This window comes from Rhyacophila brunnea, unplaced genomic scaffold (genome assembly GCF_057557595.1).
Source record: "Rhyacophila brunnea isolate RB1 unplaced genomic scaffold, BYU_Rbru_1.0 scaffold_3, whole genome shotgun sequence".
NCBI lineage: Eukaryota > Metazoa > Arthropoda > Insecta > Trichoptera > Rhyacophilidae > Rhyacophila > Rhyacophila brunnea.
This window is the reverse complement of record NW_028232965.1, coordinates 47,376,562-47,913,213: the sequence shown is the minus strand read 5'-3', so window position 1 is coordinate 47,913,213 and position 536,652 is coordinate 47,376,562. Positions and strand designations below refer to the sequence as shown.

Below are 536,652 nucleotides of genomic sequence, written 5' to 3'. Positions count from 1 at the left end.
CAAGTGCGTACGAACCCACCTCTAATCGTATGATTGTAATTTTATCATTATTCCCAGAATTAATCGACAAAGTACGAGAAATAAGGATTTCATCCATTCATATTGTGATTTTATGAACTAGATACCTACCTACCACCTTCTTTATGGCTGCCTATAGGTACCATATCTAACACAATTATCAGTGGCGAAGGGTGGAGGTAGGCTGTTAAGATCCGACATAAATAGTGCACATTAAACTTAGTCAGTCATTCGTAGGATTTGTTTCTATTGAACTAATACTACAGTAATTTACAGTTTCTATTGAACTAATACTACAGTAATTTACACATGGTGGTAAATAGTTTTTCAAAATCTATTAAACCTTGCCTAAACCAAACCATAATAGTTTTGGTATGTTATGAAATAGGTACTGCACACCTTTTCATTCATAGGTACTTTTTTGTTTTCGTTGAATTAAGAATACATGTTACACGTCATGTTGTTGGTTAGTTTTTCAAAATTCGTTAAACCCTGTCCTAACCAAACCTTAGTAGATAAAAATATTATACTATATATATATACATAAAGTACTTCCAAAAGTATGTATGGTTTAATTGGATAATTTTAGATATTTTATAGATAGACGATTTTTTTACTATTACCTATTATGGTTTTAGCGTGTTTAATTTGAATTTTAAAAAAAAACTAACCAACACCATCTGTAAATTGTTGACTTAGTTCAATGAAAACAAATAGGTATGACTGACAAAGTTTATTATGGATTATTTATGTAGAATCTTATCCACCCTTCGCCACTGCATATTATCGTAGGTATTATTTATAATTACATAGGTAAATACATATTACCAACCAATTTGAAGAATAACCTATCTACAAACAGAATCTTAAATTTATTATTTGTCATGGCGCCGCTGAAAGTCGTCTACGGAGGGTGCAAGGCCCTCTTAGAGGGCGGGCATTTGAAGGGTGCGTCTGACGTCTGCACACCCTCCCAACACCCTGCCTACGTCAATTTAAGTTGCTGAACGTGATGTACTGGAGCATGAGCTATCTTTACTCGTCATAAATAAAATTTTAATAATTTATTTTAATACAATAATAATATGCATATTATGCTATTGGTGATTTTATTACGCTAGTTGATATTATTATCGTTGATAATATATTTACGTCAAACTCTATTTGCGTATTCTCTTAAAGAATCATCATTATTTTTTGTTTTAAATAATTATGTTATACTTACTTAATTTATTATTTAAATACTTACCTACATGTGGGATTACTGCCAAAAGTTGGTAAGTCTCAAAACTATATTATGGAGTAATTGCAATTTTTATTTTGACATGTTCTCTAAAATCAGACTTAATGCTAATTTGTTTGTGCTTTATGTGCTTGTTCTATATTATATCGAATGACCGTGATTGTTTTCTAGCATACATATTTATATATGGATACATAATCCGTTGTTAACTCTAAATACCTAAATAATCGACTTAACAACTTTTGGCAACGTTTATCGGTTTCCATCACAAAACTAATTTTTGTGCAAATAATAGTAATAAAATAAATCGATGATAATACATATCATATTGTGCTTACTACAATAATTCAATATTGTTATCTATGTGCATGTGACGATAATATAGACAAATTATTGTCCATTTGTAACTAACTAATGATTACACGGTTACTGTAACTTCCAGTGTGGGTAAGCAGGCTGCAACAGCGGCGGATTTTCTTTGACGCAGATGACAGTTAGGCCTTGTTCTTGTTCGCATGGCGCGTGTCTCGCCGCGAGTGAGTGTGGACACCTCAATAAGGCCACCTGTACCTAGACCACGCGCGACAGTCGTCACGGTGCGATTGGACGGCTCAATGAGGTCGCATGTACCTGGAATGCGCGCGAGTCAAAACGCGCCATGTGGACAAGGCCTAAGAACATCCATGCAATTATTAAATGATACCAAAATCTTATATTTTATTTTAATATAATAAAATAGTACGCCGGGCTTCTACGTCACTAAACTCACCACTCAGCCACACACTGACTGCTTACGGGCGTCAAAATAAAATAATAGGTACACTTTATGTTTATGAGATGATATTTCGTGGGAAAGGAATTTTTTTCGCCTGCGGCACTAACACAGTCTACAACTCTACGCTCTACCTACACACTCTCAGTGGCGATTTTAGCTATGTTAAGACCAGAAGCGCAGGCAAATTTGGAGCTGCCCTCCTTTCGAAAACTTTGCCTGTGCGATAAATTATCGTTGGATGTTAAAAATATACCAATTGTTATGTTGCCAAGATTTCAAAACATCTTTGATATTTTACAAAAAAAAAATGATTGGAAAACCAACGCATATTTTTAAGATTCTGTATATTATTGATTATTCGACGAAGCATTCACTTCATCGGGCGGCGTCGTGGAAAACCGCCACTGCACTTAAAGCATGTCAGACAAAATGGGAAAATAATTTCCCGATGCAGATTTAAAAAAGAGAATCCGTATTGTTAGGTAGGTATCTCTTGTGATTTAAATAATACATGTTACAATTAATTCTTTATTTGAAATAATGGCAACAAGCGAACCAAAGCCGCGCTATTTCTGTTCATAAACAGAACAAATAAACAACGAGTCCGCTACGTGGGTATTCATTAGACGGAGGCCAGTCTATATGGATAATACACCTTCAAATTAAAAGTGAAACAAGATGTCAGGCACGTATGCAATATTCAGAAAAATCAATAGTTTTTATCAACGGACGGCGATAACAGCAAATAACAACAAGTTAGTTAGTTTACTATTATTTATTTTAAACGTCTTAGTAAACAATAAAAAAACACTATCGTATAAAAAGATTACAAAACTATCACCTCGGAATAATAATTGGTACTTATTACAATAGGTAATATATTTATCTTGATTTATCTACCTGTAACGCATAAGAGAAAACATTTATGAAGGGTAAAGGGGAAAAAGAGGGATGTCAGATTTGTTAAAATGTTCAGGAGATAAAATTTAAGATTGCAACACTCAATTCACCTCTTTTCTACCACTTTGTTTTTTTATGTACCTGCCTATTGGTTTAAGTTCATTTATTTATTTATTCTAATAAAGCCAAAACCATAGAAATCTTTTACTTTTGAAGGTATAAAATAAATCAGAAATTTGTAATAAAATGTAAGATGTCGTTTAACATCCCCCTTTTTGCACTGATTATAATCACAAGATGGGGTAAATAACAGTAATGAAAGTTTTTTGAGAGATATTTATTTATATAAGTACTATTATGAAGTACATACAAGCAAAAAATGGTAATCTTAATTAATTAGAATGATAATGATAATCTCTTGAAATAAGGTTCGATAACCACCCTTTTAGCCTGTTTCAAAATTTTAAACTGGAATATCTTATGACTCGAAGCTTTTTTACTCTATCATAGAGGTTAAGTGTTGCGAGATATTGTTAAAGTACATAAAATTTGCTACTAGGTGACATTCAAATCTTTTCGCAAATTTAGTGACATCATGACTTTTCCCCTGTACCCTTCATAATATGTAGGAGAGAGTGAGACAGGGAGAAGATGTATTAACAGAAAAATTACACAAATAAATGAATTATTTATTTTAATCGGGTCGTGAAAGAAAACAAAACTATTGGATACTCTCATAATAGTTTGACAGCTGATGCTTAGTGTACTGCCGTCCTAAGCGAAAGAGCAGTATCTCAAAAATGTTAACTTTTGGCTATGAGCAATTTTGTAAAGATACAAACCGCACCACTTTGTAAATTATTATTTGATGTTTATATGCGATATAATACCTATTCTCATACTTACCTAACTGCTTATGGGTTAATTTTAATTAAAAATTAAAAACTTAAGCTAATAAATGAGATACGTCCATTTTGCTTAGTAAATTTGGTTTCGAAATAATAGATACGACCTCGGCCTTTATGATGTTGTAGGAAAACTTACATTTATTTTCAAAAACTTGCATTCTTTTATACTTTCGTACAAATCAAGTTTTAAATATCATGTTAATTATATCTAATGGCCAACTAATGCAAACGCGCCAGTCGCGTTGTCAGCACTAAATGATGTGCGAAGCAGTGGCGATGCGCCTTTGAGAGCGCTGGAGCGGTGAACACCTACCCACTCAATTTATGCGAAAAGATTTTTTTTTAAATAAGTATTTCATTTATTAAAAGTGTTCTGATCTATTACCGTATTCATTAATTCATATACAAAAACAAATTGTAATAAGTATGTGTTTTTAACCGGCTATTTTAAATATAATATAAGTACAATAATTCACGCGTCGCGCTGGCATCGTCCGTGTGGTTTCGCTTTGCCAAATGCAATGTTATTCGGGAGCGAGTTCCTCGATCGCACAAGCAATCATGCCTTGTTACGAGAATGAGTGCGACAGCAATAATATTCGTCTGTAGGTGATAGCGTGAGATAGCAATACTTCTTCGAGCGCCACTCAATGTCGCCAAGGCGCGTTCCATACTCGAACCGTATAAACGTATAACCAAAAAAAGACTTTGTCTACGAACATTTTCACACACGGTTTATATACGTCTGAGTTGCGCGAGCCGCTCAGGCCTCGTAAGACGCCCAGTAAAACCTCCCGAAAGCGGATTCATATTATTAATAATTATTGTAAATTAATAATTACATATTACAGCTTGGATATTTTTTATAATGCTGATATTGCCTCAGCATTATTTAACATTATAATTGCAAAAAATCTTATTGAGACATTTACGAATTTTTTTTACTATTAAACTTAATTATTTGCACTATTCCGATGACATCAGTGGAAAGTGAAAGATGTTTTACCACACTCAAATGGATCAAGTATTTTAGCAGAAACACCATCACGCAACCAAGATTGAAGGCATTATATATGCCAGTGGCGAAGGGTGGAGGTAGGCTGTAAAGATCCGCCATAAGTATTACACACTTAACTTTGTCAGTCATACATACTTGTTTTCATTGAAATAAGACTACATTTTACAGATGGTGTTGGTTAGTTTTTAAAATTCAATTAAACCCTGCGAAAACCAAGCCATAATAGATAATAATCAAAAAATACTCGTATATCTATAAAATATCTAAAATTATGCAATTAAATCATACATAAATTTGGATATTTTATAGATAGAATAATAATTTTTATCTATTATAGTTTGGTTTAGGCAGAGCTTGATGAATTAAAAAAATGAACCAACAATATGTGTAATATGTATTCTTAATCTAACGAAAACAAATAAGTAAGAATGAAAAAGTGTGCACAATTTTGTCATATCGCCTAAAATATACCAATACTATTATGGTTTGGTTGAGACAGGGTTTAATTGATTTTTAAAATCCAACCAATACCATCTGTAAATTGTAGTCTTATTTCAATAAAAACATATACATTTGACTGAAAAAGGTTAATGAGCACTATTTATGGCGGATCTTAACAGCCTACCTCCACCCTTCGCCACTGATATATGCTCAGTATCCAAAAAATAATGAATTTGTGTCGATGAAGAAAGTCAGAAGAATGGATTTCTCATACAAATGAACAATAACATAGGTACTTTTAAAAAAAGTGAACTCCCAGTAAAATAACTCACCGATCGCCACTGGTGCGAAGTGTTATTACTTCTAAAATCGTTCTCAGCACACACGACTAACTGTCATTTTGCTTGACAGGAACGTTTGAAACATGATGTAATATGAAAGACTTTCTTGCCATAGAACTGTATATTTCCAAAATTCTTTGTTAAGAAACTGCGTCCTTTCTTCAGATATCATTTCAGCGCACTTATGAGCATATTTTTTCAGTATCACAACCATTTTTTACTGCATGCATTTCTGCTATTTTTTGCAACTTTTGTTTTTTTAGTTCTTTTAAACACAAATCAAACTTTTTTCTCTTTCTAATTAATCCCTTTTTTGTGTAAAGGACATCACTGTTGCGTTTACGTTCACTAAAAATTTCACCTGTGCCATTATTCTCATTAATCTCACCCTCATCCAATATTTGCCGAATATCTTCAGTGACAGTGTTATTAGAACTGACAGGATTAACTGGCTCAAGTTCTAATAATAATGAAGAATCTTCAACTATAATATCATTTATTGGAGATTCTGTTTGATTCAAAGAAGTAACATCATACATAGTGGCAGTAGCAGTAGCAGGACTAACTGGCGGCCAAAAATAATATCACATTACATCTACGTTGGTCTGAAATGATAAATCACGTATTATAAGTAATATTGTATTTTTTGGCCTTTATCTGATACACTATAAATACGGACATAATATTGAATTATATCGATTAAAACAAATCAAAGTTACCTTCAAAACACAATATGTTTTCATCCTGAAGCATTTCTGAAACCATACCCACCCAAATTGTTCTGCATTGCCTCACCAACATCAGGTTCCGAACATTTAACAGTTTCTGAAATGACGTAAGTCCGCACTTAACGGCCCACGTGCGCCGCGTCGCGTAGGTCAAAATTGAGGTTTTATGGTATTTTCAAAGCATAAGCCAGGACATTTCCTAAACGTTGTAGATAATCTATTTATATTATTTTGAAGCCTGATTATCCTTTATATTTATTTTTAACAATTGATGACTACATAAAGTATTTTTAATACATACAATAGTATTCTTTTAAACCTCTCGATCTTTAGAATATAGTTAAGATTTTCTAGATATATTAATTTTTAAAGGTATTTATAAAATCATTAGTGAAATTAATATTAATATTATACAGTGAAATATTTACTTATAATCTCTTTGATCCCAAATTTGACAAGAATTCGGCATTTTATTATTCAACACGATTAACACATTTGAAGATAAATGAAGTAGGGAGTAAGATCATGTTAACACGCGTGTTTGAAGATATATCGAACCGAAAAAAAATCGTTTCAGCAACAGCTAAATTATTCTTTATTAATTCTTTCTCAGTTTTAGATATAGATTTCAGAATACTTACTTTGAAAACAACCAAATTTCGCAACAATCGCTGATAATATTGTAGTATAAAAGAATATAAAAGTCGATTTGATCGAATTTGATTGACATAACTTCACATGCATTTTTTCGAGAAATTTAAATGCATTGTATTTGAATAATATTAATGTCTTACCTAATTCCTTTATATTTTATTGACACATTATCATCATTTTCATCGCTCTTGAATACACTCTTGATATATTTTTGATGAAAACACGCTTGTCAAACCTACAATAATACACGCCGAAACGTCAAGCCGACAATTATGGCATTGTCGCTAGCGAAATATTGTGAGCTTTTTCGGTCATAATGGTAAGCGAAAAGGGCGTATCTCAGAGATTCCACTAAACCGCTTAGGAAATTGAGATACTGCTATTGCGCTTAGGATTTCATTGTGATTTTGAGATACGCCATATTTAATTAGCTTATTTTACCTATTTAAAAATGAGATGCGGCTACATCGCTTAGGAAAATAGATGTGGCACCCCCTGAATGTTCATAAGGCAACAAAAACCAGAAAACGAAAAAAAATGAGATACCGCTCTTTCGCTTAGGACGGCAGTGTAGTACTAGCATATCGAGTATATTATTGAAAGTATGAAACGACATTACAATTATTAATTTGTGACACTTCTTTGGCAGAATTAAGCCACATCACAAAATTGCATTTTAATAATATTATTATGCAAATTTTCATAATCGGTGTGAAAAGGGAACATTATTATTACAGAAGCCTTGGAAGTGATTTTTTTTCTTTCTTGAAGTGGGAAGAAGATTGCGAGGGCCTACAGGCAGAAGTCACTAACTCCAGTGTTGACGAAATTGAGATTTTAATGTCATTATATAGAAAAAGTAATGCTGCTTGACTGGCAGAAGTCACGATTTAAGATTATTGAACATATAAAACAAAAGTAATGAATAACTCAAAAAATAAAGATTTTACAACCATTTTAAGAATACCAAAAACACAAAACTTTGATTATCTCAGAACTGTGTATTTGGAGTTAGTGACTTCTGCCTGTACGCCCACGGTAGTATTTGAAATGGATTTTTTTTTTGCAAATATTTTTTTTGTTAGGACGTCATCGTACGGGCACGGATAATTTAGCCAACTGACAGCCTTCTTCACAGCTTGGTTCCATCTTTCCCGGCACACAGCGACATTTATCAGTGGATTTTTTTATTTGATCTTTCCATATAGAAGAGCTCATGTAAGTCTTAACCGATATTTGACCTTACCAATTACCATGAGTTTTTCTAGGTTGCCATCATTCGCTATTAATTTAAGTATTAGAAGAGCTACATTAATTTTATTAGTCCTGCGTGTGAGCTGGCCGTGAAAATTTACTCATAATACCTAGATCGGCATAGAAAAACGACAGTTCTATTTCTGAAAGCACCCGAACGCCACTACTAACTGTACGAGTCCTACACGTGCAATATATTTATTATTTATTTTATTTTCAATCATTATAAATTATAACAAAAAACTTTACCCTCATCGTATTATTATATTACAAAAATATCTGTGTCTCTTTATCAGTAATTTTTATACATATATCATATTATTATGTAGTATTTATTTTATTTATTATACTTTAGTAACATGATACCTAAAATAAATACTGATAAAGTTGTAATCTGACCTCACAAAAAACAGAAATATTGTATAAGTATGACAAAATTTGGACAGATAAATTAAAAATTATTCAGGTTTTACGTATTACTGAAATATTTCATACACTTTATATTATGTAATATTTTTTTACTGATGTCTATAATAATATCATAAGGAAGTACGTATTATGTACTTCCTTATGTAAATACAAACATGTTTTACATACCTACGCGCCATAATATGTCCTTGTTTTTAGACAACCAAAAAACTTTCGCCGAACTTATTAGTCCTTGGAAGAATTTCGGGCTTGCAGGTTCAAAAAATAGTGCGAACATTTATGTAGTACATTAGGAGACAAGAATTTATTTTACGATGACGAAAATAACTCATCAACCGTGACATATCGCCCCCGGGTCAATATACTATTAGACATTGACATTACTACTACATTAATATCCATAATACAAAAGCATTTCTCAAGTTCAGACCAATACACAAACATATGCCCGCAAACAATTTATGTAATATTGGCATCGATTTACTCAACTTGTTTACTTACATTTTGTAACCCGTTATCCTTAGTTCCTAAATTATTGATTTATAGACCAAAGACCTCCAGACCAAAATACATGATGTACATAAATAAACAAATAAACATTCTTACATACTATGTATAAGCACTGTTTATGTATTGTTCGTTGTATTACACCACGGGTGGTCAACTTGTGTAAATGCATTGAAGTGTGGCCATATTTTGGTGGAACATTTTTACTGTTTCATGGGAAGTGGCGAGGCGTTGTCATGTGGATTGTTTTGATTAAAGCAACCAAATTTGTAAGATTTTGCTGGTTTCATGTGTATGTATATAAAGGCAAAACTTTACAAATTATTTTTATGCGCTGTGTCCTTAAGATAATATAGTATTTTTCTTTCACAAACTAAAATTTCTTCTTTATTTCGAAATGCGTAGGTAATTTAATTTTTGAAAAACACAAAAGTAATACAAAAAATAATATTCATTAATTGAAATATAATATGTAGAAAAATCTCTCACGTCTGATTCTGATGGACTGTGATAGACTTTTTCGATTGGCAACTTGAAAAGCTAATGAAAAGTAATTTGATTCTAAATTTTAAAAAATGTCAATTAGGGTATTAATAATTATTGTAAATAGATTTTTTTAAACCATTGTGTTAAGTTGTAAAATGTTACAACACAAACATAGACCTATCCAAACCAACCCGCTTCGCAACACTCGAACGTATCGCGAGGCTTTTGATGAGAAGCATCAGCAGTTTTTTAGACCTGGGAATGTCTCAAGAGCAGATATCCAAGACTAAGGTCGCCACACACTTAAGCGTGTTGTGACTGAGCTTACATAGAAGTGACCATGGGATAGACGAGCACGGTGAACTAACATATATAAATTATCATAATTATTAATAAATATATAGTACAAAAAAAAATCTAAAACAATACGGGGATACAACCTTATGTGAAGAGATCTTCGCACTCGTAATAAAAGGTAAAATATAATAATGTAGCATGGTTATTGATTGTATTTCGCTATACATATACAATGAATGCATTTCGTAGCACCGGCTACGAGCTACGTGCTACGGACCAGCTACACCGCGGCGTAGACCTTACAAACCTACGCACAGTATTGGAATGTAAATGTTAATCAAGCGCGCGCATAGAACAACGGTTTGAAAGGGGAGCTCCATTTCGAAAAAATATCCAAAATAATTTATTATTGAATTTTAAGGTGACAGGAGGGGGCGGAGTTACCAAAATCTACCAGGTGCCACTGACATCCACATTTACCCCTTTACCCAGCCTACTACTTAAAGGTTTTCATCGCTTCAAGCACGGATCACCATACTTCACCGGGTACATTACCCATACCCAGACACTCCGCACTTTGATTCGAATGATGAACACCTGGCATGCAGTTATAACTACGTGTGCTATTAAAGAATGTGCATGGCTTACTATTATTAGGATCGTTAGTGTCTGTTTATGTCGTCCGCACTGTGTTGTCTTTCAGACATGCCCCTCAGAATATTGAAGCAAACATTGGATGCTTCAGATGCGTGCACCCATTTTTCATGAGAGTCACATGTCTTCTAATGGCCACAGGACTTGTGTCGTCCCGAGGCAAAGTGCTGCCCAGACTTAGAATGCAGTCATCTTTCATTTTTAGTTTCAAATTGTCTGTAAATTCTTTAGGGTAGGTTAGGTTAGGTACTTACATATTTTATTTTTTATGTTCGGCTATTTTAAACAGACAAATACACCAAAAACCTTTAAATTGACATACATACTATCTACTGAGAACTATTAGATTATTTCCATGAAACTTACTATTAAACAGTGGTGGTTTCAGATACGTATAAGTCTGTGACCACAGAACAGATCAATAAATATAATTCAGATATGCTATATACCCCAATACACTACATTTTGAAGCAGGGTTTTGAATGTGTGTGTCCTACAGAAATGAAACACACATTATATAACCTTCAATTACACCAATATTGAATGAACGTCAGTACATAAACCGAGAGTGGTTGTCAGAACGAAGGACAAGCTTAGAATGACGTATTCTTGATACGTGTTTAAGTTTATCCCATAACGGTTGCCTGTTACTCCACACCAGTTAGGTATTTCAGTCCCCATTAATTCTGTGTTCCCTGTCTGTGACACTTGCAGTTGACACTGGAGGCCTCCTTGTAAAAATGTTACATGTGCGATAAACAGCCATTACAACATGTATTACAATGGGAATTACTTTGCAATAATAGTTATATTCTCAGGATCTTTCATGCTTCCATCATTTTTTAGACTAAGATGTTGATGCTTTCAAAGGAAGCGAATTACATCGTCTGCTTCATGGAAAACCGCCATTTCTCTCAAAATGTGTAATATTTGTATTCGTTCCTTCATTTTCTACCTTTTATAATATTGTGCAGCCCCTAGCCTCTATGCAACGCTTGTCTTGCCTACCCCTACGGGACATCATTGCCTAATTGTTGTTAAGACTGTTTGACAGTGAAATCATCCGGGTCAATATTCCTTTAATTAATAATTTTTTTTTTTCTGTTTCTGGCTGGGGTCCAGACCCGAACCCCCCCCCCCCGTTATTTTTATTGGTCCAAAATTAACACGGAAAACATTCCATACACAAGGCGGTTATCAGCGGCTATCGTTATCTCCAATAATTGGTAAATTAGTAATACGGCGAAAATTTAAGTTGGTAGACATGTCGGTCAAATTCGGGTATGGTTGTGCTGGCATATCCACCCAAACCCGCAAACTATTCTATTGAAACGTCAAACATATCAACATAGCCCACAATTGTATTAGTGATGTCATTGTGTTTGCAGCATGTGTGTGTGTTTTTTCCCCGACCATGTCCGATACTAACAAGATCATACGGGCCTATATCGTGGGGATCTATAATTTAAGTCTTTGGCCGTGACAAGACAAGTTCAAAACAGTTGCATATTGCATCTCTTTTCTCAATATGGAATAATTGACGTACTCTATCTTGCTCCAAAAGTTAACACAGTCAAGAGAGGGGCTGTTAAAAGACAGCACTTTTTGACAGTTCAGACTGTTAACTTATTGTAATAATTAACTGCCTGAATACGTTAAGTGATAGGTATATTTATCAGTTATCACATTTACTTCTTTTTGGATGTTAAGTGATATGTTAGAATAGCCTCGCTGATGTTAATACAACACGGGCATACAAATTTGAAACATCAAAAATAAGGCGAATTAAAATAGATAAGCATCCAGGTACCGACTTAGTAAGTTATGCTTGTAGAGAAACAGTGTAATCATCCGATAATACCCGTGAACTCGACAAGATTTTGAGTATTTTCAGTAGCGCGCCCATTATAATTACCCAAGTAATATAATATACTTTAATATAATGCCTATGTACTCCCATCTATAAAATTATGTGTGTTGGTTACTTCTAAAACTACCAACAACTTCTAAAAGATTTTTGGCGTAAGCGAATTTTAGGGGAAGCACGAAAACCATCTATTTGACATGTATTTGGAAAAATAACACTAGTTATACATTTTCAATCGTATGTTGAAAATACAGATGCGGTTTAGGTACATGGAGGCCCGAGGCACTGACAGGTTTTGTTATCGTAGGAGGCCTCCTACGATAAAAAAATAAAATGAAAACCATAAATTCCAACTAAGTACCAACGTTAAATACCTATCTAGTAAAATTAACACTGTCAATTATTAGTGAAGATGACAATGTGTGCTATATTTATTGTATACAATTATCTACGTATCTTTTATGTTGTTGTATTATACGCCCGTTTGATGTTAGATGCAGGGATTTTGATATGCTTTGGGTAATATTATCATTTTCTTTTACTGTGTTAACTATCAATAATTCATGGTGGAAATGCATTGTATTATTAAAACGCAAATTATTGTATCGTACTGATTCCATTTTTATATTCATGTATACCTACATAATATACTTATATTCTTTTTAACACTACAACAGGCTCAGAGGCCCAAATGACTGTAGTTTATTTAGTTTTATAAGTGAAAGAAACACGCACACCCAGGATTTGAGAAAATCACATAGGTACACATATTGCGACGCTACCGGGAATCGAACCCGGAGCTCCCGAATGAAAGGCCAGCGGCTTACCCTTTGCGGCGGACGAAACCGGTCCAGTTATATTTAATAAAAGTGGATTCAGTACGACAAAATTGACGTTTTATTTAAATTAATAATGGTATTATTAATACTCAATTTGTGAAAAATACCTATGTACGCATCATTTTAAGATTTTAGTATAATAATTTAATAATGATATGACTGGTTTGAACTAATTCGTGGGGCCGATCGGTATCGGTTGCGTTATCTGCTAAAAAAATCTGCTTTAAAAAAATCGCCGCTGTAGACAAATTATTATGTGTAAAACAATACCGTATAATATAAAGTATTTAAACATGTAGTAGTACATATTAGTATGATAAAATCATGCTTGAAAGATTCAAAGCAGCGGGGGAAATCGAACGAATTTCCTTAAAGGACGAGAAGCAGTGGCCAAATATGTTGAAGAAAATCGCCTGAAAGAAGCCTTCCTAGCTCAAATTGTTTAGTACCGGCCGTATATTCTGTGCCCTGAAAAATTAACGACAGTGTCGCCCCATCGAGTTACACAGGCCATGCGTTGCATAGGGGCGGCATATAATAAAGGGCAGCGAATAATGGAACGAATACAAATATTACAAATTTTGAGAGCAGAGGAGGTTCTACATAAAGCAGACGATGCTATCACATTATTAGGAAGTATCAACATATCAGTTAAAAAAATGATTGAAGCATTAAAAATCCTGATAACCTATTATTGTAATATTCACTGCAATACATAGTTTAATGTCGGTTTATCATACAGGAAAAATTATCACAAGGATGCCTTGTTCAGTCAACCTGTCACCGCCAAAAACTTCCACGTACCTACCTAAAACAACCATTGTTTGAAAGCAGGTTTCGAGGAAATGCTCTTTAAAATAATACTCGTAGTTTAATGTTTTATTTATCGATTATGTAATTAATAGGTAAAATATCTGGCCAAAAATGCAGGTGTCTTCCTTCGTGTTATATTATAATGTTTTTTTGGTTGCTATGGTTTCCTTCTCATATTTCGTCTGTCGCCGGTGCTGCCATCTCTGTTGCCACAGCTCCAATTCATAGAGAATGGTATGTATGTAAATTTAAAGATATTTGGATAAAGATATTTGATAGCCTTAAATGTATAATAAAATATGTAAGTAGGGACCTAACGAATTATCAGATAATTTGAAACTAAAAACGTAAAGGGACGGCATTCTTAGTCAGTAGTTATAAGAACTTAATCAGTTGGCATTTGACCACTCGAAAAAGCTACAGCAATGCAGTATATTGCTTTAAAGTGGAATGTTATGCTACTAATAATTATTACTATCCATCATTATGTAATAGGTATGTAAAAATATTAAAATAATATATTATTATAATATAATATGGGAGAGGGAAATAGTTGTCAGATTTAATATTATAACCGAGTGCCTGTGATGAGCCTTGTGAGCGCAGAATCTTGCGAAAAATCTTTGGCTTTTTAGGATGGTATCTGCCGACGTCGGTATAATCATAATATATACAAGCTCATTTATGACCCTGACATCATCAAATTAATAAAAAAACAACATCCACGTGACACGTACGAAACAACAAGCCGGGTAGACAAGATGACGACTTCGGTTGCTTGATGGCATATAAAAAGACTGGTGAGTCCAGAAAAGACAGAATTAATGGGAAATGAAATACCTAACGGTTGTGGATTGACAGGCAACCGATCTCGAGTGTGGAAGAATATGGGATAAACTTAAGCACGTGTCATTAAAACGCTTGTCCTTCGTTCTGACAACTGCTCTCGGTTTATGCACTGACGCTCATACAATATTAGTGTATTTGAAGGTTGTAATACACACTACTGCATGTATATAATGTGTGGTTCACTTTCGTAGAACACTCACACATTCAAAACCCTGCGTCAAAATGTAGTTTATTGGGGACTCATGGCCCCCACATCCTGAAGCGGGCCCCCAGGTCAGAATCTTTGCCGGGCCCCCTACTTATCGCTAAGGTTAAAGGTAGTCTGACGCTCCACAGAGGCGTTTTCCAAATAGTATTCGAGGTTAAATAAAATTCAGTGTATTTTGAGCGATTTATTAACACATTGAATTATGGAGTTGTCGAGTATCAACACATATCAACCAATAATTGCATCGCACAACCATATCATATTGTAAAAAGGTAATACCAGGCGACTTTTTTACTATTTGAGCAAATTGAAGATGTGTGTTTATCCCATTTACCTGGTCGACCCGCCACGCCACACGCTCCTGGGCCCGGGCCCCTAGACTAGAGCCCTCTCAACACCCCCCTCCCTTGTGGGGGCCATAATAATTGGGGTATAGCCTATCTGAATTATATTTATTAATCTGTTCTGTGGTTGAGCACTAGGGGTGGAGATGGAGAGTAGAGGAGTCTGCTTGAAGTCGGCCATGGTCCACCTCCAGCTGTGGTGCCAGAAAAGAAGATTCACAAATAATTTAAAGTTTATCACAAAATACTACTTACCTATCATTAGTTTGTTGTTTCATTTTTATATCTTTACAATTTCATTATAATTTAATAATCTAAACTAGTAATTGATGGGTAGTTAGTTACTTGCGCAGTCTGATGAATACATCTGAAAGATTAAAAATTTTATTTTCAGTAACCGGCGAGAAAATGTTTTCGCTCCATAGTCCATTGTATACGCTCGGTTCGTGTCGTTTGTTATATTTTCAGTTTCGAGCATAGGTGGATTTGGAATAAACATCTTAGAAAAAGGCTACCTGTTACTTTAAATAGTTTCAATACGATATAACAATAAATTACTGTTCTGATGAGTTTTATGACGTGAGTGATGTGTTTCAGTTGTAGTGTTGTTTGCTTTCGAGTTTCGACTACTTACACATAACCGGGAAATGCGAGCACGCCTTGGAATAAAGTTGGATGAGACCCAAAAATGTTCGCTGTTTAGAGAAGTCTTAGTGATTTGTGAATAATATTTACGCGTGCAGAAGCCAATAACCTGGGTAAAAATAAAACTACTTGCACTCTATCGTATTGAGTGACCTAAATCAGCATTCTTCTTTTCAATAACGGTTCTAGTCTATGGTTTGGAAAGAAAAATATGTTTAAAACTCTTTTCCTGCTAAACACCGTTTCTACCAGAAGAACTGTGGTCTTTACTGTTATAATTACTTTTTTATTAGTTCCCACACGTATTCTTGGTACCTACTCTATGAATAAGTAATTGTACTTAATATAAATTAAATATAACAATTCATTTCTATACACAATCTACATAATAAGTATACGAAATGGAAGCCTACGTATTGTACATTTCGTACTATACGTACATTGTAAATCCAAAAACGTTCGATAATGATAGGACTTTAAGATAATTGGAGAAATCTTTTTCACGTAAATGTCCTAAGGTCCAGAGCAGGGCTCGAAATGACCGGAACGCACCGGAGCGCAGTTTCGGTTCATGAAATCCCGAAAATTATTGCTCCATCTCGTGGAAAAATTAATTTGACCGTTTGAGCTAGATAGGCCATATAACAAAATATCAAACACTTTTTTTTGGAAAATACACATAAAATTAGATAACTATATTAATATTTTCGTAAAATGATCGAGCGCTCCGGTTCGTGAAATTTTCCATTTCGAGCGCTGGTCCAGACGAACATACATCTGCCTGTAAACAAATAATCAGTTTAAAAGCAGTAAGTTTGGGCATGCCTGGGAGATTTTTTTTACTGTTTCATCGCAAATAGCAAAGTGTGGTCTCATGAAATGTTATTTTGATTAAAGTGCTCAATTTTCTACTATGTGGGCTGTCTAAACTACAGGGAGGCTACGAGGCAAAAACGAGGCAAAAACTTAAAACCCACTGAAAAAATTGTTTGCGTGCATAATATGTACAATATAAATGTTTTAACTAAGCAATAGTTAACTTAGTTCAAATAGTTAGTAGGTATCCTATATTATGATACCACGTTAAACGATTTTCTTTTAGAGCAACTACGTAATATCGTTGACCTTGCATAGACATAATGATTTTAGGCACTGCAAGGTTTCCCAAACTTGAAGCATACTATTTATATAGTATATTATGATAGGTATGCTATGATTATCGAATCTAAATAAAGGCTTTAGTTGCACAATTTTTATTCACCCTAGACCATTTTTTTTTTTTTTAAATATGTTAAATACCTATGTGAATTAAATGGACGTGAGAGTATGCGACAAGTTTGGCAAAATCACAAGGGTAGTGTGACCAGTCCAGGACGGCGATTCCTGAATGAAGCAGTGCAAAAAACGTCACCGAACCGCTTCAACTGAAGCTCGTAAAATTTTTAGTTTTACAGGAGATATTATGTGTACAGAGCTTCGAGTGAAACGGGTAAACGGCATATAAGTGCGAGTGAGAAAGCATTCAACATGCTTATACCTCATGTCCATGCGTTAGAGTAAGATAGAAAGTAAACATGTCAAGACGGCACTATTGTCAATGTCATGAAATTAAATAACATTTTTATCCATTTTGGTAATGACTTCATATTTAATCAGTACTTACCGTTAACGTTGCATGATTAAATCATTCATTGTTAAAAAACGTAACCAATTAATCTTTAAACACGCTAGTTACGTCTCCAATATAACAATATTACAACAAGATTACAACACGGAATTTCCGTTGTATTTTGCAAACAAACATGTGTGTTTCTGTATTACAAAATCACAATAAATACATCCTTAAATGAGAATTGAAACACAAAATAATAATTTTAGCGGTAATATGTGGTAATAAGTGGTAAATGTAAAACAATAGATCAACAGCTTTCTCCAATATTACGTACGATACGAGATCTGACGTTTATTATGTCAAACGGAGAGTTGCAAGCGCCCCTACCGTCAAAGTATGTGTACTACCAAAGCCTGGCCTAGTGACACCCAGCGGTTGACTTTTTATATGCTACAGTTGAAGTATGTTGTGTAAATGTTTGCGCAACTGGTCACTTGTGCTTCATAATGCTTCAGTCGGGAATCGCCCTCCTGGGAACACACAACTAATAGGAACTGGCTTACCCACTGGGTGTGGTATAACAGACAACGAATCTCGATTGTGGAAAAATATAGGATAATCTTATTAAACATGTGTTAGAATATGTATTTTCAATAGTTACGTACATGGCCCCCACAAGTGGGGGGACTAACAGGGCTTTAGCCTGAGGTTCCGGAATTATAGGGGTCCGGCGTGGAGGGTCGACCAGTTAAGTGAAAAAAACATAGGTACATCATAAATTTGCTCTATTTTCGTTAATGATGATATTATGATTGATATAATTAAATGATAATTCACGTGTAGAATTTTATTTTATAATTAATAAGTGTGTTTCCTGACATACAAAATGGCTTTTTAACCAAGTAGAAAATCACACTGCCCTTAACCTTAACTATAGGTAGGAGGGACAGCCATAGATCCTGGTCTGGGGGCCCGCTTGCCGCTTCAGGATGTGGGGGTCATGGATACGTCTGTATGATAATAATATGCATTACAGTTTGTTACGGAAATGTTACGTGCATCCAATATTCAGTGCCGTCGCCATTCTTTCTTTTTGTGTTTTATGGCTTGACTGCCATAAAATACCCTGCGTCAAAATATTGGTCCAAGGCGATGGCTTTTAGATTTATATTTATTAATCTGTTCTGTGTACCAATCTATCTCTCTCATATAAGGCTCTCGTGGTACATTGCGTAAGGCGCTGGACTTCCATCCGGGAGCTCTGTGTTCGATCCCGGCGAGGACACAACATATTATGTGATTTTCTCAATTTTCTCCTTGTACGAAAAAGCAAGGACATGGTTTTTAATAATAATAATAATAATAATAACATCTATGGAAGTGACGCTGATAATAGGCGATAAGCGTTGGCCCGGTATTGTCAGTCAAATTAGGGATAACCACGTAGGAAAATCTTCCCCTAATTTGTAACACTAATATATCTTTTTAGAGACAGAGATTTTTTTCTACGTACATATCCCACTCCCGGTACATATCTCACAGGCGCACACAGATTGCAAAAAATGCGATGACACGCCTTTATGGAAGGATCGGGGAATTTCAATTGCCACAAAAATGATGCTTGTGCAGACATTAGTGTTCTCGATATTTATATACGGAGTCGAGTCGTGGACTCTTAAGGCAAGAGAACGGAAGGCAATTGATGCCTTTGAGATGTGGTGTTGGCGCCGAATGCTTCGCATTTCTTGGACGGAGCACAGGACGAACCAGTCAATCATCCAGGGACTGAAGATAAAGGAACGGCTCTCGACGATATGTCTGAGAAGAATTCTGCAGTTTTTTGGACATATTGTCAGGCGCGGACCGGACAACCTGGAGAGATTGGTAGTTTTGGGTGGCCTCCAGGGAAGGCGAAGCAGAGGAAGAGCGTCTGCGCGATGGAGCGACCAAGTGAAAGAGCTGACTGGGGGCACCATCCATTCTGCCCTGAGAGAAGCGGAAGATCGAGAAGAATGGAAAGTCTTGGTTGCTCAAAGGATGGCGAAATTTAAATGTGGTCACGATCCTCAGCTATGGGGAATAGGACGACTGGCCTCCGGACAATTGGACGCCGCACTGTCGTAGACACGTATAAACGAGGTATTTTGATCAGTTTCTATCTACTACTTAGTAATTTGAATTCATTTTACTCTTAACATAATATATTCTTTATCGCGGATTGAGAATTACCATGCCTAAGGCTTTATATAAAATAAAAAAACTCTTTTTCGTTGGAACTTAAAAATATGCACGATTAAATCATTGTTTACGTCTGCATATTTACATTCTCACCAACTATTAAATCATAATATAATCATTGAAATATAAATAATAATATTGAATATTTTTTTTAAGTACCTATAAGTGCCTAACGTCTATTTATTTTCGAATTCCGTGGCGTCCAGTTGTCCGGTGCCAAATCGTCCTAAGCTATGAGTGCACGACCAAGAAGAAGATCCCACTTACTCATGTCTTCTCATTTGCCAATCGCAACTTCCCCTTTCAGATTCAAATGTAATTTTTCTTTCACAGTACAAATTATAGCATTTTCGACAATTGCGTTTAGATTCAGCTACGTCTTTCCGTTAAAATATTTCACGTACATCAGAGTTACGCGTACCGCAGTTTGGGAAACACTTCATTAACGAATAGTTGGGCATGCCTTGTTTTTATCGAACGGCATTTATTTTGCAAATGATGCGAAAGAAAAATTCTTTGACCGTTTCGTCCTTGGATTGTATTATTCAATCATAGATTACGGTACAAAATACAATATTAATCAGGTGTTGAAAATAAAGTTTGTTTTTTTTATTGTGGAGAATGTACCACATAATAATGGTCATGTTATATACCTATAAATGATAAGACCAAGGTTGCAAAGTCACCAAAAGGAAGTCAGGCATACTATCTAACTATAAATTTGATAAGAAAATTTATTATAATAATTTTTAGTATTACAATATGTCATTTTCGTGATGTTCTGGTTGCACTGTAAACATTATTCATGTCATAATACTACTCAGGCGCGCACACAGAAAAATGGTTTCGGAAGGGGGTGCTTTTATAATAATTAATTATTGATTTTTAAGGGGCGAGGTTAACAAAATTTAGTACCAGCACTTTCCGGGTATATTCCTTATACCTAAACACACTTTAACTTTAAGTCTAGCGATAAACACCTAACCTGGGTGTTCACCTACGACTTATTCTTATTGCAAGCTGTCGTATCCACAAGTGGTTATCGAATACGCGTGACAGAACGGTCATAATTTGTTTGTTTTGTCTTTTGGACATACCGCATCAAAATATTTCCGGCTCTCACATCTCAACTCGCCTCGTCTGCAGCACAGCCATAAATCAAACCTTCCATGAACGTCGATCCGGTGTTGCATATGAAGACCGCTCACATCTACCTATCGACAGTCGCACGTAACCTTCGGAACGTATAGATATTTGGATTCGGCGATCGGCGAGCCGGTATAGGAATGAACAATTCGTAATTGTTCGTATGCGTCTTCGACTCGCAGCCCGAGAAGCATGCAACTTGTCGATTGCAACAGTAGATATTTTTTTTAAACTAAGCAGTAGTATTCGACCAATCTGCGGAGCTCCATTTGGCAACGTGTGTTTTGTGAATATCGATGACGTCACATCGACGTATTCAACACGTTTTAGGCGAGACGAGTTTTGATGTGAGAGTCGGCTAAAGTAATCATTAGGTATCCCATAATATGCGTCAATTCATGGTTTGCAATGGCCACAGGTCCCGCGTATCGTAGAATGGTGAGAGGACGACCCGTTGAGAAAGCTGTTTGACAGCCAAATCACCCGGGTCACAATCCTCAGTCATGAGGTCCTGATGAAAATGAAGACAAAGTTATATTTCATTCACCTAGCTCGGGGTCGGCAAACCGGGCTCGCGAGCTGTATGCGGCTCTTTGCCAAATTCTCAATTCCCAATTTTTACAAAGACTTTTTTGTCATTGATTTGTACACTTATTATATTATATAATGACATTATCGCGAGCCTAATTTTTCCTCTGTGATGGTTGATGCAAAAAGGTATGATTGTTGTTGTTTTAAATCCGCCCATTGCAAAAGCCGACAAATTAAATGCCACCAAAATTGAGGATAATGCAATTAATTTCACAACACAAGTGGAGCTCTCTAAAAGATCTACATAAGGTAGATACTACGATTTTTAATACATGGAAAGCTTTCCGAACTCATATTCGAGTCTACATAATATTATGTATGAACCTGAAACGCCTGGCGCCTGAAATTAAAAACTACAAGTTGCATACCTAACATACATAAACTCTCCAAAGAAATGGAAGGAAGGTCCATTGTTCACATTAGTTTTAGGGAATGCGTGAAAATTGTAAGCAATTAACACTTAATAAATAAACATCATATAATCCATTCGAGTACGATTTATTTTTTCCTGTGGAAATAAAACTGTCACCCATCCAAGTACTATCCGCGCCCGAAGACAGCGTTCGACCACTCGGCTGGTAACATTCTGTGTAACGCTGGATTTTGTGCACACAATTTTAATATCACGCCCAGTAGTAAGACATATACATGTCAAAAAAATAACATTGTCATGGCTCATGGCCGATCTGGAAGTTGGCTTCTTGGCTAGTTGGCCGTGTAGAATGAAGACCAACACTACAACTGAGAGAATACGCAAAATACCAATCACTCGGCTCAGATCCAAATCCAACGAAAGCTCACCGAAAACCATAGTATTTGTATTTATTCGGACTCCAAAAGCTCAATCCAAGCAATTGGAGATCCCTTGTCTACGAATCCGATTGTCTTTTCTATTCACAGCGAGTCCGTAATACTGAGACGGCGCCACCCCGAGGTGCACTTCAAGTGGATAAGGCGACACACCGGGATAGAAGGAAATGAAAGAGCCAACAAATTGGCTCGGCATGGTGCCTCTGAACCCAAGACCGCGATAGCTTATGACAAATTTCCTCTGAGCTACGCAAAAATTACAATTTCAGATATGGTGAAAAACGAATGGAACTCACGATACATAAACTCATCGACAGGGGAGTTGACGCGAAAGTTTTTACCTTCGATTATTCAGCAGCACGAGACGTCAGGGTGCATAAGGGGCTGTGTTTTGAGATGACTCAGATTCTTACAGGTCACGGAGTCATGCGAGCATACCTGCACCGGTTTAAAATAACATCTGATGGAAAGTGTCCATGTGACGACGGAAGCGACCAGGACGTCCTACATTTACTCCTAGATTGTCAAATCTTTAGCAAGGAGCGGCACAACCTGAACTTTTTATTACAGATGGCAGATGCGGACATTCGAGACCTTCCGGGGACCATGGCAAACGAGGCCGGAAGAGATGCACTTTTTAATTTCTGTATTGATGTAATAAAAAGAATAAAAATAATAAATGGTGACATGTAATGATGATTCATGCTTTTCAGATCCAGTGACTGCAGTCATATAAGATAGGATAAGTATATGCTCAGAATACCAGTCCTATGCGACATTTCTTTTACCACGGGAAAAAACTCGACTACAAATCGCAGTCCTCAGTTCCCAATGAATACGAAAAAATATTCGTCAGAATCATCACCGCCTTGCGCTACAAAGAATTTTCCATGGTTTTTGCAAGGCGGTTTCATAGGCCCTGGCCGAATTCAAATTAGCAATACCCGATGCGGGTAGAAGAATAGTTTTCAATAAGGCATATTCTCTCAGCCGGCACAATTTTCATTTGACTAGCATCAAGTAGAGTAGTTTGCGTGCCAAAGTCCTTAAGAAACTCGATAGTAAATGCGAGGTACCCATAAAGGCATCTAGAAAAGAAGAAAAAAAATCACTCCTATTATAACAAAATAATTGGTAAGTATGAAAATCAAATTTAATATTGACGATAATATCGGAGTGTGTTTCAAGAAATCATCTCGCAATTAATTAAAAACGTAGCAATCTAGCTGATTTGCATTCCAAGAAAAAACAATCGCTTTGATATTTACAATGTTCCGGTTTTATCAAAGTATACTACGTATTGTTATTTTATTATGAATACATATCACATGCCCACTATAATTTATTTTCTTCCGAAATAATCAACGTAAACAACATTTTCATTACCTACCTAAAATACCTACCTGTAATAAAATATGTAGGTCTACCAACGCGCAATACGTTAAAAAATACTACGTATTTTTGGTTGTGGTAAAAAATACCACAGACAACTGGTGTGTAGATATCAATATTTTTTATTTACCTGTTGAATATAAACATCTCAGAACGTTCGTATATTTAATACTAATAAATAAGGGTTTCGTAAAAAATGTCTTTTGAATACCGTCTATCTATATTCTATACACACTGCCCTTCCAAGGAAGAAGGCAGTAACTCGCAAAATTTGTGAAATTGTGTTATGAATGCCATCCGTTATGTAATTTTGAAACCTATCCTATATTCTGTCAAAAAACACATTATGTCATTTATCTCGAAAGCGTGTAAGTGTCACTTACTGCCTTCTTCCTTGGAAAGGCAATATAGTATATACCAGATATAGACCAATATACAATAAGTATTACTACACCAGGGTCACCAGGGTACTCCCTAGGAGGCACTGGAGTTGTCCAAATGGGTGGCAGTAGCCTCGAAAATGATCGTGCGGTGTTGATTATAAACACGTGGGTGTTGGCAGCAAAATTAAAGCAAAAAAATTGAAAGCCTGTTCAAACATTTGATTTGTGTAACTAACTGTAACATAATAATATTATAGTTAAAGAAAAGATATACCAATGTGTACTTGATGTCCATCAAACAAGTGTTGGAAAGCGAGCATGTCAGGAGTAGGGATCCCGAGCTATTTTCGATACCTATGAATCCCGGGATTGATAAACATAATCCCGGGATTTCGGGATTGATTTTTTTATCAATGTTTATGGAAAATAAAATAAAAGCGAAAATATAACAGAAAAAATACTTTTAATAAAAAATAACTACATTAGGAAATAAACTGAGTTTGAATGAAGTTTGATTTATACCCATGTGTAGGTTGCCGATTCATTTTATTTTTTCACATAAATTATTAAAAATGGAAAGATTGGAAAAAAACAATGCTTCGCATTTTTAACATAGTAATTCTACCATGATATCATACGTTTTACGGCAGTTTCATATTTGTCTGACTAATTAGATGTATGAAGCAGAAAGGTCATAAGTAGGTACGCCATGATTATTTGCTTTACTATTTTAAATCTCGCTAATCCATTCATTAGGTCTTAATATCAGAAACAGCAATCTCCTATTAAATTCACATTATTATTTAAATTACAATATTATTTACTCCGTTAAACTTGTGTATTTCCAAGATTGATCGTATACAATATTAACAATAAATGTCTTAAATAGTATAAATTATACTAGATTTATTTTTGACCGATTTTATCAATGTTATTTGTGAATATATTTTTTTTATATTAACAATGGAAAAAATCCCAATCCCGGGATTGTCAAATTGTAATCCCGAAATCCCGGGATCAGAATTTTGGCTCGGGATTGGATTCCCTAGTCAGGAGTGTGTGCATTGACGTCCCGTGGGGGTAGGCAGATTGAGCGTCGCTTGGGGGCGGCAGTTACTCGAAGGGCGGCAAATCGAGGAAAATCATTTGGAATATATAGAAATAGCTATGTACCTTAACTTAGTAACAATGAAAATATCTTTCCATTAAAAAAATCAGCTCACTGGTTTTGTCGGGTTCGCGATATCTAGTTTACTTCCGTTGCCCTTCGACATCCTTGGTGACCAGAAACGACACGTGCAGATTTGCGAATAATAAAATTACTCTGGTTTTGGTTAGTAATGTATCCATACAACACATTTCTTAAATATTGGACTCATGAAAGGATGTATGAACAAATGAGGCGGCATTTTGGCGCTGCCTAGGGGCGGCATTTTATCTAGGGACGTCACTGAGTGTGTGCTGCTGACGAAAATACAGCTGAACCTAAATAAATTGGTAACAATGCTCATGGTTTACCTTTCATATTACAATTATTATTTTCAATGTTATTCATATTTTTTATTCTAAATAAGTATAATATATTCATTTGTCGTGTTTAATGCGAATGTTCCTATGTTATTTTCAGGATGATCAAAACATCGTATTTACAGCAAAATTGATATGTTTCTTCCGTTTGTACTATCCTATACGTAGAAATATATATATGCATTGCAACTTTCTGTGTAAGTGAGATTTCCAGAAGAATTTAGAATTCAGAACTTCACGCGGGTGGCATTTATGAGCTATAACTAGTGATCCATAAAGTAGAGCATTCTTGACATTGATAATAATATTATATACCATGGCCAGTACCAAATTAATACTTTGTCTTTATAAGCTGCTGAATAGAAGGGGGAAAATTGGGTGGAAGAGCTACGAAAGCATGCTTTTAATTTTAATGTTGATATTAAAATGTATTATCCATTATCTGTGTTGCCATTAGATTAAAATTTTTGCATTATAAAATAAAGCAAATTATATAATTTCCTGTATTATTTACCTACCTACATAGTAACACACTAAGTAGGTATTTTTTTCAGATAAATGTAATTAATTGCACGTCTCATAATTTCATCATTACATGTCTCGAATATTCATTATCATTATACTCAGCCTTAGGACCTATCAAATGTCAAAGTCCATAGGCATTGGAGACAATGTTGCCAACTTTCGCCGTCAAAAATATTACTGACGTTGTAAAAAAGACCTATTTTCCAATAAAAATGCTTAGATTTCCTCGTATCGTAGATATCGTTTTTCGTTGAGATACAATATTTTTTCATTAAAACATCATTATAATGCTATACTACCTTTTTTGTGGGTAAGCCTTTTTATTACACAATATATTTTGTGCAAAATCTGCTTTTTGTGACCATGATCTCGAACACCTGCGCCGACGGATACACTATTATTAAAAAATAGCATAGATGTTGACAAAAACGTGACACCATCGCGTTACAGGTAGCTCCTGCCAATAAACGTATTCCACGTTAAAATATATATGAAGATACGAGTATAATAATAGAAAAAGAATTTTTAGGTTTTCTGATTAAAAATTTCATTTCATGAAGAAATGTGACAAATGTGTCGTAGAATAATCAATTATTGTGATATCATAAAATGTGAGGAATCTGCTTTCTCAATTTATATAATTTAATTAAATAGGTACCTACTAGGTATATGTTACCAGAAGGTGGATTTGTTATAAAGTGTCAAAAGTAAATAATACATCTCGACTCTCGACTGAAAATGTTAAAAAATAAATAATTTTAATTATCTACATACCTATTCACTGAACATATTATTATGTAGCAAGTTTATCTATGAAAATTCTATCGACTTTTATTTAAAATGCTTGAAATCTATTTGCGATATGAAAAATGCAAGCCTAATTTAATGTCACGTGCCAGTTGCGATTTCTGCTATCCATTTTATATCTGGCAAGAAAATTGGGGTAAAGTATTTTTTATGTGATAAACGGGCACTAATTATTAATTATTTATTCTTATCTACGCCTCTGAATATAGTTGCACATTTTCTTTTAAAATGATTTTTATATTAGTTAGGTAGGTCCATGCTTAGTATTTTTTATCAGTCGGAAAATTGAAAAACATATCGGAATGAATGGAATGATGTAAACATAGTCACACGATTTCGCAGTAAAGTTGTAGAATGTTGCAGAGTAAACACAACATTATTATTGTTGACATTTATAGACGGCGAGGTATTTTTATGATGACGATTGCATAATAATCATACTTAACATAATCGTTTGGTCACACCATTCATTGTTTAACAAAAATTCATAAAACCATAACCTAATAATTAAAACAGTAGATAAATAAAGTTTAATGCCAAGCTGTAAATTGTTATAATACCAGCTGTTCACATCATATCGCGAAATGCAATTTAACTAAATTAAATATCTTACGTCATTACCTACAGTAATGTTTATTAATGAAGGTAATACTAAAAACACATTACTGACATTACCATCACGTCGCGTGAGCTCATGTGCTGTAACTATAACCAGCATATTATTCAATACCTAACAAAAACTGTCAACCTTCAAGAACATTTTATCAATACCTGCAGTAAATTTGTAGCTCAATAAAAAAATTATTATCACGTGTCAAGTTTTTTTATTTTCAGAAAATGTACATATTTTCGAGTGACTTCGCGTGCTCTCGCATATATTATTTGTTTTAAGTGATTTGGAAGAGATCTACAGATGACAGGTAATTGACAAAATGCTTTTATAGATTCTCAGTTTTTATTATTGAATGTGTGTTCTAGCATGTGACCTCACGTGACGTGATGGTTATGTGTTTCTAGCATAATGCATCAATTATCTGTCATTTTTGTAGCTCCCTTTCAAACCACTAAAAACAAAGATACATGAAAGCACGTGACACGAAAATAAATATTTTTTCAGAAAATAATTAAACGTTCTATCACGCATCAGGTTGATGGTGTGGTATGATACGTATGAGGCGACCTTATTCTGGTTCTGAAACATTTTAGCAGATTTTACTGACGCTATTCGTTTTCAGCTCAATATGTGCTATCAGCTATGGGATGGAACCATCTGTCTGTCTGTAGGTTGTCAGTTTTAATTATTGAATGTTCTGGTGGTTCTAGCATGTGAGCTCTCATGAGGTTATGGTATATATTAGAATTAGACCACATGTTCATTACTGGGACATGGGGATAGTGGCTCGAACACATTACCATTGTATCGCGTGCTGTCACGTGCTATCATGCTGAGATACAGATAATTATTCACTATCTCTATCTCAGCGTGACAGTAAGTGACGTGATTGTAAGGCATAAAGCCCACCAACGCGGCGCTCGGTGCGCTCTCTACGAAGTAGGCCCCCTCCCACCCGCGCATTACTCTTCACCTATGTAATAAGGGGCTCAAGGAGCATAAAATAATAATTATTATCAGCGTCTCTCATAACAAAGCAATAAAAATATTATAAAATTTCTCGGGGCTTGTAATTAATATTCACGATGACATCATTATACCAGCGAAATATCGGACACGTAATAACTAAACAAAGAGTTCACTGTTATTAAATAATGGCTTCTCGCCCGTCTATCGACGACGCTGCCAGAAGCGTAATTTTGTTTGCCGTGTTCAATGAATAGACTACGTTGTATTTTCATTAATTCGTATCGCTGAGAAGCCAATAAACGATGAATCGTGGGGCAGGCGGGCACAATGCGTCGTCAAATCCAATGCGCGCTGGCGTATTTGATTACGTTGTATTTTCGATGATTTACACGTCACTTGTGAAATTTTGCGCGAGAGCCCCACTCGCTCCGTTAAGTGGGTTTTACGCCTAATGTGTTCGAGCCATAAAACGCGGGGAAATGAATAGGTGTCGCATACCAATTCAGCGATGAAGTTACAGGGAAGGGCGATACGAGGATTTTATTTCACGCAACTCGTGTTGCTGGCCGTATGCGTGCGGCATCTTCGCGTCTTCCCACGGAATATCCTGATGGCCAAACCTTTTACCAAATTAACACCCGGTCGACGACTTTCTGATATTTGTCGGACTGATTTAGGGCGCGAATTTGCCGGCTTCCGATATTAAAATAACACAAAAATACAAATCCAACCTTCCGTCACCCCACCTTTTCAAAAGAAAACGAACGTAGCTTTTTGAGGTGTTTACACATGCGGCGGGGTAACATACAAGTACCTATGAAAGATAATTTTGAAATCAAGAGCTAATTAATAATAATGTCAATTTTCCTCGTTAAACGCGTTCATGTGACACTGGATATTACACAGGACTGTTTGATGAATGACCGTTGACTGATGATGATCAGAATAATATACCTACTTATAATGTATCTAAGTATGTATGACTTCTTTGAATCGTCAACAATTATCACAAACATATGCAGTTTAAGTATTTTTCTTCAGTAGGCGTTGTCTGTCATACTTTACATTATACACCAGAGTCACCACACCACGCATGGGTAAATAAGTATATTATTTAAAAATTTAAATAAATAATCTTGATAAACCTCGTGTAGTAATAATTTGTTAGATATACGCAGATGATAATGACATCAGCGCATATATTCTATACACAAGGCTGCTATCGGCGGCCATCAAGGGTAATTTATCATATTTATGTATTGTGGTATTATAATAATATTGTTACAATAAGTTAGCCGTCTCTAAACTGTCAAAACTGTCTATCTCGCTCTAAAAGTTAACACAGCCAAGAGAGGTGCTGTCAAAACATAGCACTCTTTGACAGTTCAGACGGTTTACTTATTGTAACAATTAACCGCCTCAATACATAAATATGATAAACTACCCTCTATAGCCGCCAATAGCAGCCTTGTGTTTAGAATAGATGCGCCGAGGATTTTTCTATTATATATTACTTTATCCATGTACGCTCCATAAGAATAGCATATGAACACCACACGGCGCCAATATTTTTACGTCTTCGAAGGCCATGCCATCATCCTATAACTCCACTCTTCCCTGATGATGGCATTTAGCAGCCTTCCAGCTAATGACAGTGGGTCCGAGTCGTTGACTGGCTTCGAGGCCCCCTTGCGGAAATGTTGCCTGTGCGACAATTTTACACGTTCACATCGCAAAAAATATGCAAATACGTCATATAAAATTGTGATTTCTCTCATCTGTTTCATGGAAAACCACCTTTGTTTCTAGTAATATAAATTAATAGGTACCTAGGTTATCACTGCGAGACAACATGGTACTGACCCATACGGTGACTAACATTCCGTGAACGAACAAGTAAATTTAATAAGAAAAACTTATTTTTTTTAATTTTCAAAAACATTATAAAGATTGATGTTATGGTATCAATGCTCAACTAAAAAACGTTGTTCGCAATAATTATTATTCCTGACCTTAGTTGTTTTGTTATGTAAAGTGAGAATGTCATTAACAAAAATGTCAAACATGAAAAACGTCACATGTCACAAGATAAATACAGATTTATTTAAATTTATTAAAAACATAAACACGCCAAACCACTGTGGAAATCTACATACCTACACAAATGTATATATATTGTGTCATTTTAATTAAGATTTTAATGAGAATGAATTCTTTTCAAAGTGAAAATTTAGCGGTCATAGAATGGTGGGACTGACCATCAAATTTTTCCACGAAAATCAAAATAATGGAGGTATCTATATGCAGCGAACTTTGAACCAGAAATATACGTAAGTGTACAAGTAATATAGAGGGCATTTTGGAAGAGTGAACAATATAGATATGCTAAACTTTAGATATAGGTATTCAGATAATCATCCATAACCAGCATCGTCTATAGAAAACATGTCACAAATTATTTTGTAGTTCTTCATAAAACGAAATTTTAATAATTAATAATTAAGGAATATAAAATGATTGATTACTATAACTTACATTGATTTCCACATGTACTAATCCAACGGCTGCAGCGCTCGAAATGGAAAAAAATACGAACCGGAGCGCTCGACAGTTTTCTGAAGATTTTTACATAGTAAATTTATCAAAGTATATGTGTTTTTTCATAAAAATAAGTGTGTTAGATTTTCTATTATATGGCCTATCCAGCTCAGACGGTCAAATTAATTATTCCACGAAACGGAGCGATAATTTTACCGATTTCACGAACAGGAACGGCGCTCCGGTGCGTTCCGGTCCATTTCGAGCCCTGATCGGCTGTTGACATTGTTAGCGTCGTAAGCGATAATCATCATAATATTATCTCCGCAAAACCTTATTTCAAAAATTGTAAAATTTGTTTTCTTTCTTTAATTTGTCTCCCATTAGAATGTATCGTTATTAAGCAATGCATTATCTGCCTACCCCCGCTGGTCGTCGAGATTCGTAAATAATTTATTAGAAATCACAACTCAGTAGTAATTTAATTAAGTAGTATATTTACATACCTACTATAGAACAGCGTTTCTTAACCTTTTTGATCTGCGACCCAATTTAGGGTAATATTTTTGTTTCGCGACCTAAGGGCCAAGATAAAATAAATAAAATAGTACCTACCTATGTAGGTACTGACTTTTATTTTAATAATACTAAATACAGTTTCTTTATGGAATCGAACGCCTTCTCATAGAATGCATGACTATGCGGCATCTCATAGCAGCAGCTTGTATTTCTGGCACCGCTTTATGATTTCTCTGACGACTAGCACAACGTGGTATGGAGAGGTGCATGCTGGGTATAACGCGAAAGGACAAAAAGAGGAATGAGTGGATAAGGGAACAGACAAGGGTTTGCGATGTAATAGAGTTTGCAAAAATCTCAAATGTAAATGGGCTGGACACATAGCTCGAAGAAGGGACAATCGTTGGACAAATTTAGTCATCCAGTGGTATCCAAGAGGTACAAAACGTCCGCAAGGTAGACCTAGAGGCCGCTGGATCGATTAAATGATAAAGTTCTGCGGAAGTACGTGGCAACGTTACGCACAGGACCGAGAGAAATGGAATCAGCTTGGAGAGGCCTCCATTCAGCAGTGGATAGATTCAAGTTGATGATGATGATACAATACAGTTTTGGTAAACAGCATTTGATTCTATTAATTTCAACATTGGCGAATAAGCTTTGAAAGCTCATCAAAGTTTAGTGTTATATTAGACAGGCTGCATCTTGGGTCTTCTTATGTCTGCAGTATAATTTCGAAATTTCGATTTCATTACACTCAAATCAGAAAATCTTGATTCGCACAATAGTAGTACTTTCAGTGCTTCGTTTACAATTATTGGCTTGTATTCAATACAATATTCTTGCCAGAATCAATACGAAGGCAAGAATATTGTTTTGTTGAGAATATTTCACTACCCACTAAATATACCAATTGACCCAATTTTGGGTCGCGACCCATAGGTTAAGAAACTTTGCAGTATAGAGTAATCAAATTGAAGGCCTCGCAGTCCAATGCTTAGGGCACTGGCTTCACGATCGGGGACTACAGGTTCGATCCCCGTCACAATACATATCTAAGCGATTTTATCAGGATTTCAGTCTGGGTATTACTGTGATTGTCCTACTGCTACTACTAATAGTGTAATACTGTCATTTGGTATTATGATCTGTTGTGAAAAAAAAGAAAAAAAATAGATATTCAGCGACTTATAGTATTCAAAAATAACCTAATTTTAATAAGGTCGTCACTACTCATCACGTCATAATACTCGTACCTAATACCAATATTGCATTTTCTATGGTTGAGTTAAATGGCATTTAATCAATGTCAATAATTAATTCAGCTACGGAAGCCATATCGTTAAAGTTTTAAGCCGCGAAAGAGTCAAATAGGTAAATAACTATTCTCATTTCGAAACGCCATTAGTAAAAATGGCGAAACGAGTCTAAAAAAGCAAATTGTTGATCCGTAGCGAAGATGGCTGAAACTATTCAAGAGAAACAGAAGAGAGCTACCTAGCTACTACGTTTGGAATATTTCGTTGTATTTTGGGAACTCAATTAAGTAAGTAATAGATTTATTTATGATACTGTGTACCTATACCTACGTAATTGATAATCATTGAATCGTTAATGAATCGAATGTCATTCGCTTATTTATTGGGTAATTAGGTACCTGGGTGTATGTATATAATTTTAAACAACCCAGTCGTAGCAGATTAGAACCCAAAACCATCGCATTCCAAACGCTGTACTTTACCATTAATAAAATTATTAAACTATCAATGCGGATGCGTTAATTTATTAAAAATATGCGGCTGAATGATTAAATTCTGCGACCATCTTTTTGAATCAACGCATCTACACATTAAATTTCATATAATTCGTAAATGACATCAGGATCTGTCCAGACTTTTATTTTGACGTACTTGCACTTGCTAATAATTTAACTAAACTATTTTTTATTAAAATTAATAATACACAAGACTGAATAAGTAATATTCATTATTCAATATAATAATATTATGTACTTACATAATTTTAGGCAACCTCAGAATCATATTTCCCTTTTCTTTCTATTATAATAACCCCTGTACACGTGCATGGATTTACTTACACCATAGTGTGTATTTTAAAAATAACTGTGCGATAATAACTGTTTACACGTAAATGTGCTGACTGCCTCGCCAATCTCATTCTTTAAGAGTAAGCGAGACACGATGTTATAATTATTTGGTACAATTTGACAGGTAGTGAAAATCGGTAAACCCCAAAACGTAGTGTAGTTCATTGTTTTACCGGCAGAATCGCTACTATCGTTCTACTGCGCAGGCGCAGATATTGCAGTATATTGAAGTCCAATAATTGCCGCGTGAAAATTCAGAAGCTTCTGAATTTTTTTGATTGCATGCAATCTTGCAATTTGCACGATACTACGTGTTTACACGTGCATTTTTGTTATGGCTGCAATAATACATACTGTTGGCAGTAAATCCATGCACGTGTAAACGGGGTATTATTATTACTTAGTATTAAATCTTTTATAGGTATTATTCATTTGAATAAATCGAATAAACAGTTTAATTATTGTGAAGTATTTTATTACGCATTACGTAGTTACATATCTAATCTTTCTGAGTCGATTCTTATGTGATCTAAAAAAAACATACGTAAACAATGCAGTTTGTTTGTTTTTCTGATTTTCATTTTTTTTAAATTTCGATTGGATATTTTTTAAGCCATAACATATTTTAGTTTAGTGTTTACTTTATGTTGGTACGTGTACAAACGTACCAACGTATAAAAAAATAAACGTAGAAATGAATTAGATACAATATGGCAACATAGGATTATAATCTATCATCCTACCATACCGCGCAGTATTAATAGTATCGCCAAACAAACACAAAAATAATGGGAAGTGGATTCTGGACGAGGCTGTAAGAAGGTATATTCTAGATTCTAGAATATTGAGAAATATTGGATAAACTTTAACATGTATTAAATAATATTATGTTATTTTCAATTGACACATCTATATCATACTATGAATTAAAATTTGTCACGTAAACGAAACGCACATTCGATATTGTTAATATTTGAGAAAGATTAGACGGAATTTGTATATGTTGGGTTTTATGGCCTGGCCGTCATTGGCTTTAAAGCCTTGGTCCATAGCGACTGGCTTTCATATTTATCTGTTCTACGGTTGTCGCATACACCTGTTCATTTCAGGGAGCTGCGTACTTCACATATCCTGAAGCTCTACTGTCTAGCTGTCTGTACTAGCTGTCTCTGCCCAAGTGATGCGCGTGCGTAACTACAGCTGTCTTCCAGGCCTGTGATTTTCTGAGACTTGAAGCAACGTCCAATCATCATGTACGATGGATGACACGCGGCTTATCAGTGCGACATGTCTCAGCGGCTAGTGGGCTACATAACCACCAAACATTTTCAACGTGCAGTGTTTCCCGCGTATCCCAGCCATACCATACGAACAATACAAACATAGATAGAAACCCTACATATAAACATAGATCTCGAAATCAACCGCCTATACCACACTCGGTCTTAATCGAGCGATCACGAGGCCGTGCCTTGGATGTGAACCATCAGCTGTTTTTATGCCTGGGAATGTCTCAGGAGCAACAACATACCCAAGACAGTGGTGTATGCTCGGTTCAGTGTCCGACGAAAACATCTGTTGACTTGTTAAATCACCAGCCGTTGCGACATGTTACACCGACTAGCCGTCGTAGTCGGCGTGCAGCCTTACCTAGTACAGTTTCCTGTTACCTATGATATAAATATTTACTAATTATGGATGTTTGACGTTACCGAGTTGGTTTTTTTATTTCGTAAGATCAAACATTTAAGTATGTATCTGCTATCTACCTGTCTATCCACCTACCTGTAAATCTCAAAAAAATCCATGTGAGAACCTACTAGATTAATTGTAATTATTCAATAAGGCCCAATATCGTAGAATTTTCCGTCGTGGCCTTCCAAGCGGTGCTACAAGCATATACTACTGCAGCAATATAAACATAGTTGAAACAGAAACGTTTTCAAGAAGATGCATTCTAAGATGAAGCAGTACACAATACAAAGTACTAAATTCTAGCCTGAACCCAGATAAACGAAAAGAAAATTAACAATCTTCTGAGTAATAATATTACGAAGTTAAAAATAGTATTAGTGATATAATTATTAATCGGCAAGTAGCTATAGAGATTAAAAAATGATGCTCCTCACATATATTTTATTTAAAATAGCATGGGAGCTCACCTCTAGGAGGGCCAAAAAACCTTGGCCTTAAGATCTCGAAGTAAACAACCGTGTTACCTACCTATATAGTATAATATACCTTTGTAAAAAATGTTGTTTTGATCGCAGTGTTGTAACAAAAATGCCTCAATTATTTTTCGTGATATCCACCGTAGAAAGTAGATATTTTGATACGTAGTTATCATTTTAGCTAAGTATTGATAATGGTGGCATTTAGTAAAGACTAATGTAATGTGCCTATTTATTAATGGCATCAGTGGCGAAGATGGAAGAGTCCATACTACATACCTACTTAAGAAATAGTTATAAATTTTAATTAAGTACCGAAAAAAATTCACAATATATATTTAAAAAAAAACCGGAGATCTATTTAATATTCTCTGTGGACCAGAGCCATCGTCTCTACTAAGGTGCACATCAGTGGCGAATGGTGGTATTAGGCGGTTAAGATCCGACAAAAGCCAGCTCTCACTGCAAAACTCGTCCGTCTACAACATGTCGAATATGTCGATGTGATGTCATGGTTATTCACAAAACACACGTTGCCAAATAGAGCTCCGCAGATTGGTCGAATGCGACTTTTTAGTTTGAAAAAACATCTTGTGCTGCCATCAACAAATCGCATGCATCTCGGGCTGTGAGTCGAAGACGTCAGTACGCATACACACACCTACGAATTGATCATTCCATATTCATAGTATAAGCATTAAACGCAAGCAAATATACGAAATACAACGCTCACTGAATATCCTCAAATATTAGGTACCAATATTGAATTACATATTATTTAATAAGTACGTGTTTAAGTTTATCAGATATTTCTCCACACTCGAGAATCATACTGTATTACAGCCACACCCAGATGGTAACGCACTTCCCATTATTTTTGTGTTCCCAGGTTTTATTGATTCGATAAGAAAAAATCTATCGGGTACTTTTTAGTATCTTCACAAAGTTTGTCTTTTCAAAACTACGAGTAGGTTATTACAATTATTATTTTATTTCTCATTATATTCGAACGCCCACGGTGGCCGCGCGGCTTAAGCGTTAGACTATAACGCCGTGGGTCCCAGATACGAATCCTGGGTCTGGCAAGTTCACATATTGTTTTTCAATTTGTGTGTGTCAGGGTATGGACCTAATAGGTTGAGCAAGTGGCTGACATCCATTTTCTCGTAAAAAACAAAATCTGTCAATACAAACCTCTACTCTGTGGAGGGCCATAATGATCCTATTAGGATCGGACATGGTCGAAAGAAGAAGAATATTTGAAATATACAATAATATACTTATTAGATGTAGTCACCACAGTGCCTAAAATAGAAACATCATCACTCCAGTTCTAACTTGTTGTAAGCGTGCTTTATTAATTTTAAATTGATCGAGTTTTAAGATAGAATCAAATTACGCACTTGCTGTGTCAATAATACAATATTTACCAATACCGCAGAGTAGAATTTTGGTTAGGAAAATCCTAAATAAGGGCTAAGACACATTGCGATGCAAATCGACGCAAACGGTGGTGCAACAGAGGAGGTCTTTCTCGATTCCAAATATATCCAATTGGAATCAAACAAGAACCACCACAGTTTCCTGCAAATTGCAACGTCCTGAGAAGTTTTATACAATATTAAATATAGCAATGATAAGGTAGAAGAACTTGAATAAAATTGTAATTCATTTATTAGTAAATTCTTTAAATACTTAACTCAAACATGTCAAACTTGTTTGTTCGTCTACCTCATTGTCTAGCTAGAATTTAATACCAAATTCAATTACAAGGATATTTTATTGTCTTAATTTGCTTATCAACCACACATCCATTTTAATTGTTCTCTCTGGTATATTCATCCAATATTTAGTATTGTTTCTTTTGCATTCGTTACCAATATATCAAAAATATATTTGCACCCAACACTAATCGCACTATAAATTAGAGATGCACATCACCGATGCATCTAAAACAATCACATGCATATAAGATGTAATTCAACCAGTCACTGCACAACAAGTTCATTTTATAATAATAATATATAGATACGTTGAATTAGAGTAAGTTCTCCGTCAACCATCGTGAATGCCCTGGCATTCCGCCATTCTGTCAGGATAATGTAATCTCTATTCGAATATTGTGTTTTGCTATCTGTTACTCTAAATATGTATCAATTATTAAATTAAATAAAAGTGTATCATTCCTGCAAGGTAGATCTTTGCTTTTCATTTAAATAGTGAGTTGATAGCAGGTTATAATAATTATTAATGTACCTTCCATTTTTAAATTATCTGGCGTTGGTTTCTGATTTTGACATTTATATTTGTTTCAAAAGAGGAGAACGGCTAACTGATTTATATTTTGACGTAAAGAAAAGGATCCAAGCCAACTCATCACAAGAGCGGGATAAACTTTCATAATCATGCGCTTTAACATATTGGTGTCAATGGTGTCATCGAAGTTGGATGAGAGACAGCCCGTTTTATAACAGTACTGCAGAGAGATCAAAACTCAAAACTACATTTTTGATAATCTTAGATTCAGTATGATTGATAACGTTAATGCCAAAAGAAATTGGAAATGAGCAGCGCTCGAAATGAAAAATATTACGAACCGGAGCGCTCGATGATTTTACGAAAATATTAACATAGTTATCTAAATTTATGAGTATTTTATAAAAATAAATGTTAGGTTTTTTTGTTTTATGGCCGATCTAGCTCAGACGGTCAAATTATTTTCCTACGAGATTGTATTAATATATATAACGACGCTCCTGTGCGTTCCGTTCCATTTCGAGCCCTGGGAATGAGATGTTGGTGACGGGTTTGTTCTGTAGGTATATCATTTTCATGACATTCGGTAGGTAAGTTACATTTCGACTGCTTAATCTACAAATAAGCTAACTGCACTTTTGACCAAAAATGAGATTTTGATGGCATTTTGTTATAAAGCATCTTTTCTGTGCTCACACATAATTTCAAGCTCCTAAACTGCAGATAAAGGAACGGCTCTCGACAATAAATGTCTGAGACGAATTCTGCAGTTTTTTGGACATATTGTCCGGCGCGGACCGGACAACCTGGAGAGACCTGGAGAAAGCCTCCAGGGAAGGTGAAGCAGAGGAAGAGCGTCTGCGTTCTGGAGCGACCTCTCCGAAAGAGCTGACTGGAGCACCATTCATTCTGCCTTGAGAGAAGCGAAAGATCGAGTAGGATGGAAAGTCTTGGTCGTTCAAAGGATGGCAAAATTAAAAAGTGGTCACGATCCTCAGCCATGAGTGTACGACCGAGAAGAACAAACACAAAACAGCCAATTGCTGGTGCCAAATTTCCAATATCGTAAATGGAACAACTCCGCTCTTTATATAAATTTTCTTTATGTATAAAAGGGAAGCTAAAATAGTGTATTAATTCATAGTGCAGCTTATTTGTAAAAAATCCTAATATATTTTTGGAATTGTTAAATTCCGCTCGATAGTTAAATTATTATTAAGTTTTTTCTCCTTCCTGAACAATTTGCCCAAATGGATTTAGCCGGTTTGCAAATTAAGCAGTCGATTTAATATATAGGTAGCAGTAACAGCCTTGGTAATTAATTTATTAACTTAAATGTTCAAATCAATACATTACCCATATTTGGCAGTCAAAGTAATGAGAAAAATAATATTACTTCAATAAAAATAATGTTCCCGTATTTGAATGTTATACTTATGATACACGTAAAGAACACAGATTGTTTTAAATAAATGTAATAAAGTAAGTCATTTGATAGAAAACTTAGTTGTTTTTCTTTATCATGTTAATATGATGTATGCCTAATTTTAAAAACACTTCCTGCTAAAGATACGGTACCCACAGTAGTACTGGTTCACCTGAAAATATAATCTTATAAATTATCGAAATAATTAGTCCACTATGTATTTCAATAAGCGTCACAAGAGTCACGGATACCAAAGAAGATCCTCGAAGGAAACCCAGGGGGGAAAATGCCAGTGGGAAAGCCACGCACACGATGGGGTGACAACATTACAAAAGATGCCAACCAGCTGCTAAAAATCATGAACTGGAAAAGACGTGCGGTGACCGTTCCGGCTGGAGGACGGCGGTGGAGAAGGCCAGGGCTCGAATTGATCTGTAGCGCCATCGAAGAAGAAGAAGAAGAAGAAGTATTTCAATAAGCAATATTTTTTTCAATTCAATGCAGGTCTCTCTAATATTGTAAAACATACAAACGTAAATTAAAGGAATTGTGAAAATAGCACGATTTATGTTATTGATTAACGGATTAAGCAGCGTCCCAAAAACCATTGTCTTGTCATGGGATGTTTATTTATGCCGCATTTGTAAATGAGGTAAGTAAAAAATATGTAGAAGCATGGTGATTGATTGAAAACGCGGTTATTTTTACGATGCCTGTGGCCATTGCCTTCACATCCTGAAGCGGGCCCCCTTCCATATCACTATGGTAAACGGCAGTGTGATGCTCTGCAAGTCTACAGCAGCGTACAGTCCTATAAACTTATCTAAAGAACGGTCAAAAATGGAACTACGAACTACCATATGGACACCATTGGAATGTCAGATTCTGTCCAGTTGTGAGTCTTGATTGGGTAGTTTTTGACAGTGGGTCCCCCATCCATTCTTTAGATAAGCTTGTAGGTCTGTAGGTAAGATTAAAGATAATCCGTGTATGTTTAGTGATTATTTGTATTTTAAAATAAATCCACATGAATTATTGAGTTGTCGGCATTCAGCGTCATATGAAGCACGATCGCGACCTCCTTTTGTGGTAACCAAGTAGCATGCGACCCCTCGCCATATTGGATAAATAGCCATTTTTATTAGACTCAGCGCTCGGAATGGACCGGAACGACCGGAGCGCAGCTACTGCTCGTGAAATCCCCGAAATTATCGCTCCATCTCGTGGAAAAATTAAATATTGCATTCGTGAATTAATAAAATTAATTTACTTTCTATATATGTTTTAAAGTTCATACGAAACTTGTCGGAATCATAGTAAAAAAAGAATATTTTTGACGTGACGTAAGCCTCGATTTTCGTCTACGGGCGCCAACAACGTTATGCCACATGTTTAAAGAAAGTTACTCCATTTGACCATCTGATCTTGATAGGTGTATTTCCATACAATATATACAACTACTACGTAAATATGTAGTTTCGGGAAATTATCGAGCGTTCCGGTTGGTAAAATCTTCCATTTCGAGCGCTGATCAGAGTCAGGAAATAGACTAAAAGTATTTATAGAATAAAATTCTGCACGGGAATTATCACTAAGTAAGTATATCAATCATCATACTATTTTATAATGTCAATATTCTTCAAGTAAAATAGCGCCGTATGAGACTTTTTAAATTGTGATGACATGTGTTTATCCCATTTAGCTAGTCGACCCACCACGCCCCCCCCCCCCCCCATAAGCAGCGCAGGCCACCAAGCTAGAGCCCTACCAGTCCCTCCCTGTTGGGTCCACGCCTATGCTACGTTCGTAGGATGGTTCGACCCTTGTTCGACCCTTTTGAAAAAAGAAAAATAGTAATAACCATGGTGTGCTTGTATTATTGATTTTTGGAAGTTGCTTAAATTCTCCAGTGAACTATTTTGTAGTAGGTACCTACTTCTTAACTTATATATTTATAGAAACACTCCATACGTGTATTTAACTAAATCTGAGATGTGACTATTGAATTGATTTATAGGGAAATCGCTATAATTATGTGACTTTTATAATATGAATGTTAACATTTCGTTACCCTGAACATGCGGTTCTATTACGAAGTTCTGTTCATCTGTTATAGTGGAAGTACGTAATATGGTGAGGCCAGCATCCAGCTTGACTGCGCAATAAAAAATATACGTTGCTAAGAACTACACGCCACCACGATAGTAGTGACGTCCTGAAAAAATACCCCTACTATTTCTAGTTTCATAATATTATGCTTATTAAAATCATTACGTACCTAATATATTTTACTATGTCTTCTTCACAGCCAATATTAAAAAACAAATGTAATAACAATCGTTAAATTTCTAACATGCATATCTACAAACGTTTAGGTAGACATCATTAGTCAGCGCTGCAGGCTAAATAAAAATCCTTTCCGCGAAACCTATTCTAATAGTTACAATATTCTCTTTCCTCCTAAGCAGTGCACGACCTATATAACCCCCCCCCCCCCCGCGGCACACCATTGTCGCTACAATTAGTGTTCTGACTCAGTGGGTCTATTCTATACTTATTGAACACTAAATTAATAAATAGTATCAAACTTAGGGTAGGTTTGTATCAAAATATTAGCACTTATTGTAACAATTACACGAAGCTGGTTTTTATTGTTGCAATAAGTGCGATATTTTAACAGTACATATCTTGCTGCTGTTAAAATATCGCACTTATTGCAACAATAAAAACCAGCTTCGTGTAATTGTTACAATAAGTGCTAATATTGTGATACAAACCTACCCTAAGTTTGATAATATTTATCACTTTATCACTTTAGCGGTCGATAAGCATAGAATAGACCCACAGGAACAAAATATTTTCTTAGTAGGCATTGTTTTCATATAAATTATCGACCTGCATATTTTTAATAGTGCATTTTATTTAGAGTCCGTTCATCGGCGCGCACTTTTTGGTTACAACAAAGATGACAACGTCCAAGGTTACTAGCTTGCCTAGTTCAAAATGGAAAATTTAAATTCAAATGGCCGTATTGTCTATTTTCAGTCTGCATACATTTCGCTGATCGTTTTCGGCCGAATACAAGGCACTTCCTCTTTTTCTAAAGGGATATAACTCACCTGTATAATCGCCAACATGCCGCATGAATAACAAACAAATTTAATCAAATATGTACCTACTAGATTACTACCACACGCAATTCATATTTGGCGAGCGTGCATTTTGTGTTACGTGATTATATTATGCATAACATTGCAATAAATGCAGGTCGAATTTACTATTAGCGCTTGGCCACAGTGGTCGAGCGGGCAGCGGCGTGTACAACTGAAGCGTATAACCGTGTGTGATATTTATACATGGCCCCTACATCCTGAAGCGGGCCCCCCTACCTATCACTAAGGTTAAGAGCAATGTGACGCGCTACATTAGCGTTTTCCATGGTACGCGGTAAAATTAAGATGTATTTTTAGCAATTTTTTTGTATTTTTAATATGTACTTAGATCCATTTGAATTATGGAGTTGTCAAGTATCGGCACACAGTTAAAAATTGCATCGTACAATGAAATATTTTAATTATTAATAATTATTGAAGTAAAATAACGGCGCAAGCGACTTTTTTTTACTATTAGAGCAAATTTGTGGTCTGTGTTTATCTCACTCATCTGGTTGACTCGTCACGCCGGGCCCTTCCTGAGCCCGGGCCCCTAGGCTAGAGCCCTATCAGCCCCCCCTTGTGGGACCATGGTGATATACCAAAAAAAGACACTGTCTACGAAAATTTCACACACGGTTATACGTTTGGGTTTCGCACGCCGCAGCCGAGCCTCCGCCCGCCCGGCCACTGCGTTCTAGCACTTACAGTTTCGATGGGCATCAATACCAGGCAGGCTCTTTCAGCTTGGCCTAGTTACCCGTTCAACACGTTCATGTGGCGGAGAAATACAGGATGCAAACTACATCCTGTCCTGAAATGTGTACGGAAAGGGAAGAGCTGCTCAAGTCAGTTCAACCAACTGTTGGGCTATTTGGACCGTCCAACCTGGTCGCCACAATGGTCAATTTTGCTGTATTTTAAAAAATTGCGGCGTCATGTTGCCAACGTGAAGATCTCTTCATTTAGATTGTTCGGCAGTTTTGTATTAGTTTTCGTTAATTACTACAATTTTTAGGTTTGCTTCTACATGCTCCTCTCTCTCATGTGTACTTTTAACTTGATGTCATGTAAATTCAGTCAAAGCAAATTTGAGTGCGTGGCAACCCCAGTCTTGAGTAACTGCTCCTGAAACATTCCCAGTTATAAAAAAAATATGCTTCACACCAAACGTAGCGTCCCGTGATTCTACATCCGATTAAGACCGGATGTGGTGCGGGGCGGGTGTGGTTCGGAACTTCAATGGACCAACACCAGGGAATACAACAATAATGGGAAATGGGTCGCCTTCTGGGTCATGTTCTAGAAGGTTTAAATCGCGAGTGAGGAGAAATATAGGATAAAGTTAAACATGCGTCAAAGTATGTTATTGTCAACAGTAACGCCTGTATCGCAATATGTATTAAAATACGAAACAAAATGTAATATTGGTAATATATCGTCACTGTTCTGGCAGAAGACACTAATTCGAAAAAATTACCTATTGAGTTAGTTATACCAAAATGTTCCTTATTTCAAACTTTACCGTCTGGAAACCTTCTTAATAAATAAACAGTCTTTATTTTAAAGTCATCCTTTTTACGATTACTTAATAAACTCACATGATAGACCATTTCAAACATTTTAACAACTTCAAAGTGAAATTACTCAAAACTAGTATTCTCCAGTTAGTAGTTAGTGTGTTCTGCCAGAACAGAGACGATATGAGACTTTGTTAAAATGCTTTTCAATATATTATTTTATACAACTAGTACATGTCATTTGTCATAAATCAGAGATCTTAACCTCAAATTAGGATTATTATTTTATTTCCCGTCACCCTTAATTTCAACATTACGTATTGAATTCAATATAATATTTATTATCACATAAAACTGGGATTATGAAATAATGAATTATGCCACCCGGATGATGCGAATATTGCGAATCAAAAGCGAAAATGATGCTATTGACGCTGTGATCTCGTTGTGTAGTATCATCAAAACACTATACATATAAGTACATAAATAACAAACAAAAACAACATAATGCTATAAGAGCATTAATACTTTTACTGACATCATTATTATCATCATCAATTATTATTTAATAGCTTGAGGCTGTTGACCGAAATTGACCGACGCAAGTCATGTGACATGCCACACTATCAAAATAAAAAATATTCTAAAACGACAGAGTAAGCTTTGCAACAAATTGCCAAGTAGGTATATTTTGATTAAGTTGTTTTCATCAAATGCGCATTTCGTATAAAAAAAATGTCTAAAATTACGTCATGGAGTATATTGTAGGAGTGAATAATTGTGCGGGAATATCAAATGCATACACAACAAACTAATACTGTTTTACATGGTAGGTTGGTAATGGTTTATTAATTAGTATAATATTATATAAATTAACAGCTGACATACGATTTCATTAATTTCGTTATCGTTTTATATCCGTGACGTACTGAGACGCAAGTACGGGACAGGCAAGAGCGACATATTTTTAAGAGCGGAAATAAATAAGAATTAAATAAGTATGTATATATTATAGTAGGACCATACTATTATTTAGTTTAGTAGAACAACTTAACCTTGAAATTGCGCAGATTGCGACTTCGTCTACTGCGCACGAATTACATAGTGTAAGTTTATTTAATGCTACCGTTATTATTTCCGAAATGTATGTACCCCATTGCATCGTTTTCTCACGCTCGACGTCGCTCTAACTACGTCATATTTTCTGTCAAAACTATTGAACTTCACGCTTATGTGTTTTGTTTATAGTATGAACCTACATGTATACAATAATTTTTAGTAGGACGTCATTTTGGGTTTGTCAAAGCCTGGGTTCAGACACGCGAGATTGCAGCTAGCATTGTCGACGCAGGCCTTGCTTGATTCCAAATGCATCCGATTAGAATATCTAAAATTGGATAAAAAGTATAATTGGAGATTATAATCGAATGAATTTGGAAACTACAGTGTTGTATGTCTAAACACTAATGGGTAAAAACAGAAAGTGTGAATCCCCGCCCTTTAAACGGCAGCGAAGTTTCACGTAACCGTCGCGCAGTAGGCTCTTTGCACAGTAAGATAATGGTTTGACGATGAGTATACAAAAGAAGATCAAAATATAACATTTTCACGAGTGTGAAATTGACCATGTCCCTTTGATGTCGAAAGACACGTGTTTTATAATTTGAAACGTCTCAGTGCCCTTTTAGCCAAAAATAATACGTTTGGTCAAGTTGAAGAATGACAATGGAAGATGTGGTAGTTGCCAGTTTTGATACTGGACCAGTGTTGCCATCTTTTTGTTACCGAATTATAGTACACAGTCCAAGAAATTATAGTATTTTAGCAAAAATTATAGTAAACATTGTCATAACATAACAATATATTGAAAATGTATAGGTTTTTTGCTTTTCACAAAAAAAAATAACGGAGATATGAGAAATTCCAAGATCTCTTTTTGTTTAGGTACTTCTTCTGACCAAAAACCCTTACTGACTAATGAAAGAAATTTCATTTTAAACTAAAGCCAAGGGTTCTTTTTTTACGTTTTTCGAGCAATTTTTTCCAGGTTCTCCAAATTTTCTTATATTGCGAAATTATAGTACTTTGCACCAATTTATAGTACAGAAATATCGAAATTTTAGTACTTTTTGTATACTTTTTCGATATTCAAAATTATGGTATTTTCGGCGTACTATACCAGCTGTTTTATATCGTACATAGTACGCAGATGAAAATTATCGTACAAATACTTTAATTAATAATTATACTACGGTTGGCAATACTGTACTGTATTAGGTATCAATATTATATTGTATATTATGTATAGCGGTGGTTTCCAAACTTTATGTCACTACGCCTCCCTTTAAAAAAATCTAATCTTGGCGCCTCCCCCCTTTTATTGCATTAAATAATACAGACACCTTTTTAAATAGTCAACAATGTAGGTAGATACTAATAAAAAATGAAAAAATATATAAAAATACAAGGTTTTACGACTTTATATTTATTTGTAAATTAATTTGTTTTTCATGCGATGAATGTGCTTGTGTATCAGCACAATCAATTTCAATAGTAGTCATTTCAAATTCATCATCGTTCATTGACAAATGGATTCTATCAAGGGCCGCACATCCTGAAACGAGCCCCCAGTGTGGTGCTCCAATGTAGTGTTTTCTAAAATATACACGGGGGTTATCATTTAAGTATATCAATCATCATATAGATATCACATCAAATTGCAACGCACAACCACAAATTTAAAATATTTAATAGGCCTGAAACAATGCAGCTTTTTTTTACTATTTATAAAATAATGTGAAAAGTGCATTAGCAAACTAACCAAGAACTCAGTAAAAAGATCTTTGTTTGCTTCAATATATCTGGCGCAGAAATCATAGGTGGAAACATGGGGAACTTATTTTTTGTAATTTTGATTTCCAAAGCTCCAATTTTTTTAGGAATGCCTTCACTTTGTCTTTTTAAATCAGTGAATGTATTAATGGTCCTTGCATTGATTTATTCACTTTTTTTAATTTCAACCAAATAGACAAGTTGAACAACAAAATAATTATCGTTCCTAAACAAATTTGCCTTAAATTTCAACATTATGATTTGACCCTCTTATTTAATTTTTTCACGAGATAGCCAGCGCGCTTCATAATGGTATAAAATTAGTCTCCATATTTTCAGACAGGTTTGCAAACAACCTTTTATAGGACTATGTTTTTATGTAGTTTATAACTAGTGGCCGTTTTATAAAATGTGCATTTGCAAACTGCAAACCTGTGGCTACATTAATTGTGTTAAACTTTTCGCGCCTCCCTTTGCAACACTCCGCGCCTCCCAGTTCGGAAATCGCTGATGTATAGTATGCCCCTACTACTTCTAGTCAGTATGTTAATTATCAGTAATCGGTGAGGATTACATAAATTATTATTAATATTAAATTTGGTCTACATATTACTATTGTCTGCACAAGATAATTTATAATTTTTACCTGTAGTATATCGATGCTTAAAGGTGTATATTTGTAATCCATTATCGTGCTTGTAGGAACTAGATTATAAATTATGATTATTGATTATGTATGTCGTTTTATAATATTAGTCATTCGTACATGATTAATTATTATAATACATATTTATATTCATAGAAGACGCACAGACACTTCAAGAGGCACACGCTGTTGGATGAATGGATGATAGTAAATTAATATTATACCTAATTATGATGTGCTTATTTTGTAGGTATAATTATCTAAATGTTATAATATGCACATCGTGGCGGTACCTATATTTTTTATTATTTTCTTACGTGTCCCGAATTACGTTACATATTTTTTTACGTTACATATTGCAGCGGAAATGGCCTTGGCAGGTCTTTACTGCATTTGACCCCGGTATATAGGGGCAAACAAATACCGTGGAGGCAGACCATAGAGTAAGACAGGGTTTCCTAAACTTTTTCTGCAATGGAACACTTCGCAAACCCGGAAATTTTAACAGAACACTTAGCTTATTTTTAGGTTATTTATTAGCGCGGCTAACCGTTCTGACAATTTTGGCAACTGTCGTTAATCTGACAAGGCTTGTCAACTGATCAGGTAAAAACAGTATACCCCATCTCTTTCATGCGCACGGTGTAAGGATGGTCCTCCGCCTGTACCCATATCATGGCCCCCACATCCCGAAGCGGGTCACCTACTTATCGCTAAGGTTAAAGGCAATGTGATGATCTACAGTTGCGTATTCCAAATGGTGTTCGAGGTAAAATTAAGGGTATTATTAGCGATTTTTTTGTATTTTTAATACACCCACTTTTATGTTGATATGCACAATTATGGACTTGTCAAATATCGACAATAATCAAAAATTGTATGGCAAAACCACATAATATCATTAAATAATGTTAGTATGCTTGAAGTCAAACATTGAAGTTAAAGTCCCTCCACCAAACCCGCCCCGTACCACCCTCGGTCTTAATCGAGAGTATCACGGGACCCATCAATTGGTGATGTGAAGCATCTAAGAATTGGCCTGGGAGTGTCCTGGGAGAAGATGCCCAAGACTTAGATTTCTACGCTCAAAGTGAGCTCTGACTGAGTTTACTGAGTTTACTCTAATGCAAAGTGCCAGGGAGAGAAAAAGCACATGGAAATTACTAAAAAGAAAATGAAGCTACTTGTTTATTAAATTAAAGAACGAAGCTAATCATACAGGCAGCAAAATTTATGTGAAGAGATCTTCACGCCCGTAGTAAGACGCCGCAAATTTTTTGAAAGCAAGATAGTTGGCCTTAGTAGCAACCAGGTCGGACGGGCCGATGGGTCCAACAGCTGGTTGGACCGACCTGAGCATTTCCTCCCGTTCGGAGCACATACTCAGACACTCCCATAGGATGTGGTTGGCATCCTGTATTTCCCCTCCGCATGGACATGTCGGACGGTTTGCAAGTCCAAGCTCGAAGAGCTTGCCAGCGAATCCACCATGACCAGTCACAAATTGACTGGTGTAATGGTCTGGAGTCAGGTATTTGGTTATCTCCATTCGCCACTGTATATCTGGAAAAAACGTATATGTGTGCCGGCCCTTGGTCGATTCGTTCCACTTTCGCTGCCAGGTCTTAAAGGCCGCATCGAGCGACATGAGTCTAATTCTGCGCCTCAATAATGCTACTCCTTCGCCAGCTAGCCGAGGGGGGGGGGACGAGGTGAAAATCACCAACGTCGGCCTCCTCGCCCTTGAGGAGCAATATTGAAGCGCCGCTGACCTGAATGTGCAGGTCAAGTGGGAGAATGCCGGCCAGGACCGGGAGCGCGTCAGTTGAGGTAGTACGGTAGGCCTTGGTAATGGACAGGAGCGCGATGCGCTGTCCTCTTAAAAGAGAGATTCTAAGTTTGACACTTTTGGGAATGCGCGGGCACCAAGCACTGGCGGCATAAGCCGCGATTCCCATAAAAATGGCGCCATAGGCGATCTTGAGCGCCCTTACTTTTAAGCCCCATCCTTCACCAGCCATACGGCCGATCCTCTGGAAGGCCACCCCAGCCTTGTGGACTTGGGTTTCTGCATGGTGTAGGAAATTTAACATTGTGTCCATTTTGACGCCTAGATAGGTGACGATCTTCGACACTTTCACTCTCGTGTCACCGAATCGGACTGTGGGTAGTCTCGAACAGCTAAGACGTCTCGGTCCTTTGAGGACAATGGCTTCTGTCTTGGAAGGTGCGAATGATAGTCTAGTTAATCTACCCCAAGCCTCAATTGATGCTAAGGCTTCGCCAACGGTGCTCTCAATCTTCGCCCTGCTGTCGGCCTGGACCAGCAGCAGCGCATCGTCTGCGTAAGCGATGACAGTACAGTCGGTTGGAAGCGGAATTCTAAGGAGATCGTCGAAGAGTACGTTCCAGAGAAGGGGCCCGAGGACTGAGCCCTGGGGACATCCCATGCTGGTGTTCCTCTCTATTGTGGTTGATCCAACTCGAAACTCGATCGATCTATTGGTGAAATAACTTTGAATTGACGCGAACAAATTTCCTGGTAGTCTCTTCAGCCGGAGCTTTTGAAGTATAAGAGGCCAGGATGCACTATCAAACGCACCTGCAATGTCCAGGAAAACTCCTAGGACGTATTTACGGCGGGAATTTTCAGCAATGGCAATCACATTCCTTATGGCGTCGACTGTTGATTTGCCTCTTCTGAATCCAAATTGTTTATCGGAAAGCGGCGAGTGTGTCTCCAGGTGGGCTTCAATCCTGCGGCACAGTAGCTTCTCCAGCACTTTGCCCAGAGCGGGCAGAAGTGTTAGAGGGCGGTAGGCTTTGGGACTAGATGGTTCTCGGCTGCCAGTTTTGGGGATTACCTTAAGTAAGCCCCTCTTCCAGCAGTCGGGGAACGTGCCGCTCCTGATGCAGTCACTGAAGAGGGCTGTAATCTCTGGCGCGGCGATGGCCCATGTGCGTTTGACAAGTAAATTGTCAATGCAGTCCGGGCCTGGGGCTTTGCCAACAATCAACGTGCGTACGATGTGGTTGATCTCCTGTTCGGAAGGCAACGATGAGTTATCCGTGTCGATGGGAAGAGAAGCCTCAAAGCGGGCCATCCTCATGGCGTCATCATCCCTGGATACATCATCCAGGGGGATGAGAGCCTCGAGTAGGACCGCAGCCGTTTCAGACTCAGTACTGGTGAATCCGCCACCCGGTTTCTCGATACCGCACAAGAGGCTCGTCGGTCTGAGTCCCAGCCTCAATGCGCGGTATGGAGGACCCCAGGGGTCCGAACCTCCCTCGACGGTGACGAAGTTACGCCAGTAGTCTTTCTTGGCTTGAGTGATTGCTTTCTTGTATTCCATTCGGGTGGATTTGGCCATGGTTGCAAGGGGATCGATGGAGGCAGGTGGTTGCTTGCGCAGGCGTGCACGTTGGTGGGCCTTGCGTGCTTTTCTGAAAAGGTCACGCAGGCGCGAAACATGCTGCGTCCACCACGGCGACTGGCTTGGTGGCTTGGGCTTGCAGCGTCCGAGTGAAGCTTCGGCTGATCCGGTGATGTCTGCAGTCAGTCGTGAGGCGGCCGAGTGTAGGTCCGGAAAACGGGTTCTAGATGTCCTGTCAAGCTTTTTGGAAAGCACCTCTTCAAACTTTTCCCAATTCCCGTCACGCGTTCTAAATCGCGTAGGCGGGGGTGGGGATACGTCAGAGACGCCATTGTGCGAGGAGTCAGCGGCCAGCTCAAAAGTGATCAACCGGTGATCACTCATGGAAGCGCTCTCATGGACTCTCCAGCCGCTGATTCGTCTCGCGACGGACTCGGCATCGAACGGGGCAGGCGACATTTTTTACTATTAGTGCATGTTTGTGAATTGTGATGAGTGTTTATCTCACTTGGCTGGTCGATCTCTCGCGCCTGGACCCTGTCAGCCCCTACCCTTGTGGGAGCCATGACATCATAAACATCAGTGGAGATTGATCATCACTCGCCTTTCAATATGAAGTAGATTCTTTACTTATTTTACTTATACTTAGTAGAAGATCTTTAAATGTGTTGCAGTATATAAAACCTTTCCAAATTGTCGCGGAACACCTATTCAGGTTCGGCGGAACACTGGTGTTCCGCGGAACATAGTTTGGGAAACCCTGGAGTAAGAGATAAGACGATCATAATTATTATGATTGACATTCCGTATTAGACCACCTCAGTGACGTCCCTAGACAAAATGCCGCCCCTAGGCAGCGTCAAAATGCCGCCCCATTTTTTATCATCCGTTCATTACTCCAATATCTAAGAAATGTGTTGTATGAAGCATGGCCCCCTCATCCTGAAGCGGGCCCCATGTTAGGATCTTTGGCGCCCCCCCTACCTATCGCTAAGGATAAAAGCAGTGTGACGCTCTACAGTAATGTTTTCCAAATGGTGTACGCGTTAAAATTGATGTGTATATTTAGTGTTTTTTTGTATATTTTAATACATACACTTGAATTATGGAGTTTTTGAGTATCGCTACACAATTATAAATTGTATTGTGTAACCACATAATTTTAAATAATATCATTATTGAAGGAAAATATCGCCACAGGCGAATTTTTTGTTATTAGAGAGAGCGAATTTGTGATATGTGTTTATTTCACTTATCGAGCCCGGGCCCCAGGCTAGAGCCATTACTATGTAGTATGGATACATTACTAATAAAATATACACCTACCACTAAGCTGAAACATACAAAATTAAATTTAGATATCAATAAATAAATAAGCGATTAAATATAATATAAGTTAGACACTTACCCAAATCACCAGAGTCTGAGATGCCATTTGGTTGATATGTCTGACACATTTGGTTTGTATCATTTAGTAATACCTACGCAGATGTATTATTTTCACACCATTTCTTTTATGCTATTATTGTACCCTACAACATGTAAACAAAATAATTTTCCTCAATATTTTTTTTAATATAAACCTAAATTTAATCATAAATACACTATTAATTAATAGTCTCAACATTCAACCGTTGATGATTGAAATAAACTACAAATCCACACTATTATCAGCAAAAAATATGTTTACAAAAAAAACGACTTAAAAGAAGGTATTGCACAGTATTGTATTCACAGCACGATAAATATGATATAATCTAGGTAGGTACCTACTAGTGTACATTTTTATTACAATTAGCTGGTACTTAACGTAAATACCTATTATATGCACAAATACTAATTGATTATGTCAAATGTCAATAAGAATTAATAATCATTATGAATAGGTATCTATTTGCAATAGGTACATCCGGCAACTTTTAAATCTCGCGAGTGACTGGCAAAAATATTTGGATAAATTAAAAAATACGGTATGTACCTACCTATAAATCTCTACCATAAATTCTCCTTGTTTTGTTACCAACGTTGATATATATATTATTATTTTCTTTTAATAACTATGGCGCGACATAATTGGCTTTTGCGTAGTATACCTACCACTGTTATGAAAGGAACTATTTAATCTGAGTAAATGAAATTATATTATTATGACTGATTTATTATTCGTTTGTGGTGTTTTACATTTATAAAAATAATCATAATGTGTCTAGGCGCCAAGTTTATTAGCATTTGTATACGAAACCGAGCAGTCAAAAATAAAATAAAAAAATCGGAGCGGAGCGTGGTGACATCATACTAAAATCGCTGCGAGTACCTACTGGGTAATAACAAAAAAAGCATCCGGAACAAAACATCTCCAACGCTCTGGTTATAATATAACTAAGTTTAGGTAGCTATTTCTATATAATACCAAATGATTCTCCTCGATTTGCCGCCCTTCGAGTATCTGCCGCCCCCAAGCGACGCTCAATCTGCCTACCCCCACGGGACGCCACTGGACCACCTGGTCGCGTAACATAACCCCAACCCTGTATGCACAATGCGAAATCGATGCATTATATAAAATATTGGTAATGGTTTTGTAATGGTTTATTTTTTTGTGCACAAGTACATGGTAGTCATGGCCCCCACAAGGGGGGGGCTGACAGGGCTCTAGTCTGGGGGCCCCGGCTCTAGGGGGCCCGGCGTGGCAGGTCGACCTGGTAAGTGAGATAAACACGTAACACAAATTCGCTCTAATGGGAAAAAGTCACCAGCGGCGCTATTTTGCTTAAAGAGTATTAATATTTTAAAATATCCAATTGTGTTTGAAATTCTTTTATTATTGTGTCATTTCGACAACTCCATAATTTAAGTGGGTTTATTCAACAATGCCAAAAAATCACTAAAAATACACCGAATACATACCCTTAATTTTACCTGAAACAGCATTTAAAAAACGATTGTGTCGAGCGTCCCTTTAACGGCTTTTAACCCTAGCGACGGGAAGGGGGGCCCGCCTAAGATTCTGGCCTGGGGGCCCGCTTCAAGATGTGGGGGCCATGATGTTAGTTGCAGGGGTCTTATTATTTACTCTATGTGAGATATACCTTTTTAAGATTTTTATATAATTAAAGAATTGTGTAACTTTTTTGAACTGTTTCGAGACCCTTTATAAATCTTCTGACGAATCGAGTGCGTCATATGCAGTGTTGCCAACTGTTGTTGACAAAAACATGCCAGGCGGGGTTCGAAAACAAGCTATTTGGCCGAAAAAAACGCTAGATTATGTGAAAATAAAATTTCAACACTTACCTTTTTTACCTATCGAAAAAGTGCCCATTATACGGATAAAAATCACATCACATTTTCCCAGAAATTCATTTCAAAATTGACAAAAACTCTAACAACCTACGATAAGTAATAATTAGGTACCTAATACCAGATAGTGGTAAATCTCCGATAATCGTCAATCCGATACCACATTAAAATATAATATCTGATACCTACCATTATATTTGTCAAGTACCGACCTAGCTTCATTAAATATCTGATGTGCAAGAAAATAAATTAACTAAATATCTAGCTTTTTCAGCACGTCATTTAAAGCTGTTGAAGGCATCAAAAAACGTTAATATAAACGAAATAAGCTAGATGCATTTTTTGCAAGCTAGACACCTCTCTAAAAATGCTAGATCTGGCAAGAAAAACGCTAAGTTGGCAACGCTGGTCATTTGCATCAAAGAAAATACACTATGGCCCGTTTCAGATGGGACACCGGTGTCGCGCTCGATATAATATAGGAGGCCTTTGTATTCGAATAAAGGGGCCTTTGTATTATGTTTATGAACGCCATAGAGCTAATGAGTCAACGCATAATTTCGCGTTATAAATTAGAACAGAAACTGGCTGCGGTAATAAAAACAAGTGTATCGGCGGCTTGAGAATGTAGCGGCCGATGGAAAAGTGTACCGGACACGCGTTGACTCATTAGCTCTGAGGCGTTCATAAACATAATACAAAGGCCCCTCTATTCGAATACAAATGCCTACTATATTATATCGAGCGCGACACCGGTGTACCGTCTGAAACTGGCCTAATTCTCAAACTATCACGGTTTTCGTTTTGACATAATAATATTGGTGCACAAAAAATGATCCATGATTCAAATCCAGTTTGCTGCTATTTTGTCCCGGGTAGATTAAATTGAATTTCGTCGATATTGTTTAGATATTGTATGTACAGCAAAATATCGCAATGCTCGATTGCACAGGGTAATGATTCTCTCTTCAATGATTATTAGTTTATTACATTTATTATGATTGTATGGTATATTATGTACTATACCAGTGGTGGTGAACCTATGGCACGAGATGATTTTGCATGGCATGCGAATGTTTTATTTTGAAGAGAAAAAATCGTACAAGTCGGTTATGGGGAAGCCAGGTGGGAACCGCACTAATTGTCATAGCCGATTTGGCTAAATTCATGAATTCAAGAATGAAAACCTAACATAACCTAACTTACACTAACCTAAACTAACCCAACCCAACAAATAATTCAGTATATCGGCTATTTTCAAAATGTGTTTGCCGCTGGCTTCCCCATAACTGACTTGTACCGAAAAAATATACCTATAGTGATAATAAATGACAGATCGCATTGTATAACAAACAGCAGGTAAATACTCTTCAAGAATAGGTATTACATTTAATGTAAATATAATATAATTACATAGGTCGGTCATTAGGCTTTATGCGTCAGATATAATATTATCGCTCTAACCTCATCAGGCGGCGAAAGAAGCCGCGCCGCGAATCCCTGATTTTGATATATTTACAGTGCTTGAGACCAGTAGCCCAGTAGTTGTAGCGAGAAAATGCCTCATCTGATCGGAGCAATTCTGATGTCAATTTGTGCGTAAAGAACCAAAATAAGTAATACAGTAACAGACAATTTCACTTCTACCCACAAACATAGCTGTACCAAATAAGAAACAAAAACCTGGCGGAGCTTGTAGTATTAATTCTGGCAGACTGTTTCAAAATTATTGGTGCACTGAAATGTATGGTGTAATTAAAAAAGTAATAAAGCTATATGTATGCCATGTTATGTGAGTGATATCTAAAACACCACCATTTTTAATAGCATTCTTAAAAACTATTTTTTTCTGAAAAACTTCTCGGCACAGTCGAAAAATAATATTTAGGAAATTTTGGCACGTGTGCGTAAAAAGGTTCGCAAACCCTGGATTATACTATACAATGGCAGGCGATAGATAGCATTGTACGCCTCAGAGTCCTTGGCCGCAAAAATCGACTGGGAGGCGACATTTTAAATTAATAACGCCTAATTGAAATGACAAGTTGCACATTGCCGAAAATAAAATCAGCCTTGTCATTTACAAAAATCAATATATTCAGCAGAGTGTCTAGATATAATAAACTAAATAAAAATGTTTATATTATGCACCGTAAAGATGATAATTTGTCGTTTATTGAATATTTAAACTGTTTAGGTTATCAAAACAAATCGAAAGATTATCTTTTTTTGTTTATAACTTATTTACTACGGCTGGTTTCAATGAAGCAATTTATATGTTATTATAATTAGGAATCGTGTGTGGAAAAATAGATCGTGCTGAAAAAAAAGCACTCGCTGATAATGAATGCATTCACAAGTTATTGAGAAAACTATTGCCCACCCACTGGTTGTAATATCACTAATAATAAAATTATAGTATAATTATGTAACGTCACCATTTATTTTTCCCCCAAGCCGGGACTTAAAGGTAGGTACTTATCCATTTTAGGCGCCTCACACTTTCATACAATACAGTAATAGATAGTAATAGTAATATAGTAGATAGTAATGTTTTTTCATGTCATATTATGTTTGAGTAGGCGCATACAACGCTTGAGTTCCTACATATTTTTTTAATAATCCATAGTATTTTATTTATTAATGAAAAGTACACACAGGTATGAATACATGAATATGTGTATATGTAGGTATATCTGGTGTTGATTTCAAAAACGAATGAAATTCTTGGCAGGATTTTTTCGAATTTACTTTTATAATTAACATTGCTTTAAGGACATCTACTTTCAACTGTGTTTTTTCACTCGTCTACAACTTATTCATAAGAGGGAAGACCCTTTCTACTGGTGCATTAGTGCCGGGCAGACATAAAAAATATTCAATAATTATACGAAAATTTTTGTGATCCTAATTATAGGCGAGAAAGTGTTTGGACAACTCCACCCAACGACTTTCGGTTGAAACATTCCCAGTGTTCCATTCAGACACTTTTTGCGGTGTAATGTAATTAGAAAAAAGTGAAATATTTCTGTATATTGGTCACAAGTTTTTTTCTTTTCGAAAACGGGACATTTTAGCGTCCCGAAGCTGTGTTCGGAGACACCGGGACACGCCGCCTAAAACGGGACTGTCCCTGTGAAAAAGGGACGTTTGGTCACGTTTGAATAGGTATTAGTTAACAACTGGTGTTGCCAACTGAAAATATGATACGTTAGGAAAAAATCATAAGGTATCATATCAAGTATTGGCCTCGAAAGAAAAGTTGAAAAGATTTTATTTAGCTCTACCGGAAGTTTTTTTTTTTGGGAATGTCGACAAAAATCTCCCATTTCTTTAAGTGTTTTTGTAAAAAAAAACTATAAGCAAGGAAACGATATGAAAATAATAAATGCTACATTTAACACTACTCGTCAGATGTCATTTTTGGTGTTAGATTTGGGAAGAAAACTTGACATCTAATTTGATATAACTTATATATAGGTATTGTTATAAGTATTATATTAATTTTATGTCGCCATCTGCAGTTGACAGTATCATCATATTCAATGGAGTAGTGATAGTGGTAGGTTAGAACCCCCCCCCCCACTTTTACTAAAGCATAATATTATGATGTTTGTGTATAATATTATTAGTGAATCTACTTTTTCCAGAATCACTTCGGACTTGGACTAACTAATCGCTTTTCTCGCATTTTTCTATTTACTGATATAGTTTACTTGATATGAATATTAATAATTTAAATAAAACACAAAATTCTCTTTTATTACATATTAAACTAGACCGGTTTCGTTCACCTCAGAGGGACATTGTCCTTTGTGAAACCGGTCCATTTTTAATATTTAATAAAAGTGGAATTAGTACAATAAAATGGCGTTTTATTTAAATTTATAATACAATGCATTTCCACCACGAATTGACAGTTAGCATCATAAAAGAAATTAATGATGTAAATATATTGTTTTTAATTTTTTACTTGGTTGACAATAACGACATATTTTTTTTTACATTTGAATTTTATTGACGAGAACTATTTGAAGAAGTGCCTGAGTGTGCCCATCATGGAAAGAAAATCCCAGGTCGGCTCACCAGGTACACCACTGATCATGGCTTGTATTTTTGAATGACTTGTGTAAATATGTGAATAAAAAGATGTCACGAAGACTTGAAGCTTTCGAGATGTGGCTGTATAGACGCATCCTCAAAATTCCTTGGACTGACCGGGTGACAAATGTTGAAGTTCTTAATCGAATGGGGAAGGACCGAGAAGTTCTACGTACTCGTAGTATCAAAACAAGGAAACTACTCGGCCACATTATGAGAGGACAAAAGTACAGTATTCCTCAACTTGTCATTCAAGGTAAAGATCAATGGTAAGCGTAGCAGAGGACGGCGCCGCATTTCGTGGCCTAAGAAACTCCGGGATTGGTACGAGTGCAGCTCCACTGAACTGTTCCGGGTAGCTAAGATCGCCTTGATGGTGGCCGACCTCTGCTAGGGGATGATACAAGAAGAAGAATAAGTGTAAATATGAAAAATACCTACTTGCATCCTGCGAACATGAACCATTTTTGTACACAAGCTTATCAAAAAAACATCGCAAATAATTGAAAATAATATTTGATATTAACCACTTCATTTCACAACAAATAACGATTGGAGTGTCACCATTATACTTTAAAATTATTCGAGACGACAGTTATTTAAATGGGGTAGACCATTGGCAATTGGCTGGACATTTCGCTCGGCGAGTGGACAACTGCTGGACAAACTGGTATCCAAGGGGTACTAAACGTCCACAACGACGCTCTAAAAGTCGCTCGAGAAAATCGATATGAGAAGAAGCACCTTTGAGAAAAAAAATATCTCTTCTGCAATAGAAGCATGTCTGTTGTACATCCGATAGACTGATAGAGAGTGCTAGATAGGTAGGTAAATTGTTGAAATTAGTTACTATTTTTTTATTATTCTAAGACACTGGGTAGGTATGAAATTGCGAACTACCACCTAACAGTATATTGTGATCTACCACAGAGCTTATTTTTTAATTAAAAAGGACACGAAGGAATAAAAAATAAATTAATTAATTGTTTTTCTACGGCACCCTATACCAGAGGTTCTTAATCGATGAGAAGCGATCCAAAATCTGGTCGGTTTACATATTGACAGGGTCACAAATCATTTTGTATAATAACAATATTTTTGTAATATAAATATATAACAAATCACTGTACAAGTCCTTTAGAGCAACAGCGCGTCGAAAATAACAGTTTCTCCGACAGAATAGATAATAAATAGAATTCCGATAGGCTATATACCAATACAGTAAAGTTTGACGCAGGGTTTTGAATGAGTGAGTGTCCTATGAAAATGAGCCACGCATTATAGACGTGCAATAATGTGTGTGTTGCAACCTTCAATACAGCAATATTAAATAAGCGTCGATGCATAAACCGAGAGCAGTTGTCAGTATTCGACGTATGACGTATTCTTGACGTGTTTAAATTTATCCCGTATTCTTCCTTACTAGAGATCAGTTGCCTGCTTCTCCTTACCCGTTAGGTATTTCAGTTCCCTGGTTTCTCCTGTCACTATAATTTGGTGCCTCACATGAAGATATTGTGAATGTAAGCTAACAAGGTTAGGTTCAATTGTTCAAAATACAAAGTGAGGAGGCACTTCGGTACAGTTTTGATACAACTGTCTTCGTATGCATTCTGGTTGAATATCCAAAATTTATGTTGTTAATATCTAATCTCAAACACATAAAATATTTAGTTCATTTAATCTAAAATGATTGCGGCTCGGTTATCTTAAAATACAAAATACCTATAATGATAATGTATTAGTGAAATAGTGAAAAACTATATCAATGAGATGTTTGGTCAATTAAATGCTAACATCTCGGTCTTAGAGCGGCATGCAGAATCTAAGATTTCGATCTTAATGATAAGTTGCCGAAAAGCATGACTTAACTATAGACTACTCTGAGTATAGAGTTAAGGAATCCTTAACCATAGGCTACTTTTGTTATGAACACGCCCCCTTCTGTATTACCATTTACCACTGACAGCTGCTGTCAAAATAAATTCGCATGTCTATAAAACAGTGAATACACTCAAATTCATTTAACAATGTATCTCAATATGGATGTTGATAGTGTTAATTCGTTTGGCATGTACTTGCAGAATATTATTTTACTTTTATACGCCAGCCCGCAGAAATACAAGATGCCAGATGATAGAATGACTATAGGATAAACTATAGGAAAGAGAATTTTTAAATATGGTATTATTTGCAATAGAAAAAACGAACGTGATCTTAACTAAGGACAATTTTTCTGCATAGAGTTTTCTGCTAAGGAAATTTTAGTTATGACAAAAATATTTCTGCATTCCGCTCTTAGACCTTACTTGCGAAAACACATATCGATGCGTTTTTTGCTCATTTATTATGCAAAATTGGTAGGTAGCTCGCTAATCGCTACCATATTCTTATGTAAAAAATCTGGTCCACACGATGGTCTGACCAAATAAAGAACGCAATGAGTCGCTCAATACCTTCTAGGCTCAGTGTACAAATCGTTTTTCTTGTAAGTATACTTACTATATTTTCTTCCACTATTAATGACAGGTCAGTCAGTGTGTCCGTCACATCTTGCGAAAAGATTGATGACCGACTCATACATTTTTGATAATTTAGTGACGGAAAATTGAGAAGATAGGTTTTCTATTATCTTATGCACTTCTGATAATATTTTCGCGGTGCACCTGGAATCTCTCGCGGCACACAGTTTGGCTGACACTGCATTTAGGGATTACAATACCGGTATTTCAAAACCGGTATCCCAGTATTTTTCTATACCGAAATACCGGTTTTAAAAATTAGACAATACCGATAATATTCGGTAGGTATTGAAAGTGGAAACCAAATGTATTTTTTCTTCTTACGGGATAAAAGTGTAAAACTGCAATAAACTAATAAAACATTAGATGGAATTATCAGTGACGCACCTAAGAACATTTCATAATTTACTGCAGCGATTTCCAAACTGTGAGGCGCGGAGGGTTGCAAAGGGAGGCGCGAAAAGTTTAACACAATTAATGTAGCCACAGGTTTGCAGTTTGCAAATGCATAGTTTATAAAACGGCCGCTAGTTATAAACTACATACAAAAACAGTCCTATAAAAGGTTGTTTGCAAACCTGTCTGAAAATATGGAGACTAAAGTTATAATACGTCACTTCAATACTATTGTGAAGCGCGCTGGCTATTTCGTGAAAAAATGAAATAAAAGGGTCATATCATAATATTGAAATTTGAGGCAAATTTGTTTGGGAACGATAATTTTGTTGTTAAACTTGTTTATTTGGCTGATATTTAAAAAAAAATGAGTGAATAAATCAATGCAAGGACTACTAATCCATTCACTAATTTAAAAAGACAAAGTGAAGGCATTCATAAAAAATTGGAGCTTTGCAAAACATAAGTTCGCCATGTTCCCACTGTTAAATGATTTTTAATGATTTCACATTATTTCATTAATAGTAAAAAAAGTCGCCTGCGGCGCTGCTTTCTTTCAGGACTGTTAAATATTTTAAATATGTGGTTGTGCGTTGCAATTTAATGTGATACCTATATGATGATTGATATACTTACTTAAATGATAACTCCCGTGTATAATTTAGGAAACACTACATTAGAGCACCACACTGCCCATAACCTCAGCGATATGTAGGTGGGCCCGCCAAAGATCCTGGCCTGGGGGCCCGCTTCAGGATGTGGGGCCCATGATAGAATCCATTTGTCAATGAACGATGATGAATTTGGATTGACTACTATTGCTAATAAATAAGCACATTCATCGCATGAAAAACAAATTAATTTAAATATGAATATAATATAAGTTTATAAGTAGTAAAACCTTATTTATTTTTATATTTTTCTTCATTTTTGTATTAGTACATTGTTGACTATTTAAAAAGATGTCTGTATTATTTAATGAAATGGGGGAGGGAGGCGCCAAGATTAGATTTTTTTTAAAGGGAGGCGTAGTAACATAAAGCTTGGAAACCACTGATTTACTGAAAGATCATTCGAAGAAGAAAGTGCCAATGGTTCAACTACTACGTATTTGTAAACATCAGCATCTCTACCATATCGTACTTTACCAATTTTTAACGGTTTATATATCGTCACCTCAATACTACAACTCTGATTTGGTCATTACTGGGGTCAAATGGAAAATAATAATTGTGCTTGTCTAATCGGGAAATTGTATGACAAAATATTGTAGATATATTATTTTATTTATTTAACGCATTTATGGTTTTAAACTTATCTAATATCTCGTGATTGAGGTTATCACGAAAAGACGCTTTACGTGGCTGGGACACGTGTTCCGAATGCCGCCAAAGAGTGCAACACTTCGTACCCTTGTGGCACAGCCTTAAGGGCGCTCCCTCACCCTGCAGCGGTGCTACAAAAGCGACCTACGTGCTGCAGATTTGACATGGCAGGAGGCGGAAGAGTTGGCGATGGGTCGAAGGAAGTGGCGCGAACTTGTGCTTGCCCTATGCCCCAATGCTGGGTCGTGGCAGGGTGGAAGAAGAATATTTTCAAACACAAAATTAATACAGTTCCCATTAACTTCTGCCTTACCTAGTTTTATCATTTTTTAGAGAAGAAAATGTTGAATCATATTCAATTACTATATAAAAACAGTGATAATCAAATTATCTAGTTGTAGTATTGAGGTGAATATATCATATTGTGAAGCCCTATACAGAGATACAGAAGAGGATGATGAGGTGGTTGACGTACGTATCGATGAGCAAGAACCTGAAATACTTTTTAATGAAGTGATAGAGGCGATAAAGAGACTAAAAACCCACAAGTCACCAGGTGGCGATGGCATAGCTGCAGAAGCATTAAAAAAGGTCAACGATGACGGAAAAAGAATCATACATCAATTATGCAACATGATCTGGAAAAGTGGTGTATGGCCCAAGGACTGGACAGAGTCAATTTTGATCCCCCTGCACAAAAAAGGTTCCTCACGTAAATGTGAAAACTATCGAACATTCTCACTTATTCCACATGCAAGTAAGATCTTATTGCATATAACCAGCAGGCGTCTGAAGCATTTCATCGACCGACAAATACCCAAGGAACAAGCAGGTTTTGTTATGGGGAAGGGAACTCGAGAGCAAATTCTGAACATCAGACAACTAATTGAAAAATGCAGAGAGTTTAATACCCCTATGATGTTATGCTTTATTGACTACCAGAAGGCATTTGACTGCGTAAGATGGAACTGTATGTGGAAGGTACTTTTGGAAATGGGAGTTCCATCACTCCTTATCTGTCTCATCAAAAACTTATATAACAATAGCCACACAAAGGTGAGAGTAAATAGTGCGTTTTCTGAGAGTTTCCGAACCGAGAAGGGAGTTCGTCAGGGATGTGTTTTATCTCCCCAGTTATTCAATATATATGGAGAGCATATAATGCGAAGAGCCCTAGATCATTGGCAAGGCGGAATAACAATAATTGGTGGCCAGAAAATAAATAACTTAAGATTCGCAGATGATACCACACTAATCGCTGCTGATGAAAGAGAACTCACAGAGTTGCTACACCGGGTAGAGGAAGAGAGTCGCAAATACGGCTTCCTTATTAATAGGAATAAAACCAAGTTAATGGTTGTTGATCGGGCCAACCTTCTACCAACACCAAGTACACTCCAAAACCTCGAAACAGTCGACGAGTTTGTATATATTGGATCGACCATCAGTGGAAAGGGCGGATGCGAAGCGGAAATAAGAAGGCGCACACAAATTGCAAAAAGTGCGATGACACGCCTTACCACTATATGGAAGGATCGGGGAATTTCGATTGCCACAAAAATGATGCTTGTGCAAACATTAGTGTTCTCGATATTCCTATACGGAGTCGAGTCGTGGACCCTAAAGGCAAGAGAACGGAAGGCAATTGATGCCTTTGAGATGTGATGTTGGCGCCGAATGCTTCGCATTTCTTGGACGGAGCACAGGACGAACCAGTCAATCATCCAGGGACTGAAGATAAAGGAACGGCTCTCGACGATATGTCTGAGAAGAATTCTGCAGTTTTTTGGACATATTGTCAGGCGCGGACCGGACAACCTGGAGAGACTTAGTTTTGGGTAGCCTCCAGGGAAGGCGAAGCAGAGGAAGAGCGTCTGCGCGATGGAGCGACCAAGTGAAAGAGCTGACTGGGGGCACCATCCATTCTGCCCTGAGAGAAGCGGAAGATTGAGAAGGATGGAAAGTCTTGGTCGCTCAAAGGATGGCGAAATTTAAATGTGGTCACAATCCTCAGCCATGAGTGCACGACCAAGAAGAGAAGAGATTGAGGTGATGACGATATTATAATAAATGTACATATTTTTGCCATACGATATTGATATTAGAGATTTTCATATATACCTATAGGTAGGGAATCCAAACCCGAGCCAAGATTCTGATCCCGGGATTTCGGGATTACAATTTGACAATCCCGGGATCCCGGGACTGGTCCCGGGATTGGCATTTTTTCCATTGTTAATATAAAATTTTTATATTTACAAATAACATTGATAAAATCGGTCAAAAATAAATCTAGTATAATTTATACTATTTAAGACATGTATTGTTAATATTATAACCGTTCAATCTTGGAAATACACAAGTTTAACGGAGTAAATAATATTGTAATTTAAATAATAATATTAATTTAATAGGAGATTGCTGTTTCTGATAGTAAAGACTCAATGAATGGATTAGCGAGATTTAAAATAGTAAAGCAAATAATCATGGTGTACTTATGGCCTTTCCGCTTCATAAATCTAATTAGTCAGACAAATATGAAACTGCCGTAAAACGTATGATATCATGGTGGAATTACTTTGTTAAAAGTACGAAGCATTGTTTTTTTCCAATCTTTCCATTTTTAATAATTTATGTGAAAAAATAAAATGAATCGGCAACCTACACATGGGTATAAATCAAACTTTATTCAAACTTAGTTTATTTCTTATGTAGTTATTTTTTCTGTTATATTTTCGCTTTTATTTTATTTCCCATAAAAATTGATGAAAAAATTAATCCCGAAATCCCGGGATTATGTTTATCAATCCCGGGATTCATAGGTATCGAAAATCGCTCGGGATCCCGGGATCCCGGGATTGGAATCCCTACCTATAGGTATATTATTGGTGGATATTGGTTGTTTTCCATATATTTCTCGAATACCGGTATTCAATTGGATTGGTATTGCAATCCCTAACTGTATTATACCATGGCATACTCAATATACGTAATTTATGTATATATTATACCTCAGTGGCGAAGGGTGGAGGTAGGCTGTTAAGATCCGCCATAAATAGTGCACATTAAACTTTTTCAGACATACATATTTGTTTTCATTGAAATAAGACTACAATTTACAGATAGTGTAGGTTAGATTTTAAAATTCAATTAAACCCTGAGAAACCAAGCCATAATAGATATTAGTCAAAAAATACATGTCTATCTATAAAATATCTAAAATTATGCAATTAAATCATACATAACTTTGAGTATTTTATAGATAGAATAATATTTTTTATTTATTATAGTTTGGTTTACGCAGGGCTTAATGAATCAAAAAAATGAACCAAAAATATGTGTAATATGTAGTTTTAATCCAACGAAAACAAATAACTATGAATGGAAAATTGTACACAATTTTGTCGTATTGCCCAAATTAGACCAAATCTATTATGGTTTCGTTTAGGCAGGGTTTAATTGATTTTTAAAAACTAACTAATACCATCTGTAAATTGTGGTCTTAGTTCAATAAAAACAAATACATATGACTAACAAAGTTTAGTGTGCACTATTTATAGCGAATCTTAACAGCCTACCTCCACCCTTCGCCACTGTTATACCTATTATGTATGCGTAATAAGTAATAATATGTACATATTAAAAAAAATCTACATAGGTAAAATATGAATACGTATTATTGTATTATGATAAGTGATAACCTGATAACATTATGTATATTAAGTACTATAACATAATTTTATTCTGAATCCAGTTTGAACCGGTGCGGTATTTTAGGCATAATAAATACGATGAAAATCATTATTTCCTAGTACATTGAAATGTGCAAAATTAAACAAGAAAAACAGGTCGGTCGCCTTGAAATTTAGACCACAGCGCTAATATAAACGCCTACGATCGGTTAACGTTAAATGGTCCGTTACTTGGGTAGAAGCTGCGATTTTTAGCAGAAAATGATGTGATGTTATAATTGAAGCCATTAATCATTATTATATATTAAGGTCCCTCCTTCTAGATTTAATTAAAATAGTTAAATGTAATCGATGTTTAACTAAGTTCCTAATTAATTTATATACTTTATTATACCTTAATGCTGAAAATGGAAAGTCTCATAGACCCTCATGTTTTTAACATTTTAATAAAATAATACTTTCAATAACTTACTCACCACTGGTTGAACAACCTAAAGTCAGAGCCCTGTGGAAAATATGCGATGTAAAGTGGTGATTTTAGTATCCGAATTGTATGTATACAGAATTGGAATTTCAATTTTCCAATGCGAGTATTAAAATCGAATCAAATGGCAGTGATTTTATTTGTGTATGTATGCGATGATCGCATGTGATCATCGCATTCGATTCTACTTTTTGTCCATATGTATTTTGGCCGAAATATTGCAATGCGATAACGGCATTCGATAAGCGATGGTGTCTGCGATGATCGCATTTAACCATTTTTTTTTAATTATTATTATACTTACATTTATTTAAAATGTCGTATTGAATAAATGAAACAAGAAAACTTTATGAAGTGTTCCCATTTGTCGGATGAAAGGGAAGAGCTTCTCAAGTCTCGACCCTCAGTTGGACCGGTCGGCCATTGCGACTTGGTATCCACGAGGGAAAATTTCTCAGCCTTCAAAAAGTTTGCGGCATTTTACGGCAAGCGAGAAGGTCTTTTCTCATCGAGAATTGACCGTAATACATTATATCGAAGTAGGAATCACGCACAGTCTAGTGCACGCCAACCAAGCTCTTAGAGGAATGGGCAACTGGACGCCAGGACAATTGGACGCCGTACTGTCGTAGACGAGGAATTTTAATCAGTTTCTATCTACTACTTAGTAGTTTTAATTCATTTTAATCTTAACATATTGTTTTTTTTATTGTGGATTGAGAATTACCATGCCTAAGGCTTTATATAAAAATTAAAAACTTTTTTTTCGTAGGAACTTAAACATATGCACGATTAAATCATTATTTACGTGTGCATATTTAAATTGTCACCAACTATTAAATCATAATACTTATAATAATCTAATTATGAATTATTATATATTAAATATATTTTTTTAAAGTACCTATAAGTTCATAACGTCTATTTATTTTCGAATTGCGTGTCGTCCAGTTGTTCCGGCGCCAAATCGTCCTAGACCCGGTCTTGGGAAGTTGCTCCTGTGGGTCTATTCTATACTTATAGAACACTAAAGTGATAAATAGTATCAAACTTAGGGTAGGTTTGTATCAAAATATTAGCACTTATTGTAACAATTACACGAAGTTGGTTTTTATTGTTGCAATAAGTGCGATATTTTAACAGCAGCAAGATAGGTGCTGTTAAAATATAACACTTATTGCAACAATAAAAACCAACTTCGTGTAATTGTTACAATAAGTGCTAATATTTTGATACAAACCTACCCTAAGTTTGATAATATTTATCACTTTATCACTTTACCGTCGATAAGTATAGAATAGACCCACTGGGACACTTTCGGCACCAACACTTGCGGTCTAGCACCCGTCGCGAGCAGTCGCCTTTCCGTGCGCTCCGACTCCAGCTGAGATATTCATCCGAATCAAGACCTTCAATCTACCCGCAGAACCAGCCGACATAGCAAATACCTACTTTGCTACATCCTGCCGACCAGCAACAAAGTTACCTACTTTTTGCCGCTACCTGCCGACCCGCAAGGATTTACCTACTTTTTTGCCGCCGCCAGTCGACCAGCAAGGAATTACCTACTTTTTTGCCGCTACCTGCCGACCCGCAAAGAATTACCTACTTTTGCCGCCGCCTGCCGACCAACAAAGTATTACCTACTTTTGCCGCTACCTGCCGACCGAGCAAATTACCCATTTTTGCTTACCACCGCAAGCAATTCCGATCATCCGCCACGACAAGATGGAGCATATACAAATTGAAATATGCAGACTCGCCGCATTCAGGCCGACCAAACTGAGGGACCTCATGACGCTGCACTTCCTGCTCTTGACGGCATATCAAGAGCAGGCCCAGTCGGCGGTACCCGCAGACCCTCCCGCCCGCCCTCCTCCTACCTGGAGGAAAAACATCAACCCGCCTAGACGACCATCACCGCATACTTGGACAAGGACCACTCCTCACCATCACACATCACCACATCACAACAGCGCGCCGATCAAGGAGGCACACCCAGCCACTCATTCAGGACACGATATCGACCATCTATCGGTCGTTATCAGGGGCTTCCAGATCGGCACGCACACTGAGGACATCACTAACGATCTTCTTCGGAGAGGCCTCCCGATCATCAGCGTCCGGAGAATGACGCGGGGCAGGGGCCGGCATCCAATGCCCCTTGTCCTGGTCAAACTCCTGGACAACGACAGAGGGAGGCAAATCCACGCACTCAAACACGCGCTTCACCGAAGCATTACAATCGAAACACCGAGGAAGATCAACACCACCGCCATCCCTCACCGCAACACAAACCAAGGCTTTGCAATGACGTCTTCCCAGACCCAGACACAAGCATTAATCACAGACGTTCGACTTCACAAGGAGACCTCGACGGAAGTTGATGTCTCCTTCGCTCAGGCCGAACCCGGAACCCCGGAAACACAACCGGCCGCAACCACAACACCCGAGACCCCGACTCCCGATGAACTCATAGAAAAGACATCGGACGACCCCGAAACCGACTCTGAGTCAGAAGACGAGAACGACCAACTGTCCGATCAGAGTGACAACGACCACTCACAAGATGACCTACCTGATGAACCTCAGCAGACCATCAGCCGGAAGTCCCCGGAAACAGTACGAACCAAGTCCCCCGCTTCCGACCCTGGACCACCAAAACTGGTCTATACCGAGGAAAGGGACAAGCTGCTCAGAAGACTCTACAAAGAAAAACTCGACTCCGAACATAAACGCTCAATCCGCGAAGGAATCCAAGACCTCCTAAATCGCACCGAACACTCCGAAAGCATCCTAAGAGCCGACTTCATAGACATTGAAGGAATCAGAAAACAACAGTACTGCAGGGATGATGAAAAAACACACTTCTTCCTGGGCGAACTCTCAGAGGCACTTAACCACCGCCTAAACGAATCAAGCAAGACTTCAGATGTACCAATTCCCGACCAAGACTCCGAAAATGAATACCAGCCGACAGACTACAACGAGATAGTGTACAAGCTCGACGTAGCAGAACACACTGCCCTCTCGTCCAAAAACGCTACACCACAACACGATGCAACCAACAACCATCCAGACCCTGCATCACCGATACCCGACCAAAAACCAAAGAAAAAGAAAAATAAGAAGACAAAGACGCCCAAAACAGACAAAGACTACTGCCGAGAGACCTCTCAACGCGCCTACTTCTTGAAAAAGAAGTAAGCCTCCAGACCACACGCAAGAACCAGGACCCAGCCCAACCCTGCCAACCGCCAAGAAGCAGAGCTCCGAGCGGCGATACTCGGAGCTCTTCCAGGCTATGGCAACGACCGGAAGTGAAGAATACGAACCGAAGCAGCAAGAGGTGTGCGAAGAACTCGACGGACGCCTGCGTGAAGTTTGCTTTACTTTTTAATCATCATCCAGATCATCTCACTGAGATCTCCAACCCGGCCTCGCTCGGTCGCGAAGCCACCGAGGCCGGGTCCCTTCAACTAACAACAATCAAGCGCCCACACAGATAGGCACTAGATATTGCGGGAGTAGACGCTTAAAGAACCGTCAGGCATCCCTCATGAATACGCTTATACCCTAAGTAAGTACTTTCGGCACAATTTTGAAGAACGCATAACGTTCGTTACGGCACGGTACGCGCCTGCATAACGGGTGTGGAGACGTGGCGGGTAGTGGAGGAAAAATCAAGTATTGATTAATTATTGTGAGATAAAAAAAACAATAGGTATTTAAACTTTAAAGGATAGCCGATTCCACATTTAGATAACACGATTCTTCGAGTAGAGATGGTATTTATATACGGTATCACTTTCTCAAAGTAAATTTTGTTAGGAATGGTCACCCCAAGAAAGAGTATCATTGTACCCAGGGAACACAAATCTGTTAAGTGATTGTACTAGAGATGGGAAAACTGGTCGATTTTGAAGACTAAGTATACTTACTACCAGTATAAAAAAATACTTAGTATAGGGACTTGTTCCAAAATACTTACTAGTATTTGGAATACTATATAGAGCGTTTGGCGTGCGTATGCGACAAAAGTTTCATACTCAACTGAAACTAAAACCAACTCCATATTAGTATTTATGAGTTGTTTTTCTGTTAGGTTACAATATTCTTAATAATAAAAATGAATAACAGTGATTTTTTTTTAAATTTAAACATGTTTTGAGCGGTTATATAACAAGCCTAAGCCTGTACGTCATCTCACCACTGAGCTGAGACACAAAATTTATGACCTATTATTCATACATTCGAACGCAATATGAATAGACTAATAAATTAAAATATTCAAGTGCTATGTGTCTCCTTCGCGCGTATTTAATATCAATAGTGTTGAAAGTCTACCAACTGGCGAGTGCACAGAACAGCGACTCGCGATGATAATCATCACAAGTTTTTTGGAATAAGTTTATTGGTCCACACATACTGAGTATGGGTAGTTTCATCCGAAACTTGAGTACACAAACTGGTGACAGTATTTCCCACTCACCTCTAGATTGTACCTGATACGTGGTATAATATTAGTTCATAAATACTGTATGAATTATATTTGTATTGGAGAAAACATCCGATTTGCTTACCTCATAATAATATAACATATTGTTATTGTGCAAAATTGATAAGGGTGATAAGAGAAATGTGTTACAGCTTACCCAAGGACAGCGCGTAAAATGTTGTGATAATCTTATAATTTGTAATGCCTTATAAAAAATCAATTATAGTAAAAAAAAAAATACTGCGTAAATATTGTGTAGGTATGTGTTTATAAATAATGATACTAAATATTTGTATTATGTGGAGTAGAAATGAATAGTTTAAATTCAAGCGCTTGAAATGGACCGGAACGCACCGGAGCACAGCTCCAGTTCGTGAAGTCCTCGAGATTACCGCAAGTCTCGTGGAAAATATACATTTTTTCCAAACAAATCCAATTTTAAATATCATTAGGCTAGTTATGATACTACACAAGTTACATTCTGGGTGTATATGTACCTACCTATAATTATTATATTAATTAATTTTAGAGTGGGGGTTTGTATTATCAGATTTTTGTGTCAACAACAAATGAATCTTAGCCACTTTCTCAACCTATTAGGGTTTCTGACATTGAAAAATAGTATGCATGTGTATTTGCCAGACCCAGGATTCGAATGTACAATTCTAGGTAAGGGATAAACTTAAACGTATATTAGGTACAGAATATATTATTTTTCAACATTTACGCCTGTGTCATGCTTTAAATTAAAGTTTGCCATGTAAACAAAACAAGCATTCAATATTGGTCATCACTAATCACTCATCATATTCATGACATAAGTAAAATCATACCATTAGAACACTCAGCGGGGTCGCATTACTTGCGTTTCGTGGTATACCCATCAATAAGTCATAAACCGAAACTGGTTTCAAACTATTGGTCTATCTATGGTAACTGGCGTTCGCATTGTACCGCAGTGAGACATAGTTTCTGATCCAACGTACGTATCAATAATACTATTAGGTATTAAAAACAAATACCAAACAATGAACACACTAATATACAATACATAGGTACACTATTTAATCAATGTTGTTAATATTAATCGAACTTTTAAAACTATTATTATTTAGATGGTTTATTTTGATGTGTTTCATTTCTAAACAAAAATGAAACCGATTTCTATTTTTTTTCGGTTCACCAAATATCGTCTTAGCCATGCCATAGTCAAAATTCTAAACACATTATGAATTAAAGATCAATCGGCATACATTTGGCTCTGCTACGAAAATACTTTTGATTTCGATTGTCGATATCAGTGGTTTTCAAACTGTGTTCAAGTGTGTTGAGAATTACGCATACATTACGCCATATTTACGAATACAAACATGGAACTACAATAAATTTAATTATTCATCTACAAAGTATGACACCACAAAAAATATCGTTATTGAAGACCAATAGATTAAGGTACCTATCTGGTGTTCTTCCTTCCTTGTACAACCTTGAAGCAAAACACTGGAAAGAGCGGAGAAGATCGAGCCTGCTGGGGAAAGTGGTTGGTTGGACCAATTATTGTGGCCCTCATTCCTTTTTTCCTATCTACCAAAATCCCAGTTATTGTCGCAAGACCAGGCGACCAGCAGTCACGGGTCATGAGTCGACCGTCATTAAGTTACGACCAGTTATTTCAAGACAGCGGGTGCGCCTCGGCTTGTTAAAGCTAAGCCGTCGTTAACCACAGAGTGACTCATCCAAAACGCATCGGTTCGACCTTCGTTCTGCTAAATCTGTTGCGGTTTGAACGAACGTCGCGTCTATCATCCGTCCAAAACTTGTCATTATCATTTATCCCAAAACCCAAGTGAAACCGTTAGTGCATGAATACCGAACCAGCTCCAGCGCGCGCCAGCCCTCTCAACATGAAAGGTCAGTGTCTGGCATCCTGTTTTTAAACCCCTCCCCCCTTGATCCGTAATCCACAAGCATTTTCAAATTAAAGTCCACTGCAAAAAGCGCAACCAGTAGTGGAGAAAACCAAAGCCTGACTTGCACCATTGAAGGAGAAGAAATGATACTTATTACTTCAGCTATCTATAAATGTACCTACTTACAAGTTAGTGTCTCATCGCTTGTAATATACACCACATTAGTACTTAATATAATTATAATAAAAAATAGTTTATTAAATTATTATAAGTACAAGAAAGTACGCTAAGACAAATTTTGGAGAGATTATCAAGGAAGGAACTAGTAGAAAATAATAGGAATTGAAATACCTAACGGGTGTGGAATAACATGCAATCGATCTCGAGTGTGGAAGAATATGGGATAAACTTAAACACGTGTCAAAATACGCTTGTTATGCGTTCTGTACATAAGTATTCGGCACCCTTATAATCTCTGCGACACGCGCTAGAGTAAGATAAAACAATCTACATATGTGTGTAGCCGGAAAATCGTGGCGAATCGCTTCACTTAGCGTCGATAGCCTGCGAGCTCGTGTTGCTAAAATTGCTATTTTTTGTGTTAAACATAAAGTCAGTGGTAAATATTTTTAGTTAATTAAGTAGAAAAGATGGTTCTGTGTGTTGTATTAAAATATGGTAGCCGTACTAATAAGCAAGAAGATGGTCTTACGTTTCATAGGTAAGTTGATACATGTTCGTAATAATTTATTTGTATATTATTATATATTTTAATATCAGTGACCTAGTGTTTCTTTAAAATAACATAATTATGGGCATCTTTATCTAATGGTTGCATTTTGACTGCTTAAAAATACTATATAACGTAAAAAAATAGAAATTATATTTTAATTCTGAGCGTCTAGTGCGAGCACTAGCGAAATGGTCTATGGTCTCGAACATTTGTAGACGAATGCGTTCGCTCGCCCACAAACCAAACGCACGGCACGCGGCTTCATTTAGCAATGCAACGGGTGGCATCTAGATGTACTCGTATCTATAGTCTATGGTTCTGACAACTGCTCTCGGTTTATGCACTTTGACTATTAAATGGGTACCTACTTAGGTAGGTAGTCGAAGTGTGGAATTCTGTAGATATTTAACATTATTTTGACTGCAAACTATAGCATGTAAGAACAAGCGGCTGAAATTACCGTCAGAGCTTTAAGGCGAATTCTTTGCCTCAATTTACGATCAAATGTGACTTCAACGCCATCTAAAGGCATCTACAGGCATCTACCATGAATTTCTAAAAATGTGTTACTAAAAACTTTCGTCGATCACAACCAGATGGCAATAAAATATAAAATAAAATATTGTGTGTCGCCACATATTAAAAATTATAAGCTTGATAAAAATGCATTTAAATTTATTATATATTTATTTACCTATGTAAAAATATTTACAATTAATATTTCCACATAAAATATTTACAATTCTAACATGTCGATTTGATTTAAAGTGTTTATGATTTTTACATTTTGTTTACCGTAGTTATTTTTACAGTGGCAATACAAGGGTATCCTGTCCAGTCAATGAACCAGATTTTTTTACGTTGTCAATACGAATTAATATAAATATTTTTCTACAGTAAAATTCATTTATAGTAGTAAATGAACATTTAAGTACAAATGTTTATAAGATTGAGTTTAATCTTGTACAATTGACAATTACATCGAATTTCTACTAGAGGTGGAATAAAAGAATGATATGAAATGAATAGCAAAACAAATGCCATTCGAATTATTATTAAACAAAATAAGGAATATACAGTTGTACTTGGTTATTACTAGGAAGGTTGGACCGGCTGAATTTGCTCGTTATAAGCGGTACTCGTTATATCAGAGAATAGGTATTTTTATTGTCGGCGAAAACAACAATTAGACACTTAACTAGTGTCATAAACGTAATCTGTCCCCGGCGGCATCCTGTCCGATCGGATTTTATTGCTTAGGGTCGAAATGTCTTTAAACGATCAACACATTACCAGTATTTTAGCTCGGTATATCCGATAAGTATCTCGTTATAACAGTGAATAAAAATGTATGGAGAAAATCATATACCAAATGTCAACGACTGTTTCCTCATTACATCCGAGATCTCGCTATGTCCGAGATTGTAATAACCGAGTTCGACTGTAGTTATAATTATGACAATGTCGATATTATATAGACATCCCAATTCATTTCGTTTCAACCATGTCCGATCCTAATAGGTTCATATGGGCCTCCACAGAGTGGACGGTTTGTATTAACTAACTAACTATATCTGAGATAAGAATAAAGTAAGACACGCAACGAATTGAATAAAAAAGAAGTTGGAGGTAAGAAAAAACGTAAATAAACATGCGAACAAATCTTGATAAGCAAACCCAAGGACAAAATAAGTGACAAATTAAAAAAAAAATTGTAAAACGTAAGAAAAAAATTTAGAATTTGAAGTAAGTGCACCACTGATTACATAATATTCTAAGAAAAAGACAGAACGTTATTTCTTTGAAAAAATCTAATGTCGATTTTAAAGAACAGTGCAAGATAAAATAAAAGATAGTTTTATTTATTTTACCTATAAATGTGTAAGTGAAATGGATTTGGAGATATAAAAAGAAACCTTATTGGCCCAGTGATTTCTAGGTAATTCCCTGAAGATCTCGAATAAATAATTAAAAATTATCAACACCTATACCATATTCCTAGGTATCTACTATGATTGAAAAGTAGATCTTAATTTTTTGTATTTATGATTGCTTCATAAAAAAACAATATTTACGACTTTATGATGTAGCAGATAAATGAGCAACTAAATAGTGATCCAAATATTATGAAAAGTTCAACTATCAAAGCATCACGGCATAAAATTAGTAATACCACGGTTATACACAATTTATTGTACCTACCTATTGTTATAATTTTCTTAGTTCATTTAATCGTTTTTAATTTAATTTATTTTCAAATTCACCTCTTATGTGTTCATTCACTGAATTGTTTACCCTATATTTTATGGAGAATAATAATAACCTCTATTTTCTACATACTAAATTATCAACCTCCACTTTTTGACAGGACGGCATACAGTTATATAGGCACGTAGATAATAATTTTAAGGCCGTAGACAGGAATGAACGTTTGATGGCCCAAATATAGTATAATAGTATGTATGTAATTAAAGTTAGGGTACAAGTCGGTTATCCTGGATACAGCGGCAAAGACATTTTGAAAATAGCCTATATACTGGATTATTTGTTAGGATTACCTAATCTAACTTAAACTAACCCAAACTAACAAATAATCCAGTATATCGGCTATTTTCAAAATGTGTTTGCCGCTGTATCCAGGATAAACATATAGAACAAAAGTTAGTGAAGTGGAAGTTTGTCGAGGCTGTTTTGATCGGGTTAATTTGTCTTTGAATAATATTGTGACTAGAAATTTTAACAATTCTTATTATTTTTAACATTGTATATTGTTCATAATTTTCGCGACTACCACGTGAATAGACGATTTTTTTTTACTTATAACATTTTAAACACTTAACATAAATATGGATAAATTGTACAGTTACTAGACAAAGATTAAATTTGATGTGTGTCAGAAGTATCTTAGGCATTTTCGCTCGTATGCTTTCTTTATATTATTATGAAACTATATTTATTTTAAAATCGCTTTATAAAAGGTAGGTACGTCAAAACAGTAATAAATATCTGAAATAATTACACAACACTATTTCAGAAAGTGGAGGTTGATATATGTAGTCCATTGACATATGCTCCAATATCGCAAACAAAAATTATTGACAGCAGAATTAACACAGTTTTTGTCTTCGTACCTGGCGAACCTTTATTTTCAATGTATGTGTGTGTGTATGTATTTTTTAATCTATGCAAGTACTGTTTCAAAAATAGTTCGATTTATTTCCGCGTTAGCAGCATATGTCGATAAAGTCTTGTCAAATATTCATTTTATTTACAATCGATTCGTTAATATACAAAAATACAAGATTAAATTTAAATAACTAGCCTAAAAATTAATAAATAATATTTTTAATAGAAACGCTAACCGTTTTTTGCGATAAATTATGTCTGAACCGAGATGTTTCGATTTTAATTGCATGCTTTCTAACCTCTAAATCGATGTTTTTTAAATTTGAAAAAAAAGATATAATGATATAATAAATTCCAATTAACGTTTAGCGTTTCCCTAGGTAATAGATTTACGTACATTTTTATCGTAATTTTGATAATAAATCTTATGTCATTCATTCTTACCACCCGATAGAAATGTACCGAATTTGACACGTATTTTTGGTATATAGAACTCCACGATACATCTTAATTTTTTATTTTATTTTTCTCATTACTTTTGAATATATATTTACCGATTAATAAACTTTTCTAGCTATTTTTCGATAACAACTTTACATAGAGACATCACCTTAATAAGAGAATGCAAAAAACATTGACACGGGGAAAAGAATCTGAACATACTGGAATTATCGAAAAGGACAAAATTTATATCGTTATAAAAAGAAGAAAAAACTTCTTCTGATTGTACTCGTACCTACACTGAAATAGGCTTGTAGGAAACTTCGTAAAAGCTTCGGCCAACCGGGCCAACGGATCCATTTTTGATAGTATTTACCAAGTCCCAACATTGACTAGTAAAACAAAAGATGGCTATATTGTCTTTGACTGATAATTTATGTCTACTTTGATTACCATGACTTGGGATTATCTTGTCATCCTTATCATAAATTTGAGAGTTATTTTTCAGAGAAAAAAAATGCGGACCGCTGCTTGAGCGACGCGAGCCTATAGAGAATTGGGCCGGCCATGACCTATTTTTGTGAACTTCTTGGTTTATTGGAGGACGAATGCCAAATGCGCGGTCACCAGCGTGAGTGTTTACCACAAATTGCCGCCTGAAAAATATTCGGGGACCGACTAAATTTTGCATAATATAAATACGTTCGTTTATCCCGGATCGCAACATTTTATAAAAATATAAATTGCTTTATTTAAAATTTATTTTTGCGGCATTTGTTTCGAGAATAGGCTGATGAAATATTTAAGAGCGATTTCTATCCGAACTTGATTAGGCATAACTGTTATCGCCACCTTTTGTGTCAAATAAAAGATCATTTTTATCATTACGTGTCTTGTTTATATTGCATTCTATCACCCTGGCATTGGCAATCGCTTAAGTCAGTGGTATTCAAATTGTGCCAACAACACCCAAAGTGTTTGTATGCGCCGCATCATTGCCGACTCAAGTAGAAAGCCGATACATTCACAACGATTGGTCCTACCCTTTCCGCCCCTCCCGTTGTTGTCTATGGATGACCTGTCATTGTTATATGTTCACACTGACGTGTCTGTCATGTTCACACAGGGAATGGTTTGATTTGGATAGATGAGTTACATGATAAATAATACACTAGCATTAACACACCTTGTACAATAATGTAATGCATAGATCAATGCTACATATTTTTTGGAAATCTATATTACCACCGGTTTTTGTATGAAGGACTAGTCAGACTTTGACAGCTGATGAATAACAGGAACGTATAGTATTTATAAAATAATAATACTGATAGGTAGTTAATATATTTGATTTGAGATTTTTTTATAATTCAATTTGAAACGAGAAAGGGCGAATCAATATGTCAAGCAATCTGGGATCTGATTTTGACAGCTGAACAGTGGACCACTCGTTGGTTGTGAAAAAAGATATGCTCAGGCTTTATTAATCTAAAGATGGCGCTGGCCGCATATATACAGTTTCAAAAACGCCCTCAAGTGTGTTGCAACGGCGAAGTGTGGAGGCAGGCTGTTAAAATTCGCCATAAAAAGTGCACACTAAACTTTGTTAGTCATACGTATATTTTGTTTTTATTGAACTAAGACTACAATTTATTTATATATGGTATTGGTTGGTTTTTTAAAATCAATCAAACCCTGCCTAAGCCAAATCATAATAGTTTTGGTATACTTTGGGCGATACGACAAAATTGTGCACACTTATTTGTTTTTTTAAGAATACATATTACACATATTGTTGGTTCATTTTCTTAAATTCATTAAACCCTGCCTAAACCGAACTATAATAGTTATTATAAGTTATTTATGACTTAATTGCATAATTCTAGATATTTTATAGATAGACGAGCATTTTTTGAATATTATTTATTATGGCTTGGTTTTCACAGGGTTTAATTTAACACCATCTGTAAATTATTGTCGTCTTATTTCAATGAGAATAGATACGTAATATGCTTGACAAAGTTTAGTGCGCACCACTTATGGCGGATCTTAACAGCCTACCCCCACCCTTCGCCACTAGTGTTTTGCTATGTTAATTCTTCCCCTACTAGGTATATTTTCTTATTTAATCGTGGCTGATGCAATGAAAAGCTGATCTAAACATCCGCTAATTGGAGTGAGTAGTAGTTTCAGCGCTACTTGCAACAATTATTATAGTCTTCGCAGAATCTACCATAAAACATAGTTATATTCACACTTCTTCATTATTTTTCCGAACCTTAGCAACGCTTGAAACGTCATTGTTGCCAATACAATTCCAAAATCCCCTACATACGATATTCCAAAGAGAATTCTTCCATTCATTGTTTATCAGAAAAAAAACAATTTTCTTGAAGATATAATTATAATAAGTATAATGTTTGAGACATTCACGCGTAATACAATTTTTGGTTTTTACCGCGTGTTTGTACTCCTTCTTTCCTCGACGTTTCGTGTGAATTTATTAAAAAATACAAAAAATCGTTAAAAATACAATGAATAGATAGGTACCTACCCATAATTATTTTACCTGGAACATCTTATACGTATTATTTATAAATATCAAGAGATGTTTTTATATAAATAAATAAGGACTACCATTAGAATAAGTACCTACTGATAGACTAGATAAAGATGTACATATTATTGTGAACTATCTATATTGGAACAATATTGTAGAGGGTGTGTTAACATGAAAAGTAATGGTCACATCATAAAATCTATAGTTTATGATATTTTTGTTACACATCTGCTGTATTTTTTCATTAAATTTGGAAAACGCTACTCTGTAGACCGTCACATTACCCTAGCTACCCCTTTAATCCTAGCAATAGGTAAGGGGGCACGCCAAAGATCCTGGTCTGGATAGAATATTACATACATATTATTAAAGTTTACGACAATTACAGTTAGGCATACATTCGCATGATTTTTATCAATCATTGTTATTGTCTATTTGTTAAATGTCAGAGTTGAACGTATTGGCTTATGTTTTAATTGGTTCGTCTATTAGTTGAGATATTTTAATCGCTTCACCCTCTTTGGGGCCCTGTGTTCCATGCTGCCATTGTAAGATAATGTATATTTTCATCGTGATCAGTGGCGGATTTAGGGACGTAGATGTCCGACGCACAGACTGATATAAATAAATAATAAAAACCATAAATCAAATCCTTTCACGAAAAATAATTATTTTTTATGATGCCAGTGATTGAGAGGTTGTGTTATGTTATATAGGCTCCTTTGGTGTTTGCAGTAATTTGGTTTTTGATTTGGGTAATATTTTATAATTAATTTGTAGGAAATACGCATCCTCTGGTAGGTAGGTATACTTTATTAATTGTATGACCGTTTTGAACTGTTTCGAGGTCCCCGTTTGAATCTACTGACTAATCGATTGCGTCATCTGAGTCAATTCTTACCTGTGTGTCCCTGATAACTATCTTAGAAATTGGTAGCATCAGTTATATGTTTTCCCAAGGTGCAGAACTACCTGAACTAGTCTGCCATTGGTAATGCCAATTGGGAGGGCAATAACTCTGTTCGACCAAATCGCTTCAGATACTGACATGTTACAGTTAGTTACACAAACGTGAGGATGAGTATTATATTATGTGGGCATTGTTTTATAAATTCATAAAAGGGTCTACGTAGCTCATTCGGTGTAGGTACTTCCTTGTATCTAATTTATTTTCAATGACACGTTGTGAACGTCTTAAATTAATAATTTGTAAAGTTCAATTTGATTTGAAGGAAATCGCCGCTGACCGTGATTGGCGAGACGGATTTAATGATAGGTGATTCCACAACGTAAATTACTTATAATTGAATTTACTAACATCACCAATTATCATGAGCTAACAATTTGACACATTGCATAAAGTGTTGAATATTTTTTCAATACACATTCGATAAGCTGACCCCGGCATCACGTGAATAAAGTAGAGATAGAGCAATAAAATAAAAAATAAACAAATTATGTGATACTTATTGGCATTTAATTAATATCTCCAAATATTTTGATATGTTTGGACGTTAGGTAGTGTTGATTTATCATTTCGGTACAAGTCTGTTTACTGGAAGCCAGGCGGGAACAGCGGCAATTTTCATAGCAAATTTTGGCAAGAATTATTATTCATAAAATCAAAAATTTTCACCTAACCTAACAAAATACTAATAGGTATATCGGATATTTAAAAAAAATGTTTGTCGCTGCCTTACACCTAAACAGTCAAGAACCATCATTTCTATTCGTCGTATTCCATCTCAGTGGGTCCCAAATATTTAAATACAAGTTTAAGAAATTAATAAAAACATAAAAATCAAATAAAACAATCCAATCGGATACGGAAAAGTGTAATTTAGGTAGAGTATATTAAATGCTTCATAACTTTGCACTCTGGCGTTATGATGGAAATGGTGTAATAATTTATTCTAAAAATATTTGTTTTACATATAATATTATCTATTTATTTATTACTAGATATATTAATACAATTGAATATCATTTGATCTAATTTTATGCGAGGTAATAAAGCAAAGCGGCGTATCAGTGTAGTAAAAAGTTATAAAACGTATAGGTACTCTACCACTCTTATAATTTTATTATTCGTATCCCACATCCCACATGTTTTAGTTGATGATATTGTAATATAGTGTCTTGGAATGATGTTTTGGACGATGACGGATAGTGAATATCAGGGAACACAGAATTAATGGGAAATGAAATACCTAATGCCGTGTCCACACTGGCAACAAGTTGCTGGCAACCTCGTTAGATTTTACGATAATTATCGTAAAATTTCTTAAGCAATTATGATAATTATCGTAAAATTTAATGAGGTTGCCAGCAACTTGTTGCCAGTGTGGACACGGCATAACGGGTGTAGAGCAACAGAAAACTAATCCAGAGTGTGGAGGAATATGGGATAAACATTAAAGTGTCAAGAATACGTCATTCTATACAACTGCTCTCGGCTTATGCACTGACGCTCATTCGATATTGGCGTATTTGAAGGTTGCAACACACATTATTCCACTCTATAATGTGTGTTTCATTTTTGAAGGACACTCACACATTCTAAACCCTGATTCAAAATGTAGTATATTGGGCTATAGCTTATCTGAATTATATTTATTAATCTGTTCTGTGGTGAGTATCTATGTAGGTACAAATCGCCCTTTGTCTCCGGACGCATACGGGAAGGATTCGCAGAAGAGAGGTTTGGAATATTTTTGGTCTGGGGGGGGGATTTACATCAGGATGAACGCTGTTATGGTGAACTGGTTTATTGACACAGTAGAAATAATTATACATATGAATATAATATTATATTATGTTTGATTTCACAGTGCGTGTGTGAAGAAGAATATTTAGTGAGGAACGCGTATTCTTGGTTCGACAGGGAGCGTAGACTAATATTGACCGGAAAGTGGGAGATTAATTCAAAACAGTATTCAAATATCAAATAAGGGTGAATATGGCGTAATCGTAAACCAAAATGTGTGACGAATCGGTTTTATTACCGATTGCACCCGGGAAGCATCCAGATGGGTGCCGTCATAAAAAGAAGGTGTTATTTTATTATAAACATACCACAGAAAACGATGCAATAGACTTCATACACAGAACAGTTCTCTGGCTTCATATTATAAGAGTAGTCGGAAATAAAAACGGTAAAAATAAATAAATTTACTTTATGTAATTTGTGCGCAGTAGAATAAATCGCAATCTGCGCAATTTCAAGGTTAAGTTGTTCCACTATAGCAGGGATGGCCAGTGCGTCGATCGCGAAGGTATTTTTGGTCGATCGCGGACATAATAATAATATTGTAAGTACTATTTCTTGTTCAAACGAGTCAAAACTACTCGATGTTTCAGCTCTTAAAATCCGCTAGTTCTTATCTCTTCTCTTACATATCATTATCAAGATATACACTCATACGAAGAACACAAGTGATGAGAACTTGGAAGAAATTCTACGGGAAAACATTAATAAAATAAATAATGTAAATTCCTATCCTTGCAATTTGACGAGTCGGTAGATTACACGGAAATTACACAACTATGCGTTTTTATTTGATTGGTTTTTAAAGACATGTTTGCTTCAGAATAATTATTAACAGTTTTACCAATGGAGGAACGATCCAAAAGAGAAGATATATTTAAGTCGAATATTAATCATACTCGATTTCCTATTCATAAATTAGTATCGGTAACGACTGATGGAGTTCCTGCTATGGTTGGGAAACATGTTGGGTTTATTACTTTATGTAAAAATGAGGCAACAGTACCCACTTTTATCAATTATCATTGCATTATACACCAGCAGGCATGGCTCCCACTGACAGGGCTCTAGCCTGAGGGGAGCCCGGCGTAGCGGGTCGACCAGTTAAGTAAGAAATACACAAGCCACAAATTTGCTCGAATAGTAAAAAAGTAGCCTGCGGCGCTATTTTCCTCAAGTGATATTTAAATTTTAAAATACATGGCTGTGCGATGCAATTTGATGTGATATGATAATTGATATAATTAAATGATAATTATTCATATTATATAGAGTTTATTTTAAGTATGTTTCCTGGCGAAGGGTTGCATCTTGGCTACTACAAAATTTTTAATAATCGATATGCAGCCTAAATTGTTTAATAATGTCGAAATTACAGTTAATGTGTACCTACTTAATTTTTTTATAAGTGAAAGACATAATAATATTACTTAAGTACCTATATTATTGTCGTTAATTCGATGTTTCTGTATCGTTACTTTTTTGTGTGTAAAATATCTGTTTTTAAAATACATATTTGAATTATAAAAAAATGGGTTTTATTGTTCTCGCATGATATAATAATTACCTACAAGTGATATCAGTCGATCGCCATAAATATTTTTTTCAACTAATCGATCCTAGAAAAGTAAAGTGGGGCCCACCCCTGCACTATTGCATGTATTCATAATATTATTATGATATATTATTGTATATTAAAATTTCCTTTTATTTATGTTATTCTATCAATTAACGGGTTACTTGAGCAACTTCGTAGAATGAAAAAAATATTAAGATATGATGCATTATTTGCAATGTAATTTACGCCAACCCGATGTGGGTATAATTAATTATACGATTTACGTCTAACACCACAGACAACTAAAATGTAAAATAAATATTTATTTAATACTATAATATTAGAATTACTCCGTGTGTATTAGTCACGAACATGCGCGCACACAGAGAAATGGTTTGGGGGGTCCATTTTGAAAATTATATTCATAATATGATTTTTTAAGACGGCTAGAGGGGGTGATGTTCCACATTTACCGCGCTTACTACTCATAGCTTCAATCGCGGAATACCGCACTTTTCATGTGCATTCCCCATACCCAGACACGCCGTGCTACGAGCCTAGCGATAAACATCTGGCCTGCGTGTATAGCTAAGGATATTCACCTACGAGTTATTGCGAGCTGTCGTATCCATAAGTAGTTATGGAATGGAGAGGCATACATATTATTTTAATCGATCAATCCCTATCTAAACACAATGGGAAAAATAAAATATATAATTTTATTTCAAAGTGAAAGCAACAAATTAAGGATAAGCGGCTAAAAATAAGGGTTCTACTGCTCGTTTTTTTATTCTAAGTGGTTTCTTGAAAAAAAATGGTGTCAGCCACCAGTCGTCTAGTGGCCATCAGCCTTGTAGTCTGTAGAATACCGTGATAAGTGGGGCCAACCCTTTTAGAAGGCTGATAGGGCCACGATATTTAATCATGAGATCCTGACGAAGAATAAGAAGTAATATTCAATTTATTTAAATAATTTGTATTTTTTCGTCTCTGGGGGGAAGTCCGGCCCCGAACCTGGGGTCAAAGTATATATTATTATTATCATTGGGCCTCAAAGATACGTTCTGTACTGATACGTATACCTAATATTTTAAATGCATATAAAATAATAAATTATTTTAAAATCAACTTTATCGGATTATCTCTAGGTTAAATGATAATTTCAATACCGGCGTATGGTGTGGGGGGAGTGGCCATGGATTCATACATTGGAGATCTCTTGGCAGAATCGACAATTTTATTATTGCTGGATCTCTTGCTAGAAATGCACTGTATAACACCCTCACACCAATTCGCACCTTCTCTCCCACGATTTCCTCCTTAATCGCCCTGTGCCAAGAGGGCGGTTTGTTAAGTAAGTAGGTATCTAAGATAAGTTTGTAGAGCGTTCTCGTCCTGCACTTTTTCGGAGGTTGGAAGCTAGAAAGGAAGTAGGCACATTTTGTATATTTTTTCTTTATATTCGATAAAATTCCATTGATGATAATTATAAACCAGGGCGGAGCTTCGGTTCGTGAACTCAACGCTTCTGAAATGAGCGCTGAAGTTTTTAGTCATTGTAAAAAAAACAAGAAAAATACTCTACGCCCTACGGTCATAGACTCACAGACTACACAATAGGTACGTGGTTTTATAGATAGCGACTGATAAAGACATTCGAAAAGAAAGGAATATTATAAATTAAATAATACTATGTACATACATACATGCATGATAATAATTAATAGTAATGAGTCGATTTTTATAAAATTTTCTTTCTTTGATATAAAATCTAATAAATAAGTAGGTATGTACCAACTTCGTTCACGTTTTTAACAATGGATATGTTGACTAATCGAGAGATAACCTCATTAAAAATATCATTCTAACACAGTATTGTTCTAGAATCTAGACGGTGACAGGGCACATCCTCAATTCGATGACAAATTCATTAGATTGTTGGACCATGGAGAGTAGAAAATATTAATTAGGTTGCATTCATTGAAGATAATAATATTCAATGTATTGTCTTATAATAAAACAAAAGATTTTTGATGATTTAACAAAAAAGAACTGAACATTTTCCAATCGACAAGCCGAGTCTAATTCAAACTAAAATGACTTCCCGCAATAAACTTATGGTACCTATGAACTTCCGTCAGGTGCGTAGATCAATGTTCATACCAATATTCTTTTGTATGGTGGGAAACAGCGGAAACGCAATGATTTTCCGTTTCCACGATTCCGAAGTGCAGCCAGACTCTAAGAATTATCACAATATACCTACGTACTCGGCCAGAATCACCCTTATCTTTCAGGGAGCCATAGCTCGGCAACAGTGATGGTACAAATGTTTAATACGAATAATACGTGGAAACGCTGAAGAAAAATAGTTTCAGACTACATTTTCCCTAAATCTGTAGACAATGTGACTGGTAAACAGCGGAAGAGGAAAAGGCGTTGCGGCTAAATTCCGTTTTCTACCACAGTGTGTCAGACCCATATTATTGTCTTAGTGCAAAGTTGTTAGGGTCATTCCACACTCACCACAGGCTGCCATTAAAACAGTAAACTGAGCAGCCGAAAGCATCGTTCTACAGGGTTAACCGAATTCTACCGCATTTACCGCAAGGTATCGCAAGCTGCCATATTGTGGCACGAATTATTTATTGAATTACACACGGCATATTGTGGCAAGGCAAGTGTGGCCCAATTAAAAATAGGTATCTAGCAGTCCCAGTATTGTTTTTATTATATTACAGGAGCAATAACAATGACAACGTAGTAGGTAGGTATTAAAATTATAATTTTTAGGTTGGTATTTATGGCTATTGTTTATTAATTGTTATTAGGTACTTACCTACACAGGTAGGTACTAATTTACCATAACGAAGTGGTCGATAATCAGACGTAACAACCATAATAAAAATCAAACATTAATAATTCGGCTGGCGACAATGTTTTTGCGAAATATGTCAAGGCCGCACGATCGCCTATCGGTGTTGGTGTATTACGACTCAAGCTGTGTCATAAAATGTTTTTTTCTAAATTTTCCACGTCGAATAAAGTTGGTGGTCGGGAGATAAGATTTTACTGCTTGCGAATCACAAGTTGATTCGATTTTTAAACAGGTAATATTTATTTACCTATAAAATAATATTTTTATGTTGCTGTCAGCATACCAGTTATTATTGATCGAGTATAGACACATTATTATGTAGGTATAAATAAAAATATTATGATATTGGGCATTGGCATATTTTCTTGTTGTGCTCCAAAATTTTACACCTTATTATTTTTAATGACATAGTACCTACATACAAATTGTTAATGTCGATAAAATAATATAATAAATTTAGAGAATTAATTATTGTTAGCAGTCACTCAACCCCCAGCTCAGCCCAGTCACCAGCTCAACAGGCAGATCAGAAACCTGCATAGAGTGTCTAGTACAGTGATGATGGGGATGTAACTGGGCGCCACACTTTCGAATGAAATTAATAGACGTCCGTTACGATTTTATTTTATACAGAAAGTAGTCGAGGAATTTTAATCAGTTTCTATCTAGTACTTGGTAGTTTTAATTCATTTTGCTCTTAAAATAATGTTTTTTATTGCGGATTGAAAATTATCTTGTCTGAGGCTTTATATAAAAATAAAAGAACTCTCTTCTCGTTGGAACTTACATTCACTGCTGACCAGATAATTACTAATTAATTACCACATTTAAATATCATGTTAATTATATCCAATGGCCAACTAATGCAAACGCGCCAGTCTCGTTGTCAGCACTAAATGAGTTAAACATATTATGCGCAATAAAATCATTACTTACGCCAGTGGTTTCCAAACTTTATTTTACTACGCCTCCCTTTAAAAAAAATCTCATCTTGGCACCTCTCCCCCCTTTATTTCATTAAATAATACAGACACTCTTTTAAATAGTCAACAATGTACTAATACAAAAATGAAAAAAAAAACAAGGTTTTACTACCTACTTATATTATCTTCATTTTATAAATTAACTAGTTTTTCATGCGACGAATGTGCTTGTTTATTAGCACAATCAATTTTAATGCAATTGCAAACAATCTTTTATAGGAATGTTTTTTGTGTAGTTTATACCTAGCAGCCGTTTTATAAACTATGCATTTGTAAACTGCCAACATGTGGCTACATTAATTGTGTTAAACTTTTCGCGCCTCCCTTTGCAACACTCCGCGCCCCAGTTCGGAAATCGCTGACTTACGCAGTGTGCATATTTAAATTCTCACGAAGTATTAAATATACTTAAATAATAATGTTAAAAATATATTTTAAAAGTACCTATAATTCACACATTATATTTATTTTCGAATTTTATTCGATTGCATGGCCCAGTTGTCCTGGCGCCGAATTGTCGTAGACCCGGGATGGCAAACCTATGACATGGGTCACAGCATTTGTGTGACACGCTCAACAGACATATTTTTATAGTTTGAATTTTGTTTGCAAAACTATAATAATTTTTTATACTTAATTTATCTAAAATCTTATGATTTTTTTTACTGTATCTGACAACATTAGTTTGTTCTTGTAGAAGGCGTTCAAACAATCGTTCGCGATAACTTGATTAATATTTTTAGTCATTAGCAATATTACGTTGTCCATGAATAAAAAAGCAATATTGCTCCAGAATATACTTTTAAAAGAATGGGAATAGTTACCCGATTCGTTTAATTCAATGAAAAAATTAGCAACGTACTATCTTCATCATCAAGCATATTACTGCTAACAATTATTTACTATTTTTGTTGTGGAATTATTTTAAATTGACAGGTTGGCTTGACTGAAACATGTGTAGGTTTCTCTCTTTGCATCTCTTCGCGACCGTTTTGAAGCTGAGAGATTCCAGTCTCGCCGTCAGCGAGCCGCCATTGAAATACATTAGCTAGATACTGGCTGGAATTTTAGTTTCAGTTTCGACGGACATAAGTTGCGCCGTGGGAGGATGGCCTTATAAACTGCGACATCAATTTATCTTCAAAAAGCCTGCAATTATAAACCGTGAATAAATAAATTCACACCAGACAAAAATAACAAATATCTCACTAAATTATAAAAAAAAACTACCTACCAAGTGTGTAAATTTAGAAAATATATGGTAGGTACCTCCTAAATCTTTTTGGGCGAATTTACAATAAACTGATGAGGCATAAAGTCAAGATTTTTTATTTTATTTATCTGACACGTAGGGTAAGGGGATGTATTATCGTGATAGATTTTACAGAGTATATAACTGTAAACTTGCATAATATTAAAAATGTGAAATATGTAATGTAAATGGCCATGCTTCACCTTAATGATGAACATTAAATGGACTTTATAAACATAATAACTATTCTTTTTTTTTACAATTTTATTTCAAACGAAAAAGTTTGGTAATATCGTGACAAGTACAGTTAATACCGTGATACTGGTAAGGTAATATCGTGACAACTAGAATAAAAAGGAAATCAGCGAAAATATTTATTTATAGATGAAAAAGATACTGACATTGGTATTTTTATCTACAGATTGATTAATTAATTGAATGGTTAAATTAATAAATTATATTTGAACACTCGTCACACATGATGTAAAGTTCATCATCGTCTGGTGCAATGTTCAAGCAATCGTTATGATATTGACGAATGCAATAAGAACACTGTACCAATTTTTTCCCATTCTTTTCTTTTGCATCATGAGAATATGTTAATCCACATGCACCATAGATCCAATCTTCATCGGTATTTTTTAGTTTTCTGGCGTTTCTGTTTGATTTTTCTTTGTTTTGGCTGTTCTTTTCTTTTTTAATAGCCTCTGTTGAAGTAGATGCATGACTGATGATCACTATATCATTCAAACATTTTGCTGACGAGTCGGACTTTCTTTTTGTTGTGGTTTTCGTTTTTTCAATAGGCTTCGGAATAGGCAACACCTCTTGAATGTTTTGATCAGCCATTACATTTTCATCAGCACTTGTAATTTTGTTTCTGTTAAACGAGAAGGTGCCATAGCGTCTGGGTTTACAGCATCCTTACAAAAAGGGAAAATCCCACATTTTTTGAAAGCATTTTGTATATTACTGGATATGAATGATTTGAAATAAGCCGGATTTAACATGGAGTGAAAATTGGTTCTGTCTGGTTTTTCTATCGGATGATTTTTCATATGATCCTTCACGCTATCATTGCAATGGTGCTTAAGGGACTTATAGACACCAACGTCCAATGGCTGTAGGATGTGAGTGTTGTGTGCCGGAAAAGTGAACAAATAAACTGAATTATCCTTCGCCAGATTAATCACGTCTGGAGTTATGTGAGATAAGTGGGAATCAAGAAGCAGAACTACAGGACGGTCCCCTGGGATAGCGTGAATGATGATTTTGAAGCTGCATAAATTGTCATTCCACCTTCTTGCACTAATCGTAAGCACAATCTATATCTGAAGATGCGTATTATCTCCTTTTTTGGATTCTTTCGCTGTTGCAGCCATATCTGAATCAAAGAAATTATACTAATATAGGCAATATCGTGATAAAAAAAATTAACGAAAACCGGATAAATAAATATCAAGTAATAATGCCGACCGTATAAGCTGTACGTACATATATTAATATAGCAGTAAAAATGTGTTAAAACATTAAAACAGTTCATTCAAAAATAGGTCGTCAAAATAACATGTAATTTTTTGAAAACAACCTAACAAATTCATCGGCTAACTTAAGGAATTTTGTTCAATATTTTATTAAATTTTGAACAAATACCAACAAATATAGTAAGGTTGATCTATTAACTATCGATGTAGTGTAGAAAAAAAATAACTTACCGGTTTCCAGTTCGATAATTTTACGAAAAACTGAGCGTATATGTTGCAAAAATCAGTTGAACACGTCTGAACAGGTTCGCGAATTAAAAGTTTTTGTACTCGCTCGACAGCGTCTTAGCGATCAATGTGAAAATACCATTGTCCTTTTCACTCCTTTGACTCATCGTATGCGTTGTTTTATATTCGTCACCAGGCTAGGTCATATCGTAATATCGAATTGAAAATGTATCACGATATTACCTATATCACGATAATACATCCCCTTACCCTACTTAACTATACTTTTGAAGATTTTTGCATATTATCATTTGACATACTTGTGGAAAAATGTTTGACATCCATGGTCTAGTAACCCTATGAGTCTACTCTATGCCCTATGCCAGCTCAATTCTAGATTTCTACATGCATGTATGTCTATTTATTATAATATTCAGACAAATTTTTTTAGTGTGCACCCTAAATTTTTGTGCATACAACAGTGTTGCCAACCGTACTATAATTATAGTACAATACTATAATTTTGATTCTGCAAAACATGTAAAATACTATAATTTTACGGCAAATATGCCAAAATACTATAATTTTAAAGGATTCGAGCCGAAAAATGTTCCTGTACTATATTTTTTTCAGAAATACTATAATTTTAACGCCTTTGTACTATAATCAGCATAGAAAAATATGGCAACACTGGCATACAAGCAACATCAAATTAAAGGTAACATTGCCTTGGATTCGAATATTACACATTAGTTGAACAAACATCATCACATCATTGACTGAGCTCCGGGATTCGAACATGTGATCCATGAACATGAGGTGGGCGTTTCAGCCTCAACTTTACTGTGGGCAGAGATATGTATATGCTTCGGCATGCTGAAATCTCTAATAGTTATTCGGAGAGTAACTAATACTCAAAATGGTAAAGCAGAAAAATGGTATGGGGGAGACTGTAATTGTAATAATTCATGATTTTGTCCCGTATCTGTAATCCACAAATTATAACCTAATGTGAAAATTTGTAAGTAATATAAAAGTCACGAAAGATGACAATTATTATAAACAAGAGTTGATGTTGTGGAATCGCCATTAAATAGCATACAAACATGTAATATAATAACCTCTAGTAATAGTCTGAAGTCTTTGATATGGATTTCAGGTAAAATGTGCAAAATATAATTTACAAATGAAAGAAGTAATTGGTGATATTCTTTAATGCGGTGCGAAAATTTTATAATGAAATATGTGCCATAACGTGAAAAAGGTTAGGAATCATTGTTCTACTGTTGACATAAGGGGGTATCAACACTTGAAATATGATCACGTCGTCTTCAGTATATAATATTATGATTATTTGAAGTTTGTTTTGATTCCGGAATGGCTGATACTAACAAGACTGAACAAGAAAGTCCAAAGGAGTGCCAACAGTTTTACTGATTATACGGATTATGTTACAGCTTATGTGTGGATATATCACTGATAGGTAAATCTTATCTGCTTCACTGTAGTCAAGATAATATTATCTTATCTTCAATGTAACAATTTTCATAATATGGTCAATGTCTAACAATATGACAGCCCCATTTATAATTCAGAAGAAAATATCTTGTGATGGGACAGGGGTCGAGCAAACTATCACTCTTGAGCTATATAATATTAGTATAGAGCAGAGATCGATTGAAAACGAGGTAGTTTTTAGTATGCCATTTCATTGACTGGCAAAGTAGTATGATATTTATTCACTATGAAAAAATGTCACTTGAGGTATTCTGGTTATCACCGGCCTTCTTCGCGCTTAGGCGGAGATGGCAGATCGTGATAATGTCATGGCCAAAGAAGCGGGGGTGGGAGACAGAAACGCATGGTGTATGGTGTTGTTGCTGGTTTATTTTCCTATTTGCAATTGGGCGGGCTGCAGACGTGGTGTCGCGGGCTTGGCTGTTTGGGCTTCGCATCCGAGGCGATGCTGGCTTTTCGGCGTCCGATGCAAGAGAAGAGATGCTGGCTGGGCTGCAGATGCTTTTAGCTTCGTGTCCGAGGCGATGCTTGCTGTTCGGCGTCCAATGCGAGAGAGAGCTTTTCGCACGCGTCCAACTGTCAGGCGGCGTCATGTTCGTCCATTGGTCGGGAACCTCCCTGTTTTACCGACGGATTGAGTAGTGGAGGCGCTATCGGTAGACCGCGTCTGTTTTGGCGGGAGCGCGGACGAATTCGAATTTTTGAGGAGGCAGGCTCCGCTTGGCCGAGGGTTGCGAGAACCGCGAAGAGTGGATGTAGGCTGTGGTATTTAGGGAAAGATGATGGTTCGGTCCGCCCTTTGAGGTGGTCTCCTGTGGGAGACCTTCATCTGGTATCATGGTGCATTCACCATTTTCAATTCTTAGAATTGGCTTCAATTTTATGGCTAACTATTTCATGGTATGTTTGTATATACATCATAATATAGGAGCATTATTAATATCTATATCAAGCAATAAGCATTAACTGAGTACCTATAATATAATATTGTGACTCTTTGATATGTGTGCTTTTGTTTATTAACTCACGATGACCGAACGGTAACGTGTTGGCCTATAATGTTGTAGATCCCGGTATTTTTTAATGCGTGTTTGGACACAGTATGGACCTAATATGTAGGTAGAGCAAGTGGATAACATCCATTTATTGTAAAAACAAAAATCTGTTAATACAACCTCCACTATGTAGAGGCCCATAGTTATGATCTTCTTAGGATCGAACATGGTAAAAAAAAAATTTTTCACATTCTCAATTTCTCGATTTCAAGTACAGGTATAGTACTGTGTTCTGTGCGGTGTAGTTCATATTTCTTCCAGCTGGTTCGTCACTATAGTTCTACTATGCATGCGCACCCGCCATGTAAGTACTAATTATTGCGTGAAAATTCGTGAAGCTTCTGAACTTCTTTGATCCATGCATGCAATCTTGCAACTTGCACAATAATACATTTTTACATGTGCATTTTGTTGTTATGGATGCGATAATACGTACTACAGTACACTCTCAGTAAACTGTCGCTCGATTATCCGCCGTTATTTTTACTAGTTGAAAGCACAAAATCAAGCTCTATAATTCGCCGGTATTCGATTGTCAAATTCAGTAGTCTGCCGCGTACAAGTATACAACGCAGATGAGATGGGTTCATTTTGGAAACTTCTTCGTAAAACGTACATTCATTGTGAAGAAAGTAATGTACCAGGGAGGAAAGTGCCCAAGGACCGCATCACAATAAATTATGCCACACTCCAATGAAACCGGGACACACAAAATGAAGCATTTGGTCATAGGGAAAGCCAGGAATCCTAAGCCATTCAAGAATATCTGCCCCACTGAACAACTGGTTGTGTCAAGTGATTTACTGTTGAATATTTAGTTAATAAACTTAGTCAGCGCTCGAAATGAAAAAGTTTACGAACCGGAGCGCTCGACAAATTTTCTGAAGATATTTACATAGTCATCAAATCGTATGTGTATTTTACAAATATAAGTGTGTCAGATTTTCTATTATATGGCCTATCTAGCTCAGACGGTCAACATATTTTTTCCACGAGACGGAGCGATAATTTTATAAATTTCATGAGCCGGAACGGCGCTCCGGTGTGTTCCGTTCGAGCCCTGAACTTAGTTTATAAATATGTATAATTTAGTAAATACCTACATGATTTTGATTATAAATAAAACCGTAATTTGCTATAGTACATATAAATTTCTCAAAAAAACAATTTTTACGAAATAGAAAATTTAATTATTACCATATTTTGTAAGTATCCACTATAATCCGCCGCTTTCACTAATTGGACACTTGTCTGGTTTTTGGGGTGGCGGATTACTGAGAGTACTGTAGGTATATCAAAAGTTTGTCGATCGCTGTAGTTGGGACACAATATTATAAGCACTTTAAAAATATTGTGTTAATAAATAGAATAATATTTATTACAATAATTGATATAAATTTTAATGCTGACAACACCTGTATGCTTTCTTATCCTCTCATTTACTTTTCCTAACACTTACCTTACACCTGATGACCACCTTTCAATACCTTATTGCATCACTCAAATCTTTTGGACCTCGAATTTTATTATAAACACACATAATGCCTATCAGCCAGACTACAAATCGTTTATTGTAATTGCTGAAACCAGTTGAAACTAGTTCCCCCATCATTTTTATTGTCTTGTTGAATTTGTTATCATCACGAAATGCCTATATTTGAGACACATATTGAATAAATAATTAGGAATGACATTGAAACAACACTTGGATGAGTAATAAACGGTAACAGTATATTATTTTATCTTTCTAACAATAGTATGTACAATGTTTATACAACTCGCATACGTACATTCACAATATTTTTATTTTGAAGGCAGGTGTCCTCATATCTGTATTTCCGTATTGAAATAAATTAAGCACTGTTTAACAAAGAAATACAATTGTTGGTAAATACATCATGCATTCTAGTGCACAAAAGAGAAAGGAACAACCATAAACATAAATTTTACAATACTCTCTTCCTACGTAAATGAATTAGGTATAGAAAATCATAAACAAATACAGTGGACTCCCGATTATCCAGGCTAATGGTGGGGAGAGGCGGCACGGATAAACGAAAAACACGGATATGGTTTCTGTCTTATTAAAATACTACATATCGACTTCTTAATCTGCAAACCAGCTAACTGCACTTTTGACCAAAAATGAGATTCTGATGGCATTAAAAGCATGTTTTCTATGCTCACACAAAATTTCAACCTCCTAAACCTATAAATAAATACGGTATCGTTCTTTACACAAAACACCCAACTGCAGTTGCCAAATTTCGAATATCATAAATGGAAGAAGTCTGTTCTTTATATAAATTTTCTTTATATAAAAGAGAGAAGCTAAAACAGTGTGGGAAATAATTCAAAGTACAGCTTATTTGCAGAAAAATAAATTCCAAGTGTATTTTTGAAATTGTTAAATTTCGCTTGATAATTAAATTAAGTTTTTTCCCCTTCCTGAATAATTTTCCAAAGTGGAGTTAGCCGGTTTGCAGATTTAGCAGTCGATATTATACTTTTTTAAAGCAGACAATTATTTTAACATGTTTAATACTCATTATTTATTAAGAAAATTTGTGATTTTGGTTTGTTTGCAGGAATCTTTTAATGATTTTCCAATATCAGTTCGAATTTTCCTAAGAGCTATTTTATCATTGTATACGCCGTATCGTGTACGGATAAACCGCACACGAATAATCGGAAGTTCACTGTACATCCATAGAATGTATATATTGTAAAACAGCAATAAATGACACGAAATTGATTGCAGATAACAAAAGAAAACAGTTTCACAGGATTTAATAGTAAATGAAAAATGCTTATGTCCCAAATATAAACACTCTGTACACCAGTGTTTGCATTTGTAGTTATTCAGTGTCATTTGAATTGGAATTTGACCATAATATAGCCGTTATATACTCAATAATTATCTGCAAAACAGCAGTGGCAAAGGGTAGAGGTAGGCTTTGGAGATTCGACATAAATAAAACACACTACACTTTATGAGTCATACTTATTTGTTTTCAGTGAACTAAGAATAAAAATTGCAGATGGAATTGGTATGTAAGTTTTTAAAATTCAATTAAACCCTGCCTAATGTACTGTCGACTGGTCTCCAGCTGGTATCCATATACCAGCAACCAGAAAGTGTGGTCGGTTGCCGCAACCATAAATACGTAAAGGCCCTTACTTGCATATTGCACATCAAGGTAAAATGGAAACTTAAAAAAAATGTTTATGGAATTCTTTCGCAGAATATTTAGATAATAATAAATTTATCATTGGAGACAAAAATACATTTGTTTTGATTGCTAAAAACTTACTTTCAATTCATTGATTTGCCTTGTACACTATCAATGGTACCCCACGATTAGAATTCTTTAGGACTAAACACTACTTGTACATTGTAAAATAAAATAGGACACTTTTTTATACCAAGGCTAAAACAATGGATTCAAATAATGGTAGTACCTACATACTATGAACCGACAACAACTATAACTTGAGACGTGATCTTTGCGCTAGTATCGCAATGTGAGTATTATAAGTTATTACTTCTTCAAATAGCCGCATCTCGAGTTATAGTTATTCTATACTGGCAGCTGCCTTTCGTTTTTACTTTACATGTATTTTTATATAAACATTAGATACTATTAATTAGTCTATCAAAAACATAATACGGTAGGTTTACCAGAAAAAAGGACAATGTTAATTAATGAATTAATTGAAGAGTTTGATAGAAAGGGGTCATGAGTATAATTAGGCTGTTCTGATGTGACGATTACTTCTTTAAGTTGATACCAGAAATAGTTTTGTTCTGACGACTGCAGATCGAATTAGTGGTTAATGTTTAAACACATCTTTCTCACAACTATTGCTTATCGCTCATGTCACTCCTTTAATCAGCTCCACAATTATTATCAGTCAATGTAATCAGTGGCAACTTTATATACAGAGGTTTGAGGTGTTGAGAGGTTTGGAGGTTACCTAGAGAAAATTGTGCCTCTGCAATATGTAGGTTTCGAGTGTATGAAATACACATATTGTCTGACATTAAGAAATCGGCGATAACAGGAAGTCGCTGTCGTCGCACATAGAAGACTCTTACTGACGTACCTGTCATGGCGGCAACACGTGCTAGAGGCGTATTTAAATAATGTATCGGCTCTTCTTTTAGATGTGACTCCTCTTCTTCTTCGCAAAAAACCAAAAATTTACTAATAATAATTCTAACATCACTCTTGATCGTTTTAGACATAATTTTATAATAAAAAGCTTCAAATTACGTAAATTGGCATGATAATTTTGGAATGTTCCTCATTTGAAAACGGAAGTGAGATTAGCTGCACTGGAGGGGATTGTTAGTTCACAGTTTTAACACGTGGAAAAGATGTTATTGTTCGATAGTAGCAATATTTTATGTTGCCCAGATTTTTTTAACACTTTTGGAGATATAACCTCATTTGCTTTATAGAAAACCACCACTGAATATAATAAATTAATTACTATACTCTACGAATAAATAAAGTATGATAAATAAGATAATATCCATATAAAAAAAATAATCAAAAAACTAACAATTCAAGCTTTCTACAAAAGAGTATAAAGCAATATTATGGTGTGGCCAGAATGTCTTTAAAAATAAATACTAATAAGAATGTAAATCAGTGCTTTGAAATCAACTATCAACCAACATCAGTCTTAAAAGTGCTTGTTTTAATATGTCAGAGGGAGATATTGTTTTCTCTCTCTAAACAATAATTAGTTAAACATTACGTTGATATGTGGAAATTAGGACATTAAGTTGATTTATTGCTGCTGAAGCAAAGTTTCTTCTTAAAATATTTGTACATTAATTTAAGGTATTTTAGAAGGATTGGTCGTCTTTGTAAATTTAATGTGCTATGTCAAAAGTTTGATATGCATTTGCAAAATTAAGAATGTGATTCATAAACATATTATTGCGAAACCATTTTTAGAAAGAGTGTAAACTAAAACTACAAGTTATTCCCTAGTGTAGTACTTCTCAAACTGGGGGGCACGGCCCCCTAGAAGGCTTTGGAGGTCCTGCAAGGGATCCGCAAAATATTTTAGTATTTAAATTTTAAGTCATAAAAATGTGAACACTGGACAATACCTGATACAAATCAGTCAGAATCTCGAGATCGAATTTTCACACAAACACAATACTTGAATACATAGATAAATAATCTACTAATATTTATACATATTCAGACATTGCCGAATCACGATTTTTCAACAAATATTTCCCAAACTTATATGAGGACACAAAATGAAGAAGTACAATTGGACAAGAACACCATTTGCTAAATTCCTTAAATATGATCATACTATTACATAAATGTATTACGCGGGCAATTCAAGAAGAATAATTGATTGATATTAGATCAGATAATTTCCTTGAAGTCGAATTTATCGTAAATAAAGTACCTACTGTTGGTTACTAAAGACTAAACTTTTTGGGGAGGGTAGCCTTGGATTTATTTTATGATATCGGGAGCCAATGAAAAAGTTTGAGAAGCACTGCTCTAGTGGATCATATACATTTAGTCGTGGAGTTTGCGACATGGTTTCAGGTGTGCAGGACATGGGGAAATTACACAAAACATATTTTTTTCTACATGTGAGTAGTATAATTGTTTAATATTCTGTGTTTTTCTCTTCGAAAATAAAATATACATATCGTAAATAATAAATGTCAAAATTCACCGTTTTGAAGTTAATAATTTGAAAGTTGTTTCGAGTGTCAAAAACATCCAACTAATGCAGTGTGGTTGGTAACAAGAAACATTTTATTTAATGCAAAATGGAAAAAATATGTACCGTGAAACGGGGTGAGATTAGACCAATGCTATTTTCAAAATTTTTCATATCTAATAAAATGTTTTAAGCTTTAAATTTTGTTTAATAACGACCCTGCATGACTATATAAATTTAGTATTAAGTACCTATATCACGATTATTGTTTTTCAAAAACATATTGCATTTTTTGTAATATTAAATATACCAGTAGGTATCAATATGACAGCCTTACCCGCAACCCGCTGAAACGCCATGACTAAATGTAGCTACTGTAGTATTATTAAACAACTAGACTATTCGTTTAGATGCCTTCATAATATATTGAAATATCTACACAAAACATGAACTCAGATATAAAAATACTGAACAGGGAATAAATAATTTATTTATTTTATCACTTTGAAAACATTTGAAACAAACCATAATAATGTCTTATAAATTCTATAAATTATTTTATTTCACCAATTGTCTAAATTTCATTAACACAATGCTTACGGGTCCTTTTGATTAATTTTGTAATTAACGTGTTAATTTGCATTTGAAAAGTAATTAGCAAAAACACAATTTTGTGCGGCCCGTAAGCATTGGGTTAATATACATACTAAAATATGATTATGAAATCTCTAGGAATCATCAACTAATATCAGAATAAATTGATACACAGTTGCCAATAATCACAGACATAAATGCTATAATAATATAACAGATTACAACTTATAAATATTTATGACCAGAAAATTAATCAAACAAATTAATTAATTTACAATATAATCACGCATGGCGTGGTTAGACATTTCTATCTTTTTAAAAAGGATAGTAAAATAATTTATAATTATTGAGATACAGAAAGATTCACGTTCTTAGATAATTTTAAATAACTTATATTTTAGTTTATATTCTAATTAAAATTGCAACATGAATTTAGACAATTAAATTTAATATTACAATAGACTAGAAGTGAAATGCACTGTAGAAATGGCGATAATAGCTGCCATAAACTCTTTAAAAATCACAATCTTTTTCCTACGATAAAAGATAATTATTAAACATTAAATTCAAAGAAAAAAATAATTAAATAACTATGCATACATCTCACAAATATTTACATGTTCTGGGAATAGACTAGAATTTTCGAAAGGCTCAAAATGGGCGTTTAAAAATAGGAACATAATACAAATCTTAACCCTTTAATATTAGGAGTTTTCGTAGTAAAAAAAAAGTGCAAAGATATCCACAAGTATTTACTTATTTACGTGACTAAATTTTATAAATAACTTACAAAAATCTTTCAAAATTAGTGCAAAGACAGTATACCACCAGTGACGTCCCTAGATAAAATGCCGCTCCTAGGCAGCACCAAAAAGCCGCCTCATTTTTTACAGTATTTTTATCATCCTTTCATGAGTCCAATATCTAAGAAATGTGTTGTATAGATATATTACTAATAAAATATCAGACTAATTATTCGCAAATCTGCACGTACCGTTTCTGGTCACCAAGTACATCGAAGGGCAACGGAAGTAAACTAGATAACACGAACCCGATAAAACCAGTGAGATGATTTTTTTTAATGGAAAGATATTTTCGTTATTACTAAGTTTAGGGAGCTATTTCTATATATTCCAAATAATTCTCCTCGATTTACCGCCCTTCGAGTAACTGCCGCCCCCAAGCGACGCTCAATTTGCCTACCCCCACGGGACGTCACTGTATACCACCAACCACTGACAAGCAGTTGTTGTGTTGATATCCAGAGATACATTATAATATAAACATTGTTAATTCCACCTACTTTTTCACAGATATAAAACAAAAATTACAGGTTTCAAAAGAAACTATAGAAATGGAATGTTACAAAAAAGTATATATTATACATATTACGCATTACGAAAGCCTGTATAGGAATATTTACGAGATGAGTCGGTTGAATTACAGCCATGTACAAACACAAAAAAAACACCTGAGCATATTATACTTAATAGAGTCGCAATAAAAATAAAACATGTGTCACCTAAAAGATAGTATTTCGAGGACAGTGAACCTAAAAATAAATGCAACATAAAAAAATATTCTAAAACTTCAAAACAATGCGATGCACAAAAAAAATAAATAATGGATGATGTAAATCAATTAATAGAATTCAACAAGCAAATGTTGTTAACAGTGAAGTAATATTCAATGTAGGTATAGTGTAAATGTAATTTATAGACAATCTATTCAAATTTACAGATGGATTTTATAATCAAAAATATTATATCATACATTAATTTATGTGTCTAACCTAGTTTCTCTGATATACATAAAACTGACATCAGCTTATTTTAGCAGGCAAATATTTACCCATTCCGCGGCCACATTTTTTTAATTCGTCCCAAAAAAATATATAATTAAATCATGTTTTTTTATATACGTAAAATGAGTAATAGCATAGTACATCCGGAAGGTAATGTGACTGATAGGAATTACATACAATTAATCTGATAATCTGACCCTATTCACAACCTTCATTAATTAAATGATCGGCAGACATAAAAGTACAAATAAAATTAGACATTTTCTATTACAACAATTTATGTAGTATTTCACTTCCGTATATGTATCTGTCTTTATCCAAATGAAATGACGTCAGTATTGCACTGAATTATGGAGATATATATTTTTGTTAGTGAAGTGCGCATGCATCTTTGAAATTTGATGAGTTAAATATACTAAAATAATCCTCGTGAGTGAATCTGATAATATTTTCAATCCTACAAAGATAGGACTTTGTGTTTTTAGTTTTAGACTGTCCGTTAAGTTTTATCCGATTATCGACGATAATGCTCTTCTTACCTTTACAAAAACTCAACTGATTGGTTACATCTTGACCATTCATCACGACTCTGAGATAGAAATCCAACGGAGCAGCCATCTTGGGTTTACGGCTGTCATTAAAACTGTCATCGTTTTTATTCTGAATATTCCTGTAAATCTCAATGGACATCCTCGACGCGTAATGAATGTGCAAAAGATTATCGTCAGCCAGCCCGAGAGCCAAGCTCAAATACTGCAAAGTTTTATCGTGTCCCGAGAAGAGTACAAATTTAGGTTTTTCTTCGGATATCATCCTCAATATGTACTGGACGATATGCCGTATCATTCCATAGGCTCTCAGAAGCGAAGCTTTCTTCAGATTCTTACTTTTGGCGTACTGTTTCATTTCCCAATCGGTATAAGCGAAAAGTCCGGTGACTTGATCTTTCCGAATGCAGAGCGTTTCCACGTTTCCCGTCGACTTGCTGGAATGTTCTTTATCGGTCTCATCTTTTTCATCGTAATCATCAGAGTCATCCGTGTCCTGAGTCTCAGGATTGTTCTGATTATCAAAATTAAAATCACCATCCATGTTTCTTTTCACTAGAACGACATCTTGATAATTCGTATCGGCATTTTCCAACAGCTTTTGTTGATAATATCCCAACTTTTCTTTCTCCATTTGACTATCAAAATCTAACACAGGTGCTTTAACGTGTGGTTCAAATCGCCGTAGGTTCACATCCCTGATATTCCTTATATTATTTTCACTTTTCGAGTTATGGAAGAAACGCATCGACTTCAATTCATCTGTTAATAAATTCTGAGAATTACCATCATTGTTTGCTTGTAAAAGTGACCGCATTTTAGCGTCTACAGTTTGTATAGAAGCGCGGTTCATATGTTCTTCTTTAATAGTTTTGAGATTAGGTTTTACCGATTCAACTGGTTTTTCTACACAAGGCAACGGAGCGGAATGACAAATGTAAGCGAGCAAAGCATCTTCGAGTATGTGCGGATCCCGAGAAGCCTGAGAAGGTGACTGGGAGACAATCTTGGAGAGCTGTGTCACTAAATCTTCGATCGCTGGATGAGAATCAAGGCGTTCTTTCAGTTCATGAGACACCATTCTAAAATGCATAAGAATATTAAATAATTTAATTGCCAAATCCATGATGTTTGGGTTATGAGTTTATACAACAGACTGATAGCATTTTTTTAACTCTACATTAAGGTAAAAGTGTGCAAGTCACCAGTATATTTTAAGCCGTTAAAAATCAATAATTAGAATAGAACTATTTTCAAGTTAAGCATAAATTGCCTGAGGGTTGTTTTACCCAAGTCATCTCCAAGTTGATCCCACTCCATCCAATTCTGTGCCTTGCATTGCTATGTACTTCTGCAAAATTTAACTATTTCACCGATCCAGTGGCCTCTCGGACGTTTTTTAGCTCTTGGGTACCACAGATTTTCTCCAGTAGTACCCATTGACTGTCTCTTATTCAAGCCATGTATCCTGTCCATTTCCTTTTCAAATTCTTAGAAAACTCAATTCAATGTTGTTTTTTTTTTGACCATGTCCCAATCCTAATAAGATCATAATATGGGCCTCCACAGAATGGAGGTCTGTATTAACAGATTTTTGTTTTTACGAGAAATGGATGTTAGCCACTTGCTCAACCTATCAGATCCATACTCTGACTCAAACATAAATTGAAAAACAAATATGTGTATTTGCTAGACCTAGGATTCGAGCCTGGGACCCACGACATCATAGGTTGACACTTAAGCCACTCGACCATCGTGGGCCATTCAATGTTAAGTATAATAGTTTGCAAATAATCATAACATACTTGGCATAGGTGTTGGCAGCAGGGCAGGCGCAATCAGCGGAACAGAATGCGAGGCTGGGGCTCTCTTTGGCCACAGCGCCTCCCGCACCCCCCACTCCTCCTAACATCCCCCAAATTAATGCCAGCGCAGACTGAAGAGCTCGCCTGTAACGGGTGCTGTGGACTATTATGTCACCTGAAAAAAACATAAAATAAATTACTTTTTTCTACGTTTACTTGACTCGTGGCCCAAGTGTAGCATTGTTGGTAGAACGGCTGTATTTGAAGCTTTAAAGCAAGGGTCGGCATCATGCCCAAGATTTCGACTTCTAAAATATAGAAGAGAGTATTTTTAACGCTCCGTCTTCAAACAGAGCAATCTATACAGGACATAATAATTACTCTGGTGACCACACGAAATTAAACAACATGACACAATAATATCTTACATAATTGCGATCCCGATTTTTCGAACAATCTAACAAGAGTCTAACCACTTTAACCCCACACCTATTTCATTCACTGTCATTAATTCTTAAAGATGCACTTAACTAAGACCAATACAATTTAACCTAACCTAAAGTTTCAAATTGTACTGGAATGTTTGTTGTGCCTATGCGTAAATTTGATCGTATTCTGGGTGCCTTTTTGTGTAATGATTTATTAGGACGCACTCCCTAAAAGCCTAAAATAACTGTTAATGTACATTTTAAACATATTATATTGTTTTCGCGTTCAATGCAGAAATACGAAAAATCTCCATGCTCCCCCTATCAAAATTTCATAGTTAACTAATAAATTCTGAAAAAAATGAATTGCTTAAAATAAAAAAATGCACATAGGTAATAAATACTATTTACAATTTTACTTTCGTAAGTAAGTACCTACCTATGTATAATAAATATTATATTAGATGTACAACTCGGAAAAAAAATAGTGCGATCCTTATGCTTGATGTGAGCTGCAAAGAGTTTTTATGTGAGGACTAATTTGGTCAATTTTAATCTTAAATCTCCACAGTTTGTGAAAAAAACCATTTTTTTCGGTAACATATGATTTACAGCGCTAAAGCGCCGCATTCAACTAAATATTATGATGGGAATGGCAACAGTAATTTTCGCGAGAAGTCATGGTTGCAATATAAAAAAAATATTTTCGAAAATGCATTTTTAACAAAAAAAAATGTACCAATTATTTAATGATTTGCACATTGCCCCGCAAAACATTCAAATTGCCCCCCGGTGGGGCGTACACCCCACGTTGGGAAACACTGGATTAGTGCATACCGATTATGTAACATGCGGTATAAATAAACTGAAATTAACTTTTAACAGAACTGCTCACAAACAATATATTTTTGCACTGGGGGGTTACCCTATTTGGCCTATTTCAATACACAATACTTCTATTGTTCTTAGCCTAACTTAAATTTTATGTCTTACTCATAAAAAATGAATATGCGTGGCGACGATATACAAAAAAAATGTGCTAACTAATAAATACATATTTATTTTGTTTGGTAACTATTTTATGATGTTTAATTACGGTATTTTGTATACTTGTTATAATTATTTTACGAGGGTGGGTCAATAATTCCTTAGAAAAAAGCATTAAAACAGTTTTTATTTTTGTATTTTTTTTTATTTCTCAACATAATCTCCTTGGAGCTCAATACACTTGGTTAGACGTTTCTCAATTTTTTTTAAACCGTCAGAAAAATAAGTTTTCGGAAGGTCCTCAAAATAAGCATTTGTCCGATCGATGACTTCTTCATTTGCAAAAAAACCTTGTCCACTTAGCCATTTTTTTAAGTTTGGGAAAAGGAAAAAGTCACTGGGGGCTAAATCTGGCTAATACGGTGGGTGGTCGACCAATTCGAACTTCAATTCTTCAATTTTAGCCATTGATCGTAAACATGTGTGAACACGGGCATTGTCCTGATGAAAGAGGATTTTTTTCCTGTTTAAATGAGGCCATTTTTCTTAAATTTCGTTTTTTAGCTGGTCCAATAAAGATGCATAATAATCCCCTGTTATTGTTTTTCCTTTTTCCAAATAGTCAACGAAAATAATTTAACGTGCATCCCAAAATACAGTAGCCATAACCTTACCAGCTGATTTTACGGTTTTCGCCTTCTTTGGACATGGTTTGTCTTCGCAATCCACTGCTTTGACTGTTCTTTCGTCTCGGGAGTATAGTAGTGTATCCATGTTTCATCTACAGTCACAAAGCGACGAAAAAATTCATCCGGATTGCGTTGCATGAGCGACAACAGGGCTTTAGAGGCCACCACCCTATTGCGTTTATTGTCGACTGTGAGCAAACGCGGCACCCATCTTGCAGAAACTTTTTTCATGCCCAATTTGTCATGTAAAATAGAAATGACGCTACCTTTTGAGATCCCTGTAACCTCAATTATCTCACTCAACTTTAATCTTCGGTCACTTAACACCATATCGTGGATTTTATTGATCATTTCTGGTGTAGTCACCTCTACAGGACGTCCTGAGCGTGGTTCATCCTTTGTTGATGTACGACCACGTTTAAATTCATTTAACCAGTTATAAATAGTTGCGAGTGAAGGAGCAGATATGCCGTGAACTAAATCCAACTCATTTTTTATTTCCTTTGCTGTTAACCCTTTTATATTAAAATGTTTAATAACAGCTCTAAACTCAATTTTCTCCATTTTCCATTTTTCCATTTTCCACAAGCAAATTTTTTTTTAAAATGTACGAAAAACACACAACAACCCGACCAATCTGGTTGAAACTTCGCAGCATACTGAATCGGTAGTGCCCCTGCATGAAAACAAACCGCTTACAGTACTAGTCGCGCCACTTGTCGGCTTTTCTAAGGACTTATTGACCCACCCTCGTAGTATACCTATCTATTATAATTAAATACTATAATGTTCCTCAGAAATAAAACATTATAAAGGAATCACACGGAATAAGTAATTACAATCATATTAACGTGATGCTATAAATGTGAATAATGACAATTTTAATTGAATCTAAAAGAAGTTTGTGTTTCGATACCTCACTAATCATCTAATACTGTCAACTTCAGTTTTCCCTCTCCACTAAACACTTGCAAGCGGAATGATTTTGTTTACTGAAAATTCTGTGGACAATTTCTAGATTAGCGTAACTATTTGAGCTCGTAAAGTTGTTTCATCAAATTTAATGTTCAATGAGCTACTGCTGCAGCTTTTTTAGTCAAGAGTACGCAGTATAAAAACGAAAAGTATTAACGGCATTGTTACTTACCTATGTTCTTTTCTAGATTGAAAATTTCGTAATTTGAGTTAGAATTAGAAACATACGATTTTTACAAAATACTTATACTGGGTGGGAAATGAACCCACCCGCAATGTTGTGCTTTCAATAAAGATTACTACATTCTTAATTCTTGTGCATTATTTGTTGAAGAAAACATACAATGATGTTCCTGAGGTAAATGCAAAGTGTGTCAGTATTGTAGAAGGTTGTTCACTTTACAGGGATCTGTGAACCTTTACTTAAAGATGGTAGCAAAATATGGTCTATTGCCGTGTGTACGTCTGACAGTTTTTGTAGTTGATTAATTGCACCACCTTAAAAGACAAAGTGGACAAAGATTTTGATTCAAAAATAGATTGTGTACAATCTCTATATACCAAAGTACGATCAAGCACAGCGATTATTATAGAACAGGTTGTATCAAATTTTAATATAGGAGTATCAAGTATAATATACTGTTCGCTATACATCTTTAATTCACTTCAAAATTTATTTTGAGTTGATTGTATGATGAATAGATATTGAATCGATGTGAAGTTATTTCTTACCAGTTGGACCAGCTTGGGAAACTTCTTCCGCACCTCTGTGCCAAATGTTGGAAGTCAGAATTACAATTTTAATAAAATTATATATTAAATCTTAAGTATAAGCAATTATTTTGACAAATATTTTTCATTTACGTCAAATTTCGAGTTGAACATGTTCTTGTCAGCCGGCTTTTAGTGCAACTACATAAGTTTTATGGTACAACAAATACGTATATTCAATATCAAATACTTGCGAATATGTTTTAAATAAGATGATTTCGCTTTTTTGACAGAAAAAGTTACGTTTTCCACACCTATACTCTCGGATCCAGTGCTGTTGACATAAATTTTTGTTCAGACAAATTAATTTTTTTACTTTAAGAATTTTGCAGTTTAATATATTATATTGATAGACACGAATAAATTTTGTGGTTTGAATACTTTTTTTGTTACCCCGTCTTATCTGTTATGCGTCATGTGTTCACACTCGACTTTGAAAATTTCTTCATCGATACGTATCTCTGTCTTATTCCTTCATTGACTTATGCAATACTGTAACATGCGTTAGAAAAGGACCGACGTGTATAATTGTGACATACCATATAGGACAATTTTATTTAAAATACTCTATTTCACCTCTCATTTCATAAATAGGTATGAATTCTGGGCATGGTGCCGACCTCTGCTTTAAAGTATCTGGACAATATTTAATTATTCCGAAAGCTCATGGACTATTGAAGGATGTCTTAAAGTCCAAGAGTGACATTTCAAAAAACCCGCCTACCTTCTGCTGGCATTCCGGGCTGAGTTTTTAAATCGGTGTTAGCTGCTGTTTTTGTGTTGCTTTTGGCATTAAGAAGGCTGTCTTTATTATTTTCTTTGATCATAGTATTGTCAAGCAGAGGCTTCTCATCGGAAGGTTTCTGCATTTTCAAATTCACATCTGAGGGTGCCGAACTGTTAATTTTGTCAACGTGACCTGAAAATAAATGAATAAATATTAGATGCAGAAATAATTTGTCAAAGCAGAATGTATCACATAGGACAGGGTTGGCGAACCTTTTTACATACGCGTGCCAAAATTAAAAAATATTTTTCGATTGTCTGACGTGCCAAACAGTAGGCTCGTTTTTTTTTACGAAAATATTTTCGGCGCGGGCTGCAGGTTGCACAAATTTTCTGCACAATTTTTCTCCGTCGGCTCGTTTTTTTTAGGACTAAATTTTCACCGCGGCCCGCAGGTTACTCAATTTTTCGCAGTCGGCTCGTTATTTGCTTGCTATTTTTTGTACAATGCGATCTGCGCGTCGATGGGTAAAAATAATACTAAAAACCGTAATATTAAAAGTGCATGGCTATGTCGTCATTATTTTTTTATATGTAGGTAAGTATAATATTTATTTGTAAAACTTTTTTGAAATTTTTTATTGGTTTTCATTTGCGTGCCGTGCAAATTCATCTCGTGGCATAGGTTCGCCACCCCTGACATAGGAGATACTTTTAGCTAATTTCGCATAAGTTTTACATGTATGCGCAGTTATCAAACATACAAGTACACAATCTCCAGTCTGGTAATGAACATCTTCAATATTGGATGCTTCTAAGCAATCTCATTTATAATACTCTTCATTTATTGTGACATTTGTAGACTAATTGGATTAAAAAAATAAATCTGTAAAAGGTCTGAAAGAAGGTTACTTCTCACAGATAATTGAATTTGTTTCATATCCTACTTTCATTATAAGTTTTAGATATTTTTTTTCATCATATTCTATTGAAACTGGTGTTGCCATTTTGAATAAATGTTTTATTGTCAATCAATTTGATTTATATGATACCTATTAGATTAATTAGTTTGCCAGTTATCATAATATTATAAGGATGTTTTTTCCCTTAGATAGATCTTTAAAATTATTAATAATAATTAATAATTAAAATTATGAAAATTGTTACCAGACGATGATCAATATTTTGTTTTGAAAATATGGATGACATTGATTCGGACAAGGGGTGGTTTCAACAGAATGGCACTACGTACCATAGGACACTGCAATCATTGATTTATTGAAATCAAAATTTGGCGATAAATTCATTTCGAGAAATGGACCTCAAATGGCCTCCAAAGGCGATTTGACACCTATCTTTTCCAGTGGGACTATGTAAATCACTGGATACAATTAACGTCTTGGAAGCCAACATTATTTGTGATGCTTCAGAATGCACTTCGTCAAGTACAGCCGCGGTGGCTATATGCCCGAAATCATTTTAGAATTAAAATTTTTTGTAAAAACACCCTTTAGTACATTACTATTTACGAGTGATTTTGACATTGTGTGTAAGACAATGTTGTTTGTCGATCATAATATAGAAACATTTTTCTATTGTAGATATTGTTTATTCAAGAGTGAATTCTAAAGATAATATAATGTAAAATAACAACTCAGTCAACAGAATAAAATGAAGTTATGTTATTATTTTATATTCGTTTATGATGAATACATTATTTCTTTCTGCATTACATGATACGCATTTCAATTATTAGAATGAGATAATTTTATCTCGAATCCAGAATTGTTTTCAGTTCTCACCGCGGTTAGTGATGTTTAACTCTTTCTCCTTGGGCTGCAGATTCCAGCCCAATTTTGTAGCGTATGCTTCTCCCAGGAGAGTTCCAGTGGCCAGCAGCTGCTGCACGCCAAGCAACGTAAGCTGTCCCAAGCGGCATGCAGCAGTCGGATTGCCGGGAACTAATGGAAAATTGTGGAATGGACCCGGTACTTGTGCCCAAGGTGCCCGACCCGCTCCTGTCACGTTTGTTATGTAATCCTGATACCTGAGTATAACAAAGTTTATAAATATTAATGAAACAAAGTAATGTCATTCTCCTCCTTCACGAAATAAAAAATTAAATCATTTCACAAACAGGCTACTCAAAAGTTTAACATGGTTGTTGCAGATAAACTGATTTGTATTATTCTAATTCTAACATGCCTGTATACCTATAAACGTGAAAAAACACAGTGAATTTCGGTAGTTTTGATAGAAAATAAGTCATAGTTCGAGTGGTGTTGAGCGAAAGATAAAAAAGATGCAATAGGCTCGATGTAAATGAAATTGGGAATAAAAAGTGTAACAATAAACAAATTCACCGTGAATTATCATGCGCACTAGAAGAAATCGCATCTGTGGATATTCAAGGTTGAATAATTGTTCGACTAGATTACGCATAACGTAATGTTCGTGAATCGACATAATGATAAAACAGAGGATATTAACCAAAAAAATCGTATCAAAGAACAAAATGCTTCTTTTACTGGTGGATTTAAGACATTTTAATTTCGGCCTATCTCATCATACTAAAGCGCACTATAAAAAACAATTATTATAAAGCCTGTGCTCACATGCGCCTCAGAAACCTGAACATTAACTCTGAGAAATTAACGCGCCATAGTTTGAAAGAAAGGTTGTCCGTGGTATCTATGGACAAACCGGGGATGATAACATGCAATGTTAAGCTCTACAATTTGCGTGAAGATTGCAGCACAATTCAATCAATCAAGAATGGGAAGCTGCACAGGCTAGGGGTCGTGTGCACTGTTTGAACAATAATGAACCAGCAAAGAGAGTAATTACAAGCAATTTAATACTGTACAGGAGAAGAGGTGGGTCAAAAAATCGCTAGCTAGATGAAGTTATCTATGTCGGGAGTATACTCGAGGAGAGTTTTTGGAGAAAACTCAGACCTACTGTGCGTTGTCATGCTCCTGATGATGATCGATACAAACAGAAATAAAAAAGACTATTTATAATTAGTAGAGCGTGTAAGGAAACACCATTAGCCAATGAAATCATTTGTTTGAAATATGTAACTTCCATCACACTTTGAATGTATACAGTAAGTTGGATAAATCTTTTTAAGAGTATAGATCTGGTTAGTAAATTTCGTGCCATGCTAATTTGACTTTGTGTAATAGTTAAAATAAAAATACAATTTGCTACAAGATATTGGATGCCATGCTTGATTGCAAGCCTGTCAAATACAGCATTAGGTATCAAAAAGATGTATCATACTTTCGAAGTAATGGAGTGGGCTTCCGAGGGTCACAGTTAACTTTTTCTATTCCTCTAATATGCGTCAGAGGACCTCTGTCACCATGTCTCACCACAACGATGACTCCTTGCAAAGACCAGACATCGTCCATTGATAATCCTGGAATGGAAATATATAATAGTATTGAAATTCAAATTTATTTATTTTACGTATAACATGAAAAATTACGTAATCCAAGCATTCACATGACATAAAAACAAAAAAAAAGTAATAGATATTACAAAAGTACATGGAAGCGAATTGATTGACCACAGTTACTACCCTCCCAATTGGGATTATCAATGGCAGATTAGTATTGCACCTTGGGAGAACAAACTATGAATGCTCTTGAAGTTATTGTTGCTTACTTACTAATACGATTTCTAGAAACTTTACAATTACGTAGTATCACTTCCCTCCATTTTGGTAAGAGAATTTCTCAACTGTCACTTTGTGTTTTTTTTTCGTCTGGATTCGGGATGGAAGGTGGATAATTATGACACCGAAATTGTTATCAGAAACGGCGAGGTTTATTTAACGTTAATATTATACTATATGGTTACATTTTGAATAATTTATTTTATCCGTACGAAATCGGTGTGCTCGCGGTTTAGCTGTTTGTCGCGATCTCCGCGCCATCTTGTGATTTTTTTCAACGAAACCGTCGTCGAAAAGAAAGCGACGTTGCAAATCTCTAACGGTTATATTATAATCTACTCTACTTACGGCATTGCCGGCTCGGCTCTGTTATTATTATTTATTTTCGTAATCAGCGCTTTATTATTTGCTGGCTTCGATACCGATTCGGGCCTCTTCAGATACACAAAGACATCCCCAAATGGGGACCATACGGGGGTGTCACAGTAGGTATATTTCATAATTTTTCGATGGTTTCATGGATTTTGAAAAATCATAAAAATTAAATGTAATCCATCCCCTTATCGATATATAATTATATTAATCTAAATTAGGCATGCTCAGCGTATCGATCACAGGATGGATTTTGGTTCAAAGCACCATAAACATTTAGGAGTTGAGTCGTGAAAATTGTGTCAAACAGCATGTCAACAAATAAAAGCCGAAATTGGTTCTGTTGTTCAGTAGTTCGAAAAGAAATTCGGTGACTTCCAAAAAAATTAAGCGATTAATTGAACAATACATAACTTTCAATTTAAATCCGGTTTGGATATTAAAAAAGTCACCATTAATGAAAATTACTCATTGATCGAACGTATGTTGAAAATGAGATATTAAGTCTGAAAAAAAAAATTTTTTTGAAGGCCCACATGTGAGAAGAATCATTGCTGAAATTCGTGCCTAGACAAAATTTCCCAATTTGAGAATATGCAGTAAAATTCAACATTTTCGGTTCAACTTCTTTGCGTAAATCTGCATTTTCATATTGAAAAATTAATGATTAAGAGTAAGCAATGTTCCAACATGGTGGACAAACAAACACCTTCAGGGTTCCCTGAAGCTAGCCCTTATCCATTACTCACCTGATTCAACAGATGGTGAACGAAATACAGACCCATGTGTTTATGCATTAACGACGGAGATAAACATGTCTTCTTAAATACATGTTTATTACGAACTTTGCAGGTTGGTAAAAACAACTATCGTTTGTTATTATTTTTATTATAAGCTTAGCAAAGTTTGTTTAGTTAATGGATGACAATGTGAGAGTGCAGTAGATCACGTGTGATTTGTTAATAATATTCATGAAGCGATCGTCATATAAAATTGATTTTATCGATGCAATCGGAATTAAATTGTTGGGTTACCTTCGTTTTCAGTTTGAATATTTTCAGGGGCATTACAGTATTTGGTGACGATTTTCTTTAACTTTGCGTCTCCTCTTAGTAAATGATGAATATCCCTTCTCGGAGAAGACTGCTTGGGCATATTAATGGCCTCTTCTGTGACAATATATTTGTACATTCCTACAAGAGATAAATTAATGATTATATTCATTGAATGATTGAATTCAGAATATCATTTTTTATAATGTTGAGTGGGGTTTTTCAAAGAAAATATGAGACTCATGGCCACAGATATTTTTAAACCTCTTCAAAATTTAAAACTATGGGTGCAAAAATATTAAATATATTTTTTTAATGGTATATGTATACTTAATACACTGTAAAAAAATATTTATAAAAGCATTTTGCTCTTTGGCACTAGGAAATTTATGTTCAGTTACAGTCGAAATATGTAAAAAAAAAAGTTTTAAAGCATGCACAGCGAGTAAGTTGTGTTTTTTCTAACAGAATTAAAAATTGCGGCTTTTAAAATTGTGAGGCCCATAGCAGCTGCCCCTTCTGATATAGGTACCCTGATAATAAGTAAAAATCATTGACATCTCGAAATTAATTACATCGATTTTTTAACAACAATGCTTGGGTGAAAAGTTGTTAGTTTTTGATAAAACAAGTAAGTACTTGATTTGGAGATGAGGAAGGCGTGAGACGATGAGATTTAAGTGAAAAATATACAGCTTTAATCACTTTTAGTAACACAAGTAGGTAATTCTGCACATGGTTGGTTGGTCAAAACCTTTATTATTACCTATGACAGGTGACTGTTTTTTTGTGTGTTTAAGTTATTCCTAAATAACGAAATAGAAAAATTAGCACCAACAAGTTCACATTATTAAAAATAATCATTTTCGTAGCAATACATTTCACATCTTAGCTAGGACTTTCATTATGAACACATTTGCGAGAAGCACTGAAAATCATTATACACAATACGTAAAACCACGGCAATTAGGATAAAACCTATTAGAATTAGAATTGTTTAAAATAAGCAATAAATAAAAGAGACTTTAAAACAACTTTTAATTGAAAAATTAGATTGATAACAACACAACTCACCAGCTACAATCAGGAATATCCACACACTCATTATAAGATAGCAGTACAATGCCCGGTGCTGTGATGAAAATTTAATCATTTCGGAGAGCATTTTGAAGATTCCGTATTATAACTTATTACCAGTCAACATTTATCATGGATAATCCATTTCCATACCATTAATAAATGTATATTTTCAGATTACAGTAAGTATTTTTATTTGTTTCTTGTTTGTAACCATTCAATTTGCTTTTGACAGAAGTAAAAATGTTGGCACTAAAAATAATATTCCTGAAGATTGTTTATGGTATATATAGTGTGTATAACTTCACGATAAACTGAAATGGTAAACTTTCGAGTGTAATATTTTAATTTTTTTATTGAAAATCCGATCTAAAGTTAACCATATTTCATCTTTGTAATAAATGTAAATTGTAGATCGTACTTTGTCTCTGATGATTTTTTTTATCATTGCAACTCATAAAGAGAAACTAGACAGCTGTCATCGGGAGTAATGTTTTGTATACTTCGATGTTTATAAAAGTTTTAAAATGCCGAAAATTGATGACGAATTTATATGGACGAAAAGACTGAGTGCCCAGCTAATCAAAGAATACGAAGCGACTCCAATACTTTGGAACGCTACATCCCCACATTATAAAAATAAAATTTTAAAGTTTCACGAATATGTTCGCTTGTCAAGAATATTTAATTGCTCGGCAGAATGTATCGAAAAAAAGTTACTGAACTTTAGAAATCAGTACAATAGGGAAATATCAAAGATTATCATTAGTCGAAAGTCTGGAACAGGCAGGATTTACGAATCAAAATGGTTTGCATTCGACTCGCTGCATTTTCTCCAAAATTCAATATCCCCGAAGAGAACTTTTATTCATATGGATAAAGTAAGCCAGCATTAAATACTTAGTGATATAATTTAATGTAATTGATGATATTATGCAGCGTACTCAATTCTTTAGGATACCAACCGATGGTAGTTGATTTAACTTGAGATTAACATAGAAATGATTATGGATACATATTATTGCTTTTTAATTGATTTGAAATTACTACCAATCTGTATCAGACATTAAATGTATCCAGCTAAAATTGCCGCCGTATCAATTGCAAAACTGACATAAACGACGTCACTTCTACAGCATTGCGTGCGAGCAAGCTTTTAGGATTCGTCATGAGACAAGCCAAGCCATTCAAGAATCCAACTGTTTTACGTACACTCTATGTGTCGTTAGTACGGAGTATTCTTGAGTATGGGTCCATTATCTGGAGTCCTTATGAGGTTTCCTATAAGCTTGTTTTAGAGTGTGTTCAGAAAAAATTTCTTCGACATTTTTATTTTAATGTATATAATTATTCTTTTCCTTTTGACAGCTTCTCAAACGAGTATTTTCCGACTAACTTTCTTTAAGGTATGCTCGCCTTTCATTCTCTTGAAGCTCGTAGGTCACTTCTGCTCTTATAGCATTTTTCCCTGCTCTCACGTGGTATACTTTCCAATCCCGATATTCTGGTAAATTTGAATTTTTATGCACCCGTCCATGCGTCCCGAGGGCTGTGCGGCTGGTCAATGCACTCCCTAGAGATGTAGACATTTTTAGTGATGTATTATGCATTCTGTTTTTTAAATTCTATTTTATTGTTTAATTTGTATTTTTTTTTAAATGACTGTTTTTTTTAAATTTTTTTCTATAAAAAAAATTTTGCTTTGTTTTTTTTTTCTCTAGTTGATTTACTTGTACATTTTATTCTAAATGTCGTGTTGTGAACGTCTTGAATTAATAATTTGTTGTGTGCTCTACATGTTTGTTTAAAAATAAATTTTTCCTTAAATATGAATGAAATCCGTGCAATCAATAGCACTTCAACCAAAGCTTTGTCAAAGAAACATGAATAATTTTAATTACCTATTTTAATTAATGGTTTTAGTAGCTGTTGTCAAACACCATCGGTTACCAGAATGTGGTTCTAAAACCGTGGGTCACCTGCTTGAATCGTGCGCCCGACAAATTCACATGTTGTTTTCCAATGTGTTTGGATCCGGAGCATTGAGTATGTTCGAGTGAATGAGTAATAAAAATTTCTCATCAAAACACCTGTTAATGCACCTCTTTGGGAGACAACCTATATTCACGCCGGATTGTAGAATTAACAGTGATAATGATGAAGACTGACAGTTGTCATTTATAACTTTTTTTAACATATATATGTTTTACCGCTCGCCATGACATTGGCATTAAAATAAAATTCTGTGCACAAAATTCAAATGTAACGCAGAATGTTACCAGCCAAGCGGCTGACGGTTTTAGTCCAATGACCGAAGTTAAGCGACATTGCGGGCGGATGGTACTTGGGTGGGTGACCGCTTTTGTAATATGCAAAATAACATTTTGACATTTTATTATTAATGCGAACGTTCGAATTTTTTCGAGAGCTGCTTGGCTTTAGGAGAAACAGTTTCTCTCAGACATATACATGATCCAATGTATTTCCGTGTAGCGGAGATAATCAGCATCAGGCTGCTGATGCATTTATATAATTTAACCTTAGTAATTTATATTATTTCTTTTATTATCACTCAATCTAAAAATGTCTAATGCTGTCCAAATATTCTTAATAATCGCCATGTATTGAATTTGCCGAATTTATTTGCATAATAGAATATATTTTTTAATTTATTTTAGTATCTACCTACGCCTTCTGTGCAGCAGACCTTTATTCCCAAACAAGAGAAAATAGAATACACCCCTGATGACATGAATCATCTCCAGGAAGTCAAACAGGAAAATATATTCATGCATCCTGAAAACTACCCACCATTACATTCAGAGCTGCTAAGCAATCGAAGAAAAACAGATCACCCGAAAAATGAAACAGTTTCAATTATGCCGCACTTCTCCTTACCGTCGTCAAATCACGGCAAAGACGAACACAGCATATACGGAGAGTACATCGGAAACCGTATCAGGGGGCTACAGGACAGATTTTTAATTTCAATTGCCCGAAACAAGATCGAAAATGTACTTTTTCAGCTCGAAATGTCCTTACTCCAGAATAATTCCTTGTTTGATCCTAAATCATCTCTCGGCGATGGACAATCGGCTTCTGCGACTCCTTTCTCATATTACTCTTCAAATTCCATTCAATCCCCTTCTCAAACCAGTTTTGTCTCAAATTCTTCCAGCCAACCACCGTCCCCTCACAGCCAAGATTACGGAATCAGCTCACAGACCATGGTCTTGGATTTGACTGATTTTCATAAGCCTGTCACTGAGTGATTTGATTACGAATGAAACCTCGATTAAATCGTTAGTTTCTTATATATTAAACCAAGGGTCCATGAAAATTAACGGTATTAACATTAAGAATCTCTGCAACACTCATATTTGAAGTCTCAGTTAAATACTCCCGTTTTACATCATCGAACTATATTTTATGAAATTATTAAAAAAGTATCATACTTAAGTATATATTATTACTTCTAATTTTTGCATTATAAATTGTTAATTCTATATAAATCATTAGATCCGTCCTTATTTAAGACTTATTTTATAATCGTACTATTTATATGTATAAAAAATATAGATTTAAGTTAAGATAAAATACAATGCATAAATTACTAATTTATTTGTAGTGCCCATTATTTACTGCAATCTATTAATGCTTAAAACACATTATTTTTAATGTCTGAAAAAATATATAGACACGTTATGTTTTTTCAAGACCATTGATGACTCACTTGGTTAAGCAAATAGCTTATTATTTTTCATAAAAAACTGTTTACAGCCTCCCCAGAAGATGGCCAGGATCCACATCGGATTGTAGGGCCTGAGGCAGATACAGCAATGGAATATTATGGGATAGAAAAAAACAAATGTGTATTTGGTATTTTTATAATTAAATATAAAAATGATTACATATTATTTGTGTACACTAAAATCTAAGTATGTAATGTTAATCACAATATGCTTTCCATAATATTTTTATTTTCTTTGTTCTTATTCATAGAGAGATTAATAAACATATACTGAACTGCTCGAGCTTACCGATAAATGTTTATTTATATTTCAGCCAAGCCAGTAAGCTATAAATTTTTGTAGTGAAATCTTAATACACACGTATTTCCAAAATCTTACAAACGAAATATTTGATTTTATATACATGTTACAACGATAGTAATTGAATACATCTATTACATACTTATGGATCGCCGATGATAAACTGTATTGAATATTAGAGTTTTTACAACAGTTTACAATATTTTAAATTTCGGTTCACTATTTTTTTATGATTTAGTACATCGTACCTTTACGTACTAAATTATTATACATGGCATTATACAATATTATTTTATAAATATATTTTATTTAAATATGTAATGCATAAAACAAAATAGAATTACATCGAAATGTATTTCACGTAGTTTTATATTATACTTACTATATATTTATACAATAAATCACGTAATATTTTTACATAAAATAAGAATTTTTATATTATTCCTTTATGACTAAGTTATGGCTGCTCGACAGAATTTTATAAATAATTGACTACCCAAGAATATTTTTCCATAATATAAGACAGAGAATAATGTAATATACAAAAAACAGATCAAAATGGAATTGAATTTAATCAGCAAGTATAATGGAGTACCATCAAACGACTGATCAACAAATGTCATTTCAATTATTGTCTGAGAATGGCCGAAAATATCCGTATAAGGCGTTAATTCTCGCCCAGCATTTGCTGTAGATATATCATGTTTCATAATAAGTGTTATTGGACTTTATTCATTATTTAAATGAACAATATCGTGAGCAAAAGGAAAAGGAAGATAGGTATGCCTAAAACCACTACATACTTCTCAGAAGAGCTAAAAGAAGATTGAGTTTTGGATAACTTTGTATGAGAATTCCTATGTTTCTGCGTGAAATTTACTACATATTTGTGAGGCAATGATTCAACTCGTCATTTTCCCCCTCTACGCTTAATATATATGCAGAGCGGCTTAAGCGTCGGCTTGTAATGTCGTGGGTCCCAGGGTCGAATCCTGGGTCTGAGTAAATACACATTTGTTTTTCAATTTGTGTTTGGAGTCACGAGTATGGACCTAATAGGCTGAGCAAGTGGCTAACATCCATTTCTCGTAAAACAAAATCTGTTAATATGTACACTCTGTGGAGGCCCATATTATGATCCTCTTAGGATCGAACATGGTTAAGTAGTAGTAGTAGTAGTGTTTATTTAAAAAAGTCAGACAGGTATCACCAGTTTCTTTTCGTACACAATATTATGAAGGAAAAAAAATGATTATGTATAGTAAATCAAATAAACTTATCCGAACACAATCCCCAATAGTTTACAGTGACATTTGAAGTAAGAGAATAAGGGGGGAATACTGTTTAGTGTAGTCACCAAGCTGAACAAGCCAAAACGTACTTTTTGGTCTATTTATATTTTTTAACACTAGCAACACAACATATATTATTAGCCAACAACAAACATCGAAATGATCCATTTGGTACCTGAATCAATGCGTGCAATTGCTATTTAAAGTTGACACCAGCTCACGGTGATCAGCGTGGGTTGGTGGGTTTCCTCGTTCAATTAGAGCATAATATAAACCAACTTTGACGTCTTCATCACAAACAAATTTATTCGCCACTGATATAGAATCAACAATTTGAAATAGTACATAACATTCAACGGTGCCAATAAGAGGTGCATTTATTTTTATGTATACAGATACGTATCTGTTTTAGGCCCTTTTGATGTTGCAGGGATTTTGTTTGCTCGAGTAATATTTTATACTCAATTTTGAGAAATACATACGTTTTTAACGTTTTGGTATAATAAAATTAAATAATCGTATGACTGATTTGAACTGTTTCTGGACCCCATTATCTCGTCAAAGAAAATCACCGGTGAGTTTGGGTATGTCTACTTAATGGGGCCCACGATGACCGAATGGTAAGTCAAAGGTCTCAGGTTCAAAACCCGGGTCTAGCAAAGTTCACATGTTGTTTTTCAAAGTGTGTTTGCATCTAAAACATGGACCTATAATATGTTGAACAAACGGTTAACACCCATTTCTCGTAAAAACAAAATCTGTTACAAAACCTCTTATTGGGGTGGCCAAAATCCACACCAGATTGTGGATCCAATAAATTTAATAAGAGGTGCATTATGGGGAACTAATTTAAAACTTGGTAGAATGTTCAGATGGGGTGCTCTTATACCACGGTTTCAGTGGTTGTATGGTGAAAATGTTTGTTATATAACTCTTTCAATATAATAAAATAATATTCCGATAAACACGAGCCAAACAGTAAACACTATTCATGAGATCGAAAGAAGGGTTTCAAAATATCATATTGTAGTTGACAGCGTCTGATACACTTGAGCATATTTGATCTGTTGATGAACGTAATAGCATAATTCAAAACAAAACAGAGGGTATGTTAAAAGCCCACCAATGTCCCCTTTAAGCGAACACAATGTGTGTCATGAGTAGGGCCCGGATTTATATGCTAGTGCATGTTTTGCTAGGGTGTATGCAGAGCTATGATAGTTGCACAGCAATCCGTCTTTAAAGACGCAGAATCCAAAAATAAAATTTTATTGTGCATATAAATGCATATTATTTGAGACATTAGTGCATATTTCATAAATAAATGTATATTCTAGGCCTTTTGCATTCATAATTTTAGTTTTTTTTAATTATTTTATCGAAATATTACTAAAATAGGTAGGTAGACAATTTAGATGCACTTGCTGTGGATTTATCAGAAAAAGTGAAGTCAACTCGGGCACCTTTATTTAAATTTTGCGCAATCACCTCTGTGGACGTTAAGAGGTTATTTTCCGCATATAAACAAAATACTGACAGATATGCGGAAAAATTTAATGCCAAAGCACAATATTGAAAAAAATATTGTAACATTTTTTTCGGACAAAAAAACAGCACTATAAACAGACAAGTGTGTCGTTTTTGTTTTTTAAAGTTGTGTATAGTTTACATTGCATTTCTTATTCAATTATTTGTACTTGTAAACAAACTCTTTTGAATATTGTGATTGATTATTTGTGTTTTTTTGTTATTGTATTATATTGATTGAGATTATTAATTTGTTATTCGATTTTTATCGGTAATATTGGGTAAAGTGGGTATTTACAATTTTTTTCCATAAAAATGTAAATTTTTAACTGCATATTTCTTTGGTTTTAGTGCATATTTTAATGATTTTAAGTGCATATGTGCATGCATATAATCCATGTTTTTTGTTGCATATAAATCCGCTCCCTAGTCATGAGAAATCAATTACCGCATATAGATCAATCGATAATTTGAGAATTGAAAAATAAATTGGCTAAGATTATTTGCATACAATCTTGAGAAGCTGTGTAAAAGGGTATAAATGATAAAAGTATAAATCATAGTATGTATTGACAAATACGCATTTAGATAGGTACATATATATATTTTTAAATACATAAGGCATATCAGTATTTTTTTTAAAATTGTATTCAGTATGTTTATGTATTGACTGCCAGCGCATACCTGTGGTCAGTTTGAAATGATTTGACGGCATGGTAATTAAAGAATCAAGAATTCTAAAAACAGCAGACCACCCCAATTTTAGCTACGCCCCTTTTCTATCCAGCTCTGTAATTATAGGTATAAATAATCACATCTAAAAAGTATTTGTTTATCTAGCAACACTTTGCCATGTTAATTCGGACTGATTTTATCTATGTTCATATATTGTAAAAGTTACTTTTACCATGCACATTAAAAATTTATTGCGCACATATGCAACATAATATCAAATATTAAACCCACTCTAGATTATAAGATCATGCTGATAAACCGTGACTTAGTCAAAGGGATTAAGATTTTTATCATAATCGTCTTTAACTTTTTTATCGTCGGTAATATTTACTGTTTCGTCGGCATCATGATCAGCGAATGGATCCTTTCTACTATCATAGGATTGATCGACGCCGCTATCGTCTTCAAAAGGATTCGGCCCAAACTCGGCAGTGGGTTTAGTCTTAGGTGAAGAACTTAAACTGCTGGAATTCGCTGCGTCTGCGCCAAACTTTTTGGTCTTCAACGGAAGCGGCGAGCCTTTTTTTGGTGTACTATTTTTAGAATTTCTATCGAGGAAGTCACTCGAAGTGTTCATATAGGTGGTCCCCAGAGGCTGCGGCTTCGGGGCGTGCGTTTCTAGATGCGAGAAATGGTTTACGTTGGCTTCTAAGCTGGTGCTATATTGTGATTTCTCCATCATCCTCATCCTTCCTTCAGAGGTAGGTATAAGTACAGATGATTTTATGGCTGTTGGTTTTTTACTCTCGTATGATGGAGCTGTAAACAATAAAATATTATTTAACCAATGCCGGCATAAGTGTTTATGTATATTTTTACTGCCATATTTGCTCCAGCAAGAGCCTAATGCATAGTAAGAGTGCCCGAGTCGAATTAAACAACATATAATCTTACGGCGCCAAAATGAGCGTCTCAGTGGAAGTAGTAGTGCTCTTTAAGTCTTTTAATGGGTACCACTGGATAAGATTTGTCCAGCAATGATCTGCCCATCTCTACTTTGAAATTTTTACATTTTGTATTGTCTGTTTGCTTCCTTACCCGTCTATGTCAATTTTGATCTCTTTGCGGTGTTTTTTTTATCGAGGAAATGTTACAAATACATATTATAAAAAAATAGAGAATCGCATAGGTAAGTGTAACCTCAAAGTTTCCATAATATATAGTAGATAATATAAGGTGTCTAATAGCAAAAACCGATATGCCCACTTTGCAACGATAGTAGTAAACAACGTTTCTGGGTTACACGCCTAAATTATTTGTTTTCACAATAGTTTATTATTTCCACCGCATTGTATTTACAATTAATGCTTATTTTTATTAGCCAGTTAAGCTGTAATTACAGTAAATATTAGCAAGATAAAATTGGACATCAGCATTTGCCTGTAACTATTTAATTTACCGGTTTCTGCATGTGAGTACGAGTTTAAACATTGCTTTCGTATCCTTTTGTCGGCTTTTGCGAGTTATATATTATTACATATTGTGTGAAATCACTCATACTATATATATTTTTGTGTACGTATTTTTTGTTTGATTTTGACAAAATGTGGACTTCGGTTTGCGCTTTTAGATGCCTCATAATATTACAACATTGTCACAGAGTTAGTCAACCTTTTTATACCTACCACCCACTTTTGTATCTCTGTTAATAGGAAAATTTTCTAATCGCCTACCGGTTCCACAGTAATGGTGATTTATAAAGTAGGGAAGTAACTTTACTTTATAAAATTTATAGAGCAGAGTTACAGCAAGTTAAAGCATATTATAATAATAATTACTTACCAAATACTTTATGTCAGACTTTCACTAAGTTTGGCAGAATAAATCTTTATAAAACAACTTACTGTAATTCAATCTATCTTTTTATTTATACTTTGCACACATGAAGTCTGATGAAATTACATTTAATTAATTAAATTATTAATGAGTTCCCTCAGGCTGATGTATAATGAAAATGTTTTTAAAACCCCTACCGCCCACCACGAATGCTGGAATGCCCACTAGTGGTCGGTAGGGACCAGGTTGACTACCCCTTGCCTAACATGATAGTACAAGTATAAAAAGAATAATGGTAACACAAAACAGAAATAAATCAAAAGATCTATCAAAATTATACGTAAAAAGAAAAAAGTAAAATAGAATACCTAACAAAGGAGAGAAAAATATACATTTGTACTTACAATCAGGGTCGATTATATAATATATTGAAAATTACATGTTTAAAAAAAGCATGTGTGTAATTAAATGGTTCAATGGAGAAATAGTTAAAGTAGAACCTCGATTATCTGGATATCTATGTAATTACACGAATTATTTATAATAATTAATAATAATTATAACACCCACGATGGACGCACGGCTTAAGCGTCGTGGGTCCCAGGTTCGAATTCTGCATCTGGCAAGTACACATATTGTTTTTCAATTTATGTATGAGTCAGAGTATGAACCTATTAGGTTGAGCAAGAGGCTGACATCCATTCCTCGTAAAAACAAAATCTGGTAATACAAACTTCCACTCTGTGGAGGCCCATATTATGATCTTATTAGAATCGGACATGGTCGAAAAAAAAATAAAAGAATTTTTGTATTTGTTTTCGATTATTCAGATTTATCGTTATCCAGACTATCATCATTGCTAATTATTAGTTTGGATAATCGTGATTCTACTGGATTATAATTACTATTACAGATGTATTGAACGAACAGACAATTATTCAAGTAACTCATTTCATAATAATAATTATAAGAACTCACCTTGTCTGGAGCCTTCTTCTAATCTTAACCTGGCTTCGGCTCCGGGACCATAGTTGAGCATGTCGGTTGGAATAGGTTTCATGGCGGGAACGATGTTTGGTTTTATAGCTACGGTAGTTTCTGATTGTGGAGTAGAAGAAGAGACAGAAGAGTCCTCGTTGGTGATGACAGTAAGCTTGTTGAATATACCGCGTCCAAAATATTCCGCTACAACTGTGATACTGAATCAAAAGATAAGATAAGATAAGATATAGTTAAAATTTAATCAATCTATTCGAGCTTTAGCTTTATCTAAAGGAGCATATTGTTGTCACAAACGCAAAAGGGCACATGTGCAATAATAGAGTTTTGAGAAAAATGCATTTTAAGTTTTTTTTGAGTGATAAAAAATCATGTGGAGGTTATTTCTTAATATTTTGAAATTAAATTCAGAGCACAGGTGACTTATTACTCAAAGATTGAAATGTTATTTTAAATATTTTTTTATTTTTCATATCTTGTGAAGATTCTCGCCATGAGGGCCCTTTTTTCTGAAACAAAATCTTTCTATTGTACTCGTGTACATGTTCCATTTTTATTATACGTTAATTGAAGATTAGTCTACATATGCACAAGTGACCTTTATTTTCTTTCCACAAATGCGTTTTTGCCTATAATGTAGAGAAAAAAAATTACGAACAAAACTACATTCATCACTCAAAACCGTCAAAATGTAACAAGTGCCCATTTGCTTTTGGTTGCTTTTGGGGCGACGATATAATTATCTTTGGTCTATTTTACAGGACGACAGGATTTCACAAAAATGAGATTGAGAATGAAAGCATCTGACAAATCCAAATATTTTTTTTTTATCATAATTTTTAATTATTAAAAAAATTATTCTTAGATGTGTAACCATGTTTCGTAATTTCATCACTACATAAAGCGCTTAATTTCAAAAGCCGCTGAAACGGTTTTTCGAGTATTTTGAGTTGCGTATATATTTTGATTAATATATTTGTCTACCATAGTAAGGTCCGAGTTTTAATTTCAAAACTCGGCTAAATACGTCGATAGTAATTATTAAAAATCTATCTTAATTTCAAAACCGGCTAAAACGGTATTAAAAGATAGATAAATTGAAATAATATATTTAGTTATTTCAATTTATCTCAAAATTGCATAAAACCGTTTTAGCCGCTTTTAAAAGTAAGCGCTTCACATATCCTTAGCCCCGTCGCACATTGAAAACCGTCTCGTCTGGGATATAGTCATAAATTAAAACTGAGCGCAATATTGTAACTGTATTTTGTGCGCATTCGCAAGACTATGCCGGGACAGCGACGTCACGCATCAGGCCAAAACTAATGAAAAAGCCATTTTGAAAAAGATGTGGCAGAGTGGCACGAGTATTTGTTGCTTGCGACACCAGCCCCTTTTTTCAAACTAAAATGTCGCATTTGAGCAGTATGTGGAGGTACATTAGGTTACATGTGTTCTTTGAATACCAACAAAATCACATCAACATATTTGATGTGTTGCAGTCGAGACGAGTTTAGATGTATGACCCGGCTTAGTCACTACACCGCCTTCAATATGGAGTGACAAATTACCCCTATTTTAAGTAATGCTGTGCTCCCTGTTATCGTTTGAATTCATTCAAACTAACATGATGCGATGCGGCCAAAATATTGTACAGGCTTATGTATACAATATCAATAATAACACCTCTATGGAATGGTTCCATACAGGAGTTTGCGGTTCACACAATATTATTCCAAAAGATAAACAATCATAAAATAAACAATACGATTTTAGTAGAAACTTTGGAAATGAGAAAATATTATCAAAATAAATCATCAAATAACATATTATCAGAAAAAATATTTACTGTAAATATTATATTCTTATTTCATTGTCAATAATTAATTCTGAGTTAACAGTCTGCTGCCATACTGTTAAATCATAATAATAGTGCTTAATGCATCAAATACATTATCATCACGCTACGTGCTGTCACAGTAAGCTGCCGCTACGGGAAAAAAATGTATGATGTTGTTTTTTTTTGGTATTTAAAATGTTATCAAACTGATGCTCCCATCCTGCAGCACATTTTGAACCTTTAAACGAACATTGTCAGTTAGCGAAATCTGCCGAAATCGCCAGAACAACAATGAGGTCTCCTCAAGCGTATCGCGCTACATTATGAACCGCACTAGTCAGTGAATGTTTTTTTCTATTTTCTGCAGGCCTACACATTTTCGACTAACGTTAAAATCGCTTTTGTTTTTAGTGCTTTTCTCTGTGGATTTTCTATTGAATTATTATCTATGGTCGGCTGGTTGGGATCTGTTCAAAATATTATCTATGGATGCAATATCGCAAATAATTTTAACGTACGCACACATAGAAACTGTTAAAATTAATTGAAATTAGCATGAAAAATAATTCAAAATACTAATGCATTATTCTCTATTCTATTCATTAGTCTCCATCATTGAATTTATAGAGATTTTATATGAAGTTATATATTCAAGAAAATCAAAATGGTTTTTGTAATAAGCTAATCTCATTGATAGGTAACTTGTAAAAATATTTGTTTTGATTGATAAAACCACATGAAGAGCTCAAGTCACCGCAAGCTGGTTCCGTGGTTCCATGCCACGTATTTTTTTGCGAATAGTAAATTAACTGCTTACCCGTCGTCGGCTTTCTCAAGTAGCGTATGGAAGACTTCAATGGCATTCGCCCCCGCCCCCTGACTCTGAAGAGCTTCCAAAAGTTTTTTGTTGTTCGGTGAGCACGCAGGACAATCTGTCTCATTCTCCGAGAAGCTCTGAAAACAGCTAATACCACAAAAAAACATGATGTATGTAACTGGTTATTTAGCTAAATTACTTGCATCGAAGCAATAATAATCATCTCATACTTCCAAGGAATTCCGCCAGCATTGCGAACTCTCAGGGAACATGAATATGCCTATGCTGGATACGAAACGAAGTTATTTGGTAGAAAAAATGCAAGATTTTCTGAAAATCCAAAAGATTCTCACAGCTATTATTATTCAAACCGTGACTGCTGGTCGCCTGGTCTTGCGACAATACTGAGGATTTGAGGTAGGAGGGAAGAAAGGTATAAAAGCGACCATAATTGGCTCAACTGCTAGGATTAAATTTTAATAAATAATAATTACATCCAAAATTATAAAATAGGTTTATCACAATATATAAAAATTGTTTTATGACACGTTAGAAATAATTTAAGTGGACTGTATTTGAATTGGGGCCAATTTTGTGGAGTAGAGTGGACGGAAGGATTCCAGGCACTACCCTTTTGATGATGGCACTCCTGGATGCCGGGTCACTCACTCGCACACTTGTTATGTTTTTGGTGGGTTGAGTTAATTCAATGCTCCTGAGGTGCCCAGAAGGAATTAAAATGTTCAGAAGGTTGAGTAGGAATTAAGAGGAAATTGGCTCAACCATATGTGTTTCGCTTACTTGGTGAGTTTTAACAAGTATTAATACTGGAATATACGTTTGAATTTATGTAATGTTATAATTATTATTGACAGTACTGTGTGTTCGGTCACGGTGGTCGAAAAGAACTATGTAATGTGGGGACAAGATAGTTGTTTCGGTAGGTACTCATACATGATAAAGGTTACCCAGTGAGCGAAATACATGTCATAAAACAATTTTTGCGGTGAATACCAAGTGATAAACTCAATTTATTAATTATCATGAATAAATAAAAAAACTTGAATCTCTTGAAACAAAATACCCACTGACTATGTAAATTTTACGAATGATTTCAAATTGTATTCTGCCAAACGATGCAAGCCGTTGACTTGCAGAAAAATAGTTTGCGGGGCTCACTGTTGATGGTAGCTGTGCGAGCATAGGAAGTGGCGGGCGGGCAGGTCGAGAGGGCGGTTGCACGCGGCGCAGCGAGAAACCTGGCACACTGTGGGACGGCTGGCCGCCTCACGGAGGACCTCCCTCCCTTTGTCGGCCTCCTTGCGATGTCGCTCTGCGTGGCCGCGCTCTGAACTAATCACCTCACTCTCTGCCGATAATACGTCCAGCAAATATCTGTTTTGACAAGTAATACACATTAGTATTTATATACAGAAATTCAAAGATGTGAAAGAAAAACCTTCTAGGCGGAACTTTTGATATGTATGTATGTGAAGCTGGCAAAATAATTAATGATAAATCAGCTGCAAGTCTTTTCGTATTGCATACATATTCATTTGCAACAATCCCCACATTGATGTTCTGAGGTTTATTGACTATGGCAAGCACTGAGATAAAAACCTTGCATTAGTGTTCTAAGTCAAAAATAAGTTTTTATACAAAGTATCATTATTTAAGTGAATGGCAAATCGTCTATGTAAGTTTAATACCGTGTATGAGCCAATATGTTCAATATACGTATTTTTGACGCTCTCGGTTAAACGGCACAGGCCGCATTGATTGGTGCATTCAAATTTTGAAATTGACCAATAAACTACTTGCACTTGGTTAAAATCAATACCGCGTATGAATCATCCATACTAAAGAAGCAAGCAAGACCGCGTATATCGCAGATCCAATACAGCGGACGAACGGAGAATAGCGGCAACACCGCGTAAGGTCCAACTGATTTACAAAATAATCCTATGGCAATTAATAAGCACAGACGCATATGATAGTAAAAATATATTTTCTAATATAAAACAGGAAGACACAATAAACTACATTTAAATTTATTTTTTATCTTTTTTATTGACGAAATTGCAAGGTTTTTTGTCCCTCCTGAAAATTTTGACAAATGGTTCTTCTGCAGTATTAATCTTACATAAACGAAATAACAATATGTACATAAGTAACTAAATAAAGATGTCAATAGGATACTGTCATTTTTATTTACAAACATTTTTCTATAGCTATAAATCAATTCAAACATACTCAAAACTCTGGAATCACTATTAATAATTTATATTACCCCACTAAATTGTAGTTAGTTAATTTAAACCCTTTGGATGTGATGGCGGATTGTCAATGACAAAAAAAACTTATTTATTGAAAGTTTAGAAGCCGGACGCTATTACACTTAAACTGGTTTATAACTTAGAAATTGAGGAGGAAAATTACAATTTCACTGGCTGTTACCACAACACTATCATATTACCATAAGTATTTAAAGTCAGAATAATACTTACATTGATTCTACTAGAAGGGATCCTGCAGTACTATTCTAACATATTATTATTTAACTGCAAAATCAATAAAAAAGGTGATAAATATATGTCTTAATCAGGCAGTTAATTATCCTGGGAAGTTAAATGCCAGGTGTGATGTTTTTTAACACAGCCGCTCATGACCGCTAGTTGTCAAATGTCATTGAGTAGCACAGTTTACACATCTTACTTGATTCCAAATGCATCTGATTAGAATTCCAATTGGAGATTCCAGTCGGGTGCGTCTGAAATCAAGTAAAACGCAGTGTGGTGTGTTAACAATAAAATTATTGTAGATTAGCGCCTTGTTTATGAAATTGGTCCGAGTGAAATCTGTATTATTTTGGAGCAATAAAAATAACAAAAACATTAACTACTGTCGAACAAGATCTTCTTGTCAACATGTTAAAACTGTGAACTAAAAAGCCCCTCCTACTTTTAACCGCACTTCGACTGCAACGACTTCCGGTTATCGACGAGTTGTCCATGTGTTAAAACTGTGAACTAACAAGCCCCTCCTACTTAGTTAATCGCACTTCGACTACAGCGACTTCCGGTTATAGCCTAAATTTTCTTGTCGGACAGTATTTAGAATGGCCCTACTGATTAGTAAAATTAATGTTTAAATTTTAATGTGTAAATATCTTGTTTATTATTCATTTAATTCAAGAAATTTCTTTAAATATAATATGTAGAATTGTTTTTGTTATGTTTTAAGTTAACTATTATATATCAGTGGAATTAGAAAATATGTAAAAATAGTTTATTTTTAGCTTTTTTAATAACAGTATCCATGATAAAAGAAAAATATACTAAAACTGGAGTCAAATAAAATAATCTTCAAGGCATTATTTAGAAGGTGTACTATCTATTACCACGTTTTTCTTAGGTCGTATTCTTGTTTGTCCGGTGGTTGTTTATCCAGTACAAATCTTGCAATCAATTTTTAACTAACTTCCCGACTAGTTAGACATTTGAAACTTTTAGAATATATCAGAACACGATGCCGATGCATTCTTTTAATACTTTTAGCCATCTTTAAGTAGAATTGAATTCATTTTCAGTTAATTCTGGTTTGTATGAAAAGTTATTTCGGAAGAAATCCGTAATCCAATCCACTATTATTGGTTGCTAAGGGTGGTCCTAGCAACTAAATTATTAATATAGATGTGCATTTCTATGGAAATCAAAATGACATTTCAGTATTCTATATTTGTTTGTTTGTTGCAAAATAGCAAAAAAATGATTTGTTGACAATTGCCTAATTTGTCCTAAATTATTAATACATAGAATTGTCAAGTTTATATGATTCAACAGAAAATTTAAAAATGTGTTATATAAAAAGTTCTTTTCATCTTATAATTATTTTAATTTATCAAAATGGCGACCAGTTCGGTATATATGAGCTGTTTGATAGTAAAAAACATAAAATTGTTATGATTAAAAATATTTGATTTTCATCATTTCCTACAACCTGTCACAGTGTCACCGAATTGTGCACTGTTGCATTGCACAATGTGTTTAATATAAAGAATATGATATGCATACTTTCGAACGTCTCCCAAGCAGCAGGATGTCGAATTAGAAAGACAATCGATTACGAGGAGTGGAGACAGCAGCCTTTTTTTTGCTGAAACAGATGGATAATAGTATTATTATTGACTGAATCTTGGAGCATCTATTTTTAGCCAAATATAACAATTTAATATCAACGTGTATTGTAGCATTTAAACTCTCTTTGTATAGAAACTCAATGCAACTTAAGCTCAAATTCGACAAACATTATTTACAACAAAATCGACAGTGCCACAATGTATTCGTTTAATTTATCATTCGCGATTCTAGGACGTATTAAAATGAATATTTTGTGCATAATAGCGCTTGTACACGTGCATGGTAATACAGAGAGAAGGGTAATCTACCAAGATAAAATACGGTGTGAGATATTTCTTCAATCGTTATAGCCTTTTTATGGAAACCCATCACGAATGAAAAATTCTTATACTAAGTATCGCATCGGTGAGAAAATGCATTTTTAACATAATAAATAGGTATTAATAAATATTGCTGAGGTGAAATTTGTATGCAAGAAAAATATATGTGATAAACAATGTTATTTTCGGTGCGGGTGTAAGGACGTGCGCCAACAGCCTATTGTTTTCGAACGCACATGCTCATTCAAGCTCTGAATCATCGAGTGTGATACAGATGTACAGTAAAAACGAAACAATGATTCGGTTCATGGATTGTATGCGTACGAATACGTGTACCGTTGTCAGCGCTACGGGCACATCGGCTGCCAGGTACTTAGTACCATTAGTAGGGCTCGGACGTCCACACGCACACCATCGACCAACCGAATCATTGTGTTGTTTTTACTGTACTGCCTCAAGACACTGACTGGATATTATTTTAATGATGGCCGAAAGGTAACATGTCGGCTTACAATGTGTTTGGGTTCCGGGTTCAAATGCAGGATCTGGCAAATTCACATATTATTTTTCAATGTGTGTTTGGCCCCTTAGTAAGGACCTAATAGGTTGAGCAACTAGCTAACATCCATTTCCCACATTATTATGATCCTCTTCAGATCGAACATGGTGATGTAATACTGGATATTTATAGAAATAGAACAACTGAGGGGTGCGCACATAGAGCGAAGCGACTTCATATTTCTCATTGATTTGAAAAACATCAAATAGAATCAGTCTACTACATCTACATTTACTTCAAATGAAATTTTTACTTATTGGAATATTGCACTTATGTGTGAGATTGGAATCAATGGAAGATTTCCAGAGACGGCTTAGTAATATTTTCTATAGTTGACAGTACAGAATCAAAAACAAATTACAGATACCAGTAGCGTAGGGTAGAGGTAGGCTGTTCAAGATCCGCCATAAATAGTGCACATTAAACTTTGTTAGTCATACGTATTTGTTTTTATTGAACTAAGACTACAATTTATAGATGGTATCGGTTAGTTTTTAAAAATCAATTATACCCTGCCTAAACTAAACCATAATAGTGTTAATAGAGCAATATGACAAAATTGTGCACACTCATGCTTATTTGTTTTCGTTTGATTAAGAATACATATTACACATATTGTTGGTTAATTTTTTTAAATTTATTAAATCCTGCCTAAACCAAACTATAATAGATAAAAAATATTATTCTATCTACAAAATATCCAAAGTTATGTATGATTTGATTGCATAATTTTAGATATTTTATAGATATATTTTGACTATTATGGCTTGAGTTTAGCTGGGTTTAATTGAATTTAATAAACTAACCAAAACCATCTGTAAATAGTTGTCTTATTTCAATGAAAACAAATACGTATGACTGACAAAGTTTAGTGTGCACTATTCATGGCGTATCTTAACAGCCTACCTCCACCCTTCACCATTGACAGATACCTACTTATAATTTGGAATTAACGTTTCTATTATCCATCAATTATTACAAAGAAGTATGTATCTCTCATTCCATATCGAAAACACTCATTAAAATAAAACGCATGATATATTTACCTATTTCTGTGAGTACTTGGGGTAAATGTTCGGGTGGTGGAGGACACCACAGGATCTCCACCCAAAGATGCGGATCTTGAGGTCCGAATCTCCTACAGCATTCCATCGCGGAGTCCATGTCCATCTGTGATATATGATAACGAAGAATCTGCTGATATCTTCAAAAAAGTAAAAATATCAAATTAGTCAAATTATCAAGCATGTGGTAGGATAGGGGATTCAATTCCTGCTGATGTATTTGGATCACTCGCATGGGTGTCTGTCATGTCACCCTCTTTCTATATAGGGCCCGAGCGAGCAGCTTTACACCGATCTAAATGATAAAATCATTTACGGTACCAATAAATCGCCGATCACAGAACATATTAATAATATAGAAATACGAAACCCAGTCGCCGTAGATTAAAATTTTGAAGACACTTTTGGTTTATGACATACTCAATGACTGTCAGGCCATTAAGCGCAAGAAATACAAAGCCCGCTAAATGTCCTCAAATATTAGCAATATTGAAAGTGTGTTTTGTTTACCTAAAAACTTAACGCATAATAAGGCGTGCTATGAATCCATCCCGTGAGGACAAGAAAAGTCCTAGATGGCCGAAACTGAATTGAATGGTTTGCGCTACAAGGGATTTAAGGATCACGGGGGATCCAAGTAGGTATTATTATTCTTTTCATTTACTCATTGTTTATCTCCGTTTAACAAGCAGTGTTTGCCGCTGACTCCCGAAATGATAATACTCACAGTTTACTCTCCTCGTACAGATACAAAATTCCCGCTTTGAAGTTGAGCATTTGACAAACTATCAGGGTCTGGTCTTTGTCGTAGGTGGCTTCGGAATTTTTCAGCAGCTTCACGACGGTTTGCTCGCAAGACTCCTTCAGAATGGACCTGTCGGTAAAACTAGACCAAACATGCAGATAGTGCTCGATGAGGGTGTTGTAAACCTGAGTGGACCAATTGGACTCTTTGTTCACTAAGTGCTCTAGGAATTCCACTAAGCGCTCCGAGTTGTTGAGGAATAGGTGGATGTATTCCTCCGGGCATGCTCTGTCAGCCTGGTTGCGGAGAACCACTCCCGCCATCATTGCATCGTCCACCAATGGCTTGTTCCTCGGCTTATAGTCGATGCAAAGAACTGTAAAGCAAAAATTTAATACATAATATGTATTAATAAATTATATTTCATAGAATGGACTTAAAAATATAATAGATAAACAAAATACATTGGAATAAATTTTCTTTGATAGATGGAGGCTAAATAAATATATGAGAGTGAGGCTAGAAAAAAGGACTGAAAGGATGGATTAATGTTTAAATTAATTGCAAGTCATTTAAAAATCTATCTTCCAATTAGGAGATTCATGATAATTTCTTACTAGATGTGTATACTGAATACAATAAGCACTGATAAATCTTACATGGGGTATATGAATCAGTGTTGCCAACCATGCTACATATAATTATTATATTATTTGAACCTACAATAATTCGAGTGCTTAACCTTTCTAACGCGGCAACTGACTTTAGTCAGCCTATACGCGCGAGTCATCCGCGCGTCAGCTGACTAAAGTCATTTCGATTTTCGTTTGCCTAGTACTCCTTTCGGCCAGGCGCGAATAATTCGAACATTGATTTAATTTATTCAGAAATCATCCTTCTCTTGACATCTGTCAATGGATAGCCTAAACTTTTGTTCTATCTAATTTAAATAAATATTTTTCGGGAGCGTGTCTTGAATAAAAAAATATCAGTCATCGGGCCAATTCAAATTTGCCGCGTATATAGTGTCTTATCGCTTCTTAGTGCATGTGCGTCGAAGACATTTGACTGACGTGTTTGTAACGATACGAGTTTGCGATATAATAAGTTATATTGTTTTTTAATGATTGAAAAACTATTTGGTGCGTAAACTGTTAAATAGAATATTCGAAATTTACATTGATCAAAGTGAATTTACAAAATATTTTTACAAAAGGAATGCTTTTGGAGATTGCATTCATTCGCCTATCTGCTATTATATTATCCGCGAGTAAATAGTTTCGGAAAATAATTTGAACAAGGTGTCATTTAAATATACCTAGGAGTCCGCGATTCAATATGTCTCTTTGTTTATCATTGATTAACATTTTTAAATACTATTTTCTGGTTATAGAATTAGGTGAAACAGACAAAAATTATTTATTTACCCTAGTTATCAGCCATTTATAAAGAAAAGACACGAACAATCAGATGCCCGTTCCCGCATAAATGCGGAAATTGTCGTATTACGCTACACCAGGTCCCGCGCTACTGAATTTTTATACACTGCGCGGCAAATCATCGTCTGCTGGTGTGAGACAGACACTTGAGAATTATTTTTTTCGTAACACTATTCAAAAGGGTTTGATTCATGACTACTATTTTTTTTTATGGAGAATTCTTCTTATATTTATAGTCGAAAATAACTCGAGTTACTTACTATCATGTCATTATAATAAAATAAGAGATTACCTATTCTAGTACCAGTGGGTCTATTCTATACTTATCGACCGCTAAAGTGATAAAGTAATAAATATTATCATACTTAGGGTAGGTTTGTATCAAAATGTTAGCACTTATTGTAACAATTACACGAAGTTGGTTTTTATTGTTGCAATAAGTGCTATATTGTAACAGCACCTATCTTGCTGCTGTTGAAATATCGCACTTATTGCAACAATAAAAACCAACTTCGTGTAATTGTTACAATAAGTGCTAATATTTTGATACAAACCTACCCTAAGTTTGATACTATTTATCACTTTAGTGTTCGATAAGTATAGAATAGACCCACAGGTTATTGAAGTAATATAATAAAAAAAAAAACAAATGAACTTGAAAATAAAATTGTGGTGACTATAAAGCATTTAGAAGTGCAAAAAGTGTTTGAAATTTAATATTTTACGAATTGTAATAGCCTAATAGGTATTCGAAAAATAAACCGTTTTGTTATAAACTATGTGTCATTCGATTCCATTCAGTTCGGGGTCAATGGTAGGTACAAACCAGGCACTGGTGGTAAGTACATTACTCTCAAATAGCCAGTAGTTCTCAAGGATGATTTATTTATACTCGACCTGCAGTGCTGCAATGTGTATGGGAGTTCAAATAAAAGTTACACAGTTTGAGATGTCCTGGATGCTATAAAAATGAGCTATTTATGACTGATATTTTTTTAACACACTCAACAAAAATGCTCATAAAAGTCATAAACCATATTATTATTCATTATGTGTATGACATATTTGTCGAAATCGTAGCCGTAGACTATAATACTGAACTGTTCTTACATTTGTTAATCTGTCATCGACGCATTAGTCCAGCACCATTTCGTAAGTGTCATGGCGCCGCTCGAGTAAGCCGGCATTTTTTCAATGAAGAAATCTTGTTCGTGATTTCTTATCAGTTTTAGGCGACGAATGTTTATTTTTAGAGTCACATAAAATATTAGGTTCTGTCATAATCATTTTTGAACTTGACTCCGATTGTTTACTACTCTATTTGTGTATGTTTGACTGACATTTATTACGATTTATTGATGCTTGAAATAACAACGCGCACTGTTGTACTAAGTCGGGATTCGTAACGCTTAGAAAGGGTTAAAGTCAGACAACGTTATCTACAAAAATAAACGAAAAAAGATAACGTTATTTTACATTTACGGCTACATGATAGTCAAACAACGTTATGTCAATTTTTTCTAATTTTTTATTAAATCGTCAGTAAAGTTTAACGCTAACTACATACGTAACCCTTGTTTTCATATTTTTAAAAACTATCCCTATAAATTTTAACATCATCATAATCAAGATAAATGTACAATACAAAATAAATTATAAAATATTAACATTAGGTTTTAAATAAACATTTCCCTTGTTGAGTAACAAGAATCTAAAATAACGATTTTTGGCTCTCCTGTAAAGTTGCACTTTTGTAGATAGTGTTGTTTGACACTAAGCCCTCGAATTATGGTACCTACTACAATATGTCTTAACTATTTTTTTTCAATTTTTAATTTACCAGTGGCGAAAGGTAGAGGTAGGCTGGATCTAACATAGTCATACGCATTTGTTTTCATTGAACTAAGACTACAAATTGCAGATGTTGCACGTATAATTCAATTGGTCAGGTCCCGAAAAATGCTCATACAAAATTACCAAAAGATTATCACTCCATTCATCATTTTCCCGCACTGGTCATTTAAAATTCTATCTACTTTGCTGTATATTTCTGGATTAATCATTTTTGTACAGAATAAATACGTACACACCGGCATACGATAACAATGAACGTATTTGTTTGCTCTAAAATCTAAATAAACTGGCTCCCCCCCCCCAAATTCGAATGTCACTGACTTCTGTTAGTCAACCCCTGTCATTCATGTTTTAAACAGCATATTGATTGATATCTCGTGCTCACAGAGTCTGATGGAAACCTTTCTAAACTACATTTACGCAAAAATTTGAATTGTAATTGTCAGTTATTAGGAACTTTCATTGTTTTTCCTTATACCAAATTCATTATTTTCCCGCATTTATTGTTTGGTTCATCCAGTCCCTTCAACAATAATTTATATGGGAAATACATTAAAATCGTTTTTCAAGACTGATTGGGGATGACTGTGGTTCAATTGTATGTATATTAAAATATCAGAGAAGTAAATTTACTAGACAGAATTATTACCAGGCAACGTACTCTGCAAAAATCACACTAGCCATAAAATAATTAGCCAACTTAATTAACTACCCATAAGTTTAAAAAGCAGGACCAAATAAAAAAAATCACAACCCAAAAAAAGAAGCCCTAAAGAACAGTTCATCCGGAGATGAGAATTTCGACAAACCAAAAAAGTCGAGAAAACATCTGTGCACATTCTAATTTAATCAATAATATTATTTGTAAAATTCCCTTTTTTAATGCAGATATTAATTTACTAAGAAATATAAACATAAATAGAGAATTGGTTGGTGCCGATCATACCTTTAAGGAATTGTGTGCTCTCATGTGGCACGTGCTGAATCAATATTTGTCCATATTTCTTCATATAAACATCAGCATCATCAAATTCCAAATCGGCGATGTACTCTAATGCCGTGTGGTAGTCATTTTTGTCTTCGGTTATTATCCGTAAATACCAGTCATGTTGATTATGCTTCTTTGCTAAATATAAGGCATCATCGACACTCACTCGTCTGCAAACCTGTAAATAATTAATGTAATTACGACATCATCACTGTCAGAAGTGATAACCCGGAGTGCAAGGTGGGTCCTGCTCCAACAACTATCTTCTTCTGTCCAACTTTCCAATTTCGTACCCAAACACAATGCAGTCAGAGGTAGCTCCATCTAGGCAGCAAATTTTTGGGATGCTTAATCTCCTGTGCTCTTTTGGATTGCTGTGGTGCACATGATCTAGTCAGAGCAGTCTCTCAACATTGACTGAACTGTGTTGCAATCTTCATACAGATCACAATTATTGTACTTTTTTATAGACTGGACTAAAATAAACTAGGTCAAAACAAAATAAATACACGTCTTTGTCCACTCCAAGATAGAATATAATGGATACCCAAAATAAAGAAGTGGCTTCACATATTTTTTTGAGCATATAAAGGGATGACATATGCATAACAATTAAAACTTACTTTTATAGCGATCTCAACATCAAAATCAATCAGTCTATCTTTGGCGTTAATGAATTCTTTAAGTTTTCCGTGTTGATCATGCTGATCGAGCTTGACGAAGCAGGTGAGCAGAAGCGTGGTGTGGTCTTCTGTGGCGTGCCCCTTTTTATGCAACTCTTGTAGATAATGTGTCAAAGGTTCCAAATGTCTCGCTTCTAGATATTTTCTGATAACATAAGACGTTTCAAGACGACCTATTGTCTTTATGTACTGTTCAATCGCGCCTTCTGGATCACCCTGGAAATAATCACCGTTGTTAATACGCTATAAAATGAACATAAGAATCAAAAAAATTCGAATACACCCTGAATAATTAATTGATAAATGAGATTTTTGTATTAACACTTGGTGGTGGAAATGTTTTATTTGTGAAAAAAATACATTTCATGGGTATGCATGAGCACAAGCATTTACGGCATGTTTTCACATTGTCAATTGATCAGTTGACGAAACCGGTCCTGATGATAGTTAATTTATGCGGAAAAAAAGGTAAGGCACACTACGCCGATACTGTATGGAGCATGGTCTATCTATGCGGTATATAGAGGGGGGAAAAACACTGGGACGTGTCAGTGTAGTGGGCTCTTGCTCCAAGTACTACATAATGTGTTTTCAACTAACTGGCGTATGCATATAACAGCAAACTGCATTCAAACTATTTAATGCAAATTTGCATGCATAAACCTAAATAAAGTCCGTTGAATAGTGACGTCACGTCGCTGACGTAATACGCGTCATGCCATGACTAATGTTACCAACTTTTAAATTTTGATTCCCCGATAATTTAAAATTTTGAAATTGTGAATAGGTGTAAAAATGTGCAAACGGTACCATATAAATTTAATAATTATCATGAACTTTAAATAATTTATTAGTTATAATATCATATTTATTTTATACTTCTAACAATATAAATATTTATTTAGGAATCGAGTGGCCACACTTTTGTCTCGCATCTAACTTCATTTCTGTTATGAGATGATGTGAATTATCAACTTTGCAAGAATCCCGTCCTTCGTACAATACGGAAATGAAAAGGGATCTAATTATTATCATTTATACCAATCAGCCTATGACAGTCTTACCAGTGTGTTAGAGATTTTTATCTTGCTTAATACAGTTTAGGTAATATTTTGAAACAATGCAGACTGCTTCCAGTCCACTTCCACTGTAGCCATCAAATTAATTGAATATTACAAATGTGTGAATTTTGTCATGACATTGACATGCCATGTCACCGAAATATCTACACATTATCTAAACATGTCTGAATTTACAAAATCAAGATCAAAATAAATTATATTCTCTGGCTATAACTAATTGCATTTTAATATTAATACTATCGACCGAAGGTACTTGATGGAATTTGAATTTAAATTCTAAAAGATTTAAGTATAATATCTCATTAGTTAACTCCATTAATTTCCAATACATTACCATTGTTCCTAGAATTGACAATTTTACACCTCTTGAGTGTAGTATTTTTATTGTTTATAAGTACTAATGATCTATTATTAGGTTTTGAAGATTTATTATAATATGCTTATCCAGTGTATTATTATTAATAAAATAGGGTTTTTTACTATTTTTTATTGTAACGCTTGACTCGATAGGTAGGTAATGAAGTTTTTACCTACTTTATTGTATTGATTTATTATATACGTTAGAGTTAAGAGTGTAAGCTGTCAGTGTGTGTTTGCCTTTGGTGAGTATACACAGCGCCTGAAGATGCCGAAAGGCAAAACCCGGGTCGCAAAAAACAACTCAAATGGAATAGTACAAAACTTAAATCCATTATAATTGCATTTTACATAACATTAATTTCTGTAACTCTTGATTTTCCAGGGTCATATTGACTGGGCGATAGATCAAAAGCAATGAATAAAAAGGAAGATTTTCTATCTTTTGTTTATGTACTATTTCAGACTACTAACGATTAAAATCACAGTAAATTATGGGAAAAATACTTTTCATGTACCTATTTGAATTAAATTCTGTGTTTGTGGTAAGCCTATTGATATGTACTATGTAAGTGATCCGCTATTATTATTATATTTTTACAGATGACTTATTTCCTATAGGCGCGATTATAGTATGTGAACGTTTCAACACATGCAGTGAAATCAAGTATGCAATGGTATATCCAATATCTGTGTTTTGGAATAGAACAAATTTAAACTATATATGTGCATAATAGTCAACTATATATGTGCATTCTTACGTTGGTGGCAGCAGCTGTCAGTTATATTTAAATATGACAGCAACTACTAATTAAGATTTGAAACATTTATACACGTGTCAATTGGGAAAACTGAATAATGTATCATATTGAGGATTTTTACCTTCATGTATAAGTGATCTGCATACTGTGTGTAAATGTCAATTAGTCCGTCGGTATCGTATTGTTGTTTACTCGCTATCCAGATGGCAACATCGTACAGCTTCTTCTTAAAGAGTAAACTGAGTTTAGACTTGAGATCCTTCTCGTCCAGATGGTGGACTTGCTTGTCTTTGGTAATAATGTAGAAGGCTCCCCACTCTGTGACGACTGCCTCCACATCCATGGGCATCGAGAACACGATCACTTTGTTTTGGATATCTAATATGGTTATGAGGTTGGATACATCACCAGGCAATGTGTTATCCTGGGAAATGGCCACCAGATAACTGCGGAACCAGTCCACTCGTTTCTTTTCACCTGTCAACGCATAACACGGGCCTCGTCCATCTATTGTATAGCAGAAAATTGCCTGAAATGTTAATATTAATTAGTTTAGTGGAGTCAACTTTCAACAGTTCTTGGTAAAGGATGCTATATTTATTAAAATAAACATAGTATAAATTATCTAATCCACATAATTTAATAATTATTATCAGGTCGAGTTTCGTCAATATAGAAGGGTATTGTCAACCGTATCCGGATATTTGTACGTAAACAGTTCACCGCAGGACACTTATTCGTGCGCCGCAGTACGTGAAACATGAGTTCGTGTAACATTTAATCAAATGGCGAGTTCTTCGTTGAACATTTCACTGTGGAGTATATTTGTACGTATGCTACAACATGTGGCGAATTTCATGAGATGTCTTTACTAAGTTAGGTTAGGTTAGGTTAGGGTTAATCTAATTGGAACAATACTATTTGAAAACTATCGCCGCATTTTGTAAGATACAAATGTATTCCACGGTGAAATGTTCAACGAAGAACTCGTCATTTGATAAAATGTTATACGAACTCATGTTTCACGTACTGCGGCGCACGAATAAATGTCCCACGATGAACTGCATACGTACAACTTACATGTAAACATTGTCAACTGTACTGAATAATAAAATAGTAGAGTGAAAATGAACCCCAGCTTAAGAAATACAGAAAGGTTGTTTACAATTTGTAATGTAGGAATATTTTATTACTGCACAATCATTGTTAGGTTAAACAAAAATAATTTATAGGTTGTTCTTTCCAAACATTAAGTGGAGAAGGGAGATAACCGCTTTGACTCCCGACCAGCATACCAGCCAATTATTGACTAGTAATGGGGGCTTCGTTGGCGACCTCTATACGCTTGGGTTTGTTACCCGGGCGAGATGTCGATGGGGCGTGTAATTACACGATGCAAACCACATCCTCGGGGAATGTCCTAAAAAATGTGCTGACCGTTCAAGAATACCTATTTTTAGAAATGCTGTAAAGAATAAAAATATCAAGATTATAGATTGACTCACATTATTTCGTGCTACAACAAAGTGTTGCTCAGCTAAAATGGCACAATTTGGTTTGCAGCCACTGTCAACGCTATCCATGACGATTCCTCTCTCTTTTCCACTACTACCAACATTGAAAACCATCACCGCTGATCGGCTGGCAACAAACAAGTGTCCAGCACCTCTGAAAACATAAAAAATATGCACATATTATGTTTAAAGAATTTTAGCTTCTCATAACTTCAAAATAAATATTTATTGTTTGTGCGATCTATGCTTGCACTCGAAAAACAAAACGTTCCATTTCGCACAATATAAATTTCAATTTAGTAGACGAAAAATCAAAATGTTTTTTTTTACAGGCTGCTGGGAGTTCTTGATAATTTCACGACTAGTGTACAGCCTATGCCATTTTATGTTGAAGAGGAAATTAAAAAAAGATTTGCTAATTATTAATCAATTTATACTTGAAAGCCAATCCGGTGATTGCAGTCTTGCCGGTTTCCGGTAGTGTCTTCATTTTACTGCTACGTTGCCGTGTTATATCACCTCTAAATAGTGTAATTGATCCATCGCCAAAACCGACAGCCATTAAATTCTGAAACGAGATTCAAATTAATGATAAAGATGCTGTTATGGTTAGGTACATGTTAATATGATGCTGATATGTCAGGGAAGTGCTCAATAAACAAGAATTTGAGGTGGAGAAATATTTATTTTAAAAAGACAATAATTATAGCATAGTACGTTAATATAGAAATTAAATTTAGAGATACAACCGACACACCATGCTGGCGTGTTGAATGATAGGGTCCGACTGCTACGTTACATTTAGCATAAGACAGCTGCGAAGGGTGGAGGTAGGCTATTAAGATTCGACATAAGTAGTGCACGTGGTCAAACGTATTTGTTTTCATTGAGCTTAAACTACAATGTGTGAATAGTGTTTGTTAGTTTTTAAAATTCAATAATTAAACCCTGCCTGATCGACGCCATAGTAGATAATAGTAAAAAAATATTTGTCTATCTATAAAATGCTATGCCATCAAACTATACATAACTTTAGATATTTTTTAGATGGAAGAATATTTTTTATCGATTATGATTTGGTAGGCAGGGCTTAATGAATTTTAAAAAACTAACCAACGCCATCTGTAATATTGTATTTTTAATACAACGAAAACAAATAAGTATGACTGAAAAAGTGTGCACTATTTCTTCGGATCAGCCATAACATACCTAAACTATTATGTTTTGGTTTAGGGAGGGTTTAATTGAACTTATAACCAGCACCATTTCCAAATAGTATTCTTAGTTCAATGAAAACAAATAAGTATCACTGATAAAGATTAGTACATTATACGATTTGTGTCGAATCATAATAGTCCACCTACACCCCCCTCGCCGCTGGTATAAGACCACCAGAAGCCAGTTCCGGCCTAATCACCAGAGGGGAGTCTGGTGGTTGTTGATAGATAGTTAAGTACAGGGCCAATTTCTTATTTTTCTTTTGACCATATCCGATCCTAGTAGGATCATTTGGGCCTCCACAGAGTGGAGGTTTGTATTAACAGATTTTTGTTTTTACAAGAAATGGGTGTTTAGGGTTTTGGGTGGCCACTTGCTCAACCTATTAGGCCTCTACATTCTACATCATTGGTCTACTTGTTATTTTGTTTTCAATTTTTGAAAGAATGCAATTTCTACAGTCATAAATAGCTGACAAAGGTCATAGGTAATAAACGTTGACATCTGCTCTTTTCGGAATTATTTAGAAATGGAAATAAATCAGTCCAGCACAAGTGAACGATCTTTACGATATTTTAGAACAATCGTCTAAAATATATATTTTTTATAAAACAAAAATCTTATAAGATGAAATTAACATTTAAGATGTTGGTGTCATTTAAAAATTATATATAACTGATTTGAAGCCCCTTATTGATTTTTCAAGTAAATTGGCCCTGTGCCCTCAGCGCCCACGATGGCCGAGCACCTTACGTGTCGGCTTATAATGCCGTGGGTCCCAGGTTCGAATCATGGGTCTGACAAATACACATATTGTTTTTCAATTTGTCTTTAGAGTCAGAGTATGGATGCAATAGGTTGAGGAACATCCATTTCTCATAAAAACATCTGTACATACCTCCACTCTGTGGAGGCCCATATTATGATCCTATTGGGATCGGACATGGTCAAAAGAAGAAGAAATTTTCTGAGAAATCTATAAAAATCTTTAATTTATAACGCTTTAGTGTCAAATTGCCAAGGAAAACTGTATAAATTCGTCTTTAGATAGTATTGCAGTAATGCAGTAATTGCAGCAATACCTATTAGTGTCATACCGGTTATGATTCATCTTAAAGAACTGTTTGGTCACTTTGAAACTTTTATTAATTAACCTATAACATGCTGGGCCACGCTTGATTTGATGTAAAGTTGTGTTCAATTAGAGGACTACCTTGTTATCATGTACAGCCAAAGCAGTTGCAGGAGTAGGACTGAGATGTGTCGGTACAGCTCTCGAAATTCGTACGCAGAGGGGTTTTCCCTGTCTGTCTTGCCGAGCCCCATCCCAGACTTTGATAACTGGATTAATACCAAATTCATCTTCCTACAAAAATGATTATATACATGGATGATTAGTTGCCTGTGATTAGACTACGCAGTTTTGTTGTTAAGATGTCATCGGTAATTGATAATGAGATTTTATTAGGTATCGGGGGCACCTTTATGTACCAAAATTTTATATGACCATTAAATCATTCATGAAGATGGCTGCACAATATCGAAATTAATCCTTATTCGCTGCACATCATCCAATAGTAATGGGCAACCCCAATTGCCTTGTGCAAAATGTCAAAAAATGTGAACAGGTAAAACATATTAGCTCAAAGTTTCTTCACAGTGATCAGTCGAATGAAAGATAATTAAAAAAAAAAAGCGGACAAAATATCTTCACTGTTCCAGGGAAAAGTATATTTAGTAAGTGACAATGAATTTTTTCTTTGTTTCTAGCTCTATTGCTCGTCGAAACTCACTAATTTGCATGATGTACCCTTTTAAGTAATAAAATACTCAAATATTTATTAGATTTATCTGTGAACAGATTCACTTACCCCGATTGTGACCAGGCACGGATCATGCTTCAGCTGGACAGCGTGAGAAATCCTTATTTCATACGCTTTGAAAGATGTTACTACCCAGGCTTGGGACACCAGGCGTACCCACCCGTTGGCATCCCCTATCACCAGCTGGGAATTGCCGCTAGTGCAAACCTTGATTGTAGTATCCTGCTCGGATTAAAACAATAAGAATCATGAAGTCCAACAGATTATATTAGCAGATATACAAATCAGTTTTAAATCAATTACAAATGAATTCATATTTTTTTTAACCCATCGCGCTTGTGTTACAGGATGCAAGACATGATGAAAATCAAAAAAAATAGTAGCTATCATTTTACGATGTTACAGTCCAATATATATTTTTTAAGAAATATTTGATTTATAAAATCTATTTTATTCATTGATATACTACTGGATGAATCATATGCTTCTTAAAATGACGCCCGATTTTCAGCGACTCGGCCTTTGTTAAAACTTACTAAGTAAGCCCGCTCTAGCTTGCATCTTACTCTAACTAATAGTCAGCGCATGACGACTTGCTCTGTCTGTTTTGCGTTGCAGCACCCTTAGGTTCACTATTCCAAGAATGCAAATTTAGTTTTACAGCCAGGGCAATACGGGTGAAATTCGAGAATCCATGTTAACGGTCTTAACGCATTATACCTACAAGGAAATATTATAAGACGATATTCGTAATATCTTTTGTGGTACATTTTTAAAATGACACTTGTATGGGAACTGCTCATCTAGTAGTATATCAATGATTTTATTTAAATTTGTCAAAATAATGATCAGTTCGCTAAGTATGAGGTGTTGGAGACAGTAATATACATAAAATGGCCCTCCATCTTCTAAATATCTTGAAGAGTATTATATTTAGCTCCAGTTTTAGTATATCTTCCTTTTATTATTTACTTCTATCATGGACTTTTTATCTATGTCATTTTGTATAAAAAAAGGCTTAAAAATATCCAAAAAACTATATTTGACATTTTTTTTTATTCTACTTATACACAAAGTTAACTTAAAATGTAAATACTTAAAAGAAAAATTCAAAACTTATAACTATTTAAAAGATTTATTAGAATTGAATGAATAATACATGAGTTATATCAATTTTAGTAATCAGTGTGCCTTTTTAAGTGATCCTGAAAAATTAATTCTGTCTGCAATGGGTTAATAAAATCTACATCTTGTTATAATCAAAAGAACTGTGAGTAGAACACAGTTTAATTGCGTTATGTGTTTATGGGTTCAGTGACGTAACATAATATGGTTCAATTAACAATTGCTACCTATCCATTTACAACCCGGGCAAGTAAAGAAAGAATTATTAACTTAGCTATCTAGATCTGTTGTCTACAATCATTTGTTAGACATAACTCATTGATCTATGCTAAAATCTAGGTGCCCTGACCTGTTGGTGATGCTTAAAACAGTAATTCAATCTTTGACTGCCTTGAGGTTTAGAATATAATACAGTATGTATTGTATTTCCGTATTGTTTGATAATTTCTCTATTGTTAAAGTGTCTAGTAAAACTCAGAGTACTCAGAGATGCTTTTTAAATAAGGTACCTCTTTAGAGAGAAATAATATTAAAAAAAAAAACCAAACTTAAATGCTATTAACTTGTTGACCGCGGAGCATTTAATTACTTTTTAATTATCACATTTAAATAACATTCTAATTAAATCGAATGACCAAATAATGAGGGCACAACAGGTGTGCCGTCCGCGTTGAAAGGATTAATATTTGAAGATAGATCCCGACTTATGAGGCACTCCATGTATAAGATGTATGGTTTATAACTGAACCTTATTTCCTACCCAAAGAATTTGGACTCTAGATAGCAGTGGCGAAGGCTCCATAGTAGGCGATTATTTAAAGCCTACCTACTAAGAAAAATAGATCTTCAAGCAAATAATTTAAATTAAAAAAAACAAATACACTGAAAAATCCAAGATAATTGATAGTCATCTATTCGCAAAATTCAGAAGTACATAGCTTTATTTTATAAATTAGTAAGGTTTATAACCATAACTACTGCCGCATGGATTCAACTATGTTATGAAGTATTCGATGGGAATTTAAGATGTGGTTTGTATGCATTTTTAGTCACGTGACGCCACTGACGCCAGTCTCTGTTTGGCTTTTTATTCCGAAATCATAGGCTATTTAGTTAGCGCTTACATCCGCACATTTATTCAAAATAATTAATAAGAAGATAATTTAAAAAATAATTTCTATGGGATTCAATCACATATAAATATTGATTGTTGTTAAAATATAAAATAATTTATCTCGCGATTTTTATTTATCAGTTATTTATACCTAAATCTGTCTTTTAAATGTCTAGCTTTACGGGTTAAATTATAAATTGTTATGGAACATATTATACACAAAAACGGATATTTTCAAAGATGATAGATAATATATTTTGAGCATATGTTACGTTTATAAATGTTTAGGAAAATACATAATTCAATCGAATTGCTTATTTATAAACTAATTATATCAAACTAATTGAGATTTTAAAATTTCATCGATTTAGTGTACCTATTCATCAGTAGTAATATAGGGTTATCTTCTTATTTCCCGTAAATATATCTGATAAGCTTGGTTACTCCACAGCCTACCTCTTTCCAAAAGTCACCCTTCGCCATTGCTAGATAGAATGAGTCGTACATGCATTCCGTATTAGGGATTTTGAACGCAATTTGATTTTCAAATCGAACAATTGTACGTGTAGTTGTATTACTAACAAGTTAATCATTTTCTTTGTCTAATGCTCTAATGGTAGTTCCAAAATAAAATGGCAATTTGTGTTCTAGTTTGATCTGTTGCCTTGTTTCTATTCCATGGTGTTTGATGTTAGTGCTTCCTGAATTCTGTCGAAAAATAAATTATTTTAGTTATCAAAAGCTTTATTTGGCATCAATTGTTACTATATTACTATACTCAATTCGGATCAAGACAGACAATTTGATAACAAGGTGGCAATAAAAATCGTCACCATCAACAACGGTCAACGTGTAACATTATGTGCACAATGTGTAAAATGCTCAATACCATGTTTTGACAGCAGAACGAGTATACATACACCTGCATTTTATCTAGATGAAAAGATGACGCAAACGTATTTCGCATGCATATTGTGTCATTTTTTCAGTCAATATAAATATTTTAATAAAAATTTTGTATATTATGTTTTTATCTGACAAATTTAAATATTTAATTGTAAAAAATATTCATAAGTAAATATTTGTAGTTCTACTCAAACATTTCACGGCCGCCCGCAGAAGCCCTACGATCCTCCAGGGGACTGCAATTTATGAGTTTGGGAAGCATTATTTTCTGTGATTATTGATCTTAAAAATAATGGTCAATGTATTGCTTTTAGTTGCCTACATAAAATTGATGAAGGAATAACTTTCCAAAGATATTTATGGCTAAATTTTATATTCAATTGTCTGCTTTGTAATGGTAATATATCGTCGCCCCAAAAGCAAAAGGGCACATGTGCAATTTTGACGGTTTTGAGTTATGAATGCAGTTTTCTTCGTATTTTTTTTCTCTGCATTATGGGCAAAACGGCATTTGTGAAGCAAAACCCATGAATTCACAATTGAGCAAAGAAAATAAAGGTTACTTGTGTATTTGTAAACTGATCTTCATTTTATGTATAGGAAAAAGGTAACATGTACATGATTTTAGGAACTATGTGCAATGTTTACAAAATAATAAAGGAAAAAGGTAACAAGTGTAATTATTTAAAAGTAGGGCCTTTGTACAAAAAAAAATTCGTTGCAGGAAAAGGGCACCTGTGAAATTTGTGAAAAATTTAAAACATGTTGGCAGCGGACAAAGAGGCCCAAATAAATATTTTGGAAGATCACAATAAGCGTAAAGTGGACGCTCGCAAATCAAAAGATGAAGATAAAGCTATTCATAAATGCATATAGGAAAAAGGTAACATGTGACTTAAAACCTCTTAAAAATCAAAAATTGACAAATTATAAAAAAAAAAAAATGTAATTACTTAGGTCACATGTGTTCCAAATTTCATTTCAAAATATTAAGTAATAACCTCTTCACGATTTTTGTTCACTCCAAAAACACTTAAAATGCGTTTTTCTCAAAACTCAATTTATGCACAAGTGCCCTTTTGCTTTGGCGATATTATATTATGAGATGTGTGAAATGTTAAATTGATATCGATAATATTTTGACAATATCTACAGATCAGAATCATGCATATTGTGATTGTAATAGGGTGAAACTGAAATTATAGTAGGTGTGTAAAGTTCTCTTTAAATGAACCTGCAATGCGGTGTCAATAAGTTCATCAGTAAACCAAAGGTCAATTCCATACATTTAGGCTTCATTTTATAGAGAATCTAACAGAAGATTTTTTCAATATATTTTACCTCAATTTAAAAAAAAATGAGATATCTACCTATAATTTTATTACCCAATATGGATACCACACTAAAAATCATCATCTCCTAATGAAAGGAGACTTTGTATATTAATTTAATTTTAATATCTTTGTGTGCCGTTATCTATGATTAGTTAATGCTGTATCAATAATGATTCCCTTTAATAGCTGTATTAGCATGAAATCATTAAAACGAGAGAAAATTACAAATACCTGCAATGCTTCTGCCACTTTCCCTCCATCGATGTTCTTATGCAGATCGAAGAAGTTGAATCGACGCCACTGCAATAAATTAGATAATTAATTCACAGGCGCCAAATATAATGAAATACATAATGTGAAAATATAATATTCAACTAGGTATTTTAGTGATGTCAACTACTGCAAGAAAACACAATCTTATCACTTACCTCCAAAAACGTCATATTGATTTTTAATTATAATAAAGCTATGGGTAATTCAATGTTTGGCGTAATCCGAAATAACATTATTTTTACAATCACTGTTACAAATTTTAAAATAACATTTGTGAAAGGGCACGAATGACTAGCCAGACATGACAGTAGTAAGCTGTCAAAAGTCAAAATAACCGCCCCCTGTTTTACCGACAGCTTAGAAAAGAAGCAAAACATGTCGCTGCATTTAGTATATTGTATTTTAAAGAGATGGCAGCTTTACGGAAATCAATAGCGGAGAAGGCGTGTATTCGGATTTCTAAATAAACTGATACGATAATAAATTTATTTTAAACACACAATTGAACGATCTATTATATTGAAAATGTCAACATACGTACGCAATCATGTTATGATTTATTTTATTCATCAAATATTGACTCAGAAGAAAAACGTTACATACTTCTTCAATAGTAAAGTGAAAGGTTAAGTTAATTTTAAGGTACCTATTTAGTTAGGTACGTAGTTTGTTAGTTGTTAATACAAAAGTCAAAAACTACTAAATAACTTGACTCATTCAAACATTTAAACTTGTCATTGATATTAATTATTGAAATATTGAAGAATAGAATATTAAAGGTACCAGCCTACTTATGGTAAACATGATGATTATCTTGCAAGACCAGGGAACTCAGAAATAATGTCTGCTAAAAATCTGTTCTGTGTGCAAAACCATAATGTTTTTCCTATTCACAATAATATTGCAAATGTAACAAAATAAGCATTTATTTGTATTCTATTGATTGTCACGAGTGTAATAGAAGGTCTATTATTGTTACAATATTAATTATTATACATATTGTGCAATAATATATTATTTACGAATTTAGCTCCACCCCTATGAGTCAGCTGTTCGGCAGCGGCCTTTAGTTATTTTATAATGTCTTGGGAAGCTGTGCGAGTTGTACGACGCTCTTGGCATTCGCAGAACCGCGGTTAATTTTGCGCACTGCGTCCTTGTCTGTTTATAAAATCAGTTAGTGTTAACTCTAAAATCGTTACACCTTCTTAAAAGTATGCGGTTATCATATTATTAACGAAAAATTATAAATAAAAGACCGCGGGTGCGTCAGATTCTCTCTTTTGCCGCCATACAAGAGAACGCGAAACTTCCGTTAAAAATTATGTCCCTTCGTTGGATTCGTCGAAGATTTGTTGTTTTCATTAATGGTATAGCAGTGATTTAATTTGATTTACGTCTGAATTGGTCTTGCGATATTTTTAATCTCTGTGGCTGCATTTTGTTGGGTGTTGAATCAACATTTTACGAGATTTAAGTGTGCGTCAGCTGCCGTGCTTGTGCTAGGTAAGTTCCGTTCGCATCTATTTTAACTATATGACGTTAGAAACATTTAGTAATTGAATTGTAAAACCAAATCGTTTATTAATTTATTATTGACCGCCATTGTTGTCATTTTTCTGTAATAACCAACAATGCTATTTGATTTTAAAGGTGTGTAATAATATGCATTCAACCTACTTCCAATAGTTCACTTACAGGTGAAATTAATTAGGGGGACTTATTTTTTTCTTATATGTACGATATCTAAACATTCTAAGCCTATTATGGCATTATGTAGACACAATTTAAGAAACTAATTTCTTATTCCTATTAGTTTATACATAAGTATTCATCTGTTAAACAGATGTTTGACGTTTAAGTGTCAAGTTGGGATATTGTTGTTATTAGATAAGACGTACTGCTTTCGCAGAAATCAAACACTGTGTTTGAATAATACTTATATTAAATTGAATCAGTGTATTCGTCTCAACCGTACATGCAGTTAGGCAATCAAGAAAATGATTAACCTCGCGATGAAGAACAGCGACACCCGTGACACCTATAATATATGTCCACATAACCTATTTTTGCTCTGATAGTCTGATGCTCTGAACTGAAGTAGTTTGTCAGATGATTGAGTTTTTCCAATAACTGTGTTAATAATATTATACTCGACTTATTACTGGTCGTTTGTGTAATTAATTTATTGTGAATGCCTATTTGACCAAGGCATACCTACTCGTTTCATGGCATTATTTAAGTACCCACATACTTACTATATTATTATTTTTTTCATCAGAGAAAGTTGATACCTACCTAAAATAATAATATGTAGGCTGACATAAAATCCCGCCTTTATTGTATTTAAATCAGTTTGCTACCTTGTTGTTCACAATAACATTCTTATGTAGGTATTGTTTTTAAATTTAAACTTGGAGCCGTAGGGCATAGATCAGCGGTGGCCAAACCGTTGCGCATTGCATATTTGCGCCTACTTATTCTTTTGTAGTAGGCGCCTTTATAAACCCATTTTCACTAAGTGAACAAAATGTAATACAGATGCCTAGTAACATACAAATGAAACTGATTGATTTAAAAACAAAGTCATTATTGAAAATGAAATTTGATAAGCTTTTTCCAGATCAAAATGCTTCTGACATAATTAATTTCGTTCATTACCCTGTGAACATTTCCCAGAGCTAAGAAAATTTGCAAAAAGTTATGGGTATAATGTCGCTTTTCAAGCATTTCCATCCATGAAATTGATTAAAAGCAAAACAAGGTCGCGAATAACTGATTCAAATTTGAAGAATTCTCTGCTGCTCTCAGTAACAAATTTAACACCAAACAATGAAAGACTAGCGAAATCCAAACGCTCAAAAGCTCTCTCTCTCTCATCACATCCAACAACTGTGGTCCAGAGTTATCTTCACCAAACGAGACTCTCCGGCAGCTGTAGCACCATCAGCGGTCCACGACAGCGATCACCCTTTCGTCCAAGAGATCATCTCTGACTATTGTAGATTGGTGCTCTAATAAACGTGTGTTATTTGAACTGGCATAAATTAATTAATTTAATTGCGTGATTGAGTTATTCCTTTTCCTCCCCTAAGCGAAGCAGATCCTACCCCTATCTCTATTTTCCAACCCCAACCGTGAACTTAAGAAGGTAGAAAAGGTGCTTGAGTTGTATGGCGCATCTGAACTCGTCTGTGAAAAAAATTGGCGCATGGTATGCGAGAGTTTGGCCACCCTGGCATAGATGATAGATAATAATAATATTATCATAATATTCTTAAAACGTTGACAATACCTAGTTAGTGTCTCCAACAATGATATAATTTTACTTCTTGAGCCTTGAGACAAAAATCTACATTTTCATATACTTAGCACAATAATATTGTGACATTACCTATGATATTTTAACACGGCGAGACATGCAACTTTATTACCATGTAATATGGTTTCTTATACTAAATCTAATTTCGACATCTTTCTATCATTACTATACCAATATAACAGTGGCTAAGGGTGGGGGTAGGCGGTTAAGATCCGCCATAAATAGTGCACATTAAATTTTGTTAGTCATACCTACGTATTTGTTTTTATTGAACTAAAACTGGTGTTTGTTAGTTTTTAAAAATTAATTTAAACCTGCCTAAACCAAACCATAATAGTTTTGGTATATTTTGGGTGATACGACAAAATTATGCAGACTTCTTCACTCATACTTATTTGTTTTCGTTGGATTAAGAATACATACTCTTAAACATATTGTAGGTGCATTTTTCTTAATTCATTAAGCCCTGCCTAAACCAAACTATAATAGATGAAAATATTATTATGTTTATAAAATATTCAAAGTTATGTATGATTTAATTGCATTATTTTATATATTTTATAGATAGACTAGTATTTTTTGACGATTATCTATTATGGCTTGGTTTCGCAGGGTTTAATTGAATTTTAAAAACTAACCAACACCATCTGTAAATTGTAGTCTTATTTCAATGAGAACAAATCAGTACCTACGTATGTCTGACAAAGCTTAATGTGCACTATTAATGGCGGATCTTCTACCTCGAGTCTACCTCCACCTTTCGCCACTGCTATATAATATAGGTACATTATACTATAAGACGTATATTATAATATGAGTATGAGAGTATGACCAGGAGATTTACAATTTAGAAGATAGAAGTGTCAGTGGCGTACCTACATAGCTAGAAATATTGGTCCCATATGCAAAAATGTATGGTTGTTATAAGTTATAATATTGTTAAAAATTGTGTATGGCCAAAGACGTTGAACACTTCTCTGTTCCAAGCTCTTCATATCACGTACCTACATAATAATATAACATAATCAGCGATCTGTTCTATACACAAGACTGCTATCGACCGCTACGGCAGCTATCGAGGGTAGTTTTGTATCGAAGTATCATCACTTATTGTAACAATTACAATAAGTTAGTTGTAATTGATACAATAAGTCCTATGTTTTTTAAATTTTAGAGCGAGATAGACTGACTGTTTATTTAAGCGTCAATGACATTGAGACACATCGGCCACATTATGAGAGGACAAAAATACAGCATTCCCCAACTTGTCATTCACGGAAAGATCAATGGGAAGCGTAGCAGAGGACGGCGCCGCATTTCGTGGCTTAAGAACCTCCGTGATTGGTACGAGTGTAGCTCCACTGAACTGTTCCGGGTAGCAGACGACAAATATAAGATCGCCTTGATGGTGGCTGACCTCCGCTATGGGATGGCACAATAAGAAGAAGAAGACATTGAGCTACTTTACGAGCTGTTTGTTGGCGAATTTACAATCTGCCTGTAAAGTCGCCCAGTGTCATCGAATAAGCTAACAAGCAGATTGTAAACAATCTATCGAGAAAAGTTGAAAGCCGGTCAACTTTACACGCTACACGCCGGCGTGTGGTCCTACTGCGTCTGCGCAGTAGAGCGTAGTAGCGACCTACCGGTAAAAAACGAACTACGTTCTGTCAAAATAGTCGCTAGATTGTTGGCTTCTTAGCGAATGGAAAGTTTTGTGTGTCATCATCACAATCGCAGTAGCTGAATCGCCCGCTTTTAAATTCGCCAACAAACAGCTCGTAAAGTAGCTCAATGTAATTGACGCATTAGACGGAGTCGAAGTATTAGCACTTATTGTAACAATTAAGTGTAATACTTTGATACAAACATATGAAAAACTACCCTCGATAGCTGCCGATAGCAGTCTTGTGTAGAGAATAGATGCGCAGTTTACTTATATAATTATTTATTGCATGTGTCGCAATATTTCAATGAATATTATGTAGGTATGTATTTAATATATGGGTATTATCAAATTATATAATTTCATTAATGACAAAAAAAAATATAGTAGGTACTGATATTTAGGGACGCTTGTCCGAATGCATACAATATAAGAAACGCATCGTTTGTTAGTTTGATTTGCCTATATGTATAAAGACTCTGATGGACGAACCAAACATCGTAAGTCAAACTGAGTCAAATCGAAACCAAATTGGAACTCCACTAGCTAGAACATGACAAAACAGAACAGCCAGGAGAAAAATAAAACACCCATTTCTGTGGAATCTATTTATTAATTAAATAGGTACTAATACAACTTTATAAACGAAATACACACCGATATCATATTATACGTAAATATTTAATATTTTAAAATTTGTGAAATCATCAACTGTTTATTAGGTAAGTTCAATATCCTACATACATTTTTTACAAAATTGTTATTTCGAAAAAAATGGATTTTTGTAAGACATTTATCCCTACCTACATAATTACAAAAGTTTTTGCGTGATACTAAATTTATTGTAAGTTTTCCACTGACTGAATAGGTACACTTCATAACAATGGCTTAAGGTAGCTGTGGTACATAAATTGTGTCGCTTTCGATGTACTTACTTCACCCTCTCACGCCCCGGTATTGGGGCATGGGGAAAGTGTACGGTCGCGCCCTTAGACAATAGATACAGATAGACGCTTCACATTGCCTTGGTACGTGAAGCTGCTTGCCGTGTGTTTGGTTGTGTGAGTGAGTGGACATATACGAATACAAACGTTCGAGACCATAGGCGTGCGGGAGAAACGGAATATTATTAATATTCATTGATGTTCATTGGTGGATATCTTCAATATAATAAATACAGAAACTTCAAAATGTATTATTATTTAATTATCATAATAATATGGTACTTACATTAAAATTAACAAAGTAAATAACTAAGTAGGTACATGAGTATAATCAATATTAAACTGACAAATTATCATATTAATTTACAAGTATCAATAATTCAAAGGTATGAAATCACATCATCTAAAAATATATACCTACAGAGTATATAAATAGACATGCACAATAGCGAATCGAATACAAAATATGGATCAAAGAAAATCACTTTGAAAAATTCAGATTATTAAAACACAAGTTGAAGGACGTGCAAAAAAAACCTATACAAATTATAATATTTGGATTATATAGAACAGGTCTGGGCAAGCGGCCCGCCAAGTTTTTCTGCGGGACCGGCGAGTTTTAATCGTATTTTTGAAAAAAAATACTTTTTTCTACATTTAACGCTTTGTTAAAAATAAAATTTTATAAATACATAATGAATCATGCCAGTAGGTATGTTTTATCTATTTTTGTATTTTCGTTCAAGCGGTTGCCACATTTAACTGGTATTTTATTGTAATTCGTTTAAATTATATATTATGGAACCTCTTTGTTCAAATTACTTACCCTTAAAAAAATGTTTCAATCCTTCAAATTGCGTGGGCAATGCGTCATACGTTAAGCATACCCTTTTTTTCGTTCTTTTAAGATATGCCGCTTCGAAATGTTTTTATTAATACAACTACTTAACAAATACAACTACTGGAAGTCGGAGCCCAGCTGGAAGGATTGACACGATGTATTTGATTTATCCAATTCTGCCTTTTTGGTTCATATTTTGGGAATCTGTAATCCATTAGGGAGCAACATTACAATAACATTCATAAACCAATTACATTTAGGAAATCACGAAGCAAAAATGTTCACAAACAGGGCACTAAATCGATTATTCCTCGGGAGTTTTTCAACATGTATACTAAATTCCATTTCTTTAGCAAAACAATAAAATGATTGCCTACTATAGGTAATCTTTACTAATATTTTTTTTCAGTTTTTTGTTACTTCAATTTTAACCACATACCCAGTTTTTGCGGACGCCTATGAATAATCATTTCGCTAGTGCTCGCCCAAAGTGCTCGCACTAGACGTTCAGCATTAAAATATAATTTTCTATTTTTTTACATTATATAGTATTGTTAAGCGGTGAAAATGCAACCATTCGATAAAGATATGCATAATTAAAGTTATTTCGAAAAAAACACTAGGTCACTTGATATTAAAATATATAATAATATACAAATAAATTATCACGAACATGTATCAACTTACCTATGAAACGTAATACCATCTTCTTGCTTATCAGTACGGCTACCACACTTTAAGACAACACACAGAACCATCTTTTCTACTTAATTAACCAAAAATATTTACCACTGACTTTATGTTTACCACAAAAAAATGCAATTGTAGCAACACGAGCTCGCGGTTATGGATGCTTTCTGAAGCGTTTCACCACGATTTGCCAGCGACATTGTTGGAAACTAACCAACACATGTGTAGACCTTTTATCTTACTCTAGCGCGTGTCTCAGAGATCGTAAGGGTGCCGAATACTTTCTCACTCGCACTCATGCATCGTTTTTGTTCAGGCCTTGGTCGCGCCACTTCTCCAGGTCCATCGCCAAATCTCGCGCCATGCGAGACCTGCAGCGCGTAGATTATATTCCGTAGCACGCCGCACGCCGAGAGAGAACCGGCCACTGCGACGGAACCCTTGGGGTTGTGCCACAAGGGTACGGATGTCGCATTCTCTGGCGGCATCCAGAACACACATCCCAGCCACGTAAAGCGTCTCTCCGTGATTACTTCAATCAGCGAGGGTTGCCGTGTCCGCTCACGAATTCTACTGTTTGTACCCCCAAGATTCGGCGGAGTCATCGATTCTCAAAGCTCAACAACCGAGTCCTTTGAAGGTAAGTAAACTACCACGACTCACAGCCATACAGGAGCACAGACAGCACACGCGTTGGACAAACGACATTTGGTCCTCACAGACTTGCCTACAGCCTTGACCTCTGCGTGACAATGTATAATATACACAGCGTTAATTAATTTTTGTTTTAATGTGAAATTATTTTTTCCGTTGTATTCCATGTCGAAATTAGAACCAAATGACAATTTGTTTCAGCCAGTAAACTCTTAAATGTAATAAATATAGGCAAAATAAAATTGGACGTAGCGCTATTTGTACCTCACTTTTTAATTTACTCCCCATAAGGCACATATTTCCGTGGCACTGTCATGAGTTTACCAGATGCTACAGCACGGGAGACGCCCTTTTCAATATTGAACGTTCCCTTATTGGTTGACTTAAACACGCGCGAAATCAACCAAGCTTTAAATAATATGAAACACGGACTTGGCGCTTTTTGTAATCAATCGAGACTTAAAATATTTTTTTTCGTAGGGTTATGTCGCGTTTTGGAGTTTATAGATCAATTCATATTGTGTAAAATTATACAAAAATACTTGCGTATTTTTTTCTTGATTTTGACCAAATGTGGACTTATCGCTTTTTTGAATTAGACGCCTCATATCACTTAAATCAGTAAATGGGCCGCAGTTGGAAAGGGCAGTATGCGCCATGGTTATTGTTTACATAAACTTCTTAATCGATAATTCGTCAACGTCCCTCAACGTGGAAAATGGCTGTACAAAAAATAACAATGAATCGAGTAAAGTGCAACCAAATAAAGCACAGATATCGATATTGTAAATATTACTTAAACCTAGTTTTTTCTATTCCGGTTAGTAAAATAATTGCATACTTAATTATACCGAGTCGCGACTCCTAAGTTTGAGAAATGGTTAACTTATTGTAGCAATACATATAATACCTATATGATAAACTACCGTGGATAGTCGTCGATATGTCGATATGTCTCATTTTTGGAATGCAAAAATGTTAAACTATAATGACTTTTAAAGATTTATGTATGAATGATAGAAACTTTCGGGATAGTTTAAATTAAATTCTAGCAGTCAATGGATTAAATATTAGATTTTTAATTTTTGAAAACGTAATGTAACCTAAAAATACGCTATGGGCAATCCGTGCGCATCACTTTTTTATTGTACCACAAATATAAAGAAAACATTTTTAAATGAAAAAACAAACAAATATTAACAAAAAACCCTTTTTAACTTAACTATTATTTTATTTATCATTCCCTTCAATATAAAACGCCTTATAATACTTAAATTAACATTGAACATAATATTGACTCTTACTTCTTTTTCAAAGTGACACTTTATTTTCGTATAATATCTATAATGTAATGTTCTGACACGTCGGTTGTATCAATAACAGACGGCTCTACAGTAATTTGACAAGGATATGGCCGACATTCAAAGGAACAACTATAACAACCACAATCGTCTTAGTTGTAAAACGAAAGATAATCCATACAACTGTGGGTTCTGGAAACAAAAACGGCAGTTTCCATTTTCATAATATGATGGCAAGCCGATAAAAATGTATATTTTATGAAAAAAACTATTTTAATATGTTATTTGTTATTAGGATGCAAACAACATTATTTAAGAATCTATAATAGGTACATTTTTATCGACTTATCATTTTACGAAAATGGAAATTGTCGTTTTTGTTTCCAAAACCCTCAATTGAGTCGTAAACGACGTTTTTTATTACATAGCATTTTTGACACTCTTGCGACTTCGTCTACGATCAATATCGGACGTTATAATCAAGTACAGACCAACAAACTTATCTGAAGAATGGGATAGGGGAGCCACTGTCGAAAACTACCCAATCAACCCTGGACAGAATCTGATATTCGAATGAAATTTTCAAAATATCGTCCGGTAGTTCGTAGTTCCATTTTTGGCCATTCTACATATAAGTTTGTAGATCTATATGTACCTTTTTATGCAACGCTATATTGTAGCGATGTTACGCCACTGATAAATAATTGAATCATATTTTTTCTTCTAGTATCGGCACGTCCCTGAGATTTTTTTTTCCTCAATCGGACACAACTTTGTCTCGTAATTTTCGTTTGTCTCTACGTTTTTCCTTTGCGCGATTGGTCTTGAATAATATTATCAATGTTCATTGGCCGTGACCGAAAGGAAAACATACATTTTCGCGGCAGCCGAAGCCAATCAATTGAACAATATATTTAATTATTAAATGTGTACCTACGTCGAATTAGGTACGCTACTTAAATTTTCCACGACTACTTAAGTATGAAAGTACCTACCTATTCATGTTATTTTTTTTTAATAATCTAGTACAATCGACGTTGTCAATAATTTGAATATGTGGTAGGTTTAATTTGATTATTCTTTTTTCAAAATGAACACAAGAATCAAAACAAAAGAAAATGCTCCGCATGTCATTGGATGATTTTACTCTTCAAAATAATAATGTCAAAACCACTCTACATACAGTATATCGCCAACCTTATTGATAGCTGTATTGTTTTCGTCCTATTTATTTTTTGTACCCAATATTTTCATTGTTTTCTGTCATTAGGTGTAGGTACCTAGTAATAATTGTTTTGTTTTCAACTGGAATGGAAAATATGTCAAACGTCTGTTTAAAAACGTATTAGTATTTTTACTAACTGAAGTCATTATAGGCAGTAGGTCAAGGTTTAAATTGATAGGGGATTCAAACCCTCCCCTCTATGCACCATTGTCGGAAACACTAGCTTGGATCTACTGGACGAATGTCTCCCCAAGCTGATCCAATTCCTCTCGGTTTTATGCATTGCGTTGCCAGTTGCCATGTAGGTACAACTTCTGCAGAATATATCGGTCTTTACGTAATATGAAAGAACAAAATATAATGTAACAGTAAAACAGAGCAGACAGAATAATAATAACATAGGTACTGGCTGCCCGGAATAACTCCCTACGGGAGCAAATGTAAGGTGTGTAAGATTTGTTATTTGCTAATGAAAAATATAATTGGTATAGTGGAAAATTCAACATTGATTGTAAAGTGGTCTTTTAAGTTACTAATTATATTATACAAGTGACATGGCGTTTAAAAAAACAGCAGTTATCACAGCATATTCATAATCATCATCATCATCAGCCTGAATCTATCCACTGCTGGATGAAGGCCTCTTCAAGCTGCTTCCACTTCTCTCAGTCCTGTGCGTAGAACTTTATCATTTCATCGATCCAGCGGCCTCTAGGTCTACCTTGCGGACGTTTTGTACCTCTTGAATACCACTGGATGACTAAATTCGTCCAACGATTGTCTCTTCTTCTAGCAATGTGTCCAGCCCATCTCCATTTGAGGCTTTTAATGAACTCTATCACATCGCAAACAGTTGTCTGCTTCCTTATCCACTCATTCCTCTTTTTGTCCTTTCGCGTTATGCCCAACATGCACCTCTCCATACCGCGTTGTGCTACTCTAATGTACTCGTTATGGGTATAAAAATGTATTCAGCTAGCTTTTATTTTTGATAAGTTATCAGCATTTTATTCATAACTTAGATTGCATTTTATGAACTATTGTGTATAAACTTTAGTTAATATTTTCATAGCAATACTTTGAATGTTTTGACCTTACATGTATACACCCTTTCATACACCAACACTAACATAAAGAAATGAAAAATATGTTTTAACAATGTAGCAGTAATCAGCTTGAATCTTTCGAATTTCTTCGTCGCTATATGCGGTCAATGTTTTGGAAAGTCGTTTTTATTTTACATTATAAATAATTGCTCTGAAAAGGGAAAAAAATATGTACTCTTTCCAATCCAAGTAATAAATCACATCCTAACTAGCACAACGAATCGCTTGCTTTACCTACAATGGTTAAAAAAGCCTACAATTTCTCTATATCGTAACCTATCATTATTTTGTAACTTTTCCGTTTCTTTTTTCGCTGCCCGCTTAGTTTTGAAACATTTAAGACTCGACGAAAATCAATACATACATCTCTCTGAAGCGCAATATTTAACCCCGTCATGTGGGGGCAAAGTAGGCTTTCCGCCTTCCTCGAGGTTTCTCTGGCCGTAATTATTGGCAGCTGTCCAACGCAATTGTGTTGTTTTCACTTGCCGGCGCCGCATTTTATCGTTTTCTTCCACTAGACGTTTCCCTCCATCGCCCGCCACGTCTCCAAACCTTTATTCCTTGGTATATCGTCTCGGAGTGTCCCAGGAGCAATCTCTGAATACTTTGATCGGCGTAGAATATTATGCTATCCGTGATTCCTACAGTGACGTCCCTAGACAAAATGCCGCCCCTAGGCAGCACCAGAATGTCGCCCCATTTCTATCATCCTTTCATGTCTACAATATCTAAGAAATGTGTTGTATGGATACATTACTAACAATATATGTACGAGTAGGTATATACCACTAAGACATCTACCTATCTAACATCTACATATCCACTAAGACTCCTTGTACCGATCTAATTTATATTTTTTTTATTTACACACTTCTACCGTTTAATAACATACTATCCATCTCTATACTGATCTATCTCTTTTTTTATGTAAACTGTTTTATATTTCTTTGTTTCTAAATGTGAAGCGCCTAGTTTCAAAAGCCCCTAAAACGGTTTTTGAAAATTTTTGAGTTAGATATGCATTTAGATGGATATTTTTGTTACCTTTATGATATCCAAAGATTGAACTTTAAAAAACGCAAAAAAACATCAATACGAATGATCAAAAATTAGGCTAAATTTCAAAACCCGCTAAAATGGTTGGGTGTGCTTTTCAAATACCACTAAAATAGAAAGACAAAATACTCTTTAGAGTGTAACGAATTAAAAAATAAATATATAAAGTTCACAGATTTAATAGATATGATTTTATCTCATTTTTCTCAAAACTACCAAAAATTGTTCTCATTTTTCTCAGAACTACCTAAAATCGTTTTAGGGGCTTTTGAAACTAGGCGCTTCATATCATGTTGTGAACGTGTTAAACTTATAATTTGTAATGTCCACAATATGTTAAAAATAAATAAATTTAATTGGTAATACAGTGACTTTTTATTTGTCGTTTTTGCGATACATTAATTTACCTGTCTTGAAGAATTAAGGGCGATCCGTGTCGCTTTTCTTCTTCACAAAACTTGACAACGTTTATAATGATATTTAGCCTGCGATCGCAAAGTTTTAGGCATTATTAAATCGATAATCGATGACTTCGATATACTTAGACCAAAATTGTGTGGACCAGGAACGCTAGGTGAGACGCTCTTCCGTGCGCACCGGTTAATAAGTCAGACTAATTATTCGCAAATCTGCACGTGTCGTTTCTGGTCACCAAGGACGTCGAAGGGCAACGGAAGTAAACTAGACATCGTGAACCCGACAAAAAAGTACAGTCCTGTTAAACCTTTAATGTTAATTAATACATTTTGTTTCCAACCAATGAGCTGATTTATTTAATGGATATATATTTTAGTCATTACTTTAGGTACTTAGCTATTTATATAATATACCAAATGATTCTCCTCGATTTGCCGCCCTTCGATTAACGCCGCCTCCAAGCGACGCTCAATCTGCATACCCCCACGGGATGTCACTGGATTCCTATTATGATTGAATAATAATATCCTTGATCAGAACAGACCTTAACGCACGGAATATTTTATAAAGCTGAAATTTGTCTCATGTGATCGACTTCGCTATGTAAACAAGACAGTGTTTTCGTTCAGTCTAAAAGCTGAACATAATAATAATATTTATAGACCTCGCCATGAATAAAGTAAACTGTTTATTCTAATTCTAGCAAGTTTATTCTAACATATCACTTAACTCAAAAATCGATAAAATAAGTGATAAATGTAATGTTTTATTCGGGTAGTTAACTATTCCGGGAAGTTAACTATTAAGCGTGATATTTTTTTAACACGGTCGCCCATGACCGCGTTAACAGCGAATTTTCGTTGAGTAAGACAGTTAACACGTTTTCATTGATTCCAAATGTCTCCCACTAGAATTTCCAATTATATTTTTTTTAATGGGACGCCCACGATGGCCGCGTGGCTTAAGCGTCGGCCTATAATGTCGTGGGGTCCCTGGTTCGAATCCTGGGTCTGACAAGTACACTTGTTGTTTTTCAATTTGTGACAATTTGTGACATTATGGACTTAATAGGTTGAGCAAGTGGCTAACATATAATACATTGAAATCCAATCTAGAATGTGGTGACATAAAACACGTTCATATGACGTGGAAGAATGCACATGTTTTCCATCCGCGGCTGAAAAAAGAAATACGCGCTTTTATATAAAAAGATATAAAATGTGACAGTTTTTATACAATGTATATTTATTTACGGGTAGTTGTAATAAGTAGTAAAATAATATAAAACAAACGAATGTTAAGAGGGGACGTGCGCCGCGTAGGTCAAAATGGTGGTTTTATGGTATTTTCAAAGCATGATCCTGGACATTCCTTAAACGTTGTAGATAATCTATTTATATAATTTTGAAGTCTTATTAATATTATCCTTTATATCTATTTTAAACACTTGATGACTGCATAAAGTATTTTTATTGCATAAATAGTATTCTTTTAAACCTTTCGATCTAATGTTTTAGAATACAGTCATATTTCAGTACATCCATGTGCAGTGGTGTTAAGATTTTTTACGTTTATTAATTTTTAAACGCATTTATAAAACCATTGGCAGAATTTATGTTGACATTATTATAGTGAAATATTTACGATAAAAAAATATATTTATAATATAATATTTTGTATAAATTTTTGACCATTTAAGTGTGATAAACATTTGACGAATAATGATTGTTTTGTTGAACTAAGAATAAGGTAGTATTTTTTTTAAATACGACATTTCTTTTGGCATTTCCCAGTGGTTAAGCTACAACATACGGCCGTAGCCATAAATTGACAAACTATAACTGAAGTAGGGAGTAATATCATGTTAACGCGCGTGTTTGAACATGTACCTAACCGATTTGTTTTTTAAACGGCCATGCTTTGAAAATACCATAAAACCTCCATGTTGACCTACGCGGAGCACGTGGGCCGTTAAGTATGGATAAAATTAATTTATTACCTAGTTACCTGACTATTCAATTTTCCGGTCATTCACGAGTTTTTCACGCCATGAAAGCACTTAGGCTAGCCAATCTAACGTGTTATTTCTGATTAGTGATTGAATCGATTTGTGTTATTCATATTCTATGGATTACAATAAAATATATTAGCTTTTAACACTAATAACGTTAATTGAGCGGCTTAGTACGGGGTATTATCGGATTAGCTATAACTATAAGTAAATTAAATGCATGTTACTCACATTAGCAAACATGCGATAAATTTTATTATTGCTCTCAGTTTTAATTATGTTTTCTTCGTAGTTACCTATATAATCAATTAATCTAGATTGATTCCTACTTTGTCCGTTTACAAACATATACAATTAATACTTAGGTAATCAATACGTAGGTACCTACTGTCTATTAGCACTTAAACTTTCATATTATATTTCGTATCGAGGAACTTTACGCGACAGTTTTAAGAAAATCATTCGCATGTATTCAGTACACAAGGCTAGGAGGTTAGTTTATCATATTTATGTATTGAGGTACTACCTATTATAATTGTTACAATAAGTTAGCCGTCAAAACTGTGAAAACTGTGAAAACTGTCTTGTCAAAACGTGAAAATCCTGTATTCTCTCCACACCTGTTAAGTATTTCAGTTTCAATTATTTCTGAGTTCCCTGGGTGCAGGTAACACAATATTGCATATTATGTAATGTATGGAGCATGGAGGAAAAATGAGCGTTATACAACGGCGGAAATATATATGGCTGGTGTAAATATTCATAATTATTTGTATGAATCCCGAAGTGTTAACTAGTTAAATTATTAACAAGTTGAAATGCGCAAGTTCTCACTTTCACTAGAACTCTAATAAAGTGTTAATAAGGAAACGTGTTCATCAGTCACGAGTATGGTTTCCAATCCCGGGATCCCGAGCTATTTTCGATACCTATGAATCCCGGGATTGATAAACATAATCCCGGGATTTCGGGATTGATTTTTTTACCAATTTTTATGGAAAATAAAATAAAAGCGAAAATAAAACAGAAAAAATACTTTTAATAAAAAATAACTACATTAGAAATAAACTGAGTTTGAATGAAGTTTGATTTATACCCATGTGTAGGTTTCCGATTCATTTAATTTTTTCACATGAATTATTAAAAATGAGAAAGATTGGAAAAAAACAATGCTTCGCACTTTTAACAAAGTAATTCTACCATGATATACGTTTTACGGCAGTTTCATATTTGGCTGACTGCGGCATAAGCGTTGGACTACAAAGCCGTGGGTCCCAGGTTCGAATCCTGGGTCTGGCAAGTACAAAAATTGTTTTTCAATTTGTGTGTGTCAGGGTATGGACCTAATAGGTTGAGCAAGTGGCTGACATCCATTTCTCGTAAAAAACAAAAAAATCTGTCAATACAAACCTCCACTCTGTGGAGGCCCATATGATCCTATCAGGATCGGACATGGTCGAAAAAAAAAAAAAAAAAAAATTAGATTTATGAAGCGGAAAGGCCATAAGTACGCTTTACTATTTTAAATCTCGCTAATCCATTCATTATGTCTTTACTATCAGAAACAGCAATCTCATATTAAATTCACATTATTATTTATATTAAAATATTATTTACTCCATTAAACTTGTGTATTTCCAAGATTGAACGCATACAATATTAACAATAAATGTCTTAAATAGTATAAATTATACTAGATTTATTTTTGACCGATTTTATCAATGTTATTTGTAAATATAAAAAAATTATATTAACAATGAAAAACATGCCAATCCCGGGATTGTCAAATTGTAATCCCGAAATCCCGGGATCAGAATTTTCAGATCAGGGACGAAAGTTTCGTGGTTCCTTCTTTGAAGGAAAAAACAAAAAATCCTGTACACACATGGCCCCTTAACGTCTACCCCAGTGGTTTCCAAACTGTATGTTACTACGCCTCCCTTTAGAAAAAATCTAATCTTGGCGCCTCCCTCCCCCATTTCATCAAATAATACAGACACCTTTTTAAATAGTCAACAATGTACTAATACAAAAATGAAAAAAAAGTATAAAAATAAATAAGGTTTTACTACTTCTAAACTTATATTATATTCATGTTTAAATTAATTTGTTTTTCATGCGATGAATGTGCTTGTTTATTTATTAGCACTATCAATTTCAATAGTAGTCAATCCAAATTCATCATCGTTCATTGACAAATGGATTCTATCATGGGGCCCACATCCTGAAGCGGGCCCCCAGGCCAGGATCTTTGGCGGGCCCACCTACCTATCACTGAGGTTAAGGGCAGTGTGGTGCTCTAATGTAGTGTTTTTAAATTATACACGGGAGTTGTCATTTAAGTATATCAATCATCATATAGGTATCACATGAAATTGCAACGCACAACCACATATTTAAAATATTTAATAGTCCTGAAACAAAGCAGCAGTTTTTTTTACTATTCATGAAATAATGTGAAAAGTGCATTAGCAAACTAACCAAGAACTCAGTAAATAGATTTTTGTTTCCTTCAATATATCTGGCGCAGAAATCATTTAAAAGTGGAAACATGGCGAACTTATTTTTTGCAAAGCTCCAATTTTTTATGAATGCCTTCACTTTGTCTTTTTAAATCAGTGAATGCATTAGTGGTCCTTGCATTGATTTATTCACTCATTTTTTTTTTTAAATTTCAGCCAAATAGACAAGTTTAACAACAAAATTATCGTTCCCAAACAAATTTGCCTCAAATTTCAACATTATGATATGACCATTTTATTTATTTTTTTCACGAGATAGCCAGCGCTTTACAATAGTATTGAAGTGAGGTATTATAAAATTAGTCTCCATATTTTCAGACAGGTTTGCAAACAACTTTTTATAGGACTGTTTTTTTATGTTGTTTATAACTAGCGGCCGTTTTATAAATTATTAATTTGCAAACTGCAAATCTGTGGCTACATTAATTGTGTTAAACGTTTCGCGCCTTCTAGTTTGGAAATCGCTGGTCTACACTCTACGTCTACAGGTTGAACAAACATAATTTAAAGACACGTCATAGAAATAAAAAAATCTTTGGTGGCGCTTTTAACAATGGACTGTAATTTGAGGATTCTGGTGAGGGGGGGGGGGGGGTTTAACCAGGATGCCAGACACCTACCTTTTCTGTTGAGAGGGCTGGCGCGTGCTTGGTCACTCTCACGGTTTCAGTTGTGTTTTTGATGATAGATGATGATGACAAGCTTAGGGTGGATGATAGACGCGACGTTCGCTCAAACCGTACCAGATTTAGCGCAACGAAGGACTAATATACGTGTTTTGAGTCACTCGGTAGTTAACGACGGCTAAACTATAACAAGCCCGCACACGACCGCTTTCTTGATGCTACTCGAGATAACTGCCGTTATTCACAATCACGGTCGTCTCATGACCCGTAACTGCTAGTCGCACTGGTCTTGCGACAATAATAATTAAGGCTTCGAGGAAGGTGGGAAGAAATGATGAATGCGATCACGACTGGCCCAACCAATCTTTTTTGAAAAAGATCGAACCCGATTTCGCTGGATTTGCATTAATGTGCCCTACCAACTAATGTGCTATGAAGAACTATTTCCGTCCTATCTAATCAAGTTGAAATTAACGAGTAGTTTTATATTTTTGAAGCTCTTCACTACTTAATTGTGTTTTTGTTTAAAACAAAACTGTGCTTAATAGTTATTTCTCTAAATTGTCCGAATGCAATGCGAACAGACTGCATTTTGTACAATTATATTATTTTATAACTAGCTAGCTTTGTTACCCACAAAAAATAAATGAGCAAAAAATCTAAAAAAACTCAATTTACTAATTTTTTTTAAAGATACTTAAAACGTCCCCCAAAAAGTTTCTGGTATATTGCATTGGCCCTCTTGAAAAGGGGGGTTGCCCATACACGTATAAATCCTTTGTGGTTGACCTGCTTACTATCACGCAAATTGAAAATTACGTAGCCTACAATGACGACAAAATTAAAGTCATTTTTAATGACTTTTTATTGTGTTGTGTTCATAATAAAATATGTATAACAACAAATCATAATGTGTCATTTGCTACTGGTATTACAAATCATACCTTCTTCAGGGTATTTACAGTTATGAGTTCACACGTTTTTTTTGGTTATATTCATTCAATTAGCATACTGATGGACAAACAGTCCGCACGGTTTTATATATCGCTACCCGAAAGCAACAGTGGTATAAGTCAAAAATATTAGTTTCGAGATAATTGAACTTTAATGTTTGTGTCATACAAAAATGACATATTATTGACATAATGTTTATTTTGTTTTTTTTTCTACGGTTTATAATAGATGGATGATAATGCTAAGATTTTTTTTGTAAAACATTACTAACTGTGGATTATCTCACTGTTGCTTTGAAGTTACAGGACAATTTTAACAAATACTTATTATACCTATACGGTATTTCAATTTAAAAAATAAATCTCAATGATTTATGCAGGTGCATATGGCTTTCAGCAATCGATTGGCAATATTTACCTGAAAATCGACGTTTCAAAATACATATGATTTTTAGATAAACCGCATTGAAGTGGATCTTATTTACTTGATTTACATCTGTCAATTACATTATATATTTTCTGTATTGATTTATCTATACCATGAGAAAAATGTATGTAAATGTGTAGGAGAGAGCGAGACAGGGAGGAAGTGTATTAAACGAGTAAGGTGAAAGAAAAGATGCACTTAAATGAAAATTTTGAATTTGAAAAATCAATTGACACGAAAATAAAGGAATCGTTTATTTTAATCGGTCTTGGAAGAAAACAGATGATAGGATACTTTCACAATAGTTTGACAAATGACTGAGGTTGTTGACAGGCGGCACTGTCACCTGATATTTTTTCTAGTTGAATAATATTTTTCTTGAACTAGAAAAAATAGGACCTTAAAATACTGCTAAAATATACATAGTATCGACTTAGTTTCGTTACTCATAGTTTTACAGCTTTTTTATCCCGACCCTTGTATGGTCTAAAACTCTAAAATCTAAACCAGGGGGGGCAAACTTTTTGAATGGAGGGCCAAATTCAAGAATTCAAAATGAGCGGCGGGCCGCAAGTAAAATACCATTTTTAGATATACACTATTTATTATCACGAAAAATAAACATTACAAAAAAATTATTGAGAAGAATAAAACTGTCGTACATTTTTTAACATTTTTTTAAATTCAGGTGTTAATTTTGTAGTTGATATTCTCAAAACTGCTTGTAAATGGGCATCGGAGATATTTATCGTAAAGAATTTTTATTGAGGTTCATGATCAAAAATGTTTGTTCACATATATAGGTTGATCCAAAAATAACGAACATTTTTCTTGCATAATCTTTAAGTTGGTCGAATTTGTCTGAATTAAGGGCATTGTAAAATTTGGAGATTTCTTCACGACGATGCAATTCTATTAAACCAGTGTCACACTGCAGATCAATAATCTCAAGTTGTAGCTCTGTCGGTACACTATCAATATCTATTGAAAATGGATCGCGTACTATTGCTAAACTTGTCTCAATTTTTCGGAAGTCACAAAATCTTAGTGAAAAATCGTCATTCAGAGCTTTAATAATTTTACCATATTCTTCAAATTTATATTCTGGTATATTCAGCAACTTCAAAGTTGGAAAGTAGTCCACGTTATTATTCGATATTAATTTGTCGAAGGAATAACTTGAGTTTTAATTGAAATCCATTCAAACTTTTTACCATATCCTACTATTCCAACCAAGAGCAATGAGACGTCACGAGGCCCCGATTGTTCATAAGATCATAAGTTTCAGCCTATTGTGGCATCGAGTAATGGCGAGTGTTGACATGTCAGAAAATGCGATATTAAAAAATAAGTTCACGCCATGGTTTATCACTGATGTGTTCCGAAATGTACATCCAGAGCGAGATTACAATCCGAAATTTCTTTCCATTCATTCCCAATCGATGTTCAACGTAGAAAATAGTGGTTACGTAGTGTGAGACGAGACGCAAGGAAGACGTACTGAGATAATACATTTACGAAACAACAAATTCTTCAAATTTTAATCTATTGTCAATATTTTTTAAAAAATTATAAAAAAGTTATTCGTAATCAGAAGTACAATTAATGATGGCGGGCCGCAAAAAAAATACCCGGCGGGCCGCAGTTTGCCCTCCCCTGATCTAAACTAAAGAAATACGTACTATGTATTAATTTGAGTCACAACGTATTATTATTTATAACACACTACAGTATAACCCCTATTTTACGTTTTTTAAGGGACTGGAAAAAAAACCTAATTGGAGGGAAAATGTAAAAGGGGGGTATTGAAAAAAAGAACATTAAAATTTTATGTTTCTAAAAAAATAACTTTTTATTAAAAAACAACATTCAATTTAAATTTTTATTGAAAAAATCATGTACATAATAATATGTATATTAGTTTGTTGCATTTTTGTTTTTTTGTTATGTAATTCTCTTTCAAGACTATATAAACATTTAAAAGTGTCATCTTGGATATCAGCAAAGTTTGTAAAGTAGGTTTTTAAACCCTCGGTGAACCTCATTGCTTCTTCTTTTGTTGGAATATCAACCTCGTCTTCATCAGACAGTTCTTCAGAAGCGCGCGTAACTCGCATATTTTGAATATTTCCGACGTAAATGCGGGTATTAAATGTACTGAAATACATCGGGACCGAAAAAATTACACGCAATTGCCGGGAAAACGTGAATACCGGGCACGTAAAAACGAGGTTATACTGTGTTTAGTATTTACCCCACCGTGATTTTATCGTAAATAATGTTGTTTTTTTTTCATTGTTAATTAAATTAAAATGTAACATAATATTTGTTATAATATTATGTATTACTTTTTCATAAAAATGTCGGATTTATTAGTTATTCGCGGTATTGTCAGGGGCGTATATGTGATAATTAGTAGGTGTGTGTATGAGTGTATGTATAGTTAATTTATTCTCTACCATTACGACATATATAAAGTTGCACAACCCCAATAAATGATGACGTCATCAAAAACAAATAAATATAATATTAATTGACCATCATTCAATAAACTCAAATATCCCATTGCAATATTTTATTTTAAAATGAAAATAAATGCATTCACTCAATTCCTCAAATGATAGTATTTGTTATGTATTTTTTTTTCATAACTACAATGCAACCCCCATCGGTTCACGGTTTGCGAGTCGCAACTAAGTATCTTATCTATGGTCGCAACCCACCAGTTGGCGAGTACCGACCTGTACGATACTTGCTTTGCAAATAATGTAAAAAAAGTAAGAAATCCATCACTTGGTTTTAAATTTTGCTTAATTTTATGTCATTTCGGCGCTCATTTTGCTTTTCGTAATTCCTCACCGAACACTCGCGGAATTTGCGGTAAATACATTATAATTTATTATCTCCTTTTAAAACTTGTGTGGCAAAAAATACTCATCATTAAAAGTGTTGTTATTGTCGATTAGGATATCGCGTGTTTCATATCAGTTGACAGTGAATGTGTCCCGCTATACAAGCACATATAATATTATTAAGTGTTCAAATTACATATAATTAGAGTCGTTACATCGAAAGAAAAAATGTCAATACTCATATCGATCGAAAGAAAAGTATTGAAACTTTTTAATAAGTATTATAAAAATAAGAAATGCAACAATAATCATGATATAATACAAAATTTATATACAGTGGAACCCCGATCTACCTTTCTCGCATAAATCGTTTTCCCACACGGATCGTACATTTTTGAAAGTCCCGCCAAACGCCCATAAGAACAATGTTAAATAATCCCGCATTAACCGTTCCCCGATTTATCGTTTTCCTCGACCTATCGTCTAAATATTATGGTTCCGTTACAAATATTATCCCGATTGACAGTTGTTGTTGAATATTGGGTATTGGGTTATAGCCTATCTGAATTCTTATTATTATATTAAGAATACATATTATTACAGATGGTGTTGGTTAGTTATTTTTAAATTCATTAAGCCCTGATTAAGGGTCTAGGACGATTTGGCACCGGGACAACTGGATGCCACGGAATTCGAAAATAAATAGACGTTAGGTACTTATAGGTACTTTAAAAAATATATTTAATATTATTATTTATATTTAAATGATTATATTATGATTTAATAGTTGGTAAGAATGTACATATCCAGACGTAAATAATGATTTAATCGTGCATATGTTTAAGTTCCAACGAAAAAAGAGTTTCTTTTATTTTATATAAAGCCTTAGGCATGATAATTCTCAATGCGCAATAAAGAATACATTATGTTAAGAGTAAAATGAATTAAAACTACTAAGTAGTAGATAGAAACTGATTAAAATACCTCGTCTACGTTCTGTATGCGTGTCTACGACATTGCGGCGTCCAATTGTCCGGAGTCCAGTCGTCCCATTCCACTGATTAAACCAAACCATAATCGATGAAAATATTCTTAAATCTATAAAATATCTAAAATTATGTAAGTATTGTTATGGTTTAATTTAGATATTTATATAGTTAAACGAATATTTCTTAACTATTATCTACTGTAGCTTGGATCAGTCTAGTTTTAATTGACACTAGGTATCTACCATAGACTATAGATACATCTAGACGCCACCCGTTGCATTGCTAAATGAAGCTACGTGCCGTGCGTTTGGTTTTTGGGCGAGCGAACGCATTCGCCTACAAATGTTCGAGACCATAGACCATTTCGCTAGTGCTCGCCCAAAATGCTCGCACTAGACGCTCAGAATTAAAATATAATTTTCTATTTTTTTACGTTATATAGTATTTTTAAGCGGTCAAAATGCAACCATTAGGTAAAGATATCCATAAGTTAAGTTATTTTAAAGAAACACTAGGTCACTGATATTAAAATAAATAATAGTATACAAATAAATTGTCACGAACATGTATCAACTTACATATGAAACGTAATACCATCTTCTTGCTTATCAGTACGGCTACCATATTTTAATACAACACGTAGAACCACCTATCCTACTTAATTAACTAATAATATATACCACTGACTTTATGTTTAACACAAAAAATAGCAAATTTAGCAACACGAACTCGCAGATTATCGATGCTACGTGAAGCGATTCACCACGATTTGCCAGCGATACTTTTGGAAACTGACTCAAAAATATGTAGACCTTTTATCTTACTCTAGCGCGTGTCGCAGAGATTATAAGGGTGCCGAATACTTTCTCACTCGCACTCATGCATCGTTTTTGTTCAGGCCTTGGTATCTACACATTGTAGTCTTAGTGCAATGAAAACAAATACGTTTGACTGACAAAGCTTAGTGTGCACTATTTATGTTAGATCTTAGCAGTTTACCTCCACCATTCGTCACTGAGCAAAATTGGCAAAAAACATATTAAGTAGGTGCAAAAAGTTTCGAAAATAGAATTGGTCTAATCACTCTAATCCGACCCCATTTCACGACACATATTTACTTGTTTTAACGATCACACTGCGGTTGTTGGATGTTTTTAATACATCTGTTCAAAATAACTACTCTCAAATTATTAACTTTAAGACAGTATAGGTAGGTATTTATAGGAAACAAAAAAACGAAAACATATGAAAACAAAATATTTTCTATTTAACTGAAAATAATGGCAAAAAATATTTTGATGCAATTGTCATCGTCAATCAGCGTTTAAATATGTATATGGAAAATTATTCGATATTCTAATGATTCGATACTGACAAGAAGGCATCGATACTTTTTTGACATCCTTATTTATGTTCACGTGGTGTGTATCTGGTCGGGTATACGGATTGTAACATTGATTATGAAAGTTTACAGGAATTCTGAATTTGACCCATATTGGAGACAAATAATAACTTGTGTTATTCTGGGAAGCGTTACGTACCTATAAAATTTTATTTCTTTAAAAATGGCGCATGTACCTGAAATAAAAATGTCCTGTGTTGTACCTACTTAGAAACAGTTAAAAATAACTAAGTAATAAAATGAAATATTAGGTACAATTACTAGATAACATAAGTACCTAACACATGTAAAAACGCAAAATTGTTGATCATACAAAAAACAATAAAATATAATGAGCAATTACAATAATAAAGTCACGGATAGTATATATAAGTACAACCTCAAGCAAGAGTCCCAAAAATTTATTTTGGAATAGTTTCACCATAAGGTCATTTTTCAACTGATGGGGGGCCCAAACAATCGACCCACTCTCAAGCCGGTTTCTAACTAGCGAATTATAAAGATTTTTTAATGGATACCTAGGTATATGCCACAAATAAATCTAAATAACATTTAACAGATATTCCATAGTGAACAACCACAGAACAGATAATAAATATAATTCCGATAGGCTGTAGGTACCTATACCAATACAGTAAATTTTGACGCAGGGTTTTCAATGTGTGAGCGTCTTACGAAAATGAACCACGCATTATAGACGAGCAATAGTGTGTGTAATACACTAATATTAAATGAGCGTCAATGCATAAACCGAGTGCAGTTGTCAGTATTCGACGTATGACGTATTCTTGACACGTGTTTAAATTTATCCTGGATTCTTCCTTACTCGAGATCGGTTGCCTGTTTCTCCTTACCCGTTAGGTATTTCAGTTCCCATTATTTCTGAGTTCCCTATTAACAACATTAAAGCGAACAGAAAGAAAGCTAGATAGTTAGTCCATTTTCAATTTAATTTCATTTAAAAAATATATATTTTACGTGTCATAAAAGTGAAACTTAATGTTTGTCATTTCGTAACCGAAATAATAAGTAATAAGTGAATAACACTTATCTAATTGAATTATCACAGTTTTATGTGTGTAGAAAGAGTTTTAGCGTATAAAGGAATACGTATTTCGCGGTAGTAAAATCACTATTACTTTTTACACTACACTACTAAAGTATTTACGAGGCAATAACATCTACGAATTCATTTTTAAATTACAGGCTGGCATAGTCAGTGCCAGCTTAGTAAGTACGAGGCCTAATCGCAGCATTTACGCGAGGCCAGGCCACCAAGTACGGAGTGCAAAAAAACGAAGATGTTGAATAGTGTCAATATTTAGGTGCCTACTTAAAAAAACATATTCTCTTGAATTCCCGTACCTATATATTATCGTCTCTGTTCTGGCAGAACACACTAACTGGAGAATACTAGTTTTGAGTAATTTGACTTTGAAGTTGTTAAAATGTTTGAAATGGTCTACCATGTGAGTTTATTAAGTAATCGTAAAAAGGATGACTTTTAAATAAAGACTGTTTATTTATTAAGAAGGTTTCCAAACGGTAAAGTTTGAAATAAGGAACATTTTGGTATAACTAACTCAATATGTCATTTTTTCGAATTAGTGTCTTCTGCCAGAACAGTGACGATATATTCAATTAGCATTCAGCGGGTCTATTCTATACAAAAGGCTGCTTTCATCCGCTAAAACCGCTAACTAGGGTATGTTTGTATCAAATTATTAACACGTATTGTAACAATTATAATTAGCCGGTATTATTTGTTGCAATACATGATATATTTTAACGGCATGCCCCCTGCTTGTGCTAAAATTTAGAGCATGAGCGATAGAGAGAGACAGTTTCGACTGATTAACTGATTACAATACAATTACAATTATAATATTTCAATATAAAATGTATGTAACAAATACTAACACATTATCACGTTAGCACGTTAGCGGTCGATAGTCGCCTTTTGTATAGAATAGACCCGCTGGTTACTGAATCACAATGGGCAAAGTCATAATCTCGTCTCATGTATTGAGAATCGAATGTCGGACGCTATTATTATATTATAGTAAATTTTTAAATTTATTGAATATTTTGATAACTATGACAAAACCACTAACATTTTTAACAGATTTTTCTTGACTTTTATTGAAAAAAAAAAACATTCATTATTGAAAAACCTAGCTTCTCATGTAATAATTAATTAACACGATATGAAATTGTAGACAGCAAAATATAATTGGCCGCTTTTATTCACTTAACAATGTGTACCTACAGCATCTCTCATGACCCCAATTAGATGTTTTTTAATATTATGTAAGTATGTTTTTCTGAATATTTAAAAAAAAATGAAAATGTTCTTTGATAAAATAACGTCGATTTTTCTCAGATATATTTAATTTTACTGCATAAGGGCCTCGCGTTTTAAACATTGTGCGATAAAATGTTTAACTGGATTTAAAAATCAACCTTTCTCCTGTCGTTTAAGAGCGTACTTCAGTGAAACGGCAAATAATTTTCAACAGTAGGTGCGACGAAATTTCTCACTCGTCGCCAATCGGAGACCGATAGTCGAGGTGTGCACACGTCGATTTGTTTTGTCATGGCGTCGGATGAAAATATTCTTAAATCGTGTAAAGATGACTAAAAAACTTTACGTATGAACTTAAAAGAGAAAACATCTCAATGAATATACTAGTATTATTAATAATATAACAATAAACATTAAATGGACGCATGTTGGATTTTCATGACAAATTATATTTCGTTGGGGGGCACGCGTCATTTGAACAATCCGCGCATCGCCTAGCCACGATCTTTTTAGATCATGCCTCAACTGAAGTAGGTATAGTCTTAATTATTTTTTGTCACCATTGAAGTCGAAATATGATAAACTACCCTCGATAACCGCCGATAGCAATCATGTGTATATATGTAACATAATGTGTTTTATTAAATTTATATTATTACATTAGTTAATACCATTAAAGTGCACCACATAGGTACTATGTACACAAAATTCTGTTTTCGGTACAATACCTCACGTTAAACTGTGATATGGCGAACTGTTTACGTATAATTTTCCGGACACAAAGGAAAGTATCTTCAGATTACCGCGTAAATTTTATAATTTTAATTCCGTGCTATGACACGAACCTGGTTTGGAAGCACTGCATTATAATATATTACTATGGAATCCCATCAGAGAAAACATCAAAATGGGCGGAAAACCACCCATGAATGAATACATCACAATAAATTTCAGATAAATCCCGAAATTTAATTATCGCCCTCTTGTTACACGTTTCATCCCTGTTACAAACTACCGACTGCTAATATGCGAATTCACTTACTCCGGCTCTGTTGCCACCTCAGCTTGATTTATTATTTGAAAGGATTTATACCATACCTACAATAATAATTCATTCATTTCATTATCAGTGACGTCCCTAGGCAAAATGCCGCCCAAGCAACTCAAAGTACCCCCTAGTTTACAGGGGTCGGCAAATCGCGGCTCGCTAGCCACACGTGTCTCGTTGTAACGCGCGGGCGTTTCATCAAAAATATTGAATATGAAAATAAAACTATGTACTATTCTAATTATTTCCGAAAATTGTCAAATTAGTACCGATAAAACAATACCTCTATTAGGGTTTCTTATTGTATGATAGCCATTTTAAGCCAGTGGGGATGATTTTCTGTGAGCCTTTCTGGAATTCGTGAATAGTGAAGCTATCTTAGCTTTTGTTACAAATCCTCTCAATGCCAATGTACCTAACACCAATTTAATGAACCTACTGAAATGCACTTCCTGTACCAACTTAACAAATTAATAATCTATACGAATATGAAAACCCGTAGAAAAAAATCTTCTCAATTGAAAATCTGATTTCACAATGTAGAGTACAGAGTCGCCGATTGTAATGTCATGCATATAACGGATTTTGGAACTGGACACGTTTTGCACAGTAAAAATTGTGGTAAATAACGGTTTTTGGAACCGCGCGCCTCAAACCTCATATATTATAAGCTAAAACATCGCCTAGATGTTGGTTTTCACCGGTATGTGTCGTTATAGGTTTTTTGAGATTGCCAATTTGCACATTTTTTTCAAAACACATCGCATTGATGTTGTATGTGTCATTTTATGCCTTGCGAGATTACTGATTTGCACAAGGACCTAGTTACTAGTACATAGTCCATTAGTTCAAACTACTATAATATTTTCTTATGACCATCCAACAACCAAATAAAATGAAGATATTTAAAATTCTAATATAAATATCCAGTTGCGTTGAGACTATTTAGAAATTATATACTCTTGTAGCGTCACAGGTGAAATAAATCTCATTTCCACGAAATCTTCTTTAAAAAGTTAATAAAAAAAGTTAAAATATTCTTATTATTTAATCAATTTTCCACCGCTTAGAAAGTGCCCTCCATAAGCAACCGATGGTCTGCATACCGATACAATATGATGTCACTGTTTGTTACAACGTACACATTTCACGACCGATCTTGAATCTCCAGGGGCCTTATGTTGTAACTTGCGAGTTGAAGTCGCCCGGACGACATGACGTCATACGACATCATTGTGAGTGAGTCAATAGCATTCGAGAAATTAACGCTATTCTAATACTGGCGTTATTCATTGTCCCCATACACAAATAGGTGTTTCAGCATAATAATATCTATGGTGAGCCGTGTGCTTGGGCGGCTCGCCTCGATGCGTGTATTGAGGTTACGTCACAATTACGTCATGTCGTCGGGTGACTTCATGTCACAAGTTATAACATAGGGCACCAGTTCTTTCATAGAGCTGAACTTGCACGGTATATTAATTCCCCATGTCTTTACGCGTAATATACGTATCGTCCATAGTGATTTTTAAATCATAATTATCTCGGTCACTTTCGATCCACTGCTGGATAGAAGACCTCCCCTGGCCAGCGCCAAGCCGCAAAATACCCGAAAAATATACTATTTTAATGTTATTAAAAACATATTTTTAATTCAATAATTATAGGTAGGTATAAACAGAATCTTTTGTTGAAATATATGAAGAAGATAAGAAGTATATACGCAGAATGCGGCAAGTTTAACTTGAGACTTTGCGGCGGCGCTGTGTTATCGCGAAGTATTGTGAAAGTATTGCCAGAATTGGAAGATATTATTCTCTCCGTCATTGATAAAAACAGGAATATAAAATACAATGACACGGCAATTTTTTTCCCCTTTGGGTTGGGATATTTTTAGTTATATGGAAATATTGAAATGTCTAATGATGTTTTCTGTCGTTGCCGCGATTCTTTCGCCAACGTTGTTTACGGTCCGAATAAACTTTTTTTTATCGTTTTTTCTCTATGATCTTCCTATCTTCACTTTTCAAAACGTTTTGCATTATCAAAACATCTAATACTAAATTATTTACATCGTATACGAATAAAAAACGTCAAATGCTTTCACGGTGAGGGGAACGAACAGAGAAGCGCAAGAAGGGATTTTAGTACAACAATATGCCGCACATCAAGTTAAACTTTTCTCATTCAACGTTGTATACAACACACCTATATCTCCGATTTATGACTGATGTATCACGACTAGGGAATCCAATCCTGAGCCAAAATTCTGATCCCGGGATTGGCATTTTTTTCCATTGTCAAAATAGTATTTTTATATTTACAAATAACATTGATAAAATCGGTCAAAAATAAATCTAGTATAATTTATACTATTTAAGACATTTATTGTTAATATTGTATACGTTCAATCTTCGAAATACATAAGTTTGATGGAGTAAATAATATTGTAATAAAAATAATAATGTGAATTTAATATGAGATTGCTGTTTCTGATAGTAAAGACTTAATGAGTGGGTTAGCGAGATTTAAAATAGTAAAGCAAATCATGGTGTACTCATGGCCTTTCCGCTTCATAAATCTAATTAGTCAGCCAAATATGAAACTGCCATAAAACATATGAGATCATGGTGGAATAACTTGTTAATAATGCGAAGCTTTTTCCAATCTTTCTTATTTTTATTAATCTATGTGAAAAAATAAAATGAATCGGCAACTTACACATGGGTATAAATCAAACTTTATTCAAACTCAGTTTATTTCTAATGTAGTTATTTGTTATTTATTAAGTATTTTTTCTGTTATATTTTCGTTTTTATTTTATTTTCCATAAAAATTGATAAAAAAATAAATCCCGAAAGTTTCGGAATCATGCTTATCAATCCCGGGATTCATAGGTATCGAAAATAGCTTGGGATCCCGTGATTGGAATCCCTAATCACGACTGTAGGTACACAAAATATATCGAAAGGCATTCTAATAAAATATCTCGATTTCCTAAATAAATAAAAGGCATTGTTGGCCTATGTTATCAGTTCTTATACGTAAATGAAAGTAGGTGTACGGTTATCAAATTAATACTATAGACTTTTACAACATCTTAGCAGATATTTTTTTCCTTTCCTACCAAAATTGACATTTGTGTTCAGTATTTTTTGGCGATAATGTTTTTTTATAATGCTCTTTGGTAGTCTAATACCGGCCTTATAAAATTTAATTAGTAACAGACTAAATCAAAGATATTATGCAGGTGACCGATAAGAATGGCACAATATGACACACTTGTGTGTCACCATGCCATACCCAGAGTACTTACCAGTAATTAAAATAATCTAAGTGTGCCATGGAATTAAAAAATCGTCGTGCTTATCAATAATTGCATTTTAGCGAGCTATCTTATCACCGCTTATTAAGTCACACATACTATGCGGGATAACTTCATCCTATAACCCTCCAGCACTCTTCGCGTTGAAGACAGCTAGCACTCTAAATCACTAAAAATACACGGAATAACCCTAAATTTGGGGTTCCGCGGAAACCATTTGAGGAACACCACTGTCGAAAATCACAATGTCCTTATCTTAGCGATAGCCGCCATACATCCTGGCCCGGGGGCCACGATCGTTGGTATCGTTCAATAATTATAGTTTCACTTTCTTCTAGGCTTCGGCCACATAGGCAGGTGCTTCGCTAGTACTGAGCTAGGTGCTATGTTTGTCTACTAAAAACATTACTGCCACATTGCACGCTACGTGCTTAGGTACAAATTCATTTGAGATTTGGGAGCGCTCACGTCAACAACGATATGTCACTCTCAAAACTAAAAGTTAAGTTTAAAATTTCGAAAGTCTCAAATTCGAACTTGTTGGGTGCATAATGTCAATTCATCCCATGCGTCATTATTCATAACCTCAAAATATACGGTGTTTGACGTTTGTCATAGTGAAGAAACATCCGCCATCTTGCAAAATCCATAGATAATGGCAAAATTACTAGTTGACTTATAATCACGTAGCGAGGCGCGAAGCATGCAGTGTGGCCATTGCGATAGTATAGTGTACGCCCGTTCGCTAGGATATATCACCTAGCACGTAGCCACCAAGCAAGACACCTGCCTATGTGGCCTTAGCCCTACTGCTTCAAACGTAGGGTCCACATTATACGTCTGCCAAATAGGTACCTTTTTAGTAATACTATCAATCTTAAATCTTCGCCTATATAATTACCATGGTAGGTTTCCAGATAGAAATTTAAAAAAAAAAATGGGCTTCGTCGATTTACTTTTCGAGATTATTGATTTTGAGCAGTTCTATATTATATATTTAAAAATAAACTTCTGTTCTCAATATATTATAACGATTTTCGCAATAAATTGTTGCACATTATTTACCGACACTGATGAGTGTACCTCCTTATCAATAGAGGTACCTCCTACCTTATCAATGCATTTTTTTTTTAAATACTCACGTTATCGGTTATGCTGGGATTTCCGTTGCACGTAGCATTTAACGGTTGAATGGCTTTTCGTAATAAACAATATTACGGATGCACTATATTATGCACTTATCTTCTCTACGTAATTTATGTACCCTATGCTATAATACTTATTATTTTTTTTCTCTATTACAGGTAAGTCCAACCTTCATTAGCCCAACGTGTTGCCTTAGGAAGAATAAAACGTAGGTACGTAATATTGAAAATTATTGAAAAAAATCCCTTACGAAAACATGTCTTAGGTGCGACTAAGCCGGCTCTCACATCTAAACTCGCCTCGTCTGCCGCACAGCCATAAATCAAACCTTCAAAGAACGTTGATCCGGTGTTGCATATGATGACCGCGCAATCTACCTATCGACAGTCGCACGTTACCTTCGAAACGTATAGATATTTGAGGCGAGCCGGTATAGGAATGACCAATTCGTAGGTTTTTTTATGCGTCCTGGCGTCTTCGACTCGCAGCCCGAGAAGCATGCAACTTGTTGATTGCAATAGTAGATGTTTTTTCAAACTAAAAAGTCGCATTCGACCAATCTGCGGAGCTCTGTTTGGCAACGTGTGTTTTGTGAATAATACGTTATACTGTAGGCAGGTGCGCCCACAAAATAATGGTTTGTGGATCCATTTTGAAAAACTATATTTTTTTTTATTGATTTTTAAAGCGGCGGGAGGGCAGTGTTAAGAATATGTAACACGTGCCACTGTCTTCCACATTTACTCAACCTACCACTCATAGCTACTCGTCCCTTCAACCGATACAATCCGATCTTTCCAGATACGTTCCCCATATCCAGGCACACCGCAATTCGTTTCTTCGTTTCACTTTTTCACGATTTTGTCTCCTTTTAAATTTCCTAGATATGTCTCTCCAGCGAACCCTGCATTCAACTATCCGTATTGCTAAAGATGTTGAGAATCCACTTGATTGGACCATTATGTAAGCGACATTAACCCTTATTAATTTTTCTGAGGTTTAATGAACGAGCACAATTTGTTGTTTTTATGATATTCTTAACGTGGATGTAATGTAGTACAGTTTTTTATAGTTTGTTACAGTAAGTAATGTTCATATTTTGTCGTGTTTTTTTATGTCTGGTGCGCTTAATCAAAAATCTTTTTCCAGTCGGGGGAGATATGGACACCTCATTTCCACTCATTCATTCCTTTGCCGGATGTGCCACATTTGTGCAAATATGAATCATAAGTTACCTACGTCTACATTCGTTCCTTTGCCGGATGTGCCACATTTGTGCAAATATGAATCATAAGTTACCTACGTCTACATTCGTTCCTTTGCCGGATGTGCCACATTTGTGCAAATATGAATCATAAGTTACCTACGTCTACATTCGTTCCTTTGCCGGATGTGCCACATTTGTGCAAATATGAATCATAAATTACCTACGTCTACATTCGTTCCTTTGTCGGATGTGCCACATTTGTGCAAATATGAATCATAAGTTACCTACGTCTACATTCATACAGTTTTTCGTTCCCTAAACGAACGCTTTGTAAGGCATGCGTAGTGTGCGCATTAGGCTTCTTCAAACCAGTTTCAAAATAGCCGTTTTTCGTGATGAAAGTGCTAGCGCACGTTTCTCCGCCAGCATTGGATTTCTGTTCAACATCACGTTAGTGTTGCCAACCGAACGATTCCGCTAAAAATATATAATAGTAAATCATACCATACATCCACGATGGCTGCGTGGCTTAAACGCCGGCCTATTGACTCGAGAGTCCCAGATTCGAATCCTGGGTCTGGCGAGTACACATATTGTTTTTCAATTTGGAGTATGGACCTAATAGGTTGAGCAAGTGGCTGACATCCATTTCTCGTAAAAATAAAAATCTTTTAATACAAACCTCCACTCCGTGGAGGCCCATATATGATCCTATTAGGATCGGACATGGTCGAAAGAAGAAATCATACCATAATAAGCCAAAAATTCTGTGTAGGTATTACTATAGTTTTTTTTTTTAAATACTATATTTTTTTACATTTTTGTATTATAATCAGCATATAAAAAATAGCAGTAGGTACTTCTACTCGTGAAAAAATTAAAACTATTTGATGTACAGATGACGGTTAATGGAGTGCGTTCCACACATTCAATCTAAAGCATGCGCAAAACTACTCAATGTTAAAACCAGAGCATAGGAATTGAAGCGAAGCAGAAGATGAAGCGAACAATAAATTATTAATGTAGACATAGCTGGATACACCCGGGCAACACATTTTACTCAATATGCTGTTAATTTTACACAGGAAAATAATTCGCCACGTCAGAGATGCATATTTTTAAAAGGCTCGAACCAATTAAAATTCGTGGGTAAAATTAATGGGTCGATTCCGCTTTCGGCTTCGCTATTAGGTACTACGTGCATAATTTAAATGCACTCAAATTTGACTCAAATTGATCGATTATACTTTTACGCAGTTTTATGTGCTGTTATTAATATTTAGTTACTCACCGAGCCAAAAGTATTGGGTTAAATTCAAAATATTTTCCCTTCCGAGTACTAATATAATATCACTAATAATAATTATTGATACACAATTTACTAGCAACGCGGCGCGCCCGTGGAGCATATTCTTGCACCCTCGCTGGTCTCTTGGAGATTTTATCCCCAAGCGATGGAAAAATAAAATTCTTATTATTCTTAATATTGTATGCTATTTTCCTTATTAACGCCTGCGATAGCCGAATGGCTTCTTTTGACAAATACACATGTTATTTTTCAAATTTGTGCTTGGAATCTTGTAGAATTCTCGTAAAAAATCTGTTAATTCAAACCCCCACTCTGTGGATGACTGGATGCCCATATGATCTTCTTAGGATCGAACATGGTATAAAAAATACAATTGGCAAAAAGGTTAGTAGAATGACGTCAATCTGAATCCGGATGGAAAATTATCCATTAAACTAAAATAAACTGTATATATTATAACCCCACGATGGCCAAGCAGCTGACGCTACGGCTTATAATGTCGTAGGTCTCAGGTTCGAATTCTGGGTTTTTCAATTTGTGTTTAGAATGAAAGTATGGACCTAACCTAATATCCATCCATTTCTCGTAAAAATATCTATTAATATAAACCTCCACTCCCATATGATCTTATTAGGATCGGACATAGTCTAATAATATGTAATTAAATAATTTTCCTTACAAATCTTGTAAATTCGGTTTAAAATTTATATTTGATAGCGACTGGGTAAATCGTAGAAATCTAGAACTCAAAATAAATGTAGCTATAAATAAATAATGACGGAATCTCACTATGTCGGCAGTATAAATAAAAACATACCGAATCAATAATTGTAATGTTATGATTGCGCAATGTGTAGGTATACGTAGTTCAATGAAAACAAGTAAGTATGACTGACAAAGCTTAGTGTGCACTATTTATGTCGGATCTTAACAAACTACCACCGTCCCTCGCCACTGGCTCAATGACAGTAGTGTTATAGTACCGAAATAGTCGTGCAGTAGTAGCAGTGGAACAATATCACATGCACATTTAGGCGGTTCTCACATCAAAACTCGTCTCTCCTGCAACATATAGAATACGTCGATGTGACGTCATCGTTATTTACAAAACACGTTGCCAAATGGAGCTCCGCAGATTGGTCGAATGCGACTTTTTATTTTGAAAAAAAAAACATCGCTGTTGCACACTGATGCGACATGTTGCGTGCTTCTCGGGTTGCAAGTCGAAGACGCCAGGACGCATACGAACACCTACGAATTGGTCATTCCTATACCGGTTCGCCGATCGCCGCATCCAAATATATATACGTTTCGAAGGTTACGTGCGACTGTCGCGAGGTAGATGTGCGCGGTCTTCATATGCATCACTGGATCGACGTTATTGGAAGGTTTTATTTATGGGTGTGCGGCAGACGAGACGAGTTTAGATGAGAGAGCCGGCTTAGGCTTTGAGAAAATCACAAATTATTGCGACCACCTCGTCGGGAATTCTGAGCTCCAGGCTGAGAAGTCAGTTACAGTGACGCATTGGACTATCAGTTGATCTCAGTCAATACAGTTCGCGCAATACAGAGTACGGGGTACCTATGTTCAAATTATTTTCGTAGTCCCGTCAGTAATCCGCTGGCGGCAGCCGAGGGGGGAAGATCGGTGCTAAATTAATATTTTTTGTAAAAAGGGTTCGCTAATTTTCATCAATCGCGGACAGGTCACGTGGGCGTAGTAGGGTTACGTGAACTTTGGAAAATAGATAAGAAGGAGTTGGAATATTTCTCTTCGTGCTGAAATGTCGAAATGCTAGCAAATTTCGTGTAAAATTAATTACAAACCGTTTTTTTACTTATTAGTTAGGTATACATTGTTGATGTGGTGTGGAGCCCTTAACCTCCCTATTGACGAAAAGTTCCAATCGATTTAGCGGCGATCTTATTTGACCCAATTGACGCGACCGATTCGTCAGAAAATTTATAAGGGGCTTCCAAACAGTTCAAACCAGTTATAAAATTAAATTACCTATACCTAAATCTATGGTCAGCACACGCGATCAGGTACCGCTGCAGAATATAGACATAGGACAGCATGTATATGAAGGGGTGGATAAGTTCACGTATCTCGGATCCAGCCTAAATACCCAAAATAAGACAGCAGAGGAGATAAAAATCCGCTTTATCTCCGGGAATAAATGCTGGCATGCCTGCAAGCGACTGGTGGGGTCGAAAATTCTAAGCCGAAGAAGTAAACTTCTAATATATAAAACAATTATAAGGCCAGTGGTCACTTACGGCTGTGAGACTTGGTGCTTAACTCAAAACGAGGAAAACAAATTAGCTGTCTTCGAGCGCAAAATACTTGCTCTTGCTTGAGTTGGAAAATGGGAACTACAGAAAGAAAAAAACATGAATTCGAAGAGCTGATTGAACAGCAAACAATCATAAGGTACTGTAAGTCCCAAAAACTACGATGGGCGGGACATGTGGAGAGAATGCCTGAAGTTAGAGCGCGAAGGATCATGACGAAGTGGCTACCCCAACGGAAGAGACCCAGAGGCCGTCCAAGAAGGAGATGGGCTGACGCCGTAGAAGTGGACTGGCTTCATATAGGAGGACCCGGTAACTGGAGAAGTGTGGCGAGAGACCGGAGTGAGTGGAGAGCGGTTGTGGAGGAGGCCAAATCCCACCCCGGGATGTAGAGCCGTAAAAGAAGAAGATACCTAAATCTATAAAAGATGCGTATTTCTTACACATTGTGATTAGGTGTAAGATATTATTTTAATAGTATCAATTTTTGGATTTCACAAAACGTAGGGAAATCATGCATTGCTAAGAGACAGAAAATTAAGGCAGATATTGCTAATATTATATACCTACATTATTATAGTAGATTTCGTGGACGTGAAATTATTGATTTTTTTATCGTAGGGGCCCTCAAAATCAATCAGTGCGTCGGACCTCTATGTCACTAAATGCACCACTAAATCGATTAATGTGGTAAGTGGAAGAGTATTTTATGGGACATTCCAGTACCTACAATATTTGGATGTTTGCAAAATCTCATGTCGCTTGACTTAAAATTCTTGTAGACTAACATTTGTCTGTTATCATATAATAATTTTATTAAAACTCAAGAATTGAGGACGTCACTTAACACATCTGTAGATAGCGTAGTTATTTGAAATTACTTTACGTTACTTGGTTCGGAAAATAAATAAATTAAGAGCACTCGCCTGGGAAGTTAAAGATGTATAATCGAATTGCAATCTCTTCAAAATTTTTCTAATAAGTACTTATCTTCATGAGGTTATTCAAAATTATATATTTTCGATTGTTATGTATACTTACAATAATGAATAAAATAATGCGGCTTCCCAATGGTTTAATTCACTTGTTTGTAATATGTTTGTAATATTCCAGGATTTATCACATAACAACGTATATACACCTACTTAAAAGCTTATTAAGTTGCATTAAAAAATACTCAGTATAAACCACAAAGGTGACATTTAAAAAGCATTTTCACGTATATTTTTTAAGGTTTTAGTCGTCGCGTATTACTGGGAAACTATTCTATCTACTAAGCCGTTGCAGCTTTCCTCCTCGAGTATCAAATGCGGGGATGAGATAAGACCTATTCATAATAAAAATGAAGAAGAACCTTATAAAGTTTAACGCAATATATTCAAAATAGTAAGAGGTTTTTGACATTCCCATAAATTTTACTTATATTATGCAGCGTTTCCCGGTGTATTTTAGTCACAGAGCCCTCTTCCAGTACAACATACTTAACAACTCCTAAAATGTTTTAGCATGACACTCGAAAAATACACCTCAGGCAAAAATAAATTCTTCAACAAAATCCGCTCGATATTTTTGAAAATAATTAAAATTTTGGATAACCACAAAATGTTTGTTTAATCGAAATCTATTATCCATAAAATATTAGAACAAATCTTGCTGGAGTCAAATATTCTAACGACGATCTTAGCTCGTGATGCCACCGGTCTTCTGAATTCATAAGCAGAGCGGAGATGTTATTGACCGTATCTTCATATATCAATATTTTAAAAATATTTTGACTGTAATGATTGACTTATATTAAAATTAATTATTTGAACCGCTTCGTTTGGTATAGGTTTAAATGGGATTGATTTTTTTAAATTCTCTGATCCCTTTTGTCAAATATCTTACGAAAACCAGCAGCAACGGAACCCATTTGAGAAGCATTGAATATTAATCCATTTGCAGTAATGTCCCGAAACGTAAATAATAAAACTAATTTGTGTATATATATATATTGGTAAGAGGTACTTACCTACATCACAATTAAAAAGTTAGTGCCTACCGACATATTTAGTAGTTTATTTTTTACAAAATAAGTTACATTTTTAATTGTTTCTAATTGAAGTTTCGTTAATGTTAAAATCATCATATTAGGATCATCTTTAGTTCATAGGCCGACCAAGAAGGAGATGGGCTGACGCCGTAGAAATGGACTGGCTTCATATAGGATGACCCGATAACTGGAGAAGTGTGGCGAGAGACCGGAGTGAGTGGAGAGCGGTTGTGGAGGAGGCAAAATCCCACCCCGGGATGTAGGGAGAAGATCATATTAGGTTACATCTAACTTAATGTGGCCTTCCAGTATGGAAAGGTCCCCCATCTCGTTATAGAACATTGAATAATTATTGTTGTTGGTGACGGCGTGCAAATAAATTATAAACTATTGTACCATTTCTTAATAAAAGCTCTATTTTCTCAGATTTGCTATTATAACAAAATATTGTCTATTTATGGATAAAATATAAACGTTAGAAAACAGTCCAGTGGCGAAGGGTGGAGGTAGGCTGTTAATATCCGATATAAATTGTGCATACTAAATTTTGTCAATCATACGTATTTGTTTTTATTGAACTAATACTACAATTTACAGATGGCGTTGGTTAGTTTTTAAAAATCAATTTAACCCTGCCTCAACCAAACCATAATAGTTTTGGTATACTTTGGGCGATACGATAAAATTATGCACACTCTTTCATTAATATTTATTTGTTTTCGTTGGATCAAAAATTCATATAACACATTATATTCTTGGTTCATTTTTTAAATTCATTATCCCTGCCTAACCAAACCATAATAGATGAAAAAACATTATTTTATCTATAAAATATCCAACATTATGTATGATTTAATGGCATAGTTTTAGATATAGACGTATATTTTTTTTACTATTATATTATATTTTAATAATGGCTTGGTATACGCAGGTTTTAATTAATTTTAAAAACTAATTAATACTATCTGCATATTGTAGTCTTAGTTCAATGGAAACAAATACGTATGACTAACAAAGTTTAATATGATCTATTTATGTCCGATTTTAACAGCCTACCCTTCGCCAGTGAAAAACACACCCTACAACCTACAATACCTATTACGAAGATTTCACATGTTCTCAACTGGGTAGATGATATTAATGTGAATTCTTTGGGGTTAAACTTGTTACTAATTTCTAATGCCCACAGAATAACCCTGGTGTTAATCTAAGCCTAACAAGTCTATAATTAAGACTATAAGTTAACACGCCAAGGATACATCTTGTAAAAGTTTATTTAGTTAATTCCGAAAGCTGCCTGTGATAATGTTTCAAAGGGCGCGAGTTGTCGGCAGCGCAAACTTTTACGCTATAATCCGTCAAGGGTTATTTAATCCGCTCCAAAAGCCCTCCGAGCCGGAATGCTACCTCCGCGTTATTACTGCGTAATTATTCGCGATAGTATGGAATTATCACGGTCTTATTTCAAATACCAAGTGATAAAGCGTAGGTATAACACCCCTACGATGCCGGCGGTGGCGAAAACGGTTACATGTAAATTGTACGTAAAACATTTCACCGTGGCACAGTTCGACGTGAGTTTTCTATCGGAAAGAGATGACTAAATACCAGTGGCGAAATGATCCGCCATAAATAATTCACATTAAACTTTGTGAGTCATACGTATTTGTTTTCATTGATATAATACTACAATAATTAACAGATGGTGTGCTTAGTTTTTAAAATTCAATTAAACCCTGCGAAACCAAGCCATATTATATAATAGTCAAAAAATACTCGTCTATCTATAAAATATCTAAAATTATGCGATTAAATCATACATAATAATTAACTTTGAATATTTTATAGATAGAATATTATTTTTTATCTATTGTAGTTTGTATTAGAAATGGCTTAATGAATTAAAAAAGAAATGAACCAACAATATGTGTAATATGTATTCTTAATCCAACGAAAACTAATAAGTAGGTACGAATGAAAAAGTGTGCATAATTTTGTCGTATCGCCCAAAATATACCAAAACTATTATGGTTTGGTTAGGCAGGAATTACTTGAGTTTAAAAATTAATCAATACCATCTGTAAATTGTAGTCTTAATTCAATAAAAACAAATACGTATGACTAACAAAGTTTAATTTGCCCTATTTATGGCGGATCTTAACAGCCTGCCTCCACCCTTCGCAACTGCCATATACTATACGGTCTCCAACTTTATTAGATTTAATATGAACATTAATTCAATCTTCATAGCTGATTTTGGCAAAATTCATGAATTCAAGAATGAACACTTAACCTAACCTAACAAATAATCCAGCATATTGGTTATTTTCAAAATTTATTTGCTGTTGGCTTCCTGTAAACCGAAGATAACCGTGTTTTATTTAGACATGAATTTTATGTCAGTACTATACGACCCAAAGAGATTCGACGGTCTTTAATGTACGACCATATATTTCCGATACAAAATTTCACGGTGAAGTGTGATACGGCGAACTGCATACGTACAAGTTTCCGGGCACGGGCGAAAACTGCCCGATGTAGACGATCATATCAAATGAAAAGAATAACACATTAATAAAATAGACATGCAAAACCCAGTCGCAATAAAACAATACTTTGAATGTAATTTTGGTTTATGATTGAATGACGGTCAGCCTACTAACCCTCCGGAATGTCCTCGAATCAATCAATCGGTAAAGTTATCGCTCCGTCTCGTGGAAAAAATAATTTGATGTCTGAATAATAATCTAACCAACTTATTTTTATAGAATACACATAAAATTTGATAACTATGTTAATTAATATCTCAATAAAATTGTCGAGCGTTTAAATCAGGGTTAGTCAACCTGGTCCCTACCGGGTCTACACCAGTTTTCATGGTGGGCGGTAGAGGTTTTAATTTAAGGGATTAATTTCATCCGACTTATGTATGCAAAGTATAAATAAAAAGATAGATTTAACTACAGTTGTTTTATAAAGATTTATTCTGCCAAACTTAGCGAAAGTATTTGGTAAGTAATTATTATTATATGCTTTAACTTGCTGTAACTCTGCTTTATAATTTTTGTAAAGTAAAGTTACTTCCCTTCTTTATAAATCACCATTACTGTGGAACCGGCGGGCGGTTAGAAAATGTTACTAACAGAGATAAAAAAGTGGGCTGTAGGTATAAAAATGTTGACTACCCCTGGTTTACATACATACAACCCACCTTCCAATAAATCTCTCAATCGCATGCTGTAATAAGTTGACCTAATGTCCCCAGTTTACAGTTTATTTAAATTATTTTTGTGTGTCAAATAAACTTAAAAAATACTAGCTTTGAATCGAGCCCTCGCCACTGATATGTATAATATTATTATGATCCCTACCTATGCCAAATAGGTATGCCTTTGTCTCTGCTACCACGTAAAATAACACGTTAGGTTTTCTTCTCGTTATCTTTCACACCCTTAGCGCTGACGTTTGCTGTGGAAAAGTGTATATTTTTTGTGTTCATTTTTCTTTTCTATCACATAATACCCCATAAATCTTCGGAAGGCATAAAAGAATAAAGTCGGTCTATTTTTACCATAAGAATGATATAATCTGACGTTTCGTTTCAGTGAACGTTGAACGCCATGGAAAGATAATATTAATATCGAGATTTTTTTTTGTCTTTTTCAATTCGTTGATAAATGATCACCGCGTAATAATGCTCCAATTTATACTTACGTTTTACCAGAGAACTCTGAAATAATACCTAACGGGTGTGGAGTAACGGGTAACCGATCTCGAGTGTTTAAGAACATAAGAATATAATATTATATAAAAAAAGCTTATAGACAGCTGTGGAAAGCACACATTTTATCAGGTCATAACGTGGTCGTACAGGCAAAAGTCACTAACTCCAGTTTTGACGAAATTGAGATTTTAATGTCATTATATAGAAAAAGTAATGCTGCTTGACTGGCATAAGTCACGATTTAAGATTATTGAACATACAACAAAAATTAAGTAATAAAGAACTCAAAAAATAAAGATTTTACAACCATTTTAAGAAAAACAAAAACAAAACATTGATTATCTCAGAACTGTGTATTTGGAGTTAGTGACTTCTGCCTGTGCGCCCACGATAATATGTCGGTATATAATTCTTTGAATCATTAATATTCTAAATTCTAATTTTCCCATATTTGTTATTTCGGACTAGAATATAGGTACATTTAGTGACATAGTATTTACTGGGTTATGTTTACATTACAATGTTCGGTTCATTCCGTAAGCGTTCTTATGTCGGTGGTATAAAGACAAGATCAAGGATGTGAATTCATAATTCTGATTATCGTTGGAATGTAGGCAGAGTGTATTTTCAACCCCTTTCATCTATATTCTATATTTATCTGTTTACGTAAATATGCATTATGTTTGAGCAGGGCCTTTGACGGGTCAATGAAGGCGTACATTGCGGAGAATTTCTAGTGATTTCTTGTTTGACTGATATTGTTACATTCAAAATTGTATTGTAAGTATTAATCTACTACTTTACGAAGGCGCAGCTTTACTCAGCAAAGCAGGATGTTCGGAAGCAAAATTCTAATGAGAAATTATTTCTAATTGCTCTGCACACGAGGTCAGCGAGCTGGGGACGCACCTTTCCAAGATAAAAGAACTAGGTCGTAATACCTATATTATGAGCAGTCCAATTTGTAACTAATTCAACTTCAATGACTTATTTTTCTTAAACAGCGCTAAAGCTCTGTGGGAGCTTTTGTTATTTTGTTTTCCACACTTTATTTTTTTAATAAGGCTTCAACACACATGCTCTCTCTTTTCTGAGTTGATGATCATTAGTAATATTGTATCTTACATATTATTATGATAACATGTATGTATTTATACTGACTACCGCAGTGGTACTCAAAGTGTGCGCCGCTGCGCCTTGTGGCACTTTGATTAATTGGGCACCACAGGCTCCTATAAAAAAATATAACAATTCCAAACAATCTTAATTCAATGCGCAGATGTAGATGCATGGTCACAATTGTGGAGTGGTATGGTTAGGATTATTATTCTTTCAAAAACCTATATTTTTCCATTATTTGTAAATACCTACACACCATTATTTTTGTTGAAATTTAAAAAAAACTCTTCCTTTCGATTAGTAGCTCAGAAAAACAAGAAAAAAGTTACCGTATTTAATTTGGAATTGAAATTCTTCAATTGGCTGCTCTGAACATTTTATAGGGCGCCCTGAAAAAATATTTTATACGCTAAGGGCGCCGTGAACAAAAAAGTTCGGGAACCACTGAACTACTCCGTTAATATCTATCAAATTCTATACAAATGTTATTTATTTTTCGCTCGACATGGACAAATTTCCCTCGACAGATGGGAACAAAACAAAAATAATATGCAAATTATAATTCAACCTGTCTGTCATTGTGCGCCATCTATTATCTTATGAGAAAAATTCATTCAAACTTTGTCAATCCCCGCTGAAATACAACTGTCTTAAAACATTCATGTTTTCTAAAATTGAAAAATACCACAGAACACAAAAATAAGGGAAGCGGGTTATCTTCTGAGTGTGGCTGTTAGAAGGTATAATTCTCAAGTGAGGAGAAATATGGCATAACCTTAAACCACATTGTAAGGTGGTTTAAGTTTATGCCACGAGTGAACTATGGCCCCTTTAAGCTCCTTCACTTTGTCTATTCAGCGCGCAGACGCTCTTCCTCTGCTTCGCCTATTTCTACATCCCGCGACAAACAATTTATCCAAAAACTGCAAAGTACGTGGTGGTAATAAATATAAGGGGGCCTCCAAACTGTTCAATCCTGTTATAGAATTATTAAATTTTACCAAAATTTATTAATGATGAGTATGCGTATTTCTCATAAATCGATGTTTTCATTTTATTAATAATAAATAGATTTCACAGAACAAACGCTCAACTATGATAAAATCAGTGACGTCCTATAAGTGTAGGCTGATCATGTATTGCTAAGAGACAGCAAATGAGAGAAATTTACAATTTTATATACCTACCTACATGTTTCATAGTAAATTTTGTGGACGTGACACATGCTCCCATTAGCCCTGTTCTTTTATGGGTTTTCTTCCCGTTCGTCTCACGAATTCATCACAGTGCATGCGTCGTCTGCGCATTGCGTGCCTCTGACCGGTTTCAAAATGGCCGTTATTTGTTATGAAAGTACTAGCGCAGGGAGATCCGACGCCTTCGGATTTCTGTTCAACACTCCAGCAACTACTTGTTTTTTCGGCAAGGTTCGGGTTGTTCGTGGAGTTACTAGTCTATGGTATTCAAAATATTTATTTTGGTCTATTCTCTAAGTCTAAGAGCGGAATGCACAATCTAAGATTTCGATCCTAAGGATAAGTCGCCGAAAAGCATGACTTAACTATAGACAATCCTGAGTATAGAGTTAAGGAATCCTTAACCATATACTACTTTTGTTATGAACACGCCCCCTTCTGTATTACCATTTACCACTGACAGCTGCTGTCAAAATAAATTCGCATGTCTATAAAACAGTCCATACACTCAAATTCATTTATCAATGTATCTCAATATGGATATTGATAGTGTTAATTCGTTTGGCATGTACTTGGAGAATATTATTTTACTTTTATACGCCAGCCCGCAGAAATACAAAATGCCAGGTGAAGAATGACACTTGACGCTAGTGTTACCATGTTAAAAAAATATCTTGCGGTGCCTGTGGAATCACGTATAATGACTTATAACGGAAACATAAGAGTATTATAATTAAATATTAATATGTATTTATAGTTATTGCATTTAACAATTATAAAATAATTTACCTAAATTATAGGAAAGAGAATTTTTAAATATGGTATTATTTTCAATAGAAATGATCTTAACTAAGGACAATGTTTCTGCATAGTGTTTTCTGCTAAGGAAATTTTAGTTATGACAAATGTTTCTGCATTCCGCTCTAAGTCAATAGTAATAGTTGGATTTACGAATCGCTTAGAGAGATTATACAAACAACCTATAGGATTATAGAAATAAATTAAAAAGGAATGATGCATATACAGTTTTTACCAAAAAGTACGACATGATAGTACTATACAAAATTGAAAGTTTGCGGTCATCAGTTATTTCCATTGCAATTTGACAGTTACTGTCAACAGTACTGACTACTGTAGTCAGTAATATTATATTAAATTTAAACCGCTTAATCTTGGGTTGGTGTAATCAATATTGATTTTTACAAATGACGTTTAGATACGGGGGAATATTAATTCATAAAAAATATTTATCATTCATTTAATGAAAAGGACATTCACGTGTATTATCCATGATTTGACCATAGTTTAGATTTGACGAAGTGAAAACTTTGATGAACAATGTAGATGGTGAGACGAATGCCTCTGCTTGGCGCATGCATAAAACTACTCGGTGTAAAACCAGAATTTATCAGTTGAAGTGAATGATGAAGTGATTAGATGTGGACTTAGCTATATAATCAAGATGCGCTCTTTGAATAAGTGTTAGAATTTAGTTATAATCATAGCTGCCATATCAGTGATTAAGATAATAATATCAATACATAGGTATAGGTAAATCATTCTACAGTGGCACCATGAGTATGGAAAAAGCGACTTGCGGTTGTAGTGGTATTTGTTAGCATTAAATCAGGCATTGCAGCAAACAATTCCAATACATTCGCGAAACGCCTATGGTGCCACTGTAGAATGATTTACCTATATATTATCATATCGCTTTTCTAAAATCGATATCAATAACATGCTAGTGTATAGTCGTTATCAAACAGTTGCAATTTACTTAGAATTTAATCATAGATACTTAATTAAATACGTGTGGTGCTGAGAAGGCAAGGCCTTCTTTATATTAATGGTGTACAACCCTCCATGCCATGTATTTTACCCTATCTACTAAATAAAACATTGGCGAAGACTCCATACTAGTAGATTATTTAAATCTCACCTTCTTAAGAAATACAAATTTAAATAACCTAAAGTCATTTCAAAGATTCAATTTAGTATTCGCATACACACATATACTGTGTGCGGGTGGCAGCGATGGTAGGCTGCAGTGATGCCAACCGTACTATAATTATAGTACAATACTATAATTTTGATTTCGCGAAAAATGTAAAAAAAACTATAATTTTACGCCAAATATACCAAAATACTATAATTTTAAAGAATTCAAGACGAAAAATGTTCCTGTACTATATATTTTTCAGAAATACTATAATTTTTACGCTTTTGTACTATAATCAGCGTAGAAAAATATGGCAACACTGTAGGCTGTTAAGATTCGACATACATTTTGCACAATAAACTCTGTCAGTCATACTTGTTTGTTTTCATTGAACTAAGAATACAATTTACAGATGATACCGATTGGTTTTTTTAAAATTCAATTAAACCTGCCTTACCAAACCGTACTAGTTTACGTATGCTATGGGCGATCCGACAAAAATAGTGCACACTTTTTCAGTTATACTTATTTGTTTTCGATGAATTATTAAGGCTATTGCTCGCCGAAAGGACGGCCGCTGGACAAATTCCGTCATCCAATGGTACCCAAGGGGTACGAAACGGCCACAGGGTCGCCCTAAAAGCTGCTGGATTGACGAACTGGTAAAGTTCGGCGGAAGTACGTGGCAGCGAACGACACACGACCGAGAGAGTTGGAGAAAGCTTGGGGAGGCCTTCATCCAGCAGTGGATTGACCCCGGCTAATGATGATGATGATTAACGCTATACTTCAGCTAAAAAGATCGTGGCTAAGCGATGCGCGGGTTGTGCAAATGACGCGTGCCGAACGACATATAAGTTGTCATAAAAATCCAACATGCGTCCATTTAATGTTATGTTTATTGTTATATTACTAATAATAAAAGTATATTCATTGACATGTTTTCTTTTTTAAGTACATACGTAAAGTTTTTTAGTCATCTTTACACGATTTAAGAATATTTTCATCCGACGCCATGACAAAACAAATTTCGTCGCACCTACTGTTGAAAATTATTTGCCGTTTCACTGATGTACGCTCTTAAGAATACCAATAGAAATGGCGTATTTCAAAAAAATACTACCTTATTATTAGGTCAATAATTATTATAAATCAATCATTATTCGTAGGATGTTTTATTACATTTGAATGGTCAAAGACACAGCTTATAATCAATATCTTTAGAATTATCTTCAAATGTGGTAATCTTGCCCATTTGAATAATAAAATGCCTCAGTCTTGTCAAATTTGGGATCACAGATTATAAATATAATTTAATAATAATGTCAACATAAATATGGTTTTATAAATACGTTTAAAAATCAATAAATCTTAACACCACTGCACATGGATGTACTGAAATATGACTATACAATTCTAAAACATTAGAGCGAGAGGTTTAAGGGGGGACATGCTCGTCGAAGGTCAAAATTGAGTTTTTATTGTATATTCAAACCATGATCCTGGACACTCCTTAAACGTTGTAGATGATCTATTTATATAATTTTGAAGCCTTATTATCCTTTATAGTTATTTTAAACATTTGATGACTGCATAAAGTATTTTTGTTACATAAAATAGTATTCTTTTAAACCTCTCGCTCTAATGTTTTAGAATATAGTCATATTTCGGTACATAACTGTGTAGTGGTGTTAAGATTTTTTACATTTATTAATTTTTAAACGCATTTATAAAACCATTAGCATAATTTATTACGAGATAATTTTTGTAAAATATTCACGATAAAAAATTATATTGATAATCTCTGTGATCCCAAATTTGACAAGAATTAGGCATTTTATTATTCAAAAAATCGGCAAGATTAACACATTTCAAGATGATTCTAAAGATATTTATTATAAGCTATGTTTTTGACCATTCAAGTGTGATAAACATCTTATGAATAATGATTGCTTTATAATAATTATTGACCTAAGAATAAGGTAGTGTTTTTTTGAAATACGCCATTTCTTTTGTCATTCCCCAGTGGTTAAGCTACAACATACGGCCGTAGCCATAAATTGACAAACTATAATTGAAGTAGGGAGTAAAATGATATTGACGCGCGTGTTTGAACATGTACCGTTTAAAAAAAAATAAAAATAAAATCGGTTAAGTACATGTTCAAACACGCGCGTTAACATAATTTTACTCCCTACTTTAATTATAGTTTGTCATTTTATGGCTACGGCCGTATGTTGTAGCTTAACTACTGGGGAATGACAAAAGAAATGGCGTATTTCAAAAAAACACTACCTTATTCTTAGGTCAATAATTATTATAAAGCAATCATTATTCATAAGATTTTTATCACACTTGAATGGTCAAAGACATAGCTTATAAAAAGTATCTTTAGATTTATCTTCAAATGTGTTAATCTTGCCGATTTTTTGAATAATAAAATGCCTAATTCTTGTCAAATTTGGGATCACAGAGATTATCAAAATAATTTGTTATCGTGAATATTTTACAAAAATTATCTCGTAATAAATTATACTAATGGTTTTATAAATGCGTTTAAAAATTAATAAATGTAAAAAATCTTAACACCACTGCACAGTTCTGTACCGAAATATGACTATATTCTAAAACATTAGAGCGAGAGGTTTAAAAGAATACTATTTTATGTAACAAAAATACTTCATGCAGTCATCAAATGTTTAAAATAACTATAAAAGATAATAAGGCTTCAAAATTATATAAATAGATTATCTACAACGTTTAAGGAGTGTCCAGGATCATGGTTTGAAAATACAATAAAAACTCAATTTTGACCTTCGACGAGCATGTCCCCCCTTAAAAGAATACTAGTTTATGTAATAAAAATACTTTATGCAGTCATCAAATGTTTAAAATAAATATAAAGGATAATAAGGCTTCAAAATTATATAAATAAATTATCTACAACGTTTAAAGAATGTCCAGGCGTATGCTCTGAAAATACCATAAAATCTCCATTTTGACCTACGTGGCGCATGTGGGCCCTTAAGAATCTCAACTACAAAAATTACACCTGAATTTTAAAATGTGTTAAAAATTTAATTTTTCATTCTCATTGAATTGTTGGCTATTAGAGAATCATTTATATTTTTATGTTGAAATTCGTTTTTCATGATAATAAATCGTCTCTGTTCTGGCAGAACACACTAACTGGAGAATACTAGTTTTGAGTAATTTGACTTTGAAGTTGTTAAAATGTTTGAAATGGTCTAAGTAAGTCTAAGTCTAAGTAATTGTAAAAAGGATGATTTTAAAATAAAGACTGTTTATTTATTAAGAAGGTTTCCAGACGGTAAAGTTTGAAATAAGGAACATTTTGGTATAACTAACTCAATATGTCATTTTTTCGAATTAGTGCCTTCTGCCAGAACAGTGACAAAATAATGTAGGTATGTCTAAAAATAATATTTTACTTGCGGCCCGCCGTTCATTTTATATTCCTAATGTGGCCCTAGATCCAAATTTGCCCAGGCCTGTAATTAGACAGTCAGACTAGAGAGAGAATATATAATTGTCATATATATGACATATGACACTTTGTCAAACAAATAAAAAATGGATAGGTACACTAAATTAGTCACATTGATAAAAAAGTATATATATCACTGCTTTATAATGTGTTCATATTTGATCACATTATCATAAACCATTAAAACAATCAGACGTCAATCCACCCATATTAGTGCAGAATCCCATAGACTTTTCGTATACATAATATGCGGAACGCATTCTGACAATTGGAATAGGTTCTAGGGGTCTCAAAGATATATAATGTCAATGTTGCCAGGCGATATTAGTGGTCAATTTTTTTTTATTGAGGTTTTATTTTTTTACTTATAACCCACCAAATATTGTTCTGAGTTCTTCAATAAATCAAGACCGAATCAGGGATTGATTGAAAATGCAATACTTGTACCATGCCATCGGCATGATCGTAGAACGGATCGTCCCATTTGAAAAAATAAAAATAGCAGGTAGTGCAATATGTGTTCAAAATTATCGATTCGCAGGATCCTCATTGGCTTAAATTATTTTATTTACTAGCATTTTTGTATAGAATCACCCAGATTGGTTTCTTTACTATATCTATGCATATGACATTAGTTTTAGTATTATGGTTAATCCAGAAACGGTGTAGGTTGCATATATAGGTAGGTGAATAAATTAAATAACGATAACCACTAACCACATTAAGTACACATTTATTAAAAAAAAGAAACAAGTCAAGTGTTCAAACTGCTTTAAGTATCAAGTTCGTATCATTGAACCTGAATTGAACGAATCAAATGGCACCGTTTGATTTATTTGATTTGGAACCGTTTGGAAGAATATCCACGGAAACGCTTTTCTGACAACTAATTAGTGTTGCCAGAAACCAATCTGGATGATTCTATACAAAAATGCTAGTAAATAAAATAATTTAAGCCAATGAGGATCCTGCGAATCGATAATTTTGAACACATATTGCACTACCCGCTATTTTTATTTTTTCAAATGGGACGATCCGTTCTACGATCATGCCATGGCATGGTACAATTATTGAATTTTCAATCAATCCCTGATTCGGTCTTGGTTTTATTGAAGAACTCAGAACAATATTTGGTGGGTTATAAGTAAAAAAAATTAAAACCTCAATAAAAAAAATTGACCACTAATATCGCCTGGCAACATCGACATTATATAATATCTTTGTGACCCCTAGAACCTATTCCAATTGTCAGAATGCGTTCCGCATATTATGTATAAGAAAAGTCTATGGGATCCTGCGCTATATTGTCTTGATGTGATAAATATCATCATAGATATTACGATTTCTTTGAAATATTTGAAACAAACATATTCGCCGCTATCTTAAAGGGGCGGTTTAAGCCGGATTAGTATTAATTGTAGTCGCTTTCACTAATTAAATAATACGAAATTGCAAATACGATTATAATTTAGCGCAAACGATGGGAATTGAACAACTGTCTTCCAGTAAGTGTTGGGGATATACCTATCCAATTCTGGAACGTTTGTGTAATATGTATATTGCGGCATTATTAAATAGTAGCGGTCACAGAACAGATAATAAATACAATTCCGATAGGCAATATTCAATACACTACATTTTTTGATGCAGGGTTTTGAATGTATTGAATGAAATTACGAAAATGAAACACGCATTATGCACGTGCAATAGTATGTGTAATGCACCAATATTAAATGAGCGTCATTGCATAAACCGAGAGCAGTTGTTAGTATTCGACGTATGACGTATTCTTGAAACGTGTTTAAGTTTATCCCGGATTATTCCTTACTCGAGATCGGTTACCTGCTACTCATGACCTTCAGTTCCCATTATTTCTAAATCTCCTGGTAGCGGTTATGGAAATCGTATTTCAAAATAATCATTAATCTGTACCCAGTACAAACCGGTATAGGTACAACAGTTCCCTAAATTCAAGTGTATACTTTTTGAAATCTCTACTTCAAATTGATAGACAGTTACTTTCAATATGTACGTATTTATAACTTATTCATAATAGCTACATAATGATATGCATCTCTCCTAGTCGTATTGCATTTAAAAAAAGATTTTTTCATTTATATGACACATTTTATTTGTATTCAAGTCAGAATAAAATGTTTTGATTGCATTTATATACATAAATACATCACATTTGAGTCATAGTTCAGATTGCAAGTGTTTTATATAGTCAAACCACATAACAGATTAATAAATATAATTCAGATAGGGTATAGGTACACTACATTTTGAAGCAGGGTTTTGAATGTGCGAGTGCCCTACGAAAATGAAACACACATCATAGACGTGCAATCGTGTGTTGCAACCTTCAAATACATCAATATTGAATGAGCGTCAGTGCATAAACTGAGAGCTGTTGTCAGAATAAAGGACATTCACATGTTTTTGTATTTTGCTATAAGCTATAACTAACTAAATTATCTTAGTGTATATTTTATTTTAAGTAAAATATACGCCAATAATTTATTTTATAACTACATTGTCAAGACGGCAAATGAGATTTCCGAGAATTTTTTTTTAAATCAATATTGGAAACAGAAAATAAATAATTTTCCTCTCAAAAGCTTTTATGAAGCTATTTTTTGCATTGTATTGTATCATAAACCTTACAATCGACAATCTATATTTTAATTCATACAAAAAATATATAAGTACATGCTCGATTATCCGGATTTCTTTTTGATCATCAGTTTCGTATGCTTACAAGAAAATGTATAATTTGAAATATAGGTATATCAATATTTTTTTTTTTCAAAAATCGCTTATAAAAAGTGAAAATCATGCTACGAGTTCTATAACCCTATCTATGCACAAACATGATGTAGGTATCACTATTTCATAATTATGTGTCATTTTAATATTAAAAGATATCAAACCTTTTTTATTGTAATTAATTAATACATTGTATTTTCAAGAAGAACTAGCAGTTAAAATCATTGAAAAAATATACTTTTGTTATAATATGGTACGCTTTCTAGCGTCCAATCCACGTTAGACGAACATGCAATAACAATAAGTAATTGATTACCTAATGATAAAAAAATTACACTCCTACTTAGCGATGCTAACTGTACTATAATTATAGTACAATACTATAATTTTAATTCCGCGAAAAATGTAAAATACTATAATTTCACCCCAATTATACCAAAATACTATAATATTAAAGGATTCAAGACGAAAATTGTTCCTGTACTATATATTTTTCAGAAACACTATTTTTTACGCCTTTGTACTATAAGCGGCATAGAAAAAGATGGCAACACTGTCCTACTACCAAGTCAAGAAACCACATAACCTTGTATTAAAAATAGGTTTCTATGAACACTGTACCTTATATGACTACCGATATTGTACCTAATGATTTAATATTTATTTATATTAGTTTTATCCTGGTTGATTGCAATTCCTCGAAATCTGCAGTCTAATGGCGCGCGTGCCTCGCCTGTCGCTACCAATCGGATTGTGTTCCGAATTCGAACGTGGACCGCCAAATAGGACTTCCGCCGCGCGTGACGTCACGGCCGGAAGTCGCGGCGGCTGTGTATATGATGAGAAAAGATCCTCCGGAAAAGTGAATCAGGCAGTTTGAAATGCAGGTTATGTTGTGTCTCTGGTGATTGCTAACGACGCATACATGATGAACGTGGGCCAATTGTTTTATTGTCTATTCCTATTGGGCCTTTCCACTAATGCAGTGGTATTCAAAGTGTGCACCGCGACACTAACCAGACTTAATAATTTAAATAAGACCTAACCGAAAAAAAATAACACGCGCGTTAACATCATTTTACTCCCTACTTCAATTATAGTTTGTCAATTTATGGCTACGGCCGTATATTGTAGCTTAACCACTGGGGAATGCGTTTAGAAATGGCGTATTTCAAAAAAACACTACCTTATTCGTAGGTCAATAATTATTATAAAGCAATCATTATTCGTAGGATGTTTATCACACTTGAATGGTCAAAGACATAGCTTATAATTAGTATCTTTAAAAGTATCTTTAAATGTGTAAATCTTGCCCATTTTTTGAATAATAAAATGCCTAATTCTTGTCAAATTTGGGATCACAGAGATTATCAATATAATTTTTTATCGTAAATATTTTACTAAAATTATCTCGTCATAAATTATACTAATGTTTTTATAAATGCGTTTAAAAATTAATAAATGTAAAAAATCTTAACACCACTGCACAGTTATGTACTGAAATATGACTATATTCTAAAACATTAGAGCGAGAGGTTTAAAAGAATACTATTTTATGTAATAAAAATACTTTATGCAGTCATCAAATGTTTAAAATAAATATAAAGGATAATAAGGCTTCAAAATTATATAAATAGATTATCTACAACGTTTATGGTATGTCCAGGATCATGCTTTGAAAATAGAACAAAATCTCAATTTTGACCTACGAGCACATCCGCCCTTAACAGGAATGTATTTTTTGTCGGGTTCACGATGTCTAGTTTACTTCCGTTGCCCTTCGACATCCTTGGTGATCAGAAAAGACGCGCGCAAGGATGATAAAAAATACTGTATAATAAATAGAGCGGCTTTTTGGTGCTGCCCACGGGCGGCATTTTGTCTAGGGACGTCACTGAACGCAGCATATTGCTCTTCTTTTATCATAGACATTAGCCCAGTCGCACATTGAAAATCGCATCAACTGGGATAATAGTCATAAATCAAAACTTCGCGCAACATGCAACTTTCTTATGTGCGTATACACAAGGCCGTGCGAGGACAGTGACATCACACGGCAAGCCAAAATGAATGACGAAGTGTGACATTCCGGGATTATAACTGCGCTACATGTTGGGTGAAAATGGTTGCATGTGACTCCAGATGTTTTTTTTTTAACTAAAATATTTTATCTCAGCAGTCTGCGAAGGTCCATAAGACAACGTATCTTTTGTGAATGACGATGACGTCACATCGACGTATTCGACACGTTGCAGACAAAATTAATTCTACAAAATATCTTAAATTTTGGATATTTTATAGATGGAAAAATATTTTTTATCTGTTATGGTTTTGTTATGGCTTAAGGCCATGCATTAGTTGAGGCACGGTCTAAAAAGATCGTTGCTAGGCGATGTGCGGATTGCGGGTCGCGGGTGCAAAAGACGCCTGTCAAACGAAATATTATTTCTCATATAAATCCAACATACGTCCATTTTATGTTCTGTTTATTATTCTATTAGTAACAATAATAATATATTCATTGACATGTTTTCTTTTTAAAGTAAATGGGTAACGTTTTTAGTCATCTTTACACGATTTTAGAATTAATTGGCCCGTCGCCATCACGCAGCAAAGTGACGTATGTCTGACTCGCCGTTCTCTCAATGAATGCGAAGCGAGTACAAAATTTCGTCGCGCGTACAGTTGAAAATTATTTGGCGTTTCACTGATTTGTCACCCTAATGAATTTTGAAAAAACTAACAAGCACTATGTGTAATATGTCTTCTGAATTCTACGAAAACAAATAAGTATAAATGAAAAGTGTGCACTATTTCTGTTAGATCGACCATAGGATACCGAAACTATTATGGTTTAGCTTAGGCAGAGCTTAATTGATTTTTTTTTTAAACTAATTAACACTATGTGCAATGTGTAGTCTTAGTTTAATGAAAACAAAATACGTATGACTGACAAAGTTTGGTGTGCACTGTTTATATCGAATCTTAACAGCCTACATTGCGTCCAAAAAATAAATATCAACCAATTTTGCTTCGCAGAAAATAGAATATTAATAATATTCTTTGAAAGTCCGGACGAAAGTACCAATACAAGGTTATCACGTCCGGACAATGATTTGAGTTTCCCCATCTCCACCCGCCATGTATATGCAGCCGCGGTTTGTGCACGGCCGTCTTCCATGATGCTATAAACGTGTCAGAATTTTAGTCCTTGTCCCAAACGATGCTGCACGGGACTGATGTAGCAACCATACACCTTAGTGCTTAAAGAAAGAGTTTTAGAAAATAAAAAGAATCTTGACTTGCTCTGCCGTCATTTATCTTTAATGACATGAAGTGTCCTCTGTACCCGTGTGCCGAAACGAGGAGTCAGGAGTTGAAAGTGATGAATCTAAGAAGGGATTGGAATTATTCCGTCCTCCATATAACGCAGCAAATTTTTCGTATGCCTCAAAGTTGGCCTTGGTTGATATCAAGTTGGCGTGACCAATCGGGCCCGTGTGTGGACGGACCCTAGCAAAGAGCTCCGCTCGGTCGGATCCCATCATCGGTCAGTCGCAGAGGACGTGTTCAGCGTCTTGATGGTCGTGCCCGCATGTGCATTCCGGCACATGTCCTATCAAACGAAAACCATGCAGCTTGGCTGCGAAGTCACCATGGCCGATCAGAAACTGGCTAAGTTGTCTCATCTGAAGCCTGCAGAACACATCTGGAAAAAACAGATACGTTTGTCGTCCCTTGGTGGATGCCGACCACCTCGACTGCCATGTATCGAGTGCTCCAAACATGGCAAGCTTATCCGTAGTGTTAATTATTATTAATCTAGTAGCGAAAGTGTTGCTCGGTTGCCCCCTAACGGCCAAACCTAACGTTAAATTGCGCTCCCGTGATTACGGTCAATTTAAAATTTTGATAACGCGTGCCCGACTTGTTCCAGTCGCGTGTTGCAGAGGGAAGGTCGCTCATTAAAACTCCCCCCGGCTACATCAATATAAATAATAATTTAATTAATGTGAACGACAGGACGTAAACGTGTAGTAATTATGATTATTACCATTTAAAATGTTTGTGAGATAAATCTCAAATGTAATGTTTTGGTTTTTTATACCTTCCTTAGTATCATTAGTTCTTATCACGTCGCCGAGCGGGTTGGACGTACGGCCGGTGATATTGAATTTCGTGTACTCATAGCTAATATGACGGCATTTTTTTAAAAATTAGTTTGAATTAATTACACTCATCGTGAGAATCTAAAAATAAATGGAACATTGTTCAAATCTCCCTGTAATATAATATTTCTAACAAATTCGATCGTTGCAAGTTCTGCATACATAATTACGTGTATTTCTTTTGTATCTACTTGAAACCCACCACCATACAGTTGACTTCCTTAATAATATTGCAGTGTTTCTCAAACTTAGTTTAGCCGCTGTCAAAGAGGTACGCTTTTGTAACCCTTGATATTATATTTACTGTCTATTGGTTTACTATATACAATTTATGGACACTGCTAGTTTCAAACATTAATAACTTACCTATTACAAGTCCATACTGCAAAAAAAGTAAGATTTATTATTTTTCCGTATTTTTCTTTAGATCATGTCTAATCCTAATAATAAGATCATATGGGCCTCCCAAAGCGTGGAGATTTGTATTAACAGATTTTTGTTTTTACGAGAAATGAATGTTGGCCACTTGCTCAATCTATTAGGTCCACACTCTGACAAATTGAAAAACAATATGTGTATTTGCCAGATCCAGGATTCGAATTTGGGACCCGCGATATTATAACCTGACGCTTAAACCGCTCGGCTATCGTGGGCATCAATTAATTTATATACTAGGGAATTAAATGGGTACAAGTGACATCATCATCATCGGTGGAGTCGTGGTGTGTCGTAATCCACTGCGTAAGACACTGGGCTTTCATCCTGGGGCTCCGGGTTAGAATCCTGTTGAGGTCACAACTCACAATATATTTATGTGATTTTCTCAAAGCCTGTGTGTTTGCGATTGTTAATATTTCATTACATAAGGTGATGTGTAGTGCTATATATATTTACACATAATATATACATATATATTATACATCACTGGCGAAGGGTGGAGGTATGCTGTCAAGATCCGTCATTAATAGTGCACACTAAACTTTGTCAAACGTATTAATTGTTTTCATCGAATTAAGGCTACAATATACTTCAAAACACTATAACACTGATTTAATAATGTAAATAAGTAGCAATACTTTTGCTTAGGATATGAATAATGTGGCATTTGAAAACCAGACCACATTACATAAGAAAATTGCAAACTGTTATGTAGAATTCAGAATTGTGTAACTTTGAAGTAGTATTATTTAAATTGGTTAAATATGCACCAGTATACTTGCAAGCCGTGGTTGCTTAACCTTTCTGAGCCACGACCCAGATTAGGGTAATAGTTTTAATTTCGCAACCCAATAAAAAGCTTTTTAACGTGAGCTTTTTTAGCTTTCCTTCCAACATTTTTCTTTTTAAACAGAGCTTAAAAGCTCTACTTTGAAAAAAATACTATTTATTTTTAAGGAAAAGTATCTACAATCAAATTTTCCACCTAAATTGAAAATTCCAAGTCGAGGTCGTATTTATAGATTTATGGGTTTTCACCGTGTGTACTTCTTCCTTCTTTCCTCGACGTTTCGGGCTCGTTGCATATGCCATTCTTATGAATATCTCTAGTCGAGGGCTTTTGTTTTTTCTCAAGTTTAAAAAATAATGTTTACATTTTCAATTTCATTTCTACCCACAAAAAATGCCTGCACCAAATCAGAAATAGAAACTTTGTGCAGCTAGTAGTAGTAATTCTGGGAGACAGTTTCAAAATTGGTGGACCGAAATGTATGGCGTAATTGAAAAAAGTGATTAAGCTTAATGTGCGTTATGTTATGTTCTGTGAGTAGTATCTAGAACAGGGGAAGTCGGCCTTTTTATACCTACCACCCACTTTTGTATCTCTGTTAGTAGTAAAAAATTCTAACCGCCCACCGGTTCCACAGTAATGGTGATTTCTAAAGTAGGGAAGTTACTTAACTTTGTGACAGCAAGTTAAAGCATAATATAATAATAATTATTTACCAAATACTTTATGCCAGACTTTCGCTAAGTTTGGCAGAATAAATCTTTATAAAACAACTTACTGTCGTTAAATCTATCTTTTTATTTATACTTCGCATACCTACATACATTTAATTTTATAAAAACATAATGAAAATGTTTTTAAACCCCCTACCGCTCACCACGTTAGGGACCAGATTGGCTACCCCTGATCTAGAACATCATTTTTAATTTTTAAAAACTAGTTTTTCTTCATGAAAAACTACCCGGCACGTCAGACAGTTGAAAAATAATATTTGGGAAAATTTGGCACGTGTACCTACATAAAAAGGTACGCCAACCCTGTCTTTGCATAAAACGTGTAACATACGTAAATATGCTATGTTTATTGCATGATAAATGATCGACAGTACAATATTATTTATATCAATTATCATAATGAATTAAGTTCAATAAAAGAAACTATTTATGACATCAGTCAGATTGCATCATTATTATTTATAATATAATCGATGTCTATGACTTTTAATACATATAAGATAAAGTAGTGCGTTAATAATTGCCATTCGCTAATATTTTATTAATATAGAAATAATATTTTTCTTTGGTAAAATTTCGACTCCACAGCTGTCGCAATGCAGATCTTTTTGCGAGGAGGCCTTAGAAATAATAAATAATGAATGAACATGTTCACTAAGCCTTAACAATATACAGTCTTCTCTAATTAAAATCATTCTGCCCTAGGCCTTGCTTACGAGTAGAGTTAGATTTCGGGAATTCTCGAGAAATTTTCGAGATTTTCCATCCCGAATCTCGAGAATTGAAATTTTTAACATTTCGGGATTCGGGATTTCTTTATTATCAAATATTAATAATTGAAAAAACGATTTTATATATGAAAAAAGTGGACAGAAAACACAAAATGTTCAGAGACTGATCGGGGGCATTTAACACAATTAAGCCAACGTCGACTCAAAATGAGCGCAATTTTTGCAACATCAGAAAATTTTGTGTCTCAAAAGCGTCCGCGATTGTCAGACGCAGCGATTGACAGTCTGTGTTTTTTGAAATTCCATTTTAATAAGTAATGTTTTGAATTATATTTGTTTTCCTACTTCTATTTTGTCTGTTTTTACACGGATTTTAGAATTTTTACAGGTTTTTTTAATTTTCCCGATATCTTGAGAATTCTTTTCTGGAAATCCTGAATTTCGAGAATTCAAAATTTCAACATTACGGGAAATCCCAAATCTCGAGATAGAGATCGGGAAATACAAATACCCAACTCTAGTTACGATGAAGATGCTGCATTTACATAATTCGTACAAATCAGCATGAATAATATCGAATATTAAGGAGTCCTGTATTAATGATAAGCTGTGATCAGGGTTTGCAATACCGGTATCCCTGTATTTTTCGATACCGAAACACCGGTTTTAAAAATCAAAAATACCGATATATTATTCGGTATTGAAAATGTAAACAAAATATATTAATCAACATAAAATGTTTTAATAGAACTGTACATTTTTTGTCGGATTACACGATGTCTGGTTTACTTCCGTTGCACTGCGACGTCCTTGGTGACCAGCAATGGCGTCGAATTTAGCCAAATGTTTACGCCAGACGCTTGCGGGTTTTAGAAGTTGTCAGGTGTGTTTTTAGATGTATGAGAAATTTATAAGTACATAATAATATATCAAGATACTGTATTGTATATTTATTTACTGTTTTATTCTATATATTTAACGAATACCGGTATTTAATAGGACATACCGGTATTGGTATTTTCATATGGTATGGCAAATATTGCAATCCCTAACTTTGAAGTCCTTAGAAAGCATCTAATGATTTCATTTTTAGCCATGCATCGAAATAACAAAGAATTACTTTTTTTATTTAACAAATAAATCGCAAGATTTAAGAATGCAACATTCTTTTATTGAACTTACATAATTTTAGAACGCTTCTGAGAAATATATAACCACTCGAAAAAAAAATTTATAATTAATTTTGAAAATATACGACACCGCGTCCCCCGGGATTCGCGCCCACGTGCTCTGACCACTAAGCTATGTGTGTCCTATCTAATTGCAACGAAGATATTATTCAAAGAATTAGTGTATACGGCAATCGTAGGTATGTGTGTGTTGCATATCTTAATAATATTAAACGATCTGTGAATGTATTTCGCCGTATCACAGTTTACCGTGAACTGTATTACCGGGAAAACACAGCCGTATAGCATTGGGATACAACATGATGCGTTATTCGTGAAGCATCGCAGAGACTGCTGCCTGATAATATTTAGAAGAGCTTTTGAATGGACAAAATATGTCAATTTAATACAGCGATACACAACACAACCCTCCAGTAGTATAATATATTTATGTACACATAATAATTGAACGTAGTTATGCAGAATGTAGCCAGTCCACAATAATGTCAAGCCGAGATAATGGCACTTTAGCAACAACATGATATTAAAAATGTATGTAAAATTGTAAGTAGTATTTTATTTCAAGAATATTTTTTGCGGCTTGGCTATTTTCCGCAGAACGTAGAGAAAACCTTCTCGCATCTGATCTTTATCATATCTCATTTTTTTTAAATTTTTTGTGGACTGGTTACTTTCTGCATAACTATGTCCAATTATTGTATCCTTTTTTATAATTTATGGTACCTAGTACATATTATTTTATAGTAATAATTATTATTGTTTTTTTTCTGTTACAGGTAAGCTTAATCTGTATTAGCGGCCCGTGTTTTCCTTCTATCATTCAGCATTCAACGAAAGGTGCGTAATATTAAAATTTATTTTGACATTACCGTTAGGAAAACATTTTAGTTAGGCAAAATTTTCACAGTTATTATGCGGCCTTCGGATCTAGCGTTTAAAGCAATTTGCCGATGAAAACTTACGCCGGAAGAACTGAATAAATATACAAAGCTATCGATTTTGATTCTGGGCGGAATTACATAATTCGAGAATGGATTATTTTCCCCTAAGATCTAAAAATATCTCGACCTCGAATCTGATCGGAATTTATTAAAAGGATATTGACAATAATGTTGTTGCGTAATAATATTCTTGAATTAGAGAATTCACGAATCTTGCGAATACACATAATGTTTTTCAGTGTATGTTTGGAGTTTGGACTTAATAGGTTGAGCATATGGTCCATTTGTTTTTGTTTTTGGATGCCCATTATGATCTTCTTAGGATCGGACGTGGCCAAAAATAAAATTTCAACAAATTACGAGAAATGTACTTACTGCTCTTAACCGAATCATCCAACAAACGGTTACATGTAAATTGTAGGTATTACATTTCATCGTGGCACAGTTCGCCGTGAGCTTTCTTATCGGAAAATTTACCGTATACTATACGGTCATCTCTATAGCACCAAGATGAAAAAAAGACTCTTTGTTCGTGGAGAATTTTCATAGCCGATTTTAGCAAAATTCAAGAATTAAAACCTAACCTAACACATAATCCAGTATATCGGTTTTCCGCTGGCTTTATGTAAACCGTCAAGAACCGTGTTTTATTTAGACATGAATTTTATCGCAGTATTATACGACTCAAAGACGGTTTTTAATGTACGACCGTATATATCCGATACAACATTTCACGGTGAAGTGTGATACGGCGAACTGCATACGTACAACTTTCCATACACGAACTTTTGTAGTTGCTCACTATGGAAAGGAATTTATGTAGTTCTCACTTGCCAATTTAGATGATTGTAACACTCGACAATGAATAGGCTACGGAAAATATATTTTGTTCTTTGCGGTTATATTAATTAAAATAATATTTTAACATGAGTATTCTTAATAGTATCTATTGTACATATTATATTCAGATATAATAGCATATAGTAAGTACAAGTAGGTGCCTATATAAAACTATGAAAATGATCAATTTGATGAAAGGTAATAATTATAATATATATAGAGCATAAATAGTATTTTGTCTTCAAAAATGTATTATCAAACCATATTCTGTTATATTCGATTTTATTGATGCTATTAAAACGACAATTTCCACAGTAAAATCATACTTTATTTGACATGACATATTATGATGTGACCATAGTGAGATAAGCTATGATAGTGCAGGATCCCATAGACTTTTCGTATACATAATATGCGGAACGCATTCTGACAATTGGAATAGATTTTTGGGGTCACAAAGATATATAATGTCGATGTTGCCAGGCGATATTAGTGGTCAATTTTTTTTTATTGAGGTTTTAATTTTTTTCTTATAATCCACCAAAAATTGTTCTGAGTTATTCAATAAAACCAAGACCGAATCAGGGATTGATTGAAAATGCAATAATTGTACCATGCCATCGGCATGGTCGTAGAACGGTTCGTCCCATTTGAAAAACCTCAATAAAAAAAAGTTGACCACTAATATCGCCTGGCAACATCGACATTATATATCTTTGTGACCCCAAAAACCTATTCCAATTGTCAGAATGCGTTCCGCATATTATGTATACGAAAAGTCTATGGGATCCTGCACTATGAATAAGGATTATTTGTTTAGCTTCGTGAATTTTCTCCTTGTTATGTACAATGGCTAGTTGTCAAACTAGTTTACTTATATTTTTTTAAATGTGATACATACGTTATTTTGGTATTATTTAATTTATGCGAAAACTATTTTCTAAATGTTTGAACATTTTTTGTTGATGTGTATTTTGACTAACACGATGTGCGATTAATTCTCACCCTTTATAGGTATCTCTATTTATTATAATATCGAATGCATTCAGCTATCTGTACCTACTACTTACTTACATTAGTTATATATAATAGTGTTGCTTCTTATATTTAGATGTGTACCACGGTCGACCATTTATCACGGCAAGGTTTCGTTCACTTATCTGAATTGCTGTTGATTTATCTACTTCCATTACTGTCTATTGAGGTTGCACCGCAGTAAAATCTAATACATAAAGATGTGGAAAATCTACTTCCACTCAAAACGATTGGCTTATTGAAGTGGTCTCCGAATATTAATCCCATTTATCTTTATACCTACTGTATTTTTTCACTATATTCTCTCCAAACGGAGCATAAACTCCCGTAACGTGGTGAATGTCCGAATCTTAGTAGAGTAAGAGTAATAATATAGAGAGAGTTGGTATTGTTCGGCAAAATGAAGCTGTGTTTCTTGCGTATAACACAAAATAGAACCTCAATTTTATTGTTATTAACTTAACTATGAAACGTTATACCATCATGTTGCTTCTCAGTACGGCTACCAAATTTTAACACAACATAGTTAACCATATTTTCTACTATATTGACTAAAAATAATTACCACTAACTTTATATTTAACAAAAAAACAATAAAATTCGCTGCCTTTAAATGACTGTAGTCATCCAAATCAATATTTACCGTCGACGTGTACAAAAAATATTTAATTCAGCCGTGGAAATTATGAGCTTGGCTATCTATGGTAAATTTCCCCTACCGATTCCGATTCCGATTTATAATTTTCAACCTCCTTCCACTTTTTCCCACATATCGATACGGAATCAGACATAAGCAGTGTTTCTCTAGGGAATATCAGAAAATATAGAGTAGATTGTTGAAAATAAAGCACGAATGTGGGGTTTTCCCGTAGTAAAATAAAAGATAGTCCTCTAAAATAAAGGAAAATGGTAACCTTAGTAATATAGTATAAATCAGGCGCAGTCAACCTTTTTATACCTACCGCTCACTTTTGTATCTCTGTCAGTAGGTCATCATCATCATCAGGGGCGCGACAGCCCGGTGTGGGTCCTGGCCTCCTCCAACAGCTCCCTCCACCTGTCCTTATCTAGTGTGGGCGGTTTCCAATTCGGTAGGTCAGTAGGTAGTAAAATTTAATTCAAATTTAAAATTAAAGCGTATAATAATAATTACTTACCAAATACATACTTTGTCAGACTTTCGCTAAGTTTGGCAGAATAAATCTTTATAAAACAACTTCTTTCGACCATGTTCCGATCCTAATAGGATCATATGGGCCTCCACAGAGTAGAGGTTTGTATTGACAGATTTTTTTGTTTTTTACTAGAAATGGATGTCAGCCACTTGCTCAACCTATTAGGTCCATACCCTGACACACACAAATTGAAAAACAATATGTGTACTTGCCAGACCCAGGATTCGAACCTGGGACCCACGGTGTAATAGTCCAACGCTTAAACCGCGCGGCCACCGTGGCCACAACATACTGTAGTTAAATCTATCTTTTTATTTACATAGAAGCATGAAGTCTGATGAAATTACATTTAATTAACTAAATTATTTATGCGATCCCTGAGGCTGATGCTGCGAAACTAAATACTGGATTTAATACTTCAAATACTCAATTTTTGTGAGGAATTCCTCTTTTGGAAATATTCAGGCCGTTTCTTTCTTTGGTCATAATATGATTAACAGCACTAAAGCCTGATTCCACAAGATATGAGGTTAGGAAAGGTATCAATAAACACATATTTGGATATAAGACAGGCATTTTTTTTATAATTCCGTAGGTTTTCATATATATCACTATCGAATTTATTTTTACTTACTTCATCATACTTATCTAATTTCTAAATTGTCACGGGGAATTTTATGAAAACATTTTTTTTAACTCCTACCGCCCACCACGAAAGCTGGAACGTCCACTAGTGGGTGGTAGGTACTAGGTTGACTACCCCTGGTATAAACGGTAAAATAATATAGTCCACTATGTATAGTAGGTATGTCGCATTTGTAAAATCCGCCAGAAAAGTGGCGCAGAAAATGTGTTTGGCTCCATAAAGCCCGCGGCGTAATGGCCTTAGCCGGCCTTCGGGGCGGAACGTTTTTGCCACCCCTCGCCACACAAAGGGAGAGTCTCGGCAAATATTGGACGAGTTCCTCATGAAAAGTGAGCCATACTGTCAACAATGCTAGGATATTGATATGTCGTATATTACGTATACGTCGCCAGAATTGGCTGGCTTAAATGGCGAAAAATAAATATATGCGTTTTTATTGAGTTCATCATGTACTTATTATAAATGTCAAAAAAGAAGTTATTATTAAGTAGTTTGAAATTTGATTCATGTGCTTAATAAGGGTTTGTTATCTATGAAAAACTACAATGACAATTCTAATGGATTTGAGTTTTGTACTATTCCATTTGAGTCGTTTTAAGCTTATAGGTACCTAGATAGGGTAGTTTTTCAAACACTTATGTATTACTATATACTAGGTATTCATAATGTGTTTGTTATATATTTTTTATTGACTTAATATGTAGGTAGGTGATAAAGTTTTTACCTACTTTATTGTATTGATTTGTTATATGAGTTAGAGTATATACTGTATTCGTTGTCAGTGTAGGTATATATGCCTTTTGGTGAGTGTACATAGTGCCTGAAGATGCCGAAAGGCGAAATCCAGGGCGCAAAATTCGACTCAAATGGAATAGTACAAAACTAAAATCCATTAGAATTTAAATTCAAATTCCATCAAGTAGGTACCTTCGGTCGATAGTAGTACCTAATATTACAATGACAATGTTTAAATTTTGCTATTATATAATGATATACCCGCATACTGTTATAAAATATTATTAGATATAAGATTTGAATCAATATAATTATATAATATGATTAAATATACTGACCAAATTCCCACAATATATTATATTGTAAGGGATGTTTTTCTATCACTAAATAAGGGATACCGCTTAGATTAAGTACCGATTATAGATTAGATTTATTAAATGATTGTAAAGATTTGTTATGTTCCCACAACGGTGAAGGAAGTAATAATATAAATTGTGATGTAGGTATGTCATGGGGTCGATAGTTATGATGATTTTGTGTGAAATCTATTGATTACCGTATCTAACTAAATTTGGATAGCGCTTATGAGCAGTTAATTAATTAAGCATGGCAGTCGTAGTATAGTGGTAATGCACAGGGCGTGATACCCAAGAGACGAAGGTTCGATTCCTGTCGGGTGTCTTACTTTTTTCGAAAAAGGTTTTTTTCTATTGGCTATATTTTCTCATGAGTGTTTTCAGAAGTATGTGTGTTCTATTGATTAGTAGACGCTCTCATAATCATTGTCCGTGTGAATACATCGCAAGTTCTACAAATGCCTTTTCCGTATCCAACCAACGGTACTTCAGTGAAACGGCAAATAATTTCCAACTATAGGTGCGACGAAATTTTGGACTCGCTGGCAATCGGAGAGCGAACGTCGAGCTGTGACCACGTCAATTTGTTTCGTGATGGCGACGGGGGTATTAATTCTTAAATCGTGTAAAGATGACTAAAAACGTTACCCATTTATTTGAAAAAGAAAACATGTGAATGAATAATTATTATTGTTGCTAATAAAACAATAAACAGAACATTGAATGGACGCATGTTGGATTTATATGACAAATTATATTTCGTTCGGCACGCCTCATTTGCACAATCCGCGCATCGCCTAGCCACGATCTTTTTAGACCATGTCTCAACTGAGGTACCTATAGCCTTATCGGGACTTTTGGCTTTGCATTTTAGGGGTATTAGAAAAGCACACCCACCCATTTTAGCGGGTTTTGAAATTTACCCTAATTTTTGATCATACGTATTAACGGTTTTTGGCGTTTTATAAAGTTCAATCTTTGGCCATAATATAGGTAACAAAAATATCCATCTAAATCTTAATACATATCTAACTCAAAAATTTTCAAAAACCGTTTTAGGGGCTTTTGAAACTAGGCGCTTCAATTGTATGATTAATGAATTCAATAAAGTATTTTAATACGATAAAATCGTTAATTACTAATTTTGGAAAAATTATAGCAGCTTGGTCTAGCCTTGCTATAAATATACCTGCTAAATTAACTAAATCGACAGTGAATTGTGAAATGACATTATTTATTAGTAAAAAGAAATATGAAGGTAATCGATCACCCGTATAGCCACAATAATAATAAAATGCAATGTATATACTTACATATAGGTATTATCATAATATAAAATGCGATAGTGTACGTAGACATACGTATATTATCAAAGATATAATATGAAAGTGAACATCAAAAAAGCAGTGTTTTAAACCGTACTAGTACTATAATAATTGTGGTATTTTATTGTAACGCGTGAAATGTAAAATAGCAATATTACGTAATATTAGAAATATAACAAAAATTCTATATTTTTAAAATATCCAATACTTCGTAACGTGCTTAATAATCGTATCGTTTTTTTTAGATATAATACAATTTTATCCATATTTTGTAAAATATACTACCTATTATAATGTGAAAAAAATATGGTATGGTTAATATTTTTCATACGATTCATTCAATGTTGAAATTCTTTTCTTCTTCTCCACCGTTCGCCACTGGTATAAGACTACCAGAAGTCAGTTCCGAACTAATCAGCAGAGGGGAGTCTGGCGGATGTTGGTATATAGTTAAGTACAGGGCCAATTTCTTATTTTTCTTTTGACCATGTCCGATCCTAATAGGGTTATCGATCATAGGGCCTCCACAGAGTGGAGGTTTGTATTATCAGATTTTGTTTTTACGAGAAATGGATGTCAGCCACTTGCTCAACCTATTAGGTCCATACTCTGATATGTCATACCCTGACTCAAAATACAAATTGAAAAACAATATGTGTACTTGTCAGACCCAGAATTCTAACCTGGGACCCAAGACGCTATAGGTCGACGCTTAAGCTGCGCGGCGAGAATATAATTTTGTCTATAATTACCAATTCAACCTTTCCTCTCAAAAATGTTCTGAAATCACTATTAAATGTTATACTTACCTATTACACAAAGTCTGTGTGATTTCTCTAATATTTAGTTCAATTCATTTAATCCAGGTATCGTCCTCAGCGAAGATAAATACATACACTTCTGGATGAAAGCTCAAAGCTGATAACATGCCTTTCGATCCTGTGCATTTTGTTGTTTCATCAGAACTAGTCTCGTTGATCCAACGGTCTATGGATCTAGTTTTTGGACATTTTCGTCCTCTTAAAAACCGCTGGATAACTAGATTTGTTCATTGACTATCTCTTCTTCGACCTATGATAATATTATACCTATTGTATACTATATTGGTATTCAAAGTATGTGCAGTAAAAAAAATAATTATTCCAAAAATAAGTACACAGATACACGATTCGAATGATAGATTCGTATCATTATGTAGATTTTTTTTTCTCATGAAATAGTCTTCCCTTATCGCTACCGTGAAAATTCTTTTTGTGAAAATTTTTGAAAGAAGTCTTAAAATAGTCTCAGTTATTTTTTCTTTCAAAAGCTCAGATTTGTCTTTTATTTCGTAATTCGCAAGATGGGAAATTTATAAAAATAAATAAAACACGGTAATAGACACGCAACAAAAACCTCTTACGCCTGAATCTCGTAAGCACCCTTTAACAACTCGAATCTGAAGGTAAACATTTTCAATCGGCTATTCTTTTATATTCATTTATAAGATGCCGTGAAAGAATCTTTATATACTTACTAAGGGCGTCGTGAAACGAAAACGAATTATTCAAACCACTAGTATACTAGGAATCGTAAGTGAATTAATGAAACTTTCCTTAATTGTCCGCCAGCAAGAAATCGACGATAACAGGTCGCTGTAGTCGCATATAGAAAACTTCTCAGTGGCGTATCTGTCATGGCGGCAACGCGTGCTAGAGGTGTGTTTAAATATTGTATTTGCTCCCCTTTTAGATGCGATTCCTTTTCTTTTTCGCAATAAACCAAAAGTTTACTAATAATAATTCTAACATCACTCCTAATCGTTTTAGACATATTTTTATTATACAAAGCTTCAAATTACGGAAATTGATAGATTCGTACACCACGGGAGCGTAAAATGAAATTACTTTGGGGGCGTTCCTCATTTGAAAATGGAAATGCGATTAGCTGCACTGAGGCGGATTGTTAGTTCACAGTTTTAAGTAGACGTTGCCTCCTGTCACTGAACGAATAGAGATGAGTTGTGAAGAGATACTACACTACTAGATAGATGACGTTATGAAAAATTTTCTTGCCATGTTTGATTCCCCTACCGGTAAAGCTGTTGAAACTATCTCGAAATGTAAATAATGTGCACTTTATACGGCAGTTTATTTGATATATTCACTTCTTGTGCATCGTTGCTGCCCTATAAAAGTTTATTGAGACGTTTTACGCTGGGTGACTTCGGAGACGACGGCGTATATATGTGTATGCCCACGGTTATGGTTATATTATGCATAAATGACGCGTGAAGACAAGATGTGAAGTGAAGACACACATATTTTTTAATATATGTGAAAGAGAAAATTTATGGTGTTTCAGCAAGCATACCTATCTGCCTTAATATGACTTTTATAGGTAGGTATAATCAATATGACTTAAGACAAATTATCTATAATATATTATATATGTGAAAAAAATAATTAAACCGTGGTGTTTATTGGTCAGCCGAGAAGAAAATGAAACCTCATTGTATAAAATTCATGTTCGCTAAATGTATATGCTTTCAAATGCGATTATCTACCCATATTTGAATGGTCAAAGACATAGCTTATAATCAGTATCTTTAAAATTATCTTTAAATGTGTAAATCTTGCCCATTTTTTGAATAATAAAATGCCTAATTCTTGTCAAATTTGGGATCACAGAGATTATCAATATAATTTTTTATTGTAAATATTTCACTATAATAATGTCGACATAAATTTTACTAATGGTTTTATAAATGCTTTTAAAAATTAATAAATATAAAAAATCTTATGGACGTACTGAAATATGACTATATTCTAAAACATTAGAACGAGAGGTTTAAAAGAATACTATTTTATGTAATAAAAATACTTTATGCAGTCATCAAATGTTTAAAATAAATATAAAGGATAATAAGGCTTCAAAATTATATAAATAGATTATCTACAACGTTTAAGGAATGTCCAGTATCATGCTTTGAAAATAGCATAAAAGCTCCATTTTGACGTACGCTGAGCATGTGGGCCGTTAATATGGTTAACTATTTATGGTTGGCAAAAATGGACTTGTGTATGGTATCCGACCCGTGAACTGCTGGTTGCCGACCACAGTTCTAGACAATCGTGTCTGATAAAAAAAAAACAATCCTGTTTTGAAAAGTCTTCACAGTTTTTGTGAAAAATGTGTAGAAGTTATCCATTGTTTTTTTTTTTTTAATTAACAAATTTTTCTCTTACTTTATATTGTTGATATCGAAAGCATTGAATCCCACGCGCTGTTTTTGAAACTAATTACTATTTAAACTCTATACTTCAGGTGCTTGGGGCGTTTTCCGTTTCATTGTCCTTATTTCCACCCTCTAAATGTGGACTCAACGAATGGTTAGAAACTAATTTTCGTTAAAAAGTTTGCTTAGATACATCCATCAACCCTATAAATTTTCACTTGCCACTGGCGATATCAAAAGTCCCTTGGCGAATGAATTACACCATGTTTTAATTAAGCCTCCGGTAAATGTGCAAATTGAAATAGTGTTTTGGCTGATCCACTGGCCTGCCCGCTCAGAGAACCGACAAAGAGAATAATATTTTTTACAATATTGCACCTTTATTAGTTAGTATACAGAAGACAGCACTTCCATGGGTGACGATTAAATTCTAGTAGGAAGGGAGTTATCAGTGGCCACTGTACCTATATTGACGTTTATTTCACCTTTTATTATATCACCAATAATTAATAATACATCGCCCATAAGTGATCATAGTGATTTACTTTTTTAATTTAATTAGAATTTGTCCAAATCCGAAATATAATAATTTATTCGTTATTATTTTTTTTACTGAAGGGAGAAATTATGTAGGTAGGTACCTACATATTTTATTTTTAAATTGCACGCTGTGGACTGCATTTCCCAACGGTTTACGTAGAACGTCCGCATATGCTCCGTAGCGTCCGATGGATGGATGCAAATCGCTGCGGAGTTCGTCACTAAGGCCATCCTCTCACACAGAAGCGAAAATTCGACAAACTGGTTGTTGATGGAATTCATAAACTGGCCAGTGACTGATGCTTCGCACACGGGTCTTCTGAAACCCAATAATCTCATAACCTCAAACTGTCAAACCCATTGTCTTTCCTACTTCATTGTAAGCTTTTTTTCGTAAAATCTTTACGGGAATATTCTGGCAGCCTGTAATTATACAGGTAGGAGTGTTTCTCAACATCTGCCACATAGGATATAAAATTAAAAATCGGCTCGCCCATCTTTAAATTTAGACGTCTTGACTTGTTATTGCTTGTGTTCAGTGCTGCCAATTTTGGTAAGATAATATGATTTTTCATCGAACCTACTGATATCGGTACCACTGTTTAATGGGTGACTGGCAACTGAGAGACTGGGAAACTAGCATGTCGCATGTCCTCGGTTTCAGTTGCGGGCGATTTCAAACTGAGAGATTCCAGTCTTGCCATCAGCGAGCCGCCATTGAAATACATTAGCTAGATACTGGAGTTTCAGTCTCGTCTTTTTTGAGTATTTACGTGAGGATGGCCACAGCTAGCAGATTCCACTGACTTCTGCTCTCACCTGGTCGTCCACTCACCGCACCACATCGATTCCACCGTGGAACGCCGTAATTGTTCTGATAGATTGCCTACACACCCCTCGCTTCGATTCTAGCGATGAAAATATGATTGATGTAGATATAACCACTGCTGGGATGCTCATCTAGAAGTCACATCCAGAAACTGTCCTAAATATTAGGATATTAGTGTCCATATTTTGTCTTATCCGCGTCCTAGTTTCTCGTCTTTTTAGACAAGCCCGTATGGAAATATTAAAAGCACAATAGTTTTCTCCATTCATTTAAGGGGGGACATGCTCAGCGTACGTCAAAATGAAGATTTTATGCTATTTTCAGAGCATAACACTGGACATTCCTTAAACGTTGTAGATAATCTATTTATATAATTTTGAAGCCTTATTATCCTTTATATTTATTTTAAACATTTGATACTGCATAAAGTATTTTTATTACATAAAATAGTATTATTTTAAACCTCTTGCTCTAATGTTTTAGAATATAGTCATATTGCTGTACGCCCACCTGAAGTGGTGTTAAGATTTTTTATATATATTACTCGCGTGTTTGAACATGTACCTAACCGGAAAAAAAAATATTTTTTTATAAACGGTACATGTTCAAACACGCGCGTTACCATGATCGTATTCCCTACTTAATTTATCGTTTGTCAATTTATGTGCTACGGCCGTATGTTGTAGCTTAACCACTGGGGAATGCCAATAGAAATGGCGTATTTCAAAAAAAATACTTCATTATTCTTAGGTCAATAATTATTATAAAGCAAACATTATTCGTAGAATGTTTATCACATTTCAATGTTCAAAGACATAGCTTATAATCAGTATCTTTAGAATTATTTTCAAATGTATAAATCATGCCCATTTTTTGAATAATAAAATGCCTAGTTTTTGTCAAATTTGGGATCACAGAGTGATAATCAATATATATTTTTTATCGTAAATATTTCACTATAATTATGTCGACATAAATTTTACTAATGGTTTTATAAATGCTTTTAAAAATTAATAAATATAAAAAATCTTAACACCACTTCACATGGACGTACTGCAATATGACTATATTCTAAAACATTAGAGCGAGAGGTTTAAAATAATACTATTTTATGTAATAAAAATACTTTATGCAGTCATCAAATGTTTAAAATAAATATAAAGGATAATAAGGCTTCAAAATTATATAAATAGATTATCTACAACGTTTAAGGAATGTCCAGGGTTATGCTTTGAAAATAGCATAAAATCTTAATTTTGACGTACGCTGAGCATATGTGGGCCGTTAAATAATTTGCAATTTTTTCGTTCCTTGTGGGGATCCGGATCTGAGAACTCCCTACTCTGTTTGCGCGCTTAATATGTAGGTATATATTATGTAAATAGCATCGTCATGGTGATTCGAAGTTTAAATTCAAAACTTTGCGGTAATATGTATAACTTTACATCCACAAACATTAGTTGGTGTTTAACTTTATATTAATCGGTTTGTTTTAGTCACTTCTGTAACGATTCGTCGCTCAGCACGTTCACCGAATGCAAACTAATTAGTAATTATATTGAACGTGGGTGGAAAATGGCAATTATAAAAATGATTACTCAATGAAAACACCTCTGTTTATTCCAACGAGTCTAATCAAATGGGTGCGGAATTAAATGGGATATTTAAAAAGCTCAAAGTTTATCATGTATATGCGGACGTGTAGAAAAAGCTCAATACTATAGGTATAATCGCTTCTGACTGATTAATTGTCACTGCTAATCTAGTAAGGCAAACGGCCAGATGCATAGTCATACTTATGTGCTGATACCAAATAACGCAATAAATGCTTAAATCCTGTAATCGACAGGGTAGAAAAAAACTCGTTACTCGTACATAATAATATTTTTAACTTAAGGGGGTACATGCTCAGCGTAGGTCAAAATTGAGCTTTTATTCTATTTTCAAAGCATGATCCTGGACATTCCTTAAACTTTGTAGATAATCTATTTATATAATTTTGAAGCCTTATTATCCTTTATATTAATATTAAACATTTGATGACTGCATAAAGTATTTTTATTACATAAAATAGTATTCTTTTAAACCTCTCGTTCTAATGATTTAGAATATAGTCATATTTCGGTACATGCATGTGCAGTGGTGTTAAGATTTTTTGCATTTATTAATTTTTAAACGCATTTACAAAACCATTAGTCTAATTTATGTCGGCATTATTATAGTGAAATGTTTACGATAAAAAAATATATTGATAATCTCTGTGATCCCAAATTTGACAAGAATTAAGCATTTTATTATTCAAAAAAAAAAGATTAACACATTTGAAGATAATACTAATTATAAGCTATGTCTTTGACCATTCAAGTGTGATAAACATCCTACGAATAATGATTGCTTTATAATAGTTATTGACCTAAGAATAAGGCAGTGTTTTTTTGAAATACGCATTATAATTAATATTTCTTTTGGCATTCCCCAGTGGTTATGCTACAATATACGGCCGTAGCCATAAATTGACAAACTATAATTATTGAAGTAGGGAGAAAAATGATGTTGACGCGCGTGTTTGAACATGTACCGCTTAAAAAAAAAATCGGTTAGGTGCATGTTCAAACACGCGCGTTACTTTGAAATAAACATGTTGTAATCGACAAGTTGCACCCTTCTCCGGCTGCGAGTCGAAGACGCCAGGATGCATACGAACGCCTACGAATTGGCCAATCCTATACCGGCTCGTCGATCCCCGCATCCAAATATCTATACGTTTCGTAGGTTACGTGCAACTGTCGCTGGGTCGATCTGCGCGGTCTTCATATGCAACACAGGATCGACGTTCTTGGAAGGTTTAATTTATTGCTGTGCGGCAGACGGGCGAGTTTAAATGTGAGAGCCGGCTAAATGAGATGATCGACGAATGCTAGACCAGGATGCACATATGCATTATGCATTATGACACACTACGCCACAAATTATCGGTAGTACAGCGACTGTAGTATGGTCTTCGCTATATATTCAACGAGTGTCGTTAAAAATCAGCGGCCTGTCAGATACCGCCATAGTAATATCGTGAGGCATAGAAAAGGTTTAAATGAATCTGTAATGAATGCTCAATGATTTGCAGTTATGCAATGTAACCTTTTTACATGTCCACTTTTGTATATTTACACTTCTTCGTAGAATAAAAGTTTTCAAATATCATAAAATCTTTGGTAAATACGTACTGTATTTTTATATATATGGCCTTTTTTAAAGATTATTTTACACAATAGCTGTCTTAATTAAGTTTCACAAAATAATATAAAAGAAAAACATAATAAAAATCTCCATGGCCACAGAAATTAATCACCCGATTCAAGTCATTATTTCAAAATATAAGGGTATCCCTGTTATTGATTTTGTTTATGCTTTGATTTATAATTGGCATACTTAATCACTTTGTTTTTGTGCTGAATCACCGGCTCGTGAATGCTCCGGTGATTCTATGTGACGCCCTCGCCGAAGTTGGTCAAGTTGCTAATTGGATTTGAGGGCACCTGCTAAATCCGCATCGAGCAAAGCCCGCTGCTTAGCGGCACGATTATGGACAGTTCAGTAAATTTGCGTCCTCTGCCGCGAGAGTAAACGGGGTGAAAGTGTAGGTAGGCCAATATGTGAGCCACGTAGGCGCAATATTTAATATATAAATGTAGTATTTTGCGTTTTCTGTGGCCCCACGTTAGGCGCCACTTGAGTGCGTTGAGAAAATTAAAATGCCGCGGATTTTCTTCAGGGATGAAACCTACTAAATAAATATCACTGTAAATACTTGGGTTTGCAATCCCGGGAAACCGTTCGTTTTCTTCATCACAAAATTCCGGGATCGACAATACTGTAATCCCGCAATTTAGGATTTAGTTTTATGTGTTTGATTTGTCAATACATATTTGTGAAGTAAATAAATGACAGTTGAAATTTTTAATTCATAAAAATTTACGATTTAAAATCTTACAATTGGATATGTATGGCAAAATGTTATTACTATCATATTTTAAGGTTGTATTAGACAGTTTTAATAATTGATTACCATTGTGTATGTAAATTTTAACAGGCATTATGAATTGTGCGATCTTAGCTTGCGCATTAAATTTTGAATCAAAACCTAAGTTCCTACTTATACTTAATCCGGGATTACGAAATCAACATTTTTAATGCGAACTTTTTATATGAATTTTTATATTAGGTAGTACGTCATAGGTCATACGTTTTCACCAATCGGGTTCGAAAATTCTGTCCAGTATTGCAATCCCAGTAGGTACTTAATTGTGGGACTTGTCGAATACAGCTGTCATTTTAATTTACGTAAAAAGGTGATTTAGTATTTGTTGAATAGTTTGGGATGTTTAGAATTTCATAGTCGAACTGAAGCATTTACCTATCCTCCCTGTATTGTAATGCGGCGAACGTAAATGCTTTCTGACCCAATAAATTTACATTCATCTGTCTTCGGTGGAATAAGGGAAATACCCTTTCGGATATTCGGAGAACGTCAACTAGTTTGGGATCGCAAGGACGAAATAGTCATGTAACAGTTTATGGAAATTTCCGGTGTGGGTATTGGATGAAGATTTATGGATAGGGTCTCGTCCCTGTGACCTGATAGTTGAGATGTTTGCACGCGGTAAGTGATGACCTCATCGTGAATTATGATTGTTTCATAGTCGATTAATGTCTGTAAACTTGGTACTTACCCATAACTTAGACTATTTATTGTCCCGGGATTCAAACACGACATGCACCACTTAATAAGTAGGCATGTTACCCCCCATCGCCGAAGACTATATAATATATTAGTGACGAAAACTGAATAGTAAAATGATTGTTTATTTACCTTGAATTCTATTAAAATCATTTATTTACTATAAAATATACAATTTATACACAAAACAGTACCGCGTCCAGTTTTTACGTCAAATCGAAAGAAAGCGTCGATACTTTTTTGACGGTCCGGTAGTAACATAACATGACGTGTATATGCAGTGACGTCCCGTAGGGGTAGGCAGATTGAGCATCGCTTGGGGGCGGCAGTTACTCGAAAGGCGGCAAACCGAGGAGAATCATTTGGTATACATAGAAATAGCTACCTAAATAGTAGTAACGAACATTCCATTAGAAGAAAAGCGACACGGATCGCCCTTAATTCCTCGAGACAACAAATTAATGTACATATCGCAAAAATTAAATGTAACAAACTACTGTATTAACAACGTCAAAAAATCCTCACTTTTGGGGGAAAATATTTATAAATTTGATTTTGTAAGTTTTAGTGGTAGTAGTAGGTATATATTTTGTTAGTAATGTATCCATACAACACATTTCTTAGATATTGGAGACATGAAAGGATAAAAAAAATACTGTATATAAAATGGGGCAGTATTTTGGCACTGCCTAGGAGCGGCATTTTGTCTAGGGACGTCACTGTGTATATGTATTAGGCCAGGGCCACACCGAAGTTCTTCGCTTAGTGCTAAGCTAGGTGCTATGCTTGTCAACTAAAAACACTACTGCCACATTGCGCGCTACGTGCTTAGGTACAAATTCAGTTGGCATTTGGGAGCGCTCCAGTCAACAACGATGTCACTCAAAACTAACCAGAAAGCTACTTATCACAGTGAATTTATGTTTAAAATTTCGAAAGTCTCAAATTCGAACTTGTTGGGTGCATAATGTCAATTCATCTAGAAGTACTCTTGGGAAGTTTCAACTTATCGACAAAGAATTTCGGAAATACGATGAAAAGTTTTTTAGTTATTTGAGGATGAACCCGAAAACATTTGACTTATTGTTGGGCATTTTTGGTATTATTTAGTAGATGGGTTCCACAAAGGTTCTCTTTTATAAACTGCTTCTATTAAAATTTCCTCCATCTTGCAAAATCACTAGGTGACACCATAAAATTAACCAACACGTTTGTTCGCCGGGAGACTCACTGGGTGACCAATAATCACGTAGCGAGGCGCGTGTAGTGTGCGTCCGTTCGCTAGGATATGTCACCTAGCTCGTAGCGTAGCTTTAAGCATCAAGTGAGGCACCTACCTAAGTGGCCTTAGCTTATGGTTTCGAGTCGAAAACGCAAAGGCTGTTATCCCAAAAGCCGAAATCCGGGATTTTGGCCTTCGGGATTTTAGCCTTTCGGGATTTCGTCCGGCACCCGTGTATATTACTTATACCTTTAAATATGTACTAAAATAAGTAATGCATACTTTTCAGTAAGTAATTATTAATTTATATTGTAATATACTATTTCTATGAGTATTTTATTGAATATGAATGAGTTTATTCAAATACAAATGTGGGAAGAAATCTCGATATATCCCGGTAAGTAAATAGTAATTCATTTTTCTTTTTCAGGACGTGTCCTTTACATGGGACCTCCTCCCTTATTCCATGCCTTAAAAAAAGCTTTTCGTATCCAGAGTCGAACAAAAGCTTAGCTCTTTTTTTTTTAAATTCCGACGCCGTTTCGTTCGTTATATTACGGACACTCTTTTAACTAATAGTTTTTTTCACGCTCGTTCGAATAATTAATTGTTAGTAGTTGGTAGTTAAATGAAAGTGTGGATAATGAACGAAAACACAGGGTAGGATAGAAATTTTATTAGTGATGCAGGCGAAATGAAAAGTTACTTTCTGTATTCACCGTTAACTTTACACTAATTTAGTAATCTCATAAAAAAATGCGTTACTGTATGTTTAATTCAAGTTCGTAAAACAAATTGTAAAATCAAGTAAATGTAAGTACCGAAATTTACGTTTTTAAAATGGAACTATGTCACGTGGGAAAGGGGGAGTTGATGAAATTCCATGTTACAATTTAGTAGATGAAATAGACCACAGCATAGATTAATAAATATAATTCAGATAGGCTGTACCCCAATACACTACATTGTGAAACAGAGTTTTGAATGTGTGTGTGTCCAACAAACCTCTCATTCATATTTAAAATTAATGAATGCATACAATCGTTCCTTGTTTACTGAACAGCGGTGATTTTCGTTGACGCAGATGACGCAATCGACTCATCATAAAATTAAAAAGGGGGCCTCGAAATAGTTCAAACCTGTCATAAAAAATATGTGTCATATTTCGCGCATTAATCAAACAGATACGTACCTACTTGTAAACGCAATAATAAACCACTAATATTATTATGTGTCATCAGCACAGAGCAGATTAATAATTTTGTGTTTCTTGGTCATCCATCAGTCATCACTATTATCTTCAATAATAATTATTTTTTTGCTACAGGTGTGATCTAGGAAAGAGATACATTGATGTTTTTATGCGCTGTAGCAATGTGTGTTGGTAGTTAGAATTTATGATTTTTATTTATTTTTTATCGTGGGGTGGCCTGAATATAACTGTGGACCCCCAAGTCTGTAAACCCGTCACTGCATCTGAAGGTTCATCAAAAATATATTTTTGTTGGTAGCCACGTGGCAAAGTCACTATGAATGCTTTATAAACTATATGGAGAGATAGACTTCTCATTAAAAAAATATTGATAATATTAAGTACTCGTACTTAATTTAATTTGTTTTCTGTTTAATAATTTTATTAGCGATGTTTGTTTGTAAATTCCTATTTCTGACTATTTTTTAAAGTTAGAGGTGGATCACAATTGAAAATATGCCGACCAAGTCTACTGTACTGTCGAGTGGTGAAGGGTGGAGGTAGGTTGCTAAGATCCGTCGTAAATAATACACACTAAGCTTTTTCAGTCAAACCTATCTGTTTTCAATGAACTAAGACTACAAATGTGTAGATCGGGTTTGTTAGTTTTTAAAATTCAATTAAACACTGCCTAATCCAAGCCATAGTAGAAAATAGTCAAAAAATATTCGTTTTTCTATAAATTATCCCATTAAACCATACATAACTTTAGGTATTTTATAGAAATAAGAATATTTTCTATTGATTATGGTTTGGTCAGGTAGGGCTTAATGAATTAAAAAAAAAATATCCAACACACTCTGTAATGTGTACCTATTCTTAATTCAGAAAAAAACAAATAATTATGACTGAAAAAGTGTGCACTATTTTTCTCGGATCGCCCATAGCATATAAAAAATAATAATAATTTGGTTTAGGCAGGGTTTAATTGAAATAAGTATGACTGACAAAGGTTAGTGTTCACTATTTATGTCTAATCTTAACAGCCTACCTCCACCCTTCGCCACTGGTAGGTACTGTCTGTACTATACACATATTTATTTGCTAAACAGATGTAAATGTTATCGACCGAATTATGTGCCTATATAATCCGCAATGCTTCAATTTATTCATTTGTCGCATGAAACTTGCAACCAAGCATTCAACGCAATTTGTATTTAATCATTTATATGTAAGTAAAATGTATAATTGATAATGATAACTTGATAACATAACGTTTGAGTGGGTGTTTTTTTTTAATCGAGGTGAACCCGACTGATAAATTTAATATTGCCACCTAATCGCATCACTGGCGGCTCTGTTTGTGATACATAATATAATAATACTACTGTCGAAACGGGATGTTAAATAAAATATTATTGTTTTAAAACGCGAAAAAAGACTACTTATCAAATTTTCAGTACACCAACCCATTCCTATCAATTCGCGAGGAAGTAATAATCATTGCAGTCACTTTTATCAAAAATACAGGAAATACGTTTCTTTGTCCATTTCCGCTCCTTCTGTGGTCGTGTCCTTTTCATTATTTATCAGAGGTAATTCTGGATCGGGACAATTCAGGTTTATATAAGATGTTACACAGCCTGTCCATTGTCTCTTGAATGCCCCCGATAGAGTTGTCGAGCAGGGTAGCATCGTTACGTACTCCAGGTCGTACAGCTTCACCGTGGGGGTGAGATTTGTGCCTCGGTTATGTGGTATTATTGTCCGTAGTATGAAGTTGAAGAGGAAAATGAAGAGAAACGTAGCAATAAACATATTATGATTCTAGTCGTGTTTCCGAACTATTCTGACACTGTGTCATCGATTTTAACTCAAAATTCGGTATTTAATTGTGTGCAACGGATTTTGTAAGGGATTCCGTATGCATGCAGATGGCGATTCGGACTGTCGGTATGAAGCAGCAGATTGTTTAACTCGTGGACCTACTTTGATCAGTACGCGATCGTCTCGGTTGGGAACCTGTCTTATTTTTACCAAACACCTGCAAACTGGCAAAATACTAGAAAATATATTTGAATTTTAACAAAAATTAAGTTTCTTTAAAGGACATCGCCCCTCTCATTATAAGACATGCGTCAAATAAAATGCAATCTCATTGTTTTTCAACCTTTTTACCAAGGCGGCACACTTGGCCCTCTATCAAACTGACATGGCACACCAAGTCGACACAATAACAATTCGATATGACGCTCTCTGTGCAGTGTTGCTCACACTGGTCGACAGGGACTCAGATCATTCACTGACGAGTGACATCGCTTGAAACATGATGGGAATACTTCTTGTTGATACTAATATATGACTATATTATGATAACACATTTTTTTCATTTAGTGGCCTGGCCGTCATGTCATAAACCAAAACTTTGCCTATGCAATGGCGAGTGGCTTTCGCATTTCTACAATGTTTTTAATCTGTTCTGTGGTCGTGCCAGACCATATACATTTGTGTAGATGGCCTGCACGACAATGATCACTTAATTGCACCATGCAATTGTTTTCATGGGTGTGGGGTTTTAGAATGTTTTATTCGTTATAAGTAAAACTTTCAGTAATTTGGAGGGACACCGGTTGAAAAACACAGTACTATTGATTCAGAGTGGTGAAGTAACTGGTGAGTAACTGAGATATCAAGACAGTTAAGGTGACGCATCAGTGAAACGCCAAATAATTTTCAAATGTACGCGCGACGAAATTTTGGACTCGCTGCCATTCACTGAGAGAATGTTGACCCGGGAACACGTCACTTTGCTGCGTGATGGCGACGGGTCAATTAATTCTAAAATCGTGTAAAGATGACTAAAAACGTTACCCATTTACTTTAAAAAGAAAACATGTCAATGAATATATTATTATTGTTACTAATAGAACAATAAACAGAACATAAAATGGACGTATGTTGGATTTATATGACAATTAATATTTCGTTTGACAGGCGTCATTTTCACCCGCCACCCGCAATCCGCGCATCGCCTAGCGACGATCTTTTTAGACCGTGCCTCAACTAATGCATGGCCTTAAGGTCTGGGCAACAAATTATATAAGTAAATATTCGTGGTTAGCTGTTGTTAATGAATATTTTTTCTGAAAAATACTCATTAATGGATCGCGTGATAGATTTACAGATCAAGCCACTTTTTGCAAAACTAAAAATAATAGGTTTCAAATTTTTTATGTTGTGTTAAGTATTATGTAAACAAATGACGGGAAAAAATCTCTCAATTAAACACGGATCAGCATTTGTGTCTATTTATTTTTTGTATTTAGTTTCAAGGTGCTAGGTTTTCCGTTTGATTCATACGTGCTTTATACGGTTCAGTTGTGCATTACTGGCCCATAGATTCTCAAAGTTTATTGGCCCACCCACTGGATCCCTTTCTAATAATAAAATTGTAATTTCTTAAATTTAAACATCTAGTTTGGAATTAAAGAAAATTAAATTATAAACCTATGTTTAACAAAAATTAAATTACACACTAGATTGCTCGCTTTTCTTCATAATCAAATAGTAAAAGTAGACATAATTCTCATAATTAATGATAAAGATGATCCCCGCAGCGCCTTATTTGGATAACCTTTTAGACCAATGTTCGGGATTTTTTACACAGAAGAATCAAATATGAATAGCACAATATTTTTCCAGGAGTTTTCCAGAGACTGTCGAGAAGAAGTATTTGGAAAATAGTTTTCTATTAACCTATTACCATTGTGAAATGCATTATCATTTTTCTTTCTCCTTGTTTATATTATATTCACTATGTACATAGTAATACCAGGAAGAAGAAAAATGATGGAACTCACATGTATGTCGGTGGTTGAATCTTCTTCAGTATTATTTTGATTGGGAGATGTGTGTGGACATCAGGATAAATTATAACACAGTAACTTTCGATTTGACAGAATCTCCGCGGAGACGTTTAATTACATTAAATTATACAAGTTTGGAACACAAGGGCTCAGCATGAGTGAGATAAAGTAACGTTAAATTGACGAAGTTACACAATTCATGTCGATGGCTAGCGTGTTTACGGTATTCATCTGGATCACATTTCACTTTGCATTTTATTACACATGGACGTGTTCACACAATGGAGAGGTCGGCGTCGGAGCACTTTATCGGGGACGCGATAATTATGGGAATTAATATTACCACATTATAGGTAAAGGGCATACTGATCACAATTTAGAGAACATATTATCCGGCTTATATCAACAACCACGCCGCTGCCCGCAGAAGCGGCGCGTCCGTTTTGGGGACGATTTCCCTACCTCCAATGTATTTAGGGGTCGGTGTAGACATGCGTCGTTCTTGAACGAACGAATCTTTTAAAACTAATCTTTAGCCAGCGAACAAATCGGTCCCGTGTCACCTGGCGCTTTTGTCGTTCGAGGCGAACGAGATTCGCGAGAGTGCGCGCGCAGTATAGGAAGAAACGTGGGTGCGAAGGATACGCTGCCCGGCGAACGGAATATGTCGTTCGGGGCGAACGAGATTCGCGAGAGTGCGCGCGCAGTATAGGAAGAAACGTGGGTGCGAAGGATACGCTGCCCGGCGAACGGATTATGTCGTTCGGGGCGAACGAGATTCGCGAGAGTGCGCGCGCAGTATAGGAAGAAACGTGGGTGCGAAGGATACGCTGCCCGGCGAACGGAATATGTCGTTCGGGGCGAACGAGATTCGCGAGAGTGCGCGCGCAGTATAGGAAGAAACGTGGGTGCGAAGGACACGCTGCCAGGCGAACTGAATATTTCGTTCCGTTGAACTAGAGTGCGCGCGCAGTATTGGAAGACACGTGTGGGGTGGCGACGAGATTCCGTAATTCGTACGCGCTAGTACTATACATTTTATTACAGCTACAAAAGACACAATTGACCTAATCTGTCCGAACAAATCACTATCCGTAATTAACCTATTCGGTCGGAGTCCTCATTAAGTGACTCATTTCCCATAGCTAGGTCGGTGGACAACTGGCTATCTTTTTCCAAAAAGCCTGTTGGTTGGTAATGAGACGTGGGACGACCGCCACGGCTGTGGGGTGAGGGGAAGTTATTCGGCTGACTAACGGGACTTCTGTCCGTCCGCCTTGCTCAAGGTCGGATGCAGGTATCTGCAAAGGGACTTCGCGTAAAAAAAAATGCGTTCGCAACAACAATGCTTGAAGCGTTCCGTTTGTACTGCAGGGCTGTGCAACCTTTTAGTTGGGAGGCGTTTCGATATTAATGTTAAATTGTTGATCTAGAATTTGAAACTGTCGCGCCGGAGTCTTTTCTTTTTTTGTCTGGTGACAATGGTAGATACCAAGATGTACATATCTGTAGCAGTCTAATTGTTTCCTTGTTTTGAATTATTTTCTCGGTGGTAGGTATTTTGACATGTTTTCGAAATACCGTAGTTATATTTTCACATTCAATATTTCTTAAAAACGGCGCGCGCGTTTCGCACGTTTAGCTAACTAAAATTTGCTCACCTCCAGCCATAGCGTTGATTCTGATTTTGTAAAAATACAAGAATCACAAGTTTGAAACCATATAACGGATTAATATTAAAAATAATTACAAAAGAACTTTTTATATACCACGTTTTTAAATTTTCTGTTGAATCATATAAACTTGACAATTCTATGTATTAATAAATACTTTTTTTGTACTTGATAGAAATACTAAATAAATATTATAGAATACTGAAATGTAATTTTAACATTTTATATATATTTCCATAGTAACGCACGTATATATTAATAATTTAATTGCTAGGACCCACTTAGCAACCAATTAAAGTGAGTAGTAAATATTACGCCCACGGTGGCCGCGCGGCATAAGCGTTGGACTATAAAGCCGTGGGTCCCAGGTTCGAATCCTGGGTCTGGCAAGTACACATATTGTTTTTCAATTTGTGTGTGTCAGGGTATGGACCTAATAGGTTGAGCAAGTGGTTGACATCCATTTCTCGTAAAAAACAAAAATCTGTCAATACAAAACATCCACTCTGTGGAGGCCCATATGATCCTATCAGGATCGGACATGGTCGGAAGTAAATATTACTTTTAACGAATTTTTCGAAACATACAAAACAGAATTATATATTAATAATTTAGTTGCTAGGACCCACTTAGCAACCAATAATAGTGAATGAATTCAATTTTGCTTAAAGATGGCCAAAAGTATTAATAGAATGCATTGTCGTCGTGTTCTGATATAGGTATTCTAAAAGTTTAAAATGTCTAGCTAGTCGGGAAGATAGTTAAAAATCTTGGACAAACAAGAATACGAGCTAATAAAAACGTTGTAATAAGGGAAGTGGATTACCTTCACGGTAAGGCTGTAAAAAGGGTATAATTCTCTAGTGTTGAGAAATATGGGATAAATTTAAACACGTGTTTAAGAATATTTAATTTTCAACGGTAGGCATTCAAGTTTATCTCGTAAACTATGTATGCATTCGATATTGATAATATTTGATGACACTTTGTGGACTGTATCTCTTTGATTTCTATATTAGTTCCTTGCTTGAAACAAGTGCACGCATTGCATAAATTGCAAAATAAATACTGTCTATGCGCTTAAAAATTCTCACAGTGCATACAAATTAATGAATTTAATTCAACGACAGTGAGTCATCGTTGACGTAGGCATGTAATGAAATTCGTCTAAAATCTTGTTGCTTTACATGAAATGTATTTTGAGAAAAAAATTAACATTGAAATAATACCAGACAAAAGCTTCTCAGTTCTGTAGTGGGTATAACACGGAAAAGCTGCAATAAAGCTCCTTCCTTCCGTAAAAAGCTTTGATAACTTAATACTTACCTTATAACTCGATTTTTATTTGATGAAAATGTCAAGTATTATTATATTGTGAAGTATTCTTCGTTTCTCAAGCCTCTGTTTTCGCTATATTCATTAATGTTGGTATTTTAGAAGGCAATAAAACGATTCTAAATAATAAGTCATTTCTACTTTTCAGTCATACTTCTTAAAACGAAATTTCGTTTCCACGTTTGCTTATCGGGGCGTTTTGCATTTTATTATTCTTGAATAACAAATTATTATGGTAAGTCATAAATATTAAACGTATAATATTGTAAATAATGCCCTTATTTGAAATTAAAATATATTATACAGCCAATGAATTAAGTTGTTAAGGGGTCTGCAACTTTTTTGACAGTAAAATTATTTTTAGATTCAATTAATGTAAATAAACTTCTCATAATCTGTACACAGTTGCACAAGAAGTGTGCTTAATCACATTCTGTATCAAATAACGATGTTGAATACTATATGTTAGGGTAAGTGCGCCATATAAATTTAAAGAGTTTTGTAATGTATTTAACAGTATCACCACCTCAATTAAGAGTGGATTAATTGGTGTGAATTTTTGATGAAACTGAAGTCCGGTGGCAGTTTAGAAAATTCGCCAAATTGTGCACTTTTGTATAAAATCCTGATGAATAGGCATATTCTACGTCATTTTTAAAATAAGATAGATGATAGATGATAGATAGATAGATAAGATGGCGGCTAAAAAAAATATTAAAAAAAAAAAATATTCGAACAGTATCTAATTATATGTATTAGGTTCTCAAACTTGTGCCTGTGTTGGCAGTATTTGTGTTGGCTTTTAGAAATATGTAACCTCATACCCACTCATTTTTCAATTTCTGTGGTGTTTGGCCTTTTATTTTTCCATTTTCTAAAGAAAATAAAAAAATCCACTTAATGAAGAATCCCATCAGTCATACATTTATCCATCTTAGCTCTTTGCATTAAAATAAACTCATTAAACTCAATCAGAGCTCACTTTGAGCATAGCAACCAAGTATTGGGCATCTTCTCCCAGGACACTCCCAGTCCAATTGTTTCAGATGCTTCACATCACCAATTTTAGGGTCCCACGATACGCTCGATTAATACCGAGTGTGGTGCGGGGTGGTTTTCGGTGAAGGGCGCTTAACTTCAGTATTAGGTATCGAGGAAACCATATATCTTATGTCTTGTACTGTGGGACAGTACTTGTCGTTTATGCCCTTAACCGGCTCGCACATCACAACTCGCTTTGTGTGCCTGACGGCCATAAATCAAAACTTCCGAGACCGCCGCCGAATGTTGCATGCTACAACCTCGCACATCTGCCTAGCGGCAAACGTCAAACGCGAAAAAGGAGAAGTCTCTCGTCTGCCATTTTTATTGTGTTGATTGTATGAACAAACGTCAAACGCGGTGACCAGCGATGAGCGAGCAATGACAGTGTAGACAGAGACAGAAATGGCCGATTGTGCGGCTGTGCGCATGCGCGGAGTCGACATTTTTCGAAATCGACATGCAGGCTGTAGCAAACGCAATTCGTCGCATGCAGGAGCGTCGCAGCGTCGCAGTTGCATCGGCCAATCTGCGAAGCTCCATTTGATAACGTTTGTTTCTTGGTTTACGATGACGGCACATCGACGAATTCGTCGTAAGACGCATGCGGCGAGTTCTGATGTGCGAGCCCTCTTAGACTTGTGAACGAGAATTTTCGAGAAATAATCATAAAAGTTGAATCTCGACTTTCGAAAAATAAATTTTGAAAAATGAGAATTCTCGAGAAATCGTCAATGAGGATCGCGAAAATTTAAGAAATAGATACTGGAAAAAAATAATAAAGGAAATTTAAACAAAAAGAAAAAGAAAGCTGCCTCTTGGTTGAAATGGAAATTTCCTGGTGAAAAAAGCACTAGACAACATAAACGAAATTTTTTATTCAAAATCTATATTTGTGCAATAAAAGGAAAACACATCTTCCTACTTTGAACCGGAACAAAATCGATAAATGTCGCCGGTGAAAAAAATTTGGTAATAAAATCTAAAAACGATCTCGAACGGATTCGGCTGCCAGAAAAATTGGAGAAAATAAATAAAAATATTTCTCACAAAATCAAACCAAAAAAAGCCAAATATTGATGTCCTTGAATATTTAGGCTAGCCGAGAACATGGAGAAGATCGCCACGATGTTGGAATGTCACAAGAATAAGAAGAGTGGCCTTTATTTAATTCAATTCTTCTGTTTACGTTAATACCTATTAGTTGTTTCGCATACGGAATTTCCCCGTAGATACGGTTAACCCTACTCACCTCAATTGAATTTTATCGTCTCAAAACATGTTTGTTTTTCAGACGTCGGTATTCAAACATTTGCTGTTTGTGATATAAAGCAGCATTATCCGAAAACCACAGCCTTCGATGATTGAATTATTGTGAAAATTCCTATTTACGTTATATATTATTTTCGTTGCGAATTTGTTTATTTAACCGCGCTGAATCGACCGAGAACTGACCGCCTCGTGATTTGAAGTCTACTGTTAAATAGTCAGATAAGAATGCAGAAAAAATCTGTGAATTAATTATTCAATGAATTGGCCCGAGCCATATTTCAAACTGGGCAACAAAATATTTAGAGTAGAACAGAGTTTCCCAGACCTCTTCAGACTACCACTAGCATAGACTATATATACATCTACCACTACCTTTTAGACTTTTAGAGCATCCATTATTTTACAACCGAAGTTAGTGCATTCGAATTCCTTTTACTCCAAAATGTTTTAAAGATTTTTGTACATTTCCCTGAATCTAGTTAATTAAAGTCATTTGTTTCTAATTTACATGTTGTTATTTTTTGTACGATCAGTTAACAAAGTCATTCTGGATTAAATTATGTGGAACCACACAATGCTACTGTTGGGGTACCCCCAACAGAGCCCCTACGCACCCTTCGCTACATGCGACGCCGTTTATTTATGTACATTAATCTCGAAAAGTAAATCGATGACCCATTACATGTAAGTACCTAATTTGAATGAAAGTGTACAAGTAAACATTATTTTGACAACACTTCTGAGAAAATATATTATAACCAATAGAATTTTTTTTTGAAAAACGTATCTCTCGGGTATCGCGCCCACGCGCATTGACCACAATACCTGATCCATACCTAATTGCGACAAATTTTAACGAATGTCTTTTAATACTCTCTAAAGCGCTTTCTAAATTTAGCTACTTATTGGCGATCGGCTTTTGTATTTTAAATCAAAGTAGGTATTACTTTAATTATTACTAACATAAGTCACGGATCACTCCAAGATTTTTTGTTGTAACTTGAACTGGCTAAAAATTTTTAATATAATTAGAATATTGCATGCTTAAATCTTGTGAAATATTCGTTAAATAAAAAAAAAAAATATTTAATTTAATAGTGTACTAGAATTGAGCATGACAGAAAAACTATAAAAATTTTACCTTACATTTTTATATTACATAATACAGTCGAACTTGGTTATTACGATCACGGAAATAGCGAGATCTTGGATGTGATGAGGAAACATTTGTTGACATTTTAGTTTATGATTTTCTGCATACATTTATTCACTTTTATAACGAGCTACTACTCGGTATACCGAGCAAAACTGTTTATGACACTAGTTAAGTGTCTAAGTACCCAATTGGTGTTTTCGCCGACAACATTGAAAAAGTATCCACGCATATGGTTGAAATTGCATGTAAAAAATCCAAGATTTCTGAAGTCAGTAGGTACCTACAATAAACAACTTCTTTTGTAATTTATGAATACCATGCTTGTTTCGGGGATTTTTACGATGTTTTTCAGATTTTTTATGTTCTATGCTTAAGAGCATACATCAGTGAAACGGCAAATAATTTTCAATAGTAGGTGCGACGAAATTTCGCATTCGTCGCCAATCGGAGACCGATAGTAGAGGTGTGAGCACGTCAATTTGTTTTGTCCTTGAAAAAGAAATCATGTCAATGAATATACTATTATATTACTAATATAACATTAAATATACGCATGTTGAATTTTTATGACAAATTATATTTCGTTCGGCACGCGTCATTTTCACAAACCGCGCATCGCCTAGTCACGATCTTTTTAGACCATGCCTCAACTGAAGTATAGCCTTAAATAGAATGTGGCCTCGTAATAAGTTCGACTATTATTTTTTTTCTGTTTACTTATATGAAATACCTACGTATAGTTCGTCGACGATTCGATTTCATATTGTCATATTACGAGGGTGGGTCAATAATTCCTTAGAAAAAAGCATTAAAACAGGTTTTATTTTTGTATTTTTTTTTTATTTCTCAACATAATTTCCTTGGAGCTCAATACACTTGGTTAGACGTTTCTCAATTTTTTTTAAACCGTCAGAAAAATAAGTTTTCGGAAGGTCCTCAAAATAAGCATTTGTCCGATCGATGACTTCTTCATTTGAAAAAAAACGTTGTCCACTTAGCCATTTTTTTAAGTTTGGGAAAAGGAAAAAGTCACTGGGGGCTAAATCTGGCGAATACGGTGGGTGGTCGACCAATTCGAACTTCAATTCTTCAATTTTAGCCATTGATCGTAAACATGTGTGAACACGGGCATTGTCCTGATGAAAGAGAATTTTTTTCCTGTTTAAATGAGGCCGTTTTTCTTCAATTTTGTTTTTTAGCTGGTCCAATAAAGATGCATAATAATCCCCTGTTATTGTTTTTCCTTTTTCCAAATAGTCAACGAAAATAATTTCACGTGCATCCCAAAATACAGTAGCCATAACCTTACCAGCTGATTTTACGGTTTTCGTCTTCTTTGGACATGGTTTGCCTTCGCAATCCACTGCTTTGACTGTTCTTTCGTCTCGGGAGTATAGTGGTGTATCCAGGTTTCATCTACAGTCACAAAGCGACGATAAAATTCATCCGGATTGCGTTGCATGAGCGACAACAGGGCTTTAGAGGCCACCACCCTACTGCGTTTATTGTCGACTGTGAGCAAACGCGGCACCCATCTTGCAGAAATATTTTTCATGCCCAATTTGTCATGTAAAATAGAAATGACGCTACCTATTGAGATCCCTGTAACCTCAATTATCTCACTCAACTTTAATCTTCGGTCACTTAACACCATATCGTGGATTTTATTGATCATTTCTGGTGTAGTCACCTCTACAGGACGTCCTGAGCGTGGTTCATCCTTTGTTGATGTACGACCACGTTGAAATTCATTTAACCAGTTATAAATAGTTGCAAGTGAAGGAGCAGATATGCCGTGAACTAAATCCAACTCATTTTTTATTTCCTTTGCTGTTAACCCTTTTATATTAAAATGTTTAATAACAACTCTAAACTCAATTTTCTCCATTTTCCATTTTTCCATTTTCCACAAGCGAATTTTTTTTTTAAATGTACGAGAAACACACAACAACCCGACCAATCTGATTGAAACTTCGCAGCATACTGAATCGGTAGTGCCGCTGCATGAAAACAAACCGCTTGCAGTACTAGTCGCGCCACCTGTCGGCTTTTCTAAGGACTTATTGACCCACCCTCGTATTATATAAGAAAATGTTTTCCAATTCTGCATTGCGTGCGCTCTGTCGCAACAACAATAATATAGTATTACAGAGAGAAATTTTTCCAGATATGTCCTCAAAGCGATCGGCGTCACTTTTCTGCTATTCCGCACGAGCGGTTGACGTGTTTTGAAAAAGTCTGACTCTTCACATTTTCTTATTATACCCTGTGCTACGACGTATATATGTACATTTTCTTTACTTTATCGCGTGTGCGTTTATAAGGAAAAGTGTGTGACGATATTACATTAACTCCGAGAGCAGTTAAGGTTTTAAATTCTATATAATTATTTCACATTCTTAGAATATTGTTTTATTTAAATTCTCACCAAGTATTTCACTCTCGTTTAGAAACGATTTATTGGTAATTAAATATTGACTGAAACAGTGGCAAAGTGTGAGGTAGGCTGTTAAGATCCGATATAAATAGTGCACACTAAACTTTGTCAGTCAAACGTATTTGTTTTTATTGAACTAATACTACAATGTGTAGATGGTGTTTGTTAGTTTTCAAAATTCAATTAAACTCTGCCTAATCCAAGCCATAATAGATAATGATCAAAAAATAATCGTTTAGAGTAGGTATATCCTTCATAACTTTTCTAGGATGAGAATGATGTAATATATTCTAAAAATATTTTTTTTACATGGATTATTTATTTATTTATTACTACAGTATATTAACACAAATGAATATCATTTGATCTAAATAATTTTATGCCAGGTAATCAGGTAAAGAGGGCGTATCGGTGTAGTAAAAACTGCAAACAAAGTGTAAAGTTATAAAACGTATAGGTACTCTACCTTTAAAATATCTAAAATTATGCAATTAAATCGTACATAATTTTAGATATTTTATAGATAGAAGAATATTTTTTATCGATTATGGTTTGGTTATGCAGGGCTAAATGAATTAAAAAAAACTATCCAACAAACTTTGTAATATATACCTATTCTTAATTCAACGAAAACAAATAAGTATGACTGAAAAAGTGTGCACTATTTTTGTCGGACCGCCCATATCATACCTAAACTATTATGGTTTGGTTTACAGGGTTTCGTTGTATTTTAAAAACTAACCAGCACCATCTGCAAATAATTGTATTCTTAGTTGAAAAATTTCCGCCGATGTTATACATTGACCAAGAATCAAGTAAATTCAAAGAATTGGCAACAATTGCTTTATTAATATTGTCGACTTTTTCCTACTAGTGTATACTGTGAAAGATCATTCAGTGTAGTGCACTTCATTAAAAACAAACATCGAAGCCAGTTGACAGATGTAAACTTAGAAGCCATGCGGCTCGCATTGGAAAAAGGAGTATTGAGGAATTTCCATTTGCATTACTTTTAAATAAATAGATGTGTACTAAAATGTTCAAATGTCTTTTATTCAATGGACTTGTCTATAAATAAATAAATTGTAGCTTTCATTTTTTTCAATCGCAACCAAAGTGAAATTTGGTGCGGCCACCAGACGTTTCCATAGAACTTTCAATGTCAATTGTGCGGCCACAGTTAAATTTCACGTGAGAACCACTGATATAGATACATGTTCATTGCGAAATTGCGGTAATGATGAATACATACATGTATGGAATATAATTTTTCGCCAATCATATGTACATGCGTTGTATAAAATGGCTCAAAATGGAATAGTACAAAACCTAAATCAATTAGATTTCTTTTATATCTGATGAAAACTTAGCACAACACATTGTATAAAATATATCAAAGGAAACGCTAAATCTTTGGAAAATTGTAGTGTGTAATCAATCAGTAACCTTTGGCTTATTTTTAAAACCGCCTCTCATATATTTACTACTAACGTTCCATACACAATTAATACTATTTTTCACTTAAATGTTATACGTTATCAATTTTATGTCATGCTTGACAAAACATATAATATATTAAACTAAACATAGTGTAGTTAGGTACTTATCTAACACTGAAATTACTCGCAATTAAAGTTAGGTTCGAAAAATTTTCGAGATTTTCCATCCCGAATCTCGATAATTGAAATTTTTAACATTTCAGGAATTCCCGGATCTCGCGAATCTTTTCTCTGGATTCGGGATTTCTTTATTATCAAATATTAATTGAAAAAACTATTTTCTATATGAAGTGGACAGAAAACACAAAACGTTCAAAGACTGATGGGGCATTTAACACAAATAAGCCAACATCGACTCAAAATGAGCGCAATTTTTGCAACATCAGGGAATTTTGTGTCTCAAAAGCGTACGCGATTGACAGTCTGTGTTTTTTGAAATTCCATTTTAACAAGTAATGTTTTGAATTATTTTCGTTTTCCTACTTGTATTCTGTTTGTCTTCTTACGTAAATAAAGAAAATCATATTTTTTTGAAATTTGTCTGTTTTTACACTGATTTTAGGATTTTTACAGGTTTTTTTTAAATTTCCCGATATTTCGAGAATTCTTTTCTGGAAAACCCGAATCTCGAGAATTCAAAATTTCATCATTTCGGGAAATCCCGAATCTCGAGATTGAGATTTTCTCGGGAAATACCCAACTCTACTTTATTACGAAATTATCACAGAACAGATAATAAATGGAATTCCGATATGCAATATTCAATACACTACATTTTGATACAGGGTTTTGAATGTGTGAGTAAAATGAAACACGCATATGCACGTACAATAGTGTGTGTAATACACCAATATTAAATGAGCGTCAATGCATAAACCGAGAGCAGTTGTCAGTATTGGACGTATGACGTATTCGTGATGTTAATTAGGTAATAATTAAAGCTAATTAAATTTAGAATCCGTTGTCTGATGAGATTTGTGATCTTCTATTTCCGATACATTCCTGAATAGGTATTCACAGTTATACATAATTTATTTATAATTTTTTTGTGTATATAATAGGTATATGTACCTACTATTATTTTGAAATATTTTATTTTTTACACAGATTCTGCTCAATTGAAGGCTTGGATTAGGCAGGGTTTAATTGAATTTTATAAACTAACAAACACTATCTACACATTGGAGTCTTAGTTCAATGAAAACAAATACGTTTGACTGACAAAGTTTAGTGTGCACTATTTATGTCGGATCTTAACAGCCTACCCCCACACTTCGACACTGGCAGATGAATAGGTAGCTGTCAAATTAAAATTAAATTTCCTTATAATGTGAAAATCTAAGTTTTCTAGTTACAGCATCGGGGTGACGAAGTTTTCGCATTGGAACTTGAAATTATTGTTTTAACATGTGTATTTTTTTTTATTGTTATCAGTAACTTTGAATCAAGTTTCTCACTGAAGACGTACCTAACTAAAAATACTTTGACCTTTCTTTCGACATTATAATGCGCACTTGTAATAACTTTTAGTAATAATTCATATTAATAATGTCGGCGATAGATTTTCGCATGATAAACGCCAGCGATTCGCATGTAAGCTTATTTTCGAGTTTACGTTACCTATTTAAATCGACCTGGGTTATTTTAACCTGGCCAGTGTATCGGTTGATTGATTCTTCGCATGCGACTATCGATATTTCGAGGGCGGATTCTGGGAATTTCTAGCTCTGATTAGGTTTGTTACACATAATGCCATGTAACAATATAGGTCGATAACTCTCATAATAATAACTTTATGTTAATATTATACAGTAACGATAGGACGCATGAGCTTTCTAAAAAAAAGCCGCGAAGTAAGTAAAGTCAAAAGTAACGAAAGCTCGGTTGACCCAAGAGCCATCCTCAGTAATCTACTGAAATCGAGCTTTTTTAATAAGTATATTTTTTCAGTGCGGTTTTCATCCAAAATGGTCAAGATTTATAAAGTAAATAATATTTTGTCAGCATAGTTTGACATAAAAATTCAATTAAAATTTAGCATGCAAAATTTGTCACACAAAATGGTTGGCGTGTCGTTTGACGTAAAAGAACAACTGTTATGAATATAATGTATAAGCAGACAAATGACAACCCATTATTATTTTATATATATATATTTTTAAAGACAAACAATTCTTGATGAAATCAACCGAACATATTTTTTTTAATTTTATATAGAGCTCTAGCGTCAATAGGCCAATAAGTACTATATGAATTCATATCTAGATATCATTGCAAAAATACCCATTAGCTCCCAATACATATTACTATCCACTTTAACTACAGATATATTGGATAACACATATTTATAGACGATTCATTCAAAAAAATATGTGTGTTCACCATAAATAATTATGAAATAGGTGCCATAAATACATAGACAATCATAAATACAACGGGAAAAACAGACCTTTTCAATGTCTTCCTATCTTCCTTAAATCTTGTAAATTGTGATAAAAATGCATAAATTATATACTTACTTACACTTTTCATATATATTTTTTTAAATAAAAATTGCAATTTTATAATAATAATATGTTCGTTAAATACATTTTTTAAAGCGCTTCCACAACATTGCATAATATTTTTTTGAATAAACTATATCGTTGTGTATCGATAGTTCAGCGCTTTTCGTTTGATTAATTATATTTTATATCGGGTCTGGGAAACTTTTGGATAAAGGGCCACATAAGAAATAAAAAATGAACGGCGGGCACAAGTAAATACTATTTTTATACATACATTATTTATTATCATGAAAAAGGAATTTTAACATAAAAAAGTAAATGATTCTTTAATAACCAACAATGGAAACGTATCCGCAAATTTGTACGTAAACAGTTCACCGCAAGACACTTATTCGTGCGTCGCAGTACGTGAAACATGAGTTCGTGTAACATTTAATCAAATGACGAGTTCATCGTTGAACCTTTCACCGTGGAGTATATTTGTACGTATGCTACAACATGTGGCGTATTTTATGAGATGTCTTTACTAGGTTAGGTTAGGGTTAATCTAATTGGAACAGTACTATTTGCAAACTATCGTCGTATTTTGTAAGATACATACAAATGTATTCCACGGTGAAATGTTCAACGAAGAACTCGTCATTTGATAAAATGTTATACGAACTCATGTTTCACATACTGTGGCGCACGAATAAGTGTCCCACGATGAACTGCATACCTACAACTTACATGTAACCCAATTTAATGAGAAGACTGAAACTGTTTTACATTTTTCAACATTTTTTAAAATTTCAGGTGCTAATTTTGTAGTTGAGATTCTTAAAACTGCTTGGTTCATCGGTGATGCTTGGTCGTAAAGAGTTTTAGTGATATTCATAAATTGAAAATGTTTGTTTACATAATATTATTATTGATCCAAAAATAAACAACATTTTTCTTGCAGAATCTTTAAGCTGTTCGAATTTGTCCGAATTAAGAGTTAGTTTGCCCGGGCCTGTTTTATATAATATTTTTGTAACAGCTTTATTTAAAAAAAATCTCCTAAGAGTGTTAATGATTATTGGCATCGGTTATGGCAAAACCTTTGCTTTCCATCGAAATACACAATCAAAAAATATAACATGAATTTGACAAACACGGAATCCGAACCGGACATTTTTACTTACTAGGTACCCAATTAATATTATATTTTATATGATCATACACAGCAATTCGTGTTACTACTGTTTTCAGTCATTGGAATCAGCTGTCCGCCGACACAGACCACCGGACGTTGCGTTTGACCCTCGCACTCTTCTCGACTCTTCTTCCATAGGCAGTGTAGGAGCCAGCCGGCGGTGTTCGCCTGCAGTTTTACATAGTAAAATTCAACGTGTAGTGGTTATGTCGACGGACAGCTTAATTCAATCATATCGTGGCATACAAAGGTGCATATTGGCCATAGCACGGAAATACCAATATTGAACCCGATGTATAAGGAAACATACAAGTCTATAATGTAATATAGATGTCGCTCGGTGAGTGAATAGAAACCGGGTTGACCTCGTCTGAAGATAATGACGGTCAATTATTGACTCTTATCAGGTTATCACAATATCACATCACGTCAAAGTTAATCGTCGCGAACTTCACGCCGTGTAGCATAATATTATTATCAAACGTTTTGTGATTAGGATTACTGATTAGTGATTAGTGATTACTGATTATCGTAGAAAATCGTATATTATTTAATTTGTTTTATCTTATCTAGGAGATGGGTACAGTTACAGCATTCAATTGGTAATTGATTAAATTAATTCCACAGTACCTTCCACGTGATCATTTCGATACCTCAGTTCAATAGGGGAACAACTCAAAAAACCTTGTTCCAAGATAATGGCGTTTGAATTTTTTGCAGAAATTCTCATTTTAATTTTAAACCCTCAAAATTAACCAATAAATTTCAGTATAAAACGGAAATACTGATAATCTCAGAAAGCGTTATTCGATTTTATGACACATTGAAGAAATTATTGACTCTTTTTTTTGCTGAATTATAAAGAGAAGACCTTTCTGCATCGAATGGCATCATTAACTCAAAACCATTAAATTTTGAGTTGTTCCCCTATTGAACTGAGGTATCGATTTATATTCATGATTGTGAAGTGAATCGAAACGTTATGAGAAGATACGATGAATAATAAAACAATATCTGTAAGATTCAAGATGTATTACCTTTTATTATATTATGTAAGATGATCACTGTGATGTTATCTATTGTTATTGTGGTAAGGTTTTGACGAAAACATTAGGTATTATACGTTATTGTTTGGTATAGTAGTTTCGTTCTACATCGGCACTGTTGTACGCTAAAATTGCTTCGCATCTGTGTTGGTATTATTTGTGTGTATGCATTAAGCCCTGTAATAAAACCTTACTTAGAACCGCCTGCAATTATTACCTTATCACCAATTGGTTATCCGTGCAGTTTAGGGGCATAAAAGGCGGAGTTTCTATTGTTAAAGACAGTTGCTGGTAATAAACATACCATAAACTCATTCTTTGCAATCGTCTACAGTGTGTTCATATAGTGATTGTTATCGAAACGATACGCATACTGAATTATAATGTCCCGTTTAATTATTCATACTATTAATGCCCAAACGAAGGAAGTTATATATAATATATATACATACGTAAAAAATTAAAACCAAATGTGTAGTGAAAGTAGTGTTGTGACAGAAGTTTCGAATGCATAAGGAGTTGGTTTAAGAACGGTTTGGCGTGTTTTAAGTTAAATAACAATAGTGATATCGTTAAGGCTAATTCATAAATTCCAAAACATTGTATATTCCAAATCCTAACTGAATAAATAATAATACACGATTAAATTATGTTCTTCCTATTATTTATTTTACTTTAACAGCATTATACTTATAGTTAAAAATGCAATTTGTAAATGTGCTCCGAAGTCCTAATAATTGTAATACATTTAATTGTAATATAATTAAATGACATTGCCAACAAAATTATGTCTTTACGGTATTATAATTGTCTTTAATTGCTTAGTTCTCTATAAATTTATAACTAATCTTTTAAATAATGATAATGACATCGATAAGGCTAATTTATAAATTCCAAAACATTGTATATTCCTAATCCCAACTAAATAAATAATAAAACAGGATGTTTTCATTGAATTGTAACTATCGGTATAAGTAAATAATATATAGGTACCTATGTTCTAATGTACGCATTTTTATTCTATATTTTATTAAAACAATAAGTCATAAGAATATGCTTATTTACCGTATTTCTTCATGCACACCCTGTGTCAATACTACCAAAGAACACCAACACAACTGCAAATCGTTTTTAGCGTACAACAATGCCGATGTAGAACGAAACTAATATACTTATTAATTATTGGTGGAAATAAATGTTGAATAAAAACCTGGAGCTTGTATAACAGTGGCGAAGGGTGAAGAGTGGACATTAAATTTTGTCAGTCAAACGTATTTGTTTTCATTGAACCAAGACTACAATGTATAGATAGTGTTTATTAGTTTTTAAAATTCAATTAAACCCTGACGAATCCAAGCCGTATTGGATAATAGTCAAAAAAATATTCGTTTATCTATAAAATATCTAAAACTATGCCTTTAAATCATACATAATTTGATATTTTTTTTATAGATTATGGTTTGGTATAGGCGTGGCTTAATGAATTTTAAAAAAAAACTAATTAACACCACCTGTAATGACATGTATTAATAATTCAACGAAAACAAGTAAGTATGACTGACAAAGTTTAGTGTGCACTATTTATGTCAAATCTTAATAGCATACCTCCACCCTTCGCAATTGTTGTATAATATATCGTCACTGTTCTGGCAGAAGACACTAATTCGAAAAAATGACATATTGAGTTAGTTATACCAAAATATTCATTATTTAAAACTTTACCGTCTGGAAACCAACATTCTTAATAAATAAACAGTCTTTATTTTAAAGTCATCCTTTTTACGATTACTTAATAAACTCACATGATAGACCATTTCAAACATTTTAACAACTTCAAAGTCAAATTACTCAAAACTAGTATTCTCCAGTTAGTGTGTTCTGCCAGAACAGAGACGATATTATATTATATGAAAGTGAAAAATGATCGATGTCGAAAGGACCAAATAAGTCGTTTAACATTCCATCTTTACGTATGTCAGGTGAAATAATTAAACCCGGAAAATATCGTTAAAACTGAATTAGATATTTGCAGTGACACGCAATATTTTACCTACGTTTCTGAACATATTTAGCACTGACTATTTCTGCACTGTCGTCACTTTTTACGGTCGATTTGAAGAAAATAAAAGTGGAAAAGGGCGATTGTCTCAGTCACGTCGACACTAGGGCGCCACAAGGCGAGTCGGGTTTTCCATTCAGCAGTTTTTTCCAGATTCAAGACGCCGCGTAGGTATTTGATCTTATAAATTATTAATTATTAAAAGTACCCACTTATCAGTGGCGTTCGGTCCATAAATGTTTTAAATGCGGAGCATGCCCAGACATAATCGATAGAGTATTAATTCTTCAAATAGTCGAATGGTTCTATAGTAGTAAAACTGTGGGTACCACAATATATTATATAATATGTATTTTTCAACAACAGGCCTATCACTTTACGTAGGTATTTCGGCGGCTAATTATGTAAATAAGTTAACCGTATTATGAATTTACCAACTATTTGAGATAGCCGCAGATAACTGCTTAGTGTATGGAATGCCTTGCTTGTTAATTTGGACCAATGAAAATAACCTACATGTGCTAAAGAACTGTTAAGAATAGACCCGCTGGTTCCTAAAACAAAAGTCACCGCATGCGTCTGCTACGTAATATATGTAGGTATACCTAAGTATATTTTCTACGTAACATTGTACCGTAAAGTTGTAAATGTTGTATCGGAAATACAATATGGTCGTATATTAAAGACCGTCCAACCTCTTTGGGTCGTATAGTACATACTGAGATAAAATCCATGTCTAAATAAAACACGGTTCTTGTCGATTTACACTTTACAAGGAGCCAGCAGCAAACAAATTTTGAAAATAGCTGATATACTGGATTATTTGTTAGGTTAGATTTTCGTTCTTGAATGAACATTATTGTCTGCAATGCTCCCCGAATAACGCGTAATTTTTTCATCTCGGTGCTATTATAGAGATGACCGTATAGTATACGGTCATCTCTTTCCGATAAGAAATCTCACGGCGAACTGAGCTACGGTGAAATGTAATACGTACAATTTACATGTAACCGTATTAAGGTGTGACTAATTTGTCTGTGGTCATTATTGCCGACACTATTTATAAAGCTTCTATTGTATCGGGTTGTCTCGCTCTTCACCACACCCGCTGTTTATTAATATCGAACCATATTTAGACAGATGTAGTAAAAACATCGATATATGTAATAAAATAATATTATATCAATGGGTAAATATTGAAAACGGTAGATTACCCTTTTCACCAAAGTGGGAGGATACGGTCCTCCAAAGTAGGAAGTAACTTAGCAGCCTTATCACAAGGATTACTTGTTCATCATTCATTCAGTACATCATTCACATTTCCTAAATCTGTTTAGATAATAAACACGCAGTGATTGAAAAACAACACGTACATTTTCCCACCCACGGAATTGGAACACGCGCACCAATACGAAGAGGCGGGCGCGATAAATAATAAGCAATGTTATTTTAATTTCTGTTTATAATATTTTTATACTCGACTGGATTTACTTAGTAGGAAATAAATATTTGTTTTTAATGAGAAATGCTTTCGTTTTCGATTGAGTAAGATAAATTCTATGAAACGTGAAATACCTTGTAATATCTAGGTGCAATATTTCAAAATATATTTTGCAATATGATTTTCTTTCTTGAGTTCCTACTAACTGACCGCATTCTAAAAATTAGCATTGCCTGTCAATAAACATAGGTACCTAATGATTCATTATTTGAATTGGTATTTAGAGTAGAATTATAAATATTGAACATTTTTATATACATAATTAAGGTACACTGGGGTAAGTGTGAAAGCGTTTCCGATTAATTGATTTTGACATTAAATTACACAAAAACGAAGAGATAAATTAAAAAATCTTCTTGTCATAGATAGTCTATATATTATACTCGTTGACTACAAAATTTAGTTTATTGGATTATCAGTTCTGTACATGGAGTATTTTTTTTAAAATCGTCACCGTTTTAGCAAAACCATCTATGTGTCACTTTTATCAAAAATGACTTTTAAATACCAAGTCATTCCTTATTTTTTTCTCTATAGGCCAGTAAAATGATCTATGTGTTGGGTAAACTCGCTCCGAAGTTATTTCAAAAAATAAAAAACAGCTATGTGTAAGGTTCAAAAACCACGGTTCACAAAAACAACTATGTGTATATTATAGTAACATATAGATGGTATTTTGATATCGAGAGTGTAATGTTTTTTTACAGTTTGGCTACACATTGTTTGTTTCTATGTTATATGCTATGCATTATGGTCTTGCACGACGGTTTGAAAGATGCTTTCTCAAAAAGAGAGACAGGAAATATTCAATAATTTCTGGAAGATGCCTACATGGTCAATAGGGTATAGGCGAGAATTAATTTAAAAGTTGGATAAACAACTACAAACGTCTCGATGACAGTGGCCAATTGAAAGCAACAATGACAGGTAATAAGAATCTGACTGAAGATAAATAATTGGTAGTGCAACCAAAAATCAAAACGGAGAGATTTGTGGAAAAATGTTACATTATGGTTGGATCTAATTCCAAAGTTCCCAGCCATCATTGCAGAGAAAATACCTCCAGGGTGTATGTGGAATCGTGTTTCCGATCCAAAATACAAATGCATGATGAATATAAAAAATGGTCTCTGGAAAAAGGTCATAAAGCAGCAGAATATACTCCAGTATATTTACCACCAAAAAATCAGTATCCACCAACCACGTAAAGATCAGTGTGCCATCACTGCCATCTGCTGTAGTTATAAAATGAAGAATGTTTCAGAAATGAAATACAATAGCCACATTATTAAAAAAAAAAAAGATGCTAGAAGACCAAAAATGAAATGAAGGAGAGTACCAGAAGTATTACTGGACGGTTAGTAATCACAATGGATCTCCAAAGTGTGCTGCTATGTCCAAAACACAGGCACAAATGTATTATAAACAAAAGCTGCAACTACACAATTTCACCATATACATTCTTCATAATGTATCTTCTAATGAATTTGTCTCATCTCATCGAAAGCAGGACAATACAATGAAATAATTCTAATATCGGATGGGTGTGGATATCAAAACCGAAATAAATTATTCGCTACTGCTCTAAGTTATATCTTTAGAGAGAAAAAACATCGAGATTCAACAGCTTTTTCTGGAAAAAGGCCACACCATGATAGAGGCCGATAGTGCACATGCCACCTAAGAAAAGTATTTTAAGCCTCCAATATATTCACCATCTGATTATATAGCACGTATGCGGCTAGCAAGACCAAAACAACCTTATAAAATTAATGTCATTGATTTTAAATTTTTAAGAATTATGGATAAGATAAATCTGGATTAAGTTCAATCAGACCAGGAAAACGAATCGGAGATCCTGTTGTATATGATATTAAAATGTTACAGTATCTACCAGATGGAACAATCTTTTACAAACTCAACTTTATCAGTGCAACCGTTTGACTGCCTTTGTAATATATATAATGAATCATTGCCAATATCGCAGTCGAAATACATACATCTTCAGGAATTAAAAAGTGTAATAGAGAAAGATCACCACTATTTCTACGATAACCTAACATTTAAACCTGCTAATAGAAAGTAAACGAACTTATAAATATAATATCATCTCACTATTGCATTAATAATTAATAAAATGATATTGCAATTTATCACTAATGCACTATGTATATTTCAACTATTATTTATGTAACAGTTTTTCATGAATTTATTATTATTCACATTTTGATGAATAAATTAAACTATGTGTATTTACAAAACGGTCAAAACAACTTATGTGACATCACAAACTGTATTTTTATTATTTTTGTATTAAACATAAAAGATTTTTGTAAACAAAATAATAATCTTAGACCATTTTCTGATTATAATAAAGCATTCTTCATAATTTTAATGTTTAAATGTAACATTATTTTTTTATTCAGTTTTATCCTTCTCCTGCACAATTTGAGAAAGTGCACATAGATGGTTTTGCTAAAACGGTGACGAAATATTCTTTGGATGGAGATCCGAGTTCACATTTACCCGCATAAATGAGGCAAGTGAGCACACAGTAATTTGAATGCACTGTATTTGGGAAAGAATATTACGAGGTAACTGTAAAGAAATACAATTATGTCTTAAAATATAACATTTTTTTTATTGTCTTGAAAAATAAAAAAGTTACAATCTTTAAAAAAAAATTTACATGAAGTTCAGTAAAATTACTTAATACGAGGGTGGGTCAATAAGTCCTTAGAAAAGCCGACAGGTGGCGCGACTAGTACTGCAAGCGGTTTGTTTTCATGCAGCGGCACTACCGATTCAGTATGCTGCGAAGTTTCAATCAGATTGGTCGGGTTGTTGTGTGTTTCTCGTACATTTAAAAAAAAAATTCGCTTGTGGAAAATGGAAAAATGGAAAATGGAGAAAATTGAGTTTAGAGTTGTTATTAAACATTTTAATATAAAAGGGTTAACAGCAAAGGAAATAAAAAATGAGTTGGATTTAGTTCACGGCATATCTGCTCCTTCACTTGCAACTATTTATAACTGGTTAAATGAATTTAAACGTGGTCGTACATCAACAAAGGATGAACCACGCTCAGGACGTCCTGTAGAGGTGACTACACCAGAAATGATCAATAAAATCCACGATATGGTGTTAAGTGACCGAAGATTAAAGTTGAGTGAGATAATTGAGGTTACAGGGATCTCAAAAGGTAGCGTCATTTCTATTTTACATGACAAATTGGGCATGAAAAATATTTCTGCAAGATGGGTGCCGCGTTTGCTCACAGTCGACAATAAACGCAATAGGGTGGTGGCCTCTAAAGCCCTGTTGTCGCTCATGCAACGCAATCCGGATGAATTTTTTCGTCGCTTTGTGACTGTAGATGAAACATGGATACACCACTATACTCCCGAGACGAAAGAACAGTCAAAGCAGTGGATTGCGAAGGCAAACCATGTCCAAAGAAGGCGAAAACCGTAAAATCAGCTGGTAAGGTTATGGCTACTGTATTTTGGGATGCACGTGAAATTATTTTCGTTGACTATTTGGAAAAAGGAAAAACAATAACAGGGGATTATTATGCATCTTTATTGGACCAGCTAAAAAACAAAATTGAAGAAAAACGGCCTCATTTAAACAGGAAAAAAATCCTCTTTCATCAGGACAATGCCCGTGTTCACACATGTTTACGATCAATGGCTAAAATTGAAGAATTGAAGTTCGAATTGGTCGACCACCCACCGTATTCGCCAGATTTAGCCCCCAGTGACTTTTTCCTTTTCCCAAACTTAAAAAAATGGCTAAGTGGACAACGTTTTTTTTCAAATGAAGAAGTCATCGATCGGACAAATGCTTATTTTGAGGACCTTCCGAAAACTTATTTTTCTGACGGTTTAAAAAAAATTGAGAAACGTCTAACCAAGTGTATTGAGCTCCAAGGAAATTATGTTGAGAAATAAAAAAAAAATACAAAAATAAAACCTGTTTTAATGCTTTTTTCTAAGGAATTATTGACCCACCCTCGTACTATTGAGTGAAAAAAAATAACCAAGTTAGAAAAAACAATATATAAAATGAGGCAGGTGTGAACTTCAGTTCACATTTGCCTCAGCCCACGATTCACACTTGCCTCTTGCCATCTTTTGATGAGGTAAGTGTAAACTCGTCTAGATTTCCATAAGTATGAAAGTAACAAGCTTACTATTGCCACACATGATAAAGCAACATTCATAATAAATGGAGAACAACAAATCATTTCACTCGCCTTTTAATATAACAATTTATTTTAGTTTTTTGTCTACTTCTAACTTATCCCATCTCAAAAAATGTAAGCGTTAGATTGAGTCATGTTTACTCTAAAGTCGGTAATGCAGATCTCTATACAACAATTTTATGTGAGAAATGAAAAAGTATAATGATGACAATCCACTAGGGCTAGAAGTAACTGTCCGTCGAGCATATTATTACCAAAACTACAAGGCGAGTTTGCATTTTGCCCCGTGTTCTGGCCTAGTCTACCCTATACTGGTATGTATTAATATTATTATATTTGCATTGAAGCAACGCATAGCAACATTATCATATTGAGCACGTTTGAGGCATAATAATATATACAAACACAGTCAGTTACCGGTGGAAAAGATAAAAATATTGAAGTGACAATAAGAAATGAAACGTTTGACAATATACAGTTAAAGTAAAAATGACAAGTACCTAATAAAATGTGATGGTTTCGAATTGACACTTAAACATAGACAATGTGATGATTGATTGATTATCCATGTGTTGTTTTTTTTTTTTTGAGTATGGATTGAACGAGTATTCAACTGAGAGATTAATTTTGTTGTTAAAGGTGTGATATCGACTGTTAAATAATATGATGTTCGAGTGACGAATACTTAAGGCTATACCTCAGTTGAGGCATGGTCTAAAAATATCGTGGCTAGGCGATGCGCTGATTGCGGGTCGCAGGTGCAAATGACGCATGCCGAACGAAATATAATTTGTCATATAAATCCAACATGCGTCAATTTAATGTTCTGTGTATTGTTCTATTAGTAACAATAATAATATATTCATTGACATGTTTTCTTTTTCAAGTAAATCGGTAACGTTTTTTAGTCATCTTTACACGATTTAAGAATTAATACCCCCGTCGCCATCACGGAACAAATTGACGTATTGACACCTCGACGTTCGCTCTCCGAATGCCAGCGAGTCCAAAATTTCATCGCGCCTATAGTTGAAAATTATTTGCCGTTTCACTGATTTATCGTCTTAATTACCGTTTGAGATCGTTAGTTGTATTTTCTGTAAATAGATATTACTATATACCTATTATCCATTTCTCGTCAAAAATCTATTAATACAACATTATGATCTTCTTAGTATCAGACATCGTTTAAAACTACATTCTTAAACTGTTTCAAAGTGTAATAAATTATTATACATTAAACAAAAAGTTCGTATTATTCCCTCTATTACTAGTAGCTGTTCAATATCTTTGGTTGAGATACAGTTCGGTTTCAACAATACACATTAGGTTCTCAATTACGCGAACGGCACTTCGTTCACTTGTGTTTAATTAATTTTATACGAGACATTGCACCGACAAGACGTCGAGACTGGGGAGGGGGTTGCTAACTGCCCCCTTCCACTGGCGCCAAAGAAGAATAGTAATAATATGATTGTCGCCCTTCTTATTTCGTCGAATAGTATTTGCCACCGTAGTGACAAAAGGATATTTAGAAATGTTATGTTATTTTATTATATCACCCACGATGGCCGGCGGCTTGAGCGTCGGCCTATAACGTTGTGGGTCCCAGGTTCGAATCCTGGGTCTAGCAAGTACACATATTTTTTTTTCAATTTGTGTATGAGTCAGAGTATGGGCCTAATAGGTTGAGCAAGTGGCTGACATCCATTTCTCGTAAAAACAAAAATCTGTTAATACAAACCTCCACCCTGTGGAGGCCCATATTATCTTATTAGGATCGGACATAGTCGAAAAAAAATTTATTTATTTAAAAAAATATTATAAGTGTATACCTAACACAATGTGTTTCCTACCCATGATATTCAATTAAGTATTAAAAAGTAAATAATTACTCTCATCTTTTCTCCTTATTCGTCGTCCAATTTTGGGAGCTTTTTCATTCTAATGTGTGGGTTTTTCGATCGTTATGCGGATGATTTCGTCATAACTAAATCAAAGAAGCTCAATGACATGGCGAAATGTGGTTTTACTGGCGTTTTAGCGTGTCACTCGCACTCCTTATATCTGTGAGAACTATATTCACTTAACTTGACAATGCTGCCTCGCTAGACGGTATTGTCATGTCGTCGTCATCCGGATCCGAAATACTGCGGTTGGGCGAAGGTTTCCCATAGGGCATAGATCCTTCTACTTGGTATTTTTTTTCGTACGTCTACTGAACTTATTTTTTTTTAATATAGGTAACGAAAATGACTTCATCCATCGCCATCTTAAGATACTTGCTTCATCGCAATATCTCAATTGTCACCAGATGGAGACACTGGTTTACTACTACCAGTTTTTTTTTTCACGACTCGTTCACATTTTATTTGTGTCTGTGTTTCAACCAACTTGTGGCGCAATGACTTGAAATATGTAAACATAATATAATGCGTCATAATTATTATTAAGCGAATACACAAAAACAGGTTACCTATTTGCATTTTTACAAACGATGCACTCTGTGTATCAATATGCACAATAATATCCAATTATGACTTTTTGTGTTATTTGTTTTTTATTATTTCCGACAACTTGTTTGTGTTTAATCGGTTGCTTTGTGTGAGTGTCTTTAACCCCGTTTCCCAAGCGTCATGTTGAATAAATCTACATCCTACCTTATATTATTTTCTATATAGGTACCTACCTACCTACTTATCAAACGTAATTTTTCTTTTACACGAGCGATCGTTAATACCCACCCGATAGGAAGCTTCCCCTAAATATGTTTTTCTGAAATAAATGACTTTAACTTATTTATTTATTTAACATTGACATTTTACGGTACATATTTAGAAGCGCCACAGACGTCGGGCTTTCGATTTACATTGACGTATTCATACTTGACGAAAATGTGGCGCCACTTTTCAGGGCTCACGCGTATGTCAGCGTTTGTGGTTCTTCTAAAAAACTCTTATGCAACAATTTCCAAACTGGGAGGCGCGGAGTGTTGCAAAGGGAGGCGCGAAAAGTTCAACACAATTAATGTAGCTACATGTAGCCATTTCTGCGCCAGATATATTGAAGCAAACAAAAATCTATTTACTGAGTTCTTGGTTAGTTTGTTAATGCACTTTTCACATAATTTTATTAATAGTAAAAAAGTCGCCTGCGGCGCTGCTTTGTTTCGGGGCTATTCAATATTTTCAATATGTGGTTGTGCGTTGCAATTTGATATGATACCTGTATGATGATTGATGTATCTACTTAAATGATAACTCCCGTGTATAATTTAGGAAACACTACATTAGAGCACCACACTGCCATTAACCTCAGCGATATGTAGGTGAGCCCGCTTCAGGATGTGGGGCCCATAATAGAATCCATTTGTCAATGAACGATGATGAATTTGGATTGACTACTATTGAAATTGATTGTGCTGGTAAAAAATCACATTCATCGCATGAAAAATAAATAAATGAATAATTATAATATAAGTAGTAAAACCTTGTTTATATTTATAATTATTTTTTTTAATTTTTGTATTAGTACATTGTTGACTATTTGAAAGGGTGTAAATAAAGGGGGGGGAGGCGCCAAGATTATATTTTTTAAAAGGGAGGCGTAGTAACATAAGTTTGGAAACCACTGCTCTAATGTATTATAAGAAGTCAATCCGAAACACGTAAGGATAATAAGCGTTATTCTTGCCAGATGTAGCATTTGTGAATACACATCTAGCTAGCAAAATGCGTTTAAGGCGTGTGGTTTTTAATATGGTGTTTTGCGACACCGCTGACAGTTTAAAATTTATCATAAAATAGTTTGAAATATTTGAATATTATACCAAAGATTTGCTTGAAAATCAATTTTCTGGCCTTTTGTACCTTGTTATCAGTGAAATAAATGTAACAAAAAATATTTAAAGATAACCATATTTTATACCTTCAATAATTGTCAAGTCATTTGACTTGTTTATTAGTTACAAAACATTATATTTTTTTTAGTATCAGTTATTTTAAAATCAATGAACATAATAATTATGACATGTTTATTTCAAGTGGTATTTTAGACACTTTAAATTCCAAGTAAACATACCATTTTTCTGTCTTTTTTTCTTTATCTGTCCGCAAATTTTTACGTATGCAGTTCGCCGCGAAATGTTGTATCGGAATTATGTGGTCTTATATTTAAAGACCAGGGAACTCAAAAATAATATCTGTTCTGTGGTTCAACCTCTTTGGGTCGTATAGTACCTACTGAGATAAAATGTCTTAATAAAACACGGTTCTTGTCGTTTTACAGGAAGCGGCAAACAAATTTTGGAAATAGCCGATATACTGGATTATTTGCTAAGTTAGGTTAGATTTAATACCTGACAGCAATAATGATAGCGTTATTATCAGATATTTGAAACCAATGACATTAATATGGACAAATCATCGGGAAAATAAAATGACACTCACTTTATGGTCGGGTCTGCCAAATGGCATAATCTGTTCTAACGCCATTACAATAAAGGTGATATTGCTATAAATTCCTGATGCTTTTTGTTGGGTTCGAACGGGTTCGCTCAAATGAACATTGACATTAGAAACACTGTTCTAACGCCATTACAATAAAGGTCATATTGCTATAAATTCCCGATGCGTGATATCGCATAATGAAATTGCGTGAAGTCTACCTATACATGCGAATTTACTTGCTAGCTACTGTATTGAGTGCGTCGTCCATTAATAATGTCATTGTTTGAAACCGATCAATATCAAATTAATGTTAATATTGAATCTAATAAAATTGGAAAATTATTGTCTGCAATGCTCCAAGAACAACGCGTATTTTTTTCATCTCGGTGGTATAGAGATGACCGTATAGTATACATCTCTTTCCGATAAGAAAGCTCACGACGAACTGTGCTACGGTGAAATGTAATACGTACTATTTACATGTAACCATTATTGTCAAGGACAGTTGGCAACACTGCATATCGCGGTATAAAACTTATACTAAAGTAGGTTGGTACTCATCGCAAGTCGCAAAGTTGGCATTAATCTGATATTAATATTAATTATTATTCAAGGGGCAGGACAGTTGCCAGTAGCCGATAGTGTTAATTGTTTGACCTTTATATTCAGCCGCATTCATAGTTAGTCGCATCGTTTAGTTATTTAATCAGAGTTAACAATCACTACGTGCGAATTTCGTCATCTAATGTGATACCCCATTTACACGTGCACGGATTTATTGTCGACAGTAAGTTTAGTGTTATCGCGGCCATAACAAGAGAATTTATGGGTAAACATGTATTATCCTGCAGTTGACAAGATTGTATACATGAATCAAAAAAGTTTAGAATCTTCCGAATTTTCATGCGACAGTAGGATTTTTTTGATCTGCGCCTGCGCAGTAGAACGATAGTGGCGAACCTGCCGGCAAAAAACGAACTACGAACGAATTTGCAGGTTGGCCGATTTTCACCACCTGTCAAATAGTACCATAAAATGACAACATCGCGTCTCGCTCACTCTTAAAGAATGAGATTGAAGAGTCAATCAGCACTTTTACATATAAATTATTATTGTCACGATAGTTTAAAATACGCAGTATTGCTGCCAGTAAATCCATGCAGTGTACAGGCACTATTAGAATTCTGTGACAGTTTAAGTAGTCCCATATCAGACGGTGTGGAGAGGTGTGAAATTTACGAGGGCATTGCATTGCTTTTTCTTCTCGTCGTAACCCTCATGACTAAGGATCATATCACTTTGGAATCGGTACTGTACACTCTGGATCAGCCTTCTCCATTTTTCCCTCAACAATCAAACCTAAAAAATCACTCGGGTCACTCCAACTCGTCGGTGTTGGCCCTCTGCTTCTTTTGCCAGGCACATTACTTACCTAGAACAATAATTATTAATCTTTTAAGGTTTTCTGGGCCACAGTCAATAGTATGGCCAAAGAAACGCAAAAAACGAGGCAGATATATTTCTTCAAATACATCAAAACCAATGCAGTTACAAACTGTCAGTATTGAAATAGTAGAATGTTTGCCTTTAATTATCTCAGAAAGAAGATCGATAACATATTGTTAGCAGACCACGAAAAATCTATTCAAAATTCAGACCTAATAACCCAGGTACAGGACCAATCCCAAAAAATATGATAAATTGACTAACCAAGTCGCTAGCGATCTAAACTAGATGATCCTCCGCCTTCTGTGGGTTTTGCGCCTAAGGTACACGTGCGCATCTTCAAACATTGAATGCGAGTTACTTTTATGTGACTGACTTTAATGGATATTATAATACAGACGTAACTATTAAAACGTACATAACATTACTTGTACACAGCATACGTGTTTTAAGCGTATCCCATAATTTTCCATATTCCAGATCCGTAGCCTGTTCTACCACACCCGGTAGGTAAACTAGTTACCATTAATTTTGTGTTCCCTCCAATGCTATCTAAAATTTAGAGGTGGTTTAGTGGTTTCCAAACTTTATGTTACTACGCCTCCGTTTTAACAAATTTCTAATCTTGGCGCCACCCCCCCCCCCCGATATTTCATTAAATAATACAGACACATTTTTAAATAGTCAAAAATGTACTAATACAAAAAATGAAAAAAAAATCATTTTAAAAATAAACAAGGTTTTACTATATTAAGTACATTCATTTTTAAATTAATTTGTTTTTCATGTCATGGATTGGCTTGTTTAGCACAAAGTGCTTTTTTCTACTAAACGGGATCGATATTTGGATTGGACATTTTGTCTTTTTAAATCAGTGAATGTTTTCAACCAAATAGACAAGTTTAACAACAAAGTTATCATTCCTAAAGAAATTTGCCTTAATTTCAATATAATGGCTTGACCCTTTTACTTATATCATTTTTTTCATAGCCAATGCGCAACACAATAGTATAGAAGTCAGGTATAATCAAATTAGTCTCCATATGATGTATCTATTGTCTAAGCTCCATATCTTCAGACAGATTCGCAAGCAACCTTTTATATGACTGTTTTTTTTATATAGTTTATAACTAGCGGCCGTTTTGTAAACAATGCACTTGCAAACCTGTGGCTACATTATTTTGTATTAAACTTATAGCGCCTCCCGTTGCAACACTCCGTGCCTCCCAGTTTGGAAATCGCTGATCTAAATAGTTAACACGGTAACACTTTTCCGCTATTTTTATTGGTCCAAAATAACACGAATATCACTCGGAGCGATTCCATAAACTTGGCGGCTATCTACAATAATATTATCTATTATTAGCACAGTTAAAACACGTCTTATTTAATTATAATCGGATACGGAATTAAGACGGTACTTTAGTGAAACGGCAAATATTTTTTTAACTATAGGTGCGACGAAATTTTAGATTCGCTGGCAATGGGAGAGTGAACGTCGAGCTGTGAACACGTCAATTTGTTTCGTGATGGCGACGGGGTATTTATTCTTAAATCGTGTAAAGATGACTAAAAAACGTTACCCATTTACTTGAAAAAGAAAACATGTCAATGAATATATTATTATTATTGAAAAATTATATTTCGTTCGGCACGCGTCATTTGCACAATCCGCGCATCGCCTAGCCACGATCTTTTTAGACCATGCCTCAACTGAGGTATAACCTTAAGGAAGACGTGTTTTTAACTGAGCCACTCAGCGACATTTGGCAGCTCGCGGTTAACGCGGTCATGGATGGTCGTGTTAAAAATATATCACGCCTGATAGTTCACTTCCAATTAGAATTAACTGACTTAATATGACATATCATATTTCTCAGTTTTTTATTGATTTTTGAGTGATATCGATATGTTAGAATAGCTCTGCCGATAGCAATGTAACAAATTCGTTGATCACTGTGTTGTTTTGTTGCAAATATTAAACAAAATCTTAACATTAATGTTTAATTGTGATGACTACTGATGACTGATGATGACACCGTATATTTTTGCAATCTAGTAAAAAAGTTGTTTATGATATGCGTTATGACTTGTGTAGAGAAGTATTCAGCATTCAGCACGTTGTAACTACTTGACAACAATCTATCCAATTAGTCAACGTGACAGTCAGTCAGCTTGTGCCAAAGTTTCTCAACGTTTTGTTTAAGTTAAACTAAAATATAAAGTAGCTAAGTATATACTAGAAGTTATGGAAAAATAATCCCGAATTTCATAGAAATACTTAAACCCTGACGGCTAAAATTATTAAACATGGAACATGCTTTGCCTACTGATTCTTTGAATGCAGGTTGTCCAAATTTGAAAGAAAATAAAATAAATTGCGGGGCGCGGGTTTACACGTCATTCACGAAGCGCCGTTCGCGGCCGACTGGAGTCTCTGGCGGCCGCGCAACTTTTGTGACTTTATTTTTTGCTACGCCTTTGCGATTTTTCGTAACGAATCCGCCCGAGAGGTCAAATCAAAAGCATGTATCCATGCTTGCTTAAAACATAAAATAGACACACATCCATTAAGTATACACACTTACTTGCCTTATCAAGAACGCAATGTAACCTATTCAAATGTATCCATGCTTGCTTAAAACATAAAATAGACATACATCCATTAAGTATACACACTTACTTGCCTTATCAAGAACGCAATGTAATCTATTCAAGTTTCATTCATTCAAGAGTTTTAAACGCTTACTATATTTATGATTCTCCCGCGTAATTTTGGTTTTACTATCGATTGTTCTTGTCTTATAAATTGATATTATTATTGTCAATGTATGTTTTGACCTTCCCCAGAAAACGTTTCCACTGCCTTCTGTCTACTACTACCCCCTCTCTCTCTCTGAGTCTACCCAGTGATTCTCAACCATGTTTTGGCGTAACCCTTCGGACATTTCCTATAATATCGATAAAAACCTACCTGGCCCACTCATATTGAGGTTCAGAAAGGAAAATTACAAAATAGACTTTTAAAGCTTATTTATTTTATTAAAGAAGTCAATTTAAACTGCAATTCAAAGCACACTCGAGTGCGAAGACCTTAGTCTTGGTTGAGACATTCACATGCGTAACACACCGCTGATGCTTCACATCTAACGTAGGACCTCGTGATACGCTCGATTAATGCCGAGTGTGATGCGGGGCGGGTTGATTTGGTGGGACTATATTTGCAGTAACGTCCCTAGGTAAAGTTCCGCCCTTATGCAGACTTAGAATGTCACCACCTTTCATTTTTAATCTCAAATTGTACGACAATTTATTGGGTACCAGCCGAGTGCCGACCTATTTTATTAGTCATCATCTACTGAGGGCTAGAACATCACTATAAAACAAATTCTCAAATAGCGGTGTTTTTAATTGTGGAGGTCGGAGGCCTTGATAGTTTTGGAGGCCCCTCGTTTTTTTTCCTATGCAAAAAACCGCCGTTGGGTATTACAATACAAAATAGGAATGATATGATAGGTTATCAGGATATTTAATGCTTCCATTATTTTTTTTAAACTAAGATGTCGGCACTTCCAACAAGTCTGCTTCGTGGAAAACCGCCACTGCTCTCAAAAGTTGTAATATTAGTGTTTGTTCCTTTGTTTACCGCCTTTGAGCAACGTGAAACCAACCTACCCCCACGGGACGTTACTGTATGTTTGTGTTGACGCGAAGACTTAGACCCGTTTCACACGAGACACTGGTGTCTGGACACTACATATACATATAAATGACCGCGACACACGTGTATCTCCGTCTGTATGCAGCCGCTAGAGACACCGTTGTCTAAACACAGGTGTCCCGTGTGAAAAGGGCCTTATGTTCAAATTTAAGTGACCCGTTTCCCATCCCATGACTACTTGCAAAGATATTTGATTATTAACAACGGGTCCGCAATTACATGGTGAATGATAGCACTGATGACAGCTCAATAAAAATATTATTTAAAAATGGCGGCTTCCATGTTGAGATGTACTGCGCGAGGGCGAGGATGGACGCATTATCATAATCTGTGGACAGACTCAATTTCTTTATTGGCGGACATTGAATTTGATAATCCTACGTGAATAATAAACGTGCAGGATTTTTCATGCGATTCGCGTCACTCCAACCATGGTAACTGCAACGAAATTGAAACCGATAAATGCTATATCGTGGATAGATACCTAAGGTCGTATGCATAGTAATGCCTATTTAAATAAATCGGCCGATGTTTACCTCAATATGCGAAAACGTGACACTTAACGATAAACAGCGCTCCTAGCGGTGAAATTGAAACAAAAGTGACAGCTGTCATATTGTTATATTATACTGTAATCAGAAATCGAGTAAACATAGTTTTTAATGTTTCCGACTAAGTAAAATTATCTTTAGTACCGACTATTTACGCATATAAAAAATACTAGCAGTATTAAACGTGTCATCTTATACAATTAAACCATGATTATTGTATGCATGCGTTAATTGACTAATGTTGAAATCAAACGAACCCCCCCCCCCCCCCCAAGAAACGGAAAAAATACATATCTTATTATTCTTCTTCTTCGATGACGCTACAGCTCAAGTCGAGCTCTGGCCTCCTCCACCGCCGTCCAGCCGGAACGGTCCTCCGCACGCCTTTTCCAGTTCCTGATTTTTAGCAGCTGGTTGGCATCTTTTGTATTTACTTACTTACTTAGTTATATACTTATTATTCTTCATCAGGACCTTATGGGCTATGGCTGACGATCGTGACCTGGATAATTTTTTGCCTATGAACGGGTTTTCCCTACTATTCTCGGCATTTACTACATGCAACACACATGGCACTCAAAAATTGTTTCAATATTTGCTTTAATACTCCGATGCAGCATTTCTAAATAAACGACATCCTAATAATTGGTTACATGTAAGTTGTACTTATTACATTTCACCGTAGCACAGTTCGCCGTGAGCTTTCTTATCGGAAAGAGATTACCGTATACTATACGGTCATCTCTGTAACACCGAGATGAAAAAGTTCGTGGAGCGTTGCAGACAATAATGTACCAATTTTATTAGATAAAATATGATATTATATCTGATAATAACCCTATCATTATTTGAATTCAAGAATGAAAACATAACCTAATCCCTAATCAAACCTAACAAATAATCCAGTATATCGGCTATTTTCAAAATTTGTTTGCCGCTGGTTTCCTGTAAACCGACAAGAACCATGTTTTATTTAGACATGAATTTTATCTCTGTACTATATGACCCAAAGAGGTTGGACGACCTAATATATGACCATATGTTTCCGATGCAATATTTCATGGTGAAGTTTGATACGGCGAACTGCATACGTACAAATTTCCGGACACGTTCAGCCACGCGCTTTCGATATGCGTATGTGACAGCTCGCAATAATTCGTAGGTGGACACATTCAGTTATAGATGCAGGCCAGATGTTTATCGCTAGACTATAAGTGTGCAGTGTCTGGGCTTAGAGAATATAGGTATTATCTGAAAAAGTGAGATATTCCGCGGTAGAACCGAGGAGAGATTGAGTGTAAACGTGGAAGTCAGTGGCGCAGCGCCTGCGAGATTTTTTAATCTCGCTCCCTACCGCCATTTTAAAAATTAATAAAAAATATGAATGAATAAATATGTTTTTTCAAAGTGGACTTCCCTACAACCATTTTTTTCTCACCTAGTTGAAATAGCTATCCAAGGAATATTGGTCAAATACTAGGGACACGTCTTGTATCCGCGGCGCGTGCATAATATTATATTCAATTAACCATTGATAACTTTACTGATAAAGCGGCAGTTGAATTATTTAGAGTTTACCAATAAATTTATATTACTGTGTTTTCGCGCCTTTATTATTGTAAATAGATAGGCATATGAATTAAGCAATATTTTAATAATTTACGTAAAATCATTATTTAAAAAATAATACGGGAAGCTTTCATGTTAGGTTAGCCCGTGTTTTGATATACCTACATTCGCACATGTATTTCAAAAGTGACACAACTCAAAAATCAGTGTTTTGTAGTTATCACTATGCACGAGTTTGCGAAACGATTTTCTATGACTCATCAAAAGCGTAGTAATTTACCTTCAGAAAAAGCCGGGCTGATGGCGCATGTGTCATTCTTGTAGTTTCAAACCCGTGGCGAATGTGTGTGCCGATTAAAGTTCAAATCTGTATTAGCTTGAGTTTGGTCATTTATATAGGCGAAACGTAGAGCTTTTAGATGCAACCTTTAGAGTTACGACATTTTTGTTGGTAGAAGTGTGAAAAAAAAGTTTTATTTCGAATTCTGTCATTTTAGCTGATACAAATAAAAATCAAAGGTGTCAAATCTTAACAATTTCATCTGACGACACAATGCCTTTTTGTTTTCACGCAGAATTTATTCGTAGCGAGCTAATATATTTTTATTTCTTGCTTTGTAGCTATAACGCGTTCTTCGTTGGATTCTATGTTTTCTGACAATTTTAAGCCCTTTTCAATTGAGCCGAGACCTTCTGTCAAGTTTGCAATTGCCATTTTCTGGTGGAACTGTGTCTGAAGTGTCGGATAAAGAACCGCGTAACTCCGAGTTCGCGTAAGTCAAGGTATTACTGTATTCTGTCATTCCACTAATTCCATCTATGCATATCGTTTTTAATTAGTTAGTTTTACATAGCGTCAATATTTTGTATAATAATTACGCGATCATCTTTTTGTGTTTGATTTTGAATGTATGTGGGTACCTACCTATTGCTACAAAATGCTCATTTATTAATTAATCACTTTAATCCTATTGATATACCTATCAATTCATAATTGGAATACACACTATTTCAAAATATAATAACTGTCACTGCCGGATTTTTCAATAAATAATAAAATTTTATTATAATCGTTTTTTTCATAAATTCAACCATTTAATATTTTTAGTTTTGATTGGTTGATTTCGCAGTTCATATCCTAACTTATACTCATTAATTTATATTTATTTAGATCTATATGGAAACACGTTTTATTTAACAATTTTTTTAAATAGAATTAATAGTCTAGCTAGGTACTTGTGTAGATTTCAAACATCAAAATACGCTCTACTTTTTTGAAAACGCCTTCGAAGGTTCTTCCCCAAATTAAAACAGAAACCAAACTCCAGGTTTAGGGTTCCGAGTTTTATTTTGACATAACTTAAACGCAAAAACCAAACATGTTTCATTTGTATTATTGGTATGAGGGTTCAACAGTTTTGTATGAATCTGCTGTCCACGTCAAATAGGTACGCAAATGTCTTGGACCCAACCGTTATCATAATACATATCAGAAATTAATGTTTTACCAATCTAAAGATTGCTTGTTATTTGCTAGTAACTTCGGTTCTGGATTGAGAGATTATTTATTTAAACAATATCAAACGGCTTAAATCTTATCAAATGTGTTATAAATAGTATAATCTGGACTTATAATTCTGACGAATTTTTTTCTTCTTTATTTTCAGATGTGGTAGGCTGACGAGATGAGGGAATGTCTCGGCGGGTGGCCCTAGGCTCGACCATCAGATGGCCCTGTCAACGCTGGGCCCGGGGCCCGGCGGAGGGGCGCCTTACCAGCCGCTAGGGGGCGGTGGAGGGGCCGGCTGCTCCAGGGCCAGGATTCTGAAGGTCCTGCTGGCTTTGGTGGCCACGGCCGTCCTGTGCCAATACATCGTGCTGCAGGATACCGTCCGCCCTGAACCTCTTTTCACGGCCAGCAACAACAGCACAATAATAAGGTGACTCATTAATTGTAACTTGTATTATATTCTTCTTCTTCTATACGTTTAAGTCATTGTTTTCACTAGAGTATATTAAAATATCTGTCACTTTATCAGTAGAAAGAAGATCTTTGAATGTCCGCCTATTGAAAGTGATCCAATAAACAGCATAAATACATTATAATAACACGATTGCTGTCTTTAGAACGGCTGGACCCCTAGCCCAGCTAGAATTAAGATAGCAAGAAGCACTTTTGAGCAAATTAAACACTTCTCCAATCGGGATAATGCAATAGCGTGGGCACCTGATAGAGGGTTATGAAATGCCACCTTATATCGTCAAATCCAAACAGCCAAGAATTTTGTACTTTAATCGGTACCCTTTACGCTTCCCCTAGATGACTTTGCCATCCATCAAGCTGATTAAAACGCACTAGCATGAGTTTAGGCTTTACCCATGCCTCTACAGTGCTGTTATCTTGACAATGTGATTATATAACTTTTTAATATGTAGGTATCCCTGTGCCGTCTCAGATACCATGCTGCCATACGATTTAATGAATGAATATCCGTATTACTTTTTTAAACTTGGGCGTTAAATGCACATACCATCAGAAGACGGGTGGCTTTCGACCAGCGTTTTACGTCACTGGGGGGCGAGGCTCTGACAGGCTTAGCGAAAATTGCCTATACGATAAACCGCCATTGAGAGATAGAGGGAAAATCATGCCATTTATCTGTTTTAAGGCGGCTTAAAATTACGATTTAGCCCAGTTTTTAAGAATTCATAATATAAATAAAATAGACTTCATAATAATGGAATGACAACTTACCCGATTATGCATTTTTTTCACTTGACTGACTCAATTTTAATTGATTTTTTTATTATTATAAATTGGTCAATGGTAACAGAAAAACAAACAATTGAAGGAGAACAATTTTAACGAAAATTAAATTGAAAAGAAGTTTCGAACTATGACCGCTGTTGTAAATATGACACGTGCCAGTGATTGGCAAGAACTAACTAATAGAAACATGACAAAAGTTTATCGTAAGATGTGGCAGCTGTTTATTTGTAGTCCGTTCGTGAAGGGAAGACTAAGGGAGTACGTTTCCTTTGTTGATTTCATTGACTTATATTCCGATAGAACTGTACCTCCCCGCCAGACTTCAAAGTCAACACAATCCATCCACATTGTACCTAGTCACAATCTTCGGGCTGGAATCCCAATAAATCAATGATACTCGCAGGACTTCCTCACGTCAAGTTCCTCACGTTATTTGACGAGATCTTCTTTCTTATCGACTCTAATATTTTATTTCAGAAATAACGCCGACTATCGACTAAAAAAGTAATTTGCGGAATTTAATATACCTAATTAATATTAGTTATGTAGGTAAGTATACTGTTTTGTAATTACCTAGGCCTTGAACACGATGACCTCTGCATCATACATTAATTTTGATAAGCTTGTACTATCAAGTTAATAATATTTGGACCATCGCCATGTTATCATTTTATTCATATCGAGTATTCATAAATATTTCCATATTTTTGTATAATGTACATGTGTATCACATTGTATCTGTCCACTATTACATAATATATCGCTTCGGTTGCTAAAATGGAGAATTAATTAATTTTTGACATTTTCTACACAATAGGATAAACAAAACGCAAACGGATGAATTGGTACCTACATAAATAAATTAAAAACAGCAAAACAATATAATAATCAGAGGAGACGAAATATATGAAGTTTCTCGTTGCGTCAATCGCGTATTACCGCACTTTCCGGGTACTTTCCCCATACCCAGACACTACGCACTATGAGTACTTAATGATCATAATAAATATTTGGATCATTAGTGTCCGTTTGTGTCGTCCGCGCTGTCTTGTCTTTTAAACATGGCGCATAGCAATATTAAAGATAACATTAGCTGCCCCTGATAGTTTTTTATGAGTGCCACCGGTCTTCTAGTGGTCACAGATCTTGCATGTTTGACAGCCAAATCACCCGGGTCACAATCTTCAATCATGAGACCCTGGCGAAGAATTGGACGAAGTAATATTCCATTTATTCTAAATAATTTGTACTTTTTCGTTTCTGGGGGGGGGTCCGAACCCGAACCCCTCCCCCCTTTATCTGCGCGGCTCCTCTGATCTACTGGGATGTGTTCGCCTGGCCGTCCATTGAATGCGGAATGCAAATCATCCTCCGCCCGTACCACATATCGAACGTGTCAATTCAGTTCCTATTGGATTCTCTGAAAGTCCGACATGTTTCAACCCGTTCGAAAATTTTAATAAGTCTTTTTTTAGTGGTTTTTATGACACTGAGATTTCTTCATATAGTGAGACGACGCATAGTGCTCGCAATTCTTCGCCTAATTTCCTTCTCACCAGTGACGTCCCTAGACAAAATGCCGCCCCTAGGCAGTGCCAAAATGCCGCCACATTTTTTTATACTTACAGTACGTTTTATCATCCTTTCAATCATGACTCCAATATCTAAAAAATGTGCTGTATGGTAAATATGCTGTACATTACTAACAAGATATATTTTGTTATATATAACACTAAATCTAATTTAAATGCCATATCTGCTTCAATAAACAATATTGCGAACATTGGCGGCTTAATCCGGAAAAAGCTAGCAGGTCAATTTTGAATATATTATTTTAATTTGCCTTTTCGTTGTATACTGAAAAGACGTATTGCAAATTGACTTTTTATACATTATAGAATAAGTGCTAGAAATTGTTATAGGTGCGTACCTACTTACCCTTCAAAAAATGTCCGTTTTTCATAACGCCAACCCATCGTTAACCGAAATTGCACACAACGCGTTATAATTTTTTGTAAATTAGGTCCACTTTTCTTTCTTTGCTTTTTGAAAAATCATCAATCACACGATTATAAAAATTGTCTATTTTTCCCACATATTTTTTTTCAATACTGAGCATTGCAAGAGCGGTCAGTCTATCCTGGCCCTATTGCGTAGAAAGGTTTTTATTCTTTTGAGAGTGGAAAAACATCTTTCACTTTCAACTGTTGTCATTGGTATGACGCAAATAAATTGGAGAACTTTGATCGACTCGGAAAATGTTTCGTTGAAATTATTGCTGAGTAAAAAATGTAGAAAAGAAACTGCACTATTAGCGCCATGCAAATCATCTCGTTGATAAAACACCAATAATTCATTTTTTAACTTGATTATGTTTATTTCTTCTAACAGTTTTACCAAATTTACTTGACGTGTGGAAAAATTATTTTTAAAATCAGTGTAATTTTCTTTATTGAACAAATCGGATATAATGAGATGATCGTTGGATGCGAATCGTGCTTCCATTTCCATTATAATTGTATCACAGACTTCAATTGCTACTGCGTGCGTACTAACTGCTTCACAAAAATGTTATAAATCACTAAAAACCAAACGTTGTGTGTATATGCAATAACTGCAGCAAAAACTCCTTACATATGATTAAAAAAACCAAAGGCATTCGTCAAAACCTGTCAACGAATCCGAACCGCATACACAGTTGCGTCTTGAGACCAATTATCTAGTCAGTGTTATCATTCTGTTTCATTTAATAAGGTGAAAAAATCTTTTGTCTCACACTCGGGCATTGCCGATATTACAGTAATTCACGCACCGTTACAAGCTTCGATCTCGTATTTTGTGTTATATCGATCTCTGTCTAATGTATGAGAAACGAGAGAGAAAATTTTATAAAAATATTCAATTTGGGTCAATTTTCAGACTGCCGGCGAACACAATATTTTTGTTCGGGGAATTATCGCCCAAACAAAAAAAAGCCCAATAGACTGGGTCGACACAATATCGCGCGCCCTATAATTTCAAATCCACCGATTATTATTAATATTATTATATATGACATTGCACATATTATTAATATTATTATGTCGATTGTAAGGTATTTATTATGGCAGGTCAATGACCGAATGACCTAAGCAGGGAGCCGCCAGTGATTGCGAATATACGATTTCAGATAGGTACATTTAAAAATACGCCTGACAAATTCCAAAACTCGCGAGTAACTAGCAAACATATTATTTGGATAAATTTTAAAAGTACTTATGCACCTACCTATAATTCAAATATTATTTTCAAATCTGCATGTGTCATTGCTATTCACCATGGACGTGACGTCCAAGAACAACGGAAGTAAACAAGACTTTGCGAACCCGACAAAAAAATAAAGTCCTGTTAAAACTTTTATACTAGGTAATTAATACATTTTGTTTCCAACCAGTGAGCTGAATTTTTGAATGGAAATATATTTCCGTCATTACTACGTTTAGGTAGCTATTTCTATATAAAAATAATGATTCTCCTCGATTTGCCGCCCTTCGGGTAACTGCCGCTCCCAAGCGACGCTCAATCTGCCTACCCACACGGGACGTCACTGCTTCTCACAGCTACCGGACTCATTGAGGCTTCATCCGTGGTATGTGAAATCGATCGCTCATTCCAAGTGGTTTAATCTACCAGTGAGGACAAGGTTGTCCATTTCCATCGACAATCATTAACTACGTCTTAGATTCATTAATGCTATGAATTATGCACTAATAAATTCTAATAGTCTATTAGTTTAATTATTTAATGTGAATTCAGTGATGCAATATCATTTATAAAATTATGTTTTATTCATTGTTATTCCTCACTGTACTTTACCAATTAATTATATAACATGTTCTTTTACTGCCATATATACATATATATTGGCACAACAACAAGGATAGAGTATTGGCAAAGTATCCGCCTTTGAAGCCATGGGTCGCGGGTTCATTTTCAATCTGTGTTCGACTCTAATGAATGGGGCTCATTATTCCTTACAATTCATTTAAAAAAAAACAATTGTAAAGTCTGTATACTTGAAACCGGGCGGAAACAGCGACAAATTTCATAGCCGATTTCGTCAAAACTCATGAATTCAAGAATGATAACCTAACGTAACCTAACAACTAATCCAGTATGTCGACTATTTTCAAAATTTGTTTGCCGCTGGCTTCCACTAAACAGACATAAACCAAAACATGTTATACAATAAATTTAATTCTCCAAAGTCGTCCATACTAATGATTAAATTAATGACAAGTCATTTTCATTGCTGATTCGACGTTTGTTTACAAGGTTTATTTTAGGAGCTATACGAAGATAACTTAAGTGCCTTGGCCTAAGATAAGTAATACCTTGCGTAAAACAAGTTTTTTACTAAGACGATTTAGATGAACAATCACAAAAAACATAAATAACAATATGTCATTGTAACAGAACATCAAAACAGGCCGCCATCTTTTTTATGGCTGTATTTTTCAATGCACCAATAAATAGATTATTCATTTTGCTATAGCTATCAATTCAATTCAACCACATTACCATAAATATTTTGAAGTCACCATCAAGTGTTTAAGTAGAAAACCTCATATGAGTCCCTCTATTAAGTCTAAACTCTTTGTACAATAAAACAAATGTATTACACATACTTATTTCACATAATCTAACAATAATCAGAGGTTTTGACTTGATCATTATTAAAATATGTGTATTTTTTGTATATTGTGTATTATTTTAATGAATACAATGTCTTTCTACCAAGACTGATATTTGACACCATTAATTACTTTATAATATATAACATTATGTTTATCTGATCCACCCTGGTTACATTTATGCTTCTAAAAGCAGCTTTAAATGACACCAATTTTAACTCCAAATATCCTATATCGATCCGTATTTGACTAATAAGTGTATTTATCATTATTTCTAGAAATCCACAAGTCATCCAGTGGCCAAAACGCACCCAGAGTAAACACTGCTTCGACGGAGATATCTCATCAAACTCCAACAGTGAACCTTCGACCAATTCCACACCGACTGCCGCCAACGTTTCTGAAACCGCAGATACCAAAACAACAGCCAACTCCGAGGGTCGAGTCAACGTCCACAACTCAGCCAAGCGGGTCTCGTGGCAGAAAATGTTTGCCAACACTACAGCAGCAGCGAATACCAGTGTCACCGAGCGGTCCAACGACACTGCAAAGACTAACGATGATGGCGCGTTGGTATCTAGTCAAATAGTCATAGACACTACCGTGGAAACTTTAAATGATAGTGAACGTAAAGGATTCGGGTGTGATGTGCCGTGTCCAGCGATCCCACCAGGACTCGGTAAGGATTCCTTCCCTTTATCTTAAAAATGTAAAATACAACGACAGACGTTTAAGAAAACCCTGTTCCACGGAGACAGATCCTAAAATATGAAAGTGAATCTGTAAAAATGGTTACTAAGGTTGATGATTAAACATCTCACTTTTGCAGTGTGATATTTATTTGCGAGAGGTGCACAGAGATAGAAATGCCTTGTATTAGTATGATCATTTTTTTACACCATAAATCATTATTATTTAGATGAGTAATCACGGAAATTGCCAGACATCAAAAAACAGGTTGCCATCTACTTAGCTATTTTTCAATGTGCCTACATACCAAATATTATTTTTTCAATAGCTACAAATTGAACTCCACTAAGAGCGTTATGAAATTACTGAAAAATGTTATTAATACCTTCATAAACATTATCTATTACCTATAGTCCAAAGTCTTAGCATAAGGATTGTAAATAGTTTTACACAACGTCAATATTCTTTGCATCAAGCCCTCAAATTAGAAAGAGTGTTAAAGTACCTATTCATGCAAGTATTTATTTTGATGTATAGGTATATTCTGAAAACAAATCGGGCATACTTATTTTTACATCATTTCGTTTGTATGCGTATGTGTGTTATCTGAGGTGCGACCTAGCCTCAATTGCTGAGAAAATTCCCCTTTTTGAACTTCTACAATCGACCAGTCCATTGTTTTAAATGTCAATAAGTTTCTGTATTCTTAATATTTTGGGCACTCACAGCAATATGGGGAGGCTTCACCCTCTAGGGAATTTGATAATGATCACATGACATTTAAGTTAGATTCACAACGCTTATTTTGATATGTGCTCACAGCTGTTATCACGTTGGCTGGTGTTAAGTAAAATTTTAAAGGTCAGTTTTGTTAGAATGGCATTTTAATTTAAGGTGACGCATCAGTGAAACGCCAAATAATTTCCAACTGTAGGCGCGACGAAATTTTGGACTCGCTGCCATTCACTGAGAGAATCTCGAGCCAGAAGCACGTCACTTTGCTGCGTGATGGCGACGGGTCAATTAATTCTAAAATCGAGTAAAGATGACTAAAAACGTTACCCATTTACTTTAAAAAGAAAACATGTCAATGAATATATTATTATTGTTACTAATAGAACAATAAACAGAACATAAAATGAACGTATGTTGGATTTATATGAAAAATAATATTTCGTTTGACAGGTGTCATTTGCACCCGCGACCCGCAGTCCGCGCATCGCCTAGCAACGATCTTTTTAGACCGTGCCTCAACTAATGCATGGCCTTAAACAGCTTAATGTGACCTTATGTTATAGTATGTTATGGTAATAAGAGCAACTGTTGAATAGAATAAAAACTTTACTTGGTAAGAGCTAGTTTCTTGAGAAACCCAACAACTGAAGTGGGGTTGTATTATATTTCGACAATTGTTTCAAAAATAGTGTAAATATAAATATTTATTATTTTATTCCAATGTTGATGGTCTGCTAAACATTTTTTGATTTTTTTTGTGGTCCGCGGATGTAAAAAGGTTAAGAAACATTGTTACACACTACCGAAAGGTGATATTTATCAAAGAGAATTAACGCAAGATATATTTAAACAAAGGTACATAATAATAATTTTATTTATAAGATCATGTTCTCTGAACTAATGACTTGGGTCGCAGTTGTATAAAAATATACTGGAAAGCATTCTCTCAAAGTCTCAATAGAACCGTTTATAGAATGTTTCAGCAAAAATGTATTTTTTCACAGCCAAACCACGTCATTAAGTTATAATATTATTTGAAGGGGCATTATTATAATGAATTGCTTTAACTAATTAGAAAGAAAGATAGCCTGGTTTAATGTTCATGTTATTAAACATTGACAAGTAACTTTACTATATTCAGTTTTGGTTGAGCTATTTTCATTTCTTATATCGGACATTGGGTAAGCATTTGGGCGGCAACTTCCCTTGACGCGGCCCTGGGTGAATAAATTTCTTATCATAGTTTTATACAAGGAGTTTGAACAACGACAGAAAATAGTAATAGGATTAAACACTTCATAGCAATAATTTCAAAACTTTTGCAGTGTTTAGTCGAATGTACAATTATAATTTCAAGACATTCACAACATGATATGAAAAAACAGTATAATAAAAGGAATTCATACAAAATCATAAAAAAAATACTTGAAAATACACGTAATAGGAAGAACAGACTCTGTTTTACAATATCTTGACTCAATAACTGAACCCACATTGCCCCAGTTTGTATAAAATACATTGGTCACATATTCGAACTGCGACTTCTGGTCAAAAAAATGCTTTTTTTTCTGTAACCAATGGATTACGCAACTGAACATAAACTCCTCATAAAAAAAGTTTGTTAATGTAACCTCCACTCTGTGGACTTCCGTATGCTCCACTTAGAAATGAACATGGTAATTTACTTTTACTTACTAAACTCACGTGACACAAGTAAAATATATCAATATTGACCACCCAATTGACATTACGTATGCCAGGTTAGTTCTGCATTATCGACAAACAAATAACTGATAATCCCGGTATCTAAGGTAATTATGGGGGACACGCAGTTTGTAAATAAACTGCAAATGGCGGCATGATATTAATATGCACATGACTCTGTTCCTCTGTAATGTATTTTTTTTTATTCTGATATGTACAATTACAATATAAATATATTACTATATAATATGTAAGTAGAGTGTACGTCATGGCCCCCACATCCTGAAACGGGCCCCCAGGCTAGAATCTTTGGCGGGGCCCCCTACCTATCGATTAGGTTATAGGCAATGTGACACTATACAAGCATTTTCCAAATGGTGTTAGAAGTGAAATTATTTAGCGATTTTTGTATTTTTGAAAATACCTATTTGAATTATGGAGTTGTCGAGTATTGATTGACACGCAATAATCAAAAATTGAATCGCATAACCACATATTTTAAAATATTAGTATCTTTGAAGTAAAATAGTGCTGCAGGCGACTTTCTTATGTGCGTTTATCTAACTCTCATCTGGTCGACCCATCACGCCGGGCCCCCAGGTGTACGTATTGTAACTTTTATTACACTGATACGCCTCTGCCTGATTACCTCGCATAAATTTAAATCAAATGATATTCACTTGTATTAATAAGAAAATAAATAGATAATAATATAATATGTAAACAAAATGTTTTAGAATGTATTACATCATTTTCATCCTTGAGCCGGAGTGCAAAGTTATGAAGTAGCAACTCTAATTTACGTATGCTATTACGTATTATTTTTTTCTATTTTATATGACTTCATTGTAACAATGATTGAAAATGCTTACATCGTCTTTAATTTTACCTTGATCTTAAACACAAATGTGGTCATTTTATTTTGGCAAAGTTTGACATTTTGGCGTTAGCCGGCATAAATATTAGATCTAATTCGCTTGAGTCATAGGCGGACTGATATCTCAATGAACAAGAGCGCTCGTCTGTATAGTGAATGATATGATGTTCGACTCCTATTTTTTTTCTAGGATTTTTCTAATAGGTATCTTTTCTGAGTTGTTTCAAAGTTATGTATTTTCAGTAATAAGAATTTACCATTCTTGAATATTGTGTATATTCAGTATTGGATAATAATAAATCAAATAAATCAATAATGATTGTTTAAGGCTATACCTCAGTTGAGGCACGGTCTAAAAAGATTGTGGCTAGGTCGCGGGTGCAAATGACGCATGCCAAACGAAATATAATTTGTCATATAAATACGACATGCGTCCATTTAATGTTCTGTTTATTGTTCTATTAGTAACAATAATAATATATTCATTGACATGTTTTCTTTTTCAAGTAAATGGGTAACGTTTTTAGTCATCTTTACACGATTTAAGAATTAATACCCCCGTCGCCATCATGAAACAAATTGACGTGTTCCCAGCTCGACGTTCTCTCTCCGAATGGCAACGAGTTCAAAATTTCGTCGCACCTATAGTTGAAAATTATTTGCTGTTTCACTGATGTATCGCCTTAATATATAGAAAAACTTGTTTTCGGCTTTTATATTAATGAAAGGTTAACGTCTTGGTTTAAATGGGATCCTTACACAATGATGCCTAATCTATTTTAGTTTGAACACTTCACCATACCATATTTTCAACATATCTATATGTTGAAAAACCTCAGAGAGCCCCTACCTGACTGTCAAATATTAAGTTATATATTGTGTTGTATGTTTTAGATGGACCCATCGACGTCAATTCGACTGATGTGACATTAAAAGATGTGGAGAACAATCACATAGACGTTGCTCCGGGCGGAAGGTTCGCTCCGAGAACTTGCAAACCTAAAGACAAAGTGGCCATAGTCATTCCATATAGGTGAGATAACCAAATCAAATAATGAATGTTTCGAATAATTATTATAAAAACTTTTGAATAATCAAACTACTTATATGTAGTCACAGACCGCCGAGGTCGATCCATTAATGAATGAATGCTTATCTTGGCTTCTTCCACCCTTCTTCAAGTTAAGATGAAGAAAATGAAGCCGGTATCACTGACTTGCATATTTACTCCGCCTACTATATATACCTACTATATAGCTTCTCGTCGCTTCAACCGTGGAATACAAAATTTTTCTATATAAATTCCCCATACCCAGACACTCCACGCTTTGAGTCTAGCAATAAATACCTAGTTGACAGCTATAACTAAGGGTCTTTGTGAGTAATTGCGAGCTGTCGCATCCATAAGTGGTTATCGAGTGTGCAGGGCTTAACTGTCATAATTATTAGAACTGTTAGTAACCGTTTTTATCGTCCGCACTGTGTCGTCTTTTAGACATACCACATCAAAATATTCAAGGAAACATTGGATGCCCCAGATAGTCACCAATTTATGAGCGTCACCGGTTTTCTAGTTGCCACATGCCTTGTGTGTCGTAGAATGTAGAAAAGAAAGGGGCTGTCCCATTCCGAAGGCTGTTAGACAGCCAAATTATCAAGGTCACGATCCTCAGTCATGAGGTCCTGACAAAGAATAAGAAGTAATATTCGATTTACTTGGTTTCCGTTTCTGTGGGGAGTTCGGACCCGAAAATCTTCCCTTTGTGTGCTGTGCGCGCCTGAAGAAACCCATCATGTCTGGTGGATTAATGTGACAACAAAGTATTACGAATCCAAAAGAATGAAAAGAGCTATGTTGTTTCATTTCGTTCACAGTGGATCCACCCACCCCACCTGGTGTAAATGATGATGAATAATAATATAAGTTGTCTGCTTTAAAACAAAACCCTAAGATGACGTTTGTCTGTGGGCATAAATGCATAGCTTCTCGATATTGCTACTACCTTATTTCAGTAAGTAATGGAATAAACTTTTTGTTTTCGTTTCATTGTTTCAGAGACAGAGAAGCGCACCTAGCGATGTTTTTAAATAATATTCATCCATTTCTCATGAAGCAACAGATAGACTATCAGATATTCATCGTTGAACAAAAAGGTATGTACATAATTTTCACTTCAAAAGTGTAACTGTACTCTATTTTTACTACATATGTATTATTATATTGAATAATTTTAATATTACTTGTTTATTTCTTAAATATGTGCGTATGTAAGTAACACAATGGCGTTAGACAAGGTAACGCCCTGGCATCCTTACGATCTCAATGGCCTTATCAGCGACACAATATTTACTAAACCTCTGCAGCTGCATGACTACACCGATAATATCAATAGCATTGCCTTGATCGGCACGATATTTGCAGTACTAGAAGCTTCGGCCAAAGGTCTACAAATAAACTAAGCACAAACAAATCACGCCATGGCAGTAACGAAGCTTAAGGCTTAATTGATTTTTAAAAACTAACCAACACCATCTGTAAATTGTAGTCATAGTTCAATGAAAACAAATAAGTATGACTGACAAAGTTTAGTGTGCAGTATTTATGGTGGATCTTAACAGCCTACCTCCACCCTTCGCCTCTGCGTCATGAGAAACCGCACCAAAATTTTGTCAATCAAGGATGGCAACTTTTGTAGAAGAAAATACTCTGCTGGCGAGGTCATGTGCACACTATGAGCAATAATGAACTGACAAAGAGAGTGATGTCGACCAATTCAATAGTAGAAGAAGAGGCAGGCCAACAATTTGGTGGCTAGATTGAGCTACCGATAACTGCCATATTTTTGGGATACCGAATGAGAAAGCCAAGACCTACCCTGCCCTGGATTGTTGCATTCCTAATAATATAAGCAACACATGGAAAACAATTTAGATTTTATGAAAATTTTATTATTTCAATGACCTTTACAAGGATAATTAACATTTGTAATCTTTATTAATGATACAGAATGTGTATAATTTGCCATGCACATAAAACTCAGTACAAGGTATTATCTAGATTAGAATACACCCTAAAAACACATAAAAGGTTTATTAGTATTCAGTGTGAATTAGGTCAAGTACAGATAAATATTTGTGATTTATCTCCAAGTAAATTATAATCCTCTGTTTACCCAACTGTCAATTGTTGACAGAAGGCCATAATAGATTTTACTGCGTGTAAAATTGACATGTTTTCATATCACTTTAATAGTGTTAGTACTTGCTGAAAAGATATCTTATTAATTAATTAACACAATCACTGCTGACCTGTTAATTAATATTTAATTACCACATTTAAATATCATGTTAATTATATCTAATGGCCAACTAATGCAAACGCGCTTGTCGCGATGTCACCACTAAATGAGTTAAAGGCGCTGGCCTTTCATCCGAAGGTCCCGAGTTTGATTCTTGGTGAGGTCACAATATATTCATGTGATTTTCTCAAAGCCACGGTGTTGTCTCTCTTCTATTACTTAATACACTACTGTTTCACTACACTACTGTCATTGGGCCTCATGGCTTGTTGTAGTGTTAAAAATAATAGTTTATCTACTTGGTCGAAAATGCTCTATGTACTAAGCGTTCAAAACTGGTCCAGCGCATCTATTCTATACACAAGATTGCTATCGGCCGCTATCTGCAGCAATCGAGGGTAGTTTTGTATCAAAGTATTAGTACTTATTGTAACAATTACAATAAGTTAACATTCAACTCGATGCGGAATGTCTGGGACTCACGATTGTATTCGGTCAAAACCAATTGCTGCATATTCGATGCTTGCATTCTGACGGTGCTGCTTTACGGTAGTGAATCATGGCACATTACGAAGGCTCAGAGCAACCGTATACTGAGCTTCGAAAACAGATGTTTGCGACGAATACTGGGTGTGCGGTGGTATGACTTTAGGAGCAACGAGGAGATAAGAGAACGCACCAAGCAGCCTCTCATCACGCTGAAAGTGAAGAGGTGACGTTGGACCTGGCTCGGCCACGTGCTGCGAATGCCAGAAGAGAACTTCAAGTTGGCTTGCCTGTTCTTCAAGCCGACCGGATTCCAGCGTCCTGGAAGGCCGCTAAATACAATCTACAGAGTGTATACGGCGGAGCTACGGGATGCTGGTTTGACCTGGAATGAAGCAAGAAGACTGGCGAGCGACAGGGATTCTTGGAGGCGCCGCGTGGTGTCCATATGCTCCAGTTAAGGAGCGGATATGGCCAAAAAAGAAGAAGAAGCTATGTTTTAATATCCTCTCTAGGGTGTGCTAAATTTTAGAGCGAGATAGACAGTTTACAACTTATAGTAACAATTATAATACTTCGATACAAACATATGAAAAATACCCTCGATAGCTGCCGATAGCAGTCTTAGAATAGATGCGCAGATATAGAATAAGAATAATTATATTTTTGTTTCAATTAGTATAATGTTATTAATAGAACTCCATTAATATAATAACTGTCTCTCAAATCTTGTGTCACGGGTTTGATTCAGTACTAGAGCCCAATTAGTTTGAAGAATGGCTAACAACCATTCCTCGTAAAGCGTGTTAATATAATCTCTAGTTTGTTGAGCCCAATACGCTCGGCATTTATGTGTAAAATATGCCTTAATTAATATTTATGTCTTAATTAATAGGTTGAGCTAGTTGCCAAGATCTACATCGGATTTTGGAGTCATTAAAAAATATATTGATTATAAACCCCAGTTATAGTATTGGCGAAATACCTTTTTCATGTTGTGACACCCTTTTATAACTGCAAAGTCTCCTGCAACCTCCTACCACATGTACGTAAAAAGGCATTTTAATAAGGTGTAGAAAACACATTAAAATTAAGCATAAAATACAATTTTACATGTGTATTAACCATAATCACATTTCCTCTCATTTACTATGTTTACATGTGGATTCATAATCGTCACATTTTCTCTTACTTCACCTATGGTTTAACCTGTGGATCAATCATCATAATTTCGTTCACTTTACTACTATGTTTGTTTACTGTTGAACATTGCACTACATTGGACTGGGTTTTCTTCTAATTTGAAAGTAGTAAACATTGCAATAATTGGTTTCACATTATAAGTCTCCGTCAGTTTACTGTTAAGCATTACACTTTTTCCAATCTCTTGAAGACTACTCTTTATCTATTCAATTTCTGTCAATTGTACAGTGTACAGATGCATGTGTGGTAATAATGATTCATATAAATTTATTGTAAGACAACAGTTCTACTATAGTTGGGCCATCTTGCTTACATGTTAATAGCCAATATTAATTTGTTGATTTTGATTGATTCACAGGCAAAGGTAAGTTCAATCGGGCGTCGTTGATGAACGTCGGGTTTGTGGAGGCGATCCGTATGCGCAAATGGGACTGTTTCATCTTTCATGACGTGGACCTACTGCCGTTGGATGACCGCAATCTCTACACCTGCCCCTCACAGCCCCGACACCTATCCGCCGCTATTGATAAGTTTCAATTCAAGTAAGTTATATGGGTCTGTCTTATTTTAAATTTCATGTACTAATATTCTCTCTTTTTATAGCGTTTGATCTCTTAACTCATAGCTCTGTCTAAATAATGTGGTTTAAATATTATTACAAAACAGTCAACATGATTTGGCTCAATTATTTTCCAAACTAAATATCACAAATTACTGATAATATCCAATATCAACAGTGTATAAATAAAATGTGTTGAAACATGTGTGAATTTTATCTCACTGACGCATGAAACTGAATATTTGCTTTGCATTTATCATGAGAATGTTATTGTAGAGAGGCCTTGGTACGAATCTTAATTTGCTCTCGAATAGTTTATGAAACATGTTTACTCCATTTTATAATCAAAAAATATTAGAATACCTACCCAAATTTTTATTTCAAATTGTGTTTTCTTTTATAGACTGCCATACAAGGCCATATTTGGTGGAGTGTCGGCTCTCACAACAGCTCAGTTCAAGAAGGTGAACGGCTTCTCCAACAGCTTCTGGGGTTGGGGTGGAGAAGACGACGATATGGCCAACAGGTAACATAACACCTACACCATAATATTATATCAACTTTTTAATATGCTCAGCTTTAGTGCTGTTAAATATTGTGTAATGTAATATGTATGTATTATTTTGATTTGAATTTAATACATTTACGCATTGTATATTTTTTAACTATTAATGTTGTGATAACAGATAATAAATAGTAACACATGGCTAATTTGTTTTTATATCTTTCAGAATACACTATCATAATTTTCACATCTCACGTTACCCGATGAGTATTGCCCGCTACACTATGCTGGATCATGAAAAGGAAAAGCCCAACCAAGAGAGGTGAATTATCATTAGACTTCGTAAAAGCTTTTTCCATCATCATCATAAAAATTGACTGCTGAAAAATTATATTGATCCTTGGTGAATATTTATATCCCTGGCAGTATTTAAGGTTTGACATGACCAAACGGTAACATGTTGGCTTGTTAAGAGTCGTGGTGTTTGAAGTCTGGTAAAATCACAAGTTATTTTTTCAATGTGCGTTTGGACCTACTTATAGGTTAAACAAGTGACTAATATTTCTCTCAAAACAAAAATCTGTTTCAAAACTCCATTGTGAGGCAGCCAAGATCCACAGTGGATGAAGAGCGAATTAAAAATTTATTAAATCATCCGTGATCCCATTAATGCAAATGAAAAATCGACAATATCAAATGGTTTTTTTTTAATTTAGATTTATGGCTGTTTCTTATCATTATTAATTATTTGGAATGCTTTCTTTTCCAATTACTGCAAGCTTATTTTTATAATTTTATTATCATAATATAAAGTGTAATAAGATTTGATGTAGGTGGTGCCTATAATAATCCTGGAGAACAATATTTTTAGTGTAAATAGTCCTGACAAATGTAATAATTTATTTATTCAGGATCTAATTTCTAAGTGAATTATAATAACAGAAGGTATAATAATAATATATTATATAGTTTTTCAATAAGTACTATAAAAGCAAACTTTTGATATTTCATTTGACATGGCTTTTAAAAAACCTCTAAACATTGAATAATTAAATGAAAAATCGATAATAAATTTGGTTGCTGTTCATGGAAATATGACTCATGTTTTGTTTTATTCACTAGCGATGGTATAGTGTATTGTATAGTGCTACATATAGGAATTAGTAATACATTAGTATAGTTTTGAGTAATGGCTGATTAAAGTTTTGACTCACTTACGCTGACTTGTAAAAAAGTGACCAAAATATCGGCCCTGCGAAAACAACTAATAATTTTTGTGGAGCGATATACGAATATAATGGCCAACATAACTCAAAACTTGAAATTTTTGACTTATTCGTACATACTATGGAACTGGGCCATCGAGCTGTTTCTTATGGTAAAATCAGTGAAGCTTCCTTTCAAATGTCAAATCGAAATAATCCATGCAACTTTATTTGAAATAACGTGTATTTTCAGGAATGTCCTCTCATAACAGCTATTGTTGCATCACCAAGTGCATTGTATAAAATACGTTCCAAGATTAAAACATTTGATTTTAAAGTCACAGTGAGATAAATCAATAACTACACTTAATTGTACCTAGTATAGTTAGTCTAGTCAATGCAATCAATATCCCTTTAATGTTTGTTTCCAGATATAATCTTCTGATGAAAGGCAAACGTCTGTTCAACACGGATGGCCTAAAAAACCTGCGCTACACTCTGGTGGAGACGCAGTTTCACCGACTGTACACGCTGCTCCTGGTAGAACTGCACCCGCCCAGCTGATGGGGGATTCTTGCCAAGCTCTGGTTTGGGTAACCCCCTCACTCTGCTTGGCATGCGTCGCGTTAAACCACACAGACAACTGCTTCAAAAAGTTCAAGAGAAAATAACACCTAGAATAAAAACCGTATTACTATTTAAATATTGAAAGTACAATATCCCTAAAGTTGATAAATCAGTGCAGCGTATAAAAATAGGTGTTTACTGTTTACATACATGTATTTTATTAATTGCTCGTGCCTAGTATTTTCTCAAAACACGTCAAGTGCGAGCAAATGTTTATTTTTATTCACTAGCCCCGTTAGATTAAGGTTAAAATTGAATGCATCGTTACCGTTATCAATTTGTTGGATTGTTTACTCGTTTACGAGGCGATTATCAAAGTGTTGCTGTGAAAAAAGTTGGAAATGTGTTAGAGATTGTTTCGGTTGAAGGAAAATTGCGGTATTTTGGAAAGATATTGATTGTTAATTGTTGTGAGAGTAAAAATCATTAATAATTGTAAATAATAATGTAATTACTTTCGATTGGGTGAGCCTGATGTTTTAAATTATAATTATTGTATGTAGTAATGTTTGTTGTTTACATCATTCACTGATTTATTATTTATTGTTTTAAGTATGCTCACAAAAAGTCATAGATATATTTGTTATTATAATAAACGTGGCATACTGTAGGATTTACTATTTTAAAATTATTTTTACTATAATTATAAGTAGACATTTTTTACTTTCGATATATCACGTACAATGAAAATATTATAACTCTTAACACTACTTTTTTTATTCTATTATTATATTCGACATTCTTATTTTATTTATAGTTTAAATATTTAATAATACATTTTTTAGTTACTTCAGTTATGCATTTTTTTTTTGTAGATTTGTGAAGCTTTATATTGACCAATCCCAGTAATAATCTATTTAGATTGTATGTACATAGAATCATTTTGTCAGGCCTCCTAAACCTAATAGAAAATATACACCAGTTAAAGCACAGATTCTGTATGCCCCCAAATTGCTATATTATATGACTCGTATCGTCAAAATTGTTTTAATGCGATCATTGGTCATTTAAATCTGTGCTTCTTCTGTATCATAGACAATAACTTTAGTTTGGTACTACTAAACCAATACTATGCAAACAATATATTATGTAATTATAATTAATAATCAAAAAAATATGTGTAACTTGTTTTCTTCTATTCGGAGATTATAATGAAGTATAAGATGGTAATATAAACAAGCTTTTTTTTATTAAGAATTACGTAAAACCTATCTCTCTTTCAAGTAGGAATTGAGAGAATAATGAATATTTTCAATTTCACTATATGAATATATTTTTAACCAGTCCATAATTTTAAAGTAATTACTTTAGTATATAATGCATTCATAGAAATATAAATTTTCAGGTCAATTGGTTGAACAGACTACGTAATCATTTCAACGAATTGTTGCATGGAGTATATAGTAAGTTTGATACAATAAAAATTAATGCAATTTTGTCTTGAGCTATTATAATTATTCTATCGCTATATAAAAAATACATCTTATTCATTGGATACTCCTCAAGCCAATAATATGAAATTACAATAAAATTACTCACTCTAATGTAGAGCGATTTAAATGTGTTGAATATTATTTCACATGTTAATAATCTACTGCCATGAAAACACACAAAATGACTCTTCTGGTAAAAATAAAACCATTCTATGATAAGAATTTTTTTATCCTGCAACATGAAATCACACATAATTACTCATTCTGGTAGAAATCTATTTAAGTGCCATGATTGTCATTACACATGCAACAGATCTCCTACCAAGGATACCTAAAATACACATTAAATGACTCATTCTGGTGAAAAGCCATTTAAGTGTGATAGAGAATAACTTCTTGGCTGTAAACTGTTGATTTGCTTAGAATAGTAAATTGTTGTAATATGGAACAATTGAAAAAAATATAAAATTATGTATGCAATAGTATAATTTATTATTACCAGTGGTGGATTTAAGCTGTGAGGCTTCCTAAAATCAATATCAACCAGTCAAATTATCAAAAAGTAATGTCTTTTGTAATGTTGTAACAGCTTAAGTGTTGGCCTTTCGCGTCGTGGGTTCCAGGTTCGAATCCTGGGTCTGGCAAATACACCTTTTTTTTTTTCAATTTGTGTAGAGTCAGATTATGGACTTAATAGGTTGAGCAAGTGGCTGACATCCATTTCTCGTAAAAACAAAATTTGTCAATACAAACTTCCATTCTGTGGAGGCCCATATGATCCTATTGGGATCGGACACGGTCAAAAGAAGAAAAGAAAATTGGTATTAATCGTCACCTTCATTCTATCTAGTTGTAAGTGTGATTTATTAATTTTGAGATTGTATTAGATTGAATCCAAATTTTGTTGTACTGCGTAAAATCTTGAATGATCGAATCATTCCCTATTTTATGGAATTAGTTCTTTTATAACAATGTATTGTACGAAAAATACACTATACTGTTGGTGACTTTTGAAACAGGCTAGGTAGCATCAAAATGAGTAGTTGGATATTTTGAATTTCTCACTTTTGCAATATGTTAGATATTGACCCCTTTCTTACTCCGTGATGACCATTTGCGATGTTAATATCGTCACTGTTCTGGCAGAAGACACTAATTTGAAAAAATGACATTGAGTTAGTTATACCAAAATGTTCCTTATTTCAAACTTTACCGTCTGGAAACCTTCTTAATAAATAAACAGTCTTTATTTTATAGTCATCCTTTTTATGATTTCCTACTTAATAAACTCATGTGATAGACCATTTCAAACATTTTAACAACTTCAAAGTCAAATTACTCAAAACTAGTATTCTCCAGTTAGTGTGTTCTGCCAGAACAGAGACGATATATGGAAAAGTTCAATTCAAAATATCAAACATTTAAACTGACTGACAAAATATGGCAACACCTACTGAAGAGTGACCAAACCTATACACATTTGTGATAACTGATGGCAATTTAAAAGTATGAAACTTAGATTAAATCCTGCTGATGTCTAACACGAAAAATGACAAGTCTCAAACATTGACTAGAAGTCCTGACATCTCACGAATCCAAAATACTGCCGAGAATGGAGAACAAAATAATTCTGTGTCATGTGGTCTCCACACACCAATTTTTTTGCTTACAAGTTAAAAACGGTGTGACGATTGTGTCATATGCTTCATAGAAGTTAATAATATAAATTGTTACTTAAGTGGTATTATTTAGTGTAAATGCATAGTATTGACCCTGTACACTGCACTGGGTATCTAAACGTAACTGTTACGATGGGCGTTTAGCAATGCCCGATATTAATTAAAATAAAACACAATATATACTGACTATTCCACAGAATTATGTGGAGTAAGTATTATAACATAGTTTTAATTAATGTTAAAGTAACTACATATGTGACTTAGTATCTTTTGTCAGTATATAATAATTATTAAGGTTTAAAATTGATCTTTGCTGCATTTGATTCATCCTAAATATTTAATTTTGGATTTATCTGTTTTCGTATATCAGTGCTAAATTCTCGGATAAGAAATATTGAATAAGCCTGACATTAAGATTATTAAGTCCAAAGCTATTCCAATTCTGATGCATCACTGCTGAAATCCACCACTAATAATTATTTATTGATTGATTGATGATCTCTATTTATACATGTAACTATCCTTCTTCCAGATATTTTTTTTATAATTAAAACCGAAAGCCAATCATTAAAAATATTGTAAATATGTTTTTTTAGAATTTAATACCTAATATTTTTATTTTGTCCCTAGTTCCTTTTCTATTTATCTGTAAATCTAATAAGATATTGTTAGTCGAAATTATTACTTTTTCTTAAGATCAGTAGTGTCCTAGATGAATTTTTGAAAAATTGCTCACTGAGTTGACTTTGAAGGTATAAACACATAATACAATAACTCGTATGGTATTATTGAATTTGATGATCTGGAAACATTTGCCAAATCGAAAGGCGGTGGATTCTATAATATATCAATTATTTATCTCTTGGAACTCGATACCAAAATACTATTTATTTTTATTACATTTAATTTCATCAAGACAGTGATTCATGCAAAAAAAATGCTTCTTTATGTACGTATTTATGGCCAATGGCGTCCAATAACTATAAATAATGATTTATATATTTTCTATTACTTTATTTCATAATTTAAGAATTACACATTATTTTCCAATCTTAAAGACACACAATTGTTTGCAAACAGACGCACACACTAGGCGGGGGGGAGTTTTTCAGGTCCGGACGACCTGTCGGAATCGGAAAAAAATACATATTATTTAGGTATATGAAATATAACTTCTTCTTATTCTTCGTAAGGACCGTATGTCTGAGGATCGTGACTCGGATCATTTGACTGTCGAGTAGCCTATGGACGGGTTGGCCCACTTCTCTCGACCACTGGAAGACTCGTGGCACTCATAAATTGGTCTAACTATCTGATGCATCCAATGTTTGCTTTAATATTCCGATGCGCCATGTCTAAAAGACAAGACAGTGCGGTTGACACTAACTATCCAAATAATTATAACCGCTACGCCATGCGCATTCTTGTACTACTCGTGGATGCGACAGCTCGCAAAAACTCGTAGGTGAATACCCTTAGTTATACCTGCAGGTCAGGTGTATTCACTAGACTCAAAATATGTCTAGTGTCTGGGTATAGAGAATGTATATGGAAAAGTGCAATATTCTACATTGAAACAATGACCGTCTCGTTAAGCCGCTTTAAAAATCGATGAAACATGTTACGGATATTTTTTTCAAAATGTACCTCTCTCTAAACCATTTTTCTGTGTGCGCTCCTGTTTGTAAATAAATATCAAAATAAGAAATCTTTTTTTTTTATTTCAATACAATTTCGGATTCATATAACACAACCGGACATTTTTATGTTACCGTAAAACCCCATTAATACAAACACGATTAATTCGAAATTTTCCCTAAACTATAATAATATTCATACAAAACACTTTCATTTATTCCAATCTTACTAAAAATATTCCATAAATTGGAAAAAATTGACATTATTTTACATTAACCCGAAGCTTACAGGCCGCACAAAATTGTGTTTTTGCTAATTGCTTTTCAAATGCAAATTAACACGTTAATTAAAAGGGCCCGTAAGCATTGTGTTAAAGTAAATTATGTCATCACAACATAAACTAATCTACTTATCAGTCCACAAAACCCTAGAAGCTTTTTTTTAAACAGTTTTTTTGTCTGCTTTTTCTTAAATTAATTTGTACTTAATGTAAAAATATTAAATGAAAACCGTCACAAGTTTTCTGCCAAAATATATTCTGCCATCGTATTAATTACCTCACACATTCCAGGTGAAATTGCTTGTCTAGAATAGAATGTCTGTGATATCTGAGCGAGATCGAGTGCAGTTCTTTGGTTCTATTATTCACCTTAAAATCGGTGAGAATCAACGGGAGATAATACTAGTACATTATTCGGTAGGAATTTATTTATCTAGCTATTAAAAACTGCAAACAAAAATCAAATTGAACAAGGACATAAGACTAGTTATTGAAGATTATTAGCAAATGTCACATAGTTACTATGTGGTACATAAATTACTTTGATGAAGGTACATTAAATTGTTTAGAAAGATTTTTGTTGTTGTATATTTTGTTTAATTTCTTTAAGTTATCCATGACTTTTACTCTTTCGATTAATCTATAACAAATTATGTTTGGTTGCCATTTGTGATTTTTGTATAATTTCATAATTAATTTTCTCTGTGATGCATAAATGTTAAATGTTTTATTGTATGTTCGTATTTTATCATAACTCTGAGTACATACCTATATTATTTCCAATCAATAAAATCGACACCTACTACATAAAAGTCAGAGCTGCGTTTTTGACTATTTTGACCTTAATTACCTTTCATTAAATAATTTAAAAAGTAATAAAAAAAATCAATCAATATATAGGCATAACTAAAAAATTACGATTCCAGCATTTAAATTAACGTTGTAGTATCATTAAAATTTATTAAAATCGTACTGCTGAAAAGTTACCATTTTGCAGTTCCAACCGTATACGTAGGTGTCGAAATATTTTCATAAAATAGGCTTTGATCTTTCAACCACTAAATTTGTAAGTGTAGAAAAAACTACATCAGCTGTGTGTCTTATAAGAAATCTACATATATAAAAAACATCTTTTTTTAACTTTATTTTGTGAACACAAATATATAATTACTGTTTATGGTCCTAGACATTTAATTTCACATTAAGTGATGTATCGTATCTCTTTACATATACACTGCCATACTAAGCACAGAGGCCGTATTTGCATTTTAGGCAAGTGGGAGATTTGAGCTTTCATATTATTTTACTTTTCCTGCTAATACTGGGGAACTTTTTGTATCATTTTGAACTATCATTTACTAAGGGATATTAGCCGTATCTATGTCGGATACGGCTAATATTCCTTAGTAAATGATAGTTACAACCGAATCGCTTAGTATTTATCGAGTTTTTTCCTCAAACTCCGTAGATACGGCTATTAAAACCCTTGATTGCTCCGTAACTATAGCAGTTACGGCTTGGATTTATTTACCGATCTTATACATAGTATACTCTGCAGAATCCAAATATATAAAAACATGAAAATACCTAAATACGTCAGTTACGATATCTGTGCTTAGTACGGCAGTACATAACTATGGCATTAGTTAATAGTCAAATAGGTATATCGAATTTATTTTGATACCATGTAATTTTTCTTAGTGGCGCCTCATTCATGATGGTTTGTAGAAGTATAAATTCACTATCCGATTCAACGGCATCTTGATGTAAAGGTGTCACACTTGGAAAAGTTGGACAATATTATGTACTGTACCTAATTTTAGTTGTCACTTCTATGTTTTGTCTTGTTATTGATAATAATGATTATTGTGAGTTAAGCCTAAAATTGTGATAATAATATTGTTACCTTTATTTTGAGGCTCAGTTTATAGCGTAAAGATGAACAAATACAATAAAAAACATTTAAAAAAGAATCCATTGTTTTATTATCATGATCAGATAGTCATCAAATTGAAGATAGGATTCGCTAAATGCAGTATTTTAAAAGACCATAATACTACACAGTGGTTGTGAGAAATTTTTAAACGAGAGACAAACTGCACCTCCCTCTTATGACAATAATAATATTCCTAAATAGAATTAATAATCCATGTTATTTTGAACTGGGTCAGGGAAAACAATCATTTATTTACTGCCTAAATACATCCCACTATTTCAAGGCTTGAAAATGTTACTTAAGCTAGAAACAGATTTGTCACGTCATGGGCAAGTAAGTGTGCTGTATCATTTTACTGGGTAGGTATTTAAATGTATTAGAACCACGCTGAAGTCACATCACCAACCTCACTTGTGACAGTACGTTTTTATGTTCTGTAAATTTACACATCTCTGACTCACATGACCTCATCGTGCGGTTTGAAAATAGACCAGATTTTAATTGAAAGTCATAATGCATGAGGTTATACATACAATCATGAATAGTTTGATTATCGCGATCCAAGAATCGTGAAGGAAATTAGAAGGAAGCTACTAATGATAGGTTTTCTAATAACATTATTTTTATTTGGAAGGACGTCGGTTATTATAATTGAATATTCTGATGGTTCTAGCATATTATGTATAATATTATATTAGTAAATATTTTTATTATAAAAAAATCAATTTGGTACTAATTCTAAAATTTGGGAAACAATTTTTTTATAAATTAGATAGGTGCGTATTAAAAACTATGTTATAAATCTAATATTAATCAAACTACCTAGCTATGTAACAAAAATTATATTGCATGACAGTAGTGTATAAGCACGATATCATGTGAGCTCACATGACACGATAACATTCTCTTTCCAGCTGTAGTGAGTTTTGCCTTAATTACTCGAATCATTTAGAGGTGGTCTTCAACTTTCGTACATAATTGGTTCCTGAAAATGTGTACAAAAGTAGAGCAAGGTAAAAGTTTGTTTTAAATTATTTATTTACCAGAGGAGAGGGGAGCGACTGCACGAAAGTTTATAGTTTTTGCATTATTGACAAAAATCTGAATTTTAAGAAGTGTATGAAATAGTGAATTTATATAATAGAAGTCGAGTACGGCCTGTAATACAATTTTTATTGTCACTAATAATTAAAATGGATTAAGAGACTTTCATTTTCTAAACGGTATAATATTCATCACCATACATTTTATTATTTCTATTAAGTTGAATTGTTTCTAACAGCATTGCCTGTTTTTCACCTGTCTTCACCATTTCAGCAGCTATACGGCACGGATTACATATTGTAAATTTATGTACCGAATATAAATAATCATGCATGAATTGATGATCCACCAACCTGTGGGAAAATACACCATCGGATTCATCCATATATTTTAAATCTGCAAATACTCTATTGACCCCCTCGATCAGTTTGTGAAATGGATTCAAAAATTCCATTCTGCAATGCCAAGGAAGAGAAACGTACAGTATTCTCATCACTAATTCTTCGCATACGATAAATTTACTTTCAAAGTCTTTATTTCTTATAAGACTACTGAATTTTGAATTAACTGTACCTTCACTATCACAAATAGATATTTTTTTTAATATTGTATTGTTAGAAATATTTGACAACGTAGACTTCATTGAGTGATTTGATTTATCAGTTTCATTATCACTCATTTTTGAAGAGTTTTTGTCGACAAAAAATTCTGAATCATTTTGAATTTCTGTAATATTGACACCGTTACAAATTTGTATTGTTAAATGTATCCAACTATTTACTATATTGGCCACAAATGATATTGCTGATTTATGGGAAATGTCTCGCTTTTGCAGTTCGTTGAATCTTTCTTTTACGAAAAGTTCGCCATTTTTTATATTCCAATTAACCAGTTTTCCAATACTCAAACTTAGAGCCATGCAAAATCCGCGTTCAGGAATACTTGATCTACAAAATGCAAGTAAAAAAGCTGAATAATTCATCTCTTCAAAACTAACTTGAAACAATTTGAAAAGAAAATTTTTTATTGTATCTATCTGTAATATTATTTTGTAATCGTCATAATCATGAAGTGGTTCAAACCATAATTTTATTTCTTGATAATCATCCCTTCCAATTACTTCTCTTCTCAATATATCTTTCTCTAAATATACATTCCGCAGTATCAGAAGCTGAATTTCACTAGGAAATGGTATATTTAAAGATAATAATACAAAATCTCTCCAATCTATATAATCAATATCGCCATACACTTTGTCGACAATAATTTCAATATCGTTCGCTTCAAGTTGCGACCATCGCATTTTCTTTTCACCGTCCCAACAATGAAAATCAATTAAAAAGAAATCTTGCAATATTATTACAAAATGTTTTTTAGGCATACTACAGTTTTTATAGAGAATTGATAGTCTATCTGTTAAATACTCCAAACATGTTATGGGTATTTCAAAATTTTTCAGATATGTTTCAGAATATTCAATCTCATTTATTACATCTTTAGCGATTTCATCGAAGTCGTCGTCGTGAAAATTTAACGGTGCCGAAATAATTGCTCTCTGCTCGATGGCCTCCGTAAAAAGATCATCTAAAACGGTGATGGAGACAAAGGTTTGTTTAAATCTCTCTTTAGAAATAGCAAGGGCCAAATGAAATGCTTTAAAAATAATTTCATTGAAAAAATTTATATCCTCATGCGCTTTTAGCTGTATAAGTAATAACCGTCTATTCAATCGATCACATTCATTTTTCAATATGCATCTCCATTCAAGAAAAATATCGGATATTTCATTTTCATTCAGTTTTATTTTCTGTGCAGTCGCTGACATGCCAGATTTCTTTTTTGCTTGTTTTTTCTTTAACAATCTAGAATTCTTTGGTTTCTTCAATTTATTTTTTTCTTTTTCTCCTACATCAACATAATATGCCACCATATTTTTTGCATATTCTTCTATGGTCGCTTTTACGATTGAAATATAAATATAAAATGGGTTATTTCTAGTTGAGAATTCACTATTACTAATCAAAATGTTCTGAATATGTGAAGATACACTAGCAGTATGATGCTCAATATCATCAGACGGTATTTCCTTACTACCTTTCGATTGACCTGCCGTTATGTGTTCAGAGACGTCAACGGAAGAGTCAACTGTTAATTTTGGTAAGTCAAAATTTCTCATATCTAGAAAGAGATTTTTTTGAAACAATATACCCATATAATATGTGTAAATCAATTGAAACGTTTGCAACGATCTACTTAATTCCGTTTGCATTGTGTTGGCAACAATATTTGCAAGAGTCGTTAAGTTTTCTGCTACCCAATTATGTCGAATAAGAGATATTCTTTTCTCCTCAAAAATTGATTTGTCATCTTCACAAATATTGACCAATTCTTGCTTTAATTCAGCTAAATCACGATACATAGAATTACTTTTTTTAAACGAAGTATAGTTCTTCGAATTCAGTTTATTTTTAAAAGCAGTTATTAATAGCTGCATCGAATCGTTATTAGAAGTAGGCTGTTGAAGGGCATTTTTAATAAATTTCACATAAGGTACCGTATCGGAAAGAATTTTTCTTTTCGTAGAAAAAAGATTTTTTAAATTAGTTATATACGTAGATTCAATGGTTTCCCAAAAGTTAGCTAACGATAAAACTATGTCCTCAGGCAGGGGTACATCCACAATATTTATTCCTGAACTATGTTTATCGATGACATTTTTTTGTACATCAGAATTTAACATTTCATGTTCATTATTCCCTGTAACATCACCTGTTAAATTTACATTTTCAGTTATCCCATTTATATCTTGAGGCGATGTTGACATGGATAAATTCAGAATCGACGGTATAAATTCATGCTTTATCACTTTTACCTTTTGATTTTCAAAATAATTTGATAAACAGTTACCATCAGATAACTGAAAATCATCTAATAAATATTTGACAATGATGTCCAAAATTGGAGTATCAAAATGTTCAATTAAGATTGTGTACAAAACACCTTGTTCTGTATAAAACCTATCAAGATTTGTATTGTCAAAAGAATTTTTATTCACAGTAAAATCTTCCTCCTCCGTATTTGAGAATTTTTTAACCTTCAGAAAGCGTGTAAAAAATGTTTTAAACTCTTCTGTCATTATTTCATAAGGTAAAATACGGGAATAATTATTGGTTTGGTTTTCGTCATCTGTGTCAAATAAATTATTAGAACATTTTGGCATCGTCTGTCCAGTTAGTTTTTCTTCCAACAATTTAGCCTGGTCGTAATTCTGTGGAAAGTCGACAAGAACCCATCCAATATCACATTTCAGTGAATCGATGTACTCTATAACGGCAGCTGTCAAAATATCATCTGTGATATTGTCGCCATCTTGTAAAGTTTTAGACATCATTTTCCCCAGTCTAGCTGCTTCTGTATATTCACTTGATAACGGAAGAATACTCGGTGTTTGCGTCGATTTATTATCTGAACATTCAATATCAGAAGTCTCTTTTCTAAATTCTTCTAAACAAAAATTAATGACTGAATCAATGAGGACAATTTGAATATTTCTATTTGACATTATGTCAACAAAATCTTGCATATCCATAATATTTTCTGCATCATTTAAAATGGCTGTAACTTTCTTACGTTCCATAACTAACCGAAATGGATTTTCGTCATTGGGATATTTAGTAGTCAATAGTCTATTAATTATGTGGCCGAGTATTATTGAACCTTTCGGACAGTCATTTTCAACATCAGCCAGTAAATTATAATCAGCCAGCTTTGTCAAATTCCACGTCCCGGTTTCATTATGATAGTCTCTTAATTCTATCTCATTCAATACTTCTGGTTTTGTCTCTTTTCTCAAAGCTATTTCCTCTTCATTCCCTATCTCATCAGTGCTGGAGTCAATCCAATATTGAGTTGTAAGAAACAATGTCTTCCACTCATTTAATATTGTATCTGGAATCTCAGTTTCATGTGTTAGTTCTCTGAGATCAGCACAATTGAAAGCAAAATCGATGACTGCTAAAACAGTATCCTTACAAATGTCATACTTTAAATTGGCTTGTTTTATTTTATGCTCTAATAAAAAATTTTCATGAAGAACTTCAAAGCGTTCTTTTTCCTGGTATATCAATTCGTCTTCCTTATTTTGATGAACTATATTTTCTAACTGCTCATTTTCATCTGTTTTAGTTTCCATCATCAGTGAAATTTCTTGATTTGCATCAAACAATTTATTGGAAATTTCTTTCTCATTCTCTGATATTGCAATGACAGTGAGTTTAACAACACGTTCCCCATTATCTGAATCAGATTTCTGTGACAGATTAATTTTACCAATATTTTGGAGATTGAAAGCATCTTGCCGAGCTTTCTTTTCCAATTCCTTAAGCTCTTCATATGTATGATCATTAATTGAAAATTCACAATCAGATATTATTTTTGGCATTGACAAATGGATTAATTTAGGACTTGAAATCCCCTTTTCATTAGTTTTTAAGTTATTATCATTTTTTTTTGATAAAATTGGTTCAACATCATCTATAGCAATTTGTCCAAAATTTTTAACATTCCTTTTCTTTCTTTGACTCTTCCTGTTATCTTTGAAATCCAGCTTTTTAGTTTCATCCAACACCAAATATATTTGATATAATAACCTGAGACTGACCGATCCTTTTCCTTCAGATATACTTTTTAAATCATTTGTGTTCAAATCAACATTAATATTTTTAAGCCACGCTTTCAATTTCGTTAAATTATCTGTAATGATTTTTGCATCTGATGAATCACATATCGACTCCATCTGATTAGCAGTAATAATATTGTAAGAATAAAGCAGTTTTGCGATGATAACTCCATCACACATGACTTTACCAAATTTTTTGGGATCTGATGAAAATGATCTGTGCAATTTTGAACACAGCCATTTTTGTAAAATGTCAGTCATGGTGTAAAAAAAATTATATTTCATCAAATATTGAACTATGGACGTAGAATCATTAAAAAACCGATAATTTTGAATAGGATCAAGTGTTTTTTTGACAGAATGTATTTGTGCAATTTCTGTTCCTATTTTTTTAAATTTAGTAGTTATTTTTTCTAATAATTTATGGCCGACATGTGTAAATCTTAATTTGGTGGAATGCATTTAAACTTTTTGTCATTATAAAGAAATATTTAATTGTATAGAGATGGTTGTATCAATTATTACTTCTACATCTTGAAGATGAGCAAAATATTGATATTGAGTTCAGCGCCTTTACTTCATTGTTCCCTGTCACAAGTGGAATGTATCGTGATGGGATTTACTTGATATTACCTTGGTGCAGGTGCACCTAAATTTTTACAATTCTATTTTATTGGTCGATGACATTGAGCTACTTTACAAGCTGCTTGTTGGCGAATTTACAATCTGCCTGTTAACTCGCCCAGTGTCATCATCGAACAAGTTAACAAGCTGATTGTAAACAATCTACCGAGAAAAGATGAAAGCCGGTCTACTTTACATGCTACACGCTGGCGTGTGGGCCAATGTGCGTCTGCATTGTAGAGCGATAGTGACGACCTCCCGCTAAAAAAAACGAACTACGTCCTGTCAAAATAGTCACTAGCTTGTGGTTTCTGAGCGAGTGGAAAGTTTTGTGTGTCATCATCATAATCGCACTAGCTGACTCGCCCGCTTTTAAATTTGTCAACAAGCAGCTTGTGAAGTAGCTCAATGTCATCGACGCTTTAGTTCTGTTTATTTATGGTGCTTTAGCACTAAATAAAAATGACCTGTCAAAAATTCACATGAGTGTGAAATAAACATCAGTATATTATGATTCTGAACAGGATACCTAAAAAATGGCGTTAAAGACAAAATATTCATAATAAAGTTTTGATTTTTTTTATTAATAACAAACAATCCTACTTCTTAACAACTTATTTATAGCAATTTATGACAGGGTTAATATTTTCATAATTACAATATTCGATATCCTTATGAGATGGGTGGTATTTAAAGTATAAAACGCTACAATGTATTTTTGCAAACATACATCACTTACATAATATTATGTTGGTCTAAATAATTGTATTTATACCTAAAAATTTAAAATAATCCTTGTAATGTACATAATTCATCTTACAATCGTTAAATCTAAATTGAATGGTGTTAGCTTCTTTCTTCATGTTGATTTGTTGATTAAACAAATTATATTACTTGAAATTATCATGGCTCGAAGTAAAAAAATGTTATTCAGACATTGCGTAATGTTGTGGAAATCTACAAAATAAAAATGTCCAACTGCTCAAAACTGATAAATAAAAAAATAAAAGAAAATATATATTTTTTAAATAACTAATAATAATAAGTAAAAAACAGCCCATGCCACCCAAAGTTGGGAGTGAAATGAAACAAGTTTATAGTAGTAGACGTGAAACAATCACTTAAACATTCAGACTTTGTGAAAATCACATAAATGTATTGTGATCTCACCGGGAATCTAAACCCCGGGTGAGAAGCCAGTCGTCATTGAAACTAGAAAATTGTGTAACTCCAAAAACACTACTTTACAGGAGAGACAAAAAACATCATGGTTTCCTATACAAATATATGGTCATCCATGATTTAACAATGTTACGATTTTTCTGGAATTACAAAATTTGCAAGATGGATAGATATTATCAACGGCCACTAGATGGCATTCAAAGTCAATTTTTGATTAAAACGGAGTTACACAATTTTCTAGTTTCAACGACGCAGTGTTCTATGCATTGGAATACGAGGGCCGCTATATTGGTCTGAATAACTTTGATTCAATTAAATTTTTTTATAAATAACAATATTTATAGTATCTGAGATATTTACAGTCTAGATTCAACGGAATTATTTTATGGACTAATACATAATATAATATTATTATATATCTATATTTTGCAGTATATTCTCTATGTCTTATAAATAATTATGAAATCGTGTAGTGAAATACACTTATCCCTCAGTGTACGCGGCGAGTTCAGCGAAAAGCTGCATAAAAAAGACACTGAGCTTGGAATAGATTTCGGGGATAAAAATGCATAAACTGACATTGTACAAAGCTGGAGTAAAAACATATAATATGCTTATGTACAAGGAACAAAAGATATAATCTGACAGCATAATTTGTAATTAAAATATGATTCAACATAATTGCTGCTTGCTCTTAAAACAAATGATTTCTTCTTCATAATAATTAGTAGTTCAGAATCATAAAATTATCAAAATCATCACAAGAAACATTAATTTTTTTGTGGCCCATTTTCAGATACACAAACTGAGGAATTTTTAAAATTTATTTTTAGTAATACTGTCATGAATTTCTTCGTATTGCAGGTAAATATTCATTAGATCATATTGAAACTTTAAAAATCAAACGTTTGGTTCGAAATCTATCACTTCAACACGTCAGATGTCAAGAAATATCGATAATTTATTATAGAATAATTTATAAAAATATATATTAAATTAATATATTTATTACTTAACACTATTGCAATCTTAAAAATGAATGTTTAATAGAACAGACGTTACAACATTTTTAATGCTTTTTGCGCACTTGATATTTCATGACCTATTTTAGTATCAAAATAATATAAAAACACGATAAAAACTATATTTAAAACTGCGTAAATCGAGAGATGAGTGTAATTCATTGTTGGTTCAATGACTGAAAAATGAGAATACATAACATAATGAAACAAACTTATTAATATAACATTTTATTAATATTTTCTGCAGAAAATATGTAGCAAGATCGTGCTTCAAGTGGTGTTTAATTATTATTATAGCAATGGTTTCAGTCAAACACGTACAGATACAATACTTAAATAAGCATAGTCGAAAAAATATTCCAATAATAGTATATTCGTTGTGAATATCGTCACATTCAAAATATATTTAAGTACCAGAAACAATACTCAATAAAATTAGCAATTTCTTTGCAATTTTGATCAAACTATGGCGAGTAATAGAATATGAATATGTAATCATTCACATTAATTGATTAAGACACATTTCTTTATATCCAAAATAACATCAAGGCCAGAGATTGCATTATTGATTTAACTCTGTATCCATTAACGGAAGAAGAGGCATATTTAAAAAAAGAATTATGAGGATTTGCACGTAGATAATATTTTTCTCATAATCTATAATTTTTTCCTGTCAAATAGTTTATTTTCTTAAACTGTTTGTTATAATTTTGTCTCTGGTATTCGACAACACTACAGACCTACAAACACTCTCGAAAACTACTTAATCAAGACTCTTAACTGGACAAAATCTGACATTCAAATAAATTGTTCAAAATGGCGTCCTATGGTAGTTTGTAGTTCCATTTTTGGCCATTCTGAAGATAAGTTTGTAGGTCTGTAGTGTTGTCGAATACCAGAGACAAAATTATAACAAACAGTTTAAGAAAATAAACTATTTGACAGGAAAAAATTATAGATTATGAGAAAAATATTATCTACGTGCAAATCCTCCCCAGAATGAAGATTAGCCACTTTTTGGGTCCAGTTTTCTTCCAAAAAAAATCCACCTAAATTCAGATCTAAACGACCCATCCCATATAAACGTACAGCGAAAACGCAGTGGTGTAACTACTTCATCGCAAGACTATGCAAGCATTGTGGCCTAATCGTACAAGTGGCCCTAAATCTCAATACGATGGTCGTTAATGAATTTTCTATTCCATAATATAGGTACCATGCACAAAAAATGAATCCCACAGAAATATGATTTTTAAACGGAAGGAAAGATAAAAAAAGCTCTCGACTGTGATTATGGACGGGAAAAACATTTTTAAAAACACTTAAAAACGCAGAGGCAAAAAATTCAATATCATTAATGTATTCGCATTGTCAAGAAACACCAATACGCCAAACACATATTTTGCAAGCTAACAGGGGTCGAATACAATAAAGCCTTGCAACTCCTCAAATATGCTGATGATATACATAGATACAATGGCAAGATTGGGACCAGCCCTAAAGGAGGCTGCAAAATAGCTGTTACCGAGAAAACCAGACTCTAGGTAAATCTAGACGAAATACATGCTTGCGAATGTGGCTCCTTCAAGCCATTTGTTTACAATCATCGTCTACGAATCTGGCTAACTAGGCAATGCTGGTTATAAATGAAGCCTGTCAACAAGGCAAAATGTTGATTAATATTCTTTTACGAGAGCTTTGATTAAAGCTGATTTCATATATAAATGGAAAAGGAAAAAAACTTTAAAGCTAATTGCCTAAACAATTGTATTGTTCATAAAAAGTCACTCAAGTATTCAAATAATCATTTTTTTACATCCAAGACAATATAATTGCATTTAATGATAAACAGCAATTATTTTGAAATAACAATTCACAGCACAAAACAACAGATTAATACAGTCAATATCATCTATTAAGTATAATTAATGAGAAAATCGATATTAAATTTCTAGTCTATATTGATTTCACATTACCCTTCACTCCGATCTAAGCATCCGGCTTTAGCAACATTCTTAATATATTCATGTGAATCTCAAGACAATTATAGAAAAACAAGCAACTAATAAAAAATATTTTTTATTGACAGCCACAATCTTGTTTTTGATGACAGCTGCAATGACAGAGGTTTTAAATAATATTGACAGAACATCGATGTGATAAAAACACAATATGTATGTAGACCCAGGAATTTCTTATCCAATGTGGATCTCAATAATCTCGTAAACATCTAGAAAGTCATATAACAATGTCTAAGTTGTATAATGATGCGTCGGATTTTTTTATAAAAGATTATAGCCAACTCGTTTTAAACTAAATGTTAATTATATATTTAAAGTGAAACAATCACTAATTTGTATATTATTATGTGTTTATATAGATGGTATTTTCTATACACACTCTATTATTCATAGTTCCACTCTACTTAAATCTAATTTTCATAAAGACATTCTCTAGTGCATTTTTTATATGAAGTTTTAACAATGGATACAAAAATTAACAAAAACCAAATATGTGTAGGTGTATTACACCTACTATTTTAGAGAGACTAGTTTTACTTCATGTCATTATATGCATTAAACATTTAATCTTCTTATTAAATTGATTGAGTCAGTTGAAAGGTAAAATATTTTTATTTATAAACGCATTAAAAATATAGTCTCTGTTGAGAATTCGAAATGTTTTGTTTTCTGATTGATAACGATAATTAAAGAAAGTATGAGTAAACAATGTGCATACAACACAATGTATTATTAAATTGACAATATATTATTTATCTAATAAATATTTTAATCTCATACAACTCTGCAAACAAAAATATTTAAACCATAAACATAAAAAAAATCTAATCAACAAACCTCTATAATAATAAATGCTTATATAAATATTACTTTTAAAACTGTCTTTGGAAATCATACATAATTATTGTAGGATTAAGTAATATCATTATTAGAACACAAAATAATACACTTTTAACCGTGCGTATATTAATAAACCAATATTGTATAAGTAATTCAGTGATCTTTTAATTGACTATTCCATTACTTTCAGCTTTTGTATCCGACTAGATACAAATTCCATCTCATGCGAAGGCTGCGAAGCGTCGATATTTTCAACTCGCGTGTCTTCCAGAGAGCGTGCCTTTCTCAGAGCAGGAATAGCAGGTTTCGTTAGGGTGTTTCCAATTTTGGGATCTAGAATAGACACATAATTCGATGCGTAATCCATCCAAATATCTTGAGGCAGCTGCAAGTCGGCGGACTCTCGCCAGTCCAAATTGAAGCCTTCTGAATTTTCACTCTTCGTTCTGTTTCTCTCGGGTACGACATAAGGCACTGCTCTATTGTTCGTCGATCGCTTTATACGGAGACCGATGGTCACGTTGGAAACGTATCTCGTATTCATTTGAACTATTTCAACATCGGACGGCTTAGGAATAATTTTTCTAGAGTAAATGTTAGGCCTGCTGCCAAAACTTTTCCTACGCATCTCCTGGAGGTACTGATTCCTTGAATTTGTGATTGTGCTCAGCATTCCAAGCTCCTGCAGCGCTGAATCTAGATTATTCAAACCGGACCCTGATGCTTCCCCTGCTTCCTGTTAATACAATTTTTTTTTCATGTTAATATAATAGGCCCCGTAATCATTTAACGATGAATACACATTTCAGATTGTCTTAGTTAGTTTTTAAAACTCAATTATACCCTGCCTAACGCAAGCCATAATAGATATTAGATAGAAAATATTCTTCTATCTATAAAATTTCTATAATTATTCCATTAAACCACACATAACTTTAGATATTTTTATAGATAGAAGAATATTTTTATCTATTGTGGTTTGGATGAGGCAGGGTTTAATCGAATTTTAAAAACTATCTGCAATTTGTATTCTTATATCCCGTTTACACGTGCATAGATTTACTGCTGACAGTTTAGTATTAGTGCGGCCATAACAAGAAAATGCACATGTAAACACGTATTATCGTGCTTGCTAGATTGCATGCATGGATGAAAAAAGTTCAGAAGCTTCTGAATTTTCATGCAATAGTTGGAACTTGCATGACGTATGCGCATCCGCAGTAGAACGACAGTGGCAAACCTGCCGGAAGAAATACGAACTACATCGCACATAATATTTTGATGTTTACCGATTATCTACGAACCTGTCTGAATCTATCAAATAGCACCATACAATAACAACATTGCGTCTCGCTTACGCTTAAAGAATGAGATTGGAGAGACAGTTAGCATTTTTACACGTAAACAGTTATATCACGATAGTTTAAAATACAGACTATTGCAAGTAAATCCATGTATGTGTACAGGCGCTATGAAAACAAATAAGCATGACTGACAAATTTTAGTGTGCACTATTTATGTCAAATCTCCACAGCTTACCTCCACCCTTAACCACGGACAGGTATTTATAGACTGTTCGCACTAAAGCTGAACTTCCCAAATGATTGGCTAGCTGCGATCAGGAAGTGTGCCGCAAGATATTTATATATACATTTGAGTTGAGCAACAAAGTTATAGCGAGGGTTTGGAGCTGAACAAACAATTGAAACATTTTTTATGCAAGATACATTTTTTTCAATAATGATAAAATAAAGTAAACATAGCTCACTTTCGCTCTATAGTTACTGTTTCAATAATCCCAATCTTCGCACATAATTATTAGTACTAGTATAGCAACAATATCTGAGCATACTTCAGGAGAAACTCCATCATTATTTTAACAAAATCGACAGTCAACCGTTTCAATTGAACTCGTAATACTACTAATAATTTGCCACGATATTAAATATAAACCTTTAAATTGTATTACTTGCAGTTCTAAGACGGTATGACAGCGATTGGGAACTAAAAACATAATTACCTTCTAGATTTATTACAAATTAAAGTTATCGCATAATATCCATATTACCTCTGGGGGGCGCAGACTCGCAGTACCAACGGGTATATTAAACATTGTAACAATTACTGTTTAAATCGCCTGTCAGAAATTAAATGTCGACTGGCGTAATAGTCACAGGCGGCGTGCAGCTAAAGACACAAATGAAAAAAAACCCAATTCATTTTGCATCTTACCTCTGGAACATCACTGCAAAACATTTTAGGGTATCAATGCTCAGTTTATCGATGCTGTCAATCGTCATGAAAATATTTTCCGTATTTTCACAATAACAAACACTCGGCAAAATAAACACAGTAATAGATGTGTCAAATATTATGTTGATAGTGTGGAATATTTTGACATCTATAATTTATTTTAGTTAGCAGCAACACATTTTATCAGTAGTGCATGACATCAATGTAATGCTTCGAATAATTGTACACACATTGTAATTTTAATAAAAAAAACAGAGGCACTCCCATATATTTTAAAATGTGACGTTTTTCACTAAATAACAGTAATATATTCTAAATATTAATATTTTAGGTTGTATTTATTTAAATATATCTACTCAATGTTATACCATTCTACTGTTATTATGATATATTTAAACAATATACACTCTTGTGTAGGCTCTTTTTTATTTACTTTTTCAAATATTTTGTTGAGGCTATTTGAATGGTAATATTATTTCCCCAATTCTCTATGCAATTATTGTTTTAAAAATCTGTAATTGAATTTAAAAAAAAAAAAACAGTCTTGTTTGTTATGGAGAAATGATGGCCCAGGCTCATTTAAATACAATTTGGTGCGTGTAAATGATTACCTACCTATGTATACATTTAAATAGATATGTAATCATTTACACGCACCAGAAATCGATTATATTTAATTGTCTTTGAAAATTTGAATTTTGACGAAAAACATGTAAAACAAAAGTTTTCAAAAATCAAGTTGCATTTGTGCAATGACTAATAGGCATCTAATAGGTATCTTTCAAATTAAAGAGACATCATCTTTATCTTTTCTTCATATCCAGGGATCTCAGAAAATAAATAATAATAATTGTTCTGTGTTCATATCCTTTGCCCATTAGATACTAGGTACTGGGGTTCACTGAAATTACAGACTTTTCCAACAACTCTTTTCATTTTTGGCGATTCTGCTTCTTGGATCCTCAACGAGTTGGACTCATTATCGTCGCTCGTCGCCCAAGGACGGGAGCTGAATTTTTGACGGTATACTCATACCTGATTATGACGTCCCCTTTATTGAAAGAAAAACCCAGTAGGTTAGTATCCAGACCTGTTACTTATTGATCCGAATGACGCAAAACCCATTTTAAGGGTGGTTCTGTAGCAAATTTGTATTATAATGTTCTATCTGGAATGGCTTTTAATAATAGTTACCTATCGGAGAATAATAATCGATACACAATATTATCATACTAGGTACACCAAATCAAATATTTTCTTTTCCTAACGGAGGACCCACCTAATACAAGCAGTTGAAAATGGCTAAGACAACATAATACCTATATATTTTATTAATCGATTGAAAGCTTGATAATGAAAGGAGTTTTACCTACCAATAAAACTCTTATTATTCATGTTGACTTTGAAGTCCTTGGAGATGGGGTTTGCTCTTTCTTCTTCGCGTGAGGTTATATTCTACTAATTTATTTTCCTTTTTCTTGTCGTTGGTCATTCCTCCTTTTTTTATTTTACTAGTCAAGATAGTATCGCAGAAACACAATTTAAATCATTTCTAAGCAAAATGACGCAGCAGGCGACTTATTAATGTAAGTATGTAAATATATAGAACAAAATGATAAGAGGATATACCTACCTAGTATATGAATTTTTATCTTTGGGTTAAAAAAGCTCTCGATTTTCATTTCAAACGGAATTTCTTAAATTCAGCTATAAAAATACTGGGCCGGACAAACTGGGCGGGGGAAAATCCTGAAGGGAATGGACCGTATGATATATTTCTCGAGAATTTTCTAGATATTTTCTATATGGCTATCGAAGGACGTAGGTATATCGCTATCAATTTATTAATAGTACCTACCTATTCAGATTTTTTCGTATTATGCTACTCTCTAGTTATAGTTCAAACTCTTTAATATTATAGTTATTTTTTGAATGTCCAAAATATGTAATTATTATTAACCATGTCCTTGCTTTTTCGTACAATGTGGTTGTTAGTAATTTTGAACAATCACAAACACCCAGGCTTTGAGATAATCACATACATAAATAATATATAAATAAATACAAAAATATTCTATTTCAAACTTTATCGGTTTCTATCTTGCTACAAAGCAACATTTTTAGCAACTACATTATGTGTGTGTATCTGTAATCAATTCTCTTATTATTTCGAGAAATCTGCTCCGTGGTATTGAAGACAGAGATGAAAACGAAACCGGAACCGAACCCCAGAACCCCTAATTATTTTGGAATCGGAACCGGAACCCTTGCTTTTCTGTCAATCGCACTTACAGTGAACACGGCGAAATTGTTATTTATTTTATCTCTTTTTATATCCTTTGCTTCATTACTGAAGATGATGGTCACTGATATTACAAACGTTGCCAAAATCTCATTCCATCTAGATGCTAGAGGCTAGAGCTATCCTGCGCCGATTTTGTTGCTTCAGCCATGTTCATTCAGTGACTTCATGTTGGTGTCGCCCCACCTGGAAGGATTGATTACCTATTATTGGTTTTGTGATACTGCGATGTTTCCATGTCTTGGTGAAACGACTCATGGCTTTCTTGAACATCACAATTATTACTCTTCGCCTAATTTCCTTCTCTCAGCGATCAGAGCCATTGATGCTTGGGCCGATATATATAAAAACAATCACTCGTTTCAAATGGTTTTGTCTAGTGAGGAGGCAAACTTATCAGGCCGAATTCAGCGCTTGTTTATCAATTCACCAAGGAGATCGCACATATTATTGCTTCCGCTAGTTACGAATAACGTTGTATCATCCGCATATCGAAGGTTTTTTTTTAAATAATAAATTCTAAAGTAACGGATAAAACGGTGATTATGATAATAACATTTACTATCTAGTATGCAGATAAACAGAGAGTAAAACATTTGCATAAATTAGCAACAATAATTATTGTGTAGAAGGCCTTGAACAAAGGACACACCTCCAAACTCCTTTTTAGAGTTCTTGAAAAAAAAGAATAACACTTACTTTCATTTTTACGTGTATGCATGCTAAACAAAATGTATTTTAAGTACATATTTTCATTTTCCGTGGTTACTTGCTTCATCTATGTTAGGTAATAACTATGGTTTTTACATATTATTCTTATTGGAATCTTATAAGTTTCAATTACAAAGAAATACTTATGTAAAAATATCTTATACCTATATTTAGGAACTTTTATATTGTTCAAACATTCGGCGAGATGCAGTAGCGGAACTTTTAATTCTGCCCCTCTCCTCTAAGTCGATAATAATATTCCGATATGTTTTATTTTATGTAAAGAATCGTATTAAAAACTTAACCAAAATAAATGTTAAATAACACTAAGTATACCAATCCATAATAGTATATTCATTGAACTGGCGTTTACGTGTTAGAACTCAATTAATTATAATGATTTTGAAACCAACGAGGTTTTGTTGGCTCGACGATGTTTTAGTTATTTTTATTGACAGCTGTTTTGGGTTGCAAACAGTGCTAAATAAAACAGTGCCAGTCGCTGGGTATTTTAAAATCCTAATAATTTAAAACCTAAAAGCACATTCTTCAATATTTCAACCTACTTATCGAAAATTCCAAATTTGGCCGATCTCAGTAGAAGTGGCAATACATTAATTTGTCTTTGGAAATGGACTGACTAAAATTATTGTTTCTCTTGTATTTTTACGCTCAGATTATTGGGTATGAAGTTCTTGATATTTTTTCAAGTTTAAAATATCAATCACATAATTTTACATACGCAAATGATTTAAAATTATTGTATGTACCATAATATTGATGAGAACTGTTTGAAAAGGTGCCGGAGCACGCTCCGCCCCAGAAAAAAATCCAGTGCGCTCCGGCTCAAATCACCGTTGATTATAAAGCCATCATCGGAGCGATATAAACATAATAAATTGACCGATTAAAAGCTTAAAATAGTGATAATAATATATTTTCTAATATAATTAATATAATAATAATATAATATAATTTTTTGCTGCATGCAAATGCAATATATGTAGGGGAAACGGGATGAAATATTCTTAATAAGGTAATATCGTGCTTTGCAACATTTATCAATAATTGTGTAAAAAAACATCTGTTGGCTCAAACAATGGAATGGTTCATTCGAACCACAGATATACCTACCCGTAAGCCGTAATATTATCATGAACATACAGTTCACCTTTTCTTTTCAATAAGTACTGTAGTTGCGAATATGTATGTATTTTTACATCAAAAATTACCCCATGATCCGCACTGCGAGGTCTGATACAATCGTGTATTTATAATATTATTATGTACCTAGTTCCGCCACTGGTGTGATTATTTGACATTGAAATAGAATCAAGAAGAAAATGAAGACGCTTATAATATGCAGATAGTATGAATGTCAGCATGTAAATGATAATATTTAGTTTATCATCACATCATAAAATAATATTGGGACATGACACGATTTTGACAAAGTATAGCTAGATACCAACTAATTATTTTACTTAATTTGTAGTTTGATTATAAAAGAGCGCCGTTGGAAGATTTTAGTAGATAGGTACTCATCTGACAGATTTTCAAAATGTATTATTCAGACAGTGCGAATATTACATTTTTGAAACCATACACGGTATTGTTACAGCTCAGCAAACGCATGATCGGCTAGATGTTTTTTATAATTACATACCTACCAAGTTTATTTTTCGAACATTACTTTAAACGTGGCGGGATAATTCGTCACAGCATACGACGCGTTGCGATTGGTGCGCGCTGTACCACGTGACCAGAAACGTATGCGATCCCACATTGCGCATGCGCACGCGCACTCAAATTCTGTGGACGAAAATTCGCCCTTCATCTGACACTTCATTTTTCCAATCTTCATTCATTGGTAGCCGGCGCAATTGCTGCTTCGTTTTTGAGTGCTCCTCCTTCAAACTAACTGTAAGTATTTAATATTTCTTCCCAAAATTAACTTCATCAGTATCATCTTACTCATTTATAAGTTTGCCGGCTCAAACATATTGTATAATTCATAATTATTTATGATTATATTCTCGACTTGTCCAATAGTTTCTTTTTCCAATTATTGTCTATTAATAAGTTCAATTTCTTTAGTTTGTACAAGTTTATAAATGAAAATATTCGTGTAAAAGTGTTACCTAACTCGTTAGAATTACTATTTCATATTATTGTGTTTAATTAGTTGAAAGGTTATTACGTGTGGGACGTTACACATAATTGTCGAGAGTGACCTTTCTTTGACCTTAAAAACTTCTATGCCAACGTAACAAGTGCATTTCCCGTAAACCATTGCAGTCTCCCTGAGCTGCAAGAAAGTTTTCTTGAATTTGACCTCTGCTAAAGAAAATTGGCAGTCGGCACTTTTATAATTCTTTACACGTCGGTGGCTACATAGTTTTCTTGGTTTCAAATATATTCGTGATAGTGAATCCGAACCGGCAACAGGTTTATCTCCTGACGTAAATAGTTTTTTTTAATACAAAAAAACAATTTCAGATAAATTTTTATCTATGGACTTGTTTTTCATCATCAATATTTAAAAATAATATATTATATTTAACAAAAATAATAAGGTTTAACCTTTGAGACTGGATTTCATTTAATCCTTACACAAGAGAGTTATCTAGTATCCCATGTATGCAATCCGAATTGATTAGTTATAAAAAATAATCAGCTTTTAATATTTCCGAGAAAACATTTTTTTTTATTTTTCTGTCTTCATTATTTTGATTTCTTAATATTCTTATACTATTGTGTTGAGCCGATCTCAATGACACCTTATAAACTTTTTCAATATAATGTCTAATTATATTTTCTATTTTCAGAAAACACAACATGTCTAAGATTGGAATCAACGGATTCGGCCGCATCGGTCGTCTGGTGTTGAGAGCATCTCTCGAGCGCGGCGGCAGTGTCGTAGCTATCAATGACCCCTTCATCGGCTTGGATTACATGGTCTACATGTTCAAGTACGACTCCACCCACGGCCGCTTCAAGGGCACCGTCACATCTGAGGGAGAATTCTTAGTCGTCAACGGAAACAAAATTCAAGTGTTCTGCGAACGCGACCCTAAAGCCATCCCATGGGGCAAAGCCGGAGCCGAATATGTCGTTGAATCGACCGGAGTCTTCACCACCATCGAGAAAGCCGGACTTCATCTTGAAGGCGGAGCCAAGAAGGTCATCATCTCCGCTCCCAGTGCCGACGCACCTATGTTTGTGTGCGGAGTCAACCTTGAGGCGTACGATCCGTCCATGAAGATCGTGTCCAATGCCTCTTGCACCACCAACTGCCTTGCCCCCCTCGCCAAGGTCATCCATGACAATTTCGAAATCGTCGAGGGTCTGATGACCACCGTCCACGCGACCACCGCCACCCAGAAGACCGTCGACGGTCCCTCCGGCAAGCTGTGGCGTGACGGCCGCGGTGCCGCCCAGAACATTATCCCCGCTTCCACCGGTGCGGCTAAAGCCGTAGGCAAGGTAATTCCTTCCCTGAACGGAAAACTGACCGGCATGGCTTTCAGAGTCCCAGTCGCCAACGTCTCCGTGGTAGATCTGACTGTCCGTCTCGGAAAGCCCGCATCCTACGAAGCCATCAAGCAGAAGGTGAAGGAGGCGGCCGCCGGACCCATGAAGGGAATCCTGGACTACACCGAAGATGCCGTCGTGTCGTCTGATTTCATCGGAGACACTCATTCCTCGATCTTCGACGCGGCCGCTGGCCTCTCCCTCAATGACAACTTCGTCAAGCTCATCACCTGGTACGACAATGAATTCGGTTACTCCAGCAGAGTCATCGACCTGATCAAGTACATGCAGAGCAAGGATTAAACGCATTGATGTTGCATTTTTTTACACCGTACCATCCACACGAAGTTAGGAATGTCGAGCTAGAATTTTAGCACGCGCTGTCGTCAGGTGGATTCTGCCACCGAATGTGTCGTATATCAATAAGATTTTTAATACTAAGTCGTCGACTGTTGAAAATGATTAATGAACAGTTAATCAGTGCATTTTTTTTGCGTTAAACATTTATTATTTCTATTAATGATTATTATTTAAATAAATAAAGTTTCAAACCTTTATACCCCTACATCTTTTTTTACTGTTTTCCTGACAGCACAAAAGCTTTTACATTTCTAGAATCCTATAAGTTTAATTCATTAATATGATATATTAATGAACAATATTATTTTTTACCTTCTCCCATACAAATAAAACAATAAAATAGAAATATTTATTTGTTTCTGTTAGCTAAAGAGGTAATCTCTCTTATGCGATCATCGTGATAAGTGCATTTATTCCAAGGTGGTGCAATGATTGATAAATAAAATCATACCGTTAATCAATCAGGATAACATTTATATCAAGTCATTTTTACAAATATTTGTAGGTACCTATGTATCTACTGGAATTAGCAATAATCGTAGTTCTCAATGCATTTGTTTTTATTGGCAAGCAGAACATTAAGAATTTATCTCTATTATGGAGAGATATTCACACTCTGCTTTTCTAAACAATATTAAAAATAATTTAAAAGTAAAAACAATAATTCATATTGTTTGATGACAGGATCACATCATGGTCTTGTGGAATTAATTATATTCATATTAGTAAGTACATAATATATATAATAGCAATACCTCTATGATAATAGCCATGGGCATATTTAACTATTTGATACTCTACTCGCATCACCAGAGGGTCCCATAGAAAAATGACATATTTATATTTTAAACAAAATTTAACCACGTAAAATGGCGTAACGATATCTGCATCATTTGTCTTAAATGGACGTTACTGTATCCTCGGTAGATTATTCATTTTTAATGCTCTTATTTCCTTCGCCTCCAATATCAATTTAAATGATTCATTTCACTTCCTTAACTCCACACATAATAATAGACTTTCTTAATATTGTTACCTCTTTAAATTGATTCAAACTTTAGTATCATTGAATATCTTTTTGTTACACATCAGGGCTCGAAATCGACCGGAGCGCTGTTCCGGTTTGTGAAATCGGTAAAATTATCGCTCTGTCTCGTGGAAAACCGAGAAAAGAAGAATTTGACCGTCTGAGCTAAACAGGTCAAATAACAAAAAAATCCAACTTTTATTTTTACAAAATACACATAAAATTTCAAAACCCTGTATCTTCAGAAAAATGATAACTTTGCAATTTCAAACGCTGTTACACATTACATATTTGTCTTTTGAATAGTATTCGAGATTATCTATAAACATGCATCAAGACATTACTATTTTCTCAATAATCGAAAATTCTTTTTGTAATTTCTGAGATGATAATAAATTCTATATAAATATCAATATCCATTAAACAGCATTTCTATTGTTTTTCAAACATTGTTGCTAACGATTAGGCTATTCGCTATTTCACTCTATATTTTTTAATTTGGCCCTACTCATATAGACATCAGTGGCGAAGGGTGGAGGTAGGCTGTTAAGATCCTCCATAAATAGTGCACATTAAACTTTTTCAGACATACATATTTGTTTTCATTGAAATAAGACTACAATTTACAGAAAGTGTTGGTTAGTTTTTAAAATTCAATTAAACCCTGAGAAACCAAGCCATAATAGATAATAGTCAAAAAATACATATCTATCTATAAAATATCTAAAATTATGCAATTAAATCATACATAACTTTGAATATTTTATAGATAGAATAATATTTTTTATTTATTATAGTTTGGTTTAGGCAGGGCTTAATGAAATAAAAAAATGAACCAACAATATGTGTAATATGTATTTTTAATCCAACGAAAACAAATAACTATGAATGAAAAAGTGTGCACAGTTTTGTCGTATCGCCCAAATTAGACCAAAACTATTATGGTTTCGTTTAGGCAGGGTTTAATTGATTTTTAAAAACTAACTAACACGATCTGTAAATTGTAGTCTTAGTTCAATAAAAACAAATACATATGACTAACAAAGTTTAGTGTGCACTATTTATAGCGAATCTTAACAGCCTACCTCCACCCTTCGCCACTGATAGACATTCTTCTTCGGCCATATCCGCCCCTTGGTTAGAGCATATGGACACCACGAGGCGTCTCCAAGAATCCCTATCGCTCGCCAGTCTTCTTCCAGGTCAAACCAGCTCCGCCGTATACACTCAGTAGATAGTATTTAGCGGCCTTTCAGGATGCCAGAATCCGGTTGGCTTGAAGAACAGGCAAGCCAGGTTGAAATTCTCTTCTGGCATCCGCAGCACGAGGCTGAACCAGGTCCAATATCCTCTCAGCGCGACGAGAGGCTGCTTTATTCGTTCTCTTATCTCCTCGTTGCTACTAAAGTCATACCCACCGCACATCCAGTATCCGTTGCAAACATCTGTTTTTGAAACTCAGTATACGGTTGCTCTCAGCTTTCGTAAGGTACCATGATTCACTACCATAAAGCAGCACTGTCAGAATAGAAATGTCGAATATGCGGCATTTGGCTTTGACCGAGTACAATCGTGAGTCCCGGACACTCCGCATCGAGTTGAATGTTGCTCCAGCCATTCCCATTCGGATAGAAAGCTCTCTCTGCAAAATGCCATCTCCCGTGATGTGTACCCCCAGGTATTTAAAGCTGTCGACGCTCGATGTTTTGCCCCTCGGTAATCAGAGGGAAATCTGGATCAGGACAGGTGCTGTTGCATAAAACGTTGGTTTTCTTCGTGTTGATTTTTAAACCTACTCGAGATGAGTTGTCATGCAACCTGTCAATTATCTCCTGAATGTCCTCGATTGAGTTGTTGAATAGACACTCAGAGTACCAGTAAATCCGCTGCCAATTATATATAACAAAGAATTTTGTGAAAATATTCAGTACGTAAATTAACTGCTGCTAATGAAAACAAAAAAAGAGAGATACATCTTGATATTCAGATTCTGAATGGTGTTAGTGAATTATTCTGTCAAACGCTTGATATAAAATAAATATATATCAATACTTCCTCCAAATCGATTTAATCGGATGTAATTATTATATTTTGGTGAAAACCTATACAACTTCATAAGAGGTCTTCATCGAGCAGTGAATCAATTTGGGCTGATATTAAATACAATATTATTAAAAAAAACCTAATGAATAGGTATAATATCTGTGTGCGAAAGGAAAAGGGACATGAGTCTAAAATCACTTCTTTTCTGAAGAGCCCAAGATGATAGGGTTTCGGATAATTTTATTTTGTTTGAAAACTCCTGTGTGGAATTTAGTAATTTAGAGACGTTGATTTGACTAATAATTCGTTTTCTTATTTATGCATATAACATTAGCATTATCGTTAAGATGAATTCTTCAAGGCCTTGCCAAGTTCAGAAGCTTCTGAATTTTCACACAATAATTGGTACTTGCACGGAGGATGCGCATGCACAGTTGAACGATAGTGGCGAAGTTGCCAGAAGAAATACGAGCTACACCACACATAATATTTTGACGTTTACCGATTATCTACGAACCTATCCGTACCTGTCAAATAGCACAATGACAACATCGCTTCTCGCTTACGCTTGAAGAATGAGATTGATGAGTTGATGATGATGATGAGATGATGAATTTTAAGAAAGCGGCGCATCGCGGACGTTCCAAGGTCAGCAATGCGACCCTTACCGTACTACCTGCTGTCTTACGCAGAGCAAGTGAATAATAAGGCATCCGATGCAAAAATCGACGTACGTAACGGCGCAAAACCTGACGCTCTCAAAGCCCGGGAAATAGACATTACCGCTCGAATATCCACTCCAGTTGACTTAATATTGTAAATGACTGATGTTCAAATGAGCCGGCAATAGTGGTTAGGTCGGTATCTTCAAAAGATCGAACTTTTCCCGCCGCAGCTATCGGATATCAAAAACGGGCATCCTAGCGACATCTCGCCGCGAGTAGCGGCAAACCTGGTCACCTGCGTGAGGCATCGCCGTTCTACACCTATGCGAAGGAAGGCGAACGCCAAGAACCCCAGAACCAGGAGGGCGGGGTGGACGACATCCCATAAGGCCTTCGGCCAGTTTAAATATCCCACCGACATACCGTGCCGTAGTAAAAAAAGGCCGGGATCTACCTCAGCGGCGGATAGCGGAACTAACGACGGCCGCCGAGGTGCCCCCTCCACGCGGGCGGCACAAAGAAGCTTTTAAAAGAAGCTTGCGCAACTCGAAGAGGCCTCTTTTCTCCTCCGACGCCTTGAAGACCCTACCTGGGTCTCCACAGGACCTTCATCCGAAGGTGCCATCCACCAGCACACCGCCAAACCCTGAGTACCCTGTATCAATATTTTTTTTTCGTTAATTTCTCCTTTGTATAACTTATATACTGTATAACGATAACTATATAATATTTGTATAACTATAAGTGTAACTTTGTTCGTTAATAACTTTTGTCTTCCCTTTTGTTATTCTTTTTATTTCGTGTCTAATTTTACGCCAATTTATTTCAAGCTTGCCCCCCTTCGGGATTATATAATATTAAAGCCATGCCCTGTCAGTGATAAAAAATAATTCTAGGTGTTATTGGTATTATTTTTAATTGTCATAGTGTAATTGTTTCGTAGCGTATAGGATCCCTTTAATGTTTAAAAGTTTTTTTTTTTGTATTGCCGATTTACGTGTGCGTTAGATTATTCCGCAGTTGTGTTTAAATTTAATCCCCGCTCTATTAATTAATTTACATGTTAAGGAATTAAGTCTAATTGACCTGTGAGGTTTGTAGTGTGGTATGTGGTACCACAACATACGCTAAGCAAGGTGTAAAGTAGTCAATTGTCGTCTTAAATTCTCATATTTCGTCCTTTTTTTGGTTTAAAAAAGAGCGGCGTTTATCGATTTCCTGAACCTGCACTGCCATCTGTAAAAATCAGATAGAGGCACGTTACCTGACGCGCGAACCTTTTTGCGTCGATATATCGATTTCTATGCTTGGCCTTCTTAAGTTTTTTTTTTAAATTGTTTTGTTTACGCATTCCGTTATCCCGCCCGGGCAAATCAATCCTACCAAATAAATTAATTACGCCGGGTTAATTTCCGCGGGACAAAACCGTTCTTCCCGCGCGCAGGAAGGGCATTTCACCGGACGTGATTGTCGTATGATCAGAGAGCTTTGTGGTGCCACATCTCACCAAATATACGTATATATAGGGCTTTCTTTGTCTTCGGTTGGTCTAATCATCAATACAACCGCACCCGTCTGACCAGCCAGCTTTTGACGGTCCACAATCCTCGAATATAAATTAAATAAGTATAATTTCTTCTTTCTTTTTATGCTATTGCCATCTGTGTTCAGTCCATAGCACACGAGGAAAAATGCACTTAATTAAATAAAATAATTGAGTTAGAAAACCCGCAGGGCGTACCCCTCCCTGCAAAGGACTTAATTCGAGGATTGTGGAGTGGCTTTGGGTAGCTGAATCTATAAAGCTTCAACCAGCGGTTGTCACACTGGGCGCCTTTGGCCCAGTACTCCCAAACAAAGCCCTATATTGTTCGTACTTTATAGGAATAAATTGGTATGTAATTTTTCTTTATAATAGTAAGATTTTCGATCTGATACTTGTGATTTGACGTGTTCCTACGACTATATAATGTGTGCTGTACCTGCATGATGGATTAACCCCTTCAGGTCACTACGCTTGGCGATGTAAATTTCTAATATAATAATTGATCAAATGTTCTTGTTTTTATGTAACTTTACGATTAAACCTGTATTTGTAATAAATAAGATTGTAACCCAATATTTCTGTCGTCTACCGCATTAAATGGATCTCTGTTGAGACGATCGAGCGTTTCATTTCGACCACCCGAGTCTCCTTCCCTTTTCAATACATGCATGTGTACAGGTGCTATAACATTTATGTGTCTTTTTCTTCCTCAGAAGAAATATACCAATGTATATTTTAATTTACTATGTATTAAATAAGTTATTGGTTTTTATATATTACTAGCTGAAGTACCCGGCTTCGCACAGGGTAGCTTCGTGGTCATATTTATCTTAGATATTTAAAAAATAATAAGAGGTAATTATTTTTTTAATATTAAAATATCTGTGTAATACAATATGGCAATATGAAAATAATTCTAATAAGAGTAAAGGTCAAACAAAAGACCCAGGGCTCGAAATGGATCGGAACGCACCGGAGCGCCGTTCCGGTTCGTAACATCCCCAAAATTATCGCTCCGTCTCGTGGAAATATTAATTTGACCGTCTAAGCGACATATGCCATAAAATAAAAAATCTAACACACTTATTTTTTAAATACATATACAATTTGATAATAATGTTAGGTAATATTTTCGTAAAATTATCGAGCGCTCCGGTTTGTAGAATTTTACATTTCGAGCGCTGAAAAGACCACTAAATTAAAATCGAATCAAAAATATGCAAACGTTATTAATGTTATTAATATGAAGTAAAAAAAAAAAATCAAAATTGGATGGAACAAACAAACAACAAACTTTGTATTTTATATAATACTGATTTAGAAACCTTCGAAGGTGTGCGCACAACAACTGACAAAAGGTTCATCGCAATCGGATGAATGGTATAGGAACGCATACGAATAAAAGAAGATATAATGAAGAAGAAGAAGATGGTTTTTCTAATTTAGAAACCTTTGCGGGTGTGCGTACAATAACTGACGAAAGTTTCATCGCAATCGGATGAATGGTATAGGAACCATACGAATAAAAGAAAATAGAATGAAGAAGAAGAAGAAGATGATGATTTTTCTAATTCAGAAACCTTTGCGGGTATGCATACAACCACTTACCAAAATTTCATCGCAATCGGATGAATGGTATAGGAACGCATACGGGACAGACAGACAGACATTCATTTTTATATATAAGATATAGCCTATACTCTTCGCGCAAGTGCAAGCAATAAGTTGACAAAGTTTTTTCGCAATCGGATGAACGGTATGGCAGCGCATAAAATACGAAGAAACAAACAAACAAATATTGATTTTTATATATTAGATATATGGATACAAAGGCAGAGAAACAATAGAAACATAAAATATGGAGTTTAGATTCCTAGATCCAGTGCGACTTTTATATCAAGTCTTCTCTAATACATCACCAATTCACCACGGTCATTTCTGGAACTAAAAACTACCTTGCTCCGCATCCATAATTCAATGTATTTGATATCGCTTGGAGTTTTATTAACATTAAAATGCCTAAATCTTTGCGGAAACAGACTCAGAGCATTATTTCGAACGTAGAAATATTGTGTGGAGGAGTATCAAAAAGGGAAAACTGTGCCTCTCAATAGTGCCACAGAATAAGTGTGATTAAATAAATGTGGTGTCAAGGGTCCCAGGTTCGAATCCTGGGTCTAGCAAGTACACATATTGTTTTTCAATTTGTGTATGAGTCAGGGTATGGACCTAATAGGTTGAGCAAATGGCTGACATCCATTTCTCGTAAAAATAAAATCTGTTAATACAAACCTCCACTCTGTGGAGGCCCATATGCTCCTATTAGGATCGGACATGGAATAATAATAATAATAATGACAAGTTAACACGCAAAGAGCATGTCACGTAACTGTGTCAGCGCATACAACTTGTGATGTAGAAGACTTATAAAAGTCGTACTGTAAATAGAAACGTGATTTTTTATGTAGGTATTATAATATTACCTAGGTTATTATTTAATTATAGTAATTTTTTTACTATAAAATGTATGGTACAATTATTCTTGAAGACTCATACAAACTTTTAATTAAATGGATAAGTACCTATCTAAGTAAAATGATAAATAATAATAAAAATTCATAAAGTTACTTTTCGCAAAGCTGAAATTTAAAAAGGGGTAAGGTGAATCGGGGTAAGTGCATATACGGGGTAAGTGCATCTCCGCCTTCTATCTTCCAAACATATTATATTAGAATGCTGCCATCTATGAAGAATCTTTTTCAATCAAGTAAATTCACAATATGACCCATAGATGGCAGGTGCACCACACACATAGGTACTTTATGACCATTCAAAGTTTTTCAGTTGGTTTATGTCAAAGTTCGAGTCAAGAGGGTTGTCGTAATTTATCAATAACTTTACTAAAACTTGTGCTGGGAAACTACAATTTGGTAAGTACCATGCAACTCTCTCTACTAGTGATGGGAAATACTTAAGTGAGTACTTAGGTACATATTTTTAAAATCTAAACAAATCTTTTTAAATTATAGTAAGTAATTACTTACTATTATATTTGAGTACAATATTTTAACATTGCAAATTGTAAATATAAAATGAAGTGAGTACCTATACACTTATGTTGGTTTTTTTTTTCAGAAAGAAAATGCCGAGGAATTATGTTAGAAAGACTACTTATACCAAAGAAAAACTTTTAGAAGCAGTGGAAGATGTAAAAAGCGGTCGCATAAATAGGTACCAGGCAGAGAAAAAATTCGGAATACCCAGATTGACAATTATGTGTTATGTTTCTGGGAGGCGTGGGAAAAATCTACCACGATGGGGCCAAGTACAGCACTACCGGCTGAGGTTGAAAAAAGCCTAACCGAAAATCTACACGTCATGGAGAAACATGGATTTGGACTTTCTAATAAGGAAGTAATTGAGTTAGTCGCCCAATATATTGCGGATAACAATTTAACAACACCTTTTAAAAATGGAATTCTGGGTCATGATTGGTATATGGGATTTTCAAAACGGAACAATTTATCAATAAAAAAAACCCCAACCTGTCGAACATGCCAGGAAAAAAATTTTAGATCCGTTTACAATAAACGAATATTTTGAAATTTTGACAAATGAGATAGAAAAACTGGATCTTCAAAACCACCCTCATCAAATATGGAACATGGATGAGACTAGTTTCTCCAAAGATCCCAGCAAAACTGAAGTCGTTGGGCTTATTGGATATGCTTCCACCAGAACGATTAGTTCACCAGGAAGAGATAACACTACTGTTCTGTTGGGCTGCAGAACAGGTGGTGATAAATGTCCACCGCTTATTATCTTTAAAGGAAAGTTTGTGTGGGATGAGTGGACTGATTCTGAAAAGTCTTCAACTACGCGATATGCGGCTACCAAAAACGGTTGGATGGAGACATCAATTTTTGAAAAATATTTCAAGGAGTGTTTTCTTCCGTCAGTAGGGCCAACCCGTCCAATATCACTAATTTACTATGTCCATACGACTAATGGCCATACGACACACATAAGCTTGGGCATAATTGAGGAGGCCAGAAAACAGAATGTCACCATAATAAAATTACCTCCGCATTCCAGCGATATACTCCAGCCACTCGACTTGAGTGTAATGAAATCGATGAAAGACGCATCGGACGAGAACCTCGTAAAGTGGCAACGGCTGCATGTAGGTTCCAAACTTCCAAAAAAGATTTTTTCAAAAATACTTAAAGAAATTTGGAATAAGCTTGATCCCCAAGTAATAAAAAATGGGTTCAAAAAGGGTGGTATTCAACCACTAGATAGAAACGCTATAAATACGAACAATTTTGATCCTCTAACTTTATCACGCTGGGAAAAGTTTCGTCTTGAAAAATCAGAGACGATTGAACAAAACCCACTACTGATTTTGAATTGTGTATTGATCAGAGTAATCAAGCAATCACAGAAATATTGGATAAATCAAATCATGCTTGGGATGAAGAATCAGTAGGTACAACAATCAATATAGAGCCGTTTTCATCAATAGAAAATTTGGAAGCATTTTATGCTATACCTTCCACCTCAGAACCTTTTGAAACACAATTTGAACCACATAGAGAAGATTGTATTCAATATTCCGAGCCTTCTACTTCTACTGCAAGAAATAGCTACCTTGACCCGTTAAAGAAGATTAAAATTTTAGAAGACTAAATAATTAAGCCAGCTAATTTAGATTTCATGGATAACGATGGAAATATTTCAGAAATAGTGCCAATCAAACGGTCATTTGAAGAACTCATGTTAAGATCTATACGAAGAAATGAGCCTGCTAAAGTAAAAAAGACAATTTTCATATGGAGCGGAAGTTATAACGTATGATGATGTCATAAAACGTTTAAATGATAAACTCGAAGAGTCTAAAAATAAAATGACTACTAAAAAGAGGTTCCAGGAGAAAACTAAAGTAATTTGCAAAAAGATAGCACCAAAAGTAAATCATAAAAAACATTTACAAACATTTACATTGGCAATCGAGTTCTGAAGATGAAAGTGATTATTTTCTAAATTTGTTAATGGAAGAAGATCTATCCTTAGATACTTTTGATACTAATGACATTAACGAGCAATTGCAAATAAATGTACAAAATCTAAATATTGAAAAAAAAGAACTTGGTAATTGGATACTTGCCAAATTTGTGGCAAAGAAGAGCCTCAAACATTATATAGGCAACATTTTAAAAATTGACGAAAGAAAGAAGGTAATCATTGCGAAATTCGTAAGAAAGGTTTCGCATTTAAGTAAAGATAATTGTTATGTATTTTCATACCCGAAAATTGATGATATATCAGAAGTACATGACGCAGATATTATATCGATTTTGCCCAATCCCATAACAGGAAGACGAGGAGAATTCATATTTAAAATGTCTTTTAATGGTTTTAATATTGAATAAGTCATTTTGTATTTATTAAAGTATGGGTATACAACATACATAAATGAATGCATTATGTATATTTTCCCCTTATATTTCATTGAAAGTACTTACTATGTTTCAAAAATGACATAGAGACAAGGCGATTTGTGAGTTATTATTTCCACATTAATTTTGCTTATTCAGATATTAACTGTATTATTTAAAACATATATTTAGGTTGGTTATTAGATTTAGTAAATATTGTGAAAAACAAGATTAAAAAATAAACATATTACTTACATTTGTCTTTTTGCCCATCACTAGCAATAATTAGGTGCACTTACCCCATCCTGACCAGTTTTATTTTAAATATGCTTTGTTACACATATTTAGTATTTTAATAAAGCCAAATTGTGTATTTATTGCGTTTTATTGCATCGGAGATTGAACCTTTTCTTTATGTGAGCAATTAATAAAAATAATATGATAATATGCACTTACCCCGAAAGTGGGGTAAGTGCACATGTTCATACTTTTTAAATGAAAATACTTCAAAATCAATTAAAAACAGCATATTATATTGTTACGGTGATAAAATAATTAGAATAAGAAATAGTTGATATCCTTCTTATAAAAATTTTAAAGCAATGTGATACTCCTGTGAAATGTGGCACCACTTCAAATTTCATATATGCATTTTTTATGGTGCACTTACCCCGATTCACCTTAGATTATTGTCAGTGACGTCCCGTGGGGGTAGGCAGATTGAGCGTCGCTTGGGAGCGGCAGTTACTCGAAGGGCGGCAAATCGAGGAGAATCATTCGGAATATATAGAAATAGTTACCTACCTAAACTTAGTAATAACGAAAATATCATAAAAAAATTCAACTCACTGGTTTTGTCGGGTTCGCGACATCTAGTTTACTTCCGTTGCCCTTCTATGTCCTTGGTGACCAAAAACAACACGTGCAGATTTGCGAGTAATTACAGTCTGATATTTTGTTAGTAATGAATCCATACAATACATTTCCTAGATATTGGACTCATGAAAGGATGATAAAAATACTGTATAAAAAATGGGGCGGCATTTTATCGAGGGACGTCACTGGATATTGTAATGTAAGTATGTACCTTTTAGGTTTTCAAGTGAAATTAATTAAAGTTAATTTCAGATTTCGGTGAAACATTGATAAAGTAGCGGTTATAATAAAGTTGTACAGCAGAAGTTGATAGTATAATTGAGTATTTGGAAATTTTAAATTCAATATAGTTCACAAAATAAAAATAGACTTTGAAAGATGTCATAGACATTTTACAATAATAATATAGATCAGAGTGAAGATAGCCGCGGAAAGTCGGAGTGTCATTTTCAAGGACAGCTACAACAGCAGTGAGCAGGGTTTGGTTCAATAATGGCCGCATCTGTCACATATTTGCATCGTGTGATCGTAACCGACAAACACAGCCAAAAGTAAACTTTAAAAAAATAATTTTAAAATCTGACGATGTCGATAAATAGATAATGTTTTTACACGGTTCCTTAATATTTTTTCGTAAACAATTTTAGATTGTTATTTTAGTTCTACGTAGATTATTGGTTATAATGGAGGACTTGAATCTGACAGAAACTGAACAGAGATATTTCGGAGATCTGTTTTTGTGTTGCGACGAAGAATCCAACGGAAAAGTTCCCGTTCTCAAAGCGACGGAACTGTTTAGATCTTCTAATATACCGAACGATGTTTTAAAACAGGTAAGAAGTTTTTCCTGTGCGGCTAATAATCCTACCGACTTATATTTACTTTCATTGGCGTAACCGATATTAAATTGATTATTGTCTCAATTAACACGCAAATACGTTTTATTTATAGATTACCGATTTAAGCTTCCCGCACAACTCAATAACAATCACCCACATTAACCGAAAGCAGTTTTATTCGGCTTTGAAGTTGATCGCTGCTCACCAAGCTAACATGTCATTGAGAGCCGATTTGCTCACGTCGTCTATAGATCTTCCACTGCCGAGGTTCACCTGGACGTTAAACAGCGAGGCGGACCCCGATTTGATCCAGTTGTCGAACTCCCCCGTGCCAGGGGCGCCCGCGAAAGAACAACATATCCACAAGCGAGAGAAACCTTTCGGGACTTATGAACCTATGCGGTTATCTTCGAATTCTTCAGACGTAGACATACCCCAAAATGCGTTACAGCATGATAATATAGAGGCACAAAGCACAGACTCAGAAGTTGAATCTGAAACAATATCACAACGATCGGATCTTTCACACACGGTGAGTTCAACAACTATTGAGACATAATAATTCACAAGACCTATGATTTATTGATTTTGTTCCTTATTATAGACTAAACCTAAGAGGTCTTTCATCTGTTTTTGCATTACACACGTCACTAAATTCCTAGTATCTTTTATGCCTACCAGTCAACAATATTTTAGGCTAATTTGCCAATGTCTTTTATTATTAATGCATTACTTAAGACTGTGATATCTTCCTGGAAAATGGCTTTAAAATGAAACGCCATAGACTTGTTAACGAATTATTTATTTTCCCTTCAATTTAAGGAAATATCCAATTTCAAAAGTTTTTATGCATTTATGTAAGAACATATTTCAAAATTTTATAACCATTATAAAAATAAATGTTTTTCATCTGGGTTAGTTTGAAATAGGATGTTCATTTTTTGTTCGACACGAAAAAGACCTTTTGCCAAATCCTTGGTGATTAAGCGCCGGCTAAGTAGTTTTTCTCATGTGTCTTGTCGAATTGTATGATGCAACAGTGAAGCAATCAGAGAAACACCCTTCACATAGATATATTTCGACCACACCAGGGATCGAACTCACGTTTCTCCGATAAAAAGTCAGTACCTTATGCATTGAACTACGCAGGCTGAAAAGGCAATATTCAAAAAGCTATTTTTTGACATTATATCGAGTTTGTGCCATAATTTTAAAAAGCCGTTACAACAGGCAGCTGTTTATTGGTCTCCATTGTCATCTCTATATAATTGTTGTCTCAATATTCTGTAACATAATCATACCTACCTTAATACTATCTGAAAACATGGAAGTAATAATTTAATCCTTTTATATCCATTACGCAGGATACTTTGGCCATATATACCTATATTAAACTCGCCGATCTCTTGGAAACACTTGATTTGTACAAATCTGACTAATCAAACCGTTGATAGGTTTACGAAACTAAGGCTTATAACAGGCTTCTGCTGCATTCATGAAAGCATGTTTTTTTTATGATTATTTTAATAAATACTCCTGACAAAGAAAACTAATACGGTTTGAATATAATATTTAATATTGATGATCAAATTTATAAGAATGGCCATTGTTTAAAGTAAAAATTTATTCTGTTCAAAAATATGTTTATATACTACACTTTATTGTGATTGTAGGATACATTGCTTAGGTGACATATTATTATTATTATAATAATGTGTATCAAGGGACATCCCAAAAAAAATGTTCACAGAAAACAATCGCCACACAGGGAATATCGGCTGCATGACAAATGGCAACAGATGATATATCTTGATTCCATGATTTTTAAACCGTTTCCTTGTAAGCTTTGAAGTGTTCTTCAGTATTCAAGAATGAATAAAAAGAAATATCCGCGGGTGTCATTAATAAAATTAATTGATTGTAAACTCTGATTATTCAAACTTAAACGTTATTCTTGTGGTCAATAAATGCTCAGTTATTGTTTTGTAGGAGTATTAAATTTCTTTAATAGTACAGTAAGTTGGAAATAGTTTCTTCAATAATCTTGTGAATCAATCTGCGTGTACAAGTGTCTGGATACAAAAATAACTTTGACAAATGACAATTAATGTTGAAAATATATATGTATGTGATTGGGAGGTGTTGATTTTCAAGGAAAGATTCATCTTAAAAGTAAAAGTGACTGGTTATTTGAATGCATAATGTGTTCTGATTAATATCATCATCCATGTGTGTTTATTCAAATATTTTTCTTAAGGCGATTCGCACGCATAAATGCAGGCCATAAAAATGCTAATTGATTCCAATATGAAAATGCTTACACAGACAGTTTGATTATATTTTATTCTGTGGCAGTGAATGGGTGAAAGTTATCAACTCTTGTTATCAGACATATGGTTATTTTTGTATGATGAATAATTTTTACACTATCATTTCTATGTTGTTGTTTAAATCGTTGCTGGCATCGATGCTATTCCAGAAACAATGTAGAAGTAAAACACACCATGCTTCAAGTATTACTTTGTAGTTGTTTTTGTTTGAGTACTAATAATTATAATTAGGGCCCGGATTTGTATGCAACAAAAAACATGATTATATGCATGCACGTGTGCACTTAAAATCAATAAAATATGCACTAAAACCGAAGAAATATGCAGTTAAAAATTGACATTTTTTGTGGGAAAACATTGTAAATACCCACTTTACCCAATATTACTGAGAAAAAATCGAATAACTAGTTAATAATTTTTCAACATAATACGATATCGGAACAAAAAACACAAACAAAGAATATCAAGTTTTTCACAAGTACTTACAAACAATTGAATAATAAATGCAATGTAAACCAAACATAACTTAAAAAACAAAAACGACACACTTAACTATCCCTAAATACTATTTTCTGTTTTTTGCCCGAAAAAAATTACATTATTTTTTTCAATATTATGCTCTGGCATTAAATTTTTCCGCATATTCCGGTATCTGTCAGTATTTTTTTTATATGTAGAAAACTACCTCTCAACGTCCACTTGGACAAACTTTAAATAATAGTGTCCGAGTTAACTTCACATTTTTCACTGATAAATCCACAGCTCGGAGATGGCATTAAAAATGCAAGTGCATGTAAACTATCTTCCTTCCTAACTTAGTTATATTTCGATAAAATAATTTAAAAAACTAAAATTATAAATTTAAAAGCTCTAAAATATGCATTTATTTATGAAATATGCACTAATGTCTCAAATATGCTCTAACGTCTCAAATATGCATTTATATGCACAATAAAATTTTGTTTTTGGATTTTGTGCAACTCTCATAGCGCATACACCCTAACAAAACATGCACTAGCATTGAAATCTGGGCCCTAATTGTAATGTTAAGTGTTAATTATATGATGGTCAACATTACTCTGAACTATCAGATACTTAATATTAAACCAGGGGTTCTTAACCTACAGTTCGCATTCTAAAATTGGGTCGTGAAGTATTTTCAGCTATAAAAATATTTTTAAGAAAATATACATGCAATTCGTTACAAACATAATTTAATACTAAGATTTTCCAAACAAATTCAAACCCAAGATTCACATTAATAAGATTCGGGGTCGATTCACTACTGGATGAAAGCCTCTTCTTGATTCTTAATTCTTTACTGCCTCGTACATCCACCAAACTTCATGAGTTCGTTGATCCAACAGGGTTTAGGGAGTCCCTGTGGTCGTTTATTGCCTCTTGGGTACCACTGTATGACTGCATTTGTACAGTGGTTGTCCTTTTTCTGAACGACGTATTCGGCCCATTGTCCTTTCATCAGCTTGGCGACCTCTATTACATCGCGTACTCTTGTCTGCTTCCTCATGCAGTCTTTCCGTGTTATGCCAACATGCGTCTTTCCATGCCATGTTGCGCTGCTTGTAGTTTTTGAATTTCTCTTACATTGAGGGTCCACGTTTCGCATGAATACGTGACCACTGGTAGCACACATAGGGTGAACACTTTACGTTTAAGACACAATGGGATGTTACTTTTGAAGATACTATTCAGACGCCCAGTCCATGCCAGTTTGATTCTGTGTATCTCCATCAATTGACATTTGTTGACCGAGATAGATGTAATTATTATCAATTCATTTTCGATTTGAGTGCCATTGATAAGGATTGCTTATAGTTCAGCAAAAAAGGTTTATCATTAGGTTCGTCTTTGAGACATTTATCTTTAAACCTACTTTGCAGCTTTCTTAAACGGTTCCATGCCTTCAGCGAGTCTTCTCGCTCTATGAGGCCGTGATCGACAAGTCGCTCATACAAATTTCGCGAGTTATCTCGTCCGACTTTAAACTCAAATTACTAGCCGCTGTCGATTGATTTGCATAATCTAAAAAATTATACACACAGTGACATCTGTTTGAATAATTATGAAATACTAAACCCCAAATTATCAATATTACAGCAATTTTAGTAAGAGCTTCGCTCTACATTTAATTTGTCTCTTTAAAAATCTGCGGCCTGTCAGATACTGCTATAGTATTATCGTGAGGCAGAGGCATAGCAAAGGTTAAAATAGTTTTGTGGTATTTAACTGGTCAGCATTGACTGTGCTAATCTTTTTTTTGGGTTGCAAATCAAAAACTAGTACTGTAATCTGGCTCAAAATGATTGAGAAACCTTGCTTTATTACTTTGTGTTTTTTTATTTGACCACTAATAAAAATATGGTACAGTTCGGTTATGAGGAATACAGTGGAAAACACATTTTTAAAATAGCCGATATACTGGATTATTTGTTAGTTTAGGATGGGTTAGGTTTGGTTAGGTTAACCTAACAAATAATTCAGTATATCGGCTATTTTCAAAATGTGTTTTCCGCTGTATTCCTCATAACCGAACTGTACCAAAAATATTAATAATATTTTGGTGAAAATTTCTTTCAATCATAAAATGTCCATATTAAACCCAATTCTGTTGGATATTAATTGAGTAAATCAAACACATAACCTGCAGACCAACACTTTGCTATAGATTTTGCCAATGGTTATTGTCTTGAAATTAATTCCAATATGTAACACGATATCCTTGTAATTTTTTTTTCTGGTAAATTTTAAATTTAAGTGATAGTAAATGAGTTTTTAATGTCAGTGTCATATCTCTACTGTTAATAATGATGCTCTCTTATCAGTTATAACTGTCAACAGTGTGACTGATAACTTATATGCCTGTAAAGCTCACTTTTTGAAGCAAACAACTAATCTCAAATTACATATTATTATTGTTTATAAATAATAATTTTATTATTATTGCACATTACATTTTAACAGAATTATACAATATCAAGCTGCCTCAGATAGCCAGTGCCAAATATTGTTTTTATCTTGTCCCATTTAAATTAGCATGCCAATACATTTTGACGATTCCCATTTCCCGAATTATTTACGCGGTAATTAAATTATGTTTGGTTTGTATTTTATGATTTCTGATAATGAATTGGTAAAAAATAATTCTATATCCTTGAAATATAGTGATTTATATCGAGCATTGTAGCTGTAAAACTTTCATAACTAGATAATCGTATATCTTGACTCTAATTTAAAAGATTTCTCTTATTATAAAACTTGCTTGTGATCAAGTGAATAATTTATTAGTTACTACTGAGCAGTTCAAGTTATGTGATTATAAGATAATACAATTAAATAAAAAGGTTTCTGCTAATTTACAAAATCATCTTATGTTGAGGATCATTCTTCCTTGTAAATGACCTAATTTTACCTCTCCAGCTGATTCTGATTTCTGCCATAGTATTAATAAGTCCATGGCATCTTTCCTCTTCAACGACGACCCTCGATGTTTCCAATGACGATAAGCCTTTACAAAACATCATTTTCCTTTCTTGTTCTGAAATATTCGTCGTCATTGCCATCAGTAGAATCCTTGGCGTGTGCCATTACTAGCATTAAAACTCTAGTGATAAATGCTAATTTCTGCTAATTCAATAAATCAACATATGAATCTTCAAAATTTTCAAAATCTACCTAATTTATTCGCTAAATAATGGATTATAATTATTTGCAGATGAGGGCTACAAATGGATCTCCGTGGAGTACGGCTAGCGAAAGCCCCACTCCGACAAACTCAGTTGCGGAACAACGAGCACAAGGTCTTCTGACGGCTCACGGGCCGTGGACGGCCACCGGCCCTGCCGGCCATGGACGGTGGCCGGCTGCATCAATTGGCGAAGAACACACTCAATTACTAGGTAAAAATTATGTTGCCAACATGCAACCTTTAAAAACTCATTGCAGATATAGTACACTGGTACAGCAACCAATCATCCAAAGTCATCATCTCTACTAAATCCATTGTAGATACAGGATGTCAACTTTGTTTCACATGAAGGGTAATAATATTAATTTTAATTGGCCAATAATGCGACCATAGTGGGTGTCCTGGCAAGTGACAGTCACATAAACAGTGCAACTCTGAATCAGGGTTGCCAAGCTTTAAATAATTTTTCATATTGTATTATTATTGCATTACTTTACATTAGTATTAATTTTAAAAATCGCTGCATCTAAGGATGTAATTGCAGGTAGTGTGACTACCAGGGCCCGTGTTAATAAACGTCACACCTGACAGTTCACATCCTGGGATAATTATCTCGGAATATGACATAGCATATTTATCACTTTTTTTTTATTGATTTTGGAGTTAAGTGATATGTTAGAATAGCTGGTTAGCTTGTCTCGCATTTTCACTCATCGCCACCGTGACTCGGCAACTTCATGAATTGGATATAATAAGTACTTACAATTTTAGTGAATCTAAATTTTGGTTAAAATACTTGCGGTTTTCGGGTGAAATTAGTGATCAACTGAATCCACAATGCAATATAAATTGCAGCTACATAATTAAAACCATAGACCATCTTTAGTTCTTTTTTCTCAGCTTCAATTTCTACAACGTCTTGATTCGGATCCAGTTGATGGGTTCTCAATGATGTTACCATTAACAATATTACTAAGTAATGCAGCCCTTTTTACAAACGCAAAAATTATAAATGACCAAAACATTATTAAAATAATCATCTTACAATAAAAACAGGGATTGCAATCCTGGGATTACAGGATTAAAATTTGTTCAAACCTGAAATGAGATTCAAATTCAAGTTCAAATGAGATTTTGCAAATAAAAAAATTGTATCTGATAGACCTAGAATAGAAAGAAAGATAGAAATTTCAATATTGATATCTTCATAAACCAGCAGTTTTACCCGGATAATTGTATAATCAAATAGCAAATCATTTGTTATTGTTTAATGATAATGTTACAGGTACTGAAGAGGAATCGTCCGACCGCCATTCGTCTGACGATGAGACAGGAGAATCTCCGGGCAGGTCGGTGTGGCGGGTGGGGCCCGATCAGCGCCGACATTATGCGGCTCAATTCCGACAGCTGCAGCCGGACGCGCGGGGACTGGTCCCTGGCAGTGTTGCCAGGTAACCAACATTCTCAATTTTATTTCATTCGTACCAATAGAGTCCAGAATGTTTTTAATGTGGTTGGGTTGGTATCAATGACATTAATATGGGCGACGCATCTGGAAAGAAAAATGACACTCACTTTTTTGTCGGGTCTGCCGAATGGCATAATCTGTTCTAACGCCATTACAATAAAGGTGATATTGCTATAAATTCCCGATGCTTTGTGTCGGGTTTGCCGAATGGTTCGGTTCGAACGGGTTTGCTCAAATGAAGATTGATACGAGAAACACTGTTCTAACGCCATTACAATAAAGGTGATATTGCTATAAATTCCCGATGCGTGATGGTCGCATAATGGAAATTGCGTGACGTCTACCTATGCATGTGTGAATGTCTCTATGCGTGAATTTATTTGCTAACTACTGTATTGAGTGCGTTGTCCATTAATAATGTCATTGGTTGGTATGTATAGAAAAATAATATTTTGTGTTTTAGCAGCAATGCATTGTTTATTAAATATTTTTATGGTTTGATTTCTTATTCATATACTGTTATTTGTGATTGTTTATGTATATATTAAAAATAATGACTATCTATTGTATAAGATAAGGCCATTTTTATGTTGATGCAGCCCTGGTAAATAAAATTCAGAGTTCACAAGTGTCAGCTTGCTTTAGATGGATTTGCAATGCAACATAATATCCTTAATATCTGGCCATGGTAACACATTTTTCACTTACATGCATAGCTCCTTGATCAGTATTTTTCAACATTTATACTAAGGCTGCACATTAGATCTTCTGTCATGGCATAATTTGAAATGACGTGCCCTATAGACAAAGTGCAACTTGCGCCAAAGTTCACCGTTAGGTGATAGTTTTAGTTAGAAGTTATGATAAGGAATTAAGAAGATTCGATTAGAAAATCCCAGGATGGATTCAGAAATGTTAAAACTTTTAGGAGACAGTAGCATAACTATATTGCTTAAATATGTGGAGACATGAAAAAGGATCGGACAGTATCAGAGAAAAAAATGTGACTATCGTCGAACCATATCACTCATCTATCATGCTATTAAAATTCTCCTATAATGTGAAAAATCGAGTCATTGGTTTAGGATGGAAACAATATCGTGCTGTAAACACATAAAAAAACAAGTTGACTGCTTTGAAAAATAAAAAAAAGAGACACCAAGGGCGCCGTGAACTGAATACATTTGGTAACCCCTGCTCATCTATTCTATACACAAGGCGGCTATCGAGGGTAGTCTATCGTATTTATGTACTGAGGTATTATAATTAATTGTTACAATAAATTAGCCGTCAAAACTGTCTAATTCACTCTAAAAGCTAACAGCCAAGAGAGGTGCTGTTAAAACATACCCTTGATAGCAGCCTTATGTATAGAATAGATGCGCTGCTATAGATAATATTTCATATACAAAGTTTTCCAAGTTACTGATATCAAACTCAAGATACCCTACCAGAATTAATTAAATGACAATAACATTTAGAGCTATTTACCCTTTTCCAGATTATTTTTCGAAAAGTCAAGGCTTCCCGTGGCCGATCTGCGCAAAATATGGTTACTGTCCGACGTGACCAAAGACGGAGCACTGTGTATCGAAGAATTCACCACCGCCATGCACCTGGTGGTACTGAGGAGGAAGGAGATACCCGTTCCCGACGTCCTACCGCCGGCTCTCATCCCAAGGGGACGGGAGCCGTCACCCCCAACGAGTCCCGAAAGGATCATCACCTCCCGACTAGTCGATCTCGGCTCCGATACCGACCTCAGTCTCGGCGCGGAGTTCTCATCAGGGACGGCCCCACCGCCGCCCGCATTAGAACTCTCGTCAAACGAGGCAGACGACTTTGACGGTGCCAACGTTAAAAGTCTCAACAGAGAGGATGCCTCCCCCTCTCCTAGTCCCCCCGCGCCGGGAGACGTCCCTCCGAGGGCTAATAAGCCTGAGGCCCTGACAGGAAACAGGGAGTGGACCAAGTTCGTAGATTCTCCGACCTCCAGCGTAGCCAGCCCAGGCCCCAAGCCAGTCAACTTTGATTTCCAGAAGGCTGCTGTCGAAAGGGATCCCAAAATATTCCATCCTGTCCCGCTGCGGGTCACCCCTGATGCCTCCTCCCTACCTTCTCAGGCCGTCGAGACCGGAGGGACCTCCCCCCGGAGGCAGGATGAGACCCTGCCCAACTTCCGGGACGGCCGTGATGCCCCCAGCCCAAAGAGACCGGGGGCTAGGCTATCAGTGGATGCAGGATTTGTCCCCGCGATCGCCGGCGACATCAGACCCATTCAGAGACCGCAGGCTAAGAAGGCAACACCCAAAGGCGCTGGCGCAATTCCGCCTCCCCCCACGAAGGATGGGTCCCTCGGTGGGGATGACAGCTCTGCAGGCGGCCCCCTCTCACTCCAGTTTGCCCCCAAGAAGGAGGCCCCCCCTCCACCGCCCCCAAGACCCCATCGCGCCCACACCCGATCCAGCAGCCTGGACCTGAACAGGTTCAAGAGCGCCCCCTCTGGGTGCACCGGCGCACCTCCTCAGGTTCCCCCCCGGATCTCTCCATCCATTGCAGGCCCTCAGAACAAAAAGCTCGTGAACCAACGCAGTGAGGGAGACGTGCTTGGCCTTACAGGGGATCCCGCCTTCGGCCCAACTGACGCCTTTCCGAGGAGCCCGGAGGGGACCCCTGCAGAGACGTTTGCAGATTTCGCCCGTTTTCCTGAAGGCCTCCCACCGCCCGCATCAGATGGTCCGACCGTCGGTCTCCCCGGGAGTCGGGCAAGCTTCGATGATGATATGAACCCACCTCTCCGGAAACATGGAGCCTTCCAAGTATACCGCAAGCCGACGCCCCGTGGGTCTGAGAGTCCGGACGCAGCCGCACCGCTCGAGCTACCCGGCGACCCCTCGGCCGGACTCCGCAGTGAGGACTCGCTCAAGAGGCTCCGGGAACAGAACTCTTTGCTGTGTCGTTTGTGTCGGGAGTTAAGCGTGGAGCTGGCCGACGTTCAGCGGGAACGGGAGACCCTCCGTGTGCGCCTTGAAACTGGAGGCACCGCCGTCTAGCGCCACCCCCGCCCTGCGTTTCTGCTCTGAACAGCCCCGTAGGTTATCTGTAAGTTTGCAGACCTCAGAGTGTTACATATTTGTCTTTTTTTGTTTTCAATGTATATTTTTAGGCCGTCAATAATCTCTAGGTATCATTTTAAAATTAGTTAACTTGCATTTCTTTGTATTATAAATATATGTGTTTTTCATAAATATCGCTTGAATTGAATTTGTTTTTCCCAATTCCGCTGATCATCTTTTTTGCAATAAAAAAGCTCGAGTGGTGTTTTAGAAGATAGTTTCTGTATATTTAATTATAAATATCGCGTCGAATGTGTGAACTGCAAAAATTCAAGTTTGCTTCCTTTACATTTTTACTACATATTATGATTCTTAATTTTTAGAGTATAAAATATATTGAGAAATTATATTTTTTTATACAATTATCATGCATCTCCAATTATTGAAGAGTTGATGTCTCCGGAAGGCCTAGCTTTTTTAATTACTTGTATAAAAAAAGCTATATTTAAATTTCATCTATGAATATAGACATAATATTTATGTTTTCTTTCTGCATAATAGCTATAATAATATTATGTATAACCTCGATTGACGCGGTGAAGCGTAGGTATCGTGAATACTTTATAAATACTGTATGAAATATACGAGAGGACCGGCATCTTAAACCGTCGGTGACCGATGTCAGCTATCTATATCTGTTTCCTGTGAGGTGAAATTATGGACTCTTAAAAACTCAAAACTGTGGATAGTTGCGGTGATCGAAATGGAAAACCCGATTCGTCAGTAATACTCTATTCAGCGATTCCCGTTCCTCTATTACGCTGGATGACTGAAATCTACCTGATGCATATCAAAACGATTGGGTGAATGATTTAGATTTTGATAAATTGTATCTAACAAATTCGATAGATGTTATTAAATTGTAAAAGGTATTCGTAATAATCTCCACACGCAATGGCAGCTTCTACAATTTAATGTTGATAACAATACTTTTACATGTTATTGTCAGAAGAAATGTTTTTTTTCTTCATTACTTTGAATTGCTAAATTGTAAAACTGGTCTTTATACAGAAAAGTAAATTTAAAACTGAAATACAAACATCACCCTTTTTGCAATGTCTATTATTTAAAAATTAATTATTACGAAATCAAATTTGTATATTTTTGTAAGCTACATAAATTATTATAAGATTGTTTGGACTATAAAATTTTATTAAAAATGTTATTTTACATTAAAAAAAAGTATTGCTATGACTCACCGAACGTACAAAATATATCCATTTTATCTATCTTTCTCGTAATCTCAATGGCATGCTTATAAAACTGTAAATTTTATTTTTAATAAAGATTTTACTCTCGGGTGTGCGAAGTCAAAAGGGCACATGCCGTATTGCCGAAATTTATTAGATTATATTGTTCAACATCTCAAAAATATGTCAGCAGGAGTTATTTCGTAATTTATTTATATTTTTTGGGACAGTAATAACAGTGAAAATATAATTGACAGAACTGATAATTTTTTTTATGCATATTGCTGTCCTGTAATGTAAATTTGTGACAAAAAAACACCCTTTTGATTTAGCCCTCCCAATTTGTTGATTCTCTTCCTATTGACCGACCATAGTGTCTTGGTAGTCGAAGTCCTCGCAGCGAGGTACCAAATAAATATGGTCGGATTGGATTATCATAATAAGACGGACTTATGCAATAGAAACTGTTGTTAATTAAATGCTTTGGATAGAATAGATAGGAACTAAATTGACCAAATCTCGTTTGATAAAGAGATCTGACTGTAAGTGTTTTTTTAATTCCATTAATTTTTTTTTTTTTCTAGTATAACTTATTGCAAAACACAAGCATACTTAGAACCTCAGAATATGTATAGAATTGTATAAGTCCGTATTATTAATCTTTTGTTTAAATTGGTGCAAGTCAAGGCAACTGAAATATTATTATATCAAATGCAATGTGACAACATTGTTAATTAATAATATTATATTAATTGGGTCGCATTATGCATTAATTGACCCAACAAAAAATTATAAGTTACGAATGCAGTGAAAGGTGTACAAATCTAAACAGGCAAAAAAATTAATTCACAATAATTATGCCAATTGCCATTGGGCTCTATGTTTATATGAAATCAATAATTTTGAGAGACCTAAGAAACATACGTAAGACAAAGAAACCTTTGCTATATGCTTATGAAAAGATCAACTTTAAAGTTAATTACTTTATGTCAGTATGATGTATATAATATTTCATTGTTAAATGCATAATATGTATCTAATACCCATTCAATTGTTATTTATGTACTTTTATTTATGCACTGTATTCGTAAATATTTCATATTACATTATTGAATCACTGTAAAAAGAATTTCATTTGTGGATTCATATATTTTTTTAAATACACACCCACATGGTTGGTACTATAGTGTATTTAACTCATTAAGGCTCTCCACTCTGTTTATAGGATGACTGTACTTATGCTTCAAATACATTATCATCACGTTACATGCTGTCATAGTAAGCTGCTGCTACGGGAAAAAAATGTGTAAAGTTGTCTATCTTGGTACCTAGTTAAAATATTATCAGACTGATGTTCCCATTCCGAAGCACATTTTGAACCTTTAACACAATCACTGCTAACCTTTTAATTACCACATTTAAATAACATGTTAATTATATCTAATGAATGGCCAACGACTCCAAACGCGCCAGTCGCGGTGTTAGCACTAAATGAGTAAAACGAACATTGTCAGCGAACACGTATAACGCTACGTCTGTGAACGTTTTTCTGCAGGCCTACACATTTTCAACTCATGTGAAAATCGCGTGTTCTTTGTTTTTAGTGGTTTTTCTTTCATTAAAATTTTCATTCAAAATATTCTGCGGAATGACGAAACTATAGACTAAATTTGTCGCCGTGACAGCATGTGACGTGATATAATTAATCGCCGCTTTACAGTCTTACAGTCAGTGAATTGGGGAGATGCCTCACTGCGATAAATACATTATTATCAGTCAAGATTTTAGTAACACCCTGCAATTAATATTCAATCAACATGACACTACATTTAAATATAGTGGACATACAATGTTTTTAACAAAAGGCACGTATTTTGATGCTATTTTTAGCTTTAATATCATTAGATAATAGAAATAGCTAGTGGCAGATCCTTCACGAATCTCATCAGTGCTGCCGTTATATCTCATTTCTTTGTATGGAAAATCTTTTTTCAGTCATATGGCAGATTGATAAAAAAAATCATTATCTATGAAATAAAACTTTTAAAACATCAAATAATCTTTTAAAACCGGATGGCTGCCAATGATGTCTTAAGATGCAAACTTTTCTGTGAACGTCACGCCGCTCATATGATGTCTTTGGACGCGCTTTAAACGGGATTTTACTACGTAAATCAATTATTTTAAACATACAAATATGTTGAACACACAACGACATATATTTGGAATATCGTCACGTACTCAGAATTGAAACAGAATTCGTTTTTACCACTTAAAACGTAAATAGATTTTTATTTTTGCAATAAAATTCGCGGCGTGCAAGGTACCGCCATACATACACCTACCGGCAGTAAAAAGGTTAAACAATATGGGAGTGCAGCATATTATCTTGAGTATCCTCAGAGATATAACACCGAAGATTGAATTGAGTTGCAGGGTACTACTACAATTTTGATGGCAACTAAAATAAGCAGCTCCTTTGGGCATTACGTACAAAAATTAGGGTAAAAATAAGTGTCATCTATTACACCAAATTGGAATGATAATTCCATAAAGTTGACGAATGGATAATAGGATTTGAATTCAAAATATTATTTTAAATTGAGAAATTCAAGGAAAGTGATATTGGGAATTTATTTGGAATTGATTCCAAAAATTGTATCAGTGCTGAAAGTTTCAATTGCTGAGTCATTTAACACTATCTCGACAAAATAATAACATGTATTAAATTCACCAGTGACATTATTTGAAATATTTAGTATTCTATGACACTATGCATAATGAATATTTTTACGTTTTGTCGCTGTCGATTTTTATAAAAAAAACCAATCCAAAGAGTTTATTTTTTTGTTAATAATTGAAAGTTTCAGTAGTGATTTAAAACTACTTACATCAAAGCATTAATGATAACAATGAAACGTAACTTATTTGTATAATAATTATTTCATTGCAAATCCTCACAAACATCAATTCAATATAAATTTAGTTGACTGCTGTGGATCTTTGTAGTTATTTTAATGTTTTTATTCTATGTACATAAATATTGCTTTGTATAAATGTATATTATTAGATATTCGATATCAGATTTGTCTATTTTACTATGTAATCATAATCAATGATGTGTTTCTTTAAAGATAAACCATTTTCATAAATGAATTATGGCAAAAATGTACTAAAAATATTCCTATATGAAGTGTGTTGAATGGTTAACTTGTAAATAAAATATTTATGTATTATGCTGCTATGAAATTCAATTTTCGTTAATAATATATTATTACTATATTACGAAGGCCCGTTTTTAAGCTGAACTACCTAGTATTTTCACATTTATACAAAATTATCAAAGGATGTTTTTATTATTTAAGAGTAAATATGTCCTTCACCAAATAATCATAAAATATTTTATGCTTTATTACATGCTGCATTTTTCACTACAAAATAAATATATTTCAAAATATAATCATTCTTTTATTGTTTCATAACATTTTTGGACCCCTATTTCGATGTTTCATTGCTGCAGGTGGAAAAATCTCATTTATACAAAATATACTGTTAAAAGTATTCACATGTTTATGAAAAGTTTAATATTTTCTTTGAACAGTAGCGTGCCAATATCGCAGAGCATTTAATTACCACATTTAAATAACATGCTAATTATATTGAATGGCCTATTAATGAGGGCACCCGCGTTGAGAGGATTAATTTATTTAATATTTATTTTCAGGCATTCGCTCCAAAATAGGTGGAAAGGGCTTCGGAATTCATTTGTTCGAGAACGCGTCATGTGGACAGGCTCTTAGCTAGTGTCATAAACGTAATGCGATCCCGGCGGCATCCTGTTCGGTCGGATTTTATTGCTTAGGGTCGAAATGTTTTTAAACGATCGACACATTAACAGTTTTAAGAAAAATTTTGACGATATTTTAGCTCGGTATATCCGATAAGTTGCTCATTATAACAGTGAAGGAGAAAATCATAAACTAAAAAGTCTACAAATGTTTCCTCATTACATCCGAGATCTATCTATATCCGTTATAATAGTAATAACTGAGTTCGACTGTATATTTTAAAACTAAACAGTCCTAGAGGCCAAATGACAGTAGTGTATTCAGCGTTGCCAACTTAGCATTTTTCTTGCCAGATCTAGCATTTTTAGATAAGCGTCAAGCTTGCAAAACGCATTTACCTTATGCGATTTTTATTAACGTTTTGTGATACCTTCAGCCGATTTAAATGCGGTGAAAATAAGCTAGATATTTAGTTTATTTATTTTCGTGCACATAAAATTTCTGACCATCAGATATTTAATGAAGGTAGGTCGGTACTTGAGAAATAAAACAACACAATGAAATAATAGGAGCATCAATGGCGTGATATAATAATGATATCAGATAATTTATTTAATAAAACCTCAGATGGAACTAAATTATTGTTGTCAGTTTCGTGGTCTATTGTCGTGATTAAAAATATAGTTACGCTACTGCCAAGTACCTATTGATCTACGCACAGCAGGTCTGGCATGGCGGGAGGCGCAAGAGTTGGCGATGGACCGAGGGAAGTGGCGCGAACTTGTGCTTGCCCTCAGTGGCGCACTCAGGATTTAATATCACAATACACGGCGGTATATTTTTACAGTTTCTCCTAGTTTTTTTTTTTTTTTAAATTGGAGGCATAGTGGCGGTAACCGTTGAGTGTGTCATCAGCGACTGGCTGATTGGCGGACTAACAGCGACCATGGTGGACATGTGCGCCTAGTATGCTTAAACATTACTCAAATAATATCGGCTGTGCTACCCGCTTGGTCTAGACTCTAGAGAGCTACAATATTTATGCCGAATTCCAATGAAAAAAAATGTTCTTTTGATTTACACCACTACTGACTGTAGTGGGTGTAGTCGTTTGTTTATCGTCGATTTTTTTGTTGAGGTTCCAAAATATTAAGGCCATGCATTAGTTGAGGCACGGTCTAAAAAGATCGTCGCTAGGCGATGCGCGGATTGCGGGTGGCGGGTGAAAATGACGCCTGTCAAACGAAATATTAATTGTCATATAAATCCAACATACGTCCATTTTATGTTCTGTTTATTGTTCTATTAGTAACAATAATAATATATTCATTGACATGTTTTCTTTTTAAAGTAAATGGGTAACGTTTTTAGTCATCTTTACACGATTTTAGAATTAATTGACCCGTCGCCATCACGCAGCAAAGTGACGTGTACCTGGGTCAACATTCTCTCAGTGAATGGCAGCGAGTCCAAAATTTCGTCGCGCGTACAGTTGAAAATTATTTGGCGTTTCACTGATGCGTCACCTTAATTGAAAATGGACAAAAAGAAGTATTATTGCATTTAACTTATACACAAACCTACTCAACACAACACAGCCTAATTTTTCTTAGTTTTGGTCTTTTGTCTATTGCACTCGGTGTACCTACACCATGGCCCCCACATCCTGAAACGGGCCCTCAGGCTAGGATATTTGGTGGGCCCCCTACCTACCGCTAAGATTAAAGGCAGTGTGAAACACTACATTAACGTTTTTCAAATTGTTTTTTAGTTCAAATTAAGGGTATCTCCTTATACAGTGAATTATTGGCGATTTTTAATACATCTAATAATGGAGCTGTCGAGTATCGACACATAATAGTCAGAAAATATATTGCACAATTATATAATTTAAAATGTAACTACCACAGCCCGGTCCCCCAAGCTAGAGTCCTGTCAGCTCTCCCCAGCCATGACATACACCACTCCGGAATTCGGGTGGACACAGAGAACTTTTTGACAGTTCCATTAGGGATTGGGTTTCTACAAAAACCCCACATTAGTGTTTCGAATTTTTTGTGCTAGAAATTAAAATCTAAGAAATTTTTCTAAAAAGGGTGCTGAAGACAGTGATGCCAACCGTACTATAATTATAGTACAATACTATAATTTTAATTCCGCGAAAAATGTAAAATACTATAATTTTACGCCAAATATACCAAAATACTATAATTTTAAAGGATTCAAGACGAAAAATGTTCCTGTACTATATATTTTTTAGAAATACTATAATTTTTACGCCTTCGTTCTATAATCAGCATAGAAAAAGATGGCAACACTGGCTGGAGAATAATAACAAATCATTTTTTTGCCGTGTTTTTATTTTTTTAAGCCCAAGGTATAATTTATTGCCTTGCAATTTCAATGTTTGATAAAGTATTGAAGTAGGTAATGTAACTTGCATAATTGTCTTTCAAATGAAAGTAATTTTTATCAGGAACTTGTCGAGTGTAACTAAAATATTTCAAAGACCGTGCAACACGAACTACAGAAGTAGGTGGATAGGTAGTACCAAAAAAAGTTTTAAAAATGCAACCAAAAACTCCGACCCGATCATAACGAGCTCAGTTATGTAGCCCCATCTCTTTCTGCCTCATCAATTCCGCATGCCAGAAGCTTTTTTATACCCATGTCGACACATACCGCAGCTTCGGTAATTTCCGCCACCTTGTTTAAATTCCGATCTCACCCGAATGCTAATCCCCGTATTGAAGCACGCGGCAATCGGCATGATGAACGAAATTCAAAATGTAAATTTTAGTTTTCGAAGAGTCTCTTGCGCGGGAGGATTGTACGCGGTTGTTTTTAAAAACTTTGACAGTTGACACTTGCGTATAAACTGTTGTGATAGTTGAAAAATGATTAAACTCATACAACTGTTTTGATTGTCCGTGTTATCCAAATTATATTGATTATACTCGTCGGTAAAATGGGTTTCAAAGAAGAAATGATAATTTTTATCGGGTTAATTGTGTGCGTATCTTGTTTCGGCGATGCCTCCCCGAGGACCTGCGAACCAATACGGGTGGAAATGTGCAAAAATATCGGGTATAACGTGACGGGGATGCCGAACCTGGCTCGCCACACGATGCAGGCGGACGCCGACGTGACGATGCAGACCTTCAGTCCGCTGCTGCAGTACGGCTGCTCGTCCCAACTTCATCTGTTTCTGTGCTCCGTTTACGTGCCGATGTGTACAGACAAAGTGGCCCTTCCTATCGGTCCCTGCAGAGGTCTTTGCGAGAGCGTATACGCACGGTGTTTCCCGGTTCTCGAAGGTTTCGGTTTCCCGTGGCCTGTCGAATTCAACTGTTCACGCTTTCCTGCCGAAAACAATCACGAACACATGTGTATGGAGGGACCGGGGGAGATGTCATCCTCCAACGTTCTCCCGCCTTCGACGATACCCGTGACTTTAAATCCAGCTTTCGGAGCTTCCAATCTGGCCTGTCAAAAGTACTCGAAATCTACAAGTTACGTATATTTGAATAGATCAGGACGCTGTGCTCAGTTTTGTGATGCTGAAATCCTCTATGACTCTTCGGATAAGAATCTAGCTGAGGTTTGGCTATCTATATGGGCCGCCCTGTGTTTTCTGTCGACTTTGATGGCTGTACTGACATTCTTGGTGGGCGCTGGCGCAGGGCAGAAGACGTTTAGATATCCTGAGAGGCCGCTGGTGTTTATGGCTCTGTGTCACAATCTGACGGCGGTGGGCTGGGGTGTTCGAGGAGCAGCAGGTCACGCCGCCGTCGCCTGCAGCCACGATGCTCAAAGTCCCACAGGAACAATCCTCTCCTTGGACGGGCTGGCGAACCCCAACTGCGCTGTAGTTTTCCTGTTGCTGTATTACTTTGGAATGGCCGCTTCTGTTTGGTAAGATTTTTTTTTATATTGTAAATATACTTACTTAACACTTCATTATATAAAATATTTCAGATTACGACTGTTTTATAAGCAATCTAGATCCAATTATTACTTTATCAATCGTATCATTATCCGCCAATAAGAAACACCTATTTATCTACCTCATTATCTTAATCAATCGAGAAATTCCCCAGTTAGTAAATCTAATTAATTAAGTTGGTAGGCCATTTATTACATACTGCGATGAAACGATTATGTCGATAATCACTAATAAAATGTCGAAATTATGACCAGGTATCCGGTATGGCTAAAGTGACCATTTTTCCTTGGCGGAAACAGAGAACACCGTAAAAACATAAATCCAAAGTACAAACAGCTTTTCCGCCCAAAATTAAAAATTCCCCTCCACAATCAGGTTGAAAATTTAATGTTTATTTAGCTCATCCAAAAAGATTTTCCCTCCCAAAAAAATCCATAAAGAATCAATGGTACAGTTCGGTTATGAGGAATACAGCGGAAAACACATTTTGAAAATACCCGATATACTGGATTATTTGTTAGTTTGGGCCCCTTGAGAGATCATGAGAGATGTCAATAAAATAAATTACACGAAGAATGTAATAATATGCTCACTGTGTAGGGTGTTGTAGATAATAAATATATACAAACTATTACAAAGTAACCTTGCTACCAACCAATTATTACGAATAAAACTAAAAACTTTGCCTGACTTGACCACGGAACAAATTAATCTGGACTGTGCTTTACAACTAATAATAAAACGACAATTCGTTAAATACCTACCCACCTACACAAGTAATTAATATGTCAAAGAATTGAATAATTCCTGTTCGTATTTAGATACTTACTTATTTACAATAACTGTAACTTGTAAAAATGACTTACTTTTCGCCCTCTGTATAAATATACGCAGGCGTTGTTATCACTGTTATCAGTTTTATCACTATCGGTGTACTTCCACTTGTAACTAGCTGATTGCATAGCGATGAAGATCAACCGACATTGTTAAATTTTATAGTCTGATGAATAAGTGATTTTTATTTATTATGGGTCTCATTGTTGTGATTATGAATTATCCATTCGTAGAAAATATTTTATAAGTAGTTTTAAATGGCTGGCAGTGTTAGAACGTAACGTATACGCAATGTAAATTGTAAATACATATTATAGGACATAGGTACGTTTACAAGAAATTTCATGTGTCCGTCAAAAATTATTTCAATCTTTAAAAGTCCTAGAAAATCGTTGTTAAAATTACAAAGCGGTTTTGAGACGGACAATTTTCGTAGATTTTTGATTTTCGAGCAAACAAAGCAACCTCTATCTGCAAATCAATGTACCCCCCGAGTCTCCTTAGAATTTCTAAAAATGCAAACAATGGCTGATGGGTACCGTTTCATTGTCTCCCAAAAACTGCGCTTGGAAAAGTCACATTTTGTGGGCATATAATAACAATAACATGAGTGAGAGAAAAGAGATGAGATATCTTTTCTTGTGCTATTCGTCCTCTACTTTACCTTCTTCCATTTAAGTGTCGGTCATAAATCTCTCGGTCGTAAATTATATGCTGAGAAACGTTCAGAAATCCTGTTAAATTTACAACTCCCTATTGTTATTCCATAATCATTGTCCAAATCGGTAGCCTTCCTTTCCAGAAATTAAATACATAATTTATTTCATCCGATATCCTGCATCCAGTAACTTCGTCTTGTTTTGTTGAGTACAGAGTATCGTGTATCTTATTTTTCAATAATTTAATTTGTTCAGCGTTGCCAACTTTGCGTTTTTCATTCCAAATCATGGCATTTTTGAAGAAGACACCTAGCTCGCGGACAGCTTAAAATTTCTCATAAAAAAGTGTAGAATATTATTACACCAATAATTGGTACACCTGATTTGTTTGATTACCAAATATTTCGTATATAGATTAAATTAAGTAAATGACATACCTACCTAGACTATTTTTCGTATGAACTAGCCTGGCATTACCAGCAAATAAATAAATTTTATTCTACTTTCATCTTTTTTAATGAAAACAATGTCCCTATTGCTTACCTACTTTTTTAATTTTGAAAAAATCTAGCGGTTTTACCGCCAAAACTAGCTTATTTGGTTCTTGTCGGTTTACAGTTTTCAGGAAGCCAGCGACAGCGACAAACAAATTGTCAGCTGAATAACTATTCTAATTCACATTTGAAATATTTATTTTAAAGAAGTGTTCTTTGAATTGAAGTTATTTATTATTTATATAGACCATTAAATCTATGTATAGACCTCAGATTAATATAGACGCATTTATGCTTCATTATTTTCATCAATTTAGTCCTACTAAAATAATGATTATAATATTAAATATTTGAATTAGGGTGTAATATTTCAAATATGAGTTAAAATAGTTCTGCATTCACCTGACGAAATGTTGAAAATAGCCGATATACTGGATTATTTGTTATGTTAGGTTAGGTTTTCTTGATTTGATAAATTTTGCCAAAATCGGCTATCAAAATTAGTGCGGTTTCCGCCAGGCTTCCTGCAAGTAAAGTGTAAACCGACCTGTACCGCTTATTTTCTTACATGAATATGATACCAAAGTATAATTTCTTCTTCTTCTTCGATGGCGCTACAGCTCAAGTCGAGCCCTGGCCTCTTCCACCGCCGTCCTCCATTCGGAACGGTCCTCCGCACGTATTTTCCAGTTCATGATTTTTAGCAGCTGGTTGGCATCTTTTGTAATGTTGTCACCCCATCGTGTGCGTATCTTCGGTATCCGTGACTCAGGCATGCGCTGGACATGGCCTGCCCAGTTTAGCCTCTGGAGTTTTATGAAGTTGGAGAGTTTTGAATCTTGGTATAAGCGGTATAGTTCCGTGTTGTACCCAATTCTCCACTCCCCACCATCATTCATGGGTCCGTATATCCGCCTAAGGATCTTTCTCTCAAAGCAATCCACCGTTTCAGCTGCTTTCACATTTAGCGTCCATGACTCGCACCCGTATGCAACGACTGTGCATATGACGGTTTTATAGAGCCGCGTCTAAAGTATAATTTTGTCAACAACATTTATAACACTGTCAAACCTAAGGTAACCCATCGTCGGATAACACACTAACTAAACCGACCAATCTTACACATTTAATCAGAAGTGTGTAGGTATATCAAATAATGCCTCTTTTCTTGTTTATCACTAACTTTATATTACCAGTCTCATGACGGCTATGCAGGCTATGTCATCATAGTAATGTTCAAATATTTACATACAAAAATACTTGCCATGTTTATGAGGTTTATTCAGTCACCCGTCTAAGGTAAATAATACATTCGGTGTGGATTTAAATAATTTCTTAAAGCAATGTTAATTACCAGAGTCCTGCCAAGAATTTCATTCTTATTAAAAAACAAAACCAAATATAATATGTACCTACTTTGTTCTTCAGAAATATATAAGAACCACACAGGTTATGTATTTTCACGTGGTCATTGCTGTTCTTATCATTAATAAATAAAAAATGTGAAGAAACATGCATTTTCTTGAATACACATAAGTACTATTACTTACCTAAAAATTAGTAGATGCCCCCGTTAGGTATGGTGTATGCATATACAATATAATATAGTCGTACAAATTGATTGATAGAGGACACATTAATTATTAACATTTACATGGAGAGTGTGGACACCTTCATTCATATCTTCAGTGCGTAACTTCCAAACGGTCCCTAAATATTTCTAACTCGGACTACTTGTCTTATTAAGACAGTAATGGTACTGGGTTAGCTCCTGGGTGTGGCTGTAAGAATGTAAATTTTTCAATTGTTGAGACATAAGTACCTATTATGGGACAAACTTAAACAGGAATTAAAGAATATAATGACGTTATTTTCAATATTAACGTCAACGTCTGTGTGCATTGCAGTTTATCACGTAAACGAAACGAATATTCAATAATGGTAATATTTGATAACATTAGGCGGATTTTGTATTTCTTGCGTTTTATGGATTGACTGTCATTAAGTGAAACCAAATCTGGCTTCAACGTATTGGTCTATTGAATACTGTAACATGCGTTAGAAAAGGACCGACGTATATAATTGTGACATACTAGGTATACCTATTATACTTAGGACAAGTTTATTTAAAATACTCCGTTTCACCTGTCATTTCATAAATAGGTACCTATGGATTCTGGTCACGGTACCGGCCTCTGGTCTATGGCGACTGGGTTTTGAATTTCTATCTTATCGATATTATGTTCTACGCCTTGACGTTAAATTACTAGGTACCTACATAGGTACATGGTTTTTTTTTATTATTCAGTTTATGTAGGTATACAAAGTTGGTACTTTGTAGTGAATATGTCAATTTACCAAACTTGTGTACCGACCTTGTGGTATGTACCAAATTTCTCAGACGGAAACATATTTAATTATATTTATTAATGTTGCCAAATGGTTGTAAAATATAAAATGTCATAGCCATATATTAATTTAGTCATAACGTACAAAGAAGGCGGATTTATTTTATTTTATTAGTTTATTACCTAGGTACACGAGAGTAAACTACAATGTGCCATCTCCATTTATTTAAAAATAATTGTCAATACTTTGCTGATTAAATTAAGTATAAGTGTCGGCATTTCCGCCGGCTGGGTCAATTAAAAGTAATTGAAATACAAACTGAAAACACATGCATGGGGCTAAATTTAAATAAATAATAACAAAAATACTTCCGCGCCGGTCGCAATCTGAAGTGAAGGCAACGCGATCCTCTGGCAGTCGACAGAACACATGTTTCGTGGAATTCGCTCCATTATTTTTTTGCCGTCGTTAGGGATGTTTGCTCAAAAGAAATGCGGCCATATTTCAAGCACTTTGGATTTGTTACACCTCCGCCGCGATAAGGGACTAGCCAGATCAGACTGCATCGTGCACTTTCAGACCACCTCGCTAAGCTCTTGGTATTGACGAAATTGTACACTTTGTGATTATAACATAGAATGGAAAATTTACCGCGCGTACAATATTAAATATGTCATTCACAAAAATATGCAAGACAGGGAAAGAAATTTAGTTAGGATTAGATATACCATTATAAATCGGCCGGTGCTCGAATTTAGAACTAAGCTTATCACGGAATAAAAGTATTGAATGATATGTCATGTGTTAGGATGTGGAGCCCTCACTCAGGGAACAAATTATACTGGTGGATATATATTTAGAAAAAATCATTTTAAAAACCAAGTCATTATTATCAACGTTGTTTTCACATTATCAAAGATTGAAGAAGAATTTACGGTACAAGTCGGTTATGGGGAAGCCAGGCGGGAACAGCGCTAATTTCCATAGCCGATTTTGCCAAAATTCATGAATTCAAGAATGAAAACCTAACCTAAACTAACCCAATCTAACAAATAATTCACTATATCCGCTATTTTCAAAATGTGTTTGCCGCTGTATTCCTCATAACCGACTAATACCGAATTTACATAGTAGTAGTTTCACAACTAATAATTAGGCACCTATATCATACAACTACAAATTAATGCTTTGGTCATCACTTAAAAATATTGTATGTAACATTTTGTTTTATAGGTAAGATAATATAAGACACAGCATTCTAATTTTTAAGCTAATCTTTTGTAATGTTCTAGCTTTTTTATAATAATTTTTAAGCTTTGTGTGGTGTCTAACAAAACTAGAGTGCACACTTTCATGAGGATTTTACCATGCTAGTGCGGGTCGATTCGTATATAGACTTATTGAGAAAAATACTACTTACTAATCGACTCATATCGATTAATCACAGGTAGGCATTGAAGAAAACTACTAGGTACGAGGGTGGGTCAATAAGTCCTTAGAAAAGCCGACAGGTGGCGCGACTAGTACTGCAAGCGGTTTGTTTTCATGCAGCGGCACTACCGATTTAGTATGCTGCGAAGTTTCAATCAGATTGGTCGGGTTGTTGTGTGTTTCTCGTACATTTAAAAAAAAATTTTGCTTGTGGAAAATGGAAAATGGAGAAAATTGAGTTTAGAGTTGTTATTAAACATTTTAATATAAAAGGGTTAACAGCAAAGGAAATAAAAAATGAGTTGGATTTAGTTCACGGCATATCTGCTCCTTCATTTGCAACTATTTATAACTGGTTAAATGAATTTCAACGTGGTCGTACATCAACAAAGGATGAACCACGCTCAGGACGTCCTGTAGAGGTGACTACACCAGAAATGATCAATAAAATCCACGATATGGTGTTAAGTGACCGAAGATTAAAGTTGAGTGAGATAATTGAGGTTACAGGGATCTCAAAAGGTAGCGTCATTTCTATTTTACATGACAAATTGGGCATGAAAAATATTTCTGCAAGATGGGTGCCGCGTTTGCTCACAGTCGACAATAAACGCAGTAGGGTGGTGGCCTCTAAAGCCCTGTTGTCGCTCATGCAACGCAATCCGGATGAATTTTTTCGTCGCTTTGTGACTGTAGATTAAACATGGATACACCACTATACTCCCGAGACGAAAGAACAGTCAAAGCAGTGGATTGCGAAAGGCGAACCATGTCCAAAGAAGGCGAAAACCGTAAAATCAGCTGGTAAGGTTATGGCTACTGTATTTTGGGATGCACGTGAAATTATTTTCGTTGACTATTTGGAAAAAGGAAAAACAATAACAGGGGATTATTATGCATCTTTATTGGACCAGCTAAAAAACAAAATTGAAGAAAAACGGCCTCATTTAAACAGGAAAAAAATCCTCTTTCATCAGGACAATGCCCGTGTTCACACATGTTTACGATCAATGGCTAAAATTGAAGAATTGAAGTTCGAATTGGTCGACCACCCACCGTATTCGCCAGATTTAGCCCCCAGTGACTTTTTCCTTTTCCCAAACTTAAAAAAATGGCTAAGTGGACAACGTTTTTTTTCAAATGAAGAAGTCATCGATCGGACAAATGCTTATTTTGAGGACCTTCCGAAAACTTATTTTTCTGACGGTTTAAAAAAAATTGAGAAACGTCTAACCAAGTGTATTGAGCTCCAAGGAAATTATGTTGAGAAATAAAAAAAAATACAAAAATAAAACCTGTTTTAATGCTTTTTTCTAAGGAATTATTGACCCACCCTCGTACTTTGTTACCTATCAACATGCCTACATACAATAACAATTGTATATAGATCATTTTGTTTCACCACAAATAACGAAGTACATATCTGGCTTCTAGACTCTAGAGTGTTTCCTTTATAATTTTAAATATGTACTTAATTTAAGCGTACATCCAATGAGATGTGCTTCGGTCTTCACTTTGAATAAAATGATTCCCGATTAAATAGCTACCTAAAATACCTACTTGTTTTATGTTAATTTTCGCTACAAGGCAGAAGAAGGTAACGTAATCATAACATATTATGAAAATGGGAATAATTAAGAAAATAACATTTTGCCAAGAGTATTGAAATGAAAAATACATATATTATGTTTATTTTGTATTTGCGTAGCTATTATTAAATTAATGCGTTGGTAACAAGTCTGGAGCATAGATCGATTGAAAAGCAGTAACTTTTATCATGCCATCAGCATGGTTGTAGGACGTTTCGTTTATACAATAATACTATGTAGCATGACGTGGGAATGGGACGACTGGACTCCGGACAATTGGACGCCGCACTATCGTAGACACGTATACAGAACGTAGACGAGGTATTTTAATCAGTTTCTATCTACTACTTAGTAGTTTTAATTCATTTTACTCTTAACATAACGTATTCTTTATTACGGATTGAGAATTACCATGCCCAAGGCTTTATATAAAATAAAAAACTCTTTTTTCGTTTGAACTTAAACATATGCACGATTAGGGATTCCAATCCCGGGATCCCGAGCTATTTTCGATACCTATGTATCCCGGGATTGATAAACATAATCCCGGGATTTCGGGATTGATTTTTTTATCAATTTTTATAGAAAATAAAATAAAAGCGACAGAAAAAATACTTTTAATAAAAAATAACTACATTAGAAATAAACTGAGTTTGAATGAAGTTTGATTTATACCCATGTGTAGGTTTTCGATTCATTTTATTTTTTCACATGAATTATTAAAAATGGAAAGATTGGAAAAAAACAATGCTTCGCACTTTTAACAAAGCAATTCCACCATGATATCATACGTTTTACGGCAGTTTCATATTTGGCTGACTAATTAGATTTATGAAGCGGAAAGGCCATAAGTACGCCATGATTATTTGCTTTACTATTTTAAATCTCGCTAATCCATTCTTTAAGTCTTTACTATCAGAAACAGCAATCTCCTATTAAATTCACATTATTATTTTTATTACAATATTATTTACTCCATTAAATTTGTGTATTTCCAAGATTGAACGTATACAATATTAACAATAAATGTCTTAAATAGTATAAATTATATTAGATTTATTTTTGACCGATTTTATCAATGTTATTTGTAAATGTAAATTTTTTATATTAACAATGGAAAAAATGCCAATCCCGGGACTAGTCCCGGGATCCCGGGATTGTCAAATTGTAATCCCGAAATCCCGGGATCAGAATTTTGGCTCGGGATTGGATTCCCTATGCACGATTAAATCATTATTTACGTCTTCATATTTACATTCTCACCAACTATTAAATCATAATATAATCATTTAAATTTAAATATAAATAATATCAAATATATTTTTTAAATTACCTATAAGTAGGTACCTAACGTCTATTTATTTTCGAATTCCGTGGCGTCCAGTTGTCCCGGTGCCAAATCGTCCTAGATCCCATGACGTGTTAAGCATTGTCGATTTCTGGAATTATGTATCTTAAAGTCACTGACAAATTATTCAGTAGTACTTCTGTATAGAAACACTATTCAGGGTTGGCGAACCTTTTTACGTACGCGTGCCAAAATTTCCCAAATATTATTTTTCGACTGTCTGGCGTGTCGAGCAGTTTTTCATAGGAAAAAATGATTTAAGAATCCTATTAAAAATGATGATGTTACTGTATTACTTAGTTTGGTTCTTTACGCATAAATTGACACTAAAATTGCTCCGATTAGATGAGGCATTGTCTCGCTACAGTAGTCTCAAGCATTGTAAATCGATCAAAATCAGAGGTTTGCGACGCGGCTTCCCCCGCCGCCTGACGAGGTTAGTGCGATAATATTATATGTGGCGCATAAAGCCTAAGGACCGACACATGCAATTATTTATTTACATTAAACCGAATGCTTATTCTTAGAGAGTATTTGCCTGCTATGTATATACAATGCGATCTGTCATTTATTATTATTATTATTATCGGTATTTTTTTTTCTTCAAAATAAAACATTCGCGTTCCATAGGTGCGCCACCACTGCACTATATAATAAGTATATAGGTTTATTGTTGGTATCACAAAGTGAACGGTTGTATTGCTGATGAGGTGGACTATTACACGTCCGTCGAGATAAGGAACGAGAATTTTCAGACTGCACCATGCACTTTATAAAAATAAATATAAAAAATGCATTTTCCTGCTGAAGTGCAGCCACATTTATGAGTTTATGACAATCCGTACTTTAGCCGTGCGTGTGAAATGGCAATGAAAATAATCTCATTCGGATAATAATGTTTTATAAGTCTCTTATTTTAAATTTTATAACTGAGCACTGTGTATTTTGTGTTATTTTATTATGAACCTGTTTTTACTAACTAGCACTCAAATAATATACATGCATAATAATATTATAATTATATACCAGTGGCGAAGGGTAGACGTAGGCTGTTAAGATTCGACATATATAGTGCACATTAAACTTTGTCAGTCAAACGTATTTGATTTCATTGAATTAAGCGCCTCCCGCCATGTCAGACCTGCAGTACGTAGGTCGCTTTTGTAGCACCGCTGCACGGTGAGGGAGGGCCGGCCACGGCGACGGAACCCTTGAGGCTGTGCCACAAGGGTACGAAGCGCCGCACTCTTTGGCGGCATCCGGAATACGTTTCCCAGCCACGTAAATCGTCTCTTCGTGATAACTTCAATCACCGAAGGCTGTTGTGTCTGTTCACGAACTCGGGTGTTTGTAACGCGGTCGTACCAATGTACCCCAAAAATTCGGCGGAGACATCGATTCTCAAAGCTCAAAACCCGAGACTCTTGAAGCTTAGTAAGATGCCATGTCTCACAGCCATACAGGAGAACAGGTAGCACGCACGCGTTAAACAAACGACATTTGGTCCTCACAGAATACAGCCTTGACCTCCATGCGTCTCCAAGTTGGTTGAACGCAGAGCCCGCCACACCCATGCGGATTCCAAGCTCACTAGAAATGGTTTGGCATAGGCAGACTTTAATTGATTTTGATTGATCTTCTCAATTGTAGTGTTGGTTCAATAAAAACATAAAAGTATTAAGTACATATTATGACTGACATTGTTTTATGTGCACTATTTATGTCGGATCTTAACAGCCTACCACCCTTCGCCACTGAATTATTATACAATGCATAAAGTATAAACACTTTTCCGGCTATTTCCCGGATAACCAGTAACTTGAATTTATGTATAATGGTGGTATGTAATGCGGTAACTACTTATACAATATTCTATTAAAATTTGGGGATGGTCCGGGGTTGCTATAAAGCCAATATATTCATCATACCTAGTCAGTTTCGATAGTTTCTTGATGAAATAAAAAAACATGATTTTTCAGTGTTTCATCCCAAATAAATTTAATGGTCTCGTTCAACATTAATTATTTAATTCTTGGTACCTACAATATTTTATTATTTCTCACATGATAGGAAGATAAATAACTTGACGGTTGGCGGGTATTGATTATCTTATCTTATTTTATCATTTATAACTAAGTTGTGTTATCAGTGGCGTGTATGGTTATCTCAAACACGGTAATCCAGGTGTAATCTCTGACACGAATGGCGTATTTGCTCCCATCTGCTACATAGCGACTTCCCCTTGGATAAATTTGTTTACTTACTATTTTTTTCTATGAAGTAAACAAACTATTTTTATAAAACCTTTCGATACAACCCACCTCCAAGTTAGATAAATATGACGTATAAATTAATGGTTAAAAGTATGCCTAGTTAAAACCGTGTCCGGAAATTTGTACGTATGCAGTTTGCCCTATCACACCGTGAAATGTTTCGGAAATAATAATATATGGTCGTATACTTATAATATATATTTTTGAAATTATTAATAACAATGTCCTTGCTTTTTCGTACAAGGTGGTTGTTGTTTTAATAGTAATTTTGAACAATCACAAACACCCAGGCTTTCAGAAAATCACATAAATATTGTGTCCTCACCGGGATCGAACCCAGAACTCTCGGGTGGAAGGCCAGTAACTTACGCACTGCATCACGAGAGCCGCGTCCTATATTGTCGTTTATTAAAGACCGCCCAACGTCTTTGGGTCGTATAAAATTCATGTCTAAATAAAACATGGTTCTTGTCGGTTTACAGGAAGCCAGCGGCAAACAAAATTTGAAAATAGCCGATAAACTGGATTATTTGTTAGGTTAGGTTAGGATCTAATAAAATTGGAACATTATTTTCTGCAATGCTACACGAACAACGCGTATTTTTATTATCTCGGTGCTATTATAGACATGACATCTCTTTCAGATAAGAAAGCTCACGGTGAAATAGGTATACGTTCAATTATTTACATGTACCTAACGAGTCAAGACTCCCTACTGTTTCGCAACGTAGTACCCATGTGATTTTTTTTAAAATTGCGGATGGCAGTATTCGAAAACAATATCCCTTTGAAAACCGTATTAATAGGATGACCTCGTACTTAATTTATAAAATGAGTTTATCGCGTGGTACTAACCACATAACTCTACGTGGCAGAGTACACTGCAAGAAGCCGTGCGATGTGGCTGTGCTTTCTCGCTAAAGATTGTTTACGACACGTGGTTCGATCGCATGGTTAGCTTTAAATGTTATAGCTAAAATTTATAATGGTATACTATAGTTAAGTAGTAGATAGCTACCTATGTTCTGTATAAAGCTTAATAGGAGTCTTAAATTCAATAAATATGATACTGGCACCTACACAGTATAATTATTTTATTTTACGAAGGCGCACCTCTTAGCAAAATATTCAAAGGAGATATGATAATATTTTTTAATTGGCAACATACCCTGCAGATCGGGTGACTTGGGGTGCACCATCGCGAGGTAAAATAATATATATCGGTTTTTTTATGCATTACCATAAATGATGAGCTATCTTATTCGAGATGAACTTATCAGCATTTTAGTTTTGAGGTGAGAATAGCTAAACTTTTTCTGGTAGTAAAATTGTGTGCACCTCGTTATGTGATAATCACTCCCTCCCACTAACATATCCACGCGGAATTAATGTTTTTCGAAAAGTCATTTCAAAATTGGCATGGTGGTTGTGCCAGAGAGAGGTGGAAGATACCTTGGTTAGACGAGAAGACAAGAGACAGGTGCAGTTGAATAATATGAAATCCCGAGATTGTTGGAAGTTAAGTTTGAATGATGAGCTTCGTTGCGGTTTACATAGCTTGGGTTTCTGTCTATTTTTGCACCAGTGGTTCGAGAACGATTTGGATACATATTTATATTAAAATGCTAATATATAATATTTTCATAGAGGCAAGTATTCAATGTCTTCTCAAACTTATATATAAAAGCTCGACAACACAACACTTCTGCCTAACACGTCTATTATCTGTATTTATGTCTATATCATATACATATTTAATACTATTAGATATTATAAAAGGGAGGGTATGGCCAGCAACCCTTGAAAACTCCACTTACAAAGTGATTTATTCGATGATAACTTATAATTGGCTACATATTGCAGCGTCTGCCTGTCTGATTTACCGTACCAGAGTCCACAAGTAGCTATTCAACTTACTGTGGCTCTAAAAACATACACCTTCGGCGAATTTGCCTCCCGCGAGAGAGGTTTTTCCCCAAACCCCATCTACCTATCACGGTCGTGGCAAGTGCAAAGACAAATCTGTTGAGTGTACCTACTTTATAATTTGTAGTGAGTTTTCGTTGAGGACCAGAAAAACAAATATATTTCAGCCGTTCCCGAATTCCAACATTCCTAGTCGTGTATTTTGCACTAATCTGACCTGGTGTTTGCTAACTTATAAGTATGATATTATAGTACATTTGTTACGATTTCATAGTGCTGTATCACAGAACAAATTATTTCTGAGTTCCCTGTGCTGTAGGTATGCAATGTTCTGGACTTTAGTGTGAGTTAGGGGCGTAGATAATTTATTATATAGGTACGCGAAAATGCGAAGGGGCCGTAGTTCCGCAAATCGCCGATAATACAGATAAAAAAACAGATGCAGTGTAAAATACTGTAAGTATCTTATCAGAGAAACACAGATAGTTTAATTCGCATTCGTTTTATTAATATAAGTCACTCAATTCCGAGAATTGTTATTTGTAGACATAATATGTGGATTTTCATAAACTTTTTAACTACGAAGTATCGTTTCATTGCCACTGTTCTGCACCAAGACACATTTACAATACAGAACATCCCTTCAAGAAGTCGAAAGTTTAAATTAATAACCCTAGCGTCCTGCCAATGTTTGAGAAGGAAAGGTTCGCGCATGCTAATGCCAGGTAAAAATCATATAATCTGCCTGTTCACCGAGAAGGTAGGATATGTATTGGCATCTCCATAACAAAGCATGTCCAATGGAGACTTTTGTTATCGTAATTACACTTGTCATTCATTTCTTACGTTCACTTATTGAAAAGAACTACATAACTTTTAATAGCAACGCGTAAAGTTTTAAGTTTCTCGGATTGTGCATCTTATGTATTACAATGTTGCAGTATGGTATTTTATAATATTCATTTTATTTATGAAATGTGCTAATTGTATCTGGCAAGTAAGTCATAGATCAATTATTGGAAACGAGTTATCTTTTTTGCCATTTTACTATGCTATTTTCACCGATCTTACCTTACCACCAGGGACGGCTCTAGTAAAGGAGCAAAGTGTGCAGTGCACTCCCGTCATAGATTAAATAAAAATATATAGGTAATATAAAACCCCCATGTATTCAGAAAAATGCGATATCGAAAACTTATGCGAAATCACTCATTTTAAATTCCGCGCGTTTTCCAACAATGGTGACGCAAGCGTTTCAACACTTCGCCTCAGCCACCCATACACACAAATGTCGAAAAAACAATGTCGATGAGACGCGACCAATACACACGTAATAATTCCATCGATGCAGGAGCATTATTCGAAGTGTTCCTTGAATTTACGCACATTTTTCACGCATACATTTATAGCGGACAACCACAGCGACAAAAGAAATGAAGCTTGTAGAATCAAAATCACCAAAGTTCTATAAGACTACATGAGTCTTCGTTGGAAACGATGTTTTTCATATTCTTTTCATTTCAAGTACAGTGCACCGGCCGAAAGCACACACACATAAGCTAGTCATTTGGACTTTATACACAAACCTCACAAACCAATATGAATATTCCTACATATAACTCAGGCGACGCGTCGAGGTACAGTTGGAAGCCTAATTATTATAATGAAATGACGAACTTCATGTCGATGCATATTGTGTCAAAAATATAATCATATTCACGACTGTTAGTTTGGTTGATATAGTCTATGGGTTGATCGTTCGACAGTTGGGTTTATAATATAGATTTAATAGTATTTACAATGAGTACCGTGTATTCAGTTACATATATTAAGGACAATCGTCACGATTTTTCCAAACGAATTGATATTAAAGTGGCAGGCCGTCCTTTGCCATGTATAAATTTAATTCAAAAGTGTACAGTGAAATCGAAGATTGTTAATCGGAAATTTAATGTGCAAATGTACTCAAAAACACAATCGCTTTGCGGATGTAATATTCTTAATACCCTATTTTGTTTTCCGTGTCTGTTGTTCGGCGGAGATGTTAACTGGACGGTCCATGGGATTCAAGACTTGGTCCACCTGTCAGTAAAAATCAAAAAACACAGTGGTTCAGAAAAACATATTTTAAATGAAATGCAACTTGCAGTCTTGGGAGAAATAGATATACGTTCACAATTGGATGCAGGGTACCGTTTATCTGTGAAACAATTTAACGAACGTGTTGACAAAAATCGTTATATTTTATCCAGATTGATTGACTGTGTGAAGTTCTGTGGTGCATTTGAATTAGCTCTTAGAGGACATGATGAATCTGCAGATTCAAATAATCCAGGTGTTTACCGAGGGCTTATTGACTTTGTCTCGGAAATTGACATAGCCATGAAACAGCATTTGGAGAGCAATAGTGTTTTTAAGGGTACGTCAAAAACGATTCAAAATGACATTTTAGATTCGATTCTAGAGGTGTGCCGTAACGAAATTAAAAATGAAATATCACAAAGCAAGTTTGTAGCTATACAAGCAGATGAAACAACGGACATATCTACTACAGAACAACTTGTTTTGGTCATAAGGTATGAACTACGCGGACAGATTCATGAACGATTCTGGAAATTTATGACGCCGAAAAACCACACTGCGGCAGGTATTGCATCTGAAATTTTGAAAGAACTAGAAGTTCTCGACATTAAACAAGCACAACTAATTGGCCAGAGTTATGACGGCGCATCCGTGATGAGTGGCCGATTAGGTGGTGTACAGGCTTTGATAAAAGCTTCGTATCCACACGCACACTTCATACATTGTTATGCACATCAATTGAATTTGATAATGGAAAGAAGTGTTTCAGCTAACACCATAGTCCGAAACTTTTTTGCTAATTTACGAGCGTTTCCAATTTTTTTTTCGAGGTCTGCGAAGCGAACTGATATCTTGAAAGAAATAGTTCATAGAAAAATACCAGCAGCACCAACAACGAGGTGGAATTTCAATATAAGAACAGTTACTGTTGTGCATACTTATCGCGATCAGTTAAAAGAGTGCATGGAACACATTTTAGAATCTGAAAATTTAGACGCCGATACCATTAATCAAGCTGGAATGTTGTTACGGTATTTAAACGAAGACAATTTTAACTATTGGTTAGATTTCTTTGCCAAAATTATGCCAAACTGTGATATACTTTTTAAACAACTTCAATCGAGGTCAAAGGACGTGTTGGAGATAAATATGGACATTGAACACTTTACGCGTGCTATACAATGTATTCGTCAAAATAATCATATGTCACAAATTCAACCATCGAAAAAACGTCGTCCCAATGATTTACCTCATTCTGTAATATGCAATGAAGTATGCGACATTATAGTGAACCAAGCGAAAGATCGTTTCGAATATAAAGGTCATTTAGTAATAGCCAAATTGTTTTTTAGTGAAAAGTTCCGGGATTATCATACAAATTTTCCAACTACAGATTTTAATACGGTAACCACATTATACGACATTATTGACAAATTTAAACTTAAAAATGAACTAATAGTCTTATACAGTAGAGAAGATTTCTACGTTACTGATGGAGCATTGTCGATACTTCAACTTTTCACTAATAATAATTTACTGGAAGTATTTAGTGAAAGTGTTACCCTATTAAAAATAATTTGTACAATTCCGATGACTTCAGTGGAAAGTGAGCGTTGTTTCTCAGCTTTAAAGAGGGTTAAGTCATTTTTGAGAAATACCATGTCTCAAGGCAGGCTAAATGCTCTTGCGATGCTTAGTATAGAAAAACAATTGATATCGTCAATACCAGACTTTAATATTCGTGTTATTGACGTGTTTTCAAAATCCAAGGATCGGAGGATGGACTTCTTGCATAAATAGGTGAGTCTTTTTTGCACTCCCTCATATTCTTGTCACCGGCCGCCACTGCTTACCACTACACTATATCATGGCTGCGGATCCCTTGTACTATATTTCTGATATATGCCTGATCCCCGCTAAACTTTTTGGCACTGTACCTATACACCGCTATAAAATAGCAGTAATGTATTGTGTGTTGATTATCGAAATTGGCTTAAATTCACTGGAAAACTATTTCTCAATAATTCTGTATAGAAACGCTCCATCTGTTATTTAATTTAATCTGAGCTGGCGAGTGTACTTTGTAGTGATTTTTCGAGGGTTGGGTTATTCGGTTCTTGTCGGTTTACTTCCATTACAGGAAGGCAGCGGCAAACAATTTTTGTAAATAGCCGATATACTGGATTATTCTCATAAAAAGTGTAGAATATTATTACACCAATAATTAGTACACCTGATTTGTTTTATTACCAAATATTTCATATCTAGGTACTTACTTACTATAGATTAAATTTAGTAAATGACATAAGTATCTACACTATTTTTCGTATGAACTAGCCTGGCGATACATAGCTGCAAATCAATCGATTTTATTCTTCTTTCATCTTTTTTAATGAAAACAATGTCCCTATTCATTTACTTTTTTTAATTTTGAAAAAATCTAGCAGTTTTACCGCCATCACTATCTTATATGGTTCTTGACTGCTTACCTTTACTGGAAGCCAGCGGCAAACAAATTTTAAAAATAGCCGATATTATACTGGATTATTTGTTAGGTAAGGTTTTCATTTTCGATTTCATGAATTTTGCCAAAATCGGTTAATCTTATTTTTTTTCTTTGTCTATGTCCGCTTGTTAGGTAAGGCAAGACATACATATTATGCACACCACGCGGTGATTCCAAGAATACGTCTTGTCTCTCGTCAGTGATTTTGTGTCTTCCCACATCACGCTAGCATCCCGTAGCTTCGCATCATCCCCTCTGATGATATTTAGCAATCCTTCAGTACGCTGGAATCCGGTTGGCTTGAAGAAAATGCAGGCAATATTGAGACTCACCTGTGTCATCCGTATCGTTTACGGAGGTTACGTCTAATTGACGGATCGTTTACAAATGCCGTGTGTCTCCGTTACGTGCAGACTCGGATAAAAGCGTTTTTGCGATATTAATTTTGAAAGTTAACATTGGGTATTTACCGCGAAGAAAAACGGTGGTTTTTTTAACGTCAGCTGCCATTATGATTGACGCGAGTTATTTACCTTCCGCCGTGATTGATGGCGTGGCTTGTTGCTCGAAAGATAAACATGAAAGCAACATTGTACTTTACACGCTGTACAACTGCATTGTGCGAGAAATATTGTTAATAATGTTTTATGGTCACGTATATACGTCGAATGTTGACTTGACAGTAAACACACCAATTTTATTCTCCAGACCAGCGTGCGAAAATCGTAAAGTTTTCTTCTTTTATGCAAGAGGAAGGCGAAAAGATAAATCCATGGATGCACACTGAAAGGGTGACGTTTTTCATGGGCAAAAGATAGTACTTACATATTATTCTAAATTGCAAAATATTAATTATAATTTATTATTGTTTTACCCAGGGAACTGAAATACCTAAAGGGTAAGGAGTAGTGTATGTATCTATAGTCTATGAGTAGTGTGTAGTAGAATACTGTCAACTTTACTGCTCTCGGTTTATGGCATGCATTGACGGGTTCATGTTTGCAGGACACTCACACATTCAAAACCCTGCATCAAAATGTAGCGTATTGAATAGAGTCTATCGGAATTCTATTTATTATTTGTTCTGTGGTTTTACCTATGGTGTGCCCTAAATACAGGGTCGGATTTCCTAGTCGGGGTACTATTGAGTGCGTGCACGAGTAGGGCCCGCTGACAAAGGGCCTCCAAGTTTAATAATATATAAAAATGTTTGTAAAATATGACAACGTTGTTTTTACTAGTCTGTTTATTACAAAAAATAAGTGTAGTAAGAAGAATTCTGTAGTCAAAAAGAAGAATTACTTATATTAATGTCAAAACTTCAAAATATTTTTGGCTTTAAGTGTTTGTTAGTAACCAGTTGACAATGTCCCTTTGAAGCGGACGAAACAGGTCCTGACTAATATTAAAATAAATGGAACCAGTACTACATACATATTGTGTGTATTATTTTATTAATACAATGTATTTCCACCAATAATTGACAGTAATAGCATAAAATGAGCCGTCAGATTGTATTGTCTGCATCCAATTATGAAATTAATAATTATAAATGCACGTTTTCGCGCCATTTTTCAGCAGGAAGGTAGATAAAATGTTTTTAATTTATATATTCTATCTCTATGGAGCCTCCTCGAATGGTTATACCTATCCGCCTCTGCCTAAATAGGCTTCATCACATTATTATAAAGTCATGTACTTGAGTACCTATTTTGATATTCAGTTTAGTGCATAGATACCTATATATCTTTCATATCATGTACAATATGCACTAATCCGATTACAAAAACATATGAAAACATTTAGTACATAGGAACACGTTCTGCCATCTTTATAATTTCATACATAAGTACATACTTCTGAATCCATACAATTTATTTTGTTCTTTTTTCGAAAACCGAATCTTTAGTCCATTATTAGACAATAGAGGAGGCCAGAGATAATGTAACACGATGGAGGCATAATGCGATATTTTACCTATATATTATTATGTAGACGAGACGCGGCTTTGGATCCGAAAAGAATAAAGAATAACTTATTTAAACCTTGGTGTGGCGCGCTCCATGGTCCGACCAACAAACGGATCGGACAACGTAATTTATTATTAACCAGATCTTTGTGACATTCCTGGTTGGTTGCTCGTGGTTTAATTTATTGCTCGGACGTTTTGGACAATCTGAGGTTCCAACTTTGGCCCTAAAACTATGGTCGCCATTGTGATTTCTCTTGAATATTCAAAAGTTTTTTTTTATTCTCCATCTTACTGTCTGTTGGAAATCACATATCATTGCTCTTCTTCCTTTTTACATTAATTTGATCTAGGAAAGAAACGCATTATTCGTTCTACAATAATTATTACTATATTATACTTTAACTGTTTTTGAGCAACTTTGTTATGGTGATGGGTTTGTAGGCCGAAATAGATTTATGAGATTTTAACCAATTATTATGTTTCGAATAACATAAACAAACAATGACAATTTATGAACAATTAAAAAAAATACTGTTGGTTTTCTGTGTTTCTCAAAAACATGCCAATACTCATTTAAAGACACGGCTTTTACAATCTCTTGGAGATTTTTAGGTAAAGTCAAATAGGTACAAACGTACTTTTTTCTGTCCAACTTACCCCAACCACAACGACAACCCCTTTAAATCTTTCGCGTAGATAGGTATTCCAGTCGAAAGTATTTTGATTTTTTTAACCTTCCTTGACAATTTCCCAACAAAAAAGGGTTCAGAATTCTAAGCTAGCTAGAGCTTTATGTTGGTTTCTTTCCATACTGAGCGTGAAATAGTCAGTCGCTCGCGGCACACCGGTTGGGAATATCTGTTATAGAGAACCTGCTATAGCCGAGAGAAAAATCGAAGACGATAGACAATCAAAAGATTATAATATTTATTATACATAATAAAAATTGCACTTAATTATTTGTAGGTATAAAATATACCATTGCCTGGTGGTGTTGCTATTATTATATAAATTTTTAAAAAGTGTTCGAAATTGTGGTAGTAATAATAACTCTATGGTTCGAGACCATTTCGTAGATAGCGGAGTGTAAATTTAATAACATGTAAAGCGCGCGCTCTTTTTGCTCCGTTCTAAGTTCAGAATCGTTATCTGCGAATTTATTGAGTCCCGCCTCTCGCGGGTCTGCCAACCACACTCGAACCTCTTGGTACTTCTTAACTCCTTCGCTGTGGGTAATGAATATATTGCTGTAAGAATAATTCATACAATAAACAGTGCTGGAAGGGTGGACGTAGGGAGTGAAAATGTGCATGAATTTGGAGTAATTCGCCCAACAGTGCAGTGCGCTGAAGAGACAAAAACGCGGGAGTTTACTAGATAAGTCTTATTCTACGTGGATACAATTATTATATGACCAATATAGCAGTGGCGAAGGGTGACTTTTGGAAAGAGGTAAGCTGTGGAGATCAGAGAAAAAGAGCACACTTGTCAGGTAACTTACGGGAAATAAGAAGATAATACTTACGATATTACTACTGATGAATAGGTGCACACTAATGACAACGACACACTGGTCATAGGTTTCACCGCTGAATTTGTCAAATTATTTAAATCACTTATGGCAGTAGAATTCCACGCATACTTTTCTTTACCAAACAATACGCATCGCCAACAAAAAAGTTTGTTTAATGTATATAACTGCCAGTTAAAAACAAATATTTATCATATAAATTGTTGTGAAAATGTCTAATATAAGTTTTTTGCTGTATTCAAATCTAAATGAACCCTTGGAAGGTCAAGCTTTGATAATTTTTAATTTTTGAAGAAACATCGATCTTGGGAATGATTTTTTAAAATGCAATCGTTCGCACATTTTCTATCGGGACACTATACAATTTAATAAATACTTATATATTTAAAGCACTGGCGAATGATTTCGGTACAATATGAGATAATTTATCCACATTCAAAACACAGTACATAACACACTGAATTTTGTATTATAAAATAAACCTTTATCACCGCTTTGAAATGTCAAAATGACATGAACTGTGAATAGCATGTTATGTTTGTGTATGACTGAAGTAACCTAAATAATAATCGCGAATTAATACAATATTTATTTTTAATAACAATTTATAAATTATATGTGATCGAACACAATAGTTATTATTTTTTTTAATCATCCTTATTATTTATTATTTGCTTATAAAGATACGCATAGACAATAAACAAATCAACATAGAGCATAAGCTTGTCTGCTTACGCTTCCGAGTCGGGAACAAAAACGCAGACATGCATGAAGTTGGCAACTGAATTGCGGTAGAAAATTCGGCTTGGATTATCGTTGAAATAATTCTAAAAATAGCACTCACGTTGTGATGTTCCGTCATTTATTTTTGATTCGAAACTTGACTAAATTAAACGCTCTACTTATAAATAACGACGTTAGATGACAATCAATATTTTTATTATAACCTACAATATAGATATGTATTTATTTAAATTAAATACTTGAAAATAGAAGGTAAGCTTTAAATAATCGCTTAGTATGGAGTCTTCGCCACTGGCTTGGCTAGTTTAGGTAGGTATACATTGTGTCAGATCTCGGTTGAATTATTCATCGATTAAATGTTTGTGGTAAAAATACTATTTGCCTGGAGACCGGGGGTGGGTTTTCACATGTTGTCAGCAGAATTTATTTTTTAAATCATAATATAATCTTTTATAAAAAAAAATATACCTTTGTGATGATGGCCTTGTGTAAATGGTCATTTAAGTAAGTCAAAATAAAAATCAGACATATCTTATGATTATCGAGTAGGTAGCTGGTAGAGAATTGATTCTTTAAGAAGTCATAGTGGACGCGCTGGAAGGAGACCGGGTATTACGGGGGGTGGCAGCAGGCTCAAAATCGCAATAGAATATAAAAAAATCTGCCTCGGTGACAATTTAAACTGAACCGTATGTGATATTTGATGTCTTCTCACTTTTCCATATTATAGTTTTAAATAGCGTTTCTTCTGTAGTTATGTGTTTTAAGGTGTTTATACTGATAGATTCTGTTGGTAGAACGAACAGCGTTAAAATAGTTTTTATTAAAATTTGATTTTCTAAAAAGAGGGTGGTAGTCCGGAAAAGTTTGGGAAATTTTGGTTTAGAGTAAGAAGATGCCATTGTCTATGCTAGCGGAATGCCGAATTTTTGTCTATGTCTAATCTATTATGAGTTAACTTCCTTTCAAATCAGACTTACTTAATGAGCCATCGAATTTTCTTCATTGTTATTAACACAGTGAAATACTGTTATGCAAATATTTATTAATAGGAGTAGAGATTTTGTAACGCGCCGTTGCATTTTCAATGCGCAGAATCAATTCCAGCAATGTCACTATGGTTTCAGAAACGACATTTTTATTCTGTTCGTGATTATTCACATGGTAATGGAATGCCCGTTTTAATTCTAGTCGTACATCTCAATTTCTTGCAAAAACACTTCTGAATAATTCATTTGTTATTGAAATGAAATTTCACAGTGCACAAAATAATAGTCCCTGAGAAACAAGGTAAATCAACGTGATAAGCCAAAACAAATCAATGTACTCGCTCGCTCCAGAAAAATGTGACATCCATACTAATTAAGCAATATTGGTTGAAATTTATTTCCATTTCGAAAGATATTAGTGACATAATACTATCATTATGAAACGATGAGATTCAAATACTAAGAGAAATTGCCCGCAAATTCAATTCAATTAACGACTCAAGTGTGGCATTCATGGCCCCCACAAAGGGGGGGCTGGCAGGGCTCTAGCCTGGGGGCCTGGGCTCAGGAAGGGCCCGGCGTGGCGAGTCGACATACGAAGTGATATAAACATACATCACAAATTCTCGTTAATAGTAAAAAAAGTCGCTATTGTTCTTCGATATTGTTATTATTTAAAATTATGTGGTTGTCCAATTTAATTTTTAATTGTGTATCGATACTCGACAACTCCATAATTCAAATGGATGTATTAAAATATACAAAAAAACAATAAATATAAACATTAATTTTACCGCGTACACCAACTACTGTAGAGCGTCACACTGCCTTTATCTTTAGCGATAGGTAGGGAGGCCCGCCAAAAATCCTAGCCTGGGGGCTCGCTTTAGGATGTGGGGGCCATGGTGGCATTGGAAGTCAAACAATCACTAGACTGTTCAAAGGGGGCAAAAGTATTAATCGTCCACGTATAAAGTTGAACATCTGAAAAGGTGATTTTATAGTAGTGCTGTTCTGCAATTGTTCATGAATTTATACTATGATACAATTATTTGATTTCCAAATGAGTCCATTTTCAGACATCATGCGTAAGACATATCTGTGCTGTGCTTTACGCCTTTGGACAGACTGTCGTCACCCAGGATCAGTGGTAGTATTGGATACGTGGAGGATCAAGGCGCTGATATAATTGAAGGCCCCCTTGTGATAATTATGTTGTTGCGATAATCTGTCACCCAGTAATACACCAATAGATAATTACTTAGGTATAGGATATTTTATTCATTGATTTTTACACTCAGATTGTGAAAAATATTATCTTTCGGAGTTGTCAAACTTTCTGACGAACCGACCATCGTTTCATGGGAAACCGCCACTGCCCAGAATGTCAATTTTCCCTCTTTGGTAACTAATGTTTTAGCGCGACTGCTGACATATCTACAAGCCGGTGAGTTTTCTCTATGGCCTGGGCTGACTTCCTCCGCCGGTTGGCTCCTACACTAAGCCGGCTCTCACATTTACTGTGCGAAAACATCTTCTTGGCTACGCTTCTAGGCGCTCTTGTCTACTAAATGGGATGAGCTTGTTAGTTTATAATGGAAGTGCGGTTAAAAATGGGCGGGAGCATGTTAGTTCAGTTTTAACACGTAGCCAATAAGATTTTTTCGCACTATAAACTCGTCGTCAACGTCAACCTGCGCACACTGCTGGAATAAAACATTGTAGTTTATCTGGAGGCACATCCAACTATTTAAGCACAGGTATAATCCCGAAATGTCGCACTTCGTCATTTATTTTGGCTTGCCATTGTCCTCGTACGGCCTTGTTATATGTACATTAGAAAGTTGCATGTTGCGATCAGTTTTGATACAGGACTATTATCCCAGTCGAGACGATTTTCAATGTGCGACTAGGCTAGGCTTACGTCACTTACTACCGCGGAAGGGTCGAGAGGCATGCATCGGATTCAAACGCAACGTATTGTGGTTTGTGTCGCGGTGTGTTTTAAATAGATTGCAGTACCACCTATGTTGCTAATGTCTTTCCCTCCATTATAAAATTATGGAAAGTAATTTAAGACGACAGTCTCTTATTCATTGCAATTAAGTATGTCACAATATTTTCCTGGGGAGAGGATGCATTAATTTATTTTATAAGCATCGCTTATTGCGTAGGATGCGCTTTCCACTGGGCGTCCCGTACAATAATTATTATGATCGTGTAACTAACGACCAGTTATTTTTTATCGCCGTACCTGTTGGCGATATTTTTATCATTAAACTCAGGTTTTAAAATGTGCAGTGCACACTTACTTTTTATGTAGGATGTCCACTGCATGGGACAGATTTTATAATAATTGCGTATTTTTTTAGATTATACAGTACACGGTAGACTTCGCGGCCGATTTAAAGCCGCGTGCACACATATGACAACTCTAAAGCGTCAATAACATTGAGCTACTTTACGAGCTGCTTGTTGGCGAATTTACAATCTGCCTGTAAAGTCACCCAGTGTCATCATCGAACAAGCTAACAAGCAGATTGTAAACAATCTACCGAGAGTCTACCAGAGAGATCTACTCTAGCTTGTTGGCTTCTCAACGAATGGAATGTTTTGTGTGTCATCATCACAATCGCAGTAGCTGAATCGCCCGCTTTTAAATTCGCCAACAAACAGCTTGTAAAGTAGCTCAATGTCATTGACGCATAAATAATTATTTTTATTTATTTATTCATTTTCATTCATTTAGATATGGACAGGTGGAAATAGTTGCTAGTTGAATCTGGGAGTTACAGTGTGTTTTCGCTAGACTAATGATGAGAACCCCCAAACCTCAAATTTAATATATTCACCTACCTTCTATGAGTAATTTAATTTATGAAAAGGTGTGATGGGGAATATATCAAAATGATGTTAAATTTGACATGCTACTTGTTATAAAGCGCCGGCTAGACGATCATGCATTACCAAAAGCTTACATGCGCAAACCGGTTTGTATCGTGAAGCCCGTGTGTATGGACGGGAAAATTGTAGCTCGCGCAAACCGAAAAGCGCGGCCTGCGTGTTCCGTATTTTTTGCACAAACCATACCGCGCAGGCAGTCGCTGCTGTCTAGCCGGCGCATAAGACACCCCCTGTTTAATGACAATAACCTTAATATTGTACACTGACTATTAATTGCCATAGGGTGATCATCAATAATAACAACATTGTTTTAAATAATTTATATAAACAGAATGGACCTCTCAAACAGAATGGACCTCTCACGCATGTAGAGCTTAGCGTTAGGTAGATTTACCAATGATAACACTGCTAATTCCCTCGATTCCACGTAAAAAAAAGTACTATTATTGTGACGGGAATGGGAATTTTGTCCCTTAGCGAATGGTTACATGTAAATTGGTCATATTTAGGGAATCCAATCCCGAGCCAAAATTCTGATCCCGGGATTTCGGGATTACAATTTGACAATCCCGGGATCCCGGGACTGGTCCCGGGATTGGGATTTTTTTCCATTGTTAATATAAAATTTTTATATTTACAAATAACATTGATAAAATCGGTCAAAAATAAATCTAGTATAATTTATACTATTTAAGACATTTATTGTTAATATTGTATACGTTAAATCTTGGAAATACACAAGTTTAATGGAGTAAATAATATTGTAATATAAATAATAATGTGAATTTAATATGAGATTGCTATTTCTGATAGTAAAGACATAATGAATAGATCAGCGAGATTTAAAATAGTAAAGCAAATAATCATGGCGTACTTATGGTCTTTCCGCTTCATAAATCTAATTAGTCAGCCAAATATGAAACTGCCGTAAAACGTATGATATCATGGTGGAATTACTTTGTTAAAAGTGCGAAGCATTGTTTTTTTACCAATCTTTCTCATTTTTAATAATCTATGTGAAAAAATAAAATGAATCGGTAACCTACACATCAAACTTCATTCAAACTCAGTTTATTTCTAATGTAGTTATTTTGTATTAAAAGTATTTTTTCTGTTATATTTTCCATAAAAATTGATAAAAAAAATCAATCCCGAAATCCCGGGATTATGTTTATCAATCCCGGGATTCATAGGTATCGAAAATAGCTCGGGATCCCGGGATTGGATTCCCTAGTCATATTATATTTCACCGTAACACAGTTCTTATCTTCTAACAAACGTTCTTATCGGAAAGATATGACCGTGTACTATACGGTCATCTCTGATTTTGGCAAAATTCAAGAATGAAAATCTAACCTAACCTAACAAATAATCTAGTATATCGGCTATTTAAAAAAAAATGCCGCTAGCTTCCTGTAAACCGACTACAACCGTGTTTTATTTAGACATGAATTTTGTCTCAGTACTATACGACCCAAATAAGTTGGACGCTCTTTAATATAATATGACCATAAGTATATTTCCAATACAACATTTCATTTACATTGAAGTGTGATAGGGCGAACTGCATACGTAGAAATTTCCGGACACGTTAGTGAATACCAGGCTTAATTAATGGTAAAGAATATCGTGCAGTCCGGAAAATACAATCACAGCACTAATTGTTGAATACCACTGGCATACGTCACACTCACTTGGATAAGTGCGGTTTTATTGGTTTTTGATTTATATAGATTTATATGCAGTAAACTCTCGGATGGTTTTATTTGTGGGATGATATTTATAGTAAATAAAATTCACTAAAAGCCAACGATCCTTTTTGTCCCATAATATCTATGTGGGAAGATTCAATTTGTATGATATCTCTTCATTGGGCGATGTAATCTGTTTCTAAATAACAACAACGCTGCACCAAAAACGCATTCTTACGATTAAATCTCTCTCTAGTCAGATTTATGTTGGGCGTCAGTTTACGATGTCTCGTTATATTTTTCTCCCATCCGAAGGGCTTTTGGAAATTCTCGAACGGGCCGCTCAATAATGACACGTATTTTAAAAGATTCGTATACCTAGTTATAATGGCTATAAAATGTTTTCTACGCGTGAGAAAGATATGACTTGGATGCTTGGTGGATGTATGGATGGTAGTATCATGAAATGATCTTGGGGTTTTACCTCGGCTACAATTCAATGAATATGGCATCTTACTGGGAAACCTATCGCTACATACGAAGAGAATAAAATATAAAACCGGTGTATCTTATTTGTTATTTTTTTTTGTTGCCAATGAACTTTAGTTAGTACTAGAGTAGATACCTACTAGGTTTTTCAATTCTGGATCCTGAAGTTTTTTTTATAGAAATTATTAAGGCTATACTTCAGCTGAGGCATGGTCTAAAAAGATCGTGACTAGGCGATGCGCGGATTGTGCAAATGACGCGAGCCGAACGAAATATAATTTGTCATAAAAATTCAACATGGGTCCTTTTAATGTTATGTTTATTATTATATTCGCAATAATAATAGCATATTCATTGACATGTTTTCTTTTTCAAGTACCTACATGCGGAACGTTTTTTTAGTCATCTTTACACGATTTAAGAATATATTCCTCCGACGCCATCACAAAATGAATTGACGTGCTCACACCGTCGTATACAGTCTTCGACTTGGCGACGACTGCGAAATTTCGTTCCATCTACTGTTGAAAATTATTTGCCGTTTCACTTATGTATGCTCTTAAGTTTTTATATATTTTTCACGACAATAGTTAATTATAATAAAGAAATGACTGTTTCTAAATATTAATTTTATTAAACCTACATAATTTTCATCCTAAAATTAGAATATTTTTTTACGATAACGCGAGGCAGTTTTTCCAAATTGTCTTCTTCACACGTAGTGCAGGATTATAGCTCGAAGATTTTTCGCAAAAAGTCGGGAATCAATAATTACTAATCATAGCTAAAAAGCTACATATTTATTTTTACATAATTACTAAAGGTTTTCACTAACACTACGAAAGTTAACACTACGAATCATAATATTTTTAATTGTTCTATTTTTTTTAATATGTTTACGATTAACGGGTGGACCTTCTTGATCAAGAATACCTACACTGAACTCCAATGATCAAAATTCTGTCCGGGATAGTAGAAAATATTAATTGTTTCTCCTCCTTATTCCTCTCATCTATAGTACCATCATGATCGTCTGGATTATACTGTAAGTAACTACGAGGGTGGGTCAATAAGTCCTTAGAAAAGCCGACAGGTGGCGCGACTAGTACTGCAAGCGGTTTGTTTTCATGCAGCGGCACTACCGATTCAGTATGCTGCGAAGTTTCAATCAGATTGGTCGGGTTGTTGTGTGTTTCTCGTAGATTTAAAAAAAAAAATTGCTTGTGGAAAATGGAAAAATGGAAAATGGAGAAAATTGAGTTTAGAGCTGTTATTAAACATTTTAATATAAAAGTATTAACAGCAAACGAAATAAAAAATGAGTTGGATTTAGTTCACGGCATATCTGCTCCTTCACTTGCAACTATTTATAACTGGTTAAATGAATTTAAACGTGGTCGTACATCAACAAAGGATGAACCACGCTCAGGACGTCCTGTAGAGGTGACTACACCAGAAATGATCAATAAAATCCACGATATGGTGTTAAGTGACCGAAGATTAAAGTTGAGTGAGATAATTGAGGTTACAGGGATCTCAAAAGGTAGCGTCATTTCTATTTTACATGACAAATTGGGCATGAAAAAAATTTCTGCAAGATGGGTGCCGCGTTTGCTCACAGTCGACAATAAACGCAATAGGGTGGTGGCCTCTAAAGCCCTGTTGTCGCTCATGCAACGCAATCCGGATGAATTTTTTCGTCGCTTTGTGACTGTAGATGAAACATGGATACACCACTATACTCCCGAGACGAAAGAACAGTCAAAGCAGTGGATTGCGAAGGCAAACCATGTCCAAAGAAGGCGAAAACCGTAAAATCAGCTGGTAAGGTTATGGCTACTGTATTTTGGGATGCACGTGAAATTATTTTCGTTGACTATTTGGAAAAAGGAAAAACAATAACAGGGGATTATTATGCATCTTTATTGGACCAGCTAAAAAACAAAATTGAAGAAAAACGGCCTCATTTAAACAGGAAAAAAATCCTCTTTCATCAGGACAATGCCCGTGTTCACACATGTTTACGATCAATGGCTAAAATTGAATAATTGAAGTTCGAATTGGTCGACCACCCACCGTATTCGCCAGATTTAGCCCCCAGTGACTTTTTCCTTTTCCCAAACTTAAAAAAATGGCTAAGTGGACAACGTTTTTTTTTCAAATGAAGAAGTCATCGATCGGACAAATGCTTATTTTGAGGACCTTCCGAAAACTTATTTTTCTGACGGTTTAAAAAAAATTGAGAAACGTGTAACCAAGTGTATTGAGCTCCAAGGAGATTATGTTGAGAAATAAAAAAAAAATACAAAAATAAAAACTGTTTTAATGCTTTTTTCTAAGGAATTATTGACCCACCCTCGTACCTACCGATTTTTTTATTACAGAATAATAAAATTCCACCAGATGCTTGATAAACATTTCCGAAAGTACCTATATAGATATCTACTATCTACACATATTGCTAATTAATATAGTTGATGCTGGTTTTTTTTTCGCTGTCGGTCTCCGGTATGATGTACTACCACACCGATGATCAAAATTACACGCCGCCAAATCATATTTTTTTGTTTGATGGTGTAGGAACACCTCTTTGATGTTCGCCGCGCGGTAGAAATAAAATTGTCGATGGCGTCCAAAATAGCCATTATTTACATGTTGCCTTATCGGTCAATTTATCATTTCACCCGTAAGCCTTATTTATTCTGTGGCGTCCGCGATTTGACGTCCCTCCCCCTCAAAGATATCACGCCGCGAAAAAAGAATTTAATTATTGAGCTGCTAAGTTATCAATTTTGTTATAAAAAGTTCGTTTTGCTAATGATATTCTATAATTATTGCTAAGAAACCCTATTCAAAACATCTTATGTTAGGCTGTTGAGCGCCGGTTAGACGGCAGCGACTTGCCTGCGCGGTATAGTTTGTGCAAAAAATACGGAACACTTTTCGGTTTGCGCGAGCTACAGTTTTCCCGTCCATACACACGGGCTTCCCGATACAAACCGGTTTGCGCAGGTAAGCTTGTGGTACAGCATGAGCGTCTAGCGCGCGCTTTAGACCCGCGGTCTAATTTTGAATTCGATTTAATTATGTTCGATGATGTCGGTTGTGCAGTGAATTCATTCACCTGGGTCTTGGTCACTCCACCTCATCGGCGTTCGCCTTTTGCCCCTATTACCTGGCAAACTATCCAAGTTAATTAAAGTTTCCCAGGCTTTCTGGGCAACGGCCAAGAGTGTATCCTAAGAATCGCATACCTGAGACACTGATTATCTCTCGCTGACCAGCATCTCGTGAAATATCAAGGCATTGGTTCTGATAGGAACTCCCGCAACAGTCGTCGCCTATAATCTCCCATAATAATCTATGTTAATACCCATCCACGTATGTGAATTCCATGGCCCCCATATAGGGGGGCTGACAGGGCTCTAGCCTGGGGGCCCGGCGTGGCGAATCGACCACATCACAAATTCTCTCGAATAGTAAAAAAAAGTCGCCTGCATTTAAAATTATCTGGTTGTACGATACAATTTTTGATTGTGTATCGATACTCGAGAACTCCATAATTCAAATAGATGAATTTAAATATACAAAAATACTAAATATAGCTACACATTAATTTTACCGCGTACACCATTTGGAAAACGCTACTGTAGAGCGTCACACTGCCTTTATCTGTAGCGATAGGTAGGGGGCCCGTCAAAGATCCTAGCCTGGGCGCCATGGTGAATTCGATTGTGCTCGAATTTACTTTCGTCACCAATCACATTTAAACCGTCCCATTTGACTGCTCTGCGTGGACTTTATACATATACACGATAATACGGAAGCGCAACTTTGAATCAGCTACACATATTGGTATTTTAGATAATATACATAATATCGCTCTTTAAAGTAAATAAGATTTTATTGTTTTGTCGAACTACTGAACTACTGAGTCAGATTCTTCAGCGAATGAATGCATTTTATTCCTGGATTTCATTTGCCCACTTTAATATGTAGAATTTATCTTCCCTCGTATGATTACCTGAAGTAGTTAATATTTGAATTACGTTTCCTCCACAATACATTTGTTTACAGAGCTTTTGTATTATCTACAGCTAAACTTTACAGGACATCCAATCGAAACGCAATATTATGTGTTTATGTCAGACAGAAAACAGAATACATCTTATTACGTATTCATTTATAATATTTGGTCGTATATAAAAATATAACAATGTTTAAAAAGGGTAAATAAACTGTCTCCTAATTATACATTACCGGACCCCAGTTGCAAACCCTTCGCTGCGCCACTGGCGTCTCTCTCCTCCCAAAGCAGTCTGAAATCGTAGCAATATCTGAGTCAACCATCTCTGGCGGTCCCATTCAGGGGATATATTTTTTCCAAAACCCGACAGCCAACTGACAACATCTCTAACTAAATGACAAGCGTTCGTAGTGCAAGACTTTTTCGGATCATTTTTTAATTTATTTTTTTTGTTACTGGTTCGAATAATCTTTTGCCTTGGCATGGAATCATGATGCAGAGGAGGTTAGGCATCGCCTCGTTATCAGAGACTTCTAACTCTGCCTTGGACGCTGCTTGTTAGAAACGTCGGGGGAATCGTAAACAATGTGACAAGCCGATACGTAAATATTCAATATCTCAGTCGCCATCATATTATGGAGTATTAATAAAACCAAATTCAACCTAATATGTAGTAAAAAAATATACTTACATATTTTATAAAAACATGAGAATCATATTAAATGTTCTTATAACTATTTTAAAACAGTTTTTATACTATACTAATAAGTTCACGTTCATATAATGTACTCGTACCTTGGTCTGGACTATGCATTCGGTTTATCGTCCATATTTACAAAAATGCGTGCGAGAAAGAATTGAAAGAAAATAAAGAAAAGTTATATTATTTCCAAATTCTATAACTATTGTCGAACAAGAACTTCTTATCCACGTGTTAAAACTTTGAGCTAACAATCCCCTCCAGTGCAGCTAATCGTACTTCCGTTTTCGAATGAGGAACGCCCCAAATTTATCATTTCATTTTACGCTCTCGTGGTGTACCTACGGATCTATCAATTTACGTAATTTGAAGCTTTTTGTAATAAAATAATATGTCTTAGACGATCAGGAGTGATGTTAGAATTATTATTAGTAAACTTTTGGTTTATTGCGAAGAAGAAAAGGAGTCATACCTAAAAGGAGAGCCAATACAATACGACTTTAAACACGACTTTAGCATGCGTTGCCGCCATGACAGGTACGTAACTGAGAAGTCGTCTACATGCGACTACAGCGATTTCATGTTATTGCCGATTTCTTATTGTCAGACAATATTTATACTTAATTTTTTTATCAAGTTAAATTTATTTTGCACGTGAAGGTAAAGTATACAAGAAAGTATGTATCCGAAAATTTGTACGTAAGCGGTCTGTCATATTACAGTTCATCGTTAGATATTGTATCGGAAATAGATGGCCGCATTGATATCAATTTCATGTCTTAATAAAAACTACTGATTACAAGTGAAAGACCGAAGAAAATAGGTAGGACAGTAAATAAGAAAAACAATCATATCGTATAAAATATATGAAATTCGGGTAGGTGATCGTATCCATCAAATATCTGATAATACTGACAGCGTTATTTGATATCAATCAATATAAAATGAATGTTGTTATTCCATCTAATAAACTTGGGATATTACTGTCTGCAATGAATGATTTACGAACAATACGTATTTTTTTTATCTCAATCCACGGCCAACTCTTTTCGGTAAGACAGCTGACGGTAAAATGTACTGCCGCGAAATGTAATACGTACAATTTACATGAAACCATACAAGACGTTTTTTTCACGGATTCGGGGTTTTTAAGTAAGTAATATTATCGGTTATGTTCATAGAGGTATTAAATAAAAAGAGGGGCAATAAATTGGCTTTCTCATAAAACTGAATGAAGCAGGCCAACAGTATCCAACAACTTACGAGAAATAGCGACGCGATAAAAAAAATGTAGGGCATCACGGAGGATTTACTTTAGCCATTATAGCGTACCCATATAATATAATGTTAACTTGGAAATTTTGCCGCAAATTGATTACCAACCTACCTCACCCAATGACATTATTAATGGACAACGCACTCGGTGCAGTAGCTAGCAAGTAAATTCGCGTATAGTGACATTCGCACATGTATAGGTTGACGTCACGCAATTTCCATTATGCGATATAATCCGTTCGAACCGAACCATTCGGCAGACCCGACAAAAATCATCGGGAATTTATAGCAATATCACCTTTATTGTAATGGCGTTAAAACAGTTTATGCCATTCGGCAGACCCGACAAAAAAGTGAGTGTCATTTTTTTTCAGATGCATCGTCCATATTAATGTCATTGGCCTCACCATACTTTCCTATAACCTGCCGCCCCTGGGCTATGTCCATGAAGATTACTTATTTGTGAACGAACTAATTAATAGTATGTGCTGTTTGGTCCTCGGCCGAGCGTTGGCCGGTCCTGTTTTAAACGTTTCATCTTTTTAGTAACGATTTTTTGTTGTATCGTTCGGTTGGGAATCGATTCATCGCGGTCCAATCACTCAATTACAACATGGGATATTGTTTGGCGCTTAAGACGATCGATCTTCTTCTTCTTTTAATGACAAGCGCTACGAATAATTAACACCGGTGCCGTCGCGGCCGCGTTAATCAGCCGGCCAGTTTGCGGCTAATTAACGAATTATTCAGCATGTTTTATTGATTGTTTTTTTGGTGTCGTTGAACCTTTGCAAGTTGCTCGACATTTTTCCATTTAGCTAGATTTATTACGAAGGCCATTAATGGATTTTTGTCATCAATCACTATACCGATAATTAATTACCTACGTTATTTTCAAATATATATAGGAGCTTCTTCTTTTTCTTTGGTAGGTAATACAGCCCTGGGTGCATCTGATACCTATTTATTCGAACACATAATACCTATACTACTTTTTTGTCATTTATTTTAATTATTTTACTTTTACGCAAGTACTTACAGCATTTTTGATGATAACACATAATATTATATGTATAATTATTAAGTTGAGAAGCAATGATTTCCAACATATTTTGTTTGCGGGGGAACCCTCGAAGAATATTATTATAAAATCTCAAGGAACCCCCTACTTGGCATAATTAATAACATAATTAATTAGCTATATAAAGGTACATTGCAAAATAGACGTCTAAAACAGTGGACAGTGATAATATGTATATATATATATATCGATACACCAGTTCAAAAGGGGAACAACTCATAAAACCTTGTTCCGAGATAATGGCGTTTGATTTTTTTGCAGTAATTCTTATTTTAATTTTAAAGCCTTGATTTCGATATAAATGTATATTTTTTTGTATTTGATTTAGTGGAATTCATCAATGCACAATGAAATTGTACATTTTAATAACGAATTAACAAATAACTTTGATTATATAATGGAATTACTGATTAATCTTAGAAAGGATTATTCGATTTTATGACACATTGAAGAAATTTTTAATTTTTTTTTTTGCTGAATTATAAAGAGAAGACCTTTCTACATCAAATGGCATTCTTAACTCAAAACCTTTAAATTTTGAGTTGTTCCCCTATTGAACTGGTGTATCGATATATATTGTCAACATGCCACCACTTATTATTTTTAGTCTCAAAATTGTATGTAATTTTTTTGGATATACGTAATTTGAATGTTACATTCTAAAATCTTGTGTCTTATTCGGTGAATAAAAAAAGAAATGGTTTATGTACATTTATTATCATTATAGTACTACATTACTACATTTTATTATTGTTGCATAGATATCGGTGCACACCATGAACCATCAATCATGTTAATATATTTGTAATAATTAAGAATGTAATACATTGTAAGTTGTAACTGAATAGCTACATGCAAAGAAAATATTTAAAATTCTTATAGATACCGACCTATACATACATTCCCACAAAGACGACAAATATTATTCGCGCCTAAGGTGAAGAAAATAATTGTGATCGCCCTTTGCTACGGAATATACCCTGTAAAATTGTATTGGCCGACCCTCCCTAATGTACCGTACTGGCCCCTCATAATATGCAGGGCTGTAAGCAAAGCATGACCTTCATACCTATCCACTACTACACTACACTTCGGATACACGAATTATCGCACATTGAACTATTTTCAATGTGCGGTACTTTTACCATTCTTTTGAAATTTTTCGCGGAACACCGGTTGGGAATCACTGATGTAGAAACTAATCCCGGGATTCTAGTGTTTTCAATCCTATGCTATTTCGGTATTAATTAAGAATGTGTGGGATCCCGGGATTGCAAACCCTATTTGAAAAATCCGTGCATAAATCCGTCCATTACAATTTATCACCCTATTGACAGGGCGGGCAGTTCCAATTACCGCCAGTGTACCATGTCGCGTCCCACGGCGCTGCTGGCGATGGTGTTTCGCCTCTTCGCCGAGAGGGAATATCTCTCGCGAGGTGCGGCGGTGTGTCAGAGGAGAATATTTCGACAGGTCTACAGGCGCTTGCCGGTAACGAGCCAGCGCCCCCGTAATTCGTTCACCCCATAAGTACGCGACGGCCGTATTTTTTACGTACCGGGCCGAGGCGTTGAGACACGATTTAAAGTAAACAATAATCACTGTGGTTTTTCATAAGTTTTTCAACATTACAAAAATAATAATGTTCATTAGAATTGTTTGACACTTCAATGTTTGCCAATAATTAGTCTAAATAGAGAGAGACCTTGCAATCGTATATTATGTTCAACTAATCATGAAATACTATTATTATTTCAATAACAAATAAAACCAATCATGTGGTTTCGGGATCGAGAAATGGAGCGAGAGTGCTGCTAACCTTTCTCTGAAGTCTGAACTACTCTCGAAGAATTACTTGGAAATTGGTAGGCTCTAGGGGCGGGCATAGTGCTGTCCATAGATTGATACTTTTCAACCATACTTATATTGATAGTATTAAAACGTTTGGTGTGGATTATTATAGCCTTTGAACACATTTGCCTTTTACAGCCTGCCTTTGAACGAATTTATAGTTAGATACATTGCGACAATTTTTACGTTATATTATGTTTTGATGACTCTGTTAGTATGTTTATAATACCTATAGGTAATGTAATATAAAATTTATTTTTATTGAGGTAGCTTTTAATTTAAATAATCGCCTAGTCTTCGCCATTGCAATCTGAACCCGTTTATTTGGAGAAACTGACATATCGAGAAATAACTTAGTGTCAATCATCTTCGTGGTTCTTTCACTTTTTGAACATACGTTATATAATAATAATATTAGTCTAGGGTCAGTGTATGATACGTGAAAACTGGTAAGTATTAAACTCTAATCTTAAGTTTAGACATAAGTGTCTTATTGTTAAATTACCTTGATTATAGTCACACTTTAAATATTCTGATTGTTCTACACTCTACAGGTTAAGAGTGAGATACTAGCTTTTTCGTTATTGTTCATGAAAAGCTCTCGCTGCGGCGGCCTGCAGAAAATGGCTTCACCTCTGGGCGTCTTCGCCCTCTTTTGTTTTTGTTTGGCCGCTGTGATTGGCCTGCGTGATAAACGAGCGCATGCGCACTGCGCTGAGCAGCCTGCCACATAATTGGGATGCTAATCAGAGCCTTCCGCAGATCCGCTTCCAGTAATTAAATTTGCCATTGCGCAACTATCGTAATTTATTATCTATTTTGGCCCAACATGGCGCGGCGTTCAACGTCGCATTATTCGTTGTGTACGTTTGCGTAGATAATGTGAACATAAAAACTGTATTTTGGTGCAGTGCCTACACGATGATGATGTGCTGCTGTTTTTAGAACAATATAAGTACCCATATAGGGAAACTATGACAGTGTCACCATCATGGCCCCCACTAGGGGGGGTGGGGGGGGGGGGGTGACAGGGCTTTAGCCTGGGACCCGGCGTGGCGGGTGTGAATAGAATACGTGATTAGTTAGAGGTTAAAGTGATTTGACTCTAGTAGAACCATTTAACCTTGAATATGCGCTGATAAGATTTTAATAATTATAATATTTTACCAATTACCACCAATAGCTGTTGATAATTTATATAAAATATATATATAACAAATTATTATTCTTCATCTTCGGATTCTGACAAAGAACCATATTGGAAGAGATTCATAACATGGATGAAATTCTTGAGGAATTACACATTTACACAAATTCAACAAATATTTTATTATGTTTTATTATATTTTATTATTTATATGTAAGTAGAATATATTGTATTTTTGTTCGGCATTTTTATGTGTTTGGGCTTAATAAATACTTAATTACCCTCTGTGCAATTCGATATCTTGAGTCAAGTATACAAAGTGTGAGAGAAGCTGCTTCCACGTGGCTATACAACAGATGCGAAAATTCTATGGATTTAAAAACTACTCCATTAAATCAATCAATCCATTTTAGCAATAAGTATTAGGCTATTAGACTCTCGGCATTCTTAGAAGTTATTTGAATTAAAAAAAAACATCTAAATAAGAATACCTTTTTTGTCTTTCTGCTTTCTAATTTACGCGTTGATTGGTTATTGTTTTTTTTAATTGTTCAATTAATATTATAATGTGTAATTTGTGTGTTAATTATTTTCTTAATCCAGATGATCTAAATTGCTTCCGCCAAATCTGTTGTGTTTTAGAGATTAAAAAACTATATATTACTATGTAGGTATTTTTATTAATTTGTATTACCTAAACATAACATGAATAATCAATTATGTTTATCGAGTTATCCTAAACGGCGATTTAAATGACCAGACCGTTATGAACAGATTGTCATTAAATAAGATTCCATTTTCAAAATGTTGTTTAATGTTTACCTACGACTAAAACCGCTATTTTCTATTTGTTCGAATTTCAAAAAACAAAGGGAACTGCCGCTGCTATCAGTTTTACATAGTTTAAACTCAGTTGCGACCGAATGGTTCTAAATTTAAAAATTTTCCACATCGAATAAGTTGTAGATCCAATTATAATAAGATGAGATATGTATACAATCAAACGTACCAAATTAATATTGTGTGACATGAGAGATTGTCAATATTGATTTTACACACGTATGACTTCGGGATATACCGCGAGTTTTTCATTTATCTTTTTTTCATTCCACTATATTCTCTTCCCTCTCTTCGCGTTAACTATATACCTATTTCTCTCTCTTTTTCTCGCACGATCTTTTGTGTAAGTTAACTAACAAGGCTCGGATAAAACTTGTTTTCACCGCAATATTATAGGTAAAGAACCTTTTTATGAGTCATTTTGATAAAAACATTTAAACATTAAAACATTATTTAATTTACCTTTGTATTAATACATGTCACAAAAAAAATATTTTTGGGTGTAGTGCCATCAGCAGAAGACAAACTTGAATATTAGGTTATTTATATACTGTGTGTGTGTGTGTTTTTTTCAAATATCCAAGTTTATTATAAGACAACTAAGCCAACAAGGCGCAAATGATAATTTGCAATTTTACAGGATAGCTATTGAAAATATTTTATTTTATCTGTTTCGTCCAGTGGCGAAGGGTGGAGGTAGGCTGTTAAGATTATACATAAATAGTGCACACTAAACTTTGTCAGTTATACTTATTTGTTTTCATTGAACTAAGAATACAATTTGCAGATAATAGTGCACACTAAACTTTGTCAGTCATACTTATTTGTTTTCATTGAACTAAGAATACAATTTGCAGATAGTGCTGGTTAGTTTTTAAAATTCAATTAAACCCTGACTAAACCAAACCATACTAGTTTATGTATGCTATGAGCGATCCGACATAAATAGTGGACACTTTTTCAGTCACTCTCATTTATTTTCGTTGAATTAAGAATATAAGTATGTATATCACATTTGGTGTCAGCTAGTTTTTGTAACTCCAACTCTGGAGTTGGAGATGGAGGAGTTGGCGATGGACCGAGAGAAGTGGCGCCAACTTATGCTTGCCCTATGCCCCAATGTTGGGACGTGACAGGGTGGAAGAAGAAGAAGTTTTTTGTAAAATTTATTAAGTCCTGCTTAAATCAAACCATGATTGATAAAAAAATATTCTCCTATCTGTAAAATATCTAAAATTATATATGGTTTAATTTTAATGGCACACTTTTAGATATTCTATAGATAAACGAATATTTTTTGACTATTATTTACTATGGTTTGGAACAAACAACACTATCTACACATTGTAGTCTTAGTTCAATGAAAACAAATACTTTTGACTGAGAAAGTTTAGTATACACTATTTATGTCGGATCTTAACAGCCTAACTCCACCCTTCGCCACTGGTTTCGTCATATATTTTATCACTAATCACCCAACCAAAGAATTGTTGAAATTTCGTCACGAAATAACATGTGCTGACAAATTTTGCGGCGCTGAAGATGACATTCTAAAGTTTAGAATCTAAACAATGTATGCTCTTATAATCTATCATCCTTTATATTGAACGTACTTCCACTAAACAAGTGGTTTGTTTTATAGGTATAACTATTACCTATATGTTGGTTGTAAATGATTTTTACTGAGATGATTTTTTTTCAAATATATGTAGATGTGTTTACGCGTTACCCGAATATTATATTAACGCATATTTTGTCATAAGGATTTTATTGTAATGTCGGTAGAGTTCAGTCAATCTCTTTGGTAGAGTTCTTTTTTCAAGCATATTCACCTGTATTTAACTGTTTATGAAATAATGAAATTGATTAAGCAAACCCTGGCAGATCCAGATGTATATTGATTATAGGGTCGTTTGCGAGGGTTATTTTAGTCATAAAATGCTATTTCAATGTTCGTATATATTATTAAGGGAAACAGGAATTTGTGATACATTTTATTTTTGGAAACCGAGTTAGGAGTTGTCGACTCCTGCTGCTTAGTGCTAGTTGTTTATTTTATCACAATAATAATTATAACATTACAAATCTTTATTACAATCGCGTCACGTTCTTTGAAAACCAATTTTATTTTTTCTACAGAACAAAGCCTTTAAAAAAAACAGCCGACTGGGAAATTTAATAATTCTATCATGTAATGCATAAAAATGAATGGTGTTGGTAATTTTTTCTTCTGCTTTACATATTTTTTTATATCTACATAAATATTCTAAAAATATGATTTTTTCTTACACGTCATTTTAAATCATACATGTTTGATTATATTATAAGAGAAGAAACCCATAATTGAATTGAAATAAAATTTTATTTGGATACGTAGGTATTAAGGGTAAAAAAGAATATTAACAATGTTGCTTAGTCGGTAGATATTTAATATAGTTGCAAGTGTAACTAACTACAAGAGTTTTAGGATTAAGGCATTTATCCCAACCTTTTCTTAAATTTTATTTATTTTTCTTGAGAGTATTGTTCTATAAGTAAGTAGGTAGGTACCTAGTTTGTGATTCAGTATAACTAATACCTTGCTCATTTTCAAGTAAAATTGAGTTACTCATAGGTTACATTGTTTCAAAATCAGTACTATAATTAATTTATTTTAATTTATTAATTATATTACTTATTGATATAATAATGTGTGACCGATAGTAATATATGAATGCTAATCCATCAATTGAAGTGTTGAAAGTCTATAGGGTCTAAGTGCCAAAAAAAAATAATAGCAAGTTTTTTTTTACATCAATACCTACAATCTATATGCCAAGCCTAATGATATTCTGAAGGGTCTAAGTTTCTAACTCTAACATTTTTGACACACAAATACATTGATATATGGGCGGGATCTATGTGCCCCTACATACTCCTCTACATAGAACGTTTCAATATTATCCATATTTAAATATTTTATTCTTAATAATAATCGAATATCTCAAGAATTATGTAAACTTATCATAATATACTGATGTTCATCTGTAATTTTGTAAAAATAAAAATGTAAGTTTTCATAATATATAAAGGTAAGTAGGTATACGGTTATATTCTCTTTTTTTTTTTGTTATATCTCAGTTTCACATTTTTAGCACTTAGACCCTATAGAGTATAGACTTACAACCCTTCAATTATTGTGTGATACTGATAGGTCATTCGTAGTATAAGTATTTAATATTATGTTTGTCAATTCTATTTCCAATTCTTAGTATGATAACCAGTTTTATGTGAATGTTCTGTCAATACCTTGAAGATCATAGTTTTCATGGACAGTTCCTATTATTCTGCTCATAATTTGTTCTCCGATTGTTGCTGGACTTAGTTCAGAAGATTGTCGACAGAAATTATGATCATAACGTATTCTTGATAATAAATAGGTACTATGTACTTTTATTCTGCTAACCTTACACCCAAACCCACTCCGAGGCTCAATCGAAAAATGGAGGTAACTGACTGTGCAACCAAAATCTTTAAATAATATGGTATCTTTTCAAACAGAGAAAATACCAAACTCTGTTGTCATGCATACATAAACTGAATAATTTTCTTCCTAAAATAAAAATAAATATTTCCACGTCGTCCGAGGCCGTGTATTAATTTATTATCGAACATAACCCTCCGGGGTGCATTGGTTTGGTTAAGAGTTCGATGAAATATTCAAAAATGACCGCTTAAAATAAAATCTCGCATTTATTATCACCGTCGAGTTGAATTTACACCGTTGTATTTGGTTTGGAATGTGACTGTACGATTTATCGTATAACCAGCGTCTTGTTTGTGAATAAACCAGCGGAGTCCAGACATGCAGGGTTGTCGAGAATATTGGAATTATTAATTATTCTGCAATTAATAAGTATTGATTATGTGGGTTAAACATACGCAAAATGCAAGAATACTGGTGAGCGACACGGATTCTTGGAGGGGTGTGTGGTGTCCATATGCTCAACGAGAAAAATAAACATTCATGAAAACTCCTCAGAAACACGTCCACTAGAATTTTAGGAATCGGGCTCCGGCTAATGTGGTTTTGTTTGAATCATTTTTGTAATAGGTATCAATAATAGGTACAATAAAAACAAAATAATGGTTCGAGTTCGTGGATTGTATGCGTACGAATACGTATACCGTTGTTAGTGGTACGAGCACATCGACTGCCAGGTAATTATTACCACTAGTATGGCTAAACATCCGCACGCACGCCATCGACCAACCGAATCATTGTTTTTTTACTGTACTTACCTTGATTCCTAGCTGGCGTCAGGACTTATGCAAATTTTAGTCTTCGTAGTTGCACGTCAACGAATAATTCACAAGATTTAAGAATGTAACATTCTTTAATGTGCATTATGTTATATAAGAAGTATAGCTTGACATCCTGGAAAAACACAAATATATGTAAGGCTAACCAATAATTATAAATAAATGTTAACGTGATTTTAAAATTCGTGTACCCGAATACGTAATTAATTTGTTTATACGATACACCTATCTATAATCTGAATATAACTAAGTATCTTTGCTACGAACATAGTATTAATATTTTCTACAGAATTCTTATGGATAGTGGCAACCCTGCTCTCATGTCCGGTCGCGACCTCAGCGGTCATCCCGCCAGCAATGGGAAAGTGTTTGGACCTTCGCGGGGCAGACGCGGTAGGTGGGTGGCTGAAGATGAGGCGCGAGGGATGCAGCGTCTTGTAGCGCTAACGATTTACGTCCCTCTCCCCTCCGGCGCCTCACCCCTCGCTCACCTGCCCTCACAACCCCCCGCCGTTCGTGACGCACTTATAGGAACACTTACCTTTTGGTTTGTTTACATTCGTCCATTTACGTGAATCATGCTCAAGAATCATTGCTTTATTTTTAATCGCCCGCATCTTAAGTCACTTGAGCTTTTATCAAACATGGGTTGACCTCTCATTGAGTATTATTGCTTAGCTTTTTGATTTGATGATTAATGATATTTTATACAATTCGATACTACTATTTATTTCGTAGTTTTTATTTTGAACAACGGGTAGCCGCTATCAAATCGAAAAAAACACACCGCCATATTGGTAAAAATACTCTTGCGAATTTAACCATTATAAAGGATACTTGAAGAGTGTAAAGTATGTCTGCAACGGAGACTGGTACTTACATATTCATGTACGTACAGTAAAAACAAAACAATGATTCGGTTGGTTGATGGTGTGCGTGCGAATGGGGAGCCGTACTAAATACCTGTGGGTCTATTCTATACTTATCGAACACTAAATTGATAAATAGTATCAAACTTAGGGTAGGTTTGTATCAAAATATTAGCACTTATTGTAACAATTACACGTAGCCGGTTTTTATTGTTGCAATAAGTGCGATATTTTAACAGCAGCAAGATAGGTGCTGTTAAAATATAGCACTTATTGCAACAATAAAAACCGGCTTCGTGTAATTGTTACAATAAGTGCTAATATTTTGATACAAACCTACCCTAAGTTTGATAATATTTTTCACTTTATCACTTTAGCGGTCGATAAGCATAGAATAGACCCACTGGTAGCCGATGAACGCGTATTGCCGTATTCGTACGCATACAATCCATGAACTAAATCGTTGTTTTGTTTTTACTACCTACCACATCTTTATACGAAGCATGCATCCATAACCTTCAAATGATCTGGTTTATGGGCTAAATATATCGTCACTCCAGTTATAACTTGTTAAAACTGTTTGTTGTGTCTTTGGATCGTATAGTACTGAAATAAAATGTATGTCTAAATAAAACACGGTTCTTGTCGGCTTACAATTTACAGGAAGCCAGCAGCAAACAAATTTTGAAAATAGCCGATATACTGAATTATTTGTTAGGTTAGGTTAGGTTTACATTCTTGAATTCATGAATTTTGCCAAAATCAGCTATGAAAATTGAATTAATGTTCATATTGAACCCAATAAATTGGAGACCGTATAGTATATTATTATATATAATTAATATTTTACGTACAATTTACATGTAGGTAACCCTTTATTATATGAGTGTTTCACAAGCATAGAGAACCAAGTCTATTCTTCTTATTTTTGAGTACCTAAGCTAGGTTCAAACATTTTGAGTATAAGGGTATGATTTTCTCTACACAATAACTTAAATGTACTCAAAATAACACTTCAGAATTGCAATCATACCCTTACAGAATTAGAAATACTCAAATATTATGATTGAACCTAGCTTAGGTACTTAAAATAACCAGAATGGTCTTGGTTCAATATGCCTGTGAAGCACTCATATACCTATAACTTTATTCTATTTGACGACGATGTTTTATTGTAAAGTAGGATCCTTACATAAAATAGTATTATGAAAATCTCTTTCACAGATCCACCGTGAATGGTCGCTACCATTGCGATTAGAAATTCGATGAAATTTAACCATATTACGTGATAATAATATGATGGATCGCCTCAGCCGCGGGTGTTATCTGCCCGAGGCCGAAAGAGCCTGGGAGCATACTTCAACTTTAGGCGATCGAGTATGCCAAATTGCCAATGGTCACGGAGCTATTTTTCAAATTTTGATTTCTAATTAACACAGATGGCTCGCCCATTTCAGCGAGACGTTGATAAATATTTAATTTAATTTATTAATCTAGAGCTGTATAAATACGTAATGATAAAGTTAGCCAATTAATAATATCGCATAACAAGGCTGATTGTGATAGTGGCGAGGGGTGGAGGTAGGTTAAGATTTGTTTTAAATAGTGCACACTAAACTTTGTCAGACATATTTCGAGGGCTTAGTGTCAAACAACACTATCTACAAAAGTGCAACTTTACAGGGGAGCCAAAAATCGTTATTTTAGATTCTTGTAACTCAATAAGGGAAATGTTTATTTAAAACCGAATGTTAATATTTTATAATTTATTATGTATTGTACATTTATCTTGCTTATGGTGATGTTAAAATTTATAGGGATTGTTTAAAAAAAATATGAAAACAAGGGTAACTTATGTAGTTAGCGTTAATCTTTACTGACGATTTAATAAGAAATTAGAAAAGATTGACATAACGTTGTTTGACTATCATGTAGCCATAAATGTAAAATAACGTTATCTCAAAAAAACAAACACTTTTTTGTAGATAACGTTGTCTGACTTTAAGCACTCGATTTATTTGTTTCCATTGAACTAAGAATACAATTTGCAGATAGTGCTGTTTAATTTTTAAAATTAAATTTAACCAAACCATAATAGTTTAGGTATGCTGATAATCCGACAAAAATATTGTACACTTTTTCAGTCATACTTATTTGTTTTCGTTGAATTACAAATACATATTACAAATGGTGTTGGTTAGTTATTTTAAATCACCAAACCATAACCGATAAAAAATATTATTATATTTATACAAATCTAAAATTATGTATGGTTTAATGGCATGATTTTTAGATATTTTTTAGATAGGTATACGAATATTTTTTGGTTATATTTTGGATTAGGCATGGTTTAATTAAATTTTAAAAACTATCAAGCGCTATCTACCTACACATCGTAGTCTTAGTTTAATGAAAACAAATACGTTTGACTGACAAAGTTTGGTGATTTATATCAAATCTTAACAGCTTAACAATCTTAACATAATCAATTGAAAAAAATCGTGTTTGAAAAAGATACTATAAAAATGCGACAAACTAATTTTACATTCTTAATTCTTGTGAATTATTCGTTTAATAAAAAAATAGTTATAATATTGTTATTGAAGTATTGATTTTTTTTCAATTTTTCATTTGGACAGGTTTCCGAGATGTTAACAAGAGTGTTAGTCAACATGGCCACGTTTTTTCTTCCATACTTGGCTTTATATAATAAAATAATGTAATACTTGAGTTCGGCTTTTCTGAGAAGGGGCTATGCCCTCAATAGATTTTGACAGCTCTCGTATTGGTTCAGTGACTCTCAACTCTAGTCTCATCACTAAAATATCACAATTTTCAGATGTTATTTTATTTTTGTGGTTTGTTAAAAATAAACAGGTGACTCCAGGTAAATCATCACTTCTGCTGCAATACCTAGGTATATAATATAATAAATCAAGGATTTACAATATTTCGTTCACGTATGATTTTTTATTTCTATATTAGTTTTAAAACATTGGTAAATAGAGTATTATGAAACAGTGAAAGTTTTTGAATTTAAATTACAATTGCGGTTTAATTTTTTATAATTTAATATCATTTCCTTTATTATACTTATAAATATAATCAATTAGTATCTATCAATATACAGAAAACTTTGCCCATTAATACGACAAAAATGAACGTTTTTATATCAAACAGGTCAGCGTAACACTAGACAGCATCATGTTATAGGTACCTACCACGTATTATATTAAAATTTATATTAGATTTTTAGATTTCATTAACAATACTTAGCTAATTTATACACGGAGCTGATGTATTCTACAGCTGGTTTAAAACTGTCTATAGATTTCAACGTTACATCAATATTAAGATTATATAAATGTTCTTGATAGTATTATATTATCATCTTGACAATTATTATCGTTACATAACTATAATGCAATGATTTATATTATCTTGTAAATTTAAAGAGCTTTTCACCCCTTAACTCCCTAAACAACGCCTCTTTTCATTGATGCATAGTCAGCGGATCGAAATAACAACGGGAATAATAGTGATCAGTGCACTATTCTTGACTCGCAAAGTTATAGCGCCTGTACACGTGCATGGATTTACTTGCAACAATAGTGAGTATTTTAAACTATCGCGATAATAACTTACTGTTTACACGTAAAAGTGCTGACTGTCTCGCCAATCTCATTCTTCGAGAGTAAGCTAGACACGATGTTGTCACTGTATGGTACCACTCTACAGCTCGTAAAATCGGTTAACCTCAAAATGAGTTTCTACGCGGTTTTGTGAACGTCTTAAATTAATAATTTGTAATGTTCAATATATGTTGAAAATAAATAAAATTTGAATTGTAGGTAGTTCGTTTTTTCCGGCACTATCGTTCTACGGATATAGATCAAATCTCAATTGTCGCGTGAAAATTCCGAAGCTTCCGAACTTTTTTGATTCATGCATGTTTGAACATGTACCGTACACACGCGCGTTAACATGATCTTACTCCCTACTTTATTTATCGTTTGTCGCTTAGCCACTGGGAAATGCCAATAGAAATGGCGTATTTCAAAAAAATACTACCTTATTCTTAGGTCAATAATTATTATAAAGCAAACATTATTCGTAGAATGTTTTCACATTTGAATGGTCAAAGACATAGTTTATAATAAGTATCTTTAAAAGTATCTTTAAATGTGTAAATCTTGCCCATCTTTTGAATAATAAAATGCCTAATTCTTGTCAAATTTGGGATCACAGAGATTATCAATATAATTTATAAATTTTACTAATGGTTTTATAAATGTTTTTAAAAATTAATAAATATAAAAAATCTTAACACCACTTCACATGGACGTACTGAAATATAACTATATTCTAACTAAAAGATTAGAGCGAGAGGTTTAAAAGAATAATATTTTATGTAATAAAAATACTTTATGCAGTCATCAAATGTTTAAAATAAATATAAAGGGTAATAAGGCTTCAAAATTATGTAAATAGATTATCTACAACGTTAAAGGAATGTCCAGGATCATGCTTTGAAAATAGCATAAAAGCTCCATTTTGACGTACGCTGAGCATGTGGGCCGTTAACTGTAAGAGAAAAATATTATGCATTGGTGATTGCCGAAAAACTATCTAACAGACTTCTAACTGAATATTTTAAATATCGCTTATTCCCACTATCCTCCGATCCCTTCAATTGATAAGGATATTTAACAAAATTCATCGTGATGTTTTAAAAACTCGAACTCAATATAATTTATTCAAGTCGGTTAAATATGCACTCAATTTTTAAACGGTCCCCGATTGAAGATACGGCTAGTTCGTTTTCGATTTTGAGTAACCTGGCGTCCTCAAGAGAGGTCTTCTTATCTAGTTAACATCTATTTATTGTAACGAGTTATTTTAAAATGGATTGTGTACTGTGTACCTATTGTCGGTGAATCTCAAGCACAGAGGTAAGTGTTCGGCTAAATGTACACGTACCGACTTCAAGTTTGTTGTTTAATTTAGTAGAGAAATTTTAATGATATCTCTTTTGATGGCGATGATGAGAAATCAAAAATATTAAATTGTTTTCTTTACCAGATACAGGTATACCTACCACTATTTGACTTAGTTGAATTACTGTGATTGTCCAGATATATATTAAACTGACTGTATAATTCAATCGTGTAGTGATTTTCTCTACAATATAAATAAATGGTTAGGTACCTACGTGTAGATTGTATGTAAAACATTTCACCGTTCAACAGTTCGCCGTGAGCTTTCTTATCGTAAAGATGACCATATAGTATAAAGTCTTCAATTTTTATTAGATTCAATATGAACATCAATTCAATTTTCATTGCTGATTTTGGCAAAATTCACGAATTCAAAAATGAAAACCTAACCTAACCTCACAAATAATCCAGTATATACGCTATTTAAAAAAAATGGTGCTGGCTTCATGTAAAGTGTAAACGTAAACCGACAAGAACCGTGTTTTATTTAGACATGAATTTTATGTCAGTATCTACTATATGACCCAAATAGATTGGACGGTCTTTAATATACGGCCATATATTTCCGATCAACATTTCACGATGAAGTGTGATTCGGCGAATTGCATACGTGCCTACAAGTTATTGTAAGTTTTAAAAACAAACTTTTTTTTATTAAATTGTTTACTAAGTACCTACCTACGGCGATTCAGTATATATTTTTGACCCCCGATATGCATTAGCAGGTAGGTAGCGTCCTTAAGGGCAGATTCACCGTATCGCGCCCCCAGCATAGGGGAATAGGGCAATACCTCGGTCCACCGCCACGTCCAGCGCCTTCCGTCATGTGTACCCCACCCCTATGATTCGGCGTAGACATCGATTGTTAAAATTCAACTGTCGAGACTTTTGGTAAGATGTCTTTCCTCACAACCATACGGGAGTACAGGTAGTGCACACGCTTGAACAAACGACATTTGGTCCTCACAAAATACAGTCTTGACCTCCAAGTTGGCTGAATGCATCCCTGCCGCACCCATGCAGATGCCTGCGGTAAATCTATTACTTTGTTTATACTTACTACCTAGCAGTGACGAATGGTGGAGGTAGGCTGTTAAGATCCGCCATAAATAGTGCACACTAAACTCATTCAATTAAAGTAATTAAACCCTACGAAAATCAAGCCATAATAGATAATAGTAAAAAATACTCATCTAACTATAAAATATCTAAAATTATGCAATTAAATCATACATAACTTTGGATATTTTATAGATAGAATAATATTTTAATCTATTATAATTTGGATTAGGCAGGGCTTAATGAATTTAAAAAAAATACCCAACAATAAATGTGTAATATGTACCTATTCTTAATCCAACGCAAACAAATACGTATGAATGAAAAACTAACACCTGTAAATTGTAGTATTAGTTCAATTAAAGCAAATAAGTATGGCTAACATAGTTTAATGTGCACTATTTATGGCGGATCTTGACAGCCTACCTCCACCCTTCGCTACTGCTACCTAGTTGCCTAAATGGAATTTCGAAACAAAAATACTAACCATTAACACAAGTAGCTACGTACGTGCTAAGTACTAATTAAATGCTGCATTCAATCTTCAAATAATACTGTCTTTAAATTAAACCAATTTATTTTATACTTAGGTACTGTTTGTCTTTCAAATGTTTGTGGACGTACATATCCTGCTAATAATAATTAAAAGTCTATAATCACATCTGTTTACGATTGAATTATGCATTTTAATGAGCCATCACCGTGTTGATTTAATCTCGAAAAGAGTTAATTAGTGAGCACCGTTTTACACGGTGTTTCGTTCTTAACACCTGCCGGCGAGTTAGTGGCATGTGCGAGTCAGGTTAATGCTCATTTCTTCTAGTAGGTGTATCATTAGATTTATTTGCACCTAGGTGCAAGCTGCACTAAACGGTAGAGACTGGGGAACCAAAGTGAGTGGCGAAGACTCCATACTAAGCGAATATTTAAAGCCTATTTCGTAACGTACCTACATAACGAGCTATTACACAGGCACAATCACAGAACATGAGTTCCCTGGGCACAATCTAACAATGGCTTCAACTAATTCAGTAGGTAGGTACATTTCACGCATACAAATGATTACACACGCATTGTAAAAAAAAAACACACGTGCACAATGTCAAAACCTGAGGTTATGGGTATAAAAGCCTGACATGTCTACAGTGATGTAAACAAGACAGAATTTCCTAGCCCGAGTTCGGATCGCGGTTGGGCATTATTTTTTATGTATATTTTAGTGCCTATTGTCTATTTTTCGTGAAATATTTAAGTAGGTATTATAAAAAAGTATTAGGTATTATAGTTCAGTAAAATACTGAAACGAACGAAATTTAAATTCAAGTCCTGTAAATATGGCTTTCTTTCAGTTATCTACCATAGCCTACATACCTTCAGCAGGTACCCTTCGCCACTGCAGTCAATGCAATGCTACTAAAGCAATACGCGTATTCAAACGTTTAGTACAGAGTGGAAAATTCAACGAGTTTCCAGCGACGATCGCTTACGACGGAAGTACTTATTTATCGTATCACACGAAGTAATGCGGAATATTTCAACGCGCGGTAATACGACAAACCTGCACGCGAAGCTTTTTTGCATTACGCATTCAAAAGGTGAGCTTCGAGAAATGCTCTCATTTTCGCAGTGGATATGTTGACTGTTCTATTTTATTAATTACTTTATGACTATTCAAATCTATTATAATACCATTATATTATATTTTATATGAGTTGTTGATTATTTTTATAGTTAGGTATTGTTTATACATGACGTCACGCCTTAAAGGAGGGGTGACTGGGTTTGATTCAATATGGAGCAGTGGATTTAAATATTTTTTGACGACGACGGGGGGGGGGGGGGGTGTAAAATACCGAAAATCATTAATGGACGACCTTTAGAGTAATTTGTCAAGTATCTAAATAATAATCCGGTGAATACCAATAGTGATCAAGGTTTTATAAATTAGGTAGGTATCATTAATTACCAAATCCGTTATGCGTTTTCAGTCGGAATCACTGGAATCAGCAAATTGATTTTGATTCCTGAACCTAATGCACTAGTACCTATACCTACGTATCGGTATATTATGAGATTTCCTGGGCTGATCACATTGTAAATAAGCCAAGATAACTTATGTATAGCTACCATCAATCCAAGCGTAGAAAAGCTGCACTCTAGGGAACTCAGAAATAATGGGAACTGAAATACCTTACGGGCGTAAGTAACAGGCAACCGATTTCGAGGATGGAAGAATATGGGATAAACTTAAACACGTGTCAAGAATACGCTTGTATTTTGTTCTGATAACTGGTCTCGATTTATGTCGACCAATATTGGTGTATTTGAAGGTTGCAACACACACTATTGCACGTTTATAATGTGTGGTTCATTTTCGTAGGATACTTACACATTCAAAACCTTGCGTCAAAATGTAGTGTATTGGGGTATAGGCTATCGGAATTCAATTAATAATCTGTTCTGTGCTGTAGGTATACCTACTTTGAATTTGTTTTCCGCATAGAGAAGTATAATACCTACACTCAAGCACATTATGCAGAGAGGGCAGCAGAGATGTTTGCAGAAAGAGATTCTTTTGCACACATAACTTCCGTAAGTGCGTGGGTGTTGGTGATCGGATACAATTGGTGTAATTACGAGAAGTGTAGGTTCGAATTGGTCGCCGACCAGGTAGGCAGCAGGTACACTGAATATTTTTCAAAGTTCATAACGTATGTTCTTTCTAATAAATTTAAGTTTTGTATTATTCCATTTGAGTCGTTTTTGTGACACAGGTTCTTCAGGCATCTTCAGGCACTATGCGCACTCATCAATGGTAAATAACATACTGATTATTAGAACACATTAGAATTTAAATTCTAATTCCATCAAGTACCCTCGGTCGATAGTATTAATATAATGAGAGATACTGGTATTAATATTACTATGGTAATATAATGGTTTATACTTATGGTTTATAACAATAATATAATATGGTATTATATTATTGTTATAAACGTAGTGGTATAATGCCCATGTTAGTATAATATTAAGTAAATATACATAATATTAATTAACAATTTTCTAAATATCATCGAGTCAGTACAAAACTAGTTTTGTTTGTCGACACTTGTAACACATTAAAGGAATATAAGTATATTCCAGGTAGATAGATAAGTACCTAAGCATAACTCTTATATTTATTATTGCCGTTTCGTCTCGTGAGAAGTAGGTAAGATCTTTTTCAGATTTTAGAGCTGTTTTAATTACTTTCAATCTGCAACTGCGTGAATTCATCGTTCCACTCGCGGGTCCGTCTGTCCGATATAGATTATCTGGCCGTCTACAAGACGGACGTTTAATTTAGTTACGGTCATGGGCTGCTGAGGGCTGAGGCCTCCATCAGGTGCCTGACGAGGGTCTAACAGCTTTCGGACGCCCACCTGCGAAGACCCCGACCCGCCGTGCCTCGTTACTGAGTTAAACCGTGGCATTATTTTTTCGACGTCCCACGAAAAAAACTCATGCGAATAAAATGGGCACCAGATACGCGATATTTTTGGTGTTCTTTGTTTGTATTACCTGTTGTTCTTTGTCTGTTGTTTCATTTGTGAATTTGCCTATCGTCTATAATGGTAACTAAATATATAAAATAATTTTACTTTTATATAAGTATCTTGAGATATTATTTTTGAATTTGAGATTGCCATCATTCATACGGGTTATATACTACTTATACCAGTATCCAGTATTGATATATATTATATATCGCCACTGTACAGGCCATGTCGCGTAACCCTCAAATATCAAATTGTTCAGGAAGTGAAGAAAACTGTGGGCATTGGATTTACTTATTATTTTATAGTAGTAAGTTTAGGTATATTATGTATTTTATTACAATTTGAGTGGCTTACTATGTACGTAATCTGTAACTTACGTTTAGAGAGGGTTACAGCATTTGACTGGAATGTTTTTTGTCATGTTACAAATGGCTTAAAAAATAGTTTTGAAATATTTCGTGTAAGAGTATGCAATAACTCCATTACCATCAAAATGTCACTTTGGTGAAAAGTGTGGGTTACGGCGATTGGCCTGTACAGTGACGATACGTAAAACAACATAAAATAATATTTGTCTGTACCTATTTACTATCGTATCATTTTTTTTATCTGCGTAAATATGCCATAAGACGATATGATTAGTACGAAAAGGATCATTATAACAGTCCTGATAACCGAGAAATGAAACTGCAATGGTAAATTAATGCTAGTACGCCCACGATGACCGAGCGATAACCTATAATGCCGTGGGTCGTGGGTTAGAATTCCGGGTCTGGCAAAAAGTCACATGTGTGTTTGGATCCAGAGTATAGAACTGCAAGTTGAGAAAGTGGCTAACATCCATATTTCGTAATAAAATAATAATCTCTCAATATAACCTCCACTCGGTGGATTCTCAAATAATCTCAGGATCACACATAATAAAAAAAAATAGGTACCTATGTGATACTAAAGATCGAATACTTATCTACTATCATTATTTCAGTAATTTGGATAGACCAAATTTTCAGAACACTTAGTAAACTGAATTTATACCTATTTCCTATTTACTAGCTATGCACATTATAATAATTATTTAATCTTAGAGTGTAGGTAGATATATTTATATTTTATATCGTTATTTTTCTTTTTGTGCCGTATTCGATACCGTGTGTCGGCGGTGATTTTCACAATCTTTTCCTCTACTTATCTGCACTGTGATGAAGTGCTGAACTCAAATCGCTCTCTGAGATTTCAGAGTCTGGAATTTCTTCATTTACCAAGGACGACGTTTATAATATAATTGTTAGTTAAAATAACTTACGTGGCTGCGTTGCACATTTTTGTTAAGTCAATATCATTAATTTTAGGGTTATAAACGCATTTTCAAAATGATCTAATGATGTACCTAATTTAAATTAAAATATATTATGTACGGTTTGCTTTACTTGTGTTTTAATCTGTCACGGTCCTGCATCGTAGCATATAGCAAGCACGAGCTCGCGCCACGTCAGCCCTGCGACGCGTATGTCGCTTATGTAGCATCGCTGTAGGTCAGCAGTGGCGACCAAATCGTTCGACTCTAACGTTAATTTCTGACTCAAATTTCGTACCAGAGAGGGAGGCGGAATGATATTGATTTTATAAGGTATGTTCTCCATATTATCTTAATCCATGGTTCCTCACATAAGTACCTAAAAAGGTTCTTTAACAAGTAATGTCCATGAAGATACACATTGTATATGTGTACGTGTTAAAGAAAGCAGACATGAGTTACAGAAATGAGAAAACTGGGCTCAGTGCTCTGTCGGTTTCTAAACATGAACCCTGTTAAAATTTATCCGCATTCGTATCTTTGATGGTTTTTTTTAACATAAAATATCGATTCATATCGCCATTGAACATTTTTACAATATAACAACGCGGTGGGGTGCCGCGAGTCTCCGACACTTGTATCAGAGACTCTGAAACCGTAGATGTTTTTCATTTATTTTAATAAATTAATAATATGCAATATTGTTCTACTCACTGAAGCGAACTAATGTATGTAACTAGGTTTTCCGTTTTTCCAAGAGTTTTCGCAAATCTGTATTAGATATTAAATTCCATTGTGATCAAAAATGTTCAAAATATTCTTGAACATCTTAAATTCTTAATATATGTACATTTTTTAAATTAATCATGGTGTAAGGGGGATATTGTTTTCATTAAACTTATTCTTTAATTTTGTAAATTATTTGTAAACTATTCATTGGTTCTGTTGATAATTATGATGTAAAACACTCCATAAAACTGGAAAGGCGAAGAAACTAGTCCGTTTAGGGTTGTAGAGAATTCTGGGGGGAAAAGTATCAGGAGGCAACGGATGCACCCACGAATACAATCGGAAGACAGTCTCATGACAGAAGCAAGACTTCTTCTAGATATCAGAAAAGGGGGTGCAGAGAACTAAATGACTGGGCGGGCAAAGCCTCAAATTGAGCTACAGCACCATCGAAGAAGAAGAAAAGATTTATGTTCTGTTAGTGTTTACCTAATTTCACCTGTGTTAAATTGAAATTCTGTTTTAATTGTGTTCATATAATTTGATTATCCAATACTTTCGGCTCTTATGTATGAATGACTTACCTTCCTAAGTATTTATGGTGATAGTATCTGCCGCATTTATGGACGGCCCTGCCAATGCTTATCTTATCTATGTAGATCGACTGTGTTTAGGAAAAAGGGCGTAACCCTCGATTTTTCGAAAAGTGCTTTTATTAGATATTAACAATGTATACAACTAAATACACGTTCTGTAAAAAGGAAGTAAGCCGCAAATGCCGATTTATTATCTAAATTCAGGTTTTAATTGAGGTTTAATTAAGTTTTAATTTAGAGAAAAAAGCATTTACCCTCAATTTTAATGATTTTCTGTAATAAATTCTTTAATTATTAGTAGATCGAAAAGATATTACACCAAATCATCAATCATCATGCACCCAATGTCTATGCTTATTTTTGTATTAATATTAAATAATAATACAATATGTTTTGGGGTCACTGTTTATTATAACGAAGTGACTTGCTCGTTTTGGTTTACTAAGGAGTGGTTTTGGGTCGTAATATTTGATAAACAATAGTTTTCAATATTTATGAAAAATAAATGAAATTCATATTATTATCAGTGGGTTGACGCATCTTTAGTGTCCTTCGAAAATAGTGGAATACATTATTCATAGGGCTAAGCTATCTTTTTTTGGTGTTGTGTGTACGTAAATATCTAAACTTTTAATTGACTTGTCTTGCTACATTCATTATGATGAGTTAAATTGTTTAGGGCTATACCTCAGTTGAAGCATGGTCTAAAAAGATCGTGGCTAGGCGATGCGCGGATTGCGGGTCGCGGGTGCAAATGACGCATGCCGAACGAAATATAATTTGTCATATAAATCCAACGTGCGTCCATTTAATGTTCTGTTTATTGTTCTATTAGTAACAAAATTTTCTTTCTTAACTTTCTTCTTTAACCCTTTACTGCATGATTTTTTTTTTGAAAATATTAAATTTTGTATGTTACTGCGTGGTGTCGCAGATTTACGACATTTGGAAATCATACATTTTAGTATGACAAAATACAAAACCAAATGAAAACAATTATAAAAAACTAATGTACACACCTTATTGTATGTGTAGATATTTTTATTCAACCAATTTCAATCTTCTATATATTTTTTTTTATTTATTTACAAATGCGGATTTTCGCGTACATACGAATTCGTCAACTGTCAAAGCAGAAATGCAGAGACTATAATGCAGAAATGCTTTCTTGAAATGTCCAAACAAAATCGGTAAAGTAGGATGTTTATGGTAAAACAGTTTTCTAGGCATCGAAAAAGGATATTATTTGATAATTTACACATATGGCATTGGCTATATCGAAATAGTTTGAAATGTCGCAAATTTGCGACACTATGCAGTAAAGGGTTAAGCACTACGGTGCATGGTTGCAGCATCAGTCCCGTGCGGCTCCGTCTCGGGACAAAATGAGCATTTAAAATCACTTCTTTCAGACACGTTTAAAGCGTCATAGAAAGCGGCCGTGCATATCCACGGCTGTGCATATATGACGGGTGGTGGTGGGAACTTTAATGTTCTATTAGTAACAATAATAATATATTCATTGACATGTTTTCTTTTTAAAGTACCTAAATGGGTAACGTTTTTAGTCATATTTACACGATTTAAGAATTAATACCCCCGTCGCCACCACGAAACAAATTGACGTATTCACACCTCGACGTTCGATCTCCGACTGCCAGCGAGTCCAAAATTTCGTCGCGCCTATAGTTGAAAATTATTTGCCGTTTCACTGAAGTATCGCCTTAATGAACAGACAGGTTATCTAAAAATTAATCATAGTATATAATCTATAATATTTTTGAGAACTTTTTTAAAACAAGTACATAAATTTACATTTTTTATGGGTAGATATGTATATCTAATAAAAATTATATAACCCTACCTAATAATACTACCTATATACAAAATGGATCAATTTTATGGGCTGCTTAAGGATATCTACCATATACTTATTATTCAATCATTTCCAAGGGTAGGTGGTTTAGTACGTACCTATAGACCAACCTTTTTGTAAATTGGGTTAAAATTGATTTTTAGATCCCCAGGGGATGCTTCTCATTATTATGTGCATGTTTGTCTACCCAATTCAGGGTAGGAAACCTCACCTTGTGAAGGGTTCGATCTTTTTTACAAATCAAATCAATGAGTAGATACATCTTTATATTTGGATTGCATTGTATATTGAAACTGAGAATAGGTATAATCCAGACAGTTTTGTATTTTCATATAAGTAAGTATGTAGTTATTCAATCTGTTTAATGTGGCTTAAATGAAACTACACACATCTAGACTATATGTAATATGAATTGAATACATATTGTTTACTAAGTAATTTTATTCATGGCAATTTATAAAATGTATTTATTACTTCCCCCATTTGCACCCCTATCTCACAGCATTGAGAATGATAAAGTATAATAATATTATATTATGAATTTGAAACTTTCAATTTTGGTACGCATACTTGATAGACCATAACTATGTATATGAACGAAGAACGTGACGCATTATATTTTTTTTTATATTTTATTACTTATATCAAATGCCGAGTTTATACATATTTTACAAATTTATATAATATTATGTTATTGGCCACTTGAATGTTGTTTATTTTAAGGTTTTTTCTGGCAGTTGGAATTCACAGTTTAGTTGGTTCGTCGCTGGATAAAGGCATTTACATTTTACAACAACGAAAAATCATTATTTAGTACCAATGTACATCAATTGTTTCAAATATCGTCTTTTTCTTTCAAGAAATAACAGTACCTTATGAAAAATTATAAGATTACTGATTTAATATTGAATTTCGTACGACTAACTGAAGTATAATAATTGTGTATGTATAGGTACTTACCTTACGTAGGTGAGTGCTAAAAAGTAAAAATATCAACTCGAAGAATGCGTGACATATTTTTTTTAAATGAATGCTAAATAAGTATAATGTTTGAGGCTTTCACGGTTGTTTTTTATCGTAGTATATTCTTGGGTTTTCACCGTGTCTCCTTCTTCCTTCTTTACTCGACGTTTCGGGCTCGTTGCAGAGGCCATTATCAAGAGATATATTATATTATATCTAGATGGATATATTATATCTCTTGATAATGGCCTCTGCAACGAGCCCGAAACGTCGAGTAAAGAAGGAAGAAGGAGACACGGTGAAAACCCAAGAATATACTACGATAATGCTAAATAAGATTTGTTCGATTCCATGTGAGTAATGTCACTTGAAAGATTGTAAAGCTTGAACATTTTCTTATTTGGATCGGGCTTGAGGAAAGTGATTTAAAACGTATCGATTCGCCATTTTGAGACAGGAATAAGTTCAAATGAATAATCATAGATATATTTACAATAGTCAATTAATGTTTATTATCGGAAATAGCTTTATGCAGAAACTTTGTCACAGGAACGACGAGATAGGTATGTATTTCATTTAAATTATTGAAACAAAAATGATTTAATTAATATCCGTACCACAGAACAGATAATAAATAGAATACCGATAGGCAATATTCAATACGCCGCATGGTGAAGCAGGCTTTTGAATGTGTGAGTGTCCTACGAAAATGAAGCACGCATTATGCACGTGCAATAGTGTGTGTAATACACCAACATTAAATGAGCGTAAATGCATAAACCCAGAGCAGTTTTTAGTATTCGACGTAAAACGTATTCTTAACACGTGTGTAAGTTTAACTCGGATTCTTCCTTACTCGAGACGGTTACCTGCTATCGCCTTACCCGTTGTGTATTTCAGCTCCCATTATTTCTGAGTTCCCTGATCCGTACTTTTCCGTTTCGGTGGAACCTTCATAACATTAGGTTTATTGATACAAAATTCTTTATGATTCATTAAACAATACAGAAATAATCATTATACACCAGTAGTCCTCTGTTTGATCCACTCATTCCGGTCCTGCGTATCCACATATTATACAACATTCCAGAGAATTATAAAAAATATATTGTGTGCATATCGTAGTCTTTACTCTGAAATATCATCGGTCCATTCGCTTCCTAGAACGGTATTACCATATTATTAATGAAATAATTATTATTATATTTTTATATAATGTGTGTAAACCTTAGACAATAGATAGTGTAAACCTCTATGGCGATCCATGTCGTTATCTACCCGGTTTGTTAGTTGTTTGTTGTGTTGGTAGGTAGGTACATAACTACTAACTAGAGATTATTTTTAAAATAATTTATTGATTTTACAACCATTTAGATACTAGATATTGTGTGACTTTTGTATTATTATAGTGACCGACACGTCATTATTGGTGTCGTGGGAACTAATAATACTCATGTATTGCCATGTTATAAACACTTAAACTCAAAGATACAAACATGGTATATATACCTCGTCACTAAATTAATTCCATTCCTCCTATATGTTTTTAGGTTCCATGACGAAACAGAACAGTGACAAAACAGAACAACGATAAATATAACTATGACCTTTCAGGAAAAACATAAATTTAATATTGAAATTGTCCTATCTCTATTATGTTGATAGATTTTTAATAGCACAGATTTTCAATACGCCATAATAAATCAAATTATATACCTACCTAATTTCTGCATTCCTAATCGCTAGAAAATCTCAAATAAACGGGACTTTGCCGGCAAGCTTAGGATATCTCATCGTAATCAATATAATATGTTCAAAATGATTGGGTGACTAGGTACAACGAAATAATGACCTAACCTAACCTAACCTAAATAGATTCCACAAAAATTAATGTTTCATTTTTCCCCTGGCTGTTCTGTTTTGTCCGGTTACCGGCGATTAATGGCGGTACATATTGAGCGGTAAGATAATATTTAAGAAGTCAACTTTCAACTATATTATTTATTTTAAGTATCTACTTACATTATTACACTTTGGCATATACTTACTTACGTAACAAAAATAAATTAAAATCTCTTCGCATAGCGATAATTCGAGTGCAAGTTAGTTTTTGAACCGGCTGTACTTAACCATCGTGACTCGGCATTAAAACGCCAGAAGTTGGCCGAATAAATTCTAAATAAAAGAAATAGAATATACAAAAAAGCGTTTTATCAATTCTTCGGTCGATGGATCAAGAGTGTTGTACAGGTTGCCACCAGGTGAAGGAACCGTCGCTCGTGACCGGCTGGATGTCATATTAAACACTCTGGTTTATTTATTTTATCGCCATCGTGACGTTTGCGGTGTTTCTGATCTAATTTTTGATCGACGCTTTAACAGTGTTCATCTGCGAATACATATTTTGGATAATACATAATCTGCTGGAGCATTTTTGTTTTTCATTATTGTACTTATATTAATCGTTGAATAATTACAAGATAAAAAGAACTTTTTATATAAGTACCACGTTTTTAAATTGTCTGTTGAATCGTATAAACTTGACAATTCTATGTACCTATTAATAATTTAGGACAAAAAAGGCAATTGTCAACAAATCATTTTTTTGCTATTTTGCAACAAACAAACAAATATAGAATACTGAAATGTCATTTTGATTTCCATAGTAACGCACGTATATATTAATAATTTAGTTGCTAGGACCACCCCCTTAGCAATCAATAATAGTGGATTGGATTACGGATTTCTTCCGAAATAACTTTTCATACAAAACAGAATTAACTGACAATGAATTAAATTCTACTTAAAGATTTCTAAAAGTATTAAAAGAATGCATTGGCATCGTGTTCTGATATATTCTAAAAATTTCAAATGTCTGCTGGTCGGGAAGTTAGTTAAAAATCGATTGCAAGATTTGTACTGGATAAACAACCACCGGACAAACAAGAATACAAGCTAAGAAAAACGTGGTAAAATAAAGCAAACCAGTGTGTTATGTTCGATTTTACAGAAATTGGGTTAAGTAGGTACCTATACCTTTCAAAACAGAGTTACAGTTTATGGCCGAATGTCTTTCACTGAGTAACCACCGATCAACGTATTTTGAAGGATCAAAAAGTGTCAAAAGTGGTCCGACGAGTTTGATCAACAAAAGTCCCGAAACTGTTTTGATGTTCAACGGAGCTCTTATTGGGGTAATAATTAGATTCATTTGCGAAGAATCGTGTTCACATTCACTTGAAGAAATGGTAATAGAATTAAATGCATTTACCATATGCGATAGGTACCTAGTTTTTCAGATATGTCTTCATATGGAATGATTCAGGAAAATTAACTTGTACTATGTAAGCGCGAACATTGTTTCGTCTAATTGTTTTTGAAACGTTAAAAATACCATGAAAATAGGTGCCGATACGCCGTTCCACCGCGTTACATTACAAAAAAAGCCCTGAGTAAAAGTAATATTTACAAGAAACTAATTAAATATATTTAGTTTATTCTGAAATTTACGATGTAAGCCGAATATAATACACTAAAATTCTGGGCGTAACTTTGCGTTACTTTATAGCAGTGGTCTTCAAACTGTGTCAAACTGTGTGTAACCCCGGGGTTCCGCGAGTCAAAAACCTACTGTCGTATGCATGAGATTCCCAAAAACCTTATAGGCTATATACTGCACGTTTGTATGCATGAGTACAAACGTAATTAGCTGTTAAGTGACGTCACGAATGTGAGATCTCATTTGTCCTGGTGTTCGTATTATAAAATTTCATTCCCCGATAAATAATTCAAAATTTTGAAATTGTAAATGTGTCTGAAAGTGTGCGAACGGTACCATATAAATTTAATAATTATACATGAATAATTATTATGAACTTTAAATAATTTATCAGCTATTTTATCACATGTATTTTAAAATTATTCTACTGTACGAAAGGTTGTATTGCCAGTAAACTTTTCCATTTGGTGGCAACACTGAATACATTTGGTGGCAATACTGAATATTATTATGACTAACTTCACTTCAATGGGACTTCAATTATTATGAGAAATGTCAAAACAGAATAAGAATAAATGACAGAAAATGCAAATGATTTAGATCTCTGTATAATGTATGACACTATTGATGTTTCTAGTGTATTTTAGAGTTGTGCCTTGTTTATTACAGTTATCTTACAATAATTAACTAGGTAGGTAGGTACCTATTTTGAAGAACGCAGAATGCTTCCACTTGTATATTTTAATGCCAGATACAGCAGTAGGTACATATTTTTGCGGTGGTTTAGCGGAGATATTTTATCGTAATCTTACGTAAGTCCATCTTATGTCTCCATGAGAAATATTGCAAGCGAAATAGGAACGAGGCATTTTATCAGTTACCTACTATCTAGATTATAGACTAGGGATCAAAATTATACGTATTTTGTAAACAGCACGACTAGGAACTGTTTTTAGAGTTCGCAAATGTTTTACAGAATCTACAAAACGAACAAGGGCCTCAACCAAACGTTTGTTGCAATGATTGCAAAATTAAAATGACATTTGAAAGTGACAGCTGAGGTAGCCATTTTGAATGGCGCGTGACGTCAGATCGCTTACGTCACAAACAGTCTTATAAGCTATTCGATGGAAAATCGGTTAAATAGCTTATAAAGAATTTGGGAATCTCATACATACGGCCCCTAGACTTTGACAAATTGTCTAAAAAATGTAATTATTTTAAGGTATAGTTTTCTAAGGATGGGGGGGTTCCCCGAAAAAATTTATAATTCTAAGGGTTCCGTGAGTCGACAAAGTTTGAAGACCACTGCTATATAGGTATTGCAGGACAGGTATATTACACATTATAATGATCACTATAAATATGTATTTTATTATTTATTTCTTGTATGGTGAATATGAACCGTCAATTCTTGTTGAAAATACATTGTATAAATTAAAATAATCCCACTTAGTTTAATAATGATCAGGACCGGTTTCGTCCGCTTCAGAGGGTCATCATCAACTGGTACAGAACATATAATAATACGAGGGTGGGTCAATAAGTCCTTAGAAAAGCCGACAGGTGGCGCGACTAGTACTGTAAGCGGTTTGTTTTCATGCAGCGGCACTACCGATTCAGTATGCTGCGAAGTTTCAATCAGATTGGTCGGGTTGTTGTGTGTTTCTCGTACATTTAAAAAAAAAATTGCTTGTGGAAAATGGAGAAAATTGAGTTTAGAGCTGTTATTAAACATTTTAATATAAAAGGGTTAACAGCAAAGGAAATAAAAAATGAGTTGGATTTAGTTCACGGCACATCTGCTCCTTCACTTACAACTATTTATAACTGGTTAAATGAATTTAAACGTGGTCGTACATCAACGAAGGATGAACCACGCTCAGGACGTCCTGTAGAGGTGACTATACCAGAAATGATCAATAAAATCCACGATATGGTGTTAAGTGACCGAAGATTAAAGTTGAGTGAGATAATTGAGGTTACAGGGATCTCAAACGGTAGCGTCATTTCTATTTTACATGACAAATTGGGCATGAAAAAAATTTCTGCAAGATGGGTGCCGCGTTTGCTCACAGTCGACAATAAACGCAATAGGGTGGTGGCCTCTAAAGCCCTGTTGTCGCTCATGCAACGCAATCCGGATGAATTTTTTCGTCGCTTTGTGACTGTAGATGAAACATGGATACACCACTATACTCCCGAGACGAAAGAACAGTCAAAGCAGTGGATTGCGAAAGGCGAACCATGTCCAAAGAAGGCGAAAACCGTAAAATCAGCTGGTAAGGTTATGGCTACTGTATTTTGGGATGCACGTGGAATTATTTTCGTTGACTATTTGGAAAAAGGAAAAACAATAACAGGGGATTATTATGCATCTTTATTGGACCAGCTAAAAAACAAAATTGAAGAAAAACGGCCTCATTTAAATAGGAAAAAAAACCGCTTTCATCAGGACAGTGCCCGTGTTCACACCTGTTTACGATCAATGGCTAAAATTGAAGAATTGAAGTTCGAATTGGTCGACCACCCACCGTATTCGCCAGATTTAGCCCCCAGTGACTTTTTCCTTTTCCGAAACTTAAAAAAATGGCTAAGTGGACAACGTTTTTTTTTTCAAATGAAGAAGTCATCGATCGGACAAATGCTTATTTTGAGGACCTTCCGAAAACTTATTTTTCTGACGGTTTAAAAAAAATTGAGAAACGTCTAACCAAGTGTATTGAGCTCCAAGGAGATTATGTTGAGAAATAAAAAAAAATTACAAAAATAAAAACTGTTTTAATGCTTTTTTCTAAGGAATTATTGACCCACCCTCGTACCAATATTATTTGTATATTCTGAACCAGTTGACGATGACCCTCTGAAGTGGACGAAACCGATTAAGTGGAATAATTATTTACTACATTGTATTGTGTTTTATTTTAATTAATACATATTATTATTTTTTTGGTTTGTTATATTGTAGATTTTTCGTCGAATGTATGTTGTGTATATATTATAGTTCTTACCATTTTTTTTGACCTTTCAAGATACGAATATTAGAATCAGCCAAATTATTTTGAACAATATGAGTTCTCTTGTATTGTACGTCATATTACGTAGGTGGTTACTTGCCAATGTTGTTAAAGATACAAAACTGCTTTCGCGATGTGTTCAGTTCCACTTGTCAGTGCTGTGAATAAATCACTATTCCTGCGGCTAGCATCGCCTCTAATCATTTGTCGACAGATCATTATACATTAAAATAATTATAGCCAAAGCATCTTACAATTTAATAACATGGCTTCAGTGTCGGGTTTACATTCGGCCTGACTAACCACTTGTGCAAGTTGGATTTATTAAAATTAGGTTTACTGAACTAAACTTAGCAATTGAATAACGGTTTCATTTTATTTATTTGTTATTTAATTATCTGGAAAAGAAATTTAATGAACTCATGATATCATCTCTCAAGGTGGTTCAAAATATCCTCCTTATTTTCTAAATTAAGAAAATTTCACTAGAGATATTCAGGTGATAAAAATAATAGGGATTATAATACGAGTATAATGTAGATATATATATTTAGTAGGCTGCAGTAGCGAATAGTATAATAGGGTTGGGGATCTGAAAAAATAATGCACGTCTTGTCAGTCATACTGTCTTATGGGACTTAATATGATATTTCTGCAAATGATTAGGTGTACAGCTATGACAAACAGCAAATCACATTTTGACAACCAAAATTCGACGTTTTGAATAATTATATTATGCTATAATTACTACTTCTTCTTGGTCGTGCACTCATGGCTGAGGATCGTGACCACATTTAAATTTCGCCATCCTTTGAGGGACCAAGACTTTCCATCCTTCTCGATCTTCCGCTTCTCTCAGGGCAGAATGGATGGTGCCCCCAGTCAGCTCTTTCACTTGGTCGCGCCATCGCGCAGACGCTCTTCCTCTGCTTCGCCTTCCCTGGAGGCTACCCAAAACTACCAGTCTCTCCAGGTTGTCCGGTCCGCGACTGACAATATGTCCAAAAAACTGCAGAATTCTTCTCAGACATATCGTCGAGAGCCGTTCCTTTATCTTCAGTCTCTGGATGATTGACTGGTTCGTCCTGTGCTCCGTCCAAGAAATGCGAAGCATTCGGCGCCAACACCACATCTCAAAGGCATCAATTGCCTTCCGTTCTCTTGCCTTCAGGGTCCTACATTACTACTAATTATGCCCAAATATAGGTAAGTGCAGTATGTTAGTTTACACTTCTCAGTACACCGAAAAATATTAATGATGCTATGTTTCACAATTTATCAAAAATCAATATGAGAAAATACTATTTATGTTCATTGAATGTGAAGTACAAATTACATATAGTGGTTTGTTCGTATCTAAAGTAGGTATCCATAAAACCGTAAACCATAAACCGTAAAACCGTAACCGGTAAACCATATCATATTAAAAACAATTTTATTTTTAATCTAAAATATTATTATAATATGGATAAAAATTTAAGGGAACAATTTTTTTAATAGACCTTCATAATTCGAAAGCCTTCGTTTCATACAATTTGATTTCTGTTTTGAAAATATTCCTTTAGACTTTAGATGGTACGTCAGATGTCATTCAATTGTATACTACATCGATTGTCGGGATATTACAGCTTACACATGTATTTCTATTAGTAAAAATTGGTTGGTATAGTAGGGTGCACTTGTAGGTGTTGGCGGTACATTGCGATAACTATTTAATTATATTACGCTAGTCTGTTACCGATATAAACTAATAATATAGTAAATACATTACCAAATTGTTAAAACGAAGGTAGGCTCTAAACCTAAACTAAATAATCACCCAGCAAGAACTATTTGCCACTTAGATGATCACAACTAACTTTAATAAGAAGTTGTATTAAATTAATTGCTTTTCTATGTTATGGGGTTAATTTTTAATTCGTGTACGTATGTATTTATTTTAGTGGCATATACATATTATTATGCATCTGACCTAACGCATTGATTGTTGCTAGATGGTGTGTTATTTATTATTGTATTTTTTACATGTAAAATAGTGTCATTCCGGTATCTTACTTAGCTGACGTTTTAAAATGGCGAAAATTGAAAGTCATCTTTCATCTTCGAAAAAATGTTATATTATTTAATTTGTCATCTTATTTTTTTCATTTATTGTTTCAGGTAAGGACAACACCATGAAGTTCTATCTAATATTCTGTGACATTATCAATTTGGCCATTTACGTAAGTTTTTTTTAACTACAATACTTATGCACGTACGCAGTCGCGGTACAGTCCTACAAACTTATCCTGAAAAAACGCTCAAAAATGGAACAACGAACTACCATATAGACGCCATTTTAAAAACGTCATTCGAATGTCAGATTCTATCCAGTTGCGAGACTGTGGCTCCCCCATAAATTCTAAAGATAAGTTTGTAGGTTTGTATGAATTATTGTTTTATGTTTGACAAATATACCTATAGCAAAACTAGGGGTTACATATAAATTACACTATTATATTTCGCCGTATCACAACTCACCGTGAGTGATGATCATAAAGAATTGAGATCAAAAAATGCCGTGTTGTTCGTGGGACATTGCAGACAGTAATGTCCTAATTTTATTTGATTCAATAAGAACATTAATTTTATAGGTAATTAATTCATTCGAGCACCGAAAATATATGTCTTATATATACGATATGATAATGTTTTGTTTATTATTTAGACATGAATTTGATATCAATACTATACGTTCATCTATTTCCGAAACAATAGTTTGCGGTGAACTGTGTTACTGCCAATTACATAGTAGGTACAAATTTCCGGACACGCAATTTCCCAACGTCACAGCTCTGCTTAGTAAATATTTTAAATACAATACTTTATATAATGCTATGTTAAATAATAAAATATTATATTCTTCTTCTTTATGTATCCGGGATTTAACAGATTATTATTTATTATTTATCGGCCTTTGACAGCCAATCGCGGCTCGCCATTAATCACAATACTATTCCCTGTCGATGTATTTTTTTCTTCACCTCTCAAAACGCACATAAACATAAATACATAAATCTTCCGCTGTATAATTGATTGTGAACATTTTGAATCATTCTTATTATTTCGTGTTATTAAACCACGAACGAGACGTGCTGTTGAGGAAACGATGCAATCAAAATCAACTGACTGCCACACCATGTATGGCTCATATCTATTGGATTTAGTAGATAGAACCTATCAATACTATAATAAATTATTAATATCCACTTAAGCGGTTTTCCATGAAGCAGGTGAGACGATCGCCTCGTCAGAAAGTACAAAAGTGTACATATTTTTAACAATCTGAGTGGATCTCTATAATATTTTTTACATCCAATAGCGGTTTATTGTTTTTCCCAGGCGGCCTCAATGCCTGTTGGACCTCAATGTACCTAACACTGTCACTGGCTATTTTCATCGAATTTTAAAATCTTTGTAATAAGCGTTTAATTTATTTTGTTTGTCTAATCGATAATAGGGCAGTATTTACAGTGCTCGAAATAGAAAATCTTACGAACCGGAGCGCTGAATAATCACTCTAAAATATGAAAGTGGGTTAAATATTTTTCGGATATCATAAGGGCGATATGCCTAGTAATCAGGGTTTCATTTATACTTGAACGAGCCCTCAGCTAATACACATTACCCCCCCCCCCCCCCCTCAGCAATACAACATTAAAATATAGTTTATTTTTTTAAAAGGTACCTACTCAGTTTTTGCAAAATCACTTATTTTTCATCAATTTTCTTAGAATTGGGCTATTATCTTCAAAATTCTAGAAGCTCGTATATTTGTGTATTCCTTCGCTGCAAGGTTCTTTTGTGATTTCACATTATTTTTCGGGTTCTGTAGACCTACTAATTTTGGGTCCCGGACCTGTAGCCCTTTTTGTAAATTCAGCCCTGCTTGTAAGGGTAGATAATTACAAATTTGTAGCACATCTGAAATCGGAATACCCTATATTATATTATAGACCTTGTAGGACTAATCGTTAATAAATAACATAACATATTCTCACGAATCAGTTCTTACAACTTTAAAAACATACCTACATGCAATATTATCTCAATAACACGAAACGGAACGCAATTTTCAAAGAATCCACGAGCCGGAACGGCGCTCCGGCTTCCGGTCTATTTCGAGCACTGAGTGTTTATAAAATAGTAACATTATTATTCAAGGTACTGTTCGGTTATACGGAATACAGCGGAAAACACATTTTGAAAATAGCCGATAAACTGGATTATTTGTTAGGTTAACCTAACTATGAAATGTTTAGCCTTTATCGCTTGAGAGTGAGGCAAGCTGTTCGAGTGGCCTATCGAACATATATATGGAATCGGTAGAAGATTGCATTCGTGAAAATCCCAAATCGTTTTGGGATTATATTAAATCATTAAGAAGGGATGGCGGGTATGCCGATTCGATGAGTTGGAAAGGCGAAAAGGTGACCGGACATGGAGTGGCAGAAGCATTTGCTGGTCACTTCAGGTCTGTCTACGCAAGTAGTATTCCTTATTTGGATGTTGCCTCTGCGTCAAGACAGCCATCATGCGGTGCCCAGTCCATTGATATTTTTCCAGTTGATGAGAGTGATGTGTTAAAATTTATTAAAAAACTAAAAAATACTCACTCTTTGGGACCTGATAACGTCCCTACATTTTTTTTAAAGGGGTGTGTTGATTTTGTCAAAGGCCCACTTGCATATATTTATAATCTTACAATGGAGACAGGTATCTTTCCGGAAACGTGGAAGATGTCGAAGGTTACTCCAATCCATAAGAGTGGTACAGAGTCATCAGTGGAAAATTACAGGCCGGTAGCTGTTCTCTCTGCACCAGCAAAAGTTCTTGAGATGATCATGCACAACATGATTTCTCCAAAAATTGAGTCATTTATAATAAATGAACAGCATGGATTTAGAGCAGGCCGATCAACGGAAACTAACCTGATGGTATTTACCAATTATGTGTCATCGGCCCTGGATAGAGGTCACCAGGTTGACTGTTCTTACAATGACTTCTCGAAAGCATTTGACAAAGTCGATCATGATGTCCTGATGGAAAAACTCCAACTTATTGGATTGTCTGATCGATTTTTGAAGCTATTCGGGAGTTATTTTAGGAACCGTCAACAATACGTATCGTACGGCCTTTATCAGTCACAGACCTTTAACACATTTTCTGGTGTCCCTCAGGGCTCAAACTTAGGGCCGTTGCTGTTCACGATTTTTATAAATGACATAGCATTGGTAATAAAAATGCTATGTTTTTGTTGTTCGCTGATGACTTGAAACTCTTTTTGGAAGTTGTCACCTTGGACGATTGTCGTCAGCTCCAACTTGATATAGATAATATATTAGATTGGGGCAGGCGTAACAAACTAGAATTCAATATTGATAAATGCAATCTTTTGTCGTTTACCAGAGCCTCAAAAGTGTTGTTTTTCCAATACTCGATGCATGGCAGAGTTCTGTCACGAATATCATCTGTAAGGGATCTTGGCATTACGTTTGAGAGTAAACTGACATTTATTAGCCATATAGTTACCATTTGTAACAAGGCGCTTAAAATGTTGGGCTTCGTCATGCGTACTTCCCGGGTCTTTTCGGATGTTACGGTATTAAAACTTTTATTTAATTCTTTAGTTCGAAGCAGACTTGAGAGTGGGTCTATTGTTTGGGCACCGCATCAGTTGAAGTATGGCCTTATGGTGGAGAGGGTTCAGAAGAAATTCTTGAGACTCCTTTATTTGAGGTTGTACGGATACTATCCGTGGCTTTATCCAACTGACTTTCTCTTAGGCATGCTTACATACTGCAGTTTGCAATTTAGAAGAAATCTTTATTTAGCTATGTATTTTTTTCGACTTATACGAGGTATAAATGAGAACTCTGCCATTCTGGGCAGTGTTGACCTGTGTGTCCCTGATAACTATCTTAGAAATAGAGAACATCAGTTGTTTATTCTCCCAAGGTGCAGAACCAACCTGCCACTGGTAATGCCAATTGGGAGGGCGATAACTATGTTCAACGAAATTGCTTCGGGTGTTGATATATTCCACCTACGTGAGGATGAGTATAGGTGGACGTTATTTTATAAATTTTTAAAATAGGGTCTGCTTAACTCATCCGGTGTATTTCCATGTACCTATATAATTAATATTTTTGTATGTACATATTTGTTTAATAACATATTATCTATCTCTTTTTTATGTCATGTTGTGAACGTCTTAAACTTATAATTTGTAATGTCCACAATATGTAAAAAAATAAATAAATTGAAATTGAAATTAAATTGAAATAAATTGAAATAACCAAACCTAACCTAATCTAACCTAACCCAACCTTATTCAATTTATGAATAGGGTTGTCAAGCGTCCCGATATACACCGGGATCCCGGAAATTAGTCACTCGATCCGGGATTTTTTGTAAAGTAATAATGACGAATATTATTGTTTCATTCTTCGTGTTCCATGTACCTACACTAAATTCCATAATAATTAAGTACCTACCTAATAAAAAAAACGTACGTAGTATGTTCAAATAATATTCTAAATTCACCAAGGAAAATATTATATAAACCATGATATATAAAATCAAGTTTTCTTTGATTTAAATTCGAACTTATTGTTAACACAACGGATTAATAAGATGGAAATGCGAAAGCCAGGAGCCATAGATTAAGGTTTTGAAGGCCAGACAGGCCATAAAACGCAATAAATATAAACCTCGCCGAATGTCGTCAAACATTGACAAAATTGAAACTTACAGACATAAATAACTACCGAGAAAAATGTATTATTTAACATGTGTTTAAGTTTATCCCATATTTTTCCACACTCAAGAATTATATCTATCTTCTTACATCTTCACCTATAAGGCAACCCACTTTCGTTATTTTTGTGTTTGCTTGTAAATAATCTATACAGTATCTAGTATAGAAACGTTTTGAAACCATAGTGTCCGATTTTCTTTAAATGCCCAATTACAATTTCGTAATGAATTCCATTTTTTTGCCGGCTGCGCTCCACTCTACGCCACTTATGATTGCTTCTTTGACAGGTGGTTAAATAATTATTACCATTTGTTAAATGCTTTCTACCTGTACTTTTCAACTGCAATACCTTTAAAATATATTCGAAAACGCAGTTTTTAAATCGTCACTTAGGTGTTTTCACTTTTTCAATACTTTTTATCAATCATTTTTTTTAGTTAATTGGAAATTGTCAATTTATTTTTCATTTAAATTGTATGCATACACAAATGGCGGCATCTCTTTCGGTCTGTTTGATGTTGAGAATAATTTGAATACGTAAGATCAGGGATGCCGCACCATTACGAAAAATACAATAATTTTCGTTTATTGAAATTTAAACGACTGTACCTTTTGTATACATCGTCCTGATGACATAAATCGTAGAGTTATGCTATAGGCTTGCGAATATCTAAATTCAGGTATCGATTAACGTAATGAGACTAACAATGAAACCGAAAAATACGATACTGATGAGATGACAAACACGTCAAGACGCAATATGATTTTGTCTTGGTGCCTATGGTTTTTTTCTGTGATATATTCTGCCGTCATACGGACATCATCAAATACCTACTTGTTGCATAATAGCTTCATGAATATCGTTCTTGATTGATCTTGTTATGCAAAATAAGAATAGTTGCTCCCACAGGGGTGTCTTGAGTTGAGGGGGTGTCTTGAGTTCGAGAGTGACAAATTCTCGTAGATTTTTAGCAGAGTCGGTCTATATGTTATTTCCAATGACATTATTAATGGACGACGCACTCAGTACAGTAGCTAGTAAGTAAATTCGTCCATAGCAACATTCGCACGTGCATAGGTAGACGTCACGCAATATCCATTATGCGATATCACGCATAGGGAATTTATAGCAATATCACCTTTATTGTAATGGCGTTAGAAGAGTTTTTCTAATATCAATGTACATTTGAGCGAACCCGTTCGAACCGAACCGTGCGGCAGACCCGACAAAAAGTATTGGGAATTTATAGCAATATCACCTTTAGTGTAATGGCGTTAGAACAGATTATGCCATTCGGCAGACCCGACAAAAAAGTGAGTGTCATTTTTTTCCAGATGCTTTGTCCATATTAATGTCATTGGTTATTTCTTTATAGCGCGTGCCCACTATAACGTAGGGCTGTTGCGATTCACCCTCTATCCTATACCCTCCGGAGGCATACACTGGCTGTTACATTTCCTACAATTAGTTTTAGAGATATGAAGGGTTTGATTTTCGTAAATTAAACCAACTCACCTCACCACACACCCACGATCTCCGAGCGGTTGTCGCGTAAGCTTATAATATCATGGGTCCCGCGCTCGAATCCCGGGCATGGAAAATTCGCATGTTGTTTTTAAATGTGTGTTGGATCTAATGTGTTCATCTATTTTTTGTAAAAAACAAAAATCTGTTAAGGCTATACTTCAGCTGGGGCACGGTCTAAAACGATCGTGACTACGCGACGCGAAGATTGTGCAAACGACGCATGCAGAACAAAACATAATTTGTCATAAAAATTCAACATGCTATCATTTAATGTTATGTTTATTGTTCTATTACTAATAATAATAATATATTCATTGACATGTTTTCTTTTTCAAGTAAATGGGTAACGTTTTTTAATCGTCTTTACACGATTTAAGAATTAATTCCCCCGTTGCCATCACAAAACAAATTGACGTGTGCACAGCTCTGAGAGCGAAAGTCTCCGATTGCCAGCCAGTCCGCAATTTCGTCGCACCTATAGTTAAAAAGTATTTGCCGTTTCACTGAAATACCGTCTTATAGGCCATCCATGGACTGAAACCGTATGCGGTTTTGAACCGTGTGCCATACTAAGCTTATCTTTTCTGTTCATGGAAATATATTTTCACCAAGTATATTATAAGCATCTGATCGTATCCCTTTATATCATACACTTACACTGAACAATTTTGGGAAAATATATTTTCATGAACAAAAATCATAAGTTTAGTTTGGCACACGGATCTAAACCGCATACGGTTTCAGTCCATGGATGGCCTCTTAATATGTGGAATATATGTGAATATAGGTATACTTCATATGTGGAAGCCTATATGATCTTCTTAGGATCGGTCATGTTAAAAAAAAATTAAAGCATGACGAAAATATGGTGAAAAGTTTGCCGAACCCCGAGTGGGTGGGTTGGTTCCTCTTTAAACTTATCATTATGAGTATGTTGTTGGCAGTCAGTCGAGTCGGACATTCGAAATGTAATTTTTTTCAACGAGCCGAAGATTCAACTCGCCCGTCCGCCTGATGGCAGCATTTAGATAAAGACTGATGGATCTTTAGGTATGATTAATGGACGAATTATGAGCTTTTCTGTACACGTATTCTTGTTATTGGAAATACATTATTAGAAATCTCGTTAAACCCTCCGGCTGATTGGGTGCATACAATCTCGCATTGCCACATACCGTAAGGTAAAAAAAGCATAAACAATGAAAAAATTAAGTTATTTTGAACTTTAAATGTTGACCTTTGTGAGATGGTGTTGCCGGCCACTTTGGCTTTCTACAGTGCACAACTACAGTGTTCAAATAAAAATAAGTATTTATTTCAATATGAGAAAATGTATTGTTTTCCATGTTTGAATTTCTTAGTATTGTGAAGAATTTCCATTCTCGCATTCCAGATAAAAATGTGTCAGTACCAAATTACATTAAATTACAGCACTTTTTTTTACAGATTTTAAAGTACATATCAATAAAATTGAAAGTTGTAATTCATTTTAGTATGGTGCGACTAAATTGCATTTGAGTTTGCAAGTAATTGAAATTTATAATGATTCCATATAATACAGTAATATACGATGTTGGCAAGTATAAGAGGCAGAGTAGAATTCTGGAAGACTTGAGCTGATGCATAATAATATATCAATGCCGCCTACCGCGAACCCTACTCTACATCCTGAAGCGGGCCCCCATGCCACGGTGTTTGACGGGCCCACAACCTATCGCTATGGTTAAGGGCAGTGTTCTCCAAATTGTATTCCGCGATTTTTGGTATTTTTAAATAAATCCATTTGAATTCTGGGCACTCGGCACAATATTACGAAGCACTGATCGCGACCCTTTTTTGTGATAGCCAAGTAACATTCGACCCTATTGGATAAATAGTCATTTTTATTAGTCGGGAAACACACTAAAAAATAATTATAAAATAAAATTCTACTCGTGAAATAGCGCCGCATGTGATTTTTTTTGTGTTTATCTCGCTGATCGAACTGGTCGAACGGCCCGCCGGGCCCTTTTTAAACCCGGGCCCCCAGGCTAGAGCCCTGTCAACCCCCCCCCCCCCGGTTGTGGGGGCCACACCGCCTACTGAAGATGGGCGAAACTGTATGTACATTTTATGATGACTGATGAGTCATCAGTGATGACATAGATAACTGATCGCAATTTAAAAAAAGTATTTTCGTATAATATGGCAATTTAGCATCGTGGTGACGAATAATGGTAAATAAAACGAGTATTTATCGAATATTTTATGATACCTATATGAATATTGCATCAATCAATTATAATAAATAGTAGAAAAAATGTTCGATTAATATCGTCAATATTGTAAAATTAGTCAATTCGACTTACGTCAAAAATTATATGTTTATTCTATTTTTATTTTTCATGCAGTTTGCACCTATTATCATTTTAAAAATGAATCTTAAAAAAACTCTCCAAATAAATTGTGTCCATACAATGGGAAAATAGAAATACCTTGTAATGGTTTACGTAAATGTTTGTCATTTTATAGAACGAAAGTTTCTTATCTATCCATTTTTTCCATATTTCTTCACCAATTAATACACTGCACTACTAATAATTATAATCGTTTCCTTTAACGATTCGATGAACAAAACAATAGACTGCTACATTTTAGAAATAATGTCGAACTGACAGATTTAGTTTTTAAAATAATATTACCTGAAAACATATAAAATACCTATATAGTCGCAATTTATCGTGATCATCATAAGCCTGGATCAATGCACTGCTGGTTGAAGGTCTATCCAAGCTGATTATATTTCTTTCGGTCACATGAATAATTGCGCTGCTATATTAATAAACAATCGGCGTTTTCCGACCAACGAGACAGCTGGTTTTGCTAGTAGGTACAGGGTTGGTGAACCTTTTTACGTACGCGTGCATAAAATTTCCCAAATATTATTTATTGACTGTCTGACGTGCCGAGCAGTTTGTCATAGGGAATGCATGAAAAAATAGTTAAAAGAATTCCATTAAAAAAATTCAAAAATTATAAATGAGTTCTTGAGTATTATTGCATTGTTTAGTTTGGTTCTTTACGCACAAATTAACTTTAGAATTGCTCCGATCAGATGAGGCATTCTCTCACTACTACGGTCTCAAGCATTGTAAAATGATTGTAAATCGTTCAAAAGCAGCGGTCCGCGGCGCGGCTTCCCCCGCCGCCTGTTGAGGTCAGTGCGATAATATAATGTGTGACGCATTGAACCTAAGGACTGACCTATACAATTTAAATTAAACATCACGCTTATTCTCGAAGAGTATCTTCCTGCCATGTTTGTATACAATGCGATCTGTCATTTATTTTATTCATAAATTTCGTCATTTCACGAGTTAAGTATATACTTAAATTTATTTGTAAAACTTTGTGGTAAAAAAAATATTTTTTGAATTATTACATCTATTTTTATTTTATTCAACATAAAAAATTCGCGTGCTATTAGGTTCGCCATCACTGTGCTAGTACATAGTTATTAATTATGATAAATTGTTTGTAACGACAGTCAACACAACTGCAAGTCGTCAAAACTATGTATTAATGTTACTTAGCCAGAAGGTAGCTTCAATCATTGTTTCAAACCATTGGCTAATTATTTTAGAAAATCTTACGGCAATTATTGTTTGGCGGTCAGTCCAGAGTCCAGACGGCCCCCGCTTTTTAGGTTTCAGACTAAAAGCTCTCAACTGTCGAGCCATGTTCCTCTAGTATGACTCGACGGTTCTATTTGTTTCTGGTGCCCGTCTTAATAACACTGTGTCGGCTTTCCGTTGTTGCTGTTACCTGTCGGCAATGGCGAAGACACGCTGCTTCTTAACGAGGTGCCACGACGACGGTGTCGTGGGGTCAGGTTCGAATCCTGGCCGGCCTCTGCTACCAGCGCTTTTTAAAACACCGCGGCTAGACTCTGACGATTACTTGGCTATTATTTTGATTGAAAGTTTTAACCGTATGTTTGTTTATTTGATATTGTTCTGGTATTTGAATACGTACAATTGAGTGACATGTATTTAATTAAAATTATATTAAAGACACGCAAAACATTTTAATTTATAATTTGATTTTCAAAATTACAGGCGTCGATTTATTTGACCTGTTATTTGCATGGTAGAATTTTGTATCGACATGGTAATTTATTGTTCGAACTTCACAGTACCGGCATTTTCTTTTTATTTATCTTGAAAACGGGCAAGCTGCTTTTACCACGTTTTTATTAGCTCGTATTCTTGTTTGTCCGGTGGTTGTTTATCCAGTACAAATCTTGCAATCGATTTTTAACTTCCCGACTAGCTAGACATTTGAAACTTTTAGAATATATCAGAACACGGTGCCAATGCATTCTTTTAATACTTTTTTTAGCCATCTTTAAGTAGAATTGAATTCATTTTCAGTTAATTCTGTTTTGTATGAAAAGTTATTTCGGAAGAAATCCGTAATCCAATCCACTATTATTGGTTGCTAAGGGGGTGGTCCTAGCAACTAAATTATTAATATATACGTGCGTTACTATGGAAATCAAAATGACATTTCAGTATTTTATATTTGTTTGTTACAAAATAGTAAAAAAAACGATTTTTTGGCAATTGCCTTATTTGTCCTAAATTATTAATACATATAATTGTCAAGTTTATATGATTCAACAGAGAATTTAAAAACGTGGTATATAAAAAGTTCTTTTCATCTTGTAATTATTTACTATATAAGTATATTAAATTTGAGGTTAACCTATCCACAGTTTTCCATACTTCATATCAGAGTATTTGATAACTTGTGTTTTATACAATACATATTGCCAAGACCTCCTAACTCAAAATTTTACAAAATCCTGTTTTCTATTAGCAAATAATTAAAGCTATCATGTAGCAATTGCTTGTAACTTTATTGCGTTCCTATATTCCGTTCATATTTATTAAATGCTTGTAATACATAGGTAGGAGCATTTTTGCCGTTTATAAGTAAATAATATACTTACGTAAGTATATCTAATTTGCATGGAAAATAAATATAGAATAATTAATATTTTTTATTCTACGTTTAAGAATGTAGCATTCTTTATTAATATTACATAATTTGGGAACGCCGCAAAACATTTACATAATATGTGCTTACGAAGATGGTAGCAATCTCTTCGTAATTTGTAAATAATTCCTCATTTACGTATTCACTTAAAAAAAGATATTTTTGATAGGGTCAAAGGTTCAAAGCTATAAACAGGATACAGCTCATAACTTCACTTGGCAAAAATAATTTCAGTCATTGAATGTGACCGACTTTTCATTCTCAACACCTAACCACAAGACGCCTGCCTCCGCAACGTAGGCTGCCGCTGTTTTTTGTTCTTAGAACGTACCTATCTAACTTACAGTGGATTGTAATCTTTAGTGGGTTGTTTGGAGGGATAGGGTGGACATGGAAACTCCGGTCACTATCATTGTTGATTGTCAGCAGAGGCAGTCCTGTATTATATAAGCTTCTAGTCTCTCACACACTGTTACGGTCGTGGCTTTGGTATGCACAGTCTGCACAGGCGTGCGCGGTCACCCTGTATTTTTGTTGTATTTTGATTTTAATAAATTTATGATTTGATGTTAAATTGTTGATTGTTCATCGTTTTGCGGTCGAAACGGTACTAAATTAAATGCGCCTAGGCGATACATAGATGGGCATGGTTTGAGATTGTTTCGAGCGGGGATTAGAGGAAATTCCCTCATACATACAGAATAACTAATTTAATTATATATATTGAATGTTTTATTGTTATTTTATATACCTGCATTATAAATGTAATAATAGAAAATACCCATACCGTAGAATTTATCTCACCTCTGAGAATTCTGATAGTCGTTTTCATGGCACAAGTTAATAGGAATTCAATTATTTGATCAAATGAGATGATAAACACCTGGCCATGTAGCAAAGCGATAGTTCTCTGTGGGGGGTAACGGCATACATATTTATGCTTTTTACTACACTGTGAGACTATTTTGATGTAAATACAGTTTTGTCTTCTTGAAAGGATGAGCTGAAAATAATTTGCTACCTTTTTGATAGTGTTTATCATTTTTTAATCTCAAACAAGAAGATTGCGCAAATTATTGATTGTTGGTAAACGTTTCTAACGATTATTTATGGAGCGGCATCGCTGATGTTCAGTGTAATATTGAAATGTGAAAAGCACATCATTGACAATTAGGCCCGTTTCAGACGGGACACCGGTGTCGCCCTCGTATATAATAAGAAGGCCTTTGTATTATGTTTATGAACGCCTCATAGCTAATGAGTCAACGCGTGTCCGGTACTCTTTTCCGTCGGCCGCTACATTCTCAAGCCGCCGATACACTTGTTTTTATTACCGCAGCCAGTTTATGTACTAATTTATAACGCGAAATTATGCGTTGACTCATTAGCTATGGGGCGTTCGTAAACATAATACAAAGGCCCGTTTATTCGAATACAAAGGCCTCCTATATTATATCGAGCGCGACACCGGCGTCCCATCTGAAACGGGCCTTAGGCTTTGCAACATTCATAAACTATAGATAAATATGTTATATATGGCAAAAATGCTATATCAAAACTGTAACCAATTTGGAATGGCAAAAATATTAACAAAATGACTAAAATGCATCTGTCTTCCTAATTCGCATTGAAGTTAGGTAAATGGCTCATGGCTCTGAGATTTGGACGCTAAAGACAGAGGTCAAACGTCTACGATGCTAGATGGGGTGCTGTGAGTGTGGAGAGTGACCGAATGAACCAACGATAGCATGATCAGCGAACTCCAGATTCGAGATAGACTCATCGGTGTGGTTTCGCCGGAGTCTTCAGTCTTTTGGTCGTAAAGGCCGCAAGGAGAATGACAGTTTGTTTTCGTTTTAGGCAAAAATCATCGTGCAGATTAAGTAAGATTAAAAATAATATGGCCCATCTACATACAACAAAAATGACATTAAATTATTTATTAAATTGTCTGACATTTAACTAGATACATACCTACTCTGCGACTACCGGATTGAAAACACAAACAATAAGATATAAGATTTTGACCAGTTTGCCATGTAAAATTACCCGGTTTTCGATTATTTAAAAAAACTCACAGTTACCCTGTTAGTCGGTTTTGGTTTAACCTAGTTTGGTATGTGTATTTGTTCGCACATTTTATTCATCTAATGGCGCAGTATCGTCTTAGGGCCGTATGTATGAGATTACCAAATTCTTTATAAGCTATTTAACCGATTTTCCACCATATAGCTTATAGCACTGTTTGTGACGTAAGCAATCTGACGTCACACGTCATTCAAAATGGCTGCTTCATCTGTCACTTTCAAATGTCATTTTAATAATGCATTCATTACAACAAACATTTGCTTGAGGCCCAACAAGGCACAACTCTCAAATACACTGGTAACATCAATAGTGTCATACGGTGATTGGTTTAAATGATAATATTATACTGATATCATTACATATTATTATCTAAATCCATTTGCATTTCTGTCATTTATTCTTATTCTGTTTTGTCATCTCATAATTATTGAAGTGAAGTTAGTCATAATATGTATGTATTGCCACCAAATGGAAATGTTTATTGGCAATACTCTATCCTTTCGTACAGTAGAATTATAAAATAACTGATAAATTATTTAAAGTTCATAATAATTATTCTTGTATAATCATTACATTTATATGGTACCGTTCGCACACTTTCAGACACACTTACAATTTCAAAATTTTAAATTAATGGTCGGGGAATGAAATTTTATAAGTTTGCTATTATTTGGACGCCATGACACATTATGACGTCACATCGTGACGTTGCTAACCAACAGATTACATTTGCACTCATGCATACAAATGACCAGTATATAGCCTTATTTTGGAATCTCATGCATACGACCCATAGACTTAGACCACATGGCAGTAGGATTCATCCTGGCTAAAGAACATACGGGACTGTCTGGGATTATAAGAGCCGAGGAGCTTTTCCACATAAAGGCATACACCAAACTAATTGTAGACGTCGGTAGGACCTGAAACGTCACACAGATAAGAGATAAAAAAATCGGCGTGTTGTACTTAATCTAATACTAAATTCATCTCATTTTATTAAAAACTAAATCCAGTTATAGTAAACATTGAGAAGCAGAGTGGCTTGCAGTATCCAGTAGGCGGATTCCATCGCAAGTTAGGCTCCTTTTAAGCCCCTGATTTATTGGTACTCAAACTTCGAGCCATTAATAAATTCAAGTATTTGAGAAAATTTTACGACCACGAATTAATTTTCGATGGCTAAACCCGTTTCCGATACTTTTCATATAATGCTATCGGTAGGCGATTCCGTGTATTGCAGCGCCGCATAAAACGAAATTTACGTTAGTCGGGTTTTATTTGCAGTGAGACGTTCGTATAAAAGGTAATTTATATATTACGTCCAGGCGTTTGAATTACGCTCTTCGCCCAACGCCATAAAATATGTGTAATTTATTATTTTACGTATGTTTTCTTATCTCAATATACAAATCCGCATTTTACTGCTACTAGTTTGATTTCTTAACAAGATAGCATTATGTACTTTCGTATTATTAAAATTACATAAAATTATTATTACTGAAGAGTTTTGTATATGATGCGCAAGAGTGAACAGCGTGTATGAAGTTTTGGCAGTGGCGAGATTAGAGATTTGGAAACCCTCTGAGGAACTTTTGAATCCTTTCGCGATACAAAATAAAATGAAAACAAGTACATATTTTTATGTTAGTTAGGTACCCGGATGTTGTTGTGTTTATTTTAATTTTATACTCAAGTTTAATAAATACGTATATTTTTGAGATTTTGATATAATTTAATAATCTGGTATGTATATTTTTTAGCGATTTTTTATATTTTTTACACAATAATCAAAAATTGCATTGCATTGACTTTTTGTTTACTATTTATTAGAGCAAATTTGTAATGTGTGTTTATCTCACTTATCTGGTCGACCCGCCACGCCGGGGACCCAGGCTATACCCTGTCAGCCCCCCTCCCTTGAGGGGGCCATTTATTTATTTATATATATATATTCTTGTTTTAACTTAACACCAGGCCATGAGACCCAATGATTATTGTGTAGTAAATTAGTGATAGAAGTGAAACAATCTCAAATACCCAGGCTTTGAAAAAATCACAAATAATATATTGTGACCGCAGTGGGAATCAAACCCGGAGCCTTCGGTTGAAAGGCCAGCGCCTTACGCACTGTATCACGAACGCCATTATTTAATTTTCATTTGGTTTCTGCAACATATAAAACCAATAATATTTTTCTTAAATTAATGTACTATCGTCTATAGATCTGTTTCACAATTCTATGTCTAAGATATTATTAAACTTTCACTAATTAATTATTATGGATTGTTATAATTTTCTTCGATAATATTATAAACTTGTTGACACCTAATTATTTATTGATTACCGCTAGCTTTATACAGGTACTCGTAGCTATTTCAGTGATGAAATTATTATGGGCACGTTGATAATCATACTAGTATATTGAAGGCTTGTTGTAAAATGCAATTAATATAGGTTGTATTATGTATAGAAACCTTTTTTAAAAACTATTGGTTATATTAATTATTTTATGACGGCGTAGTTATTTCACAGTAGAAATTAGACTACTTTCCCAACTGGTTATTTAACGTTTTATATTTTAAATTAAAAATCGATTGTTTGATCTATGCCGCGGATAACTAACCAATAAAATAACCAATAAATGATTTTATCACAGTCTCGCAAACGACCTTTTTTATTATTAAACAACCTGTCGCGTATACATGTTGGTTCTTTGTCAACAGTAAAACATTTACAGACAGGTATTTAGGTATTTAGTATGTAATACACCTAGAACAGTAAATCTTCTAAATATACCTAGTGCGGGACACTTAATAACGGCTATCGACATTGTTTAAACGGCCGTTATAATTACTATTAATCTTAATGTAACAAGTTTACCGAGACCGTAAGATTTGAGTGTCACTGGATGACATTGAAGTTAAGCGCCCTCCACCGAACCCGGCCTGCGCCACACTCGGTCTTAATCGAGCGTATCGCGGGACCCTACAATTGGTGATGTGAAGCATCTGAAACAATTGGACTGGGAGTGTCCTGGGAGAAGATGCTACTAGCACGGAAAACGAAGCTAGTCATACGGACAGCAAAAATGATGTGAAGAGATCTTCACGCCCGCAGTAAGACGCCGCAATTTTTTTAAAAGCAAGATAATTGGCCTTAGTAGCAACCAAGTCGGACGGGCCGATGGGCCCAACAGCTGGTTGGGTTCCCGTTCGGAGCACATACTCACAAAGCTTTTCTGGGCGGCACGGTAGGTGATGGAGCCTCGTGTCCGGTACGTATGCTGTTTGCCGTATCGCATTTCACCGTGAAATGTTGTGTCGTATATTAAAGATCATCCAACCTCTTTGGGTTGTATAGTACTGAGATAAAATTCATGTCTAAATAAAATACGGTTCTTGTCGGTTTACTTTACACGAAGCCAGAGGCAAACAAATTTTGAAAATAGCCGATATACAGGATTATATTTTGTTAGCTTAGGTTAGGTTCGAATCTAATAAAATTGGAACATATTGTCTGCAATGCTCCACGAACAACGCGTATTTTTTTTTCATCTCGGTGCTGTAGAGATGACCGTATAGTATAGGGTCATATATTTCCGATAAGAAAGCTCACGTCAAACTGTGCTACGGTGAAATGTAATACGCACAATTTACATGTAACCGATGAAGCCTATCTTGGAGCTTCCCCGAAAATACAATATGATCAATAAGATATCCAAAGCACCGAGCATATCTTTGAATAATTATGTACTTTCCCGTGGTAATATTCTGTCATCCACTAAACTGATACAAGCGCATGAATTATCTCTGACAATGTGAATTTGTTTTGGTATCCGTGGCGTGCGTAAATGGAACTTTTGGCACACAGTATTAACATATTGTCATTTAATTAGAAATGTTATTTTATTTACAATACGTATGTATATAATATGTAAACATGTAGCTCTTTCTTACAAAATAAAGTACCTATGTCAATGTTTTCAACCACGCCCCCAAACTTCCCTTACACACCTGCGGAACCTTCACAACACAGTGGTTAAAAATAGCTGATCTTAACGCTCAAACAAAAGGTAGAGTAAAGTTAGTAAAACATTTCGGTACTGTGATGGCAGACTGTAACTCCAGTTTTTTCACTTTTTAAGCTTTCTTCCATAATATATTCCAAATTGTACATTTTTTTGATGTAGCAAAATATTCAAGAGCTGCAACTTTATTGGTCACAAAGTAACGTTTAAAGATATCTGCATCTGACCAAATGTGAAAAAAGTTGATATTTATGGCAAAAACATATTACATTATCTGCTTAAAATGCAAGATAAATAAAAAGAAATGATTTAAGGTTTGTGATGTAATGCTAATTTCGCTTATATTTATATAAAATAATTCAAAATATCCTATAAACCAACTCTTGTCAGACTGATCACTAAACTTTGTTTTTGCTCTCCTGTAAAATTGTGTAATAAATGTTAATGTATTATATTTTCATGACTCTTTTATCCCTTTGTATATCTAAATTCTAAAGTTTTTGTAATCAATATTTCACCGAAATTGATCAATATGAAATCAGAAGTTGTTCTTTTATATAAACAGTAAATGGCAATTTGCGTTGTGACCTGTATGTTTATGGAGATTAAAAGCCACGAGAAATAATATGTTTTTTTTAGCATCGTTATCTTTTACAAGCTGGAAGGTAGACAAAGATTTAAATTCTCCATTTGATGGCCCGGCCCGAATACGATTATTTATTCGGTTTTGTTTTTTATCGATTTTACACAAACATTGTTCTGTAGCCGTTTTATGTATTTATCGATAAAACTTCCTTAGCGCTTCGGTGTGTTGGTAAGAGTCCAGCTGCAGGTGTTTTTTGAGGCAGGTAAAAAACGTGGATGTTTATAGCCCGGACCGAGGTTGTGGGCTAGATACAAGAAATTTATATTAGATGTGTGTACTAAAATATAGTGAATTATAGAGTAGGTAGATTGTAGAATATCCACCTATTAATTGGAGCGGTGGAAAATACAATTAATTGCCGTGTTTTAAAGGGCTACCGAATGAAGACGCGATGCGGTAAAAAAAGAATTCATTTCTTAATCTAATTCATGATGTTAATCAATTCAGGTGCCTATTAAATTATTTGCTTCTGTACTGTTACTATTTCGCAATGTCACATTCTGTGTGTTAGCAAATATAACAACTTTATGAATTATGCATAAGATTGGCGATATCTTTATTTATCTGATCAATAACGATTACAAGTCTAAACCAGTTAAATTTATAATACTAAAATGCACGATGAGTTATCTCAAAATTTACTAGCATTTCATCAACACTACTAAAAATATATTTTCTTTATGATTTTGAAATATGTATGTATATGAATTATTTCATTCAAACATACAAATACTGATGGACATTGAGAAAGAAAATAAGGCGAGACAAAAAAAAAGAGTTTTCATCTTTGAGTCAAATTATCATTTTGACTTGTCATAGTCTAAAACTAGGAGTGCGATATATTATGTAGGCAGTACAAAATTTTAGCATCATCTCAAAATTGCTATAATGATTAGGTCCGTTTAATGTAAGGATGACATAATAGGTATATATTAATATTATTATATTGTTTTTCTTATACACTCTTTTCGAGTGCATGCACAAGAAAATCAGTATATTATCCAAGAATGTTATAGAAAATTTTATTATAGGGAGCGCCAGGTAATAGAGTATACCAGGAAGCGCCTAGTTTCAAAACCCCTTAAAACTATTTTACGCAGCTTTGAGAAAACTGTGAAAAACTCATATCTATTAAATCTTTAAACCTTATTTATTTATTATTTGATTCATACATTCTAAAGATTATTTTGTTTAATATCTTTTACTCACTTTTAGTATTTCACTAAGTGAATAAATTAAAAATCACATGATTTTAATTTTAGACGACTTTCAAACTTACCTATCATTTTAGAGGGTTCTGAAACTTACATATTATAGTAATGCAATGCGTGATTATTTTTATTGGATAACAAATAAATGTGGTTGGTAAAAGTTGAAAACATATTTATTCAAAAAATAGTCAAAGTAACTAAAATTATCAATAAAAAATATGTTTAGAACGTAAAATTTATTGAATACAAGTACATAATTTAAAAACACGTTGGATTAGGTATACCTACCATAAAAGACCGTCTTTTTGAAAAAATACGTCGACGGGACTCGAACCTGAAACTATCTACTGAATTCGCGCCAGTGTGATTGGCTTATTTATCCATTTCAGGTGTATTTGAAAACCACACCCGACCATTTTAATTTTAGGTAGTTTTGAAATTTACCGTAATTTTTGATCATACATATTGCCGGTTTTTTTGGCGTTTTTAAAGCTCTTTGGATAGATATTTTTGTTACCTATATGATGGGTAACAAAAATATCTATCTAAATACATATCTAACTCAAAACTGTTCAAAAACCGTTTTAGGGGATTTGAAACTAGGCGTTTCACTGTTGTACCTACATTGTAATATACATAATAAACAACTCTAAATCAATATATTTATGTAAGGTTTGAACGGTTGTTGTTCCTTCTTTGGCTTTGATATGTCGTGCAATGTCGTAAAATTTAACTAAGAAGTAAGTAGACACCGAAATTTTATTATTATCAAATATGTCAAATTTGTTTATAATTTTCTAATTTAATCTAACCGGAGAAGCATTATTGAATTAAAACAAACATAACTCAAATAACTGTTACTAATTTCTAAAATTCGTACAAATCACCGCTTCGGCAAAGTCTGGTCGATGAAGATTATATTAGTTATATTATTGAATGTTTTTTTACTATCTGTGAATCTACCTAACGGCTTCGGCCAATTTTATTTTGTACATACATAATTTAATTACTATCTGCTGTTTTAGTTCACTTGCCAGCGTATTCATGCTTAGATTTCATTATTTCATCTGCGAAACATTACTAAAACAATTTAGCAATATTTTAATTCTTTAGAATGATTTACTAAATCAACATGGCTCTAAATTTAGTAGCCATGTTGAAATAAAAGTAATTTATTTTCCATCGCCTGTATTTATATAGAAGATTATTTATTCGTTTTCCGACAATCCGATGGCAGTTTGATAAAGCTTAAATTATAAAGTAGGCAACTGAAGATTTATCGGGCAAAGTTACCAGCGGACATTAACATATTTTTTTCGGCCCACCACAATTAATTATAAACACAAACATTATGACCGTATGTGGCCCATACATTTTTGCAAGCGATTTTAAGTTACTTCTGCACGATGCAAAATCGTTTGGCTTTTAATTATAGGCTGGTTTATCTTTACAAGGATGTTCGCGTCGGGAGATTCTCGTTAGCTGTTCGTTATCCGTGCTTCTTCTTATTGGTAGTTAAATACCACCTATGCATGGAGTAGGTATGTTTGTGTATGTACCTTCTATATACAGCACCGGTTAAAAGTTTCGGCCCATTAAAAATCTGTTTTTATTACATTACTTTTTTAAACGTCGCCTTGATGTTTAAATAACAGACTGTTTAATATAAAAGAAATTAACTATTTACACATGTTATGTGCATGTATGCGACACTTTGGAGATCGATACTCGATCAAAATCGTGGCCCAAACGTATTATGAGAATTTGGCGCGTAATTAGGAACAAAAAAAAAGACACAAACACAGTCAGTTACCTGTGGCAACGGTAAAACATGGTCTTAAATAGATTTAAAAGTAGAATATTTGACAGTCCACAACTTACTAGAGATAGTAAATTGAATAAAATTGTGATGATTCGTAATAACATGTAAAATTGTATAATTTTAATAATCCTCTTTTGTGTTTTGTTCACATATTAAAATGAGGGAGTCGCAGGTAATACGGTAGTTATGATTTAAATTTTAAAAATATGTACGTGCGCTTTTCAATTTTACCGTTATTATAATATTACTTAGTGTTAATTTGTATGCCACTTGTATTTTTTTTATAAATTCAATCTTGGTATTCGTTACCTTTTGAGATAGTGCTATAGTTTCGACTTTTCACGCACCTGTATAGCGGTTAGACACAGGTAGAGTGCAACAACGACGACGAAACGAGCGTTCAGCCACTCCTCCTCCCAAGTCATTTTGTAAAACAAACAAGAATTCGCCTCGGGTGGCGGAGAAGTCGTGGTACCCATAGCTATTATAAATATTATACCCCTTCGTTATTCTCCACTGCCTTGCTCGCTAGCGATTTACATTTTTACAACCTACTATCGATTTAATCACAGAATTTATAAACTTGCCAATAAGTAATAATAATTATTGCGCTAGACAACGTCAATCTGTATTTAAATTTAATGCGAGGCGAAATGTTTTCTTAGCAATAAATGATTTCACCATGCAACCATTTTCACGTTACTACTAAGTATTGATAATATAATATCTACAATGTACCCATCCATATTTTAACGACCTCTATTGCAGTTACGATGTAGATTTTTAGAACGCATTGCTTATTCATTTAATTTTGCAATATGTATTAACCAGCAGTGGCGAAGGGTTGGGGTAGGCGGTTAAGATCCGACATAAATAGTGCACGTGAAACAATTGAAAAGTTTTGTTTGCACTATTTATGTCAAATCCTCCCTGTTTGAGGAGGACCTCCATCCCTCCCCATTGATATATAGCCATATCTGGAAAGCATTAAATCTCCGTGACATCTTCTGGTTTAGGGTCCATACCTCCTCCATACTATAGAAAAGGGTTGAAAGAGCATATCAGCGAACTAAACGCAGTTGATGGGTTAAGGTCTAAGTAAGTCAAAAAAGTATCGGTACGGCTCTACTAAGGGGTGTATCCTTTTTGAGAAATGAACTCCTTACTATCTCAGTTCTTGTAAAATTATTAAAAAAATCATGATGATATAAGTAAAATATTTATTTGTTCAGTATTTTCTTGAACATCTTTCAGTTTTCATCCTTTTGTAAACAGATGAATGTATATCGTGCACACAATGTGCTAATGTTGCATACTATCACAAATTCGCGTCCATTTCATTGACCTATTCTGCCACCTAGTTGTCGCACATTTCACCTAGTTGTCGAACAAGGACTTCTTGTCTACGTGTTAAAACTGTGAACTAACAATCCCCTCTAGTGCAGCTAATCGCACTTCCGTTTTCAAATTTCATTTTACGCACCCGTGGTGTACGGATCTATCAATTTACGTAATTTGAAACTTTTTATAGTAAAAATATGTCTAAAACGGCCAGGAGTGATGTTAGAATTATTATTAGTAAACTTGGTTTATTGCGAACTAGAAAAAGAATCGCATCTAAAAGGAGAATCATTGAGAAGTCTTCACCGATTTCTTCTTGTCGGACAATAATATAATGATTTTATTGTGTAAGGGTCAAGGGTGTGTTTACTGTAAAAGTCAATAGTAACAAGAATAAATTATTCAGTATAATAATGTAGGTGGAGACGTAAGAGAAAAGCTCAAGGCATCAATCTCTTCGGTTTGAGTGTTAACATGCTCTTGACGAGATTGCGAAGTCTACGAGCGCCACTTATTATATCTCATTTTAATGGCGATGCCGAGAAAAGCAATGAGAATATTCTTTCGTCACGGCCATTTTGATTCCTCCGAGGTACACCGGAGCCTTGGCTTTGAACAAACTCGACATACGTCATTAGATTTATTCAGGGTTGTAAACTTCTGTGACGTCTAAAGCTTTGCTTTTGTTGAAGAAACTTCAGGTTTCTAGGATTCACAAAACAACTGACTGTATTTTGAGATATTATTTTATAATCCTATTAAAATATAAATATCTCATAAAATTATTAAGCTGGCTTAGTAATATTAGAATAAAAATTAATTTCATTAACTGATTTTTTTTTCTTATCAAAACGGAGTTAATCTTAAAACTTGTTTTATATCATTTTAAATATTACGCGCGTTTTCACGATTAACACAATATTTTTTGAATTTCAATTGACTGATGAGAAGGTGTTCTCATTTCAACTAAACCGATTCTGATAGTTATTAAACTATGTAAATCACATATCTGTGTACATACTACTTATTTTAATTAATACATAATTTAATTATTTAAACAATTTCAATATTATCGAACCCTTTAACTTACAATCACCTAATATGGGGAGAACTAGAAAAAATATCAGGTGGCTGTGCCACATAATATTAACATGTTTTGATGTGGCTTAGTTCTGCAATAGAAATGAATTAGTCATGAATTAATTGCAATGTCGTTTAATACTTTCTATATAAGTACTCGATATGCTACTACTGTAATATAATCATCTGTTAAACTATTATGAGAGTATCATGTCATTTGTTTTCTTTCACGACCCGATTAAAATAAACGATTCCCTCATTTTTGTGTCACTTATTTTTCAAATTTAGAATTATCGTTTACGTGTGCCTTTTTTTTTTACCTCAGTCCGTTTAATACATCTTCTCCCTGTCTCGTTCTCTCCTACACATTTACATATGTGTTCTTTCATGCGTTACAAATAAATCAAGGCAAACATATTATATAAGATAATAACTTGAATACGGCAGAATAGATAATTAACTTTTCATTCATAAGGTGTTAATTGTCGGTTGATAGTGGAAGCTGTTATATAAAATTAAATAAAACAGCAAAAGTATCGAACCACTATATAATATATACATAAAAAAATTAAACGTGATTATTAGAACCTATAACAACTAAATCCCAAGTCCTAAGTTAATAAAAGAAACAAAGAAGTCTAAGTTATTACGTATCTACTGAAAATTCTGACGATTTTGGAATCTCTTATCGGAAGCTCTCCAGTTGGAGGATGCCTTTGAACCTCGTAAAAATCCGCAGGTTCGTGACGAATAAAATATAACCAACGAGTTACATCCTCCCACTGCCATAGCGTAGAAGAGAGCAATGTTTTGCATACGGAGGAAACCATTGGTCCGCGGGACGGTGCGTAATTTAAAAAAAAGTATTTACTTTTGTAAATTAAGAATTATTTTCTGTTTAACTAAGTTTTACTTCTGACCACTGATATTATGCGTTTACTTATTTAGAATGTCATCGGACCTGTAAGTAGCAATTGATATGTCGATCTAAGTGCACGAATGTACTCTTGTTCGATATATGGACGAAGTAACTACCATAGTTATCGATCTTTTCTACAGATCGCCTTTCGGCCAACTGTTGATGATTAATAACGTTAAATTGATGACCTATTTATTATAAAATATCCCATTTTCTACGGCATGACAACTGTTAATACTAGTAAGAAAGTGAACATTTTGTTTATCTCCACAGATATAAACATATAATCCATTACTTGATTGTATTATTATCAACGAAACAAATGCTTTAATTTAATTTAGAGATTAAGAATTGTTTTTTTTTTGTGTATAACTTTTACCACATAATTATAACGTTGTAACTTCACAATATTATCTTACTACTAAAACAACTTACTGACACTTTTTTATGCAAGAATATTATTTGACAATAAAATGTATTTAGACATTCGTATAAAATGAAACTATGCCGTTTTTTTTTCAGTTCTAATGTTTTTTGGCACAGAAAACAAATTGAAATTGTTCATAAAAAACATATATAAACGTATATCATATCAAAATTTGTTGGCCATTTTACACCATATATTTTAATATTAAAATATATGTTATATGTATACGCTATATAAGTAATGGTCAAATTACGTAGGCATATTTATTTTTAATAAATGTTTTGTAATCTACGTTTTATTCAATTTTGGTTCTAGTGGAAACAACGTTCAACGTAGTATCTATTAAATTAAAATGCAAGTTACGAGACATTTCTCATTTTCGAGAAAACCTAGCATTTTTTATGTTAATGTACCTAATTAATAGTTGGTAACATTTCATAGACTGGATCCTTGTGAATATAAGATGTAAGGCATCATTTTATATGTATCTATAATAAAAAGGAGGTGGTGTTTATACTTAATATATTCTGAAATTAGTATTGAAAAGACTTATCAGTGGTTGCATTGTGAAATCTTTAAATACATATTTGAGTACCTTGGTATCAAAGTGGGACATACGCCACCTCCCACTAAATTCATGTTTTAATTGATTATGGTAGTGCAAGTGATGCTCTTTTCAAAAAATCCACTAAAAGTATCAAAAACGGTAGTTTTCATAGAGATTTTTGAGTTTAAAGTTAGTATGTTATATGAAAAACGGTCACTTTTCACACATGTTTGCCAGTCTCCTGTAAAATTTTGTAAATGGCTTATGTCCCACTTTGATACCAATGTACTCATTTGATGCAAGACAGAATAGATAATAATATTTTATCTCATTATAAATGTGAAAGCGTAGTTAACGGTGGGCTGTACCGTTTTTAATATTCAATCAGAAAATATCGGGGAATGTTATGCGTATGTGTGCATTGTTTATTTAATGTTTTCTTAGGGTTTACGAGCACCTGCCTGACAAGCGAGGCAATTCGGCCAGTTATAAGGTGATCGATTCTGATCGGGTGATAAGTGTATGTATGCCCGTAACAACAACACTACAGCTTCCAAAACTGTGATACATATTAATTTATCATAAAATTATATAATCGAGTAACAATTTAAATTAGTCAACGAATTCAAATTGGTTGAAAGACTCGGAAGACTCATCGTCGTATAGGCAGATCGTCAAGGCCTTCTGTTGTCAGGCCTAGAGGTGGTGATAGAGAAATCTCGTCTCGAGAAATATTGAAAAAAGTCAATCGAATCTCAAGAAATTAATTTTCTAAAATTTAAAAAATTCTAATTTTTCGAGAAATAGTGAATGAAATTCTCGAAAAATCAAGAATTGTCACTAGCGTAAGCTGTCAACCGTAACAGAAATAAAAAAAACCCAATGGAATTTCTCAAGAAAAATTAATTTCTCGTAAAAAATGATTCCACTTTTTTTCGGCCGGAAGAGTTTAAAAGAAAGGTCGCGACTTTCAATCTAAACGAAATTTCTAAAATCTCCCGTTCTTTTAGAGAGATTTACAAACTCAGCAAAAATAACTAATTTCGTAATAAAGACGATTTCTCGATAATTCTCAAAAAAATAATTTGGAGTTGTCGAGAATATAATATTTAAGTAGGTATATTTGGATTTCGAGAATTATTGTCGAATCTCGAGAAATGAAAAAGTCGATAAATGAGATCAAATAGATAAATCGAATTGGTAGATTGATATTAGTAGATAACAGTTTTTCACAATATAACTGGCAATTATTTTTTAACATAATGTTTTTCTCTGTAATATTCCGCCAAGAAAGGGCCTCCTGATACCAGTTATAAATGATTATAGTACGAGTATGTAGCATTTGTTACCTTGATTTGAATTACAAATTTGGTAGCCATTTCTTGCCGAAATTGGAAACTCTTCCAATGATGTAATAATTTGCAAATTTTCGCCGAACTACAGTTGGAAGATGGTTTCATAGCAAGAAACTGCTGTCAACATAACTAAATAAATATCGTAGAGATAGCAAAAAAAAAATTGTTTTACAACTTTTAACGGATTGTCCATCAATCAATATGTGAGTGATTTTTTTCCATTCTGAAATTTTTCAATGTTGTATATTTTGTATTACAGTCAGTCTTGAATAATAATAAAAAAATATTGTTTATAACGTTATGATGTACGATTGTACAAATTATTATTTCTTCATTATTCCTCTCAGGATAAATAATTATTATTGATCTAATTTAGACAAATAAAATAACAAATACGTAAGTACTACATACCTATTAACCTCAGTAAAACTCGGTGAAGTTACTGCTTTATTATCTCGTATTTTGAGAAGCCCCCTACACGCTGAGGCCTCGTTTTCCGTTCCTCTCCGAGATACATTCTTCACTGCCTCTTCCCCCCACCGTCCTCTCCCGGCTGCCGCAACAGCCTTCCGCCCTATAATCAGCCTAAATTATTTATTTATCTTCCCCGATCTGCAATTATCTCCTCAGTGCAAAGCCCTCGTTATGACCAGCGAACGAAGCGGGGCCTGTAATAACAGTCACAATAATCGGTGGGTGCCGAGGATCCAACGCTAGACTCTCTTGCAAGTACAGCCGTTATAAGTGTCCACTGCGTGATTTGGGAGACTTAACCAATCATCGTGCGAGTTTATCTTGATGATGTGTTAAAAATCAACTACGAATCTGCTAAAAATATTAACGACAGAATCACAGAAAACAGTCGTGCCTACCTTTTAGGAAGATACCGGATGTTTTCTTCGCTTATTTACTAAATTATCATTGCGTATTTGTCTACTTATTACAGTAATAGTCTCAGTGACGTCCCGTGGGCGCAGTGACGTCCCTAGACAAAATGCCGCCCCTAGGCAGCGCCAAAATGCCGCTCCATTTTATATAAATAAAGTTTTTTTTTATCATCCTTTCATGACTCCAATATCTAAGAAATATGTTGTATACAAACATTATTCACAAAATATACCTAATACCACTAAATCTAATTTAAATGCCATCTATACTTCAATAGACAGTATTGCGAGTCCACGGTTTCAGATACATTTAAAAATACGCCTGAAAACTTTCAAAACTCGTGACTGACCGGCAAAAATATTTGGATAAACTAATTAATAAGTATGTGTGTGCCTACTTATAATTCAAATACAATTCGCAAATCTGCACATATCATTGCAGGTCATCAAGGACGTGACGTACAAGAACAACGGAAGTAAACTAGACATCTCGAACCCGGCAAAAAAATACAATCCTGTTAAACCTTCTATGTCAATTAATACATTTTATTTCCAAGCAGTGAGATGAATTTTTTAATGGAAAGATATTTCCGTTATTACTAAGTTTTGGTACCTATTTCTATATATACCGAATGATTCTCCTCGATTTGCCGCCCTTCAAGTAACTGCCGCCCCCAAGCAACACTCAATCTGCCTACCCCCACGGGACGTCACTGCGTGGGCGTAGGCAGATTGAGCGTCGCTTGGGGGCGGCAGTTACCCAAAGAGCGGCAAATCGAGGAGAATAATTAGGTATATATAGAAATAGCTACATAAACTTAGTAACAACGGAAATATCTTTCCATTAAAAAATCAGCTCACTGGTTGGAAACAAAATGTATTAATTAGGTTTAACAGGATTTTTTTGTCGGAGTCGCGATGTCTAGTTTACTTCCGTTGTCTTTGGATGTCACATTCTTGGTGAACGACAATGACTCGTGCATACGTAATTTAAAATTTATCCAAATATATTTACCAGTCACTCGTGAGTTTTGGAAGTTGTCAAGTGTATTTTTAAATGTACCTATCTGAAACTGTAGACTCACAATGTCTATTGAATCAGAGATGGCATTTAAATTAGATTTAGTGGTATATATCTTGTTAGTAATGTATCCATACAACACATTTCTTAGATATTGGAGTCATGAAAAGATGATAAAAAGTACTGTATAAAAAATGTGGCGGCATTTTGGCACTGCCTAGGGGCGGCATTTTGTCTAGGGACGTCACTGCATAGTCTATCAGGGTTTCTCACCTTTTATTTTACTGTGGTCTACTTTCGAGCTATTTTTTTTCTGCAGATATTTGTTACGAAAGAATGAGGCTCGTTGATTTACTAGCAGTACCTTTTCAAATCAGATATTTTATAAATAAAAGATCTTTTTTGTCAAATATGGTTTGGTTTAGGCTGGGCTTAATAAATTTTAAATAACAATAAAAAGTATCACTGAAGAAGTGTGCATTACTTTTGTTGGATCGCCCATATCATACAAACTATTATGGTTAGGTCAGACAGGGTTTAATTGAATTTTAAAAACTAACCAATACCATCTTCAAATTGTATTCTTAGTTCAATGAAAACAAATATGTAAGTGTCTATGACTGTCAAAGTTTAGTATGCACTATTTGTGTCGAATTTTAATAGCCTACCTCTACCCCTCGCCATTGGTTTGCTATAGCTTTTTCCAAAGTCAAAAAGCATATATATAGATATTATAATATTATATCTTCATACTATTTCTAAGCATCTTCCCATTACGTTTCTTGACTTAGATATGTCAATGGTATCGGCTATTTTAATTGAGTTATTTACGTTGACAGCTTTTCCGGACTATAAACCCATCTTCGGAACGGTCGGCTATAACTTCAATATTGTTAAAAATAATCTTTGAATATATGGATAAAAAGGCCGAACGAACAGGGTTGCCAAGTCCAGATAATCCGGTCGTGGGCAGACCTAGAGACGTTTCATAAGTTTGCACTTTTTTGCACTTTTTACTACACTGATACGCCTCTTTACCTGATTATCTCGCAAAAAATTAGATCAAATTATATCCACCTGTATTAATATGTGTAGTAATAAGAAAATAAATAGATAATACATGTAACAAAAAACATTTTTAGAATATATTACATCATTTTCATCCTAGAGCCGGAGTGCAAAGTTATGAAGCAGCAACTTTACCTATGGGGAAGTAAATTACCTAGTCTCACCTGATTTTAACTGGCGGATTCTATATTGTGGATTTAAACCAGTTACATCGGTGTTAATTATGCGCGGAGCTATCGTTATGGCAAGTTACTCGCTCCACTGCGATGAAATGAAAATTAGCTATCGTAAACAAATTACTTAGCGCGGTAATCACGGTCGGCAGCGCCCATGTTAGTTGGTCGTTGTGCCCTGGAGGAGTAATTTATTTGCATTGAGTTTTTCACAATGGCCAGTTCACGTTTGTGCCGCGTCTAATAACAGGTATTTCCTATCGAACTCCGATCGCAATAAATATGTTTTTCGAGTCTAGTTAAGCGGGGCTGGCCGTAACTGAATGAAAAATGACTCATGAATTTTACACCGCGGCCATGTTTGTTCGCTGCGGTTGAAGATTTCTTTTCTCAGGCGTTTTTTGTGCGGGTATTAGAAATATCATTTCTAATTTTCAATCGGCTACTTTATACGTACAGAGCGGGTATTGAAATTATCGAGTCTTTTATTGTACAGTGGATAATTGAAATAAACTAAAAAAAACGCCCAGTTAGTACTCCTACATACCGAGTAAGATCAGCTAAATGGACGTAAGTCACAATTTGAGGCGTCTAATTACAAAAAGCGACAAGTCCACAATTCGATATTCGCGGGAAACAACGTTTTTATATTTCAAGCTTCAATTATTTGTGTTAACGTGTGATTATTTTTTCCGTTGTATTCTATGTCGAAATTAGAACCAAATGGCAATTTGTTTCAGCCGATAAACTCTTAAATGTAATAAACATAGGCAAAATAAAATTGGACATAGCGCTACTCGAACCTCACTTTTTCATTTATTCCGCATAAGGCACATATTTCCGTGGCACTGTCGTGAGTTTACCGGATGCTACAGCATGGGAGACGCCATTTCCAACATTGAACGTTCCCTTATTGGCTGACTTAAACACGCGCGAAATCAACCAAGCTTTAAATAATATGAAACACGGACTTGGCGCTTTTTGTAATAAATCGAGACTTAAAATATTTTTTTTCGTAGGGTTATGTCGCGTTTTGAAATTTATAGATCAATACATATTGTGTAAAATTATACAAAGAATACGTGCGTATTTTTTCTCGATTTTGACCAAATGTGGACTTATCGCTTTTTGGAATTAGACGCCTCAATTATGGTCTATCAAGTGTGCGTACCAAAATTTAAAGTTTGAATTCATAATATTATACTTTAACATTCTCAATGCTATGAGATAGGGGTGAAAATGGGGGAAGTAATAAATGCAATTAATAAATTTCCATGAAAAAAATTACCTAGTAAACGATATGTATTCAATTCATATTACCTATAGTCTAGATGTGTGTAGTTTCATTTAAGCAAGCAGATTGAATAGCTACATATTTAATATTATGAAAATACAAAACTGTCTGGATTATAATACCTATTCTCAGTTTCAATATACAATGCAATCCAAATATAAAGATGTATCTACTCATTGATTTGATTTGTAAAAAATATCTTTTTTTTTTACAAAGAATACGTGCGTATTTTTTCTCGATGTTGACCATATGTGGACTTATCACTTTTTGGAATTAGACGCCTCATATGGAATTTTACAACAGAGAAATTTAAAAAAATAATTTTCAACTCCCTGCCAAAAATAGTGCCAAGTTTGTCACATAGTAATTCTTGCTGGTGTACCTTTTGGACGCTGAAGATAACATTCTAAACATTCTAACCCCATAAATAAGCCATAAGTAACTTATTTATCATTTATATCTTCTTTACATACTTCGATACTTGGTATCATTTTACAGCGCTGATGATTCTTTCTGCATTCAGTTTTAAGTTCAAAAGCCTGCCAGGAGATTTAAAACAGACACACACAGCCAAATCGACTGTTAATCTGCAAACCAGCTAACTGCACTTTTGACCAAAAATCAGATTTTTATGGCATTTTTTATAAAGATGTTTTCTATGCCAACACAAAAATTGAAACTTCTAAACCTATAAATAAATACGTTATCGTTCTTCGTACAAAACAACCAACTGTAGGTGCCAATTTTCCAATATCGTAAATGGAACAACTAAGTTCTTTATATAAATTAACTTTATATATAAAAGAAAAGCTAAAATAGTATATTAATTCATAGTGCAGCTTATTTGTAAAAAAAATCTGTGAAAACTGTGTTTTTGGAATTGTTAAAATCCCTCGATAGTAAATAAAATAAATTATTAAGTTTTTTCTCATTCCTGAACAATTTTCCCAAATAAATTAACTTTATATATAAAAGAAAAGCTAAAATAGTATATTAATTCATAGTGCAGCTTATTTGTAAAAAAAATCTGTGAAAACTGTGTTTTTGGAATTGTTAAAATCCCTCGATAGTAAATAAAATAAATTATTAAGTTTTTTCTCATTCCTGAACAATTTTCCCAAATGGAGTTAGCCGGTTTGTCGACTAAGCAGTCGAAATGGACATTTTCTTCAGAGAGCCATTGTCTGAACTCATTGGGTCCTTGTTCTACAGCAGTGTTTTTCATCCTTTTTCAGTTAGCGATACACTTTAAAATTATTTGAGATTTCGCGACACTACAAAATTGTTAAATTAAATAGTGTTGATTGAAACACATTTGAACTTTTATTTTGTATAGTATTGGTAGTCTAGACACATGTTTTTGGAGGTCCCGGATTCGAATCCCGAGTCTGGCAAATTCACATTGTTTATCAATGTGTGTTTGAACCCGTAGTATTATAGACCTAATAGTTTAAGTAAGTGGCTATTAGGTATTTCTCGTAAAAACGAAAACTCTGTTAATACAACCTTCATTCTGTGAAGGCCCATATAACCCTATTCTGATCGAACATGGTGTTATGTAACATGTGACCGCAACTTTAGGAAACCTTGCGCCAGTGTTGCCATTGCCAACCGTACCATAATTATACTACAATACTATAATTTTAAACCAGAGAAAAATGTAAAATAGTATAATTTTGCGCCATGTATGCCAAAATACTATAATTTTAAAGGATTCGAGACGGAAAATGTTCCTGTACTATATTAATTGTAACAGCTACATTAATTGTAATAGGATTTATTCCGCCACTTCGTTGCATAAACAGCAGAAAATATAACGATTTTTCCACAAGCCCTCCCTATTGAAAGATATGCGTGAATTAAAAAAAATCTTGTGATATATCATGATATGTTACATAATTAATATTCAGGCATACACGAAGGTATTTTGATGTGAACGCCCAAGGATGTTGAATTATTAACACCCCATTTTCCTTCAAAATGGCCAAAAAGTGGGCGTAGGTGTTCCGGCCATCGCCAAAGTACCGTGCACGCGAAAAAGCTCACCAAAGCTTTCATTGCCTCGGCCGTCTCCAAACTGTGGGGTAAAATTCCTATCACTTATATCACAATATTATAATCTTCTTATCTGGTCAAATTCTCTTTTTTATTATTTATTTGATAAGAAAATACTCTATCTTACACAACTATTGTGAGTTGTGACAGTGTGCATATAGTTTCATAATATTATTGTTATCAAAACTGGCACTAAAGCTGGGAGTGAGATCTGGCCGCTCAAATCATCGTAACCGCCATACCTTCTCCCCTACCCTGGATCACCAGTTGAAAACACCTAGAGCGGTGTTTCCCAAAGTGTGGAACGTGTACCCCCTGGGGTACGGGAAGAGTTTTGTGGGGATACGTGCTGGACCCGGCTTTGGCTGCGCCTGGTGCAACAAGCATTAGTACGACATCAATACAACATTCATGCTAGAAGGTTTATCGCATGCGGAAGCGTCATGACGTAATTTTGACGTCAGCCAATACACGCTCGAGCGGGCGGCATGTATTGGCTGACGTCACAATTACGTCATGTCGTATGGTGCCACACGAGACGATAGTTAGGAAATCGCGGTGCTAGCGATTGGTGGAATTAGCTTCTGACGGATTCTTAAAAAATAAATATTATGAGTGTATTTTAACATCATCCAGTGTTAACAGAAAAAGTCTTGAAATACATCTTGCCTTTTCCGACTTCATATCTATGTAAAGTTGCTTTTTCAGCATTATTTGTAGACATCAAGTCAATAAAAAGAAACAGCCTTTTGGATGTGGAACAAAATTAGCAACCAGGGAACCAAAATATGATGTTCTGTCTCAACATAAACAATTTCATCCTTCCCATTGATGATAATGAATGTTATTTTATAATATAACTTTTATTTAGTTCATTTATATTTTATTATGAATGAAATTTATTTAACGTTTATTATTATTTTGTTTACGTAGGTAGGTACTAAAAGTATATGCAATTTTTTTTTGACGAAGGATACTCAGTGTTACAAAAATTATTGAAGGGGTACCCCATATGTCGAAAATTTGGGAAACTACACCGCACATAATATTTTGACGTTCACGATTATCTACGAAGTTGTCCAAACCTGTCTGAATCTGGCTGAATCTGTCAAATAGCACCCATACAATGACAACATAACGTCTCACTTACGCTTGAAGAATGAGATTGGAGAGACAGTCAGCACTTTTACGTGTAAACAGTTGTTATCGCGATAGTTTAAAATACATACTATTGATGCAAGTAAATCCATGCACGTGTGCAGGCGCTATTAGTTTCAGTGAACAATTTTCAATACATCTCACAAATACCTAGGTCCGTCGAAAAAGTATCTATACTTTTTGACCGTATTAATTATACTGATACCAGGTATCACTTTTTCTTTCGGTATGACGGCCCTGGATACATTAGAAAAATCCCAGAAGAATTGTGATGTGTTCGACCCGTTGCACGATTTTTATTACACGTGTGCTTCTGAGGCTGTTATGTATTTTATATATCAAGAATGACACCAATCGTATGTGTGTGTATTCAGTATTGAATAAAAAAATCTCATCTAGGTATGGTATGTTAATTTTACTGTTTAATTACAGAAATAAAAAATAGTCAGCTAATTACTGTAAGTATGTTGTTTTATAATTTTTAATTTCATTTTAACAGCTATTAGATTTTAAAAATCGTCAAATAAAGTGAGGCAGGGTATGATGGGGGGGGGGGATTCATCCCACAAGTTCAGAATCCATTGCACCAGTGTTGAAGTCGATAGCTAATTATTACAAATGGCCGAAATCCGCACTTGTCGGGCAATTAATCCAACGAAAACCTGATTCTATTAGCATTTTAAGTGCGTATGAACGAAACGCAGAGCTTGAAACAGCCTTATCTTTTGAGTACGTATCTAATTAATTGGCGTTGTCGACTTTATTTATATGGAAGATTTTTCTGTCCGTACAGCGGATATAATTTTGCGGTTGGTAGATCGTTTAATCGCCATCCCATTAAACATCCGATGTAGTTATTTTATTTTCTTAAGTTTTTAGTGTTAATTGATTTTTTATATGTTTTAAACATGGAATAAGAAATAGATAAACTGAGAATAAAATAACCTTATTATGTATTAATTAAGGGGCCGGGTACCTTATACAGGTCGGAAATTAAGATTTTTTTATTATTATTATCACAGAACAGATAATAAATAGAATACCGATAGGCTATATTCAATACGCTGCATGTTGAAGCAGGCTTTTGAATGTGTGAGTGTCCTACGAAAATGAAGCACGCATTATGCACGTGCAATAGTGTGTGTAATACACCAACATTAAATGAGCGTAAATGCATAAACCGAGAGCAGTTTTCAGTATTCGACGTAAAACGTATTCTTGACACGTGTGTAAGTTTAACACGGTTATTCCTTACTCGAGTCAGTTACCTGCTATCGCCTTACCCGTTATGTATTTCAGTTCCCATTATTTCTGAGTTCCCTGATTATTAGTGTCAACAAATGGGGTCAATCGTAGAAATTAATAAGGGATGAATTGGTCGTAGGTTGGTATTAATAACATGCGGATACAGAAAAGTTTATTGGTATAGTTATTAAGAATCATATAAAGTGAAAGAAAAAAATAAAATTGAGTGAAATAAAATACAGTTGATATACGTAAGCAGGTCACCATAGAATGACAATAAAAAAGACCGATATTATGGAATGGTAACTATGCAAGCTTTGGAAGAACTTATTTTGGAAGAGGCAATGGAACAAAACAGTTCCACTCGATCTCTCCGATGATTCATAGTTAATCCCTGGCTCATTTAATTGGGTAATGGGTAATTTAAAAAAAAAGTTTATTTGAATAGTAAGTATGTATTTGCTTATGGAAAAATATTACATGAGTATGTAGTTACGTAATTTTACGACACAGCTTTAGAAACACATACTCTGAAGGGGGTCCAAGTCGCCAATTAATTGTCTGGTATTTAATAAGTGAAATTAATACAAATTGCTTCCTTTAACTGCATGTGAATTAAACACATAAGTAAAAATAATAGAGGAGTTGTGTTAAAACGCACCATGCACTTCCGGTGCGTGCAAAACCTCAATAAAATCATAAATTTAAAAAATAATGACGCCATATCCACACACCGTGTAAGAAACTATTACCTACTTAAGTGGCGTGGTGTGATTACGCTCATCGTTGACAGACACATTATTATTGCAACCAATTGCATTAGGTACCACTTATCATTTCCTTCTGCACGCTATACGGTGACATTTCAATTATTTGTCCCTACTAGATTGTATTCTGAGAATAAAATTTTACCTTCCAGCGAAAAACTTCATGTCAGTTTCATATACTTGGTGTTGTGGATGAAGAAGTCGAGATTTGGTGGTAGCTCCGATGGATGGAGGAGCGAGTTTTATTTGCGGCTTAAACAGTCGGTACAAGAGTATGTTACAGTAGTTATGTTACAATATTTATGATACTGTTCCGACGTCCGAGTCTCGGTAGAATGAGATGTTGTGTGGAGCGATACAGAGACTGAGATACTAACAGAACGGGTACTTATATTCGAGTGACATTCCAATGAATTATGATCCGCTATTTATTGACCTACTGACAATCAAAATAATATTTAGGAAATAATTATTATAATTGAGTCAGCTACTCTATATGGAGTTTATGTCATTGGATATGGCTGTCTATGTGCAAAAACGGGTATTGCGTAAATTATAATTGCAGCATGCTATTTAATGAGTTTGCCATAATTGGACACTACGGGAAATGAATATTAAAAAACAATCACTGCTAACCTTTTAATTACCACATTTAAATAACACGTTAATTATATCTAATGGCCAACGACTCCAAACGTGCCAGTCGCGGTGTTTGGGGATAATAGGGGGTTAATTGGGAGAGCGACGATAACTCTGTTCAACCAAATAGCTTCGGATAATTATGTAAATAAGTACATTTGAATTATGTAAAAATAACAATTGGGATAACTGACCCATTAATTTCTTGGCATGTACCTATCTCGAAGAAATTACTAGGTACGTACCTACGTAGACTGTAGGTACAACATCATTGAGAATATTGAGTACAGAATGATAATGTACAAGTCTCCATAATGGCTATTTGTTTATGGATGCAATAAACTTGCTTCACATTATTAATTATTTATGGCTGCACCAGTAGGTACCTACTTGAGATAAATCATAAAAATGTACTATACATTATGATTATAGGCACAATATCGAGATCTGAGATACCAATCGTTGCAATTAACTTTTTCCGTAACTAACCGCATCGTATATTCAATTCTGTGTGCTTAACTACGTAGTTATAATAAAATTATCTTGAGATGTTCAAACTTAAAAGGCTATACAGTTAATATCCACGTACAAAACATACTCTCGACCGAGAACGTCAAACAACACATTATCTCTACAAAACGAGACTTAAATATTATATTATTAAACTTTGGGGGCGGCATCACGTCGGGGTTACCACTTTGGGGGAAGATGAAGGTGGAGGAGATAAAGTGGTTTGTTGGATGTTGTGAGAGGAGAGTTTATTGATCGTTACAAGAATACAATAAATACTTTAATAAAGATGACAGCGTGAGATTATAATTGCGGATACGGATGTACTGGCGAGATCGATGTGATCGAGCGATTGATTATATTATAATGAACTCAGGGACTTGATTCGAGTGAAACGTCGGTTGACTACGTCGAGTGACAGACTAGATGAGAGAGTGAGGATTCATGCATTGTCCTTCCAATTTTTACAAATGGAGTAGCTACATATATTACAAGAGATACTGTCGCAATTAACAAATCAAAACAGACCCTACTGATGTAGTTACGATTGAGGAAATGTTTTGTTTTGACAACAAAACAATATTAAAAAGTATCGACAACATTTATGAGCTATGTATATATCTATAAACTTCATTTTTATTAAATAAAGATCGTAAAATTCTACCCAAAAAAAGTATTTTCAATATTTTTATATCGTTATTTGATCAAGTAAACATCTACAGGGTTGAAGATAGGTGAGTCAGAAGGAAGACGGAGTGCGGATTCGGTGGGTTAATGGTAGCCAGTGACTTGAAAGTGCTCAGGGTTGCTAACTGGAACGTCAAGGCTATTTTAACAATATATCATATAACTCAATAAAAAAAGTGATAAATATGCTGTATCGTATTCAGACAGTTAATTTTCCTGGGATGTGAACTGTCACACGTGGTGTTTTTTCACACGGTAGGTCATCACCGTGTTAACTGTTTTAGAGCGAGGTAGACTACAACAATTACATATTGACAATTATTAATACTAACATTGCGACACCAGCGTCGTTGAGTAGTACCTACTGCAACATATTATTAAATATACGAGGGTGGGTCAATAAGTCCTTAGAAAAGCCGACAAGTGGCACGACTAGTACTGTAAGCGGTTTGTTTTCATGCAGCGGCACTACCGATTCAGTATGCTGCGAAGTTTCAATCAGATTGGTCGGGTTGTTGTGTGTTTTTCGTACATTTTAAAAAAAAATTTGCTTGTGGAAAATGGAAAAATGGAAAATGGAGAAAATTGAGTTTAGAGCTGTTATTAAACATTTTAATATAAAAGGGTTAACAGCAAAGGAAATAAAAAATGAGTTGGATTTAGTTCACGGCATATCTGCTCCTTCACTTGCAACTATTTATAACTGGTTAAATGAATTTAAACGTGGTCGTACATCAACAAAGGATGAACCACGCTCAGGACGTCCTGTAGAGGTGACTACACCAGAAATGATCAATAAAATCCACGATATGGTGTTAAGTGACCGAAGATTAAAGTTGAGTGAGATAATTGAGGTTACAGGGATCTCAAAAGGTAGCGTCATTTCTATTTTACATGACAAATTGGGCATGAAAAATATTTCTGCAAGATGGGTGCCGCGTTTGCTCACAGTCGACAATAAACGCAATAGGGTGGTGGCCTCTAAAGCCCTGTTGTCGCTCATGCAACGCAATCCGGATGAATTTGTTCGTCGCTTTGTGACTGTAGATGAAACATGGATACACCACTATACTCCCGAGACGAAAGAACAGTCAAAGCAGTGGATTGCGAAGACAAACCATGTTCAAAGAAGGCGAAAACCGTAAAATCAGCTGGTAAGGTTATGGCTACTGTATTTTGGGATGCACGTGGAATTATTTTCGTTGACTATTTGGAAAAAGGAAAAACAATAACAGGGGATTATTATGCATCTTTAATGGACCAGCTAAAAAACAAAATTGAAGAAAAACGGCCTCATTTAAACAGGAAAAAAATCCTCTTTCATCAGGACAATGCCCGTGTTCACACATGTTTACGATCAATGGCTAAAATTGAAGAATTGAAGTTCGAATTGGTCGACCACCCACCGTATTCGCCAGATTTAGCCCCCAGTGACTTTTTCCTTTTCCCAAACTTAAAAAAATGGCTAAGTGGACAACGTTTTTTTTCAAATGAAGAAGTCATCGATCGGAAAAATGCTTATTTTGAGGACCTTCCGAAAACTTATTTTTCTGACGGTTTAAAAAAAATTGAGAAACGTCTAACCAAGTGTATTGAGCTCCAAGGAGATTATGTTGAGAAATAAAAAAAAAATACAAAAATAAAAACTGTTTTAATGCTTTTTTCTAAGGAATTATTGACCCACCCTCGTATCATACTGCAATGGCAATGTCTTACTTGATTCAGAATGCATCCGATTAGAATCTCTAATTTCCGCGAGTGATATCAGTGTTATTTTTAATCACGAAAAATAACGGAAACATGTAACAGTGTTAACAAACTAGTTAGAATATCCCTGCAGTAGTGAAGCGCTAGAATTAACAAAATGAAAATTTAGTTGAAGCGGCGAAGGTAGAGCCATAAAAGAAGAAAATAATAAAATGTACAGTGTTGTTTGAGCACGGAAAAATTACACTGAAATTAATATTTTACTACGTATGTATGTTTGTAGTTACGCCTAGTTGGACATTATTATAAAAATATACAGATGCGATGTTTGTATTACACAACATGGTAATAATATCTGTACCTAATTACTTCTTGAATAAACAAACTTTTATCGCATGCCGTAAACTTTTTAAATCTGCATATTAAAATACTAAATGTACGCATATAATTATTTTTATAATATTTATATTGGATCGACCACACACTAAAATTGACTAAAACATATAATGATACAATGCTCCCCGCAGTGATTTTGAAACATTCTGTGGTATTCGATTCTCGGAATATAAACGGTTAATTAATTATATTAATACACATACGTTTCAACATACAGAATATTTTCTAGGAATTTTAGATGGAATTTTTTACTAAAATGTTAAATCACAGTTGTTAAAATAAACATCTACTAATTGAATCTTTATTGGGCGTCGTTAATACATTTTACAACAGAGTTTTATAGATACGTCGCTCTGCATCTCGTTTATTTGTGTTTGGAATTCGATAATTTTCCATAAAACTTACTTTAAAATTTTTACTATCGACTGATTTATGAACAGGATATTGCATTTGATGAAAATTGGTTCTAAAAATACAACTATTTAAAACGTCTATATTCCATCTAGGGAATCCAATCCCGAGCCAAAATTCTGATCCCGGGATTGGCATTTTTATCCGTTGTTAAGATATAAAAATTTTATATTTACAAATAACATTGAATAAATCGGTCAAAAATACATATGTTTTATGGAGTAAATAATATTGTAATATAAATAATAATGTGAATTTAATATTAGATTGCTGTTTCCTATAGTAAAGACTTAATGGATGGCTTAGCGAGATTTAAAATAGTAAAGCAAATCATGGTGTACTTATGGCCTTTCCGCTTCATAAATCTAATTATTAGTTAGCCAAATATGAAACTGCCGTAAAACGTATGAGATCATGGTGGAATTACTTTGTTAAAAGTGCGAAGCATTGTTTTTTTCCAATATTCTCATTTTTATTAATTTATGTGAAAAAATAAAATGAATCGGCAACTTACCTACACATTGGGGATAAATCAACTTCATTCATACTCAGTTTATTTCTAATGTAATTATTTGTTATTAAAAGTATTTTTTCTGTTATATTTTCGTTTTTATTTTATTTTCCATAAAAATTGATAAAAAAATCAATCCCGAAAGATTCGGGATTATGTTTATCAATCCCGGGATTCATAGGTATCGAAAATAGCTCGGATCCCGGGATTGGAATCCCTACTTCCATCTATATAGGATGTTCGGAGTATGTCTAGCTAGACTATAGATAGATATATTGAAAACATATTTTACCATGCCTTCGGCACGTAGTAGAACGGTTTGTCATTTTGGAAAAAATTAAATTAGTAGGTAACACGATGTGATCAGCATGTATGGCACCTATCTAATCGTGGTATGCAGGGAACTCTAAAAAAATAAGGAGAACTGAAATACCTAACGGGTAAGGAGAAGCAGGCAACCGATCTCGAGTAAGGAAGAATGCGGGATAAATTTAAACACGTGTCAAGAATACATCATACGTCGAATACTGACAACTGCTCTCGGTTTATGCCAATGCGCCAAAATACGCTCATTTAATATTGGTTTATTACACGTCTATAAACCCTGCGTTAAACTTTACTGTATTGGTATATATATAGCCTATCGGAGTTATATTTATTATCTGTTCTGAGATATAACGCGGAAAGATCACAAAATGAACCGATGGATAGGGAAGCAGACAAGAGTACGCGATGTGATATAGGCCACTAAGCAGATGCAATGGCAATGGGCTGGACATAGAACGGTTTGTCACTTAAAAAAAAATAGTAGGTAACACAATGTGATCAGCATGTATTGCAACTATCTAAACATGGTATAGAAAGGTGCATGTTGGGCATAACGCGGCAAGATCACAAAAGGAACCAATGGATAATGAAGCAGACAAGAGTACGCTATGTGATATATGTCGCTTAGACGATGAAATGGCAATTGGCTGGACATGTCGCTCGGCGAGTGGACAACCGCTGAGCAAATACCGTCATATAGTGTAGCCAAGGGGGCAGTAAACGCCCACAGAAACGCCCTAATACCAACTGGATAGACGAACTCGTAAATTTCGATGGATGTACGTGGCAGCGAAGAACTAGGGACCAATGAAAGTGGAGGGTGCTAGTGAGGTTTTCGTCCAGCAGTGGATCGGATGATTATGATGGTGATTCATGCATGGCACCACTCCGTCTGGTTATTTAACTTAATCTGAGTAGGTATATATTTCATTATTTTTATCCCAGGTTTAGCCTTTCGACATCTTCAGGCGGGAGGCCTGTATCTAGTTCTAGAATGAGGCCTCCCATCAGCCGGCCTGAGTATTTGGCCATTGTCAATGAGGGGGTTTGATACCTGCTCGTATGCCTACTTATTAGAAATGTTTGGCGTTTTTTTGTGTGTGAATACTTGTCCTTGCTCCATCTTGTTATTTATTTTGGTTTGTGCCGTAGCATAGACTAAATAAAGTATGTGCCTAAAAACATAACATTAGAAAATCCCACAAGTCAAAAAACAGTCCACACAGTTGCCAGCAGAGCTTTATTTAACCTATGAATGCAGCGTCTAAAAAATAAATGGCCCACGTAAACGAGCCAGGTCATGGACATCTTCGTCTGCTCATTCAAATGGCATTATTTTGTAGCGAAGGAAATAAAATGAACGCTACACACGTCATAATTATACACACATAACGTTATAAGTTCGCATTAAGTTTTTACAGCACTGTTGTCATATTCTGCTAACGTCTCATTTGACTGTACCGATGTTCCGATAAGGGTGCATATTGAAAATTTGCGTTCATTGTTTTGATAATATATTCTATCTGCTGACGTGCACACTTTAATATTAAAATTTTCTATGCATGGGTGTGTCTTGTATAAGTCAACCACAGAAAAGTTCTGAGTTCTCTGAAGTCAACGAATGGGTGTGGCAATCAGTTATCTAGGGAAGGCATAGATGGTGCATGCTATATAATATATTCATCGGTTTTAATGACATCTAATTTCAAAAATTAGTATGCCTTTTTTTAGACTTTTGATGACTGGCTATGCAGGATATGCAGGTGATTGACTCTGACTTTCAACAATATTATTAAATTTCTATGCTTTTTGGATCGCTGATAACTGTTACAGACACTACTAATATAATATAATATACTGTACGTGTGGCGAATGTTTGCTTTGCTGTTCGTCTTTTAACATTTTACACTGTTTTTTTAATATCATTTATTTCCATGTCAATAACCCAACGAAAGAGACAAACTTATTATGCTTATCTCTGTTTAATTTGCATCAGAGCTTTTTTAGTACGCTAACTTTATTTGCCCCATGTTATTACACCTCTCATCTAACTAATAACACCGGCAGCGATAAGCTGCGAAGCCTCTTTTATCACGTGCTATACAACAAGAAACACTTTGCGGGTTTAGATCCTTCCAAAATATTGTTAAATACTTCAACTTAATTCTTCTCAATAATTAAATTGACTTTCACTGTGATTTAGTGTTTACATATGCGAAAAAGTAACTACTTAAAGATTTTTATATTATGTGTATTAATTACATACTTACACATTTTAATCGTGCCCGCGGTGGAGCAATGCAAAATCGTTCGCCTCTTCTCAGTTCCTTATGCTCCGATAAGAGCAAAAATGAAAGTGTATTTTCATTGTTGTATACATTGTTGTTTTCAAGATAAAGATTGCTGTTTTTGAAATTCTATAGGTATATTATGTATACCTAAGCACACATCAGTAGACTTATCACATATTGAATCGTTACTCAATGGATGACCCAAATGTTACCGACGATTCTTGAACTACTATAATAGCTTAACATATTTTTTAACCTTCGCATACAGGCAACGATTCTCTATTAATTACGTTATGGAATGGTTCACAAATCTTGATCTGTTTGCTCTTTACTGTGATGACGGCTGAAGCCTGCACTTGAATAAGTAAAAACGTTATAGGAAATAATTCACAGTGGCTCGCTTTTATTCACTTCTGTCCATGGCCCTTACAAGGGGTCCGGCGTTGTGGGTCGAACAGTTAGGTGAGATGAACACATCACAAATATTATGATCTAACAGTAAAAATGGCTAATTATCAATTAGTGCGTAGCGTCGCATGTTACTTGGCTACCACAAAAAGGGGTCGCGATTAATGTGTACCGAGTACCGACAACTCTATACTTCAATTGAATCTATTTAAAGATAGTAACACTTAACATACATGGAATGCCTTTAATTTTATCTTACAGAACCCTGAGGTTCCGCGGAATACCATTTAGGGAACACTACCGTATAGCATCATACTGCCCTTAACATTAGCGATATATAGGGTGCCCACCAAACATCCTAGACTAGGGACCAGCTTCAAGTTGTGGAGCCCATACTCTGTGTATCGATTCAGTCTCTTAATTAAATTATGAAATATATTTATTTATATGGACCTCTACATAGTGGATGTTGTATTATCAAATTTTTGTTTTTTTACGAGAAATTGATGTTTACCACTTGCTCAACCTATTAGGTCCATACTGTGCGTCTAAACACACGTTGAAAAATGATATGGGAATTTTCCGGAGAATTTCCATTCGAATCCGGGAACCACGACACTATCGGCCTGACGCGTAACCGCTCGGCCACCAAGAAGTGTCATAACTTTCATCTCCTATTAAAAGTTGTGTATAATATGGGCCTCCACAGAGTGGAGGTATTATCAGTTTTTTGTTTGTTACGAGAAATTTATGTTTACTACTTGCTCAACCTATTAGGTCCATACTGTGCGTCTAAACACACGTTGAAAAATGATATGGGAATTTTCCGGAGAATTTCCATTCGAATCCTAGAACCACGACACTATCGGCCTGACGCGTAACCGCTCGGCCACCAAGAAGTGTCATAACTTTCATCTCCTATTAAAAGTTGTGTAGTATCAGAAGTCTCAATCCAATTTCTACCACAGCACAAAAGTAATTAACATCAGCACGAGCTTTTGCTGCTGAATCCTCAGATAAATCATCAGGTGTATGGCTTTTAATTAATTGGTCCGGCGTGTGATGTCACCTGTACAATATATATTATTTATTTATATAGGAATCCTCATTAGTTATACGCTTAAATACATATTCGAATATTTGATGTTTTATTCGCAGCCGGTTTCTAAATGGCATCTTTTTTTTTGTTCTCTCATACTTCCGAATAGTCTTTTGGTTTAACGTTTAGCCGTTATTCATAGCTTACGAATGTGATATATAACTTTTAATTTGACGTTGATCGCCTTGTTATAATGCTTCTTTATGTGTTGGCCAAGGCATTTATTGCTTTTTATTCTGATGCAAATTGTCTTCGTTATTTATGTAATTTAATTTTTTTAACCACGGAATGTTAATATTATTATTGTGTGCATTTTAACAGGAATCTACACCATCATTAATTTGCCAATCAAATAATTTGTCAGGATTAAATTTTTAAAACGTGTATTATTTATAAAAAATTGGTTCCAGTGGACGTTTTACTTTTCCGTATTTCAAAATCATCGTAAATTTTAAATTATAATATTTTAACGGTCCCACTATATAAGCTCATGTTGGTACATACCTTTGCCGGTTACATGTAAATTATACGTATTATTACATTTCGCCGTAGCACAGTTCACTGTGAGCTGTCGTACCGGGAATGGATGGCCGCATGACATTGGAATCAAAAATTACACGTTGTTCGTGGAGCATTGCATACAGTAATGTTCCAATTAAATTAAATTAGAACATTAAATTGATATTGATTGGTATCAAATGTCTGTTAATAGCGCTGTCACTATTATCAGTTTTTTTCGACCATGTCCGATCCTAATAAGATCATATGGGCCTCCATAGGGTGTAGGTTTGTATTAACAGATTTAGTTTTTACGAGAAATAGATGTCAGCCACTTGCTCAACCTATTAGGTCCATACTCTGAGTCACAAACAAATTTAAAAACAATATATTGTGTACTTGCCAGACTCGTGATACGAACATGGGACCCACGACGCTATCGGCGGACGCTTAAGCCGCGCGGCCATCGTGGGTCTGTAATATGCAGATATTTTATAGATACGAATTGATACTTACGAGCACTTACTAATATGCTTTTGAATCATTCAAAATTCTATATAAATTTTGCCTCCACTTGTTTTGCTTTGCCTTAGGGCCGTTTCAGACGGGACACCCGTGTTGCTTTCGTATATAATAAGGAGACCTTTGTATTCGAATAAGGGGGCCTTTGTATTATGTTTATGAACGCCCCAGAGCTAATGAATCAACGCGTGCCCGGTACACTTTTCCGTCGGCCGCTACATTCTCAAGCCGCCGATACACTTGTTTTTATTACCGCAGCCAGTATTATGTTCTAATTTATAACGCAAAATTATGCGTTGACTCATCAGCTCTGGGGCGTTCATAAACATAATACAAAGGCCCCTTTATTCGAATACAAAAGCCTCCTATATTATATACGAGCGCGACACCGGTGTCCCGTCTGAAACGGGCCTTACCGTTGTATTCCGGTGGGTTTTATTGCGTATTTTTTTTATTTAGACACGAATTTGATCCCAATTATTGCTTTACAGCCATACATTTCCGATACAACAGTTCACGATCAATAATTGTGATACGGTGAACTGTTAACGTACAATTTTCCGGAAACGATTTGGTGATACAATAGATAAAACATACTATTTGGACTAAGTACCAGCTCGCGCGTTTGACGTTCTCGACAAGAAGCTGGTTGGTGTCATGCTTGACATCGACCACCATGGCAGTTGCATTCGTGTGTCAAACAAGACTCGGACGAGCAACAGCACATCACAGAGTAAGTAAACAGTCATCGTCAACATTTGTAGTGCGCTCATGTGTTTGTTTACACATTGTTAACACACAGTCCTGCCACTAATCGTACATTATTTGACTTTCACGTGTCGTGAGGTTTTGTTTGCGCAACGAAACTGGAACGAGTGTTCACCGCAAGCCCCAAAATACTGCTTCCACCGTGACAATAAAACACGGAGGAATTTCGTCAACATTCAATACAAAATATACATATTAAAAATAATAAAAAGAATACACAAACCATCTTCATTGTCTAAAAACAAGTTTGACATGTTTCCAACATTGTGTGAATGACACATAAGGCGTATATAACAACGTATATAAATACTTAATTGTCAGATAAGTAGATACCTACCTACTAGTTTTTTTTTGTTAAATATATTATAAATTAAAATACTTATCGAAACCTATCCTTATGCTCATTGTGAAAATATAATATATACATTTACATACATAATGAAAAACAAGCACAAAAGAAGTGAATCACGGATTCTCGAATATTGTTTCTAGGAAAATTTAACTCGGATTTTGATTTATTGATATCTCGAGAATTATTGATATAAACCTATACCTTTATTTCTTTTTTAACTCATCCGGCCCAAATTTTCTGGCGAATTTACTCTCATTTCTAATTCTACTATTCTTATTACTACTATTTCATTATTATATCTACTATTCTATTTTCTACTACTCTAATATTACTAATTCCGTTTTGGTTCAAAGTTTTTAGCTTTTCATGCCAAAAAATTTTTCACCGGCGAATTAACAAAATTCCGCTTAGTTTCAAAGTCAAGAGCTTTTTTTTTTTTTAAATTTTCCTGTTCCGATGGGCATCTTTCTTTTTCCGTTTCAACTCCCATTTGTTATTTTTGCCTCAATTTATCAAATTCTCCAGTTTGTTATTGATTATTTCTCGAAAAATGACAATTCTCAAAATTTCTGAAAAATAATTTCTCGAGATTCTAGATTCACCCTTTCTGATTATTTTTCGAGAATCCTCGATCAGAACCGCATACATTTTTTCTCGTATTATGTGAATAAACATTACTACATAATATTATGATCTGTAGATATTTGCATTTTCCTGATATTTTTGTCAGCAAATGCACTTTCAAATTTCCGTATAAAGTACATAATAATATGTAGGTATAAATTGTGCTTATTTTTTTTACCATCTTTGGTCATAAGAATATATATGTGAACCTCCACAGAGGGGAGGTTGTATTAACAGATTTTTGTTTTTATGATATATGGATGTTAGCTCAACCTATTAGGTACATACTCTGGCAGTGACGTCCCGTGGGGGTAGGCAGACTGAGCGTCGCTTGGGGGCGGCAAATGGAGGATAATCATTAGGTATATTTATATAAATAGCTGCCTAAACTTAGTAATTAAAGAAATATCTTTAAAAAATCAGCTCAATGGTAGGAAACAAAATGTATTAAGTAATTAACATACCTACAAGGTTTAACAGGACTGTATTTTTGTCGGGTTATCGATGACTAGTTTACTTCCGTTGTCGTTGTAGGTCACGTCCTTGATGACCAGCAACGATACGTGCAGATTTTTAATTATAGGTAGGTACATACGTGCCTAATTTAAAATTTTTCCAAATATTTTTGCCAGTCATGAATTTTGGAAGTTGCCAGGCGTATTTTTAAATGTATCTGAAACCTAGGACTCACAATATTTCTATTGAAGCTGGGATAGCATTTAAATTAGATTTAGTAGTATATATTTTGTCGGTAATGTATATAACACATTTCTGAGATATTACAGTCATGAAAGGATAATGAAAAATACTGTAAAAAAAATAGGGCGGTCTTTTTTCGCTGCCTAGGGGCGGCATCTTGTCTGGGGACGTCACTGTCCAGGCAACACAGAAAAATGAACTAAAATACTTAACGGGTGTGGAGTAACAGGTAACCGATTTCGAGTGTGGAAGAATATGGGATAAACTTAAACACATGTCAAAAATACATCATTCTAAGCTTGTCCTTCGTCCGACAACTGCTCCCGGTTTATGCACTGACGCTCATTCAATACGGGCGTATTCTAAGGTTGTAACACACACTATTGTACATCTCTATAATGTGTATTTCATTTTCGTAGGACACTCACACGTTCAAAACCCTGCTTCAAAATGTAGTGTATTGGGGTTATAGCCTATATGAATTCTATTTATTAATCTCTTCTGTGATTAGTTCATATTCTACCAGGCGCGCACACAACAAAATAAAATGGGGGGGGGGGGGGGTTGTCCATTTCGAATAAATATCAACCATAATTTGTTAGTGATTTTTTTAAGGCGGCAGGGTTAACAAAATCTAGCAGGTGCATAGGTAGGCATAGCTTTTCGTCGCTTCAATCGAGGACCCCCTACAACCGCACTTTTTCGGGTACATTCCCCATACCCAGGCACTCTGAATTTTGAGTATCTACAGGTATGTAAACATAGCCCGTAGCTATATCTACGCGTCTTCACCTACGAGTTATTGCGACCTGTCGCATCCACAAGGTAACCCTTATAATAATTAAGGAAGGTAAGGACTTATTATAAATTATAAAGTAGGTAGAGGAAGGACAGATTATTCTGGCATTGTGGCCACGACGAAATCACTTTGGAACGGTGTTGGTGTCATTTGAAAGTTCGAAAGAACGATACCAACACCTAAATGAGTCGCCACACTGCCAGAAGAATCTTCAAGAAAGCCACTATTGTACCTACCTACTGAGCGTTTAGTTATGGCCGATATTTACACCAATAAGTTTATGTAGAAAAGTTTGCAGGAGAGAGTAGGTAGGTAGTGTTTTTTTTTTTTTAATATTTTATTGTTCCTTGAAGATAAATATTTATCTGTACGATTCTTCAAAAACAGTGATTTAGGTATAATAATAATTAATAATACTAGAGAGAACTGTCGAACTAGCCTTCAGCAACAAACATCCCACATTATTTTCAAACAATAAGTTTCCTATAACTTTCAAGTGCTGTACCCATTGATATACTATGGCTGTACCCATAGATACCGTTTCACGGAGGTAATTCAGCATGTCATAATGTCCTTTGTGTATTTATGATGTACGTTAGCTGGGAGACGCAGTGCTGTATTTACGATTCACTTCTACCCTCATGAATGAATCCCTTAAAACTCACAATAAAATTATATCAAAATTAAGTTAACTTATGGAAACTCTTCTGATTATATAAAGAGGACCACAACATATTAATCTATTCTACGATAGACACAGTTTATTCTACGATAGACACAGTTTATTTTAAATAATTCGCGTGAAAACAGCACGTATTCTTAAAATAAGAAGCAAATTAAAATAATGTCTCATTTAAAACGTGTGGCGCACCGGAAATTCGCGAATTCTTAGAATTATTAGTTTCGTCTGTTTTAGAAAGATTTTTTTTAGATTAGGTAAATTTTTTATACTCTTTTGGTCATGTTTATTAAATACCTACTCGTATAATCTTACATTGACACTTAAATATCCACGAACACATGTGTCAAATTAGTCGTTGAACACAGGGATAATCGGAGATTAAGTTACATGAACAGATGGAGTGTGTTTTTACAGAAATACTAGGTACTAATTAGTTAGCCAGGGAATTTCAGTCAATCCCAAGAATCGACAATGCTGATCAGTGTACATTTATTTCATATAAGGGATGAACCGTCCGATGACCGCGTCGTTGGCAGTGACGTCCCGTGGGGGTAGGCAGATTGAGCTTCGCTTGGGGGCGGCAGTTACTCGAAGGGCGGCAAATCGAGGAAAATCATTTGTAATATATAGAAATAGCTACCTAAACTTAGTAATGACGAAAATATCTTTCCATTAAAAAAAAATCAGCTCACTGGTTTTGTCGGGTTCGCGATATCTAGTTTACTTCCGTTGCCCTTCGACGTCCTTGGTGACCAGAAACGACATGTGCAGATTTGCAAATAATTAGTCTGATATTTTGTTAGTAATGTATCCATACAACACATTTCTTAGATATTGGACTCATGCATGGATGATAAAAATAATGTATAAAAAAATGAGGCGGCATTTTGGCGCTGCCTAGGGGCGGCATTTTATCTAGGGACGCCACTGTACTCTGGGTCCAGATAAAGATTGTAAAACAACATATTATGCACCGGGTATTCGAACGCGGGACCCATTACTTTATAAATATAAACCAGCGCGTAACCGTTCGACCATCGTGCCTCCACAGAGGGGAGTTGTATTAACAGATTTTTCTTTTTACGATATATGGATGTTAGCTCAACTTATTAGGTACCTACTCTGGGTCCAGATAAAGATTGTAAAACAACATATGCACCGGGTATTCGAACGCGGGACCCATTACTTTATAAATATAAACCAACGCGTAACCGTTCGACCATCGTGGGCGTGTAGGTACTCGTATAACCTACATGTATAATTAGTAAAAATTTGTTCATTTATTGAAAATTAATTAAAATTTAAATTTTCAAATACATAATTTGATGTTCAATGAGAGAACAATAAATTCTTGGCAATAGTAGTAAAAAAATGTATTGAATATCCATTTTTATTCATATATCACATAGGTGTCCTCTACATAGTTGACGTTACAGCAAGAGACGTTAATTTTTACGACAAATTTTAATGATTTTAATGATTCATCTAACGCTAACCTAACTGGTTGGGTCATTGCTGAAAAAACGATATGTGATTCTTACTAGACGCGCGATTCAAACTTGTCGACCAATCTGTGCAAATGAGATTGTCAATATAAATTTGATGTCTAACTTTAGGTTTAGGCCTTTAGTTCCATAGGTAGTGTGTCCGACACCATAATGGTCCATGTGCTCGTCTTGGAATGGAAATAGTAATAATTCACCTTGTTAATCGCTAAGATCTCTGAACCGTAAATAAATTGCAGACTTTCATTGAGACAATATGTTATCAAATATGTACTTTTTAAACCCTTGCTGGTTAGCTTTCTGTTTATAATAATTGGTTTTAGTAATTTTTTCTCTTTAATATTATTTATTTTAATATAATAATATATTATTCTATGGTCTTTGGTCAGTAGCGTAATAAGTGAAAAAATACATTATTCATTTTATAATCTGAGATACCATTTGTTTTATTCAACGAATAATTCGCAATATTTAAGAATATAACATTCTATACCTACATTGAATAAACATAATTTGAACAGATCTCAAAAAATCTTTTTTCTAGTACTTGGGTAGGTACACTAATATATCTGTGGTGTTTTCAAATTATGCATATTCAATATAAAGAGTGTTATATTCTCAAATCTTGTGAATTATTCGTTGAATAAAAGAAATACTTTCTTAAATTATTAGCAACTGCAAATACGTTTAACTAAAATTTTGGAGAGATTCGGATGTCGGTTAGTAATTAAGGCAATTAATGATACCTATCTTAATTAAAGTACAAAATCCGATAGTCAACATTAAGGCAAGTGTTTTATATAGGAACTACTCGTTAAATCCGTCGTAATTAAGTAGGTTGGGATGCCCGTAGCTTAATTCGTTAAATCGGCGCGATAATTTCAAATTATGTATATATTTATAATATGGGATTGAAACCGTATAATATTCTCCCTGTAAACGTGTAAGTAGGGAATCCAATCCCGAGCCAAAATTCTGATCCCGGGATTTCGGGATTACAATTTGACAATCCCGGGACTGGTCCCGGGATTGGCATTTTTTCCATTGTTTATATAAAATTTTTATATTTACAAATAACATTGATAAAATCGGTCAAAAATAAATCTAGTATAATTTATACTATTTAAGACATTTATTGTTGATATTGTATACGTTCAATCTTGTAAATACACAAGTTTAACGGAGTAAATAATATTGTAATATAAATAATAATGTGAATTTAATAGGAGATTGCTTTTTCTGATAGTAAAGTTTTAATGAATGGATTAGCGGGATTTAAAATAGTATAGCAAATAATCATGGCGTACTTATGGCCTTTCCGCTTCATAAATCTAATTATACAGCCGAATCTGAAACTGCCGTAAAACGTATGATATCATGGTGGAATAACTTTGTTAATAGTGCGAAGCATTGTTTTTTTCCAATCTTTCAATTTTTAATAATTTATGTGAAAAAATAAAATGAATCGGCAACCTACACATGGGTATAAATCAAACTTCATTCAAACTTAGTTTATTTCTAATTTAGTTATTTTTTATTAAAAGTATTTTTTCTGTTATATTTTCGCTTTTATTTTATTTTCCATAAAAATGGATAAAAAAATCAATCCCGAAATCCCGGGATTATGTTTATCAATCCCGGGATTCATAGGTATCGAAAATAGCTCGGGATCCCGGGATTGGAATCCCTACGTGTAAGTAAACAATGTAAACCGAGGTAAATAAACTGTAGTGGTAAATTATGACAATACAATAATAACACAAACTTAACCATCAAAAATACTTCCATCATATCAATAGTTTAAATTGACCAAATAGAAAAGACCAGAAAGCTCATTAAAAATGTATAAATATCTCTAATTTACTAACATTATTGCATTTCTCCTAATTTGACCAAATATCAACAACCTATGAAATGCAAACATGCTATATATTAGATATAGATATTATATAGGTATCTATATTTAAGTGAAAATGTGTTTGTTTGATTTCATTTTCCTAGTTGCCATCAACTGGCATCTACGTATTATAACAAATTCAAACTTCGTTTGTTCAAAATACCTGTCCTGCGAATTTTAATTTTGAATTTTCATGACAGATACAGTATGCATATTTTAGATTCGATTTTAATTAATTTTTTTCGACTTGGCTGTCAGAATTATTTTCACACAGTATACTTATTCCTAGATACATATATTTTAATATTGAAGAATGCAATCACCACTGCTCAGTTCACTAAAATACATAACGATTAATGAAGCCACCTCGTGCTAAACCGGGTATTTTAGCTAGTTATTTAATAATAAGTAATAACATAATAATATTTAAATACGTAGGTTAAGTTAGTTTCCAATCAATTACTGGGTACTAGCCGGCTCGAACACTCCTTCAGCTTAATTTGACACCCACATGGCTAGTTATACCGTGATATTTAGAAGCGTAGTTTAGGCAAACGATTGGGAAATCGATATTTACATACGTTTAGTAGTATTTACTGAAAGCATGCTAAGTTTATTTTAAAACTGGTATGCAGTTTGCCTGACTATTGCCTAATGTAATGTGATTCCATACTTTATGAGGTTTGTTCTTGAATTCAATCCATTGACCTCTCGCGCAAAGTATATTACTTTAAAACGAGGCACCTGATACTCAGGTGAGAGATTTATTCTGTGTCAATTGGTTGGTCAAATATTGACAGCATCCCGATACCCGCTGGACATAAGACAACATGGCGGCTGTGTTGATTGTTTACGAAACGTGAAACCTCGTTTTAGACTTCTGACTTGTACAAACTAAACTATATATTAGATTTGTGATACACGTAGATGTTACCTACAAATTTTTGTATTATCATTATTAGTCGGGTTCGATTCAACGTCTTTCTATGTTTAAACGTTCCTTAATTCAGTTGGTTTCAGGTTGCTACTTTGGTCGTTTATTTGGTGACATTTTCAGCATGTTGTCATATCACAAATTTTGCGAGACGTACCTATATCATATTATCGCGTTGTCTGTTTCCTTCCATTGGTTTATTTTTGATGTCCTGTTTCTGCCTTTTGTCTGAAATGTACCTTTTCATGCCACGTGCATTACTTAAATTAAGGGTTCATATTTCGCATGTAGATATGAGAGCGCTGGTAGAAAATGGTTTGAACACTTCGATTTAGGTATAATTATACAATTACTGTTGCAAATAAGTACTTACTATCCGTGCAACCAAATGCGCTGAAATCGCTCTCCATACGAATTTCCATAAGAGAGACGCGTATATAGACCATTTAAATATAATTGAACATACATAATTTTGAAAACACTTCTGAGAAAATATATTATAACCAATAGAAAAAATCTTTTTGAAAAAAGTAAGACACCCGCAGTAATCGAACCTGCATCTCTCGGGTATCGCACCCACGCAATGGACCACTTAAAGGTGTCATACTTCATTGCGACATATTTTAACTAATGGCTTTTAATATTCACTGAAGCGCTTTCCAAATTGAGCTACTATTCGCGATCGGCTTTTGTATTTTAAATCAAATAGGTATTACTTTAATTACTAACCGACGTCACGGATCACTCCAAGATTTTTTGTTGTAACTTAGTTGAACTTGCTAATAATTTTTAATTTACTATTTTTTTATTCAACGAATAAAAAAATAGTTAATTTAATATAATTATTTCTTAGTACTATCTGAAGACGAAAATAGATATGTATAAAATGTGATGTTGTAGGAAGTTTGTTTAATTTTTTTAATATAGATTATAGGCAAATGGATTAAGCACGATTTTATCACTGTGAGAAGTACCTACCGACTCGATCATTTGTAAGTAATATGTACACACATATTAAATATGGGTTTTTTAACCCATATTTTAATGAGCATGGACAATTTTAAGTGATGCAAATTCAAAGATATTTTAATTTTAGTTCATCTCAATTTTGTATAATTCCATTTAAAACGTGTTAGCGAGCCGGACATCTTCTGTCACTATGCATATTTCTTTACCAACACTAAAATAAACTGACAGATACCTACCATTACAATTTAAAGTATGGTAAAAATACATTACTCGTAGTAAGTAAACAGTTGATCAGGCGTTGAAGTGTCAAGAGTTGGTTTTTTTACATTAAAATCATGTTTGCGGTTACGTTACCTCTAACAAATAAATATTCATTGTAAGAATGTCTTTGTCCGAATATGCTAGATGGTGAAGCCCGAGTATCAAAAACGATTAAACATTAAATAGTACAAAACTTACTTCAATTAGAATTTAAATTTCATCAAATATAATGGAAAAGCAGCAAAAAAACAAATGAAGAACTATGGGGATACCCTAATATTATTTGGAAAAAAAATATTGTGTTGCCGCTAATATACATTTAAACTTATTACTGTTTTGATTTCAATGACAATGTTATCATCACAGTGAACATAAATTTCTATCCTTTTAGTTTTAGACAGTGATATGCTGCATCTGAGTTAGCTAAGGCAGCTGTGAGCTTTTAAAAGCTGCGTTCGGCAAGTGAGGCGAAAGCTCCTGTTTCCAGCGCACGCCTCTCTGTTTACACGGACATTTTACCATTCGACTTGTTTTATTTTTGGAAGTGAATAAACCGTCGGGCGTCGTATCGTGTTTATCGACCATTACGATCCAGCGGGCTAACGACGCCGGATGCAACATTTCTTCATCCCAAAACTGTGGGATTTTAGGACAGCGTCGCTTCTTTTTTTCTGGTCCTCTTCTGATTGAGGATAGATAACATCTGAGCTGTCTGCACCTGTGCTGACACAGAATCATTCATTATTTTGGTGTTTCAAAATAATTATGGATCAAGTCCATTAAAATAGATCCTGAGAAATTTGGAACTGAAGTTAAAACTCCTTTTGCAAAATTCGGGAATGTTTTCACTGTATATACTTACCATATTTTGATAGTACATGGATCAATTTAAGTAAATAGTCGAAACATAAAGTTATATATATTCAGGCTTTATTAATATTAGCAAATTAATGTGAGCAAATAAATCTTTATTCTGCTGAAGGAACTTCAAAATGGACATGATACACATTTAATTTGATGTCTTATCAATACTAGTATTGCCATTTATGCGGAAAATTGTAGAGCTACGATTGTGATATTAATACACAATAAAGAAATCTGTTTTATCTAGTCACTGAAACAAAAAAACGAATTTTATGAAAATTGGACTTGATCCATAATTATTGTGAACAACCCATATTATAATTGCATTTTAATACGTCATCATCTCAGCCTCTCGATCCATTGCTGGATGAAAGCTGTTTCCACTCTTCTCAGTATTTGGCCTTGCGATGCCACGCACCTACTTCCCCATAAACCTGATTATCTCATGGATCCTCCGTCGACTTTTAGTTATTTAATATTATCTTGATCATTACTGGATGACGATATTTATCGAGCTTTGCGGGTCGAATAAGGGATTCAAAAAGCACGCCCGGGTCGTAATTGATAATTAATTGTATGACTGGAAAAATCGGCTGTTTTGGAGTTTTCGAATTTTACGTCAGCTCATGCATGTAGTTGAATATGGTTATCATTGCCAACTAAACAATCTATATTTACAAACCTGTACTGAGTTTCTTATTAAATGCTTAGTCCACGGTCGCTCATGGTGAAGAGTATATGGATACCGGGCAGGGTTTTGAAGAAGCTCTGTCTCTTATGTGTATTTCTTAGATTAAGCCAGCATCCCGTAGCCCCGCCGTATATATATACCTACCATCATGGCCCCCACAGGGGGGGGGCTGACAGGGCTCTAGCCTGGGGGTCCGGCATGACGAGTCGACCAGATAAGTGAGATAAACATAGATCACACATTTGCTCTAATAGTAAAAAAAGTCGCCTGCGGCGCTGTTTTACTGCATTGTTATTAATAATTAAAAATATTTGGTTGTACGATGCAATTTTTAACTGTGTTTTAATGGATGTAGGTACATACTAAAAATACAGAAAATCGCTAAAAATACACCTTAATTTTACCACGTACACCATTTGGAAAACGTTACTGCAGCCTGTCACACTGCTTTTACCTTAGCGATAGGTAGGGGCGGCCGCCAAACATCTTAGTCTGGGGGCCGCTTCAGGATGCGGGAGCCATGCCTACCATGTAACGCTGAAATTTGTTTGTGTTTAATAAAAGGCAGGACAGGTTGAGACAACGATTATCATTGGAACTTGGAACGATTTCAATGTAAAGAAATTTAAACATAGGTACTAATAAATCAAGATCTTACCAAGTAAAGTTTGACAATTGACCCCAGAGTGGTAGCAGTAGGTATTATTACTGAAGACGTTTTTCGTATGGTCGATTAGATTACACGGCCATTGGCACTTGTAAATAAATATTGTCGTTCAGAACGATCATCCGAATAGCAATAGACAGTGACTTGTAAAACAAACGCAGCGAGCTGTCAATTTAGAAAATGGAGATTCTGAAAGCTGACTGCGTGACGTCAGAATGCAGTTTGTATATTTTTATTAGGCAGAATAGGCACAACATAAACAAAATTGACACTTAATATTAAAAACAAACATACATTGACGATAATGGTAATCACAATGTTGTTTGGATTCGATGCAACTACACGTTTAATAATAACATAAATAAACAATGTCGCATACGATACGGTTAGTATGGAATCTGTACCACTAGCGATTACTGTATAATTTTTGTACTTATTACAGTTTATTAAACATAGCACAATACGTTAGCATTGCAATTTGAAACGTTTTGCATTCGTTTTAGGAATTTAAGCTTAGGTATACTGCATTTCATAATTATCAAAGCGTAATAAAATTATGAAGCTTAAATTTTTATAAGTTGAATTTCAAAACAAGCTTTTTTAAATTACTTATACTAAAGTTATAGTAACCTATCCGTTAGGATGGTAAACACATTTATAAATAAATTTCTATGCATTATTCCGTTATGCTAACTATGGTGTCAAATCATTAAACAAATAGTTTATGCAAAATTATGAAGTAGCATTTGGCTTCGGCTTTATCACGCAACTTTTCCTGCTGTTTCATTATGTTTTTTTTATTTTTAATTCCAGGTGGGTTGTCCTAGCTGGCTCATGGCGAGCTCGAGTTGTGAAAAGGGCCATCGGTGGCGTCGCATCAGCGAGTAGTGGAAGACGTGGACCTTCTCTTCAACTTCTGGCCTGGGGCCTTCCAGCTGTGCAGACTGTTGCGGTTCTTGTCATGCGGAACGTGGACGCAGATGAACTTACAGGTAATACTAAATGTTAAAATTTAAAATATTTTAAAATGTCATAAAAAAAATAATCATGGTCTTGATGCGTTTTCATTAGTTTTACATTTTTTTTTAAATATGTTTAAGTTCGTCGTGCGTTTTTCTTTTTCTGTCATGTCTGTGCGAGCGACTAAACTTTTACGGTACCTACCTATACCATTGGCGAGGGGTGGAGGTAGGCTGTTAACATTCTACATAAATATTGCATACTAAACTTTGTCAGTCATATTTTTTTGTTTTCTTCTATCTAAGAATATAATTTGCAAATGGTGCTGGTTAATTTTCAAAAGTCAATTAAACCCTGCCTAAACAAAATCATATTAGTATAGGTATGCAATGGACAATCCAACAAAATAGTGCACACTTTTTCATTTTCATTTCATTATTTATGTTTTCGTTGAATTAATGATGTGTTCGTTATATTTTTTAAATTAATTAAGCCCTTTCTAAACCAAACCATAATCGATAAAAATATTCTTGTATCTATGAAATATCTAAAATTATGTATGGTTGAATGGCATAGTTTTAGATATTTGATAGACAAGCGAATATTTTTTGACTATTATCTACTATGGCTTGGATTAGGCGGGGTTTAATTGAATTTTAAAAACTAACATACACTATCTATACATTGTAGTTTTAGTTTAATGAAAACAAATATGTTTGACTGACAATGTTTAGTATGCAATATTTAAGTTGGATCTTAACAGCCTACCTCCACCCTTCGCCACTGCGGTATACTGTATACTCCCTTGGTCAATGTTGCTGACCGTACGAACTATAATTTTGCCATAGTCAGTAGACATCGCTAATCCATCCATGTGGATGTTCTACTAATTATATGATTTGCGTTATCTCTAAATACCAGTTTCTTATCGAAATATCATGGTTTTACCTTTTATTCCAGTTGTAACAAGGAATCGTGTATCAGTATTGCATTTAACAATATGTATGCATACAATAATACGGAACGTTTGGCCCGCTTATCTATTTTTTTCATCTCACCGCCATGTTTGTCGTGACCGCCATTTCGTGTCTACCGTTCTTAAAATGGCTGCCATAGTCTCGGCATGTAGATAAATCTTCCAGAGTGAACACAGCGGTGTCTTTGTTACACTGAAAGGGAAGCCATCTCACATATTATTTGCATATAATAAATGCATTCGGGTTTACTTCGTTACCATATTGCGTCGCCCGCACGAAACAATATAATATCTAGCACATAAAGCATCATCAGTATCTCTCGATTAACTGCTGGGTGAAGGTTCTTCCTAGCTATATCTAGTCTTTTCGGTCGTTTATCTCTCGTTACCATGTAAAACTTTACCTGAACGATATTATAATTATTACTTGAGAGGTTCCACTATCCCAGAATCGACGCTTACAACATTCGGTATTTTGTGGAAGATGAAAAAATTATTACAGTGACAAATATTTGAATGCAGCAGTTTAATGAAGCAATCGCTCGCAAGTCCATCAAAATGGATCCTGAGATATTTCGACAAAGTTAAAACTTCTTTTATAAAATTCAGGAATTATTTCACTTTAAACAGGAGCACATGGATCAATTTAAATAAATAGTCGAAACATAAAGTATATTCAGGCTTTATTCATATTAGTAAATTAATGTTAGCAAATACCTCTTTATACTGCTGAAGGAACTGTCAAAATGGACATGATTCACATTTAATTTGATGTCTTATCAATACTAGTAATGTCATTTATGCGGAAAATTGAAGAGCTACGATTGTGATATTAACACACAATATAGAAATCTGTTTTATCTAGCCACTGAAACAAAAAAAATCGAATTTTATGAAAATTGAACTTGATCCATAATTATTGTGAGCCACCCAATTCTCGGTCTATATTATTAATTTATTTGCAGTTATCGCAAAATAGATCAATACAATTTATATGTGAAATACAATCGCCATAGACCTTAACTTTTAAGACAACTTTGGTTTATGACTTAAAAAATTAATAAGCAGTAAGGTAATGGTAGCATACTGAATCTGTACGTACGTCATCTTGTTTTACGTGTGAACGTTACACAATGCCTACGCATGTAAAATATTATTTTATAATACGGTGGTGCATCATAAAGTTGCATTGTATGACAAGTGTCAACAATATTTCTTATATATTATCATTATTATGATTTTATACATAACAATGTGTATATGTATCCATCCATTTTTTCTAACTTAATCTATTATTGTCTTCATGGTGTTATATTGTCGCTGTCACTTGATCAAATAGATCGTGTTGATTGTTCTCCTTCTAACTTTAAATAGATTCCAACGAATGCCACCTGAACCATGAAAAGAATAAAACAGAAAGTAGATTTTTCAAACAATTGAATACGAAAATCTTGTTTTCCAGTTGTTTAAATATTCCTAACATGTTGCCTTCTTTCAGAGGTAAAATTGAAACCAATTTTGTTCAAGGTATTCTTGCATAATGATTCTTCAGGTGAAATTAATGTAAATTAATCAATATTAAATTTGTTCTATGTTTACTAAAATAATTTGAATATCCTTTTCATTAAAAATATATTTACATGACCATGTTATACCAATTCAATGTTTACAGCTTTGTCAACAGAGTTTTTCTTACCAGATTTAGCATTTGTATTAGTCATTTAGGTTGCAATAAACAATCACATCTGGCACGTGATCGCAACTGGTTTTTTTTTTTATATAGAAACGCTAGATTTTTTGATTACGTAATGAACTCACACGTCATGCATTTAAATGTAAACTGAAAAAGTAGACGATTTTTATTAGATTTGAACTTTTTCCTAAAAAATATGTTCCCCACCTCTCAGACCTTGATAATTTTTGGAGGTAGGTGCAATAAAAATATTGTAGTTCATGTCTATTTTTTTGAAAATAAAATTCTAAAGCCGAATAATAAATAAAAAAAAACTCACATTTTGTCTAAGTGAAAATTTTAAAATTTTAAAGGAAAGGATTTTTCACTAGCAGTTCTTAAATAATATGTCATAATATTATTTGTCAGAGGCCTGTGTTTCCACGGATTATTCTTTCAGGAAACTTAACACTTTTTCCTGTCGAATTCTTTTCTCGCCCATCTCAAATATTTTTGTCGACGAAAGTTGGCAGCACTGTTTTTACGCACTAATCTTTGAACATATTAATTAATATTGTCTACTTTTTCCAACGAATTTCTTAAAGTAATAGCGCCTGTACACGTGCATGGATTTACTGGCAGCAATAGTGTGTATTTTAAACTATCGTGCCAATAACTGTTTACACGTAAAAGTGCTGAGTCTCTCCAATCTCATTCTTCAAGAGTAAGCGAGACGCGGTTTTGTCATTTCATGGTAATATTAAATTTGACAGGTAATAAAAATCGGTTAACCTCAAAATGAGTCGCGGTGTAGTTCGTTTTTTAGCCGGCAGGTTCGCCAGTATTGTTCTACTGCGCAGGCGCAGATCAAAAAAATCCCAACTGTCGCATCAAAATTCAGAAGCTTCCGTTTTTTTTATTCATGCATGCAATCTTGAAACTGTAGGATAATGCATGGTTACACGTACATTTTCTTGTTATTGCCGCGATAATACGTACTCACAGCGGTAAATCCATGCACGTGTAAACGGGGTATAAGCAAAGTAAACATACTTAAGTATATATGAAGTTTCACAGAACACGTTAGGTCATTATTGGAGGTCATGATTGAGAATTCTCGAGAAAACAAATATTCTTGATTTCGACAATAATTCTTGAATCTCCATACTTAAGTGCAAAAAAATCTAGAAATCACAAGCTCTACTCATATTTAAGTAATTTTAGACATTTTGTTTATCTGGCATAAAGATTTATCACGTGAGGTACAAAATTAATCAGTGTTATTTAATTAAACTAAACATCTTCCTAACGTTTGTTTGGCCTGCTACAAAAACAAATATTCTGCTCGAAATAACATGGGAATAACAACATACACGGTTGGTATTTATTACAGGATTTTGCATCACAGAACTTGTGCCTTGTTCGTCAATAGAAATTGTACACAAAATATGGCAACGATGTAATATCCGAATTAATTTTTGTAAATTAATGTGATTAATTTAATAGGTATGTTACAATATAATATTATTATCGTCATTATATCTTGTAAACAAAGAAATCTAAAACATATTTTTTCAGGTGACAGTAAAAACCGTATTTGTTTTAAATAAAAGTTCGAAATTCAAAAAAAAAAAACAATGAATAGACAATAAAATTACTCACTGCACAAAATGTCAATTATGACAATGATTCCTATTGGGTATACTTGGGTATTGATGGAAACGATTTAGGAGTTATTTGTGGATTGATTTTTGAATTGATTATTTAGACGTGTTATGTTATGTGTGTAAGAATCGTACACAGTACCCCGATCATGTCCGATCCTAATAAGATGAGTGTTGCAAGATGGGCCGACGATATTGAAAATGTAAAGATACTCAGGTGTTAAAGTACCTACCTACTAGGGAATCCAATCCCGGGATCCCGAGCTATTTTCGATACCTATGAATCCCGGGATTGATAAACATAATCCCGGGATTTCGGGATTGATTTTTTTTATCAATTTTTATGGAAAATATAACAGAGTAATTCCACCATGATATCATACGTTTTACGGCAGTTTCATATTTGGCTGACTAATTAGATTTATGAAGCGGAAAGGGCATAAGTACGCCATGATTATTTGCTTTACTATTTTAAATCTCGCTGATCTATTCATTATGTCTTTACTATCAGAAATAGCAATCTCATATTAAATTCACATTATTATTTATATTATAATATTATTTACTCCATTAAACTTGTGTATTTCCAAGATTTAACGTATACAATATTAACAATAAATGTCTTAAATAGTATAAATTATACTAGATTTATTTTTGACCGATTTTATCAATGTTATTTGTAAATATAAAATTTTTATATTAACAATGGAAAAAAATCCCAATCCCGGGACCAGTCCCGGGATCCCGGGATTGTCAAATTGTAATCCCGAAATCCCGGGATCAGAATTTTGGCTCGGGATTGGATTCCCTACTACCTACCATCAAAATAGATACTTGGTACCAGATGATATTAAATAATTAATTATTATTCATGGTGGAAATTTTGCCATAATCGTTGACATCTCGAATAATTAGCATTGGCTTACACTTATTAGTTGTAGTTATTAGTAGTTTTTTTTTTAATTAAAAAAAAATGCTATATTTTTCCACAATTTGTTCAGATAGTTAATATTTATAAAACGTGTATTTTTATATCAAAGTATTAAATTATTATGTACCTACACAAGATTTAAGAATGTTAAATCCTTAAATCTTCCTCAGAACGCTTTATGTTGGATTTACATTAAGCTCGGTTTAAGCATCTGCCTATAGCGTCATGGGTCCTAGGTTCGAATCCTGGGTCTGGCAAGTTCACATATTGTTTTTCAATTTGTGTATGAGTCAGAGTATAAGTGGCTGACATCCATTTCTCGTAAAAACTCATTAGATCGGACATGGTCAAACTACCTCACGGACTAGATCTGTCACTCGGACAGTGAAAAGATGTGAAGTTCGTGGTCTTTTTTAGTCTAACCTTTTTTCTAATAATAAAAAAAATATGTAACTTGAAATTCTTAAATAAAAACAATAGTAATTGATTAGTTCAGAGTATGTGATGCCATGGAACCAAATCCATCACGAAGTCTGCAGTTTTATAGTCGGTAAGCAGACATTAGGTAGGGACCTATATAAATTGGGGGAATGAAACGACCAATGCGTTTAGCGGTAAAAATGGCGGGTTATGTTATGAAAGAATTCACTTTCAAACCACATAAAAAGAGTTCAAATATTTTCTTAGTCGTAATAAATAACTATCTACTAATATATTATTCTGAGAAGCAGATATAAATTTGTATGGTTTTTTATGGTTCGTTACAGATTTTAGAAATGATGTTAATTAAATTACTTTATATATATAATAGTAAGTTGTGTATGCGCACCTACAATACAACGTCCGTACCAATTTTATATTTAATATCACACGGGGTCACCATTCACGTTCTTAAAAAAAATAAAAAAAACTTAACTTTATTTTTTTACTGGTCTTATCAATCTTAAATCTTTACCAATCGATATCTAATGATATCATCGTAGAAATGTAAAGAAAAACACAGGTGCCGCCGATGAAAAATTAATTTCCGACCATCTCCGATCCTAATAAGATCATATGGGCCCCCACAGAGTGGAGGTTTGTGTGAACAGATTTTTTTTTTAGGAGAAATGGGTGTCGTCAGCCACTTGCTGACGATTGCTAATAATTGAATAGAACTCCCTGATTTTTTTTATCATAATATTCATAATATTAAGTCGACACTGATTCCATGAGCAAATAAAAGTTCTCATCTATGCGATGACGCATTAACGGACCATTGGCCAAGAAAGTTTGAGAAACACTGTTTGAGATATTCTCTTGGAATAAGACTCAAAACTGGTTGTTAGAAAATTAGAATGATAATATATCTACTTATATATTTGAATAGCTGGTGATATTATCTTCTATAACAGGGGTCGCGAACCTATGGCACGCGAGATGATTTTGCATGGCACGAGTTTGAAGAGAGAGAAAAATACCCATAATAATAATAATAAATGACAGATCGCATTATATAAAAAATAGCAGGCAAATGCTCTTCAAGAATAAGCATTACTTTTAATGTAATTATATAATTGCATAGGTCGGTCCTTAGACTTTATGCGTCACATGTAATATTATCACACTAACCTCATCCGGCGGCGGAGGCTGCCGCGCCGTGAACCTCTAATTTTGATCGATTTACGATGCTTGAGACCACTGTAGCGAGAAAATTCCTTATCTGGTCGGAGCAATTCTGGTGTCAATTTTTGCGTGAAGAACTAAAATAATTAATTCTTCTCTAAAACATTCATCTCTTCACACCAAAAATGACTGCACCGAATAATAAAGAAAAAATTGGTGAAGCTCTAGTATGTTGTAGTAATTCTGGTAGACAAGTTTCAAAATTGGTGGACCGAAATGTATGGCGTAATTGAATAAAGTGATGAAGCTATAATATTGTGTCCTATGTTCTGTGAGTGGTATCTAGAACATCATAGTTTTTTCATGACCTTTTGATTGCTCGGCACGTCAGTTCGTATTTGGGAAATTTTGGCACGCGTAGGTACGTAAAAAGGTTCTCCAACCCTGCCCTATATTATTTAGTATGTACAAATTCCAATATCTCTCTCGTCGCATACAAAGATATGATTGTGAAGTTATTTCAAACGGGAGCCGCTCCGGTTTAATAGGCGCTTTTGGTGTTCACCATTTATGACTAAACAGTGGCTGCTTCATACAAATAATTCCTCCGATTGTTACACATTTCCTTATCTGATGAATGTGATGATAGCCTGGTAGCTGGGATGGCTACTATCTGAACAGCTGTGGAAATGTTTGCAAACAAAACTGAGCCGAATATAAAAACTGAAATGAATCGCACAGTTTCTAAGTAAAAAAAATCATAATCTGTATTTTATAATAAATTAATAATATGTTAAATAAATATTTTTTGTGCGTCCCGCGATAATTTTGTTGTCTGTACGGACGGATGCATAAGTTTATCAAAAAAAGCTGTTTCCTACCACCATTAAATAAAATTAACGCATAACATTATGTTACCTACACTATGACATGAAATAATATCCAGTCATGCATTTAACCACTTTGTTTTACCACAGTCATTGAGACAACTCGGTGGATATACGGGTCAAAAATATGCCAGACAGGGTAAGAAATTAAGATAAGTAGGTATTTAATTAATTAATTGGCAGCAAATTGTTTTCTTAAAATTTAAAAAAGTCCATTTTCCCATTTGTCGAAATGTAAAACTTTGTTTAAAGGACAGTTAATTTTTTCACCGCGATAATATATGTCCATAATACCTTACTGTCCTTACTCAGTGTAATAAATTAATACATAATAATATTATGTAAGTCATACAATTAGAAACTATTATTTATTGCAGTAGATAAGTACGTAATTTCAGTGGATTTTAACGTGTGACCTGCTAGCAATTCCAAATACCGAAAAAAATGAGAATTTTTTAAATTCAATTTAAGTACCTACACACGTATAAAATATGCGACAAAAAGTACATTTGATTTGTAGTTTTTTATGAACCCAATCACTATGTTATCAATGCCGATAGAGATTGAATAGTGTATTTTATCGTAAATATAATAACTAATTGCTTGCATTCCTACCAATAGATTTGGCACCGCGAACTGGCCTCCGCCGATTGGCCTCCGGTAATTGACCGCCGGTACAATCGGACGCCTGGCCAATTGGACGCCGACCCAATTCGACGCCGACCCAATTGGCCTCCGGGAGGATTGGACGCCGCATAGTTGAATTAAATGCGCAAAGGAATAGACGTACGTTACGATTTGTTGGAGTAAATAAGCAAGTCAGTTTAATATGATTCTATCTTCTCAGTAGTTGTACCTTATACATTTCGCGCTTGACACATTTTTAATATAGATTGAGAATAATTATTATGCCTTATGATGTTTATTAAAAGAAAATAATTCTTCCCTCGTTGAAACCTCGGACGAAATCCCGAAGGCCGAAATCCCGAATGCTGAAATCCCGAAAGCCGAAATCCCTAATACTGAAATCCCGAACGCTGAAATCCCGAAAAATAAAAAAAATACAAACATCAATAATTTCGCAATTTTTGCAAAAGACACAAAAACCCATTTTTTGTGGAAATATAAAAAAAATGTAAAATACAAACATCAATAATTGCGCAATCGTGAGCGCAATTTTTGTAAAAGAGACAAATCCCATTTTTGCGGAAAATGGGTTTTTCCGATTGCGCAATTTTTTCAGGAGAAACCATTTTGTAGAAAGAATGGATTTTGTGTCTCTTGCAAAAATTGCGCAATTCACGACTGCGCAATTATTTGTGTTTGTATTTTACATTTTTTTATATTTCCACAAAAATGGGTTTTTGTGTCTCTTGCAAAAATTGCGAAATTATTGATGTTTGTATTTTTTTTAGTTTTCGGGATTCCGGCCATTCGGGATTTCAGCGTTCGGGATTTCAGTATTAGGGATTTCGGCTTTCGGGATTTCAGCATTCGGGATTTCGGCCTTCGGGATTTCGTCCGAGGTTTCAACGAGGGAAGAATTATTTTCTTTTAATAAACATCATAAGGCATAATAATTATTCTCAATCTATATTAAAAATGTGTCAAGCGCGAAATGTATAAGGTACAACTACTGAGAAGATAGAAGCATATTAAGCTGACTTGTTTATTTACTCCAACAAATCGCAACGTACGTCTATTCCTTTGCGCATTTAATTCAACTGTGCGGCGTCCAATCCTCCCGGAGGCCAATTAGGTCGGCGTCGAATTGGGTCGGCGCCCAATTGGGCCGGCGTCCGATTGTACCGGCGGCCAATTACCGGAGGCCAATCGGCGGAGGCCAGTTCGCGGTGCCAAATCGTCCTAGACCCATTATTAATTATTGTCCCATCACGAAAATATTGATATGGAACCATGATTTGTTTAGATTTAGTACAGCGAAAACTATTATCTCACACGATACGTAATTAATCCTACATTCTCACAATACGGTAGATGACAGGCCTAATTTAAATTTTAAAAAATTCAACCACTTTTTTGACATATGAAGCACCTAGTTTCAAAAGCCCCTAAAACGTTTTAGGTAATTCTGAGAAAAATGAGAAAAAATCGTATCTATAAAATCTGTGAGCTTTATGTATTTTTTTTTCATTCATTACATTCTAAAAAGTATTTTGGGTTTTCCATTTTAGGGGTATTTGAAAAGCACACCCAACCATTTTAGCGGGTTTTGACATTTACCCTAATTTTTGATCATACGTATTGACGTTTTTTTGCGTTTTTTAAAGTTCAATCTTTGGCCATCATATAGGTCATAAAAATATCCATCTAAATACATATTATCTAACTCAAAAATTTTCAAATACCGTTATAGGGGCTTTTGAAACTAGGCACTTCAATTTTAAAGTATTTTCTGTTCACTTATTAGTAAAACCTTCGATGCCTAATAATAACTATATGCCATCAAAATTAAAATAATCTTATTTCTTTCATTGCTCATTTTAATAAGATCTGTTATACGTTATAGTAGTTATCTAATAGTGATCACATCGGAGCAAAGCATTACAAAGATTCGACATTATCAAAATCGAGTTATTTTCGTGTTTATGGAGCAGTTTTGTTTCTTCTGTAAATTTACAATTTTGTCATATCGGACGTTCGACGACGATATTTTACAACGTTTTTATTAGCTCGTATTCTTGTTTGTCCGGTGGCTGTTTGTCCAGTACAAATCTTGCAATCGATTTTTAACTAACTTCCCGACTAGCTAGACATTTGAAACTTTTAGAATATATCAGAACACGATGCCAATGCATTCTTTTAATACTTTTAGCCATCTTTAAGCAGAATTGAATTCATTTTCAGTTAATTCTGTTTTGTATGAAAAGTTATTTCAGAAAAATCCGTAAAAAGTAAAAGACTATTATTGGTTGCTAAGGGGGTGGTCCTAGCAACTAAATTATTAATATATACGTGCGTTACTATGGAAATCAAAATGAAATGTCAAAATGACATTTCAGTATTCCATATTTGTTTGTTTTTATTTACTTCATATCATGTACCTACAAGTTTGAGCATATTGAACATAAAAATTCAACAGAAAGTTTAAAAACGTTGTACCTATATAACAAGTTCTTTTTATCTTGTAATTATTTATTGCGTTAATCATCATCATCAGCCGGGGTCAATCCACTGCTGGATGAAGGCCTCCCCAAGCTTTCTCCAACTCTCTCGGTCCTGTGTCGTTCGCTGCCACGTATTTCCGTCGAACTTTACCAGTTCGTCAATCCAGCGGCTTTTAGGGCGACCCTGTGGCCGTTTCGTACCCCTTGGGTACCATTGGATGACGGCATTTGTCCAGCGGCCGTCCTTTCGGCGAGCAATGTGCCCCGCCCATCTCCATTTCAGCTGTTTGGCATCGTCTATTACATCACGTACTCTTGTCTGCTTCCTAACCCATTCGTTTCTCTTACGGTCCTTTCGCGTGATGCCCAACATGCACCTCTCCATGCCTCGCTGTGTGACTCTTAACTTTTGGACATCTCTCGTGTTGAGGGTCCACGTCTCGCAGCCATACGTGAGCACGGGTAGCACACATTGGTTGAACACCCTACGCTTAAGACATAATGGTAGGTCACTCTTGAAGATACTATTTAGACGTCCGAAAGCACTCCATCCCAGCTTTGTTCTTCGAGCAATTTCATCGTGCATGCTTCCGTCTATGGACACCTGCTGTCCGAGATAGATGTAGCTGCTGACTTGCTCGAGTTGGGTGCCAGAAATACAGATAATCGCAGGGTCCGAAAAACAGTTCCTCATCACTTTTGTCTTTGAGACATTTATCTTTAGACCGACCGTTGTTGTGTTAATAGCGTGCTCTATTCCTCTCAATTTAAGTAAAATAATAACTTGCATGGCTCTTTAATTTTGACTGCCCCACGTCATTAGGCACAACTTTTCACGTGATGTTTTCACCAGGCAATCAGACATCGTGTATTCTTTAATTTCTTTCGCATGCTCAGAATATTCCGACATTTTAATGGTCCAATTGCGGAGTGTATAAAGTCGACTTGCTCGTTAATTAAACGGACACGAATGCAGCCTTATATAATCCGAGTAATTCGTCAAGTCGATAACAACTGGAAACATTTTCAACGCTGCGGTGGTTGTAATAATCATCCATCATTATTGTCAATGGCGAGCAAGATACCGGTTTTGAAATGTTCATGTTTTACTTTATTTTGTATGATCGGGTGTAAGGTTTCAGAGAAGGAAAAGCAAGTCGCTTTGCCATTATGTCTTGTTGTTTATTTGATTTAAACGGTGTGGACGTGCTTAATCAGTGCTGGTCAACCGGTTTTGTGGGATATTTGGTTTCGCGACTTGTAATGTTTTTTTTTTATTATACGGCTATTCGATTTGAATAACCTCTTATCGCCTCATTGTACCGTGAAGCGACTCCTTTTAAGTCTACAGTACCATCTTAGTAGTTTGATTATCTCAAATAAATCAATTTCAATTCAAGAAATTTGAATACATTACTAGTAACATCCACATTAAATCTGTTTATATAAATACACATTGTTGGAAAATATGCGTTAATTTGTGAAACTAAAAGAAAATTTGGTTACATTTAAATAATATACGTCGGTAATCCAGAATTTTTATATCAGTCGGAAAAAATGATTAAAAAATAGTGATTCGCGGTTAACTCTGTGGGTCTATTAATTCTATACACAAGGCGACTATCGACAGTAGTTAAGTAAATCGAGCTTCAATATTGGGACCATACCTAAAATAAATTTTGATATACTTAAATAAAAAGGATTTCAAGTTATATACATTTATATTTTTATAAAAATCGATGTTTTTTAAAATAAATATAAAAAATATTAAAACGATGAATTAGTCAAAAATCTAAACGACGAAAAATTGAAAACTTAATAAACTAAATTTTAATAATAAATATGACCATAAAATATAATGTAATAATAAAATGTGACCCTGCAACGAATTCACATTTTATTACATTTTTTTACAATTGTAAGTTTATCTTTAAATTAAAAAAAAAATAATCTTTTTAATGTTTTCAGATACATATTTATTAAGTAATTAATACAGTTGAAATTGTAAATTATCAAAAAAAAAATCTAAAAATTGCAAGCTTTGTATTTTCCGCTAGGTTCTCTGCTGGCATGCCTCCCCCTTAACTTATTGTGATAATCAACCGCACAATACATAACTATGATAAACTACCGTCGATAGCTACATTGTGAATAGAATAGACCCACTGAAATGGTTAACAATATTCAATAAAAAAAGCCAAGTCTTCGTCACCTACAATTCCACAGTACTTCAGTTCCCAAAACAGTATTAAATTGTATCTATACAAGTTCTAGAGTAGCTACATAACGTTGTAATTCACCATCATCACAATACTCGTGTTGAAACAGCCCGGGGTAGGCTTTGGCCTCCTTCATTCCAACATGGCGGTCACCTGCCTATCGTAGGCCTCGCCATACAACTGCAGAAATTTGGGTGTCCTCTGACTCTTCCGACCATTTAAAATTTATTAGCAAGATCAAGTAAGTTACAAACAAAAAATCTTGGAGTGATCCGTGACGTCGGCTAGTAATTATAGTAATACCTACTTTGATTTAAAATACAAAAGCCGATTGCCAATAGTAGCTCAATTTGGAAAGCACTTCAGTGAGTAAAGCCAATAATTAAAATTTGTCGTAATTAAATATTACTCCTTTAGCATAATGGACTATGTGCATGGGCGCGATACTAGACGGTGTCTTAATTTTTTTCAAAAATATTTTTTCTATTGTTTATAATATATTTTCTCAGAAGTGTTTTCAAAATTATGGAAGTACTTATATAAGTATAAGAATATAAGTATGTTCATCAAGTAAATATATACCTATTTACCGTATATTATTATTAAGAAATATTATAATAAGTAATGACAATAAACTAACGTCTAACTCACTCGACGCAAGTGGAATATACCGTTATCCGAAGGAATTTGGCTGAACACTGGTATTCCCTTCTTGTATGGTATATTTAGTTTCATGTTTGTATAAACTAAGGATTTCTTAAAATTCTTAAATATCCGCCAGGGTTCGGACCAATACCTACTCTCCCATTTTTAATTAATTGTCATGAGCGTTGTAAATAACAGGACGATATGTATCTTATAGCTTATCGTTATAAAGGTTGTCAACAACATTTTTTTCTCAGCACCCACGAAATGTTGGCATGTTTCTCAAAATAAAAAATATCGAATTACCAACAGGCGGCTTAATTGGCCACCCGATACTCTGGCTGCGAAACGCTCACCGCATTTTTTCACCTGACAGGAATTAATTTGTTTTGTTTCTTAATTGGATTTTCATTGGGTCGAAATGGATTGCACGATTAAGTGTCCGCATAGTATGGTGCATCGGATCTCAGGTTCGAATCGCAACTCAGTAAGTCAATTTATATTTGATTCGTTCATAATAGTAATTGTTATTAGTTATTACAGAGATCAATTTTTAATTATCATTCGACAAAAGCTACTCGCTTTCTAAACGGATAGTACCTTAGTCAGTGTTTTCCAAACTTAGGTACAACATGCTAGTACCCGTTTAGCGATTATATACCTACATTGATTTATCTAGGTTCCCCATAGTTGGCGTCGAATCATGAGCCTTTTTCTCTTCTGAGCAACCACTATCAAAATTACCCTGTTAAAATCGATATAAGAGTTTTTTTCTCATTTAATAGCATCCATGCGTATTATAATTTTAGGTATATAGGTATGTACCTACCTACTTACTTATTTTTCCAATTTTCAAAATTCCACGTCCGAAAAAATATATTACCGAAGGCAACATTATTACAGTATTTTGGTGTACTTTCTAAAATTATAAAATAATTATTTTTATAGTAGGATTGGCAACACTGCACACATTACTCTTCAAATTTTAACTACTTGCCAGAATCAGGGTTATACCTACATAGGGATTGCTGCAACACCGGTATTTCAAAACCGGTATCCCAGTATTGGTCGATAATGAAATACCGGTTTTAAAAATTAGGCAATGCCGATATATTCGGTATTGAAAGTGGAAACAAAATGTATTAATTAACATAAAATGCTTAATAGGATTGTAATTTTTTTTGTCGGAATACGCGATGTCTTGTTTACCTCCGTGGCCCTTTATCGTCCTTGGTGACCGGCAATGACACATTCTATGAAATATTAATATTTTAATGAGATTTACATAATATTTATATACTTAATATATTATATTGGTAGATACTTCTGTTTTTTTTTTCAATTGTCTACTCTACGAATACCGGCATTCAATAGGACATACTATTACCTACCTAATTACTGGTATTGGTATTTTCATTCCGTATTGCAATCCATAATACACACTGTTACACTCCTAAATGGTCCCGATTTGGGGAGGTCTCTGTGGATCTGGAAACCCCGAATCAGTATCATGCCGACAAATAGTAAGGTATGATTGCGAAAATAAATAAATAATAAAACTGGCAATCTTGTTATATGTAACTTAACAAGAATGGCAACACACCATTTTGCGCATTGCTTTCTGCGCCGGATTTTGGCGCGCATGCGCAGAAGAATGAAGAAGGATTTTGGCAGTGAAATTATAAACACGTGTATTTCGATCTCCGCAAAAGATTGAAATTATATAAAATGTAGCCCCAAATATTCACGTAATAAACCTCGTCGTTTCCGACCACAATTCCGGTGTGTTATTTGTTCACCTCCAAGTCCCGAATCCAGACGAAAAACCTAAAAAAATTAAAGTGATAGCGTCCTTTCACTTTCGTAAATGGAGGGAGATGACAATACGTACCACAGTCTGGGAAACCTACCGTACCTATGTGAATAGCAATATGTACATACTATTGTCCTTCTAATATTGTAGTGTGTAATTGCCAATCGTATGTACTATGTATGCTATCTTTTGAAACTAGAAATAAACTGGTTATCAATTATTAACACCTGAAATTAATTGTAATCGTAATGTAAACAAAGCGACGGACTTCAAACTAGAACGCGAGTCGTCATTTTGTTTTTGGGGCTGCCAATAGAAGAAGAAAATAATGAACGTGTTGATGTTACACACTGCAAGTACCATCGTTTGATTGGAAAATTTAACTGCCTCCAAAATTCCTAATAGGTACCGATTACCGAATGTGTATACATCAGACTATGGTGAGCTTCCTGCTCAAGCCATGGAGGATCCTAAGAATCGATAATTTTGAACACATTGCACTACCCGCTATTTTTATTTTTTCAAATGGGACGAACCGTTCTACGACCATGCCGATGGCATGGTACATTTATTGCATTTTCAATCAATCTCTGATTCGGTCTTGGTTATAAGAAGAATTTTTGGTGGATTGTAAGAAAAAAAAATTAAAACCTCAATAAAAAAAAATTGACCACTAATATCGCCTGGCAACATCGACCTTATATATCTTTGTGACCCCAAAAACCTATTCCAATTGTCAGAATCCGTTCCGCATATTATGTATACGAAAAGTCTATGGGATCCTGCACTACTGCATGTATGAGACACTTTGGAAATTGACACTCGATCAAAATCGATAAAATTCTCAGTGTGCCTAATGTTTTCATTTTTAGTTAGGTCATTCTACTAAAATTCAGCCTGAAATATAAACGTGAAAAGTGTATCTACAAGTATTTTTGATTGATACAGGATCGGTACGATCGTAGATATTTCTTTAAAATATGTCAAATTGTCTCTAGCATAAGACCTAAATTTGCTTAACGTCATTTTTTAATAGATTTCGTGAGTATCCATATACAATAATTTTGTACTGGACCTACTAAAACACGTTAGGCGAAGTTAGGGAATCGTGCCGTAACTTCGTCTATATAAAAAAATAGTGATTTATTGTATTATCTTGTATGAAAAGGGTGTTACTTCAATATAGATAAAAATAAACACTATCATTGTGCATTACAAAAGGTATTGGTGGATATTTTGGTGGCAAAACGACTTTCTGTTAAAAAACCGGGCGAAGTTAGGGGGTTTGACGGTACGTTGGATACTTTCTTTGTCTTAGGAGCCTCTAAAAAGTATTGTAAATGGTACCTACATGGTACCAGTAGTCAGTATTGATACTTTGTGATATATTTTCTTTTGACATCCGTGGTTGTAAATAGGTAGATACTATAATACGACTTATCATTCGTTTACATTTTATATAGGCAGCTAAAATACATGCGCCATGTTTATAACCTGGTAGGTACAGCATTCGCGTCTGAGCCTCGCAGATCGCATGCTATGCAAATTCGCAGCCCGGTTCCACCTCAGCCAGACCATAAAATAGCTCGCTAAGTAGACAAACAACACAAAACGACTGCAACGAGTCTGACTCTCGCGGACTTGCCTTAGCATTGTTCCACAGGGTCAGAGTCGGGAATGGCGCTCGATAACTATCGCGTGGCATGATTTCAACCAGTGATTCGTGACCATCGGTTTGTTAAAATGCTCGCTGTGCCGCAGCGCGAAACTGTGGATTTAGATCGTAGTAAACTTCTACTGCGAATGCAATATGATAAACAGTTTGTAGAAAATGATGTTTTATATTGGTAAAAAATGGTCAAATTGTGTACCTTAATATTTAATGTGAACAAATGTGTAACAGAAAATCTTCATTTACTGCGAACAGGTTACCACAGTTATTATAACTAGTACTACCATCGGAACTCACCATTTAGTGCCGCGGCCTGACTATATACGGTGATGGTTTGTTCTTACGAACATGACACTAGTCAAGATTCTCATGAAATCGATTTTGATGCCTATAAAATGATAATTCAAACATACTTAATCCACATTATTGTTATCATATTATCGTCAGATGTAAATTTATTCTTAGTGGAAAGTCAATGTATGGATATATATTTATACAACATATTATAATATATGGTACTGAATGGCCCCGCGATGGCCGAGCGGTAAAGTGTCGGCTTATAATGTTGTGGACCCCGGATTCGAATTGTTCAACTAATTCAAACAAATGTGAAATGAAAAATTCATTACCTATCTATATCAATGAATTTTGTAATACCTCCAAACTAATGTTAAATATCGTGTTCAGAATCACTTCACGTGCATAATAATCGATGACAGTGAAAAGGTTTTGTATCGCTGATTTTAAGAGGAGGCCGTGAAACGGTGTGAGATATTTTCGCAAAAAGAAAAACTATTCTCTCCAGTCACGACTTTGCAGATACATTATTTTGTGATTTATCCGTTAGTATCGGGAAATATTTTCAAAAAAAGAACGCAGGGTTTATCTTAATTGACAGGAAGCTTATTTGTCCGTTTTATATTTTTTAGCCTTCAGAACACAATATCGACTGCTTAATCTGCAAAACAGCTAACTGCATGAATGAAATTGGATTTTGATGGCAATTTATTATAAAGTACTAGCTGACCCGGCAAACGTTGTTCTGCCATATAAATTATTTCTAGTGAATATTTTGGTTGTTAAATAAAAAATAACGAATGTATCGTAAGTGTGTGGGGATGGGATCTGTGACAGAAAAATTAATAGAGCGCTGTAGACGATGACCGCCGATAAAAACAAAAAAAACATCAACCATTCATTTTCTCAATTCAAAATGAGTAATGATGTTCATAATGAATGAATTACCTGTGACAGGATCTCGTTGTTTAATGTTTATGCAATATCCGTCTTGTCCCTTCCAGAAAATTAGCAGATATTGGAGAGCGTCGTATGAACGGTGTGTGTCAGCGATGAACTCCAGATTATTGTTTCTTCTTCGAATCACGATTTCTCGCGTCGATGTGCGGTCGCCAACCATGATTCCAGCAATGTCGTCAACAACAGGCACATTGAATCGACGCACGTGCTCTCCAGCTGGTGTTTTATCAGTATTGATGACAATAGCGTGATTGTCACTTTGCAATTCGTGCATGTGTGCTTTGAAGAATTTCAATAATTCATTGTGCTCATTCAACAGGGCGTCCAGTTCGCCGACGATGCGCCTGGCATTAGGCGAATTGAGGCTATTGTAGCCGCAACGTGCATCCACATGATTGATGTCCTCACCGCCCATGAAGTAGATTTGTAAAAAATTATGTGGTTCGTTTGGCATTGGCAGCAATGAGCCTACTTTGTGGTATACTTGGCCTTTGATTTTGAACGTAGAATGGAATTGTTGACCATTTGCCGCAGTATTGTGAACTATTTCTGTTGCTCCGAACGAAGTCATTTGGAAGCATGAATTGAATGTGCGAATGGACTTCAGGGACAGGTTTGAATCTGGAACCGTGCCGATGAGCAAGCCGTTCAATGGTTTTGGTGGTATCTCAATTTCTGGTAGTTGCACTTTTCCTGATGCGCAACACATCCCGGCTGACTCATGTTTGAATTTGAGCGCATGACAATGGGGACATTCTTTGTCCATAGCACCAATCAGCACTTTCGGATGAGCGGAATATTCAATATCTGGCTCGTACTCGAATGCGAGACGAAGGAACGAAGCGGATGTAAATGTTCGATGTACTTGTTGGCGTTGTCGGTCATTTGCTCTGCGTGTGTTAACTACGAACCGGCGCGCTTGGCTCCGTTCCAATTGTCGTTGTTGATTTCGTTCAGCTCGTACCTCTTGTGATTGAGATGCTCGCAATTGCGACATGCTTACACGCACATTTTTGTTATCTTGTTGGATTTGTTCGTCTGTTCTTTCTGCTCTACTATTTCGCATGTTTGTTGCTTTATTCGTTCGACGGCCCAAATAGCCCCCCTTGCGTCTTGCTGGCATTGTGACTTTGATACACGCACATAAAAATAGATAAATTAAAATAAATCGTACAAAATTTTGCACGCACTGCGTTGTGATATGCCGAATGAAATGTCAAAATGACGCGACGCTTCTCTTGAATTCTTCTCGGACGTAGCGCCATCTGTCATTCAACAACATAAATAATTTCGTTCTGTTTGAAATACGAACGACGGTTAAATTTGTTCATACAAAAATAATAAAATCGCGATTAAAAAATGGGAGGGTGGGGGTAGGAGAGTGAAAATTTGGGGTTATAGGTATTTTTTATGCCAAATAATAAAAAAATACAAAAAAAAATTGTCAAAAAAATAAAAGAATATTTTTCTGGATAGAGATACCCTAATCACATAGCGATATGAAATATACTTGTTGACCTATTCTCATACCTAACAAATATACATAAAATAATTCATAAAAATCGGTCGAGTCATTTCGGAGGAGTTCGACCACAAACATCGTGACACGAGATTTTTATATATATAGAGATGTTTTATACGCGCACACAAAATTTCAAACACCTAAACCTATAAATAAATGCGTTATCGTTCTTCACACAAAACAGCCAACTGCAGGTGCCAAATTTCCAATATCGTAAATGGAACAACTCCACTCTTTATAAAAATTGTCTTCATATATAAAAGGAAAGCTTAAATAATGGATGAATTCGTAGAGGCTTATTTGTAAAAAAAAAAACGTTGAAAAGTGTATTTTTAGAATTGTAAAATACCGTTCGATAGTTAATTAAAATTATTAAGTTTTTTCTCCTTCCTGAACAATTTTCCCAAATGGAGGTTTGCCGGTTTGCGGATTAAGCAGTCGAAATAGACATTTTCTTCAGAGAGCCATTGTCTGAACTCATTGGGTCCTTATTACACATCAGTGTTTTTCATCCCTTTTCAGTTAGCGATACACTTTAATACTATTTAGGACCTATATGTATTTCATATTGCAGCTTATTTGTAAAAAATAAATCCAAGTGTATTTTTGGAATTGTTAAATTCGCTCGATGGTTCAATTATTATGTTTTTTCTCCTTCTTGAAGAATTTGCCCAAATGTAGTTAGCCGGTTTGCAGATTAAACAGTCGATATGTACTTAATTGAAAATAATAAGATATTTGAATTAGTACACGACAACACTATGACTTGATGTTGTCGTTTTTTACACATTGCTACATACCAAAACAGATTTCTTACTTCAATTCAGACATTGTAATGTAAACATTTTTCATGAATATGGAATTTGAATGTTTCCTGTTTTTAAAATGTCGATGCTTTTCACAACTGTTGCAGTGTTTAGCCGATTTGGCATAGGTTAATTATTTATTTTCTGTTTAATTCAACGCATCTGGATTTCGTCTTTCATTGAGTTTTCTTTGACCTATATCGAAATTATATTGAGCTGTAGCCGTCATCGTTTCCTGTGAAAACAAATACCTACAATTAAGTGGATACTTAGCACTTTGCTATCAATTTAGATTGTATAAGTAGTACCTACCTATTATTGTATTAATTGTAGTACTTAAACTAAAATCAAGTCTAATCTGTCTTATTCAAACCGTAGTAGATAATAGTAAAAAAATATTCGTTTATCTATAAAATATCTAAATATTGCCATTAAACTATACATAATTTTTGATATTTTATAGGGTTACCTACATATAAATTCTGTGACCTTTCTTATCGGAAAGAAATGTCCGTATACTATACGGGCTCTAATTTTATTGCATTAAATATGAACATTAATTCAATTTTCATAGTTGATTTTGGCAAAAATGTATGAATTCAAGAATGAAAACCAAACTTAACAAATAATCCAGTATATTGGCTATTTTCAAAATTTGTTTGCTGCTGGCTTCCTGTAAAGTGTAAACCGACAAGAACTACCTAACCTAACCTAACCTAACCAATACCGTCTGTAAATTGTATTCTTAATTAAACGAAAACAAGTAAGTATGAATGAAAAAGTGTGCGCTATCTTTGTAGGATCGCCCATAACAAACCTAAATATGTATAGCTTGGTTTAAGGACGGTTTAATTGAATTTTTTAAACTAACCAGCACCATCTGTAAATTTTATTCTTAGTTTAATGGAAACAAATAAGTATGACTGACAAAGATTAGTGTGCACTATTTATGTAGAATCTTAACAGCCTACCTCCACCCCTCGACACTAGTATATTGTAGTCAACGAATAAAAAAAGAAAGGAAGGAACATATAGGTATATTCATTCATAGCAGTATAAAAACGGGCAACCAAATTCGCCATTTTGGAAAGCGACGATTTTGCGTAAACAAATATCACGTGGTCTGTACGTTTGCGTAAACTTCGTATGTGTTTGTAATTTTATGTTTGTGTATCACGCAATGTCGGCCATATTTGCCGGCCTTTCTGATTGCCGTGATTTGTAGATAATTATGCTCATTCCTTCTTTTTTTTATTCGTAAATTGTAGTGTATTTTTACACTACAAGTATACTCCAAAATGACAGCGGTATAATAAGCTAAAACCATTTTATTTTGTAAAAATTCAATCATAATTATTGTGGTCAAGTCCTGTACAGGGACCACCATGTCTTGTGATTGCCTTGCCAGTCTTCGGTGCGATGAATAAATATTATAGAAATAATTTCCCACCGCGATTTTGAAAGTTCATGGAATGTTTTATTCAAATCTCCTGTGATTAAATATTGATAAGATCCGACGGTGGGAGATCTGATTAAAGTTGACCAACACGAATGGAACCGAAACCACAAAATCGTCCGGCCATGTTTTACGTGCAGTTTTCTACGTTTGAGAATTTCAGTTGGAACTGTTCGATGAATTCATTTTTTTTTATTCATATCTTTACCGGTGATACCTACCCAGCTGGTCGTGCGAACCAGTTGACAAAACAGCACACCCAATTAGACAAATAATTGAAGCGCCTAGTTTCAAAAGCCCCTAAAACGATTTTAGGTAGTTCTGAGAAAAATGAGAAAAACGATTTTAGGTAGTTTGAGAAAAATGAGAAAAAATCATATCTATTAAATCTGTGCTTTAAATTTATGTATTTATTTTTTAATTCGTTACATTCTAAAGAGTATTTGGCTTTCCATTTTGGGGGTATTTGAAAAGCACACCCAACCATTTTAGCGGGTTTTGAAATTTACCCAAGTTTTTGATCATAGATACGTATCTTGACGGTTTTTGGCGTTTTTTAAAGTTCAATCTTTGGCCATCATACAGGGTCATATCCATATAAATAAGTACATATCTAACTCAAAAATTTTCAAAAACCGTTTTAGGAGCTTTTGAAACTAGGCGCTTCAAATTTGTGTGTTATATTGATTCAAATAATCTTAGGCTTAAGCCTTAAGCTTAAGCCACGCGGCCATCGTGGGTGTTATTTGTCAGAAGAATATGGGATAAACTTAAACACGTGTCAATAATACGTCATTCTAAGCTAGTTCTACGTTTTGGAAACTGCTCTCGGTTTATGCACTGACGCTCATTCAATATTGGCGTATTTGAAGGTTGCTACACAGATAAGCTATTGCACGTATATAAGGTGTGTTTAATCTTCGTAGGACATTCACACATTCAAAACCCTGCTTCAAATTGTAGGGTATAGCATATCTGAATTATATTTATTAATCTGTTCTGTGATATTGACATATGATATCAATTACATAATAATTATTTATTTTTATTCATCAAAAGCACCAAAGCGATGTCGACTGATTTAGCTAAATTTCTAACATCGCCTCGTTCCCAAAAATATACGCACGCCACCTGTTGTCCGTTGTACCTACAGTTCCTGTATTTGTTTATACGTGGAATTCTTATATTGGTACAATATTTCGTGATGCTGGCAACATAAAACAAAGCCCTCGTTATACATCTGGAGTGACTCAGCCGATGCCAACAGGTAAAATGTTAAAATCGTGAGCGAATAAAAAATAATTACTTATCTTCTTATTACGTTAGCATTCCGCTATTGTGAAGTACGATCGATTTTTACTGTCTGGACGAGGGAGAGGTGTGCTGCTCGTTAGTCAGTTTCAGATATTTATGACTTAGGTATATGAGTAATTGAAATCATTAATTATTATTATATTTTAAGTGCTTTCACATTATCTGCAAACGCCTTGCAACAGTTGCGTAGCTTTAAATATAAATTATAACTAAACTGGTAAGTACTAGGGATTGTGATTAGGGTTGCCAATTTTCTTTGAGAAAATTCCGGAACATTTTTCCGAAAATCCGTTCAGAATGGGTGTCAAGAGCGTTCGTTTTTACTCTTCCGGTGAATATTTACCCCCGGGATATTTAGGAGATTACGTTCAGAATGAGAATCGATTTTTCCCGGGATATTAAAGAAATTTCATTCATGGATGATTTTAGACAAACTAAAAATTCTGATTAGTATGCGTCCCGGCCCCGGGTACAGACCTACAAACTTTTCTGGAGAATGAGATGGGGGAGCTACTGTCAAAAACTACCCAATCACGACTCGTAACTGGCAAAATCTGGCATTCGGGTGACGTTTTTCAATATGACGTCTTATGGTAGTTCGGAGTTCTATTTTTGGCCATTCTCTAGATAAGTTTATAGGCCTGTAAGCTCCAACCTAGCCGTGCAGGGAACTGAAATACCTAACAGATGTGGAGAAACAGACAACCGACCTTGAGTGTGGAAGAATATGGAATTCACTTGAACACGTGTTATGAATATGCTTGTGATAACTGCTCTCGCTTTATGCACTGACGCTCATTTAATATTGGTGTATTTGAAATTGCTACACACACTATTGCACGTCTATAATGTGTGGTTCATTTTTGTCAGACACACTCCTACGTCAAAATGTAGTGTATTGGGTTATAGCCTATCGGAATTCTATTTATTAATCTGTTATGTGGTCCGCGTCTTACCAAAAACCTACTTATTAGAAAGAAGGAAAAGCGTAATTTTTTCGCCTACATCGATGTATATTTTGGCGTCCTTATATCAACGTGGCTCATACAGACTACAGTTCATAACTCTACTTATCAAAAATCAGTAGGTACATCGCAGTAACCTTTGGCGCAAAACGTTGCCTCTCGCATCATATCGCTTATCGCTCCTGTATAATGTATTCTTTCTCTAATATATAAAAACAAATCTCTATTCAGAATCCCGGCATTGCAAACCCTATTTTGAAAAGCTAAATAAAATAATACCCTGACGATGTTTATTTTTTTTTCTAATAGGTATGTATAGTTACATTATTCAACATGTCCATGATGAATAGAAACTGAGAAAAAATTATCGTTAAATATTAAATGTAGTTACCGACATTCGTAACTAATGCGAATGCAAACACGTGCGTATATACATCACCTGGGGCCTTATCTTAGAACTTGCGAGTCCCAGTCGCCCGGTCGACATGACGTCATATGACTTCATTGTGACGTACTACCAGAGTGATAATAGCATTCGAGAAATTAACGCTGCTCAAACACTGGCGTTATCCATTGTCCCCATACACAAATAGGTGTTTCAGCATGTTTGAGCTGTGTGCGTTGGGCGGCTTGCCTCGACCGTGTATTGGCTTACGTCATGTCGTCGGGTGACTTAATGTCACAAGTTAGAACATAAGGCCCCTGAACGTTTACAAGGCATTCATTTATTTTATAGGTAGGTACCTACTTGCATTGTTGATTTTTTCCAAGTTCCAAAATAAAATAACAATATTATTTTCTGTATCTGTGAAACTCGAAATTCTGTGCAACAGATAAGGCTTAGTCAGAAGTATTCGAAAAAATCTGGACCACACTTCGTTTTATCCCATGAAGGTAACCCTACTCTGTTGCGACAGGATTCGCAGTAGTAAAATTCAAACGAGAAACAACTCCCAATCACTCTACGGGGTGGGGAAGCTAACCTGTGAGATAAATAATCTATACCTACTGATTTTAAGGCATGTTTCAGACGGGACACCGGTGTCGCGCTCGTATATAATAAGAAGACCTTTGTATTCGAATAAAAGGGCCTTTGTATTATGTTTATGAACGCCCCGAGCTAATGAGTCAAAGCGTGTCCGGTACACTTTTCCGTCGGCCGCTACATTCTCAAGCCGCCGATACACATGTTTTTATGACTGCAGCCAGTTTTATGTTCTAATATATATCGCGAAATTATGCGTTGACTCATTAGCTCTGGACTTTCATAAACATAATACAAAGGCCCCTTTATTCGAATACAAAGGCCTCCTTATTATATACGAGCGCGACACCGGTGTCCCGTCTGAAACAGGGGTAACAATCGCTTCAGTCACTCAGCATTGTGCGATATTAAAATTAAAAGCGTCCAATGACATGCGAGTGAAGATTGTAGCATACTGGTTCACACGTCATAATCTTCTAAACATTAATAAATCCTGGGGGCGGTCCGAACCCTAAACATACGTCCGGACTGCGGACTGTTTATTATCTAAGTACCGCCACATGTTATCGCTTTATAATTTCGGAAAATAGAATATGACCTCCTTTTATACCACAGTGGACGCCGTACGGGATCTTTAGCCGGCTCTCACATCTAAACTCGTCTTTTCACAAAACACACGTTATCTTATGGACCTACGCACACTGCTGGAATAAAACTTTTTAGTTTGAATAAACATCTGGAGTCACATGCAATTATTCATCATATAATTAAGTCGCACTTCGTCATTGATTTTGGCTTGCCGAGTGACGTCACTGTCCTCGCACGGCCTTGCTATACGCACATAAGAAAGTTGCATGTTGCGCTTAGTTTTGATTTATGACTATTATCCCAGTCGGAAAATATTCATCAGAATCACCACCGCCTTGCGCTACAACGAATTTTCCAGGGTTTTTGCAAAGCGGTTTCATAGGCCCTGGCTGAATTCAAATTAGCAATACCCGATGCACGTAGAAGAATACTTTTTTCAATAAGGCATATTTTCTCAGCCGGCACAATTTTCATTAGACTAGCATCAAGTAGAGTAGTTTGTGTGCCAAAGTCCTCAAAGAAACCTTGATAGTAAATGCGAGGTATCCATAAAGGCATCTAGGAGGAAAAATGTATCCCAGTCGGACGATTTTTAATGTGCGACTTTTAGAATACGTTCAACAAAATCTGTTGTAACCTAGGGGCGGCAGGTTATATAAAAGTATGGTGAAGCAGGCTAGTATGGTGAAAAAGTATGGTGAGGCGGGCTGGTAATCAAGTTGCGGCAAAATTTCCACCTTAACATTATATTATATGGGTACCTCCGTGATGCCCTGATTTTTTTTATCGCGACGCCATTTCTCTTAAGGCGATACATCAGTGAAACGGCAAATAATTTTCAACTATAGGCGCGATGAAATTTTGGGCTCACTGCCATTCGGAGAGAGAACGTCGAGCTGGGAACACGTCAATTTGTTTCGTGATGGCGACGGGGGTATTAATTCTTAAATCGTGTAAAGATGACTAAACACGTTACCCATTTACTTGAAAAAGAAAACATGTCAATGAATATATTATTATTGTTACTAATAGAACAATAAACAGAACATTAATGGACGCATTTTGGATTTATATGACAAATTATATTTCGTTTGGCATGCGTCATTTGCACCCGCAATCCGCGCATCGCCTAGCCACGATCTTTTAAGACGGTGCCTCAACTGAGGTATAGCCTTAAGTTGTCGGATATTGTTGGCCTGCTTCATTCAGTTATAGGAGAAAGCCAATTCCTTGCCCCTCTTTTTATTTAATACATCTATGGTTGTAACTGTTAACTTCAGAAGTACTAACAACATACCTACCATTGATGCTGCGAGTTCTCGAACCAAATGAGACAATATAACCAACAAATGATATACCTATTTCTAGTACCCGCACCTTATATCGTCTCTGTTCTGGCAGAACACACTAACTGGAGAATACTAGTTTTGAGTAATTTGACTTTGAAGTTGTTAAAATGTTTGAAATGGTCTATCATGTGAGTTTATTAAGTAATCGTAAAAAGGATGACTTTAAAATAAAGACTGTTTATTTATTAAGAAGGTTTCCAGACGGTAAAGTTTGAAATAAGGAACATTTTGGTATAACTAACTCAATATGTCATTTTTTCGAATTAGTATCTTCTGCCAGAACAGTGACGAAATTATGTATTTACATTGTTTTACCAACACTTTTACGTAAATTTTAAATAAACAGATACCATAACAAAATAAACCCTTAATAGTCTATTACAATATAAATAATGGACTCATTTATCTTTGTTGAAATCTCCGTGGAATTCTGTTGGTCCCGTGTTAGACTCCGGTCGAGGTTTTCTGTTTGAGATTTCTTGAGGTAGATTAGTCACTCACGAGGCGAGGGTCTGCGACTGGCCGGGAGATTTAGGGGCCGCGCTCTCCGCCGCAAGATCTCTCAGAGATAAAAATAACATTGTAAGGATTTACTTTGGTCTTTTGGTCACTCGTTATGGCATTCCTTGCATCTTTCCTCTTTAAACGATTTAATACATTGGACGCTAAAGACGTGCCCGGCGCGGAACGATTAGGTGGCCATTCGATTTAATTAGCATGCTATTTAAATGTGGTAATTAAAAAGTAATTATCTAGTCAGCAGTCTTAGGGTCGTATGCATGAGATTCCCAAAAACCTTATAGGCTATATACTGCACGTTTGTATGCATGAGTACAAACGTAATTAGCTGTTAAGTGACGTCACGAATATGACATGTCATGTGTCATGGTGTTCGTATTATGGCAATCTTATAAAATTTCATTCCCCGATAAATAATTCAAAATTTTGAAATTGTAAATGTGTCTGAAAGTGTGCGAACGGTACAATATAAATTTAATAATTATAAATGAATAATTATTATGAACTTTAAATAATTTATCAGTTATTTTATCACATTTATTTTATAATTCTACTGTACGAAAGGTTACAGTTTTACCAGTAAACATTTCCATATGGCAATACATACAGTTTTTGCCGGTAAAGCTTGACGTGAAAGTGACAGATTGAAGCAGCCATTTTGAATTTCGCGTGACGTCAGATTGCTTACGTCACAAACAGTGTTATACGTTATATGATGGAACATCGGTTAAATAGCTTATAAAGAATTGGGGAATCTCATACATACGGCCCTTAAACGATTCTCGAATGTTTAAATTACAGTGGTTGCTGAATTATGTTTCCACGCAAACCTGTCGGAAAATTACTAATCACACTTATAAAATTATTTCAATACGGCGTGTTATTTGTTGTCCCTGGACTCATCGTTGCCAACTTGGCGTTCTTACCACATTTAGTATTTTTTGTATGGCGTTAAATCTCGCGTTTTCAGACATCGCAAACAGCTTAAAACTACACCAATTATCTGATTATTTTTTGTTGTATGACTTTATTACTAGCAAAATAATTCATTTTCCTTTAATACATTTTGTATATATTTGTATTGTATTTAATTTATTTTTAAAATATTAATTTTTGAATTGCTAGTTTCTAGACATTTTTTTAAATTTTCAACTATCTTATTTTATTATCCTATCTGGCATAATTTTGTCAATGACTACGCAACACTAGTTATAAGTATACTATACATATCCACATTTACTATACATATCCACATTGTTTTGGCATATAAACATATTTGGCTATACATATCCACAATTGGGAGGGCGATAACTATGTTCAACGAAATTGCTTCGGGTGTTGATATATTCCACCTACGTGAGAATGACTTTAGGTGGACTTGTTTATAAATTCTTAAAATAGGGTCTGCTTAACTCATCCGGTGTACTTCCTTGTACCTATCTAATTTATTTACTGATCTATCTCTTTTTTTATGTAATACTGTTATATTTATATATCTTTGTTTCTAAATGTCATGTTGTGAACGTCTTAAACTTATAATGTGTAATGTCCACAAAAATGAAAATAAATTGAAATTTATAATGTTTCTCGCGTGTGTCAGTAAATACAGAATTAATAAATTGATGTTAAGAACTAATGTGACTTAAAAATCGTGACCCACCGGCTCCTTGTGGACTTACCGAACTCCGTAGCGAGTTACACCCGGCCGTCGTTTGGTCGTATAGGAAATTCAGTCCGAGATGTTCGGTGGTTACCACCGGTGGCTGTGATTTGTAGTGGTGTCGTGTCTGTTTTTTCTCTTGAATTGTTTGCAATATATTTGTTTCTGCATGCAAGTGTTAATTAAATATTTTTCTTTGAATTAGAATATAGTGTTGCTTTAGTCTCTAGAATCTAAGGTTTCCCAAACCTTTTGTGCGATGAAAGCCTTCGCAAGTCCTGACATTTTAATGGAACACCTTGTTTATTTTGTTTAAAAAAATGAGAAAAAGCAATAATTATTTATTTGGTACATACTTAATTATTTTTAAAACAACACATACAGATATAAGTGAATGAAATTCTTAAATGACTTCAAATGATTTTTGGTCCTTGATTTGAAAATCTTATTGATATCAGGCACAATGTTAAAAAGTTTAATTCTTATAGTTGGTGTGGCATCGAGTCTGCAGAACACCTATTCACGTTCCGCGAAACATAGATTGAGAAACCCTGCTCTAGATGATAATGAAAATTGTGCTATGTCTGTTATGTACCTACCTACTTTTTCAAGAAACAGTGGCGCAGATAAGTATCTGAACATTCTTGGACACAAAGACCACATGCAAATGGCGGCATTCCACTTCTCGTCGCTCGCTACCGTCGTGTCGCTTCGGAGAGTTGAGCCAGGACGCGAAGAGAGCCAGTTTCGTGTGGGACTTTCAAATAGTTTTTCTTTTTTTATTTATTATTCGGCTCTGCCCCTTTATAATGTCGCATGTCTCTGTCCATGAGTTGTGTTTACTTTCAATTTAATACGTGGATGGGAACGAAAATTTTAACGAATTCAACGATGAACATTAGAGCAGATATTCCTAGATTATATCTAACATGCCTACCTACTAAGAGTGTAATTTAAAAAATATGGGATACATACACATGTATTTAATGTGCATATTGTTTTTCTCTATAAGTTTTGAAAGGCGACTCTGAAACTAAATTAATTTGCAAGGTATGGACCATTACCTAGTTAGTTACAGGTTAATCGTTAATACGATCATGCACTAGGTATGTGCGATCGAATCGATTCTTTATGAAATTGAATTAATTAGTTAATTTTTCTTCTTATCGTGCCATCCCCTAACGGAGGTCGGCCACCATCAGAGTGGTATTTGCTTTATCATCTGATAAATCGGTGGAGCTGCACTCGTACCAATCACGGGTGTTCCTAAGCCACGAAACATGACGCCATTCTCTGCTACTATCACCTTGGATGACATGTACGGGAATGCTGTACTTTTGTCATCTTATAATGTGGCCGAGGTATTGTATTTTTCTCGTTTTGATACTATGCATAACTTCTCGGTCATTTCCCATTCGATTGAGAACGTTAACATTTGCGAAAGCTTTAACCCTCCACAAAACCTTTACAAAATGATTTACTTAATCGGTTTTAAATTTGTCTTAAAAATACCTGTGAAGAATTATAATAACATATCACTTATTTATAAAATGAATTAGTCCTATTTTTAAGTTATATTTCATTAGAAATAATATGTATATTTTCGGTGGAATCGATTTGAACTGAATCGATTTTTTTATTGCAAAAATCGACCATCCCTATCATGCACGTCCTATATTATTGAAGATATTCAAAGATGATAGGATCGACGTATAATATATACCGATAGTGAACTCTTCATATATAATTATGACAGTTCGTAACTCTCGTTGAAATCTCTCAGTCTTCACCTGCATGTAATTATGTGATCGATCTAATTTGAATACGAAATTCGTTGCTCGCCCATCATTCATAATATTATCGAAAATACTTAGGTACAACAACGCATCAACCATCGCATATCAAATTGGACATAGTAGGTATAACGGTTATATTATTATAACGATAACCTATCAAATGTGTTCAGAAAGAAATCATTCTGTCTAACAAGGTTAGTACTTAATACAAAGATTAAATACATACATTGTAAGTCATTGCGCATTATAAATTCATTGCAGCTTATCATTTATGTACTGTTATTTCACATTAAGTGGCAGATATTGCAAATATTGCCAAGATGTACCTACTCTGAAACTTGATTTTGTTATTTATGAATGGACAGTATTGTTAGATTAATTACTACAACATAGCTACTACATTGACTGTTTCGAACACAACTTTGTTGTAGTTGCAGTGAAAGTACAGCACACCGAATTAACTATAATTATTACTTGGATGATATTTAGAATATTAATTCGATCAAAATAAATTGCAGGGACAGCTTATAAAATGGTATATGAACAAAAGTTTACAGCTGTCATGTTTCAATACGACAGTGAACTGAATATTATTTTATCTATGGATTCTATGGGCAGTATTGCCATATTTATGTCACCGAATTATAGTACGCAGACATAAAAATTAAGTGAAACGAGAGCTTTTTTTTAGCGAAAATTCTTACCGGCAAAATCAAGTAATTCCGCGAAATCAAAAAAATACACCTTGGGTAATAATTAACGAGAGCTTTTTTAGGGAAATTTGCTATCGGCAAAATCAAGTCTTAATTCCGTTTCGACTCAGGGTCGAGAGCTTTTGTTTTAGCTTTATTAATATTGCTAAGTTGGCATTTTCGATTTCCTATCTCAAGCAATGGCTGCTATTTTTTTTATATTCATTGCTTTTATGCTATTTACTTACCTGCATGGAGTTATAAATGATTTTACAGGTTATTTTAAAAGTAAACATTAGGTAATGATAATATAATATTGTTTGTTTATCACTCATGACGGATTTTTTTTTTTTTTAGAATTATTAATAACCATGTCCTTGCTTTTTCGTACAAGGAGGTTGTTAGTAATTTTGAACAATCACAAACACCCAGGCTTTGAGAAAAACACATAAATGTTTTTGTCATGACCGGGAATCGAACCCAGGAACTCTCGGGTGGAAGGCGAGCGCCTTACCAACTGCACCACGAGAGCCGCCTTATGACGGATTATCTTGTCATAGTACAAGAGTATGAAGGTATTTTTCTGTACTTAATGCGAAGAGAGCTTCTTACCTAATCAGTAGATATGAGGTACTTTTTTGTTTCACTTTCATATTATGTTTAGGTCCCAGAAGAAGGTTTTCGTCGGCGTATGTGGTATTTTACCATCGCATATTATTCCTTCACATTTTATATTAGATTCCTCGGATACTGTCGTGTAAAAGCTCTCGCCTTGTTATTGTTGGGAATAATATTATTATGGTCAACAGACGTGTCCTGTGTGTATTTTGTTTATTAACAATAAGAAGGAAGCCTATGGCATTCGTGCGACACCATCGCATCGTGCACTATGGTGGAATTCTATAGAATTTTCAATAAGAATAAGGTTCTCACTACAAAGGGTAGGTGTAGGTACCCATGCCATGCACAGACACTGAACACCGCGATTCTCAACAAAACGAAAGTAAATATTTTTTTATTCGAATATGTTTTACTCCTGTCATGTGATTGAATAAATACAACTGCTTGTTATTTTCCTTATTGATCGATCGTTTATTTGTATGTTTATAGGTGCAAGAAACGTAGGATGTGATCAATCAAAATGTTTTATTTTTCATTTATTACATTAACGTAGTGCGTTGTACGCACCGATAATACCTTTCAATTATTGTTATCCCACATCTAAAATAATCATTGAATTGCAACCTAAATTACATTTATAAGGGTTTTGGAAAAAAATGGCAATTTCTATTTTCGTATAATATTGTTGTATAAGTCAACAAAAAGGTTATATTCTTATGTGTATGTAAGTATATCTTACGAACTAAATAACTTAAGTAGGTACCTATTCTAAATGTATATATACAATTAAAAATATATTGTTATTGTCTTGCCGACATTTTACGAGAATGGAAACTGCCCTTTTTTTCCAGAGCCCTCATATTATATTCCGACGATCACGATTATTTTCCGGCTGCTTTTCTACAAGGCATGCTTACTTTTCACACTCTTGAATCTCGTAACTTCTGCTCTTGAGACATTCTTGTCTGTTATCGCGAGAGATGGTTTCCAATCCTGGTGTCCTAAAGGATTTGAATTTACATGCGCCCGTCCATCACCTACGTGGTCGCAGCCACGATCTATTCTGGGTCGGAACAGTTTCCTCGTGTCAAGCCTATCAGGCACCATTGGCGAGGGGTGCAAAACTAGTAAATGCGCTCCCCAAAGACATATACATTTTTAGTGACGTACTATGTATTTTGTTTTCGATATTTTATTTTTATAAGTAAGTATATAACATTGTACTTATGTTTTACCTACGAGTACGACCCTTTTGACCTACGAGATTCAGGAGAGTGAAAAGTGAGGCATGCCTTGTAGAAAGGCAGTCGAAAAGTAATCGTTTGACGAATTATTGAAACGAAAATAGTTAAAAATAAAGATATCGAAGAAATTTCTTCTGGACGCGCTCTAAAATAAGCTTATAAGTTACATTGTAAATCTCATGCTGTGAACGTCTTGATTTTAGATTTGTTATGTCCACAATGTTTTGTTCACTTAAATAAAAGTAAATAAATAAATTAATAATTAGATAATATTATGTAACAGAGTTGCCATTATATGACCACTTTACCGGGTAACTTTATCTGCGTTTAGTAATTCGAATTATGTGTTGCAAATTTATTACCGTCTCGATAACTAACTATTTCAGATTTACGCCATCATAATAATACGGACTTAAAACAGACTTTAATAGAAATTACCTAAATAAATAACCTAATGCTTTCTGATTATTAAACTATTACAAAATCTATGTTTTTCAATCATCATAACACTGTACATACTGCTAAAAAGAACTCTTATACGATGTTGGAAAATATATCAAAATAAATTATATTAAGTACATACATTACATGATGGCAAAATTGATAATCATAATTGTATAATTAATTGCTTCCATATAACATCGATTTTTGTTAAATAGAGCGCACAATTGTGACAAACAACTTATTACTGCAAACAACCCCTATCAACTTAATATGGTGTCATATATATATTCTTATATGTATATATTTATATTATTCTAGTGTATTAATTTAATTAGTGTCAGGTACTTAGTACCTAAGTAAAATCAGTAGATCTTCTGAATACTGTAGTTTTGCCTGATTAATGAGCCAGCTTTTTAAAAGGTGAAGTATTTTCCCACCAGGTGTTCCTGAAAAAATACTCCCGTAGTTTCCCCTTGCTTTCGCTTGAATCCTCTTTTCATATCGTCAGCTGAATGCAGAACTATTCTAACTCACATTTGAAATTTTTGAGGAGAGAGTTTTTTTGAAACAACTTACTGAAATTATTTATTATCTTTATGGATAAATGGATGCATCATATTTTAGTAGGATTATTGGTGAAAAAAATGGTACATACACTTGTCCATATAAATAATAAATAACTGAAGTAGGCTGTTTCAAAAAACTCTTCTGCAAAATATTTCAAATGTGAGTTAGAATAGTTCTGCATTCAGCTGACGATATCTGCCACCAGCATTGTTATGAGAATCCTCGGAAATACTCAAGCGTCCTAAAAACGTTAAGATAACGATCCGCCGAGGAGAGTACTTATCTATAATCTCCATTTATAAGAGAATATTATGAAATGTCAGAGAGTTTCGTAGTAGGGTTTTACTGATTCATAATAATAGGTACCGCGTGATTGAAAACATTTTAGAACCATCGTTACCAAGTAGAAAGAGCTCAGGATTTAATCCCTGTAAAGCTGATGATTTTTGAATGCACACCTTTTCTGAAAAGAACATCCCACGTCCTCGCAGTCTCGCACCGCCGATACTGACCAATGTATTCTATATTCTATTACACGCTTTTTAAAATGAAAGGATTTTTCAATAACATAAGATTTTCTGGGGAAGCTAAACCCACCCTCGGGATGACATGAAGTCGTGCAACGGGTCGTGTGACAGGAGGCTAGGAATTCTCATAAAGTACGTGCTGTAAAATTGATACGTAATAATAATATTGTCTGTGTTGAATTAGGTAGGTACCTACTTACATAATATTCTTCTTTCTTTCGACCATGTCCGATCCTAATAGGATCATATGGGCCTCCACAGAGTGGAGGTTTGTATTGACAGATTTTTGTTTTTACGAGAAATGGATGTCAGCCACTTGCTCAACCTATTAGGTCCATACTCTGACTCATACACAAATTGAAAAACAATATTTATCCAATTATTATTTTAATGTATATATTATCCAAAGTAGTAAGGGGGGACATGCTCGTCGAAGGTGAAAATTGAGTTTTTATTGTATTTTCAAACCATGATCCTGGACACTCCTTAAACGTTGTAGATAATCTATTTATATAATTTTGAAGCCTTATTATCCTTTATAATTATTTTAAACATTTGATGACTGCATTAAGTATTTTTGTTACATAAAATAGTATTCTTTTAAACCTCTCGCTCTAATGTTTTAGAATATAGTCATATTTCGGTACATAACTGTGCAGTGGTGTTAAGATTTTTTACATTTATTAATTTTTAAACGCATTTATAAAACCATTAGCATAATTTATTACGAGATAATTTTTGTAAAATATTCACGATAAAAAATTATATTGATAATCTCTGTGATCCCAAATTTGACAAGAATTAGGCATTTTATTATTCAAAAAATCGGCAAGATTAACAAATTTGAAGATGATTCTAAATATACTTATTATAAGCTATGTTTTTGACCATTCAAGTGTGATAAACATCTTATGAATAATGATTGCTTTATAATAATTATTGACGTAAGAATAAGGTAGTGTTTTTTTGAAATACGCCATTTCTTTTGTCATTCCCCAGTAGTTAAGCTACAACATACGGCCATAGCCATAAATTGACAAACTATAATTAAAGTAGGGAGTAAAATTATGTTAACGCGCGTGTTTGAACATGTACCTAACCGATTTATTTTTTATTTTTTTTAAACGGTACATGTTCAAACACGCGCGTTAATATCATTTTACTCCCTACTTCAATTATAGTTTATCAATTTATGGCTACGGCCGTATGTTGCAGCTTAACCACTGGGGAATGACAAAAGAAATGGCGTATTTCAAAAAAACACTACCTTATTCTTAGGTCAATAATTATTATAAATCAATTATTATTCATAAGATGTTTATCACACTTGAATGGTCAAAGACATAGCTTATAATAAGTATCTTTAGAATCATCTTCAAATGTGTTAATCTTGCCGCTTTTTTGAATAATAAAATGCCTAATTCTTGTCAAATTTGCGATCACAGAGATTATCAATATAATTTTTTATCGTGAATATTTTACAAAAATTATCTCGTAATAAATTATGCTAATGGTTTTATAAATGCGTTTAAAAATTAATAAATGTAAAAAATCTTAACACCACTGCACAGTTATGTACCGAAATATGACTATATTCTAAAACATTAGAGCGAGAGGTTTAAAAGAATACTATTTTATGTAACAAAAATACTTAATGCAGTCATCAAATGTTTAAAATAATTATAAAGGATAATAAGGCTTCAAAATTATATAAATAGATTATCTACAACGTTTAAGGAGTGTCTAGGATCATGGTTTGAAAATACAATAAAAACTCAATTTTCACCTTCGACGAGCATGTCCCCCCTTAAAACGTTTGATAGTTGTATAGTACCTTCACATTCGATAGATATTGGTTTATTAAAATAATCGCGATTGGAACCAGTTTCGTCCGCTTATGAGGATTAATCACTTAGGTACCCATATTGAGTTGCCAACTTGAACATGAGTTCGTCTATCCAGCGGGTTTTAGGGTGTCAGTGTGGTTATTTAGTTTGTCCAACGGTTGTCCACTCACCGAGAGACATGCCCAGACTCCGGCCCATTATGGCCATTTTATCTGATTGTATAATAACTATGTACAAGCCGGCTCTCACATAAAAACTCGTCTCGCCTGCAACGTGTCGAATGCGTCGATGTGACGTCATAGTTATTCAAAAAACACGTTGCAAAATGGACCTCTGCAGATTGGTCGAATGCGACTTCTTAGTTTTTTAGACTTTTAGACTTTCAGGCTCGCCGATCGCCGCATCCAATTATCTGTACGTTTCGAAGGTTACGTGCGACTGTCGCTATGTAGATGTGCGCGGTCTTCATATGCAACGCCGGATCGACGTTCTTGGAAGATTTGATTTATGGCTGTGCGGCAGACGAGGCGAGTTTAGAAGTGAGAGCCGTCTAATACTTATTTCTATCTTGATTAACGAACATCTCCGGGAAGCGTCTTGCCAAATCTTACTTATCGGAAAGCAAGGCAGAACCCAGCGTTCAGAATTCAGCGGTTACTAGTTCAAGTCCCGCCGGGTGTCGTATTTTTTGTTCTAAAACGATTTTTTTTCTACTGGGTATACGCATGAGGTGTTTTCAAATTATGTATGTTTATTACAATTTTCGATGCAGGGTAGGAATGTCAAAAAGGTATCACCAAAAAATATGTCGATGTAGGCGCGAATATTGCATTTGCCTTGGTTTCTGTAGATCTTGGCAAGCCCACCTCGCTCATGTCATTATAATCTGTATTTTTAATAGCTTCAGAACATTTTTGTTTTGACGTACATACCAATAGTGGATGCATGTAAATCTGTCATGAAAAGAGCCGGAATGTCTTATCTCAAACAGAGATCACCGATATATTATGAGTAGGTATAACATTGAAGGCTGTTCGTTATTAAGTGCACCACTAACAAGCCACGAATTATGCGAGTCTAAAATATTATGGTGCGTTGGCGAAGAGTTTAATTTTGCCATAAATCCGCGTTGGCAATAAATCGGAGCGTTTCGCTGTCAACACCATAATTGCACCACCAGCCCATGGGCGGGGTCCGTCTGCATCGTGCTTCTCCTTAACATGATGGCATGCTGTGGTGATGGTAGATTGGATTCCATTCCACCGCAGCGAATAGTAAATACATACTTCACCTAAAAATATTGCAATTGATGATTTTAGTCACATCCATAAACCAATTAATATCTTTATTATCATTAATTAAAAATGATAAATGCACTTAAAAAGTTATAAATCTACTAATATATGTACGGTTAGTGAAAGTTTACATTACACACACGGTTACAATTAAATTGTACGTATGCAGTTCGCCGGTCACAGTTAGCCGATAGATGGATATCCGTATAGCATTGAAATCGCGTTGTAACAAAACAGAGTAACATTATTATGTTGTTAGAACGCGTATAAACACTAATTACCGTTTTAAAAAATATATTAAACACCAACTATACTATTATACTGGTCCTGCATATCGTTGTGTTTTATTTTAAGTACCTACCTAATAAGTCGGTATAATGTTTTCCCACCAATACTTGTTACTTAATAACATGAAAATGCACCACACATTACTTAGGTATACAAAATATGTTGTTTAGGGTTTCGTTACATACTTACCACTTTCACGATGAAATGATATACTTGCGGCTATTTGTTTCTGGTACAACAGCTCGCGGTGAACTGTACACGTACAATTTTCCGGACACGCAAGCACATGGGTGTCGATGTAGGTAGTTTTCTATGTAGGTTCTTCATAGTTTTTGTTTATTAACGAGAAGAACATGAATTAACACGTGAAAATAAATAATTTATGTGGTTTTATATTTTTCTGAAGAACGCATATTTGGTTTTGATTTCAAATAAGAATGAAATTCTTGACAGGAGTTCTTATAATTAACTTTGGTAATTAACATTAGGTACCTACATATTATAATATATTCTACCGGTGCCTTTCTATCGATTTTTTGATTTTTCACGCGTTTTTTTGCAACTGTTAACGTAGGTTGCTCTCTTTCTGAAAACGGGACATTTCGGCGTCCCGAAACTGTGATTGGGGACAACGGGATGGGCTACCTAAAAACGGGACGTATGGTCACGTCAATTAGGTATGCGCCAATAAAATTTTACAAAATGTGATAGCTTAGCTTTTTCATTTATTCATATATTTTCGCTACAGTATTAAATTTACGATACCAACTTGGATTGTAATATTCTGAAAACATAGCGCTTATTTAAATTCTACTAGGTACATAGGTAATATTGTAAAATTCCGCGAAAGTAGGTACATGGCAGCGAAGAACTAGGGATCGAGAAGAGTGAAAGCAGCTATGTGAGGTATCAGATCATACAGTGGAACGTCCCCGGTTGATGACGATCATGTGGATAAATAATGTTTTAATTGATTTAGTTTTTTTCGCTTGAAAATCAAATAATATTTCTACTGAGGCGGTAAATAAAATTTTCGGCGATGAATGTTCCGGATACCTACCGAAAACGAGATAATTTACAATGCTATGCAGGTGTTGTACGTTGGGTCACACAATTTTTCCCACACTTTCTTTTTGCGAATTTTCTTTTGAGCTCAGTAAAGCGTAGGTACACCTTGGTTTATTTACAATCTATTGCGTTTGACTCTTTTGATGTTTCGTGTACTGAAGTGTAAACTTTTTACTTCCTTTATTGGTGCGTTCTAATTAATTATTAAAATGGGTACCTATTGTTTTTATTTTGTAGAATAAATTGTTGTCGTATTGTCATGAATATTAGAGTTTTATTATTATAGTTAATAAGTAATAACGTCAGTACTCGTCGAGTACTGTCAAATCGGGTGCACGGTGTAAACACAAGTCTAACCGGCAACTTAACTTAAACTGTAACTGAAACTGAACGGACAACTTTACTATACAGTACTAACCGTCTATAATTATTATAGACCTCTTTATATTCACTAGACTCACTAGGACATTTTGTACTGCGGATGTCATATTTGTTTACGAGAAATGGATGTTAGCCGCATGAAACACGAAGGCATCGTGCAAAGTGTTAATCCGTATGATTTTTTAATTTATTTTTTTTCTTAAATGAAATTCTGATGATTTTTTACAACGTTTTTCTTAGCTCGTATTCTTATTTGTCCGGTACAAATCTTGCAATCGATTTTTAACTAACTTCCCGACTAGCTAGACATTTGAAAGTTTTAGAATATATCAGAACACAATGCCAATGCATTTTTTTAATACTTTAAGCCATCTTTAAGTAGAATTGAATTCATTTTCAGTTAATTCTGTTTTGTATGAAAAGTTATTTCGACACCATTATTGGTTGCTAGAGGTCTGGGGTCCTAGCAACTAAATTATTAATATACCTATACGTGCGTTACTATGGAAATCAATATGACATATCAAAATGACATTTCAGTATTATTTCTATCAAGTACAATTTTTTTTGATCGTTTAAGTTAGTCAAGTCAAGTTTATATGATTCAACAGAAAATTTAAAAGCGTATATAAAAAGTTCTTTTTATCTTGTAATTATTATTAATATGCAGAACCGTTTTGCAAAATGGCGTTCGACAACATGGTTTCATAGAATTATTACGTAAGTCGTGAAGCCTTCTTTAATACGTTGACTGTTTCTACATGCCGTTGAGGCTAATAAATGCCAAGTCATATGAGGAATGGCAATTCATTTTGAAGTTAAACTGTTTTTAGCAATAATATACTTAATAAATATCGCCCGAAGAAAAGGAATGTTGGATGATCGTTGCCTCTTTACTAGACGAATTGAATACTGCTTGCACACTATGAAATAAAATATTTTCTCATATTATGTTGCTAATACGTAATTGAATTCCCGCCTTAGTTGAGTAGGTTCCATTATGTTCTCAGAATATTCAATTAAAGCGCGAACTTTTTTGAACATTACAAAAAGTCGCCGTTAAACTTTTGACGCGAGAAATATTCGCAGCTTTCAAAAGGCCGGCGGTAACTCGACGCTCCGCCGTCAAAAGCTTTCGTCACTCCTCGTTAAAAGCTTGAAACACAGGGCGTCTCGAACGAACGGAAATAAAGGAAACGAGTGCATTTAGCCACCACAAATAAAGGAAGTATTATTATGTCTTATGAATGCCTGCTTCGAGGACAATCGAAAGTGCATGCGTTTCAATCCGTTTTAAATATAATAATTCGCCGTGAATAGACGCAGCCGTTTTGTGAGAAGTGTTTTTAAAAATGCAGATTAATTCAGGCGACTGAAGAAATAATATTACACCTGTGAAAATGAATGCACTTAACAATGATCCATCTGTTTTATTTTATACACAAAGGTGCTTTTAAAATAAAAACAATCTGTTCGCGACGATATTCACAATACAATTGGGTAGACATTTAGGTACAAGAATGCAATCATTTTCGATGACTGAATTTATGTTATCCGGGTAGTACCTACTCAAAAATCTTGAAGAGAACTTTAGTCCAAGCGATCCAAAATCTTATGAAATACATACATAGCTTGTCTGAGCAGGCAATTTATCTTTATAACTTGCTCCTTACCTGCCTTACCTCTTGTTATGAATGTCTTGAATTAGTAATATAACAAGTTGTTTTTTTTAATAAACACCTAGATGTATGATGTATGTATACGATGAAGTCTAATTACATGTTACATTCACTCATTCAGTGAAATGTGAAATTACAGAAACAGTTGATAAACTAAAAAATGGTGCAATTGTCAAAATAAATGTTTGAATGTTTCTGTAAGTTCACACTTTTTTGCTATACCTATAGCTCTCAATGGCGAAGGGTGGAGGTAGGCTGTTAAGATCCGCCATAAATAGTGCACACTAAACTTTGTTCAGTCATACGTATTTGTTTTCATTTAACTTAGATTACAATTTACAGATGGTGTTCGTCAGTTTTTAAAATTCAATTAAACCCTGCGAAAACCAAACCATAATAGATAATAGTCAAAATATATGTGTTTAAGTATCTATAACATTTTTTTTATCTAACATAGCTTGGTTTAGGCAGGGCTATGAAAAAGTATGTACAATTTTGTCCGATCGCCCAAAATATACCTACCCAAACTATTATGGTTTGGTATAGGCAAGGTGCAATTGAATTTTAAAAACTAACCATCACCGTCTGTAAATTATTGTAATCTAAGTTAAATAAAAACAAATATGTACGTATGACTGAACAAAGTTTAGTGTTCACTATTTATGCCGGATCTTAACAGCCTACCTCCACCCTTCGCCACTGATTAGCTCTGTCTTCTTTTGTTTTGTTCTGAACCCCGTGATAACCTAAATCTAAAACAACTGCCAATATCCCAAAAAAGTAGATTCAACTTTGTTTCCATCCAATCAAAAATAACGAGTTCAATTGAAGTTTGTAACATGATTTTGAAAAAAAAGCACACGTCTTACGTGAAGACGAAATGAATAAAACTTTTATAACGAAAATCCCTTCGCGATTTGTCAAGATTCTTACCTTCTTCCAAAGAGCAACTATGCACTATAAAAATGTTTCACGGCGTGTCCACAATAATTGATGGAATCACTTTCTTACGATTCATTCAACTTGTCACAGCAGTGTTGTGATGTGAAATTCCAGTTAGCCGGATCCTCTTCCAGTTGAGTCGCCTCGCGAGCGGAGGACTCATTCCTGAATCAACTTTTTATTGACTTTCTGCTAATATATGGATTCCGCAAATGTAGGGTTGGCACACAGTGTTTAATTTAACAATCCTAAATCAAAAAATTAAAACATTCTTATTATTTTTAATTATTTAATATCAACAGTCAGTCTCTCTTGCCCAGCTTTCATTTAGTCTTTTTGTGGGGGCGTTAAATAAGCGAGGGTTGTTTTGGTACAGTTCTGTTATGAGGAATACAGCAGAAACCACATTTTGAAAATACCCGATATACTGGATTATTTGTTAGTTTGGGTTAGTTTAGGTTTGGTTAGGTTAGCCTAACAAATAATCCAGTATATCGGGTATTTTCAAAATGTGTTTGCCGCTTTATTCCTCATAACCGAACTGTACCGTTGTTTTTATCTGATGTGGAATTAACACAATATTATTGTGTTTTATTTTAATTAATACTATGTTTTCCCGCATATCCCACCACATATTACAGATCGCACAACCAGAGTTGAGGCGGCCGAATACTCACACAGACGCATTCAAAAAAGGAACAGCCTGCAAAAGAATACTGTATTCTTTAGAAATTCACCAATACACAAAATCTTTCGTATCTGTGTCGCACCAACTCTGGCTGAGAGACCTATACTTTGTTTTATTACTTAACACAAAATAGTTTTATTTCCATACAACTTGGTACAATTTATTTCAGGATGAAATCCTCCACGTACAACGCGATAGCATTTCACCGTGATTGTAAGATTGATAAGCACAATGGTGCAATAAAGCAAATCTTTATCAAATACATTCCCAGCCATTAATCATGGATAGAAAGATAGGTTCAAAGCTGCGAGGCTATAACAACCTATACCTCCATCTATTTCCGGTACAACGGCGCACGGTGATCTGTGATATGATACATACGCGCATACGTACAAATTTCCGGATACGGATTATAATAACTATTTTACGAGGTTGTTAACTTTTGTTCTATGTCTACTTATGTACTGATTTCCTATAAGTAGGATTTTCCGCAAGGCTCACTATAGTAGTCAGGCCCGACACGATGGGAATGGGACGAATGGCCTCCGGACAATTGGACGCCGCACTGTCGTAGACACGTGTAGACGAAGTATTTTAATCATTTTCTATCTACTACCTAGTAGTTTGAATTCATTTTACTCTTAACATAATGTATTCTTTATCGCGGATTGAGAATTACCATGCCTAAGGCTTTATATAAAATAAAAAACTCTTTTTTCGTTGGAACTTAAACATATGCACGATTAAATCATTGTTTACGTCTACATATTTACATTCTCACCAACTATTAAATCATAATATAATCATTGAAATATAAATAATAATACTGAATATTTTTTGTAAAGTACCTGTAAGTACCTAACATCTATTTATTTTCGAATTCCGTGGCGTCCAGTTGTCCGGTGCCAAATCGTCCTAGACCCCGACACGATACTATAAACTTGTTTGTGCTAGTTATTGCTGATACTTCGATGGAATAATTATTGTAAACTGTCTGTAGGAAATGATGTTCATTGCATATTGAAATTGATTGTAATAATTTATTATTTATTAACGAAATATGCAGTTTAGTTACCGCATTGTATTCTAAGATAATCAATCTGCCATCGTAATTCGAAATTCAGTGCCACGGCCTGAATATTACATAGGTTTGACGCTGTAGTCTGTATGGGCGATGTTGAAATGTGGTCGCCAAAAGCTACATCGATGTAGGCTCGAAAATTGTCTTTGCCTTGCTTCCTTGATTTACCTTTATCTTCCGATTATAAACTCCCTTATATCACCTCATTAAAAATAATGTAGGACAATAAACTGAGGCAACCCTGCCGTATTTTCTTCCGATCGCAAGCCTCTTCACACTCATTTACTCGTCAGATAGTAAGTTGCGGAAATATTCTGTTTTTTCCTTCGCACGTGCCTCCACACCAATACCTTTCTCAACGTGTTCCATTATTGAACCATTTACATTCTTGTTTTTACCATTGCAGTGATGAACATGCTTTTTTCGCTCTTCATTCTTGATGCCCTTGATGGACGCATGTCATATAAATTGTATCGTTTTGTAATTTTAACCGTTGGAATTTCATTAAGCAGCTTTACTCGTCGCCCAACAACTGGAGAAATTTGTTGCCCTCGGATTTTTATTCACCAAAGATATAAATGTAGGTACCTATATTTACCAGTCTCGCACACAAGGAGGGAGTTTCGAGGCCAGTGCTCCCAGAAACGAAAGAGTCGGTGTGTGTACTTATGTAAACGCGTTAGAAGTTATACTTCTTTGGCGTAACAAAACAAAAACAAAACTTGTGATAACCTAGATTCTTCGACTAGCTCTTAATTATCTTGTTAAATTACACACTCAAGAAAAAGGGCCGCTTATTGGAGCGCCGTTGGTTTATTTCTACACACTTTAACTTATATTACTAAACTATATAATTATTTCTCATTGTTTTTATTTTTAAAGTAACAACTCTCACTGTGACGGTTAATCGTTTGTTTACGTAAGGAAATTGCAAATGGCTGAGAATAATAAATTCGTTGCCTAGGCAACGGAACAATTCTACAATCAAACTTGCGTTTTGTATACAGCTGACTGATTTGCAGCTATCTTCATACTGTTGTGTACTTTCGTAACGTCTCAATTTCATTCTCTACCAAACGCCCCAAAAGAAGTATAACTTTAGAAATTACGTACAAATTTATGTGAATGGAATACTCTTAATTCTTCATCAGACTCAAAAACCTTCTCAGCAGGTTGCACCCTCTCCTCCTGTTTAATTTAATTGTAGTGGTTTTTAATGTCAATCAGTTTCAAATGGTTAATATTTTGTATTTTATCTTTCCAGGCACTTGCTTTGTTGGCAACCAGTCGACGTGGTCATTGATGGCGTTGGTGATCATCCCACAGCTGATTTATCTGATCATCGGCTGCCTGCTCCTTCTGCTGGGATTCCGAGCGCTTCTCTCAACTCCTCCGCCAGTCCCTCTGCAACCGACACCCATCATCCACAACCCTCACATCAGAAAAGACGCCACAGAAGACGTGAACCTGCTCCGCTTGGGAATATTCGCTGTGATCTATGTCGTTCCCACCTGCTGCATCATATCCAGCTGGATCTATGAATATCTGTCCAGGGACTCTTGGTTGGCAGCTGCCAAGCCGTCTCCGTCTCCTAGCATCTCTCCGAAACCCGCCATATGGATTTTCTTGCTACGAATCTTGATGATGCAAATTCTTGGGGTAATGACTTCGGTGTGGGTGATGTCCCCTAAGGCTATGCAGGCGTGGAAACGGATCTTTGAAAGGATGGGACCCCCCGCTTATAAGCCGGCTCCGGTGAAATGTTTGCCTCAGCAGATTCCGATCCATTACTATGCCGCACCGCAAGTTCACACCGTTCCGAAGAGACCACATTCTCACGGAAAGTATTCCACTCATAGTCACAGTGGTCACAGAAAACCGCGGTCTCATCATTCACACCAGCTCCCACTTCCTGGTGGTGAAACGATGCTATGAAGCGTCAACAGCGAAAGGAAATCGAATATAAAGCACTTTATCGATAACCTATCTTGAATATCATAGTCAGCTTTGAAAATACTCAAGATTTCCTTATGGCATGGTTTTACATGCCAATGTTTTCTGAAGTTTTCATATAGCTAGTGGTTTGGACATGTAAAATAAGTGAAGAATATGCACTTATACAAGTGTCCACAAATAATGACAATTTTTGTAACTATAATAATGTTTATAAAATTCGTTCATTTAAAGAGTATTTTTTGAGGTCTAGGATGATTCGGCGCCGGGACAACTGGGTGCCATGCAATCGAATGAAATTTGAAAATAAATAGACGTTCGTGAATTATATTTACTTTAAAAATATAAGTATACATATTTAATATTATTATTTATATTTAAATTATTATATTATTATTTAATACTTGGTGAGAATTTAAATATGCACATAGTCTGCAATAAAAAAACATTACGTTAAGAGCAAAATAAATTAAAATAACCAAGTAGTACCTACATAGAAACTGATTAAAATTCCTCGTCTACTTTACGTATAAAATCGTAACGAAGGTCTATTTATTAATTATTTCATTCGACAGTGCGGTGGCCAATTGTCCTGGCGCCCAGTTGTCCAATTCCCATTTTTTGTAGGAGAATATAATTCATTACATATTATTAGTTATTTTATGTAGAAGATAAAAACGATATGCGCCTATTAATTAATAAGTCTGATAACCGCAAGAATTATTGTGACCAGTCTTGCCAAATGTTTACATAAGATCTCTAGAAGTTTGAGAGTTAAATGAGGGAAGGTTTGTTTCCCTCACCTGTTGACAACACTTTTATTTAATTTAAATACTCTTTGATATATGCTTGCTACCTGAATTTCCTTATGACTAAATTACCTGGAAATTAGATTCAACTAGCCACTGTGAGTAATATTCATTCATAAATAACTACACACTAAACAAACAGTATTTCCTCACAAATTTTATGGCAAAAAAATGTATATTGTGTACCAATCACAATTTACTCTTGGTAATAATAATTGTACCAAGTGATAATTCTGAAGCTAAATTAAATGTCAGATCGTGTGGCTGCGATGCTGTAATGCATTTGCAGGCTGTGTTGACCATAGTCGAGTCAAGTCTGGCCAGAATAAAAACTTCTTTATTTCACTCTAGAGCAGCGGTTTCCAACCTGGGAGGCGCGCCTCCCAGGGGAGGCGCGATCTATTGCCAGGGGAGGCGCCAAAATTTTTTAATAAATTAATTTTTATACCATAATATCTACAAATAAAATATTTGGAGCGGAGAAATTTAAAAATGGCGCTTTTGCAAACGCTCTGTTTCGGTAATGCACAAAACGACCGCTGGTTGCATGAAAACAATAACCTCAAATTTAAATGTCACTCGTAGCTAAAGTGTCAACTGAAGCGTGTAGGCAGGGTGTGATATTGTTTTTTTAAATTGTTTTTGACGTGATTTCTTTAATATAATATAACAATAATACATGTCTTCACTTTTAAATGATTTCTACGCCAGATATATTGAAGCAAACAAAAATCTATTTCCTGAGTTCTTGGTTAGTTTGCTAATGCATTTTTCATATTATTTTATTAATAGTAAAAAAGTCGCCTGCGGCGCTGCTTTGTTTCAGGGCTATTAAATATTTTAAATATATGGGTGAAAGATCCTGGCCTGTGGGCCCCATTCAGTATGTGGAGCCCATGATAGAATCCATTAATTTTTGTCAATGAACGATGATGAATTTGGTTGACTTCTATTAAAATTGATTGTGGTAATAAACAAGCTCATTCGTCGCATGAAAAAAAAATTAATTAAAAAATGAATTTAATATAAGTAAGTAGTAAAAACTTGTGTGTTAAAAAAGTGTCTGTATTATTTAATGAAATAAAGGGGGGGAGGCGCCAAGATTAGATTTTTTTTAAAGGGAGGCGTAGTAACATAAAGGTTGGAGACCACTGCTCTAGAGTCTAGACAGTAATTGATTTAAAAGAGAATTTTTGGATTATTATAATTGGTTCATTACAGCAGAGCCATAATAATTGAAAAGTACACAACAAATAATATTTTTATACAATTAGAAATTTTGGTTTTTATAATATTATAATAATAATTTTATTTTATAAATTCTATTAAACAAAATATTTATTCTTGCCATAATTATTTTTGCACATAACTTCATAGATTATTTTTCTAAGAATAGATGAACTTAAATTATAGGTATGTTCATGATATTCGAAAATGAAAGCATTTATTAAAGGTGTTGCCAATAGTGAATTTTATATTATGTGAGTTTTGAAATGTAATTTATTATTATTGAGCCCAGAGAATGTTTTATCCTTGCCGAATTTACCTTTCATTGTAAATATTAATTTTTAAATGAATATATTATGTATAAAACTTAATTGCCACCTAAGTATTATTATGTGAAGAAAATAAATTTCAAATGCTTTTGTGGATTAAAAGCTTTTGCTAATTTAATTGTATCATGTATATAATAGATGTGTATAATTAGTTGACCTACAATATTGACAATATTGTTTGATCCTACTATTCCAAGGGTGATGGTATTAGAGAGTACTGTTTTATCTATCGATGGCTTAAAAAAGTTCAGGAATTCATCCCGTAAAACAATATTGTACCAGTCGGAATCTCAATGCCTCAGTTAATGTTTATAGCTAATAAATTTAATTATCATTGTTTAATTTTGTACATAACATTATAATTATTTGTCTTTGCCTACCCAGTCATTATATTAATGTATGTATTATCAATTATAACACTATGTTATTTTTTCTGGAATAAATTTGATGGTAGATACAGTTTGAAACATTTGGACCGGTCGTACATACAGACACATCTCGACCGCAAGACGTCGAATTTGTTAATGTGATTTTGTTGCAATTCACAAAACACAATATGTAACTTAATGTACCCACGCAGGTAGACGATTTTGTATGTGCAACCGGGCTTAAGACACTTACTTAATATTAGAGACCAGTGACTTAAAATAATTTATTATTTATATTGATTTAGTATTAAAATGTGCCAATTTTATTTACTTTTAAATTAGATGTGTATTTACAGCATTAATTTCTTGTATTTATTCATGTTAATTAAAATAACATATGAATGTGTTGTCGAATCAGGTAGAAAACAGAAAAATATAAATTTGACACATCGCAAAGATGCAATGTTAACATAAAGGCCAAATCCCACTGGAAGTGCTGCAGGTGTGCGAGGGGCTATTTTCAGCAGTTGTCCTGCACACCGCTGCTTCCAGTGAGCTTTGGCCCTAATATGACAGACAAATGCAACGTCTCTGCCGTTGCTCATCAGGCAAACAAACGCTTAAATGTTTAATACCAAATTAGTGTGCGTTTGTACATATCAATACATGTGTAATTGGAAACAGTATATTATCTGAGCCTTAAAAAGATATTACGTGATGTACAATGTTTTCTCTCGTCAATCAAAATACAATATTTTATAATAGAATTGTCTGTATAAAATTGCATTATTAATTGAAAAACTAATGTGAATATTTTTTGTTATATTTACACAAATTATTCATTTGTGTCTTGTTTTGGTATGATTTAACTTGTACTTGGTGTTGTAAACATGACTTTTAAATAAATAACTTTTGTCTATTATTTTCTATCTATTAATTGTTTATTGTTATAGTGAAAGCATTTAACTTAAGTTATATCTAGATATTTGTATATACTTACATTGTAGTAATACAATTATTACTGGGAGATACTTTTAATGACTGATTACATTATACATATTATTATTATTATATATTTTAATAAGTAACAGTTTTCATTAACATTAAAATGAAGAAAATTGTGCTTTGTTTCCATGTGCCTGCCTTTGTGTAATTAAATGCTAATAAATATTTTATTATAAAGATGATGACTTTTAATAATTGATATAAAACCTTTTTAATGTAGTATATAAAACAAAACTATGATAGTGAAATGATATCAATAGAATAAAGCACCAAGAGAAGAAGAGAATAAAATATCATAAGTAATTGATGTGTTAGTTCCTGTAAGATAAGCACTATCTCTTGTTTCTCCAAGGTTACTCTACCCGTTACTGCAATCAGGGACGGCCCGGCCCATATATGGGCGGTCCGGACAATCACTCAGGGTGCCAAATTTATATTCAAATTTTACATGAATTGGGCGGAAAATAGAAGAACATGAAGATAGTGTTCCACTTACATTATTACACTCATTCTATAACCATATTCAGCTCATCAGTTTGAGCATATGGACACCACACGGTGGCTCCAAAAATCCCAGTTGAAGGCTGAGACACATGGCGCTGCATGTTGTCGCATTGCCACGGATACTAGGTCAGTCTTTGCATAGACAATGCAATGCACACCTGGCATGCCAAACCGACCTAGTATCTGTGTCAATGTGGCGGGAACTTGCATCACCGTGTTTCTTATCCCTAAGATACACAGAAAATATAAGAATACACAGTTAAAAATTGTTTACTGATTTCTTTGGTTTTGTTTAGTAATCAATGCACCACCTATGCACCTAGTTATGAAAAAAACATTATTGGGATAATGTTTAGAAATATACGTACAATACCTTTATAGAACTAGATGAAAACCTATCCAAGGATATGCAAAAACTATTGGTTAAGCTTTTAAGTGGACTGTAATTATTTTAAGGGATGATGAGGAGATTGGGGCGATGGAACCGAGTGGCAGACACTTGTGATGATGTATGATGGCTCTGGGTGTATGTTATTTATACAGTACACTCTCAGTAATCCACCGCTCGATTATCCAACAACTACTATAATCCGCCATTATTTTTACTAGTTGAAAGCACAAAATCAAGCTCTATAATTCACTGGTATTCGTATGTCAAATTCAGCAGTCCGCTGCATAGTATATACCGCAGATGAGACATGTTTATTTTGGAAACTTCTCCCTCGTAAAACGTACGTTCATCGCGAAGAAAGTAATGCACCAGGGAGGAAAGTGCCCAAAGACCTCGTCCCAACCAGGACACACAAGCTGAAGCTTTTGGTCATAGGGAAAGCCAGGAATCTTAGACCATTCAAGAATATCTGCCTCACTCAACAACTAGTTGTGTCAAGTGATTTACTGATTTGTAGATAATAAATTTTGTTTATCAATGTGTATAATTTAATACATACTTGATTTTGATTATAAATGAAACCGTAAGTTACTTACTACATAGTACAAATTTCTCAATAAAAACTATTTTTATGAAATACTTACCTGTTTTCATTTTTACCATATTTTGTATGTATGCACTATAATTCTCCGCTTTCACTAATTGGACGCTTGTCTGGTTTTTGGGGTGGCGGATTACTGAGAGACTATGTATTGTGTTGACAAAATAGTACAAACCAAATAAAATATTCTTCAGGAATTAAAATTGAGCTGATTAAGTAAACAATAGGTATGCATTAAAAGAAATCGAAATGGTAACTTTATGAAGAAAATTAATTTATGATTATGACTAGGGATTCCAATCCCGGGATCCAGAGCTATTTTCGATACCTATGAATCCCGGGAATGATAAACATAATCCCGGGATTTCAGGATTGATTTTTTTATCAATTTTTATGGAAAATAAAATATAACAGAAAAAATACTTTTAATAAAAAATAACTACATTAGAAATAAATTGAGTTTGAATGAAGTTTGATTTATACCCATGTGTAGGTTGCCGATTCATTTTATTTTTTCACATAAATTATTAAAAATGAGAAAGATTGGAAAAAAACAATGCTTCGCACTTTTAACAAAGTAATTCCACCATGATATCATACGTTTTACGGCAGTTTCATATTTGGCTGACTAATTAGATTTATGAAGCGGAAAGGCCATAAGTACGCCATGATTATTTGCTTTACTATTTTAAATCTCGCAAATCCATTCATTATGTCTTTACTAGCAGAAACAGCAATCTCATATTAAATTCACAATATTATTTACTCCATTAAACTTGTGTATTTCCAAGATTGAACGTATACAATATTAACAATAAATGTCTTAAATAGTATAAGTTATACTAGATTTATTTTTGACCAATTTTATCAATGTTATTTGAAAATATAAAAATTTTATATTAACAATGGAAAAAAAATGCCAATCCCGGGATTGTCAAATTGTATTCCCGAAATCCCGGGATCAGAATTTTGGCTCGGGATTGGATTCCCTAATTATGACGATGCAGACATATCTTGCATAGTCAAACAGAACGTAATTTGAGTATGAATGGTGTCTACCTACTATGACAGTAGGTTAGGTGATGATGCTATTATTCTCATCAAGACTCAAGAGTGTGACTACCGGGAGTCGGTCCTGGCTTTCTCCAAGATCTCTATTTACCTATACTTATCCATAGAGTAGGTAAGTTTTCCCCAAGTATAAGAAATGAGGTTACTTTAGAGAGGCACCATCCAATCTCTTTAGTCTACTTAATTATTTTTTTTGTGAAGACGTCAAGTCATCACTACAATTGCAAAATATATAGAAATAGTTATTACTTATTCTATATAATATATCAGCATTCCATCTATGAGGTTAAATTAAGAGTTCCGTGTAAAAATTAAAAGTTTAAAAGATTACCACCCAGCTAACTTTCTATTTTTTCCGACCTTGTCCGATCCTAATAAGATCATAATAATATAATTATGATGATGAATAAAAAATGGGCCTCCACAGAGTTAAGAGATTTTGTTTTTTTTACGAGAAATGGATGTCAGCCACTTGCTCAACCTATTAGGTTGAAAAACAATATGTGTATTTGTCAAACCCAGGATTCGAACCTGGACACCACGACACTATAGAGTATAGACCAGTGCATCTAGTTAGGTACCTACCTATTAAAAATTTAAAATATTTTACATACCTACAGATTTAGAGGTTTCGTGGATGAGATAATACTTGGATTTTTGACTTTTATTGCACAGCTTGTGTACAAAACTGGCTTTGTAGAGACCCACATAACTTATATATTATTATATTCACTGTATGGGATTGTCTGTGATCGGTTAGTATCTCAATACATTAGAGGATGAACCACGGAAGTCACGTTTAGACTTTTGTTCAGGAGAGTGATTTTAGTGTAGATTAAATGTTTGAAACTATAACTTTTTTAATAACTTTAATAATTAGGGTCTGTAAACGGTATCATTCATAATTAAATTTATTTTTGACCATAGTATGGATAGAAAGACCAAATCATTTAGAATTAATAAATTAATGGACTTCTGTGTTTTATGTTCTAACACATAATGTAGAAGTACCACTAAGCAATACTTCACCTATATATAATACAAGTCCATATAGGTATAAATTATTTTTATTTCCTGTGCATCATTATTAATAAGTATTTTATTATAAATACACAAAATATTTCAGTAAGTCTACATATGAAAAGGAATTATATTTTTTTTTTAATTTATATAAGTATGACATTATTTGAAATTTATTACTGCTCTAGAAAAAAATCAACGCAATGAGAATTATTCCTAGTCATTCTCCGGGACATCAGCTGATGAGGAATTATGTGGAATTCTATTCTATCTAATTGAAATTCCCTGAGATATCCATTGTTTCATAGTTTGTAGATCTTAACCGGTTACGGTGGTTTTGCCTCCAAGATCTCTCAGCTTGGCCTAATAGAATTTCCGACTTGCTTATGTGCCGAATTGCAGGATGCCGATCACATCCTCTGGGAGTGTCCCCATATGTCGGTTGAAAGGGAAGAGCTTCTTAAGTCGGTTCAACCCTCAGTTGGACCGGTCGGCCATTGCGACTTGGCATCTACGAGGGAAAATTTTTCAGCTTTTAAAAAGTTTGCGGCATTTTACGGCGAGCGAGAAGGTCTTTCCTCATCAAGAATTGACCTACAAACTGAGCCCAATCCCATGGAGTAACAATTATCTGAATACCGTTCAGCATCTTTTTTGACGTTCAGTAATAGAGTGGTCAGTGTCGATCTCCACGTGTGTATGGCCTCGTAATAGGATTTTGTGATTTATGAGTTTTAGCGTAGGAATGGTTTTCAGAAACCAGGTATATGAAAAAACAATCATGATATTCCTATTTTGGCCAGGGCAATTAATCATCATACCAAATCTCTTCCTGCTCTACCAGCTCTTCAATATTTGCTAAAACATTGCTAGATGCCCATTTCATCAAGCAGCAGCCGATCTTATTGCCACCCCTTCCACTTTTTATTTCATCCACACCAGTGTTGTGTCTCACCACTAATTGCATCATCGTAAATTGTAAAATTCAGAGTCCACAATTTTCTCAGATGGAAACTATATGAAGTAGGTAAACACTTCTCCAAGTCAACCATTATTACTTTAATACTGGTAATTTTTTCTTTTGCAAGAGTTTTATCAATCTTATTTAATTTCAGTTGCTTCATGTATGTGATCTTCCAAAAGGTGTCTTTGAATTTCTTTTTCTTCAAAAGAAATATTAACATCTTTAAGACTCATCTTAGGGCTATCACAGGCGTCACATTTGCTTGGCAAATGAAACCCGAATTAGTTTTTTTTTTTATTTAATTGAAAATCCATTTAAGGTATATGGCGATAGAACCACAATTTTGGGTTCATTCATGTGGTTATATTCTTTGAAGAATAAATCAAATATTTTTGTAATACTTATTTATTTATAACTAGCTGTATCACCCGGCGCTGCCCGGGAGTTACGTAGAGTGCAAAGGATTGAATTTAAAAAAATAAAAAATATAATATTTTAGATTTAAATTTTTTGTACATTTATTGCATTTAAATATCTTAAAAAGTAGTACAAATTCAATTTATTTTTGTAAAACTGTCCCCGGTGTGCAACGGGTTAAAACTGAAATTCGAGATCCCGACCACGCACTCTGGCTCTGATGTGTCCCCAGGGTGCAACGGGTTAAAACTGAAATTTGGGACCCCGACCACGCACTCCGGCTCTGATGCCACTACATACAATTATTGTCCGTGAGTGAAGCGTACCGATCTACGCGTAACTCGTCATTTGCATCTAACTTTGCCATTTGACCTCCGATCAAGCTGAAATAAACGCCAATATTTTTTAAATGTACACATTCTAGCGACATTTTCTATAAAAAATGGGGGTTGCAGCATTAACTTCTGCGTTTCTAGCCTTGTACGCGGCGACTTTTTTCCGCAAAAACCGTAAAACTGTTCCCGGGGTGCAACGGGTTAAATCTGAAATTCGATACCCCAACCACGCACTCCGGCTCGTTGGCCTCCGTCTACTGTCCAAATTTTATCGAAATCTGACTCAGCGTGTGGATTTGTACAAAGAAAAACAAAAATTATAGTATAGATCATAATATGTACTTACCTAACGTTTTTTGGACTTCCGTGTTTATGGAATTATTATAATGGTTTATTAACATTTTTCTTAGAGGATAAACATCGTAAAAAAGACACCCATTCTTTATGCACTAAAGTGAATTGGATTTCAGTGATTTTTTAATTAGCTATATCGGTTAATTTACTACTTATGGACTTCAGTGTTTCATTCATTTGTGTAATGAAATAAAATAAAATTTTCATCTCAGAAACGGTAAAAACTGGACTTCCGTGGTTTATCCTCTAACGTACAAAATTCTTAATCAACTAGTTGCGGCTCCAACTAATAATTGGAAATATAATTAGTTGTCAACTACAATTAAGCCGGATTTATCAAAAAAAACTCTCCGTTCATTGAAATGTAGACAAAATATATTAGAATATTAAGAGTAAACATTATCTTCTCCCTGATCAGCTCAATATAATATAATTATTATTCGCTATTGACTCTGAAGTCCCTTGAGATGTTGATTGTATTTTTTGCCTTGTGTTCTTCTGTGCTGACCCCTTTCTACCCCCTTTTCTTCTCGATTATTTATCTCTTTGGTTGCTCATCTTGTTTAGCAGGCTGGCAGGACTGACACTTCTATTGTAAGCGTCCTTTGTCTTTCGTTATTCATTAGTTGATTGTTTTTTTTCCGACTCAACTTTGCATCAACATCATCGATTCCACCACAAGCTCGAGAGGACATCATGTGGTGGGTTCGAGCGGTGGGCTCCTCAGGAAAGATTCACAGGGCAACCTTCAATCACTTCCTCACCACAGACGCAGCCGATTCAGGCTGGGGAGCGCAGTTAGACGAGTACCACCTATCAGGTACATGGACAAAACGCCAATCCACGTGGCACTCCAACGGAAAAGAGCTGTATGCAGTACTCTCAGCCATACAACTCCGGGAGCAAACGCTCAGGGGATCAGAATTACTCCTACAAACCGACAACAAAACAGTGGTGGCCTACATCAACAACGAAGGGGGCACAAAGTCCGCAACCCTGCTAAGTCTTTGCCGACAGATCCTGGAAATCGCCAACCAGGCCAGTATATCATTGACTGCACAATACCTTCCAGGAAAATACAACTGCGTGGCAGACCATCTCTCAGGCAGCAAAATTATACCAGAATGGCACCTAGTTATGGCGGTTACAGCTTCCCTATTTCAAAGATGGGAGTCCCAGACGTAGACCTGTTCGCGTTCAACACAGCTCATGTTGTCGCAACGTATATATCACGAAATCCGAACGATGCCCTTGCACTGTCCCACGATGCCTTCAGTCGACAGTGGGACTTCAAACTAGCCTGGATATTCCCGTTACCGAATCTAATTCCACAAGTATTGGCACACCTGAACATGGCAAGGGGAAAGTATTTACTAGTGGCCCCATGGTGGAAGAAGTGTTTTTGGAGCGCAGACCTACAGCAGAGATCACTGGAACCCCCCTACCCGATCCATCCCGCACTTGGAGTCATTTCTAGTGGATATGGTGACAAACCATCCACCTCCACAAGTCCGGGACCTATCACTCCAGTTATGGATAATTTTGGGTGGGCAGAGTTAGTTTCTAGCTGGTCGGTAGAGGACAGATCACTTCTCACTTCCGGCTGGCGACCATCCACTTTAAAGACTTATAGACCTGCATGGGACAAATGGAAGACATGGTGCATGGCCAACACGATAAACTATAATACCCCCTAGCCCAGGGGTCGGCAAACCGTGGCTCGCGAGCCGCATGCGGCTCTTTGGGTGTTGGCGTGTGGCTCTTTGCCAAATTCCCAATTCCCAATTTTTACAAAAACTTTTGCAAAAATTCACAATTTTAATTTTTTGTCATTGCTTTGTACCTACACTTATTATATTATATTATATTATTATTATATGACATTATCGCGAGATTATTTTTCCTCCGTGATGTTGGTGCAAAAAGGTATGATTGTTGTTGTTTTAAATCCGCCCATTGCAAAAGTCGCCAAATAAATTTTCTCTCCATTTGATATTTTCAATTTTATTGATGGAGATAACAAGCAAAGAGTTATGGAGCTCCAAATATGTAGGTCTTGCTACCAAAATCGCGGATTTGGTGAGAGAAAAATGCAATTAAATTTCACTTTACAAGTGAAGCGCTCTAAAAGATCTACATAAGGTAGATACTATGATTTTTAATACATGGAAAAACTTCCTGAACTCATATTCAAGTCTATATAATAAATGTATGTGAACAATCATTTTCAAACATGAACAGTATAAATAGCATTTAGAGAAGCCAAATAACTGATGAGAATTCGGAGTCTTTGGAGGAGGAATTTGGTCCAAGAGTTTGCCGACCCCTGCCCTAGCCGATTGAAGTGGCTAGATACCTGGGTCACTTATACAATAAGGAAGGTCTTTCATATAACACTATCCTTGTACATAAGTCAGCCATAGCTACCTTTTGCAAACCTATGATCAGTAAAGACATCAGCAGTAACATAGTAGTGCGTCATATGTTAAAAGCCACATCCACCCGCAAGACTAGACCTACAAAACCACCGATTTGGGATCCAAGAATAATCGTGGACTACCTCAAGAAAACAACACCACTAGTCATCATCATCAGCCTGAGTCTATCCACTGCTGGATGAAGGCCTCTTCAAGTTGTTTCCACTTCTCTCGGTCCTGTGCATTGCGTTGCCACGTACTTCCGCAGAACTTTATCATTTCATCGATCCAGCGGCCTCTAGGTCTACCTTGTGGACGTTTTGTACTTCTTGGATACCACTGGATGACTAGATTTGTCCAACGATTGTCTCTTCTTCGAGCTATGTGTCCAGCCCATCTCCATTTAAGGCTTTTAATAAACTCTATTACATCGCAAACCCTTGTCTGCTTCCTTATCCACTCATTCCTCTTTTTGTCCTTTCGCGTTATGCCCAGCATGCACCTCTCCATACCACGTTGTGCTACTCTAAGTTTCTGGATCTCTCTTTTACTTAGGGTCCATGTTTCACACGCATATGTCATCACGGGAAGCACACACTGGTTGAACACTTTGCGCTTTAGGCACAGTGGAAGGTCACTTTTGAAGACATTATTCAGGCGGCCAAAAGCACTCCAGCCTAGCTTTACTCTGCGAACAATTTCATCAAATATACATCCATCTATAGATACTTGTTGTCCCAGATAGATGTAGCTTTTCACCTGTTCGAGTTGAGTGCCATTGATGAGGATCTCTTTTTGTCCTGCAAAGCAGTTGAACATGACTTTCGTCTTTGTTACATTTATTTTCAAACCTACTTTGTTGCTTACTTCAGCGAGTTCCTGCATTCTGCTTTGGAGGTCTTCTGAGTCTTGCGAGAAAATTACTATGTCATCGGCAAAGCGCAGATGACTCAGGTATTCTCCATTTATGGGGATCCCTTTGTCATTCCAGTCAAGTTGCCTGAATAAGTCTTCAAGGGTAGCTGTAAATAGTTTAGGTGAGATTGTATCACCTTGTCGGACTCCTTTGTTGATAGGAAATCTGCGCGATGGTTTATGGAGATTTACAGATGCTGTTGCGCTACTGTATATATTATTGAAAATATTTATATAGCGTCCAGGGATTCCTTGTTTTCTGAGTGCGTCGAGTATTGAACATTTCTTTATCGAATCAAACGCCTTCTCATAGTCTATAAAACCCATGCATAGTGGCAGTTTGTATTCCTGGTACCGCTCTATGATTTCTCTGACGACTTGGATATGGTCCATAGTGCTGTATCCTCCTCTAAATCCGGCTTGTTCTCTCGGTTGGTTTTCGTCTAGTACATTTTGCAGACGGTTTGAGAGAATTTTTGTGAACGTCTTGTAGAGAATAGGGAGTAGACTTATTGGACGATAATTTGCTAGGTCTTCTCTGTCACCTTTTTTGTGAAGAATGACAATGCTGGCATTTTTCCATACCTCTGGGACATCCTCTTTGCATATGCAGGCTGTGAACAATTGTGCAAGTACTTCATTTGCATCCTTTCCTGC

The 536,652-nt window shown here is 34.6% G+C and overlaps 9 protein-coding genes across 14 annotated transcripts; 5 read left to right on the top strand and 4 right to left on the bottom strand.

Moving 5' to 3' along the window:
• The first annotated feature begins 94,411 nt into the window (after positions 1-94,411).
• Positions 94,412-118,820, top strand: LOC147068462 (uncharacterized). The gene is made up of 2 exons (XM_085952116.1): positions 94,412-94,490; positions 118,084-118,820. The coding sequence occupies exons 1-2, from the start codon at positions 94,476-94,478 to the stop codon at positions 118,675-118,677; spliced, it is 609 nt and encodes a 202-aa protein (XP_085808242.1). The 5' UTR covers positions 94,412-94,475; the 3' UTR covers positions 118,678-118,820.
• LOC147068463 (uncharacterized) lies at positions 102,517-115,696 on the bottom strand. The gene is made up of 7 exons (XM_085952115.1): positions 115,403-115,696; positions 114,311-114,469; positions 112,508-112,646; positions 111,025-111,269; positions 109,221-109,415; positions 104,647-104,821; positions 102,517-103,923 (listed from the first exon to the last, which is right to left on the bottom strand). The coding sequence occupies exons 1-7, from the start codon at positions 115,491-115,493 to the stop codon at positions 102,663-102,665; spliced, it is 2,265 nt and encodes a 754-aa protein (XP_085808241.1). The 5' UTR covers positions 115,494-115,696; the 3' UTR covers positions 102,517-102,662.
• A 3,681-nt stretch (positions 118,821-122,501) lies between the features above and the next one.
• On the bottom strand, positions 122,502-152,068 carry Vps11 (vacuolar protein sorting 11). The gene is made up of 16 exons (XM_085952114.1): positions 151,897-152,068; positions 151,700-151,768; positions 147,038-147,211; positions 146,380-146,532; positions 144,386-144,516; positions 143,940-144,102; positions 142,556-142,963; positions 140,175-140,450; positions 139,510-139,729; positions 135,253-135,646; positions 134,508-134,665; positions 132,517-132,598; positions 129,623-129,838; positions 128,444-128,590; positions 125,766-125,986; positions 122,502-123,770 (listed from the first exon to the last, which is right to left on the bottom strand). Exons 1-16 carry the CDS (start codon positions 151,909-151,911, stop codon positions 123,277-123,279), a joined length of 3,321 nt encoding a protein of 1,106 aa, XP_085808240.1. The 5' UTR covers positions 151,912-152,068; the 3' UTR covers positions 122,502-123,276.
• Positions 152,069-152,818: 750 nt separating this feature from the next.
• Positions 152,819-290,425, top strand: beta4GalNAcTA (beta1,4-N-acetylgalactosaminyltransferase A). Of its 4 annotated transcripts, XM_085952329.1 has the most exons (10): positions 209,797-209,956; positions 214,501-214,561; positions 272,691-272,963; positions 278,745-279,145; positions 283,367-283,505; positions 284,529-284,626; positions 287,819-288,002; positions 288,423-288,545; positions 288,751-288,846; positions 290,161-290,425. In XM_085952329.1, exons 3-10 carry the CDS (start codon positions 272,752-272,754, stop codon positions 290,291-290,293), a joined length of 1,386 nt encoding a protein of 461 aa, XP_085808455.1. In that variant the 5' UTR covers positions 209,797-209,956; positions 214,501-214,561; positions 272,691-272,751; the 3' UTR covers positions 290,294-290,425. The 4 variants fall into 4 exon arrangements, with proteins under 4 accessions (XP_085808452.1, XP_085808453.1, XP_085808455.1 ...); XM_085952326.1 differs by lacking the exons at positions 209,797-209,956; positions 214,501-214,561 and adding an exon at positions 152,819-153,247; XM_085952327.1 differs by lacking the exon at positions 214,501-214,561 and having other exon boundaries at positions 209,601-210,112.
• Positions 290,426-299,298: 8,873 nt separating this feature from the next.
• LOC147068459 (sperm flagella and cilia-associated protein 2-like) lies at positions 299,299-304,343 on the bottom strand. Its single transcript, XM_085952409.1, has 2 exons — positions 299,859-304,343; positions 299,299-299,313 (listed from the first exon to the last, which is right to left on the bottom strand). Exons 1-2 carry the CDS (start codon positions 303,504-303,506, stop codon positions 299,299-299,301), a joined length of 3,663 nt encoding a protein of 1,220 aa, XP_085808535.1. The 5' UTR covers positions 303,507-304,343.
• A 3,019-nt stretch (positions 304,344-307,362) lies between these two features.
• Positions 307,363-311,090, bottom strand: LOC147068458 (uncharacterized). Of its 2 annotated transcripts, none has more exons than XM_085952743.1 (2): positions 310,966-311,090; positions 307,363-309,469 (listed from the first exon to the last, which is right to left on the bottom strand). In XM_085952743.1, the coding sequence occupies exons 1-2, from the start codon at positions 310,987-310,989 to the stop codon at positions 308,906-308,908; spliced, it is 588 nt and encodes a 195-aa protein (XP_085808869.1). In that variant the 5' UTR covers positions 310,990-311,090; the 3' UTR covers positions 307,363-308,905. The 2 variants fall into 2 exon arrangements, with proteins under 2 accessions (XP_085808869.1, XP_085808868.1); XM_085952742.1 differs by having other exon boundaries at positions 308,157-309,469; positions 310,802-311,027.
• A 4,771-nt stretch (positions 311,091-315,861) lies between these two features.
• Positions 315,862-318,098, top strand: LOC147068457 (glyceraldehyde-3-phosphate dehydrogenase). Of its 2 annotated transcripts, none has more exons than XM_085952878.1 (2): positions 315,862-315,922; positions 316,828-318,098. In XM_085952878.1, exon 2 carries the CDS (start codon positions 316,838-316,840, stop codon positions 317,834-317,836), a length of 999 nt encoding a protein of 332 aa, XP_085809004.1. In that variant the 5' UTR covers positions 315,862-315,922; positions 316,828-316,837; the 3' UTR covers positions 317,837-318,098. The 2 variants fall into 2 exon arrangements, with proteins under 2 accessions (XP_085809004.1, XP_085809005.1); XM_085952879.1 differs by having other exon boundaries at positions 315,862-316,461.
• An 11,844-nt stretch (positions 318,099-329,942) lies between these two features.
• On the top strand, positions 329,943-341,076 carry Reps (RALBP1 associated Eps domain containing). Its single transcript, XM_085952324.1, has 5 exons — positions 329,943-330,321; positions 330,440-330,859; positions 336,391-336,574; positions 337,649-337,814; positions 339,333-341,076. Exons 1-5 carry the CDS (start codon positions 330,172-330,174, stop codon positions 340,882-340,884), a joined length of 2,472 nt encoding a protein of 823 aa, XP_085808450.1. The 5' UTR covers positions 329,943-330,171; the 3' UTR covers positions 340,885-341,076.
• A 7,647-nt stretch (positions 341,077-348,723) lies between these two features.
• On the top strand, positions 348,724-523,391 carry fz4 (frizzled 4). Its single transcript, XM_085952325.1, has 3 exons — positions 348,724-349,840; positions 476,376-476,554; positions 522,580-523,391. The coding sequence occupies exons 1-3, from the start codon at positions 348,894-348,896 to the stop codon at positions 523,248-523,250; spliced, it is 1,797 nt and encodes a 598-aa protein (XP_085808451.1). The 5' UTR covers positions 348,724-348,893; the 3' UTR covers positions 523,251-523,391.
• The last annotated feature ends 13,261 nt before the right edge of the window (positions 523,392-536,652 follow it).

Coding starts and splice junctions, on each gene's coding strand:
- LOC147068458 (XM_085952742.1), bottom strand. CDS start 310,846: ATGTTTAATATACCCGTTGGTACTGCGAGTCTGCGCCCCCCAGAG. Junction 309,470..310,801: donor CGAGTCTGCGCCCCCCAGAG/GTAATATGGATA, acceptor TTGTATTAACAG/GAAGCAGGGGAAGCATCAGG.
- LOC147068459 (XM_085952409.1), bottom strand. CDS start 303,506: ATGCATTCCACCAAATTAAGATTTACACATGTCGGCCATAAATTATTA.
- Reps (XM_085952324.1), top strand. CDS start 330,172: ATGGAGGACTTGAATCTGACAGAAACTGAACAGAGATATTTCGGAGAT. Junction 336,575..337,648: donor AGAACACACTCAATTACTAG/GTAAAAATTATG, acceptor ATAATGTTACAG/GTACTGAAGAGGAATCGTCC. Junction 337,815..339,332: donor GTCCCTGGCAGTGTTGCCAG/GTAACCAACATT, acceptor ACCCTTTTCCAG/ATTATTTTTCGAAAAGTCAA.
- Vps11 (XM_085952114.1), bottom strand. Junction 144,103..144,385: donor ATCACCGGATTGGCTTTCAA/GTATAAATTGAT, acceptor TTATGTTTTCAG/AGGTGCTGGACACTTGTTTG. Junction 140,451..142,555: donor CAGATCACTTATACATGAAG/GTAAAAATCCTC, acceptor GATTATTTCCAG/GGTGATCCAGAAGGCGCGAT.
- fz4 (XM_085952325.1), top strand. CDS start 348,894: ATGGGTTTCAAAGAAGAAATGATAATTTTTATCGGGTTAATTGTGTGC. Junction 349,841..476,375: donor GGAATGGCCGCTTCTGTTTG/GTAAGATTTTTT, acceptor TTTTAATTCCAG/GTGGGTTGTCCTAGCTGGCT. Junction 476,555..522,579: donor GGACGCAGATGAACTTACAG/GTAATACTAAAT, acceptor TTATCTTTCCAG/GCACTTGCTTTGTTGGCAAC.
- LOC147068463 (XM_085952115.1), bottom strand. CDS start 115,493: ATGCTCTCCGAAATGATTAAATTTTCATCACAGCACCGGGCATTGTAC. Junction 112,647..114,310: donor TATTCAAACTGAAAACGAAG/GTAACCCAACAA, acceptor TTTCCATTCCAG/GATTATCAATGGACGATGTC. Junction 104,822..109,220: donor GCCCGGAATGCCAGCAGAAG/GTAGGCGGGTTT, acceptor TGTTTTTTTCAG/GTGACATAATAGTCCACAGC.
- beta4GalNAcTA (XM_085952326.1), top strand. CDS start 272,752: ATGGCCCTGTCAACGCTGGGCCCGGGGCCCGGCGGAGGGGCGCCTTAC. Junction 288,003..288,422: donor ATTGATAAGTTTCAATTCAA/GTAAGTTATATG, acceptor TTTCTTTTATAG/ACTGCCATACAAGGCCATAT. Junction 288,546..288,750: donor GACGACGATATGGCCAACAG/GTAACATAACAC, acceptor TATATCTTTCAG/AATACACTATCATAATTTTC.
- LOC147068457 (XM_085952878.1), top strand. CDS start 316,838: ATGTCTAAGATTGGAATCAACGGATTCGGCCGCATCGGTCGTCTGGTG.